The following is a 482,093-nucleotide window of genomic DNA, read 5'->3' on the forward strand; positions in this document are numbered from 1 at the left end:
AAACAATTTTTAAGTAATTATTAATGTATTTAATCAAATAATATAAACTAAACTAAAATTGTTGGGGATACTTAATTTCCATGTGATTAACTTTGAAAAAAAAAGTTTTCAGGGGCCCATATTATAATGAATATATTGAATGTCTCAATAATTATGAGCCATGACTGCCATGAGTCACGTCGTTATAACAGCGGATAGGTAGTTTGTTTGCTTGAACGTGCTAATCTCAGGAACTACTGGTCCGATTTGAAAAATTATTTCGGTGTTAGATAGCCCATTTATCGAGGAAGGCTAAAAGGCTATAGGTATATCATCACGCTAAGACTAACAGGAACAGCAATGCGGGTGAAACCGCGGGGCACAGTTAGTTAAATGATAATAGGTACAATAGTCAATACTAGGTAATGATAATTCAAGCAAAAACCTCTGTGGTAGAGGTAGGTACCACCTGGTACCACATGCCTAGTTACTACTAAATCCTATCCTACTTCTTAGTCAAGAGTCCTACTTATTATAAATGCGAATGTTTCTGAGGATGGATGTATGGATGTATGTTAATTTTTCCTGGAAAAACCAACGAACTGATTTCGATTATACAGTATACTTGGCTGTGATTTATCTTATGTAGTTAGGTACCTACTAGATAACTGGAATAACACTTGATAATTTGATACCTAGGTTTATCTCGCGGGTTCTTCGGCGGATTTTGCCACGACCTTTGACCGACTCGACCCTGAAAGATCTAGGTGTTAAAGGTAGACCTAGGTACCTACATTGATTTTACTTGTTTCATGTAGCCCGTGTAGGTAGGTAAGTAAAAACTTTTATACAACCAGTAGGTACCTAGTTAACTAGGTACAAGAAATAAATGTTTTTGCTATAAAGTCAAAAAGGTTAGCTTGGACGAAATCAGGTAGGCAGTAATCGTGTAGGTATGCAGCTCATAAACATTAAATTTATTTTAATTTTAATTGTTGTTGTTCAATTCATGCATAAGATATTATAGAAATAATTACCTACCTACTATCTCCTTCCAATCATAACAACTTTCCTTTTCATATCAAAAACAACGATTCAAATTCATGACATACCTAGTGGGGATCGTCACTGATTTTGCATCTCTGTCTATTCACCTAAAGTACGTGAAAGAAAAGATGGATTATACTTAAAAAAATATTCTATTTACGACTATGTATTTTAGTGTAACGTTCATTGAACTTTGTAGATTACGAAGCGAATGTGCCGTTACTATTAGAGCAGCGATGTACGTTACGTGCATCATATGTTCGCACAACGTTTCACACGGCCGGCGTTCTATTCTCGGTCGTTTTGCGTCACGTCACAGTTTCTTTATCATTTCGGTGGCAAACTTAACGTAGTATGGCCGTCGTCTGGAAGTATTCACAGTTTTACTTCCACAAAGAATACGCGATAAACATTGCACAGAGCGAATTGAGAAAGACTTTTTTAAATAAATTCTTTACGCGTGTGAGATAAACAGTAAAAGAAGTGTTTATTTAGTTGATACTAGATTACGTTCGACCTATTTTTCGTTTTCGGTTTTCACCAAGATTTTAAATATCAAAATGTGGTTAGTTAGCCAACCAAATTCTGTGATTCTGGAAGTTAAGGTGGATAACAATGCCATCGGACAGCAGCTGTTGGAAAGGGTGAGTTATCTTCTATTTAATAATAATATAATCCAATTACATTTGTACTTATTGTATTATGAATGATATTTACATAATTAATAATTATTAATTACTGGCAATAATATATTATACCATAATAGCCTATAAAAACTCGTGCCACACATTAAAAAATACACCACGATTAACTATGGATTGAGTATTCAGGTTGCAGCTGGATTAATAAATATTATTTTTATCATTTAATAAATACAATAAGATTGTTAATATGTATTTATGAAAACCGGCATTTCAGTAAATCTTTTTAATTAAACGATAAGTTACAAATAGAAACCGTAACTAGTGATTGTAACGTTTACCTTGTGGACTTTGGACTCGGCATTGTTAACGTTTACCTTCACTGTTACGAGACGAAATACTTGAAAATTTTCATTTTATCGATGCAATAATACACCAATTGAAGCGATATAGTAGATAAGTACAAACTTATTATATATATATTTTTTGTGTTATAATCTTCAAATGGACACAATTATCAAAAAAACAACGGATATCTAGGTACCTACTTATCTACATATTAAATCCATATACAAAATTCTTAGACAAAATTGTATCAATACGAAAAACATTCTTATTAGTTTTACATCAAGTCTCATTTTACTTTACAATCTACAATTTAATATAATTATTCCATTAAATCTAAGACTAGCTAAAACTGTTTAACCTGTTGCTAATCCGGAAGTTCTAAACGTGGCTATACAAATAGGTATAATGCAATCAAATTATTTAACATCGGTTTCGATAACTAATTGTTTTCATAATCTACCTAGGTATATTATGAACAACTTTCTTTTACTTTCGACGCCAAAATGCTTTAAATATTATTTCGATTCGAAGTAGGTACCTACCTATATGCGACTTGGCAAGTCTCCAATGCAATATAAAACGAATCGGGGACATAGAATTTTAAGTGTATAATCTTCTATAATCTATTTTTATGATTGTGTCCTTATTTCCATATCTCTTTATCTAAATAATTATAACACAGGTCCGTAAAGCATTACGGAAGACTAAAACGTTTAACGTTTGAATAGACGCAAAATCTAGTGACTAGGTATTTTATGAAGGAAATTATCGTAAAAGGAAACTAGCTTTTGCTGTAATTAGGTAGGTATAATCTGAGTCACGATGAATATAGGTACCTAGATACATAAAGTCTATGTAGATATTCCTCTATATAGGTAGGTAACTTACGCTTCAGTTGCATAATATTTAAGATCCGTTACATTGTATGTGTGAATGTGTGACCTATACTTACTTACACATTGTAAGCTGTAGTTATAATTTCATACGATATGCCATTGAGGTTTGTTAACGGTGCACCCAGGCCCCGAGCCCCGACGCTCCTTTGTTTATTTATACCTAATTTGGTACACAGCTTGTGTTTACATAGCGATGACTTAGCATCGATATCATTGATTAAATCATTTTAAATTGCCTTATTTTACAAAATTAGAACGCGCGCAATGTTTTTTTTTAATAAAAAAACACTGGCCACAGATAATTGCAACCAAATTAGGACGAAGCCGTGAACAGGCAGCCTTATGTTGTACATGCACGGTGCAGCGTTTACTTGAAATTAGAATAAAGAACACGGCGAGATAATGATCGTTCCGATCACGCTTGGCTCACGTGCGCACCGCGTGGCGGGCTGCGGGCTCAGCTGCGTGGACTTTGTACCCTTTACAATCACCGGTGACGCTAGGTTAGGAGTTGCAATGCTTGGCAACTATCTTTTGTAGTCTAGCTGATTCCCGCGGCTTTGTCTGTCCAAAATCACGTTATACAAAATAATGTAGGTATAAGAAGTCGTTTTTGTATGCTGAATAATAGAAAATGCAACAGTTATTGTACCTACGCTCAATACAATTTTGTTGCGACTTGCGATACGACTACCTACATACCTAGGTACTTAATACATTTAAAAACATATGAATAGTAGGAAGATACCTATTCTAGAAACTAACAGCTGATATTATAGAGAAAATAAATTAAGTACCTACCAGGTAGGTATGCAATTACAATTTAACTACAAGTAATTTTGAATTAATGCTATTCAAAACATATCCTACCAGCTACCTACCTAAATTAATGTAGGTAGGTATTTTATTCATTTTTATTTGAGTAACTACTTTTTAGTTTTCCGTAATAGCACAGAATACATAATAGTAGCTAAACGCTACAGAACGGACACTCTCCGCCTCCCGCCAAAATTAAACACTTACCTCACCTCGCACGATCAGACATAAAATGGTCCATATTTTTCTACAGGGACGATACGCAACGAAGATTGACAACATTAATCAAATTGACTTAAAGTAATTTTATTATTTTGGATTTGTGATTATCGTTTTTCGTAGAAAATGGTTAGATATTGTGCTGTTTACGGATGTATTTCATCAGAAAAACGCGAATTTTTTTTTACGATAGTCACAAATGTGCCAACCATAAAGCGTTAACATACACATTTGCAGTTTCTACAGTGCGACTGTCAAAATGATAATTTTGTATATGGAGTGTCCGGGGTGTGGTAATAGGTAAGTAAATCAAACTTCACTGCTACATCGAAATTATTATATTGAGTAAAAAAAAACGCTCAAATAATTCAAATATAATGAAATTATTATCTTATCACAAATCTGTTCGTTTACAGTCTGTGGGTCTATCGAGTCTGAGAGTTTAAAACATTACTAACGTACCTACAAACTACAAAATTCGCAAAACAACAGATTGGTATGAAAGAACGTTCTAAATTTGAAATAGATCACGGGCATACGTTTTAATAAAGTAAAATCTAGGCTACTTCAATTAGATTGGTCTGAATGCTGAATAATAATTGGGTATAGCTGTTTGAACTTTCAAATTGCTGTGGACTTTGTACCGTGGTCCGTGACGTCATAATTGCCCATCGCTTGAAGGATGGCAATATTTCACAATTGGTGTAAACTTTTTTGAGACACCAATTTGCGCGATGCTCATCAATCTCTTTTGATTAGCTGTTATTAACGGGGTGTTAACAATATGTTTTAAATTTTAATACTTGATTCAATACATCTTGCTTTGTAAATTTAACAAAAAGGTCGAAATTCGAAAATTTTACAAAAACGTTGCACATCACTTTGACTGTCAGATAGGTATAAATCTGAATAAATTTCAATCTAGGAGAAGCCAGGGCAAGTAACCAGCTTAATAACATAGGCATTCTATACATTACGTAATTATTCTAGGCCTTATACCTAGCTGTAGGTTTAAAACCTAAACTCTAAGTAACGAGATAAAAGTACATAGGGCTTCAAAATCCTATTAAACTAAATACCTAATAGACTCAGAACGTTTACCGTTTCATCTTATTTGTTTATGTAGCAATAAATTATACAGGTTTTATGAAAAAAAAAATCATGTTTTTATCGTCGTCTCAGCTAGCAACAGGATAATTCAATTAATGTTCTTAATTGTCAAAAGAATTAGATTAGATATTTAATTAAGAAGAAGTACCTAATATTCTGCATGTAGGTATCATATTATAGGTAATACATAAAATTGTTAGCATACTAATAGGTTATAGGTACTAGATGCGAATTTTAATAGACTAAAAGGATATTTACGTATTTACCTGAGGTAGTAGGTACCTACTAACTATTATATATTATTCTGTGCCTGAGTGTACGTAAACCTAAGTACCTATAAGTAGTAATTAGCATATGTATATTCTCTCAATTTAACTACACTTAAACGAAAGCGTGCTACCTATTTATAAAAACATTTAAAGTCCGGTTGACTACACTAAAAATAATCTATTTCTATCGACTAATAAAAATTGTAAAAAATTGCTCGTAGCTTCATAGATTATTCAAACAGTACTGTGGACTTTGGACAGGCTAGTCATTGTACCTTCACATTTACAAGCTCGTCATTGGTTATTTTAGAGCGCTGTGTCGTAATATTTTTTTAACAAATTTCTGTATGTACTTTGTACAATGTACATACAGTGTGATGTGTACACATTTCGACGGTTTATTTGCGTTACGATTCGATAAAAAAATAAAAAATATTTTAAGAGAAAAATATGTTTTGTTTCACACTTAAAATCTAGCTAAACATGGTGTCTAGAATAGTCTAGATTTTATTGTTGAAGATTTTGATATCGTCCTAATTTGAATGATCATTTCGAAAATACGACCCATATTTTCATTTAATAAAAATATGTAACGTATTTTATTCTATTTATCATAAAACATGAATATTTTTCGAAACAATCGAATCTAGTAACAATGTTCATTGTTTGTCAAATAGGTAGTTTATACAAGTGGCCGTTTGTATTGGACTTTGGACCGATGCGATGACAGCTCACGGCTGTGACGTAACAACGTGGTTAAACCGTGTAATATGAGAAAACTAGATTTTCTTTGAAATCGATTAGCTGTAAATAGAACAATAATGTAACATGTTTAACGTAAATGCAATGTTCATGTGAAATTTCATCAGAGTAGGTACTTTCTATCTGTAAAACTACTGAATTTCATAAAATATATTATAGGTATTAGGTATATGAGTTTTCATTTTTGCCATAAAATTATTAATAATTTACAGGAATTAACTTAAAGTACCTATTCTTGTGTATTTAGAGCGTAAGTAAGTAAGTAAGTAAGTAAGTAGTGTAAAGTGTACGTCATGTTAAAAAGTTCTACCCTATTCCGAACAAAGAAATCCAGTTTCATTCATGAATACACTATTTTTAAAACAATTCGGCGAATGTCAGAGGCGTTTCCTAGTATGTATTACTTATAAAGGATCCTTGCAGTCTGATTCAACAAAGGGCCTTCACGTTAAGGGTCAATTACCTCGAGTGATAATATTTGCCCTTAATGATACGACCTTTAAGCTGATAACATACATTGTTATTATTTCCCGTTGTAATGAAAATTAATTTTGCTTTATTAATTTGTGAATACAGAAATATGTCCTATTTAGACTGACTACTTTTGAAACTCAACATTTTGAGGGAATATTTAAATAACTAACTTGAATTAAGTGTTTAACATAATCGTTTATATAATTTAGTAAGTACCTATCTAAAGTTTTTATTCAATGAAGCAAAAACTACATAATTAATATTCATAAATCTGTTAAAATCTCATTATGACAATCACCTATCTAAGTGAGCATTAATCCTTATAAAATACATACTTACTAAATAGTCTTCTCTCTTTAATGTTTAAATTATAAAAATTAAAAAGATATATTGAAAAAGTTGCTTAACATTTTCCTTATTTTCATTTTTATCTTAGATACGAGTAATTTTTGACTAAGTATGTCGTACCATTTTTTTACTTAACAGAGAGGCAATCATCCATACTTATTATTTAGAAGGATTTTCAGCATCTATAGTTAATATCTATTTACGGGAGTACGTGACAAAGAGCACGGGTATCAAACCTTGGCTTACATTGCAACTATTTTCCTAGCAACCTTCGTATTATCTTAAAAGCAATTTCGAACCTACTTATTATATTTTCATAATGCGTTGCCACATTTCTTTGTTTTTAAATTATTTCATCACGATTACTAATGGTTCAAAATTAATAGATTCATTAGTTTTCCGGCCGCGGTTCGTGTTAAATATTACTCTTGATTTGTTTTTAGAACTCATTAATTCCAATTTTTATTGAGTTATTATACTTTATTACTAAGGGATCATTTTATTACTAAGGGATCATTGATGTCACAGATAAAATTATCCCAACTTAAAAATCATCGAGGAAAATAAAACAATACAAAACTAAGATAATATATGTTTAAAAACGACAATCGGTCACAGATAATTAATAAAAACAAAAGCGCAATCTCGTGAGATCGGAAGTGTATCACAATAATTATGTTAACATTGAACTGTGAGTTCACATGAGTGTACATGATAAGATACCACGGTTATATTGGTATTGGTCACAAAATATCACACAATGTACCTAATTGCTTTTAAAGGCGAAAATTTTAAATCAGCTCGTCAAAATATAAAGATGTGAATTAAATTTGAGAAATATAGACTATGTCGTCAAATTAACAATGATTTCTTCTTTTCGAAGCCTTGAGAAGCTAGAATTAAATCATGTTTAACAAAGAAAAGTTATAATCATTTCCTGGTTACCTTAATTAAATGCTTCATAATCCATACATTTCATTTTTTTCATAGTTTTCGTATTACATAATTCGTAACATTGTTTGCATTAAATAGGATGGATTATCCAAAAATTAAAAACCTAATATCAATTGGCGTTACTGCCAGTAACATAACATATTGTATATTAATTATCTCGCCTAGCAACTGATAAGGGGTGATAGGTACAGGGCGCAGCGGTCACGGGGAAGCCTTATCAAATTATCGGGCAAATTATTGAACAATTTCACACAAGCTAAGGATTGGAGCAGACATTTAATATTTGCGATTTGAGGGTAATTGCAGTAATAAATGATGTTTGTAATGTACCAAGTAATTTCGGTTTAAAATACTCTTTATTTTGACAAGAAATGGATCCAGAAGTTTTGTCTTTTCAACAAATTAATATGTGATGAATTGGATGACTTAGTTGTAATAATATAATGCAAAATTTGTTATTTTTATTATGAATGTGCATTTATAATATGCATACAGCTACTTGATACTTCATAAAACGTACGTTCACAGTCAGCTCATTTCGAAACAGCACAACAGTAAAAAGACACGTTTTAAACAATTTTCATCACTTAAACCGAATACAGTGATTAGTAATACAGCTTTGTTCGATATAATTGATAAGTATAGAAGATTTCATCGTAATGACGATAGTGTATCATGTGACGTCAAACCCGGATTCGACTGGACTTTGACTTATTATCCTTGTGATTATCTGATTAGTGGTTAATGACTTCTGAACAATGGAGCGGTTCTTGATTTGATAGTCACGTCAATGGAATATAAATTGTTTGGAAAGTGAAGCGAATAACAATCGGTTCACTTATGGGGCCCATGACCATTAGGCATTATATTTAAATTGACAACTGCTTAGTAATGCTAATTGCTAATATTGAGTTTAAAAGTTCTTTGGGTATAGAAACAAAAGAACGTCCATGTAAACTTGAAGTTATTATGCTGTGAGAATATTATATTACATACAAAAGATTATAAAAAGTTATTCATATAGCATTAGGTAGTTATAAAAATAGCGATGACAATAACGACAGATTAGTAGGTCGAGCAAAGGACATTACTTAAAAAATCACACTAATGTCATTCAACTCATTTAACAACAGATAAATATAAGCAGCTCAAATATTTATTTTACATGCCAGTTATCTTATGTTAGACTTATGATACAGATGTACCTATAAACGTTTTGTTAAATGTTTATACTCTTATGAACCAAAACCTGAGTTACGTATTAAAATTTTCCTATAAGTAAGACTTTCTATCTACCATCATTCAAAGTTTGTATCAATCAAAAAAGAAGTGAATTAAAGCAAATTAAAAGCTTGTAAAGAAAAATGTATTCCATTTCAATTAAGACATAATAGTACACGACAAAAAGTAGATGATCAACTACAAGTTCTGCGGTGTTCCTTAGCTGATGTCTAATAGCCAATTAAACCTTAGATGGGAAACAGTTAGTCCACCAGTACACTTATCAAGGCGTAATGGGATCAGAATTATAATATAACATCAATTTGCTTACCATGACCGTTTTAAACTTGTTCAGAATTCTGTAGTTTGTATTCCAAGGCAAACCCTTTTGAATCTTGAATCTGGGTTATATCAGTAAGATTTTTAGTCAACAGATATCGAATAAGATATTTTAGACATCTTCAAGGTTGATTTTTCCTTGACACAATATTGTTTAAACAAAATACTTTTTACTTAGATATCAAAAATAAAACTTGTTATTTCACCAATCAATAATTTCGATCGTGCTTATAGAGGTACAGAAATATCAACATTAAAATCTTTATAAATCATAGAACAGTCATTTACAGATATAATTAAAGGAACAGGGCTAACAACGTTACCTTGGGGTATGCCTGCACTACGCTGCATCGGTCACGTATGCCAGCCCCCACTACACCTACGCTCTACACATAGAGAATTATTGTGCAGTGTTTTCTTTTTTGGTTCTGTCAAAAGCTTTCGACAGAGATGTACCTATTAGTATATAAATAAATATAATTTGAATTTATTAAACGTGTTACATACTGCGTAGTATAAGCAGTTTAAACAATGGATATGAATACAATTGTTTTATTTGCGATTAATTAAATTATGCAGATTAATTATTTCGGTAATTTAATCGATTAGTCATCATCAAGTCTATAATTTCAAACGTATGAAAAATTTAAAGCAAGAAAAAAATACTGATAGAAAAACTATAATTAACGAGACGTTTCACGTTAGTTAATATTAGCTGACGTCTTAATTTCTCGCTCAAGAATGGAAGAAAGCAAAAAATGAATTAATGTAAAAACATTTATTCAATATTGAACTAAGCGTTAAAGTATTTAAGCAAATAGCTTTTTATGGATGTATGATTAATTATTATTATGGACATATTTTTTTGAAGTAGGTATCACATTATGTAATTCTACATTAATTTTAAGGATCCTCCCTTTATAATATTTTCACTGTCAACTGTCAAGGCTTCTTCCTTATTCTTATAAGATATTTGCTGAATTTCGGATCTATTTATTTCAGAATAGCTAAGCTCCAAGAATGGTTTTAATTCTTGGATAACATCCAATTTTCGTAAGTCAATGACCAAATCCGTAAGTTTGGTATTATTAGTTTCATACCATGGCCAAATATTATCTGTTTGGCTGCTAATGATATAAATACACACACAATACACATAATAACGTCATTTGACGTGGGTACTGACAGGATTGCCAGTAAAAACGAAATTGAGTCACATTTAAAAGATCGGTCGACTTTTACGGAATCTATTAATATTTTAAAATTAATGCCAAATGCTTTTAAATAATCTGAGTTTTCCCAATCTAATCTCCAGATGTATAAGAAGTAATATTAACGTTCAGTAATAAATACCTTAAATATTATTCACGGACAGTTTTTTCCAATTGTAGTCCAAAAATTAAACACAGAACAGTATGATACTGTACAAATTATAAAACCGCTGCGGCCGCGGCGCGGGCGGGATGAATAATTCCATTTTAACAAACGTGTTTTTCTAAATATACATCCAGTTGTTGAAACTTCGATTGATTCTAAAGGTCACGCAAGTGTTGAAAGGAATTAAATAGATATTGGAGTTAAACCTACAGTTATGGTTATTATCTTAATAAATAAAGATAATAGTGGAGGCTGGGCCTGTATAGAGAACCTGTATAACGAGTCATTGGGCTTCCTCTTTATGTGTACTAATATTCATAAGTAAACCATTAAGAATTCTACTTTCTTAATACATTGATATTTAGAAGCTTGAGCATGTTAATATTCGATAAGTAAGAAATTGTAAACTAGGAAGATAATTTAATATCCCGTTGGTCAAGTATTTTGTTATCCATATGTGAAATAATATACGAGATACATAAATCAATCAGGTTAATAGACACGGATGCTAAACGGCAAAAGCGTGACGGTATCAGATGGGGTACTTTAGAAAGCCTAGTCAAACCAAGTGCTTGTTGAGTGAGCAGACATCTACCATTATATGAATGATTACAATACAATATGTTTCTTTTGTCTGCTAACTAATAAACTAAACAGGAAATAGGATTAATTATGCATGTAAAATCTCCTAAACGTTGTTTACAACCCAGTTTTTATATCCAATTCTTTAATTAAAAGGGTATTTAGCACGAAAAGTAAATTTTCCGTTTCCTGATATATATCAGAGCTATTGTTTTCATGTAACTGTTACATCGATGATTGTACGTGAGTCGTCAACGTGTTGTGAATTATGTGCATTTCAATAGTTTGGACTTTGTCCCCCAATTCGGGTTCACACTTGATTGTGTTGTTGTGATCGGTCTTGAATCTTGATCTTGCTTTGACCGCTGGACGAATGTTAGTGACTTGTTTAACGAAACGAAAATTTTGGTTACTGGTACCTGGGTTTTACCATAAATACAGGACGTACATTTTGATTTGACTACAAGGTCTCTTCTTCATTTATACAAACCAATACCTGAGTTTTTGAAACTTTATCCGTTTTATCCTGGGATCAAATGCCTAAATATACCTTTGTGAGAACGGGTTACACATCGATAATTTATCTACCTGGGCTTACAGAGATAAATAATATAAAGGTGCATTTTTACCAAACACAAATGGTATGAAACAACGGGGGCAAGGTTAGTTTTTTGGATGCGCTTTATAAAAAACAAAAGTACTTAACCTACTTATATAAACATTACTTTCGATTCAATTTATGAGATAAAATGCAATTGGGTTATCAAATAAAAAATCAAGTTTGTGGCATCAGTAAAACCTGAGGTAAAAAATATTTCAATGTTTCTGAATTTAGCAAGAACTTGACTTTAAAATAATATGTAATGTAATTTTTATTGTGGACACGTATATGCTTCTACATAGCTTCTAATTACTAATCCTTAGAGAGATAAGTGTGTGATGATGTCATAGTGTTCTTTGTTTTTATTAAATTGTCTTATTATTAATTGATATAATTATAATTTATGAACTTTTCTATAGGAGCGAAGAAATCGTAATGGCACCACTTAGAACTTCAGTTCTGACTTCAAAATTCAAAATTTTAATTTTTAAAAAGTCTCATTTTATACTTACACCATTTTGTTACGTGATTAGCCAGTTATTTTCTCTTTTTCTACTATCTAAATTCAATAGATATAGTACAGAGCTCAGTACATGATGTAATTATTCTTATAGATGTACTAAACTTAGGCGGCCATTACCCTTACAGTACACAAAGGATCTCTTACGTCATCGGCCATCGCGCTTTACAGGAGTAAAACAAAAACTAACGGACGTTTGTAATTATTATAATGCGTAAAACAATGTTTTGGTTGTTTTATCAGAGGTAAACGAGTACACCCGTTATTTATCGTGTATGTAATTATACCATGACCTATCTCTTGTTGTTTATGTTTAAAGGTGTCAAATGCATCGGTATTGAGTGTCGTTTCGCATATTTCTGCCTGCAGTTCATTCAGATTTATAATTATTAGTTCCCTATTGGTTGGTCTATCTGTGATTCTGTGACTTCATGTTGTTTCAATTTAAAGTTTGTTGGGTTGCTTTCATACCGTCCTAATTTATAAGTCTACTAGCTTTCCGCCTGGGCCCGCGTCTTCGCCCGCATTTCCAAAGAAAAACCCACTTACTTACGCATTTAGTAGGATTTTTAATTAATAAAGATTATGTATGCTTATTGCTTAGTATGGGAAAGAGAATTAAATTACTAGGTTTACATTCCTACAGGTACAGATTATTAAATAGTTAGGTACTACAGGGGCCACAGGGTAAATGATAATCGCACATTTATTTGCGAGGTTGGGCGCCGCCGCGGCCGCGCGTTCGTTTACAGTCAAGTATAAATACATTATGCATTCAATGCAAATTGTTTTCAAAGTATTGCAGACTGCAGTAGGTAATAAAATATAAAGTTTATTTAATAAAGACGACCTTAGACTGCCATGAATGTATAAACAAATATATAATGCGCATATAGCCGGCCGGTTTTCGCGCGTAAATATCGTCCGCCATCTTGTATGTAGTACCAATGTTCCGCTAACAGCAGAACAAACTAGCCACTACTAAATAAAATTCTTCAGATAAAATAAAGATATGCCATTTAAAACTTTATGCGTATTTCGATACTAAAATATTTTTTATCTTGACATTTGTTAAGGAAATACATAATATTTTTATTGAAGCAACAGATTTTATTACACAAAATAACAAAAGAAGTTATGACTTGGAAACAGATTTATCAACAAAATCATTTTAAATGAGTGCAAAATGATTGATAAGGGTCTTGTCCTGAAAAAATAAGACGTGACGTCACAGATAAAGAGATTCCAAATTTAAATCTCTCAACACAGATAAAATATATGCGATAAATAGATTTGTAACGTCAATAATTAAAATGAATAATCGAACGGAATAAGCAAGTTTATAGCTGCACTAATCGTTATTACAATATTGCCTACGCGGTAGTTGCAAAATAAAATATAATAATTAATTTATAATTCGCATTAAACGTGATAGTTCTAAATCTGGTGGTATGCTAATGTGTAGTTATCTTTGTGAATAGACAATCAGTTATGGGGCGTGTTTATCATTTGTTTCAAGAGGTAAGTGACTTTCATGCAATCTGTGATAATACGAAACGTATGTTGTACTTATTTTTTTTAACACGCTGTATTTATTAGCTTCACCTGTATATTTGTATCTAAATGACACCTTTAGACTCGATTTTGACCCAATTTTAAAGGATCAAACTTTATACATTTTTCAAAGATCGAAGACATAAAAAAAAATCATGTGTTTATTTTGTTAAAGCGTGTTTTTTTTAAAACTTTTATTCCTTACATACAAATAGTTTGTAAGGAAATGTGAATCGTGCTGCGACTAGCGATGAACTCTAGCGCTACTTGCGAAGTCTTGTATTAGGAACTTCCGCTGTGAATATAAAATTTGCCAATTATATAGGAAATAACTGTTCAATTTCGTTGCTTTTAAATAGACGTATAATATGAATTGTGTTGAATAAATACGAAGGAAAAAATATTAACAGCTAATTTAAGTTAAGTTGGGAAGAAAAATAGTTCGATTTCAAGTTATTGAATTTCCAATGGGTAGGTTCTAGGTAGTTAGGTACTATAGGATACTAGAACCATTCGTAAAACCTGTTTCGAGATCTAGTCATTCTCTTTGTATATGTAGTAAAATAGGACTAAAGTTCTAAATAGCTGAATAATCAAGATACAATGAATGTTATTGAAATAATTGTTTTTTTTTGTTTTGTGTGTGTATTTTTTGTATGTTTTTATTAGTCTGTTATTTATGATCAATGTTATTAATAAATCCGATAAAGTATATTTTGTTTATTAGATGTTTTCTCGAGAAAGATGAAATGTCCAAAAATTAGGTAATTTATATGATAAACAACATGTTTATTGTCCATTGTAACTGATACAATGCTAAAAATATATTATCATTATTTATCGTGCACTCTGACCTTACAAAAATTCCTGTTTGTTTTATAAACAAGGTTTCCTTTGTTCTAAATTGCATTTACGGTAACTTAAATGTTATCAAACGAATATACTTTGCGAATATATAAGAATTATTATTCTATCAACAACGAGAAAATTTAAAACATTTATTTTACAAAAATAAAATTGTGGTAAAAAATAATATCTCAGATAATGTTTAATATTATAAATACATACTACCTACTACGAGCTACATATTTAAATTAGAATCCGCGGTTAGTAACAGCACAGATACCTAATATAAATACTATTCTAGGTATGTATTAACAGATAATACATACCTAGAATAGTATTAGCACAGACTAATAATAATATACTTATTAGTTTCGCATTGTGTTATCTTTGTGAAGTGTTTGTGAAGTACGAAAGTACAAGTTTTTTGTAAGGATTTTTAAGCAAGAGCTTCATAATATTTTTTATTAATATTTACGGATACATATTCATCCGAAAGTGCGTTCACCTCCCTAGATAAGTGACCTTTATATAAACAGCGCGAAAATGAACCTTATTACTAAGGTCACACGGCGGTGACGCCCACGACTTTTCTAATGATGCTAAAAGCAACTCTAATTCAAACGAATATAGTACAATTTTCTATATCGCGAAATGTACAAAAATAAATACTACAGACGTGATGCGTGTTTAAAAATCTATCAAATACTATATTATCTATATAATGAGCTAATTCGAAAAATAACCAAAGATATAATGTTGGTATGTGTATTACAATGTAATAACTTCACCTTCGAAGTTAATGCTTTAAATCAACACATTATTCGTAATTATAAACATTACATTATTAGGTGATGATGTTAATAGATAAATACATAATCGAAATATGTATGTACTTAGGTAGGTAGTTGTAAATATTTAAACTTATGAGTACTTACTGAAAGTTTTATTCACAAACAACTTTCCGAACGAGAGATATCGATATTCCACGATATTTTAAATTTCATTTTTAACTCGATGAAGTTATCTGCAATTGTTTTATTAATAAATTGTTGAATAAAATTTCCCTTCGACAAGTTTCTGAATCACCCTACTGGATCTGTTGTGATTCATTGTTTAATACTCCCATGTGGGATACCTAAGTACTTCGATCCAGATTATTACAATAGGTCCATTATATTATAACTGACTAAATGGGTTGGCGAACTCGTTCTTGTATAGGGGCGATGTTATTATATTATTATGAATGTTCAAGGAATTAGTACTTTAGGGTTCATACTTCGTGGATTGTACTTATTAATTTGATTTCTCAATGCTTGATTTGAATGTCAATTGTTAAAGCTGGGTATAATTTTTTTTATTTCGACACGGCCATGAGATGTCACTCAATTTGTTACTATTGTAAAAATAATAATAGGTTTTACAGCAGTCGTGTCTTTAGTTTTTGCATTAGTTAGCTAATTTGAAATGCCTTGTATGTTTTGGTACCTATGCATTATGCACAACACATGTGTTCGACGACGCCAAGAAAGCTTTATATTTGGCATCGATGTCAGCGGAACAATCAGCTGGGTTGCATGCAGTCCATCGATGAATCGGGCGACTGGTCGAGCGACTGATCGACCGACTAGTTGGGTTTAGTTCACGCGATGGCCGCGTGGGCCCCGCGTGCACAGGTGTGCGAGAGAGATGCGGCTATACGTTAGATAAGGACACAAAGAAAACATGGACGCTTTGTCCACGGATTTATGTTTTTTAAGGTTATGTTGTTCTATTTTGATACGGTTCGTTACGTGTGTGCTTTCACTGTTTTTGTGAAAATTATGTTATATCCTTTTGTTGATGGTTTTTGAGCTTTCTCCTTGAAAATCACATTAGACAAGATTGCATTCAATCATAATGCAATCAGAAATGCATTAGTTCATAGATATTTGCAACAAAAAGGGTATTACTTAGAAATCATAGGGAAAATTATTAGTCTATCATGATTGCTACTACTACTAAATTTTGCTTTTCCTTGTAGGTAGGTATTAACTATTTTTTCCGTAAAATAATTTCGCGTGTCAATAATGAACACATAGGTATTTTCCTCCTTCGAACTCCTAAACTGCCTCATGTTTGTTTTCTGAAATCTGAATATTTTCAATAGATAGGTAATGGAACTTCTTATTTTTAATTTGTATTTGTAATATTATTAGATTCTTAACAGATGCAAATTGACTGTCATATAAATCTACACAGATTTTGTCAATGACGTTAAAAAAACAATAGAATTAAGTAACAACTAACACACTATTGTCTTTTATCATATCAACCTAATTTTCTCGTAGACATAGGCTTTCCCTAAAGAAGTTATCTTGAATTTTCAATCCGTCATGTAGAAAACCTTTGTCTTAAGTAGGTACATCGACATCAATTTTATTGAAATAATAATATTATAGGTGTTATTATGTAGGAGAGATGTAATACGAGTAAGGATGGTAGTTTAAACTTTGTCCGGACGACACAATTGAATAACCAGTTTGGTTGGCAAACTTTTTAATATTCTGTTCACAAATCTCTCCGAACCAAAGTCTAGCTTACTTGGAAGTTGGAACTTTGATGTGTAGGTATTACACTGTTTTATTTTTCGAATTTATATAAAACTAGTTTAGCCTTCGCCAGCTTTGTCTAAAACCTAATAAATTATATCGCACCTTCGGTAGAACAAGGGCATAATTGTCAAAAATTGCCAAAATGACTTAAATATGCAGAAATGCTTTAAAAAGGCCCTTTCAACTGGAGGGACAAAGACATTCGTTTAATTCCTACAAAAAACAGCCAGATTGAAATAGTGGCGTTGTCATTTTGGCGCTATTTTGTTTCTCTCTTGGCGAGACAAAGTCTCATTGGTTAGTTGTGCCATCGGCCGCGGCGGGGACTGAGCTAGCTGTCACTTGGAGCGCTAACGTCGTTTATGTAAATATGCCCTATAATGTTTTTGATTTCTGGAACGACAAGGCCATATCTGTCACACTTATGCCTAGTTTACGATTTAAAAATTGGGAGGACAAAGTCGTTCAGACAATTGTGCCCTTGTCTGTCCAAGATTTGTTATACTCCATGGTCTTAAAAGTAACATTTTATTCCGATAATTGCTGTAGAGAGCAAAAAAAACAAGTTAGTTTTTTAGAAATTTAAACGATAGGACTGCCAATCAAAATACAACAAACACCCACAAATCTATCCTCAAAAACTTTCGAGTTTACATAATAAATAATAATATTAGTAAGATATTTATTCGTAAATAATTATTTTTCTTTTTCAAATTTGTTTTTGGAATGTATTATTTTGCTGTGAACACATTGCCTATAAAATCGATCATACATAAATTATTAGGGGACCCAGCATAAAGCCGATGCCGTCCATTCTGGAATGTAAAACGTGCAAAAAAAGCTGGCCCAATATCAATATGCACTCCGGCAGAATACATAAGCCTTATAAAAAATGCCTCGAAAAAGGAGGAATTATTTAATGTCAAGGAATTGAATTATGATTCTTTCTTGTTCTGTTATCTTAATATAATATTATTCCAATTTTTAAAGCGATTCCAAAGAATTTTGCTAGGAAACATAATAGTTTCAGATTGTTGAAGATGTGTAATGGCTGATTAGTAAGTTTTGATCTCTATTTTTGTGATAAAGTACTGCGGCTTTCTAAAGTGTTTAAGAAAATAAAACATTTATACAAAAAAACACGTTATTATCATTCCAAAATTATTAACTTAAAGCTTTAGATATGGCCATATTTACAAATTAATTTTCTTGTTGGTGGAACAAGGGCACAAATGTACACCTACTTAAGAAAAAAATATTATTAAAAAAAAACTAGCAGTTTTTAATATTTGTAAACGATACACCTAAAAGAATATAGTATATAGTTTATGTCATACAAAGCAGAACAACCATAAAAAAATTATTATCATAGCTAGACCACATTAAGTACTACAAATATCTTAAAATGGCTCTCCTGTAAAATTGCAAAAACTGTAGTTGTGCCCTTGTTCTACCGAAGGTGCGATATACTAAAACGTTACTCTTGAATCACTCTATCTGTTAAAAAAAGGCATCAAAATCCGTTGCGTAGTTTTAAAGATTTAAAGTATACATAGGGACATAGGGACAGAGAAAGCGACTTTGTTTTATTCTAGGTATGTAGTAAATTTGCAAAATAATTGTGCAAAAATGTGGAACCTTGAATACTGATAAAAGTTTGAAGTATGCTTTGTAATAATTTGCGTTTAGACGTGATCTCAAAACCGGTTCAGTTTTTAATTTTTAGGATGTTTTCCGGGCGCGGCACTAGCTAAGCAACAGTTGAGATAGTTGATAAAGTCATTTTAAAAGGTTGCAAAAAAATTTAACTAAACAAGTAACTTCAATTAAAATTTTACGTTTATTTCCTGTGATAGTGAAATATCTATAGAAATTATTTCGAAACTGAACATACATAACTTACCATAGGTACCTTTTTTGAATACAAGGGATACACTTCTCGTTGAAGAACCATATTCTGTGTGATAATATCCTAGATACATTATGGGATGTTATCACAAAAAATAACCATAAATTAACATCAATATTTAAAACGACTCGACGCCATCCTTCACATCTGGCATTAAAATTTTACGTAACTTGTCTGGTTGTGGCGGGGCCTCCGGTCAAAATTTCTCCTCACGATGTTTTTAAATTTAATAACGGTTATAACCTTTGAAGTTTGAACGATTACAATCTCGCCTAATAAGTATAAATTATCCTGGATCAAAATATGTTTAGAATAATTAGCAGGCAACACCGCGAAACCTGATTAGCAAGATCTCAAAATATTTCGAATTTACGTGGAAGAACTTATTTAAAATGCATTGTGAAGATCATTTTAGGAAATATAGATGATTTTAGCACTTTGCACGAATTTAGTGAACTGTTACAAATTTAATTTTGCATCTGTTTTGTAGTTTGTGTATGTCCGTATTGTGCCACAGTATCCGTTGCAATTTGTTCCGCTTTTGTCAAAGTCGCATAGATTTGCTATCAATGCCAAAGTTTTATAGTTTCCGGTTCAGTAATTGTCAATACACTAGGTCTGAACATGACATCCGTTGTTTTAGACAATCGGGAATGTGGTAATTTATCGATATTATTGATTTTTAATCAAGAAAGGAAGCAAAATTAAAATCACCTAAACTTTTATGCAGACAGTATAACGAAACAGTTTAAATCTATGCTAATACATATTAAAAAGCTGAAGAGATGGTTTGTTTGAACGCGCTAATCTCAGGAACTACTAGTCCGATTTGAAAAATTCTTTCGGTGTTAGATAGCCCATTTATCGAGGAAGGCTATAGGCTATAATTATATCATCACGTTAAGACCAACAGGAGCGGAGCCACGCGGGTATAACCGCGAGGCAAAGCTCTTAAATAATTGCCATAAAACAAATGATCTTGAATTTTCTCTTTTAAACTGTTCGGTGAAGAAGCTACTTCAATTATCCTTATTATTGAATAATTCCTGGTACATCATAACTGTAGATAATTATAACGAAAAAACTTAACGAATAAGGAGAAGCAATTTGATGATTTCCCAAAACCTGATCACTGAAATTGCTACAAGTTTTTTCCACTTTGGGACTTGGGAAAATTCTCGAGTACGAACGAGTTCTGAGTAAAATGCTGTAGACTGTAGAGATATTTTACTTTTTACGTATTATCATATTATGTATGATTGTAAAAAATTGCAAGTAATTTGTCGAGTGTAATTTCTTTCAACGTCTTAAAATATGAGAAAATTTAAAATTTATTTTATTCTGCGTTGAATAAATTATCAGTACTTAAATTTTTGACGCTTCAAAATTAAGTAAGATTAAGAGCATCTGCAATAAGGAATTTTCACACCAGGACGCGGTCGTTGACCCCTTAATAAGTAGGCTACCCTCAATATATTTACTTGCAGTTGCATGTGCGGCTATAACCTTATTTTATATCGTGCTAAAGTACGAAAATAGTACTAAAAGGCTGTTTATTTTAAGATACGGTTTGTTTAATCTAGCATGTCATAAAGTGGATTTTTTTATGATAGCGATTAAGAATCTTGAACAAATATCGTAATCCAGCTCGAAGGATCATTTTAGTACTATAATGTACAATACGTGGATAATGGCTTAATAATTTTGAATTCTTAATAAGTTGAAGTTTATCACGTTTATTCTGTTGTTTTTATAACATGCGGACGGGGAAAAAAATTCGATCGTGTACACGAATTTGTTTCAGTAGATACTTGGAATAAGTTGCAATCTCGAATTCTGTATTGAAATTGAACAGTACACAATTTTCTTACTTCTTAAAATAATTAATTATCATTCTTTAAATTTGCCATGCATTTAGGAATTTCCTCGAATTTCATGAAGCGATAAAAAACTACATATTAAGCTTAAAGGCAGACAGACGTAATATCCGTTGATAGTAATTTATATTGACATTTCAAATGTTAAATAGGAAGAAATAACGTTAGACGATCACGAGATGGCGTCGTGGGGTGCGCGTGCGCACCTTGTAGCTGTGCAAGTGATTGAATGCATCATGAACTATAATTACTGTGCTATTGTGCAATCTAGTTACTTTATAATGAGGTTGAATATAAATAGTTTTTTTTTGTGGATTTTTGTGTGATACAAATTCCCTATTTGTACCTTTAGTTTTCATATATTTAAGACTAGCGGCGCTCCGCCGTTTCACCCGCGTGGCTCCGCTTCGGTTGGTCTTAGCGTGGTGATATATAGCCTAAAGCCTTCCTCGATAAATGGGCTATCCAACACCGAAAGAATTTTTCAAATCGGACCAGTAGTTCTTGAGATTAGCTTAGATTAGCGCGTTCAAACAAACAAAATCTTCAGCTTTATAATGTAAGCATTGTTAAAATATGGCAAACTGACAGAAAAGTTATTTTCAAAAAAAATCCACGTATTCACAAGATTCTGAAAAACATTAAATTTTAATAATGATGAGCATGTTGCAACCTTTTAACTTTGTGAAATTATAATAGTAATTGCTTCATTTAGCTGGATATTAGAGTCATTAGCGTCATACACACGTAAATGATATTTAATTATATCGATGCAGCGGGAAATTGTTTTATATTTACACGTGCTCTTTGATGTTTCTAGCCGAAATTTGTTTATTTTTGGCGTGTTTGTTTAGAGTAAGGTGCCGCGGTATTGCAGTAGATTCTATTTACTAAAACGAATAGGCGCCTATATTGTTAATTTCATTAATTTTAATGTAACTGTGCTTTACCATAATGATTAAATTTACAATTACAATCATTAAAACATCAATAAGAATGTAAATCAAAATTAGATTTAATACAAAAATAATTTATGGCTTTGGTTTCTGTTCTCGATGTTAAATTTCCATCAAGTTACAAAATATTGTTTGCTGAAAATGACGCCATTTTACATTTACAAGCTGATAAACTTTTTCATATTATTTATATCGTTTATATTATAGATGTATCTGTATTGTTTTCAAGTGACCTAAGTTAATAACAACGCAATAGTCTCGTAACTCGATAGGAGCCATGCATGGCATTCATTGACTATCGGATCAAATTCTCTTTATAGTAAACATTTGTATAGTCTTATTATTTAGGTTCACACGTGTTGTAAACAAAGGATGAAGAGTGGAATTTTCTTAAATGGGGTTCTGTTACATTTCTACTAATAAAAAGTATATAGTTAATACAAGAAAGATTGATGAGAATATCATGTTTGTACTTGATATTAGAATAGCTTTCAGAATACAATTATTTTGTTAGTGTTAGTAGGTATATTACATATGCGCTATACATTATACCTACAACGTACCAATATATTGAATACAATAGTTAAATTTAAATGTGTTATTCAGTAAGGAAGCGTAGAAGGTATATTATTATGGAAACAGGGAAAACACGGTAAGCAATCGGAGTTTGTTCATAATATGCGCAGTCGGGTATTTGCAAGTACTGTGCTGTAAACAGGAACGCATAAATACATAAAACGTCATGAAATATATGTATAACTACGTCCTGTATTTATACAGGTATTAGTTTGTCTCTCTGTATGCACTTGCAATAACAATTACGTAATTGTTTTGTTCAATCAGTTCTAGAAAATGCAGTAAACATTATCCTAAGTATGTGAAAACACATGCAAATCAATATATACCTACGGGTGTGCGTGGTTAATCGAACTACGCAATTATTTGCGAAACAAAGAATAGTATGATACTTTTTGACCCTTGTTTTTTTGAATTAATGAGGAGATACAGATTGTAGCATAGGTTTGGCAGCGGTAGTTTATCATACTTTCTATTCCTGTATATGCATATTATGTAAACCTACAAAAACTACCTTTCACAACACGCATGTGGATTGTGGACGACTATTATTAATATCTCTAAACTGTTCTACTTCAAAGATAACTAAATCATTTCTGAGAAGACGTAAGCTATCATTGTAAGCCAAACTTGATTACAATGTAATTGGTTTAAAATTATACTTTTATTTTAAAACACAGACAAACTGTGATTTCATAGACTTGATAAAGCAAGCAAGAATATACGCTAGTGCATATTTACATAGAACTAATTATTCTTTTCTTTGTTCCAGGTATGCGAGAAGCTAGAAATCGGCGCAGAAGCTGATTACTTCGGTCTTCGCGTTTGCTCAGGCTCTGGACCGGGACGATGGCTGAACCTGCGCAACCCCCTGGACCCGCACCGCATCCCCGGGGGGCGCCTCGACTTGCGCGTCAAGTTCTGGGTCCCGCCCCACCTGCTGATCAACGAACAGACCCGCCACATCTTCTACCTGCACGCGAAATTGGACCTTATCGAAGGAAGATTGGTCGTCGCAGACCAAGAAGTGGCAAGGCGTCTGATCGCGTACATAGCTCAAGCGGAAACGGGAGACTGCGATCCGGACGCGCCCACACATGTGTACGAAGAATGCAATAGAATCGGCCCGCAAGGCGAGAAATCAGAAGACCACGTGGATAAAATTATCGAGTACCACTGCGAGATAGCCGGCATGCGGGCGTCTCAAGCGGAGTATCGGCTGTTGAAGGAAATATCGAAGCTGGAATCCTTCGGGGAGGAGCTATTCTTCTGCAAGCCAGTGACGGCGAGCAACAACGCGCACAATCTATACAGTCACCTGTTATACCACACGCAGCAAGAAGAGCCTCGTGCGCGTGATGAGCAGGAGATTGATGGAGGAGCGACAGTGGGCTGCCTGACCTCGGGGCAGAGCGCTACGGGTTGCGGCTGCCGGCTGAGCACGTGCGTGGGCGTCGGCCCCCACGGCATTGTGGTGTACCGCCCGGCGTGCAATGGAGAGCAGGACATCGGAGTTGAAAAGCAGAGGTGAGTTTCATGATTATTGTGTAGAAGTAAGATTATAAATAGTAGGATGTTAGGTTGGGTAGTTAGGTATTAAACAAGACATAGTTAAACTGATTATTTTCTAAAATGATGACAAGCTTATTAATCGATGTAGGAAACATTAAAAAATTTTTCAGAAAAATGAATATAGGTACAGAAAATAACGATAGCTCGACTAACTCGACCTTGACAACTTGACCGTGAATAAATACGCAAAATTTTCTAAACCTTAGGAAGTATATCTTTTAGTATTTTTATACTGCGTATATTTTAACACAAGGACGCGTTAACTATAGAATAATAGATACGTGATTCAATATATTATGTAATTACTTAATTATAAAATTATGCAGTAAACAAATAATTATGTAAACAATATACACATAGCTTTAACTTTACGGATAAATCTATTTTCGTACGCATCCGCAGCTGTCAAAACAAACGCCGCCATTGTTGTGTAGGTTGCGTAGTTTTTAAGATTTAAGTAGGTATACAAAGGGACATGGGGACAGAGAAAGCGACTGTGTTTTATATTTTATAATATGTAGTGATTTAAAGAAGAATAAACTGTAATATTTTAGTTAACATTGACCGAAAATATAAAATTTCATGTTTCTGTTATAGATTTTAAACCGAATTAGAAAAAAAGCTGTAATGCATCGCACATTTAAATGTTAAACCAAACTGTTGTTTTAAAATTAAGTACATACTTTATTTTATTTGACTTAAATAAATAAATATGCGACTGTAATTCTGAATCGCACTTATAGTTACATATTTGTTTTTCCCATAAAAAGCAATATTTTAACAACTACGCATTTAGATAAAAATTCTATTGTCTAAGTAATAACTAATAATCACCTATTTAAATCTATTTATTGCACAAACACATTGTTTTTCATATAAATACGTTATCACGTACTAAATAGATACAGTGCATTCGATTACCTTGTTTTTCTCTCTTATCTAGTTTATGAGAGCCTCTTTACTTGAAACAATAGGTTATAAATATATTTACTTTAAGATACATAATCAGAACGGAAATTTTAAAGGAAATCTATATTACTTTATGTCTGATTGTGCGATGTCAAGCTTTAATCTAAAATTGCCTATTTTGAGCTAAAAATTAAAATTACTTAATTATGAATTTTCTTGTATGTTAAAAAAATATCTGAAATATTGAACTTATTATTTGTAATAAGCGAATCGCAGGTTTTCATAAATAAATTTGTCCACAGATTAGATAATCGTGCAGTTAATGTATTTGTATAATCTATGGTATTGTATTTTGTGTCAATAGACGCCATTTTGAAATCGTTTAGCAAACACGGACTTTGCATATCCAATGTTGTTATGAACATTATTTTCGTTTATAATTCACGGTCACAGCATGAAAAAGTATGAAAGCTTGTAACCAATTGTGTATTAATAATTGTTTTTTTTTATAAAAAGACTCACGACTCTTTTTTCTATCTAGACTTATAAATCTAATATTACCTACCGTACCGTCTTGACTATTAGGCTCGGCGCAAACGGGCCACCGACCACAATCACCGGACGCATTTTTTTCATACTTATATTTTATACGCTTAGGTCTTAGAATTTAATATACCTACACATTTCTGCAGGAGTATTTACAGACAGTCCTATAGGTATATCATTAGCTAGACTAGTAGTAGTAGATAACTAACCCACATTCCTCTGCAGGGGTATTGAGAGAAAGTATTCCTCCATAGCCCATAGGTACATAGTACATAACCAATCAACCCCTTAAGTATTCCCTACTCCACATTATTGCGCAGGAGTATTCAAAGCAAGTCCTATAGGTATATCTTCACCTAGACAAGTACATAATCAACCATTTCCCCCATTCCAGTATTCCCTACACGGCGATCCACCGCGCGCAGCCACTACGGCGCATCTTCCAGCTCACGCACGTGGCGGGCGCGCACGAGGCCACGCTGCACGTCAAGATGGCGACGTCGGGCCAAGCGGCGGCATTGTACCGCGCGGTCACAGAGAAGCACGCCTTCTACTGCTGTGAGACAGTGCGCAGTGACGTCACGGAACAGTTCATACGGGACTTGAAGGTAAGAACAATAAGAGTAATTTCATAGAGTTAGAGTAATTTCATAGAGTAAGAGTAATTTCATACAGTAAGAGTAATTTCATACAGTAAGAGTAATTTCATAAACTAAGAGTTATTTCATAGATTAAGAGTAAGTAAGATTTCCGCGCCCTTTATCGGAATAATCTGATTATGGTGTACTAAATCTTTGAGAAACACCCTTTCTGTTTAAAAAACTGCAGCAAAATCTATTGCGTCGTTTTAAAGATACATAGGGACAGGAGGACAATGGGAAAAGCCACTTTGTTTTATACTATCTATTATATTGTAGTGATGGTAAAAGACCATAGACATTGCCTGGTGGTTAGCTAAATTCGCCGACCATAAACAGCAGAGGTTACGAGTGTTGCCTACTTGGATAAGGAATATACAAGGAATTTACATTTACGATATTTTTATGAAGGTTATTCCAGGCCATAAATTGATAGCTTATCGTGTAAAGTTTCAAGTATATTCGTTTAGTACTGTGACAGACAAAAATAACATACAGTCTAATCGTGATAATGATAATTTTTCTAATGACGTTTATCTAGTTTTCAAAATACAAGATTTGCTTGATTATTATGTGTGAAAATTCTTAGATTATCTGTTATCTAATTATCAGTAAATTACTTTGAAAATGTGTTAAACGAATAATATCTCGTTAATTATAAATTATGATTATAACTTGTAGACTTTGATCGAGGTGTGTCGGTATTTACGCCACAAAATTTACACATTTGATATTAATTTGTATATTTTAAATACTTGTTAAAATATATTTCTTTTAAATTAACAATATTATGTATATTTTTGTGAAGTTTAAGATATAAGATAAATATGACTCAAAGGGTTAAAAATAAAGAAGGATGTGTGTAGTCGGAATAAGGAAATTATAATTAGGAAATACATAAAACCACCGTAAAAAAAACATTGCTTTTCCTTCAAATTTAGTAAATATAATATTAATAGTAAAAAAGTAATTAGATACGTTCCTTTTTCATTGTTTGAATACTAAACATATTATACAGTTATTATAAAAATTATAACAAAGTTTATTCAGCAGGTGAACACAATAAAGCATGATTTTAGGTTAAATCTTTTAAAATTCTTTTTTGCCATTTTGGCAATTGATTATTATTATTTTACGCGCATTTTGGCAACAATAGAAACAATTATATTGAGTTCAGGATCCTAAATTTTTATTGGTGATTTAAACAAAAACAAATTTTCGAGTTCTCAATTTGACTGTATTTTTTTTGTTTGTCAGCTTTCGACTGATTTTGATGATTTTTTTTGAAGTGATACAACTTCTTTATGCTCGTTTAGAGAAAAATTTCAAGATCGCGTCATGGGAATACCGTCACGTCATAGGCGACGATTTTGGTATTTTTGCATCTTGCGAAAGAAGTTTTACTTCTGACACGTGTGCTCCACACACACACTCTTCATGTGTTTATCATCTTATAATTTTCGACTGCATCAACCCATTTTGATGATTCTTTTTTTATTTGAAAGCCCATTAAAATTTTAACCAGTTTAAAGGCGTTTTAGTTATATCTTAATTAATAATTATTCAACTGTATTTTTTCAATCTTTCCTCTATTCCAGGGCACAATAGCGTCCATCTTCAACGACTCGACGACACTGGGCCGTCGCTACGTGTTCGACATCAGACGCACGTGCCGCGAGGTGCACGACCGCGCGAGGCGCGAGGCGCACGCGAGGCAGGTGCACGAGCCGAGGCCGAGGCAGGCTGTTAAGAGCGAGGTGAGTTGGTTATAGTGGGATGGTTAAGTGCTTAGAGTAGCCTATTGCTTTGTATCTCATTGAAAATCATAGAAATAGCCTTGCAAATGGGTTGTTTTATTGTAAAAAATAAATATGTGACTGTAGCCTAGGCAGTATAAATGTTACCGTAGTAAATGTACTTCTAGACAAAAAAATTGTAATAAGTATGTATTAAATCGCTCCGTTGTTATATGTGTATGTAATGTATTCTCTTGTTAATCTAGTTACTTTCAATTCAACTTATACAATCCAAATGAAATATTCCACAACTTTATATACTAATAATATCTTATTCGGCAGTCTGCCCGCGCCCGCTCCCGCTCCCGCTCGCTGAGCGGCGGGCTGGCGTGCCGCGCGTGCATGGACGCGCCCATCGACACGCTGTTCCTGCCCTGCCGGCACGTCGCCTGCTGCGGCACGTGCGCTGCCAGGTGTGTACACGTACATGTGCCACGTGGCACGTACATGTGACACGTTACACGCAAAACACAACACACAACACGAGATATGTATACGTAACATGTAACAACACACTACTCGCAACAAGCTACACGTACAACATATCACACAACACGCGACGCGATACGCACAACACGACATACGCAACACGTAACACGTGAAATGTGACATATAGCACGCAACACTTGTCATGACACGTAGCACGTAACACATGCCACGCTACAGCCTACACACAACAAGTTACACAACACATAATACTCAAAATATAAAATGACTCAGATGGCATGTAACACCATTGCACACATAAGAAATCATGAAAAATACAGCACGCTTCATAAAACCCAACTAATCTAATACAAAGTACAAAAAGTACATACAATACAATACACAATATAACACAATGTAAAACATCACATGTCACTCACAAAAAATACTACTTAAAAATACATACTACTACTAACTACAGACAGTGCAAAACCGTTACATAAAAAATAAAATACAATACTTGACACACCACGTCATAACACAACACATCAGAATACATCACATACTCTTCATACAGTGTAGAGTAGTTAGTTAGCTTATACATAATTTATTTTTAATAATACGGGATAGGTATTAGGATATTAAATTAAAGTCAAATTCAGGAAAATATATTTATTATCACTTCAAATAGGTACCGAATACCGATCAAGTCAAGTCATACAAGCTACTACACTAATAACATTGACCATTGATTTTATAAATATACTGTTAATGCCATAAAATCTCACATCACACTGGTATTATTGGCCAATAATTCTAATCTAAATATTTTGTATTACAGATGCGAGCGTTGCCCCTTATGTCGCGGCGAGATAGAGAAGCTGATGCACATATTCCTCCCGGTGGAGTACCAGAAGAGCACCGGAGTGATCATAAAATGAAGCGACGACACGACGGCGATCCCTGAACGAACCAACCTCGTGTGACGTGTGTTCCCGCCATCTTGTGCGCAGAGTGACAGCTGTCAGTGCAGCCACAGAGTATAAACTGTTGTGACGTGTGACCGTCTAGTCATAGTGACTATTTTTGCATTTTTTTTTTACGGAATGGGCGATGTCATTCCAGTCTATTTAACAATATTGATTAGTGTAAAAAATGACAATAAATTGCTATGAAACTGCCAATCGGGTTGTCCCATTTATGGCTCATGTCGGTACTTATTATTTTTATATAACCATTATAATATTATAATGATAGAAGTACCCAGTTAAGGCTTCCTTCGTTTTAGAAGGTTTTTTGTTTTAAAAAATAACTTTGTGATAAAATAAATAATACTTTAAACTAACCAAAAATGTTCTTAAATTTATGCATTTCTCTTTATTGGTTACGTTAATTTACGGTAAAACTAATGATAGAAGATTATCAATAAGTTATAATAAGTGTAAGACCTGTGGTCTATAAGATATATTTTGTGAAAATCGTAAAAACATGAAAATATAGCTATAATATTATACACCTTGTGGTTTCATTTGTCACCTTCACCTTAAAATTAATTTACATGTAACATTAAAATAAAAATATAGTGATTTGAATGTGACCTAGTCACAAAACAACATTTTTTTCCGTTTACATATTTTCATTTTTCACTACATAGCATAAAACAAAGTCTATTTCTCTGGCCCTATGTCCCTTTGTATGCTTAAATCTTTAAAACAACGCAACGGATTTTGTTGCTGTTTTTTTTAAACAGATAGTTCAAGAGGAAGTTACTTATTAGTATATAATTTATTAGGTTTATACAAAGCGGGCGAAGCCGGAGCCGAAAGATTGTGGAAGTGGGATTCTTAAGCTACTATATCGTGTAAGATAATATTAGATATTGAAATACAATAAACAGACGTATTATATTTTTATTGTAACAACTATTGATGATAGCTAAACTACTTGACCAGTCTCTTAAATTCTTTAACTGTTAGAAAACATTTACCAAGTAACAGGATATATTTTTATCAACATTACAATATATATCTTTTAACACTCAGATTACAAAATAAAAGACAGATGGAGCGTTGCCGAACTAAACCGAATGATTTATCGTCATTTTCAATAAAGCTATGTGTGCTGTCATTTCGCCGCTGCACTGTACGCACACGGTGCTTCTGTGTGCGTGTAATGTTACCGGATATTGAAAAATTTCCCAAATTTTTCCCCGACTACGGAAAAAAGAGGGTTATATTTTTCGAGTTTATGTATGTATGTATAATATTTCTTTGACACGCCCTGCAGTATAAACCGTTGGACCGATTTTGAGATGTGAGGTTTCATTGCAATCATTTGAATTATTATGTTAGTGGCGGTAGTGACGTAGGCTATATACATAAATTAGCAGTCAAGTTTTAATTTTTATTTTAATATAATTTCGGGTTTATGTTATTTTTTTTATAATATTGTAAAAATTATTTTATTATATAAAGTACCTGCCTACTAAAGTTATATATGGACAAAATAATTATATTCAATTTTTAATTAAATAAATCACATAAAAAAGAGTTTCAATATTAACTATAATAATTATATTATTTTTTATTTTTCAAAATATATGAATGCGAATAGCGGTAGTTTTTAGTCGAGAATACGGGAAATTTTATTTTCATCATGGAGTTCACATAAATTAAATCGCTAGCGAAAACAACTATGACGTTTTTAAGCTTTATAAAAGTAACAAAATAATGTATTATGCTTATTTAAATAATCTAATAATGATCATGAACCTTTAGTGCACTATACAAATAATCACATTAACGATCGAAAAATCCAACAGCATTACCCTGAAGATCTTTAAACCAATTTACCGTTTTACCAATAAAAATGGCAAATTCATTTTCAAAATACTGGCAACATATGTTGAAGTTTTGTATTCCTTCATATCAATTTGTATTTCTTCATATAAAATTATTATTCGTATAAAGAAATAAATCAGCCAAATAATCTACAGAAAACCTGTGAAACGATGTTTCATCTTTTTTTTTTGTTTTCGGGAACAAATTTTACAGCGTTTTATTATCACAAGACAGCATTTTTTTACTAAAATTGCAAATCCTTTTTGACGTATTGCATGACATTATATGCGCTATAGCACTGGTGCAGCGTTGGTGCAGCGACGTATTTGCTTTTGATTTCGTATTTTCTTTGACAAGGGCGACGGGCGGTTGTCATGCTCCATCTGTACTTTATTTTGTAATCTGTTTTAACACATGTCACATGTGATAGGTACTGGGTCAAGCAAATAGATATAGGTATTAAAAATAAAAGATATAAATTTATTGATTTACTAGCTTTTGCCCGCGACTTCGTCCGCGTGGAATAGTGACTTCCGGCAGAAAAGTATAGATAGCTGTGCCCGCGACTACGTCAGCGTGTAACTCCTTGTGTATTATTAATTTAAAATGTATTGGTAATATTATTTACATCAGGTTCACATGAGGCTTAAGGACCTATAGAATCAAAATACTTTAGCGCAAAGCTTCCGGGTAAACTATATTGAAAGTTGACCCGTCCGGCACGTGAACATAAAGATTTCTAGAACTGCTAACACGGGAAAGAGCAACGTATAACTGACCACGCGAGAAACAACTGACACCGAGATCTACTCCGGCAACATGAAAAGTCTGCCCTTGAGCCTTATTTATTGTCATTGCATAACACACCGATACTGGGAATTGCGTCCTTTTAAATTGGAATGGAAAATTATTTGGTATTAAGGGTATTCTGGGGATAAAGACGGTTTCTCCTGCACCGCAACCTGTTAAAATTTGAGCCTCGATTATATTTTGTTGCAACTGGGTTACTTTTAGTCGAGTTCCATTGCAAAGTTGTGGTGGTCTTAAATTTCGGAGTAGAATAATCGGAATGCCAATTTTTAAACAAATTTCGTGAGAAGGAAGTCCGGGCATATTTAAAGAATTTAAAAATTCTATCGAGTAATTAGTTGCTTCTTGTTCATCGACCATTCTATTTATTGATCTATAAACTTTGCTTTCCCCCTGTATATTCGACAGTATTTTGTTATTAATCTCAGATGCCTGGTCATTGCGAGGAGTTAAAATAGATCTTTCGCATAGCCAGGAATTGTCCCTATTTAATATATTTGTTACGTCACCGTAAACCGGCGATATAAGATGTGGTTGAGATTGCACTATACAACATAATTCAGGCGTCAGAATAAGTTTTCCTTGGTGTAGTTGTGGATAGGTACCTTCACCAATCTTTAATAATGAATCAGAAAATTGACTATCATCCGGGTTATCTCCAGTTCTCACTCGCATGTTTATAGTCAAATGCACCGATTGTATATCACGCCACAAATAAGAGCTTTTCAGGCAAGCCCTAACCTCATCAGCTCGGGTTCCCCGTGGTATTACCGGTAAGGTTTGTCGGAAATCACCACAAAATAAAACCGTGATACCGCCCATTGGTCGATCATTTTGTCTTATATCCCTTAAAGTTCTATCTACCGCTTCTACTGCTTTTCGATGGGCCATCGTACATTCATCCCATATGATTAAATTACACTCGCGTAATACCTTTGCTTTGTCGCTATTTCTTGAAATACTACAGGTTGGACTTTCCGTGCGATCTAAATCAATTGGTATTTTGAACATAGTGTGAGCCGTTTTACCTCCTGGTAGCAATGTTGCAGCTATCCCAGATGAAGCTACGGCAAGAGCTATTTTACGCTGATTTCGAACATAAGCCAATATTAATTTAGTCAAAAAGGTTTTCCCAGTTCCTCCAGGTGCATCTAAAAACCATATTGTTCCCAAATTATTTTGAACACTTCCGCACACACGGTCATAAACTGAACGTTGTTCTGCAGTCATCATTGGGACACCGTTTTCTAATGTTGTCAGCAGTTCCATTAAGTTGTAACCAATCTCTGCGGAATATTCCCTATTAGTTACCTCTCCGACTGAGGTTGGTGTTGGCAAACCATATTCACATAGTGATTTACCGCCAACTGCTGTTAACTCATCCTGAAGAGCTAATAAGCACTGATTTATGGCAAGATCACGGAAATTATCATTAGTTGTGCCTTCATCATTGTTAGATATATTTCTAAGAAAGTCTTCTGAAAATTTGTCTTTATATTTTTCCCATAATTGTACAGCATCTGACAAATTACAAAATGTAAGTAATGTTACAAATAAATGACGTAACCGTCTTGGATTATCACTAACACAGGATTCTGCTAAAGCGTCATCCCAATGCTGATCATTTTCAAGCAAATGACGCGCTTGGCAAGCTGCATGATAACTGGGATAATCCCTAATAAAGAAAATAAAATAAAATAAAATAACTCGAAAAATTAACTTTCACCTTTGTATCTCGACCATAGCAACGTTTTATTTTACAACCTTTATCTACAACTTGATCATTTGGAATTTATTATCTCTATTGTTCGAACAAAAATAAGTTGCCGACTTTAAGAACTTGAACTTTTTTGTGTACTTTTTATGTAAAACAATCGATGTACAGCTGCTAATGAGCCTTAATAAAATAAAATAAAATAAACTTGCCGACAATGTAAGTACACTATTGTTTCTTAGAAAACATTTTAGGACTATACCATAATAAATTTATGACTCACGTAAACACGTGTTTGCATTATCTGATGACGAAATTATTTTTATTTTAATTGCCATGGCTAAGTGCACGTTCTGACAGATGAAAAGAACTCTGCGAACATATTACTTATTTTCAATATCTGTATGTGCTGAACGATTACCCAGAGTAAGCGTGGGAACGGACGAAGCGCGTTTTTTGTCTTTAATGTAAGACCAAAAAAGTTTTGTAGATTGGGGTAGCAACGCAACTTATATCGGTCAGTTTCCTAGCGGTCCGCCCCGGCTTCGCCCGTGGTACATATTTACGTTTTCTCTACATAAAAACCATCCTCGTACTTCAAGGAATATAATAGAAAAGAATTATCGAAATCGGTTCAGCCGTTCACACGTGATGCCATGACAACGCGAAACGGGTGCAGACCCGCCGCCTTTTTATAGCTCCCGCCGCGAAGCGCGTCGAACGCGGCAACTGATACACAAAAATAATCCTTATGGCTGCATGATTCTGTATTCACGCGCGATGACTTATAGCGTATTTCATGTATAACTTTGGTGTTTCTACACCGATTTACATGATTCTTTTACTATAACCTGCCCAGGAGTATGAAGAATAATTGTGCCAAATTTGGTTAAAATCCGTCGTGTAGTTTTTGTTTCTATAACGAATATACAGACAGACAGACAGACAGACAGACAGACAGACAGACAAAAATTTTACTGATTGCATTTTTGGCATCAGTAGCGATCCCTTATCACCCCTTCATAGTTTTTTTTTAAATATATTTCATGTACAGAATTGGCCTCTCTACAGATTTATTATAAGTATAGATGATGATGAGAATTGAGATAGAGATAAGAGAAGTAATATTAAATTCGTTATTCGACTGAACTATGAGAATTCAACTAACAGATAACGTAGGTTTTACTCGCGTTTCCGTAAGTAGAAGAGGCTCGCGGGGTCATCCACGCAGGCCTTCACAGGCCTCGGGGTAACTGTTCGGGGCGACGGCCCCTTTCAGTGGTGGCAACGCCGCCTGCAACTACAGGCGGGGCACTAGGTGGGACCTAATGGTCCGAGGTGTCGTGTCCGGGAGGTGTCCTGCTGCAGTGCGATCGAGCCCGCGTGGTATCGCGGGCGATCTGCTAGCTGCTGCAGGGAGGAATGTCCGTGGGTGAAGCCACCCGCCACTTAGCGAGGTCGAGCCCGCCGGCAAAGTGCCGGGGGGCGCCCATCAGCCAGCGGCGAGGAAGCGGTCGTGTCCTAGGAGACTAGGTCACGTGGTAGGCCTCTTATGTCCGGCGGTCTCCGATGGTATGGCGCGATGCCCTGCAAATGCTGGGATCGCGCTCCGTCGGCGCGCGCGAACATAGAGGAACTCAGGCGACGAACGAAGTCGTCCAGGCTCTCCATGCGCAGGTCCCTGGAGATGACCTGATTCCGTACGAAGCGTGGTGCTCCGGAGATGGTGCGGAGCGCTAGCGACTGCTGCGCTCGCAGCGACTTGCGGTCCGTCTCGCTGGTCAGCGCGAACCACGCAGGGGCCGCATAGGTGAGTCGCGTGCGAACGTAGGCCTTGTAAATGCACAGCTTCGTACGGAGAGGCAGGTGAGACGCCAGCATGGGGCGGAGTATGTTCCGCACGGCGCGCGTCTGGGCAACCACGTTCTTCACATGGGGCCGCATCGAGAGTGTCTTGTCAATGGTCACACCAAGGTACTTGGCCGTCGGTGACCATTCAACGTTCTCGCCCATGAGAGACACCGGGGGCGGCAGAAGGCGCGCCCGCCCGATGGAAATCGCCTGAGTTTTCCCCACGTTGACCTTGAGTCTCCAGTCCTCCAGCCATGAGGGAAGTGCATCCAGTGCTCGCTGCATCTTTACCGATGCATGCTTGGCGTTCAGCGAGGTGGTAATAAACGCAGCGTCGTCGGCATACAACGCTAGGATGGCTCCGCCAGCGACTGGAATGTCGTCCGTGTATCTGCTATAGCAGACGGGCGACAGGCAGCTTCCCTGGGGCACACCGGCTCGGATGGGGCGCTCTGTGGACAGAGCATTTTCAACCGCCACTTGAAAACGTCTGTCTTGCAGGAAGGTGGCCACAGTCTTAACTACTCGACGCGGAGTAGTAGACGTGGACAGCTTGTAGATGAGTCCGGTGTGCCATACGCGGTCGAACGCTTTCTCCATATCGAGGAATACTGCAACCGATTGTTCTCGCTTGTTGTAGGCGGCAGCGAGGTGGTGCAGTACTCTCGCCACTTGTAGAGTGGTGGAGTGTTCGGCGCGGAAACCGAACTGTTCGTCGCGTGGCTGAAGGTGGGGCGTAATGTGCAGCAGCAGTAGCTTCTCGAAGACTTTCGAGGTTGACGACAGAAGGGTGATGGGACGGTAGCTCTCGGGTAGCAAGATATTTTTACCTTGTTTGGGAAGTAGGATGACTCGGCCGAGCTTCCACGGAGATGGAAAGTGCCCGGTACGGAGGATTCCGTTAAAGAGCCGCGTCAGCGTCGCGATGGCTCGCGGAGGAAGGTGACGCAGGGCTTCATTGGTGACTCGGTCCGGACCGGGGGCTTTGCGTAGTTTAGTTCGTCGAATCATCCTTTGGACTCGTCCAGGAGAGAACACGACGGGGTCTTCTGTCGGTGGTATCGGCGGTTCGAAGTAATCCTTCACCTGTCGCTCGATGGTCTCTACGTGCTGAACATTCGCGGTCGGATTAGGCGTAAACTGCGTCTCCAGGAAGTCTGCAAAAATCTCCGCTCGGTCCTCGGCGCGGTAACGTGGGGTTCCGTCACCGGCCATGAGGGGTCTAATCGGAGGGGGCTTCCTTGAGAGCTGGCGGCAAAGGCGGTGCATGCCGGACCAGTCATCGCCGGCTCGCTCGATGGCGGTGTGCCAAGATTCGACTGCTACCGTTTCCAGTGCGTCCGAAATCTTGGCTGCCAGAGCGTTCAACCGCGTCTTCATGGTCGGGCATCGCAGATTTTGCCATAATCTTCGCAGCTTCCTCTTCTCCTCTAACATCGCTTGTATGTAGGCAGGGAGCTGGGGTTTCTTGCGAGTGGATGCAGCGTCGAGTCTGGACTCGCGAAGCGCATTGGACAAGACTGCGCTGAAGTCCGTAGCGAGTCGGTCGACGTCTGCAGGGCTCTCGACTCTAAAGGACGGAGAATGTTCAGCCATGTGTTCGGCGAAGATTCTCCAGTCCTGGCGATGTTTCGGAGAAGGCAGTGATGTTGTCATCGGAGACAGTGTCAGCGTCATGAGGACGGCTTGGTGGTCGGAAATGAGGTGATCATCCAGGACGTCAAGCGACGGATAAGTAGAAGAGGCTCCATCGGTCCTTATAATATCACCTTTTGCAAACAAAACGATAGCGCGATTCGATAATTCTAATTCGATACTAACGCTATCTAGTTAGGTAAAAGGAAACATTTTTATATGGTGATAAAATATTATTATGATTTTAGTGGGTGTGTAAAAATAAATCAAGCTAGTTTCACACCACACTTATGTTTATAATTAATTTTGCAACATGAAAATATACTAATTACCAAGCAATAATCATACAGATAATAGATACTGAACAAAAGTCAATGTTCATTTCGTACTAACGACATGTAAGTAATTGATGAAGAAATGATAACTATCAAAAACTTACCTTTTCTATGATAATATAACACGGCATAAATTATCTTGCTCAAATCTGTTCAAGATTATGAGGGTTTTCTTGGAACTTGCAATTGTCAAAAAATAAAAAATATTTAAATTATCATTTTCCAATAAGTGTTATTGTGTATATTTATTTAATTTTAATGAAATCTCATAGATGGTGCTGTTACAAAATCAACATTATACAACTTACTGTATTCTTTAAACTATGTTTCTCTTCCCAAGTTACTTAAATGGCGTAATTTTTATAGTGTCAATCTAGATATTGTCAAACAACATTTATATATGCGTCATTTGATTATTAATAATTTCCAATAGTTAACGTGTGTTTGATTCTTATAACATTTCATAGATGGCGCTGTTTCAAATTTGTCTTTATACTGCTAAGATTCATTTTACTGTTTCTCTGCCCAAATTACGTTTAAGTTTTTATAATGTAAAAAGAAATAAATAAATACAAAATATAAACAACCTCACCAACATCATAATATTTAAATTATAAATTTGCAAGAAGCGTTAAATATGTGAATTGATTTGATTTTAATGTAATCTCATAGATGGCGCTGAATCCAATTTGTCTTTATACTACTAACTTACTAACTATAAGATTAATAAAACTGTTTATCTGCCAAAATTACGTTTAAGTTTTTATAGTGTAAAGCTAGATAATAGCACGGCTTACTCGAAACCAACATTTAAACATGAGTCTTTAGATTGTACGCTGTGTAATACACGGAATACGTAAGAAAAATAAAGGTTCACAGCTCCTCCCCCGGAGGTGATAGCATGATAATATGTAGCCTATAGCCTTTCCCGACCTGTTAGTAATATACATGTAAAATTTGAAGTCAATCTATGCAGTACTTTTCGAGATTAGCTCGGTCAAACTTACAGACAAACAGACAAACAGACAAACAGACAAACAGACAAACAGACAAACAGACAAAAATTCTAAAAACTGTATTTTTGGCTTCTATATCGATTATAGATCATGGATTATGTATTCTTTTAAAAAAATGTTCAATGTACAGTTTTGACTTTCCTACGATTTTATTATATGTATAGATGGGAGACTAGGATATATATATCATATTGTGTACAGGCCGGCGCATTCTTTTTCATAATCAGAGCGCATTCTAAATTTCAATTTCAACATTAGAATTCTGATTGGTTTTGTTTTTGGTCGATTTTTGTATAAATACGGATATTGTGTGCAAAATAAAATCATTACGATCAGTATCGTCTTTGAGTTCACAACCCCTCTACAGATTCAATACCGGCCTTTCGCTAAACATAGTGTTAAAATGACAAAAAATGAATTTTTGGGGCTCAACTAGGTACACGTCCCAACAGCTGAAGTAGTAGCATGTATATTTACGCATGTTTATTTACACCATAACATGACGTATATTTACACCATTCAATCCATACTAATATTATAAATGCGAAAGTAACTCTGTCTGTCTGTCTGTCTGTTACTCAATCACGCCTAAACTACTGAACCAATTTGCATGAAATTTGGAATGGAGATATTTTGATACCCGAGAAAGGACATAGGCTACCTTTTATTGCGAAATATGTACCACGGGCGAAGCCGGGGCGGACCTCTAGTATAATATATACATACTAGGTACGTCTATGTTAATACATGAATAAGAATTCATTTTTATAACACATCATATTATTATACATAACATTTCGTAGTTCGTTATATTATGTACTAAGATTATGTAGTCCGCGGGCCAGGCGCAATATTTCGCACATCAGTTATTCTGGACTGAATATGCAGCTGATGTACCATTTTCATACACAATTGATGAAATTTGCTAAAAGTTGACGAAATAGATCAATTATCCCGGGCCAATATATCATAAATAATGAATGAGTCTTTATAGGAACATAAGACGAGAAAAATATAAATAGTAATAATATGTTCCTCGTTACATTTTATTTTAAAACAGGGATGTACAGACTACAGTTGAGTAAATTAGTAACACGTAGCACGAAGCTAATAAATAAGATTGTTTCGAATACTTAAAGCACGAAGAGGCACGAAGCGACATTTAGCGGCTATTTTCGACGATAACAGCTTGTCTTTAACTGTGGTGAACCTACCTCGAACGATATTGATACATATGGTTATGGCATTTTTCGATTCAGTGCGTTATACCTACTGTGTGTTTTTAAATTTTATCAAAAAGCAGGTAAGACCGTGCGCCAGTGCGCCACAGTCTAAAGACAAAATATATTTTTCAACGAAAAAAAAATCGATAGATGGCGCTTCGTGATTTTTTTTACGAAAATTAGAGCTAACGTGTTATTAATTAAACACTATTTCGTATTTTCTCGTAATATTTTAAGGTTAACGACTAACGTGTACGCCTGTACCTACCGGTGAACATAATAATATAATATTGTAAGGTGAAACGAAACGAAACGATCGAACTCGGCTCCAATTTTTACATTTATCTCTTTGCGTGGATTGTATTTATATCCAGAGCGACACACATTTAGCCGATTTAAATATAATACAATAATGATTTATTTCCACTGTATTTATACGCACAAAATCTCAGAGACTGTTAAAACTTTATGTATACGTATATCGTCAGGTCACTCACTGCCACATTACCTACTGTATCATAGGAATAAGCTTCTTTTTATTCTTATTATTTTTCTTTTATTTCTTTTATTTTTTCCTTTGTAAATGTATATCATGATGTGATTTTGACAATAAATGTGTTTATTATTATTATTATACAAAGTTTCTCAATTTTGATTCTATTTCACTTCCTTAGGGGTCGATATAAAAACTCCTTGTTAAATCTCGGGGCTACAAAAATCTCCATGCCAATTAGGTTGGCTTTAATCGATAATCCGGGGAAGCGCAACAGACAATATTTACATATATTTATGATGTACGTAATGATATCAAAACAATTTCAAAATAAAAGAACTATCCAACTAAACTTAGAATTAGCGCTCTTGTATTGTAATAATCATTATATTCTATTAAATATTAGGTAAGTTGATATATCAATAATTAGGGTAAGTTTAAAAATCCACCCAAACGTACCTAACTATTCAGCCGATTTTATAATATGTAATATTTTCTGTAGTTGGCCTACGAAAAATTGTTTCAACAATTAATCGTATTTTAAATTTGTTTATTTATTTTTTGTTAAATTCATAATTTCTTCTCTGTAGTTGCATTAAAAATACGTATATAATACACTGTTACAAATATTGGTTTTATTTAAATATAGAGATAATCCATGTGAATTTTTACAATTTTTCTTCTTCCATATTATTTTATCTTCTAATATTATCTGGAATAATTTATCATAAATTAAGTATATTTTATCATAATATTATAGTTATATACAGAAATTCAGCCAAGCTGCGGCCGTTTGGCTCTTAATAACTTTGGCGTTTGAACAATTTTCGGACGGAATTTCCGAATAGGTATAATGAGAGCTCGTTAAATATGTTTGTGTTTATAATAAGCTTATGCTTGTAGCCAATTTATCTTACTTCTTTCTTGGGAAGTTCTATGAAACAAGTTATATTTTTTATGCTAATATTTCAAATATGGAAATTTTTTGTAAAGCTGTTTTTTAACTAATGTTACAAGAAAAATAAGGAAAGCAATAATTGAGAAACTTTTTATCATTAAAAAGCTTTTAACTATTCTATTATTAAGATTCATTATTTTAATCTTTGAGAATCACATTCGTACTACTAAAATGGCTATATACAAGCAAGCGAAGACAGTACTAAAGAAATATTAATCCTGAGCACGGCGTTATTTATGATTGTGATGTGAAAAGGAAAATCTATTTTCTTGTAGATTTTCTTAAATCATGACTTATACATTATAGGTAATAAATACCAATTATCGAATTTAAAAAATGTGAAATTCTCAATACTCATATATATATATATATATTTATTACGCAATTTGTAGGACAATATGTCTGTTGAATTATATAAACATTAACTAAGTGAAAACAAAAAAATCAGCTTGTTAGTAATCATTTATGATGACCTCGTTATCGATACACTTTGGAAAGGGGGACTCTTTGAACCAACCATAGATTTTGTAGGACAAATATTTTTTCGAATACTTAATCTTGAGATTGAACAAAAAAAAAATTCAGTTAGTAATAAATATTTGAGAACCACCAAATCAAAAAATTTTATCCTTGTTATCTCTGTTAGCTACCACAATCGAGACTTTCGTACACGAAATTATTGGGCGTCTCATCAAAATAAAGCTACGTAAACGGAAAATTAGCTTGATAGCTTAGTCACTTGCAAAAATGGGCGATGTATCCTGAAATTATAATATTCTCTAACTAAAATAATACGTCTGCGAGTTGTTTTCTTAGAGCCATCTAGTGGTGAATAGACTACAAAGGCAAACATTGTTTATTAGTAAACTCGCCATCTAGTGGTAAATAGATTACAAAACAAACATTATTTATTAGTAAACGCGCCATCTACTGGTGAATAGATTACAAAGGCAAACATTGTTTATTAGTAAACACGCCATCTAGTGGTAAATAGATTGCAAAAGCAAACATTATTTATTAGAAAGCGCGCTATCTATCGTAAATTGTGCGAACTATTACAAAACCAAAGCTTTTTCTATTGTAAAGTTGCAGCTCTATGTACAGCCAGATGGCAGCATATGTATAGTTCATAGTGAAAAATATAGAGCCTAATGTCGCAATATGTATGTTATCAATAAATTGCTGTGCCGCGCGGTTTCACCCGCGTGGCTCCGCTCCTGTTGGTCGCGTGATAACATAATATAGCTTTAATTACTCGTGGATAATGTAGCTTTCGAATGGTGAAAGAATTTTTAAAATCGGTCCAGTAGTTTATGAGCCTATTCATTACAATCAAACAAACAAACAAAGTTTTCCTCTTTATAATATTAGTGTAGATAATCACAGTCTAGTTGATCTGAGGCAAATCTAGAAACAGCTCCCAATATACGTAGATATATCGCAATGTCCCAATAACGTAAAACTCTGCTATTTTGTTGCGATGCGATGCGAATAAATTTCAATGGTTGTAAATAATAGCAATGGTTGTAAATCGAGCTACTTACCATAGGTACTAATGTACCTATGGTAAGTAGGTATTACCTATGGTTATAATTAACCATAGGTACTTCATAGGTAATAACTTTTGCATTTTAATAATATGAGTAGGATAAGTTTAAATTTATAAAATTTAACGCAATGATTATACTCCCACCATCTCTGTTTTTTCTATAATTTTTTTAATGTATCGCAACCATTTTATAAAGTCATAATCGTATCATGAAAATAATAAGGAATATCTACATAGTATAAAACAAAGTCGCTTTCTCATATTACTTGCTCTGTGGCTTTCTCGGTCCCTTTTCAGTCTTTACAACTACGCAACGGATTTTGATGCGGTTTTTTTAATAGATGGATTCAAGGGGAAGGTTTTATATAATTTATTAGATTTTAGACAAAGCGGGCGATGCAGCGGGTGATGAAAGCTCATAAGTTAAAGATCATAAGCTGTATTTTATTTTACTCAGTGTGTTACTAGCGCCATCTGTTGATTATCGCAGATACGAACGTAATGAACCGATTTTGATTTTACTAAAATGTAAATTTTTAAGTGAATTCAATTGATTTTTGCCCTACCTTTTGCTCAGTATTACATAGTAAAGAATTGGTATATATAGTAAAAAGTATCCTACACAGGATTCTAGTATTGAGTAGTATTGCAATGTCTAACCCGGTCTAACCGGGCCTTAGACAAAGTAGTTAGAAAAGGCAAAAATGTATGGGATTGACATACTCCGCGTTAGATCACGTGGTCTATCTAATGTCAATCCCATACATTTTTGCGATTTCTAACTTCGTTATCGTTTTGTAATTGTTACTTTGTCTAAGGCCCCAGAGTTTATTCAAAACAACTTATCCTATTTTAATATATCTATTCATTAGGTCCAAAATGTGTTCATAAAATATTATTCAGATAACTACATAATATTTGTATTGAAGTTGCTAAGGCAGAACAATTACTTTTGTCGATCCAACATATAGGTTCGACCACAGACTATTAATAATATACTAGGTTCGACGTTGGTAATAAAAGTCGGCTTTAAGGGCATAATAAAACCACAATGTAATTTTTTAATAAATTTATTAAATAAATAGTTAACTAAGTTATATTATCATTTTGATTATATCCAACTTTTTAACCCACTTTTCCAACACCGACTAAGTGACGTCCCTCCTTCCCAGTAACTACAACGTGGCGTCCCCTCTTTTTGCACAACAACCCCCTTCACTGTGACCACATGGCCGATCGCGGCCGACAGCTGCTTCAAGTAGGTACAATACTCAGGTCTCAGATCAGTGGGTCGACACTTAGAACATCGTTTTGGTTAGGCTTCCATTATCAAGCAATTTTAAACTTCATTCAATTGACATACAGTTCAAATTATTTTGTACTTTTCAAAGACCTAAGGAAGAGTCTGTTCTGCCAACTTTTAGAAAAAATAAAAATATTTCTAATGTTGGCCTCTCCGATGTAATCATTTAATATTAGATTTAATATTTTAGTTTTAATTATTTATTATTATTTCTTATTTTTTTTAAACCTTATTTTTGTACATTTTAATTTTAAGCTAATACATTAATAAATTATTTCTTTCTTTCTTCGATTTCTTGTCAATGGTTAAGACTTAAGCATAGACAACCTCTTGATGTTGATTTGTTGTTGGAAATTTGAATTCAAAATGATATAATTAAATAAATAATTGAAAATGGCGTTTTATTAATTGTTTTGGTGGAAGATAAACAAAATCTGTCCTTCGTTTATCGTAGATTTTGTTACTTATTTACTCAGTTAATGTACAGTACATTGTATTTTTTTATTTGTTATATTTCTGACAAAAGTGAAAGAAGCACAAAAAGTGTTATGTGTAAACAATGTTAAAATCTTTGTGTAGTTAATAATTATTGTGATTTGTGACTAAGACTCAGTATTTGCAATATATACCCAATGACTGTTCTATATAAGGAAGACATAATATATAAAACATAATAATTTTTACGAGAAAACTTCTCTATTACGTCATGTTCTGGCTGTAGAATCAATTGGAGAGGAGATATTATTATTGTTTTGTCCAAAGAAAACAACGACTTCTTACAATTTCAATATGGCGATTCGAACGGCAACGATATATTGGAAATTTAGAACGAGATTTTAAAATAGAAATCCCGCAAAATATTTCAAGGAAAAGTATAAAATGTGAATCTAGTTGTATTCACATAATATTTAAGCCGAATTAAGTCCTACATGCCTTAAATAAAGATATTCAGTAAAATTAAAAATTTAAAATGGAATTATCCATTTTTGCTGATCATAGTGAGTTTTAATATTATATAAAAATGTTATTATAATATAGGTAATTATTATTATATTATAATAAACTTATTGATCTACATTGTTGGTGTTTTATTTTTAATATTTAACCTAAGTAATACATGCATATGTGTGCGTGAGCTCAAAATCGAAGTACTGAGTGCCGTCTCTTCCTATATTACTTGCTCTGTGACTCAGATAACTGCGGGTCCTTCTCGTGGACCGACGCTATTATTTCCTGCACAAAAATACAGATATCTAAATGAATAATAATTATCAGCATGTGTTTTAGGAGATTTATAATTGAGGTGATCGAAAGTGATTGGGGCTTGTCGTTTCAGTTGTTCCGCCACAAAAACAGGAATTACATTCGGCTTTGTGAACTTGAACAGACTTGATTGATGATATTTCGCACTAATCACTACATAATATAAACCAAAGTCGCTTTTTCTGTCCTAACTACGTAACTACGCAACGGATTTTGATGCGGTTTTTTAAGTAGATAAGAGTGATTGAAGAGGAAGGATATCATTAGGTTTTAGACAAAGCGGGCGAAGCCGCGGGCGGTAAGCTAGTGATATAATAAAACTATGATAGTTATTCGCACACAATAATGTAATAACATTATTTGTTAGCCACTGCGTAGCGCGAGATGCACGTATGCGGCTTTTGTATGCGTGGCGAGTGAAGCGAGCGCAGTAGGCGCAGGCGCAAGCCGTATGCGCAGCCCTAGCATGTGTAGCCAACGATCCCAATGCTGCCGCAGTAGCTTTTTCTCACTAACCAGTGTTTTGTGTTCTTGTTTGTGTATATGTTGATGTAAACAACTGTTTGCTGACCTTAATTAAATAAATAATTAAATAAACCTGCTGTGTATGTGGCGCATCATCCGGCACATTCTTCAGCAACCGATAATTCGGTAGCGCCTGCAGGAACCGCACTATATCATCATCAGTCAACCACCGTGCAGCTCTAGCTGGATGCGCAGGGGCAAACTCAGATACCTACTTTTACTTAGGTACTACGTTACAATTTACAAACACTTCGTTTGGGGAATTTCTTACAATACTTGTATGTAGGTTTTTGTACTTTTCTATTGAAGAACATTTTGAAGAATGATGTTCCATAACGATTTATTTACAATTATAGTAAGAAACGAATAACGATATTGAATCAAAGAAATTTCTAAAACTTTAGTTTCTTGACTTGATAGATATTTTGTTTCACTTTTGGTCATGAACTGTGACGTTACACAAAGCGCGCCAAATGGCCGCGTCGTTTGAATTTATCGATTTGAGTTGGGTTTTTTAAAACATTTTTTTATGTACTTCTTATTACTTTTTGGCTGCATAAATTTTTCTCCCTTTTATAAAATGTTAAACTATCGGATAAAAAAATAAAAAATATCATGAACATATTGCCTATTAAACGACGACTATCAATTACCTCGTATTCTAGCGTTAAAAAAATCAAACGAATTGTCCATGACTTTTTTGTAGTGTTACCAGATTTCAATCTTTTCCCATTTATGTGTTGTACCGAGTACCGCAAGGAGTATATATTTTATTATATTCTGTAATTATTGAAACAATATTCAATAGGATAAGGAAATGATAAGGCATATATTAATCTATTAGGTTGTAGTTTATTTCATCTCTCTTTATACTCATCAAGTTTCCAAAATGATTATTTCGCTTCATCAACTCAATTTTTAATAAATTACTTGAATCGCTATCTTAAATTATTTTTTTATAATCAAACTAAGAAATAAATCGTATATCATTGACATACTGGATGTAAGGGTTTATTGGGAAATTTTATTTATTAACTGGCAACTCAGTGTGTTTCGCACGAACGCAAGATGGCTGCCAATTTATGTGAACGCAAGGACGAATAGAAAACTCTTACGCGTTCGTTTGATAAAATATAATTTTTATTGTGATATTATTTTACCAATCGTTGTTTTAACATAGTGTATGTGTTTTTGTGTTATATGTTATTAGTTATCCATGTTTATAAAGTCATATGTGCAATATTGCTATAGAAGGCATTTAAAATGTTCAGTGTTGAATTGTGATGGTTATTTATGCAGTGATAGTTCTCCTTTGGGCGTAATGATGCATGTTATTGGATGATATTGGTGATTTTACGTGAGTACATGTACTATTTTTATACTCGTATGTCATATAAGGATAGGATAAAGTGATTTTTTTAGTCGAAGAGTGTAACCTATTTGATTATATTGGTCGTTTTTATAGCGTGGCCAAAGTAGGCGCTGAGTCGTCGCCGGTTGTAACAATGCAGCTGTTCTCTTTACACGGTGCAGCCTTTTTTATACAAATCACTCGTAACATATTTCGAGCGTTCAATGACTGTTACTTCTGTAATTTATGTTATTGTTGAAAACAACATCTAAAATCTTGTATTTTGTGGTGAAAATGATGTTCATACTATTGTTAAATGTGGGATAATAGTCGATTTCACATGAAAAATCTAAAAAACTTACCCAAATATAAGGATATACAATGTTTAAAACATATGGTTAATGACTTGTACATATATCATTGTAAATGCAAGCACTATGTTATCGTAATTATGATAAACCTACATCATTTAAATGCATAACATCTTCCACACAGAAATCTCGGGTTGTTTTCAATATAAATAAAAACAGAATCATTTTAAATCTATGTTAATGTGGCACCTAAGTGTATTCTTAATTTTCAAAAAAATTTTCATGCAACACACTTTTCGTAAAACTTGACTAACTAACATATTTATTTTTAATAAATAAACTCATATTAAAATATCTTTAATTACCTGCCTAATGATAGTTAGTCTTTCATTTTGGGCATCTATAACACATTTTTATTTAATGTTTAAACCAGAATTCTGAATCCACATTCATTCTTTGTTTTATTTTTAGTTTTACAACAATCTTTCCACTTGATAACATTATCTTGATCAATTCGTCACCTTCCAAAATAGCAATTGCTCAAATACTTTGTAAAATTAATGTACATATTACAATACAAATTCTCATGTGCATAATCTACATAATATTCACACAATAATTATGAATTTATATGTATGAGTAAAATTTAATTTAATAATTTATAATAATGCCCAACTTAAACTTAAATATGTAAAACATGTTAGTATGTATGTATATAACAAGTTAGCAATTAGCTAGTTTTTATAAATGATCCTCCCAATATTTTAAATGCGAAAGAATAAGTAAGAATGTGTGAATGTAGGTTTGTTACTCTTTCACACCAAAACAACTGAATAAATGTTGATGATACTTAGCAGTGATATAGCTTATGTACCAGAATAACACATAAGTTATAGAAAATTTGATATTTGAAAGGTTTTGATATAATAAACATCTCATAAAGAATCTCATAAAGAAGCATGGCCAAAAAGTTCTGTAGGTATGTGTACAGTAATACGCTGTGACCTCATTTATTTGATAAAATTTTAAAGAGAAATTTATGTTATTTTTATGTACTCCACAAAAGGCAATGGTAGATTATTTAAATTGATTTATAGGGCCATAAACATGCACTCCTGGCATGAATAAGGCTTTGTGCTCTACTTTCTACATAACATTATGTTATAACAATGTGTTTGAATATAAAATGGTAACATTACCAGAATACATGAAAACTATACATAAAACACATTCTACTGAGTCCAGTATTTTCTAAACATGCAGTTAGTTAAGTACCTACCTATATGTCGAAATCTTTTCTCAGATTGTAAGAAAGCTTTGGCTACCTATAATAATAATATTCAGGAATATTAATATTGAGTAGTTTTACCTATTCCTTCCTACAATAACTTGAAATTATGCATTAAGTATAACATATACTTGAAATATTGACATAGCTTTCATCCATATTAAAAGTGTAGTGTTGCTAATAAAAAATATGTACATCATTAAACCATCTTTGTAAAACATAATGAAATAAAATCAACTATGTAATAATCATTAATTAATTATTAATATTATGCTCTTGATATTCAAAATATTGTATTGCTTTATTTTGGAAATTTGATATGTCTGTGGTCTGTATGCAAATTTTATATTAGTTTGTCTCAAAAAAGTCTTTTCATTTATTTTTACACTCGTCTCTAAAGCTAAAATAAAACTGGCTTAAATTTTTTTAATTTAAATTTACCATTTTCTTATAAAATACAGTAGTTTTTAAAATATGTTCTTGCATTATCAATTTAACCATAATTAAGTATGTACACTAATATTATCATTATGTAATTATTTATTTTATTTATTAAAATAAAATGTATTGTATTACTTATTTGCATATTATTAACTATATCATTTTCTTGTTTCTATGTGCTTGTTAATCAAGTGAACTTTAAACATTATCCTATAAAAACGCAAATAAGTATGCCTGTACAATGTACATGAAATAATTTAGCTATTGATAGAATAAAATCCTTAAAGGTAACAAAATCGTAATCAAAGTTAAGTAGTAAAAGTAATAAGTAGTATATCAAAATAACGGTTAGTCTGTGGTACTTGTTTTAGTTCTCTCCATAAGAACCATCATTGTTCAAGGAAAGTATTAAAAAAAATTAACGAAATCAGTTCAGCCGTTCTCAAGTTATGTGCTTACCAACACATTTTGCGATTCATTTTTCTATTATAGATAATGTTCTGTCATTTAAAACTATATGTTCGTTCACAATTTATACATGTTTTCGTTTTTGCTAACTGAAATGTGTATTGTTTCGCAATTTTCTCACATTTCAATACAGTATGTGAAATACCGTGAACAATAACCGTTAAAATGATATTTTAACAATGACTTTAATTAATTTATTGTTACGGTGCGATATGTGACTAATGCTCTTGCAATTGCTTTTTACTGCCTTCTTTTTATGAGAGGATATTTCAAATATTTATTGTATAAGTTGCCCCATTGGTACAATATTTGAGTGTTAGTGTGCTTAGGTAGTGTTAGTGTGCCTATTTTTGATTCCCGATCGTAAGGAATGCCCCACACCCCAACAACGGGATGTGGTATGTCACTTTTTATACACCAAAAACAAAGACAGCAACTAAATCTTTTAGTGAACCAAAAATGTTACTTATCATCATGATGATGACAAAAAATTTAATATTTTTCTTAGCACTAATAAAGAATTAAAATATATTTTTTCTTAGCACAAATAAAGAACAAACTTGGCTTGTCATGTAAATTAATTTTTTAGGAATTCCCCAAATGCTATAAATATGTCAATTATAGAACTGTTGTATTAAAATATTTGCAATTAAAGTGCATGCCATTGCTATTAATATCAACTGACACTGGCTGTCTGTCTGCAGCAGTAGATATAAATAACTTTATTTACATAGGAATGTGTTTTTAAATGTAAAACCTAGGAATCGAAAGTACTAAAAACAAAAATAAGTCCTACTAAATTATCAATGTGGGAATTGGCCAGTGTAATCAAATTACACTGCCTGCAAAGACCAGAATTGGTCTTTTAACGTCAACGAAAATTCTTTGCATTATTTTTTGAAAAAGTATGTATTATAGGTAAGTTATGAAAACACAAAGTTTTAAAGCGAGATGTAGTTAAAATTATTACGTTATTGGAATATGAACAAGAAACGTGGATTTTTTGCTGACACTAGGTGATCAATGATCGTCCATTGCCTTCCGTGCCGAATTTCGTGCTAGCTCGAGTAGTTTCGCGATTTTGTGTTTAGTCAGTAGGTGAAAATCCTCCACATCTATTAGTTTAGCGTGTAAACGCTTCAATAAACGCGATTTGAGCCTAGTTACGGTAAAAAAATATGCTCCCAATGTAGGTAATAACTTGTATATTTATTTGTCCGTAATATCTACTAATAATATTAATACTACGTCAATTTATACGCCTCATAAGGGGAACACTTTCGACAAATGTTTACAGTTTAATAATAATTAATGGTATCATAATTCATAATATGTTAACGAATATTTACGCAGCGTATTTACTTGAGCACACGAAACTGTTTATTTACCGAATATGGATTATTGAAACACGATAAAGTCAATGCAACATATTGGCGGTTCAGTGTAACCAAAAATTGGACGGAGTATTCACGAAAACTGATACACGTAAGCAGATATGTGGACTTTTTATTGATATTATTGTTGTTTTAATATAATTTTATATATGAACTAACTTACCGCCCGCTTTGTCTAAAACCTAATAAATTATATACTCATCACTCTCCTCTTGAATCACTCTATCTATTTAAAAAAACCGCATCAAAATCCACTGCGTAGTTTTAAAGATTTAAGCATACAAAGGGACATAGGGACAGAGAAAGCGACTATGTTTTATACTATGTACTATATATAGTGATAACTATGAATATTATTGGTAAAATGGGTAATAGTATTTATGGTTACGTATATAAAAATGAAAATACTTTACATATTATATTTTCGCAACATACTCTACTGTATTTGAACTAGGCAGGTAGATATATTATGTACTTTGTATAATAATCCAATTTCTTTGAACGGCTCGAGCGTGAAAACATTATAACATAACACACAAGCTCATGTTATTTTCGCATTTGTAATATTATTATAGATGTACATACACATTGTGAAGACCCACAGTTCGCGACCTATCACCCGAGATTATAAACTGTCAAATAACTGTGAATAACAACAAATCATTTACTAGTTATTCGGAGTAGTATTATCTGATAGTTTATATGTATAGTTATAACTTACTAGCTTTCCGCCGGGGGCTTCGCCCGCGGTTTCAAAGAAAAACTCGCATAGTTCCCGTTCCCGTGGAATTTCTGGGATAAAACCTATCCTATATTACTCGTGGATAATGTAGCTTTCGAATGGTGAATCGGTCCAGTAGTTTATGAGCCTATTCATTACAATCAAACAAACAAACAAACAAAGTTTTCTTCTTTATAATATTAGTGTAGATAAGTATTTTACTACCTTTCATTATTATATTTTATACTTACTGTTCAAACATGCCTTTCATGTCTCAAAGAAACGAGTATTTTTTAACATATCGATATTCAATCCAGTTTTCGCATGTACCATGGTACTCTGAATGATAATAGCAATGGTTTTCTTCACTTCGTGCTTCAGTTTTTATATAAAACGAATATAACTGTTTCGAATGTTTTTGTATCGCTGATAGTCAGCACGTAGGCGATGTACGTGATGCAGCGATGGTTTCAATAGTGAGTAATGCGATGAGAATGCACACAACTTTCGCCTTTCGCGGCATGCAATTTGGATTATAGTGGCATACTAAGTTTGACACGATTTCGCTCGTTGTATCATCGAGAAGAATGCACTCGAGATGCGTTTAAATGACCCTTAATTAATTATCGATAGCTGTGTTTGTTTTGTTGTCATATTATGCCTTATTTAGTTAAAGAATAAAAAAACATATATTAAGGGCTGATTTTTCAATCGTTGGTTAAAACTGATTCATCGAATAACGTATTAAACTACCATTTCAAAAATGTATTTGACAGTTTACAGGTGACATTTTAAAATGTTCGTGTAATACTTTTAGGACGGATAAATTTTAACCAGGGATTGAAAAATCGGCCCTAAATCAAATATCTTATTAGGTCATATAAAATTGACGAAGGTATATTTTCCTAAATCCGCTCAATTGGGCATTTATCTTCATTACCGTACCGTAGGTATTACGATTTGCCAAGGTTTACGAGCAAGCATTTTAAGATCCCTGAAAATGTATGGATCGAAAAATATTTAGCAGCGCCTCGGCTATAAGACCGACCCATCCATTTCAGTAAGATCGATGTGCGATAGAATCGGACGAAACTATCTTATCTTACTTTCGCATTTTCTGCGGAGCGACCGAAAATCTTTTTTCTTTTAAAACTTTGCGAATAAGTCTCTTACTAGTTTGTGGTTCCCTCAAGACAAAAGGGTTTTTTTTTTGTCGATGTTTGAACTCGTTAACATTTGTTATAACCTTCGTATAATATAACAATGATGTATTGTAAATTAATTTACTATTAAAGTCCTCACAATCTCTCCATAAACAGTTTGCGATAAAGACGTCCTCAAAGTCTATTTTGATATTGTCGTTGTATATGCTCAAGATACGTAAGGATGACGGCAAAACTAACAGAGCGATGGAGGCAAGGTTGCTGATGCAGTGTTTGCTGTGCTCTCGCTCGCCCTAAGTCAGCAAATATTGGCACTGCAAATAGTATTATGTGCTTAGTCAGACTTAGCGATCGAGCGATGTCGGGTTTGATTTTGAATTTCAATGTGAAGGATTGGAAACGATAGCGGTTTGAATTAAAAATATGTTAAGTTACGCTGCAAATTTTGTGTGACAGATTTTAGATCAACATTCAAGAACTGTATTTCCAAACAAAATAACTGCACTATTATTTTAAGTCCGATTATTTTTCAAGCCAAAGTAACATAATGGGAAAAAAATAACCTACAGTGCAAACAATGAATCGAATCGTAAATGGCAGTCGATCGCATGACGTCTTCTATAGAAACATGTGAGGTTACGGGTACGATAAATAGAAAAATTTAAGAACGAAAGAAACCTTTTTCGGTGACGTGCACATAACATAAAGTATAAAAGCTTTTAAGCCATTGTTGGCCACCAATCTACCATCTACCCTCAATTCTCGAAGTACTACTTGTGGTACACTTAGTGAAAATAACATAAGTGCTCGCAGATAGTCTAGACTAGATTTAGAACTAAACACTTGTTATACACTAAGAGCACTTGTCTTAGATAGTTATAATACAATGTTAACAATTAGTTTGAAGGAGTTTTTAGAAGCGGCCAAAGATAGCATCGGTGTCTTATCTGGGCGTTCAATTATTAAATTAGGTTAGAGGTATACGTAGGTATACTGGTATAACGAGTATGTACATTGGTATTTCTATAGGTTGTGCTTGCTAGGTTGTGTGTTGAATACTTTAATAGACGCACGCAGTCGTAAACAATCTCTTTAAATATAATTGACTTGTTTAGAGCAAATCTTTATTATGAGACTAGATGACCCGGTAAACTGTTTTGAATTACTCTTATCATTCAGAGGTATGAAAAACAGATGTTGTCCGATTCAATATGCATACCTAAATAGTTACATGAGAATCGGCCCAGCCATTTCAGAGTATCAGTTTCGGGTATGCGTATTAGCCTGCTGTTAGAGCCTTTATTTTCTTTTATATTGCTCTTAAATAAATGTTGTAATTGTGTAGTGAAATGTACTGCTTCTTTCGTCCGATAAAATATGCACATTCATGGATAGACACAATGCAGTCACAATGTAAAATGTATGTAACCGTAACGTTTCAAATATGTCCTTTTTGATTTGAAATGTAAAAGAAATGTAAGGTAATGTAAGGTAGGTATAATCTCGTGACGAACATAATCTGTCAGACGCTCGTATAATTTGAGCGCACCTGTCGATACATTTTTACACCTGGACAAATGGATCGACACCTTGTTATGTGAGTACATACATACACACGAAATAATGAAGCTTTTGTGTGTAGATAGAGCGATTATTGAATATTAATAGCTGTGTGTTGTGGTTTTTAATCAGGTTAGCTGGAATGTGAATAACTTTTCGTGTCGTTTATTTTAATGTTTATTTATTTATTTAATTAAAATGAAAGGAGTCGACTTATCTTTTGAAAAATCTTATGGACAACATGGAAAATACATTAAGACTAGATAATTACTATCAAACTTAAAAAAACCTAATACCTACTTAAGGGGAAAAATGGATCAGAAAAAAGGACTGGTTTATAGACATAAGCGGCATTTTGATTATTTACTTAATACCTAATATAAAATTTTTTGTTCATTTGGTTGTGATGTTTCTACTTATTCTTCATATTATATATCATATATTATGCACGTTCAGTTTGTTCACGTAATATCTAACTTACAATGATAAAATTAAAAGATTTACGATGCATCCTACATTATGTGTAAGTACAAAATTAAATTAAAAAACTGATAACAGCACGATATATCTTTCTCTAGAACCGCAAAAAGATGATATTTTTTTGTAATTTCCATTTCAAACATGTTTACAAACTTAACCACTATACGCAAGCGGTTTAAAAAAATATATGAACAGAAAAAGGTAACAGTATTTTAAAAATATAAACATGATACACACACAGCCGTACGTATTAGTGTGTGCGTTCAGCGTTGTATCTGAATATCGGTTTATATGTAACATGTATATTGTGTATATTGTATATGTAACACACACACGTGCGCATATACATATTTCGCGTACGGCCTGCGGTTGCGGTTAATATTACGAGTGGAGCGATTCATCAAACGCAGACACTGACGGATTAACGGCCGGAGATCCGCTCCGTGGCTATTGCACGAGCGTTTTAAGCTGCGCTGTTTATTCATTTACATTTGCGCGAATTTGGCACGTAAACGTAATGGGATAAGGGTTATATCTGTATAACTAGAGGGGTTTAACGAGGTGGTCGTTGATTAAAAATGTATTTATCGGTAGCGTTCGGTGGTAGCAAAACTACGCTGTAGTACAGTTTGTTAATGTTTGGAACGTGTAATTTTGCAGTATTTATAGGAATACTTATTGTTATTGGCTGTGAACGTTTTTTTGTGATCATACAATTTATTATATGCCAATATGAGTTATAACGCTCTAAAAAATTGCCTCGTCATTGTGAAATGGGTGCGAAGTATAACGAACGGTCTGGTTGAATAATAAATCGATTTCATGATATAAATTATTTATGAAATTGCAATACCTACCGAAATATAATCGCCGTTTCCATGGCCCCAATAAATTCGCATAATTCCATTTATACCTCCATTCATAAATATAAACATGCAGGATATCGTTTCTATGTATGAATTGATATAAAATATGTTTACCTAAATATAGATGAGTAGGTATGCTATAGATAAATGAGCATGTATGTATCATGTACTAGATTTCCGCTCACGGCTTCGCCCGTGTTTTCAAAGAATGCGGGATAGGTCCAGTTTCTGTGGGATTTCCGGGATAAAACTATAATTAAAACCTGTATCATTTTCTGGGTCTTCAGCTATTCTACATACCAAATTTCATTGTAATCGGTTCAATAGTAATTGCGTGAAAGAGTAACAAACATCCATCCTCACAAACTTTAGAATTTATTATATTTGTAGGATAAATTCAATTCTTAAATGCTTGTCCATAATTCATCACTAGACCTTAGATAAAAAGTGATTATGTTACATGTGTGTGAGTGCTTAAAAATAGACGTGATTGAGTTTATTTATAGAACTCATTCAGATACGAAAATGTAATTTTGGACTTGTTTCTTAATATGATTTTATCATAGAGGTAAATTATTCTCGGAAAATATTTTATATTTAGTTAGTACTAGATTTCCGCCCGCGGCTTCGCCCGCGTTTGCAAAGGAAAACCCGCATAGTTCCCGTTCCCGTGGGATTTCCGGGATAAAAACTATCCTATGTGTTAATCCAAGTTACCCTCTATATGTGTGCTAAATTTTATTGTAATCGGTTCTGTAGTTTTTACGTGAAAGAGTAACATACATCCATACAAACTTTCGCCTTTATAATATATATATTAGATATTAGATTAATACGTGCGTAGGTACACTTGAGAGCGACGATAAATTAATATTCCTCAAATTTACAGAACACCATTCAGGTTAAAAATAAACAGAATATTAAAGTGGAAATTAGATAACTGATAAGAGTGCTTATATCTAAAAAAATCAATTTACCAGTCATAAAGTATTTTTTGAATTATTCAGAATAGAACAAAGACCCTCAGCTGTACAACGCTTAGAGACGACTTTTTAGAATTGTTTAATCAATAAAATTTATAAAATAACCTGCACATATTTAGTGTCCAATGTTAAATACTTATTTATGTAGTTATTTTAAATGTAAATAGTCAGTAAATGCATACACCCAGTGTGTACATGAATAGACGAAATATAGGTTAGTTTAAATATAGGTGACCTGAGGTCTAGCGGCCGCCTCGGACGCGGCAGACTGCTAATTTTTAATTAATTGACGTAAGGATATGTACAACTATTAAACTACGTTACATTTATATTATGAATGAATTTTAATTAAATATTCGGCTTTGACAGAGTATATGTAAATATTAATTACTGTTTCCTTTTTAATTTAGTATTTATCGTGTGCATTTCTTTGTTTTTTTTGTATATTTAAACTAATTATACAACACCGAGACTCATACATTACATTAACGATCTAGTTTTTATGTATCTAAAGAAATAGCGTACCTGTCGCTTTATCTATATTAATATTATAAACTAGCTTCCGCCCGCGACTCCGTCCGCGCGGAAAAATTAAGATTTATTTTTTTCTACGTATTTTTCCGGGATAAAAAGTATCCTATTTTATGCCCAGGATAATAAGGTATAATTATACCAAGTTTCATCGAAATCGAACCGTTAGTTTTCACGTGATGCCTGAACTTACAGACAGACAGACAAAAATTTTTTAAATCACATATTTGGGTTTGGTATGGATCCAGTAACACCCCCTGCTATTTATTTTTTCAATATTTTCAATGTACAGAATTGACTCTTCTACAGATTTACTATATTATGTATAGATAGGAAAGGTTTGTAATTATGTATGTATGTATGGTTTTCACGCATAAACTATTGGACCGATTTCAAAAATTCTTTCACCATTAGAAAACTGCATCTTCACTGAGCAACAGAGGTTTTATCCCGGAAATCCCACGGGAACTGCAACTATGCGGGTTTTCCTTTGAAAACGGCGGACATAGCTAGTTCAATATATTCTTTTAACTAGATCGTTAAGAAAAATTACATTATAAGCTCGTTATTTCTCATATGAATTGTATTATTTCGATAAACGCTGAGTTGGCTGATGGAGATTACGAATATTACGAATAGGTGTAAGGATAGGGATGCGATTGTAATACACATTTAATAACATAATGTCTGCGGTTTCTATTTCGTAAAACCGTCTAAAAAAAAGGTAATCAAAGAATATCTTTCTTTGTATTACTTGTACACAAAAAAATAATTCTACGTGGTAGGCGTAGTACGCACATAAAAACCAGGAATTTAATAATACCAAAAGCTTTTGCGAAAACTTGACTTTTAAAAATAAAAAGTGTGTCCATATTTGAAGTTTTCGAATGTACACCAAACATTCAAACGTTTACAAACCGTTCCCGGAAGTTAACTAAGTGCAATGTTGTGTCTATCGCTGGGCACTTGGCACCACGGTACACACGGTTCGATTCCCCGGCGAGCAGAGTTTACTAAACATTTGCGTATATGTAGGTAAGCTCGCACCGTTTCCATGATTGCATTCAGTTTGTAATTGTGACGTCATTGTTATAACTTTATAAATTATAACAAGTAGGTGTAGGTGCATTAATAATTGGTGAGATGTTTTTTAATAGCGGTAATTGACTATGAAGAAAGAATTACATTAGAAGGTACATTGCGTTATTAAATTAATTTAATGTGGTTATGTGTAAGCTCACATTGTAATTTATCAATTTTAATTTAGAAGATGAGTATTGAGTACTACTACTATAGTTATTTCTTAATAGTTACTGAATGTTTAATTTCAGTTGTAACATTAATAATGCAAACTGTACATTAACAACATACAACGAACATAACCATATTAAATTTAATCCATCGAAATCCAAATAAAGCCCGTTTCGTAATTAGCTCATTATCACGTAAATGTTATTTCGATATAATTGTGTACCTACAGCTACGTACGTAATATTATAATCTGATTAATAACTCGCATCTCTGAATATTATAATTCGTCGATCGCATTTAAATTTTATGATTGTAATTTAATTTTCCCGTTTTGCGAGCGAGCGGAGCGGTTTAAATGGATTAATAACTATTTCAAATTTCAATGTTCCCAGTGCAAACAGGGTTTTTTTATTTCGAACGGGTTAAATAAATATTTTCCCGCTCGCAACGTTTCAGATATTCGGAGTGTTTTTTTGCACTGTTGTTGTTATTGGTTTGTTGTATTTGTACGTGAGTTTTACCGTGGCATGGACAATGGAAAAATGTTTTGTGTAGCTTTGATATGTATGTTTCATTGATTTTGAAAAATAAATAAACCGACCTTCTTCCTCTCTATGAAGATACTGCTTTCCAATGTATGTACGTTTAGTGATAACAGAAATATCTCTTTAGTCGACCAGTGAAACGAATTAGGTAATTCGTTATGTAACGAGAACTGACCTTTCCCATTGTAATACATCGTGTCTTTGAATACAGCAGTTATTAGCATCAATTAAAAACAATCAAATGCCCGCTACATTTATTTAATTGTAGCGAATATAATTGTATGTACAGTTAAAATGGGAAAAAAGTATTCGCTGAGAGACGGTGATAAATGCATTTTTCTCTATACAAAGCAATTAAATGCTTTTAAAGAGACAAGGCTGAGGCGCTCGTCGCACCGATGCGATGGCTCCACAATAAGGTCGTATTAAAAATTAATATTGCGGAGTCATTATTAGAGCTTTTAGGTCGTGAATGGGGATTATTAGCTGTGATTTAAAGTAGTCTAGTATTAGCTATCACGAATATAATAACGATAATATATAAATATGCAACCTGTTATAATAATAATTTAATTAGATCAGTCCGTGACCACTTTGGCTTTTAAATAAGAATTTTTTGTGGAATCAAATTCGGTTGGTAAATCTTCAATACATCTGCAATGTCGTAAAATTTTGCTCTTTGCGGCTATCCCATCCTGCGGGCAAACCATTACCATTTTATAAATACCTATACTAGACATAAACATGGGGTTTTCTTAAGCTTCAATGAATAGGAGCACGTGGCACTGAATGTGGAATACCATACAAACCTTACCTTTATTCGTATTAGGGTTTTACAAATATAATAAGCGAGGACATGAGCACAAAAAGCACCTTTATCGTATGTGATTGACAAGCAGATGTTGCATTCGTTCCACAGTGTGATAATGCTGCTAAATATAAGCGCATTATGACAGTAGGTAGCTAGGTGTATCAGATATTTATGAGTGTGTTTAGAGTACCGACTTAGTATGTTTTTTTTATGAAGTTTGTAATTTAGTTTTTTTAGAATATGTACTGGTATGCGTTTGATTCTTTGTCCACGAAAAGTTAGCGTGGCTAATCATCCCTTATCAGCAGCAGCTGCCATTCATTTTCCTTGATATAATATGTCTCATTTAATTTGCCCTTATGTACCTATAAGATGCATGTGATAAGTATAAATTGCAAAAATACTAATCAATATGTAGTTACAGAAAAAAAAATCGTTATAATGCAAGCAGTTTCGTTACAGCAGCACTTTTATACAAATCTCGTATTAGTTACTCGTCAAAAAGTCTATAATATTGTGGATTACGTGGGCTCCTAAAAGCGAACTGCTAAAGCGGATAGAAACGAAAGCTTTTACATTTTACATTGTAACGATCAATGCAAAGCGCTGGACGGTGTAAAATCGTTCAGAGCTGAATAGTTTTATACTTTATATACATTCGTCGCATCGACGGATTTTATGTTTCGCGTTAGTGCTTTTATATGTTTTATAAGCACCTAATTCTGAATGCTCGTCATTATTTAGAGATGCTGGCGCCTCGCTTCCGACGAATTAATGAGACAGTTATAGTGGGAAATTTTGTTTACATGAAAGTACTAAGTAGCTTGACTGGGTAAGTTAGAATTATAAGCTAAAATAATAAGTTATGTCAATTTAATAAGATTATTATTACACAAATACTCTTATCAATCGGTACGTACTGATATGGATTCGTTATGTTGTCTGTTTGTAAAGCATATACAGGGTTACAGGTTAAGTCGACCTATTCCTGTTAAGAGCGTATAATAGGGGTCAAAACAAACTGATTTGATCTTATAATACCATATCCAAAAGTTAGCCGTTGAAGAGTTATTTCAATTTTAATTTTTTTCTTGAAAATGCCACTTTATCTTCGCATTTAGCGTTTAATTTTTTATTTTACTTATTTGGTCTGGGTTTTTTTAAATTTTTATGTAAAGGTTGAGTTAAACAATAATTCTCAGCAATAAAAATCCATATCGCTGCAAAAAATTCAAAGAAATGGCTTTTAATCTAAAAATAATAACATTTAAGTAATTTAGTTAACTCGTTTTAAAGAAGGATATTGAAAAAAATCTCTATGAAAATGTGTCTGCAGATGTTTTTAAAAACATGAACATATTCTTAGCTATGTAAAAAGGTATGATAACCTCAGGTAGCATTCGTAGATTCCAAGAAATCGGGGATAAACATGGACAGTGTTAGTAAAGTACAACATCTGAATAAATTTTGTCATAATTTATTTTTCTTAAAAACTTTACAGTTCCTGCTCAACATGACTTCCTCTATTGCGAACACATATTCGAAACCTTTTCCGCAGAGTACTCATAGTCAAGAGCCAATTAACAACTGGGGTAGTCACCCCAGTTGTCAACCAAATGAATCCCAAAATGTGTTGGTAAGCGCATAACTTTAGAACAGCTGAACCGATTTCTTTCTTTTTTATTATATTCCTTGAAGTACGAGGATGGTTCTTATGTAGAGAAAACGTGAATATGTACCACGGGCGAAGCCGGGGCGGACCGCTAGTTTCAAATAAATTAATTGGACCATACTTCCTTCCGGACAACCTAAATGGTGAAAATTATGAGACCTTTCTGCGCTTACATTTAAGTGACCTACTTGAAGACATACCCCTGACTTTGTTAAGAGACATGTGGTTCCAACATGATGGCTGCCCTGCACCTTACAGAAGAAGTGTTAGAGAATGGTTAGACATCAACTATCCAAACAGATGGAACGTAAGAGGTGGGCCCATACCATGGCCGACTAGAAGTCCAGACTTAACCCCCATGGACTTTTACGTATGGGGGCATATGAAGAGTCTGGTGTTCAATGAGCCGAACCCGATTCCATCTGTTGATATTTTACGACAAAAAATTATCGATGCAGCCAATAAGATGAGGAACCACTGGGGTGACTACCCCAGTTGTTAATTGGCTCTTGACTAAGAGTACTCTGCGGAAAAGGTTTCGAATATGTGTTCTCAATAGAGGAAGTCATGTTGAGCAGGAACTGTAAAGTTTTTAAGAAAAATAAATTATGACAAAATTTATTCTGATGTTGTACTTTACTAACACTGTCCCATGTTTATCCCCGATTTCTTAGAATCTACGAATGCTAAATGAGGTTATCATACCTTTTTACATAGCTAAGAACATGCACATGTTTTTAAAAACATCTGCAGACACATTTTCATAGAGATTTTTTTCAATATCTTTCTTTAAAACGAGTAAACTAAATTACTTTAATGTTATTATTTTTAGATTAAAAGCCATTTCTTTGAATTGTTTGCAGCGATATGGATTTTTATTGCTGAGAATTATTGTTTAACTCAACCTTTACATAAAAACTCAAAAAAACCCAGACCAAATAAGTAAAATAAAAAATTAAACGCTAAATGCGAAGATAAAGTGGCATTTTCACGAAAAAAATTAAAATTGCAATAACTCTTCAACGGCTAACTTTTGGATATGGTATTATAAGATCAAATCAGTTTGTTTTGACCCCTACTATACGCTCTTAACAGGAATAGGTCGACTTAACCTGTAACCCTGTATATGTATACAACTGAACCAAATAAATTTATACATTAAAAAGTTTAGTGAAAACACTTTGTTTTAAAATAACATAGGCCCGTATTTTATGATGAAGAACTTAAGGTAGTTACTTATGTACATACAAATAGTCTACTTTTTACTTCGGTATTTACCAAAGGATCGGAACAGCGAAGCCTATCGCTTAGTTACCCATAGCAACATAACACACACTGTTAATTACATCCACAATTATTTACATTTCCCAATCAAATGTATTTATCTAAAAAATTCGCAAATTGTAATACTTCGAAAAAATCGTCTGACGCACGGCATTGCCGACGTTTTTAGCGTATGCCAGATTTATAACGCATTAAATGTACATAATAAATATTAATTTATAAAGCAAATCAATTACATAATTGTATATAAGTTATAACATGAGGTTTTTCCAATTGGCAAGTAACGTCGTGACGATTCGTTTCGCGGAGCCTTGGTGCTGTTTGCTAATGGATGTGAGAGACGCTTGGCGACACCTTGGCGAAGGTGTGGCGTATCACGACACCAACGGTAAATAGGGGAACGTGTGTACTAAATGATGAGCAAATAAAAGTCGAGAAAATATTACCAGCCCACTAAATAAGCTTGATATGAGTTGCGTATTTGGGTGGAGAGTCGAAAATATTCTTGTTTTGCTTGCAGAGAGGAACAAATGTGATTATAATTTGCGTATTTTTGCGTGGTACATGCACAAACAGATAGACAAAGTTCTTATGATATTTATTTTGCTTGTATTAATGTTAAGATAAGATAGTTGTGTACTTGTACACTTAAATATGTTCTACAATATCTCCATCAGTGATAATTTTGCTATAGTTTTCCGTTTGTATTTGCAAATAGATGCGTAGTATATGATCTAATCATAATCAAAGCTTATTTCAAATATTATGATACCTACTAATTAGTCGTCTCACTCGTCGCATAATTTGTTTCGCGGTCAAACTGTAATGTTCCGCAAAAAAAGGATCGTACGTGTACAATTACTCTGTACAAAAAAGTATCTGTTAATATTTGAACTAAATAGCACGCAAAATACTTTGACCGTTACAAAACAAATTAGTATCTGCAAAAATATCTATTATCATGTACGCGCTAATGTTTTTATCAAGCATTCTCTCTATTGGTCGTACGCCCACCGGGGCGGTGACGTCACGCGTTGTAAAGGTTGCCGAGATACGTGTGGTTCACATTTATACTTATTATTATCTTATCTGTGAACAAATTAAAGGCTTAGAATGTGTAATAACACATTTGGCGCCAAACTTGTGATAATAAAATAGGTAAAAGTGCGTGCTCGGTGCTATCGGTTTGTCCCGGCTTTTTTTATTTTTATTGTGCAATTTTTACTTGACAACATGGTATGAGGATTGTTGTTGTTGATTTATGAATGAGTACTTTTATTAACGTACGCGTCGATTACAAATTTTATTAAAATTCAGTACCTATTATCTTCTGACATTATATACTTTCTTGTGTGTTTTTAGGCTGGTTGCAGAGCTTGACCGACCATCAGTGCGTACGTCAGTCGCGCTTATCATATGTATGGAAATTCATAAAACCGTTCATAGCTAGACAGACCATACGCACGCGTATTGTCATGCGTTAGTGTCATAGTTGATGCGTATCATCAGGACCGACGGTACGCACTGATGGTCGGTCAAGCTCTGCAACCAGCCTTAATTTTCGTTTGCTTAAAAAAATGTTATTTTAACGGTAACTTCCGGCCGACCATAAGTAAAGATATTTTTAAAGAGAACACTTAAAATGGGAGAAATCAATCCATAACTCTTTAAGTCTTAACTTACTAATACTTAGTATGCATAACGGGCAATATGACCTATCATTCTCATGTAGCTCTAAACATAGCTGTGAAAGCTCAAGCAATGTATCACCAATATGACCTACCCTGTGTGGTGACCCTGCGCACGGCGCGGCCCCGCCATAAACTTGTCGCCGCCAGCCCTGCGAGCGCGAACCCGCGACCCGCGATCACGATGCGGACACCACGTCTGTCTGTATATCCTGGATATTATATATTAATTGTATATGTTGTGGTGTGATGTACCGAAAACGATATAGGACATGTTTTTTTTTTTGAGATTTGGAGAGGCTGCATGTAAGTAGGTAGGTAGAAAAAGGGGATATGGGACCTATGGAATATCAATAATACTATGCGTGTTTAGATTTTGTTTAAGTTTAAGTACTTAAAAAAAAAAAAACAAAAAACTGTTTGTTTAAATCTTAATTTATTGAAATTCTTAAATTAAGTCGAAGCAAATACTCAGTGCTGAGGTTATTATATTTATGGTATTATAATATATTTGTAAATGAAAAAAAAAAACGAGTACAATACATATTTGCTACGTCGAATTCTTTATTGTGTTTGCAATTAATCAGGCCCATGTACCTATTATAAAAATACAACCATATAAATTTTCGTTTATTTTTATTTTCAAGTTCTTTTATTAGTGTTATAAATAAATAAATTAGGGACGTTTATGTATTTTTTATAACGGTCTCATTGTAATTTGTAATCGATTAAATAAGCTTGATATGTAATTGATGCGATATACTATCTTACTTAAGTACTTTATAAAATAGATTTTACTAATCCACTTACTTTCATTAGAAGGTATCAAGTAATCGATTGCCTTCCGTGTTATACTGTATGTTCAGTTGTATAAAAATGTTAGGATTTTTAATTATCCAGATTTGACCGATGATATACTAATTTTTGCCTTTTTTATGTCTGTGTAGTTTGGGTGTACGACTTACGAGACGTAGGTAGACGAGGTAATGCACAAGAATATTTTGACTTTGTAATAAATCTGGTAAAACAACTCCATAGTTTTTCGTGCTTATTGATTGGCTTAGTACTATGTATCTACATATAAAGTTATTAATCTTTATGGTCCTCGATGGACAAATGTTTTGCAATAATTATTAAATTACGCCATGACTCTCAATTTGAATAAGTAATGTTTTGTAGGTTTTATTAAGGTATTGTTCATTTAGTTACACGTGTAAAACTGCAGTTGGTTAAATGAATTACCAAATAAAATTTAATATATGTAGTTACAGTACACTATTCAGAAATAGAAATAGAAATCGAGATTATTTTCTCTAATTTGAAAGCAAATCCTTTTGTCAATATCTCTGGGATTTTTTATGATTTGGTTCTCATTATCAGACTAAAGTTAATACGCTGAAAGACAATACCTTAGAAAAATACACAATTATACATAGATAGGTGTATATTATTGTACTTTATGAAAGCGGTTGAAAGTGCATTATACGCAAATAAAGTACTGCGAAGGTAATGCTTAGACTTAACTAGCGCTATTGTTATCTAAAATGCAGCTGTATGAAAAAATGCAGCAACATTGCAGTTGAAAATGCACGTCAATTAGGGGACACTCTTGCCCTGTTCAACGCGGGTTGAGTGCCCCGTGCAGCGTGCCACCGACTAGCGAATAAATACTGATTTAGGGTGCTTTTCCTCCAGTAATGTGTTAGGATGTGTAGCGAGGAATGTGTTTGCAAAAAATCAATCATATCGCTTCATTTAGTTTGAAGTTTGAAGCGATACTAGTTATTCACAAACATTCTTCGCTACACATTCTCGCATATTATTGGTGGAAAAGCAGTCTTACGCTACATCGTTTCGAGACCGGAGCGTGCTCCGTCCGGGTCTCGATCAAACATTATTGTATAGTTTTTGTATGAAGTAATTCTAGCCTGAACGTGGCTATGCGGACGGGGCACAGCCAGCGTTGAAATGTGTATGGATATTGTTTCCCGTCTCCGGCACGGTGCAGCGTGAATCATGCGTCTCATGCGTCGAGCAAAATTGTATTGCCCTGTACCGCTTTGGGGCATGGGAAATTGACATGTCGGATTGGGACGCAATGAATTGAATGTGCACGGTATTTAATTGTGAATGAATTAATTGATACATGTGCAGTAAACTGTATTAATTAATTTAAAGAATATATTATTGTGTTTATAGGTACGTGTGCGTATCGTGATGATAAATTATAGCAGAAACAAAACGTTTCGGTATTAAAATGTGTAAATGTGTAACTTTTAATACCGAAACTTAATATAAAAAATACAGAGCCTGAATTACATAGATTAAAATAAAACACGCAATAAAGAGTTTTAAAGTATTGTTGTAACGACTTCTATAAATTGTAGTGACGTGGTAGTTCCGAAAATATTTTGTGCAAGCTCATAAATTGTGTTACGGTATAAAGAAGAATTGCCGTATCACCTAAATTCCTTTTTAGTGCCTCTAAGTTCATTCATCATGTTTTTTATATAAAAAATACGTGCTCCAATAAAATGTCAATCATTCAAGCTACCATAGATTGTAGCTAGAATGTCGCTGGCTTTTTAGTTTTTATTATAATATGTAGAAAGATTCGAAGTAGGTACGTACATAAAATATAGCTCAGATATGTATAATGTATACTTAAAGTATGTACATACACTTGCTCTTTGATAGAACCGACATGAATGTTGATTTATGTATTTGTTGCGACTACGACTGTAGGATTGAAGCAATGTACTTTTATAAGATTGCGTCTCGTATTTATTGTATTGTATGTAGGTATGGTTGCGCCTGCATAATAATAAATTAATAAGATGTAGTGCCATTTCAATATTATGTCATCTTAATAGGTAATTAAGCTTTGTAGCTGTGTAGAATATTGAATTAATTTAAAGTTTACAAGAACAATAAAGTTTTGAGTTTAATTTAACTCGATGTGTCCAGATTCCAGAACCTAATAGTATAAATGAAATAAACATTCATGTTTACATAAGTAGGTATATATACCTACAGACTAAGGCCAATTAAAAGATGCGATAACACGATTAAATATATACTTAAACGTATCCGTTGTGTGCAGCACTGCATCGTTCAACAACAATATACAACACACATACGAAGATTAATTTCCAATAATAACCGGCAAAAACAATGATCGATAAACAATCGGCACAGGCCTGCGTAGTTTCGGCTGCGGTCCGAACGGGGTCAACGCATAAATTGAATGCTACTTTATATTTTGTTGTGTTCCGCTCGTATATCGTTGTGACGTCCGGGATTGTGTGCGACTGCTCTAGTAGTATATTCTGCTTTTGGATATGTATGTAGGGATACCTAGAAGGTTAAATGGGATAACTTTTTGCACAATGATAAATGCGTAAGACTGTGTTTGCAATCAAATTTATTTCTTTATAAAAAGTTAAGCCTTACAAAAGCGGCCAAAAAATGGCTCAACCTTGCAGAGTTTAGCACGAGATTAGATTAGGAATAGACAAACACAAAAAGGTGAAAACAACCTTACTATTGTTTTGTTATAGCTGATACTTTATATACTTTTGCATCCGCTGGATAGAAGCCTAACTACTAAGTTATTTTGCAGTACAAAAGGAAACACGAAATAATATTTTGTTTGTATATTACCTATTTGTAGATATCTGTGTTTGGGGGTAACATGTTTTTCGTTGAATTCATAAAAGTGTAACAAGCTGCGATATATTTCAATTCAGCGGACCCATCAGATCCGAGAGCGGAAACACAATTGCCTCACCCTCGCATTTTGCGATCACCTATTTACCTACTTATATTTCGTCGTAATGCCTAATTTGTAAGTATTCCTAGCACAATGGTCGGGGCTTCGAGCTCTGCAGGCGCGGCTAGCAACCGAGCGTTTTTCCTTTGCCCACCATTGTTCGCACCAAGGCCGCGTCTAAGAAACCCTGTACCAATTTTTTTTGGAAGTGTGTCGACATGACCGTGTAGGCCTCGATCTCTCGAGATTAGGCCACTCCCACCACGGCGAGAGATCGCTGTAGCGTACCGTTAGGTTATATTGCGAATTTGTCCATTGTATTTGCTAGGATGCCATTAAAAATTGGCTGTCGGTAGGTGGGGTTGATGTCGAACAAGCGTGTAATAGATTTTGGGTTGTAGATCTTGTATGTCTTGTAAATAGTCAATTGGTTGGATGAAACATGTAATATATCTTCAAAGAAGTAGAGCGTACTCTTGTACGCACATATTATAGCTCTTCATATCTTCATTGTAAATTCTATATGCTCTGGAATTTATAGCTAATGTTTGAAAGTCAAACAGTCATGCAAATAGTATTCAGGATTATTTAATATGAGATATTTACTTATTTAATGGCGATATTAAATTAAACGCAAGGACAGTAATAACGGTAAGCATGAGTTACGCGAACGAGCGAATATATTAAAATGAACTTATATGCCCAACGATAAGAGATATCCAGTAGTAAATACAGCACATAAATATATTATTGTTATCACGAAGTGTGTATGTGTTTTTATTGAAAATAAAACTTTTTTACGATATTCCGTTTATGGCGGCTTTTATGGTCACCGTGCACCGTTTGATGCCTTCGACGTGTTAAGGGATATATTTTATTTGTTTTCCCGGATATGTTTAGTGTATTGTATCGTTTTAGGTATTTGTTTTGCAACTGTATTTCATGAGGAGGATGTACGTATAATTGTACCAAATATGAAGTAATAAAACATACTTTTATATTTATTGCGTAGGTATTGAAATATAGCTAGTTTTATTTTATTGCGTATCGTTGTCAGGCTTAATTAATTGATTGATAAGCGAAAGGCGTGAAACTGCACTTTTGCAATCATTACTTGCTTGAATTGTACAATATTTTTGCGTATGACGGTGTTGGATATTGATCTTTATAATAAAAAATGGTGACATCACAAGGACAGATACGCGCGCCTACTGTATACATTTTTAATCAGATAAACTTATCTCGTTTCCTCTTCAAATCTAAGATTTATTTTATTATAACGTCTGTAATATTTAATTATTTATTGCATACACAAAAAAAAATAGAGACACATAAAGTACAGAAAAAATAATGTGTACAAACGGTGGCCTTATCGCTAGGTAGCGATCTCTTCCAGGCCATAATACTTTTTTAGCAATTTTTGTTCATGAGTAGCATTATGTTATTAACAATAACCACGTATTTTTGAAAGAGATTACTCGTACTCGATTACTAATAAAGCACAAGACTTTATTGTCGATTCTACCTACTCTCTAGAAACTGCAAATGTCCAAGTTACACAATAAATTAAAAACACATTCAATCACTAAAAACGTACTGACGTAAAAATACGTCTAAAGTCTACTATTAGTGCAAAATAAATCAATACTAAAACAATAAAAAATATCCTCGCATTTCGCTCGAAGCATATAAATCCACGTTGTAAAACAGCGGACAGTTAGCGTCGATCCGCCGAAGCTACGGGTGAAATTGGTTTTCAGGCTTTTCCTCGAAGGTTTTTCTTCACATTTCACGTTGTACAATGTAGGTACGGGTCTAAACCGCTCCGGGAATAACCCCTTTTTGTTTTATCTACAATTGCTTTTTCCGTTTGTCTGGGAACGCGCGCCGCTTTTAGAACCTCTGGTGAGATGGTTATGGAATTTTGTTTTGGAACTTGAATGCTTTTTGGCTAGTGGGTAGTTAAAGGTAGGTAAGTGTCTATTACGACTGTGCTATTGATAAGTGAGATCGGTAATGAGTTTTTAACCGACTTCAAAAGAAAGGAGGAGGTTATCAATTCGGCCGGTATGTTTTTTTTTTATGTATGTACACCGATTACTCCAAGGTTTCTGTACCGATTTACGTGATTCTTTTTTTGTTCGATGCGGGATGGTGTCGAATTGGTCCCATAAAAATTTTATTCGGATAGGCCCAGTAGTTTTTATTTTATGAGCATTTTTGTCTGTATTTGTAAATGTTGCAAGTGCAAGTTTGAAGTCGGTTGTTTTTAACGCAGTTATCACTTGTATGTTAAATGTTAAGAGCTGTTTAGTTTACCAAGGTATTCTACGTTTATCTACAGGCTACAGGATTTTATAAGTTAAGTTTGTTCATTCGTTTTATCAGGCTTGTGAAACGATATGAAAATACAACAGTCATTATTCATGAATCCAGTTATCTTAAGAAGTAAAACTGAAATATTATAAATATTTAAAAATGAGGAGCTCTATATTAAGCTTACGGAAAGGAAACGCGATATTGCTTTATAAATGTCAAATAATACGGGAAAAGCACAAAGAACAGTTGAAATTGTGAGTCCCCATTCTTTAGGTCTAAGCGTAATATTAATTTTGCTTAGAATTATTAAATTTTACCCGCGATTCCGTCCTCTCGCCGTAATAATACACTTTGATATTGAAGTCTTTCGTTAAGGGGAGTCCTTTCAGCGAAGCGGAGTAAAATTGGTTTGCAAGATCAAATTTTTCATGTATTTGCAATTATATGACGCTTCTAGAAAAAATAATCAATACACTTCAAGATATTTCCTAAAAAGTGTGCTAATTTGTTACACAACCACGTGTATTTTGGTCGATCATATAAAATCATAAAAATAGGCTAAAATAAAGATCGAAAACGAATTATTTATTAATGAAATTTCTGATTTTGGAAATAATTTTTATATAAGGATATGTATTTTGATGTACTGCAGAAAACGTGCTAAATTTTGGTTTTCTACTGAAGCCCTGTAATTATTAAATACATATTATATCTCAGAACTTAACGTTGCCCAGCGTTTTCTTTACAAACCGCGCTGCCCGCTACCCCGCCAGTCCTGATCAGGCGCTTGCTAACGTAGGACCTGTGTCAAATTATCTCCGCTCGATTTTACGTTTTGAGTAACGATAAATTATTAAAAATGGGTAACAAAACAAACAAAATTCGGAAGAAAGCAGTGTCAGTATCAAAAAAAAGAGTAAACTATAAGAAACGGTATGTAAATTGAGTAATATGATAAAAACGTAGTAACTTGATGACACAGAATAAAAATATCAGTTGGTCATAAAGTTTCACCTCGTATGCTTTTATTTCAAAACGATAAAAGCTGCGTTACTGTGAAATAAGAGTTTAGTTTATAATAATTTGTTTTATATATATAATACTAGTGGTCCGCCCCGGCTTCGCCCGTGGTACATATTTCGCAATAAAAGGTAGCCTATGCCCTTTTTCGGGTATCAAAATATCTCTATACCAAATTTCATGCAAATTGGTTCAGTAGTTTAGGCGTGATTGAGTAACAGACAGACAGACAGAGTTACGTTCGCATTTATAATATTAGTATGGATTATTATTACGTATAATTGGTGTATTATTTGCATAATTTTGGGGTATTATTATTAATTACAGTTGTTTATTTTAAGGAAAAAAACAATAATGATTATTAGTTAAAAAATAATTGATAATAGTCAAATAATAATGATTATTGACTTATAATAATTATTAATCACTACAGTAAAAGTTCCTTATTGGCGGGGTATATGTTCCATAAAATATATGCCTCGAATACAGAAACCGTGAATACGGAATGGTAATTATTATATGGGATTATAGGTTCTACGTTATACGTTCCTAGGTGACGATTGAGATTTTTTTCGTGTCTCATTTTTTTTAGTTGACATTATAAACTAGGAAGAGTGCAGTAGACGTTACTCGATCACAATTTTTGTAACGAATGTGAAAGACGAAACAATAAAACACGCAAAGCGGCTTTTACTATAAACGGAACTACATTTAAAAATATACTTTATTTATTGAGTTATAAGGTTGCTTCCATTCTGTTTATTTACGCTCCTTCTATGTCTCGTTTCAGCACCATACTATGCCTGATTAAATAAATAGATATTAGATAATAAATACAAGGGGAAGTGGGAGGCGGACACGCGCAGGCTCGCTCGCGCACCCTTCGCACACCTTACTGCCGCCACGTGATCGTAGTGATGTGACTTGACCAACGCTGTACTCGATAGTTTACAAGAAAAACTATATTTTAACATATTAATATTTGACTTTAATATTAAAACTCTTTTAAAAATATATTAAAAATAATTTTGTGTTGTGTTTTGTATCATACACTTTCTAATATTATGAATGCGAATGTATTATAGTGTAAATGTAAAGTATGTAATGTTACGATATTATATTTTAACCGCTAAATTGATTTTTGAAGGTTTTGGTAGGTATAAAATTGATATATATTTATATTGTTTATTATTTCATTTTAAATTATTAATTAATTCTTATTTTTATTTAACATTAAATACTATTATTATTTGATTTATTATTAAAAAATAGTACTAAACCCGATCTTTTATTTTCTTAATTTTAATAGGAAGTCCACACGTTTTTTCAGATATTTCAATTATACATTTTTTTTAAACTACTTATAATTAATAGAAGACTTTACATTATTATTTAAAATTACATATATTTATACTTTCTTCATACATTTCTCCTTTAATAACATATTGAACAATATGTATTCTTATGTTACATATTTATTTACATAACTTATCGATAGCTCAACACGCAATTGATACCTACCCATCCCTATTTGTCACACACACATTTATATAGTATCTATAGCTCATCTGCCTTCGATGCGCACTAAGCAATTTGTGCAATACACGCGCTCTATAACTATTCTAATATTATAATACTCTAAGCTTCTACTGGTAGCAGCAAGTAATATTTATTAGTTACACCAAGTACTTCCATAATTATGTTGTGCTAATTAATAAATTCCTAGTACCTACTTATCTCAGTTTATAAAGTTGTAAATGCTTACTTTATTTACTTTTATATTTACAATCTGACACAAACACTTTTACATTGCTTACATAATAAAAATTGATCACAATTTACTTTTGATATATTTTACACTGTGGCATAGCGCACGTTACGAAAAACAAACGACGCGAGGAGCGCGAGGAGCGCGAGTCACGCGAACGGCCCCCCACACTTCACATCCTAAAATCTTGCCTCGCGTTGAAATACCTCGCGTTAATGCTTTGTTTTTCTTCTGTTTATCTAAAAGACCATTTATATAGAATTTCTTGTATATTGAGGGACTTTCGTTTATTGTTATATTATCAGAATGGATCTTTAATGACGCGAACTTACTGGATAAATAATAAATAGATACGTTATCCTTTTGTTGTTGTTGTGCGGCTTACGAATATTTCATGTTGTTTTTTGAAATGTTGTATAGGTACGTCTCTATTTTGTTAATATGAAAACTTAATTTACATTAGGTACGAAATGTTCTCTTCGACAAAAAAAGTCATACATAAAATAGAATAGCGAAATATTTATAAATATTACACATGCATAATATGAATTGCAGTAATATAAATCGCTTAGACAAATCTGACGCCAACTATAGACATATACGAGCCTTGTACATAAGTGATTTGACACAGTGACGAAATGATGAAGTGTGATTATTCTGCGTTTGCCAATACGGTGACATAATCACTGTAGAGCATGCACGTGGTATGGCAAAGTTGCTAAATTGTAACATGGACCTAAATAATTAAATATAATGAGCACTCTTCACAATGGGCAGCGTTGGCCCAACAAATGAACGTCCATCTTTGCCGCCATTACGGCGATTATGAAAAAAAAAAACTTACAATGACGGCCGATTATAGACATTTAGGCGCTCTACACTATCGTGATTGCCTCTACTCGCCCAACGTTGCCCATTGTGAACGTATGTTGGTGGGATAATCCCATTTCTGATGTCAATTTTGATGATGTTTCTAGCTAAAGAACAATGTGTGCGCATGAGATTTACAATTAGAGGTCAAGGAGTAAGATTAAAGTTCTTGGAGCAAATTAAATTAAGTAACTACTATGTGCAATCATAAATCTGCTAAATAGATGTGAAACGCATCTGCCATCACAATTCAATTTATATTGTTGTAATGGTATTATTGATGAGTTTGATTTTGTATCTAACATTTTCTGCATTTCATCATTTAAACTAAATTACAGTGCACATTATATTGATTTAATTTTTAATATCATAGTAATAAATAGCATAGACAGCAAGTTTTACCTCATTTTACGTATTTTTAACGTTGATATATCCGACGTTAGTAAATCCGAAGGAACTTTTAAAGACTGATAGATTTAACGGCTGTCCGGTCGTTTCCAAACTTTTAAGACACATCAAAACTTTGTTTACCAGTAGTTAGTGGAAGTTTTTAAGCAATATTTTATTTCGAGGGGCAATAAAATCGAACGTAAAATGTTTGAAGTAGTTGTACTTTAATACTAGACTGTAGGTATGTATAAGATTTCATTTCAACAACTGCAATATCTTACACCGTTAGTTGCTGAAAGACTGAGTTCCAAACATTTCGGCAGCCATGCCAAAATGTCGATTCATTATATCACTAAAAGATGATAACGCTAGTATCTATTTTCACTCCGTCGTCACACGTCACATTATGCCTTAATGCGTCGTTAAATAATAAAATATGTACATGTAATAGTTAGTGAATAACGCGAACGTCGTGGATTTTGATAGCCGTTGAACCTCGCTTCGGGCCAATCTCGACAATCTCGGGTCATCGGTGTGACGGCAGACGGGGCGGGGACGGAATGTTTCTAGCTAGGTTTAATAAGTATTGGTCGATAGCACATCTGCGATGATGGTATGGATGTTGGAAGTTGGTAGGATTGGGTCGGGACTCGGGATGTGGAAGTGCAGCAGCAAAAGCTTAAGTAGCCTATAACATATAACTAAGCTTATAGTTTTGTGATGAGAGATATAATTCAAGATCTATAATCTGGACTGGATATACGCTTAAATATAGGTAGTTGGTACCTAATGTTTTACTTTTTACGAATATTATGTGTCACTAATTTTAATCTATAGCCTTTTTCTCTTTCGAGTTCTTCATGTAGAGAATCTTTCGCCGAAAAAAGAACTCTAGAACAAAACGACAAAATTAAATTATTGAATCTCTATAGTATATACCTTTTATTAATTTAATAAAGCCACATTAACAAGACACATCTTTCATTAGCCGGACAACATCGGCAAATATACTCAAAAACGCAAACAATTAAGGGCAAATAATATTTCCGTCTATTGGAAGTTTGAAGAGCAATAAAAATATACTCGAGTGGGACATAAACGGAATTGTGGGGGGTGTGGGGAGGGGTGAACTGCAGGGGGAGGGGGGCCCGGAGGGTGGCCGTGTTTACATTGTATTTAATGATTGAAAATACACGAAAATTGAAGCAATTTCTGTGTGGGCTGTTCGTACGGTTTTGTATTGTTTTTGGTTTGTGTAATTTTTGTTTGTTGAATGAAACATTATATGAGTTGGAGAGGTAAATTTTTGATGAGACGTTTAAATAGGGGAGGTAGACATGTATGTAGTTCGATGTATTTGTAGACGATATTATGTTCGTCTGATTCATTATACGATTTTTATTATGGCTTATTTACACGAATATTTTAATGAATATTTAAAATTAAAATATCACGTGAATAGCATTATAATATTTGTAACTAGCTTACCGCCCGCGGCTTCGCCCGCTTTGTCTAAAACCTAATAAATTATATGTATACTAAAACCTTCCTCTTGAATCACTCTATATTCTGTTAAAGGAAACCGCATCAAAATCCGTTGCGTAGTTTTAAAGATTTACATTTAAGCATACAAAGGGACATAGGGACAGAGAAAGCGACTTTGTTTCTTTGTACTATGTAGTGATAGTTATCACCTGATGCGTAAACATAGATCTACAAAAACAAATAAATATTATATGGACATTAATTTAATTTAAATGATTCAAATAAAATGTGTTTCCAATATTCACATAATGTTCTATTTCATTACAATTAGGATGTATGTTCAAACAGAGCTCGAGCTACGGAAAATATATATATATGTATTTTATGAGGTTATAGGTACCAAAACAATACCTAATTGAGTACACGTTTCGTACACAACGAACAGACGGACAATGAATTTGTGTATGTGTGTGTGTGTGTGTGGGACTATTTTATTATGTATTGAAGTTACTAGTTGCAGGTACCTATGTGTAGTTAGAGCCCTTTCAAGAAATCATGCAGGCATATCACTTTAAAAGAAGTAAAATATGAGGACGAGGATCTTACAATAAGATATTTTTGGTAAACGCAAATAATAAAGCCTATAAACTGAATTATAGGCTTTACTTTTTTAATATAAAGCAATGATTGTAATCAACTCGACCAGTAAAGCTATTTTGAGGTAGGAAATGTCACGGTAAACAGACATAATATTTATAAACTTTCGTTATCTGGTCTGTGAAATCAGAAACACTTGCAAACTAAATACCACTTGACTATAATACAGTTTATAAGCGATTACATTATTTCGTTTATTAATTACGACCGGCAATTGATTACATTCGTTAATTGTTTTATTCAATAACGCGCGTATATTTATCAAATTCGACTCGACGTATCCGTTCGGACGCAAAGTTCATAACATGAATTGCGGCGATGCACATACACGCACGCTAATTGCTCGGCGTTATGTCACACCAACGCGAGCCTAATGCCAAACATTCTCTACACGCACCGCGAGCCGAGCCTCTAAACCTGTCTTCTCTATCCATGGTTTCGTACCTTCATCTTTCACACACTACACAAGCGCATAGCTCGAGCTGTGAATACGCAAAATTGTCTGCGGACTTTCGTCAACGACAAATCAAGCCAACGAATGGTAGCTATGACGCAGACGTGCTATTTGAGTAGTGACGTCACGCGGGTCGCAGGCGAGCGTTGCGAGCGACGCGAAATATCCGCGCGTCTGGCCACATACCACGCTCAATGTAATCACTGGGCACGTTTGATTGCTGCATCCGATCATTGTATTTGTAAATGATTACAAAGCCCCTAAGCCGTATAATTTTTTTTAGTACAATAAAATAATTATAACAAGATTATATTGTCGAAAATTTTATTTAATTGATGGATAAGGATTATTTATAATCTGAGATTAACGTGACAGCTAGTAATAATAGTTTTACGCTTATTTATAGTGCTCATTCAATGATTTATGAGGATTTATATTTTGCCTAGTGATATATTAGGTTTTGTATTTCAACGTTGAGGAGGTCAATGATATCTGATAAATATCATTATATGATAGCGACTGACGTTTTGCAAATTGGTGGCTATATATCATAATGCCCGGTTCCTATATTCAACGGATCGTCATAGTATCAAAGCTACTATCCGTTTTTCTAGAACTAACTACGAGTCGTTAATACCGTTCCACAATTTTATTTCTTGACGTGCTATCGACGGACATCCGTTGGTCATAAAAATACCGAGCCCTCTTCACTCACAGATGTGCGTTTCGTTATAAACCAAATTGAAATTAAAATAACACAAAATTCAGGACAAAATAAGTTAAATATACAGCCGAATTATAAACTTTAAGAATAAAGTTTCTTATTAATAAAGAACTAATACTAAAGAACAATATATTTGTAGACATCTGCGTGATAATTTTCCTTCTAAACAACCTAATGCGTTACACAGAAAGCAAAAACGGAACGTTTTTCTCGCGCACGCGTGCATTGCTTGTCAGTTGTCAAATTATTGTCATTCATTGTTGATTCATTGTCAAGTTTTATAATTAAAGAATAACAATACAACGACGACTGTTTATATATTTATTAAAAATGGATATTACGCCGGTAAGTACGCCTTTATATTTCTTCTTTAAAATCGTCTGCCGCTTACTTTTTGCTTCGGACACTCTTAAAGTCAAACATATATTTCTGTTACAGAAATCGAAGAAGGCTATGAGTAAAGACGAGATTGCTCAATTATTACAACCAGTAAGGAGACTAATGCTTCTACGAATAAATTAAAGGATGAATGTTGGACTTCGTTGACCAACACATTTAATGCAAAAATTGGTCAAATACCTACCAGGAAAACTTTTTATTTTCAGCCAAAAAATTCAAACATAATAAGGATGATGGACAAATATTATGAAGAAATAATTGAAATACTGAACACACAATAACTAATTAATTTTTGTATATTATTAAGCAATATATCTAGACACACGGTAGAAAAAGAATTTGTTAGGTAGTGCTAAATGTAAATCTTATGTAAAAAATGTATTTAGTTCAGAGAGCCTATTACAGCGTTAAGGAATATAATATAGAAGATGATAATCGATGGAGATAGGAGGATAGGAGATGGATAGTTACATATTATTATGTAAAATTAAACTGTAATAAAGAAATAAATCTTTTATTCCATTTTATTATGTACTTTTATTTATTTTTTATTATTTACAATACAATGTTTAAAAAATTGATTTCTACATTGCAAACATAGACATATATATATACTAGTGGTCCGCCCTGGCTTCGCCCTTGGTACATGTTTATGTTTTCTTTCCATAATAACCATCCTCGTACTTCAAGGAACATTATAAAAAAATAATTATCGAAATCGGTCCACCCGTTCACGCGTGATGCCGTGACCAAGGGAAATAGGTCTGCCACTGATATCGATATTGTGCCTAAAGCATAGAACCTCAGCGTCAACAGTAATTGATGTTATGGAGATACCCCATGATTCCTGAAATGACAACATAAATTATTAGGTATGTAATAAGGTTAGACGTGTTTGGTATAATATTAATGCCTCCATTAAACTAACCTGGGCCTTTTATTCGTACGTCTGGATAAATTTCAAGAAGTAATTGTTCAACAGATTCTTTATCAAGTCGAAATCTCAATTGAAATTCGTGAGAATCCAGGGTCGCAAAAAAATCCACTCCTTCTCTATAATATAAACTCTTTCACGCCCACTATCTTCTTCCGAAATTCGATATAATATTAAACACTTCTCTATCACTATCTGAACTCCACATTTCGATATTGAAGCGGAAACAATGAAATAGTAAGAATTTAACCGCTCGAAATCGACGGGTAAACAAAATGCTATACGAATAGTAACTTTGACAGCATAATGACATTAAAAATATTTATAGGAACGCGATAAACTGTCTTCTCCATACAATATGCTTATCTACCGTTCGTTAATAGTAACCCTCCCATCCGTCAGTAGGAAGCCGTCGGTAAGTTGCTTGACGAGACGTTTTTTATAGGAACGATTTTCGCTTACGCTTGGTTAATTAAACTACTATTCGTAACTAAAACGGATCGTTTTTCAAATATAGGAACCGGGCATAAATCGTCTTTGCTTGTTTTTGTTTTGCCAGTTACTTATTTAGTAGGCTAGTTCATTGACCGCTTGTAGGCAGAAGGTGCAAATTACAGCCTACGTTTATTGTTGAAGATAAATGTCCTAATCAGCCTATGCATATTATAATAGTGTTAGGCGACGGTGTGAGTGCCGGCCCGTTCGGTGCAACGCTGGCTGGCGCCTGTTCAACAATTTAGTAACGACTTATGCCCGGTTCCTATATTCAACGGATCGTCATAGTATCAAAGCTACTATCCGTTTTTCAAGAACTAACTACGAGTCGTTAATACCGTTCCACAATTTTATTTCTTGACGTGCTATCGACGGACATCCGTTGGTCATAAAAATACCGAGCCCTCTTCACTCACAGATGTGCGTTTCGTTATAAGCCAAATTGAAATTAAAATAACACAAAATTCAGGACAAAATAAGTTAAATATACAGCCGAATTATAAACTTTAAGAATAAAGTTTCTTATTAATAAAGAACTAATACTAAAGAACTATATATTTGTAGACATCTGCGTGATAATTTTCCTTCTAAACAACCTAATGCGTTACACAGAAAGCAAAAACGGAACGTTTTTCTCGCGCATGCGTGCATTGCTTGTCAGTTGTCAAATTATTGACATTCATTGTTGATTGATGATTCATTGTCAAGTTTTATAACATTTTTTAATTAAAGAATAACAATACCAAACGACCACTGTTTATATATTTATTAAAAATGGATATTACGCCGGTAAGTACGCCTTTATATTTCTTCTTTAAAATCGTCTGCCGCTTACTTTTTGCTTCGGACACTTTTAAAGTCAAACATATATTTCTGTTACAGAAATCGAAGAAGGCTATGAGTAAAGACGAGATTGCTCAATTATTATAACCAGTAAGGAGACTAATGCTTCTACGAATAAATTAAAGGATGAATGTTGGACTTCGTTGACCAACACATTTAATGCAAAAATTTGTCAAATACCTACCAGGAAAACTTTTTATTTTCAACCAAAAAATTCAAACATAATAAGGATGATGGACAAATATTATGAAGAAATAATTGAAATACTGAACACACAATAACTACTTATTTTTTGGATATTATTAAGCAATATATCTAGACATACAGTAGAAAAAGAATTTGTTAGGTAGTGCTAAATGTAAATCTTATGTAAAAAATGTATTTAGTTCAGAGAGCCTATTACAGCGTTAAGAAATATAATATAGAAGATGATAATCGATGGAGGGTTGTCGTGTAAGAATCACAGGACAGTTCTTTGGCATATATTATGTAGTTACATATTATTATATAAAATTAAACTGTAATAAAGAAATAAAACTTTTATTCCATTTTATTATGTACTTTTATTTATTTTTTATTATTTACAATACAATGTTTAAAAAATTGATTTCTACATTGCAAACATAGACATACATATATATATACTAGTGGTCCGCCCCGGCTTCACCCTTGAAATACTGAACACACAATAGCTAATTAATTTTTGTATATTATTAAGCAATATATCTAGACACACAGTAGAAAAAGAATTTGTTAGGTAGTGCTAAATGTAAATCTTATGTAAAAAATGTATTTAGTTCAGAGAGCCTATTACAGCGTTAAGGAATATAATATAGAAGATGATAATCGATGGAGGGTTGTCGGGTAAGAATCACAGGACAGTTCTTTGGCATATATTATGTAGTTACATATTACTATGTAAAATTAAACTGTAATAAAGAAATAAAACTTTTATTCCATTTTATTATGTACTTTTATTTATTTTTTATTATTTACAATACAATGTTTAAAAAATTGATTTCTACATTGCAAACATAGACATATATATATACTAGTGGTCCGCCCCGGCTTCGCCCTTGGTACATGTTTATGTTTTCTTTCCATAATAACCATCCTCGTACTTCAAGGAACATTATAAAAAAATAATTATCGAAATCGGTCCACCCGTTCACGCGTGATGCCGTGACCAAGGGAAATAGGTCTGCCACTGATATCGATATTGTGCCTAAAGCATAGAACCTCAGCGTCAACAGTAATTGATGTTATGGAGATACCCCATGATTCCTGAAATGACAACATAAATTAGGTAGGTATGTAATAAGGTTAGACGTGTTTGGTATAATAATATTAATGCCTCCATTAAACTAACCTGGCTCCTTTTATTCGTACGTCTGGATAAATTTCAAGAAGTAATTGTTCAACAGATTCTTTATCAAGTCGAAATCTCAATTGAAATTCGTGAGAATCCAGGGTCGCAAAAAAATCCACTCCTTCTCTATAATATATACTCTTTCACGCCCACTATCTTCTTCCGAAATTCGATATAATATTAAACACTTCTCTATCACTATCTGAACTCCACATTTCGATATTGAAGCGGAAACAATGAAATAGTAAGAATTTAACCGCCCGAAATCGACGGGTAAACAAAATGCTATACGAATAGTAACTTTGACAGCATAATGACATTAAAAATATTTATAGGAACGCGATAAACTGTCTTCTCCATACAATATGCTTACCGTTCGTTAATAGTAACCCTCCCATCCGTCAGTAGGAAGCCGTCGGTAAGTTGCTTGACGAGACGTTTTTTATAGGAACGATTTTCGCTTACGCTTGGTTAATTATACTACTATTCGTAACTAAAACGGATCGTTTTTCAAATATAGGAACCGGGCATTAGTTATACGCTTTCCGCTGCCAGCCGTGCGTTTTGTATCGAATTGCTGTGTTGCGTCTATTGGCGATACATTCAGTATTTAGAGCCTGCTATTAAATCTATTTGTTTGCAGCTAGCGACAATTAGCTGGGAAATTGTTATGTGGAAATGATTAAGCCTTTGCAATTCTATGGGAGTATTGAATATAGGGACTGTATTGTTATAGATTAGATTCTGTTTGTATTTAATGTTTATCGAGTAAACAATTTACAATATTATATCGTATAGGTACTTGTTATTACTTACTACATATCATATCGTGTAACTTTTATGAATTTCTCCCGAATTGCCTTACCTACATAATTAATATAGTACCTACACATAGTTGTTTCCCTTTGTGCTACAATGACAAGACGAAAATAAAACCCATCTTAGGCAACATACTCGGGTCTTACAGTGTTATCCATTCATGCTTGGGAGACAAGACAATCTCCTACGTAACGATTTTGAATCTTATAACATAGTGTTAGGGTTGTGTTCGTGGTAGCAAGAGGGGGCGTGACCTTCGTAATGCAGAGGAACCTAGCTGAAAACTTAGTCCACTGTGAGATGTTTAGGATTAGAGCTAAAATTAGGTGGATCTTGGAGATTGATGGTGTGGCTGATGATACAGCAGTTAAATTATGGGTTCAGGAAGATAGTTAATTACATGACAAGACTAATTTTTATAATACGATGAAGAATTTAGCTAGTTAAGTATAGGTAATAGATATTTTGACGATAAAAGGGTTCAAAGGAAGAAAATATTTATCAGAGACAACTTCAACAATTTAGAAAAACAATTCATTTAACTAATCCAATAAAGTACTAAATCATTGTCTTGATTATTTTAATGTAGTTTTTCGAAGTCCACTATAACAGATAAGCAGTTATAATCATAAGTAGTTAGATTATTTCTAGATAAGAATGAGAATGATCGTAAGATAAATACAATTTAGACACCACTTGATCTTTGTAATGGAACTGATATTTTGTGTTTCTCAATTCGAAATAAGATTTAAGAAATATAATATACCTACTATAGATTTACTGTATTTACTGATTTTTTTGTCTGTTTTATTTTTCCAAATATAAATTTGACGAGAATACAATACTATTATGATTTATGATTATGTGATAATTTACATGTAAATACAATATATTAAGTAATTGCGTGGAATCAGTTAATAAAAATAATCATTTACAGCTGCTCTTAATATGTTATTTATTATCCCCAACGAATATTAAAGCCATTCAAAACTCTATCGAAACGCGCAGGTGATCCAAGATAACATCCTCATGTTATTAAAAAGATAAACATAATATGTATACATTTGAACAATAATTCCGAATTGTAAGCCGCGGCTGAAATCCCTAAGCTCCTCAATGTATACACGCCCTAAGCCTATTATCCATACTTTGATAAACAATATCCTACCTTATCTCTGTGTTGTTAAGATTAATTTTGAGTTACATGAAGCAATTAAGGCTGTGTACACACTGACAGATGGTTAAGCTTTATTTTATTACTTGTGGTATTAATACGTTAATAAATAGAATTTTAGTTTATTACGCAGTTTTCAAATATTGTTTATTATAGTCGAAATTCTAATAAAGATGAGTATACATTATACAGACATGTAAGTTACGAGTTTACATGACAACATTTTAGAACGTTTAATAATTATTAAAAAATTATTAAAAAAAGCGTATTGTTTCTTTTCCAGTTTTATATGATATAGTCGCAAAGCACGTAGTATGTACGTAATAACAATGCGAGCGACTAGTCGCGCGTGAATCGCAGCCCTACCAACTACCCTAAATCGTGCAATTAGTGACGCATGTTTTTCTAGCAGGGCTGCCAGGTGGCAGTTTTAATAATAACTATTAAACGTGTGTTATTATTTTTTAATTGCTTTTTGATTGCGACGCGACGTGCGCCGTGAATTGTGGTAGCATAAATAAATTTAGGGGGATCTAATGATAGCGTTGGTTTGTGTATTTTTATTAGTGTTTCTGTTTTTTGCACGATTTAAAAGTTGTGACTTTACGAGTAATTAAACGAGTCATTTAGATAGAAACTTTACACTTAGGTAAAGATAGCTATTAATATTAATTAATTTAATACAAAAAAGTTTATTTAAGGATTAAATAATAAGATCATAATTAATATAAATACCTATATATAAAGCGATTGTACTAGTTCTACATCAGAGCTCACGCAAGAATCATACGTTTTACGTTATGGATAGTTTTAACGGACAGCACACGCGATTCATTCATTGCTCTGATTATATGATAATGTGTTAATCGCGTGTTAAATAAATTTAATAAGAAATTTTTGCTTATTCACACTTGTTTTTATCAATTTACCTACTCATTGTCGCATGGAAAGTATGTGTAATTACAACGAGAATGTTTTGTGGTATAATGTATAAATAGTAAGTGAAATGTACAAGTTTTATAGAATAGATTTCTTTTAAACTCTCGTAGGTTGTAGATATTGGAAAATTAATTGGGTACGTCGGTACTTAGCTGTTTTTAATGAGAATAGGAAGTCAACAGTGTTGTTATATTCTTAAAGTGATGTTTTTAAGTTCCTAGAAATGGACTATCATGGAACTTAATATCACTATGTACATACAGGTCATATCATATAGATGTTGTGTGTTATTTTGATGAAGTTATGCGTGTTTTTATTTTACATACATGTTTTAAATGGTTTATCTTACGTTGGCAACCCTACGTAATCTAACAGCTATCTACCTACACTGATGATCCGTCTGTATGTCCGTCCGAATGTAATTTGCGTAGGGTTCGCATGGCGTGAGCCGTGGGGTGCAGTGAAAGCCTTATCAGTAGGCTGTATATAGATAGCACTGTTCGGCTGGCGGCCCTTTGTGTGCATGTACTGTAGGTAGGTATGTGACGTGTCTATATGCTTTATATATAAGCTAAATAGGATAAATGCACAGAGGGTGGGTAGAAGCATTAAAAAATGATCTTAATATGAAGATTTTTAAATGATAATTTAATCCTTTTACTGCGGTTTAATACTGCTAAAACTTTTAGATTATTATTTTAAAGGACATTGAGGGTGCAATTTAGATTTAAATACCTAATTTTCCGAAAGTGCTATGCTATCATTTTTGTAATTATACCTGTGTATTCTCCAAACAAATAAATAAATAGACATTACCTAACTATTGCAGATTCACACATATGAATACATCAGTGCAACACAGTTCGATGAATGAAATATTATACCATACGTTTTGTTTATCTTTGTGATTATAAACATAATGACAATATAAATCTACTAGGCTTATTATCCACATGTACGTAACTTTTATTTTTCCCTAAACAACGGGCATATTCACATATTACAAGCACGCACACAACGCACGATCACAGTCGTCCATCACATTGTGAGCATACAATGTCGCATCGTTTTTGTCCCCGCCGATCGCGACGTGCAGACACACGAGCGCGAGCTGAAAAACGTCGGTGAAGCGCGAGTCGTACTCGCGAAACTAAGGGTCTGTACAAATAAGCTAAAGAGATCACTCGTCCATTTTACGACTCTGCAAACAATTGTTTAGAAGTACAATTTTTATTATTCGTTGCTACAAATACATCATCTCTGAAAATTTTTACTGTCTATCACAGTTTTTGAGATACAGCCTGGTGACAAATGTCCTGGGTATTCAGATAGCGAATTAATAGGGTGCTGTTTTACCATTTGTATACGGAACCCTGAAAACCGTCGCGCGAGAGTATACCTATCTATAAAAGGTACAACGAGCCGCGGAGGGCAACGACACAGCGTATGATCGATGTCGCGATACTGTGTATCGATCGAATCTACTGATTGTGTGTTGTATGATTGTGTTGCTAGCTGGAGACTGCGGATTTACCCGCGTGGTGCCCAAAAGGTGGCTGATATGCTATACAAATGGATAGAGAGATATCTGCGTACTTACCAAAATTGATACGGATTCGATCAGCTGATTTTGCGTTAGAGTAACGACATCTATAATTCTTAATACATCATGATACATCTATTATCCTTACAAAGCTGTACGTTAATAATATAATTAGGATTGTAGAAGTAGAGTGGTCATCAAGGGCAGTACTAACTTGTAAGAAAAGGTTAAATATGTATTGTACTTAGTGTATTTCGTTTGCCAGTTTAAATTGCAGTTTATTTGCATTCAGGTAATGAAACTTGTAAATTGACAGTTTAATCTGAATTTTGTATATCAATATCATTTATCTTATCCTATTTAAAATATAGTTTACGGTTATAACTTACTAGCTGCTCCGCGCGGTTTCACCCCCGTGGCTCAACTCCTGTTGGTCGTAGCGTGATGATAACCTTCGTGCCTATAACCTTCCTCGATAAATGAGCTTTCTAACACCGAAATAATTTTTTAAATCGGACCAGTAGTTCCCGAGATTAGCGCGTTCAAACAAACAAACTCTTCAGGTTTATAATATTAGTATAGATAAGGTACCTACGTCTACATGCTGTCAAGCGCTTCCCTATTCACAATTTAAAAAAATGCATTCGAACGAATGCAACGAGGGATTGATTGCAGAGTAAATTATGTATTAGAAATTACATATTTTATGTACCTACCTACTATTTATTTATTATCTGTCTTATGCTCATTATAATTTGAATTTTGATAGGTCTTACTAACCCGTCTTATTAACGTTATAACATTTAACACGATCATATATTATGTGCACAGACATAGATTGAATAGGACTGAATATAATCGATTACTTTGTATAAGTCGTGGTCACGACACCGGGTGTTAATGGTTTTAACTGATTACCGTGTTTATGTTTTATCTGTTTATATAATTATAGTATTTGTAGAAAATGGGTATTGGTTTTACGTTGATATTTTCTGTCTGGGTGTATTTGAAGGGTTTATAATAAAGGCGGTACATACGATTATGTTTTGGTAATTATGTATTTGTTAATTATTTATGTACGAATGAAAATTCCACCTACTAAGTGCCCTTACGCACTAGCGGTTAACCGCGGGGGCGGCTAACCGCGCGGTTAGCCGCTTTCCCATTTTAATATGCAACCTCTTATGATTGTACGCACTAATCATAAAAGCGGTTGCATATTAAAATGGGAAAGCGGCTAACCGCGCGGTCAACCGTCCCCGCGGTTAACCGCTAGTGCGTAAGGGCACTAAGACAAAATTGATAAATTTTCGTTGAAGAAACTTACAAGCTAGGCATTTGTCTCTAATTTTGGCATGATGGTGGAAATATTGAAGTGATGAACACAGGCTATATTATGAAGGTATAATTTCTAAACCGAGGATATTTTTTTAATGAGCATCACACAAATTAATGGTCGCTTTAGATCAAAATATTTATTTTTATTTAAGTAATTTGATGTTAATATATAAATGTGTCTGTTATCTGTGCATTTATTCCGTTCACAGTTTCCTGTTCGTTTTGCATGTAAATATAGCTATTTATTATTTTAATACATAGTTTTACATTGTGTCCACGAACAATAACTATTCATGGGAGTGGGACATGTTTACGTTTATTTTATGTTTGAATATAATAAATGTTGTAATTTATTGATATTGAATGAATATATTTATTACATTGCTATGGAAAAAACTCGAGTGATTTATATCTCTATTGGCTGTAATTCTAGTAAAGTACGGTAATACCTATACAATTAACTTGAGTAACCATAATCAATTAGGAATGCAATTGAATTATCAACTTTGTTAGCCTTCTTGAAATGAACAATCTAGGTACTAACTATACTTACAGCTACGTATGTTACCTATCTGAAATTTTTACACTGTCAAATTAATATGAATTGAATGGCGAATACTTTGAAAACTTAAATTTTACTATTATAATTTAAGTTTTAGTTCTTAAAGATAAATTGCATGTATTGCGAAGTAACTAATAAGTATTATTTGATGTTGTTACAGTTTCGCGACGATGGAAAAAGCGAAAGCATACATAAAGAGCTCGCTGAACGCGGGCGCGGCGGCGGTCGCGTGCGCGGGCGGCGGCGCTGGCGGCAACCCGAGCCCGCCGGCCACGAACGGCACGAACAACGGCACCAGCACGCCGGGGCCGGGCGCGTCGCCGTCGCCGGCCGCCGGCACGCCCGCGCCGTCGCCCGCGCCGCCCGCGCCCCGCTCGCCCGCGCCCGCCCCGCCCCCGCCCGCGCCCGACGACCGCGTGTGCTTCGTGTGCGGCGGCACCGGCTTCAGCGATTACTTCACGATACGAGTGAAGCCGGATCCGCAGGTGATTTCGGATATGTTGATCGGCTGTAGGGTTAAGTTAAGCATCAGAAACAGGCTTCTGTAGATGCTCCTGATCGATTGTTAAAAACAATCATGAGCATCATCAGAAATAATATTTTTAAATGTTGGCAAATACAACACAGTCAAAAATGTAATAAACTGATTGAAACAGCCAACATACGACGGTACATTTTGATAAAAAGGATCTGTTTGATCTTGTACCTATGTATTAGAACTATACTATCTAATATATCTATAAAATAAAATACAATATGTTGTATGTGATGAATAACGAAATATTATCCACCATAGCAACACGTCACCACATAAGCTAATTTAAAAAGTGAATATAATGCTTCCATTTCACTATTACTAAGTTAGTGTAGGTACTAAAACACTAAAGTCTACTAATATCCCAAGCGCCCCCACGCCAGTTCGCACCGGTTCGAACCGGATCCCTCGCGGCGCTGCATAAAACAATTGACCCGCGACCCGGCGACAATTTCGTCTGCTTGACGCCGCGCGACCCCGCGCCATCAGCTGATCAATTTATTTGGCGACATTTTATTATCAACTCTGATTGAACGTATGATTGTTTTAACGGGCACGGAAGCTTTTGGTTCGGTGTTATTGAGCTCGTGTCCCGCATTGTTTTGAGGGGCCCGAATTCGTAAGATAATTCATAGGCTATGGGTATGTAATATCGAATATCGATGCAAGATTTGCTCACAAAGAATGGTAGTTCATAGTAATTAAGTAATTTTGTAGTTACATTAATTTCGAGAAAAACAACGAGTTTGTTAAAAGAATTGCACGTTTTGTTTATTGATTATTTTAATTCGAAGAACTATGTCGAATCGCTGGGTTCAATGAGCTCTTTTTGTTTTCATAACAATAAAATCTGCTATATAACTATATATTATAAAAAAATGTTTTAACTCCTAAATAAATACGTTGACCAGCATAATATTGAATTGGCATTGGAACTTATAAAAGTATTGATTTATTGATCAATTAAATTTTTTCGTTAACCACAAAGCATTAGCGTTTGTATTGTTACAAACCTAGCTATCACAAATAAAACATTGGTATGCAATCTGTCACCACGCAGAGCTCGGAGCCATACTTCCCGTTCCTCGGCGGTCACGCGCCGCCCGCGGACTACCGGGCCGAGGGCGACGAGGACGGCACGGTCAAGTGCTGCTGCGTGTGCTACACGTTCCTGCGGCAGCAGTGGGAGCAGTACGACCGCGAGAACAAGCCGCACAGCCAGCGGTTCTATTGGATGAAGCGGCTCGATGGGAAACCGTTTATTGGTGAGTGTGGGTAGTTGGTAATAAGGAGAGTGGTGTGTGCGGGTAGTTTGATATAATGTAGGGTTGTAAGGAAAGTGGTGTGTGTGTGAGGATAGTTGGATATTATATTATGTGTTGCAAGGAAAGTGGTGTGTTTGCGGGGATAGTTGGATATATGTATAGTATGGTGTGTCAGTTGACATCGAGCGGTTGGACTCTGTGGTTGGACTGAATGGACGGCTTGTTATATAGAATTTAGATGCAGCTATTACTCGCTGTACAATGTACATAGATTATAATTTATAAGGCATTAATTATAGAGGACTTTTTAAATAGTAGTTTATATCGTCCGATATAACTTATGAAAGATTTATACACAAGATCTTAGATCTCGTGTATAAATCTTAATCTAAAAGATAATTTACGACACTGTAATAATATTTTAAAGTGGTTTAACTCGTTTTTAAAAAGCTACTTGTCACGATTCTGCAAACATTTTTTTCCTGAAATTACTTATATACCCAGTGACCTATTATACTAGTAGACGCAGCATACGCCAACATTATTGCACTAAAAAACAGCGTAATTAATACATACCTACTTACTAACGCATTATCACCAATACAGTTGTTCTCTCTTTCACTCTCACGCACGAGACATAATACATGTCTCACTCATGTACTTCGTAATAACAACTGCCGATTAAAATACAAAAAGAACGTCCAGCCACGACGCTGAATGGTGCGTGACTAAGTGAAACTCGGGCACTTACCTGAGTTTTTTCTTGCCAAAATAGAGAGCGGGTAACGTATCTAGCTCTTTTATATATCATAGTATATACCTATAACATAACAAAGAACCCTTAGAATATATTATAGATCTCTAAATAATTCTTCACCACCGAAGCGACTATAATACGATTGATCGTCGTTAATTACATAATTATTTGATACCGTTAATATAATGAGTACATAATGCCATTATGCACGTGGGATCGATCGTGGGTTCGGTTCCCACGAGACGTTACCTTCTTTCTTACTGACCTTATATACGGGACTTTATGGGTGAAACTAATAAAATGTGTAACGTATGTAAAATTATTGAACACTAGCTGTGCCCCGCGGTTTCATCCGCATTGTTCCGCTCCTATTCGTCATAGCGTGATGATATAGGTATAACCTATAGCATTCCTCGATAAATTGACTGTATAACAGTAAAATATTTTTTTAAATCGGCCCCGTGGTTCCTGAGATTAGCGCATTCAAGCAAACAAACACTTCAGCTTACTAATATAAGTATAGAATATAGATAACCTAACGGTGACGTCAAAGACTTTATTTCACAGGAGTGCTAAATAAATATATGTATTTATCTGCATACAAAATGTATTTTTTTTGTGCAAAACATCGTTATGTCGCACATTTCATGTTTAGTCATCATATCGCAAATGACGTCACAGTATACAAACATCGACGTAGATAACTGATAGCTTTTCGTCCACGGCTTTGTCTAAAACTTAAAAAATTATATGCCTACTAAAAAAATTATGTACTAAATAAAACCTTCCTCGAAATCCATTTTATCTTAATATGTTACATATATAAATCTCGTGTCGCATATTTTTATACACATTAGTTTGAAAAAATATATTTATTTTATCGGCTCGTGCGAAGCCGTGGTCATCAATTAGTTTATCATAAATGGAAATGCACCACGTTATGTAAATAAACACGTTTAACGAATAAGCAATTAAATGATGATTAAAATAAACATGTTTTGTTTGTTAAATTTATCGTTTGTCGGATGCTGCATTTAATTTTCCAAATAGGTAGTATATACTATGTACTTAACTTTATTTCGTGAATCTAAATTTTGCTTATGGGTACATACCCAAACATTGGTTGTTGTAGGAAATCGCTAAGCGGATTTGAATGAATTGTATTTTCGAGATAGATGAACATATTAGGCTTGTTTAATATAATTTATGTACTGTGCAGGATTTTTCTGTAAAAATTTTTCATCGCATTAGTGGCTGAGGATAAAAACTTGATTAAGTATAAGTTATTTATCATAATTTATGTAAAAATAAATAGAATAAAACAATTTAATTCGACAAAGTCTATACTAATTAGTCACAATAAAAAGTAGATGCTCTTAAATTAATATAAACTAGTTTTGCACGTGCGTTCATTTGTCAAGATATTAGCTCTAATAAGCCATATGATAACATCATTGAGTTGATTGAGATTGTAAGTCAAAAACGACTGGTCTAAATTTGATGATTGACTCGATTCGGACGAAAAACGAAACTTGATTTAATTATTATAAGAAAATATATGAGAAATCGTACTCACTACACTATATATAGCTTTTGCACATAATACATTAAGTCACTAAAGTGTTTCTTCTTACCGTTAAATATACAACATTGCAGAAGCATATTTCAAGTTTTCCTTAAAAATTAACTAATGAATTTCGCACGTCTCGTTTGCGTTTTCAAAGAAATTTTATAATAAAAATATATAAAAAAATTAAAAGCACGCAGCGCAACGTAGCACTTCCTGATATTTTTAAAAGGAGGAAAAATTTTTGTTAAAAAATTTCTCGCAGGAATTTTATTTGAGTCGCGTCGAGCTGAGAAAAAAGCCAAGGAGATGCGAACTGGGTCACGGGTGGAGTAATGTTGTGTGCAATTTTGAAAAGTCGAAAACTATTTTTCCGCCGGCTTTTCAGTTTTCACGGTTTTTACGAAATGTCTTGTGTATTTGGAGAGGTTGGAATGTAGACTGGAGAGCTTCGAGTGGAATGTGGATTGTTGTGTTGGTGTAGTCGCGTTTTATATTGGGATAAAGATACATTTTATGTTTTTATTTTGTAGTTTTAAACTATGTGTAGTAAATTTTATCCGAATTAGAAGTTTATAATTTTTCATTCATTCATGTTGTATAGTAATATATTAACGTTAAAAATAACTACATGAAAATAATCTATACGTATCTATTATTAAGGGCCGATTTTTCAATCCTTGGTTAAAATTTATCCGTCCAATAAAGTATTACACTAAAATTTTAAAATGTCACCTGTAAACTGTCAAATACGGACAATTAGAATACATTTTTTTAGTCGTAATAAATGAGTTTTGTAACAAGACATGAACAACCGGAACCACCAGGTCAGTATAATAAGTAAAAGCATGCTAGAATATAAAATTTCGCAATTTGAAAGATGACATCAGCTTCCCATACATAAATAACTAATGCGAATGAAAAACATGAGTAAAAGCGGTCGTATTTTATTAATAGCTACTTATTTTATTCAGCTTATTATAAAGGCTATAAAAAACTATTAAAAATAACGTTCACATTCACATATACGTCGCAAAAGCAACCTCAATAGAATTCACTCTAAAAACATTTCACTCTGATTCTCTTCTCACTTCAAACTTTTAATATGATAAACTAGCTTTCCGCCCGCGGCTTCGCCCGCGTTTTCAAAGACAAACCCGCATAGTTCCCGTTCCCGCGGGATTTCCGGGATAAAACCTATCCTGTGTTAATACAAGATACCCTCTATATGTGTGCTAAATAACATTATAATCAGTTCAGTAGTATTTGCGTGCACACACACACATCCTCACAAACTTTCGCATCTATAATGTTAGTAGGACCGCGTCACTTTACCTCCTGTCACATAAACTTACGTAACTTTAACTCCCGTCACTTTAGCTTCCGTCAATTTACCTCCCGCCACTTTTGTCATTCGTTATTTTAAACTACATTTAAAGTTTCATTTATTATCTATAAGTATCTATTCCCTAAAAAGAAATAATTTTGACCAACTTTCACTTTAACTTTAACTCCCGCCACTAACTCGCGTCACTTTACCTCCCATCACTTTAGCTCCCGCCACTTTAACTGACGACACTTTACCTCCTGTCATTTTACCTCCCGTCACTTTAACTTCCGCTACTTTACCTCCCGTCACTTTAACTTCCACCACTTTACCTCCCGTCACTTTAACTTGCGTCACTTTACCTCCCGTCACTTTAGCTTCCGTCACTTTACCTCCCGACACTTTTGTCATTCGTTATTTTAAACTACATTTAAAGTTTCAATTATTATCTATAAGTAATAAGTATCTATTCCCTAGATAAAAATAATTTTGACCAACTTTCACTTTAATTTTAACTCCCGCCACTTTAACTCGCGTCACTTTACCTCCCATCACTTTAGCTCCCGTCATTTACCTCCCGTCATTTTACCTCCCGTCACTTTACCTCCCGCCACTCTTACTCGCGTCACCTTAACATGCGTCACTTTACCTCCCGTCACTTTAGCTCCCGTCACTTTAGCTCCCGTCACTTTAGCTCCCGTCGCTTTAACTCGCGTCACTATAACTCCGGGCACTTTAAATCGCGTCACTTTTTAAACTACATTCAAAATTTACCTTTTTATCTATAAGTATCTATTTATTCCCTAAATCGAAATAATTTTGACTTTAACTTTAACACGCCGTATAGCAAAAAACCGGCCAAGTGCGAGTCGGACTCGCGCTCCGAGGGCTCCGAACAAACCTATTTTTTTTTATAATGTTGTAACATAAAAATTTATGTTTCTAGCAATTTTTCCTTTATCTGTGTTATAAGACATTACTTTCACCAAATTTCAAGGCTCTGTGTGCATGAGAAGTACCCTGTAGGTTTTGAGTTCCATGTAAATGTCGAAATTTGCGAAAATTTTCAGCATTTACGGCTGTATCTTTTGATGCGTTGGCTTGTGAGTTTGACTTTTTCACAGCATCAAGGGACCGTAGACTTGAGTACCTATTCGATATAAATATCAGCTTGATAACAAAAACAAAAACATGACTGGAAACAGTAAAATCAACACCTATGTGAAGTTGGCAACTAACTGAATAAAAATGAGTGTTTCTCAATTCTATACGATTGTACTAGGTTTGTACCGGATTGTACCGCTTTTTATTTTGTTTGTACCCCAAAGAGGTGGGGAGAAACATAGGGTCGTAGTTATATAGTTCGCTGCTAACTGAATAAAAATGAGTGTTTCTCAATTCTATTCGATTGTACTAGGTTTGTACCGGATTGTACCGCTTTTTATTTCGTTTGTACCCCAAAGAGGTGGGGAGAAACATAGGGTCGTAGTTATATAGTTCGCTGCTAACTGAATAAAAATGAGTGTTTCTCAATTCTATTCGATTGTACTAGGTTTGTACCGGATTGTACCGCTTTTTATTTCGTTTGTACCCCAAAGAGGTGGGGAGAAACATAGGGTCTTAGTTATATAGTTCGCTGCTAACTGAATAAAAATGAGTGTTTCTCAATTCTATTCGATTGTACTAGGTTTGTACCAGAACGTACCGCTTTTTATTTCGTTTTTACCACAAAGAGGTGGGGGGAAACATAGGGTCGTAGTTATATAGTTCGCTGCCGACCTAGAAATACAGATTTTTTTTAAATGCTAACTCAAAGTGGTTGTGTGGTCGATGCTCAAAGCATTTCGTTTGTACCGGATTGTACCGTTATCAGAACCGAAAAAAAAAATATTAAAAAACTAATATTCACGTTTATATAAATATACATGAAGATACTAAAGAAAATTCGACTAACTGAATAAAAATGAAAATTCGACTAACTGTGTAAAAATTTATTATGGCCATTTTCTCATTAGGTTAAGTACTTTCGATATCAGTTTAAAGTTTTTTGATATCTGTAATAGTTACAGAATAATCGCCTGTGCACACTTAACGATTACACCCTGTATATCTGTCAACTGTGGTTGTAATCTTGTGGAATTACGAAAGTTTCCCAAGAATACATTCGTAATCGGTGGTTTTCTCTATTGGAAGAAGGTATGGAAGGTTTGCCCAGCGGTACAAACGATGAGAAACGGAACACTTATCGTAATATTCAATTATCACGTAATATAGTCGAAGTAGGTCGAAAATGAATTGTGGAAGTGGTGCTCTTGAGTGCTCAATGATGATTCAAAAATATTATGTGAATCAGCAAAGAATTAGCGACAATGTTTTTTTACAGAACTATATAACTACGACCCTATGTTTCTCCCCACCTCTTTGGAGTACAAACGAAATAAAAAGCGGTACGTTCTGGTACAAACCTAGTACAATCGAATAGAATTGAGAAACACTCATTTTTATTCAGTTAGCAGCGAACTATATAACTACGACCCTATGTTTCTCCCCACCTCTTTGGGGTACAAACGAAATAAAAAGCGGTACATTCTGGTACAAACCTAGTACAATCGAATAGAATTGAGACACACTCATTTTTATTCAGTTAGTCGAATTTTCTTTAGTATCTTCATGTATATTTATATAAACGTGAATATTAGTTTTTTTATATATTTTTTTCGGTTCTGATAACGCCACAATCCGGTACAAACGAAATGCTTTGAGTTAGCATTTAAAAAAATGCTGTATTTCTAGGTCGGCAGCGAACTATATAACTACGACCCTATGTTTCTCCCCACCTCTTTGGGGTACAAACGAAATAAAAAGCGGTACAATCCGGTACAAACCTAGTACAATCGCATAGAATTGAGAAACACTCATTTTTATTCAGTTAGTCGAATTTTCTTTAGTATCTTCATGTATATTTATATAAACGTGAATATTAGTTTTTTTATATATTTTTTTCGGTTCTGATAACGGTACAATCCGGTACAAACGAAATGCTTTGAGTTAGCATAAAAAAATGCTGTATTTCTAGGTCGGCAGCAAACTATATAACTACGACCCTTTGTTTCCCCCCACCTCTTTGGGGTACAAACGAAATAAAAACGGTACGTTCTGGTACAAACCTAGTACAATCGAATAGAATTGAGAAACACTCATTTTTATTCAGTTAGTCGAATTTTCTTTAGTATCTTCATAAATATTTATATGTATAAACGTGAATATTAGTTTTTTAATATATTTTTTTTTCGGTTCTGATAACGGTTCAATCCGGTACAAACGAAATGCTCTGAGTTAGCATTTAAAAAAATGCTGTATTTCTAGGTCGGCAGCGAACTATATAACTACGACCCTATGTTTCTCCCCACTTTTTTGGGGTACAAACGAAATAAAAAGCGGTACAATCCGATACAAACCTAGTACAATCGAATAGAATTGAGAAACACTCATTTTTATTCAGTTAGTCGAATTTTCTTTAGTATCTTCATGTATATTTATATAAACGTGAATATGATTTTTTTTTATTTTTTTTTCGGTTCTGATAACGGTACAATCCGGTACAAACGAAATGCTTTGAGTTAGCATTTAAAAAAATGCTGTATTTCTAGGTCGGCAGCGAACTATATAACTATGACCCTATGTTTCTCCCCACCTCTTTGGGGTACAAACGAAATAAAAAGCGGTACAATCCGGTACAAACCTAGTACAATCGCATAGAATTGAGAAACACTCATTTTTATTCAGTTAGTCGAATTTTCTTTAGTATCTTCATGTATATTTATATAAACGTGAATATTAGTTTTTTTATATATTTTTTTCGGTTCTGATAACGGTACAATCCGGTACAAACGAAATGCTTTGAGTTAGCATTAAAAAAATGCTGTATTTCTAGGTCAGCAGCAAACTATATAACTACGATCCTATGTTCCCCCCACCTCTTTGGGGTACAAACGAAATAAAAAGCGGTACGTTCTGGTACAAACCTAGTACAATCGAATAGAATTGAGAAACACTCATTTTTATTCAGTTAGCAGCGAACTATATAACTACGACCCTATGTTTCTCCCCACCTCTTTGGGGTACAAACGAAATAAAAAGCGGTACAATCCGGTACAAACCTAGTACAATCGTATAGAATTGAGAAACACTCATTTTTATTCAGTTAGTTGCCAACTTCACATAGGTAAAATCAACAGCTTTTCAAATTCACGACAAATCTAATAAAAATATTTCTGTTGCCTAATTTTTGTCATTTTCGAAGCCAAATTTTTTATTTTTTTTTTTGGAAATACAACTAACTAGGAAACCTATAGCATCTAAGGTTAGACAACCAATCAGAGCCACGCTTGAGGCGTGGCACGAAAATTCGCGATGCACGTGAGTCTGATAGAATAAATTTGTTAAAATAATGCAGCAAAATATAAATAATATTGGTCGGAACCGGGAGAACCGGGTTTCATATTATTCAGACCCGGTTCTCAAGATCATCAAAAAACCGTTTTTCGAAACCGGGTAAACCCGGGTGCATGCCCTAGTAGGACGTGAAGGAGCAAATTAAATTCCGTCTAGATGAAAAAAATATTCGGCGATATCTCACTGTGTGGACTGTGGATCGATTTTAACAGAATTTCAATATCTAAACGACACCCCTCCTAGGGGGAGGTGGCCACTACCCACCCTACACGAAAATATTTTTATCTTTTATTGAGCCTCGTCATTTCACACGTATTCGCGTGCCTAGAATATTTTTTAGGTATATCGCTGTAAGTACGTAATTTTTGGCGTCTACCTATGTACAGGGTGGATAATTTCCTCTTTTTGTGGCGGCGTTACGGAGGAGGGTGATTGGTTTATCGGTTTATATTTATGTTTCGTGAAGGACATTGAAATTACGTATTGGTATTATGAGTGTGTAATGAATCTTTATGAGGTATATTTTCAATATGGTAAAAGTATTTTTGTGTCTTACTCTTATTGAGTTGTGAATTGTGATTCGTATAGGTACGTAAATGTAAAATAGCTCTCTCATTATATTTTTCAAAATATCCATATTAGCTAAATAGAATTTTGTAGAGAGCAAACTATTCAGAGGTAGATTTGAGTTTTTGACGCTGTTTTTTTTTTTCGTTTGCTTTCTAACACCTTTCTAACATAAAAGTATTAGCGAAATCGATCCAGCTGTTCACGTGTAATATACCAAGGGACATAGGTATTCATTTGTACATAATATCTATCAATAAACGCAGACATAGTATATCTCATTAATCATGGCATCTTGTTCCGCGGCCAGGGTAACGAGACACCATGAATAATGCATGCAGAGGAGACGGGGGACGATCTAGTCTACGGTTTTTTTTTTTGTTTGAAAATTTTATACGTCTGTTTGCATGTCTATTACCCGTTTGGATTGATGCGAATTTAATTGATATTGTAATTTTAAAGGTTGGTGTATAGAATATTACGCGTTGGATATTTTTTTAGATTAACTTATACATACTTCTACAAAATAAAAATGAATCACAAAATGTGTTGTGTTGGTAAACGCATAACTCAAGTACGGCTGAATCGATTTCGTTAATTTTTTTTTATAATATTAATTCAAGTACGAAAAAAGAGAAAACGTAAACATGTACCCGGGCGAACCGCTAGTAACTACCTACTTATATAAAAGTAGGTAGGTATAGTATCATTGGTATTTATGAAATAATAATATGCCACCCTTTATTTAGAAACCGGCTTCTAAAAGTATAATGCCTGTGCTGTATTATGTTTTATTTAGTTTATAATGAGTGTTTAATACATATTTCTTAAGAAAATTTACTAGTGGTATTTATAACCATGGTCACGAATGTGGCAATTTATGTTGTTCTCAACACGTTCCAACAATAATTTCATAAATATTATGTCGCGGCTAATAATAAAAATAACTCAAACTTTTTTCGTGTAATTCTTTTTAACACGTTTTAGTATTACCACATTAAATGAGAACAAATAGATAAATAAATATCTATGAATAGAGGATAAATAAATATTTATATACTAAAAAAAAACTTTGACCTCTTAGGATACTGCAAGATACATAGCTATAGAAAATTTACGAGTAAAACAGATGTGAAATACATCTGCCCCGTAAGGGAACAGGGATATTTACTGAATGTCTGAACTCTGTAGCTATTAAATTTAATATAGTCAGTCATATCTCATTGATTTGCTCAATAATTTCTGTATAGTTTGACGAGATGAACCCTAAGAAAGTTTTGCAAGTAAAATATAAATGTGCATTTTTAATTTCTACGCAGATTGATACTGTTGAAGAGAGCTCTCCAAAGAAGTCTATTTGAATGACGGTTTAAGCTAGCATTTACTAAATATGTATGCTTTTCATTCTCCGTAGAGAAATAATGCTATGAAATCTTTACAAAACGCAAGCTAAAAAAAAACGTTAGCTAACATTTCAAACTCAAACATTTATTTATTCAATAAGACTTCTTCTAGACGCACTTTTGAAACGTCATTACATATTGCACGCCTCATAAGCGAAGCGTTGAGGTGGGTACTACTGTCACTTCGCGCAAAACATCTGATTTTTCAAACTTAAAATGTCTTTATGTATCATACATTGCACTTGTAAGATAATACATACACACACATATTAAGAAAAAAACACTATTTTTAACATTCATGATATTTTTGATGTCATTTATGTTATGTAAACTAGTTAAAAAACAGTTTAAAAAAGTTCTGTCTTGGACGTCCGTGTGTCTGTATGTGCGGAGGATTTTCTTGTTAACACGATAGCGACCGAAATACTTTACTAATCGAGTCTTTTTTTTTCTCTTACGCTTGAGTATGCTCAGGAATAGAACCCTTTCATTTTTCAGGGACTGATTCGATGTGGTTTAATTGTTATTAAATAAACAAAAAAAAAATATCGACTGTTCTCCATAATTTTAGTATATCTATATATATTCTTTATTTTTTTTTTATATTTATAGTGTACTCAAAATTCACCATTATAAACTCGATTCTTTATACTATAAGCCAAGGTTTAAAAAAATAAGTTGGTAGTCAGTCCCTTAAACCTGCGCAGTTTCACATCTAGGTGGGGCCACAAGAAAAATAGCTCAATTATTCCGGTACCGCTTTCTTTACTTTTCCAACTGTTTTATTTTATTTCTTTTTTATATTTATAGTGTATAAATAATCAATTTTATTGTAAAGGATGAGATTATGAGGCGTGCACTTTTGGATTTTCCAAACTATTTTAACATTTACCACAGATTCGGAAAGCAGTATCTACGGAGAAGTTTACTTGAAGATTTCACGTAGTTAGTTATATACTAATTACCAACTCGTTTGGTATATACAAGAAGCTTGGTATATAGCACGCCTACATTACAATATTTGTAAACACAGTGCTATCAATGCGAAACAGTTGAAAGAAATCCTCCGTGGATTTCTTTCAACTGTTTCGCAGTTTTTTTCAGTGTAAACAGACGTTTGTGTTATTACATGGTTGGGGTACCGTGGGCGATACATGAAAACCTTGTTTTATATATTTGAACAAAAAAAATTATAAGAATTGCAACTTTTGAGATTGTCTACTTGATTCCTGTTAGTACAAAAACAACGAACATTTATTGCTATTACATAGGTACATACATGGTCTTAATGAAAGGTTTCATTTCATCAATTTAGAAGGAAATATGAAAGTTTACGAAAGAATTTTGAAATTTGCAGTAAATTCTACGGAACGTTTTTATTATGACTCGGCACACGCTTAGCCGCTTTTTATTTAAACAAACAAACGTTTGTTATGAGCGAGGCGGGCGATGTGATGTTCCGTTTACACAATACAGGCTTTCACCCGCGGCGTGACGTGTTTAATCCTTTCTTATATTCTTTCGTATTTATTAATGTTGATATTATAGTAACTCAAGTTTATATAGGATAGTTGGAAATTACGAAAGATTCAATCGGGAAGGCTGGCTGATTAGGCTGCATCATTCTCTCTTTCTTCTTTCTATCTACTTGCTTGCCCTGAGAGACCTAGGGAAAGTCCATGTGTTGGACTTTAATTGAAATTTCATTTCAATTGTTGTCGGTAAATTATTTAGGGCTGATTTTTCAATCCTTGGTTAAAATTTATCCGTCCAATAAAGTATTACACGAACATTTTAAAATGTCACCTGTACACTGTCGGACAATTAGAATATATTTTTGAAATGGTAGTCTAATACGTTATTCGATGAATAAGTTTTAACCAAGGATTGAAGTATGAATGTTCGTTTGGTACTCTTTCACGCAAATACTACTGAACCGAATACAATGAAATTTTGCACACATATAGAGGGTAAGTTGGATTAACACTAAGACTTGGTTTTATCCCAGAAATACCACAGGAACGGGAACTATGCGGGTTTTTCTTTGAAAACGCGGGTGAAGCCGCGGGCGGAAAGCTAGTTATTTATAAACTGCGTAACTCGGCGTTGCTAGAATAAGTGTAATATAAGCAGTCACAGTGAAATATAGAGTAAAAAAATAAAGATACAAAAATACAGCGTTATTTGATTTCAGTAGGTACGATAAAAATATTATATTCCGGGAATAAGTTATTTGATACTGTATGGTTTTCTTTGATGTTTTTGCAATACATACATTGAAAACTAAACCTTTTCTAACGCGCGTTTATTATTTGCTATTCATAATTTTCATGGGAAAATTATTATTGCAGTGTTAGCTTACTTGGTATAAAACGTAACATAAATAGGTATCGAATGGCATGTGATAATATTATAATAACATCAATTGTTATAATATTTACGTAATATTATGTTCATGTACGACTTATAAATATAAATGGAAAAGTATGATTTGTAAGGTTGTGTGTCGATTAAGCGTGAATATTTTTTTTCCTACGTATAGGCTATATATGACAAATGTATAAGTATATGATATTAATATGTCTGAGATATTTTTTAATGCACGACTTGAACCATAAGTTATGTTGTTAGGGTAACCTTCAATTTCGTAAGAATGTCAATAAGATTAGATATCATTTTAAAAACAAACTACACAATATAGTGGGTTTAGTCCTCATAAACAATCGAGCGTCCGAGTGGTGATTTATTTTAAAACGTAGCAACATAGAAAAACTCTGCAATTTTCAGGCAGTCTGGCTTTCTTATTGAATAAACAGTAAACACATTCGTTTAATTCATTAATCCCATTCGTTTAGTACACAAACAATTTGGCAGATATCGTAAGTGGGCAGCGATGGCGCGCGTTTAGTCACAGCTGTGTACCGGTTCGAACCGGTTCGCGCAGCATAGATTCTAGACTAAATGTTTATGCTAATTTAACGATTGTATTTATTCGTTGATAGCGAATTATGTGTGCTTGGTATTGACGAGGGACGTGTTTTTGTGCCCTCATTGATCTGGTTTGTGCAGTGGTTGATGTTTAGGCATATTGAGTTAGAGGGTGCGGGTTCAGGTTAAGAGCCAGATAGCAGAATGAATTAAAAAAAAAAAAAAAAAAAACTCTAGCATGATGATACGGTGAACATTCATGTTATTTAATTATTTATCTATTTGCGTATCAAATTTAGTTCGAGCATTAATATTAATATAACAATACAATAGCAATTGGATAAGTAATCCTTAATCGCCCATTTATAAATTAAATCTTTAAAGGCACTTTAACGAACATTCAATAGTCTACACGCTTATAATATGAAAAATCACTAGTTCTCTTACCTATCTCGAACATGCTTCAACATTAGCTAAACATGCCTGCATACATTACCAAACACAAACTTAGACTGCCGTAACTGTGCGTGTGTGCGTCTCGCTGCGTCTGTGTGCGTGCTATCAGCTGTTCACTTTCACCCATCCGCCGCGCGGCCGTGACCCGCGACGCTTCGCCTTTGTTAACGCGATAATTATGTGTAATGACCTATTTATTTGGATGTTTGAACGGATGTTTGGTGTTGTGTGATAGAGATTTGAGATTTCTTATGACGCTTTCATCAATAGTATGTCGTCTATTTAATATTAAGCAGCTAATATTGACACAAGAGACAAGAGTAGGTATCGACAACTATTCCGATTCAATTTTTTATATGTTCCTAATGAAATCGTCCTGTTGATGTTATAAGTGCATGTTGTTTGAAACATATTTTTTTTTATATTTGCAAGGAATTAAAGTAAAATGAACAATTTTTTGCGTTTTTTTATATTTTTTCATTGAAATAGAATTATTAATAGTAGTGCAGTTGCAAGGAATTGTTTATTTTTTAAACCGGACAATTTTTCTATATTTTTTATTGAAATACAAGTAAGTATGCGTAGTAGTCGAGTGTTCGGAAGAGGGAGTGTGTGTGTGTTAGTGTTTATATTTAGTTAAATAAAAAATATTTTTTTTTTTCAATTTAAACATCGAAACATGTATGTATAACATTCGTCCCTATATGCGTATTGCGTATGCAGGCGCGGGCATCATAAGAATATATACTTTATTTTTAATTTAAAAATCGAAACACATGTATAACACTGGTCCCGTCCCGTGTGCAGGCGCGGACATGTCGTTCCAGGGCGAGTACGCGGCGCAGGTGCTGGGGCTGGGCGCGGAGGGCGCGCCGCGCGACGAGCCGCCGCCGCCCGCGCGCGCGCCCGACCCGCCGCGACCGCAGTCGCCGAAGAAGGACGCCAAGTATCCGGGGAATGTCCGGGTGAGTGCGGGGCTACAGTTGGTATACACACAGTATAGGAACAGTAGCGAAATTGTCTATAAAACGTTCGAAACGGCGCACTCAAATAATATTTAAATGGAAGGCACTAATTTCAGTTTGTACAATTTGAAAATTTGTCTAGTTCTGACAAGCGGTTTAGTTTTTGTTGAAAAATTATGATTATGTAAATTTTGTATTGTGAAACTTCTTAAGGCTCCTTAAGAGTATAATTGCAAGGTCGTTTCAGGGCAATACCATCACGTCATGGATTAAGGCGACGATTTTGGCATATTTGAATCTTGACAAAGAAGTTTCACTTCTGACACGTGTACTCGGCACATACGCTCTTTTTGTATACATATACATATATATTTATAGTTTGAAATTTTGTCAATTTTCACGTAGCTAAGAAGAAATAAACAAATCTTCCCAACTGTTTTGATATAAGAATAGAATAGAATAGAATAGAAAGAATTTATTTACCAAAGGCCAACAACAGATATAATAAAAGAAAAGAAATACAAAAACAGAGAAAGAGACAAAAGTGTGGCAGACCTTTAGCAAAAAGGGACCAACTCAGTATTTAGCTGTGCCATCAACGGCACAGCACTGATTTTCAGTGGCCCCCTTGTTTGAAGAACAGCTACAGACCGAAATAGAAGAATGGAAATAATATTCAAAAAATAAACAAAATATATTACACATTAAAAATATCATACATATAAGTAAAAGAAAATTGTATGGTAACGAATATAATAAAAATTAACCCTTAAATTGTCACCCCTAGATAACTTGTGTTTATAATGTCCAAATTTGGAGGACGTATTGGAATTAGGATAGAAAAGAGGAAAATGAAAAAAAAAATTAAAAATTTTAATTTTTTCTATTGTTTTCACTATGTCACATAAAACGGACATTGCCAATTATATGTACATGTTCGAACCGTCACATATAACGGACATTGTACATTATTCCTGCAACCGTGGTACATGACTACAATGCACATTTTCAACTCTGTAATTCAAAATTATTATCAAATTATAATTATGGAGGATCTAGAATAAGCTTTTCAAACGTCTGTCTTAAAATGTTGGTTAAAACTTTAACGATATCGTTAAAAATAATGGATTTTAAAAAACGACAGTACTAAAAATCACAGCCTAAGAATATGCTAAGAATTGGAATAGAAATAGTATTACATAGCCTGAGAACTTATCTAATACACCAAGAAAGTCCTCTTCCCATTCACTAAATTGTACAGTTTGAAATGTGTTTGCTTCATCGTATGCAAAGAAGTCGTATACCATGCCTGAAGTACCAAAACGAACAGGAAATTTAAATCGCTTTTTTTGGATTCTTTGGCATATATTATATCCATTGTCTGCCTGTTTTTTAATTTGTAAGGTATTATATTATTTAAATTTTCAAACATTGGGTGGTATTTCTGGTAAGTAACATGATGCTGTGGCTGAAGAACTACTGAGAAGTAGGGAAGATTCATCTCACACCTCATGTAATGGCTGTAATTCTGCAGCAATAATATTTTGTTGATGGTAAAAATTCTGACTTTTTGAATCTTCATTGTGTCTCAAATCAATATGTCGTATAATTCCGAAGGTATGGTGCTGGGGGTAAATGATTGACACTGTTATCATAGTGAAATCACTCCTGTAGGTCTACATTTCCTTCGAAATCGACATCTCAACTCAACGCCAGACTCTTCAGCTTCCGCCAGAGGTAGTGAGGGAATTTTTTATTGATTGCCAAGTCATGCTCCTGTAAAATATAATAAAAATAGAGAAAAATATATCAAAATTATTCCGTTGAAAATGGAGGGCCTTATTGGCAACGTCCGTTACATAGGACATGTGAAGAATACCCTAGTATATACTCCAAGTTGTCAACGTCCGTTTTATGGGACATCGTATATAAACGAATATTTGTATACCAAATATTGTAAAATATGTCAAAATTATGTCAAAATACTATACTTACAATCGTATTCTAACTAATAATATAACATTATAAGCAAAATAGCCAAAATACTTACAGATATTATCAATTTTATCAAAAGAGTCAAGAGATCCGTTTTTTGCAATTTTCAAATGGTCACCATTCGCGACTGTACATGGCTTTGGTAAAAAAACCTGCATGTACGCGAAGGACATAGCTAGTCTCTTCCCAATATACCGATTAGCGAAGCTTAGGTCTGCCATAACAGCGCCAGCATGTGTGTAAATACTATGTCTTTTAAAACGGACGAAATCAATTTAAGGGTTAATAAACATACATTATATAAATAAATACACACAAAAGAGAGATGCTACGTTTTACGGTAGGATTTAAAAATAAAATCAGCAACTTTAATTTTGAAGTTATTAATGCAACGAAGGTTACGTAAGGGTGGAGGCAAGTTATTCCAACACTTCGTAGCATTATAACTGAAACCTGAAAGCGGTTGTGTGATGTTTGGGCACAATAAGTAGCTTTTGACTCATACCCCTGGTTTCATAGCAATGCGATTTGCGTCCTTTATCCATATAATTATATAACTATCTATATGTATCTTTACTGTAATTCTATTGCCACTATATAACATTTCCCCCAAACACTTCCAGGCGCGATACACACCTGGGGTCGGTGGGGCTGGTATCACCACGGGCGAGGAGGAGGGCGGCGTGCTGGACCTGCGCGCGCGCGACCCGTCCGTCATATCGGTCGGCTCGCAGCACTCCGCCGCCAGCGAGCCCGCCGGATACCTGGACGCTGTCAGGTGAGACACGACATATATATCGGATTATTTGCTTTCTATTCTAATGTTTGCACACCCCTCGATGGGTAGAATGTATTTAGCCACGTAATATTGTAATGAAAACATCTGTAATTTGTAACTACATTCTTGCAAATAAATAAATAATATAATTTGAATTTGAAATAACCGCCTATCTGTTCGTCTGGCCAATCTCTGGAACTGCTGGACTATTTGACCATAATTTTTTTTTGTTACCGTAATTTTTAAACGAAAAAATTTGCCACGTTCCAGATCGACAGTGTCCGTGTACTCGGGCAACTCGAACTCGAGCTCGGACCGCGACATCCTGGACCTGTCGATGCCGGACAAGAACTGCATGACGGAGGTGTGCTACGTGTGCGGCGACGAGCTGCGGCGCGGCGCGCTCGTCAACCTGCACACCAAGGAGCCCAAGGACAAGTGTGTGAGTGTTGCGCTCTATATTTATTAGTTATTACGCTATTGCATAGCTTCTATCGCGGGCCTTGAGCGCGGGGACCGAATCCAGAAATTCCGTAACGAAAAAACCTCACGCTCCCCACTCTGACGGGTACGGAGGTGTGGCTTGAAGGCATAGCATGCAATAGCTTTACCGCGACAGTCCCCGAGTGCCACACGTCTTTTTTATTAATTATACTTCACTGTGTTATACTAGTTTTCCGCCCGCGGCTTAAAGAAAAACCCGCATACTTCCCGTTCCCATGGGATTTCCACGATAAAACCTATCATATGTGCTAATCCAAGTTGACCTCTATACGTGTGCTAAGGGGCCATCCATAAAGTACGTCACACTAATTTCATGAGTTTTTGAGCCCCCCCCCCCCCGTGCTTGTCACAGGTGGTCACATTTCTAAGACCTCTCCCTCCCTAGTGTGACGTCACATGTTTTGCAATTTAACATCGAAAAATTATTAACTTAAAACAGCAGTTCCGGAATTAGTTTTATTTCCATTTAAATTAAGTACTTTTTTATGAAATCAACATAATATCAAATATTTGAAACAATAACAAAAAATAAACTAATGAATAAATATAAATTGTCAACAAAACAATTTAAACCGTATTGCCCTTGATAGAGTTGGACATAGTTTTTAGTTTAATTTATATTTCCAATTACGCGATTAGTATTTTGAAATGTGATGTCACGCAACCCCCACGGACCCCTCCCTCCCCTTGTCACACCATGTCACACTTTGTCGACCTCCTCCTCCTCCCTTTACGTGTGACGTACTTTATGGATGGCCCCTAAATTTCATTGTAACCGGTTCAGTAATTTGCGTGAAAGAGTAACAAACACACACATACACATCCATCCTCACAAACTTTCGCATTAATAATATTAGTAGGATTTATTTATTGAACGTAATGGCTCACAGAATTGCCAAAGCACCATTATGTTATACAGTACAAAAATATTTTACACATGATATAAATTATACGTTATAAAAACACGAGAAGATTGAAAGAAAATACATATAACTAACTACACTTCATTTAACATTATGACAATACAAACAACAATAATAATATATACAGATATAATCGAATACAATGGATAGTTCACCTTCAGCACAGTAGAGGAGTTCATAATTTCTTATCATATCGAAATAATCATGTCTTTTAAAACAGTGAAAATGATATGACTTTTATTATTATCAAATACCACGATGTGCTTATTTGCTCGATTTTTATTGACAGGAGTAACAAATAGAAGGATATGGATTGATCTATAAAACTCTAAAGTTATAACGAAAGTTGATAAGAACTATGACAATGATTTATTAATAAGAACCATGTTACATATTATTTTTAGGTTCAGGGCATTATTCGGTCTTGATACAGATAGATAAATAGAAAAAATGTTGTATAAACACACATCTTATGTATACCGAATGCGACCTGTTAGCGTACAATAGATTTGTTGGTGACGTACAAGAGTCAATTAGATTTCCAATCACGCTAATAGCCTCCTCCTTTTTTTTGAAGTCGGTTAAAAAAGTGTCCGTAACAACAGTCTGCCAATGCGTATATTCGTTAGGCAGAGTTTTCTAATGAGCTATAAAAAACAACTTTGATCATTATTGCCGTGAAATAAGGTGTCAATTTCAATAAAAGTCGAAAATTTTGAATCTTATGTAACACCGCTATACATAACTAATTTGTTATGCTTTTCTACACCACTGTACTGTACAACACATCTCTATGAATAATTAAACTTTTACTTTGATATTTTTTTATAGGTATGTTCAATCCATAAAAAAATGTTTTCATAACCGGGTGTACATAAAATGACCGCACCCCAAAATAAAGTTGACAATGGCGCTAATTAAAAGTTAATTAGCGGGAGAAGTTAAAAAGCGATAGCGCAACCGATAGCGGGGTCGGGTCGGGTCGTGTCGCCGCGTATCTGCCGCAAAACGGATGTAACGCCGGCATTTTCCACGTCTCAAGGTGTTTTAGAACCTTGTTAGGGAAATATTTTTTGTATGATGTGATTTGAAAAGTTTGTAGGTTGTTTATAGCGCCATCTACTGTTGAGCAGAGCGAAACTTCGTTGTTATAAATTTTGATAGAAGTAATGATAGTTTGTTTAGATTAAAAGTAAAATGTGACAAAGCAATAAATAATACGAAAAAATATTTTAATTCATACATTTTCCAACATTTCATACAAATGATTGTCTTTGAATTGAAATTGAGTGTGCTGTAATTTGTTCGATTTAAGATTAACATTTTTGTTAAAAACAATGATGGATTCAGTAGTTTTAAAGTTAATCATCACTGAGCTATAAATAACATGAAAAAATGTTTTATCCCACACATTCTAAAATTCCATACAAATGATTGTCTAATTTGAACTAATAATGATATTGAATGTGTTGTTATTTGCTCGATTTGAGCGAGATCCCTCGTTGGAACGTGTGAGGAACGACGCGCAAGTGACCGTTAGCTTGTAACAATATCTGTTTCTCTTTGCAGAACAAGACAAATTATTGTAAAATTTGAGTTAAAACTTAAATTAAGTGTGCCGATCAAATCGGGCAAATTGCAGAACACTTAATTTAAGAATCGAGGTCTCTCGGAACGTGCGACAGACGACGCGGGGTTCAAGTGACCGTCCAATTGTAACAGTTTATGTATATTTCCGCAGAACAAGCAGCCGTACTTCCCGATATTCGGCGAGCAGCACCCGCGGCCGCCGCGCTCGCGGCCCAAGGACGCGGCGGGCACCGTGCGCGCCTGCGCCGCCTGCCACACGCACCTGCTGCAGCAGTGGCACGCGCACCAGGTACACACCACTACACACCACACGATCCATATCCCGTAACAACACATCTGACGCGACAACACGACACATCTGACGCGACAACACAACACATCTGACGCGACAACACGACACATCTGACGCGTCAACACAATCCATCTGACGCGACAAGAACAACACAATTGTTGCAACAGCATAACACATCTGACGCGACAACACAATCTATCTGACGCGACAAGAACACCACAATTGATGCAGCAGCATAACACATCTGACGCGACAACACAATCTATCTGACGCGACAAGAACACCACAATTGATGCAGTGCCAGCATAACACATCTGACGCGATAACACAAAACAATTGGTATACACATTTGACGCGACAAAGCAATGCATCTGACGCGATAACAGAACATATCTGATGGGACAGCACAACACAATTGTTGCAACAGCATAACACATCTGACGTGACAGCACAACACAATTGTTGCAACAGCATAACACATATTCTGACGTGATAACACAACACATCTGACGCGACAACACAAAAGCATATTTCCCCAGCTACAACATTTTAGCAATATACGCAAATCTTGCACGACGCACTATGATCAAGGTAAGTGCAAATAAAGAACGACTACATAGTTAACCGACTTACAAAAACACAAAAGGAATTTTTAAATACTTAATTTTTGTATATTACACGAGCCTTGTGTAACATATTTGGTACCAATTCGTCACTGACCCGCGTAACATTGACATATTGTAATGTTTGATAAATAAATTAGGTCGAAACTTACTCATGTTTGCGCCGTTTTAGACACACCTTAATTTTTTATTAATAAAAAATGGACATTTATTTTGTTTTGCTGATTTTCTTTGTTTGTATTGAATTGATGTGTTATTTAACAATGATGCAATATTAGGTCATCTTTGATCATCGAGTTTTCTGTACAGGCCGATTAAGGAAAGCTGGCATCTTCACACTTATGCAATTTTAGTATACAGTATGTTCAAAAATAAATGCGACTCTAGTTTAATTGTAGATTTGAATTGTAAAATGGGTGCGTTGAGACGGGCAGACTTTTCATGATGCGTATGCAGTACGACGTCACGCCCCACGCGTCTTCACAGACACTACACGTGTGCAATGTGTAAATGTGTTGACGTTCCAGCTCTTCTTAATCGGCCTATACTATTATCGAAATTGCACTATGACTTATTAAAAATCATATAAGCCGAAAATTGATCAAGTTATTTGTAGCATGCTTCACTAATTATTATTATAAAAAAATAGTAATAATAAAACGCACTTACCAACACGCCAATAATATCAAATCGTACGATAATATTTTGTTCCAATCATCGTGATAATAATTCCGCGAATTCCAACAAAAGCTTTGCAAATAGTTGTCTCTCAAATTCCAAGATTACGCGCGAATCGTGCCCGTTAAGTTATGGGCGAGCCTTTTAGCTTGTACCCACTAATTTATTAATAATAGGAATATAAATAATGCTTAGGAAATAACACACCTCTCTGAATCGATATGTGGATAAAAACGAATGACGTATCAATAGGCGGGGTAATATGTCAAAAAATTGTGTAATGTAAACGGCAACTGTTTATAAGCCGCGCTCTTTTACTCAGACGTACAATGGCTCGATTCGGGTAATTACCTGACCTTTGGTATTTGCCATTGTTTCACTACGTATCTAACGTTGAAAATATCTTTGGCTTGAAAGCCCTTCTTCGGTTGTTCGTTTGTAGCTCTTGATAAAAGACAGGACATAACGAATATATTTTGAGTGAATAGATTCGAATATTGGGAATGTCTGGTAGTATTTTAGGACGAAGTTCTGGTCATTGGAGACACCAGAAATAAATGAAATATGTTTAATTTCCAAATGACTCAATGCAGGATATTGGCCCAAAAAAAAATAAATTTCAAATTGGAAAATTATATAGACTTCCATTACGTTTATTTTAAAATTGAATGCAATCAAGCATTCACGACATATCTCCCAATTGAGCGTCATATTTTAACCGAACAACAAGTTATAAATAAAATGACACTAAAATTATTTATAAAATACAGTAACAAATGTAAAAGTGTCCACCCGGCTGATACGCGCGACCCCTGGGGGCGGGATCAAATTGCAAGATAACCTATTGCCATGCTTAATGCGTCATTTCGATAGCGAATTATTATTATGTTATTCATTCCTCTAGTTTGATATCGGAATAATCTCGCTAGAGGGAATTCTTACATCGATAGCATTTGCTAAGCTAACGTGATTGGGAAAGCATGGCGTGTTTCAAGTATCAATAATTAGAATCTAGTAATCATAATCTAAATATATCTATACTAATATTATAAAGCTGAAGAGTTTGTTTGTTTGTTTGAACGCGCTAATCTCGGGAACTACTGGTCCGATTTGAAAAATTCTTTCGGTGTTAGATAGCTCATTTATCGAGGAAGGCTATAGGCTATATGTCACGGGGGTGAAACCGCGTGTAGCAGCTAGTATATTATATAACTCAAAGGTGACTGACTGAGGTGACTGACTGAGTGACTGACATAGTATCAACGCACAGCCCAAATCACTGTATACGGATCGAGTTGAAATTTAGCATGCAGGTAGATGTTAGGACGTAGGCATCCACTAAAAAAGGATTTTGATCAATTCTACCCCCAAGATAAAATAGTGAATGAACGTTTGTACCATGAAAATTGATATTTTCCACGCAGGCGAAGCTGCGGGCAACAACTAGTCAATAATATAATCTTATTCTGCTTTATTTTTAAAGTAACACGCGTGTAAAGATAAACAATTATTGATATGAAAATGGCATTTTTATGTAATAAATAACGGAAAATTTGCACATGAGAAAAATTAATTTTGCCCCTCATAAAATATTGATTTGATAATAACTTCGCTGGAAATTGATAATCTTACCTATCTTATCACTTTAATCGTAGAATATATAATCTTCTTTTAGACAGGAAAGAGACACCACCTTACTTTTATATGGTTTTCGATTCTAGATAACAGTTTATTGATTGTATTTTTAATAATCTATTCTCGGAATGTAGTAAAAGTTTATTTATAATTTTAAATTTTAAATTATATCAATTTTTCAATTTGGACGTTTTATTGCTATCTATTATTGCTTTCCTTGGATTATTTCTTTATTTTAGATTTTTGCGTCGCATTCGATCAACTTTCCCAACCTTTTAGCAACAATGTTGGCAAATGAATCACGTTTTCTTATGTCACAGCAATGTCAGTCATTTGCGTCTCCACAATACAATATAGTATTTTCTAATCGTTTTACTATTGACTTATCTTATGTTGCCTGTGCACGATGCATCTAATTCAATAACTAGTTTCAGAGATGATCATACTCTTTTGTTTATTTTGGCTTATATAAATATTAACTAAAACTTGTCTCTTTTTATTTATTACCGTTCTGTGATGTTCATAATTCAGATGCGATCAGGTTGAAGAACTAGTATTACTGTAATGCTGTTATGATGGTTTGGTAGTGAAATTTTTCCTGAATTTGATGTTCGTTTTTTGTCCTCAAACTAGTTCGAACTTTTACCTTCGGGCTCACTTAAACTTTCCCAGTAAAAACATATCTATTTTTATTTAAATTGCAGGCACAATTACATGCTCAATTAACACGATCTTTTGAAGTTTCCTCTATATTGACTTATAGTTGTTAATCGACAGCAATAATCAGATGCACTAATATAGTGTGGAGATTTATAAAAAATATGAAAATCGATTATCGATTCATAATTAAATCAGTGCATTGTGTTATCAGCGGTGTTGACGGCTCAAACGCGGCTCGACCGTCGGGCGGAGCGCACGCTCGCGCCGCTCGTCAGACGACGTTGTTGTGCAACGCGAGTGTTGTGTCGTGTCGTGTTTTGATTGTGTTGGTGTTGGTGTTGTGATCCTCTCAGTGGATATTGATGGGGATTGAGGTGGAGGTTAAGTGTGTTGCCATGTGCGGCAACGAGGACATGGCTAAAATTAACGGGAAGGTACTGGTTATTGTACCTTTTTTAATGGTAGAGGGTAGTGTAATAGAATTGTAGTAATAGTAGTACCATAGGGAATGGCTACTATTAAGTTGGGGAGTATTTAGGGTTGGCAAAGGCGGTTAAATTTAGGTTACTTTATAGTTAGATTCATGTTCGAAGTCAACTTACTCAGTCAGAAATGTTAAAGTGTGAACGGCATTAGTGTTCATTAATTTTTAAAGCCAATCTCCATAAAACTCTATTTCGCTGTTTAATAGATATAATTTTTAATGGTCTTGTAAATTATTAAAAGTTAAATAATGTTAATTTATTAATAACTAGATGCTAAAATGTCAAATTATAATGAAATTGAAAAAAAAATTGTAATGTGAGATTTAATAAAGGTCTGTACTGACGTAATTTTTTGCAAATCCCTACTAATATTATAAAATGCGAAATAAATTGATGAAATTTGGCATAGACAATCTTTAGACCGAAAGAACATAGGCTACCTTTTATTGCGAAATATGTACCACGGGCGAAGCCGGGGCTGACCGCTAGTAAGTTATATATTTTATAACGATTTTTCCTCATTGAGTACATCTATTGTTATAGTATGATTATAGCAACGATCATTCACGAATCATGGCGTGATAACTGATAATATGTCGCTTACAGAAAATTGAATCGTAACGAGTACACACAAATTCTAACTTAATAATATCGATAAACGAAAGAATATTCCACTATTTATCATTGTGTATTTATTTGTAGCGTAATTTATGTTATCACGGCAATTAAGTAGGTTAAGATGACAGTGATCTGTAACTATAAATTTAGCTTTATCTGGAAAGCCTGTCAAAATATTTGTTCAGTGCGCAGGCGCGTATGTGTTCAGGTGACGCCGCGTGCGGTGACGCACACTCGCGCCTGTAAGGGTTAGGGATGCCCGAAATATTATATTGTACCGTTTGCGTTTTTACGTTATTGTAACAACCGTAAATATAATGAAATATAAATATTTGGCTCAATCATTCGTATAGGTTTTTATTGATTTTTAACATTTACATGATCCACGGTATATTTGATTATTTTGACTAGTGTAGGTGCTAATGACTTAGTATAGTCAATATTTAACGTCTACTACGTTTTAGCGTGATTCATGAGATATCCTTTACACATCGATGATTTCAAATATTTTACTATCATGGTATTTCGTCTTTTTTAAGTGGTTGAAATCGAGATCGTACACATAGTAACAGTTCAATATAACTATAATGTACTGCCTTTAATCTAGTGTTAATCAAAATTCAAAACACACGATAAGGAAAACGATAGCTTAATTTTCTTTTATACTCTGTCCACTATAAGAATTGCTTTTTGACAGCTCGACGGTTTATAGCTTTAGTGATGTTCAAAAGATTCTCGATTGTGATATCATTCCGATTATGAATTTTTAACATAATCATTAATCGAATAAATAAATTAAATTAATTAAATTATTACGTAAATGTAATAATAAGTACATATTATAAAGATACATTTTATGTTGCATTTTTGTTTTGTTTATATGTTATTTTATATATCATTTATTAATATAAATACATATATTTTAATTGCTAAAATCTCCAAACGGTTTGACATTATATTACCTATATGTATACTGGTAACATCAACCGACCATCCACCGGCCACAATTTTGACGTCATCCGTCACTCGCAGCAAAACGCCCGTGCCAGTCACACGCATTTATGTTCGCTGAGTGTTCTCTCGCATTTGTTAGTCGCCTTGAGTTGAGTAGTTTTATTCCTCGGTGCATCTTTTGTGAGTGTTTAGATCCATTGATCTTGAAAATGCCGAAAGGACAAGTTTTGAAAGGACAATCCAGACAGTTAGTGCTAAAACTTTGTGATTTCTTTGAGAAAGAAAATCAAAATGGCGGTCCTCTCATACCTTTCTCGCAAGTGCGAAACCGTGTTTCGGTTGCATTGGGTATCAGTCTACCAACTGTGACTAAAATTACGAATGATGCCTACGGTAGGAGCGGCTTGGAAAGAAACAAACCTTCTACACCAAAAAGAAAGCGTCGGCCTCGTAAGGTGACAGGTGTTGATGATTTTGACGCTGATGCCATTCGTCGTCATGTATATGACTACTATTTAAAAAAAGAAATTCCAACTTTAAGAAAACTTATTGTTTCCTTGCAAAGAAGTGGTTTATTTCATGGTCAAAAATCTTCATTGGCCAAAGTTTTAAAAACAATTGGCTTTTCATTTAAAAAATCTGATAAAAGAAAAGTGTTAATGGAACGAACTGATGTTGCTTTGTCACGATGTGACTTTTTAAGAAAGGCAAAAAGAATACAAGATTGGACAAATATTGTTTTTACAGATGAAACATGGCTCAACGCTAACCACACAATATCCCGTTCCTGGACTGACGGTACTGCTGCATCAACCTCCGCAGTACCAATGGGAAAAGGTGAACGCCTCATCATATGTCACGCTGGTACGGCAAAAGGTTTTGTACGAAATGCACTGCTGGCATTCAAATCTAAGAAATCAGGCGATTACCACGAAGAAATGAATGCAGAGGTCTATGAAGAGTGGTTCAAAAACATGCTCCTATCATTGGAAGAACCATCTACAATTTTAATTGATAACGCACCTTACCACTCTCGCCAAATTGATAAAATGCCAACACAAGCTAATAAAAAACATGAAATTATTAATTGGCTTCGCGATAATGGAGAAAATGTGGACGATTCTATGTTAAAAATAGAATTATTACAAATATTAAAAACAAAAAAAAAACCTAAACGCTATGTAATAGATGAAATGGCAGCAGAATATGGCCATATCGTCCTTAGAATTCCTCCTTATCACTGCCAATACAACGCTATAGAGCTCATCTGGGCTCAAGTAAAAGGGCATGCTGCGAGAAGCAATACGAGCCCGCCATTCACAGCGAATAAAATGTTGGCATTACTAAAAGACGCTTGCACCCACGTGACGGCCGAGAACTGGGCAAGAGTGGTGGAGAGAACTAAACGTATCATATTATCTGATTGGGACCGTGATATTGCATTCGACAATATATGCACACAAGACCTTATCCTACATATTACTGAAGACTCCTCATCGGACGAATCCAGTGAAGATTGTAATTCTGACGACTTAGGCTAATAAAATAGATTAAACTACTCTCGTTGTTTTATTTGTTTTTCAAACTAAAAAAAAAGTAAAACTTTATATTATATTAATATTTTATTTGGTTTCTATCTTACAATTTGGTTGTTTTTATGTTTAAATAACATTAACTTAGTAGAAGAATTTTTTATCGGATATATTCACATTTCGATTATTTATAATCTGTGGCACAATAATATTGAATCGTTCTGTGAAGCACATCTCTAAGTGGGCGGTACCTGTCCATAAAGAACAGTATTTTATTGTATGACATTTTTACATAATAAATACAAAATTTCATAGTTGTGAGCTGTCAAAAAGCAAATAATATAATGGACAGAGTATAATAAAATATTAAAAATTACTTACGCGTTATCAGACATCCCTGCTAGTATTTGTTTAGGTGTTTGTACTATTTGATCAACGACGAGTGGTGGCATTGCAGGCGTTGTGTACATATTCTTTAATACTACTACTTTTCCTTATCTTGACCGAGTTTGTTTTAATATTTAAACCAGCTTTCTGATATAGTCGTTGCAATTGACACTAACTAAAACAAGAGGACCTTGTACGGCACCCTGGGTGACACCGTAAGGTTATTGCTTGTTTCTATAATAATTCTGTCTTTTATAATAAACAAACAACTCAAGTCACGATATCTACTCGTGTAAAGCTTAATCTGTTATCATTATAATTTCAAAATACACAAACGTATTATAAATAATTGTACAAAGTGATTTTCCGTTACCAGATCGATTGCAATATTGAAAGATATGCGTGAAAAGATTATGATAGTAAAAATTGTAAAAAAAATTGTGTAATTCTATACACCACGTCACAGAGTACGTAGTGGCACGAGACTAGCCGATAGCTGCGCGTGACCCGCCCTTATCACAAATTATATTTAAGCGAATATAACCTTTGTACCCTTACAATAAGACACACGGATTTGCGAAAATCTACAGGTCCCTGACACTGGGGTTATGTAAACTGTCATCACCTTGTATCGAAAATTTATCGATCGACGTTATTATATTATGTGACAATGCACTTTGTTGTTGGAGAATTAAATATTTATCTGGCAGAGTTCGATTCTGCTATTATCTGTTGACCTGTTGTTTCATTTAGTTTTTAAGGTATTTTTACATCACTACATAGTATGAAACAAAGTCGCTTTCTCTGTCCCTATAAACATAGGTAAACTTAAATATTTAAAACCAATACAACGGATTTTGATGCGGTTTTGTTAATAGGTATTATTTTTAATAGATAGAGGTTGGTTTATATGTATAATTTATTAGGTTTTGGCCGCAGCGGGCGAATCCGCGGTCGGAAAGTTAGTTTTCAATAAAACGTAAACGAGAAATATTTGACATAATGATGAAAGGCTGCGTTTTTGCTTTCTAGAAGAATTTCAACAATGCATATTGTTGAAATTCTTCTATGGATATATAATTTTGTAATACCATTTAATTGTTCCCATTGCATGTTTGTGACGTGACTATTTACATAGATGTAGCTCGTGCCAGAACGAGTAGTGTAAATAAAATATATAAATCGATGATGAATAGCGAGAAGACGCGATAAATTGTTAAGGCCGTGTACGCGGTCCGTGCGCTGTTTGGCTCAAATATGTGATTTTCCAAACCAGATTGTCCATCAACCACTTATCTTACAAACATATGAATTACTAATAATTTTAGGAAATTTTATTGTCTATATAGTTAGTTAAGAGTTTATTTCAATTAATACAGTATTTGTGAATACCATCAAGATAACTGAGCCGATGATTACTTGATTTCACTTTTAGTGTCAATTTCGAAGCTAAAAATATCTGAAATTGCTGACAGATCTAACACACATTTTTTTTAACTAACTGCTAAAATCCTTATTAAAATAGTTAGTTAAAAGATTTTTTTATTTTGGACTCCTAACTTACGAAATTAAAATCCGAACAATGTGAATTTTTTTAGAAATTATAGTCGACAAAATGATTATTTTCACCAAGATATTTGACTTAGTTGAATATAATTTATACATATTGCAATAAAAGAACGTCTTACTTATAAGATAAAATTTAAAAAAATCAACTAAGGTACCTCTATTATTTTTCTACAATTTTTTTTTAAAGTACTATAAAACACTGCGCGCGACCCGAATAAAATCAGTCGGCAGCGAGCCTTTCCAGAGAGAGGACATGTTGCTCGGCGCTCTCCTGTGGACCTATGCTGTTCATAGTAAAAGGATAGCGCAAGCCGCGATCTATCGTAATAGATCGCGGAGATTTTGACTTGCGTTAAATTGAATAAGCCCTCTTAATCAAATAGTTACAACAGATCTAAAAGTGTCAAGTTTATTTTTCTCATTTTTAGATTTTTTTTAAGTAAATAATATAATTACGTCTTGACTGAGAATGATAAGTATTCAAGACCATTTCGTATTGGAAAATTTTAGGAACATTTAAATTCAAGTCTCTATCAGAATCTACGTAAACATTTTTGATCTTCTCATTGCCACATTTTTTTTAAATTTTGCGTAGATTTTAAAGTAAAGATTAAATATTATTTTTTCCGCTCATACTGGTATCGAATTTAAAAATGACATTCACCTTATAAAGAACAAGGTCAAGTGTAAATAATTAAAATAATACAATAAATAAAAATAAACATGTAGAACAGGCGTTTATAGCTTTTTTTTTTTTTTTTTATAGTGGAGAATGCATTTAGGCATACCCAGGGCACTCGGGGAAAGAGCCCTGGGTTATGTCGGACTCACCCAGCTGAGTGCAGGGACCTACCGACTAAACTCCACTGTGTTCCGCCGTGCCGCTTTATAGACGGGGCCGCGGGTATTCGGTAGAACCGCGTCCGCAGACCCGTCAGCGGCAGCCTATCTCCAGGCCCAACGCGAATGTGGCGGGAGGCCGCCAGGTCTACCTTCCTAGGGGGGCGGCGTGAGTGGAACACTTCTCACGCCGCCTCTCCGCACCGGATGATGGATTATATCCCCGTTCCACCATCCGGTGCCCATCATCACTGTTCTATAAATTAAGAAATGCTAAATATACCTAGTTATTTATTCATTTATACGATAAGATGATGGAACAATTAAAAATGAGATAATTTAAAATGTAAATATGAATCTGGTTTGAACCGGATATATTATTTAAGGATATATCGTGACTGATAAATGTGTCTCTGCAATAAAGATAAAAATATTAAATGTGTAGTTTACTTGGATGTAGTAGAAAAATATTTTTTACTATCTTGATTTTATCGTTTTTTAATCACTGATGAAGCATTATATCTGTAAAATTTTTATTAATTCAAATAAAATATAATATCAAACATATCTAGAACGAATCTATTATTAGATTAGTTTCACTGACCAGACCAGTTTCTTTAAGTTTATTATGCAAAATACGAGAAATCTATCGATTAAAGATAAAGCTAAGATCGATCGCTTAAATAAAAACTACACTAAAATAGATCGTTAGTGAGCATCCAAATAAAAAATACATGTTTATCCTATCCTTCTGATATCAACGGACCCCTATCGAGTAAAAGCCTCCTTTTCCATGTAATCATCTTGCGTAATTTTCATCCAGTGTTTGGCTGCCGTTTATTAAATCATTATCAATCATGCATAATATAGCAATAATGCGTGTTTACTCGCGATGAAAGCGCACTAGCTGTCCTCGGTGACCCGCGACCCGTGAGATAGCCGATAGCCGATAGCCCGGCCGGCGGGGGGCAGCGTGCGGGTGAAGATCATTGCATGCGCTGATAGCGAGACACGCTGACGGGGATAGATAGATTCAGCGTCTACAGATTCAGCATATGTGCTGAGAGCCTATAGTTGCAGCAGTAAGATGATGAAGGCATAGCTTCTGGTCTCTTAAGCTATGCTGGTGGATAGGAAAATGATTCTAGCAGATAGGAAAAGTGCTTAGAAATATTATGTAGTGCTGCATCCACTATGGTTTTCAATTTATAGTCGCTGTTGTAAATATTTAGGACTAATGGATTTAAGTAAAGCTATGGATTTAGTTAATCCAGCATAATTTTATATTAATCCATATTCTTACGACAAATGTTGATTAGAAAATCACCTGTCAATTGCTTTTAATGCAATACTTATCGTACAAGTAAAACCAGATAAACCAATATCGAGCAGTTGAATCATTCGGAACGATTCGCACAAGGCACCTCACTGGGACCACCACTCTAAATCGTATATAAAAACATCGCTATCTACGGGTCGTGCATGTCAATAATTGAACTTATTTTTATCAAAGTGTATGTAACGGTTATCGGCGAGCTTGACACTGTCCGATAACCTAACAAACAAATGGAGTCACGTCCACTTAAACATCCATCACGTAAATGGACTGAATATAGCAATGTGCCGCTGAGAAATACATGTTCTAATTAATGGCTATAGTAAACTTATTGGTTGTCGATGGTAGACGATCTGCATATGAATTGTAAACTTTCTCGTTATATTTAGATGGTGTATACGTGACATTCTTTCACGTGTTTAACTTTTAATTCGGTTGCTCCAATTGGTTATAATGAAGTTCAAATTCCGATTGCTTCGTAATATAGATTACTAGCTTTCCACCCGCGGATTCGTCCGCGCAGTCAAAGAAAAACCCGCATAGTTCCCGTTCCCGTGGGATTTCCGGGTTATAACTTATACTATGTCCCGGGGTAAAAAGTAGCCTATGTCCTTTCTCGGGTATCAAAATATCTCTATACCAAATTTCATTCCAATTGGTTCAGTAGTTAAGGCGTGATTGAGTAACAGACAGAGTTACTTTCGCATTTATTATATTCTAGGAGAGGTTCTATGTAGTGTTTATGTTATTAAATAAATAAATCACTAAACTAAAACGTCAGAAGTACACAGTACAGATTCAACCCATAGGTATTTATTTGTATAGGTCTTATCCAAGTCTTAATATCGTATTAAATGTTAAGAATGTGTAGAGAAATTTTCCAATTAAGAAATTTATCATAATATTAGTAATGTTATTTTTAAAAGTTAATCTTTTACGATTATTTGTTTAGTGGATTATCGATATAAACTGATAAGATACAGTGCAACACGCCTGATTCCGATGAAAGTAAGTTCTCTTCAAAGGCGATATATAGATCGTCTAGATAAATTTTTATCTCTCGATAAATTTTGATACTCTGTACACACTGAGTGAATAAGGGCGAATACTTTATTGATATCAAAATATAACATTTTTAACGTCAAATGTATCGATAACAAGTTAAAATCGTGAATAATAATTTTCAACGTGCTCCATTTGATTATCAAAAGTATAATAAATATTGGTAATTATTGCTAAAAATAAGTTAACGTTTAATTTATCGGTTTTTATCAATTTACGATCTTCATTTGTTCAATTTGTATAATCCAGCACTGCTATTTGATACCTTATCTCAATATTTGGAATTGAAATAATCGCTAAGTAATTAGGTTGAAATTGCATCATAAGTAGTAATTTAAAATGATAGATAAAGGAATTAGCTATTAATCTATAATACTATATATCTATAGGGTATCTATATGAGAAGTTACTACTCATTAAGTAGAATTATAAAGATAAATGATATTTATTTATTTATCTCAATTTTTGTCAAATTCTCATACTTTGGTTGTGATACACGAATCGAGCTAGTTTACACCGGAAAAAGCACCATCGAAGTTCTTTGAAAAATTGCACCTTATTATTAATTCTTATGATCATAAGTTCTCTAATATATAAAATATAACACATCCGATTTATTCGTTGTCAGCGAAACAAAAAATAAACTTCATTTTACTCTATATACTTTATAATATTTATTTATATTATTTTCGATATAAAAACGGTAATAAATGAATATACAAATGTCAATGTATCGCGTGGTCACGTAAGTGCTGTGTTGCCTGAAAGGAACGGCGGCACTAACCTGTATATTGTAACTAGTACGCAACGGCGGCTCTAACTTGTATGTTGTACTTTATCGTACGCAACGGCGGCACTTACCTGTATGTTGAATTTCATCGTTCGCAACGGCGGCAAATCAAATATGTTTATTTGCTCGTATATGGGCACTAAATTGTATAATTTATATTATAACGTTTTGTACGTAAAGGCGGCACTAACTTGTGTATGCGTGTGTGCACACAGATGCGCGGCGTGCCGCTGCACGAGCGCGTGTACACGCTGCGCACGCGGCCGCCGTCGCTCCTACCGCCTTCGCCGCTGAGCCTTGCGTCCTCCGGGGATAAAGCTGCCCATGCACACTCCCCTTCCCTGGAGCGTTTGGAACGCTTGGAGCGGTTAGAACGCTTGGAAAGGCTGGAGGGGCGTGCGACGGCGACGTTCGTGTGCTACGTGTGCGGCGTGCCGGCGGCCAGCTCGCAGCTGCGGCTGGTGTACTGCTGCGCGAACCCGGAGCGCGAGCCGTACTACCCGTTCATATGCTCGCTGAAGGCGCACCCCGACGCGAGCCCCATCAGTCCGCAGGGTGAGTCGTACACATATACAAGTCGCGTCAAGTAAAAAGAACGCTGACGGTTAAGCTGCACATTGGCGATTTATCGGTCTATTTGGTGTTATGAGGTGGTATAAGAATAACAAATAGGTAGTTGCGAAGCCACGATTCGCGAGCCTAGTTCAAAAATAAAATAATCGACACATAGCTTACGTGCAAAACTCGATCCATGCGCAAACACACCCCATCACTTTCATCCAGCGTTCTTTTTACGTGACGCGTACTTTACGTGACAATAAGTTAAAACACGTGGTTTGTTCTCAATAAATGAGGGTATTTGTAAAAGTAGAAAAGCTAAATTTTAGCATTCACTAAATTAATTGATCAGTAATGTAGCATTGATTGAATTTTTGTATAAAAAGCAATAAAATAATACTAAAGTAACTAATGAATGTTGGAAATTGTGCTGAATCACAAAAAATGGTTAACATTGAACACAATGAGGATCTACAGCACATACATTGTTTAGTAAAAAGTTCATAACATAATCTTGAAATAGATTTCTTAATTACCTATTATTTCACTAAACAATCAATTATCAATATAACAACTTAACACACAAACCACACACTAATTGTTAAAAACCCACAAGTTGTATTTTGCCGCGACGTTAATTCAAAAGAACATTTAAAATTCCATCCAATTAATAAAAACCTTTTTTGTATATAGCTGATTATATCTGATTGAATATCTTATTTTTCTTATTATTCCGCCTAATAAAAAAATAAATGGTAATTTTGATTAACATTTAAGTTAAATGCCATTTTATCCGCCGTCTCACGAAGCATAATAAATGTTTTTATATTAAAAAAAATTTGCAGGTATGGTGCAAATATGTGCGTCGTGCTACAAGAGCATACCGCACAAGTACCCCGCGTACAGCGAGAACGGTGAGCCGAACGCCGCTCACAATGCGCACACTAACAATAATATTAGGTACGTGTTGGTTAGAACTTAGGGTCCGGGATCCCGGACTTAGGTTGCGGGATCCCGGTTCAAGAGTTCCTTTACAAACAAATGTGAAATGATCAATTAATTGGTTCGTTGAATTCGTCTTTGCTTTGTTATTATGTATTAAATAAAATAATCTACACTAATATTTTAAAGAGGAAAACTTTGTTTGTTTGATTGTAATGAATAGGCTCATAAACTACTGGACTGATTTTAAAAATTCTTTCACCATTCGAAAGCTACATTATCCACGAGTAATATAGGATAGGTTTTATCGCGGAAATTCCACGGGAACGGGAACTATGCGAGTTTTTCTTTGAAACTTCTTTGTTTTTCTAGGGGAGCTGGGGAAGGGAAATATTTAACAAATTGTCCCGTACAAGGACATTTAATACTTTAATTTTATGTTTTAAAAACACATTCAATAATAAAATATAACCCTCCATTACAGGTTTAAGCCGTACGAAATAAAAAGTTCGCTGGGTGCAACGAAGCGGCCGTCCAGCGCCCTCGCAGCCTCACCGCACTCGCACCTCGTCGCCGCTGAGAACGGGATGGGGCTGTACAGGTACACACATACATACACAATATGTATACTCCATGAATGCTTTAGAAAAATTGGTGTAAAGGTTCTTTTTAGGGTGCTTTTCCACCAATAATGTCCAAGAATGTGTTTGTTACCTTTAACCGATAGTCGCTTCAAACTTCAAACTTAATGAAGCGATATGAATGGATTTTACAATCACATTACTCGCTACACATCCTCGGACAGCACCCTTATGCTGTGATATATGAATATGGAGAAAATATGTCAAGTATTATTTGAGCTATAAGATTGTTTATCAATTGTGTCACCAAATTACAGTTTCTTGGATTGTTGCTACATATTGCAAATTTTATGTTATCACGTTTTATTTTTTTTTAACATACAATGATTCAATGAAAGAAATATCTTCCGTTTAATTTTCTAGAATTTTTAATACTTTAAACCTAGTACGATACATTCATAATTTAATAGTACATTGATAATGACAAACAAAAGAGGTCCTTCGAGTCAGATTTGAACTAGCGACCTATAAATTTTAAATAATGTGTCACACACAGGCATGTTTGTAAACAAGTAAATCTTTCACATTAAATTACTATGTAAGCAAGTGAATTTTCGAAAATCTTTGAATACAGTTCTATTCCTTTTTTAAAAATAAAGGAATGTTTCCTTTCAGCAAAATTCGCTATCTTCAGTATTTCAAGTACTTTGAACTTTCCCTCCAGGGCCCATCGAAAATACACTGTATACTAATCTTGTTACAACGTTACAGGTGCTACGTATGCGCCGGCCTGTTCCCGCAACAGTCGATGGAGTGGCTGTCCACTAGCGCCGAGTACATGAACTCGCACGCGATGCACTTCCCGTGCCTCGCGGTGTGCGGCGCGGGGGCCACGCAGGGCCCTGCGGGGGCCGCCGGGGCCCCGGGCGCTGGGGGGGCCCCCGCGACCCCAGGGGCCACCGGGGTCGTGCGGGGGGGCCGCGTACTGGCGTGCTCGCGGTGCGTGCGGCACCTGGCGCGGCAGTGGGAGCTGATGGATGCTGAACGGGTGCCCTTGGAGCATCGGAGGTGAGCGGAGAATGTTTATCTCTCTACACAATGTATAGAGAGATAAACACATTTGGGGATGTTTGTCGTATCGTAAGGGCTTTATCGTATTCTGCGAGGGTGCGTATGAAAGATAGAACCAATCGTATTGCTTTCTTTATTCATTGTTTGAAGCGATACATCCCTCGTTACGCATGGAAAATCACCCTAATCGTGGTTTGACTGACTAATACTTTACTTTAAAATATTGTATGTAACATTGATTTACAGTTACAAGCATTGAACATTGTCTGACAATAGCTTGAGATACTTTTACTTTGAATTTATTCAATTTATATTGACTTTGACTGTATTTAATAATTCTATTACTTTCTAACGAATAAGTGTTAAAGATTGAGTTTTCTAAAAATGTTGTTTAGTGTAAGTGACAAACATAGTGTCAAAGTGTTAAACAAAGTTAAAATTAAAAAAATGTATGTGTCCAGGTACAACATCCCGTCCCCACTGCCGGCGGGCGGAGCGACGGGCGAGCGGGTGATACCAACCCCACCTTCCACCACCTCGGACCGCACCGTGGCTAGTAATAGCGGTACGTACATACACACATACTTATAGTACACTAGCGGTCCGCCCCGGCTTCTCCCGTGGTACATGTTTACGTTTTCTCTACATAAGATCCATCCTCGTACTTCAAGAAATATAATAAAAAAAGAATTATCGAAATCGGTTTAGCCGTTCTCGAGTTATGCGCTTACCAACACATTTTGCGATTTATTTTTATATATAAGATATAGTATGTTATATACAGGATAGGTTGTGCAACTGGGTGGGGTAGATGAAATTAGTACATAATACACGCAAACAATTTATTTGTTTATTTATTGCACACACAAAAGAAATAGAGACACATAAAGTACAGATAATAGGAAAATAATGTGTACAAACGGTGGCTTTATCGCTAGGTAGCGATCTCTTCCAGGCCACCGTATGTAATATGTAAGGAGAGACGTTAAAAGGAGGTTATAATCAAATGGTGTGGAAGATAAAATCCGAAAATTTGAGGAAAATTTATCGAAAGAGCTGAAAGGTGTCTCGAGAACGATTTTGTTGTAAATTACAACTCAATTATGATATTTTTGAAAAATCAATACGTAGAAAAAAATAAATAAAAATCGATATGTTATTATACCACCGTCTCTAATAACGACAAATTCTGTTAAATTTACAAAGTGTCAGTTTCATTATAACTTACGCAGATATTAGTACCGTTTCGCAGTATAAAACTACCATCTTGGAATAAATTATTTAGTTTTTTTTTATCTATATTTGCAGCGTGCACGTCGATATACTGCTTCCTGTGCGGGCTGCACTCGGACTTCACTTTGGCTCGCATCCTGTACGGCCAGCCGCAGGGCAACGCGCCATACTTCCCGTGCCTGCTCACGCATCAGGTACATAATACATATTCATACTAATATTATAAATGAAAGAAAGAAAGAAAATAAATTTATTGCAAAAAACTAGAGATGCAACGAATAGTTGTTTGGCCGGATACCGGATACCGGATGTTCGGCCTGACCACCAGCCGAATGTTCGGTATCCGGCCGCCGAATATTCGGCCGACGGCATTTTGAGTTTCGTAGGTGCGTTCGCGCGGTCACAGTTCTTGGTAGTGACACTTTTATCGTGTCAGTGAAAATAATAAAAAGCTTCAATTACAACTGTCTTTATTTCGATTCTATTTATAAAATCTACCAATTTTACTATCCGGTATCCGGCTTGATAGTACATTACCATCCGGTATCCGGCCGGATAGTAAAAAGGGTGCATCTCTACAAAAAACACAACCAACAAGATAACAAAATTTTACCTTAAGATTAGCAAACGGATACAGCCTCAGCAAAATGCTGCACAAAAACAGCGATGATTTTCAGGCTGCACCGGCGGTTGAGGTCCGTATTAAATGCGAAAGTAACTCTGTCTGTCTGTCTGTTACTCAATCACGCCTTAACTATTAAACCAATTTTTGCATGAAATTTGGTATGGAGATATTTTGATACCCGAGAAAGAACATAGGATAGGTTTTATACTGGAAATCCCACGGGAACGGGAACTATGCGGGTTTTTCTTTGACTGCGCGGGCGATGCCGCGGGTGGAAAGCTAGTATTATAAATAATATAGTCTAAATAATATTATTTGGTGTCTCAACGAAACGTTACTAAACGAAAAATAAATATTTTTTGAAGTGAAACTTCTTTATCAGGGTTGGAAAAAAATGTAGTGTCACATTTTTTCGTTACGCGTGTCTTTTTTTTCCGTTGCGCGCCATCTTTTTCTTATCCCTGCCACGCATGATTCGACGTATTTTTATAATGTTGCATATAGTAAATTATTTTTTAAAAATAAGGTCATAAAGAAGTTTTCACTTCTTACGTGTGTACACTACACGCACACATTTTTTTTTATTTTGTCCAAGTCGGAAATTGACTCACGTTCGCATAGTTGCACGTGGCATAATGTTTAATTCTTTCCAAAAGTGGGAGAGAGAGGTTTTGACAGTCCAAAAGAAAAAGTTTTGTTGTTCAGGTGCATATGTTGAAATTAGACAACAAAAGATTCTAAGGATTTTCAAAATCTCTCATTTCGTCATTTTATATGTACAGTGTACACTCGTAACTACAATATGTATTTAAAACGGATTTGAAACCAGTTTATTTGATTACAGAGTCATCCGAACGCGGAACAGCTCCGCGAGAACGGATCGGCGCTGGTGTGCACCTTCTGTTACCACTCGCTGCTTAGCCAATGGAGGAGGTGAGATGTACATACATACAGATTGAAATAATCCTTTAAATGACGTCATAAATGTATTGTTTCATAAAATATAAGTATATCAAATAAGTGAAAGAATCAATCAAATATGTTATGAAATGAAAAATGTATGCGGGCACCCACACTGACGACTGAAGTGAAACTTCTTTATCGGGGTTGGAAAAAAATTTATTGTAACATTTTTTCGTTAAGCGTGACATCGCACGCGCCATCTTTTTCTTATCCACGCGTGATTCGACGTATTTCTCTACAGTTGCATATAGTAAATTATTTTTTGAAAAATAAGGTCATAAAGAAGTTTCACTTCTTACGTGTGTACACTAGTACGCGCACACACTTTTTTTATGATGTCGCACATCCGGAGAAATAACGTCATAAATGTCATAAACCACTTTTTACAGGGCAGAGATTTAAAAGTTTGCTTTGTTATTCATGGACCCAGTTTATACATAAGAAAAATTATTTAATTGATTATGTTGGTAAATATATTCAACTTCGAATATATAGCATTTTCAGGGAGGCTGAAATAACTAGATAAGACTTATTTTACTTTTTTTAAGGATGGTACTACATTTATGACATTATGGCCCTGGGATTCAAAGTATACTAAATCTATTATGTCAAATTTGGTAGGTAGGTAAGAAAAAAATATCACTTCTACAGAGAAAAACATCTTTATTGTAACATTTAAATTAATTTGGAATAACGGCGTTGGTGTACTAAGTCTATCAAACCTGATATTTTTGTGTTGGTGACGATTTACGCGAAGTTTGTTTTAATTTCTAGTAGATATTATTTAAATCGTGGAGGTATCACCTCCTGATCCACCTGATCCCCCTCCCCCTCCTGAGACTATGATTGATGATGTGCCCCTCCAAGGCCAAAACGTCATCTTGACCAGGATGTTGGTGATGATAAGATATAGAAGCAAGACAAAGAAATCTTCTCTAAGCGACTGTCCTAACTCTATTTCCATAGATACCGTTTATAAGCATCCTCTTCTAGAACGCCCTTTTCGACAGTATTCTGTAACTGACTGGACCTTACATTGTACATTGCAGTTAGATAGAAAATGACCCCACATCAGGCACCTTGATACGGGCCATCAAAATCGGTCAACTACTTGTAAGAAATGGCATCAAAAATATTTGCAGATTGCATTAAGAAAATCGGCCGCAATAGGATTGCTATCGAATTTTAAGTGGTGAAGATGCCAATGTGTTTATTGGTCATCCAATATTGGCCCAGCACAACCTGAGCACAATTATCCCCTTATACAAGGGCATTGTAAGAGGAGTGCCCACTGACATTTCTATGCAGGAATTTGTTGCCAATTTGGAAATCCCTGCGGGCTTTGGGTATATCTTAAAAGCACGTAGGTTAAATAGAAAACATCGTACGACGGTGAGCACTGAATGGATTCCCCCAAACTCCCTGGTCCTCACATTCCTAGGGCAGAAGCTGCCTGAAAAGGTCTTCCTTTACAAATCATCCTTAACAGTAGAGCTTTATAGACTGCCAACAATCCAGTGCCTGAAATGCTGTAGGTATGGCCACATTAAAAACCAGTGTAGGTCGAACCTCCGATGTTTTAAATGAACACGAGAGCTTACAAGAAGACATACATGCCGAACCTATTATTTTAGCTCTCATAATTTTGCCACTTTTTACTGAAACATATTCTTTGCCCGAGACTCTTAGTTGTTTCGCTATCTATTTTACCTTTTTTCAGTGTCGAAGTCGTTTCTTTTCGAAGATTGTTTGGGGTTTCCTTCTCACTTGTACTATTTACAGTTTCAGAAATTGAAACTTATTCTACAGAAGGTCTATTGACAGGGTTTGCAGTAGGTTCTACTTCTGAATCTTCGCTAGATGAAGAAGAATCAGAACTTGAACTTCTAGAGGAACTAGAGCTTGAAGATTTAGTAGGCCGATATTCATCAGGCGAAAAATCCCCGCTGCGAGTACTCTCACCTTTAAAAGTATTGTAAATAAAAATTAAAACGAAATTATGTAATTATATAACACGTATTGAAAAGTAGTATGTATAACTGTCATAAGTCATAACTCAAATCGTTATATAGCTGAACATTCAATTTTGGGACGGTTTTGTCACAACTGTACATAAAATAACTACATTACATTAAGCCACATAGCTGAATATCCAATAGTTTGGTGCGTTATTGTCATAATTGTTTTATACCGTACAGTTATGACATATTTAGCCACTAAAATCAAATAACTAATCAATAAATCGAGAGCGGTTTTGTCACAATTGTTTAGAAAAATAAAGTTGTGACAATTTATTAAACTAAAACTACCAAAAGCTTATTTAGTAAATGTCATAATTACCTTATGTGACAACGCAGCTCCAAACAGATTTACTCCGCTCGGATGGCCGGACGCAACTGACTAATAAGACATCGTGCCGCCAGAATGGGCCAATAACATGTCAAAACCGCGACGTCATAAGCGACCTCTCGTGAAGGATATTAAAATTAAAATTATAACATTAATTCCCTGAATACTAAACCATAAAAGGAAACGTTTTTGACATAAAACTCATTTTTACAAAAAATGCAGTTGTGACGTTATTTCTCCGGATGTGCGATGTGTGTTGAATTAAATCTTTCGAGCGGCCCGATCGGTCCACGACACAATAGATTTTCTATCTTCAGAGTCTATTGTGTCTGTGATTCCGGGGGCTGAGTTATTAAATCTTTCCTTCTCTCTAATGAGCATGTTTGTGTATGTCTGTATGTGGGTGTGCAGGTACGAGGAGAGCGGCACGTTCCCTGCGGAGCGGCGCACGTACAACACGCACGACTACCACTGCCACCTGTGCGCCATCAAGACGTACCGCAAGCGTGTGCGCGCGCTGCCCATCAAGGTAATATCATCATCATCATCATCATCATCTACATCATTATCATCGTCTACGTCATCATCATCTACATCTACATCATCATCTTCATCATCATCTACATCATCATCATCATCTACATCATCATTTACATCATCATCATCATCTATATCATCATCATCATCATCATCAGTCCATATACGTGGCGTACTCTCAACATAATAACACCGATTGTCATCATCATCATCATCAGCCCTTATACATTCCCACTTCTAGGACAAGGGCCTCCTATGAGGATGCAGGCCATAATCATCCACGCTGGCCAAGTGCGGGTTGGCGGATTAACACCGATAACCATATGATAATAACCAATAAGCGGTTTCCAAGCACGATTTTTACGCGCGTGTGCGTGAATGTGTCACACACATAGCAGCAAATTCACCTAAACTCGATCGAAGAAGCACAGTCTTTAATAGATGTTTTAAGCACTGACTAAAATGTTATGTTCGATGTTGCTTATTATCTTTTCTTTTTCAGGAATTCCCATTCTTAAGTCAAAGAAGAACTGAAAACTCGTTATTATTAGAAAATGGAGACTATGCTGTAGTATGTTTAGACTGTTATGAAAGTTTAAGGTGAGAAATGTTAATTTTTTGATTTTTTTTATTATTCACATAATTAAATACTTCAATTTTATTATAAAAAAAAAATTGCAGGCACTAAAGTCTTATTCTGTAGTAAATTTTACACATTCAGATTTTTCTAATGTTATTATTATAGGGGTGGTAGTATATCGTTATAATTTGAATACAAACATGTTGATTTATCAAAGTGAAACTTTTATTACATCGTCTCAAACTTTTTGGTCTGTGTAGCGCATGTCGCGTGACGCACGATACGTACGATAATTATCGTACAAATACGATAATTTTTAGTTAAATGTCTATAGTGTGAAAAAAAGTTTCACTTTTACCGTGGTTTCATAAAACCACACAACATTTTTTTATTTATTGAAACAAAATCATTCTTTGTACTCACATCAATAATACCAAAGCGTACATAGAATCTAGTAACAATATGTTAACAAAAATACAAACAAAACGGGGTTAAATACTATGTGCATCCAAGTACCTAATACAGAGGTCTAGGCAGAGGCGGCTCGTCCTCAGGAGCGCTGGTGCAGTGAACTCCCATAAATAATTATAATAAAGTTATACCTGCTCATTATTTAAAATCTATTGTAAAAAACTCCAATACCAATATCAATAAAACTGCTTTTTAACCGACTTCAAAAAAAAGGAGGAGGTTATCAATTCGGCCGGTATGTTTTTTTTATGTATGTACACCGATTACTCCGAGGTTTCTGAACCGATTTACGTGATTCTTTTTTTGTTCGATGCGGGATGGTGTCGAATTGGTCCCATAAAAATTTTATTCGGAAGCTTATAGAAATTTTCCTCACGTATATAAATTTTCCTGACGTATAGAAATTTTCCTTGTTTATAGAAATTTTCCTGGTGTATAGAAATTTTCCTTTCTTATGGAAATTTTCCAGCTTATAGAAATTTTCCCGACTTATGGAAACTTTCCTGACTTACAAATTTTTCCTGACTAACCTTAATTTTCCTGACTTATGGATTTTTCCTGGAGTATAGAAATTTTCCTGACGTATAGAAATTTTCCTGGCGTATAGAAAATTCCCTGACTTATATAAATTTTCTTGGCTAATAGATTTTTTGCTGGCTTAAAGAAATTTTCCTGACGCATAGAAATTTTCCTGACGCATAGAAATTTTCCTGACGTATAAAAATTTTCCTTTCTTATGGAAATTTTCCAGCTTATAGAAATTTTCCTCACGTATAGAAATTTTCCTCACGTATAGAAATTTTCCTGGCTAATAGAATTTTTCCTGGCGTATAGAAATTTTCCTGACGTATAGAAATTATTCCTGACTTATCGTAATTTTCCCGACTTATGGATTTTTCCTGGCGTATAGAAATTTTCCTGACGTATAGAAATTTTCCTGTCTTATCGGTATTTTCCTGACGTATATAAATTTTCCTGGCGTATATAAATTTTCCTGGCTTATAAACATTTTCCTTATCTATATAAATTTTCCTGACGTATAGAGATTTTCCTTGTTTATAGAAATTTTCCTGGCGTATAGAAATTTTCCTTTCTTATGGAAATTTTCCAGCTTATAGAAATTTTCCCGACTTATCGTAATTTTTCTGTCAATCTAAATGTCCCTAACTATTGTTAAAATCATTTTTCTAATCTTCCTAAAATTGGAATTTTTACGACTGATTAAGTACTACCAACCACCCACCTATTTCCACCCACATCCCTTACGCTATGCTCTCTATCCACGGGCCGCGCGTGCGCAGAATGGTTCAGTATGTGCATAGCTAGCGAACGTATAAACTCGCCCGGTCGATGGGCGCTTTCACCAGGGCCCTGGAATTATGGAATTGTTATTAATTTTATGAACAAATATCATCATCAGCATTTTGCAGCATTGAAAACAATCTAATATATAAAAATCAATGCCACTTTTCGTTGTAATTCCATAACTCGAGAACGGCTGAACCGATTTCGATAATTCTTTTTTTATTATATTCCTTGAAGTACGAGGATGGTTCTTATGTAGAGAAAACGTAAACATGTACCACGGGCGAAGCCGGGGCGGACCGCTAGTATTCATATATTTTTCTTTGCCCGCGGATTCCCCTGATGTTAAATTCGCATTAGTATGAGTCGTTTCACCGCTGTCAAAAGTTACCCATGGCCATGTCACATTGAAACGAATAAACACACTTTCGCATTTATAATATTTCTGGAGGTCCGCCCCGGCTTCGCCCGTGGTACATATTTCGCAATAAAAGGTAGCCTATGTCCTTTCTCGAGTATCAAATTATCTCTATACCAAATTTCATGCAAATTGGTTCAGTAGTTTAGGCGTGATTGAGTAACGGACAGACAGACAGAGTTACTTTCGCATTTATAATATTAGTATATTAGGACAGTATTTGTACTACTAGCAAAAATGTCAATTGAATGATGATGAAGGGCGGAGTGTGTCGGAATTGTATTGTATACGCTTGCAGTCTTTTAGGCCAGAAAGTATTTATGCTGTTTTAGTTGGATGCATTTTATATACCTGCACGTGCACGCGGCTATATAAACTAGTCCTTCAAGTCAGATTGTGCGTTTTTGGTCCTTCGAGCCAAATCAAACGCGTGTGGTCCTTCGAGCCGGATTGCATACTTGCGGTCCTTCGAGACGGATTGCATACTTGCGGTCCTTCGAGACGGATTGCATACTTGCGGTCCTTCGAGACGGATTGCATACTTGCGGTCCTTCGAGACGGATTGCATACTTGCGGTCCTTCGAGACGGATGGCATACTTGCGGTCCTTCGAGACGGATTGCATACTTGCGGTCCTTCGAGCCGGATTGCATACTTGCGGTCCTTCGAGCCGGATTGCGATCTTATAGTGTATTATATACACGTGGTATTTGTTACAGGACGCAGGCGCAGGACTACGAGCGGCGCGGCGTGCCGGTGGAGAAGCGCGAGTACAACTGGCTGCAGCAGCCCCCGCCGCCCGAGGACAGCGCTGACGTCACCATCGCGCGCCTGCCCTCCGGCGACCGCTCCGACAAGCTGGTAACCCGCACACAGATACACATACACACACAGATATACATAAACATGAAACACACAAACACAGAACGTTGACAAACCTAAATAAAAAAATGTGTGCGTGTACACACGTAAGAAGTGAAACTTCTTTATGACCATATTTTTCAAAAAACAATTTACTATATGCAACTTTACAGAAATACGTCGAATCACGCGTGGTAGGGATAAGAAAAAGATGGTGCGTAACGGAAAAATGTCACGCGTAATGAAAAAATGGTTATACTAAATTTTTTTCCAACCCCGATAAAGAAGTTTCACTTCAATAAATAAATAATAAATAAAATCTTTATTTTGCCAAAACATTATACCAAAACTATGCTACGCTTAGTTATATCGTAGACCTCTTATATGCATCGACTATAACACATCTTAAACACTGACATACCGCCACGCACGCTTGACAAAAATTCCAACAAGTAATTTCACACATTATACACGCACCTTACCCGCATTACCACAAATTACAAAAAATGTGACGACACAATATATACAATTGTCATAAGTTATTGTAAAAATTTGGAATTTTGTCTTCGGATGATCTACTAATGAGCCAGTTTATGCCAGACATGAAACATTGAAAATTTGTTATAAATATATAATATATGGTGTATATTGATCGGCCTTTGGTACGTTTCTTCAAGTACAAATTCCAATAAGTTTCATTTTGCTTTAAAATTTGTTTCTAATAGTTTGAAATTTACAAGTACATTTTAGGACAGTTTAAATTTCATTTCTATATATAAGATTGTTTTAGTTATAAAATTAAAATATAAATAATATATTGGATTGGATTGACCGGTTGGCTTGGTTGGTAGTGACCCTGCCTTCCAAGCCAGAGGTCGTGGGTTCGATTCCCACCCGGGGCAAATGTTTGTGTGATGAACATAGATGTTTGCTCTGCGTCTGGGTGTTGATTATCTATATAAGTATTTATATAAATTATATATGTATGTTTATCAGCCATCTGGTTTCCATAACACAAGCGAAAGCTTAGTATGGGATCAGATCGTGCCGTGTGTGAAAATTGTCCTGAAATATTTATTTATTTATATTGAACCCACTTCGTCAACACAAGTATACTACACACACTAACACACCATTCCTTGCGCGCAGATCCCCCAGTCCCTGGTGGTGTCGCGCGGCAAGCGGCACAGCCCCAAGGCGCCCGAGCGTCGCGCGTTACCCGCCCCGCCGCACGCGCACGCGCACACGCACCCGCACGCACACGCGCACGTGACAGCGGGACATGCGCATGTACAAGCGGGGCATGCGCACGCGCACGGCAAGATCGATCAAGGTTAGTGTTTTAAAACAAATCTGAATTTGTACCTACTTTAAGTTTTGTAATGTGATAAAAATAGTGTTTAAAATTCTTAAAATATTCTTTATTTGTTGTATGTTTTGTAATCTGATAAAAATACAAATCTATATATAGCTGCTTTTTACTTCTATGTTTGTATAATAATCGGCCTATTTGTTATTCCTCTGCTGAGATATCGAATTTATTGAATAGTGTTTTGGCTTATTGCAGTCGACCAAATTCAGGTTATCCTGGCTATCTCACTTTTTAAATCGACTATGGCATCGGGATGCATTTAACGGGAGGCCTTCGACTTGGTCTTCTATTGTGTTTCATTTAGAACTATGGTCATTCCCCTAACTAATAACAACATTATAGTATTATCTAATAGGATAAGTACACAGTACACTCTTTTGTTCAAATAGAAAATTATCAGTATTAATATAATATTATGAATATGCATGGGTTGCCATGTTCAGGTGTCCCACAAGGATATATCTTGAGACCACTTTTGTTTCAAGTATACGTAACCAATTAACATAAAAAATGTACACCGAGCTTTAGAATATGTTTTAAATAATTTAGCCGTGTTTCATGCTACACTATGTACATTTTCATAAACTTGCAAAACTTTAGATGCATCATGTATGTACATACTTTACTCATTTTACTTTTATTACTTTTTTCATGGAAATTCTACTAAGCGTAAAATGCTATGGAAATTAAGTTTCTAAAAATGTGCAAACATAACAAGATGAACGATGAAGACGGCTAGCACACAATAAATCAAATCAATAACGTATCGGTACCGTGATTTGTGAATATTAAATCATACGAATAATAATATGTCTGAATCCCGGCACCATTATGTTGTTCCACCCACGCTTTCGTTCAAAATAAGAAAAATCTCAAAGCGGAAAGTTCATGAATGATATTAGGGAAATTTATTGAAACATATTTGCTATTACGTAAAAAGGGTGAGCGATAACGCTCTGTACTTGGTAAAATAGACTTTAAGACCATGCAATAAGGATGATTTTCGTTCTTACAGGGGTTTAGATGTGTCCTTTCGTATCTGAAACTCGTTGTTATGAGAGGAAGTCGGGAATATCACAACATATTGGTATTTTGACTAGATTGTTTGTGGAATAATTTTTTGTTGTGAGCAGAAGCGATTTGGTGTTTTATTTATGCCGAGTTTCTATAAAAGTTTAATTATAAGCTTAAAGAACGTAACTCTATATTTTAAAACAAAGTGGGATTTGTGTGATAATTAGATTAGGCATTTGTATTATGTTTCTTCCTTAACGATGTTAGTACTTTTCTAGTTTATGTTATCTTGAAAATGCTATATACAATATAAAAGACGGTAACTTCTGCTAAGTCTATAGAGTAGGTTTTATAAAATTTGGATCATTAGATTTGTTGTGTGTACGTTATAGTAGTGAAAATGACAAATTAACAACCCTGATACAGCCTATATATTAATCATTATTATCAAACAGCTAATATACTTACATCAACATTAACCTGCAACTTGAATGATATTCAATTTATAATAATCTCGATCCCCCATCCCCTTGTACCTCCCCCACCCCCTGTGACGTCACGCGGCTTCGAAATTGATTCGGCTCAACTTATGCAATGCGTCTCTGCTAGATTGATATTCGTGTGCATAACTTTGTATTGGTATCAATTATGTTGAATGCTATAATCGTAGGTGATGGTTATTATGTATTATGTATATAGAGATTATTGAGTGATTGTGTTTGTTTGTCGGTTGGTTTGAGAGGCTTTTGAATAGATTAGTATAAGGGGGTATGATGGTTCTTCGTTACAAGCAGTGATCCGTTGGGATTGGCATATTTTGTCAAAATAAAGTGGCAAAAGTTAATAAATGTTTGTAACTGATTGGTACCTTTTGTAACGCAATACCTGATGCATTGCGTCCGCTCATTTGCCCTCCAATAATATAAAAAAAAAACTTTGGATCATGATGTAATTGATTGTTTTCGAAATATTATATTTTAAGCGTCAGGAATAAAAAAATTATATCTAATATCTAAAACATCGGTTACATGCACAATATAGCCGTAAAAATGTTATTTTCGTCACATCTAAGGTTGGAATTATCATACACGGTAACAGGTGCTCCCCCCTCCCACAGCCCACCACGAATGGCTTTCCGATAATCCGCATTATTGCATCGCAGAGGTGAACCCGTTTGATTGGTCTTGTATCAATGTGGATGTTGAATATTGATAGTGAAGTTTGATTTGATATAGATTTAGTGGATTAGATCAGATGTGGACTGTTTTTTTTTTTTTTTTTTTTTATGTCAGAGCAAGCAAAGGGGCAGGTGGGCCACCTGATGGTAAGTGGTCACCACCGCCCATAAACACTTGCAACACTAGAAGTGTTGCAGGTGCTTTGCCGGCCTTTTATGGACAAATAAGCTCTTTTCTTGAAGGCCCCAATGTCGTAGTTGTTCGGGAACACCGCAGGTGGCAAATCGTTCCACAGTTTCACCGTACGCGGAAGGAAGTTGCGGGTGAAGCGGACAGTGGTGGAGCGCCAACCATCCAGATGGTGCGGATGGAACTGGTTTTTACGGCGTGTGGTCCGGTGGTGGAACTGTGCGGCTGGTAGTAGGTGGAACAATTCCTCAGAGCACTCCCCATAGTAGATTCTGTACAGTATACAGAGAGACGCAACGTCTCTTCGCACTGACAGAGGATCGAGCCTATTGGAAAGCCTACGGTCATCGACAATTCGAGCTGCTCGACGTTGGATGCGGTCAAGAGGAAGGAGTTGATACTGTGGGGCTCCGGCCCAGAGATGAGAACAGTACTCCATATGCGGTCGCACCTGAGCCTTGTACAGCTGAAGTCGGTGGGCCGGCTTGAAGTACTGTCTCGATCTGCTGAGCACACCAAGCTTTTTCGAGGCTAATTTAGCCTTCGCTTCCAAATGACTGCGGAATTGAACGTCACTCGAGATTTCAACTCCGAGGATTCCGATTTTCGGCGATATACTAAGGGGAGTACTCTTAAACCGAGGTTCTACGACAAATGGGGTCTTTTTAGCGGTGAACGCGCAAACCTGTGTCTTTTGGGGATTGAACTCAACAAGATTAAGTTCGCCCCAATCCGAGACTTCTTGAAGAGAAGACTCGACTTCAGACACAAGTTTGTTTCGGCTCTCATTGAGGCTTTCCTTTGAGGTGTTCGCACGGCCGGGATAAAGAGCATCCCCCGTACTGTCGTCTGCATAGCAATGGATGTTACTGATTTGCAACAAATCATTGATATGCAGAAGAAACAGTGTAGGAGATAGCACGCAGCCTTGTGGGACACCAGCATTCACATAAAGAGGCTTAGAGCAGGAACCGTCGATAACGACCTTAATGCTCCTCTCTTCCAGGAAGCTGGCAACCCAATCGCATAACCTCGCAGGAAGTCCGAAAGATGGTAATTTCGCTAGAAGTGCCTTGTGCCAGACCCGATCGAAGGCTTTCGCTACATCCAAACTTACAGCCAATGCCTCCCCTTTACTCTCAACCGCCTCCGCCCATCTGTGGGTGAGGTACACCAAAAGATCACCAGTCGAGCGACCACTACGGAAACCGTATTGCCGGTCGCTTAACAGCTGGTTCTCCTCCAGGTACCTCATGAGCTGGCAGTTAATAATGGATTCCATTATTTTGGAGAGTAAAGAGGTGATGGCGATCGGTCTGTAGTTAGACGGATTTGAGCGATCGCCTTTTTTAGGGATTGGGTGGACAAGAGCAGTCTTCCACGAGTTCGGAACGATTCCTTTGGCGTAAGAGAGCCGAAAAAGACGCGTTACAACCGGTGCCAACTCAGGAGCACATGTCCTAAGCACAATAGGGGAGACTCCATCCGGCCCTGTCGACTTATGAATGTCAAGGGAAAAGAGAGCGTTTCGAACGGCACGTTGTGTGAAACGTATATCCGCCATTGAATGGTTGCACCGCGGGATGGTAGGCGGTGTCTTTCCCCTGTCATCAAGAGTCGAGTTCCTAGCAAAGAGAGCGCCCAGGAGTTCGGCTTTCTCTTTAGCGGAATGGGCCAGAGAGTCTTCGTCCTTGTGCAAAGGAGGAAAGGATGAACGACAGAAGTTACCTTGGATGGCCTTGGCGAGGGACCAAAACGCCCGTGTTCCCGAAGGAAGTCGCGCTAGTCTATCGCCAAGTGCACCAATATAACTGGATTTAGCCCTAGCGATTTCTCTCTTGTAGGATCTGGAGGCAGAGTTGTACTTCTTCCTGATGAGACCAACGCTTGGATCGCGACACGCCGTTGCTGCAACCCAGGCTTGAAAAAGTTCCTGTTTCTGACGAGACGCCATGTTACAGGAACGTCCAAACCAAGGCTTAGATCTACCACCAACGGGCACAACAGAGTATGGCACAAATAGTTCCATACCCTGCAGTACCACGTCAGTGATAGACTCAGCACAAGCGTTGGGATCCTCCGAGGAGAAGCAAACAGGCCCCCATGGGTAGGAAGCGAAAAAACCACGCATTCCGTCCCAGTCTGCCGACTTGTAGTGCCACACACGGCGTCGAGCTGCAGGTGTCTGCTGTTTCGAGCCCATAAGTGGCACCATACTCCGTATCAGGCAATGGTCTGATGACCCCAGTGGGGCCACGACGGAGACCTGATAGTTCACGGGATGTGTGGTCAGCAGAAGATCCAAAAGAGAGGGAGTATGGCCCTCCACATCCGGTATTCGCGTAGGCGATGAGACCAGCTGTGTTAGGCCATAGGCTAGAGCAAAATCGTGTACAGTTCGTCCCGCGTGGTCAGTTGTACGCGACCCGAGCCATTCAACGTGGTGGGCATTGAAATCGCCTAAAACCACGAGCTCTGCAGAAGGGAACTGTACAAGCAAGGTGTCGATCATCTCTTGGATGTGCTCAAATAATCGGTCGGTACCAGTATTCCCGCTGTGGGATCTGTACAGGCAAGCATAGACGCGAGGGTGGTCGCCGCAGTCAATATGCAGCCAGATAATAGACAGATCCTCACCTTCAAGGGTGCCAAGACGTCGACAACAGATATCCTCCCTAACGTATGCGCATACCCCGGCACGCGGTGCAAAAGTATGCTCCAGCTTAAAACCAGGGTATGTGAGATAAGAAACGTCGGCCGGAGTTGATATCTGAGTCTCAGTCAGGAAGAGCAAGGCCGGCTTAGCCGTCTCAAGATGGTAGTGGACGGCGTTTAAGTTAGTGTGCAGCCCCCGTATGTTACAAAAGTCCACCGTGAGAGTGGAGGGGGGTGATTTTTTTTGCTTGCTCTGCGAACCCCTTGGCACATGACCGAGCGGAATTATGCCCGCCCCAGAATACGACGGGCTGCCGCAGCGCAGGCGCTGCGGGAGGGATTCTCCTGCACCGCAGGTGCCGGTACCCTCCTGGGGTATTCTGCCTAATAATGCCGCGTTCATATTTGGGGGTTGTTGTTTTTGGGCCTCCGAAGAAGTTTTGTTTAGTTAGGGTTAGGTCGAGGTGGTCGGTCGGGTAGTGCTGTTGCAATTTTAATGTTTGCATAGATATTTCGTTTGTCTTCTGGAAAACCATCTCTCAAAACGGTTAAATTTAAATAATTATTATTCGTCTTGTTAGTATTTGGGCTAATTTCGTACATTATTTGTGTTAAAGTTCTTTGGAATATGCTATGTTAACATAATATTGTTCGAGCGGTAATTCAGTTTCAATCGTTTTAATTACAGATGAGAAATTATCAATGTGGGTCAATAAAATTGAAACACAACTCCTCATTCAGTTTTTGATGAGATTTATTCAAATTATTAGATTTCAGTAATTCAGTCATCTAAATAAAACACTTCGTTATTCTATACTTCTTCGCCTACAACCTTAGTCGAATCTACTAACAGTATAGTGTTACTATCCGTTGTGTATATACATTCTAGTATCACTAATATAATATTGCAAATAGTTTCCAACTACCCACCAAAGGTATCAAAGTTAATAAACATATCTCGCATCTCCGATACAGTGTAGTGTTGTACAATCGAGCTATAGCCGCGTCAGCAGCGCGGTGCCGGCGTCGATAGCGCCCGTATTGTATAGCTGCACTTTACTAGTGATGGGCTTGGTAATGTCGATGTTTTTGATTAAGAGTTATTATTCGTTTGGTTGAGATGTTTTTTTGGGCGTTACTTGATTATTGACAAATTGAATTAATAATTTATTGTAGGAATCTGTTAAGGGACATTTTGAATCGTTGTTAATTAGCTTTTTAATATAAAAAAAAGTGTTTTTGTATGTACGGAAGTAGTAGACAGACAATAGACAGTAGTTATGCGTTTTTTGTTTCATTCATGTGTACTTTTATCACTTACGAATTACGATAAAAGACATGGTTACTTCATTTTTTAATAAACCTCTCCGCTAAACATGTATAACATCAGAACATTCTATGACAAAAATGACACACTTAAAATATCAATACATTTTCATAACATATACTTGTCACATCACTAACGCACTCAGCGCTCGAGGGTGCTCGACGCTGTTGTCGATATCGCCGCCTTTTGTTTCTACGCTGCAGCGATTCTATCGACTTTGTTTCACGTTTAAACTGTAGCTGCCATGTGACACGGAAGTATTGCTTTTTTCAATGTATCGGATCTGTTTAAATGAATTTTAAATATTATTGAGTGCTCTTTGAGAGGAAGGTTTTTGTTAAAGGGTATTTTTGTATTATGAGTTTGTTTAATGAAATGGTCTAATGCTTTGGCCTATGTAATAATAGAAGCAGATATGATTCCGCAACCTATAATTGGAATTTAATTGCCTTGTATTACTAAAAAAATGTTATTTCATTCAGAACTAAAATTTTTGGTACTGATTATGAATAGAAAAAACATCCAGTACAGCCGTATAATAATGATCACGATGATTATATAACCTAATCATGGACAGTTCCAAAATAAGCAGACACTAATTATATCTCGTAAGTAACGAGCAGAGTACTATAAGTGGGATATAATAAAATTGCCAGTCCCGGTTCCGATGCGGAAGATGTTTCGGTAATGAGATAGTTTTGGAGTCGCGCCAACGCTGATATTTCAACGGCTGCGCTCGGGAGTCCAATTGAAACACTTTGCGTACACTAGCGCTAGGAGGTAGCGCTTATGAATGTTATTAGCGGCGTAGCGGGGTGCTACGGCAGTTCTCGTAACAGCGTGCTACGATAGTGTGATAGATGAGCTCGTCTTACGTTCAAATGATGTTACTGAATTTAATTAACTGAAATGAATGTAATTTATACTACATATAATGCAAAAAAAAATGTAGAATATATTACACAATTCAGGATACAAATTTTTCATCAAATAATAAAAGTAAAAATATAATATGTTCGTTATGTAGGTGAAACGCATTGTATTATCTGTAGTACTTTTTTGCGTGTTAATGCCTCATGGAGTTCATATCAAGCTTTGTCAAACGACAGTAGGCGCGTCGCATTCATTATTTAGAATATTTAGCGGGAATTTAGTTACAATTCGTAGCACTAGTTGTTCCAGTCGTAGCACCGTACATGTAGATGTTCCGTACGACGTAAGTAGGTTTATTACATGAGATTGAGAGAGCACGTCTCGGTGACCCGTTGAGGAGTGGGGTTACGTGTTTACGAGGCGCCTCTTTATGATGTACTTTAAAATATGTTCTACGAAGGTGCTACGCCGCTTCATACGTAGGATGTTATAATAAATTATCGACTGACGCTCGAACGCTTAGTATTTGGGAGAATCGAGTGAAATAAGTAAGATAAAATTAGGTAAATAATAAATAAATTATTTTTAGGATTTTGTGGTTTATGATAAAAAGAAACAAAATGCATAAGTAACTTACTTCTTCTCGACTTTTTTACTACGAGTACGTGTTTCAAGTAGTAATATAATCAATAAAGTTATAAGAATGTTGAATAATAATTTTTTTTTTATAACGCAAAAATGTGTTAAGAAAAACTGATCAATAAACATGTCTTCCGTGTAAAAACGCTTTGTAGAACCGTTGCCTAACAACGACAATACGTAGCGCAGTGTGTAGCGTGTGAACGCTCCGTAGCGCATCTCAACGGCGCGTAGACGAGTGGCGTTAGTCGCGTCGTGTTTACGGCTCGACGCGATCCGATGTACTCGAGGGTTCCGTGCGAAATATAAGCGGAAGCGATCTACGATACATTTGTTGTTATACATATAGTGCCCAAAACTAGTAAATAAAGGCAGATTAAAAACGTACAAACATTCAATAGTAATCTAATATTGTTGAATTGCAAATCTTCTGTTGTGAAAGGCACTATTTAAAAACTTTATACGCCTGAGAAATAATGATGACTCACTAAGAGGCAAAATCTTAACTTAGGTACTAATGTATTATTGTTTGACGGTTCTTTTTCGTAATAATTTGTCTCCATGTTAACATAAACTTAATCATATTTATACACAAAGAACATATTCCCAATCCGTATAAATACATTAAAATACACATATCGCTTCGCGTTCGCTTTACACACGGGGCGCACGTTCCGGCAGCGTTCTGCTTTATTGGGCAACTGGAATCATTCACCCGGGAGCGGGGCTAATGGCGGCGGTGGGGGGGGGGGGCGTGCAGACGTGTGGGGGGACCTCCCAACCGACTTGCGGTTAGGGCTGTCGCGAGGTGTGATTGTAAGATGATTTAGTAGTGGATGTTTCAGATTGACGTTGTACTCTTAAAATGTGTGATTTATGTTTATATTGAATTTAATGTTACTTAATTTTTATGTTTAATTTAATTATTATGTTTGATATATTAATAGTGGCGATATTATATATTTGTGCTTATTTCACATACCTACTCTCTTTTTTTGTAATGGAAATTGTATACCGATGTAATGTAGGTATTAGGTATAGGTGTGTACTTATACCTATATATAAATATAATGTGACTCCTATCAGATATCACTAAGGAATTTAGGTCACACGTGTCTTTAAAAACTATAAAGAATATTATATTTAATTATTTTAATTGTTTCTGGAATATCATATTATTTCTCCTTAATTAGTAACTAGAGATAGTAATCCGACGCCTGTAATCGGATAGATATTTAGTTTAAGTACCTATTTACATTTTATTATAAAAAGGGGTAATTTCTCTAATAAAAGTCAGTGTATAACCAACCATCATTCGTTTTATTTCTCTCCACGCACACCACACATCACATGGCGACCCTGCCAGTGCGAGCGCGTCGGATAATAGTGTTCTAGAATTACGTTCCTTATTTGGCGCTGAAATCGGAGTTTCATCTTCATACGGAGAGCCGAAGGCGTCATAATAAATTATTATGGAGAATTACACCGAATTGGAGAATTATTTTTATACAAAATAAGTTGGGAAAGAGATTCTACATACGCAGATTGGTAAAGACAAAATGGGCAAGCAGCAATCTAAAGAAGTCGAAAAAGAAGAAGTATTTATAACACAGAGCGGACAGAACAACTACGCACCAAACAACATCGCACCCTGGGAAAAATCAGAAACTATGTTCAATTTGACCGTGGTAATAGCAGTCATTTGTGGAATAATATTGGCGTATTCTGTTTACAAGAAGATGCACAAGCGACTTACAAAGAAGATACAGCGGCAAGCTACGGAAATAGTTTTGAAGTCACGTCGCGCCTCGGTTTAAAGGGATATAAAAAGTAATACACAACTTGAAAACCCAGTTCAAAAGTGGCAATTAGTGTGTGCAGTGACTCGCAGTATACTTGTAAGTGGCAATTTTTCCTTTCCCTCTAATCTATTTTTATTTACTCACGTTTATACTTTATGTAGAAATATAATTAAGATATTAGTTACACTTATGTTTAAAAAAAAATAATATATATAAATATATAATAATAAACATAAATGTCTAATATAATATTACAAAAATATTTAAATGATTTGCTAGAAATTAAGCAATATTTAGTTAAGTTTGGAATTAAACGTCTTAAAAGTGAAACAGCATTCGAAAAATACGAAGTAGCTAAACAAATATACAAGGAGTATAAAAACTATATACAAGTGGTAGAAATTAAAGTAGAAGAATTAAGTGTAACATTAGAAATAGATAGTCTTTTTGATAAAATCAAAAATCTTGTGACAATCATGTCGACAAAACCAGAATTTGAATTAAAAACGGCAGTTTCTCTGTTGCCCGTAATGGACGACACAGAAAATGTCACTCTGCAGTTAATAGATGCTATTGAATTATATGTGACAATGATTTCAAAAGAAAGTATTACAAATCTTATTCAATTTGTTTGCAAGACACGGTTGTCACGAAACGCGAAATTAAGATTAAAAGATACCTATAGTAGCGTAGAAGAAATGGTTAGTGACATGAAAAAGCACCTCCTAACTACTAAGTCAGAAATCGCTTTGCAGAAAAAACTATTAAATTGTTATCAAGGAAATCGGTCGATAGATAAATTTGGAACAGAGCTCGAGCAACTGTTTGTTAACCTTACCATCTCACAATCAAAAGGAAATTCAGACACGTTCAGTATTCTGAAATCCATAAATGAAAAACAGGCAATACATAAATTCGCCGATGGTCTACGGAATGACAGATTGAAAACTGTTATAGCTGCACGAAATTACAATTCGTTAAAGGACGCTATTCAAGGCGCAAAGGATGAGGAAGTAACGATGACTTCTCCATCATCTGACCAAGTATTCTTTGCAAAAGGAAGACCCTATCATCGGGGACTCCAAGGATCTAGACACTGTGGAAAATCATATTCCTATACTAATTCAAGGTCACCAAAAACACAATTTAAGAATACATTCACCAACTATTCATGTGGTAGGAATCAAGGGAATTTTCAAAGAGGTCGAGGTAAAACAAACGGAAGGAATAAATCAAATACCCGTAGTACTCAACCATATACTCATAAAAACAGAAACCAGCATCAGCAGGTAAATTTGGCCCAAAGTTCGCAAAACGAAGAGGACGAAGATGAGCAAAGCTCGATACCGAAGTGGTTTTTTCGACAATAATGAATTCGTATTAAGTTATAACAACATGAATTCAGTAAAATTTTATATAAATCATAAAAAACTAAATTTTCTATTAGACACTGGAGCATCCTTATCTATAATTAAAGATATTGCTATACAACATACTAAACACAAAGTTACCCAAAAAACAACACAAATTAAGGGCATTGGTGGAAAAATAACCTCAGACAGATATACAAAATTAACATTGAAATGTAAAAATGAAAAATTTGAACATAAATTTCATATATTTAAAACATTACCATTAAACATTGACGGTATACTCGGGCAAGACTTTTTGTCGAGATACAAATCATTACTAAATTTTGAAAACCAAACATTAACGCTTCAAGCAGATTCAAAGTATACAACAATACCAATAGACATGTTTTCAACAGAAGATATAAACACAACAAGCATAAAACTGCCACCCAGATGTGAAAAAATAATTAATATAAAAACGAACCATACTAGCAACTGTGTAATAACTTCAAAAGAGGTGTGTGATGGAGTATTCATAGCTAATACTTTGAATAAAGCCAGAAATGGAAAAATATCGATACATATTATGAATACTAGGGAAACAGAAGTAGTTTTACATTGTTTCACACCCGAAATAATACCTTTAGACGAGTTTGAATGCTTTACATTTGAAGAAGTAACAAACAATGGAGAAAGAGTTAGAAGGTTATTCGATTTACTGAAACTAGAAAACATGAACACAGAAGAACAGAAAAGTATTGCAAGTATATGTGCTAAGTTTGCAGATATATTCCACTTGTCGGGTGATCGACTGAACACTTGCAATTTATACGAACAGAAAATACACTTAAAAGAAAATACCAATCCAGTTTACTCTAAACCTTACAGACTACCTCATTCACAGAAAGCGGAAATTAGTAAACAAATACAGGAAATGATAGACAACGATATTATCGAGGAATCAACTTCAGAATGGTCCAGCCCATTACTGATAGTGCCTAAGAAAATAGGAGCAAATGGTGAAAAGAAATGGAGAGTTGTACTAGATTACAGAAAACTAAATGATTGTATCAAAGACGATAAGTTCCCATTGCCAAATATTACCGAAATATTGGACTCTTTATCAGGAGCTATGTATTTTAGTCACTTAGATCTCAATCAGGGCTATTATCAAATGAAATTAGATGCAGAAAGTCGAAAATATACAGCATTTGTAGCTGATAAACATTATCAAATGAAACGTTTACCAATGGGTCTAAAAACAAGCCCTAGCGCATTCAGTAGAGCGATGACAATTGCATTATCAGGATTAAATTATGAAAAATGCATAGTCTACCTGGATGATATTATTGTGATGGGAAGAAATTTAAATCAGCATAATAAAAATCTTATTGATGTATTCTCACGTTTAAGAAAAGTAAATATGAAATTAAACCCATTAAAATGTAATTTTTTGAAAAAAGATCTTTTGTACCTAGGTCACATCGTTACACCAGAAGGTATAAGACCAGATCCAGAAAAGATTAAAGTCATGCAAAATTATCCAACTCCTAAAAACGCAGATGAAGTCAAAAGGTTTGTTGCGTTTGCCAATTATTATAGAAAGTTCATACCAAATTTTGCAAACATTACAGCAAGTTTAAATAATTTAACCAGAAAAAATGTTAACTTCAATTGGACTACAGATTGTCAAAATTCTTTTGAAACTTTAAAACATACACTATGTAACCCGCCTTTATTGCAATATCCAAATTTTGAAGAAAGTAATGAGTTCATTATTCATACAGACGCTTCAGGGTTAGCGATTGGAGCTGTTTTATCAAATCAAGACAAAAGACCAGTAGCATATGCCAGTCGTACTTTAAACAAAGCTGAAAGAAACTATCCTGTGATAGAAAAGGAACTTTTAGCAATTGTATGGGCTATCAAATATTTTCGACCTTACATTTATGGAAGAAAGTTCAAAATTTGTACAGATCATAGACCATTGATATACTTATTCAACATGAAAGACCCATCGAGTCGACTTACCAAATTCAGGCTATGTTTAGAAGAATACGATTTTGTAATAGAATACACGCGAGGAAAAGATAATGTCGCTGCAGACGCTTTATCTCGTATAGTATTAACAACGGACGACCTAAAGTCTATTAATAATAAAGTCAATTGCCTCATGGTTATGACTAGAAAACAAAGAAAAATGATGGATGAAATGGAAAATAAGAAGAAGGATAACGATGAAAAAGCTGACGATTGGACTGATCACCCAAGAGTCGTAGAAATACTTAAACGGACAAAAAATTCGATAGAATTCAATTTGGAGACTAACGAATATACGAAGAACGAGACATGTTCAGAAAATGTCCATAGTAAAGAAAAAACATTTATGTATACACCTTCAAGGAATATGGTTACAATGAATCCTAATTCTAGATCATGGTTGAAACGAGCTTTCGCAGTGAGAGAATTAGAACAATTCTGTAACAAAGAAAATATTCAAGAATTATGCATAATAAAAAATGAAAGAAATGAAAAATTAATAAAAGAGCTAGCTCAGGAAGTAAAAAATATAAATAAGTGGCAAGGACCACGGATATGCATATTAAAAGGTGTAGTAAAAATAGAAAATATGGATGACAAAAAGGTCATACTAAATGATTTTCATATATTACCAAGCAGTGGACATGCTGGTATAAGAAGAATGACGAATAACATAAAGAAACGTTACTACTGGACAAATATGGACAATGACATATATAACTTTGTGAATAAGTGTGAGCAATGTCAAAAGCAGAAATTTCATAAGCAAGTGAAGCAACCTATGTGCATTACTAGCACTGCATCTTCAGCTTTTGAAAAAATATTTCTTGATACAGTTGGTCCAATAACACGAGATGTTAATGGAAATGCCTATATACTAACACTACAATGTGAGTTGACGAAATACGTGGAAGCATACCCAATACCAAATAAAGAAACAGACACAGTAGCTCGTGCTTTCGTTGATAATTTTATTTTACGTTACGGTATTCCACAGACGATTGCAACTGACAGAGGTACTGAGTTCATTTCAGCAACTATGAAAGATGTTTGTAGATTGTTAGAAGTAAAGCAAATACAATCAACAGCATATCACCACGAAAGTATTGGTTCTTTAGAAAACTCGCACAAAACATTGGGAGCGTTTCTAAGGATTCAAACTAACAACCAAACTCAAAATTGGAGCTCTTGGTTACAATATTGGTGTTTTGGATATAATACAACGGTTCATAGTGAAACACAATATACACCTTATGAACTTGTATTTGGTAAATTGTGTGGTATAACAAGTAATCTTGTAAATAAAATTGATCCAATTTACAATTTTGATAACTACCCTATTGAGTTAAAATACAGGCTACAAAAATCCCAGCAAGAAGCAAGAGAAAATTTAATACAGTCCAAATTACGTAGAAAAATCAATTATGATAAAACAACAAATTCAATTAACTATAAAGAGGGAGATCTATTACTTGTTAAAAAAGAAAATAGAGAAAAGTTGGATCAAGTTTATATGGGACCATACAAAGTAATAAGTGATATGAATTTCAATGTAAAAATATTACAAAATGGTAAAGAAAATATAGTTCATAAAAATAGAACAATACCGTATCATATATAAAAAAAAATGTATTAGATATTTTTTTTTTAAAAAAAGGAGAGAGATGTAATGTAGGTATTAGGTATAGGTGTGTACTTATACCTATATATAAATATAATGTGACTCCTATCAGATATCACTAAGGAATTTAGGTCACACGTGTCTTTAAAAACTATAAAGAATATTATATTTAATTATTTTAATTGTTACTGGAATATCATATTATTTCTCCTTAATTAGTAACTAGAGATAGTAATCCGACGCCTGTAATCGGATAGATATTTAGTTTAAGTACCTATTTACATTTTATTATAAAAAGGGGTAATTTCTCTAATAAAAGTCAGTGTATAACCAACCATCATTCGTTTTATTTCTCTCCACGCACACCACACATCACACCGATTTCTTTTATTTAAACTATATGCAATGTTATTTATCTCATTATCTCTTCTAATATATAACAAGCGTAGACAGCCCTGCCCCCCCCCCTCCCGATTGACGCGGCGCGGGGATCATGTCGGTCGCGCGTCACCCGATTATGTGTTTTCCCCTTTAAACGAACCGTACAAGCGCTTTATATGTGGAGAATACGATTTTTTGTGTAAACGACGTTTTATTATAATGTGTATGTATGTGTGTGTTACATAAGGACAGATGAGTCTATATTAACACAAAATATTTTAAATTGTATTTATTGTAATTTGATATGAAAATTCATAACTTTGAGTAAGTTTGGTTTAAAAAAATAAAAGTGTAATTACTAGTTGGTTGCAAAAAATGCTTCTAGACAATTCGTACCTGTAAATATACCCAAACGACCCTTAAACTATAACTGACCTAAATTCGATGTAACTGACACTTGCCTGTTGTTAGTCTTCTCTATTACAATTTACATGATATAATTAAAGTGTGTCTTTGTTTTCAAATAATATAGATGTCAGTGTTGGTTGTTTAGTTGGTACGTCTAGCTCTTATTTATTGTCAATTAGAAACTACTACTACTTTTTGCTTCAAGACTTATGTAATGAATGTGAAGCCTGGCTCAGTACCACACTTAAAAATAGTTGAGTATTCAGTATGTCCTTCCCCACTACACTTAGTGTATAAAACGACCCCTCACCTTCACAAAAACTCCCTCATTCTATTTTTATAGCCGCTTATAAGTCATACATAATATCTACCGACGTTAAATAATCCCCGCATGCAAACAATCCATTATATCCCCTATTCCCATAGCAATAAACTCTACAATACGGAACAACACAAATCGACCGCGAAACAAACATTCGGAAGTCCTGAAAGTCTTTACGAAAATGGACATGTGTCATACATTAAAACATATCAACATGTCTACGGAATTTTAGCACGTATACACTGTACATAAAGTTCGAAATCGTTTGAATAGCAACGTCTAGTCGTATATTACATCGTTGGACCGTGTTTGAGGATTTCAGTTCATATTAGTTAAGCATAGGGTGTAAAATCGTCTGTTTGTCAACGGAGCACTCTATATCAAGACGTTAGTTCTACCCTTCTTTTACGAGCGCTTAATCTTCGGGTCGCTAGATGCGCGTTTTCATTGCTATTTTGAAATAAACTGAGATTACAATCCGCCTCGGATTTATTTAGCTTAAGGTGATTGCTACGATCTGTTCCCAGCCAATGTCCCGCTAGATGGCGCTGAATTCTACATTTCTAGTTTATTTGAGTTTTTGCGTAATTGGAAAAGATTAAGGTCGTAGGAATAGTCATGGCGATTACTGAATATTATATTTTATTTAAATATGTCATATCATTGCCTTAAAATCCACCCAATTCGGTAAAACCATGCGTTTTAACATCTGTCATTGCATACAGGGTCGTTTACACACACAGACGTATACAAAAATGATAAAGATTGAACTCTAGATGGCGTGAATGTAAAACAAGTTTGGCGTGTATGTATTTGAGTAGTTAGTAGCATATTATATTCTGAATTTCTGATCCATGCCTATTCACTCAAAACTACCTAATAACACTAATGATTTGTAACAGTAAATTATTTCAATAGGTAGGTATTTGAACATTTCCCAACAAGACACAAGATACAATAACAAATCTAATACACTATTTATTATTTTATTATTTACTAGCGGTCCGCCCCGGCTTCGCCCGTGGTACATGTTTACGTTTTCTCTCCATAAGAAGTAAGAACCATCCTCGTACTTCAAGGAATATAATAAAAAAAGAATTATCGAAATCGGTTCAGCCGTTCTCGAGTTATGCGCTTACCAACACATTTTGCGATTCATTTTTATATTAGACTAGCGGTCCGCCCCGGCTTCGCCCGTGGTACATGTTTACGTTTTCTCTACATAAGAACCATCCTCGTACTTCAAGGAATATAATAAAAAAAGAATTATCGAAATCGGTTCAGCCGTTCTCGAATTATGCGCTTACCAACACATTTTGCGATTCATTTATATATATATAAGATTATGTGAAAATAACCAGGAAGGTGAAAAACATATTTACGAAAACATAGTAACATATGGCTGTCGCTACAATAATTATATTTCAATTTTATCTTTTTATACCTAGTAGAACTGGCCGACGAATAAAAAAAATCGTATTAGAATACAATATATTACGGAACAAAAAAAGGATTGTAACTGAATTAGGTAGGTATGTTTGTTTCTGGGCGCACCGTTTTCGACGACGCGACGCGACGCGCGACGTAAGCGTATAGGTATAGGTACCTACTTTGCTAAAACAAACTAATAAAATTGTGTGTCTGTCTGAAAATTCGGAAAAGCATATTTTGCAAGTTTGTGATTACTTTGATAGTTTACCGATTTATAATAATTGTAATTGTAATTGTATAATATATAATTTGCAATGTGGTGAAATTTCATAAAAATCACGGGCCAATTTTTTGTTTTGAATCCCACCGAAAATATAATTGCGTTATTAGAATAATTAATTACTATACCTACCCACGATCAATTATAACAATATAGTCTCAAATGCATACTAGAGAAATATTGCAATTTGATTCAATTAAAATGCATAGCGTACAAAAATAAATTCACAACACAAGAAATTCCGCGCGCAAATCATAGCGCGTGTCAATGAAATCAAGAATGTTTTATATCAAGCCGACGCGGACGAGCGACGACGCGACGCCGAACAAAAGTACCTACGACGGACGACCACGCTTCGAGTTGCTAAACACACAGCCAAACAACAATAATGAGTAATAAATTGTTTACAAAAAAAACAAGTTTTCCATTTTTCTGTATGAGTAGACAGAACTTCAAAACGCCACCTGCTACGGTTTATATTATGAACGATGGTTATAAAAATAAAAGTTATATTTGTTGGTGTAAACTATTTTATTGATCAATAATTTTGGAATTTAAAACTGTCAACATTGATTACAATAAAACGCAGTTTTATTTTATTACACTATTGTTTTTTTATCAAAACATGTATTTGAAGTACCATATAATATTATGCTGATCCAAGCATTTTCACTCAAAACTAATATCACTAATGATTTGTAAAAGTAAATTATTTCAATATACATTTCATAACCAACAAGTTAGAATAATTATTATTATTCCTACCTACAACAACAAACCTAAAACACTATTTACTATGGGAAAATAACCAGGAAGGTGAAAAACATTATATTATTATTTACGATTTCGACGCACTCGACTTTTAGTAAAATATAGTAGGTAAACATAATATTATGGTTTTGATTTTTGCTACTAGTATAAGAAAACTGCGTGTTCAAACTACTTGTTTGTCTGTCTGAAAATTCGGAAGTACTTTGGTAGTTTACCGATTTATAATAATATTGTATATATCGTTGTTTAAAAAATATTCAAACACAATAAAATATGATATACTGATTTATCACTGGTTTCAGTGATGAACTGATGAGTCAATGTTAGCCACTATACTTTCGTCATACGTGTGTATGATTGATGTGATTTGCAACGTGGTGATATTTCAGAAAAATCACGGGTCAAATTGTCCCACCGAAAATATAACTGCGTTATAAGAATAACTATACCTACGATAAATTATACATAATACAATATAGTCTCAAATGCATACTAGTGAAATATTTTATTTGAATCAATAAAATAAAAAAAAAAATAAAAAATAATAATAATACAAAAATAAATTCACAACACAAGAAAATCCGCGCGCAAATCATAGCGCGTGACAATGAAATCAAGAACTTTCGAGCCGACGCGACGCGGACGACGAAGGAGCCTAACAAAAGTACCTACAATCATAGGCGGCTCGTGACAAAATTGTATGGCCGTGTTCACTTGAAATAAAACAACGAAAATAGGTACCTACAATAGCGTTAGCAGTACAAAAAAAATGAGCACCACATTATAAATGTCTATTTAATATTTATACACTAAAAATTATAGAGTATTTCAAAACGAATTCAATTATTATTTAGCAATAATTAGAAAATCCCCGAATTTGCATTCGTGATCGTATTCATAGTGTTTGTCTACACTAATATTATAAAGAGGAAAACTTTGTTTGTTTGTTTGATTGTAATGAATAGGCTCATAAACTACTGGACATTTTACCAATGTTTGCAAGTTTGTGATTACTTTGATAGTTTACCGATTTATAATAATTGTATACTTATATCATTGTTTAAAAATATTCAAACACAATATGATATAGGTACTGATTTATCACTGGTTTCAGTGATGAACTGATGAGTCAATGTTAGCCACAATACTAATCACTTTCGTCATACATGTGTATGAACTATGATTGATGTGATTTGCAATGTGGTGAAATTTCATAAAAATCACGGGCCAATTTTTTGTTTTGAATCCCACCGAAAATACATAGGGTCATTGCGCCAGTTCGCGTCCACTTAGTGCAGTTGGAAAGTTTGAAGGAGAAAATAAAAATGTTCCAGAACAAATTTCAACGCAAAATTTATGTAACGTGTTCATTACATAGTCTATTTTAAGATTTACTTTCAATTGTCTTGGAAATATCATGTGGTTTTTATTTATCTAGACAAATAGCAGAAATAGGCGTTTTACCCAGTTCGCGTCCAAAAATTCCAGTTTGCGTCCACCTGTGGACCAGTTCGCGTCCACCAGCTTAGAAAAGGAATTAAGAGTGTATTGGGTGATTTTTTATCAGATAAATGCAAATAAAAATTAGATTTTAATAAATTATTTATTTACGAATATAGTTATTAAAATAAAAACCGGTCAAATGTGAGTGAGACTCGCACACCGAGGGTTCCGTATTAACCTGTTTTTTTTCATATGTTTTAACTGCAAATGATTATTTTTTCAATGTTTCCCTTATTTGTGCTATAAGACGTTGCTTCGTACCAAACTTCAAGTGTCTGTGTTCACGTAAAGTACCTACCCTGTAGGTTTTGATTCCCTTGCGAATGTCGAAATTTGCGAAAATTTGCAGTATAAACGGCTGTATTTTTTGAATTCTTTGGCTTATAAGTTTGATTTTTTCAGTGATTCAAGGGACCGTAGACTTGAGTATTCAGTATAAATTTCAGCTTTATACCTTAACGCGTTACTGAGAAAAAGGGTCTTGACAGAAAGACAGACCGGCAGACGGACATACAGACGGAAGGATTTCAAAGTGATCCTACAAGGATTCCGGTTTTTACTTTTGAGGTTCGGAACCCTAAAATCAACATTATTACTAATATAATTCACTGTAAGGAAACTGGAAAAACTTATTTTATATTTATATTTTCATCATTAATAGAACTAAAAATTAACAAAAAACAATGTTAAGTTATGTAAATAAATAATAATCAGTTCTATTAAGATTACCTACCTAGTACCTACCCTATTTTTTAGTTTCTAATGAATTAAATTTCTTTTTTGTTTATATTATTTTCTTAACCACAGACTTATTGACTCTCATTCTCAAAGATACTAGTCTCATTCTTAGAATACCCATTTTAAAATGATAAAATAGCATAAAAATTTGCTAATTTGAACGAAAATTTAAATTATCAACTTGTGGTCTTAGTCAAAAATTTACAATCTATTTTAAATTACATATTTTAACAAGCAATTCATTGCTACGTAATGAAAAACAATGTGGACGCAATATGTTCTATTGTTATGCACTATAGGTATAGTTTGCGCCCACCGTGGACGCAAAATGGAAGTTGTACAAATTCGGTGTAGTAATTCGCGTCCACCTTATTTATCTATTAATTGTGAAAGAAATAAGCTGATTTATAATCCATACTATTCCATGTTTTGTTAGCAAAGTAAAGAAACAGTTACATATTCAAAAATTCACATTTAACAATAAGATACTTACCGTCAAACGCGACGCTGCGCACTATTTTTTTCTCAAAATCCCGCGCGTTTTAGCTCTCTCGTTTAAAAGCCAAAATTAAATATTTTTTTTAAATAGGATAGGCGGTGCGCAGGCATATTTTGAATATGTGTGCATGTCTCTTATACATTGAGGTATTATCGGAAATTTTTCTTATTACAATTTTACATAAAGTATACTTATTTTCGTGAATTTTCTAAAAGATATCCTCAAAATGGACGCGAATAGGCAGGTGGACGCGAACAGGCGCAATGACCCTATATTACTAATTGCGTTATTAGAATAATTAATTACTATACCCACGATCAATTATTACAATTTACAATATAGTCTCAAATGCATACTAGAGAAACATTGCAATTTGAATCAATTAAAATGCATAGCATACAAAAATAAATTCACAACACAAGAAATTCCGCGCGCAAATCATAGCGCGTGTCAATGAAATCAAGAATGTAATTTATATCAAGCCGACGACGACGCCGAACTAAAGTACCTACAGTACCATTTACCTTCAGTGTACAATACAGTTTACAGACCTACGACGGACGAACAATAATGAGTAATAAATTGTTTACAAAAAAAAACATAGTTTCTAAGGTCATTAGTTTTATTTTATTTTATTGTTATTTTCTTTGAACGATTGGAAATGAAATTACTCAATTTTTACACAGAACTTTGATTTATTAGAATTATGCTCATTATGTATAAGATAACGAACGCGAATGCACGACATCTAGCGCGTCTTATGTCTAAACATCGCCTTTCGTTTAGACATTGACGCGCTAGATCTGTAATAAGTATATAGTCTATGCGCTAGATGTCGTGCTTTATGTCGTGTTTCGCTTGGCAAAAGTCACGCACACTACTGTAGAAGTGTCAAATTTTTCCGGTATTTTACTGTTGTTTTTCTAAGTAAATATTGTAAATTATTGATTAAAAAGGTCGAACGCGCACACATTTCATTATAGAGAAGTGATAAAATGATTAGTTTTAAAGAAATAGTGTCTGTGTTAAGTGTTTAGAGGTAATCAAAAATGTATGGAGGGACGGTCGGAACATCCACCTTAAGTGCTTGGATTCAACAATTTCACCAAATTGTCTTGGAAAATCGTAAGGAGACGTAAAATAAATTGCCTTTTTGAGAGGAGGTAGTTAGCAGTTAGCACTGAACCTTCAACATTATTACAGTTTAACAAATGGTCCTTTGGGTTTAATACGTATCAATCTCGTTATGCCCTAATAGTATGTCAGGGTCAGAATTAGTGTAGGTTACATATTTTTCTCTTATTGTTTCTGCTGCCTAGGAAGTTACTGATTATTTATCACCAAAAAGTTGGCCCACCACTGCTATTTTACATCTAAATCTTTTCTTATTAGAATTATTGAAGTGCGATATGAATTTACCTGCATGTATCTAAATCTCCGTACCGCACGTTTCAACGGAGACACGTCACGTACCGCGCATGCGCAAGACTACGCCGCGGCAACCACTTGCGTTTCGCCGGTAGCGCCCCGGCCCGCCACAGAGCACGCTACACGTAGACACGCCACATTATATGTTGTTGGATTTAGTTGTAGAGCCGCTAATGGTACAGTGACATGAATGATTGAGGAGTATGTAAGAATGATACGCATGTTTGCGATGTGGTTGGTGTGATTTTATGAAAATGTAGAGTTTCTACAGCTCGATAAATTAATTGATCTATAATTGTTATTTTTATTCGTATGTAAAATAAGCTAGTTAATAATAGTGCTAGTATTTTCACTTTTAACAAAGAAAATTGTTGTGCGATACTTTTAAAAGTGTCTTAACTAATTAAAATATGGACAAATCAAAAGCATAACTCTATGCTAATAAATTCAGACTGCGCCATTCCCATTTAACATCTTTTATTCATACAAAATCATATTCATCTTGTATTCATAAATAATATTACTTATGGGTCCAATCTCTAGATAATATTTCTATGCGAGGCGCTTCAACTCTGCACATTGATGGCGGACGTATATTAAAATCATAGCAATATATAATTTATTCGTACATGGCAGACGTAGCAATGGATGCGAGCGACTGTAGTCTGTTAAGTGCACGTAGTGATGTGCGTTGTCGATAGTTTATGTCGATAATATCTACACAACGAGAAAATATACCTGATAATGTATTTCAGATGTAGTATGATTGATGTAAATATGACACTTGAAATATTTTTGATAAGTATGAAGAAAACATTGGCCTATCATTGCATTGGTTGTCTTGATATAAATATACAAGTACACGTAGATTACTAATTTTAATATGAGTGTTTAATTCCTTTGATATAATTGAACATTCATCACATTAATTCTTCAAATGTCTATAAAAATAGTAGTAAAAGTTCTATAAAAATAAACCTAATAAATGACAGAAATATTAAATAGTGTATAAATGGCGTTGAAAATGAAAAGATAATAGGAAAGCGCTGTCACTTCACTACGCGGAGCGGCAGTCTGCAGATAAAGTTTAGTGATTAGCAGACAGTTGCCGACTTGAGCATTCGCGTGTTCACGTATAACAAGCGGCGTCTGCGGAACGGCTGGAAATGTATGCTCGCTTTATTAGTTTATTCAATCTATAGAACATTGCTGATTGTGTTTTATAAATTTTTTAGTGTATACTCTCTCTCTCTTGTCGGTCCCTCATGTCTGAGGATCGTGGTCAGCATTAGGGTTGCATCTGGAGCGGATGATTTGCCTCCACCGGTCTCTGTCCATGGCGTCTCTTACGACCGTGTAGAAAGTAGTGGCAGATGAGTTCTTGACTTGGTCTGTCCATCGTGTTGGTGAACGACCACGCGATCTTTTTCAAACGCATGGCCGGTAGCATATTTCACACCACCTCTCCCGGGAAGATGGCGCCGGGGGTCAGCCGGGTCGCCAGACATGTTATTTCCTGTTCTTGGACCTTTCATGCTGACTCTCTTGGGAAGATAGAAGCAGTGGTTTCCCGTTGCCTTCTGCCCCAGACATTTTAGAAGTTATTTAGACTTCAAGGCCGCTGCGGCCTCTTCAGTCAGTTGCCTGACTGGTAGTATGGTTATACCGCCATTGCTCGGTCGCCAGAGCCTCGTCTGTTGTCTAGCAGGGAGCACCGCGACGTCCAGTGGGCGCCGCCGCCAGCCTTTCATGTTGAACTGCCGACGCGTGCAGGTGAGGTTGACTATTGGGCCGGGTTCAGGTGTTATTTCCGTTCTCCCCTTACTCCCCTTACTTAGTGTATACAATTGCCTTGCTACCATAACTGTATAAAATAAAATTGAAATATTTATTAGCTAATGATTGACAATGCTATAAGTGTGAGATGATATAAAGATAAGAAAGATGTATGAAATATTAAAGCAGAAGATTCAGTAATTAATATAACATTATCAAACATCGATCATAGAAATAGTAGAGTGAACAAAAGAAATTTGATACATGTTATTCTTACTATATTAACAATACAATATAATAATGTTAATCTTCATAACGCTTAATCACCGAAAGTCAAATAAATTAGTCTCAATCTCAAATTTAAATCACAAAGCTAATTCTCCATGGAGGCATTAATATACGAATCAATTCGGCCCCTCGGGCGGGGTCGGGCGGATGAGCAATCTCATTAATTACCGATTAGCCGATGGTGTCTGATGCATTGCGTTATGTTGATTTTGATTCGCTTTGATTATGTGAATTGCATTATGGCGTAGTTACTATGATAATATGTATTATGTACATAGAAATAGAATTTTTTTTTATATAGTACAGTAAAACAGTGGTTATCTTTAATCTTAAAATAAACTGTTGAACTTAGATCAATAACTTCTTTCACCCCATCTATTTATCGCATATTAATATTCAAATCTTACAATATACCGCAAACAATCCACACACACGTCGTAAATCTGCAGAGCCCCGTTAATACACCAATTAACTGTGTCCCCGGCAGGGCCACCGGGCGGAGTGGCCGGCGCGTCGTGCAGCGTGATTAGAGGGGGCCCAGGCGTAGGGTTACCAACAGTTTTTCTTAGCTAAATATATTTAGTTAAAAAAGAGCGTGTGTGCCGAGCTCACGTGTCAGAAGTGAAACTTCATTGGCAAGATTCAAAAATAATAAAAAATTGTCGCTTTACTCCATGACGTGATGGTATTGCCATGACGAAACCTTGAAATTTTACTCTTAACGCGCGTAGAGAAGTTTCAAAAACCTATTTATCTTTTACACGTATTTTTTTTTTTGTTTTTATGAAAAGTCTCATAAGCTTCTTGACATTTAATATTTATTTAGTACATAGAATAATTGAAGAGAAAGGTTTGAGTATATAATTTTGAGGTTATAGACAAAAGCCGCGGGCGGAAAACTTGTACTATAATATATTATAGTACGGTTGGCAACCCTACGCATACGACCCCTCACGCTGTCTCCCCGTAGACGGGTGTAGAGTGAACTAATGCGATTTGCGATACTAATACGCTGTCGCCGCTGACACGGAGAGTTGAAGTTTGTGGTGAAGTCGTCTTATGTGATAAGGCGGTTTATAGTGCTAGATATGTGATTAATACATTAATGTACGTAAGGCTATTGTTAGTTGTTAGCTTTATTGTATAGATTATATCAGCAGAGTATAAAGAGGAATATAAATAGTCCGGTGTCTTTTATTTTAAAACCATCTACATATTTACGATATTAAGAAATTACTAGCAACAATACTAATCAACAGAAATGAAAACTATTTTTTTTTGTCCAAAAAAAAACAGAACTAAAATTGAATCATTTAAAACTCAGTGTCAATAAATTTTATTAATGATTCCTTCATTTGTTACAGGTAAGCACAAAGAAACATACACATTGTCAACAAAGGTTTGTCTATTCCTTCGTAGCTCTACGCGAGCCGCACAGCGCATGCGCCTCAACGAAGTGGTTAGTGGAGATCTGTAGCTTACGTAGCGTTGGAGTACTTATGTTTGTCTACAGTACAGCGATGTAGCGCGCTAGGGCTGTCGACTGACAAGTATTGTGTATCAGGGCTGCGATCTGACGTTTCATTCTTGTAGACGCGATAGGGCTGCGATCTAACGCTTTATTCTTGTAAGCTGATGTTTTGGGATTCTGTAGGAATGTAAAGGATGTATTGATAGTCTCGGCCCGTGTGTTGGAAGGATCAAGTTGATTAGCTTTTGTAGTTGAGAGTTGATTAAATGTAGAGTTATGGTGATTAATGATTATAGACGAGTATAAAGATTTATTATTATACTTCATGCATTTCATGTGCGAATACTATTTGTAATTCAGTATGGTATTACGCATTCGCATTAGAAATATACGTATTTATTAATTAATTAGGTATTATCTGTATAGAAACTGCGTATAAATATAAACTAAGAGACAACCATCTTAATATATTATTAAGCTTTGTAAGTCGTATTTATCCATAATTATGATATATTTCATATAATAAAAGAATGAATGCATAGAGATATGTCATTTAAATGCAAATGCGTGCGCAAATATTGCTTTGACTGCAGCCGGTAGCTAAAAGCGACGGTATTAAGCAAATAATAAACAAATTCTGTCTATGATGCATGCATGTGTGGACCGTCTCGCTGAGGGGGCGAGCTAAAAGCACAGCTAGTGATGTGATACATGTGAAAATGAAAATGAAAAATTTCTTTATTTATTACAAGAAATGTTACATAATATAGTTACATGTGCTGCATTGAACCCCACACTAGGATCCCCTGTGTTGTGGGGCTCAATCTCTTTCGCCGTGTTACATAAAAAATATTTCAAAGTTTAATTGCCATTTAAATATTAAGTGTGCATATGTGCGTGTGTGTATGCGTGCGTGTATATGTGTGTGTGTGTATGTGTGTATGTGTAGATGTTGTATGAGTGATTATTTTAATAGTCAGTAAATGTTTAAATTTATATTTTAATCAAGTATTGTAACGAGATTTTCAGTTTCTAAGTAGTCTAGATGTAGGTATACCGATAGTTTTAATATTTAATTTATAATGAAATAGCATGAGCGAAGCATGTCTTGTAGATGTCGATTGTTATTTGTGTGAATATTTTTTAGAAACTCGAATGACATGAATTTGTTCTTAATAAGTGATTATGTACATAATGTAATTTATGTTTATTTATAAATCTTATTTACGTACGCCAATCAATAAAGTAATCGACGCAACCAGTTTGTATTTTGTAATACATATAATAATTGTAAGTTTACACAATCGGATAGTTATTTTTGTCGATAAACTGAAGGCACAACACTAGAGTCAACGTTTCACGGACGCAACAGCCGGTAGTCCGTGTAAATTGCCCGTCACGTTGATATACCTCGCAACTTTGCGCTGCATTGTGAATTGAATATATTTATTTACCTGGTGGTGAATATAATGGCGTCGTGAATTATTAAATAACATCACTTTTAAATTTTAATATAATATAAGCGGTTTTCATTTGTGCCAATTTTTTAATAATGCAGAATATATACGTTTAAAATAAGGTATATGTACAAATTGTATACACACCAAATGACAGAAAAAAAGTACTCAAATACTAAAGGCTTATTTTAATAATGAGATGAGATAAAAGTATTCAAAGAATTATTGTTATATCTAATAACTAGACAAAGCTATCCAATATCCATCTTGCGCATTCCGTACTGTTGTAACTAGATGGTATTGTTATACCATCTAGTTTCTTCCGCCAATAAACCATTCAGACTACACACATTGGCTCTCAATCCGTCGATTGTTTACACAACAAGAGCGAACGCAGCCGCGTCGATACGCCGCTATTTATACACCCCGCCGCGTAATCATTCCGCCAGGCGCGGGGCAAATCACATTTTTATTAGGGAAGCAATGTGGAAATGACACTGCATCGTGGACTTCCGACCCTGCACACTTGTACAGGTGGCTGTGACAAACACAAACGAATTTGAACTCTATGCTCAATGTATTAAGGTTTAAATCTCTGTGTGAGGCGGGTAGACACGCCGCGCACGCGCGGTTGAATGGACGCGTATACTCAGTTGTCAGTTGGTAGCGCCGCGTCGTCGTGTGCCGTCGTGTTTCGCGCGCGTGTACGTAATAGTGATGTGATTGTGTCGATATTTCGCAATTGGATTTGTTGTGGTTTTGTGTGCGAGCGTGATTTCAGTGGTTGGATTGTTGATCAATGAGTAAATAATGATGCTATTTAAAAGTCAAGCAAATGAAATACGGTCTATCGTTTAAATATTATAATAATATTAAATAATTTACCGAAACTATTTTCATCTTTCTTGTTCGAAACAAAATGACTGTTTAATAAATATATTTACAAAAATAAATTGAATGCTATAAAACTAAATGTTACAAATAGATGGACAATACTAAATGTTATAAATAAATAAATGTAGAGTCAAATCATTTATTCAGACTTTCGTTGCAAATCTCAAAAACATAACAGCAAAAATATCATTAAAAGTCTCGATAAAATAACTACAAGAGAGAAGCGAATAAGCTCATAAATATTATATATTCAAGCAGTTAAAGCGCTGAGTAATGCGGTGTATATTTTAATTATAGTATTAGCTGCGGCGCTATCGCTCGCTGACCAGCTAACCGCGTTTAATGTACATATTAACATTTCATGAGGTCTCTTCTGATGTATTTGTTTTAAGAGCTTTTTTAATACCTGGGCTTTGTACACAGTATTAACTATACCCCCTATGGAATCTTCTCTTTTCCTTGTATCGTGAAATATATGATACTAGTACTATGTACTAATACTAGTGTTCACATAGTTGGAAACTTCTTTTCTTTTCTTAGTATCAAATATCGTATTGTCCATCGTAATTTGATAAAGTAAATCAATCGAATGACTTAAGCGGATAAAATATCACAAGGCTTATGCTTTCACACTCGTATCATAGTATCGCAAGTTGTCGACTCTGTAACCTAATATTATTAATTACTTAGCTTACGCATTGACCTCGATACGGATCGTGGTTTTGAAAACATTGTTCGTTAAGTATGAGTTCACACCGGTATTTGGTCTATATTTCTGCCCATAAACAATGTAACACACAGCCCTAATAATATACTTTATTTAAGCACTAATCAAAATAACGTAAAAATTACATAGAAGAACCAAAAAAGGCAATTTGTTGAGGAATAAAAGACCTTTTACTAACTACTAAGCTATCTCTACCAAACAACCTGCTTGCAATACTAATTCTTCGTCGTTAATCAATTGTACCTTTTAATGGAGGAGAAGTGTTGGGAGTAAACTGTCTTTATTGAAGCTGTTCGCATAATCCACTGATCGCTACATTATATCCGCAAGTTACGAGCATATAATTATAACACCTCCATCCCTTAAACCTTGCTTCCATTAATGCTATCTGGTAGGGCTGTCAGCGATTGATTTAATCGCGACAGATGTATCAGATGTAGTTTTGTTAGGGTACTTGATGGTATAAGCATATGGTATTCTAATAAGGATTTTATTTTAAAAGGCATGGTAATTTTTTTTAGGATTCTAAAGCGCTAATTATAATTGCTTCCTTTTTAAAACTAGGATGTGGCTATTTCATAATTCATTTCATTTGTAAAATTTTCGCAAAAATTGCACAGTTAAAGAGACGTAGTTGTATCCCTGAAAAGCTTTCTTCTTAACTATTTTGCGCTCTTGAATTATAAATAAGGTTAATATAATTAGCGGCAACCCTAGAGCCTACCTATCCCGTAGGATTTGTCACTTAACGCCGCTTCAAGCCGCTTTTATAAATACTCGAGCGGCTCTCGGGGATATTTTTCCTGTTTGAATTGTCGTTGAAGCGCTTTAAGTGCCGAGTTAATCGCGTTTCATGATTATATTACGGTTCAGTTTGCGTTCTACGGAAAAAAAAATATATTTAATCTCATTGGAGGCGATATGTGAAGCTCCTTCGCCTTCTTCGTTACGGCTTTGTTGCTTGTGTTTGTTTAATCTGCTTTAACCCATTTTTCCAGAACTATATTATATATCTATCTGTTATTGAAGAATAGCGATGTTTTTTATACGAGAAGGTATGTTTTGGAAATATGGTTACCTGGGAATTTTTGAGTTCATACATCAAGATTCAGATTTGTAGAATATGCTCTAGTCTAATTTTTACAAAATTTCATTTACCACAATACGTTCCAATTGTAATGAAAAGTATTGTGTTTTACAGTCCCATACCTGTACCATTACCCTAATGCTCTCGTTTCCAAGGAATTGGCAACCTTTCGGCCACACGCGCTCCGCTCGTTCGTCGCGGGTCTTTTTGTTAATCCATAGGTGTTTCCAGTTCGTGAGATTGCTTCATTTTGCTCGGCTGGCCTGCGGGGTGAGGCTTGGCGTTTTTAATTAACAGAAACTTTGTTAACGTACAGGATTACACGTGCAGTTTAGAGATTAGGGCTGGTAGCGTGTTTAATAAGTTTGCTAATACTGGTTTTGAATGTTCTTGGTTCTATATTGTTCATATTATATTGGTTGGATTAAGGGAATTCGGGAATTGGATATGTGGATGAATTTTAAGAAGCGTTAAGAATAGAGTTCACAAAAAGGAATAAAATTTTGGGATAATCAAGCAATCAATCCGATACCTCATGATATAAGACGATAAGTATATTATATTACAAATAATGATGCGGTACAAAACACAAATAATATATTAAACATTGGTATAGTAGAAATACTATACTAATGCTATGAGAAAAACTGCCCCTGGAAAATATTACATGCTGTAATTATAAACTGTGTTAATTACGAAAAACAAACACATGTAATCGTCTCAGGTTAATAATTATAGTGCAAATATAAGAAACACGCGTAGGTACGAACTATAATAGCATGGTATTTGTCCAACGCTCCCCCCCTCCCACTCCCCCCAGGGCTATCGATATCCTTCACAACAACTTGCGTCTGCAACTTTAATGGAATCGATACAGTAACTTGGTCATATTTGTTGTTGCCGCGGTGTTTTTTTGTTCGATAACATGCAACTGGGTTGTTTTCTAGCCATGTTTTAATATAAATAATAAGTTTACAAATGTCTGTAAAGTAATTCACGTAGTTCTTGGAACTAGTCGACAGAATTTATTGACATGAAACTTCTTTATCGGGGTTGGATTTATCTTGTGTAACATTTTTCCGTTACGCGCCATCTTGTTTTTATCTCTACCACGCGAGATTGACGTATTTCTTTAAAGTTGCATACACTAAATTATTTTTTGAAAAATAAGGTCATAAAGAAGTTTCACTTCTTGCGTGTGTACACTAGTACACGCACACATTTTTTTATTGTTTTTTAAGATGCTCTCATATTTACATAAATCCCGACTTAAAATTATTTTAACTCTACTTGCATTTAGTAATGTAGAATAGTTACTATAAAAACCAAAAGAAGGACGTGTTCACAGTAAAAGATATTTCTATCAAAATACAATATTATCCACGGCATTTATACTAAAGTTATGTAACGCTGGAAGCTTAATAAAGAATTCATCTCACAATCGTATAATACCTGACGACGGTGGGATATTAAATCAGATCTGACGGGACAAAGGGCGGTAGCCGGCGGAGTCGGTAGCGGTAGGGGCGGTAGAACAAGTTATGTGCAAGGGAAACTTGAGACTTTAAGTAAGATACGTATTTGATATGTTTGATGTAGATAATGCAGAAGAATGGAACGTTTAGGAAGTAGATAATATGAGAAGGATAATATTTTAGTAGTGAGATTATAGGTAATTGTCATAGCATCGTTAAAAGATATGAGATGAAGTGATAGAGAAAAATAATATATTAATCATACATTAAAAACATGGACATTTTGAAATCTATATATATAAAAATCAATGCCACTTTTCGTTGTAATTCCATAACTCGAGAACGGCTGAACCGATTTCGATAATTCTTTTTTTATTATATTCCTTGAAGTACGAGGATGGTTCTTATGTAGAGAAAACGTTAATATGTACCACGGGCGAAGCCGGGGCGGACCGCTAGTATTTTATACAATTTACGCCATAGGTCATAATTTATTTAAAATATAATTAAAATTGTAAATGATGAAAACAAAACTTCACGTGTGACTAGTTTCCAAAAGCGTTGTTAGGTTTCCAAAATGTAGCTACTTATATCATCAACCTTACTTTGTCATATAGCATAAATAATCCATATTAATCAATTTCGAATCCACAGAATCAAAAAAGCCATCAAAAAGCTAGCCAGCAAAAGGGATTCACCCTTTTTCAAATTAGATTGAAATAAAAAAAGCGAATTCAATCCGTTACTGTCATTGTAAAATGTAAAAGTCAGTTCGCGCGAGAGACGGGGCTTATAAAGCAAATAAAATCGCGGATCCGATCGAAAAATGGACGCAGAAATGTGCCCGCGTAGCGTAGTGATGTGCGCAGCTTGTCGATAAATATTAAAGTTGAAAGTGTCGATAGTGATGTGCGTGTGAGTGCACGATGGAGTACAGGGCGCCGCATCCGCTGAGCGCCGGGGCGCCGTACTACCCGCATCCAGGTACGTTGGTTATATAGTGAAAATTCGACGGCTTAGAAATATTAATTATAGATGTTTCAGAAGAAGATTAATAAGCGTTTTTGAGACGTATTGCATACAAATTAGATAATACCTGTCTGAAAAGCACACACACGTTACAAGTCAATTTTACAAACAGGAGCATTATGTTTCGATAAAATAAACAACTATAGCATCAATATATCGTCGCATATAATGCAAATAATCCTAACAAACGATTTAACATTAATTGTATTTGCAATCACTGCTTCATTTGTACTTCCCGTCTTTCCCTAAGCCACTTCCTCGAACCACATTAGGGTGGACTTATCGATTAAGCGACATAACTTGCGCGTCACTTAACCTCAAGTGACAAACTAATAGAGGGTGGACGGTTTCTGTCAAGGCGACGCGGACGGGTGACTTATGAATTATCCGAGTTATTATAATGTTTATTGTGAGGGTAGTTTGTGAAATAGGTGTGTCTAATTGATTTTGTGATTGCGTTATTTTGAAGTGATTTTGGCGCCTGTTATTTAGTAACTAACTAATGGGCGTCTATCTATATAAATTAAGAAAGTTATAATTTTTAAGTTCCAGGTCTAAATTGCGCATTTGTCCGGTTTTTATTATGTATTTTTTCGCTTGCTTATATAGATGTATCCCAATCAAAACTTAGTATGATTATATGTTATTATATTATTCATAAATACTTCAGACCAATAATAATTAGCTATATTTGGGTGGGTATAGAAAATATTTTTTGGCGTTAGGTAATTTTTTTTTTTCGAATCTTGCAAGCTTTTTCTGAGAAACGTGGTCTAGGAGTTCTAAATAAAGTTGTCATATCGTTGTAATACATCAAAATTGCGCGTAGCACTCAATTAGCGCTCACGTGAACGCGACGGGGCGGGGACGGGACGACGCGCCGTGATGGATGATGCGGACGGCCGCGGTGGACCGCAGCAACGTGAGCGATGCGGTGCGTGTACGACACGATGTCGTGTGTCGTACGGTGTGAATGGTGTGTTGTAGGCGGGTAACGGGGGTTGAATTATATTTGTATATTTGTTAGGGTGGCTATATTTTTGAATCGGACACTGCATGCAATTTCTGAATAAAATATAGAAAATAAATTTACTTACTTATTATCAATAGCTATAATTCGAATACTGAGTAAAATAATCTTTTTTTTCACGCAATATTAACGAAGAGCCAGACAATGAACTAAGTTTCGCATGATTGATTCTTACATAACGCTCCTGGAAGACGTTAAAGCAAAATCTTTAGAAATGCAACCCCTACAGGAAGCGAATAACGCAAACAATGCCGCTCTGAATAGCCAGCTTTTTCTATTTTCATCGGCAATACCTATTGTGTAATGTGTATAGATTATGTTATCCCATCCCGTTGCTCCTTATTCCGCGCCACGGAGCACAAAAAACAGTACATTTACACGGCGTTTAAGTAAGGATCTCGGCCTCGCTCGAGCAGTGCGTTCGCGGCTGCGCGATGCGCGCGACCTGCGTTTGGTGTATGGTGCAAGGGATAAGCAGGAGCGGTTCGGTGTTGAATGTTATAAGATAGATGAAATGTATCGTAATATAAAATGTAAGAAGAGAAGACATTAAACGATGTGGGATACAATTTTTTGTTGTCACTGATAACATTTTGATCCTTTAAAATTGTTTTATAGATTTGAAACGAGAGCACTGAAGTGAGAGCAAATAGTACAGAAACGGACACAGATGCAATATTAGCTACTTCTGCACTATTCTCATAGAGGTACATTTAATCAATGCAAAGTAATCTTTCTGTATACAAACATACTACCAACCTGATACTGTTATTTGAAACCAATTCAGTGAAGCAAAATAATATTCTCATCAAAAACAACATCCGCCTCTGAATCGTGGAAAGTTCGGAATTCCCGCAATAATTCGCTTTCCATCCGGCATCAGATGAGCGTACAGAGCGACCCTATCGGCGGGAGGTGATCCCCTCCTCCCGGGTCGCGGTGCGTCGAACCGCTAAAGGCTAAAATAGATATCTCGATTCTATAAGTGGATATGAAAGTGTTAGTTGTGTGTGGTAGTTGTGTGATTTGTTACCCTGAAATTTAGTTATCAATTTGGTCATATAGAACTCTATATAATAAGTAATGATAACTAATCATTACTTATATATCTATCATAATATGTGCCATGTGCATGTACTATTATCTAATCAAACAAGATGTTACGATACTATCAGAGTAGTAGCATATTGACTTTTTTCTGACATATAAAAGATTATTTTTCTGCTATACTTTTCTGCTATACTATAGCAGAAAAATAATCTTTTATATGTCAGAAAAAAGTCAATATGCTACTACTCTGATATCAAAGTTTCACTAAAACAAATGGTTTTATTGAGCCTCGAAAGTATAGGTGCAACGGCCAACTTTTACTTGAAGTCCACAAGAACATTTTCTAGCGTTTCGTTTATATTGCCAGCGTAGCTTATCCCCTGGTGGATTCATGCTCGGTAGGGGGTATTAAATATTAATGTAAAATACAGTCGAGTCTCGCTTTTATATGTTCTTAAAATAGTATTCTTGAATGCTGCGCATTTATCGTTAAGGTTGAATAAACATTTTCATATAAATTAGACGGGGTTATCTAAAGGGAAGCCATATTGCCGAATCTGGAACGATAAACACGACAGATTTGTATATACAACACCGTGTCTAAGCTCATTCATAATTATGAAAATTTCAATTAGCGCAGTTTCAGCTCGGATACAGTTGTCGCTTCCCAACTCGGAAACTTCAATTAAAAGTTGACACGACGCCGACTGCCGAGATAATATACACAGATCCGACTGCGCAGTTAAAATGCGCCTTACCCACCTACAAATAAGGGCTTCCATAAATAAACGTCAAGTAAAACACTGCGAAAGTAATACCGACGCTCCAAATTTCCTTTTACCCTAACAAGTTGGGGTAATCTGTGCGGTCCAATCGAAATTAGATTGTATTGCCGAGCAATAAAGTTCCACTTGCGAAGAGGCGGGTGGAAATTGAATCGCCCGGAACGTAATAATATGCTATGCTGGCCAGATTTTATAGAACTGCGGAAGAAATGAAGTCGCGATTGAGTAACGTTTGAGTAAATATTTTTTGAATTTGCGTGAGAGATTTTCAATTTTTTGATAATCGGCTGAAGTTAATTTTGGCTACATCTATTGTTATCTTTTTATTACCTTTCAATTTGATATTCCGAAATATAAATCATATTTCAATGATTAAGCTTATTAAAGATATGAAACTTTTTTTTTTAATTTATGGTATAATTTTTATATTTGTAGGAGATAGATAAGAGGCTAGCACCTTACTAGAGGTAGCAAAGGCACCTTTTTACCACAGGGAAACATCTTTTTTACCGGAGATTTTTTTTCGACTACTCGAGCAAAGTCGCGGAAAGCTAGTAAGTAGTATTAATTGTACTTATTTGTTGGACGATATAAGCACGTTTTACAAAGCGGAAAGTGAGATTATATAAAATATTCTCAGTAATTTATATTCACATTTTAGCGGTATTCAGTTTGTTAATTGCTTAACCGTTTAAATTTCATATTCGTCAAGCACGTCAAAATCAATGCAAATTATTGTTCAATCAAAACCGTTAAGAGCTGTTAAATGCAGCGAAAGCCATGCATAATTGTGAATATTATAACAATGCTTGTGGCAATATTGTAATCGCGCACAATAAATATTATGTATGTTAGTATGTAACCGACTACTTTCAGCTCGATTTGGATATTATTTAAACGGACAGATTTAATTCTAACATTGAATCAAGAACCGGTAACAATACAAGAATTTCTTGAGTTTAAAGCGTGTTTTTTTAGCTTTGTATGTAAAAAAATTGTATGTAAAAAGTTCTAACATAATAATTCATATAGAGGTAGTTAAATGAATGAGTATTTTTTTCGCAGACCTTACAAAGTTTTACTATTATTGAGCAAACGATACGTGAATATGACGTATCACCACAGTTGCGTGACACGTACGAATCATGAAAGATAACGGGTGGTGTGCGTAGCGGTGCCGCTGTTTGGCCGGCATCAAGTAATAAATAGCGTCGGCGGACGGCGGCAAAGTGGCCCATTTGTGGCGTTAGTGTTTGCGCGGTGCGGGGGCAGGTAGCGAGGTGCGGGGGGAGAGGCAGGGGATGTAATGGAAATCCGCAGACGACGCCGCCCGCCCTCGGTACACGGCGTGGGCGGAGGCGGATGAGTGTGCTTTGTTAGGCTATGTTTATTCGTGTAGTGATGTGAAAAGATTTCATTTCGATTTGGTTTAGAGATAAATACGGAAATAGCTAAGGTAGTTTTGCCAGGGGCTGTTATTAATTGGTGATTTTTGATGTTTACAATCCAGCTGATTCCTTGATCAGAAAACTTGAATTAAATAAACAATATAATTATCTAGTCGTATTTTAGTAATATAACTTTCTTAATTTACTAATGCTAACAGTAACTCACAAAAAATAATCCCATCGCATTTATATTTCAACTCGCTTCCGCTTCCGCTCTCGCTACCGCTCGTCCCCTATCCCACACGCTATACCGCGCTACACGCATGCGCACACCAGACGCAGCACAGATAAGCACACAGCACACTTGTTGTACTTGTGGCGAATTTGTGAACTCCACTTTACACTTACTGCGGCACTGCGGAGTGGGGTCGGAGTGGTGCGTCCACACGGGGCTCGGTTGTGGTGTAGCTACACAGAGCCTATACATGCGCCTATACAAGCGGTTAAGTTAAGCTTGCGTAGTATTTTAAATTCACAGTAAGGTGGTTATCGTAATTTGGAATTTAAGTTAGGTTTGTCAATTATGCGACGTAAATCGTTTAAATTTGTCAGAATTTCATAGACTACTATATCTACGTGGTATATTGTTCACGTTCATACGTAGAAAAAAAAATTTAAACTACCCTTAATTCATTAAATTTCTATAAATTATCGCTTTACTTTGTACATATTATTGTTCAATTACCGAAAACATTTTTTAAATCGCTACAGTAGTTCGTTCTTGAGATAAGCGAGTTAAAACAAATAAACAAACCTTATTGTTTTAACCTACACAAATTGGTACGTACTACTAGCCAACCAGTAACAGCTTATAATAAAATACACACAACAAAACACGAGTGGGTCGTAAGTCACAACAATTGTGTCTCGGCTAACCATTTAGCGTGTAATGGCGGCGGGTCAATTGGCCCGGCGAGCCGCGACCCGGGATTACTCATGTTTGACCCTCTGTACTCTGGGACGGGAGGTACGTGCAGTGGTGAGGTTCTTTTTGCTGTCTGCGGGAGTAATTAGTAGATACGTAAATGCATATTATGTATTATGGGGCTACTTAATGCGAAAAGTGCTTTATTTGAGAAATTTGTAAGCTATAAATAGAACAATTTTTATATGATATTTATATGTAACTACATGGGTATCTGACAGCTCTTTACCTACTCTAGACATTATTTTCGGAAACGTGGTAATTGCTATTTCTTCTGATAACACGATTCAAAAGCGCTTCTATAAAAGTCTATAGTTTAATAGAAGTCGCGTTTTATATTAGGTAGTTTATTTATGAGCGGTCAAAAAAATTACAGTATTAGTACAGCATTATGTTATGTTACATATATTATGTTATGTTATGTTATTATAATATGTTATGTTTTTAATCTACTTTATAAATATACTAAATAACATAGCAAAATATTATAGATTATAAAAACTGTAACTGTACAGACTAATAAAGATTTTTATTATCCTTCAACTCATAAAGCATATCGTAGTATATACCATCTATAAACTTATAAATGAACGTTCCCATCGCCAATTGAAGGCAGTCGACGTCGCAGTTCATAACGATATTACAATTGTGTGACCCCCGGCCGTGGTCATGTTACAAGCGATAGCGATAAGCGAGAACGTAGCCAAGGGAATTGTACGAAATGAGGATTTTATGTATGTATTTCCATTGAAAGCAGCAAAGAAAGATATTCGAAAAAGAACTATTTTAGCTAGAAACATAAAAAAACAACTTGTAATCTGCCATTAATGCTACTCGGAGGAACACAGTGGAGTTTTAGCGGGTAGGAATACGACAAAATTTCATCAGCATAACTAAGCAAGATTTTGCCGCTAAAAATGTATCTTCCTCTTATCAAGCTAGTAAATAATGAACTATCATTGCGATTCTTGCTACTTTTGCAATTAACATTACATATTATATGTTATTGCCCGCTCTCGCGTCCGCTCGTACAGTGACCGCGGTGTATCCCGCATCGCGCGGGCCATTTCAATATATGAGCGGGGGTCAGACGGCGAGCGAGCGAAGCGACCCCTTTGCGCTTTGGCTATTAGTTGTTTAATGTCACTTTGATCAACTGTGTCGCGCAGTCACACGACATGTCATGGTTGTTTAGATGTTTACTTAGAGCATTAAACCAACCGGAGTGGCCATTGGCAGGCGTTCCCCGCTCGCCAAAGGTTTGAGTACGCGTTACATACCTGTTATATAAAACTAGTTGACGCGCGCCCAACGCCATTTTGCTAATGTCAGTGAACGTGAAAAAACCGGAGCGAAATATGCCAAATTGAAGTGAATTTACGTGTAAGAAGTGGTCAGAAACGTGGAATGTAATTAAGGATAATGTTACTTTTCATCTGTAAGTACTTTTACATCAAAATATTGTGAAATATTGCAGCAAATTTGCAAAATACTGAAATATATTGTCAATGTAAAAGTGTTGCCACATAATGGTACTACATCCACTTTTGGGTAAATTTTAAAGTACGTAGACTGTTTTAATATTTAATTATAACTTTTATCACCGTTCATATTTGTTATTATAGAGTAATAAAATTTAGCCAAAGAAACCATAAATAACGTGAAGTATAATTTGTATAAACTTTATGAATTAATGATAAATACCGTTTGCAAATTCATTTATTGTTTATCTCCAACACATGTTTTTCTTTAATATTTTATAGTATACTAAGTTTAAGTTTCTATTTTATTAATTATAATGCAATTACTTACGTTCGTAACATGTACGTAAAAAGGCATTTTTAATTCGTTATTCTGGTATCACTGCATAAAAATTAGGGATGGGACGGTAAAAGAATAATATCGATATAAATATTATCCAGCCGTGGGCGTCTTATGGCTGATGATGATAAATTTTATCAGTTTGTTTCATTCTCATTTTTTTTTCAGATTTCTAAAAGCTGCTGTGATTCGGGATGTTTGGATTCGATCTCCGAATGCGAATCATGTTTCATGGACTCCTAAACGGACTAGCACTAACTAGTGTTTCTGCGTTAAAATAAATGTAAATATTTGTAAATAAATGATGTAAATGAACGACGAAGCTGTCTTTTTGTTCACTATTTCTTGTTTTATATGTAAATTGTGACATTCACAAAAAATAGTATTAGGCTAAACTTTATGGGACGTCGAGTTGAGAGGCGTAAATTTTTTTATGGTTAGCTGTTGTCCTACGGAACCTAAATCTAAAATTTGCAATTGACGGAAACTTTTAGTTTTTGAGATATGAATTTTTGAAAACTAGAAAATTATAAATTTATAAAGAATAGAAAAAATTCGATCACGAGGCGGGACTTGAACCCGCATCCTTCGCGCCATTCCGGGGCGGATGCCTAACCAACTCAGCCACTCGTGACCCGCCTGAGCAATCGAATTTATTCTATCCTTTCAGTTTTATGTGTCTTAAGGGACACACCGCGCGCCATCTATTGAGATGATTTAACAACCATCTCAACCAATATGAAGCACTTTTCAGTGAATACAATATTGTAACGATGGAACACGACCTTTTCTTGAATTTATATTTTTTTTTGGTTTTTATGGCATTCAAATGCTTTATAAATATAAATTTATAAAGAATAGAAAAAATTCGATCACGAGGCGGGACTTGAACCCGCATCCTTCGCGCCATTCCGGGGCGGATGCCTAACCAACTCAGCCACTCGTGACCCGCCTGAGCAATCGAATTTATTCTATCCTTTCAGTTTTATGTGTCTTAAGGGACACACCGCGCGCCATCTATTGAGATGATTTAACAACCATCTCAACCAATATGAATTCACTGAAAAGTGCTTCATATTGGTTGAGATGGTTGTTAAATCATCTCAATAGATGGCGCGCGGTGTGTCCCTTAAGACACATAAAACTGAAAGGATAGAATAAATTCGATTGCTCAGGCGGGTCACGAGTGGCTGAGTTGGTTAGGCATCCGCCCCGGAATGGCGCGAAGGATGCGGGTTCAAGTCCCGCCTCGTGATCGAATTTTTTCTATTCTTTATAAATTTATATTTATAAAGCATTTGAATGCCATAAAAACCAAAAAAAATATAAATTCAAGAAAAGGTCGTGTTCCATCGTTACAATATTGTATTCACTGAAAAGTGCTTCATATTGGTTGAGATGGTTGTTAAATCATCTCAATAGATGGCGCGCGGTGTGTCCCTTAAGACACATAAAACTGAAAGGATAGAATAAATTCGATTGCTCAGGCGGGTCACGAGTGGCTGAGTTGGTTAGGCATCCGCCCCGGAATGGCGCGAAGGATGCGGGTTCAAGTCCCGCCTCGTGATCGAATTTTTTCTATTCTTTATAAATTTATATTTATAAAGCATTTGAATGCCATAAAAACCAAAAAAAAATATAAATTCAAGAAAAGGTCGTGTTCCATCGTTACAATATTGTATTCACTGAAAAGTGCTTCATATTGGTTGAGATGGTTGTTAAATCATCTCAATAGATGGCGCGCGGTGTGTCCCTTAAGACACATAAAACTGAAAGGATAGAATAAATTCGATTGCTCAGGCGGGTCACGAGTGGCTGAGTTGGTTAGGCATCCGCCCCGGAATGGCGCGAAGGATGCGGGTTCAAGTCCCGCCTCGTGATCGAATTTTTTCTATTCTTTATAAATTTATATTTATAAAGCATTTGAATGCCATAAAAACCAAAAAAAAATATAAACTAGAAAATTACTATAGAGGTTATACTACATCTTTATTTTTGTTACGCATATTCATTGTTTTGAAAGTGTCAAATCGACGTCACGACGACCTCTCAACTTGTTATTCGTTATGAATACTTAGATGTCACAAATCACAAATATTTAATTTATCATTAAAATTAAAATTCTAAATTCATTGAGCATAAAGTATCGATAAGTATTATAATTATTATCGACTTAAATTATCGACGCGTTTTCGCACTATCGATGTTTACATTGACGTTGAATACAGACACGGTGTCTATGTGTGTGTTTGTACCAAGGTTTGTACTTGTATGTGTATAGTCATGCTGGTGTTTGATTATTTTGTCGTGTGCGTGTTGTAGCGACGTAATCTCAAAATGCGTTTGTGTTAACACTATTTAAATGTGTTTACTCGTTCCCCCCGCAGGAAATGACAGACTTTTTGACTATGAAAGAATTGCGCGTGTCGTCTCCGGTTGGTTTAATGCTCTAAGGATGTTTAGTGATGATAAAGAAGAATACATATTAGATACATATCATCACATGAGTACTTACATAGAATAAATCCATACTAATATTATAAATGCGAAAGTAACTCTGTGTGTCTGTCTGTTACTCAATCACGCCTAAACTACTGAACCAATTTTCATGAAATTTGGTATAGAGATATTTTGATACCCGAGAAAGGACATAGGCTACTTTTATACCGGGAAATTGACGCAATCCCGGAAATCCCTGGGGAATGGGAACTATGCGGGTTTTTCTTTGACTGCGCGGGCGAAGCCGCGGGTGGAATCCTAGTATTAAATAGGCCTTAATTTACAATTGTTGCAGTGTGCAACTCATACTAGCATATTCAAAAATAGTTATTTAATTTTGAACTTTTTGATTGAAGAATGGAGATATACTGTACCTTCTACATAATTATCACCAACACGATTTGGTGAAAAATAAACTTTTACAAATGCTTCTGGATAATCTTACCTTTAGTAAAGAACCTTCGAATACCTTGAATAATCCACAAGAATTACAGTTTCTATTTATAAAAGTAAAGTTAGAGAAATTCAAGGAAAAATTTAAATAGGGAAAACAATTGAACGAAACACTATTTTTTAACGGAAAAATTTACAAACAAAAAACGGTACAAACCATCTGCCTCGACGAAATTTTAACATGCTAGTCACCCATCAAAAATTCATCGATCGTTTTAATTTTATTTCAATGAAAACAAGGGTGGTAACAACGTGCACCCTCTTGTTAATATGTGCAAGAGTTTAGGGTTGGTAACAATGTGTATTGCCCTTGAAAATTTAACAAATATGCACTGGTTTTAGTTTGAATGACATATCACTATTTGTTTGAATTAACTTTTTCTGGCAGTCCTAAAAGGAGGTTCGCTAAATCATTGTTTTTTACGCTTAAACGTTGTTAGGAATTTTTATTGCTGTGTAGATCTAATTTTCCCAAATATTACATTTGCTAATCGGCATATTATAATAATTAATTAATCATTATATAATAATTAATTAATCATAATTAGTTAGCTTCATATTGACGACTGTCATTGAATAAATATAACTGTATATGGAATTTTTAAATAACCCGTTATAAAAATGCCCTTCGACGGCCAGTCATATTGTTGCCTTTAATAAAATAACGAACGGCTCGGACGACGAGCAAACAAAAGTGTAATTATGAATGGTTGACACGGTGTGTGAGCGAACGACACGACGGGGGAAAATATTGAATTTTAATTTTGTATCTTGGTGCGTGAAATTGAAATGTGCCGGTGCAAAGGAAATTTCGAACGAAATTCTTTTTGTTGTGGACGCTCCTGGTCGTGTGCGATGATTATCTTTTTTTGTTTAAATACTGGCTTTATCTACCCTTTTAGAATACGTAGGAAGAACAGACAACGCTCGAAGCACAATGTTAGCATATAATTATAGTATATAATTAACTGTGCCGTTACGCATATCATTTATATATTTAGTCAAATACTTACTTAATTAGTGGTCCGAGAAATTTCGTGTATTTAAAAATTCGAAAAGAACTATCGCCAACCATAATAACTCGATTGGCGAAAGAAGGATTCGAATCCCGCCTTGTGATCGATTTTTTTTTCTATTATTCAAGAATTTATGTTTTTAATGCTATAAAAAGCTAACTAGATTATTAACTAAGCACCAATACTAAACACGCTCTTCATCTTTCCAGGTGTGAGCGCGAGCAAGATCGCCAAGCGGACGGACATAGCCCCGAACAAGGGCGGTCCGTTCGCGGCGGCGCTGCGCACGCTCGCCAAGAACGCGGGCCCCGACGCGAAGGACGGTGAGTCGCACACGCTTGATCCCCTACCTACCCCCCACAGAGCGAGCGATCGTGGAAACATAGTTGATGTTCTAGAATGTTCTAGAATCTTCGAGACTAGGCGTGGACATACAGGGTATTGAATCAGGTCTCTAGGGAAGGTGGAAGTTTGATTTTTCAGGTCAATTTTACCCATTAAACCCAAAGGTTTGTGCACCTTACCAACCACACTAACTTTGGTTGGTGTTAAATTGTTCTATCTATAGCTTTGTAGAACTGTATTTCGATTCGGGTGAAGTTTAAAGTGTATAGTTGAACGAACAATTAAGTGTCACAAATGCAGAAAGTTCAAGACGCTTTGCTTCCAAATTACTTGTGAAGATAGATTAGGTTGGAATAATGTGGGTTTGATTATGGTTGTGGGGTGCAGTTTGCAAGAATAATAATAGATTTGCGAATGTGATATCTGTTCTATTGAATTGATTCAAATAGATTGAAGTACATCTAGTCACTTATTTTGTTAATTATTGTACAAAAAAATGATATTATTATGTGTTAACGCTAAAAAGTAAGTAATGAGTTCTATACAAGATAAAAATGTTTTAATGGTATGCTGAAAGGGAACATATTAGGTCCACAGATGGTTCTAATATATGAAAATGAAGGGATCATTACTTTAATGACGAAATACAGTTCTATTTCCATATTAATCAACTGTTATAGATTCGCCCTCCCTGGGGACTGGTGTATTTTGAAACTCGACGTGTGGTGCATACTCGAGCAGTAATAATTAATATTGAACACATTAATAAGTTACACGATCGTTCGACACTTTTATTTTTCGTTTTTGTTTAGTTAATTTAAAATTGCACTTGTTTGGTGCGCGTCCATACAACGTGTTAATCAATGAAGCTAATAATAATGTAATGTTACAGAATAATGTTACTTATCCAAACGTAGTTTATAAGAAACATGCTATTGATGATGTTATTTTCGAGACGTGTGTTATGAGACTTGTATTGAGCACTTTGTTAGCGGTTTGTCGCTCGTAGTTGACGAGGGGTAGCAAAGTGCTCGTGAAGTAAGCGTTAAATATGCTATTGATAAGGTTATTTTGAAAATGTGTGGTACAAAACTTGTATTGAGCACTTTGTTAGCGGTTTGTCGCTCGTAGTCGACGAGGGGTGGTAGCAAAGTGGTCGATACCAGTGGTACAAGCGTTACGAGGGGTTGGTTGGGCACGCGCAGGGCCGGGCGCGGGCGCGGGCGGGGAGCGCGACGGGAAGGAGAAGCCGCCGCCGGCCGCCAAGCGCGCCTCGCCGCACCACCTGCCGGCCAGCGGGTTCCAGCCCTACCGACCTGATGATAGGTGAGTGGAGTTTAGCTTTTGTTTTATGTTTGTCATCATCATCAAATTTTTAAAATATTTATAGTTTGATGATGATGATTTTATCTTAACTTTTTGTCACAAACTTTTGTCAATTATTTTAGGTTGTAATTTCCGCAATCTGCATATCAAACCGAAGCCAATACATCGTTTTGTAGTTTCTGTGTAAAAAAAAGCATTTTGCCTCCTTGCATTAGCTATGATGAACATACGTTCATATACATCAGAAAAATATAATTAGTCTTTCGGAATTTTGTTTCCTACTTGCTAGTACATGCTTAAAACCGAAGAACCCTGGGTTCAATTCCTAGTGGAAATTTCTAAAAAATTAAATCGCTGATCTCTTAGAGCTATAGAGACCGCTATGCTTTTAGGACATTAAAATCGATCGATAGAACAAATGCGAATCGTATCTACTCCAAACCCAAACTCGACATAGAAATCTTATTGTAATATCCCCCTTGTAGACTGTCCCACCCGGCGGCGGCGTCGTTCCCGCTGCTGGAGCCGGCCGCCTACTCGCCGTACGCGCACCCCGGCCTCTACTCCAGCGCCGCGCTGCAGTATAGGTAACGTGAATACACACCTTCATACATACATTCTTGTACACGCACGCACATACGCATAATGTAACAAATGCACAGATACAGCATTCTGTATCAGCCTTGTTTTATCATTATAAAACAAGGCACGTTTACACACGCTCACACATACACAACTTATAGACACATATTTCTACACGAGCACATGTACAGGTATAGATATTCATAATGATATAAACAGAGAGATGCACAGACATGAACTCACAAACACAAACGTGTAAAGTCGCATAATTGCTAATTATACGACATAGTGATGATTTTTTTTATATAAATTGATGCAGAAATAAAAATAATACTCACTGTATTCACGTAAATCTTTGCCTTTTCTTAGTCTGCAGTAAAGATTCATGTTTAACTTTGTAACTGCACACTTGACATAAATGGTTGTGGTTGTAAAACCACAACCATTACGAAATCATTACGTGGCTAATTATCGTGTGCAGGCTAGCTGCGGAGGAGCAGATGTACCTGGAGCGGGTGTTCCGCGGCGGCGTGGGCATGGGCGTGGGCTGGCTGCCGCCCTACGCGCTCTACCCGCCGCTGGCCCCGCCCCTGCCGCTCGTGCACCCGCACGCCGCACACGCCGCACACGCCGCACAGCACCAGCAGCACCAGCAGCACGTGCAGCACGCGCAGCACGTGCAGCACGCGCACGCGTTGCACGAGGAGCGGGACAAGGAGATGGCGCTGCAGCGGGAGCGGGAGAGGGAGCGGGAACGGGAGAGGGAGAGGTGAGTCGTGTGAAGATGAATGATCTATGTAGGCAGAAAGAAAGAAAACAGGCTTCATTGCCACGAAATGTGACTAGGTAATATTTTACTCAAAAGACCATTCTAGTCCTTCGAGCCGGATCTAAGATGATTTAAAATGATTGTTGTATTGAATATTGAAATACATTTTATGTAACAGTTGTAACATATAAATCTACACTAACGTAATTTAATTGTAATCCCACAGAATGTTATTTGATTATCACCAATTTCCTTTTCCATTACAGAGAACGCGAACAACGTGAGAAGGAGCAACGCGAGCGAGAGCGCGAACGCGAACGCGAACGTGAGCGCGAGCGCGAGAGGTTCGCGCGCGAGAAGGAGGCGCGGCGGGCGGAGGGCGCTCGCGCTCCGCCGCCATTACTGTACCGCCCCTACCGGCCCTACGCGTACGAGCGCGACGACGAGCCCGGTGAGCCGCCCGCCGACCCGCCGCACGCTAACCACGCCCCCCACCCGCCGCACCCGCCGCACCCGCCCGCCGCGCTCTGACGGCGCCCCGACAGCGCCCTGACTGCGCCCTAACAGCGTCCTGAATGCGCCGTAGTGACACCCTACTGCCGGCGGGCTTACACGTGATAGGTTACGGGTTCGGGGGCGTTGGCGTGCTGAGTGACTGAGTGGCAGCCCTGCAGTATCTGTCGCGCTGTAGCGTGCTGGTGTCAAGCGGTGGCGAGTGGCAGCCCTGACTGTCGTACAGTAGCAATATATAGGCACGGTGTACCTGGTGCAGGGCTGTGCGCGGTTGGCAGGTCGATGAGCGTTTATGAATAGGTGGATACGTGCGTTGTCCGCGGGTGGCAACCCTGATCTCTCGTGAATGTACATGATGTACGGACAGGCGTCCTCTCCCACCGGCCGGGTGGAGTTTTGTTGTATTAACTTCGCCCGAATAAATTCGCAAGTGACAGCCCTGATTATACTGTGTGACATGTGTGATCTTATAAATGAATCGATATGTCATGCATCATCAGTATGTGGCAATAAATTGTCAGCTGCCAACCCTTAAAGTGCTGACAAACGAATATGCAAAAATTAGTTTTTTAAAAATGTAAATTGACAACCCTATACATAGTAGTATAAATAGGACAGCAATAATAATTATACCCGTTATAATAAGTAAAATATTCAGTTTATTAAATGCGACAACCCTACAGATTTTGTAATTTGCCAAATTTGAAAAAAATGACAAAGCTATGTAATAATAACTGATACTGTCGTGTAATTATTTATATTGTAAACATGTAAAATGTATAGAAAATAATAAAAACTAACTAACCATTTGCTGCCAACCTTACGGTACAAAATTTAGATAGCAAATAAAAAAAATTGCTTGCTTATTCCCGTTACTTTCGCTGTTTTCACTAAAAAATCTCGTGGAATTTTATTCTTTATTCTTGTCATTTTAACTATAAATTTACCAGAATTACAAAAGTACAATCGTGACGAAATCTAAATCTAACTATTTATTTTTTACAATCAAATCCGTCTTAAACTATTATTTTTCTCTTTTTTTGTCCTTTACATACGGTACAGTCGCGAACAAAAGTGTTATTCAATTTTTTTTATAAAAAAATAAAAGGGCGGGGCCGCCCCGCGCAACGCCGCGTGCAATACATGTAGCAAGTTCCTACGCGTTATACAAACTGCCTGGCGCAGGATATATTATTGAGCGATATATATTACTTGTAAGCCTAAGTGACAACCAACGAACTACTGCGTGCGGTGATGACAATGTTTTGACAAAAAATGACAAAAAATATATGGAAATCATGATTTTTTTTTTACAAAAAATATATAATAGAGACATCGTGAAAAATGTCTTTTAATACAACTATTTATTTCAAAATGTGTGAACGAATTAAATTGGTATTTCAATAAAGTTATTAAAAATGAATTGTGTATGCGACTGTCTTGGTTAATGAATTCTCGAATCGCTTTTGAGGTATTTTTATTGATATTTACTGTAATAGGTAATGAAAAAACATGTTTTTTACGGTCTCTTAATGCCTTGTCAGGTTTGTGTTTAATTATTTATTTTTTTCTTCTCTTCAAACACTGATATTGTATAGAAATCAATTTCGAGTAAGTTTTTGTTCTAAAAACTAAAGTTATTTTATTTATTGAAGTGAAGTTTCCGTCCACTTTTTATTTATTTCAGAATTCGGATTTTTAAACACTGTGATTTTGTCCTTGTACAAAAAATATTGAAAATGTATTGATTGATATCTCAAATAATACAAACCAGGATTGGATAAATCAGTTTTAAATATATTTTACTAGTTAATCGCCCGCGGCTTCGCCCGCTTTGTCTAAAACCTAATAAATTATACATACTAAAACCTTCCTCTTGAATCACTCTGTCTATTAAAAAAAACCGCATCAAAATCCGTTGCGTAGTTTTAAAGATTTAAGCGTACAAAGGGACATAGGGGCAGAGAAAGCGACTTTGTTTTATACTATGTAGTGATGAATCGGAAACATTGTCGTCATCGCACTTTAATCGTTTCGATGTTTTGTACAAATGATGGAAATTATATTGTAATAATATGTAATTGTATTTTTTTATCGATCATTCGATAGAAAATTGCCCAAGATTTGTAATATTTAAAATTAAGTTCGTTTATTTATAAGTTTGACGGATTTTTTACAAAACTCGACACGATTTTTTTTAAATGCATGTATAATTGAAAACTCCAAGTTTGACCAAATTCTTGAAGTAATTTTGGTAAAGTTTCATCAAGTTTTATAACGCATTTGAGAATTTGGAGAAAAATGAAATATATATATGTTAATTCTATGTGCCTATTCTGACTGTGGAGTTTTTAATTAATGTGTATATAAAACCATGTAATGTGAACAAATGCTATTATTTGTATAGTTGTGTGAATGCAACGATATTATGTACTTATTTAATTCGAAGTGATCTCTCTGTGAAGGGAAGCTTTGGATGAGTCTGTCTGTCTGTCTGTACGTTGGTTCGTTATTCGCTAAAACATTAAATGGCCTATTTTTTTTTACACAAGTTTCACTGTATAATGTGACATTTTTTTTCTGCATCTTTTGTTAAAATCAATTTGGTGATACGTATGTTTTATTACGTCACAGTTATTTATAGTTTACGATGTATATGTCGCACGATGTAAGCAGGCTCCGATACTGCATTTGTGATAAATGTCGTATGCAGTGCGGCGACACGACCACGACACGACACTGCCCGTACGGCAAAATAATTACGTGAAACCTCTTTTTAGATAGTTATTAATAATTTTAGCTTGTAATAGGTGTTCAATAATTTTGTTTTTTAAGCGAAGCATTTAGCAATGTATATATAGTTAGTAATATGGACAATACCTAACAAGTGAAAAAATGATGATTTTATTGAAAAATACAATCAGTGAAATTGAATTTGCATGCTTTTATTTTTTTTGTTTGACCACCCCCACCTCCTGACCCGCTGCTTTGGGTAGTGTAGTTAGAGATAACTGTGTGCTGTTTACAGATGGAGTACTTGTTTATACAATTTATTTACTACTACAGTCAGTGAAGCAGTTTTATATGAAAATACGCATAAAACTTGTTACCTGTCAACTAGAAATATAGGTTAAAAATAATATTTGTTTCAAGATGCTACTAATGAAGTTCTGAAATTCAAGTCAATTTTTTTTTAACTGGCGAGAAAAAATATATAATAGTCAAGTGTTTTATGCGCTAAACTGTAGTAGTAAATTAATGAAAAATAATATGAAAACTATCATTTTGTCTTCTGGGATCGATCCATTTTATGAAATAATGTTGATTGATGATTTTAAGATAAAAAAAATCACACCACCGACACTTCCCTACAAATATTCGCAATTTTTAGTTGAAAATCTAACACACCTTACAATTTGGTCTATCAAATTAATGTATATCTGAGCTATCATCAAAACCACATCACCAATTATTTTGGGAGTTCAAACACTTGAGTAAATTGGAATTTCATTTGTATTAACGCCCTCTGTTAGTATACTAAAGAGATCATTGATACTTTTAAAAAATCATTTTTATCATAGCGAAAAATTCTGATAGCGAAGTTCGAAGCCGCGGGCAATCGCTAGTTATTCCAGGCAGAGAAATTATCGTCTTAATACAATAAAGTAAATAAATTGTATGCGTAATTTCTAATGGTAACTAAATAATAGGTTTCGATACCTCATTATGAAGGCTGAACTTAGAAGTAAACTTAATTGTTAGGAACATCTATGATCAAGATGTATGTTTATTGTTTATACTATTAGATCATATTATAATACCATCTATTAGGTACGTTGGGTACGAAGTATAATCACCCTACACATTATGTTTTGACGTAAAAACTGCTGATCCGATCTGAATAGACTTAGAAATACCGATAGATTGAAAAGCTACAGAGCCTACCTAAGTAGTCTCTCTGGAACATGAATGAGGAATTTTGTAATAACATAAAGTTGATATTATTTCTTTTTTATACTCAAATACAAATATTATAAAGTAAAAATAATTTTTGAAAATCCAGTAGGCGTAGCCACTAGCTATTTTTTTATTGTAAGACCTCATCAAGGGCCTCATGAAAGAAAGGTTTGAAAATTCAAAAAGAAATGCTATAATCTACGAAGCATAGAGCAACGTTTATGACACTACTCTGCCAAAATCTATCAAACCCTGAGCTAACGTAAACAAAAAAAATACAAAAATACTATACCCATATCTATACCAGCTGTTTAAAAAATGTACATACATGGCCAAACCTATACCCGCTGATTTCGATCTAAGCAACATAACAAAAAAGGATCTGAAGCCTGAGGATACATTTTTCGACGCAACAGTAAATAAGTTCTATAAGAGTAATGGTAAGGATCTCGCGTTGGGGACACTAAGTGGATGGGTGGCCGGAGTGGGCGCCATCAAAATTGGCAAAACCGCAGCTTTCGGTTTAGGAGGTAGTATCATTCTTCTGCATTTTGCAACAGAACTAGGTTATATAAATATAAATTGGGAGAAAATTCGAGAAGCCATGGGCCATAGTCAGGATCTAATTGATAAGATCCTGCGCTTTATGAAGAAAAATAGCTGTTTTTCAGTCGGTTTCGTCGGCGGGTTTTTCTTCGGCGTGGCGTCTGCGTGATGGAGTTGTGTTGATAATAAAGTTATATATATTGAGATATTGTATTTTTATTTTACATTAGATAATTTTTTACTGCTGCATTACTTATTTCAAAAATTCTCTACTTCACAATACTCAAAGATAACAAAAACGTATGTATTGGGTTCGAATCCCTTTACTCATAAATTACCTCACGACGCGTGCGTCAAGTGATAAAAATCAACGGACATTCCCGACAGTATAATATGCAATTTAAAAACTGCCTAAGTAATAAGATAGTGATAAGACAATTAAATAATACAAGGAATCTACAAGGTTGTTCAAAATACCTACACGACATTTTTCAGTTTACAAAAAATATAATTTTCTTTTATGAGCATGAAAACTGCTCCATGCATAGTATGATAATGTTGAAGACAATAAAATTACATAGAATGAGCAAAGCTTGCCGTAAGCGTAGATTCTCACGTAGTTACAACAGATTTGCAATTAATATCACTTTAAACTACAATCTACATATTTAGCTAAATAGTAGAGTTAGGTATTAATTATGTAAAGGGAACTTCTGAAAAGATAGTAAAAATTCAGTATACAGTAGTTATACAGTAGTTCACCAACTAGATACTTACATATTTTTATACAGTCCATACGAACCAGTGGCTTAATATTTCCTATGATTCAACCTCTATGAGTTATGATGACCACAGTTTTAACGGCGTTGAATGTTCACTGTAGTTAGTAGTATATTCATTAGATAAATCTATAACAGTACTAAAAAATATTCCTAAGTAATATGCATACTCAATATACTCGACGAGTAAAAAAAAATAGGTTGATAAGTCCATTCTAGTCTAGGGTAAATTTTTACGAGTAGATTCGCATCTAGAACGTTAAATTAAATAAATTAAATTCAAAGTATAGTTTAGTATAGATATATTTATCTATAATTAATTGACGAAGAAAAGATTTTTATCTTTTAAATATTATCTTCAATTATTCGATTGCTTGTAAGATGGCCTTTATGATAATGATACAAAAATTTAGCTTGTAGTCTGGGTATAGGCACAGATTAGATAATAATTATGTTTCCTAATTTTAACAAAGAAAATACACACACAGTTGACAATACTTATATAGAAAGACATGCATGTATATCGTATAATGCAATATTAGGTCTAGATAATAATTTCGACTTACCGTACCTACAATAGTATACAATACACATATGTAATAATACATATATGATAGAAATTAATAGAGATTAATGCCTATTATGATAGAAAACAGTGCAAGTTTCATTAAATTCGCTTCATCTGTTTAATATAGTGTATTATAGTTAACTAGATACGTATTATATATGCAAGTGACATACCTATTTCCTTTAAGTAGGAAAAGCAGAGATAATAATAAAATAAACATCGCTATATCCACACAGCTGATTCATGATACCACATACATACAAAAATTAATGAAGCAACATGAGAACTTAATTTAATTGTTCTTAAAATAATAATTATACTTATGACAAATTATTAAGAATTAAATTCAATAAACAGAAGATTGAATAAGAATGATAGTTTTCATATTTGTTGTAAATGATCCGAGTGTTCTTTATTTGCCTAAAAAAGCTTTTATAGTATTTATTTGCAAAACCTTATCCTATTTTTTCATACGAATAATAATTATTAACTTACTAGTTTTACTCACTTCAACGCAATAACTGTACTTCAAATAAGAGAAAAGTCGTATGCCCGCCATATATCAACGAACCAACATTTTCAGATAACAGACAGTTGAGTATTTGCGATATACTTACTTATAATATTTTTATGTATTACAGGGAGACTGGCCAAGCCAGTTCAACCAGTGCTACCTACCACTGAGGAGAGGCCACCACCGACTTCAGACACGCTACCACCACCCATAGTCTCTACAGCACCATCTCTACCACCGCCGTCAAACTTACCTTCAGCTTTACAATCAACTATGCCATCCACCATTCCCATAGCTGCTATCCAGCCTATGCCAAAATCTACAGAAGCTTTTAAACCACCCGAAGAATCTAACCCGCTGCCATACCCAGAGAAACCTACGTTTGTTCCTCCCAAATCTATTTCTCAGTCCCCAAAAATATCACCTTCATCGATTCCAAATCCAAGCCCTAGCGTAGCCACTACAAAACAAGTGCAAGGTTATCCCAATTATGGATGTTACATGTATTCTGTACCGGTCTACTCCGCTTTTCAACCTGTATCCTATCCAGTTATAGTGCCACCCAATACCAGTTCACGAAATGATCAGCCACCTGCGACTGAAGTCGTTTATCCTCTAGTTCAAACTAAAGAAGCGACGCCTTTAGCCAATGAAGATAAAAATAGCGATGCCATGCCACCTGACAAACCCCCAGACGAAGTTATTAAATCTCAAACGGACTTTGAAGAACATTTTACGCCCAAGGTTGTTTCTACTTCGTTTACAGAAAATGTAAATCAGATCAATGAAACCAAAATAGAAAATAAGATAGAAGATTCTACTTCTACTGTTACAATGGGCTCAAATAAAGATTCAATAAAGAAACCTCCAGCGGAAAGATTCAGCTTAAAGACCAGTATACCAATAAGTAAAATTGATATGAAGTGTGTTACTAGTACTCCGGAAGGTTTTCAGGCACCAATGAAAAAGCCTTTTAATCCTGCTTTTCACACTACGAAATCTGAATCACCGAAAATTGAAATTCAGAGCAATGTGCTAATTAACGATAAAAGTTGCAAAGATACTACAAATAGTCCCATACCAGTAAATAGTATAAGCACTTTAATATCAGCAGCAGAAGTAATTAATCAAGCTGAAACTCAATTTCGGAAACCTGAGCCAAAACTTGACCCTATTATGGACCTTAAGAAAGATCAAAGTGGACAATCTAGTAACTTGCCTTCGCGTCCTACATTTAATTCTAAAGATATAAGCAAGCCAAATCTATCCACTTCGTCACATGAAAGATCTATTAATGAACAAAAAAATCAAATATTGCTAATTCAAAATAAAAATTCCACGAACCAAAAAATGTTGTTAGCTATACAACAACAAAATCCCCAAGTATTGCTACAAAGAACAACTATCGACCAAAAAAACGTGCAACCTCCTTCACGACCATCGAGCCAAACAAAAAAGTGTAAAGAAGAACTCATCAGTGAAAACGGATCGTCGTCTAAAGTAGTTTCACTTAAACGAACGCATCAAGGCGACTGTGATGAGAATGACTTCGAAAATCTCATCACTGAAAACCAAATATATGGCAATAAGATAGTCGTGAAGGAGAAGACGCAAGGTACGTTGCAAGAGCAAGAAATAAAGGCAAAAAATAAAACTGAGAAGCCAGTACAAATTCCACCTAAAAATGTTGTTCTACAATCGAATTTTGTATACCTCAGTAATGTTCAGTTTCCAGCCAATGTTATGATGTTTAAAAATAACGTAAAAGTTAACAATGAAAGTTCAAAAGTTAACACTCCTCCAAATGAAATCAAACAACAAGATATTAGTTTAAACAACACCGACATTTCTGTTAAGCCGAAATCAACAACAGATACCAAAGACGTTCACATACTAAAATCGAGTAATAACGTAGTCCAAAAGCCGCCAAATAAACAAAACAAAACAGATGTAGTGTTTCAAGCGCCTAATCAAAAAGTAATGATCAATCCGCAAATAGTTTACCAAGTTCCAATGATCATTGATCGCGATAATAAATTAAATCAGCAAATTATTAATCGCGACCCTACTAAAGTCTCGGCAGATGGTAGTAAAGATACTCAAAAGCAAACGGATCCCAAAACAAACGATAAAGTTTTTTTCGCTTGTCAAATGGATACAAAACTACAACCTAAAATATTAATCACAAACATCCGACCAAAATTAAGTATAACTGAAGAAGTTAGTGCATTAGATCTTTATGAGAAAAGAAAAAGGATTCGGAGACTGAAACACCTGACGAATCGTGATAACAAAGAAAGTAAAAAAGCGACCTCAGAAGACGGCACAAAAAACATCATAACACCAGACAAAATGACAATCGAAATGTACAATGAATTTATTTCGAAAAAGGCAGATACTGATGATGTTGATAGTGATAGTGAATACGAAGACAACGCTATTGCAGATTATAATAAAATCATTGAAGACTACGGACCATCTAAAGAAAATAGACAAGGGAAACAAGAATTCCTTGCAAATTTCAGATTGGCTACGAAAAATGTATACAAAGGTGACAAAACAATTAGTTAAAATTATCCATTCTTAATATCAAATAACAAAATATTGAGAATTCATATTTATTTTCAGATAAAGAAATGGACCGTCAAGAAAGGATCATAAGGAAAGATTCTGTAGCATCTGCTTACATATCTGCTGGTAGACTCGATATCCTCACAAAAGATGACCGACGGCAAAACATTAGTACAGAATCATCTCTAGATGAAACCATTCCAATGTACTTAGAAGAGACTGGCGTTCAGCAACAAAGGAAACAAATGTTCCTAGCTCAACTGAAACTTACCCATGTTAACAAACATTACAGAGAGGGTAATATTTTTGTCTCTAACGCAAGTTATATTTTGATGAATGTCAATGTTTGCTATTAAAATATTATTCGCGATTTATATCTTTTCAGGTTACGAGAAGATATGGCAGGAGGTTATCAAAGAGAGGAAAAGGAGGAATGGAGTAGAACTTCACAACCAAACGAAGCAAATAAAACTCGACCCACAAAATCTAAATTTAGATCCGAATGGACAACTTAAACTTTTAACGGAAATAAAGAAGCAAGTCAATGAAAATAACAATCTTATTAAGAAGAGAATAGATTCACACTGTGATAGTGGAGACAGTATTAAAGTATTAGCAGAAAAGAATTTTTCTGAACTGAACAGATTGTCGAAAATAGCGAACATAAGTATAAAACACTTTAGTGGCCAAGATACAAAAAAACGTGATTTGAATCCAGGTTTCGACAGCGAAAACATTCAAGCAAAGCCAATCCCGAATTATACAGAAATAAATATACCAAATGTAACTAAATTAATTTCGTTAAAAAACATAGAGACAGACAAAGGTGGAGTAGCAGATACATCAGTGGATGAGTCGAAGGGCTCAGCTGGTTTAGAAGTTGTTAATGATAACGGAGAACGCGTGCGAGACTTCAGCTGCCAAGTTGCAACCAATCCGTGGCCAGGAGTCGAAGGTTTCATCAAAAACTATAAAGATTATGATGCAGGTGAGACATATAAAGTACTTAACTAACTATTAGTTATTACCACAGATATCTTAATGGTTATGCTATTACTCCATACATGTTTAATTGTAATTTTGTATTTAATTTGTAATTTATTTATTTTTTTCTGTTGTTGTTTGAATGTATTACTTAATTTGTAAAATTATTGATAATTTAATTAATTGTACATAATTTCAAAAATTTTTGCACGCCATTTACAATGGCAGTATATGTGATATAGGTAAATATTGTTTAATAACACCTTTGTATGACCTTAAACGAGCAAATAAAATAGATTTGATTTGATGTCCAAAAAGTAGCAATTTTAATATTGTATTTCGTTTTCAGCTCGAAAAAAGGAAATTGCAGATCTAACTCGTCGTAACACAACTTTGAGGGTCGAAAGTGCCTACGTCACTCGCAACGCATCCAGAGACTCTGACCGGGCAAAAGCTCTGCTTGCTGAAAGGAAGAATCTCGCAAATGAAGAGGCTGCAGTCAGACAATCAATCCAGAGGCTGTACACAGCTATAGAGACTATAAGAAACTGTCGTAGTGACACATAATTTTAAGTCATTTGGAGGAGATCCATATTGTATAATTCAGATAGAGATAAAGGACGCACATTTCAATGTAATGGTGAATGCCTAGGCATTACCTATCTACAACTATATTATAGGACAGTCAAATCTTAAAGTACAAGCTCTATTTTTTGTTTAGCTTGTAATTAGCAAATCCTGTATCACTACCTAATAACTAAATTAAAACTTTATGTGAATTTGATGCACCTTTGATACCTACTGAGAGTTTTTTGAATTACGAGAAATACAAATACATAATGAAATGAAATGAATGTAAGTAACTATGAATGCATTGGTCAATTTTATGAATACATATTGTATGGTTTCTATATCGGGAAATTAAAGTAATATCTAACTACATCGATCTAGAAAGTGGTATTATTTACTTTGTAAGCGTATGTATTTTTATTAGTAGGTACTTATTAATATGCTAGTTAATAAAACAAACACAATACCTATATACCTAATTTATTACGTATATAACATATAATTTAAAAGTAATTCATGTGAATGTGAACGGTGGACCTGCACGGCTTTGTTCGTTGTTCACAATAAAACATACTTTATTCATAAATCTTGCACTTTATCAATGAAGTTAAATATTTTGTATAATAAATAATTATACTACTTAATAATGTTTATTTTTACCGATTTTTAAAAAGGACTGGACTGCTAAGCATGTTTTGAAAAATTAATTTGATAGATGGCGCTGTATAATATAGTATAATATAGTATGTACTTTTAATTTTGTTTTCTTGGATACTTTTTTATTAGGTACTAGCCGCCATTAATATTGCTTTAAAAGTATTTAAGAATAGATTGGATGTAAAATATAGTTTTATGTTTTACAATAAGTAATTATTTATTCACATTATGATGAATTTTATTGATAAGAAGAATAATTAACAACTACTTTAAAAGTAGACATTTAAGTACTTTAGTTATATTTTTAATTCTACTCCAAGTAGATGAGTCAAGAGAATATTGTCCTATTTTGCAATATTTGTTTTCATGCCTAGTTAGTTCTATTTTGTAATTTACGTGATTTATTTTTTGTGCAATAATTGTATGTAAGTTTAGAAATAAAGATTTTAATACAATTGAGTCGTTTCATTTATCTCATAGAATCCTAACTAATAAATATATACTTATATACTAAAATTTTTATTATACGTAGTATATTATTATTAGTCTGTGCTAATATTAAAAATACGAAAGTTTTTTTTTCTCTTTATGGCTGGCTCAAGAAAATATGACTAATGGACTATTTGCAATTTATTTTTATTGATCGAATCTGGATGAAACATTAGAACAAAGATATAGTTTAGCTCAGGCATTCATAATTTTTTCGTTTCTTTACAAGTGTGTATCACAGATAACGCTTGACACTAATCTAACTTGACAATAATCATTAATTTGGTAAATTAATAATATTTACAAGTTTTGTTTTTCCTTTTTGTTTAACTTATACTTACCCAAAAACTGTACAATATTTTTTTCATTGTTTTATCAGTATGAAGAAAAAAGCTGATCATTAGATAAATTATAGGTAGTTTTATAAATAAATAGTACAACTTTTGAAATAGATGTTTTTATTATTCTTGTATTTAAGTACAAATTAAAATTAAATACATTTATAAGTTATCACAAATAATTAAGACACATTTCAGCATAACACAATTGCTGTAGGTAATACTGCTTTTAAATTGAGGTACATAATTAATTATCTCATTAATATATTACAATTTTTGTGAAACAAACAAACATTATAGATAATATTATATAGATTTAAAAATCTGATATAAGGGTTCGTTAGACTTTAGAATAATCTAATCTTCATAGAAGAATATATTATGCACTACCCGACGTTGTCCAGACAACAGAGGAATGTTCCAGCAACTATTAACACGACCCCGAGTATTGCCACTGAAAAGAAATACATGTACCAAATGTAGCTCACTAATGTTAAAAGAAATTTATGCACTTTTTGAGTTAAAACTGAAATCTTATCAAAAAATATTTGCACTTCTAATATTACCAAAGAACTTATTACCGTATTGCTAAAGCAATTTCTCTTGTTATTCTGGTATATAAACTACATCACTGGCAAATATTATCAAAATCCGTTCAGTGGTTTTTGCGTGAAAAAATACCATACGTGTATGGTATTTTTCACGTACACCCTAAAAAAAATTTCACATTTATAAAATTCGCGGATTCGAAATTCGAATCTTGCCCCGTGATCAATTTTTTTCTATTCTTTAAAAATGTATATAATATAAGTATAGATTAAATCCGCACCCCAGTCTAGCGGCTCCTCACTACCAATCGCAGCGCCGGTCAGCGCTGTGAACGCGAACGCGAGGCTGTTCGCAGCGGGCACAGCGATGGACAGCGGCATTCGCTGAACCGCAGCGAGGTATGCCAGCGAGCCGGCTTGGTTCACCAGCCACGGGACCACGTACTGGATTGACAATATGATATTTGATACTGAATGTTTTTTTCGTAAAGTAAGCAAGAAATATTTATAAGGTACTAGCTTACCGCCCGCGGCTTCGCCCGCTTTGTCTAAAACCTAATAAATTATATACTAAAACCTTCCTCTTGAATCACTCTAGCTATTTAAAAAAACCGCATCAAAATCCGTAGCGTAGTTATAAAGATTTAAGCATACAAAGGGACATAGGGACAGAGAAAGCGACTTTGTTTTATACTATGTAGTTAGTGATATTACAGAACTTGGTAATTAGGATTTTAGTACTAAAATATTATTTTTTTATTTCATTGATTTACTAGTATGAAAGGCGAATTATTAATTTTGAAAAACTTACCTATTTATAGCACTAAGTTAGGATTAATAATACTATTAACCAATTTTGTTGATTCTTTCCTATTTAAAAGCTTTCCGTTGGTCTGTTTTGTCAGTATTCAAATTATATTTTAACGGTTTAGTTTTTGGTTAAAAAATAATTATTAAGTACGCATTATGTGCGTGGATATATTGTGTGTGTGTGTGATGTTCATACATGCATACATACCCTCCAATTAGACAGTAAAAACACAACTTCCGCGTACGCCTGTCCAATCTTTGAGTTGGCGTGCACCGATCGCAACCCCTTCGTACCCTGGCGGATAAAGGGGTTTGTGCAACCCCACAGCACCCCCGTTAGTAATAATAGTCCTAAAATAATAATTTTAGTATAGTCTCACATTGAAAAAAAATGTAAAAAAGGGTTTCGAATCGATTACTTGTAGAATCGATTTTTCTGACTTAATTTATTTTTTGTATTCGATGTTCGAGTTTATAGTTGTGATATATTTAATATTACGTATGGTACATACGTTCACGGAATAAATAATTTATGAAAGAGACTTGATTTCGAATTACAATTTTGAGATTTCTGATGTTTTTAATTTTAGTCTGGGATTGGGTTGTAGGAAGAGAGAATATTCAACTTTTTGTAGGTTCCACTGTAGTTACTACACTTTTTGCGAAAACAGTAGAAAAAATGTATTATGAAAATATTTAAATAAATAAAACAACATTATAAAATGTATGCATAATTTATATTTACATTATCAATCAATTTGAGATCAATTAAACATCAATTAAAAACAATGTTTTGGTGTTAAGAACAATTTTGGTTTCAATTACATTTGAGATCAATTTTTAAAATATAAAACATGCACTATTGTTATTTTGTAAAATTTCAGCATACATCAAAACTAAAAAAAACTAAGTTACGGCTAGGATTGAAGCAACAAAATGAGTGATTCATTTTTAATTTTACTGTTTATGTTAAATATTGACTCTTATTAAAGCTAAGAAGCTTTATCATAATTAAACATCAGAATCAGACTTAAACTTTAAATTTGTTTTTACTTTTTACAATTATTATTTATTATTTTCTCTCTTATTCATTTCCATTAACATACATAATGGTTAAAACAAATACATTATAAAATAAAATTAAAAAATATAAGTAATAACATGATAGGCACTGTATTACAAAAAATATACATAGTTTCTAAAATATAAAAATATAACTGAGCATAATATAAAATGTATTAAAACTAAATTATAGCTTGAAAATAAAATAATAATATAAAAACTTATGCTATAAATTAAAATCATCACAATTATTATTCACCAATCGGTATACCAATTGTCATCGGTTTTATATCGGAAAAATGCAGAAAATTGTTATCAACCCAATCTACAAACTTATTTTTCACAGCCACTGCACATTTTAATGTCATGAAAGAATCAGCTTCAGCTTGATGAGCGTCTATACTTGGTGTTTTTAATAACTTTTCATATATCTGTCCCAATTTATATCCCTTCTTTGGTCTCTCACCATCGCTCCACACAAATCTTCTTTTTAATTTCTCACGATTTACCGGTTCCATTCTGCCATTGTTGATCCTTCGTTTAGGTGTTGATTCATTGATTGATTTCATCTCCAATGTATTTTTTTGAAGTAAATTTTCTTCAAGGAATGTTTTATCTATTGATGTTGTCGATTGATTGTTCATATTTATAGTATTATTATCTTCTGGGCATTCTAATATATCAAAGAAACAGTGGTAGCTGTCAGCACATAGAAGATCTTCTGGAAAACACTTACCCAACTTATCTAAGTGGTTTTTGAGTATTGGAAAGTCAAATCTGAGGCCATTTTGAGCAACTAAACACACAGGTTTAGTGAGTATGTTTAGGAAAGTGTTTAATATATTATATACATTATCGTTAAATTTTGTTTCATGTTCAAGTAATTCATTACTCAATTTTGTGATTTTTGTGCTTGTTGGACATATCATTCTTCCAGGGTAAAGACAGAGAGTGACTTTTTGCTGAACGCGCGGCGCGTCACCGATTTCAGTGTCGAGGATATGAGCACGTTTCACCGCTATAAATGACAACTCTGTGATACGCGTTCTATTATGATCCTCTTTAGGGAGGCTCGTGGTTTCAAAGTCTATAAAAACGTACGTCGCGACTCGAGTCATGTTGCACACTGATGTAAACACTCAACCGCTAAGTTCACTGCACTCGAAATCTTTAGTCCTATGTATGAATTTAACTGAATCAAAATATCGGCTTATCTTTCTGCAGTGTGTGCTGCATTTGAAATAAACTTCAGCACTGAGTCATAGAAATGATAATGCGCTTACCTAGTCCCTCCAACATGACTCAAATCATTAGTGAAATGCACGTCATTAGATTATCATAATTAGACATTCATTTACAAATAGTTTACCGAGAATAAAAATAATCGTATTTATTAAATTTATGATAACAACACGTAAATTATAATAAATATTCTACTATTGATGTTATTTGTTTTGATAAGAAATGTCATAATATGTCATAACATTTGACACATGATGGTCAACGTTGCCCTCTACGTGCTTTAGTTAAAGTTGGATTCACTTTGGAAATTTGGAATCAATAGCCCTGTGCAATACCCATGCATACTAATACTAAAAATGCGAAAGTAACTCTGTCTGTCTGTCTGTTACTCAATCACGCCTTAACTACTGAACCAAATTTCATGAAATTTGTTAGAGAGATATATTGACACCCGAGAAAGGACATAGGATAGGTTTTATCCCGGATATCCTACGGGAACGGGTTTTTCTTTGAAAATGCGGGCGAAGCCGCGGGCGGAAAGCTAGTACAGTATATTTTATTATATCTTCGATTTTTATGTGAGGTATCAAGTTATTAAAAGGTACTTATTTCACCACTATATTTTTGTGTACACCACCATCACCTGCACCGTTAACTACCGCCGTTAAATCCCCGACGAATGGACTTTCATCATGTCGAGAATTCCACAACTACCTACGTCAAAAATTCTACGAATGAATGAATGCATGTGATAGGCAAGAAGTTGCAACGATTTCATGGGTTTCATGACTCATTTACCTATACTTTTATTACACGCTTTATATTAGCTTCACCTGTATGTTTGTAACCGACTTCTTTGGACGCGATTTTGACCCACTTTAAATGGCCAGATTTCGTTCAAACTTTGTAGGTTTATTGAGGACCGATGACAATACACTAATTTGATAAAATTTTCTATTTTTTAGTTCGGTTTTCTATAAAAAGCGTGTTTTTCAGTTTTTTAAAACTATTATTATTAGAAAATAGCGGTCCGCCCCGGCTTCACCCGTGGTACATGTTTACGTTTTCTCTACATAAGATCCATCCTCGTACTTCAAGGAATATAATAAAAAAAGAATTATCGAAATCGGTTCAGCCGTTCTCGAGTTATGCGCTTACCAACACATTTTGCGATTCATTTTTATATATAGTATAAGATAACTCAAAATTAAAATTGATTCCCGTTTCCTCGAGCACAGTTAAAACGCGAGGTTAAAAATAGATAACAAAGTTGTGTGAAACTGAAACACAGGATACATACAGTACATACTCCCAAACTGATAATGCCTAAGAGCAATTAACCTATAGAGTACTTGTATCGAGCGTATACAATTTACATATATTTGTTTCTCTCTATCTAAAGAAAACGTCGTATGAAAGAATGAGACAGCTATAGACAACAAGCTACGTTTCAACATAGTCATGGCACCATTTTTACTATAGGTACGTATTTAGATAGATAGAAGGTGATAGTGATGGGATGTGCTTCAATCGATAAAATCGTGAATGTATTTTGCATTTACGGTTTCGTGAAATAATAAATAATAAAAAAACAAAACTTATAATTAATTTCAGTTGAATACATTATTTGTTTAATCCTACGTATATAATAAATGCGAAATTATGTGAGAAGGGATGTTACTCTTTCACTGCGGAACCGATTACAATGAAATTTTGTACATACACACATAGGTTAGGTTTTATCCCGGAAATCCCACGTGAACGGGAACTGTGCAGGATTTTCTTTAAAAACGCGGGCGGAAAGTTAGTACATTATAAAAGAAATTTTAAAACTTGAAATGTAATTTAAAATAAAGAAGGAAATGATGATAAAGTTAAAGGAGTGAGGAGAAAGGCACAGTCAGCATGAAGGAATCATGCAGCATTTAACAAGTTAATAAAAGGACAGTCTTAATGAAAACATTTTCCTAACATCCTACTAATAAATCGAAAGTTTGTGAGGATGGATGTTTGTTACTCTTTCACGCGAATACTACTAAACCGATTACAATGAAATTTGGAAAAATTACTTTTGATCCCGTAAATCCAACAGGAATGGGAACTATGCGGGTTTTTCTTTGAAAACGCATGTATATTAAGTATGTATTTCAATAGTAGTTTCTCATCTATGAGAACTGTCATTTAATCAACCGTTTAATTTTCACATAGTAACACATTTAAAGTAGGTAACCTAAGTGTAAAAAATTTCAAAATAAAAATTCACTCTCTTTAATCAAATGTATTTATTATCTACAGGAACAAAAAAAAAACGTAAGCGTAAGATTGCACAATTCTTCTAGAGTATCCATCTTGATAACACGTAGGCTCGAAATGCAGTGAACACAATATTGCAAATTGTGGCGGCGTCCAATCAACTCATGTCTCACGTTTTATACCCATTTTTTATTTAGCTCTGGAAATCTAAAACAAAATGAATTTATTAATAATCTGAAAGAGAAATTAATAAACAACAAACGAAAACTAAAACACATAGTGCAAATAAAACAACCACGTGGTATGTTTTATTTTCCTGCGGTAAAAAATTTACATCTATTATTTGCAACAACAACTACATATAAATCTGATTTATGAAACAAAATAAATAAATCAACGTTAATATGAAATAGATTTTTTGTCATAAATCGATAATATACGCTAGATGTGTTACAACACTACGGTGGTAAACAAAATGCCAAACGTGATATTATTGTGACGTTTTTTAAAAATTATTTCATTATTTTATATTCCACAACCCCATAAAGTGGGTAAATGTTACAGTTACAACATAAAATTACAAAAAAGTGCTTGATAAAACCTTCAAATAGGTTTAAAACATAAATATTTATCAATTTGCTGAAAATCACTTACCGATGGAAAGATATTTCACATTGTTTTTATCCAAAACTCCCATTCGACTAGTGATAGCCGGTTGCTAAACATACAATAGTTATTTTAGCACACTGACAAATAAAAAGAAACACTGTACACTTTATATTTTCTAAATATTTCGTTAAAAACACTTGACGCAATGAGCCCACCAGCTGGTTGGAAAACAAACTGACTGCCGGCGCGCTACGTTTGAAGACAGTGCAGATACTCTATCGCTATCTCAATCTGGCTTATGCTGTTATTGACTAAGAGTAAGTAGATTAGAAAATATGTATTTTGTTCTGTCTTAATATAAGAACTCTATAGGTTAATTGCTCTTAGGATAATGCGCATAAAAAAATTCGTCACTGTTCGACAACTGTCATCATATTCCCCGAGCCTCCGAAGATGATATGTATATAGAGTGATTAAGTGTATTTTCTTAATGCATAGTTTATTATAATTATGAGTTTTAAAGTGTCTTACTGAAGCTGGCGTAATGATGGATGGATGGAAGGTTAAAATAAGACAAAGTTTATATTTAAAAAAAAGATTTTCAACCACTGGTTTACATTTAAATTGTAGAAATCTAATCATTAAAATCTCAGTCTAAAGGACTTACAGAATCAGTGATTATCTCTATTTCTGATATCGTAGAATGATCAGAACTTTCATTATGCTTTTATTAATTTTCCCTTTCCCCACTGCTATCTGTGTAAATAATCATTTTATCGGAAAATTCAACTTTGGAACAAAACTAAGAAGGTTATGTAACAGCAGCTCTATATTATAATTCCATACAGAGATAATACGTGCGGTCACCACCAAATTCAAAAATTCAAAAATCCGTCAGTCGTCTTTATTTATAAAATATAATAAAAATCAATGCCACTTTTCGTTGTAATTCCATAACTCGAGAACGGCTGAACCGATTTCGATAATTCTTTTTTTATTATATTCCTTGAAGTACGAGGATGGTTCTTATGTAGAGAAAACGTTAATATGTACCACGGGCGAAGCCGGGGCGGACCGCTAGTAAAATATAAAGACGACTGACGGATTTTTGAATTTTTTGACTGACAGGCTACCGTCACCAATCGCTTGAATTGTTTTCGATTGTGTCGTAGGATTGTGTACATGAATCGAATCGAATCGAATTGACTCCTATTTTTTTTAACAAGGTGCAAGATGCAAGTGCATTGCTTAGGGCACTTATGATTCAGTAATTCGGGGTGATTCGGGTGTTTCTGGAAATACGATAATCAGCGAAGATCTGCATGCGCATTTTGGATGCGAATTTTGGAGTATTGTAAATATTAATAGAAAATCATTTATATTCAAAATCAATATTTAAAAAAGGCGCGAAAAACACTTACAGATGGAATAATAAGAAACAATTATTTATTTTTAAAAGCCATTTATTAAATTAAATTCAACCGATAATGTTTCAAAATAATTACGCATGACACATTAGATGAACTTTAAAGTAAAAATATTTAAAAAAATGCTTATTAAAGAATAAGACAATGAAAACTATATTACCTATGTTTTGCATAATTTAACATTAAACTTGTAGGTTTCAGGAGAGGCATATTATATTGATTAATGCACTTATGCACTGGGTTGTATTATATAAATTATAAATCATCAAAACTTATTTCACAACTAAGTACATATGTATAAAATTAAGTATATAAATTTATATTACTAATTTTCAAATAAATAGCTTAAATTAAAACATTAAATTACCTTTATAAATTTTATTGTAGACTGTAAAACTAATACAATCTCTGGTCTATCTAGTTGCCTATCAAAAACCTATCAATTACTAAGATGTATAAAAATACATACTGAAATAATTAAAACTACCAATGACAAAATAGGAACCCTATATTTCTGAACAAAGTTTCTGTTGTCTTGATTAACAACAACTTTCTTCTCTTTGTATTTCTTCTTTTTCCCGCTTATTTTCCATTCATACTCCGCTAGCTCTCTCCTGTTTCTCTCTTCTTCCAACTCTTTCTGTCTCTTTTCTTCTTTTTCTTTCTCAGCAAGAGCCGCGAGTTTTTTAGCCTGGCATGTGTCATCACAAGCTATACTGACTTCAGAATTTCTAACAAGATTGCATGGTGCTTCTTTCTTCAAATTTCCACATGAGCAGTATACTTTCGTCTTTTTCGTGCACACTTGATTAACTCCACAAGGACCTTTGTGGCATATACTCTTACATTTATGTCCACAATCTAGTATTTTTGGACACTGTTGTTTGCAACATAACTGTTCATCTGTGGCGATTATAAATTCGTGACACGCTAAGTATAGTTCTGTGAGTCCACAGTGGCATTTGATAAACTCTTTCACCTCACACGGAGGACACGATCCAGGATGACATTGACGTTTTGAACATTTATGCGAACATTTTTCGGGCCGCGGCTTCATACACTCTCTATTACACGGTTTGCAAGTAAAAGGCACATTTGGATAATTAGGATCTGAACTGTACAAGTGGCATAAAAGTGAACACTTATGATTACCGCAGGCGAGATCTTTACCGCATTCTCTGCCGCAACACCGTCGCGCCGCCGAGTGACACGGCTGCATCTCCGTGTCGTGTTCACCGAAACAAACGACTGGGACAGGAATTTTACACGGCGGACAGTCCAACGCGACAACCTTAGCTTTGGGTGGTTGCACTTCCCAAGGCATCACTGCTTTTTCTACTTGTTTGAAAACCACAGTTACATACTCATGACATAGTGCTTCACAAGTGTGACCGCACTTACTGTAGGGTTTTTTGCAAATAGCCTTACAAGATGGGCAGGCCCCAAAGTGGCAGGTGTGTTTATTTTCATCTATGTGTCCACACTTATATTTAAACTTACAAGGTAAATGACATTTTGGTGGTTTGATATTCCTCTCTCTGCCACACGGAACTGTAATGTATGTTTCTTTACATTTACATGTTATTTTAGACTCTCTAGTGCACGGATAACATGGTCCTCCATGGCAAATTGTGGTACATTTATGTCGTCCACACTGTAAAGGTTTGTCACATATTTTTTCACAGGGCGGACAACTACCATTGCAACATTTACGTGCACAATAATGCTTTCCACATGGCCTGATGCCTCTGCACTTTGTCTCACATTTAAACTCCTTGCTGCATGGTAATGATCTTGTGTGTGTTGAACAAACACATTTCTTTTCAATCTGCACTCGACACGGAGGACATTGACCTTTGTGGCACTTTTCTGGACAAAGATGTTCACAATCATCATGTTTCTTTCCACAAGTGCCTAAACATGTTTCTATGGTGTCAGGACACTGTACATACTGTTGATTAGCACCACATGGACATGACATCAAACCAGAATTGGGGCAAGGGCCACAAGATCCAGCATGACATACTTCTTGACATTTGTGATAACCACAAGAATATGGTTTGCCACAAACTTTTGTACATCGCCATTTGACGTCATAGCAAGGTCTTTTTATGGTTTCTGAACCACACAGACAACTTTGTAGACTAGTATATGTGCACGGAGGGCAGTCTCCTTCATGGCATAGATTTTTGCAGCTGTGAGATTTGCAAAGCAGTTTTTTCTGGCATGGCTGGCCACAGGGCCATTTTGCTGTGCTACATCTTACTTTCTTCTGTTCTTTACCACAATAGCAAATGCCGTTAACAGTTTGGGGACAAGGAGGGCATGGACCAGGATGGCAGAGCAGTAAACACTTATGTTTACAATTATCACCTTGTGACAAACGTCTACCGCAAACTTCTCCACAAGTGTGTGGCACTAACCAAGGATGATAGGGTGGATCATCAGTTTTTCCACAAAAACATCGGTACTTACGCGGTATTTCCTCTTTAGTGTATGAGTTCCTACACTTCGGACAGCACCATTCTATTTTCTTTGGCTTACACACGGCGATTGGAGCCTGAGGCTCATCTAAACGCAGACTTGTACAGTCATTTGCCCATTTTTGAATGCATATAAGATGAAAATAAGAAAAGCAGTGATCGCAAGTCCATATAGCATCGACTCTCTTGATAGATCCTATGCAAATTAAACACGTAACAGACCGGCCACTTAAAGCTTCTTCGAGAAGGTTCTTTGTTCTATTCAGCATCTGTTTGTCGCCGCCACCTCGCCAATAGCTTTGGAATACACCTTCCAGGACGCTCGGCTCGTAAGGCTCCTCATCTTCAGAGGAAGACAGGTCTTTCATTTCTTTTAAATGCTTGTGAACATTTTCCTGTAATTTTGCAGCCGCATCGCGATACCTTCGCGCCATGATTGCCTCTTATTATTAATATTCCAATTTCCACGAGACTACTATTTAATAAATTATGTACAACTTTATGTTAGTGAAAAAGAAATTAATTTTGTTGGGATTTTATTCGGCGAAAACTATGACATTGACACAATATCAAATTCACGATTGACAGTTGTTAAACATTTACGATGACGTTGCTCCTTGTCATCACATAAGTTTCTATATTGAAAAAATCGTATGTAATCAAAAATAATATTATATTTAAAAAAATAGTAATTTTTTTTAATAAAAATTGGCAATTAAGTAAAATCTGAACAAATCTAGATATTTTAATTAAATGACCACTAAACTTTTTTGTTTGTTTTTAAGTATTTCTCGGTTTATTAATCGATACGGTCAATAACTTAGAATCAATAATGAAATTGTAGTGTCTGTTTTTAATATACTTAACCAAATTTATCCGTATGCACATACACTGTACAAGTGTACATATACATATTTTTTTCAATTTTTTTTATGTATGTCTGTTTGTTCTGGCTAATATCAAGAAGGGCTGGACCGATTTTGAAGGGACTTTCACTGACAGATAGCTGTTGTTATAATGAGTAACTAAGGCTGTTTTCGATATTGATGCTCCCACAAGATCAAAAGGATTAAAAGGAAAAACTCATTCACGCGCGCGGTTGAAACCACAGGGCGCAACTAGTATTTAAATATATTCCATTCCAAGTAACAATTTTTAACAGAATAGTTTTTGGCTCTAAAAGTCATAATATAACATAACATCTATACTAATATTATAAAGCTGAAGAGTTTGTTTGTTTGTTTGAACGTGCTAATCTCGGGAACTACTGGTCCGATTTGTAAAATTCTTTCGGTGTTAGTTAGCCCATTTATCGAGGAAGCTTATAGTCTATATATCATCACGCTACGACCAACAGGAGTGGAGCCCTGCGGGTAAAACCGAAGGGCACAGCTAGTAATATTATAACACTAGCTGTGCCCGCGACTTCGTCCGCGTGGAATAGTGACTGCAATCTGCATAGTAGTTACTACTTAACTTTTATTGAATAAACACGTACTACCTTAAATAATTAAAAAAACTTTTAAGTAAAGAGCATTGAAACTTTCTGGCATATCAACCCGGCCGCCATTTTGATTTTTTTTCAAAATCGCGGCGCACGATTAAAGTTGTATGCATGGATAGAGGATACATAGACAAACAAAAAAATGTCTAATAACATAGTAAGTACCCTAAAGCGTCACATTACCGAGATATTTGGAGGTAAATATTCACTTATGAGTACAACGACAAACACTAAAAATTGACTTATTACGTGTCTATATGCATAATATTATCTCCAAATAATCACTCCCAGGTAGATTATTATTAATTAACCGTTTATTGGAAGAAAGTAGGTACATTCATTACATAAAAACATACATACTTACATAAAAATGTAAGTAATGTAATGAATACCTAATTTATTCCTGTAATAATAGGTAATAATCTACCTGGGAGATTTCGATAAAACATTACTAATTGTAATTCACACGTTGCTCTTTCATATTTTGATATGCCGCTTGAGATATTATTTGACCACATTCGATTATTGTTCATTCCCACTTTTACCGCTGTAATCTGTGCTGTAATCTAATAAATGGAAAAACCGATTTGGATAAAAATAGAACTATAACTGTTCTTCACCCGATATGCACTTTCATTTGATATGTCACTTAGGTATACTTGACAACAATCGTTTCTTTCATTCCAACTTTTACCAATATATAGGTATAGTAAATGGATGAACCGATTTTGATTAAATATGTCCAATTATTACTTTACACGTCATGCACTTTCATTTCATATGTCACTTGAGTCAAAATTCATTTTTTTATTACCTAAAACTTTTATATCGTTTAACAAATAAATGGATGAACCGATTTTGATAAAATTTGATTTATTGTTACTGATAGGTCGTTCGCTTTCATTTAATATATCACTAAAGTATATTCGATAACTTTAGTTATTTTCATTCCTACTTTTACCTCTATATGTATACCTAGGTATAATAAATGGATTAACCTATTTTGATATAGTTTATCTAAGAACCAGCTGCAGCGTCGGAAAATATGCTGCCTAACAAAAAAACCGCATCTAATTACTAGCGAGCTACGGTGGCACAAACAGATACACACACAGACACACATAGCGGTCAAACACTCATCACCCATCTTTTTGCGTCGGGGGTTAAAAATATTATAATACGACATAATTTAAAGGACATTTTATGTATAAAATTTACCTAAAAATAAGCATAATTTTAATTTGACCCCTCCCCCCCTACTACCTCAGCTTACCCCCCCCACCCCCACCCCACCCTTGGGGACTTTCGATATGATCACATGGACATTTTATAGAAATAACTGTAGCGTATAACAGATAACTTACGTTTTAACGTACACTGTATTATAATAGTGTACCATAGAATGCCTTAGCAAATGTTCGCCGTGAATACTTAAATGGTCATAACTTTTTTATTTATAAACCGATTGACATGAAATAAACACTAAATGTTAAATGAAGATTACCACAATATATTAATGAAAACCGCATTTAAATCGGATAAGCCGTTTCTGAGATTAGCGTGTTCAAACATACAAACAGACAAACGGACAAACAGACAAAAAAAATTGTAACGCTAGTTTTGGGTTTGGGATCGATTTAGTAATAACCCCTGCTAATTTTTTTTACATATTTTCATTGTACAGACACCACTTTTCTAGAATTTTATTATATGTATTGATGATGATGATGATGATGATAACAGTATGTAATCTAAGGCAAATCGTTATCGTTATCTGTTGTATATCTAAGGCAAAGCATGAAATTAAACCAGAATTACTATGTAATGAATTATTATATTTTTATAAAATAACAATTTTCAGTCATTTAAAATATATTAAATATTAGCATACATTTTTTTCTAATCTATTATATTATATAATAAAAATACACATATCTGTGATGATTATTAGGTATAATAATTGTTTAAATCTTAGTAGGTAATAAAAATTTAATAATTTGACTATAATATGAATAATAATTGCTTCACTTAAGCCTAATAATATTTTAAAATTATATAAATTATGTCACACATTCCCATAATCAAATCAGATCAAATGAGTATATAGATAGCATACTGGACTATTTATTTATAGTCTTTTTAGGGAACCTAAAATCTCTTAAAAGTAGATTATTTCTTAACTCTCATTCTTTAAAAAATATAGATTCTTGATAAATTATATTATTTACGTACCAGTGGTTTTATATCACTGATTAATTTGCAGTTTTTATCAGCCCATGATAAAAAATATTCCTTTGTCGCTAAAACACATTCCAAAAGCATAATACAATCAACTTCTGCTCTATGTGACTCTATGGGATCTTTTTTGCAGAACCTTCTATACAAATCTGTCAATTTATATGATACTTTGTTGTCTTTATCCTTTAATTTATGGTTTTTATTGTCTTTTTTGTGTGTTTTTTTATCTGATCCGGTAGAGATATTTTCGAATGATTCAATCAATTTGTCTATTTCCTCCCAGTCTTCATTACTAGTATTCAATTCAGGCCAATCTTCATCATCTGTTAACAGACTCTCATCTAACACTGATATGTTTGGAGTTTTTTGAACACCTTTTTTAGTAATTTCAATAGTACTGTCAATAATTTTTCTAAAACCACTCATTGAATCGAGGCAGAGCAAATCTTTTGGCAGCTCCTTGTTTGCGTCTATATATTCTGATCTTAGTATTTTAAAGTCAAATCTGTTTCCATTATGTGCTACTAAACACACTGGTTTAGAAAATTGTTCTAGAAACGAATTCAAACTTTCAATTCTATTTTTGAATGTCGCTTGATTTTTTAAACATGCATTTGACAAGCCAGTGATACATGCAGCTTCAGACTGAATGTTTCTTTCTGGATTAAAAACATAGGACAGTTTATTCATAACAGGTATACTCATGCATGTTTCTATATCTTTTCGGGAAACAGCAATAAATGCTAATTCCGTTATTTTTGTTCTGTTCTTTTCAAACTGTGGCAGTCCGGTGGTTTCAATGTCAAAGAAAATAAATGTTTCTATCTCCATCTCTGAAAACATTGGTTTATCTACAATAACATTAAATAAGTAATTTTTAAATGTAGTATACATATAAATCTAATTTTCATACAGAATATCTTACCTGCTCTTGCTTAAAAGGTTAAATTAAACTTTAAATACACGCTTTTAATTGAAAATCTCCATCAGTACTATTAAAATTTAAAATAAGTCTAGAGCTACAAAATATACGGATATGAATCATGTTTTGTAAAATTAGTTATGCTTGACGTCATGTTTCTCATTTTAGCTAGATATTGTTTAGCAGAAATACGTTTACTTATAAATAACTTTTTATAAAGTTTTAAAAATCAAATAACTAATAAATTAATATTTTTTTAACGTGTATAACTAAGTAATTGTCAATTGTCGTTTGTTGACAGCCGACAGGGAAAGCCCCGGTATCACAGAGCAAGTAAAATCCCGTTATCAGTAAACAAGTAACACCACAGGTAACACAGAGCCGTTACAGTATATTGTTGGGATTGTGACCTTAACCCATGCCTTAACGTTAGTGATATAAATCACGATTTTGAATAGAATTTCTATAAAAAAATCGATTTATTAGAATTATATTTGACGGAAAAAGAGGCCCAAGGCCATTTTTAAAAAGAGTGACGTCAGCAATTCTGACGTCACCATCATCAGGGCAGGCGCTCATACTCGAAGTAGAACACCTGTAGGTATTTTTACTGCCCTTTTATTCCACGTCGTAATTACAGAGAGAGCTCCGAACGCTCCAACGGCCGGCGCGTGAATGTGCTCTGTGCCGTCGGACGCTCGTATTTAAATTAAACCATGACTCACAAGAATTAGTTTGAGAGTGTTGCCACTCTAATTTTTGCACTGAATTTTTATCATTTTTAACAAACATTAATTATTTCGTTAATTTAACCACTTATTTAAAAAGATTTAAGTAAACTTTAGCTAGTTATAATTATTTAGTAGTTTGACGGTAGTCGTTTATTGTCGTTGCGCCGACACGGCCATACTGACAGGCGGTGCGCGCTCTGCACCAGCCTCGTTGTAAAAGTCTGTAACAATGTCAAGTTATAATCTTGGCATGTTTTTGTCGGTTCTCGGAGAGTCTCGAAGGTTCTCGTAGATTTCTCGGAGGTTGGTTCTCATGGATTTCTCGGAGGGTCTCGTAGATTCTCGGAGGTTCTCGAAGGTTCTCGTAGATTCTCGGAGGTTCTCGAAGGTTCTCGTAGATTTTAACTGTTTTATTAAGAAATCAGTTTTTTGTACTCACATTATTTAATCTAAGAAGCTAATCATGTTCTGACATGAAATAATGACAACTATTCATCCACAAAATACTAAACCAAAGTTACGTCTAACACGGCCATATTGACAATCGTACGTCCTCGTACGCCTTTTCTCGTATTACAACACTACGGTAGTTCATCTCGGGATTTCAAAAACACACTGCCTCGGCCACACTGACCTTACATAACACTAAACACTCCACATGACAGAAGCAGTCCGTTCGCGTATCATGCGACCAACACCTACTCATTTGTGACATAGGCAGATTCTCGAAGGTTCTCGTAGATTTCTCGGAGGTTCTCGTAGATTTCTCGGAGGTTCTCGTAGATTTATGCTTATCACAAAGAGAGGCGCAGATAGCACGCACAATTCCTTCGATGAACCACACTCCCGTTACAATAATCCACGTAACAAACTTTTACTTTACACAACGCACGAGAAAAACACAAACGCCAGTATGCCGTTACAAAACTACGTAAACGTTTAAAATTTAAAAAGAGTGAGCTTGAATTCTATCCCACTTCTGATGACGGAAGAAAGGGCCCGAAGGCTATTTTTAAAAGGTGACGTCAGCAATTCTGACGTCACCATCATCAGGGCAGGCGCTCATACTCGAAGTAGAACACCTGTAGGTATTTTTACTGCCCTTTTATTCCACGTCGTAATTACAGAGAGAGCTCCGAACGCTCCAACGGCCGGCGCGTGAATGTGCTCTGTGCCGTCGGACGCTCGTATTTAAATTAAACCATGACTCACAAGAATTAGTTTGAGAGTGTTGCCACTCTAATTTTTGCACTGAATTTTTATCATTTTTAACAAACATTAATTATTTCGTTAATTTAACCACTTATTTAAAAAGATTTAAGTAAACTTTAGCTAGTTATAATTATTTAGTAGTTTGACGGTAGTCGTTTATTGTCGTTGCGCCGACATATTAAATGTTTGAAATTTCTAAAATATAATTATTGTGCTGTTTTCAATTAACGAATAGATCTTTATTGGAAATTAAAATTTCCAAAAAGGATTTTTTTTATATTGCTGTTTTGTAGCAAACATAAAAATTGTATAGGTACCTAAGGTTGCCTATGAAAATAAGATAGAGGAAAGAGGGAGCGTTAGATAATTAGCTAGTTAATAAATAAATTCTACTAGCTAACGCTCTCTGTAAAGTATGTGATCAATAATAATTATTATATTACTTATTGCCTAATTTTGAATGAATTTGTGAATGACATTACGTTCTACTATAAAATTTGTCGTTACGTAAAGGAAAAGGATCTCTAGCGTTCCCACTAACCCAAATGAAAAACCATTACCATTCGTAGCGCCCGGCAATCTTCCTAAACAAAAGGTGGTGTAGTGGGGGAACAATAACATCCCGTACATAGCAATTAAGTATGTTGCCTTCAAAAGGGTACGATCCTACTATCACTGGCTTAATAAAGTATAGATTACTAGTAGCGTAGTACGGATTAAAGTCGGTAGCTATATCCATACTAATATTATAAATGCGAAAGTAACTCTGTCTGTCTGTCTGTTACTCAATCACGCCTAAACTACTGAACAATTTTTTATGAAATTTGGTATGGAGATATTTTGATACCCGAGAAAGGACATAGGCTACTTTTTATCCCGGGAAAATGACGCAATCCCGGAAATCCCACGGGAACGGGAACTATGCGGGTTTTTCTTTGACTGCGCGGGCGAAGTCGCGGGTGGAAACCTAGTATATAACTATTTTACTTAATTGAAGTCCCATGTCCCATGTAGTGGGGTAAGGGCAGATGCATTATACATCTGTTTCGATCTGATGATCTCTGTTCTGATCGATTTTCTTTAGGGACAAGTAGGTGATCAGCCTTCTGTGTCCTGCCAGTCCGAGACATTTTTTTTTTCATTGTCTCCACCGGGAATCGAACCACTTGAGAAAGCCACTTGGCTAGGGGGGCAGGACCCCTCGGTGCTACGCTCACGCGTAACCACTGTACCAAGGAGGCGATCGGTAAATATTTTACTTAGCACTTCATATTGTTTGTATTAAAAGTCATATACAGAAATAAAACAAAATATGAAATTAGATCATTTATTTAAAATTATTCAATTTTACAATATCTATAAATCTTAATTACAATATATAAAAATATTTATTCTTTGAAAGCATTAGGCTACTTTTATGTAGAGATCTTATAGCGATATTTGCACACCCTATCTGTGTTAGAAGCATTTTGTTAAAATAAAAAATATTAAACATGGTAACATTTATTTACTTCTAAACGAACATCAAAATATAACTATTTTTCCGAGTGATTGTAGTAATCGTAACAATTTATTTATTAGAATAAATGATTGCTATGAATATTATTATTTCACAATGTAGTGTAATCTGGTTTTTAACTCTGAAAGTAAAGAAAGTCGTAAGAACAACCATCCTAAGGCAATCATCGTTGCTTCACAATTTTTTTCTACTTATAATAATTTTTGTTGTAAGTTATGTTGATTCCGAATTTAATACTATTTTTGCAAGTGGCAATTATTTAAAATACTGCCATTCCCATTGCCAATTTTACGTTAGCTACGGATATTTTTGTCGTGTATGTGGTTACAAAAAATCGTAACATAAAAAAGATTTATCAATTTCATCTAACTTATTAAGTACATTGTAGTTGAAACAATAACATCATTTAAATACTCGTAAATAGTTGTATTTCAATTTATTTTTAATCGTGAATGGCACATTTTAGTAATATGTCAAAGGAAACGATTTCGTTGTTCGATCATTCATAATTATTTAAAATAAAGGTAATGGCAAAAATAGTGCCATATTACGCTGTATAAGCAAATTAATTAATTAAATTAACAAGCAGTTCCATTCAATAAAACCTTATATTGTAACTGCTAAGACAGATGATTAGTTTTTATGTATGGCTGGATCTTATTCTTATAATTTATTTTATTAGGTATTCTTCAAAACTAATGGTGCTCGTAAAAATATAGTTTTTTATTCTGTAAAAAATATTATATAAACATATTTTTATGCTTCTGTATTTTCTTTGAGCAATAATTAATATTTGCCATGAATTAGGCACAAGATTAGAAATTCGTACAAAGAGAGATTAATTATTGCACAATAATGCAATGGATATTACAAAGGAAGCTACATACAAAAAGAGGTTAGTATTATCGTACACGTGTGTTCTCTTGCTTCTTATTCTTAGATAACTTGAACCATCCAGCCTTTTTATCTTTTGGAATAGATATCGACCGGGATACTCGGTCGCGGTCATCCCGGTTCAATATTTCACTGGACTGACTGCGGCCATTCGTCGATTTTCGCGGTATCGTGCTCTGTGACACTTCGTTCCCGCGCTTTTGTGTGCGATACAACGTTTGACTTGAGCTTGTCAAACGGTTGTTTTGGTTCGGACGCCGACTCAACGTCGTTTGACTGTATGACTTTTTCTGCAACGTCGCCGGCCTGTCATCTGTCAAATTTTTGGTTGACGCATACTTTTTGGGCGTCGTTTCTTTTTTCTTCTTGGGTTTTTGCGCGTAGTGCACATCGTATTGGTCGTTGTAGTGTTTCGGAGTCCACGGCGCGAAGAGAGAGAAGGATTTGGTCGTGCTCTTCACTTGGATGTTCGATGACATGACGGATGAGACGTCATCGCGGGAGCGGTTTCGCGCCGCTCGGCCGGGGTCAGGGATGTCACCAACTGGAAATTGAAAAATAATCAAATTCAATTTTGTAAAATATAAATACATGTATTATTATTATATTGACCTGAGTCTTTGAAACGAAGCATTTAACACAATATTGACATTCAAAAGTAAATTGGTATAACAATGCAGCAAATAAAATCATAATACATATTGATATAACTGGCATAAACAGTTAATTAAGCTGCCAGAAATATTGATTTCTAATAAAAGTAATTTCTTATAGAAAATGAGAATTAGATCAAATATTTTACCCGTAGTAGCGTGCAAGTAGACCACACTACGTTGTGATTGGTGGCTGGAGTCTCCTTCCGTGCTGCTCTCACCGGAATTTGTAACTGGTGTCCTGCGACGATGTCTGCAAAACAAAGTAATTCATGTAATGCTTGATAAAAAATCGTATTATTTAAAAGTTTTATAATGATCCTAACTTTGTTAATGATACCATCAGACGAAAAAGAAATATTTTTTGCGATAATTATTGCCAAATTGATAATAACGTAACGTACTAGATCATAACATAAAAGAAGCACCTAATCCTCTAATATCTAATTTAAATTCGTTTTTTAAGGCAAACTTACTTGATATCTCTATTAATCTCTGGTTTTGTGCTCCTTAGTTCAGTAGAACTACCCCTCTCATCCCTTCCTTGCCTCCTGACATCTGCTTTGCTACCCTTCAGAGTTTTATTACTGCTGTGACTTCTCGACCTGTCATATGGGCTTATTGGTGGCTTATCAGCCATCTTCCTTCCAAACTGACTCTCCACTTCCGAATTGCTCATCTCCGAAATGTTCTGCAAGTTTCTCTTGTAGTACTCCTTCGTTCTTGGCGACTCACTCTCCCTTCTCTTTTCGTCTCTATGCAAATTGGAGAGAGAGTAGCTTTTACTGGATAGCTCACTGTGGTCCACTTCATCAAGACCCGCGCTCGAGTTGGATATGGTCTTCCTGAGGGGTCCATGGGTTTTGGTCGTCTTTGTCTTCACTGGTTTGATATTGGCGTCAGATTCGGGGTCTGTGTCACCGAAGAAACGTAAGTTCTTGGCGGGCGAGTTGAGAGGCTTGGTGGTTTTAGCCCACGCTCTACGCGGCGCTTCGTCTTCCGTTGTGATGATGCTCTCTTTTTCAATCTGAGACAAAAACTATGATTTTGTTAGATTCTGTAGTATTTATATGCGATAATTTTTATTTTTTTGGAATTGAACTTTTATATGTAGTGCTCTGAAATGTGAAATACCTATTCATTATCATCAGATATCGGTTATAACGCTCTATTAACCCATTGAGCCCCGAGCGGCCCGATCGGTCCACGACACAAGACACAATAGATTTTCTATTGTGTCTGTGATTCCGGGGGCTGAGTTAAACAATAACAATAACTTTGACTATTACTACTGTACAGTACTACAAAATTGCAAATATTAATAGTGATATGATTATTGATTGCTAATAAGTTATAAGCTTACTGTCTGCTTCCTGATCATAATTAAAATTTCGACTATGTATTTAAATTTTGTGTTTAAAGAAACTGCATTTAGAATATACGCCTTAATAAAAGTTTGCAGATATAACATCACGCTACCACAAACAGGAGCTTACCTTAGTATTCTTTTCCCTCTTCTTGCCATTTCTGTCAAGCGACTTGAACCAGCTTGAAGACTGTGTGGGTTGGCGACGGGGCGGTGATGGGGTTGGACTCGGTGTTGCCAGACGCCGTCTCTCGCGGTATCTCTCAGCCTGTAATAAATAAGAAATAATAATAAAACATTTCAAGAAATAAATAATGTACATTGTTTGTTGATGGTTTTATTGCTAAAGAGCCTCGAAACCTTAATCAGGTTATTATACAGTATACACTCTATATAATATACTTATACACTTTTCTACCATACAGAACAGAAATCAGCGTGTTACATCATAATTTATAATCATTAGTCATTACAAATATGTAATTACAGAATCAGCAACCTTAAAAAATACATGTGGCACTCGGGGACTGCCGCGGTAAAGCTATTTCATAGCATGCCTTCAAGCCACACCTCCGTGCTTGTCGGAGTGGGGACCGTGAGGTTTTTAGTTACGCAATTTCTAGATTCGGTCCCCGCGCTCAACGCACGCGATAGAAGCTATGCAATAGCTTAAAAATCGCATCTGGCAACACTATGTGAACTATGCATGACAGATGCATCTACTTTCGCACATAGATCAAACGAAAAAAGCAGTGTCGAAACGAGTTTTTTCAGTGTTTTGAGTCATCAATCATCACTTGCGGATTTAACATCTTGTGTTAAATAAAAAATCGAGTCATGTTTCGTCGGACGGGTTCATTGGCATCTCGATTTGAAATTTGTAAATAAGACGGGGTCGTTTACAGTATAATATAAGCGTTGAAATCACGAATTGATGATATATTTATTAATTTTATTTACTGGTAACATTTTTTATTAAAATTTGATTTAGCCCCTAATCTGCGATGTTAATACCGTTCTTTTTTATATCAACGATTATTAGGAAAGGTAGGTACTTTTTTTCCATAAAATGATAAGATAATTAATGTGTTGGTGAGATTTTGGTGTTGTGATTTTTTTTAATTTAATAATAATTCTCGTGTGAAAAAGTCCTAATTAATTGTCTATTCTTTATGGTAGGTACGTTGGCTTTTTAATGCCGGCAAAAACAAGCTCATAATTTATTTGATTATGTATCAAGTTTCCTAATTAAAGATTGCTTACTGTATTTTAAAATAAAAAAAAAAAAATCAAATGACGGTTTGCATATTGGTGAGAAATTAAAAAAGAATAATCGTATAATCTTCGAGTAGCACAGGCACAAAGTTTGCTTATTATGAAACTAGATGGAGTTGTGTGAAATGTCTGGTTTCAACTGCTGTCTGTTCTTGTTTATTTTTAAAAATACACTAATTTTTCAAAGATATAGTTACTTATTTGTCATTGCGTTTGCGAATATTACCAATTAATCCATACTAATATTATAAATGCGAAAGTAACTCTGTCTGTCTGTCTGTTACTCAATCACGCCTAAACTACTGAACCAATTTGCATGGAATTTGGTATGGAGATATTTTGATACCCGAGAAAGGACATAGGCTACCTTTAATTGCGAAATATGTACCACGGGCGAAGCCGGGGCGGACCACTAGTATGATTAATATTTGCAACATACATATCAAGATAAAAATAAATACATTCCTCAACGATCTTTTTATCACATAAATAATTAAACATTCATACAAAAGAAACAAGAGAACAAACATAATTAAGCATTCTTTTCACAGTCGTTAAAGCTATTTAATAATTACTTATTCTCTACCGGAACGCTTGACGTTCAGTTTGCAAGGCCGCAAGCCAGCCATATGGTGCATGACCTTATCAATACAAATCGATTCACTTCCCAGCCTGTTAAAACTTAAGTCTTGTTTAATTTTATTCAAATTTTATAAAAACCAATCAACGGCTGAACACATTAATATCATAGTGACAAGATACATTTGAAAATCGATTCGAATTGTAATTGCATTTTTGACAACAGTTTATGGTTTTATATTTTTTAGTGGTAACACTAAATTATGACACAATATTTCGCGGTAAAAGGGTTTGGATTAGCTTTTTAATTTCAAGTTATTTAGGACGAAGGATTGAGATTTTAAATGAATACGGTATGTAATTTATTGTACTGGTCAAGTTTGTGTAAAATTTTTGTTGAGATTTAAAAAAAAAACAACCCAGGAAATATTCTGGAATGTTATAAGTAAATGTAACATTTACAATATTTCACTGTCACAGATACAGTTGAGGGACAAGTTCTTTCTGAAAGTTATAAATTCCATGTTCTTGCACATTATAACTTGACTGATAATGAAAATAACTTAAACATAATAATATTATGTAGGTACGTATATATCTGTCAACTCTGTAATAAATGAGAAATAGGTACCCTATATCCCTTCAGCTGTGGCGGCCATTTTGCAAGGTAAGCAATGTGTTTGTTTACAAATACATTTAAAACAAGACCTTTAAAATAACCTTCCTAACAATCACAGTCTAGTTTTCAGATAAACAAACAAGTGATCTACAAGTTACGCAGAAAGGTATCGATTGCGCAAGCGCATGACTCAGGCTGCACCTAGCGAACTGTATATGGGGGTTTGGGTTTCTAGCGGTCTGTGTAATATTGCTTTGAATACATTTTTGATATTGAAAAAAACAGAAATTTTATTTTGCTGAATGTTTGTTTTTTGAGTAAAACTTTTTTCACGGTTTCACCATACAAATTATATTGGTATTTAAATTAAAAGAAAAGTGAATAGGCATTATTTTTGGTCAGCATGCTCCATCCTAGACCACGCTTGTTGCTTTCCATCAGGTGAAGCGATGGTCAAATGCTTGCCTAATACTAAATTAAAAAAAAAAAAAACAAGAAAAAATAAATAAACTTAGTCTTGCATGCAATAATATTAGTTCACTCTCTACAATATAAGTATTTTATGATAATTTATCGGAAAAAAAATATCCTAATCTTCTTCTTAATTTGTCAAGAAAAAGATCCTAAATCAAGCCAAGGACCAATAAATAAAAACAAAAATGATACACAACAATCAATTAGATTTCATCGTTCTGAACTAGCACATAACAGATTAGGGTCACCACAAACTGAAAGCAACAATATTTAAAAGCAAAAGATGTTCAATAATAATTTAAAGTTTTTGAAGTGAATCTTTAGGCGCTTTGAGAGTAAAATTTGAAGGTCACGTCAAGGCAATGCCGTCACGTTATGGAGTAAGGCGACGATTTTGGTATCTTTGAATCTTGCCAAAAACGTTTCACTTCCGACACGTGTGCTCGGCACGCATGCTTAATGAAATGCTTGTGGTGGAAGGACGTAGGTGACGTAGGCGGTAGGACACTACTTTTAAGATTCGTCTTTAAAATTGTAATTACTGTATTGTTGTATTGGAGTGGATTGTAAAACTCCGAATAGCTTAGAAGTTACATCGGTGAAATATGTATTATTTATACTAATATTATAAAGCTGAAGAGTTTGTTTGTTTGTTTTTTTGAACGCGCTAATTTCGGGAACTACTGGTCCGATTTGAAAAATTATTTCGGTGTTAGATAGCCCATTTATCGAGAAAGGTTATAGGCGGTTATAATAATATATCATCACGCTACGACCAACAGGAGTGGAGCCAGCTAGTCAGTAATAAAGTGAAAACAATATACTTAGCGTATTTTTTCACAACGTAAAGCAAAAAATAGAGATAATATTTTGATTGGTTTATTTCGGTCTACTGTTTTACATTAGAACATCTTTTTCTTATGTTTAACAAATAAAAAGGCTTCACAAATAACTTTTAACGTTTTTTTACCTATACATATAATAAATCTGTAGAAGGGTCAATTCTGTACATTGAAAATATTGAAAAAATAAATACCAGGGGGTGTTACTGGATCGATACCAAACCCAAATATGTGATTAAAAAAATTTTTGTCTGTGTGTCTGTCTGTCTGTCTGTCTGTCTGTATGTGAAGGCATCACGTGAAAACTAGCGGTTCGATTTCGATGAAACTTGGTATAATTATACCTTATTATCCTGGGCGTAAAATAGGATACTTTTTATCCTGGAAAAATACGTAGAAAAAATTTAATCTTAATTTTTCAGTTTTATCCATAGACGTTGTTCCGTAGAACCGCGAACACACGTTGCATATTATTATAGGCCTAACCGTATTTGGGAATTGGGTCCAATAGATATTTATAAGATGTTATTGTCAGAGGTCTCAAAATGGAGAAATAAACCATCCACGCGAAGACCGACATCCGCGCGGACGGAGTTGCGGGCGGAAGCTAGTCCATACTAATATTATAAATGCGAAAGTAACTCTGTCTGTCTGTTACTGAATCACGCCTTAACTACTGAGCCAATTTGCATGACATTTGGTATAGAGATATTTTGATACCCGAGAAAGGACATAGGATAGGTTTTATCCCGGAAATCCCACGGGAACGGGAACTATGCGGGTTTTTCTTTAACTACGCGGGCGATGCCGCGGGTGGAAAGCTAGTTACTAAATAAAACCGTTTGTCAGCCCTAATCATATATTTATAAATAAAAAAAACACGCATGAACATTGAATGACAAACGTAACCGGTTCGATTCCCGGTCTATATGTAAATTGGCGGACCAGTGCCATTAGCTGTGTCTTTGTTTTGTACGCATCAATCGTGTTTATTTTATTTAAATTCACGATGTTTATCCATTTGGGTTTAGCCGTTATGTATATTGGAATGGTCGTCTATTTAACTGTTAGGTATTATTTTTATAGTCGGGTTTTTCTCGCTCGGTTAATACCATGGATTAGATAAAAGAGGTTAATAATATAAAATATTCATTTTATATAAGTTTGTGCATAAATGTAAATATAAAAGCCCGAGTTCGATTCGGTTTTTGGTTTGGATAAGGGGGTGGGCTAAGTTAGGTTTGTGTTTTTTTAACTACACAGAAATAGGAGCCCCGCGAAGTGGGGCTCCGTCGGCTCGCGACCGTCTTTTTGTAGAATTTTGGAAAAACTAAATTCTCAGCATTTTACAAAATGCCGAGCATTTGTAAACGGCGAAATAATACAATTTGCCTGCGACATATGTAATGAGCTACATACATGAAATGAAACAAACTTATAAAATTACTAGCTTTCCTCCCGCATCTTCGCCCGCGTAGTCAAAGAAAAACCCGCATAGTTCCCGTTCCCGTGGGATTTCCGGGATAAAACCTATCCTATTTCCCGGGGTAAAAAGTAGCCTATGTCCTTTCTCGGGTATCAAAATATCACTATACCAAATTTCATGAATTTTGCTTCAGTAGTTAAGGCGTGATTGAGTAACAGACAGACAGACAGAGTTACTTTCGCATTTATAATATTAAGTACCTATGGATAACTAATAGCCACTATGTACAAGCCCTAATGTCATAATAAAACACTTTGCGCCTAAAACTTTTTATGTGTTTATTTAACAGCTCCTTTTTCTTTTATTTTAATTATTTATTCAAAATGTTCTACAAAGACAAACAAACACAATTAAAAGAAAAGATCCTACTAATAATATAAATGCGAAAGTTTGTGAGGGTGGATGTGTGTCATGTGTGCTCTCTCACGCAAATACTACTCGGACTGAACCGATTACAATGAAATTTAGCACATATATAGAGGGTAACTTGGATTAACATATAGGATAGATTGTATCCCGGAAATCCCACGGAAAAGGGAACTATGCGGGTTTTTCTTTGAAAACGCGGGCGAACCGGCGGGCGCAAAGTTACTAACTAGCGCAAAACTACTAACTTTTAATACTAATTTTTAATAGATATACAAAAGTAAGGCGTTAAAAATAACACAGATTACAGTTAGAAGACAATTTCAATAAATAACTTAAACATGATATTTTTAGCGGTCATACGATAATTAACGATCCATTATAGTCTTCACGGCTGAACCGTAATTGATGCAATAAATGGGACATTTGCCTGTAGAATTTGTAATATTTTTGTTTATTAAACTTGTATGCGATAAGAATAAATGCAAATTTACTTACAGATAAAAAATATACATAGATATAAATAATACATATCTGCATATGCACAACTTATTTTATTCATATTTTTATAAAAAAAACAGTCTAGTCGCGTTTTTGTAATGAACATTCTAAATTTCTAACTAACCAGATAATTATTTTCATATTATTATATTTTTTATCAATGTCTACCATCGATAGACCATTTATCATCTGTGCTGATTGTCTGGTACGTCAAGACTGTCATCAGCCATGGTACAGATAAAAAAACTTATCTTTTGACAGCAATATGTCATCGTATTCTTTACATATTTAATCAGTATGTCCAATGGACATAGCTTCTTGTTTTACGTTAAGCTTCTTTATAATATAATGGGATAATATCTTTGCTTTTTCGTTTCGAATTTAATTATATGCCAAAATTAATAAACTTCGCTTCAGACAGTTTGGCGTGAAAACTGATTATAGATGCACATAAAAATATAATATATTTTAACGACTTGAATCTGTAATTTTCTAAATTATTAGATAAAAAAGTGTATAAAATATATGTATTACTAGCGGTCCGCCCCGGCTTCGCCCGTGGTACATATTTCGCAATGAAAGGTAGCCTATGTTCTTTCTCAGGGTCTAAAGATTGTCTGTGCCAAAATTCATAAAAATCGGTTGAGAGGTTTAAGCGGGAAAGCGTAACAGACAGTCAGACAAAGTTACTTTCGCATTTATAATATTAATTATAGTAGATTTACATTGTTAATTATGACAATAACCTATGAAATTGAATTGAGGTGTGAGGTATCTATATAAATTGGCTGAAAAGACATAAAATTGTGAACAAGATCAAAAAACCGTTAATTTTTTATCTGTCCCCTAATTTATGCCCGAAAGTGCGATATAAGTTGTTCAAACATGAAACGGTTCAACAGCCTGAGGTCAGTGATTTGACAGTGATGTCATCGGCGCTTATAAACTGTGGTCCGTGTTACAGGTCATTAATTTTGGCTTTATCTGTTTTTTTTTTGCGCGGTAATGAGATGGATTCAAAAAATTAGTTTGCATTTTTTTTTATTTGAAATTGGCAGCTTATTACGTCAGATTTGAAGTGAATTTTGACAGTGTGGTATATGGAGAACGTCAATTTATGATGTTTCAATTTTGAAGCTTTTTGCTAATGCCTGTAGTCTTTTCAAAGTTTTCATATGGAGGATTGGGTATATGGTACATACATCGCAGTATTTTAAGGTGATTTTAAGCCATTTAGACCATGTTATTTTTACATATTAAATAAATATAGTAGGTAAGTAAAGTAGAGCCATTTTAATAGGCAACATTTGACAGTTCAACTAAATTCAACAACGTAACCTAGTAACGACGACATAGAATAACATGATATTTCGTTTAGTTAGAACTGCACATTTGCTTAACTTTTTTCAATTACGATTACATATTTATAATAATAATGACCGATAGAAGTAATTTTAAGATTTCATTTTACTGATAAACCATTCTAAACATAATAAACAATTTCTGACTTGAAGAACTGACGTCGCTACAATTTTGTGTCATTAAACCTTTTTCCTTTTTAAATACCAGAGATGTTACTCTAAAAATCGAAATCTGACATCGAGAATCGAATGCATTGATTACTTGTGAATAAAAATCATCATAAATTAGTAAATTCGATTGACAAATGTATCAAATTCGTATCGATTAATTCACTTTAATCGATATTTTGAAGCAGGTTACCTCTCTTCGAAGATAAAATTGATAGACGTCAAATGTTGCCTATTAAATTGGCTCGACTATAGTTGTTTTTTTAATACACACGTCAAATGATGATAGATTCAAGATTGATACATCTACTTAGACATCGAGAAGTTTTTGTGAAACATAGAAATATAATATAATATGTATTAAACCTTACAAGTAACACGAATATGACGAACCTTTTTGACAAGTCGAGCAAAAAACCAGCCGCTTTAGGCGTGGAATAAAAATTCCAAAATTAAAATAATTAAAGCCTTGTTTATACATATGTTAACACGTTTGTAATGAGTTCCAAGTAGCGATAAAGCGTGATGTATCAGTCATCGACATCGACAACGTACGCGGCGTGAATTATCGATGTATTCGCGTCACATCACTAGAATTGTAAAGTGTACAGTCAAGTACAGATTACATTAGCTTTTTTATTTATTTTAAATGTTGGTTCAGTAATATTGACAAATGGTATTTATAATTGCAATATTTATTATTTATTATATATTCATTTCGTAAGGAAACAGTAATGTTGAGAATTTTATAGGTACAGGTATTTTGATTGCTATAGATACGTTATTTTTTCTGTACGTTTCTTTAATTTTCGTCATAGCAGAGGTGTAGTTTAAAAAGTTTAAGGTTAAATGAAAATTTCCCGCTAAACTAGTTTTCGAAAAATATAGAACTTGTTATGTATTCTGTTCATGACTGTATTATAAAAAAAATAGTCACGCACCAACCCTTCATTGCTTGTTTGGATAATAAATACAGCTGGCAACATTAATTTACAAATTAACATACATACACAATTTTAAGTTTATTTGTACCCATTTTTGTCTCAATTTATATAATTATTTAAATGGATTCCATCTATAGCATATGCATGATAAAAAGTGTTGTTTTATTTGAATAAAATGTCAAATTGGGATAGACCATGGCCTCGCGTATTGAATGTTCTATATTTAAGTCTAAGAATAATTAATATATCTTGATTTTAAAATATTACCATGTTATCTATAGGTACTAATATTATAAAGCTGAAGAGTTTGTTTGTTTGTTTGTTTGAACGCGCTAAGGGAACGACTGGTCTGATTTGAAAAATTCTTTCGCTGTTATATAGCCCATTTATCGATGAAGGCTATAGGCACGCTAAGATCAACAGGAGCGGAGCCACGCGGGTGAAACCGCGCGGCACAGCTAGTATACTGATTACTGATATACAAATTGCTAAATTAAATCGACGATCATAAGTAATTTATTATGAATATAAAATTGTTCATTTTTAATCGCTTAACATAAATTATTAATTCATATACGAGAAACGTAAAAATAACAAAAAACACACGTAAAATAATAAATAAATAATATGGTTTATTACCTAACGGTAATCGAATGGGTTTGTGGGTTTTAAATTTATAATTATAGCTTGTCTTATTAATTAATATTATATTTCTGAACGATATATTATACCTACTGTGCATTCTCTCGTTAACTTCAGAAGTAATTTACTTAGCTATTAATAATTTTACACAAAATTTGCATCTATAACAAATCTATAATATCAGTTCCATCAGTTCATTCATTTTAGGAGATCAACAATATACTTTTAGTGTTTTCTAGTGTTTGATTTTACGCGAGTATTATACATTTAGAAATTAAAATTATAGACTTTTTAACGGATATTAAACGCGATTTATTCATTATATTGGGGAGACTCCCCGCTGTAAAGTGTTCGAAACGTCGGGAAAATAATATAATGAATAAATCGCGTTTAAAATCCGTTAAAAAGTCTATAATTTCTAAAAATAATTTTTAGTCTTCATTTCTATATTAAAGGTACACTTATATAAAGTATAATAATAATAAAAAATTAATTGACACCAAATATAGGTCTTTACGTTTTTACTCAGTCGTACCATGTTGCTAAAAATGAAAAAATATACATATAAGTTTTATTAACAATCACGAAACCTTAGATAACTACAAATGTATTGAGTTAGGTTAGGATTAGACATCCAGGAAGCTAGAAATATAGAACAAAACTGACCTATTCGTAAAGGTCGGGGTTCGATTCCAATCGCCTGTCACTCTATCATTTATTTTGTATAAAATTATTGAATGAAACTTTGTATCGACATTTATTTTTATTAAAACGGTTTCTCGCTTACTTATAAAATTAAGTTAAAACTTTGGTGTTAATCATTCATCACACACATCACAATCGTTACGCGCCATCCTTTTCTTATCCCTACCACGCGTGATTCGACGTATTTCTGCAAAGTTGCATATAGTAAATTATTTTTTGAAAAATAAGGTCATAAAGAAGTTTCACTTCTTACGTGTGTACACTATATATAGTACTACACGCACATTTTAATTGTCTTTTATATGTGTTCTATTCTGTGGAATCAAATTCATGTTTCTTTCTTTCTGTCGTTCAATCTTTCTTACCAAAGCCGGCGAATCCAATGGTCCAGCGGTCCTGGACCTGGTCTTGCGTATCTCGCTCTCTCTTTCCCGCGCGTGGTCGCTCTCCCTCTCTGAGGACGTGTGCCGTCTCCTTTCCTCTGTGCGTTGGTTGTATCTTCTGTCCTCTTTTATTGGTCTGTCAAATCTGGATAGGAAAATTAGATTTGAAATTAGATTTTTTTTAATGAAACTTCTTTATCGGGGTTGGAAAAAAATTTAATGTACCTAACATTTTTTCGTTACGCGTGACATTTTTCCGTTAAAAAATAAGGTCATAAAGAAGTTTCACTTCTTACGTGTGTACACTAATACAAGCAAACATTTTTTTCAATAATTTTGGTTTTTATCTGTTTGTAGGTAATAATACAAACTATCTATCACGCTTTATGCAGTGTGTAATTTTATAAGTATTGGAGAGATGACACAAATTATAATTTTTGCATGCTAAAATGAAAATTCTATTGGCTGGACAATGAACATGATCTGTATGGACAATGGACATGAACAATGAACATACTGTATTTTAATTAGATATTGTATTATCATTTTTAATACCATGTTTAAAGTAAAATAAAGATTTATTATTTATAAAAAAACAATTAACGAGTTAAAAAGAAGCAGCAAATGTTTTATGCAGTTAGCAAATGCGGCGTAGCTTCCAAATCTAACTTTTACGTTAAAAAATGAGTTAATTTTCCAAATTTTCGCAACAGCAAAAACCATTGTTACGGTTCATTCGTTTCAGTATGTATGTACATTTTCCTTCTATCCATACTAATATTATAAATGCGAAAGTAACTCTGTCTGTCTGTCTGTTACTCAATCACGCCTAAACTACTGAACCAATTTTCATGAAATTTGGTATGGAGATATTTTGATACCCGACAAAGGACATAGGCTATTTTTTATCCCGTGAAAATGACGCAATCCCGGAAACGGGAACGGAAACTATGCGGGTTTTTCTTTGACTGCGCGGGCTAAGCCGCGGGCGGAAACCTAGTATACAATAAATTCTTCTTCCCTTACCTTTCATCAAGATCTGAGTCTTTGTAACTTTCATCTCGCCTCCTCTCGCCACGCGGATATCTCTGGGAGTCCTTCTCCCTAGAGCTCTTATATTTCCTGTCATCTCTGTGATCTATTTTTCTGACCTCTGAATCGCTTGGTTCAGGGTCTGTGTACCTAGGAGTTAACATTTTATGTTTATTTACTACTTAACTAGTTTTTTTTAAGTTTTTCATATGAATTTCCTTCGTACAACTTCTTATAGGATTTCTCTATACAACGTTCGTTTTCTATTCACGTTCCGCGATATAGAATTTGTAAGATAATTTTAGATTCTTTATAGACAATGGGATTGTGCCTTTACCTAGTTTGTCAAATATGTCTAAATATATTTTATAGGCACAACATGGATAAAATGCATAGATTTTTTATGTTTAATTAATGTTTGATATATAGAACTCGATACTACGACAAGTGATAACTGCGTTAAAAACAACCGACTTCAAACTTGCACTTGCAAAATTCACAAATACCTACAGACAAAAATGCTCATAAAATAAAAACTACTGGGCCTATCCCAATAAAATTTTTATGGGACCAATTCGACACCATCCCGCATCGAACAAAAAAAGAATCACGTAAATCGGTTCAGAAACCTCGGAGTAATCGGTGTACATACATAAAAAAAAAAAAAAAAAAATATACCGGCCGAATTGATAACCTCCTCCTTTTTTTTGAAGTCGGTTAAAAAATATACGGTGGCTAGTTGTCTAAATAGCAGCAAATAGTTTTATTGACATCTATAATTAATAATTATTGACTTATAACAGACCTTCGGTAATCCGAATCATGCCGGGCAAGATGTTCAGGGCTCTTGAGCACCCGCGTGCGAGTCTTTTCCTGGACTGATTCCTTTTCTTTCTCTTTCTTGCTCTTCTTAGAAGAGTCGCGAGAGAACAGCTGTTTCACCTACAAGATAGAGATTATTAATATTCGAATCATATGGGAAAAAAAAAAATATCGAATGCATTAATAAGAAAACATCAACAGAAATTCATTTACATTTGTATCTAAAAACTTAGATTTTGTCCTTTTGCGTTTTAAATTAAGGTATATACATATTTTATTTAAAGGTGTGTTCAACGATTTGTTATTTCGTGTTTACAACATTAATTGATTATGGTTTTGTATCAGAACATTACGAGATTCATTTATAATAAAATACCAAGTTTAATAATTACCTTCTCAAGTCCCGAAAGCTTTTTGGCTTTTGGCGGTTTCGCACTAACTTTGTCGTCATTTTTTGGACTTTTCTCGTATCTTCCCAATTTTGAATCGAAATGCGAATCATCGTCGGGTCTATCTGGAGCATATTCTTTTCTATCTTCATCTCTATAACCTTTGAATTTGGCCAAATAATCTCCGTTGGCGTATATTTGTTCGCTTTCATAATTATCTTCAGCGTATTGCCTTTCATTGGCTAAAAATAGCGATGTGTTTCTAACATCGTCATCGCTCCCGTGCCTTCTATGTCTTGTCCTGTGTATATCACCGTTCGAGTTAATTCTGAAGTCATTTTCAATGCCGGAATCCACTAAGCGACTGTCAAAGTCATAACGGCGAGGGGACATTTGTTCACGGTAGTAATCTCTACTGTCCCCAGAATCGTGACGTCGTACACTATTGTAGCCTTTGAAATCCCTATCCTTGTTTTTAACTCGACGCAATGAGTTATGGAAGCTCTCTTGTTTTGGATTATATCTCAAATTAGCATATTCATCTTCTCGCTCTTGCGCAATCTCCGGGTTCGAGGAGTAATGCCCCTTCCTTTTACCGAACCCATCGTCTTTCACCTTATACTTGTGACCAGAATGCAAAAGTTCATGACTAGAATTAAAGTTTTTCTTGACTTTATACTTCTTTTCTTTATACTCATCTGGTGACACGGGTTTTCCGGGATTCGATTCTAAGCTAGGCGGCTCATATTCTGGTTCAGGTGGAAATATTTTCCGTTCATCTTTAAATCTTGGTGGTCTTTCTAAGCTGTCAATAAATTCGCGTCTATCAACTTCTCCTTTAGGCGCTTTATGAAACAACCTCGTTTCTGTGTTGTATTTTATTTTGTGACTGTCCGTATCATCGTATTTGTATTCTTCAGTAACGTTACTTTCAAATCCATCTCTCTCGAGCGTACGACGGTAATATTTTACCGTATCATTTACATACTTCTCCGTTTGTTTCATCCGCTTTTCAGCTTCGTAAATAGGATCAGTTTCAGCAAGAAATCGAGATATCGGTTCTTCGGTATTAATAATTCTTTCGCGCTCATATCTACGTGCATTCAAACGAGATTCAAGCAGTTGTCTTCTGTGACTTAATTCATTAAAATCTAAGTCTATCTTTGAATCTGGTTCAAATGTCTTCTTCTTAGTATCCATACCATCTGCACGCCCCCTAAAACTCTCAATTGGATCACGTAAAATATCTTTTTCATTGGCATAAGTTGGTTCTAAATCTTCAAAACTCATTAATTTATATTCTCTGAACCTTGGTCTAATGGGAGATTCTTTTACATTAAATCCGTCTATGCTGTCAAAATTATTTTCATTCTTATATTCGAAGTCATGTATGCGGTCACTCGAATACTTGTGTCTTTCTTCATATCCTAAACCTTCATCTTCATCAGAGAAGTGTCCATATTTATCACGAGAAGGTGAAAATTTCTTGTGTAAAGGTTGTTTGATGGTGGTACGAAAATCATCATGGTCTTTAATAACCTGTGCATACACGACACCTTTATCATTCATTTTGTTGACTGGTGTTGGAACTCTTTCTGGACTTGTTGTTCTTACAAATAATTTCGGGTCGGGACTAGTGCTTGGTTTAGTGTAGGAAAATGGTTGATTAATATTACTACCGTGAGAAGGAGAAATTAAATGTGATTTAGGCGGAGGCGAGTGTTGGTCTTCTTTCAATATTCTCACCATATGATCAACAGTATGTCCCCGTGTGAGCGGTGGTTTATCAGGTGGTTGTTGGCTGCTATGTATCATATCCTTGGTACCATATACGTTCTCTTCTATCTTCCTTATGCTGTCTTTAATTTTATCTTTAACTTCAGGTGTTTCTTTTGCTTTTTCGTCTAAACCGTTACTGAGGTTAGTCTTTTTAATTTCAATTTTACGCTTAGGTGTTTCAGTTATGGGTGGCGATGGTTCTTTATCAGTTTCGCTAGACTTTCCTCTTTTAGATCGCGAAGGTGGTTTAGGTTCTTGATTATCTGAAGGTTTAAACCTCGGAGGCTTTTCTATAGGATTAACTTTTTTGTAATCTGTAATAGAATGCTTCTCCGTATCGGAATTAATACTGTCTTTTTCAGACTGTTGTTGCTTTTGAAATACTTCTAAAGGCGATACTTTTTTGAAATAATCTTCTCTTGGTGAACTTTCTATTATAGGAGAAAGTTGAGTCTTTTTATTTCTTAAAGATTTCAGGAACTCTTCGGTTTCACTGCCTGATCTTTTACGTATAGGTTTTATTTTAGTCAGGTTTGTGTTTGATTTTAAATCGGATACGTCACTCTTACTTCGTTTGACAACAACTACCGGTTTGGTTGTTACAATGACTGGGGATTCGGGACTTTTTGTTCTCTGTGCTCTTCTGAAAAGCGTCGACAGGGAAGTGCGTTCTCTTCGTTTCTTGGGAGTTACATCACTGGTGGATCTTCCCAGTGGTGTTTTAAATACTCCGTCGGGGGACGCGTCGTCACTATTCCTTCTAGATCTGTCTTCTTTGAACTTTCTTCTATGTGGTAGGGAGAAGAACTTTTCTGGTGGATGATCAGCCGTGCAAGTGACGCTTTGTGCCTGTGCTATGACCTTATTGGCTTCTTCTATCAACTCTTGTTCTGATAAGTGCGTGAATGGTTCTTTTCGTATGCTTGGCTGGGATTCAGAGGGTCCCCGCTCTCGCGGTTTACCTGTAAAGATAATATAATGTTACAATGATTATAATAAACGTGGGAGAGAGAACTTTTGCGTTCGATATAGTTCATCAGGGAATATTTTTTTATCTATAATACACTTACATTTTTACTTAACTCCTTGTACCTAATACTAGTTAACTTGAAATAATTCTCATTTAAGAAATATTTAAGAGGGTAATGAATGCCACTTTATTTAAGTATTTTTTAGTTCATTGTCACGCTTGTATTATTGTGAATAATTAGTTTATATTACATAGTGGGAAGGTATTATCGTCTAAGATACAGGCTCGGCCTAGTTTAGACGGTAATGTCCATAGTTTTAAGTATTGTGTTTGTATAAATTGAGTGGCATACACAGTGTAATTGAAGGTATGGATAAATAAAGATTTTTATTATTATTTTATTATTATTATTGATAAGCGCGTTATATTGTATACCTAGTGTGAGTCTTGGATTCGATGCTCGGTGGAGGCAAGAAATATTTCTGAGCAGTAGAACACAAAGAAACAAACGAAATATCCCCATCTAAACTATAATTATAGAATATACAAATTTTATTCATGGGGCGTTAAATAGTCAAATACAAGTCCATTCTATATATACAGACTTTAGGAAAGCCTTCGATAAGGTTAATCATAGGCGACTACTTGGTAAACTATTCTGCGAGGGAATCCGCGGTAATTTGCTGCGTTGGCTCTCTTCATATATATTAAATAGATCTCAGATAGTCAGAATACTTGGAAGTTATTCTCGTCCTATTCCTGTATTATCGGGTGTTCCTCAGGGCTCAAATCTGGGCCCTTTATTATTTGTGATTTTTATAAATGATTTGTGCAATAATTTCTCATCAAATTGTTTACTTTATGCTGATGATTTAAAAATATTTAGAAAAATTTTCACTATAAATGACTGCATTGAACTACAAAATGATTTGAATAAATTAAAAGATTGGTGTGTTACAAATGCTATGTTTCTTAATGTAGATAAATGCTATGTTATGGAATTTGGTAGTACGGCAGTAAAAATAAAATATAATTATTCTATAAATGCTAAAAATCTGATATGGAAGTCAAACGTACGTGATTTAGGAATTATCCTTGATAGCAAACTCTCATTTTTGGACCATTATACACATATTTATAAATCATGTAACAGATTGCTAGGGTTTATTTTACGTTCATGTAAAGGTTTCCGGAATCCTAAATCTTATATTTGTCTTTTTAACTCTCTCATTCGTAGCAAATTGGAATATGCAAGTATGATTTGGTCCCCTTTTTATTTGATTCATATAAAAAATATAGAAAAAATCCAAATCAAATTTTTGAGAATACTTTCATATCGGTTTCATCTAAATAAAACGCTTCATACTTATGAGGAAAGATTATCTTATTTTAAACAAGTAAAACTGTCAGATCGTCGAAAAATATTGGAATTAATATTTCTAAATAAAATTATATGTGGTCAACTGTCCTCTGCAGCTCTTTCCCAAATCTCCTTTCATATACCACTTAGAAGTAATCGAAATAATCGAACTTTCACGTTGCCAATCCACCGCACCCAAAGAGCATATCATAGCACTCTAAACAGAATCTGCACAAATTACAATAAGTTGTGCGAGATAATTCCAGATCTTGACATTATCGCGAGTAAACCTATTAGATTTCGGAAATGCCTATTTGATAACCTTACTATACTGTCGCAGGTCCTTCAATAGATTAGAAATTTGTCTCTAGTAGTATTGTACCATTCCCCTTTTTAAATTACCTATTATCTGTTAATTAGTATATTGATTACTCTTTGTTTATGTGTAAGCGATTGTAATTTATAGTCTAGTAGTCAACACATGTTATTGCAATAACAATTAGTCATTAAGGTTTATAAAGTTAAATAAGTATTGTACCTATATTATTGTTATATGTGTTTGTGTTGCAAATAAAATAAAATAAAAATAAAAAATAAAATAAAATTGAAAACTTTGTATCTAACATAATATACATGGGAAAGTTTTGGTAGTAGATATGTATTTTAATTGAACGTATTAACTAATTAAGAAATTGTTATAATATATATCTATGTTATAGCATTATTATTTTAATGTTATACTGTTATATAAATATTAATTTAAGCTGTTAAAGTTAAATTAATTTGAGAACGGCCCTGGGTATTGTTTTCTTAATAAAAATATGCAAATTAATAATATATTCGTTTAGTCTTTAGCCATCACTAACATTATGTTATATTTATTTTAGCCGAAGGTGTGCTACAATAGTACTGGAACAATGCAAGCAATTTCTGAGCCGGGAACATGTTCTGAGGATAATGAACTAAATAAACATTTTGTACAAAATTACACGGCTTTTATTTTTTTTCTAAAAAAGGCTCAATTTGTAAGAAATTAAACTTCCCTTAGCCCTGACTGAACCTAAAACCCGAAAAAAATTAAATTATTCCATATGACGTCACTATTTACATCATCCTTTATTATATGCCAGATATTGTTAGCCCCGCGTAGTAAAGTCAGTTTATACCTAAAATAAATATTAAGTAAGTACAAAGAAAATTTCAAGTCAACGTGCATGTAAGGAGTGGCACCCAATAAAATAGACAGAATGAAACAAAGTGTCGCCTCTATAGCGGTGAGTCGGTAACATCGCATAATCTATGACTGTCTAGCCGTCATTCGCGCGCCCCGCGCCGCCGCGCTTGGCGCACAGATTTTGTTCGTGGTGTCTGCTCCATAATGACTGTATCTTAATGGTACCTAGTTCATTCTTAAAAAACAAGATGGCGCCGTATGTCTTCTGAATCGCGCTATCGTTTAGTTTTCTTTGAATGGTATAAGAAAATGGCGCTTAATCATATACAAGTTACAACACTTCACAAATTAAACATTATATTTTTGAAGGGGATTAACAACCGATAATGTTAATCCCAAAATATTAGAAGAAGATATGAAGATAATAAAGTATAAACACAAAACGTCCCAGTAAGAAAATATAATACATATATACTGACAACAGCTGCTGTTATAGGATAAAATCGGTATAAAAATTAAACTTATTTGATCATTAGATTAGAACACAGACAGGCGGACATTATTATAAAATATATTTTAGAGGTAATAAAATTACAAATAAATTAATTGTTATCAGTTTTCATTCATAATTCCACATATATATATATATATATAAACGCTGCAACGCACCAATACAACTCAACTATACGAACTTCAATTAATATCTTACATTAAAAACCCGGACAAAGCCAGGTCAAACCTCTAATATACAAGTACAATATTAATATAATAATGATTCAAGAAACACATTTATCAAGATGTCAAAACAGAGTTTTTTCGACGTATATTATTAATTATTATGTTGTGTGATACCGCCATTTTGTTTTTGTCCAACGATTTAGACATTTGTTTTGTGTCGTATTTAATTACGTCATTATGTAAAATGATGTGGCATATTTTAATGGAAACTTTGTTTTGTTTATTAACCGACTTCCCTAAAAGGATCGTAGTTTGAATATACACCGCCCCCTAACGGACAAAGGTTACTACGATTTTTAAGCTTGCATAGCTTCTATCGCGGGCCTTGAGCGCGGGGAACGAATCGAGAAATACCGTAACGAAAAAACCTCACGCTCCCCACTCCGACGGGCGGAGGTGTGGCTTGAAGGCATAGCATCAAGCATGCAATAGCTTTACCGCGGCAGAGTAAGAATTTTCATGAATATTTTTCCAGACGTGAAGTTTTGTTGAATTAAAATAAGTAAATTTGCAAGTAGGTAGGTACGAAAACATCAATGTTAAATAGAAACAAAAACATAGTGAAGATTAATGTAATCAAATGCTATTTAAGACTTTTTATAACAAGAACGAACATTAGTATTCAAAAAACTCAGTCAATCATTACTTATAATATGGTAATATGTATATAGGTAAATATTTATTGTAACTACGTAAAGTAACAGTCAGTCTAAAATATTTTAATACTAGAGGTCCGCCCCGGCTTCGCCCGTGGTACATATTTCGCAATAAAAGGTAGCCTATGTCCTTTCTCGGGTATCAAAATATCTCCATACCAAATTTCATGTAAATTGGTTCAGTAGTTTAGGCGTGATTGAGTAACAGACAGACAGACAGACAGAGTTACTTTCACATTTATAATATTAGTATGGATTAGCTTACCGCCCGCGGCTTCGCCCGCTTTGTCTAAAAACTAATAAATTATATACTAAAACCTTCCTCTTGAATCGCTCTATCTATTAAAAAAAACCGCATCAAAATCCGTTGCGTAGTTTTAAAGATATATATCATACAAAGGGACATAGGGACAGAGAAAGCGACTTTGTTTTATACTATGTAGAGAATAGTGATTCGCCTAAAGAATGTTTGAAAAGTCTCTTTATAAATAAGTTTTAAGTTATGTAATGAGAGAATTATTAGATTTGGTAAAGATACTGACCATTATAACATTGCATTGTAACTGTTAAAATTATTTTGAATATGAGTTTTTCATCCCGGATAATCCGGGATGAAAAACTCATATCCATACTTAATCCATACTAATATTATAAATGCGAAAGTAACTCTGTCTGTCTGTCTGTTACTCAATCACGCCGTAACTACTGAACCAATTTGCATGAAATTTGGTATAGAGATGTTTTGATACCCGAGAAAGGACATAGGATAGGTTTTATCCCGGAAATCCCACGGGAACGGAAACTATGCGGGTTTTTCTTTGACTGCGCGGGCGAAGCCGCGGTCGGACACCTAGTTATGTATATATAAACTAACATCCGCAGTGCAGATAGTTTTTGAAACATACAAATTGTATTATCGAATGAACGCAATTGCAATAGGAAAATAATATAACGAAATTGAGAGGAAAAACATATTAGGTACGGACGATCTGATCAACAACTTATCTACCGAAATCAAAAGGGTAAAACTTATTTTTTCACAAAGTTTGGTGAGTACTAACATCTGCAGTTCCTTTAGGTTATAGGTATTGTTTTTTTAACAATTAACACGCTATCTAGCACTAGTCCACTTGTATTTTCCTTTTAAAACCTACGTAGGTATGTGTTATTTCCAGACCACAAGCGAATTGTAAACAAAAACTAAACAAAAATAATACTAAACGATTTTATCTTATACCGGTTATCCCCAGGAGAAGCGTAATGTCATCATATTATTTTTAGGTTTCCAAGAAATCTACCTTAAAACGTTGATGTTTTTCTGTCATAACATACCTACTAAGTATGAAATTGTTTAAGTGACACTTCTTTAGGCGCGTTAAGAGTAAAATTTCAAAGTCACGTCATGGCAATATCGTCACGTCATGTAGTAAGGCAACGATTTTGGTATCTTTGAATCTTGCCATAGAAGTTTCACTTCTGACACCTGTGCTCGGCACACACGCTCTTTTTTTAACTATCCGATATTGACAAAAGGATATTTATACATATAACAGTGGGAACAAAATATATATATGGCCTGATGATTTTTTTTTTTTTTTTTTTTTATGTCAGAGCAAGCAAAGGAGCAGGTGGGCCACCTGATGTTAAGTGGTCACCACCGCCCATAAACACTTGTAACACAAGGAGTGTTACAGGTGCTTTGCCGGCCTTTAATGGACAAATACGCTCTTTTCTTGAAGGCCCCAATGTCGTAGTTGTTCGGGAACACCGCAGGTGGCAGATCGTTCCACAGTTTCACCGTACGCGGAAGGAAGTTGCGGGTGAAGCGGACAGTGGTGGAGCGCCAACCATCCAGATGGTGCGGATGGAACTGGTTTTTACGGCGTGAGGTCCGGTGGTGGAACTGTGCGGCTGGTAAAAGGTGGAACAATTCCTCAGAGCACTCCCCATAGTAGATTCTGTACAGTATACAGAGAGACGCAACGTCTCTCCGCACTGACAGTGGATCGAGCCTATCGGAAAGCCTACGGTCATCGACAATTCGAGCTGCTCGACGTTGGATGCGGTCAAGAGGAAGGAGTTGATACTGTGGGGCTTGATACTTGATGATTTATGTAAATAAGTAGGTACCTATATAATATAGTTTCTTTTCACAGTAGAAATATGAAGATTAATCACTACTTACATACCTAGTATAAAACAAAGTCGCTTTATTTGTCCCTACGTCCTTTTGTATGCTTAAATCTTTAAAACTACGCAACGGATTTTGATGCGGTTTTTTTTAATAGATAGATTGATTCAAGAGGAAGGAAGTATATAATTTATTAGGTTTTAGACAAAGCGGGCGAAGCCGCGGTCGGTAAGCTAGTAACATAATAAACCTCGATCTGATACCGACAGTTTAAAAGGACTTACGGTAAGTAAAAATAAAAATTAATCGGTACTAGTTATTATAAAAGTGAAGAGCCAATATCAAGAACTTTAAGAAGTTGATTCAAAATGAAATAACACGTAAAAATCCCATATCTTCAGATATATCCCGGGTGAACAACCGGCTGTACATATCCCGAGATATGACTTCATATGTTCTCTCATATTTGGTCATATTGACATTGACTCATATCTAGTTGTAAGCTGCGACTCACAAAGAGAGCCTTTTATATACTTTAAACCCGACGGCGAATAAAATGGTATCTTTTTTAATATACATATATTCCATAGCACAGATTTTTATGAGGGCTTAAAATTACGCTGGCCAAGTGCAGGTTGGCATATGTTAGGAAGACTTGTTGTTTTATCTTGCGAATGTATGTAAATATAAATAATTTGGAAAATCCAAAAGTGCACGACTCATAATGCTCATTTAATTATGAAATATAAAACAAAAATATATATATATATAGATATACAGTCTTGTAGTTTTCGTTTTTTATTAATTGCAATTAAACGACACTGAATTAATTAATAATTCGCATTCAGTGACCTAACTACAATCGTCGATTAGAATATTTAAAAAAAAAATTTAACTCAAATGATGGATTTTTTCACAAGTTATAGTGTTTTCAGGTTTCACACATGACGGACAGGAAAATTTTTTGACCTATTTCGGTGTTTTTTTCCAATTCTATTGAAGTAAATCAATTTTTAAAAAGTATGGGATTAATCTCCATTAAATTATCTCGACAATAGTATGCAAAATATCTTGATTCCGTGAACTAACAAGGCTATAATAATAAGAATAGCTGCAAAAATGAGGCGAAAAAAATTTTTCGATCGTAAAGCACTCTCATTGCTTCGCATCGTCGTGCAAAACTTATTGCATTCTTAGCGATCACTATTTTTTATTTTAATTGAATTTTTCTTAAGTATTATTTTCTGCCTAGTCCGAGAGGTAACGTAAAATTCTAATTATTTCCTTTTACTTATATTATATTCCGATCTCTGAAGGTAATAAGTTTATATGTTAGTATTCGAACATAATGACCTTACCAGTTATAAGTAACATAATAATTTCATGATAACGACTACAAAATTCCTCATCACCTGTACTAACAAACAGACTTGTCAATTGGTGACGTCACAAGCTATTTATATTTAGATCTGTACGACAAAGAAATATTTAATCTTAAACGTAGTACTATTATATTATATTCTGTGCTTAAACCACAGATAATATTGTAATAGATGAAGGTACTTAAACTTAAACTCTGTACGTGTATGTGTCGTGGTCATATCGTAGATTTGATCATTTCATGATATGAGTGGCCATTTCACGAAATGGTCGCATATCGTGAAATGGCCAACATAGTTTGATCAGATCGTTAAATCGTCAACGTTTCACGATTTGGTCATCCACATTTGGCCAGATCGTATAAAATATAAAGAGTCCATAAAATATTAAAAAAAATCAGAATAACTATATTCTAAAAACTTGTTTAATGTCATTTAAGTTAGTGCCGCGGCAACGGCCGGCGAATGCCAGAAGCGAATCGTTTTTGCAATAGAAAACAGTAAGGTTAGGTTAGGTTAGACTTTGATAAACAACGCACGAGCCGAGCGAGCAAAGCGAGCGTGCCGCGGCAGCGGCCGGCGAGTGCCAGAAGCGGATCGCTTTTTAAAAAACAAACAATTATAATAATATAGTAGTAGTTTCTTAAATTATTTTATTTAAGTCGCATTTTTTCTTAAATACATATAAGATATCCACATTTTCCATAGTACCTACTCGTACCTCTTCGTCGTAAATTCTTTGCTATGACTTTCTTCATAATATTGTTATTAAACGAATTATGAAGTTTTTAACTGCGAATAATTTAATTTTCGCCAGCGGCCGCCATCTTATCACATAAACACAGAGCTTGCAGCGCCTCTACCAACGATTAATGTAACTATTTTACGATATGATCAAATAATTTTGATCATTTCATGAAAAAACCGTGCGTTAATTGGCCATATCGTGAAACGATTTCTTATCATTGATCTGCCCAAACCACATCATGATGTGGCCAAACTAAATTGGCCATTTCACGATATGCGACCATTTCGTGAAATGGCCACTCATATCATGAAATGATCAAATCTACGATATGACTACGACATATGTAATGCTAAATTATATTTTTAATTTTATTACTAATTACCAGCCTGCAAGTTTTATTTTCCGACAAAATAATCTATGTCTACCTTTACCTTTATTAGATATATTATAAGTACTGTATAGGTTAATTAAACTAATACCTATAGCATAGTTAAACTGCGGTTTTTTTAACCGACTTCCAAAAAAAGAGGAGGTTATCAATTCGGCCGGTATATTTTTTTTTTATGTATGTACACCGATTACTCCGAGGTTTCTGAACCGATTTACGTGATTCTTTTTTTGTTCGATGCGGGATGGTGTCGAATTGGTCCCATAAAAATTTTATTCGGATAGGCCCAGTAGTTTTTATTTTATGAGCATTTTTGTCTGTAGGTATTTGTAAATTTTGCAAGTGCAAGTTTGAAGTCGGTTGTTTTTAACGCAGTTATCACTTGTTTTCACTTAGGTTCCTCTATTTTAACGTGCTTTTATTAATTTCTTAATGTCTTCATTTATGTATACTATTGAACAACAAAATACAATCCTTGATAATTGCTCTAACTGCTAACAAATGATATTAGTAATCCCGTCCGATTAGGGCCCTTCTGGCCTCCTCCACTCAAGCGACAGCCCAAGCCGAGGTTCGAGATCCCCGTGTCGGGGGGACGCCCTTGTGCATGTCGCTACCAGGGTGAACCTTCAGTTCGCCCCCGCGTCCGCGTTAAAATGTAGTAGCCCTTCTGGCTAACATTGAGAGACACCACAAAAAAAAAAGATATTAGTAAATTAATTACGTCAACTACTGTATTCCTTGGCGCAATTTTTGGCGGATTTTGGATCCGCTTTAATTTATCTTTTAGTCTATTAGAACTAAGACAGTAAAACAGCGGTTGAAATTGTATAAATCTATACTAATACTAATATATAAATTATTAATAATATTATAAAGCTGAAGAGTTTGTTTGTTTGTTTGAACGCGCTAATCTCGGGGACTACTGGTCCAACCGGATCGGAGCAATGCGGGTGAAACCGCGGGGCAGCTAGTAATAAATAAAATTAATGTACTTAATTGGTTCAGCAATCAGCATAGGTACAACATGATATCATATACATATTACTAAATAGACTATTACTACTTTAAAATATTAAACCGGTATATCCATATTTACATACATTGTTTTGATAAAATATTACATCATAACATACAAAATATTGCCATTATTCCATGACTACCAACCTACGATTGAAAGACACCTTATTATAGTGCTAATATAAGCGATTTATCTCAATCGTCTTACTCATTGCTTCCTCATGTATAACAAATAACAATACCAAACAGAAGGCTCTAATTGGCCGCTAGAGCCTTGACAGCTTCCGTTCAAAGATTATCTTCAATTTGGGTGCAAAGTTGTATGGGTTTAGAAAAACATGTAAATAGATGATCTAACTGGAGATTAAGATGTGGGTTATGTTTTTAGAGTTATAATTATGTATTTATTTGTAGTATTAACGTCTTGATAGACTTGGAAGATTCATCTTTATTTCTTCCTAATTGATATATAGCTCAATTTTATCTGTAACTTATTAAAAATAAGAAATTATTTAAAAGGCGAAGTAGTGCATAGTGTTTGTTTTTGTATTTAACTTTCTTCAATAGTTTGCGAAAGATTTTATTAAGCGATAACTGACGAAAAAAGAAACGCAATCGGTTCGCATTCCTTTTTCAATCAATTCTTTATTTATTATTCGAATTATTTAAAAAGTGAAAATCAAACAAACATAATTTTTTAGTGCATTGTAAACGTACATGTTCACAATTCACCAAAATCGTAATAATTTTCCGCTCACCTGTGATATAAACTGACAAACATAATGCTTAGACAATTTGTACATCTATTACATGTATTTACAACAAAATACTATGATTACAAAGCTCACGAAACGAACCAAGTTATAAAACATGTTTCAATTAAGTTGCAAGTAATTTGGCTTGATTGAAATGTACCCACGTGCCCTTGATTGAGTATAGTGCGAGAGCTAGAGGTTATATTTATTAAATCATGTGTGTCTATAAACAGATGTTGATTGATTCGCATACACAGAGTTTGAAGCACATACAATTTTAATAATTTATTGTGTGGCACATACCTACAGACTATATAATTCTGTTGAAGAAACATATATGACTATCCACAAAATAAGAGGTGTATCCGCAGTTAAGAAATTAATATTAATTATATTTAAATTTGCAATCAAATTTAAAGAAAGTTTATCGAAAATTCATATTCTATTAATCGAAAACGAAACAAGGCAGCGTGTAAAAACTAGTATGAAATCCTCATTTTAACATAACGTTCACAATGTGGGTGGAATGTTCATATTTCTTAAGATGTGTTAGACTAATTGCAAATAAATTGCATTTAATTATTATAACAGATAAGTTTTCCTCATTCATCAGTTTTTATAAGTATTTTATAAGATTTTACAAGTAGGAAGAAGAGATAAAATATACTTATAGTCAATTACTTTACATATGTAATGTGTGTATTGTCGTTTACAACCAGCTCCTTGGTAGAATGGTTAGCGCAAGAGCAAAGACTAGCGAAAACTCTTATCATATTATAAAAAATAAAATAAAGCAAAAACAACGACAAAACTATAAGCTTTTAATATTTAAAAATTCAAACAAATAAAAAACATCCAAAGATTTTAATAACAAAAACAAAACGCCCAATAAACATGCTCATATTTTTTACTTATGCATTTAAGCTTTACAACGAAATAAGCAACCACCTCTCATACTATTGTCAACTCAAGTTACCACCTACACGTTTTTTGTTCATTCATTGATATTTCGGCTGATGAATTTAACGGTATGTAAATATATTACTTACTCACCTTCGGATGGAGTTAATGGCTGCAGTCATGGGCGAATATATATTTATTTTAGTGAAATATACATAAGTAATATTATATTTAGTTGGTAAACTGCCTCTGAGCTAGTAGCTACTCAGGGTTACAGTTAAGTTTAAGCAGGAAAACACGAGAGTTCCAGACTAGTCGGGAGTGTTAGGCTGGTTGCAGAGCTTGACCGACCATCAGTGCGTACGTCAGTCGCGCTTGTCATATGTATGGAAATTCATAAAACCGTTCATAGCTAGACCGACCATACGCACGCGTATTGTCATGCGCATTAGTGCCATAGTCATACAATAATTGTTGATGCGTATCGTCAGGACCGACGCGGACGGTACGCACTGACGGTCGGTCAAGCTCTGCAACCAGCCTAAGATTTAATTTTTTATTTTATTGAAGTGAAACTTTATCGGGGTTGGAAAAAAATTTAGTGTAACATTTTTTCGTTACGCGTGACATTTTTCCGTTAATAATAATAATATTATCGGTCCCAGACTAGTCGGGAGTGTTAGATTTAATTTTTTATTTTATTGAATTGAAACTTCTTTATTGGAAAAAATTTAGTGTTACATTTTTTCAATTTTCGTTACGCGTGACATTTTTCCGTTACGCGCCATCTTTTTCTTATCCCTACCACGCGTGATTCGACGTATTTCTGTAATGAAAAATAAGGTCATAAAGAAGTTTCACTTCTTACGTGTGTACACTGTACACTAGTACACGCACACATTTTTCATGTGTAAGGTAGTGGCCCTAAATTCTGACCCGTGGACACAGGATATATTATATAGTAGAACAGTACCTACCACTACAATTCCTATGGAAGGAAGATAACATCGTCATGATGAAACAATTTTATGACATTGAAGAATTTATGACTGAAGAATTAGTGTAAACTGAATTGTGTGTGATATAATCGTGTAAAATGTAAATTATATTGTGTTCGTGTTATTGTGAAAATTGAATTGTGTGTACATTTAAATAATTAGACAAATTAACTTTCTATTTTAATATTTGGACACCCAATCGATTGGTAGAATGTATTAGCCACAAAACATTTAGCTTGCAAATAAATTAAATTTGAATTTGATAAAATTGAACAGCCATAATAAGATTTATCAATCTGTTAGATAGTTTTTTTGGCAGAGTAAAGGTATATGGATATTAAATCATTACAATAAGATTATTATTTATTTTCTCACGTCCTAAACTATTGTCTATGACCTTCAACTTTTAGGGTGATACTATACGAGCGGTTTTCCCGCCGCGGGAATCCGCTCGCCAAAGCTGCCGCAGACCATTAAACTACACGGGACGCGGTTTATCGCTGTTTTCTGTTCATTTGAACATCACGAGCGAGCGCCAAGGTCCCGCGCCGAATGATGTAACGTAGCGGGAAACCGCCCGTGTAGTTTAAAGCGCCGGTTATCAGCGGCGGTTTGACGCTGCATGCGGCGGTCGAATTTGTCCCACCTGTGAACCGCGACGGGAAACCGCGCAGTGTAGTATGCAGCATACAACTTTCATATTAAATTGTGACTAGTGCGGTTCAGAAGCGGATTCCTTCGGCGGGAAAACCGCTCGTAATCGTATAGTATCACCCTTAAATATAAATGATAGAGGATTTTTGTCTGTAACACAATCACTCGGAAACAATCGAACCAATTGCTGTGAAGTAGTTTATATAATAGAAATAATTCATTCAGGTTTCTCTTTGTAGTGAATGAAAATCTAAAGTTAATATTGAAATGAAGCAATTGTGCAACTAGACACACCCGTATAAATTGAATGTAGAAATAGTTTCTTTAATTTTAAATTGATCTTAAACGAAAAAGTACGTGACTTTTACTGTATAAAGTCAGTTTGACATTTCAAATGAGAAGGAAGTGAAGCAAAACAACTCGTAAAATAATAGTAACACTACATACCTAATATAAAACAAAGTCGTTTTCTGTATCCCTATGTCCCTATGTACGCTTAAGTCTTTGAAACTACGCAACGGATTTTGATGCGTTTTTTCTCAATTGATAGAGTTATTCAAGAGGAAGGTTTTAGTAGGTATACAATTTGAGGTTTAAGACAAAGCGGGCGAAGCCGCGGGCGGAAAGTTAGTACTGTATAAAGTCAATTTGATATTTCAAATTAGAAGGAAGGAAGTGAAGCAAAACATGGAGTTTCTTGCCAATTCTTCTCCATAGATATTGCTTTCCGAATCGGTGGTAAATGATAAAAATATGTATTAACGTTTTTAAAGTGCTTCTCGAAGAAGTCTAATTGAATAAATAAATGTTTGAGTTTGAGTTTTTGAGTTTGAACAAAGCTCGTAAAATCTATACTAATAATATAATAAAGCTTGTTTGAACGCGCTAATCTCAGGAACTACTGGTCCGATTTGAAAAAAATGTGTTAGATAGCTCATTTATCGAGGAAGGCTATAGGCTATATATCATCACGCTAAGACCAACAGGAGCGAAGCAATGCGGGTAAAACCGCGGAGCACAGCTAGAAATATATATGAGTTTATAAATAGTTATCTATTCGGAATACTTATTTCGACGACTTGTAAAAACAGAAAACTCTGCTTATGTCATCAATGTAAGTACAGAATCCGCATTCAAATGTGAAATTAATGATAAATAGAGTTTTATTAGATCGGATAAACATTTAGATAACGGAGACTTGGCAAGTTGTGTGGAAATTTGATTCGTTTTTAATTGTACCTTGGGTAAATATTAAATATGTTTGCCTTAGAAACCTTGTTTTTGTAAAAAAAAAAAAAATGGAGGATATATCGGTATAAGCTTAAAAATGTTTTAGTTAAGTTATGAATCTGGAAATTTGCATAAACATAAAGCCCTAAGAATGATAATTATTAACAAAAAAATAATATTTCAACTTGAATATCTATAACCTAAAATTAAATCAAACAGCTGACTGTGATGTGGAATAATTTCTGAATTGAACTTTCAGTACATTTATACAACCTTTGTTTTTCTGCCTATAAACAAAGACATCGTCTGGAACAATAGCATAAAACACTACTTAATAAATAAAAGTCAATCAAACCAAACACCGGTCACTAAATTTATCCCGTGCTTTCGAAAGACTCGACCATAAAAGTATTACTCGAACAGGTCAATGTCGATCCTTTATTGGTCCGCAGCGAATATATCGTCATCGAATACCTTTTTAAGGCATGCCTGAGATGCGTCAGATTGAAATCAACCGCCCCCACACACAAAGACGTGTGGACCGCCGCAGGGTAATGCTCTTGGACCAATTCTATTTAACTTATTCATTCACGATGCGTCCTTTCATTATTAAAATTTTAACATCTATTAACACGTATTGCGTTATCTAAATTAGATTTATTTTACATTTATCTGGGTTACGCTTGATTTGATTAATGGTTTTAGATACTACGGTTTTTAAATTATAGTTACGCAAGGTTGCTAACATGATTATAATGCATTTAGGAGATACATTTTACAAATAGATAAAAAATTCAAATATTTATCGAATGGAATATTGATTGTATATTAATTATAACATTTTAAAGCCACAACTAAAACTGTCATGTTTATTACACATTTTACTTGTAGTGGGATTAAAACTCACCTCTGTATCAAAGGTCAAGGTTGTTAAGAATTAATGTGATAGGGTATATACATATAGATTTTGTATCTATTTCTATATACTATAATCACTACATAGTATAAAACAAAGTCGCTTTCTCTGTCCCTATGTCCATTTGTATGCTTAAATCTTTAAAACTACGCAACGGATTTTGAATTGTTTTTTTTTAATAGATAGAGTGATTCAAGAGGAAGGTTTTAGTATATAATTTATTAGGTTAGACAAAGCGGGCGAAGCCGCGGGCGGTAACCTAGTTAAATATATAAGTATAAGTATACTAATTTTATATTTATAACACGCTTCATTGACGTTGAACTCAGATGCTCTTTGTCTCGAAACCTATTACGAGGAATATTGGTATGTATGTATTTAACATAAAGACCGCAGCCTAAAAGGTTTATTATTATAGAAATAAGAAATATTTCATTATAAGAGGATTAACATAAATAGAAACTGATTAATTAGACTACCTTATTGGTCAAGTTGTTATTAGATTGCGGCGTCATTATCGTGGGTTGGATTCTTGGAAGAAAAAATCTAAACATATATTTTGTATATATACGTTTTTTTATGTGTAAAGTTTATTGAAATGTTGAATCACTTTAGAACTAATCTATACTAATATTATAAAGCTGAAGATTTTGTTTGAACGCGCTAATCTCAGGAACTACTGGACCGATTTAAAAAAAATATTTTTGCCTATTTATAGCCCATTTTTCGAGGTAGGCTGGCTATATTATATCATCACGCTAAGACCAATAGAAGCGGAGCAATGCGGGTAGAGACGCAGAGCACAGCTAGTAAAAGGTAAAAACGATAGCTTAAACTAGGTACTTATCTTTCCTTGTAGCTTTTATATACTACAAAAAATTCGTATTACAATGCAAATTGGTCGAATGTATGTTTCATCGTGATATATGCAGCGGAACGCGAATGATAAGAAAATGTAAAACACAGTCTTAACCTAGTTTAAACAAATTTATCTTTTCCTTCAATGGTCAGCTACCACGACAAGTTAAACTTATTCTCTTTTTCATTCACAGTTAAAAAGGTTTAACCAACAAATGCAAATTTAAAAAACTCGTGTTTATGATAAACATTCTATGAGCAACAATTGATCAACATTGTTGCTGAGAACTGTTGCCAGTAACACAATAATAGCAACTTTTAAATAATTAAGTACAATAAATAGATTAGATAATAAATAAATATTCCAGGACAATTTTCAAACACGGCACGATCGGATCCCATTCTAAGCTTTCGCTTGTGTTATGGAAACCTGTCTCATAAACATAGATATATAATTTTTAATATATTATGTATATACTTATAACGATAATTAACACCCAGACACAGAGCAAACATCGATGGTCACATAAATATTTGCCCTGGGCGGGAATCGAACCCACAACCACTGACCAACCAACCGGTCAGTATAGGTTTTACAATTTTCATTGATTACAGAAGTACAGTACAGACGAGTACAGAAGTTCCAAAATAACAAGAGAGAAGCCGGGACAACAAGCTAGTATATCTTTACTAATATTATAACGCTGAAGAGTTTGTTTGAACGCGCTAATCTCAGGAACTGGTCCGGTTTAAAAAAAATATTTCTGTGTTAGATAGCCCATTTATCGAGGTGGATATATATCGTCTCGCTAAGACCAACAGGAGCGGAGCACTGCGGGTAAAACCGCGGAGCACAGCTAGTCTACAGATATAGATACAGCCAAACTTATGAAACCATTTCACAAGACTATCACTCGTACGGTTGCTAAACGTATTTACTGAGATGTAGTAAATTGTCGAGCCGTTCTTATGTAATGGTGTCGCAAAAAGTATCGATAGCGTATTATGTTAAATTTGCGAATTGGAATGTTTATAGGCCGTTTTATTTAAATACAAATAGTGAAGCGAATGGTTTTAGTTTTATCTATACTAATATTATAAAGAGGAAAGGTTTATAATCTAATATATAAAAATCAATGCCACTTTTCGTTGTAATTCCATAACTCGAGAACGGCTGAACCGATTTCGATAATTCTTTTTTTATTATATTCCTTGAAGTACGAGGATGGTTCTTATGTAGAGAAAACGTTAATATGTACCACGGGCGAAGCCGGGGCGGACCGCTAGTTATGTATGTATGTATGGTTTTCACGCGTAAACTACTGGACTGATTTTGATGAAATTTGACACAGACAATCTTTAGACCCTGAGAAAGAACATAGGCTACCTTTTATTGCGAAATATGTACCACGGGCGAAGCCGGGGCGGACCGCTAGTTATTATTAATTAGGTAGTTACAAACATTATTATTAGTATAAGTCTTCAGTTATTTCGAGAATAATTTATTCATCCCATGAAAAGTCTGGTTTTACAAAATGTAAAGAAAATAAGCCTTTGTATTTTTCCAAGACAAGGAAATAAATACTACGATAATATTATAAAGCTGAAGAGTTTGTTTGTTTGAACGCGCTAATCACAGGAACTACTGGTCCGATTTGAAAATTTCTTTCGGTGTTAGATAGCTTATTTATCGAGGAAGGCTATAGGCTATATATCATCACGCTAAGACCACCAGGAAAGGAGCAATGCGGGTGAAACCGCGGGGAACAGCTAGTACTAAGATAAATCTTCCATACTCGTCTATTGTATGCATAAATCGCAGGATTTTCATAATTTACTGTGTAATCAACACTTTAAGCGGTCTTTATCTATCACTAAGTTACACGCAAAACTGTTTAGCCATTTTCGTCACAGCTCTACCAGACTTTCACAAATGTAGGAAGTTTCAGTGATAACGAGCAGTTATAATGCGATACCTAATTTGGTCAAATGGTTGAAATTATCGCAAACTGAATCAGGTTGTGTCCAGCGTATTAGGGTTCCGTGGTTGAAAAAATAAAGGTAAAATAAAAATATAATCTATATAACTCAGGGTTGTAGCTTCGTATTAGTGAAAGAATTTTTAAATCTGACTGACCGGTTGGCTTAGTTGGTAGTGACCCTGCCTTCCAAGCCAGAGGTCGTGGGTTCGATTCCCTTATTTCACACTCAGGGCAAATATTTGTTTGATGAACATATATGATATATGTTTGCTCTGTGTTTGGGTGTTAATCTATGTATGTATTTATTTAAAATTATATATGTATTTTATTAGCCATCTAGTTTCCATAAGACAAGCGAAAGCTTAGTATGGGATCAGATCGTGCCGTGTGTGAAAATTGTCCTGAAAAAAAAAAAGAAAAAAATTCAATCTATCCTGTTTGTAATATTAGTGTAGATATATCGAAAACATCTAAAATATTGACAAAGGCTCAACTCCAAATGATAAATTTCCATCGTAGTTGCGTTTTAAAATTATTTTGACACATATCACACACACAAGTGCGAAAAATAGGCATTATAAGCTACAAAAATCTTTTAACTCTATCGCTAAAACAATTTAATTACTAACAAATATATTTTACATGCCGACACACGCTTGACCGTTTTTTATGGCTACTGTCGGCAACATTGCGGCACGTATCCGATAAAGCCGTAAAAAATCACATTGGACTATCAGTGAGATCATTATGAACGGTAACTGAGAAGGAATGTCTCGTTGCTACTAAATGTGGAAATCGCATCATTATTTGGTCAGCGGTTTTGTGGTAAAATGTATGCGAGTAAAATCGATAACATCAAAATATGTTAATGGAGTGTTTTAATTAAATAATTCAGTTACATGTATACAAATAATTATACAGACAGATTTTTTTCTTTCTTATACATATATGCGAAAGTTTTATGATACTAAAGCTTTCCGCCCGCGGCTTCGCCCACTTATTAAAAGGAGATTACGCATAGAAAAACCACCGATTTTGAAACATTCTTCATTGGTGTCGCTCCTGTTGGTCTTAGCGTGGTTATAACAGGCCTATAGCGCCTATAGCCTTCCTCGATAAATAGGCTATCTGACAGCGAAAGAATTTTTCAAATCGGACCAGTAGTTCCTGAGATTAGCGCCTTCAAACGAACAAATTCTTCAGCTTTACAAAATTATAGTAAAAAATAATAGCTTAGTATAGATAAAACAGATTTAAAATATTTTCAATATTTACGGATATTTTAAACATTTTATATCAAACGTGGTCACGGGCAAATTATCTAATAGTCTTTTAAATCTTTATTTTTACAATTCGTGAAATCAAACAATAAAATGAATATAATTCTCGTCTATTTTTCGAGTTTAAAGTCCAATTTTCAGTTCGTTCATGCGAAACTAATAACCGTATAGTTAACCTTGACTCTTCAGGAATCTGTCGTTATATAACCTGTGTCCTATGATACTATAGGTATAAACGTTTTAAGATACTATTTTAAATATTTTATTTAACAAATTTCCTTCAAATCGTCAGAACTAATAAAAGTTTAAACGGGATCACATGGCAGACGCACCAGCATTAAAAAAAGCATTATAAAAATCGGTTCACCCAGTCAAAACTTCTGAGATAAAAACGCAAAAAAATGCAATCGAACTAAGAACCTCCTACTTTTTTTTAAGTCAGTTAAAAAGCACTGAAACGTACTGCGAATGGTTTCCTTTCTTACGCTATTTGTTATAGCTTGAAGCGATTTTTTCTTGTTAACCAAAGAAAAGGAAAGCTCCAAAGTAGTAGGTAACTTATAATTTCTTTATCAACTCCTTTCTCCTCTTTTCTTTTCATCTCCTTAAGAAATGAACCAATTTGTTTCACTATGTTACAGCTATTTATCCTGTTACAACTTACACTGGATCGAATGTTTATCGAAGCTGACAAAAACATGTGTATCTTTTTGCATGCATTAATTGAATCGTGATCATTCTGACCCCGATTTTTTCACAATCAATAATTAAACGGATCTTAGCTTTAATAGATTTATTTGTTGATAATAGATACGGATGCATTTTTGGTAGTTTACTTATATAAAAGGTGTATTTATTAAGGTTAAGGAGCTGCCACATTTTATACATAAATTATAAGTTATAAATTATAATAATAAAAATATTAAATAGTCAAAAAAGTAATATAGGTACATATCGAATAACCGGTATCTAATCAAAGTAAAATGTAACATACCGGTATTTCACAATACCGTTATTAATACCGATCTTAAATACGGATGTTACGTAGTGACCTTTGCTCGTTATATTCAGTTCATTATTTAAAAATGTTAAATGTTTATTAATACTATATGTATACGAAGATTATTTTTATATATACATATCTACAAGTAAAAGGAACAAACGACACAGAAACACACACATGCAAACTTTACAGAAAGCTTGTAAATATTGATTAGCTTTGTCAATAGGGTAAATACTACAGAACAGTGATAGTAAGTCCTTTCATTAGTAGAGACGAGGCTTTGTTAAACTGACAGCAACTATTGGATTCAAATTAACTTAAAATTGGCTTAAGATTACAAATTCATATAAATATGAGACATGGCAAGAATTTGCCTTTGAGACTTTATGTTTTTCAATATAAGGTTAAAATTAATTGATAATAATCCGTTTGATGCTTCATTCTTTCACACAAATGTAAATTACTGTTAGTCAATACTTTCAAGGTTTATTTTTACCGTGAAATCTAATTAAATTCTACTCAAGCGATTTCAAAATTGTACGGATAACTATGTAGTATGTACATAAAAGTACAGTTACATAGCTTTGAATGTATATAAATCTTACTAAATGAAATAAAAATGGCATAAATAGCTGTCTGCCTAACAAAGCCTGAATTAGTCGTATTAAATATTAGCGACAGTCCCGATATTCAGAGGAACTCACCGAATCTTTTAACGTGTACGTCTCTATTAAATGACACTGTTCGTTTGCCCTCTTTAGGCTCCTTCGTTTCGGTACTATTACCGGTTTTCGTTTCGGTATTCGCACCGGTATTGGTATCGGTATCTTTCTCGGTTTTTGCTACCTCATCGCCGTGTTGGGCGTCTGCCTTAGTACTAGTTTCATTGGTCATTGAGTACAGAGGTACCTTTATTTGGTACCTCGTTGGCTATTTGTCTCGTAGCATCAGTATTTTTTTATCTGCAAAAGTGTTGTTCTAGTCGTTATTTAAGCTAATTGTTACGGTTTTATACATACTCTACAACACTATGGATTAGGTACTGTTTGCAAAAAAATCATACGTTAATGCTATTTTATTTCAGTATAAGCTGAAAAATAGATAAAACCTCCCAAATTTTGTAGGTGAAGAAAATAACAATACCTTTTGTATTAATATTATTGTTTTTTCATTGTATTCCCAATTTTAATTAACGATGTAATAAAGGATAGAAATCTATTAATAAAATCAAAAAGGTATTTTAACTCACCTATGTATTTTAAGATGCGATAACATGACTATTGCTGTCTCCGTCATACACTACGTATCTTGCATCATCACCTGAAACAAAACATATTTATGTAAACTTTAGAATATTAACAAATCTAGAATATTAGATAATAAATGTAATGTATTATGATTTAATACATTACATATAGGATAGATTTTATCCCGGAAATCCCACGGGAACGGGAACGGGTTTTTCTTTGAAAACGCGGGCGGAAAGCTAAGTTCATAATGTTAATAACAATAGAGACACGCCATAGCAAACCACCTCTTTAAAATTGCAACAATATAACATAATATTACGTCAAATCCATAACCCCACTTTGTACAGTCGGATAAAATAAACAGCTGATTACAAACACGGTCCCAGTAATGTGGTCAATCGGTCAGACGTTACATCAATCTTGATGTAGTAACTAAATGCGTGCTTTAATGCAATCCGAGAAAAAATTAGCATTCCACTAGTTTTACTAACATCTATCTAGTTAAGACAGACTATTCTAAATAGTTAGAATAGTACCTACATATTTTAAAACCTCAAAACTTTTTTATTCGTGTAAATTTTTAAATGTATAACTATTTTAATGTTTCTTAACTAGGTACCCAGTACCTACCTCTTATTTGTAGTCCCTTGTACGGTTTGTACCTGGATGAATCGAAAACAAACTACACAATGAAGTAGGTATTCAAGAGACAGGAACTTACTTTTTGCCTACAATACAGTAAAACATAGACTTTTCTAAATATATTCAGATTATTGGTTAATCTACTGTTAGGCCGGTTGCAGAGCTTCACCGACCATGTGCGTATATGTATGGAAATACGCGTGCGTATGGTCGGTCTAGCTATGAACGGTTTTATGAATGTCCATACATATTATGACAAGCGCGACTGACGTACGCACTGATGGTCGGTGAAGCTCTGCAACAGAATTACACATTATTAGTTATTCTTATATTATTCACTATAATTTCCATAAATGGTATAATAATGTACAGTATAGAAATCCTTAAATACCGACAAATAGTTCGATGAAATCCGCATTATAAAACAGTTTTTCCTTAATTCCCAATATATTAGTTTTTTCTTTTATGGATACGAGTATTATAAATTCGGAAGGCTTAACAAAATGTTTTTCGTTCTTTTACGGAATGTCTAGGAAACCGATTTTCAAGAAAAATTTAATCGACTCATCAACTACATAATATGTATTATATACAGTGATATAAGAAGTCTTATAAGTTCTTGAGGAGACAACGTAACACAAACGAATTGATATAACATTATTTTGTGTGTGCTCGTACGTGTGTTATTTCGACGCAAAGCTACATATAGGCTATAGTAAAATAACTAACGCCTCCATTATAATGATGCAATAAAAATTAAAATATCACCAAGGCTCAAAAATCATTACAAAAGCGTATGTAATAATGCGAAATACTTGAGTTTCCTTAAACGCTGCTTAGTAGGCAGATGTGGGAAGTGCCAAGGCGCCGACGGCCTTAAAGCTCTTCGCGTTACATGTTTGCCTGGTACTTTTGAATGAAATTTCTTATCAATAAATATATTTATTTTATTTCTATTTATTGAAGTGAAACTTCGTCATGGCAATGCCGTAACGTCATGGAGTAAGGCGACGATTCTGGTATATTTGGATCTTGCAAAAGAAGTTTCACTTCTGACACGTGTGTTCGGCACACGCTCTTTTAGGTAAACGCGGTTGTTAGGCATTGCAACCCTGTTATACCAGCCTATCTTACAAAAATACTCAGTATTTCTAGGAAATTACTGATCGTCCAGAACTCTCAAGTACAGCTGTAGATAAGTGTAGTAGTAACTAGTAAGTAAGTAGTAAATAATTGATTTTTGGACCAGAATTTAATAGTAATTTACTAGAAACACTGGAAATTCTTAGACTGGTATACAGGATTCTGGATTAGACCTCGGCCTTCATTGAATCTTTTGCTTGTAGACTTGACTTTCTGGCAAAAATTATTAGTTTTTTTTTCACTATTTGACAAAGTGATGGAAAACATAACGAGGATGTTGAATAAAAGACCTATTATGAACTTGTGCAAATTTATCGTATTTTAGATTATAACTGCAGAAAAACAGCTGATATGAATTGAGTATAGATTGAGTGCCAATTTTTGCGAACACAAAACTTTTGCGGCAGTGGCAATGCAAGGAAATAATATTGAAGTCATTTAACGAATTCTTTATTATAAGTAAATTTATTGATGACTTCACTTTACAACCAATGTCGATGAATGAATTTTAATAACAGAGAAACACGTATATGTAGTTGACATTGCTAAACCCACGGAAAGACGAAAATGGCTGTGCAAGGTAAGTTATAGGCCTTCGGAAAAGGTCAAGTGAGGATTTGCAGCCCTTTTCAATAATTTAAGATGAACGTAAAATTGGTCCGTCCGTCTGACCTGTTTGGTGGCTAGAAACTAATGAATTTTTTATAATGGCAATAAACATGCTCTTCATAACATGAAAAATATAGTAGGGCAAGCGATGGTCAAATGCCTATGCCAAACCTAACCTAACCCTAAGGCCTAATTAAAAATTAATAATACCAAATTTCGTGTTTTCGTTATTATTAACGATCACAACGCATGCGGCACGGACCACTGTAGTGCTATTGTGGCCATAACATGACTGTGACAAATAAATAATTATTTATTCGACCGATTAAGGAAAAGGGCACTACAGTTCAACATTTAAAAAATAAAGAAAGGAAATCCTTCAGAGTAATAAAATTAACATAGTAGAATCAATACTTAATTTGTAAACCAAATAAATGATTACGCTATCTGAAAATATTTTGTTTTAGTTTTTTAAACTATAACATAATAATTTGATATTGAACCTAGATCAATCTAACAAAAAAAACGATATGTTTGTTTTATAACCGTGAACGTTATTACCTAGGTATGTATATCTACATAGAACGGTCAAGGCAAACATAATTGATTTCTAGCAACTAATTATATCAAACTAGCTTGTACCTTCGGCTCTGTTCTTGGGAATATAGAATTTCTGCAGTCAAATTCTTGGAACAGAATCATCTAGGATTTATTTATATGTATTGCGTTTCGCTTAGAACATATTTTTCTTTGATTAATCTTATCTCTATATCTTATATCTATACTTACTACATCTATCATCACTACATAGTATAAAACAAAGTCGCTTTCTCTGTCCCTATGTCCCTTTGTATGCTTAAATCTTTAAAACTACGCAACGGATTTTGATGCGGTTTTTTTTAATAGATACAGTGATTCAAGAGGAAGGTTTTAGTATATAATTTATTAGGTTTTAGACAAAGCGGTCGAAGCCGCGGGCGGAAAGCTAATATATTATACCTAAAGCTGAAGAGTGTTTTTATTTGTTTGAACGCGCTAATCTCAGAAACTACTGGTCCATTATAGAAAGAAAGAAAGAAAGAAAATAATATGAGTAATTCTTTGGCTGTTAGATAGCCCATTTATCAAGGAAGCCTTTAGGCTATATATCATCACGCTAAGACCATCATTAGAAACTGTGGGGCGCAGCTTGTTAAAAATAAAGTCGTGTGTCGAAGCTAATATTTCATAATTATCTATGCATCTACAAATTGTTTAATTTTTATTTACATTACATTTTAACTTACAATAAACGCCTTGACTGCTGACCCACATTCACTTTTAATTACTCAGCTATTAAAATAAAGTGGCACAAACAAACAAATCGATTTTAACTGTATATAATTGTTCTATTTACGAGGTTTAGGTAATATATTGCTTTATCATATACAAATGCTGTGTAAAAAATGGTATGTATTGAAAAAATAGTATCTACCTATCAAAGCAATTATATCTGTACGTATGTCTGTTCCCATCTCAAAAACGTTAAGATCGATATTGAAGTGACTTTTTCTTTCATTTTAAATCGCAGACTAGGCTATTTTTATTCGGGAAAAATTATTATAAAGCTGAAGAGTTTGTTTGTATGTTTGTTTGTTTTAACGCACTTATTTGATTAGAAAAATTATTTCAGTGTTAGATAGCCCATTTATCGAGGAAGGCTATAGGCTATAATATCATCACGCTAAGACCAACAAGAGCGGAGCCACGCGGTTGAAACCGCGCGGCACAGCTAGTTATAAATATTTTCAGACATAACAAACACAATATTAAATACTAGCTTTTCGCCCGCATCTTCACCCGCGTTTTCAAAGGAAAACCCGCATAGTTCCCGTTCCCGTGGGATTTCCGGGATAAAACCTATCCTATGTGTTAATCCAAGTTACCCTCTATATGTGTGCTAAATTTAATTATAATCGGTTCAGTAGTTTATGCGTGAAAACCATACATACATACATACATACAAACCTTTCCTCTTTATGATATTAGTATAGGTAGATAAACTTCTTAGAATTCGATTGTAACAGATTAGCAACGTTGTTTTTTATCTTTTATGAATCAAACGACATTTAGCTGAGAGGGGTTATGGGTTTTTCGATTCATTAACCTTCAGGCACCTTCAGGGTTTTATTGATAATCTAAATTAAACATCAAATCAATGTCAGATTTCATATTAATTACCTATTAACATTTTAAAAGTAGGTATATTTATATGCCTTGTCGTCGTATAAGTAGGCTCGATCGCGTATTGCTAAGTCGAGAATTCATAAATCTATAATAATAAAAATGAATCCCAAAATGTGTTGGTAAGCGCATAACTTCAGAACGGCTTAGCCGATTTTGTAAATTCTTTTTTTATAATATTCCTTGAAGTTCGAGGATGGTTCTTATGTAGAGAAAACGTGAATATGTACCACGGGCGAAGTCGGGGCGGACCGTTAGTATAAAATATTTATATTAATAATTAAGTAAGAATAAGAATTTGGACAAATACAGTAGGTAGTTCTAGTGTAAAAAAGCACCAGATAATCTTTCGGATAAATAGACTGATTTAAAATTAGTCGGTTCTTATAATATGTATATATATGTAATATATATATATATATATGTGTATATGTTTACTTTAGTTGTAGGAAGTAAACAGATGTAAAACAAATGTGTATCATTTTTTTAAATACCTACATAAAATCAAAAACATTTCTGTAGGTATAGAGCACACAGGGGGTCGCGGAAGAATTCTAATCAATACCCACGGCCTCAACGGAACACAGTGGGGTTTTAGTCGGTAAGAATCCGACATAACCCACGGTTCCTTCCCCGGGGGCCGTGGGTATTTTTGGAAGATTTCCCCACTATAAAAAATAAAAAAATAAATAAAAAAAGGTATAGAGCACACACATAATTGATATATAATAAAGATTTTGTTATACCTACCCATAAAATATCGATAACAATGTTTTATTACAATAATTTTAGTGCAATGTATCGAAATATAACCGAGTTATAATACATATATCGAAATTGTAAAATGGACAGTTTATGTAACTATGCAACCGGTCCACCGTGTCCTTTGCGACGCTTCCTGCCTACAGCCAGTTGTGACCAAACTTTGACACAGATATATAAAATTTAGTAAATATGTACATCGTTCACCATCATGTACGTTACACGGACAATTAAATCCATTAATCTTCTTTTAGAAGCTTTTAAATCGTCATGAAAATATTCTCGACAGATTAATGTGTTTTATACCACACGCGAAACCGGGCTAAGCCGCTAATATAAATTGAAAAAAGAGAATAAAGAAAAATTTTAATTTTTACCGATTAAGTTGTTCCAAAAGTTGACAACACCTGCCATAACAAAGTAGTGGAGCAGCTTTTAAAGGTTGCCATCGTAAATAATTTTTAGTGCTTTTGTTTAAGGACACATGCAAATAATGCATCAACATTCCTCTGTGAAGTTCCGTGTCCCCGTATGGGGTATGGAGAATGGAGATATCCCCATGTGATGCGCAGAGCCCGTGGTACTCAAGTAGTACCCGGTAAAGTAACCTAAATGCTAATCGAGATAATCTATCTAGGTATAATTTCACGCAGATCCGATTACCTATCAGTTTTGCGTTAAAAAGTAAAAACACAATATTATGTATTCATACATTCTTACAAACATTCGCTTTTATCACATATAATGGATATGTCATAAAATTAATCGACATCGCACGCATACGATGCATGAAAACGCAAAACATAAGCACTTTGGCATCGGATAATCCGAAAATAACCAAAAATAAAAAATACAAAGTCGCAAACGTTGCCGCCAAAATCTCGTAAGCATTTAAAAACCAGTTTTCATTGTATATTATAACAATGATTATAATCAAAACACTTCCACGCCGATTAACATCACACAAAGCCCAAAATACCGAAACGTTTGTAGTTTAAATAATAATGATTATCATAATTGTTCTCGATTGTAAATATTTTTTACGGATATTAATAAAAACTAGTTGTGGAAAAAGCTCTCACCCGCGTTTTATTACCAGGCTTTTTTTTAAACTACCTAGTTGTTTTTTATGGAAGAGCAAGCAAAGGATCACGACCACATTATGTTAAGTGGACACCACAGGTGAAATATAATACATAACATATGTTAATATATTATGTGTATAATGTTAAATTATATACATAAACACTAGTACAGTACGATTCAAACTTAATGGCGGTTCAGGACATCCTACAATCCGATGCGCAGAAAACAATTTTGGTTATAAGCGGGACGTTAAAGGACCGCATTCGCACTAGCACCTGCATCTAACTTCTGAACCGCCATTAAGTTTGAATCTTACTCTATCACTGGTTTTACAGGTGCTTTGCGTATATTATCATACATTCGGATGATTCAAGATTGTTCGGAAACACCATAGCTGCAGGTAAGACATTCGCAAGCTTCACCGTTGGCGGAGGGTAAAGAAAACCTTGTAACTTCTGCGTGGAATGGAATCGCTGAAAACTGCCTTCAATTTATGTCGAATCAGTTGCATGGAATTTATGTCTTGACACATCGAAATATAATTTAAGCTTCTTTCGCTCTATTGTACTTCCGCCTTTTTTCAATATCCATAACTTACAGTCGTGTTATTTATTATCTACATTGATGACGTCACGAATCCAACATGGCGCTCAGAAGTAAAAGGCGCGACCTTGCCAAGTCACTTGCTCTAAATACTGTTTACACACAGCGTTATATTTGTCACTTGAAATGAATTATTTCGATGCTAAATTGATAATATTTTAATACTGTTTAGCTGTAAATTTGATATCTTTTAAATTAAATCGGTATTTGCTTCCGTCTAATAACTAATAAACTTTTATATCAACTTTTTCTCTAGAGACGTTACGAAAAACGTATTTCTTGCGAGCTTTTACCAACGCGCAACGGCTTTACCCGCGTAGTCAAAGAAAGTTTTTTAAAGAAATTCAAATATAACTGTAGTTCCCCTGGAAATGCGATTTTTCAGTAGTAAAAGTGAAAAGGAGCGTATAACAGATATTACCGTGGTATGTACTTACAGATTGAATTAGGTATGACGTGATTTTTTGAAGTGAAACTTCTTTAGGCGCGTTGAGAGTAAAATTTAAAGATCGCGTAATGGCAATACCGTCACGTCATGGAATAAAGCGACGATTCTGGTATATTTGAATCTTGCCAAAGAAGTTTCACTTCTGGCACGTGCTCGGCACACAGGCTTTTTTCTTCAGTATTTTTCTGCAAACATGAACTCCATTAGCAACCGAAATGATTTCCCACAGTTCGATTCGAACCCACACTCTGACGCAACAGTCAATAACCACTTCGCAAATTTGAATTTCGGAACAAGTTTTTGCATAATAACTATTAAATGTCAAAATCCTATCATCTGTGCACGGAACGCTATAAGTAGCATCCGTTTTTTACGCAATAAAAAAAAACACATCTTTATTATCGTATACTTTCAAAGTTCAAACATATAAAACACTTCTAAACAATACATAATTCAACACTTCTAAAAAAAAACGACGTGTGGCACTCGGGGACTGCCGCGGTAAAGCTATTGCATGCTATGCCTTCAAGCCACACCTACGCCCGCTGGAGTGGGGAGCGTGAGGATTTTCGTTACAGATGCAATAGCTTAAAAATCATCACAGTACATTTACCCATCCACACATCGACCGCGCCCACCTGCGCTTAACCACACAATAGTTACTTGAGACGACCATTGTAGGAAACAACTAAGCGAGACCATTTATAGATGATACATTACAAGGCCGTTGTATTTACCTGCATATGTAGAATATTTATAAAAGAACAGCGTAAATGTTGAAAACTGAATAAAATAAAGAGCAGGAAAGTACTTAATAAAAACTCTTAATAAAACATACATAGGTACCAAAATTATACATATGAATTAAAAAATATCTGAAGATGGCCTCGGAAAAGCTTTTTTGTAAAATTATTATTATAAATTGAAACGAAGAGGTGCACCGCCAAATGGTAAGAAATACCTTTTATATTTGCAGAGATAAGGACACGCCAGTTTAAAAAAAAAAATACTATCAACAACGCAAAGAAAGAAAAGGACTTGGTAAGATGAACAAAATAATACAAGCTTAAAATTATACTTTTAATCCTCAACCAATTTCTTCAATAATTTTCCCTAGAAATTACAATCCAAAAGGCAAAAACTTTGAATCACCCTAGAGCACCCTAGTAGGTATAACTTCTAACTACGATACTACATTGACAGGTCACATACAGGTTGTGTCAAACTTGTCACAATGACCTTGCAGATGCGTCGTGACCCACGTCAGTTCAAGGTTAGCACACGCACGGACTTTGCCACTAGATAATCTAAAATTCTAGACACATAGACCGTTATCATGTACACATCGATGGTAACAAGCAATTTAGAAAATAACAACGAGCAAGATGACATATAATGTGGCGCCAAAATGCGACATATTTTTATTTTGACGTTTTGAATGTCACTGTCAAATTAAGTTGTATCTCACGCTTCGAAGCGTGTGAAAAAAATGAGTAGATAAGAAGTATGAACAAAAATATAACTTCCTTCTAGCACAAATGATTAAGATAAACATAAGTTTACTTTACATAAGTAAAAAATTGGGCCGCTGAGAGAATTGATCTAATATATTCACTAGCTGTCACTTATCGTATACATTGACTAATCTTGATAGTTTTGCATGGCTTATCAAGCCATTATAAACAAAAAGATTGTATAGACAGAATTATATTTACATACAATACGCTTACATTCACAATATAGTTAAACTTTATTGGCTGAGGTCCAAATATTATACATACTATGCCAAGCTTTGGAAACTGTTGGCAAATATTTCAGTTTGTACTTTGAAATATGCTTATTGTTGATTTTAAAAGCGATAGTGTATTTGAATTGTGTGGAATGAAGTAAAATATTATATAAACATATAAGTTTTTACAGCTCGTTCAATTTTAATGATAAACAAGTGATAACTGCGTTAAAAACAACCGACTTCAAACTTGCACTTGCAAAATTTACAAATACCTACAGACAAAAATGCTCATAAAATAAAAACTACTGGGCCTATCCGAATAAAATTTTTATGGGACCAATTCGACACCATCCCGCATCGAACAAAAAAAGAATCACGTAAATCGGTTCAGAAATCTCGGAGTAATCGGTGTACATACATAAAAAAAAAAAAAAAAAAAAAAATATACCGGCTGAATTGATTACCTCCTCCTTTTTTTTGAAGTCGGTTAAAAATAGTCATAAAATATAATTGAAACATAAACAATACTACACTTAAAAAGTTTAAATCAAACTAAATTTTCCTGACGAGAAAAATAAATGAAAATTTTCCTAATTACCATTAATTTAACATTCACTTATTTTATATTACTTAAAATCACATTTTACTTAAAAAAGTGATAAATTTTTAAGGCTCTACTTGTTGTAAGTCTGGATCTACTTTTTTTAACCCTGATCAACCCGGACGAAGTCGGAACTAGAAGCTAGTTGATACAAAAGAAACAATGAGGGATTCCTATTCAACCTTTTGTATTGTGCAAATCGGAATGAAAAATGTATTAACGTACACCACAGAATAATATCTAGTACTTAAGTAGCCTACACCGAGATTTTTACCCAGTACTGCTCATCTGAAACACCACTGCTTAAAGACAAATCATAAATTATTATGTAACAATATCAACTTTAGAGTCAGTTATAAAAATAAGTTTATTCTTAGAAAAATATGAAAACGTGTTCAAGCAATAAAATTATCTTTAACTATGCAACAGTATTATTTATATTTATTGCGCAGTAGGTTTTTCTCAATTTGCATTTATACAGATTTACATTGTCTTCATTTTATGTTGATTTTCAATGGTTAACAGCTATTCTATGGGCGTAATAGTAAAATTTCATTTATTTATTACTAGGTTTCCGCCCGCGGTTTCGCCCGCGCAGTCGGAGAAAAACCCACATAGTTCCCGTTCCCGTAGAATTTCCGGGATTATATCATTTTCCCGGGATAAAAAGTAGCCTATGTCCTTTCTCGGGTATCAAAATATCTCCATACCAAATTTCATGAAAATTGGTTCAGTAGTTTAGGCGTGATTGAGTAACAGACAGACAGACAGAGTTACTTTCGTTTCGCATTTATAATATTAGTATGGATTTACTCCCGTCAAGCGAGAAGCGCAAGCAAGTAAACTATCGTCAAAGTATTCGAGAGAATTTGTATAAGAATTTGAAAAGCTTATGGAATTATCGTGCGTTTATGGAACATTTTTATTCGTTATGACGTCATGCTCTTGAATCTAGATCTAGAGTCTAGATGACGATACGTATTATACGATAGTTTTCGTGCTTGTTCTTCTGTCTGTAAACAATCCATACTAATATTATAAATGCGAAAGTAACTCTGTTTGTCTGTTACTCAATTACGCCTAAACTACTGAACCAATTTTCATGAAATTTGGTATGGAGATATTTTGATACCCAAGTAAGGACATAGGCTACTTTTTATCCCGGGAAAATGACGCAATCCCGGAAATCCCACGGGAACGGGAACTATGCGGGTTTTTCTTTGACTGCGCGGGCGAAGCCTCGGGCGGAAACCTAGTAGACATATAAACAAATACTAATAGTCTAAATATTACACAGGCTATTTCCAGCTATACTAAAACTAAAATAACCTCAAATAACTCATCATTAAGTTGTTTTACATCACAATACACTTCGTGTTGACATTTCGGCCAAGGATACACCACAAAAGAGAGTCCGCATCACGTATTTAACATCAAGATGGACTATATTTCAAAAGTAAATGCTTTCATAATTAACCGTGTAAGCTGTGTGGTCAGTAAGGATTTGAAAAATGGTTCTTGGACTATATTATACAACTAGGTACAGGTATGCAAAATGAACGAGCTCCAAAACTATGTAGTAATGGTATGTCTTCTAAAAAGTAAGTTATAAAAGTTAATCTGGTCTATGTATAACAAATTTCCTAATAATAAAAATCTATAAAAATCGCTTCGATTAAATGTACTTATTTGCGACATAAACCGCATGAAGTTCACAACTTTTTTAAAGCTGATTACAGTGTTATAAACTCTGAACTATCTAAAGTTGAATGGGAACAGGAACTTTTGCCTTGTGATGATGTCAATATCATGGTTTCTAAATTTTATAAAATTATCTATGAAATTATTGATGTTCATGTACCCAAACGGATTATTAAAAGTAATAAATACCCAATTTGGTATACAACTGACCTTAAGAAACTAATATCTGAGAAGGAAAAAATTCGTAAGAGGTTAAAAATATATCACAATCCGAGGGACAAACTAGAGGTAGGTATCTTAAACAAAAGAATAAGCGATCTAATTAAGATCCGTTACAAGGAATACATTTCTAGTATCGAGTCATCTATTGTACAAAACCCTAAGAAATTTTGGGCGTTCATAAATAACCGAAAAGGTTGTTCATCAAATATTCCATCTGAAATGAAACTAGGCAATGTAACGTCTGATACGGGGCAGGGTATTTGCAAACTATTCGCTTCTCATTTTGAGTCGATTTATTCCAAGAGTGATAGGAATTTTATTTCTGATACTGAGGATAAGTATCCCCAATTCTTCATCCACAATATCGCCTTGAGTCAAGACCATATAGCAAAATTACTCCAATCTCTTGATTCTAGTAAAGGTGCCGGGCCTGACGGTGTACCACCCTTGTTTATAACTAGAACATACACAAATCTGTCACTTCCTCTGAAAATTATATTTCAAAAATCTCTTGATTCTTCTCTCTTTCCTAAACAATGGAAACTTGCTAATGTTATACCTATTCACAAAAAAGGAGATAAGAGTGACACCAAAAATTACCGTCCTATTTCTATATTGAACACGTTTTCTAAAGTATTTAAACGCTTGGTGCTTTCCACTATTATGCCATACTTCTATAATCTAATTAACGATTTTCAACACGGTTTTTGTAAAAACCGCTCAACGGTCTCAAACTTGCTGCATTTTACTTTTTACATCTGCAATAATCTCGACAGTGGTAGTGAAGTAGATGCTGTATACACTGACTTTAGTAGTGCTTTCGATAGGGTGGATCATTTCACTCTCTTACATAAATTAAAAAATTATGGATTCCACGGGCGTCTTTTGGATTGGTTTCATTCTTATCTTCACAATAGAATACAAAGAGTTACCGTGGGGGGTTATACGTCCCATGAATTTGTAGCAACTTCTGGTGTCCCTCAGGGCTCGCATCTAGGCCCGGCCCTTTTCTTGATTTTTATTAACGATATTTCAGACTGTGTAAAATATAGTCAATGTGCAATCTTTGCAGATGATTTAAAATTGTATAGGACAGTAAATACTTTGGCAGATGCATTTTTACTTCAACAAGATATAAATGCTGTTCATAAATGGTGTATTGATAATAGGATGGAAATTAATGTTGTCAAGTGTTTACATATTAAATTCTCTAGAAAAATTAATAAATTAAATTCAGTCTATAACATTAACATGGAGCCTATAAAGGAAGTATCTGTTGCTCGCGATTTGGGTGTATACTTTGACTCTAAACTTACTTTTTCGCATCACTTTGAGGATATTATTTCAAAAGCATGGCGTATGTTAGGTTTTATCAAAAGAAATACTAAGGATTTTCACACAACTGCGCCTTTGGTAATTTTATTCAATTCTCTCGTCCGCAGTGTGCTAGAATATGCTAGTGCAATATGGAACCCTCACTATCAACGACACATTGCACGAATAGAAAAAGTACAAAAGGCATTCACAAAATTTTTAGCTTTTAAGGATGCTCACATCAACTATAGGGCCCCATATAATGATAGGTTAGAGCATTTCAAACTTGTTTCTTTGGAAAATCGTCGCCACCTTTTGGATCTTTATACTTTGCATAAAATCGTAAATGGCAATCTAAACACCAATCTTCTAACTTATATTAATTTAACTGTTCCCCGTTCAATCCCACGTTATGCGATAGTCAATACTTTTTCTGCCTCTTCGTCTCGTACAAACTTAAAGAAGTATAGCCCCATGAACAGACTAATGCGTGCTTTCAATAAGATTAATACAAATAATGATGTTGACATTTTTCACGACTCGTTTTGGTCTTTTAAGAATAAAATTATTGGAATTATCTGTAAGTGACACTGTTATTGAATTCCTCTAAGTTTTTTTTTTCTTGAAAATATTGTTTTTAATTACTCTATTTAATTCTGACATTTTTTTTCTGTGTATAATTTAGATTAATACTAAATTCAATCCAATGTTCATGTAATGCTGTATGTACCTATAATTAGTAGCCAATTTAGAATAGGATTTTATGTACGAATACTTATTTATTGTTACAAATTGAGCTATTGTTGGTGCATCTATGATAAATAAATAAATAAATAAATAATAGATTCTAAGCTAGATTCTAGACCTATATTCCATCCATAACATATAGCTTAAAAACCCAAATGATTCTTGGAAAATACAAAAAATAGGTACCTATAACTGTGTGGTCACATAATTTATGGATCAAATCTGCCAAATTTTTATTTTATTTTAGAATTAAGTAATTATTTTGATAAAAATCATAATAATCAAGTTGTTTACACTACAGAGGTTAAAAAATAATAGGGAAGGAAATATACACATGTACCTACATCAATTCGGAAAATATGAGCTCCCCTTACTAAACAAGAACAATTCCACAACAAAACCTTATCGAACTCAAAATAAAAGTTAAAATGAAATGATCAAAACGGGATGGTCACAGTACTTAAAATCGTTAAGGAGTTTAAAAGTAAAGTATAATCTGTATAATTAAAAATAGATATGTATGTCAACCAGCCAGCTTGGTTCGACTGGTCTCGAATCTCGATCGACCTTCATACACTGTCACTTACAGGTGCCGATCCGTAGGCATGATAAGTACTTATAAAACTTATTTTACTGGCTAGACTAGTAATCGTTGATCTGATATAAATAGTCTGTGATTTCGAAATTACTTGGAAATTACTATATATTTAAGATGTTGTTGTTCCTTAGTTAAATAGAAGTTTAGTGTACAAAGGCTGGGGTCTTCCAATAAAATACTGTATATGCTGAACTACTTTATTACATTTATCTATACATATAATAAAATCGTAGGAAAGTCAAAACTGTACATTGAATATTTTTTTAAAAGAATACCTGGGCCGTGATCTATAATCGATATAGAAGCCAAAAACATAGTTTTTAGAATTTTTGTCTGTTTGTCTGTTTGTCTGTTTGTCTGTTTGTCTGTTTGTCTGTATATTTGTCCGAGCTAATCTCGAAAAGTACTGCATAGATTGACTTCAAATTTTGCATGAATATTACTAACAGGTCGGGTGAGGCTATAGGCTACATATTATCAAGCTATCACCTACGGGGGAGGAGCTGTGAACCTTTATTTTTCTTACGTATTCCGTGTATTACGACAGCGTACAATCTAAAGACTCATGTTTAAATGTTGGTTTCGAGTAAGCCATGCTATTATCTAGCTTTACAAAATAAAAACTATGTCATTTACGTAATTTGGGCAGAGAAACAGTTTAATGAATTTAGTAGTATAAAGACAAATTAGAAACAGCGCCATCTATTAAATGTTAATTTACACGTTAACTATTGGAAATTAATAATCAAATGACGCATATATAAATGTTGTTTGACAATATTTAGATTGACACTATAAAAATTATGCCATTTAAGTAACTTGGGAAGAGAAACATAGCTTAAAGAATGTAAGTTGTATAATGTTAATTTTGTAACAGCGCCATCTATGAGATTTCGTAAAAATCAAATCAATTTACATGTTAACACTACTGAACACAATGTTAAAAATTAATAATTTAAATATAATTATGTTATTTATTTATTTAACTCTTTAACCCATATCTTCCGTTCCCTATAAGATATATTTCGTGTAAATAATAAACTACATTTTTTTTTAAAGTGAGGGTACCTACTTAGATGTTTATTATTTTAAGTAAAAATAGACACCATTATCTACAGTTAATCTAATGATTGTGTTCCAAAGAGTATAATAATATAATGTTGTGTTCATTAGTTACAATTTTTAAAATCTTCGTGTTTTATAAATTTACTAGCTTACCGCCCGCGGCTTCGTCCGCTTTGTCTAAAACCTAATAAATTATGTACTAAAACCTTCCTCTTGAATCAGTCTATCTATTAAAAAAACCGCATCAAAATCTGTTGCGAAGTTTTAAAGATTTAAGCATACAAAGGGACATAGGGACATAGGGACACAGAAAGCGACTTTTTTTATACTATGTAGTGATATTTATAAAGCAATTGAATGCCATAAAACCAAAAATATCAAATGCAATCTTCGTGTTTTGTGAATTTTCACCATCATGCGTTCCCACAAAAGGTAAGTTGTTACTTACAGGTATTTATTGAAATGAAATGAAATGAATGATTCTTTTATTATTTTGAGGTGCATTGGGAACAGAAGTTTTTGATAAAATTTTATTTGTAAGTAGCTTTTTTTATAGATTTACAGTTAACTTTTGATTTTTTTATTCAATGCTAATAAAATTATATCGCCTTTGGAAGACGATTTCTGCTGATATTTTTACTACACCACTTGAAAATTGATGATTTGATGATAAAGACAGTAGCAGCGAGGATTAAGTGGAAATTAGTAATCATCCGCTTCGTCAATTTTTGACTGAAGTTAATGTCCAACGTCCAATGGTTCAATCATTGGAAGTATCTCGGGAAATTTTGGGTGGATATTTTTCAGGAAGGAGAGGAGGGGCAGCCAACCACATATCAAACTACTACGTTTTAGTACCGAAAAAAATGTTATTGCCAAATGAAACGTAAATTTTGCACTCACAACTTTACAAGTAATGTTTTTATTTTGACTTTGCGGTTATCTGATTATAATATTTATCGTTATGGCTATCGACGTACCGACCGTACTGGGATCAGAGTAGGTACATGATATACAGTTCATCATCCTGGATTGCTTAGAGCATTTCACACTGAAAAAGATGTTTTCTTTGAATCGTAGTTGCTTCATTTATTTATTTTTAATCATTTTAAATAATATGTTTTATATTTTATAAATATATCATTTTCATTATTTAAGTAGATAAAATAAATTATGTAACGGTTTTATAAGAAAACACATTATATTTGTTAGGCGACGGTGATTTCTTCCAGGCAAAAGAAATCATCTTCAGGATGGAATCATCCTGGATCATCTTCAGAATCATCTTCAGAATCATCTTCAGAATCATCTTCAGGATGGAATCATCATCATGGATCCAGATGGGGGTCAAGTGACGCGGGCCACGTACCTACCACAAACATGCTTAGTTTGTGGTATCGAGCGCGAAAGATAGTCATCGTGTTTTTAGTAAAGTTACTATGTAAACTAACGTAATTTAATACTTAGGTACATATTCTATAATGGTGTGCTCAAACTGTTAATCTACATTTAATTTAGATTATTATTTGATACTAAGTAATGTAGAATTTAAACCACATTCATGTTTTCTTCAGATTTTAAGATTTTATTATCAGAGTGTTCAATTTTAATGTAGTTAAATTTTATAAGAGACAATAATTAAGAAAATTTTAAAATAAAGTGTCACGTATTTTTTTTAAACAACGAATGACGAAAAACGACCTAATCGCGGACGAAGTCGCGGGCAACAGCTAGTAAATTTATAATTTATTACACGTTAACTTAGATAGGCGAGTGGCAGGCGACTGGCTCTCGCAGGAGTGTCGCCATTCGCCGCGCCACAAACCGCTGAATTTACGATATTTGATTACTGAGAATAATAACACACACTACATACACCCCCTTCTAAAAAAAAAATGATTTACATAACTGACAAATATCAAAAAAAAAAAAAAATTATATATAATTAACTGGTTGAGCCGAGATTTGAAATAAAATGAATACAAATATTCCTAACATTTACTTATAACATTAATATGTGCTGAGATGACATTACGCAACCTTCGCGTGCCTACTTCTAACAAAAATGCCAATGCACCATTAACCTAATTACAGTCCAAAAATCTTACAGGTCTTTTAATTATTCTGCCACTACGTGATTTCTTTAAAGGCGTGCACACACTAGCCTCACTATGCTGATCTAATCTACTGTCATGTCTAACTTCATTTTCTTCTAAAATATACGCAGGCTTAAGTCTATCAATCGACACATTACATTCTCTATTATCAATTAATATTTTAAAAACTTTACTATTTCTTTCTAAAACTTTATATGGTCCGCTGTACGGAGGCGTTAGCGGTCTCCGTACCGCGTCCACTCTTAGAAAAACATGTGAACAGGAATTTAGATCAGCATGCACAAACGTACTATTACTATTTTTACATACCCTTTTTATGGGCCTAATTTTATTCAAAGTGTCTCTTAACTTACTTATAAACGAATGTGGATTATCAATTTTCGTACTTTTATCCGAACAAAATTCTCCCGGCAACCTTAAACAATGACCCAGAGCAAATTCCGCCGCGCTGATATTATCAGTGTCTGCTTGACAAGCTGCTCTCAATCCTAACATGACCGTAGGTAGTTCTACTAACCATGCTAGATTATTGTTCAATCTAGCCACCAGAGCCGACTTCAAGGACCTATGCCACCTTTCTATCTTACCATTACACTGCGGGTGGTACGGGGTAGTTCTCGTTTTTTGAATACCTAATAATTTCATTAAATCTGTAAACAATTCGCTTTCAAACTGTCTACCTTGATCGGTGGTAATAACTTTAGGACAACCGAAACGACAAATCCATCCTTCATAAACTGCTCTAGCTACCGACTCCGCAGTCATGTCCTTCACAGGGCAAATCTCAGGCCACCGCGTTAACCTATCGATCATAGTGACACAATAACGGAAACCGTGCTCGGTTTCCGGTAAAGGTCCTATCAGATCCACGTGCAAATGTTCAAAACGCTCGCTATTGTTAAAATCGCTAAGTTTTGAAACAGTGTGCCTAATAACCTTACTTTTCTGACACCTAACGCACGTCCTGGTCCAGGTCCCCACGTCCTTATTCATGCCTGGCCAAAAAACTTTTTTACTAACTAACGCACGCGATGCTCTAACTCCGGGATGGGAAACGTCATGAAATTTATTAAAAATACTTTTCCTAAACTGTGCTGGTATATACGGCCTAATATTCTGAGCTGATGTTTCACAATATATTTTAATATCGTCATTATTATCGAGCGCTAACTGTTTCCATTGCAATTTATCATTTGTTTTCATCAAATCTGCGAGCTCAGCGTCTGTCGCCTGTGCTCTCGCAACCTCCACGTATTCACTCGAACTAGGACATACGATACTCTCGATTCTCGATAAAGCGTCGGCCACTTGATTTTCAGTGCCTTGAATATGTTGTATGTCGCTTGTAAATTCGCTAATATACAACAATTGACGCGCTCGCCTAGGTAACTCTTTATTAGAACTTAATTTACTTAAAGCAAAAGTGAGAGGTTTATGGTCCGTGTAAACTGTTAAATTTCTGCCTTCGATTAAATCCCTAAAGTAAACTATTCCTGAATAAATCGCTAGAAGCTCCTTGTCATATGTGGAGTACTTCTTTTGCGATTCCGATAATCTTTTTGAAAAATATCCTAAAGGTTTCCAAGAATTTCCTTCCCACTGATTTAACACTGCCCCTATACTAAAATCTGACGCGTCGGTCATTAACCCTAATTTGGCACTAGATATTGGATGCGCAATAGTAACGGCATTTTTTAAATTTTCTTTACACACTTCAAATGCACTATTCGCCTCGTCTGTCCAATCTATACGCGTCTTATCTCGTTTTTTAGTCCCGTGTAAATACCTATCTAAAACTCCCTGAACTCGAGCAGCGTTAGGAATATGATTTCTGTAGAAATTTAACATGCCCAAAAATCTACGTAATTGTTCTACTGTCTCCGGTTTCGGATATGACTCGATAGCTTTAACTTTTTCCGGCATCGGCCTTATGCCCTTTTCTGAAACTAAATAGCCTAAAAATTCTATAGAGGACTGTCCAAAAACGCATTTACTTAAATTAATAGACATTTTATATTTACTCAACCTCTCAAATATTAATCGTAAATGTTCTCTATGTATATCGGGGTTATCCGATCCTATGATGACGTCATCTATGTAACCGAACACGACTGACTGACCTTTGCCCCCTGTACAGTCGCTGCCATAATTCAATTGTTCTATGCCTGATAAAACTGTATTATTGATAAATCTTTGAAATGTTTGTGCCGCGTTACGCAGGCCAAACGTCATTCTTGGAAATTCGAAAAGCCCAAACGGCGTAATAATGGCTGTTTTTTTAATGTCGTCTGGATTAATACCTATAAAATGATACGCTCTACAAATATCTAACTTTGAAAAAAAATTCTTATTATGTAACCCATACGTAAAATCTTGTACCCTAGGTATCGGATAACGATCTGGCTTTGTAATTGCGTTTAACATCCTGTAGTCCCCACAGGGTCGGATACCACCATCCTTTTTAGGTACAATATGTAAAGGACTGGCCCACTCACTATTTGAAGGTCTACATATGCCTAGCTCTTGCATCAATTGGAATTCCTTTTTAACCCTATCGTACCTGTCGGCCGGTAACCTCCTGGCACGCGCGTGCACAGGTGGTCCAGTAGTCTCGATGTGATGATACACGGAATGCTCTGGGACATCCTTGAAGGCTGGCGGGCGCGTGATGTCCTGAAATTGTTCCAGTAAATCCGCGTAAGGATGGTTGCTATTTATACTTTTAATAGTGCCGAAAAAATGTGTACTTTTAATTCCACAGACATTTAAACTGGTAACTGAATCGATTAACTTATTATTATACAAATCTACATTTAATTTAAAATTCTTCAAAAAATCGGCACCTATTATTGGCTGTTTTACATCACATACGACAAAAGGCCATTTAAATGACCGTCTTAGGCCCAACGATAACTCTAAATTACATATTCCATAACATTTAATTTCGCTGTCATTTGCAGCATACAACTTTAGATCGACTTTTTCGATAGGCTTTCTAACACACCACTTTGGAATGACGGAAATGTTAGCGCCTGTATCGATCAAAAAACTATATTTCGTTAAATTATCTCTAATTAATAAACGATGGCTTTTGGTTACCTGACCTTGAGTACATCCGTCCACCGCGCCCGCATGTACTCCGTCTAGTTTCCCGACTGCTTGGCTCGCCACGCGCAGGGTTGCTCGCAGCGGTTAGCTCTCGATCTGTACCGAAAGTGAAAACGGCACAGCCAGTCCGGGTCTCCAGGTGCTCTTCTCGGCCGCGATGTCGATCTTCTCCTGAAGTCGGTCCGTCTGTCGTTGCTCCTAGAGCGCTCGCGACCCCTCAGTTCGGCGCGGAGCGCTGCAACCTCCAGCTCCAATCTGCTCATCTTCTCGTCCGGCTGCTCATCTGTTTCCTTCTTGCATGACACGGCTGCCACATCCCCGACGTTGGTGTATTCGGTAATCTTGTCTGCCATGGCCGCCAGCTTGTCCAGAGACTGATCTTCACAAACCGCCATGACTGCTCGAACTGATGACGGCATTTTCGACAACCACAGGCTCTTGAGTGTGTTGTCCGCAATTTGTGCGCTGCGACCCAGATCCTTCATGCGCCTTAAAAACTGGGAGGGTCTTTGCGAACCCAATTCCAGCTCCGACACCAACTTCTGCATTTGTCTTTCGGCACTCTCTTCATAAACCTGCAGCAGCCTCTCCTTAAGCGCCGTATACCTGTCCTGGGCGGGTGGTGACATCACGAGGTCGCTGACCTGCTGAATGGCCTCTTTTCCGAGTTTCGATATGACCAGGTTGAATTTGGTCTCTTCCCCCTGCTTCTGTGGGGCCATCACAGACTCGAACTGTGCGAACCATAACCTTGGCAAGTCTGTCCAAAATTCTGGTAGCTTGGTGGACACGCTTATCGATGCCAACGCCGCGCCTGACGCCTCTTCCTTGATCTGCGTGTCTGAAGCTGCTGCTTTATTCATTATTAAGCCGATGAGTTACTAGCCGATAAGCTTGTGAGCCGCCTGCCGCTGTAGTCGCCACGTGCCACGCGCGCTCTTCGATTGCGTCACGCTAACTTCCTGTCGCCGTGCCGCGTGGAATTTGATCTCGAACAAAACTTACCCCACAGCCAATGTCACTAATTACGCCGATTCCCTTCACTACAAACTTTCTTCGAGAGTTCTTCGTCGGGGTCACCAGTTTAGTGTACAAAGGCTGGGGTCTTCCAATAAAATACTGTATATGCTGAACTACTTTATTACATTTATAAATTTATAATTTATTACACGTTAACTTAGATAGGCGAGTGGCAGGCGACTGGCTCTCGCAGGAGTGTCGCCATTCGCCGCGCCACAAACCGCTGAATTTACGATATTTGATTACTGAGAATAATAACACACACTACAGAAGCTTTTTAGGGGCTGATTCCTGTTTATTGATAATCTTTGGAATGATTGGAATTATTTTAATAGTACATTTAGTACATCCGTGTACAGTTTGAAAGGCAACTTGCAAATAATAGTTAAATTTTGTCAAAAACCCTTGAAACAGCAAAGTAGGTAAGTACTTAAATAAACATTTCAATGTAGGTCTACTGAAAACTTGGTAAAGTTACGAATGCAACCTAGATTATGTCATTTCTAAAATTACGACAATTTCAACGATATTTAGAGACACTTAACACAAAATTACTTAACAATATGGATATGGTATCTCGAAATCTGTTTACATATTTTAAAATATCGTAATGAATAAATTGTAATTTCTGATCAATTTCTGGTAAAATTATTTACAATCTCTTCTCATTTATTATTACTGTAACTTCCCGAGGCTTACAAGAGACATATAGATTTCAAATTATTGCTCCTTTCCATGTCAGTTAAAACTAGTTCAAAACTACAGAACTTAAAAGGTACAGAGGCCTCAATAATTCACATCATAATGGGTATTCTAAATTATTTAAAGGCCTTGTCCGTTGGCTGTCACGACTTGCCCCTAATGTACTAATCTAGGTGTCGCCATATGTAGCCAAATGGTGTTTAAATCGTCAAAAAGATGTATTACATTTTCTATATTTATTCGACAGGCTGGAGTGTTAAGTTTGGATCTCATAAATAACCTAGTTATAATTATTTTATTTGTAGAAAGCTTCCGTAGTAGCAGAAGCCATATTTGGTTTGTATCCCTACAACATTCGTGAATATCAGCTCGACACCCTTGAGAAGCTTCAAAATTTCTGTGTCAGATTTATATTTGGACTACGTAAATTTGACCATGTCTCTGAGTTTAGGAAAAGATTAAAGTGGCTCCCTATACGCCAACGCCGGGATACTCATTTGCTGCATCTTCTGTACACTATTCTATTTAGCCCTAAGGCACCGCAATACTTAAAGGAAAACTTTGAGTATTTAAGCTCTAGCAATTCCCTCTCTCTTCGTTCTTCCAACCTGTTATTACTATGAACTCCTATCCACCATTCCAATTTTTTCAACAACTCTTTTACTGTCCGTGCTATCCAACTATGGAACGCTTTACCTGAGAGTATTAGACGCGCTAAAACGCTCTCCTCTTTTAAATCACTGCTAAAAGATCACTACCTTTCCTTACTGTAGCTTTTTCCCTACCTTTCTGTTTCTGCTTGCTGACATCTGTAACCGTAACCATTGTTTTTGAATGTCTTATCATCTGTGTACTTTGGCTTGTGTATAGTATGTATTTTGTAATATGTATGTGTATGTTTATATGTATTTGTATTTTATGTATGTATGTACAATATGTATTTTAGTAATATTTTTAGTATGTACATATTTTTGAAGTATATAATATATATGTAATATTTAGTTTATATTAGTATGTGACATGTGTGTATATGTGTCTATTTTATATTATTTGCAATGAATTGTTATGTGTAATTGTAATTATAGTCATTTATTTTGCGCTATCCCACGACCTTCTTACATTTCCTTTCCTACCAGGTTGCCTGGTAGAGATTGCTGTTCAGCAATAAGGCCGCCTTTTGTACAAATGATGCCTTTTTGTGATTTTGTTCGTTTTTCTGCTTTGTCCATTCATGTTTGTACAATGAAGTATAATAAATAAATAAATAAATAAACATATTATGACTTTCTTTATGACAGTTAACCTCAGCGAATTGATGTACCTGTGATGTACCTAGTACCTACTTTAATATCAGATTGTATGTAAGCAATGTTGAACTTTTACAAGGCCACAAGGGCTTACTTGAGCTACAGTCAGTTCTTAATTAAAATCATCTTTTTGAATATTGCTTCTGTGATCAATTGACAAACAATTATTCTAATAGTACAAAAGACATCAACCGTACACATCCGTATAGTTCATTGTTTAGATTATCCCATCACGAATAATCTAAACATACATTTAAATAATATCAATAAGAATTTATTCCAAGTATTTAACACATAAGGTGTTAGGAGGCGGCGCGTGGGCACATGACGTCACCATTCATACTTTACCACCCACCTGCTTTTTTGTCATTCAGTTCTGTGCTCTAGACTTTTGTACTTATATAGCTATGCTTACAGGACAATGATTATATACCTATGAAAAAATGTGTAGATATTATTCAGCGGGGGCACGTGCAATGTGGCTAATTAGCCCCATTTTAGTATAGTTCTCTCTTTGGTCTTTTTCGCATACGATAGTTGAATCATGCCATCTTACTTTGACGCCTCATCAGTCATCGTGTGTGCGTTAGTGTGCCGTTTTTTTAAGATTGAATGTTGTGTTGGTTACCTACACCTTTTTACTTATAATATCAATGTTATAGGTACTCTAATACGTGTTATTATACCATGGCCATGGACAATGGTAATAAGTAATAACTAATAACGTTAGTGATAAGCGATGACGGAGGTTTGAAACTTTTGGAATCCCGCGAATGAAGTCGGGGCTTCAACTAGTATTAAAATAAAAGTGAAACAATATACTGGTTATACTTTAAGTGAAACAATATACTGGTTATACTTTAAGTGCAACCGAAGGTCATACATGACATTTCTACTTTTTGTTACTTTTAATAAAAGCAAGCTTATAAAAAGCGATTTTCCTTGAGTCGCGAAGACGGTATTTCCAGCATGCAGATTGCATAATTTTAAAGATTAAAATATCATGAAGCATATAATGAGAATGATATTTATAGTAATCTACAATTATATCAGTTGACTGATGACTCAGCAACTTTGATGTTTAAAAGGGATACAAACGATCTATATGTCGTGGTCATATCGTAGATTTGATCATTTCATGATATGAGTGGCCATTTCACGAAATGGTCGCATATCGTGAAATGGCCAATTTAGTTTGGCCACATCATGATGTGGTTTGGGCAGATCAATGATAAGAAATCGTTTCACGATATGGCCAATTAACGCACGGTTGTTTCATGAAATGACCAAAATTATTTGATCATATCGTAAAATAGTTACATTAATCGTTGGTAGAGGCGCTGCAAGCTCTGTGTTTATGTGATAAGATGGCGGCCGCTGGCGAAAATTAAATTATTTGCAGTTAAAAACTTCATAATTCGTTTAATAACAATATTATGAAGAAAGTCATAGCAAAGAATTTACGACGAAGAGGTACGAGTACTTTGGAAAATGTGGATATCTTATATGTATTTAAGAAAAAATGCGACTTAAATAAAATAATTTAAGAAACTACTACTATATTATTATAATTGTTTGTTTTTTAAGAACGCGAATAAAGTCAAATCACCAATCAACATTTAGTTGATACGTGTAATATTCAAGACCAAATATAAAAAATAAAATATATGTAAAACTTGATGATATTTTCGATTATACTGTCAGATCAAAAACATAAAATATTGAAATTGACTCGATAGAAAAAATTCACGAAGTTACCTCTAAATTTCACACTTTTACGTTTTTTACTTGACATGGTAATGCCTATTATGTTCTTTTTTTCATAAACAATTATATTGAAACATTTGTGAGAACTTTGTCCGACCACTTTTTTGTAATTACTTATAGTTTTGGTTTAATCACGATAAAACACTTTTGGCGCTTACTATATTTTTAATTACGCAAGAAATCATCTTGCATCGCACGTTCCGGGAGCTAAAAACATAATTCTATTTCATACATCAGACGCTATCGCTCCGTTGAGACGAGTAGACCATGCTCGAATTGCTGTGCCGCGCGCCGATTTTTTAATAATATTGTTTCAATATTGTTTTTTTGAAAATGGTACACAACAAAAGAACATTGAAACTTCAGAAACGAGAACTAAAAGAGATTCATATTTAAATGATATCTAACTAATTTTCGAAGATAAGTTAATATAGTATTATAATCATATTATTAATAAATAATTATTAGTTATTTATAATAAATAATAAATTATTATTTATTAATATGTATTAATAAAAAATACGACTTTCGATTCATTTCAGAAACTTTATGCAGGTGAGTTTAGATATTACATAAATATGTAATATCTAATCACACTCACACGAATTTATGCATAAATTCGTTTCCGTGGGCTGAGTATTGACGCGACGATCTTAGGTATACAAACATATATATATATATATATATATATATATTATATGGATACAAATATTTCATTCATAGTGTTACATCAATAAAATCAAGAAAGATTTATGTTATATTTTTTATGAATTATTATATTATTACTTATTACCATTACTACTATGATTACCTACTACCTATTTGTAGATTCCTATGGTTGTTCCAGTAAATAACGTAAATAGGTTGTGAATAGTAGGTATATATAATATAATATATTCACAATCTGTATTACTAATCACTGGTGCAGTGATGAGTGAACTCCCATAAATAATTATTATAATCCATACTTATATTATAAATGCGAAAGTAACTCTGTCTGTCTGTCTGTTACTCAATCACGCCTAAACTACTGAACCAATTTGCATGAAATTTGGTATGGAGATATTTTGATACCCGAGAAAGGACATAGGCTACCTTTTATTGCGAAATATGTACCACGGGCGAAGCCGGGGCGGACCTCTAGTAAATTATAAAGTTATACCTGCTCATTATTTGAAATCTATCGTAAAATTAGTGTCAATAAAATTTTTTTGTTTCGCGTTGTCACGTTATCACGTGTTTTTTCAATTCTTTTTTTATTGTATCCCTTGAAGTACAAGGATGGTTCTCATGTAGAGAAAACGTAAATATGTACGGGCGAAGCCGGGGCGGACCGCTAATTACAAATAAAATACATATCATTCACTAGCTTTCCGCCTGCGGCTTCGCCCGCGTTTTCAAAGAAAAACCCGCATAGTTCCCGTTCCCGTGGGATTTCCGGGATAAAACCTAGCCTATGTTACTCGTGGATAATGTAGCTTTCGAATGGTGAAAGAATTTTTAAAATCGGTCTAGTAGTTTATGAGCCTATTCATTACAATCAAACAAACAAACAAAGTTTTCCTCTTTATAATATTAGTGTATAAATAATTATAAAGTTATACCTGCTCATTATTTGAAATCTATCGTAAAATTAGTGTCAATAAAATTTCGTGTTTCGCGTTGTCACGTTATCACGTGTTTTTTCAATTCTTTTTTTATTGTATCCCTTGAAGTACAAGGATGGTTCTCATGTAGAGAAAACGTAAATATGTACGGGCTAAGCCGGGGCGGACCGCTAGTTACAAATAAAATACATATCATTCACTAGCTTTCCGCCTGCGGCTTCGCCCGCGTTTTCAAATAATGTAGCTTTCGAATGGTGAAAGAATTTTTAAAATCGGTCTAGTAGTTTATGAGCCTATTCATTACAATCAAACAAACAAACAAACAAAGTTTTCCTCTTTATAATATTAGTGTAGATTAGTGTAGACAAACACTATGAATAGGGTTGCCAACTTTTTTTACAAGAAATAAAGTACGTATATTCATAATTCATTATTCAGGTCTATGAAGATTATTAAACAGCATTTTAGCAAAACAAACATTATTTATTGTAGTGTGTGCCCTCTGACTAAATAAAAAAAAATTGTGAGCGTCTAAATGTAACACATAATAATGTGTCTGCACTTTGATGCTGAAAACAGTCTTTTGTATAAGTACTTTTTTTTTGTTAAACAGTAAAAAGTATAATTTAGAGAAAAACAGTAGAATACTGTTTGGCAACCCTAAGTATGAATACACTCGCGAATGCAAATTCTGGTTTTGTGCGTGTTTCCACTTTCAACTATCAAGTGACGATTTATTTATTTGTTTTGTTTCGTAATTATTATGGTCAAATATTAATAACGAAACAAATTATTATGGATTCGATATTTTATTGTTTCACGGTAGTCGTCTTGTCGTTTGCTCAAGAACGTGAAATTGAATGATAATTTTTTTTTTTTATAAAGTCAAAACCATTTTCTTTCAAATAAAAACTTGTTTTTATTGAAAACAAAAATCAGAGTGTTGCTAGGAATAAGTATAACATTAAATAGTAATGTTAGGATATCGAAACATTTTTGTATAGGCCTGAACGTTATAGTGGAAACGCGCTCTAAGATCTGAGTAATATACATGTCGTGGCCATATCGTAGATTTGCTCATTTCATGAAATGGCCAATTTAGTTTGGCCAGATCGTTAAATTGCCAACGTTTCACGATTTGGTCATCCACATTTGGCCAGATCGTCGATCTGGCCAAACGTGGATGGCCATTTCACGAAATTCGACCATTTTTGTTAAAGCGATTCGCTTCTGGCACTCGCCGGCCGCTGCCGCGGCACGCTCGCTTTGCTCGCTCGGCTCGTGCGTTGTTTATTAAAGTCTAACCTAACCTATATTTTATACGTTCTGGCCAAATGTCGATGACCAAATCGTGAAACGTTGACGATTTAACGATCTGACCAAACTATGTTGGCCATTTCATGAAATGAGCAAATCTACAATATGACCACGACATACACACCACTAGATATGCAAATATTTCTCCAAGCTAATTTACCTTGTACTAATATTATACTAATGTTGTACTAATATTGTAAATGTGAAAGTAACTCTGTCTGTCTGTCTGTTACTCAATCACTCCTACTGAACCAATTTGCATGTAATTTGGTACCTATAGAGATATTTTGATACCCGAGAAAGGACATAGGATAGGTTTTATCCCGGAAATCCCACGGGAACGGGAATTATGCGGGTTTTTCTTTGACTGCGCGGGCGATGCCGCGGGCGGAAAGCTAGTATATAATAAATATAATATAAACACAACAATATAACATTCATTCAAATCATACAAACAAACAGACATAAACACACAGGCAGAATTTTTTTACGGATTCGTGCTCTGTACTGTTTCCCTAATATTGTTTTTTGAATATATTACATACATACTTACACTTTTTTACTGTTTTATTATATACGTATAGATTATCATCAATAATTATAAATAAAAAATAATAATAAATTATCATATTACATAATTTGCCATGATTTCAACTTCACTGTTTTATATAGGTAATTATTTCATTAATATACTAACTACCGAAAATACGCGTAGAACGAGCGAAGAATATTGTGTTTAATTTAGCGTCCGATGAACTTTACGTAAGTACGGTGAGCCGTGTATGATGGAAGAAAGATTGCGCGCGGCATGGCGCGCTAGGGCGGGGCCCATAACTTTAGAAATTCTCTGCCTTTATGCCCACTCTTAAAAAGCGATCCGCTTCTGGCACTCGCCGGCCGCTGCCGCGGCACGCTCGCTTTGCTCGCTCGGCTCGTGCGTTGTTTATCAAAGTGTAACCTAACCTAACCTAATTGTTTTCTATTGCAAAAACGATTCGCTTCTGGCATTCGCCGGCCGCTGCCGCGGCACTAACTTAAATGACATTAAACAAGTTTTTAGAATATAGTTATTCTGAAATTTTTTAATATTTTATGGACTCTTTATATTTTATACGATCTGGCCAAATGTGGATGACCAAATCGTGGAACGTTGACGATTTAACGATCTGATCAAACTATGTTGGCCATTTCACGATATGCGACCATTTCGTGAAATGGCCACTCATATCATGAAATGATCAAATCTACGATATGACCACGACATATATATATTTACATTTTTCATAAAAAATTCCGTCTAGCCCGGTAGCCCCCTTTCGCAACGCGCGATAAGGAACTTCGTTCCAAAAAACCGTTCCAATGGATACTTGTTAAAAACACTGTTTACTGAGAAATACGAATTCACAATTATTATTATTTATTTATCAACAATGAAATGACAGTAACTAGGTACATAAAAATGCTCTCATAAAATTTTTGAGATATTCCTTCACTATGAAAATATAATGCATGCGCTTAGAAAATAATATAAGGGCCTGGTAATTAACGTAATATGTATATTATCGAGATATTACGAACGAGTATTTAGGAAATTAATTAATTGCACAAAAAACAAAGGAAGGAAGTTACTTTTTGCCGTCCTACAATTATTAATAACAGATAGGTACGTTGGGAAATAATATGTTTCCTTGTTTTTGTCGAGAAATCTTTTTTAGTACCGTTTATCGAGATTTTTAAATTTTAATAATAAAACTTGCATTCGCGTCATTGATTCTAAAGCTGATGAGTTTGTTTGTTTGAACGCGCTAATCTCAGGAACTACTTGTAAGTAGTAGAGAAGAATTTTTCAAATCGGCAAAATTATTTCGGTGTTAGATAGCCCATTTATCGAGGAAGGCTTTAGGCTATATAATATTATCACGCTTATGACCAACAGGAGCGGACCACTGCGGGTAAAACCGCGGGGCATAGCTAGTGATAAATAAATTAAAGAATTTTTGCTCGACCTTTCTTTTTTACATCAGATAATGTGGATGAATGTAGGAATGATGTCATAGCGTCTTTGTGTATCTTAATAATTAAGGTTAAATAAAGTTAAATAACAACGATTATCTGTAGGTTACTCTCATAAATTTATAATAGGTAGGTAGGTATATTTTAAAAAAAGAAAGTATGTTTTCGAAGGACACGTTGAGAACCGCATTCAAATTGGTCCATTCCTTCGGGAGCTACGATGACACAGACTGCCTTAGTTACACAGATTCACGCAAATTACGTTAAAAGCCTTTTCAAAGTTTTAAGGTAAAATAAAAAATAAACAATACAAAAAAAAAACTTTTTTAAATGAGTTCAAAAATTCGAAAATTCATTCCAAGAAATAAGAAAGAAGATCGAATGCATTAAAATATAAAAAAATCCTGCCAATTACACCAGGAAAAAAACCTTGTAGGTATGTAGATTGTAGGTAGGATCATATCAACCTAAAACTGCTTCGTAACTTCGTCTCTTTAAGTTTGAGTAAGAATATAAGAGCAAATAGTATCAATTCACTGCACGGTAATATTCGGCATTCCAATACTGTAGGTACCTACGTGTTACGAGAAAATTGCAAAAAACTCGCCACTGGTTTTTAAATGACGCTCCCAAAATCGACGGAGGTTCTTAATAATTAAGAACCTTCTTAATAATTAAGAAATAATTCGTTGTTTTTTTTATTAACAAGTGCTGTATTAGACTATGACTTAATTCAGCAACAGAAAACCTTTTTAGACCAGATATTATGATTTGTAAAATAAATTAATAACACTTGAAATGGATGTGCATATGCAAAAGTAACTAAGAATAAATAGCCCTATTAGCCATTAAAAAATAATAAAAAAAGTCCTAAAAACAACAAAAAAACGGTCCTTTAATATCCTAATTCCAACATCACAAAGGCAAAAACTTATGAACTTAAAACTCTATAAAAGTAAAGATTATGTAATTTATTAAATCTTATAAGTCACGTTTATTGTAACCAATCGACGAATGACACAACCGATTTCCAAAAAAGGAAGTAATGATGTTGACTAATGTCTTATTGTAAAATAATTATCAATACACTACATCAAAATAATTTCCAATAAACAATATGGTTTTTTTTTTGCAAAAAATTCTACTGAATGACAGATGTCAGGACAGTTATTGCGATTTATTTATGTCATCTTTTTTCCGATACCTATTATGTTTACCAAACAAACATTTTTTTTCCTATAACGATATACCTACCTATCTACACTAATAATATAAAGAGGAAAACTTTGTTTGTTTGATTGTAATGAATAGGCTCATAAACTACTGGACCGATTTTGATGAAATTTGGCACAGACAATCTTTAGACCCTGAGAAAGAACATAGGCTAGGTACCTTTTATTGCGAAATATTTACCATGGGCGAAGCCGGGGCGGACCGCTAGTTTATAATATACTTACTTATGATGTCATGTTACTTCCTTCACCATTTCCACATTTAGGTACCTACCTAGGTAGGTATATATAGTTATAAACAGTCCGAGAACTGAGAACAAGCTACCTAGGTAGGTACGAAGATTTAAAAAAAATCGTTTGAAATGAAATGTTTGAAACGTAAAGCGAATCATTAGGTACGCGTTAATTGTTCAAACTGGAATACATTAGAATAATTATTATTATGAATTCATATGAATAATATGACGTAATTGTTGACTTAAGGACATAATCCATAGTCAGTAATAATTTATACAGAATACAGATGTATCTAGACGTCTAAAACAAAAGAACTACCTACCTTGGTAAATACCTAATATTATCGCTTTTTTTTACGTCGCAACCAACTTGCAACGGACTACCGTTTGAAAAAATTGTAATAGGTACGTACTCAAAATAAAATACGTTTCTGAATGTAGTTACTGTCAACTAGTACAAAAAATGTTATTTTTTAATTTTATTTTATTTTAAAATCAAACAAAATTTTTACAAAATATTTACTTATCATGATTTGGATGCGTGTATTGAAACTTCTCTACAATAACAGGTTGTATGCTCAATTATTCATTGCTAGGTCATAAAACGTTGCAAATGATAACTTAATAACCAGTTGTGAATTGTGATCGATTCGAGAAGCGTAACATTCAATATAAACATCTCTACGTCCTATATCATTCAGATTAGAAGGCAATCCCAGTCACTACTTACTAGCTAATGCCTTCTAAAGTACAGCAAACAGTTACAAGTGGTTACAAAACCGCCTATATATTTCACCGTGCAACAACACTACCTTATTTGCTCTTACTTTAACACTCATAAATAAACAACAATCAACAATGCAGATTATATTCACTGATGACTGATAAATTAATTAACATTTCATATATCGAACAAAGGACAACTCACCATAAACAACGAATCCGGAAAAGTTCGAAAAAAAAAAAACAAAACACTCACAAAATCACAGACAAACCTAAACCAATACGCACAAATAATTTGGCCACTTCGAACCGGTAATAAGCGACAATTATTTTTTTTCTTTTTTGCACAGACACTGGCGCGAAGTTTGACAGCCAATACGGATTACGGCGCGCTACCACTCTCGTCAAGCAACGGAGGTCGACTGCAAGTTTTAAACTTTAAAATTGCGGTGTTACGTAGTTAAAGGCTTCGCTGCGAATATTATTAAAGGAGGCCGCAAGGAAAACGGCTTGTTTTTACTTATCCAGGCATTTGTCGTGCAGTCAAATTATAACAGTTTTGTTATCTGTCATCGCATAGTCTACATTTGAAGGTCGGTCTATTGTCGCGAGTTTCATGTTTTTTCTTATTTAGAGGAAAACGCGTGTTTTTATAGTATTTATATTGAGTCACAAGATGACTACAGTCCAAAATTGTAATATTTTAAAATATGTACAAGCGGATGTGGTGAAAACGGTAAAATCACAGCCATAGACAAAAACATTATTACATACTAGATGTGTTCCTCGGTTTCACCCGCGTGGCTCTGCTCCTATTGGTCTTAGCGTGATTATATAATATAGCCTATAAGCCTTCCTCGATGAATGGTCCATTAAACACCGAAATAATTTTTCAAAGCGGACCAGTAGTTCCTGAGATTAGCGCGTTCAAACAAACAAACAGACTCTCCAGCTTTATAACAGATAGATTAACCTTTAATTAATGTTAGTATAGTTGGTGCCATGGGAAATAGAATAGAATAGTTTAAAGCACTTGAACTAAAACAGAAGAAAAAGGATGTGCTTCAATGTGATGTGCTTAACCGCTCATATGCTTTGTGCAACCACAGTTGCAAAAATGAAATACGCTAAATTGCTTCCGAAAAAAATAAAGGTAGCCTACTTTGCTAGTGCTCTGGAACGTGCGCCGCGCGTTCGACCCACCGCTATTAAAACTTGATTTATGAGTTCCGCGAGAGGAGTACTTCAAATATATTGACTGTAATCGATTGCTATTGAAATAATACTATACAAATCTGTGTTATTTTAACAATATATGATTACCATATACCTTTAAAAGTTATGAAATCGTCTAAAGTCCACTAACTTTTAAAGTCGTCTTAATTACATATTTATTACAACGGTCACTTAAATATTACTTTATAACAATAAAATACATGTTAGAGAATAATTTGGTAAGTAAACACGAGTAGAAATCAATAAAATACAACAATTACGGCATATTTTAACACTTCCTTCTAAGACACGTAAGATACAAACTAAGATATTCTCAAAATTCTGTTTGAAAGGTTGGTAGTATTGGGTAGAAATAGATGAATCAATTAGTTGTCTTTGGTTTAAATACGTAAAAATTAGACTCTGAGAGTATGAAATAAGGTTTATAATCAATTGAAATAAGAAAGTCGCTTTGCAACCACAGTTGCACGAAACAAGATTTGCGATCGTGTTATTGCAACTGTGGATGCACGGAACAAAGCAAGGGGTCATTTTTTTTTTCTGAAGCATATGAGCGGTTAAAACATAATCGTTCTAATCAGTAGCTTCACCTGTATCTTTGTATGTGTATACCGGCTACATTATGGATCGATGACATAACTAAGTATACAAAATTATGAGTTTATCATACCGCCCTGCGCCACGCAGCAAAAGTTAAGAGAGTTTGGCTAGAACGTGTTAATGCATCCACCGAATGGTCCTGACTTTAAACCTTCAGATTTCCACCTGTTTTGGTCTCTTCAGAAGTTTTTACGCAGTGTCAGATTAACGAGGACCTCCAAAACTACTTGTGGCCATTTTTTAATCAGAAGCCCCAAAATTTCTATAGCAATGGGATCATGTAGGTACCCTAACTACCTATATTATGGAAAAAAATATCTAAAAAAAAAATGGCACCTACGTCCTACATATGCTTAAGTACAATGTAAATAACTTTAAAATTATTGTTAAGTATATTTTTCCTCGACTCAATTTGATACGAATAACAAGTGTTCGTAAAAAAGTCAAAGCTTTCAATTTTCAATGCTTTCAGTACATTTATTTGCAAAAATAGCGCCATCTATGGAACATTCATTTCGAAATCTGCGCACTTCTAATCTCTTCTAATCGTAGACAAAGAAACTCTGTCTACGCTTCTAATGCATAAATTGAAAAACATAAAACTATACTCGTAGCGCCATCTGTGCTACAATCAGTTAATTATTGTGAATAGGTTAGAATGTTGCCAGTTGTCAATTTATGTAAAGACATTTTGCTTAATGTTATAAATAATTTGAGTATAGATTTTAAAAAGGAAGTTAAAACCTTACATAATTATCTTCTTGTTTTGTATGTAATAAGCCAATGTAATATAATATGTTAACTTGATCCAACAACAACGCCGAGTTTCATTGATACACCATCAATGAAACTCGCGCATTACACAAACAAATCAAATAGCACTTTTAACAAAGAAAAAACTGTTAAAAGTAAAGACCTCCCTATATTGGGCGACTTATAAACCTAGATTTTAAGGCCCATTGACATTCTTCAATACTGAAAAGATTTAGGAATATACATACGTACCGACTATCTTATAAGTATTTTTAAATTTTAGTTCGTGTCTATCTGCGAAAATGACATTTCTGACCTAAATATAATTTTCGTGATTTATATTTAGGTGTTTTGAATTAAACGTAGTGCTGTGGCTTAGAGTAATATTATTTTCATAATAGTGTTTATTTATTAGTGTTCTTATTTAAAAGTGCAAGGTGATATTTGACTGTAATTATTATTTTGCGGAATTTAATGATGTGATATCTAAAATATTTTTTTAGTCTTCCACGAATATAATATTAAATATTTCAATATTCTTAGATACATGCATGGAATATGTAGAAGATTTTGATAGAGTTATATTTTCTTATGTTTAATTGATATTACAAAAGAATATACACAGCTTGATGAAGTGTAGTGAAAAAAAATCAAGAAAAAATGTCTTTCGTAAAGTGTTGTTTTGAAGCGGGCGAAGGTCATGATATTTTGGAGTCATTCGTTCAAAAATGCACAGACCCTGGCTGTAAGTATTAACGTAGAAATACCGAATTAACAAGCACTAATAATTATTGAAAATGAACCGAGTCATGAAGTTATTGATCATCTCAGCTGTTCACTTGCCGCCACTTTAAGTTAATTTCCGGAATAGTTTCGTCTAAAAACTGATTGTTGCATTTCATAAAACGAAATGACTAAACCGTACATATAAATAACAGTTAAATTTTAAATATTCTTATTTTTATACGTAAACAATATAATTAGAAAATATTTGTTAAACATATTTTGATTTCTGAAAATTATGAAATGAAATTTGAAAGTGCTAAATGTGTTGCAAGCGTATAAAATCGCGTCAAGGAATAAATAAACTTTTGAGTCACCGCTATCAACGCCCAAATATTGAAAAACTCAGCTGCAAATGCCTTTCATATCATAGATATAACAATATAGTATCATAATGGCACAGGGTGAGTCCTAATTGTATAATTTGTACATAGAATTTACCGTAATTATTCACAGAATTCTAGTTGACATATGTTTTTGTGGCGCCATCTTGGCCCGTTCTTGTCGCATTTCTTTTTCTCGTGTCACACTCGGTGTTAGAATACTTTTCCGTAAATAAAATGATCATTTATTAATATAAAAACTAGTATTTGCGTGATAATCGTATAATTTTATGTGATGTCAAATACTGTACAGTGATAGTCTATTGTATAATTCATAAACTCGTTGTGTGCAAAATGACTACATCAACCACAACAACTACTCAAAACCAACCGAAGAATAATGGAACAACATCTGCGAAACCACAAAAGACCTATGGGAAGATAGTTTTGACGCTGCACAATTGCCTTTTGCCGGAATCGACGTTCAAAGAGACACCCTCACAAGCCGATGGGTTGGACATAGACACGGAAACCGATCTTCGTATTTTAGGATGCGAGATGATACAAACTGCTGGTATTTTACTTAAACTGCCGCAAGTCGCAATGGCCACCGGTCAGATGTATCTGCAAAGGTTCTATTATTCGAAGTCCTTCGTGAGATATCCGATGGAAACAACAGCAATGGGAAGTATATATTTGGCCTCGAAAGTCGAAGAAAAACCTTGTAGAATCCGTGACGTAATCAACGTCTTTCATCACATAAAACAAGTGAGAGCTCAGAAGACGATATCTCCATTAATAGTCGATCAGAATTATATAGAACTGAAAAATCAGGTTATAAAAGCTGAGAGACGTATTTTAAAGGAATTAGGGTTTTGTGTGCATGTAAAACATCCCCATAAACTTATTGTAGTTTATCTCCAGTTACTCCAATATGAAAAGAATAAACAATTAATGCAAATGGCATGGAATTACATGAATGATGCATTGAGAACTGATGTATTCATGAGGTTTCCCCCCGAAACTATAGCCTGTGCTTGTATATATTTAACTGCTCGTAAAATTGGATTACCACTACCAAATAACCCGCATTGGTTTTTATTATTCAAAGTCACTGAGGAGGAGATCCGTGATATTTGTGTAAGAATTCTACAACTGTATAAGCGGCCGAAAGTCAATCCAGAAAGTTTAGAAGGTAAGGTGGATGCTCTGCGGAAAATACATCAAGCGAACAAGCAAATACAAGCGCAGAAGGAGCGGGAAGCTAGAATGGAGGAGAAGAAAGCTGAAGCGTCAACTTCATCTACTTCTAAGGATAGTAAACGGGAATCGAAAAACGAAAAGTCGCCGAAAACACCTCCACTGTCATCAAAGTATCATACAAGTCATAAAAAGCGGGAGAGGAGATCACGGTCACCATATGACCGCAAACGAGAATATCCCAGTAAGAGGCATAAATCGAGATCTCGTGACCGTGAAGTTGACCGCTCAAGAGAGAGGCGTTCAGATGACAAGCGCAGTCGAACATCATCAAGGAAGTACGATGATTATGAACGATCTAAGTCCAGCAGGGATAGTAGGGATGAAAAGAGGAAGCATTGATATATCAATTTAATAAATAAAGACCATTTTCAGTCAATTTTGTTTTTATTGCAATCCTATTATTAAATGAAAAGTTTATTAGATTAGATTATCTTTATAACATTGTTTGTTCCTTAATCAGACATGATACATGCTTTATTAAGATAAAACTAAATTTCTTATTTTACTAATCTTATATATAAAAATGAAACCTGTTTTTCTTGGTCACGGCATCACGCGTGAACGGGTGGACCGATTTGGATAATTCTTTTTTTATTATATTCCTTGAAGTACGAGGATGGTTCTTATGTAGAGAAAACGTAAATATGTACCACGGGCGAAGCCGGGGTGGGCCGCTAGTTATATGGATAAAAATAAAGCAGATACCTTTTTACTAGTAACATCATAGTAATAAATTAATAGCGTCAATTCTGTTTCATATGAAATACATGGGAAATATAATATTATGAGAAAATAAGTAAATATTTAAATTTACTCATAATGTTTGAAAAATAATTTCTGCCTTCAATGTTGTTAATAATTAATGTATTTTACATTGTATGTATAATTATAATACTAATCTTGTACCTTCAACTTATGACATAAAAATAGTCGTGAGTTAGAAAAAACCTTTTTGTTCATATTATATTATGGTTAAATCCTTGAATCACGAAATAGTCAAGCAAAAAGTAACCTTATTTGCTGGAGTTAAAAGCCATTTTATATATTACTTTACAATTAAATATAATAAATATTCAAACACAATATGTACATTTAATTATGGCTTAATTAGTAACTATTATTTGTATTCATAATTAGCGGTCTGCCCCGGCTTCGCCCGTGGTACATATTCATGTTTTCTCAACATAAGAACCATCCTCGAACTTCAAGGAATATTAAAAAAAAAAGAATTAACGAAATCTGTTACCTAAGCCGTTCTCAAGTGATGCGCTTACCAACACATTTTGGGATTCATTTTTATACTATAAGAAGATTAGCTGATTGTCAACTACTTCTTTACCATGATTTGAGATTTGAGAATTAGTTTTCATTATAATAATTTATGAAAATATAAATTACTAGAAATTTTTACTCCACCAGTATGGCAATATGTACTGTGTGTACACATAGCCACTTAAAATATTATGTGCATGTATACACACTTAATAGATTGAACAAATGGCTTTGTAAATTCAATGCACCATAATAAATAATAATTAATTGACTATAGAGAAAGCAAATAATTCCCTAAATAGGTTTGAACATTGATTCAATTAAAAAGAAATAATGATACACAGATATACAAAATCTGCTGTTTCTAATTGTGAAAAATAATCCGAATATGACTACTATTACAATTTTTCTATTTTATTTATCATATAAATTCTAACCAATGGGTGTTTAGTGTTTACCATAGTGCTTATTTTTTATCCCTTTCATACATTGAGTTACTATGTACTCTTTCATATGATCCATGGCTTTGCTAAACCATCTTAACATATTGACACTTCCTAGAAAATTCTTACCGATTTCATGGTCGTTGATCTCAATTGATTTCCTTGCACAAAAATGATAAATGTGCCATATTTTTGGGGTTCAGTTCGATATTTTATTCATTTTTTTACATAAAAAACAGAGTCAAATGTTTTTCAGTTCGGAATCACAGATCGATTTAATTCTCAATTCAATAGGACATCAGCCTTTTGTACACTGTAACATATTTGTTACTAGCTTACCGCCCGCGGCTTCGCCTGCTTTGTATAAAACCTAATAAATTATATACTAAAACCTTCCTCTTGAATCACTCTATCTATCAAAAAAACCCGCATCAAAATACGTTGCGTTGTTTTAAAGATTTAAGCATACAAAGGGACATAGGGACGGAAATAGCGACTTTGCTTTATACTATGTATTAATTAATATTACATACACTATATACATTTCAAATTTCAATTTCAAAAAAACCAACTACGCTTCAACTAATAAGTATGTATTTACTTACTGAAAATATTTCACGTGATTGTTTAGACTGGCTGATATTATTATACAAATATTTATTATTGCCGATTGGTTTGATTAAGTGGCTAGGCTATTAATTTAACCTCATAAAGAGCAAGTTGGATGCGAAATCTAAATTATAGTTACAGATATATTAGAGTCACAGGTCAACATTTGATACGAGACTAAATGTGAAGCATACATGATAATACATGATTAATGATTATACTAATGAGAAAATAATTTCCTCCAGACGTAACATAGTATCGTTAGTTTCAAATGAACAATGTTAATTACTTCAAAAATAAAGAAATTTAAAAATGTAAATTCCTTTCGTAATATGGTAAATTCAGCACTGAAAGCGAGATTATTAACCTTATAAACTCTTCATAAGAAGCTGCGTTTTCACTGATTACGCCTTTGGTTGCTTATCAATTTCTCTTCGGTCACTGCAAAATATTCTATAAAATATTTATCGATCATTAGGTATCGAAAATCGATATTGATTGTAATACCTAACTACACATAAGATAAATTATAATACCTCGAATGCTATATATCATTTGGTCAGGTCTGTTTAAATTGTCGCGGAAGAATTCCAAGTTCCAACCAATACCCGCGGCCCCATCATTAAAGCGGCTCGACGGAGCACAGTGGGGTTTTAGTCGGTAAGAATCCGACATAACCCACGGCTCCTTCCCCGTGGGCATCTTTGGAAGATTTCCCCACTTAAAAAAAAGTCTGTTTATATCGCTTATTTCTCATAACATCTCATTATCAAGTTATCAGGAAGAATATACGGAACCATAAATGCCAAAATCACACACGCACTTGACTACAAACTTTATCAGAAGCGTGTTATCTTTTACGACAGTACTCGCTGACATACTAACGGGCATACGTGTGATATATGTATCATCATAATAGTGTAAAAAATTATGTTTTTTATAGTGATCTAATTGGTGATGATATAAGAATAATAATTTATACTATGCTATGATTTTTCAAGTAACTAAATATATAATTTTTATTGATTACTGTGTATTTATAATTAAATGAGTAGAAAATTGTGTTTTAATGAGTGTCTGTAATAAATAATATTATACATATAAATATGCCAAGTGCTATTAATATAAGTGTATACCTAAGTACCTAGTATGTCTAATCAGTTGATTTTAAATGTGATACGGTGATTTTTTTGGTTAATAAAAATGTTGCCAAGGAGGAATATGTCTCACAGAATGTTATTCTTAATGAGTAAGACAATGTACTTGACATGTAAGTGATTTTTATCTAAAAAATATTTTTAAGACGATGTTTACGAAGTCACAAAAGTGGGACTTTTTTTTGTTAGTATTTTGTTAGCTATGATGTACCTAATTGTGAATGAAATTGTTATTGTAAGTAAATCTATACCCTATTATAGTCTATACTTCATATTATAAAGATGAAGAGTTTGTTTCTTTGTCTGTTTGAACGTGCTAAATGCTAATCTCAGGAACTACTGGTACGATTTGAAAAAAAATTTCGCTGTTAGATAGCTCATTTATCGAGGAAGGTTAAGGCTATATATCATCACGCTAATACCAACTTGAGCGGAGCAATGCGAGTAAAACAACTGGGCACATCTAGTAGACTGATATCAATTAAATCTGTAATGATTTGGCAGACAAGCAATATAGTGAAGGCCCTTCCTGTAATTGTGGGATAATGTTTTAAGCTCACCTAGGAAGAAAGATAAATATGCCTTTTTTGTAAGTTATGAATTAGGATAGACTGCGACCGGCATTTAAAGCAAAGATTACTAAAAAAATAGTTTGATTGCCTCTATAAACGTCTTTATGATAACATCAAGGGTTATCCGTTATATTTTGTGATGACGATTACGAAAATTGTTTATTACTGGGTTTCTTAAAAGTGCTTATAAATAATAAAATAATAAACTTTTACATAATGTTAAACACCTCTTGCGCATTATTTGTGTATAAGTATGTATGTATCGTTTTACCATTAAACCGCTTAATTAGATAGCTCTTAAATCCTTTTGAATGAAACCGAAGACACAAGACATAGGTTGTGCGTTTTTATTTATTGTGATAAACCATATCGCGTATTCCTTATTCTCACATTCTGCTTATACCTAAATTACGTAAACTTTTACACGGAAGGCATAAGTTTTGGCATCTCGTACACACTATATCGATCTTGCTGAAACTTGGCGTACCTACATATACATTACCTACTAGCCAAGTAAACACGCTAAGTAAAACTTTAGCTAAATCCTATATAACAAAAAGATGTAGTTAGGTTTTTAGCACTTCGACAGTGCACGTCGTAATGGAGCTAATTTGGGCTAATAATAATAGGTCATATAATAGTTTAATTATGCCATCATACTTTGCCGTCTAATCGTGTATGCGTTAGTCATTTATGAAGATCGAATGTTGAGTTGATAATCTACACCTTTTTACTTATAATAGCACCTACGCCTTCTTACTTATAATAACAATACTAGATCCTGTTTCCTATTTATCCAGGTTGCTGCGGATGTTGTTCCGCTCTCCGACCCAGATACAAGCGGCTGGTGGACAACATATACCCCGCGTCCCCGCAGGATGGTCTCGTCAAGTCCAATATGGAGAAGCTTACCTTCTATTCGCTGTCCAGTCCGGAGAAACTGGACAGGATCGGGGACTATCTGTTCCAGAAAGCTTCTAGGGATATCTATAGACGGAGGCATGGGTGAGTTTAGAAATTGAGGTAGATTTGGAAGACAGGCAATAATAAGATGTACCTAAGTATGTAAATTTTTGTCTGAATGCTTTCTTGGTGCATTTCGTCGCTTAAATCGTTTTAATGAAATAGAAAGTATGTGGTAGGTAATAAAGTATAATATGTTATTCCTTCCCCTTTTTTTCGGTTGAGAAACAACCCTTTAATTTTTCTTTAAAATGTTTTTTTTTTCAAGTTAAATATATTCCAGGTTTGTTATAATATCCATGGAGGCGATGGACCAATTGCTCTTAGCTTGTCATTCGCAAACTCTGAACCTATTCGTGGAGAGCTTTCTTAAAATGGTTCAGAAACTTCTGGAGTCTACGGACCCTCAGCTGCAGATACTCGCCACTCAGAGTGTAAGTAGCCAATAACGTAAGGGTCCTTTAGTTAATATAATCTTCTGAAATACAGGAAAAATTGTACAGAAAGTCATGAAAATTTTAAAAAACGTATTAAATTTAATTGGAAAAGATTTATGTGTACCAGGATAAGTAGAAATCGTATGATCTTTTTCGTCTATTTTTCTATATATTTTAGGTGTTCTTCATATTATTCTACAACAAAACTTGATTATTAGTTTCAACGGATCTAAATATTTCGATAGTAAAATATAGTTGATTATATTTTTACATATAATTGACCAAATTAACAGAACAGGTAGTTATTTGCATCACAAAGAGACCTAGTATTTTACGTAACTGACGCGATACACACCTTTTTTCTACCTATCCCTAGCAGAATATATACAATACTTTTTACTAACATTTACTTTAATACTGACTGACCGGTTGGCTTGGTTGGTAGTGGCCCTGCCTTCCAAGCCGGAGGTCGTGGGTTCGATTCCCACCAGTGGCAAATGTTTGTGTGATGAACATAGATGTTTGCTCTGTGTCTGGGTGTTAATTATCTATATAAGTATTTATTTAAAATTATATATGTATGTTTATCAGCCATCTGGTTTCCATAACACATTACACAAGCGAGAGCTTAGTATGGGATCAGATCGTGGTGTGTGTGAAAATTGTCCCGAAATATTTATTTATTTATTTTTCCAAACATACACGATTTCCACAGTTCGTCCGCTTCGCGAACATAGAGGAGGACACGCCATCATACCACCGGCGGTACGATTTCTTCGTGTCCAAGTTCTCAGCGATGTGTCACAGCAATCACAGCGACAAGCCGACCAGGGACAGCATTCGGCTGGCTGGCATTAGGGGCCTGCAGGTAAATACGGATGAAGTGTGAGTTGGACACGCAAAATTACGGGTTCCGCAAAAAAAAAAAAAAAAATGAAGAGCAATTGCAAATAAAAAGTAGAAAAAGATATTCACAGCAAAAAAAATTGTAATCGTTGTATCCTTTGGTTGCGGAAATCTAAAAAGGTTTAATAAAAGTTACTGTAAAAGTATAATTTTCTATTTTAACGGATGTAGTTACCAAAAAATCTATGTTTTTTTGCTAAACATTGTACATATAAAGATTTTTTTAAGAGACAGCATTTTCAGCGTTAAATACTGATACATATACACAATCTGAATTAACTAATTAAAAAGCCAAATTTCCAATTTTCCGCAATTTCCTTTAAATATAAAATGCCAAACTTCAATAGAATGATATAATAGTTAGATTGCTCGAACATAATATTTGAACGTTAAGCCAGCTGCTAGACGGAGCGCTTATGAGATTATATCATTAAGGCCTTGGCTGCTTCGCTTGGCTTCTTATATTGTGCTAACAAGAAATATTACACGCTTTATATTAGCTTCACCTGTATGTTTGTAACCGACTTCTTTGGGCGCGATTTTGACCCACTTTAAACGGCCAGATTTCGTTCAAACTTTGTAGATTTATTGAGGACCGATGACAATACACTAATTTGATAAAATTTTCTATTTTTTAGTTCGGTTTTCTATAAAAAGCGTGTTTTTTAGTTTTTTAAACTATTATTATTTTTATTTATTGTTGTTATGTAGCTTAAAATTTTAGCTTTGCCTTGTGATAATTTTTTTTTTACGTTTTAAAATGACGTTTTTACGTTTTTTTTTACTTTAATGTTGCTGTAGAATAATCTTTTACCATTTTTGCCATTAAATAATTAAAAAAGGATTGTCAAAAAAGAATTTATTATATCATTTTAAACAATGGCAAGGTACCTAGGATAAAATATTTTCAACATATTTTAAAGTTTTTTTTAAACCACATCTTGACACATTGCCATTTTTTCCAAGATCACGTAACTAGAAAGAAAATGATGAAATCTTATATTGTTCTTATAAGTATTAGCAGAATTATACTGGCTTTCACATTATAATGAAGATTCGCACCCGTATTTTTTAACTTTCAACTGGGGAAAATCATTCGTCATATACCTTTTTTGCATTTCAAGTGTGATTTCTAATGTTTAGTTTTTCAAGTTTCTCAATCATTGTGACGGATTAAAAACACCTTCTATTCATTATAAATCACATTTAAACCAGTAAAATACTTATATTCCAGGGGGTGATAAGAAAAACGGTGTCAGACGATCTCGTAGAGAACATATGGGAGGCTCAACATATGGACAAGATTGTGCCGTCTCTGCTTTATAACATGCAGGTATGTTTTTGAGTAAGGAGATTGTGTTTTTGGGTTATTTTTAAGGGATGTAAATGTTGTTAAATTTACAGATATGTAGCATTAACTTATAAGGGGAGTAGAAAAGAATGTACTTATACGATTTCCAAAAGTCTCGTATTCATTTCTGAGAACTTTTGTTGAGAAACAGTCGATAAACAATGTTGTTGAATGTAGTCGCTCGTCAGACGAATCAATTTCAACATGCGTATTCTTCTGCACCGCGCAATGTTGCTAGCAACATGTTGATTCAACTTTGCTGTCAAACAAATGTTACCACGTGTGTCTTTTTTTAAGTAAGTTTTTTTTATATTGATTTATATGTCGTTTAAAATAATTATTATTATTCCCAGGGCGCAGAAAAATACGAAACTGTATCGTGCATGGAGAGTGAAGGCGAGGAAGGCAGGGTTGCTTGTGTGGAACCGCCGCGCCTCGCTGAGGCGTGCCTCAGGGAGCTCGTCGGCCGTGCCTCGTTTGGGCACATACGATCTGTGTTGCGGCCTGTGCTTACGTAAGAAAATTAAGCGAATTTAGTTAAGAAATAGGGAAAAAAATTACAAAAAAAATGTAAAAAAATTGCAAAAAATGTGAAAAAATATTGTGGAATTAGCAATACACTAGTCAAAAATGATAGAAATGTGTCAAGTAATCTCTTAAAAAGTGAAAAAGTGCTTAAAATATCTTATAATAAGTATAATAAAATTAGTGGGTATATAATGCTGAGGCGTGCCTCAGGGAGCTCGTCGGCCGCGCCTCGTTTGGGCATATACGATCTGTGTTGCGGCCTGTGCTTACGTGAGTGCCAAAAAATAGGGGAAAAATGTGGAAAAATAGGGGAAAAGTGGAGAAAACGTGAAAAAAATGCTAAAAAATTGAAAAAATTATTGTAAAATTGGCAAAAAATGTGTCTTATAAGCTTTTTATCTTCTAAAAAATGAAAAAAAGTCCTAAAACACCTTATAATAAAAGTACTGTACTCTAAAAATACAATTTTAATCTGTATTATAATATTATTCCAGGCACTTTGACCGTCACGAGCTGTGGGTACCAAACGACTTCGCCGTTCACGTATTCAAGATTATCATGTTCTCCATTCAGGTGAGATTGTTAGCGAAATTAATATAAATCTATACATATAATAAATCTGTAGAAGGGTCAATTCTGTACATTGAAAATATTGAAAAAATAAATAGCAGGGGGTGTTACTGGATCGATACCAAACCCAAATATGTGATTAAAAAAATTTTTGTCTGTCTGTCTGTCTGTCTGTCTGTATGTTCAGGCATCACGCGAAAACTAACGGTTCGATTTCGATGAAACTTGGTATAATTATACCTTTTTATCCTGGGCATAAAATAGGATACTTTTTATCCCGGAAAAATACGTAGAAAAAAATAAATCTTAATTTTTCCGCGCGGACGGAGTCGCGGGCGGAAGCTAGTAAATAAATAAAATCGTATTTATCTAATAATTAATTGTAATAGGCATTAATAAATTAAATTAGTTTTTTATTTAAAAATCACAAGTGTTTGAGACGATTGACTCTAACTCGTGTTACAAATAGTGTAGTAGTGATGTCCTCTCTAGTACGTAGTACACAGTAACTCAATGTTATTGTATAATTTTTTTTTAATAAAAAATCTCAATTACAGGCTCAAAAACCTCGTAAAACTTATTTTTTTTTGTTTCTTGCCAGGCGCAATACTCATACAGTGTGGTGGAAGCTCTGATGCAGCACCTGGACGCCGGCTCGGGGGGTGTTGGGGGTGTTGGGGGTGTCGGCAAGACGAGGGTCCGGGCTGCCCGGGCCACGGTGCTGAGTAACATCGTGGCTATAGCCGCTGGCGATAGTGTTGGTTAGTGTACAAATATATAAAGAACTAGCGGTCCGCCCCGACTTCGCCCGTTCGTTTTCTCTCCATAAGTACCGTCCTCGTACTTCAAGGAATATTATATAAAAAGTCTTAACGAAATCGGTTCAGCCGTTCTCGAGTTATGCGCTTACCAACACATTTCGCGGGTCATTTTCATATTATTTATAGAATAAATTTTCACCCGCATCTTCGCCCGCGTAGTCAAAGAAAAACCCGTATAGTTCTCGTTCCTGTGGGATTTCCGGAATAACAAGTAGTCTATGTCCTATTCTGGGCCTTCAGCTATCTACTTACCAAATTTCATTGTAATCGGTACAATAGTATTTGCGTGAAAGAGTAAGAAACATCCATCCTCACAAACTTTCGCATTTATAATATATTTATATGATATAATAAAGAGAAGATGTGTTAGCCGAGCACACGTGTCAGAAGTGAAACTTTTGAAAAGTTCAAAGATACCAAAATTGTCGCCTCACTCCATGATGTGACGGTAGAGCCATGACACGCCCTTGACATTATCTTTTTTCTATTACAGGTCCATCCGTATTGGAAATCATTAATAACTTGCTGACCAACTTACGCGCTTCTGTGGCGAGAGACTCTGAAGTAAGTAACTTTGTTTCTATGAATAAGTGTTTACTTAATTAAGTTAACTGGTATACTTATACGACTGGCGTTGTTTGCAAAAAACGAAAAAGTAACAGTTAAGAGGCCATTTTTGTTATTCTCTCGCACAAGTTTAGGTAAATTGCTGCCCAAAATTAGAAAAAAGAAAGATAGCCTAACAACTGCTTACAAAAAACAATATTTTACTAAAATTAATTTATACCTATCTACTTACTTGTTAGAAAGAAATTTTTATTGAACAATAAGCCGCCATTTGAAAAAATAATGTTAAAAAAAACGGTTGTTAAAAAAATAATATTAATAAAAAAATACGTTTAAAAATTACAGAAAGAATCAGACGAAAAGCTCTACCAGGAAGCGCTAATAAACGCTCTAGGAGAATTCGCAGACCATTTACCCGACTTCCAGAAAATAGATATAATGATGTTCATAGTGAGCAAGATTCCCAGTTCTCAGCGGGGTAAGGGGACCAAAGCGGATGCTATGCTGCAGAGCATCTTGCTGAAGTCATTGTTGAAGGTAAGTTAAGGCTAAAAAAGGCACACGTGTCAGAAGTGAAATTTCTTTGGCAAGTTTCTAAGATATAAAAATCGTCGCCTTACTCAATGACGCGACCTTGAAATTTTACACGAAAAGAAAGAAGTTAAAGAAGTTTCACTTCGAAAATTTAATGATGTGAAACAATTTGTTAATTATTATGTGTCGTTCAAAAACCCCTAGAAAGTCTTAAGTTTTTATGTGAAAATCATCATCATTAATGACACAAAAATCATCCTCATTACCGCCCGCGGCTTCGCCCGCTTTGTCTAAAACCTAATAAATTATATACTAAAACCTTCCTCTTGAATCACTATCTATTAAAAAAATTCGCATAAAAATCCGTTGCGTAGGTTTAAAGATTTAAGCATACAAAGGGGCATAGGGTCAGAGAAAGCGATTTTGTTTTATACTATGCAGTGATATGAAAGTTGTCAACGTTATTAATAATATTTTTTTGTATATATTTAAAATTCATATTATTCCCCAGGTGGGCACAACATACAAAACGACGGAACTAAGTAAAGCTTTTCCCGCGGCGTTTCTCGAGGCGTTGCTTCGCGTGAGCGGAGCGAGCGAAGCGAGAACGAGAGCGTTGTTGCAGCGAATATTGCACACCCTACTGGATAGACGGGCTAATGCCCCGCTGCTTATTGTGCCCACGTGAGTTTGTGTGTTTGTATTTGTTGATATACAAAACGATAGAACTAAGTAAGGTGTTGCTTCGCGTGAGCGGAGCGAAGCGAGATTAGGTAAGTATAACATTTGACAATTTTTAAAGAACATAAAAATTGTATTTGTATTTAGGTACGTTATCGCCCATTAGAAAACTCTGCCCAATACACGTATAGGCACAGTTTTGATTCGGACATTTTTGCAGAGTAATTGTGAGTGTTGAGTCTTATGAGTTATTATACTAAATATATCATATTTAGTATAATAATAATGTATAATATATTATTTCCAGGGTGGAATATGCGGAATTAGGGCTCACAGTGGAAAAGTGTTCCCGCCCCGATCTAATTTTCATCAGCAAGCATGGTTACGCTATATTCAGCTCGTTGTATGATGGTGAGTTCATTTTATTTTAACTTTAAGTCACAAGTAACTATTTTACTTTTTATTTGTTCTGCAATGCGTTCGTTATTTTTGAAGTGAAACTTCTTTATCGGCTAAGGAAAAAAATTTAGTGTAATATTTTTTCGTTACGCGTGACATTTTTCCGTTACGCGCCATCTTGTTATCATAGTAAATTTTTTTTTTAATAAGGTCATAAAGAAGTTTCACTTCTTACGTGTGTACACTAGTACACGCACACATTTGTTTAATGTATTTCGTGTACGTTTTGCTGTATTCGAAAGGCATTACTGTTTTTTTTTGTCGCCTCTGAACTTTTTTTTCTTTCTAAACAGTGCTTCGATTATTTTTTGTAGAACTTAAGTAAAACGTATTTAAAAATAATTTTACGTAAGTTGGTAGTTAGTAGATTTTTAAGGTGATACTTATTTATTTTCCCAATTTTGAAAATAACATACCTTTTAAATTATTTATTTTTTTAAAAAAGGTCTTCAACTGGAATCGAACACGGCTGAGAACATATCGGCTATATACACGACCCTGGCTTTGCTCGCCATCGAACTGGCTTCAGAAGAAACTGTATGTGACATGCTACAGTTGATTTTGTCGTGAGTATATTTAGGTGTATGATATATAGAAAACTAGCTTTCCGCCCGCGGCTTCGCCCGCGTTTTCAAAGAAAAACCCGTTCCCGTAGGATTTCCGGGATTAAACCTATCCTATGTCCTTTCTCGGGTATTAAAATATCTCTATACCAAATTTCATGCAAATTGGTTCAGTAGTTAAGGCGTGATTGAGTAACAGACAGACAGACAGAGTTACTTTCGCATTTATAATATTAGAATGGATGAATTAATATAGATGCTAAAAAAATGAGAATTTGGTCTATAAAATGTTCACTATTGGTATACTAAGCGCGAACGGACTTGTAATTTTGTTAAATTAATACACTGATCACGTAAAAATCCATGTTTTCTTCTCTAGCTTCGCGCAGCCGGCATATACCGGTTCTCTAATGTGAGCATTTTGTCTATGAAAAAATTATCTTAAACGATAGCTCACGTGCTGGTGGCAAAGTTGGGCGGGTTGCTTGTTATGGGTGTATATGTCGCGGCCATATCGTAGATTTGCTCATTTCATGAAATGGCCAATTTAGTTTGGCCAGATGTCGATGACCAAATCGTGAAACGTTGACGATATAACGATCTGATCAAACTTTGTTGGCCATTTCATGAAATGAGCAAATCTACTATATGGCCACGACATATACATTGAGTTTTAAGAATTCATCTATTTGAAAAAAAAGTTTTTTTTACGTACTCAGCGTATGCACAACTATAACCTCCTTTGAGCTTAGTATACCAATGTACTACTGTTAATTTTTGGCATGACATTATTTATTTATTATTTATTCACACAAATGTATTGACAGTATCCAACAGTCGGCGATATCGAACCCGGTACTATCCACATCGCAGCAATGCCACTTGCACGCTATAAGCATTGCGCTGGCTGCGCTCGTGCCCCACGTGCTAGCCCTACCACCGTTGGCTGATTATGTTAAACAGGTACAGTATTGAAAAATTAGTTAGCAGTTAATGGTATACGACTTAAAATAAAATAAAAAATTATTATCTGTATGTATATATGTAGGATCGGGGCTAAATGAGAAACACTTTTAACTTCTTGAGATTTATTTTCGGACCACAATCTTAATTTTTAGAAAACATCTTACAGAGAAACAGCCGTCTTCACCCACAATCCCAATGAAAAGAGACAGATCATTCCTCATTCGCTCTTTACTTCACATTCTCCCATTGATTCAATCATAGTCTATCGTTCTTTCATTCTAATCATCGTTCAGAAACTAATCTTACACACATTCAGAAACATCAATTAATCGTACATCTCACCTTATCATCCCACATATAAATAAATAAATAAATAAAAATCGTTTATTTGGAAACAGTACATAAATACAAAACAAATTAGACACGACGATCGTCTCAACTAGGAACATTCCTGTGCTAGAGATGATCGACGCCTTCCTCTCCAGACTTAGCCTTATATGGATAGTATGTAGGTTCACCTGATGAATTAAGTAAATAAATAAATAAATAAATAAATATTATAGGACATTATTACACAAATCGACCTAGTCCCACAGTAAGCTCAATTAAGGCTTGTGTTGTGGGTACTAGGCGACGATAAATATAATATTTAATAAATACATAATATATAGATAATAACACCCAGAGCCAAGAACAAATAATTGAGTTCATCACACAAATATTTGCCCTGACCGGGGATCGAACCCGGGACCGTCGGCTCAGTAGGCAGTTACTTTACCACTGCGCCAACCGCGTCGTCAAAAGTATAGTATAGGTTAAAGTATTTTTTTTTATATAAGTAAGTAATTGTGGGTAGTTTGGAAAAATATGACTCGTGTTGTACAAAGAGCATTTTCATTTGCTATACTTTTTAACCAAAATATTTTTAGTATCGAATATGACGTAAATAATGGAGTCCAGTCAAGGTCGGTGCCCAGACTACCTTTTTTTCTCTTTTTAAAGGTAGTTTAATTTTTTGCTAGTAATATTTTTTTTACGTTTTTTCTTCAATTTCTTTTCATACTTGCAGATAATAGAAGCCCGTTTGGAAGAAGCCCCACACATGTTGCCCCCACTCCTCGATGAGTACGACCACGTGCCTCCAGCTAAAGCACCCAATAAATTGCCGTATTTGATGATTGATCAGGTATTTATTTTGTTACCTTTACAATATTCCTACTACCCATACTCATATTATAAATGCGAAATTAACTCTGTCTGTCTGTCTGTTACTCAATCACGCCTAAACTACTGAACCAATTTGCATAAAATTTGGTATGGAGATATTTTGATACCCGAGAAAGGACATAGGCTACTTTTTAGTGCGAAATATGGACCACGGGCGAAGCCGGGGCGGACCGCTAGTAATATATAAATAATACCTTAAGGAGGAAGAAAGCCCGTGTTCACCAGTGGGAACATGTTGTATGGGATGATGATAATAACTAATATTATAAATGCGAAAGTAACTCTGTCTGTCTGTTTCTTCACGTCAACAACACTGGACCGATTTGGATACAAATTAGTACAAAGATAATTCGATACTCGATACTCGACTCAAGGTCATAAGATTGGTTTTATCCCGGAAATCCCACGGGAACGGGAACAATGCGTGTAATCCTTTGATTCTGCAGGCAAAGCCGCTGGTGTTAAGCTAGTTTAGTAAAAAATATTTTTCCTTTAATTACTTACCTTTACTGTTTATTTTCTCCACAGATGGCGCTAGGCGAGTGTCTCAAAGCGTGCGGAATTGAAGCGAGTCGGCTACAATCTCCGTCTCCATACACCAGCGGTAGTGCGGTCAGTTTGGCGCATAGACACAGCTGGGTTGAGGCTGGTAAGCTATAGTTGTAGTCAGATGGTTATAGTCACATTGTTATAGTCAGGTGGTTTATGACGCATAGTTATAGTCAGATGGTTATAGTCACATGGTTATAGATACATAGTTGTAGTCAGGTGGTTATAGACGAATAGTTATAGTCAGATGGTTATAGTCACATGGTTATAGATACATAGTTGTAGTCAGGTGGTTTATGACGCATAGTTATAGTCACAGAGTTAGGCTGGTTGCAGAGCTTGACCGACCGTCAGTGCGTACCGTCGGTCCTGACGATACGCATCAACAATTGTATGACTTTACACTAATACGCATGACAATACGCGTGCGTATGGTCGGTCTAGCTATGAACGGTTTTATGAATTTCCATACATATGACAAGCGCGACTGACGTACGCACTGATGGTCGGTCAAGCTCTGCAACCGGCCTTAAAGTCAGATGGTTATAGATGCATAGTTATAGTGAGGGTCAGTTTTACACGCATGATTATAATCAGGTGGTTTGGAAATAATCAGTTAGAAAATTAAAGAAATTGTATATAAATAGCAAATTCACCTTTTCATTTTGTTAAACATACTTAGATCCCTATGAAGAATAATAGATCTGTTAATTTATAACCAGGTGCTGCCCAGGGCCGCGACAGCTTAGCTGATATATCAGCGGGGCCCGTCACTGAGTTGGACAGCGCCAACAGCTCGCCTGGAGTGCAGCGGGTGAGTAGATACACACATATATACAAACACGCACAACCGCACGCACAAGTAAATCTATATATATGTGGGAATAGGATAAATAATTAAGATTGTATTTCATAACTACTTTTATTTTTAGTCTGTGCTTTTCTATTATTTAATCTGTGGATATGTTATCTGTAGACTGTAAAACGATCTATGTTGTCTATGACTTGACTTTGTGTTTTTTGGGTACGATGTAATGGAGGATTGTAAAAATGTATTTTTGATATGTAACCGGTGTCTGGGAAATAAATCGATTGGGCGAATTTGGCTTTTCATTTACACCATCCCCACATAATTTGGGGGCTCGTCCGGGATACGGGATGGTGGAATAAAGAAAAAACAGACGAAGACTATGATGCCGGTGATTTAACCTGATTAAGAATTTACGAATTACGAACGAAGACTAAGATTTAAAGAAGCTTATGATTATACGATTACGACTTGAAGACTATAAAACTTTTTATTTACATTATTCAACATGCCGCCGAAACGAGTAAAAGATGATGACGATTGTGGTGAACCATCGCCGCGTATTTCCTTCAATGACTTAGAGAAATCAATGACGCCATTTTCGGGTGATGATGCCTATGGCATCGAAACATTCGTAAAAGATTTTGAAGATATTTCCTCTTTAATGCAATGGGGCGAAATAGAAAAACTCATATTTTCGAAGCGGCTTCTCGCGGGAACCGCCAAGCTATTTTTACGTTCACTAAGTGGGACCACCACGTGGGATACACTTAAGTCTGAGCTCCGTGAGGAATTTGGTAAGAAGTTGAACAGTGCAACTGTTCACAAGAGACTTTCAACTCGCCGGATGAAGATGAATGAGACTCATCAGCAATATTTTTTACATATGAAGGAACTTGCAGTACTTGGGAATGTTGAAGATGAAGCCCTGATGGAATATGTCATCGACGGTATTAAAGACAGTGAGTCCAACAAAAATATTTTATATGGCGCTTGTAACATTAAAGAATTCAGAAAGAAATTAGACATTTATTCAGAAATTAAGAAAAAATCATATTCACCTAATAAGATTCAAAGTAATTCAGTATCAAAGTCCATTGGCATGAAAATTCAAAAAACACTACGAGTAAAGAGATGTTTCAATTGTGGAGATTTAGATCATGAGTCGCCTAATTGTACTAAAGGCATTAAATGTTTTAAATGCAACTTGTTTGGCCATAAATCAACTGAATGTTCTAAAAGTATAAAAAAGAGTTTGGAAATTATGTCAACTAAAAATAATATTGATGTGAGACCTTTCAAGAAGCTGAAAATAAATAATATTGATGTAGAAGCCCTGATTGATACCGGAAGCGATGCTAATTTAATAATTATGTCTTATTTTAGGAAGATTCAAGGTGAAAAATTGTTATCTTATAGTTCAGGAACAACAGAAACTTTAACTGGAATAGCTGAAAAGGAAATTTATACAAAAGGATCTTTCACAGCAAAAATTGAAATTGATGATTGTTATTTTGAAACTTTATTTTATGTTGTTGATGATGGCGCTATCCCTGTCAACATTATATTAGGAAATCCTGTACTGAAAGAAGTAGAAATCAATTTTAAATCTGGAACTATCACTGCAACAAGAATATTACACCTTACAATGCTAGAGAATGAAAATGAAGATATCACAAATATTGAAAACAAAGAATATAAGAATAAAATACAGAATATTATAAAAGAATATAACCCCAAAAGATGTACTAAAGCATCAAATGTAAAACTTAAAATATTATTAACCGATGATGTACCAGTTTATCAGAATCCACGACGATTGTCACCTTTGGAGCTTAACATTGTTGACAAACAGATTAAAGAATGGCTTGATGAAGGAATAATAAAAACAAGTAAGTCTGATTATGCTAGTCCAATTGTGCTTGCAAAAAAGAAGAATGGAATGTTATGGAAGATTAAGGATGGAAATAAATTAATGGTTGTACCTAAGAAAATGCAAAATGAAATTATAAGAAAACATCATGAAAACGGACATTTTGGTTGTGTTAAGACTGAGGAATTAATAAATAGAAATTATTATATGGAGAATTTAAAAGAAAAGATTAAAACAAACATTGATAATTGCGTGGAATGTATACTTAATTCAAATAAAAGAGGAAAGAAGGAAGGATTTCTACATGTAATAGATAAAGGTGATTTACCATTGTCTACTTACCATATTGATCATCTACGACTGTTGACTCATCTGGGACAGATGATTCTGCAGGATGACCGTGTGGGAATAGGATAAATAATTAAGATTGTATTTCATAACTACTTTTATTTTTAGTCTGTGCTTTTCTATTATTTAATCTGTGGATATGTTATCTGTAGACTGTAAAACGATCTATGTTGTCTATGACTTGACTTTGTGTTTTTTGGGTACGATGTAATGGAGGATTGTAAAAATGTATTTTTGATATGTAACCGGTGTCTGGGAAATAAATCGATTGGGCGAATTTGGCTTTTCATTTACACCATCCCCACATATATAAAACTCAAAGGTGACTGATATAGTGATCTATCAACGCACAGCCCAAACCACTGGACGCATCGGGCTGAACTTTGGCATGCAGGTAGATGTCATAACGTAGGCGTCCCCTAAGAAAGGATTTCCCGAAAGTCTTGCGGGAACGGGGAAAAACGGGGTTGCACGTACAAAGTCGTGGGCGGAAGCTAGTCTATATACACACCTATTTGTACACACACAAAAGCACACACATTCATATCTATCTAGAGTCTACATACGTTTCCTTTCCCCCTTTTCCCATTATTTCAGCAAATATATATATAAAACTCAAAGGTGACTGATATAGTGACCTATCAACGCACAGCCCAAACCACTGGACGCATCGGGCTGAAGTTTGGCATGCAGGTAGATGTCATAACGTAGGCGTCCCCTAAGAAAGAATTTCCCATAAGGTTTTTTGCTGAAATAATGGGCACACACATTCAATTTGCTGAAATAATGGGCACACACATTCAATTTGCTGAAATAATGGGCACACACATTCAATTTGCTGAATTAATGGGCACACACATTCAATTTGATGAAATAATGGGCACACACATTCAATTTGCTGAAATAATGGGCACACACATTCAATTTGCTGAAATAATGGGCACACACATTCAATTTGCTGAAATAATGGGCACACACATTCAATTTGCTGAAATAATGGGCACACACATTAATATCTATCTAGAGTCTACATACGTTTCCTTTCCCCCTTTTACCATTATTTCACCAAATTGCGTACCTTATCCTACCTTGTATCTATAAAAAAATACTCAAGAATCAATCGAAATAATTAAAAAGTAATATTCTTTTAAACAAACATGCAAGTTTTCTCAATTATAATACGAATATGTACTTTGAGGATAGTTTTTGTCCCTTGTATAAAGGGCGAATTGGTATTATTATACTTTTCCTTTTAGTTGATTAAACTAACATAGATACAAAATTGTTCCTTTGATTGTCTGTGAGAGTTAAGATACATATTTTTTTATTAAACTAGCGGTCCGCCCCGGCTTCGCCCGTGGTACATGTTTACGTTTTCTCTACATAAGATCCATACTCGTACTTCAAGGAATATAATAAAAAAAGAATTATTGAAATCGGTTCAGCCGTTCTCGAGTTATGCGCTTACATTTTGCGATTCATTTTTATATATAACATATGCATTTAACAGCAAACTCAATACGATGCGTTGGACGAAGAATACAGGATGTTCATAGAGAAATATAACCATAACCATCGACCCACTATGCCTAACTTTGGAACATATGTAATTGTTTTATTTTTATTGTACCGTAGATAGAAATCTTATTACATACTAGCTTTCCGCCCGCCCGCGTATATATAAATTCAAAAATAACTCTGTCTGTCTGTCTGTTACTCAATCACGCCTTAACTACTGAACCAATTTTCATGAAATTTGGTATAGAGATATTTTCTCTTTTCTTTTCTGTTTTTGCATTGTATTCTTATTGTTTTTTTTTCCTGTTTCTGTATCTAATAGTGTTAATGAAGAGCGGAACCTCCTGACACAAGCATTTGTTTGCTTACTAGGAGTGTTCCAATCACAAATTAGTTAAGGACATATTGTAAAAGGAAAAATAAATAATTTTGAATTTTTTTTTTGAATTTTGATACCACCATATTTTGATAGACATAGGCTACTTTTTAATCGGGACATAGGATAGGTTTTATCCCGGAAATCCCACGGGAACGGGAACTATGCGGGTTTTTCTTTGACTGCGCGGGCGATGCCGCGGGTGGAAAGCTAGTAAACTTATAAAGTACTCATTCTTTAAACTTTTAGCTTTTAAAAACTCTCAGCTTTTTGTGGCAGCACATTATAATCGACCCAAATTCACTATTCGTTCATGCAATTTAAATTTCAAGTAGATTATAAACTTTTATCCTACTTCCCTTATTTGCTTTCATCTCCTATCCACTTTTATCAACTCCTCTTTACTTCCTTTAACTCAGAGAACTGACAATGAATTTTGGCACTGGGGTCACGAGGACGCACACACTTCAAGCTCGCATAATATGCGCAGGGACAGACAGACAACGGTATTCTTATATGTATATGAGTAGTTCATATGTACTTGTAAATATGTAGATTATAAGAAAAGAGATGATTGTTTATTAAAGTTATTATTTTGTCCAATGAAAAATCTATTTTTTTTAACTTGTTTTATGCAAATTTAAGATTATTCATTGCTCAAATTAATCAAACCACAGTAATCTTAAATTTTACAAAGGTGTTACCTAAGATTCGTCATACCTATTTAATAGTAAATTATCGTAGTAAATTATATTATTAAACTTTTTGCCATAATTTCTTGCCTAAATGATTTAACTTTCTGTATCCATATTTCTTGTTCTTAAAACACACAAAAAACAAAAACACTAAAAAATACTAAAATTATTATTTCACACAGTGGGTTGCCAGGAAGAGATCACTCTTTAGTGATAAGGTCGCCCTCTGTGCTAGTTTAGCTATAAGTTTTAGTTTTAACCCATTGAGCCCCGAGCGGCCCGATCTGACCACGACACAAGATTTTCTATTGTGTCTGTGATTCCGGGGGCTGAGTTATTAAGTAATTTGTATTGTTTAACTAGGATAGTAAAGTGTTGACGTGATAACGACTTTAAAATCATTTTAGTCGGGTGACATGTTCAGAAACTTGTGCCACACCAAAACCTCACGAGCGCGATCGCAGGTATAACGAGAGAGAGACGGACCGATTCTCCCGTCTCATCTCGAGCGCTGCCACCAATAAGACGTTATCACGTAATCATCTCGATCGTAAACCTACTTTACAAACAACCAATTTTATAAATAAAAATAAAATTTCCAGCATCCAATGCAAAACGAGAACGTAAGTCTGGAAGCTCTCCGCCGCGCCGCGAGCGGACCGAGCGAAGCGGAGCGACGGGACGCGGAGAGGAAGAGGGTTACACTCAATAACACGTTCAGGACTGCGCCGTTTGATCACTTGCTGCATATCACACAGCCTAAGGTATGTAATAAACATGTATGTGTACACACAGAAATATGTACGTTTGAATACGTAAACATGTAAGTTTGCACACAGAAACATGTACGTGTACACATAAACATGTACACAGACATTTAGCTTTAGGTCCGCCTCGTTTGAATACTTGCTGCATATCACGCAGCCTAAGGTGGGTGCTTGTGTTTGTGTGTGTGAAATACATATTTATAGAGAGACGTGATGCGGAGAGAAAGAGAAACACGCTCAATAACACGTTCAGGACTGCGCCGTTTGATCACTTGCTGCATATCACACAGCCTAAGGTATGTAATGTATATGTTCCTGTGTATACAGCAATAATTACGTGTACACATAGAATCATGTACGTTTGCACACATAGAAACTTAGCTGTATACGCAGTAACATGTACTTGTATATACAGACATTTACCAGTAATCACATAAGCATGTACGTATGTACACATAAACATGTACGTTAGCACGCATAAATATGTACGTTAATACATAGAAACATGTACGTGTACGTAAGTATGTATCGTGTTGAACATTTACATGTTGTTGTTGATTTAGGTAATATTCTGGATAAAAAAATACGCAGTGTGACTTTGACAAGACTTTTATCGTATGAAAAAAATACAGGTAAAAAAATACGCAGTGTGTATATGTATATGCTTTTATTGTATGAAAAAAATACAGGGACATTCCCGTCATAAACGGCTCTAGTATCTAAATATGTTACATTTATAATATTAACAGTTGTTGATGCTAATAATGATAAAAATACTGTTGTTGGTGAAGATATTTTTCATGATGATGATAATTTAGAGTTTGTTGGTGATGTTGATATATTATTTGCTGGTGTTGAAATTGATGTCAAAGATGATGATATAGATAACAGTAGTTGATAATAATATGATGATGATAATGCATATATTATCACTGATAACATTTCCAATAATTTTAATTCCAGTACGAGATCCAAGATAAACTAGAAGAGATATTCAACTCGATATCCGAAGAGCCGCTCTTACCGGTGGGTGCGGGGTCACCTAGCGGAAAACCGCCCCCACAACCGTATACAAAGTATCTCACTGAGCTGTTCTTGTATTGAGGTGAGTTGGGGCAAGGGGCAAGGGGCATAAAAGTCATAATTTTTAATGTGTCAAAGGGGTGTGGGACATAAAGGTCATAATTTTCTATTAATGAAAATGTATTAAGCGAGTCAGTACCTAATTAATTCTGTATTGAAAACTAACTCAAAACTTTTTATTTAAAACTTACATTTTATTTCGTCTATACTTTTAGAAGTGTTTAATATTAATAGTCTTCAGAAAATAATACAATCACAGGTCTTGTTAATAGAAAAGGGCTAATCATTAACATTAAAAATAGATACGGACCTAAAAGGGAACCTTGTGAAACACCCATTTCCATTTCCATGTGTTCAGTGACATTTTGACCTTGCAACGAACCTTTAAATTAGCCAGAGACTTAGAGAAATAAAGAATTTAAAATTTTATAATTTAATTCATAAAATTTAATTTTCTTTATAACATTTTGGGATCAACATAATCGAACGCTTTTTATAGATCACAAATTCAAATTTTCTCAATTTAAAGCTAATACATTTTTTCTTATAGGTGTTTTTTTTTATATTTGTAATCAAACTTTCTCTATAATAGATTTAAAAATAATAAAATGTATTTTATTTTTGTTTCAGATGGAAGATACAACGTCGAAGAACTTGGTCTTTTTATTATAATATCAAATTAATTATACCCAATAGCTTTCTCAATCTAATATATTATAAGGGTTTAAATATTGGTGGTTATGTGGTTTAAAGTTTGGGAGTTGAAACTATATTACTATCAAAATCTCATCATTATTGTATTAGCAGTTTTCAAGGTTTTAGGAATCAACAAAATAACCATAGTTTAACAGACAATAATATAATCACAGTTTAAAAAACAGTGCTTTTACTATATAATACGCTGAACGTTAGTTTAAGTTAAACTATGGTTAATTTGTTGGTTAAATTTTATAAATGTTGAGTGGTTATATTAGTAAAATTATTACAAATGGTGGAAAGGTTCGATCCCAGGTTAAGTTTAAGTTAAAATTCTATGCAATAACTTAAATGCTAATTTCTTAGTACAAAATGGCTGGTATCAAAAGTGGAATTAGATATATTTTTAATATAATTGTTTTCACTGTATAAAATTATTGTTTTCCCCACTCGCACTTGTGTAAAAGGCTATCAGAGTAAAGGAGAAAGACGATTTATTTATTTATCTATATATTAACATTTTTTTATTGAGTACACCCCAAAACCAGATTATTCTAAACGTTTTTGTAATGAAACTCAGTGTTAGAGAAATTGTATTTCTTCAAACTTTCTTTAAAATGTTAAAAATTATTTTATCTGTAATAAAATCAATACAGTGAAATATAAAACCTCCTTTTATGTAGTCGCTAAAAATTTGAAAATGAAAAATGAAATTGAAAAATTATTTATTTCACCAAAAACACAATAACAATACAAAGGACAATGAGTAATGGTGGGCCCACCTCTCAATAGAAGTGAGAAACTCATGAATGAATTGGTATTTTTATACCGAATAAAACTTAGTATTACATCAAAGGTTAAAAGTACTTTCGGAGTTATACTGTCATAAAAGTGATCCCAATCCCTGCAATTAATTATCGTAGTTTACTTCAATATATTACCGAATAGTGTTAGAACCGTATTACATGTAAATTATTAATTACCGTAATAATTATATTATAATTTACCGTATTAATTGATCGAAACCAAGTTGGAAGAAACGCGATAACACAATATTATTGTACTGCTTGACCGGACGGCGAACTGTAGGTACTTGCGCTCATATAATATCTTTGATTTGGTACCTAGGAGTTGGGAATTGGGATATATCAACCATTCCTGGCCCCCGCGGCTTTTTTAAACGATGTAATTGTAATCGATGTACAGGACGACGAATAAATCTTATTTAAAGTGAAATACGTGTATTATTACCATTGTACCTTATAAAAATCCATAAATAATAAGTTAGATTAAAATACTTTAAGACGCCGAAAGTACTAACATTTGACCATGGTTGTAATAATAAATAATGTTCCGCTTAAAAAGCCCTATGCAATGGTATATCACATGTTACTATTGCGGGGTGGGCCCAGACTCCATACATTTGTTTCCCATTGTCCTTTAACAATATAAGAATTTGCTGTAGCTTATTACCTACATATTATTATAATATACTTATTATGTTATTATTCATCTACTTGTCATATCAAAAAGGAAAAAAGAAAATGTATTCAGCTTTTACTTTACCAAATGTATAAAATTATAATCTTGCTGTCAATTCATATTTAATATCTTAATTATAATCAATTATTAAATTTACAGCTTTTTTGTAGAAATTGTAATCAAATTTATAATAGGACTAGCTTACCGCCCGCGGCTTCGCCCGCTTTGTCTAAAACCTAATAAATTATATACTAAAACCTTCCTCTTGTATCACTATCTATTTATAAAAACCGCATCAAAATCCGTTGCGTAGTTTTAAAGATTTAAGCATACAAAGGGAAATAGGGACAGAGAAAGCGACTTTGTTTTATACTATGTAGTGAAGAAAGTAATATCAATGTATCTATAATATTATAATTATTTTATTCTTTGTGTAAATTTTCATCCCTTATTACAACCCCTTATTTTTGCAATATAAAGTCCTACTAATATTATAAATGAGAAAGTTTGTGAGGATGTGTGTGTGTTTGTTACTCTTTAACGCAAATACTACTGAACCGATTACAATGAAATTAAGCACACATATAGTGGGTAACTTGGATTAACACATAGGAGAGGTTTTATGATTTTATCCTGGAAATACCACGGGAACGGGATCTATGCTTGTTTTTCTTTGAAAACGCGGGCGAAGCCGCGGGCGGAAAGCTAGTAGTTTATATAATAAGGATATTATTTGAGCTTCCATCTATTTATTAAAATGTATGAAAATCTATTCAGTAGTAATAGACACACAAACAGACAGACTGTATGGATTAATTATTATAGGCGAATATCATTTAGTGGGTTCGATTTCCACCCGGGGCAAATATTTGTGTGATGAACATAGATGTTTGCTCTGTGTCTGGGTGTTAATTATCTATATAAGTATTTATTTAAAAGTATATTATATGTATGTTTATCAGCCATCTGGTTTCCATAACACAAGCGAAAGCTTAGTATGGGATCAGATCGTGCCGTGTGTGAAAATTGTCACGAAATATTTATTTATTATTTATTATTCATTCACAAGTATTTAACTTAAACGTAGCTTCAGCTTATTCACTTAGTAATAACTTTGAAAACACAATTTTGAAAACTATAAAGAAAGACTTTTGTTCTAAGAAAATTCTAATTTTAAAGAAAAACATGTATTTTTTTCTGTATTGAAAGTGTATTCAGATGCAATAATTTATTAGGATAGTGAAATATTGAGTATCTTTTCGTTTGTAATTATTTAAAATATATATTTTTTATATTATAATATAAAGTTTTTTTTTTTATTCAAATGCATTTAAAAACATTCCTTGATAAGATAATGCGTAAATGAACGAAAAATCGATACAAACGAACGATTACGTTCCTGTAATATAGAAATAATTCGTTTTTAATTAAAGGATTATTTATTTAAAAAAAAAAAAACATTTTTTAAATGCTTTAAACGTTAAAAATGAAAAACTTGGTTTTATTGAGTTTTGGAATCTACTTTTTAGATTTTTTTCTTCGCAACAAATTCATAAAATTCTAATATAAATTATATTTTATTGTTTTTTGTTCATCTTTATTATAAAACGAATTGTCACTATAATATAGGAACCGAAAATAACTGTTTTTTTTCTAGTATAAACATTATTTATTTATATGTATTATTACATTTTACAATTGTTATTTATTCTAATTCTGGTAAAAAATGTGTATCAAATGTAGAAAAAACTTGTATTATTATAAATTTTGTTGTATATTAACACTTAAAGTCAAGATAACAAATGTTAAAATATTTGTATATAATTATCATGACAGTTAGATATTAGAAATAGCTTGATGCATGATATTATTTTGACGTACTTATAGTGGATTAGGTTGTGTTCTAACAATAATATATGAGGTTATGAACGTTTGTGTTTTATTTCGACCCTTTACAACCATTTTCCCGAACAAACCAACCTAAAATAACTGTTACTAACTATGGCTACTACTGTGCAAATTTCAACTACATTCGTACTTGTGTGTACCTATTCAAGTGTGTTATTCAAGTGTGTAAAAATTATCAATTTTTCATTCACCGCATAGTTATGAGTAAAGATGTGGTATTTCTAATTAGTAGGTACGAATCCTACTAATATTATAAATGCGAAAGTTTGTATGGATGTATGGATGTTTGTTACTCTTTCACGTAAAAACTACTGAACCGATTACAATGAAATTTAGCACACATATAGAGGGTAACTTAGGATATAGGATAGTTTTTAGGATAGTTTTTATCCCGGAAATCCCACGGGAACGGGAACTATGCGGGTTTTCCTTTGAAATCTAGTAATTATATATGCGCAGTATCTTCAAACAAAATTTAAATTTGTTTTCAAGCCAAGCATTCCAAGCCAGAAAAAATTTAGTTCATTTTTCATTACACACACAAACTGCGCAAGGAATCATCATATTCAAGATATAAAACAGGATACTAATAATTACCAAGTAGTAGCTACTATTTTTTATCAAAATATATTCCTACTTGTTCCCCGCGGCTGTTTCCTTGGCATCGGAATACAGCGCCATCTAACGGAATTTATAAAATTACGCAACAGATTTTAATGGTTTTTTTTGATAGATAAAGAGATTCAAGAGGAAGGTCAAGGTACATTAATTGTCAAGTTTTAGACCGAGATTTTACTTCTATCACTGTATAAAGTAGCCTAATCTCTTATAATCGCTATAGCCTCCTAACTATATCCAAACACAAGAATGAGGTTGGCATTAATATTCTCTATTTTCAATTGCGATTCATGTAAAAAAGTCTGTAGTAGGCTATTAGTACTCTGTCGTACGGAAAACCCTCACTTTTTACTTTGAGTACCCTAGAGGCGTATGTACGTACGTAATACGCTTGTATTGTTTGCTAAGCGGTATACCGTATAGCGATAAATACAAGCCTACAAATTGATGCCAATCGGACAGTAGGTATAATGACATGCGCTGAGCAGAAGAGGAACTTTTTTTTTTATTGAAATATCTTATTAGTTAGTACCGTTTTAAGTGTCAATTTAAATGGCTAAAAGTCTAAAGTCATTCTATTCATCTTTTGATTCATGTAAATCGGTGTAGGACGAAATTCAGAATTAGTGTAGTGAAGTAGGCAAATAGACGATAATTATTATGTCTATATGTATATTATATTTGAAGTGAAACTTCTTTAGGCGCGTTGAGAGTAAAATTTCAAAGTCGCGTCATGGTAATACCGTCACGTCATGGACTAAGGCGACGATTTTTATATCTTTGGATCTTGCTACAGTTTCACCACGCTATTTCTTTGAAATTATATTAGTTTCAGAGATCCTACAACATTTTTCATAAGGCTTCCTATATAGGAAAGGGTGTTGGGACTTGGGATTGTAAAAATAAAAGTCATATGAAATAAAAATAAATTTTATTTTAATACCTATCTACACTTTACATCAATAAACAATTTAAGAACTGTTTGTGATTACACATTACCGAAATATTATTTCGAGACATTTAATATTGTTTTAGTTTTCTATACATTTAATCAACTTTTTTTAAATGGGCCGATTTTTTTATATTTAATTAAAATATACTTATAGTCATTCAAAAATGAAATAAAGATTTTAATGTAAATAAAAACTACAGTGGAGCATAGAACCTTTTCTTTTGAAGTCGGTTAACGAATAACGTATAAAAAATCAGCCCATAACATTACAATTTCTTTGTGCATTGCATTCCAAAATTATTTACAAATCCAAAATATACATAGTTGTAAAACTTTTTGGTACAGTCTTTGATTTTAAATTTTATTATCATTCCGTAAAACAATTTGCAAAAATATCTTCAGGAACCTAACATGGACAAGTTTTAGGGTGGCCGTACACGGACTGCTTCAAGCAGTTGAGACCGACGGCTTGACGCGGTGAACTATAGACATTCATTCACTGCCGTACACGGACTGCTCGAGCCGTTGCGACTGCTTCAAGCCGTCAACTGCGCGGTTTATATCGACAGCTCGAGCAGTCCGTGTACGTCGCTCAGCCGTTAACAGTGTGCCTAGTGCGAGTTTTCATCGAGTACGAAACGTTACTATCGCGTCTGCGTCACAGCCGAATTAGTATGGGAAATCGAACAGCGCCCCTAGCGGACGTATGGGGAAGCTTTGATTCCCCATACAAATTTCGCTGTGACGCAGACGCGATAGTAACGTTTCGTACTCGATGAAAACTCGCACTAGGCACACTGTAGCTCTACCAAGAGTTTACGCACACGATACTCGCTAGCGATTGTAGTAAGCGGTTTGTATAAAATTTCGTACAGCGCCCCTAGTGTGCCGTAGCGGGACTAAAAAGCCTACCATGAAATCTATACTAATATTATAAAGCTGAAGAGTTTGTTTGTTTGTTTGTATGTTTGTTTGTTTGTTTGTTTGAACGCGCTAATCTCGGTAACTACTGGTCCGATTTGAAAAATTCTTTCGCTGTTATATAGCCCATTTATCGAGGAAGGTTATAGGCTATGTGTCATCACGTTACGACCAACAGGGGTGGAGCCACGGGGGTGAAACCGCGCGGAGCAGCTAGTACATAATATATACCATGTACACTACAGTAGATAACGTATAGTAAACTATACTACACACGCTGTAGTAACCATACAATTTTTGCACCATGAGTTCTAATTTTGACATATGTCATAGTTTAAAACTATTCGACAATAGATACGTCATTCACGGTAAATAACATCGTGAAAGTTAAGAACTATTCACGTTTACTATTGTAGTTACGTCAGACGATTTAACTATGTCAACTCATGGTAGAGGTAGAGACGCTCGTGTACGGCCGCTCTTATAGCCAATTTCACAACTTCTTGACAAGTTCTGTTTAGTTTATCTGTCAGTTAAAATGACATTAAAATATTGATCAAAAAGTAGGTATTTAATAGGTTTTATCAGTGAGTTGTGAAACTGGCCCTTAGTATATAATAAAAAACAATGTTTAATTTAAATAAATATAAAATGGAAGATATATGGCATAATTAATACGATTAACATTTCTTATGGCTCGTTGAATTTTCACGTTTCTATTTTAGAAATTAATTTGAAAATTCAACAGTTGGTGATGAAAATGTAGTTTTTTTTATAAATCATGTGATGACGTATGGGGCACATATTTTATATATTTTCACATACAATTATACAATACAATTATACAATCCTTACTACATGTTATAAAATAGTTCTCCGTCGCGACTGCGTTCACTCAAAAACTACTACACCGAATTTCATTCACTTTTAACAAGGTGGTTCAGGTTTTATTAGGTACATATTTTTTTTACACAACGCAGGCGGAAAGCTAGTTTATTATATTTTAAGTAGTTTTTAAGGTCAAAAGACCTAGTTAATAAAATAATTAATGAGATTTACTGATCTCAAAGAAAATCTATATACATTTATTTTGCGCGGTTTTCAACATGTTGTGTTGCGTTTAAAATGAAATAGTAAGGAATATTCCGAATCTACACATTTTTTTCTATATAAAATAGCTAAAAAACATCAATTCTAACATTCATTTCTGAAGTGAAACCTTTAGGCGCGTTGAGCGTAAAATTTCAAGGTCGCGTCATGGCAATACCGTCACGTGGAGTGAAGCGACGATTTTGGTATCTTTGAATCTTATAAATTTATAAATCTTTGAATCTTGCCAAAGAAGTTTCACTTCTGTCACGTGTGCTCGGCACACACGCACTTTTTTATTTTATTTTTCTTACACGATTATAGTAAAACAATATTTTTTTTTAATAAAGGAAAATAAGAACAATACTTTCATATGACATTACGTAAAATTCGAAACATATTACAGTTAAATATTTTAAATTAATTAATCTTAAGCCAAGTTCGACAATCAGGGTGTTATAAAATTTACAAGAATATATTAAAAAATATACATTTTTAACATTTATTGTATCTATTTCATTTAATTTTATATTTGTTATAAAGTATAAAATAATATAAAATTTCTAAATAATGCCACAAACATTTTGAGCTCTGTAACTAAAACGTCCTAATTGGCAAGTATTCGTACGTACAAATATTCAGCTCTGCATTGCAGTTTTTAAGCATTATAAATTAATGGAAAATAGATAAACATACAATACAATCTTCAGCATCAAGTTGATTCTAAACATTTTATAGAAACAAGTTAGATTCAACAGAGCTTCGCCTTTAAACAACATTCATACCTTTTTATTAAATTACAAAAGTTTTCTTTACTACAAAATCCAAACACATATACTTACACATAAAAACAATTCTACACATTGTATCGGATAAAAATCCGTGCGTTATCATCCGAATACTTGCCAATTAGGACAATAGGAGGAACTATTGATATTAGCAACTATGGGAACCGTATAACAGTCGTTCCTACGGCCTCGTCGCTGCACGCGTGCGCTAGCGCAGCTTCGAAATCTTGAGGGAAGTATACCTGTAATAATATATTTAATTAATATTATCATCACTGTATATTATGAAAGCTGTTTGTATGTTTGCGATAAACTCATAAACCGCTGCACCGATTTTCAGTATATTTTCACCAATGGATAGCATTGTGCTAAAAGGTTTAAAGTATGTAATTTGTTAAGTTATACAACGTGGGCAAAGTCGCTGGAAATCTAGTAATTAATATTATATATTAGACAATTATCGTTAAAATATTTTTTTTTCTAATTAATTTCGGACAAGATTTGTTTAAAAGAAAATATGTATTAGAACAAAAAAAAAAATCATATCACAGAACATAGAATCTCGTTCTTTTTTGAAGACTGATCTAAAACTGACGAACTGAGCGGTTTATATTTAAAACTAGCGGTCCGCCCCGGCTTCGCCAGTGGTACATGTTTACGTTTTCTCTACATAAGATTCATCCTCGTACTTCAAGGAATATTATAAAAAAAGAATTATCGAAATCGGTTCAGCCGTTCTCAAGTTATGCGCTTACCAACACATTTTGGGATTCATTTTTATATTATAGATTATACAAAAAAAAACTATACGTAATAAGATAGTTACTTTATCCAGTACTGGCGCCAGTTGCCCGCCCTCCACCAAATGTCTCAATGTGTCCAAACCGTTCGACATTTGGTGATCGTCTTCAAGCCAGTCCCAATGCCAGCCGCTGCCTGTTATCCACTGAAAAATTATTTATTTATTTATTTTATTGTGCAATAAACAAAATATACATAAACAACGGTTACAAAAATAAGATTAAAAAAAGCCCAAAGGGCGGCCTTATCACTATGCAGTGATCTCTGCCAGGCAACCACGGGGAGAAAGGCAAAGAAGTTTATTAAAATAATGTTTATTTTTTAAGCTATTGCATAGCTTCTATCGCGGGCCTTGAGCGCGGGGACCGAATCGAGAAATTCCGTAACGAAAAACCCTCACGCTCCCCACTCCTTGGGGCGGAGGTGTGGCTTGAAGGCATAGCATGCAATAGCGCAACCGCCCCAGTCCCCGAGTGACACACGTCGTTTTTATTTATCCTAATGTCTATTATTATAAAGCTGAAGAGTTTGTTTGTTTGTTTAAACGCGCTTATCTCAGGAGCTACTGGTCCGATTTGAAAAAATATTTCGGTGTTAGATAGCCCATTTATCGAGAAAGGCTATAGGCATATCATCACTAGGTGCCATGGGGGTGAAACCGCGCGGAGAAGCTAGTAGACTATAATGTATCTCTAGTAGTTAAGTACCCAATTTTAACTAATCCTGATTATTAAATTTTTTAACTCTTGTATTTTAGTAAAATTTCTCAAGCACATCAACATCTTTTAGGCACCTAAAAATAAAATGATCCATCTATCCATACCAATATTATAAATGCGAAAGTAGCTCTGTCTGTCTGTCTGTTACTCAATCACGCCTAAACTACTGAACCAATTTTCATGAAATCTGGTATGGAGATATTTTAATACCCGAGAAAGGACATAGGCTACTTTTTACCCCGAGAAATAGGATAGGTTTTATCCCGAAAATCCCACGGGAACTGGAACTTTGCGGGTTTTTCTTTGACTGCGCGGGCTAAGCTGCGGGTGGAAAGCTAGTCACTACATAGTATAAAACAAAGTCGCTTTCTCTGTCCCTATGTCCCTTTGTATGCTTAAATCTTTAAAACTACGCAACGAATTTTGATGCGGTTTTTGTTATAGACAGAGTGATTCAAGAGGAAGGTTTTAGTATATAATTTACTAGCTGCTCCGCGCGGTTTCACCCCCGTAGCTCCACTCCTGTTGGCCGTAGCGTGATGATATATAGCCTATAACCTTCCTCGATAAATGGGCTATCTAACACCGAAAGAATTTTTCAAATCGGACCAGTAGTTCCCGAGATTAGCGCGTTCAAACAAACAAACAAACAAACAAACAAACAAACAAACTCTTCAGCTTTATAATATTAGTATAGATTAGGTTTTAGACAAAGCGGGCGAAGCTGCGGGTGGAAAGCTAGTTAGCTATAATTTCAACCTACCCGCAAAACATTGAAAGTATAAACGGTAGCTGAATACATGATCCATAGCGGTGTGATCAGTCGGTCCGTGATGAGAGCCCGGGGGCGAAGCTCCACCACTGCACTGCGGGGGGCGGTGGCTCTGGAAGTGGCAATATGTTTATTATCTTACTAATATACAAATTATAAATGCGAAAGTTTGTGAAGATGGATGTTTGTTACTCTTTCACGCAAATACTACTGAACCGATTGCAATGAAATTTGGTATGTAGATAGCTGAAGACCCAGAATAAGACATTTTTATCCCGAAAATCCCACAGGAACGGGAAATGTGCGGGCTTTTCTTTGAAATCGCGGGCGGAAATCTTGTTTTTGAATAATTGACAATATTTCACTTTTTATAACACCATGAAAGAAAAAAAGCCATTTCTGTATTTTGCTGTTGTGAGTTGTGACCACAGAAAATATTTTATTTTATTTTTTGTCAATTGTCGAAATAATTTTAATAACAACGTTTAATCAATAAATCATGATGGCAAAATAAGTTAGCAGTATTGGTTAATCTTTTTAATAAAAATGAATCGCTAAATGGGTTGTAGCGTATAGCTCGGGAACGTCTCGACCAATTCGGCAATTTTTGGAACGAAGTTCCTTATCGCGCGTTGTGAAAGGGACACAATACAACACATACAACTTTTCGTGAGAATTTATTCCGTCTAGCCCAGACGGAATAAATTCTCACGAAAAGTTGTATGTGTTGTATTGTAACTTTTCGTGAGAATTTATTCCGTCTGGGCTAGACGGAATAAATTCTCACGAAAAGTTGTCACGACACTTTTTGCTAGAGTAGTGCGGCGTGCGCGTGCTTCTCTGTCTGTCTCTCTCTAACTTAACACTTCGTTCCATCCGGATGTCCCTTGACATCGCTCAAGTTTTTTTAACTTTTTTGTTATGGAAGGTTCTTATCAAAAAATACAATCAAATTCGAAACACGTAGTAGTGTATACTATAGATATTATATAAATTGTATTTATTTAAATTATTTTATTAGATTTAAACAAATATGTTCATTATTTAGTGTTTAATCACCGCGAACTTCCTATTTAAACTGCTTAACATGCTTATTACTTACATCATATATTTTTATAATAAACTAGCTTACCGCCCGCGGCTTCGCCCGCTTTCTCTAAAACGACTTGAAATTTAAACTATCCTATCTCTCAAGTTGGATCGAACTGCACATGGTGTGCGAATTTTATTATAATCGGTTAAGTGGTTTTGGAGTCCATTGAAGACAAACATTGTGACACGAGACGGTCCGCCCCGGCTTCGCCCGTGGTACATATTCACGTTTTCTCTACATAAGAACTATCCCCGTACTTCAAGGAATATAATAAAAAAAGAATTAAAGAAATCGGTTCAGTTGTTCTAAAGTTATGCGCTTACCATATTAAGATAGATATAAGGTACTCCAAAAGTGATAATGCGCATAGAATTCTTCATCACAGTTCGGTAACTGTCATATTCCCAGAGCGTCCGAAGACAATATGTATATAGAGTGGTTAAACGCATTTTCTTCATGCATAATTTAGTAAAATTTGCTTAGGCAAATGAAATACATTTTGGAAATACGACAATTAGCGAAGATTTGCATGCGCATTATTAATTTTGGAGTACTGTACATACTTGAGCAGCGTATAATGCGGGGGCCTCTCGGGCGGGGCCCCGGGGCAGGCGAGCGCCGCGTCCCAGGGCCCCGAGCGGCCCACGTGCTGCTCCACCACGAGCCACGAAGCAGCCACGTGCTCGTTACTGCCTTCCAGCTCTATGAACTCGGAGGCCCCTGGGGATTGTAGCTCTTATTGTTATATACATAGGGTTGTTTTTGGGCGAGCAAATATAGGTCATTTATGATTTAGTAGGAATAGGGTTGTTTTTGAGTCAACAAGTTAAGGTTACTTATAACTTTTGAAGATGTAATATGTAATCGATTGCGCTTATGGAATTGTGTGTCTTATAGTTATTAGCATAAGGTTGTTTTAGCTAGATAAGTTGTCTTATAGTTTTTTTTAATGTCCCACGTGCTGCTCCACTACGAGCCACGAAGCGGACACGTGTTCATTACTGCCTTCTGGCTCTATGAACTCGGAGGCACCTGGGGATTTTGTGTCTTATTTTAGTAGGAATAGGGTTGTTTTTGGGTCAACAAGTTTAGGTTACTTATAACTTTTGAAGATGTAATACGTAATCGAATGCGGTTATGGAATTGTGAGACTTATTGCTATGAAAATAAGGTCGATTTTAGCTAGATAAGTTGTCTTAGTTTTTTTATGTCCCATGTGCTGCTCCACTACGAGCCACGAAGCAGCCACGTGCTCGTTACTGCCTTCTAGCTCTATGAACTCGGAGGCACCTGTGAGATGCAAGCAATGGGGATTGTAGCTCTTATTATAATACTAGCTGTTGCCCGCAGCTTCGCTTGCGTGGAAAAGATAAAATTTCATGGTATAAGTTTTCATCTCCTATTGTACCCCTTTAGGGGATGAATTTTCTAAAATCCTTTCTTAGGGGACGCCTACGTTATGACATCTACCTGCTTACCAAATTTCAACCCGATACGTCCAGTGGTTTGGACTGTGCGTTGATAGATCACTATATCAGTCACCTTTGAGTTTTATATATATAGATTATATACATGGAGTTTTTGCGCGAGCAAGTTAAAGGTACTTATGACTTTTTAATGTAGGATTAGGATTGTATATTGATCGAATTTCGGCGAGCAAATATAGGTGACTTCTAACTATTGATCGAGTTCTACAATGTGATGTTTCACATATTATTATACTTTGCATTTACACATTGTCATGAGTGACGAACAGGAATTCATTGTTTTAATAACGAATGTGTGAACAATGGTTCACGCTAACACCCGTATATGAAAGTTTAGTCGGATGACAAGGGGAATGGTTAAAACGAATGTGTAAATGCACTATTATAAATATTGACGTAAAGTTTTATTCAAACACGTATGAACTTGTGTATTGCAGAAATAGATGCGTATAAAATAGCTCATATAGTGAGTTACCGTGTGTGCGATGTGTCAAAAGAAGTTTTCATATTCTAACTCTTCTAATTCTAATAATATGCCGTTCCATACAAAATTCCACAATAGTAATCTAGGCCATTATTCAGGCATTTCTCGCCTTATCAAAGAATATAATAATATAGTTTCTGGCAATAACAAGACTATTGACATTTTCTCAAATACTGTACATAAATATAAAAGGGAATTGCTCTCGATTGAACCTTTGCCAAAACCCAGTTGATCAAATGTAGTTTTATTTTAACATTAATTGATTATTTTGCCGTCAAAATTGGATTTATGTATTATGTATAATAATTATGTGTATTTTTTACCTAATCTGCAGTTAGCTGCAGACTGTGTGTCTTGGATTTGGATTTAATGTTGTATTTGTTAGTGGTGGTTGCCTATAATTGTGACAGCACTATGTCTACGATTGTAATTACTTTAATGTTTTTATCTATGTATCAGTGTATGTCATGTTGGTGATCCTTAATGAAATAAATAAATAAATAAATATTAAAAAAACCTATATTTATTTATTTATTTATCATAGATGCACCAACAATAGCTCAATTTGTAACAATAAATAAGTATTGGTACATAAAATCCTATTCTAAATTGGCTACTAATTATAGGTACATACAGCATTACATGAACATTGGATTGAATTTAGTATTAATCTAAATTATACACAGAAAAAAATGTCAGAATTAAATAGAGTAATTAAAAACAATATTGTCAAGAAAAAAAAAACAGATATATATTACCCAGATTCCTCAGCGTATCCCTTGTATGACGTGGTGCTGCAGCAGTAGGTCTCGCGCCCCACACACTGAGCAGCTGCACAAGGGCGCAGCCCTCACTGCTGGCCGCGCCTGCTACCAGCACCCTGGGCACAATTATTCTTTACTCGTGGTCCGCCCCGGCTTCGCCCGTGGTACATATCTCGCAATAAAAGGTAGCCTATGTCCTTTCTCGGGTATCAAAATATCTCCATACCAAATTTCATGCAAATTCGTTCAGTAGTTTAAGCGTGATTGAGTAACAGACAGACAGACAGAAAGAGTTACTTTCGCATTTATATTAGTATGGACTAGCACATGCGATTTATTTATTGCATTGCATTTATATCAATCGTTAGGAAGTAAATAAAAAGAAGTATAGATTTACTTCTTTTTATATAATTATATTGAACTTGTGAAATACTTTTCGGCAGTTTTATTTCTTAAAATTATGTATTAAACCTTTATTTCGAAAACCAAATAAATGATGAAAAGTATGAAAACCTCGTTATCTTACTTTCAAACATCTTCTCTTACATGAAGCTTAGAATCATTAGGGCCCCGGGGCCCCAATCCACACTATACTTAACAAAAACTCACCGTTTCCCCTTACAAGTGTCAGGCGAATATCCGATTCTATCCAACGCGTAGAGCGCTAGAGAACCACCCCAAGGCAGAGACACATTACTTATGCGTGTGCTTGACGAATATAGGGGCCCCAATACACACAATTTAGAGCTCTGAATCCGCTAACATGAGCAGTCAGAACACAAACTGGGGCCCCATAATCACGTACATTAAGGCCCCGGGGCCCCAAAACACACTATACTTAACAAAAACTCACCGTTTCCCCTTACAAGTGTCAGGCGAATATCCGATTCTATCCAACGCGTAGAGCGCTAGAGATCCTCCCCATGGTAGAGACGCGGCAGAATCTGCGCCGAGCGTACGGGGACGCTTGCTTATACGTGTGCTGAAGAAAATATACGTATTTATAATTATTTACTACAGAAAGTAGTTTCTGTAGTAGTGGACGGACATTTTTTTTATTACATTTAAATCAGGTAACAGACAATAATTGTACAGACCCATAAAATAAATACCTTACAGACTAACATACATATAATAATTTAAAACTAAAACTTAGAATATATTAAGACTAAGACTTTGATAAATCTTGCTTGTTAAGCTATTTATTAGTCTCGAGTAACATATTATATAGAATACAGCATAGATAACACAAGCTATTCCCATGACGAGCGTACAATTATATAATATATATTAAATAGCATTTATTTAGCTCAAAATTTAAAAATAAATCTCATTAATTTACATTTAATGTTTTATAGATTTCATGACCATTGAATAACGATCTCGTGGCACTGCGCAGAAGAGACTGGCAAAACATCGCACTGTGCCGGGACAAGTGGCGTCTTTTGTTGTCGGAGGCCAAGACCCACTTTGGGGTCACTGCGCCAGATAGTAAGTAAGTAAGTAAGATTTCATGACCATGAGTTTGATTGTCACGGATCAACACAAATCTAATTACAGCCTTAGAAAAGCCGCCTTGTCACCATTACTTTATACAAAACTAGCGGTGCGCCCCGGCTTCGCGCGTGGTACATATTTCGCAATAAAAGGTAGCCTATGTTCTTTCTCAAGGTCTAAAGATTATCTTTACCAAATTTCATCAAAATCGGTCCAGAAGTTTATGCGTGAAAACCATACATACATACATACAAACCTTTCCTCTTTATAATATTAGTATAGACAACATAATATCGTTAATTATATTTACCTCCTAACAGCCAGCAGTTCTGTGGCCGCCCCCCCACTCCACTCACTGAGGCAGCCCCACACTTCATCCCCCATCTCGAACTGAGTCACCCCGTGACCCACGTCTAGTACTACACCTGGAATTGAAGATTAGGTATTATTTTATTTACAAGAATTAAAGTTGTGGAAATCACCCCACTAATATTATAAATGGGAGTTTGTATATTTTTTTGTTTATAACTCCTTCACGCAAAAATTGTTGAACCGATTTCATGACATTTGGCACACACATAGATGGCAACTTAGATTAATATCGATAGTTGGTTTTTATCCCGAAAATTAACTAACTATGCGGGTTATCCTTTGATTACGCGGGCAAAGCTACAGGGCGAAAAGCTAGTTTGTTCATGTTTAAAGTTATTACAATAGTGTAGTATATTTTAAAACTACACATCCATACTAATTTTATAAATGCGAAAGTAACTCTGTCTGTCTGTCTGTTACTCAATCACGCCTAAACTACTGAACCAATTTTCATGAAATTTGGTATGGAGATATTTTGATACCCGAGAAAGGACATAGGCTACTTTTTATCCCGGGAAAATGACGCAATCCTCGAAATCCCACGGGAAGGATGCGGATGGAACTATGCGGGTTTTTCTTTGACTGCGCGGGCGAAGCCGCGGGCGGAAACCTAGTAAGTTATAAAGAGAAGTAATTTTTGTGTTTTAAGATAGAATTATAAAATTTTTTGACCCGTATAAAAAGTACCCTCGTTTTTTTTAAGAAGCACTATATCTAACACTATACGCAAGGAGTACGTAATTAACCGACTTCAAAAAAAGGAGGAAGTTATCAATTCGGCCGGTATGTTTTTTTTTTATGTATGTACACCGATTTCTCCGAGGTTTCTGAACCGATTTACGTGATTCTTTTTTTTGTTCGATGCGGGATGGTGTCGAATAGGTCCAATAAAAATTTTATTCGTATAGGCCCAGTAGTTTTTGTTTTATGAGCATTTTTGTCTGTATTTGTAAATGTTGCAAGTGCAAGTTTGAAGTCGGTTATTTTTAACGCAGTTATCACTTGTTAATTTACGAAAATTAAAATAGAACTAACCAGCGAACCCCCTCCCCACGGTAACATGCGACCTTGTTACCAACGATCTCAAAGCGGACGCTCTTCCCCGTAACACGCCACGATCCGCGGAACACACACTGAACGCTTGCACACGCACTAACACTTCGCCTGGACCTGCACCTGGAGAATAAATGAAATGAAATAAGTGCTAAAAATCAATATAAAACGAACATTGAAATGAAATGAAATGAAATGAAAATGAAATGAAATGAAAATTTATTTGTTTGAATTGTGGTTACAAAGTCCTTACAATAAATTTCATGTCCGCACAATTCGCCAAGAAATTGGCATACAAATATTTATATTATGCTTATTTAATTTTATAATTAAACTAATTAACGTAAATTATTATTTAAACAAAGTATTATTTACATTAGTTCATTAGATCATTTTAAATTATACCTAGTATAGCAATATCACAATTTTATTTATTACAAGTTGATTATTATTACTATTATTTTTTTACTACAAATCAATTAAATTTATACAAATAATTACAATATTATTTCATTATTTTGATTTTTGAAAAAATTCTTTTAAGTCATAATAACATTTTTCAATTAGCCAGGCTTTTAAACGCTTTTTAAAAATATTAAATGGCAAGTCCCTCAAAGATTTGGGAATTTTGTTGAATATATGTATACACATAACATATGCATTTTTTTGGTATAAGGCCGTACGGCATTTAGGCATCAGCAGCCTTGTAGGGTCTCTATTGCCAATTGCATTTTACATTTTAAGCAAATAAAACAAAACAATCTTTAGGTAGGATCCAACCCGTCTTTTATAATCAGCATCCATACTAATATTATAAATGCAAAAGTAACTCTGTCTGTCTGTTACTCAATCACGCCTAAACTACTGAACCAATTTGCATGAAATTTTATATGGAGATGTTTTGATACCCGAGAAAGGACATATGCTACCTTCTATTGCGAAATATGTAGCACGGGCGAAGCCGGGGCGGACCATTAGTACATAATAAATACAAAAATAATTTAAATAATCAATGTTCAAAATGATATATTTATTCTATTCTTTGGTTTGATAACGTCAAAATGCTTATTAATCTGATTATTTTAAACTACACATAGCAAGATTCGATATTGAAGTAGGATTCAACCCACTAAATTTTTTTTTTATAGATTCTTTTGGACACGTTTTGGAAGGAATTGGGTGCGATATATTAAATGGAATGGGACATTAGTTAGAACCGGTTCGGAAAGAAGTTGTTTCATTTGATATTTTGTAAGTTACGAATATTTTTTATGATAAAAGTGAATCATGCATGTAGGCTAAGAAAAATATAATATAGGATTCAAAAAAGGGACAGTCAGAAAAAATTAGCAGCCAATTAACTAAATTATTTTTCAGTTCCAACAATTTTCTAACTGCTTTTTCTATCAGTCGATCTATTAAAATAATTTTAATTTCTAGGTAAGACATGAAAAAACATTTACCATGCGAAACAGCATCCTCAACAAGTATAACGCTCTGGTCTGGCTGCGTCTGCAGGGCCCTCGCGTGGGGCCCCGCAGGGCCCCTGTTCGCAGCGCGGAGCCCTACCACGATACCCGCGCTGCCGCCTAGTACGGCCCCGCACGCGAATATGAATATACTGCGGCGCCATACTGAAAAATAAATATTTCTTTTATTAAGTTTGGGAATGATACATCCTGGGCATAAAATAGGATACTTTTTATCCCGGAAAAATACGTAGAAAAAAAAATGTTGTGTGGTTTTATGAAACCACGGTAAAAGTGAAACTTTGTCACACTATAGACATAAGACATTTCACTAAAAATTATCGTATTTGTACGATAATTATCGTACGTATCGTGCGTCACGCGACATGCGCTACACAGACCAAAAAGTTTGAGACGATGTAATAAAAGTTTGGCTGGTTGCAGAGCTTGACCGACCGTCAGTGCGTACCGTCGGTCCTGACGATACGCATCAACAATGTCTATGACACACAGTTGCCACGCGCGCCAGGCGCGCTTAGTTGATATTCTTCAAATATTTGGAACGCGCTCCGGGGAACGCACTCTCGGCGCGGTCATACAGGGCGCGCGCGCCAGGAGCGCGAAGTCGATACCCAGCGTTACGCATGACAATACGCGTGCGTATGGTCGGTCTAGCTATGAACGGTTTTATGAATTTCATTTATTTATACATATTATGACAAGCGCGACTGACGTATCAAAATAATTGTTGAAGTGAAACTTCTTTATACGCGTTGAGAGTAAAATTTCAAGGTTGCGTCATGACAACACCGCATGTCATGGAGGCGTCGATTTTGGTATCTTTGAATATTGCCAAAGAAGTTTCACTTCTGACAAGTGTGTTCGGCACACACCCTTTTTTAGTCTATATGTGTTTAAATACGGTAGAGTTTGTCAGTACTATTAAGATCAAGATTATTAGTGTAACAAACAATTAAAGAAAATAAACTAAAATCAGTTAAAAATCGGCATTTTTATTTTCACCTCTCCATAATTAATATAGATCTCACCCAACACAGTTTTTGACTTATGCATGGAAAAACATACACTCATGGGCACTAGATTAACATATCAAAAAAGCTGCGCTATTCTCGTAATATTCCATAAACTAGCTAATAATAATGAATCTATATCTATACATACTAATATTATAAAGCTGAAGGGTTAGTTTGTTTGAACGCGCTAATCTCAGGTACTACTGGTCCGATTTGAACAATTCTTTCGGTAATAAATAGCCCATTTATGGAGCACTGCGGGTAAAACCGCAGGGCACAGCTAGTATTAGTTTACATATCAAATTGACTTTTATTTTTAGCATCAATCCCTACTAATCCATACTAATATTATAAATGCGAAAGTAACTCTGTCTGTCTGTTACTCAATCACACCTTAACTACTAAACCAATTTGCATGAAATTTGGTATAGAGATATTTTGATACCCGAGAAAGGACATAGGATAGGTTTCATCCCGGAAATCCCACGGGAACGGGAACTATGCGGGTTTTTCTTTGACTGCGCGGGCGATGCCGCGGGTGGAAAGCTAGTTAGATTTAAAACTATATACAAACCTCTATCCTTAAACAGCGTAACTAGCTCGTGGTACAACACCACAGGGGACAGGGGCGGAGCGCCCTCCCGTATCCGCTTGGCGGCCTCCCGCCCCCAGGCCACCGCACGCTCGCGCCCCTCTAGTACGAGCTCGTTCTGCCATATGTCTTGGATTATTTCGCGGATCTAAAAATATTATTGGCTTCAAGATAGGGCAAAAAATGGAATCATGCTGAAGCTAAGATCCGATTTTACGACTACAAATCAATCCAGCCGTACTGCAACAACTTCAACATTCATTCACATCATTCATCAGGCTCATAATGATGATGATGATGATTTACCTTAGCTAGTGCCTCAGCTGTTTGTTGGACAACCGTATCCAATTTATTTTTGCTATTGTTTGCGGCTGATAGTGCAGCATCCTATAATAAATGAAATATGGTTACATTTCATTTGGTTAAAATAGGCACATAGGAAAATGATATAAAAGAAAAGTGTCTAAAATTTCATAAATAAAGAGTATTCATAAAAAAAGTTGTGTTTATCTATATGGATTAATATTGTATCTATATATCACATTTAATAATTATTAAGCTGAAGAGTTTGTTTGTTTGTTTGAACATACTAATCTCAGGAACTACTGGTCCGATTTGAAAATAAATGTGATATAAGAGAGCAAATTTATGGAGGAAGGATATTGTCACGCTAAGACCTACAGGTCCGAAGCACTCAAACTCAAACATTAATTTATTTATTTAGACTTCTTCTAGAAGCACTTTTGAAACGTCATTACATATTTTTAACATTTACCACCGATTCGGAAAGCAGTATCTACGGAGAAGAACCGGCAAGAAACTCTATAGTTGCTCTTTTTAATCATGTCACTGTCAGTAAAACTGCAGGGTACAGCTAGTAATAGATATTGACATAGTTATTATTTAAAAAATAGTTAAGTATTAGGTAGTTTTATCATTTTAACATACAGTTTTTCCCTTATTCTTATTAAAACCTTATTTAAGTTTTAGGTAAACTATTATTATACTATTACAATGACTGTTTAAAATAAATCAGTTTAAGGCTGACTGATTATATTTTTATTTGTTTAAATTCAATATATAAATGAAAAATCAAATTGATACATTACATATTCATATATTAAAATTAAATAAAACAAAGCTATTGTTCTAAAATGATATTGAAATATAACACAAAAACTAATGTTATTTACCAAGTTATAGGTTAAGGTAAAATTAATTAAAAATAACAATATACCTAAATAAAGTACAAGGATATTGTTCCATATTTAAGTTTAATAAATTAGTGTAACAAATAAACTTCCTGCCAGAAACTAAACAGTAATTGGCAATTTAATACCTGTTATATAAGTCCAGGGTCATTTTTAAATGGTTACCATTCAATGTCATTTAAACAGGTGCAAAAACAATGCATCGATTAAGACATAATTCACATTATATTTCATTAGTTATCTAAACCCCAAATTAAAAATAAATAAAAAAACACCCGCCAATTTTGTTTACATAAAGTACCAGGGTCGCATAAGTTTCATAGAGTTACTTACATGCAATGCTCCCAATTTTTCGCCAGCTCTATTCTTTAACTCATCCATATCAAACACAACACTCGGGGGAGGGTCGCCCTAAGCCAAATAGACTATTAACTCATACCAAAATCATTCACAATCTAACCTTTGGCCGCAATCCATTTGAAATATTTTAATCTCAAAATAGATCATGATTGCATACATCATTATTAACTATAATGACATTGATAACAAAAGTATGTTCCTAAATCTCTAGTCGCTCACTACACGTTCTTATATTTACACGGTTGAATGTGAAATTTTACGTAAATATGTTAAAATCTTATCCAAACATAACCTAGAAACTAAAATATTAGGATTGAACTTTTGACAGCAACAGCTGACAATGACAGTGATACATATGATAATACACAAATATTTTTAATGGCAACCCTTTGAACTATATAATATAATATAGTCCACATAGGTACAATAATAATTAATTAGTGATTAGTCAATGATGATAAGATGATGATTATGTCTGTGCTAATGTTCAAAAAATAGCCTAAGAGCTAGCGCGCAAGAGCAACTTTTGTCTCCGCAGCTATTTTGTCTCTCCCATCAACTCTATGGGGCTTTGCGTCGCTACGTGCGCGCACTTTCATACTAAGGCCGCGTTTCCACCTGCAAGAAAACTTCCGCGAGAAGTGTCCGACAATCTGTCTGACAGCAACTTGCAAGTCTACTTGCAGGTGGAAACGCCGAGTTTACACATGCAAGCTGCTGTCAGACAGACTGTCGGACAGTTCTTGCAGAAGTTTACTTGCAGGTGGAAACGGGGCCTAACCCAATAGGTGGGAGAGACAAAATAGTTGCGGAGACAAAAGTTGCTCTTGCGCGCTAGCTCTAAGCGGTCAGTGTTGAATTTGACTTTGATTTTATTATGTATTTTGAAACTTACGCTAGTCATTCACTTTCGCAAGCCCACAAGGCAATAAGTATAGGAAAGAGAATCTATACTAATATTATAAAGCTGAAGAGTTTGTTTGTTTGTTTGTATGTTTGTTTGTTTGTTTGAACGCGCTAATCTCGGGAACTACAGGTCCGATTTGAAAAATTCTTTCGGTGTTAGATAGCTCATTTATCGAGGAAGCCTATAGGCTATATATCATCACGCTATGATTAACAGGAGTGGAGCCACGGGGGTGAAACCGCGCGGAGCAGCTAGTTAAGTAATAAAACAAATGTTTAATGCTATTATTTTATGAAACATGATTTATTTTACACAATTATAATATATCAACTGGTATAGTATTATCACCACTATCTGCACTTTCATTATTATCTTGATTATTTAGTATTTTGTCGATCCATGCTTTACTGTAGGAAACCTGAAAAAAAAGGAAAATATTATTTCTCTTCATATACCTGTAACATTCATTATTTCTTAATACAAAAAAAAAATGCTTAAAAAATACCTAATTAAAAAAAAATGACAGATTTTTTTTACTTAAAATAAATTAAAACCAGATTAAAACTAAATGAGTTTTACTCTTTTGGTTCGATACCCTGGAAGATAATAATAAAACAAACTACTGTAGTTAAGTACCTTAGCATAAACTCCGGGTTTGGATTTCAATGCGCACTCTTCGGTACCAGAGAAAAGAGCAATACCGTGTAACGTGCCCGCTCGGTTGAGGCCGCTGAAATGGACGGCCGGGTCTCCTGTATCACCCTGGAGAAAAAAAAATATACCAAAGAACATTATTTGAATTTGAAGATTAAAAGTAAACTGGATTTGCTTTTTGGTAATAACAGGTTTAGTCTACGTGAATTCAATTGGCAACTGAATTTCACACCTTACACACACACACACACACACACTATTAAATATTAGGTAGGTACCTAAGTACTAGGTATGTACAATATATCGATCATTAAATAGGCTATAAATTTTTTATATATTTTGCCACTATGTATTGTAAATGTAATATTATGGTCGGGACTATCGCTTACAAAAGTTTTCTTATACAAGATGTTTTATATTATGCCTTTATACTAAAACCCGACTAAACAAAAACACACCGCACACAAAGCGACCCCCTTCATCACGCTCTGCAAGCACATGTGGTCGTGTTGCAGTCTATAATCATTCCCGTACACCTTCCTGCATTCACCCCGCGACATCTCCTTTACAATCATGCGTCGTAGCTCCTGGTTCTCGCCTTCCCGGATCTGTCCTGTTACCTGTCAAAGTTAAGAAATGTGTATAAAAAATTGCGATTTTGAAAAGGATTATCCACATAATACAGTAGGTACTACTACATATTACTACAGTAGTGGTAATATGCACGCCATGCACACAGTTTCATTTTTATTTTAATTGATAATTGCAAGACGAATGCTTGAGTTTTGCGCAAAAACATTCAAAACAGTTTCATTGTAATACGCGACGTTGCCGCGCGAGAAACGCATGAAGAGCGCATGACGCGACGTTGCCGTAAGATGAATGCTCAATGCACGACGACCGGCTTATGCGACGTTGCTGCACTTGGAACGCACGACGAGCGGCTAACGCGGCGTTACCGCTCCGTGAACACAGTTTTAATTGATTTTACATCTCTTGAGGTTTGTTCAATTATCCACTCAACGGTTCGACGCCTCCCTGGAGGCACTCAACGGTCAACACTCAACGGTCGGGCGCTCCAAACATCCTTACGTGGTCATTGGTTAGGCCTCTCGCGCGTACTCCCGCTCGCGGGCGCGCAATCGGCTTGTAATGAAGATTTCTCAAAAATGGCAAACACTTATAAAAAATAAAAGAATTACTCGTAATTCCAGTGAAATTTCCATTAAGATAGTATTATTTACATCGTATTTTTATTTGAAATTCAATTAAAAATAATGAGTTGAAGTTGCAAAGAAATATTTCACCATTTTCTTGTTAAAACATGTGATAATACTGATACACAAACATTTATTTGATTCAAATTTATTTTATACTTTACAATGTTGTTTTAGGATAAAATACCACATCTCATATAAAAATATTATTTATTTGAAGACAGAAAATGAAAAGACTCCCAAGACTACGACGAACTTCAAACTAACATAACGCGACAAAATTGTATTGACCTTGACCATAATTCTTCGAATATAGTTAGAATGGGATGTGTAGATTACAATTTGTATAAGTTGGACAGGGACAGGAAGAGTTTGGTGTATTTTAAAGTGGATATTTAAAACAGCTGCGTGCTTGCCTCCAGGGAGCATAGAACCATTCGAGCAGGTCAAAATAGTTGCCGCCAGGAGGCGTTGAACCGTTAAGTGGGTAAGGATGTTTTGAGCGCCCGACCGTTGAGTGGTTATAAAAATTGTTTAGATTTTAAACCTTACGTATTTCTGTTACATTTTTTCCCTATTTATTTTTCTCTTTTTTGACTTCACCATCATTGTTACTTAAACTTGTTATTCTGTGTTTTTTTTTGTATATCCGCAGACTAAATCTAGAATTTTCCAAATCGTTTATAACTTACCACAGATCCAAAGCCAGTAACTATTGTTTCGCCGAAGAGGGATGGAAGATCAGATCCAATACTTGCTACCGATACAACTTGTACCCTGCTACTTAACATTATTGGGATATTCATCTGAAATAATTTAGAAATCAGATTAAATTTTTTACGAGAAATTACTGTTGAGAGACTACTACCTACTGGCAGAGACATGATTGACATACCAAATAATTTTAATTATTTATTTTGGTCGTAATTTACAGAGATCCTCTTATAAATAGAGAATCAACGTGGAGAAAGTCGCGTTATCACATAGATTTAAAAGCAAAGTTGCCTTATGGCTAATAATAATTTTTACAAGTTCGCTTTACTATACGTGGATTTGTATCTTCATAAATTTTAAATAGTAATTATTAACTACCTACGCAGTACGCTATAAATAAAATAGTAATGAAGGTACCTTGATCATAGCCAGATTATGTTCAGGATAATACTGATCAGTTCTATAATCCGGGTGCCGTCTAATGTCCGTGACCGCCAGGATCCGACCGCCGAAGTCGCGGAATACAGACCCCATGCGTACGGACACTTCTTCTTTTGATACACTGAATTAATGTAGGTACCAAATACTTTAGAGGAAAAAAAAGCTCGTAGATACACAAAAAATATATAAAAATATTAACAAAAAATGTGGGTCATAATTTTTAATCAAAAAATGTTTGGTGTGGAAACTTAATTTTTTTTCCTCAAAAATTATTTTAACATTTAATAGTTCAGGATATGATACATCGCCCATTTTTGCAAGTGACTACTATCAAGCTGATTTTCCGTTTGTAGCTTTATTTTAATGAGACACCGATTAATTTCTTGTACGAAACTCTCGATTGTGGTAGCTAACAGAGATAACAAGGATAAAATTTTTTGACTTGATGGTTCTCAAATATTTATTACGCAATTTGTAGGACAATATGTCTGTTGAATTATATAAACATTAACTAAGTGAAAACAAAGAAATCAGCTTGTTAGTAATCATTTATGATGACCTCGTAATCGATACACTTTGGAAAGGGGGACTCTTCGAACAAACCATAGATTTTGTAGGACAAATATTTTTTCGAATAATTTAGGTAATTATCTTGAGATTGAACAAAAAAAAAATTCAGTTAGTAATAAATATTTGAGAACCATCAAATCAAAAATTTTTATCCTTGTTATCTCTGTTAGCTACCACAATCGAGACTTTCGTACACGAAATTATTGGGCGTCTCATCAAAATAAAGCTACAAACGGAAAATTAGCTTGATAGTAGTCACTTGCAAAAATGGGCGATGTATCCTGAACTATAACATTTTTTGTATTTGTATGTTTGTTAATAGTTACCACTTGTGAAAAAAATTGTTTCAGTCTTTTCAGAGAGAACTTACTAATCGAAACATTGCGCTGCGGTCAGCACCCATTGCTTGCCGACTATGGCGCCCCCGCACCAATGTTTACCATGTAACCTGTAATGTAATCATCATCATCATCATCAACCCATATATTATGTTCCCGCTGCTGGGACACCGGACACGGGCCTTCCATAAGGGATGTACGCAATGTGAAATTAACGACTTGAAATTGACTTATAAGTTATAACTATTTAGTCAGTTCATATCTAATGGCCTAATCTGTTTTTTTTTAAACTCGCAAGATACACTATTCCATTAATTTAATTTTAATTTTCAAGTAAATGTGGGAAACAAAATCAAAAACTGTTGAGTAGGAAACTTCACCTTTTTTGTAAGTCTGTATGTCTGTACCTATGTTTGTATGCCTTTTATGCATACAATTTCAAAATAAAATACTAGTTTCTTATTTTTACTACGAATTTTATTTCCAAGTTCCTTATTAATTAAAACAATAATTCGAAACAGATATTTATTAACCCAAAAAATTAATAATTGAATAAAACACAAGTCGCTAGATAAGTAGGAATATAAAAATAAATAGTAATATTATCTAAGATCTTGACTAATTATAATTAAATAAGCTTTTAACTAGAAATAGTTATTTGAGGGGTTTATTTACTTAAAACTAACATCACAATAATATTATAAGTAGAAAAGGTGTAGACAGGCTACCAACAGAACATATTATTTTGATATTCAAAAACGGCACTCTCTCTGTACCTAATAAGTATAATATAATAAGTTTATGCGGCACACTAACGCACACACGTGACACAAATATACCTGACGTCAAAGTAGGAAGGCCTAAGGCCGGATACTCACGTGCCTACCGCAGGGGCAATATTGGAACATTGTCCCTGCCTGCCTTTACACAAGACAATTAAGGGTTCAATTTCAAAATTGCCCCTGCTGCAGGTACGTAAGTAGCCGGTTTAAGATGGCATGATTCAACTATTGTGAGCTAATTAGCCACACTTTACTTAAGTCTCTTTTTAGCCTATTAATAACTTATCTTGTTGCTTATTACAACAACGACTACAAAAAAAGAAGTGTGGCACTCGGGGACTGCCGCGGTAAAGCTATTGCATAGCATGCCTTTAAGCCACACCTCCGTGCCCGTCGGAGTGGGGAGCGTGAGGTTTTTTCGTTACGGAATTTCTGGATTCTGTCCCCCCGCTCAAGGCCCGCGATAGAAGCTTCAAGCTATGCAATAGCTTAATAAATAAAAAAGAGCGTGTGTGTCACGCGTTACAAGAAACTTCTTTAGCAAGATGCAAAGATACTAAAATCTTCGCCTTTCTCCATGCCGTGACAATATTGTCATGACGCGACCAAAATGATATTTTATGCGCGTTTCAAAATAACACTTGAAACAAATTAATTAAGTACCTAACATTTTCATAAACAGTTCTCTTCGTATCTCACACCATTCCACCATGTCCTAAAATACTTCCAGACACTTTTTTCTTCCAAATTCCTGTTCATCATTTCACACAATCTACACGCGTTGAGATGATCAGCATCTCTATAAACATAGTGATTCCGCCATCTAAAGAACTCGTAGTATCGAGTTTTGTTGCCCATAATATCGAAGATAGTTTCTGCTAATTTTTTTGGACCTAAATTTATTGCATCTAGGTAACTCCCTTCTGGCAGAAATCTGAAATTAGATAAGTCATGATTAGGATAAACGTTATCATAAAATATGACATAGTAAGAAAGTTATGGGGCTTGCTTGTAGATTACTCTGTTTCTATTCTATACTATTTTTAGGTAAAATGGCAATCTGCGACAATTAATATTACTTATATAATTTTTTTTGTCTTAGATCATAAAAAAACTTGAAATTCATTCTTGAAATTCATAAAGATTGTGCAGAATTATTATTATCGCCCGAAATCTTTGAAATGAAGTAAAAAGTAACCTATATATCAATAGAATTGATAAACAATGTTCAATAAATACGGAAAGATTGACGCTATAAGTACGTTTTGATAAATATTTAAATTTATTTTATTACTTACCGTGAGTAATCTGCTCCTCCATATACTACAGGAACTGCATAGTTATTTAACGCCGTCAACAATTTCTCAGTCACGTAATCCTCTGCAAACGAATTCTCGAAAGACAAATAGAAATGATAGTCATCTTCAATCATCCTGAAGCAAGAGTTCGATTCACTCAAAGGACAACTAAGCGTTCCACATCTACCATATATGTCCACTGTCCAGCCAAATTTATTCAGTTCTTGGCTAAATTCCTCTACGTAATCTTCTCTATGACGTTTCGTTGAACAATGCGACACGAACCACGCAACTGCTTTTCTTTTCTTACTCAATTTTAACCTTAATTTTTCATCTACAGGGTCCATATTTTCAACCCATTTCATGTCAATCGCTGGGCCAACTAGATTGCCTTTCACATCGTAAATGCTAATATAACCCCACTGGAAATCGGAATCCAATTTGTATGTCCATGTCCAGTTAAAGTAGCCGTCTAGGTAGTCGTTGCAAGCTGGAAAGAAGTCAGGTGATTCCATGGCTCCAAAGATGTACTTCTGTTTTGGCGATCGGTCTTTTGGCAGCTGAAAAGCCCACATGTTCACATCTCTTCCATTAAATGCTATAGCATTAAAGTCACTTTGGTTAAGGAAATAATTCTTGTCATCTGTTACGAAGCAGTTCCGATATTTGCAGTTGTATTTGACGAAAGCAGAATTACCTTCTCCCATGTAATCGAAAGGTGCACTAAAACGCCTGGTCCATTGTAAAATGTACTTTAATTCCTTGTGGTTTAGGTAGGATATGTCCTTTCTGTTGGCTCGAATATCATTTAAGCGATTGTGGTAAGTATAGAATAAAGTTATAGCGTATATAATAAGGATTAGAATGAATAATCGAGTAAAATATCTTAGTGGACACAGAATAATTGACATGGTGTCCACCAACGGTCGACTAATACTGACCTTATCGATACTGATAAGATATTAAGGTGTTTTATCTACGTACAGAATGTGAAACCGGTTTATTAGTATAGATTGCGGTTATTTCTCATCACTTATCACAGTGCAGTTATTAGAAATTTATTATTTCTTTTGGAAACTCTTTAGTGCATGTGCCATCAAAAGCAGGCAGGTTTCTTTAATGAAATAAGATGATAGCAACATTTAAATTGGTATTTTAAATTTGAATTAGTCTTAATTTGTTTGCAATGTTTTTTTTTCAAAACGTAAAAATTTAGAAATTAAAGATTCGGTCCCGGGACCACGCTCGCTGCAAATTTCAATTTGCAATATGCAAGAGCGAAACGTCGGGATAGTAATAAAATGCATATAAATCGCGTTTAAAATTCGTTTAAATCTTTATTAATTTTAAATTTTATATAGAGAAATCTCTAAAATAATCGCGTAAAATTGAAAATGTTGACAAATAGACCGTATTACAGGATGGTAAAAAGTTAATGCAAGTTTCCTAATCAATCTAACTAGACCGAATTATTATATCAAGCCATTACAATATTTATTTTATTTTTCGTAGTATTCTAAGTCTAAATCTGTACATATATTTGTATACGATAATACGTAGTATATTACTATTATCTAGTCTAGTCCTACTAATATTATAAATGCGAAAGTTTGTATGGATGTATGGATGTTTGTTACTCTTTCACGTAAAAACTACTGAACCGATTACAATGAAATTTAGCACACATATAGAGGGTAACTTGGATTAACACATAGGATAGTTTTTATCCCGGAAATCCCACGGGAACGGGAACTATGCGGGTTTTCCTTTGCAAACGCGGGCGAAGCCGCGGGCGTAAATCTAGTAATATTATAAAGCTGAAGAGTTTGTTTATTATCGCCAATCTCATGAACTACTGGTCCGATTTGAAAAATTATTTCGGTGTTAGATAGCCCATTTATCGAGGAAGGCTATTAGGCTATATATCATCACGCTAAGACCAACAGGAGCGGATCGACGCGGGAGAAACCACGCAGCTAGTTACCTTATAGAAACAGTGTAAGGGTAATCTTCCAAGCAAACGAGTCCCATTTCAGTAGTGAGACGCTTTCGTCTCACGTGGGTGAGATCTTCCTCCATTTTTGGCGGGAATTCACATTCCATTTCTGTCTTCGATGTTGTATAAGCTTCAAAGGAAAAGCCTTTTTTGGTAATTAAAATTATTATTTTCGTTTCATTCATGAAATTTTCTAAACGCAATTTAGTTATTAAGCCTGGTTAAATAGAAACTAGGGTAAAACGTTTTACTGTTTACAATCGGGTTCAACCGAAATAAAACTTAGATATCAATCTTATCTTAAGATATCAATTATCATTGCCAAAAATCTTTGAAATCAATTTAAGAAGTGTTTATTATGTTTATCATTATCATGCCTGGTTATGACTTCTACAAATTATATTATCTTTAAGTAGTTTAAATTTTAAAATAAAAACATTCACAATGATCACTTTTACTAGATTACGTTATAGGTAAATACTTACCACATCGCATCAATTTTAATAACGAAACAGTCACAAATAATGTTCTCCATAGAGCCATTTTCTTACATTTTGAAGTCTACATAATACTGTTAGGTTTTTCATTCGATTCATTGCATAAGCCATGTTTATTTAATGAAGAATGTTTGGAGTTTTGGACTATTGTTTGAGAAATTGTGTACATTTAAGCGTTTTATTGATTTTTCTATGACCATTATTATAAAAGTTTATGCCTTAAAGCGTTATGTTCATGTTTTGAATAATTTACTTGGTATTTAATTAAGTTTTAACTGTTGTAAAATGTGGCTGATTATTATTTCGACGTTCCGTTTGCGGAGACCTATCTACCAACATCTTTTTACTCATAGGAAATTTGTGAAATAAAAATAAAATAATAATATAAGTAAGTATCGTTTATTGTTTCCCATATTATCGCATAACATTGGATTACACAGTATTATTGGAACGAAGTTTCGTATCCCGCGTTGCGAAACGGGGCTAGACGGAAAAAATTAAGACGAAAAGTTGTAACGACACTTTTTGCTATAGTATATTTGCGCGGCGTGTGCATGTTTCTCTGTCTATCTCTCTCTAACTTAAAACTTCGTTCCACCCGGGTGTCCCTTATTTAAATTTTTAAATATAGTTTTTCTTGTTGTCCAAAGCAACGCTGTTTTTCACTCGCCCCTAATAATTACAGGATACAATATTTTATTTGTAGTTACAAGTTTATATTTATTTATTTATTATAAACCAAAAATACGCTTCTAAAAACAGTAGGGAACAGTAGAACCTAGAGAAAAAATGTGTGCGCGTACCTACTAGTGTACACACATAAGAAGTGAAACTTCTTTATGACCTTATTTTTCAAAAAGTAATTTACTATATGTATGCAATTTTACAGAAATACGAATCGCGCGTGATAGGAATAAAATGGCGCGTAACGGAAAAATGCATGTCGCGTGACGCACGATACGTACGATAATTATCGTACGTATCGTGCGTCACGCGACATGCACTACACAGACCAAAAAGTTTGAGACGATGTAATAAAAGTTTGACTTTAAAAGTAGGTACAGTACAAATGAGAAAAACAAAAGAAACTTAGATATAAATTCACGTTTTGCGATTGTTTGAAGGCATACAAAATGGCTGATGCAATCATTTCATCACCACGAAGCAGATTTCAAGATATATAAATAAATCTTGATATTAATACTTTATAAATATGATAACATCCTCTCTGCTTTAGCTAAATATTAACATAATGATTTTGAATGGAAGTTTATGATTACGGTGCATTTACATCAAACAAGCGAATTCTCATTCTAACCTCACTATGTCAAATTCTTTTAGTGTAAACAGGTGTAGAGCATTCTTTCGTTATTCTTAGTTCGTTCGAAAATATTCTATGCAATGTTCTAAACTGAAAAACATACGAGTTTTCGTTTACACTAATAGATCACGAAAGAATATTCTTGCTCTAGTTGTATGTTCGTTTGATGTAAATGCACTGTTACAGGAATATTTTAATAAATATTTTCATGATCATTTATAAAATATTGATATTTTGCGTAGAAAAAGATTGTGGATATGGTTCTGCGCTCACGCGTCAACCACTATATACCGAGGAGGTGAATAAAGATAAATCATGAGTCACAAAAATCATTATTATCATTTACGACGGAATAATTTCTATTAATAGTGTTTGTGTTGTTTGATAATTTATGGTAATACTATTATAGGTTTCACTTTACAGCCAAGACTTATATTTTATCTACATCAAACATAAAATCTTGAAATTCCTTTCTTATGCACAAAACACAACAATTATGTTTCCTTTCCACTATTTCTTTTTCCCATTCGCTAGTTCGTCTCTAATCATTTCATCAGTCTTTCCTCTCGTTTCGGGAATGAGACAGGTAATTAAAGCTCCCAATACATTTAGGAAACCGAAGAAAATGAACGTCGTGTGTATTCCAAAAGTATCTGTTAATGGTGCGTAGGCATATAGCTGCGTGGCTACAGTTAACCAAGTATAGGTGCCTATGCAACCCATCACTTTGGCCCGAGCCTGAAAAAACGATCCTGACATTAATCATGGTATATGAATTTTAATTCAAACAAAACTAATATTTATCATCTTTATTTATCTTTAATTTAGAAGATAATAATATGATATAAGCTTATCAGTACAATCTCATGATGAAAGAAAACTTAAACTTACTTGAAAATTAAACATTTCTGTAGTCATAATATAAGGTAATGACCTCACTCCTCCAGCATACAATGCCACGGCTATCATCATACAAGTGATTGGTAACCAGCCAGGGATTGTATATCCGTAGGACTGTATGAGTAGTGCTATGCCCAATCCCGCGAGAGCGATCGCTGATATGAGGTATGCTCCTATTAGGAGAGGCTGGAAGAGAAGTTTGTCATTATTATGGACGGTATCGTCATTTCAATTAAGAAGGAACATGCATGTACGAAGCTTGAAGTACAATGGGGAAATAACAGTCAAATTAGCACTGAACCTAATTTATATACTTAGTAACAATGTAAAATATACCTTTCGATCAAACTTCTCCGCAATACTTGTAAATGTAAACGAAGCAATAATCATGACGATTGGAAAACTCAATGGTTGCAATTCCGGACTGATTCCGAAATTATTTCCTGTTGACTCCAATATGGCAGATGCATATGTTATTATTGCAAAAGCACCATTCCACGCATGTATTGTAAAGACAGAGAGCATAAATAATAAACCGCGACGCCAAGCTTTATCTTTAACTGAAAAAGAAAATATTTATTATACAGTTTGTTCTAGCATTGAATTACTGTGCTGTTTACTTTATTCATCTATTTTTTTCATCAACTAGGACTTACATATAGCTTTTAAGTCAACTGTGGGAAGATTCCTAAACGCTTCCTGTTGATTTTGCATATACTCTATTTCAGTTTTAACTTCTTTATCATCTGTTTTTAGACCTCTTAGAAAGGCAACTGCCCTGTAGGCTTCCTATAAAATAAAATTTGTTATTTCTTGAGAAATAGTAATTTGTAAATTATTATTTTGAAATTTGAAACAACCTATTTACTCACATCTATTTTCCCACGCTTAACCAAAAAGGAAGGAGATTCAGGGGCCTTTAACATTAACACTCCCATAGCTAAAGGGAATGCTAAATATATCCACAAAACTGTGAAGTAATCAAAGTATGCGCCGATCAAGTACATTATCAGGAATCCTAGGTTTTGCAGCAGGACTGATACGGATCCTAGGACGCCTATAAGATTGTTCTGACTCAGTTCGCGGATGTAGACTGTTGTGACAGCAAATGCACCAGACGCTGACATCCCAGCGGCTGCTCTTGCTATGGAAAGAGCTATTAGATTGGGTAGCATTATCCTGAGTAGGATCGAGAACTGGAAAAGATTTAGTAGGCATTATTTCTTTGCACAATATTAAAATAATAAAATAATGTACGTATGAATAAAATATAAAGGGGTGAAGCATAAGATTTAAGGTTACATTGATGACCTACGGTTTGAAGGAAAAATTTATAGAAGCAATAATATGATTTCTTGGCAAATTCTGCGATGACATAATTCAAGAAAAGCATGCTTATGAAGTGATACTTTATTGTTTTACTTACAATTGCTGGAATCGTAACGGAGAAGACGATCCATTTTCTACCATATCTATCTGTTAATAAAGCAAAAATTGGCACAACCAGCGCTGAAGATAAGCAGTTGATGCTGGCCAGTAAAGATATTTCCTGGTTTGTTAATGGAGCACCTAGAGGAGAGTCAGCAGCTTGTAGCTTCTTCGTAATGGGAGATATCCAGGCTGCTTCCAGGCCATATATCATAAAGCCCATGCTGGCTAAAGATTGAAATTTTATGTATTTTATGAGAAATGGTAATGGTAAGATATAATATTATCACTACATAGTATAAAACAAAATAGGTAAATCTAGGATCGTATTTAAGGAATTCATTAATTCCTTCTTTCTTCATTTTTAATTTAGCGAGACTTTTCATTATTTAATTCGTCTTCTTCAAAACTCTTGTATTTATATTTTTATTTGTTTTTTTTTTTATTATATTTAAATTATTACTTAGTATTAACTAAATACATGCAATTGAAATGTATACAAGTTAAATTATTAATTAAATATAGTTAAAATCTTTCTCATTCTGTTTTATTTATCATACTTAATTCTTTCCTTTATTGGATCTGATTTTTACTAATTATTCTTTAAAGTTTTAACCTATTATATATTACGTCTTTTCGTCGATCCACTCATTCGATTATAAATTTATACTGTATAAAATAAATCTGTAGAAGGGTCAATTCTGTACATTGAAAATATTGAAAAAATAAATAGCAGGGGGTGTTACTGGATCGATACCAAACCCAAATATGTGATAAATTTTTTTTTGTCTGTCTGTCTGTATGTGAAGGCATCACGTGAAAACTAACGGTTCGATTTCGATGAAACTTGGTATAATTATACCTTATTATCCTGGGCGTAAAATAGGATACTTTTCATCCCGTAAAAATACGTAGAAAAAAATAAATCTTAATTTTTCCGCGCGGACGGAGTCGCGGGCCGAAGCTAGTTGAAAATAAAAATTGAAATAAATACCTATTATAGAATAAATCCATTGCCAATAAGTATGACCACTATTCGTTTTCACCGTCATTTTGAACTTTTTAACACACTAAATTATTTCACTATTTTATTTCAGTTAACAGTAGAACACTGAATGGGTTCTTTAAATAACCATATTACTTAAAGCTACCTTATCAGATAGTTTCATTGTTTTAATTGTTCAAATATCTGTCTGTATCGAAATATATATGTTTAAATCAGGTTATTTTGTTGTCTTTTTGATACGGCAATCTAATAACGATCAAATGTTATTTTTAAACTTATTATATAAATAATAGTTTCATTGAGATAAAAAAAACCCGGCAAAGTGCGATTCCAACTCACGCATCGAGGGTTCCGTTTGCATTAAAAAGGTATTATAATAGGTACCTAAATACATATTTTTTACTAAATTAATGTATAAACATTACATATTGCAATGTGGAAAGCCGTAGACGCATAAACTTAAGAAAAATGTTTCTTTTTCGCTTTAGTAATATTTTTTTTATCATTAGCTGTGTCGTGCGGGTAAAATCAAGTATTTCTACGGCTCTTGTGTTATTCTAATTCATAACATAATATATATACTGTTAAGTTTAATCCAAATCCGTCCAGTAGTTTTTCATGTAAGAGACCATACATACATTCTTCCTCACAAACGTTCGCATTTATAATATAAGTAAGATGGGATTTAACACAGAATAGCATCACTACAAAATTTTTTAATTCATGCATCGTTGAAGAAGAGGCTGATTTTAAATCTCACGAACTGCTTATTTTAACTAAAATTCTAATTACAGGATATTATTTTATTTTTAATAACTATACAATGACTCCTTATTTAAATTACATGTTATTGTAAAAAAAAAAACTGGAGGCGTCAAGGGACACCCGGTTGGAACGAAGTTCTATGAGAGAAAGAGAGACAGACAGAGAAACAACCGCACGCCTCACAACTTTAGTTAAAAGTGTAGTTACAACTTTTCTTCTTAATTTTTCCGTCTAGTCCCCTTTCGCAACGCGCGATAAAGTACTTCGTTCCAATAAAAATATGGACATGGATGGCCAATTTATTTTTATGAAATGTAGCCTCAATTTATATTAATCTGCCCAGTAATTTTACGTTTTTTTTACGAACATACAAAGACTGAAAAAAATACTACCCATTTGGGTCCTAAAAAAATTGAATAATAATAATTAAAAAAAATATATTTGATGTACATGGTGCATTATAAATGGTGTGATTACTGAGTTATCTAATATATAAAAATCAATGCCACTTTTCGTTGTAATTCCATAACTCGAGAACGGCTGAACCGATTTCGATAATTCTTTTTTTATTATATTCCTTGAAGTACGAGGATGGTTCTTATGTAGAGAAAACGTTAATATGTACCACGGGCGAAGCCGGGGCGGACCGCTAGTATATGATATTTTACATATATATTTTTGGAAGTGTATGTAATGCATCGTTTTAAACAATGTGATTGTTTGAAGACATAATATAAACTCAACCTCAAACATTTATTCATTCAATCAGACATCTTCTAGAACCTTTGAATCTTCATTACCTACATATTTTTATCATTTACCACCGATTCCGAAAGCAGTATCTATGGAGAAAAACTCTTTTAAAATCATGTCAATATTACACATTAATTTTACAAAATATGTAACTACAAATATATATATCTAATAATATGCCAAAGAACTGTCCTGTGGTTCTTACCCAACAGCCCTCCATGGGTTTTCATCTTTAGTATATTCCATACAAGAATGATGATCCATGATGGCTGATGCAATCGTTTCATTTATTGATACTACTACTACCTACGTAATAAATAATAAATATTTACTTATATAATAAGTATATATACTACTGGTATTAAAATCTTAAATTATGACGAAGCAGATCTCAATACAAGAAATATAAATAAATCTTCATATAAATATTCGCTAGCAAGTGCTTTTTCCCATTTTTCAAGAAGCCTTTGCACTTTATCTAAATACGATAACATCCTCTTTGTTTTAACTTGGTTTTAACTAAATATTTTGAATGGAAGTTTATTATTACAGGAATATTTTACAAACGTTAGTAAATAGTTTCATGATTTATCAAATAATATGATTTTTTACGTAGAAAAAAGATTGTGGATAGCTTATCTTGGAACATTTTCCATTTCGTTGAAAGATCCCAAATATTATTAATGCGAAAGTAACTCTGTCTTCTCTTCTTCGCGGCCCAACCATGGAAAATTATCACTTCAAAATATAAGTAGGTATCACCTTTTGCAAAAAGGAGGGCCTTTTGTTCGTTACAATCTCTACGTTTTGATGGTGTAAAAAACATACGGTACCAAAGTAAATGTTCTCAGAGCATACAAGCAGTGTGATAATGACCTTTTATGAAAACAGGCACATTTCTTGAACTATATAATATATTCAATATAATAATTATGTACATTTATTACGCTTAAAAGCTCCCCCCCTCCTCCCACTTGCTGAACTCGGATCAACCGTAGTTAATGACGTCATACTGCATAATTACGCATCATGAAAAGTCTGTCCGTCTCTCTGGCGCGCAGACTAGCTTATGAGAGTGAAGGGGACATTTATGGTTTTAAGCTATTGCATAGCTTCTGTCGCGGGCTTGAGCGCGGGGACCGAATCGAGAAATTTCGTAACGAAAAAACCTCACGCTCCCCACTCCGACGGGCGGAGGTGTGGCTTGAAGGCATAGCATGCAATAGCACAACCGCCCCAGTCCCCGAGTGCCACACGTCGTTTTTATTTTGCAATTGTTTATAAAATTTATACAGGGTGAATGGTGATGTAATTTAAACAAAGACTAAACAAAGTTAGGTATATCTACTACTAACTATATAGGTATTCGACGAGATACTTCGCGGCACGCGGATAAGAATATTTTTTTACTTTAACTACCTAGGTTGAATTATGTAATTATTTTAATAAGTTTTGTAAACAAAATGTAAACGCCGTATGTTAAAATTTTCATACATAGCTAAACATTATTTTATTTTAATGTAGTATCTCTTACGTGCTAGGGTTTCGCTTGTATTGTTTCTTGGGAGTGAGAGCATAATATTGTGTTATTTGTATTATTTTTATCGTTATTTTTAAAAGGGGAATTATAAAACGAGCGAACAAAAAAAAAACTTTGCGACTGATGATGACATACTGTTTTAATAACTTGAGCGGTATGAATTTGACTAAGCGAAAAATTAACTAAACTGACGACGAATATTGATTTATAATAAAATCCAGAACGAGCTTACAAAAAGTGGATTGTGATAAATCCATTTGAGATATTAAAATTTTATTCGAGCGACTTCATTACTAAGTGAGCGACTGGAAATACAGAGAGGGCAACTTCAATATTAAGATAGATTCGATTTTTCTAAGTGAGGTTATACTTAGCGAACTACTAAAAAGTTCACTTTGAGCAAAATTTTGTAAGCTGCTTTATTAATGATTATTGGTTACTGATATTCTATTTGAGGGCTTATGTTTTTTATTTTGATACGCTTTTTTTAATTAAAACTACAGATTTTTAAATGCGCGCGATTTCTGTCTTCCGATATGGTAGCCCAGTGGTCATTAGTAAACTCTTTGTTACCTGAGGCACCTACTAAGTATTGAGCTTCGACAATGGACGGAAGCTTACATCTGGGCGAAGAAAAGCATAAATATAAAGATAGTAGCATCGGATCCTACCAAAATAGTATATTTGATTTGCAACGAAAATGATTTAAACTACAATGATCGTTGGCATACTTTTGACGAGTATAAAAAGCAGTCAGTTGCTTTCCAGAAAGCCACATTGCCAAATTTGGACTGTCAAAAAGGATCGTGCGACTGTCCCGAATTTTTCAATAGATATGTATGCAAACACGTTTTGGGGCTAGCAATTCGGCTCAAACTAACAACACCGCCACTGGAAGCAATAATGATACCCATTGGACAAAAAAGAAAACGAGGCCGGCCCACTAAGTCCAAGCCAGCACTTATTTACCAGTGACGATGCGTAGTAGGGCTCCTCATACCTATCAATGTTTCTTAGTATTAATAAGAAGTTTTTTTTTAGTTGACTGAAGCGTCTTATTTTATTTTTTGTTCATTTGATTGAAATAAATGCATGCATAGGTATTACTTTATTTTTACGGAGTACATTGTTTTATTTAATAACCCTTATAGGTACAATATACAGTTACAGTTATTTCAATAATAAAATTTCTCAACTAATAGAATAGTGTTTCTTCAAATAGTTATTTCATATTATTTTTATTTTTTTAAATGTGAGCTCATTATACTCTGCTCATATAAGTATAAATAGTATTTTTCAAAGTGTTTTTTGTATTCGAAACACTTAAAAATACATTTGCCAAATATTGAAAAAAATGCAGGACGTAACGTTGACACTCAAACAAATATTAGGTCGCTCAAAATATATTATGAAGCTGCTCATTTTGTATTTTAAGTAACTCAAATAAATGTTTGTAAATTGCTGTTCTGTTGATTTCTCGTCACTCGCAGTCAGTCGCTCACTTAGTAATTCTATAACCCAAATTCATTAATTTTGACACGAACTGTAATTTACAGTCACTCGTTTTATTGCTACCCTTTTGAAAATGGCATGAATTTTATTTATTATTTGATAATTAGCTATGTCCACACTATGCACTTTCATCTTCAACTTTCGTCTTCATCTTTCTATTCAACTTTCGTTTGTCGCTTTCAATATTGAATTCAATATTGACTGCGTTAACGAACGCAACGCCAGTATAGGTAGTCATTTACCTAGTTCATTCGTAGTTTGTCAGCTTGTGGAAACATGTGCGACGACAACATTTTACTTAGTGGAATATGTGCTGCTTACTTGGTCATAAGAAATTCCAGAAAAAAAGAACCAAGCGAAAGTTTTGGATACGAGGCTATTACAATAATCGAAGTAATGTGATTATGAGAGAACTACGAGAAGATAAAGATAGGTATTCTTTTTAAAAATTTTACGCATATGTCTGAAAAAAAATTCGATAGACTTTTGAAATTGATTACACCATCTTGTTGTTGAACGCTTTGTGGCACAGAAATCCACCAGACGCGGGATCATCTTTCGCAGCGCGCGCTATGCTTTCAACTGTCAAAAACGCATGCGTCAAGGGCATGCGTTTTTGACAGTTGTGTTGACAGTTGTGTGGACATAGCTACCAGCTAGCTGGTACGTCCACACTGTGCCTTGCACACAGAACAGCGCGCGCTGCGAAAGACGTTTCCAGTATCTGGTGGATTTCTGTGCCACAAAGCGTATTTAAAAAGAATATCTTTATCTTCTCGTAGTTCTCTCATAATCACATTACTTCGATTATTGTAATAGCCTCGTATCCAAAACTTTCGCTTGGTTCTTTTTTTCTGGAATTTCTTATGACCAAGTAAGCAGCACATATTCCACTAAGTAAAATGTTGTCGTCGCACATGTTTCCACAAGCTGACAAACTACGAATGAACTAGGTAAATGACTACCTATACTGGCGTTGCGTTCGTTAACGCAGTCAATATTGAATTCAATATTGAAAGCGACAAACGAAAGTTGAATAGAAAGATGAAGACGAAAGTTGAAGATGAAAGTGCATAGTGTGGACATAGCTATTGAATGATTTTCATTATTATATTACAATAATTGATTATAAGAATAAATAATTAAGTTCATCGATTGAGTTACTTTTAAATTTTTATTTTACATAATATAAATTACGAGAGCTTTCATTCTCTGTGTAAACATGCGTAGGGCATTCTTTCGTTGTTCTTAGTACGTTCGAACCTTAGATCATCGAACAGATTCTATGCAATGTTCTAATACTTAACAACGCTGAATACGAGTTTTCGTTTACACTGTCTAAAAGATCAAGAATGCTATTCCTCTTGGTCTAAGATCCGAATATAAGTCGAAATACAACGGCGTGATAATTGATTGAGACCAATTTTATAATAAATTTAGTGTATTAAAAAATGTATACAAAATGGGTTGACTGGGAAAATCCTGGACAGGAAATTTTTAATGAATTAAAAAAAACTTTTTTTTTTATTATTTGCAGTATCAACATAATAAAAAAAAATTATAATAGACTTAAAGTATGAAACCTACAGAATGTGCAGTCATAGTCGTTTTCTAATATTTACCGGGACAAACGGCTAGATTGGCAGGTATAAACAGGTATGACGGTATCAGTTACTTTCACTTGATAGGATGATGAAAAAAAAAATATGTCAGCGCTGTTTTATTACAAAATTGTTTTATTATCTCGAAACTGCAATTTAATTGCAGTTTCGAGATAATAAAAGGAAAATAAAAGACTTTTTATTATCGATAAAAAAAGGAAAATAAAAGACTTTTTAATAATTAATAAAAAATATCCTGTCCAGGATTTTCCCAGTCATCCCTTATTTAATACACTAAATTTATTATAAAATTGGTCTCATTCTGTTTGCGGCCGTTGCATTTCGACTTATATTCGGATCTTAGACCACTAGCTCAATGTTCGTTTGATGGAAATGCACCGTTACAGAAATATTTTATAAACGTAAAAAAATAGCTTCATGATCGTTTATCAATTATTAATATTTTACGTAGAAAACGATTATGGATAGCTTTTCTTTGAACTTTTTCCATTTCGTTGACAGAATGATCGTAAATGTTCTAGATAATTAATAACTCTTCTTCACGGTCCAACCACTGAACCGATTTGGATGAAATTTGGTACATGGATAGCTTGAAAGAAAGGACAAATGAGGTTTTATCCCGGAAATTCCACGGGAACGGAGCGAAAAACATTGCATTAGCGATCCTGTATTCAAGGATAAGAAGCCATTCGGAATGAAATACGAGATGTATAAGTACAATAATCTTTTTTTATTAAAAATTGGTAAACTTAAATACAAATAATAGCTAAAATTAACATCATTGGCATTCTTTCCTGTAGCTAAACTTTGATGAGTTGTCTAATGTCTTCGGTGGTCATCATCCCATTTCCCCTAGTGGGGTAAGAGGCAGATGCATTATACATCTGTTTCACGGGTCGATTTTCTTTAGGGACAAGTTGGTGATCAGCCTTCTGTATCCTGCCAGACCGAGACCTTTTTTTTTTCTTCGTCTCCACCTGGAATCGGACCCAGGACACCTTGGTTCTATGCTCACGCGTCAACCACTGTACCGAGGAGGCGAATAAAAGGTAAAGATCAATCATTAGACACAAAAATCATTATTATCATTTACGACGGAATAATTTCTATTAATAGTGTTTGTGTTGTTTGATAATTTGTGGTAATACTATTAAAGGTATCACTATACAGCCAAGACTTACATTTTATCTACATCAAACATAAAATCTTCTAAACAAGACTGTCATCAAACAAAAAGACAAAAAAAAATTTGAAATGACCTTATGCAGAAAACAAAAATTGCCAACACAACAAATAGGTACGTTTCTTTTCCACTATTTCTTTTTCCCATTCGCTAGTTCGTCTCTAATAATTTCATCAATCTTTCCTCTCGTTTCGGGAATGAGACAGGTAATTAAAGCTCCCAATACATTTAGGAAACCGAAGAAAATGAACGTCGTGTGTATTCCAAAAGTATCTGTTATTGCTGCGTAGGTAAATAGCTGGGTAGCTACAGATAACCAGGCATAGGTGCATATGCAGCCCATCACTTTGGCCCGAGCCTGAAAACAGAAAACAATCCTGATAATAATCATGGTACATGAATTTGAATTCAAATAAAACTCATATCAAACTGAATTTTTACGAGACTCAATTTAAAAATTAATTTAGAATATAATATAAGCATATAAGTACAATCTCATGATGAAACAAAACTTAAACTTACTTGAAAATTAAACATTTCCGTAGTTATAATAAAAGGTAATGTCCTCACTCCTCCAGCATACAATGCCACGACTATCATCATACAAGTGATTGGTAACCAGCCAGGGATTGTATAGCCGTAGGACTGTATGAGTAGTGCTATGCCCAATCCCGCGAGAGCGATCGCTGATATGAGGTATGCTCCTATTAGGAGAGGCTGGAAGATAAGTTTGTCATTATTATGGACAGCATCGTCATTTCAATTAAGAAGGAACATGCATGTATGAAGCTTGAAGTACAATGGGGAAATAACAGTCAAATTAGCACTGAACCAAATTTATATTAGCTACAATGTAAATTATACCTTTCGATCAAACTTCTCCGCAATACTTGTAAATGCAAACGAAGCAATAATCATGACGATTGGAAAACTCAATGGTTGCAATTCCGGACTGATTCCGAAATTATTTCCTGTTGATTCCAATATGGCAGTTGCGTACGTTAATATTGTAAAAGCACCATTCCACGCATATATTGTAAAGACAGAGAGCATTAATATTAAACCGCGACGCCAAGCTTTATCTTTAACTGGAAAAGAAAATATTTATTACATAATATGTTTATTCTAGAATTAAAGTACTGTGCTGTTTACTTTATTCATCTATTTTTTCCATCATCTAGGTCCTAGGACTTACATATAGCTTTCAAGTCAACTGTAGGAAGATTCCTAAACGTTTCCTGTTGATTTTGCATATATTCTATTTCAGTTTTAACTTCTTTATCATCTGTTTTTAGACCTCTTAGAAAGGCAACTGCCCTGGAGGCTTCCTGTAAAAAACACATTTGTTATTTCTTGGGAAATGTAATTTTTGCATTATTATTCTGAAATATGAAACAACTTAATTACTCACATCTATTTTCCCACGCTTAACCAAAAAGGAAGGAGATTCAGGGGCCTTTAACATTAACACTCCCATAGCCAAAGGGAATGCTAAATATATCCACAAAACTGTGAAGTAATCAAAGTATGCGCCGATCAAGTACATTATCAGGAAACCTAGGTTCTGCAGCAGGACTGATACGGATCCTAGGACGCCTATAAGATTGTTCTGGCTCAGTTCACGGATGTAGACTGGTATGATAGCAAATGCACCAGATGCCGACATCCCAGCGGCGGCTCTTGCTATGGAAAGAGCTATTATATTTGGCAGCATTATCCTGAGTACGACTGATAGCTGAAAAAGATTTAATAGGCATTATTTCTTTGAACAATATAATATGTATTTAATCTTATAATAATGTACGTATGAATAAAACATAATGGGGTGTAGTATAAGATTTTAAGGTTACGTTAATGATAAACTACGCTTTTAAGGAAAATTTAATGGAGTAATATGATTTCATAGCCAATTCTGCGATAAGAATTTCAGGCGTGATAATTTGTTTTACTCACAATTGCTGGAATAGTAATGGAGAAGACGACCCATTTCCTTCCAAATCTATCTGCTAATATGGCAAAAATAGGCACAACCAGCGCTGATGATAAGGAGTTGATGCTGGCTAGTAAGGATATTTCCTGGTTTGTTACTGGAGCACCTAGAGGAGAGTCAGCAGCTTGCAGCTTCTTGGTAGTGGGAGATATCCAGGCTGCTTCCAGGCCATATATCAAAAAGCCCATGCTGGCTAAAGATTGAAATTTTATGTATTTTATTTATGAAAAACGGTTGTGTAGTAACTAGTAAGATATAATATTCACATATACACACAATTATACATACCTAGTATAAAAAAGGTATAATCTAGGATCGTATTTAAGGAATTCATTAATTCCTTCATTCTTTATTTTTTATTATAGGTAATTTTTTTGTTATTTAAGTAAATCATCTTCTTCAAAACTCTTGTATTCATTTTTTATTAAATGTATTTAAATTATATCCTATTGGTCTAAGATCCGAATATAAGTTGAAATGCAACGGGGTGATAATAGAATGAGACCAATTTTCTAATAAATTTAGTGTATTAAAAAATGTATTAAAAATGGGTTGACTGGGAAAATCCTGGGCAGGACATTTTTAATGAATTAAAAAAAAAATCATTTTTTTTAATAAATTGCAGTTTTGAGATATGGGATATGAGATATGTTTTGCAAATATGGACATGGATAATCAACATAATAAAAAAAAACATATAATAGATTTAAAGTATGAAACCTACAGAACGTGCAGTCATAGTTGTTTTCTAATATTTACCGGGACAAACGGCTAGATTGGCAGGTATAAACAGGTATGTCGGTACCAGTTACTTTCACTTGATAGGATGATGAAAAAAAAATATGTCAGCGCATAAACAACTGCACCGATTTTGATGAAATTTGGCACAGATAATCTTTAGACCCTGAGAAAGAACATAGGCTACCTTTTATTGCGAAATATGTACCACGGGCGAAGCCGGGGTGGACCGCTAGTTATTAACTAAATACATGCAATTGAAATGTATACAAGTTAAATTATTATTAATAAAATATAGTTAAAATCTTTCACATTCTGTTTTATTTATCATACGTTATTTAAAATTCTTTCCTAATATTCAAATCACAAATTAAAAAAAAAAATATTTATTATCGAAGCCACAGAAAATTTATTACGTTCATATAATATGTAATAGATATTATTATTTTATTACACACACATACACACAAACACACATACACCCACACACAAACATACGTATGCATGCAGTCTTTTTTGTTTAAATTAAATAAAAATAAAAGTTGGGAAAGGCAATCATTCTACCAAAATTGTGAGGGGATTCTAAAGCCTGTAACACATTTTTGAACTAACGCAGGCTTTACTTACTTACTTACTATCTGGCGCAGTGACCCCAAAGTGGGTCTTGGCCTCCGACAACAAAAGACGCCACTTGTCCCGGCACAGTGCGATGTTTTGCCAGTCTCTTCTGCGCAGTGCCACGAGATCGTTATTCACTTGGTCCGCCCAGCGATACTTAGGACGGCCAACCGGCCGTCGGCCTGAGGGACGCCCCAAGTAAACCCGCTTAGCAGCCCGATCATCTCCCATCCGCAGAACGTGGCCCAACCATCGTAGCCTATGCGCTTTAATCTCGCCTAAGATGTTTGGTGCAGCAAAAAGTTCCTCCAGCTCCTTATTGGTTCTGATTCTCCAGCTACCGTCGTTTAAGGGTATCGGGCCCAATATTTTACGGAGTATTTTGCGTTCCGTTACGAGAAGCTTCTTTTCTTCTTTTTGGGTGAGCGTCCAGGTTTCACAGCCGTACATAAGAATCGGCCTTATCACGGTTTTATAGATTCGAAACTTTGTACGTCTGCTCAATAATTTGGACCCAAGTATCTTATGAAGGCCTGCGTTACACCGAAGAGTGTTTTGGACACGTAGTTCGATCTCCTCTTCTCTACTATTAGTGTCTGTTACAGGACATCCAAGATACTTGAATGTAGCTACGCCCTTAAAGATGGTGTCTCCAACGGTTAGATCTTCCCGCTTTTGTCTCGTGTTTCTATAACGGCGCATGTGCTGGTACTCCGTTTTGGATTCATTAATACTAAGCCCAATCTTAGCGGCTTCTTCTTTAAGGCATGCTACAGCCTCCGTCACTTGCTGCTTCGTTTCCCCTACCATTGCGAGATCGTCGGCATATCCAATAACCTTGTACTGCCCGTTTAAAGTCACTCCACCATTAAGGTCATGGACTTTTCTAATGACGTGTTCGAGCGCAAGGTTGAAAAGTAGAGGTGACAAAGCGTCTCCTTGCTTCAGACCGCTTATGACAGCAAACTCGTTCGTGAATTCAGCTCCAACTCTTACTACTACATTACTTTCTTGAGTAGCCATTTCAACAAGCCTGACCAATTTTGGAGGGATCTGAAAGTTCCTTAGGATGTTATATAAAGCGGGTCTATCTACACTGTCATACGCCTTAGCAAAATCTACGAAGACCGTGTGAATGATCTGTGCGTATTCCCACTTTTTCTCCATTAATTGTTTTAGGAGAAAGATTTGGTCTACTGTGCTACGATTGCGCCTAAAGCCACACTGATAGTCACCCAGAATGTTTTCTGCTAATGGCTGCAATCTCCGTAGCAACACGTAGGACAGAACTTTATACGCCGATGGTAACAAAGCTATGCCTCTATAGTTGCAGCATTCCCTTCGGCTTCCCTTTTTGTGGATTGGGCATATGATTCCTGTATTCCATTGTTTTGGTTGTCGTTCCAGATCCCAGATCTTTCCTATGAGTTCAAATAGTTTTATTTGTGTGGTCTTGCCGCCGTATTTCCACAACTCCCCTGGTATTTTGTCAATACCTGGGGCTTTATAATTTTTCAATTTATAAATGGCTTCCCGTACTTCTTGAAAAGTTGGAGGGTCAACTATTCCTTCATCTTGTATTTCGGCTGGAGCGTCTACTCTTTGCTGAGGAGCTGGGCAGTTCAGGAGTCCTTCAAAGTATTGTTGCCACATAGTTTTTAGTGTGGGCGTATCAGTTACGAGGTTACCGTTGGAATCTGCTAAGATTTGTGATGTTGGTTTGTATCCTTTTTTGACAGACCTTATCTCCTGGTAAAATTTTTTACATTGTTGTGTTTGGATCAGGCATTCCATATCAGTTACCAAATTATCCATGTGCTGCCGTTTTGCTTTTCGGATAACCTTTTTTGTTAGAGCTCGTACTTGTTCATAGCTTTCGATCCACTGATTGTCTTGCTCGGCCAATACTTTGAGGTTTCTCCTCTCTTCAAATATCTTAGTACACTCATCTGTCCACCATTTTCTTTTCTTTCGCTTCTTCTTTTTACCTAATATTTTCATCCCTACGTCTCTTATTATTCCACTAAGTGTTTCCCAGGTAGCATCAACATCATCCATTATATCTAAATTATTAAATTTATTATTTAATTCAATCTGAAATTTACTTGACAGTTCTATGTCTCTTATGTTATCTGTTTCAATTATGGGTCCATTGCCTTTCGAGTCTGAATTCGCGATGTTAATTTTTGCAACCACTTTAATTATCAGCATATAGTGATCGCTGTCGCAATCAGCACCTCTAGAAGTTTTAACATCTTTAATGCTGTTTTTATGTCTACTATCCACGAGAACATGATCTATCTGATTAACTGTTTGGCCGTCAGGTGACTTCCACGTTCCCTTGTGTATGTTTTTATGAGGAAACACAGTGCTCATGATGACCATATTTTTTGAGGAGGCGAAACTAATTAGTCTAATACCGTTGTCGTTTGATCGATCATGCTTACTGTGTCTACCTATTGCTGGCATAAATACCTCTTCTTTCCCAACTTTGGCATTAAAATCACCTAAAAGTATCTTAACGTCGTATTGAGGTGCTTGTTCATACACATTTTCAAGGTCGTCATAGAAACTATCTTTGGTCTCCTCATCAGCCAGTTCAGTTGGAGCATAAGCGTTAATGATGGTTATATTGGAAAATTTTCCTTTCAATCTTAGTACACATATTCTCTCAGAAATTGCATCAAACCGAAGGACACTTGAGACGTTTTTATTAGCTACCATAAATCCAGTTCCATTAATATGTTTTCCGTCTAAGTTGCCACTATAAAATAGCATAAATCCGTCATCCAGAGCACATTCCCCGTTTCCAGGCCATCTAACCTCCTGCAACGCAGCTATGGTAATATGATATCGCTTAAGTTCTGTCAACAGTTGGTATATGGCACCAGGTCGGTAGAGGCTCCTTACATTCCACGAGGCAAATCGGCTATCCGTTATTCCACGCCATTGGTTGTCGTAATTGGGTCCGGGTCTCTTTTTATTTGTTGTCAGTTTCGTAACATTAGATTTTTTATGTGGAGGGGTTGTCAGCCCCTCGCACAACCCCCGAAATGCTGGAGGACCACACCCTTCTTTGGTCAGCGAGGCCATCGGCCTTAGCCGGTAGCGTAGCTAGGCTGTACTACCGACCGCTCCCCCATCCGCCACCCGGGGGACGCTCCCCATACGCTGTGAGGGCCAGCGCGAGGAACGCAGGCTTTAATTTCCCCAAATATTTAATCTGTTTTTCTTTTAACTTATTCCATAACGATTTTTTGTATTTTCTTTATTGGATCTGATTTTAACTTATTATACTTTAAATTAAAATTACGTCGTTTCGCGGATCCACTCATTCGATTGCGAATTCAAATAAATACCACAGTTGACATTATATACTACGTACATAAATACCTACCTATTAAAGAAAAAATCCATTGCCAATACGTATGGCCACTAGTATTCGATTTCACCGTCATTTTGAACTTTTTAACACACTAAATTATTTCAGTTGACAGTTGAATACTGAATGGGTTGTTAAATAACCATATTTCTTAAAGCTACTTTATCAGATAGTTTCATTGTTTTAAGTGTTCAAATATTTGTCTGTATCGAAATATATCTGTTTAAATGGTTCATTTGTTGTCTTTTTGATACGGCAATCTATTACACGATCAAATGTTATTTTCAAACTTATTATATGTATAAAAAATGGTTTCGGTAAGATAAAAAAAAACCGGCAAAGTGCGATTTGAACTCGCGCATTGAGGGTTCCGTTTAAGCATAAAAGGTATTATACTTAGTTCATATTTTTATTGCTAAATTAAATCGAAAACATTAGAATTGCAACATGGAAAGCTGTAGAAGCATAAACTCAAGAAAAAATTTTTTTTTTTCGTTTTAGCAATTATCTCATTTTATCACTAGCTGTGTCGCGCGAGTAAAATCAAGTATGTCTACAGCTCTTGTGTTATTCTGATGTATAAATTTTAAGTTTAATCCAAATCCGTCCAGCAGGTTTTTATGTAGATAAGAGAAACAACCATACATAAAATCATCCTCACAAATTTTCGCATAATTATAATATGAGTAGGATGAGATGTGGATGGGATTTAACACAGAATAGAATTACTACAAAATATTGTAATTCGTGCATCGGCAAAGAAGAGACTGTTTTTAAATCTCATGAATTTTTTGTTAAAATAGGCTATTATAATATACTTGATTTTATTTCATTTTTAAAAACTATACTACTACTCCTCATTTAATTTCATGTTATTGTAAAAATAACTGAACACGCACACATTGAACGAAGTTCTATGAGAGAAAGAGAGACAGACAGAGAAGCAACCGCACGCCTCACAACTTTAGTTTAAACTTTAAAGTGTCGAATTACAACTTTTCGTTTTTTCCATCTAGTCCCCTTTCGCAAAGCGCGGTAGAGAACTTCGTTCCAAAAAAATATGGACATGGATAAACAATTTTTTTTATAAAATATAGCCTCAATTAAATCTGCCCAGTGATTTTACGTTTTTTTACGAACATACAACGACTGAAAAAAATACTATCCGTTTGGGTCCTAAAACAAAATTGAATAATAATAATTACTAAAAAATTTATTTCATGTACTCAGATATTTTGCATATATGAAAGGAAGTGTATGTACCTAATGCAACGTTTTAAACAATGTTCATGTTTTTGACCAATATACTTAATATTAATTACTTGGTATTAATTTTTAACGCAAGGAAGATGTGGCTGACTAGCCATATTTCGACGTGCCGCTTCTGGAGACCGATCTTATTATATCTACATATTTTTTTTCATAAGCAATGTGATTGTTTGAAGACATAATAATATGAACTCAACCTCAAACATTTATTTATTCAATCAGACTTCTTCTAGAACCTTTGAATCGTCATTACATATTTTAACATTACCACCGATTCGGATAGCAGTATGGAGAAGAACCGGCAAGAAACTCCGTAGTTGCTCTTTTAAAATCATGTCAATATACAATTTAATTTTACATAATATTTAATATGATATAATTAACTAACTACAATATCATAATAATATGTCAAAGAACTGTCCTGTGACTCCTGTGGTTCTTACGGATCTAAACCCTCCATGGATTTTCATCTTTCATATATATTCCATACTAGCTTCCGCCCGCGACTCCGTCCGCGCGGATGTCGGTCTTCGCGTGGATGGTTTATTTCTCCATTTTGAGTAGGTACCTCTGACAATAAAATCTTATAAATATCTATTGGACCCAATTCCCAAATACGGCTAGGCCTATAATAATACGCAACGTGTGTTCGCGGTTCTACGGAACAACGTCTATGGATAAAACTGAAAAATTAAGATTAATTTTTTTCTACGTATTTTTCCAGGATAAAAAGTATCCTATTTTACGCCCAGGATAATAAGGTATAATTATACCAAGTTTCATCGAAATCGAACCGCTAGTTTTCACGTGATGCCTTCACATACAGACAGACAGACAGACAGACAGACAGACAGACAGACAGACAGACAAAAATTTTTTTAATCACATATTTGGGTTTGGTATCGATCCAGTAACACCCCCTGCTATTTATTTTTTCAATATTTTCAATGTACAGAATTGACCCTTCTACAGATTTATTATATGTATAGACAAGAATGATGATCCATGATGGCTGATGCAATCGTTTCATTTATTGATACTACCACTACGTAATAAATAATAAATATTTACTTATATAATATATTATATACTACTGGTATTAAAATCTTAAATTATAACGAAGCAGATTCCAAGAAATATAAATAAATCTTGATATAAATATTCGCTAGCAAGTAGTTTTTCTCATTTTTCAAGAAGCCTTTGCACTTTATCTAAATACGATAACATCCTCTCTGTTTTAACTAAATATTTTGAATGGAAGTTTATTATTACAGGAATATTTTACAAACGTAAGTAAATAGTTTCATGATTTATCAAATAATATGATTTTTTACGTAGAAAAAAGATTGTGGATAGCTTTTCTTGGAACTTTTTCCATTTCGTTGAAAGATCCCTTAATATCCTAACTACTATTATAACTGCGAAAGTAACTCTGTCTGTCTCTTCTTCGCGGCCCAACCACGGAAAATTATCACTTCAAAATATATCAGCTTTTTGCAAAAAGGAGGGCTTTTTGTTCGTTGTAATCTCTACGTTTTAATGGTGTAAAAAATATACATTACCATAGTAGTTAAAATTTAAAGGTCATGTCATTGCATTGGCGTTTTGTAAGGAAGAAGCCATTCGGAATGAAATACGAGATGTATATAACAACCTTTTTTATTAAAAATTAGTAGTTAACTTAAATATAAGTATTATCTATAAGTACATATAATAAATCTGTAGAAGGGTCAATTCTGTACATTGAAAATATATAAAATATAAATAGCAGGGGGTGTTACTGGATCGATACCAAGCCCAAATATGTGATTAAAAAATTTTTTGTCTGTCTGTATGTGAAGGCATCACGTGTAAACTAACGGTTCGATTTCGATGAAACTTGGTATAGTTATATCTTATTATCCTGGGCGTAAAATAGGATACTTTTTATCCCGGAAAAATACGTAGAAAAAAAATAAATATAATTTTTCTTAATTTTTCCACGCGGACGGAGTCGCGGGCGGAAATAATTATAAAACAAATAATAGCTAAAATAATAATCATTGGCATTGTTTCCTGTAGCTACTTTGATGTGTCTACGGTGGTCATCATTAGGTACAAAACACAGTATTTACGACGGAATAACTTCTAGAGTTACTATTTATTAATTTGTCGTAATAGGTGTCCAGCCAAGACTAACATTTTATCTACATTAAACATAAAATATTTAAAAGAAGACTAGTCACCATCTTACAAAGAAACACGCAAGAAATTACTTCTCTTTGCACAAAACTCGAACTTAATTATGTTACTTTTCCATTATTTCTTTTTCCCATTCGCCAGTTCGTCTCTAATCATTTCATCAGTCTTTCCTCTCGTTTCGGGAATGAGACAGGTAATTAAAGCTCCCAAAAGATTCAGGAAACCGAAGAAAATGAACGTCGTGTGTATTCCAAAAGTATCTATTAATGGTGCGTAGGCATAAAGCTGGGTAGCCACAGATAACCAGGCATAGGTGCCTATGCAGCCCATCACTTTGGCCCGAGCCTGAAAACAGAAAATAATTCTTTTAGTAAGTATGGTACCTATACTAGATTTCAGGCATCGCCCCCGTCTTCGAAGAAAAACCGACATAGTTCGCGTTCTGCCCTAGCCTAGCCCATGTCTTATCTTAGTCGTCAGCTTCCTATATACCAAATTTAATTGTAATCGGTTCAGTAGTATTTGCGTGAAGGAGTAATAAACATCCATCCATCCCTCTCACAAACTTTCGCATTTATAATATTGGTAGAATGAATTTGAATTCAAATAAAACTCATATTTATCAAATTAAATTATCAGAAGACTCATTAGTATTTTCTAGTGTTTGATTCAAAATTTATTTAGAAGTTAGTATAAATACCCTACGTTAGTTTAATTAATATTGAATTTATGAAAATTGTGAAAGAAAAATATTATGTGGTCCCTTACTCAGTATATTCAAGTTTTTTAAAATGTGCCACAGTTGACAATGAAACAGTCTTACAATACAATCTCATGATGAAACAAAACTTAAACTTACTTGAAAGTTAAACATTTCCGTAGTTATAATATACGGAGATGCCCTCACTCCACCAGCGTAGAATGCAACAGCTATAATCATGCAAGTGACTGGTAACCAGCCAGGGATTGTATAGCCGTAGGACTGTATGAGTAGTGCTATGCCCAATCCCGCGAGAGAGATCGCTGATATGAGGTATGCTGCTATTAAGAGAGGCTGGAAGAGAAGTTTGTCATTATTATAGACAGCGTCATTTCAATTAAGAAGAAGGAACATTCATGGTCTAAGATCCGAACATAAGGCGAAATTCAACGGCGTGATAATAGAATGAGACCAATTTTATAATTAATTTAGTCTATTAAAAAATGTATTAAAAATGGGTTGACTTGGAAAATCCTGGACAGGACATTTTTGATGAATTAAAAAAAAAACATTTATTTCAATTTTTTATTAATTGCAGTTTCGAGATAATAAAACAATTTTGTAATAAAACAGTGCTGACATATTTTTTTTTTCATCATCCTATCAAGTGAAAATAACTGGTAGGTACCGACATACCTGTTTATACCTGCCAACCTAGCCGTTTGTCCCGGTAAATATTAGAAAACGACTATGACTGCACATTCTGTAGGTTTCATAAAAGTATGATATTAGTTAGTTAGTTAAGTTATAAGTTACAAGTCTATTATATTTTTTTTTATTATCTTGATACTGCAATTAAATAATTTTTTTTTAATTCATTAAAAATGTCCTGTCCAGGATTTTCCCAGTCAACCCATTTTTAATACATTTTTTAATAGACTAAATTTATTATAAAATTGGTCTCATTCTATTAACACGCCGTTGAATTTCGCCTTATGTTCGGATTTTAGACTATCATGTACGAAGCTTGAAGTACAACGGGGAAATAACAGACAAATTAGCACTGAACCTAATTTATATAGTAACAATGTAAAATATACCTTTCGATTAAACCTCTCCGCGATGCTAGTAAATGCAAACGAAGCAATAATCATGGCGATTGGAAAACTCAATGTTAGCAATTCCGGACTGATTCCGAAATTATTTCCTGTTGATTCCAATATGGCAGTTGCATACGTTATTATTGCAAAAGCACCATTCCACGCTTGTATTGTAAAGATAGGGAGCATTAAAAATAAACCGCGACGCCAAGCTTTATCTTTAACTGGAAAAGAAAATATTTATTACACAGTTTGTTGGAGTATTTACCTTATTACTCTACCTACTAGATTTCCACCCGCAGCTTCGCCCGCGCAGTCAAAGAAAAACCCGCATAGTTCTCGTTCCCGTGGGATTTCCGGGATAAAACCTATCCTATTTCCCTGGGTAAAAAGTAGCCTATGTCCTTTCTCGGGTATCAAAATATCTCTATACCAAATTTCATGCTAATTGGTTCAGTAGTTAAGGCGTGATTGAGTAACAGACAGATAGACAGAGTTACTTTCGCATTATTTTATAATATTAAGTAAGGATTTGTTTCTTTCAACTGGGACTTACATATAGCTATCAAGTCAACCTTGGGAAGATTTTTAAACGTTTCCTCTTGGTTTTGCATGTACTCTATTTCAGTTTTAACTTCTTTATCATCTGTTTTTAGACCTCTTAGAAAGGCAACTGCCCTGGAGGCTTCCTGTAAAAAAAAACAATTGTTATTTCTTGGAAAATGTAATTTATACATTATTATTCTGAACTATTTACTCACATCTATTTTCCCACGCTTAACCAAAAAGGCAGGAGATTCAGGGGCCTTTAACATTAACACTGCCATAACTAAAGGGAATGCTAAAAATATCCACAACACCGTGAAGTAATCAAAGTATGCGCCGATCAAGTACATTATCAGGAATCCTAGGTTTTGCAGAAGGACTGATATGGATCCTAGGACGCCTATAAGATTGTTCTGGCTCAGTTCACGGATGTAGACTGGTGTGATAGCAAATGCACCAGACGCCGACATCCCAGCGGCTGCTCTTGCTATGGAGAGAGCTATTATATTTGGCAGCATTATCCTGAGTACGATTGATAGCTAAAAAAGATTTAGCAGGCATTATTTCTTTGCACAATATTAGAATAATAAAATAATATTAAAGAGGTGAAGTATAAGATTTTTAAGTTACGTTGATGATAAACTACGCATTGAAGGAAAATTTAATAGAATTAATAATATGATTTCATAGCAAATTATGCAACGAGCATGACAATTCAAGAAGAGCATGTTTATGACGTGATACTTAATTGTTACTTACAATTGCTGGAATTGTAATGGAAAAGACGACCCATTTCCTTCCAAATCTATCTGCTAATATGGCAAAGATTGGCACAACCAGCGCTGATGATAAGCAGTTGATGCTGGCCAGTAAGGATATTTCCTGGTTTGTTACTGGTGCACCTAGAGGGGAGTCAGCAGCTTGCAGCTTCTTAGTAGTGGGAGATATCCAAGCTGCTTCTAGGCCATAGACCATGAAGCCCATGCTGGCTGTAGATTGAAATTTTAGGTATTTATGAAACAAAATCGCTTTCCACTCCCGCATTTTGATGCGGTTTTTAAATAGAAAGAGCAGTTCAAGAGGAAGGTTTTATCATAGATCTAGGATCGTATTTATGGAATTCATTTACAACTTAATTCCTTCAATTCTTCATTCATAGTTTAGTCTAGAAAAAATCCTTCCTTCCTTAATTCCTTCAATTCTTCATTCTTAGTTTAGTCTTTAGAAATCATTCGTGTAGTTTTGAAAATCGCTACAGTTATTACATGTCCAGATTATCATATCGAAAGTCCTCAAAGCTGGGAGGTTCGAAGGACCTTTTTTTAGATTGTTGCTCATAATTATAAAACTTGCACAAGTAGCATCACGGTTACTTTTAGGAAAACATTCTACATACAATTTCCTTTTAATTATATTCTATTATTATTTTTTACGGTACTTTAGGAACTACAGGGGGAGGCAATTTTTTTTCCTTCTTTGTTTGTGTGAATGTTTTTGACGATGTAAAGTGTAGCTATTGAACGTCAAAACGCAAAGGAATAGCGATACTTTATCATAAGCGTACGATATTTCGCTAAGGATTTGTTCACCCTACCAACGACGAAGGCGACCACAAACAAAATGTTCATCCAGTCGCAATTTTACAAAATTGTGAAAAACACAATTAAAAATAAAATATTAAAATTTCCTGTCGTTCTGGTGATTGGATTTTTTTTGAGATCAACGAATGAAAAAATAGATTTTTCGTAGAAACGGTGGCTCCTAGATAAAAATGTATTTGAAATTTTTTATAGATAATTTTATGATCTACAATTTTGGTAAAAGGTTTATATGATTAACTTACCGTCTCGGCGAAAATCGCAAAAAAACTATTTTTATATCTAATTTTTTTATTTTAATATTTTATTTTGAACCAATTTTGTCAGGATGAAAATTTTGGTCGTGGTCGTCGTCGTCGTGAGTAGTGTGACCGAACCATTACTAAAATATCATGACCGTATGTCAAAAATTTGCGATAGCAGTTTCTATTCCTAGCGTTTATTCTATTTTCTGCCGTTAGTCTCGGCCTGCTGATCAGCTTGATCTTAACAGATATTGATACGTAGTTTTAACCAAATCCAGCACCAAATCCAAATCAGATCTTTGCTCTGTAATCATCTTGTAATCAGATCTTGTAGGCGGGACCTACAAAAGGAAGCCAAAGGACCCTTTTTGTAGATTTTTGCTCATAATTTAAAATTTTATGTACATAGAATATTTTCCTACAAGTAACCGTGATGCTATTTCAGCAGGTTTTAGACTTATGAGCAAAAAATCTAAAAAAGGGTCCTTTGAACCCCTCCTACACTTTTAGCTCACCCCCCACGCTTTCGATCAGGACATGTCAAGGAATAACTGTAGCGATTTTTAAAAGTACACGATTTATTTTCGCTAATTTTACCAATTTTCTCGTACTATTAGGTATCCTACTTTGTTATTTTAAATTTGAAATGCTTTTCAAATAGTATGTACTGGATCTGATTTTAATTTATTAAATTAATTTAATTCAACACTTCTAAATTAAAAATCCTGAGTTTTTTTTCAATTTTTATGTGTGGGACATCCCGTGAATTGGATTGTAGACATTTTGGCGAAAATGCCCTTATTTCAAGTTAAAATTACGTCGTTACATGGACCATTTCTTAAATTGCAATTTTTTTTTATAAAAAAAAAATTACTTACCTATTAAGGAAAAAGTCCATTGCCAGTAAGTATGGCCAGTAGTATTCGCTTGCACCGTCATTTTAACACACTTAACTTCACTATTTTATTTCAATTAAAAGTGGAAACCTGAACAGCATGTATATATACACCTAACCACATTTTTGTACCTTATCAGATTGTTTCATTGTTTTAAGTGTTCAAATATCTGTTTGTATCAAAATATATGTTTAAATCAGGTTCATTTGTTGTCTTTTTGATACGGCAATTTATAACACGATCAAGTGTTATTTTTATACTTAATATGTGGTTATTTACATAATTCATTGAGATAAAAAAACGGCAGTGCGAGTTGAACTCGCGCATCGAGGGTTCCCTTCAAGCGTTAAAAAGTCTTAGTATTTTTATTGCTAAATGTAATCCATAACATTACAATGTGGAAATCTGTAGGAGCATTGTCCTTCTTTACGCGTCATGGCAATACCGTCACGTCATGGAGCATCTTTGAATCTTCTAACAAAGTTTCACTTCTGACACGTGTACTCGGCACACACGTTTTTTCCTAGCTTCAGTAATGTTTGATTTGATACTGACACCTGTGCCCACACATGGGCAAAATCAAGTATTTCTACAACTTATTTGTTAATCTGATGATTATCATCTAGATTCTAGGTATACAAATATTATAAAGCTGAAGAGTTTGTTTGTTTGTTTGAACGCGCTAATCTCAGGTCCGACTTGAAAAATTCTTGCGGTGTTAAATAGCCCATTTATCGAGGAAAGCTATATAATAATATTATCATCACGCTAAGACCAACAGGAGTAGAGCACTTCGGGTAAAACCATAGGGCGCAGCTAGTTACCTATATTTCTGTTAAGTCTCATCCAAATCCGTGGGGCTATATTCTCTTATTTCCAGACCGATTATACGCCTGTTGAACTAACTGGCAAATTCGCATTATAATCGCAATAACCAGCCACGGTTAATTATTATGGTATTACATGAATTTGCCGTCGGTATATCAGTTGGCCGTAATTTAACGTTGGGCGTAAACTGACTGGGAATAGAGGTTCACGGCCCCTGTTGTTTCAAAAATGCAGTAGTGGTGAAAGAGTAAAAAATATTATACAAGATTTATGCCCGTTTTCACCAACAACCCGTAAAATTTAAGTGTCACCTAAGTCAATTGCTTTCACCGACAGATAAGTGTCACCTAAATCGTTAGGTTCGGTAGTGATTTGAAGGGTCCCTTAAACTAAGGAACCCTTACTTAGGAGACTGTTTAGGGGTTATTGGTGAAATCGGGCATAATCCTCACAAACTTTTGAATTTATGGCATTAGTAGGATGGAATCTAATACTGTATAACATTATTGCAACATTTTGTAATAATTGTGCATTGTCGACGTCGTAGATGCGTTTATCTCGTGAACTGTTTATTTTGGAAAAAAGTAGATTTACAAATTTTATAGATATAATATATAGGCTATATCAGGATGAAAGATCTTTTAAATCCATACTAATATTATAAATGCGAAAGTAACTCTGTCTGTCTGTCTGTTACTCAATCACGCCTAAACTACTGAACCAATTTTCATGAAATTTGATATGGAGATATTTTGATACCCGAGAAAGGATCCCACGGGAACGGGAACTATGCGGGTTTTTCTTTGACTGCGCGGGCGAAGCCGCGGGCGGAAATCTAGTGATTTATAATTTTATATGTTATTGCACGCCACTTGCACGCGACACAACGCGAAGCGTGTTGGTGTGTTCTACTCTCGAAAGATCGCGTTGATTTAAGTTCACAACATAAAATTGTTGAAATACTCGAAATTAGATAGGAAAATCATTAAAAAATTCACGTAATTAAAACTAGGAACTTCAATTGTGACTAAAGACTGGTTTTTAGCTTAGGTACCTACTTAATCTAATTTATATTATGGTAGATAATGAAAAATTAAAAAAGTTTGGAAAATCCAAAAGTGCACGCCTCATAATCTCATCCTTTACAATAAAATTGATTATTTATAAAGGTGTATATAATATAAGTACATATGTAGATACACTTGTTCTCATGTGCCAATGCTCTTGTACTGTCTCAAGATCTTTCAAGGTGTCACTACTGTTAAATTAGATGGTAATTTAAATTGAAAATTAACAGGCTCGATAGAGCCTGGCGCCAAGTACCGTTCAACACATGTGCGTAGCACGTGTGCGCCAGCCAGCGAGCATGTAATTGTAAAATTATTTTATAAAATTGCACATGAAAGTTTTTTTATTTTCTACATGTTCAATTTTATAAAATATTTTTTTTTAATAATTATTTATTAATTATTATTTTTGTTTATTTAATAACAATTAAACCACATCGAATCAGACCCTGAAAAATGAAAGGGTTCTATTCCTGAGCATACTCAAGCGTAAGAGAAAAAAAAGACTCGATTAGTAAAATATTTCGGCAGACAAATAACAGACAGAACTTTTTTAAACTGTTTCCAAGACAGAACTTTTTTAAACTGTTTTTTAACTAGTTTAAATAACAAATATGACATCAAAAATATCATGAATGTTAAAAATAGTGTTTTTTCTTAATATGTGTGTGTATGTATTATCAAGTGCAATGTATGATACATAAAGACATTTAAAGTTTGAAAAATCAGATGTTTTGCGCGAAGTGACAGTAGTACCCACCTCAACGCTTCGCTTATGAGGCGTGCAAAATAAAGCAACACTGTCCGTTGGTCTGTACGTCTGTTTGTTCCATCGATAAAGAAAAAATTAGGCAATCTATCGAGTTGATTCTTTCATTAAACGTGTCCATTTATCCTAAGGACTAGCTGTTCTGTTCCCCGCATTGCTCCGCTCCTGTTGGTCTTAGCGTGATGATATATAGCCTTTTATAAAGAATTTTTCAAATCGGACTAGTAGTTCCCGAGATTAGCGCGTACAAACAAACAAACTCTTCTATATTAGTATAGATGAGCCCTATTGCTTTCTTCGTTCCCCATTCTTTTTTTTATTTTACCGCTTGCCGATATAGTAAACAAATTTTTTTGAAGCCGATTATATTAATACCTATTAATATTCTTTATTTCCCGCAATTGAATTTACATTTATTCTTTTTTATCTTACGGTTTCCTGCCAGGTTTCCTGTTTGTAGTATAGAGCATGTGAGGCGTGCACTTGTTAGATTTGCCAAACTATTTAACAAATATTTTTGTTAAAAAAAATGTGAATTCATCTTTATATTAATCTGCCCAGTGATTTTTGCATTTCTTTGACATACATAGAGACAGTCTTAAAATAGGTACTTTATTACATTTCCTATAAAATCCATTCCTTAAATACCAAACAATTTTTGAAGGTAAAGGAACTTCTTTAGGCGTGTTGAAAGTAAAATTTTAAGGTCGCGTTATGGTAATACAGTCACGTAATAGAGTAAGGCGACGATTTGGTACCTATCTTTAATTCTTGCCAAAGAAGTTTAACGTCTGACCGGTTTGCTTGACACACACGCGTTTTTTTAACTATCAAAACAGTTTTAGTGCAAAAATTTGTTAGCGAGGGGCGAAGCGACGATCGATTTTTTTTTTATGTTTTTATTTTTAGATTGGCCCCTGTTTCACCTTGTCCTCCACATTCAAGACGCACGCAATCGCTCGTGAAACCCGCCGCGAAATGGACGTAGTGTTGCCACAATACCTATATTTGTTATTTATGGATTACTATGGCACCGGACCGCGGCACCGGGCACATGTGTACGCATGAACGTCGCGCGAAGTACACGGGAATTCTTTATCCCGACAAAAACTCAGCTTACGCCTCGCGGACTGTATTTTTACTAGCTAAAATTTACTACGGCACTAGCGTACGCTATGACGTTAAAGTTTGTATGAAATATAAACGTTTTGAAACGTGTGCCACATGTCTAGGACAACGCGAAAATTCACATTCCTGTAACCTGTTCACGCTTGTTCTCGTTTCGGGACGATTGCGGAGCCGCCATTAGTGAAATAAATAATTGTGGTTATAAAAAAGTTCTAAATAATAAGTGTTCATTGCAAATAGTTCAGTCTTAGTGCCTTAACAAAAGTGAGGGACTGTCTGCGAGTGGTGAGAATGCAGTAGCGACTTAAAAACATTAATTTGACTCACTAAAAACAGAGATTGGTGTAGATTCATAATAATTAGAGCGACGCGACCTAATCTGTTTTAGTGAGAACGTCACGTCCTGAATTTGTTTTCCTTATTTTGCAAATGATTTAATCGTTTTGTACTGAGCGGCATTTTATCTTAAATCACGTGTTTCGAATAGGAATACCTGGAATACCACTTTGAAAACTGCAATGGGCAAAGAGCTCGGAGTGCAATAATTTTTGTTGAAAATATTCTAAGGAAATAACTATAATAAATATTTTATGCGAATTAATTTAAATATTTCAGTCTAGTTAAATATGAAACGTATTGCAAAAATATAAAGCAATATTCAGTTACCTATAAAATGAACAAAAACAAGAAAAATAAGACGCTACAGTCAACTAAAATATAACTAAAACTAATGATCCTTTTAAATATTAATAGCAATGAAACATCGAACAATCTGGTAGTTTCCAACTCATGTTAAAGAATGTTATAAAAACATAAGAATGTTATAAAAACATTATTAAAGCAGCTTACAAAAGTGAACTTTTTGGTAGAGTGTTATGTAAAACCGGAATTTAAAAAAAGCACGTGTGTGCACACGTGTCAGAAGTGAAACTTTTTTGTCAAGATTCAAAGATAACAATATCGTATTATACTGCCTAATACCGGCACGCCATGGTACTCCATGGTACTACCATACTTCACGGTACCTAATACCATGACGCGACCTTGAAATTCTCAACGCACCTAAATACACATCAAAAATTATCTGTATCGTCTCATAAGTACCTAGTTAAAATTTATTTATCTCAAATGGATTAATAACCACCCACTTTTAGTATCTACGCTCGTTCATTCTATTATAATTTTATTATTATTACAAACTAGCTTTCCGCCCGCGGCTTCGCCCGCGTTATCAAAGAAAAACCCGCATAGTTTTCGTTTCCGTGGGATTTCCGGGATAAAATCTATCCTATGTGTTAATCCTAGTTACTCTCTATATTATGTGTGGTAATTTCATTGTAATCGGTTCAGTAGTAATTGCGTGAAAGAGTAACAAACATACACTTAGTTTCTGTGATCTGTGATACACACACAAAACCCGCATAATTTTCGTTTCCGTGGGATTTCCGGGATATAATCTATCCTATATGTTAATCCAAGTTACTCTCTATATTATGTGTGGTAATTTCATTGTAATCGGTTCAGTAGTAATTCGTGAAAGAGTAACAAACATACACACACACATCCATCGTCGCAAACTTTCGCATTTATAATATTAGTAGGACATTCGTCGCTTATTTGGTTAATTTGTTTACTTTGCTATAAACCAATTCGTCAACCTTGTCTGGAATATATTTATCGGTAGTTCCTTAAAGTCCGCTGGTATCTTATCATTATGTATCTGTTATGAATATTTACCTCCAGCGTTGCTCGAGCGCTTATCAAAATTGTTTTAAAACACCGGCAAAAATCGGACTCGCGTACCGAGGGTTCCGCAACATTTTATTTTATCATATTATTATTATATTGCTACTAAAAAATTATGCTTTTCGCAAAAATTCATTTTCTGTGCTAAAGAACGTTACTTCGTTACTAGTAAATTTCAAGAGTTTGGGTTCATGGGAATCATGGGATAGATTCCAGTAGGTTTTGATACCCTTGTCGAAATGTCGTATGTCGAAAATTTGCAATCGAAAATTCTCTCGTCAAAATATTATTAGCTTCAGCAGTCGGAGGGCCTTTGGTTCGTATCTCTATATATATTGGTTTTGTATCTCTACTTTCTGATGGTGTTAAAAAATATACATTAGGTAGTATATTCTCAGAAAATACATACAAATAATAAGCTTTTACTAAATCAGGCAAACTCAAACGAGCTGAAACGTTTTATCGAAATCATTTTGTTTTTGAATGTGCTGTAAAATCTTGCTCTTGTATCATTCCTTTGAACAGATGAATTTTTTTCTTTGGAAATATTACCGAAAAACCGATACAAGAGAAAATATAGATCTTTCTTTTATGCCAAGCAAGTTAAATGTGTTTATATTACAAAATAAAAGGACTTATATGTTTTAAAATAAAATTATTTTAGTTTTATTAGGGTTCATTTCTAAGTAGTGGTCTTTTAGCCAATTTGTTATCATATGGAGAATAGCTTGGATTGGTTTTTGATTCTGATAATCCGGACTTTTACATTTTATTAATACGGATACATCATCTGCAAAGAGTATGGGCATATTTTCATTTCAATCGAGTGCAGCCCGATACACTTGTTGGGGAATAGAACACGCCAGCCACCTAGCAGATGATCTTTTAGATTGTATAGTCGTCTTTCGTCACTATATTGTATCTGAACAATCTGTGTTCGACGATATAAATATGATTGGAACCACGGGTGAGCTGGTCCTCTAATTGAGTATTTGAATAAAGAAAAATTATTGATTTTTTTATGTATTTTAAAACCTTATTATTTGATATTTAATGCAAAAAAACTCAAAAAAAAATTTTTTTCAATTCATTATAAGCAATTAAAAATTGATGAAATTTAAATTAAAATCACGTGACTATAAACGCGCTATGACTGGTCACCATTTAGATGTGACGTCAAAATGTTTTAGTTGTATACGTTTTTCTATCAACTGCAATGTGTGAAAACCTTGGTGAAAACTAACATTATGACGTCACACGCGTCCGGGTGACGCTTCGGGAGTTGTTGGTGTGTTTTCGGTACTGGATTCAAAGACAAATTTTTATTTTGAAATAACTTTTGAATTATTGCAAAAAAAAAAATTAAAAAATAGTTTTGTTATAAAACTAATAAGTATATAATCTTTCCATTTAGCACAAAAAAAATTTTATTCAAATACTCAATTCCCGCGCCGTACCTTCAGTTTGTTGAGAAGGATATTTTATCGTATGCCTTCGTCATGTCCTAGCAGACCCAACACGCGCTTCCTGTCGTCATAGAATATATTATACTTGTCGTTTAGGTGTTGAAGTGCTCCCTGGACATATTTATATAAATTATAAGGCTACCGTTGTCGATTTCGACTTCCTAAAATCCATTTTGGCATTCGTCCCAGATTTTAAATTTTCTAAGAAAGTCATATAACCGGTTGCACATAGTTTTTTCGAAAACTTGAGGATGTTGGTAGTATGTCAATCGGTCTATAGTTACTAGGAGTGTGTATCGCCTCTCATAAGGATTGGCTTTACCAGTGAGATTTTTTTATTGTCTGGAAATTTGGAAGCTCTGGTTGACCAACAACGTCAGCGGAGTAGAAAGCTCTTCTACACACTACCTACTTCTGTCCTTATTTTTAATCACATTGATAATATTTTATTTAATACATACTTTATTGTACAAAATAATGTAAGGAAATCTAGTGTAAGGTAATGTAAGGTAATCTAGAAAACTTTGGGCTTCTGCCCTGTTGTCTTGTGGGGGGCACTGAAAACCAGCGTTATGCCGACCATGTCGGCATGACATATGCTGAGGGCCTCACCATTTAGGTCGCCACACAAATTTATTATTATTTTCTCTGTTTTGCGTTCTGTTCTTTCTTTATTTTAATTTTGTTACTTACCTATGTTTTATGTGTCAATGTGGTGTACCTAATAAATGATTTTCTTTCTTCTTAGTACCTGTACAATCTAATAAGGTACAAATATTTTGCACAATAGGCGGCTATTGCTACATAGCAATCTCAGCAATATTTTGTTTGTTGACAGGACTTAAATATAAATAAATAGCACGTAGGGTGACGTAGGCGAGTTTACTTCGGGTCGTCAGATTGCTTTTCACTTTGCGCGGCGGGGCTTTCGCCCACGCTAGCAAAATATTGTTTGATATCCTATCATATTAATATTATATATGCAAAAGTTTGTGAGGATGTGTGTGTGTGTGTTTGTTACTCTTTCACGCAAATACTTCTAAACCAATTACAATGAAATTTAGCACACGTATAGAGGGTAACTTGGATTAACATATAGGACAGGTTTTATCCCGGAAATCCCACGGGAATAGGAACTATGCGGGTTATTCTTTCGAAATGCGGCTGAAGCCGCGGGTGAAAAGCTAGTTTTACATATTTTTGTATTTATAATATTCCACATTATAAATACATAATCTAGTCGTTTTGATAGATGTTAAATTTTACTAAATTTTTTTAAGTAGTGATTATTAATGAGGATAAAAAAATAAAAAACTGTTGATTTAGCTATGAAGGCTTAATCATTTTTGCAAACAGAAGGTCAATGTATGTACTAGTATATCTTGTTTTTCGCGTATTTTCTAAGAAACAAGTCATACAAGTAGTTACCTAGCGTATGCAAATTATTTATTTAAATTAATTTATTAATTTTATTCATTTAAGTATCATAGACCCATATTGTTATATTTACAATAATATACATATTAACTAGGTACTAGATTTCAGCCCGCGGCTTCGCCCGCAAGGTTTCCGGGATAAAACACATCCTATGTCCTGTCGATTCAGTGGTTTAGGCGTGAAGAAAACACAGACAGACAGACTGACATTTTTTAATTGTCAAATCAGATGAGTAAATTAATAAAATGTAACTACTATTTCATAATAATTATTACAATTTCATATTATAATCGTTAAAATAACATCGGGTCGTGTAATAGATTGCGGTATCAAAAAGAAAACAAATAAAACTGGTTTAAAAGATATTATTTGAGACAGACAGACAGTTGACGACAAAACAATAAAACGTATTGCTGATAAGCTTTAAGAAATATGCTTATTTAAATAATCTATTCAGTGTTCAAATGTTAACTATAATAAATAGTGAAAATATATACTAAAAAGTGTTAAAATGACGGTGAAAACAGAATCTAATGGACACACGTATTGGCAATGGATTTTTGGTATAATAGGTTAGTATTTATTTTAATTTTATTATAATATTATAGTACTTATTTAAAAAAAATATTTAAAACATAATAAAAAGATGACTGACATGATTACATTAATATCACCAGCTTTCTACCTCGTGATCGAATTTTTTGTATTCTTCAAAAAATTATGTATCATTTATTATTTTTAAAATATAAAGGATCTCTAAAATATTAATAGTTATAAGTATAATTAAATAAATATCTCTTCTCTTTAAATATAGAGGTTCTTGTGTAACAATGTTAGTTACCTACCATCTTCCTCCGAAACGGTCGGACCGATTTTCGACCGACCAAAATGTATGCCTATTGGGTAGATGAAAATCGGCCAACATCTATTTTTCATGTCCCTAAGTGATGGTATTAATAAGTTTATGAAAATACTAGGTATCTGCCCGCGCCCGCTTTGTCTAAAAAATAATAAATTATATACTAAAATCTCCCTCTTGAATCACTCTATCTATTAAAAAACCCACATCAAAATCCGTTGCGTAGTTTTAAAGATTTAAGCATACACAGAGACATAGGGACAGAGAAAGAATTTTTTTTGTACTAGGTAGGTATTTAGTGATAAGTACAAGGTTTGCCGGGACAGCTATAAGTGTTTTTATATTTTTTATAAGGTAAAAACAACACAAGTCGTAAGGGATATATGGACCAAATTTATTTTGACTTACAAAAAAATAAGGAATAAATTAAAAAAACGTGATCGTTTCTATTCTTTAAAAAAATCTAATTTAGTAACCATTTGCAGAATCTCTAAAATACATATATAAATAATCATACTTTATATTCATAGTACAATCTCATGCTGAATAATATTATTATGCGCTGGTCGAATATACATGACATAATATACAGTGTGGAAATTTCCAATGGACCCTGGAAGTACCTACTTGAAATACTGGAGATAGCAAATTTTACTGAAAGGAAACATTCCTTTATTTTTAAAAATTAATATTATACATATATGCATTCAAAGATTTTCGAAAATTCACTTGCTTCGACCGGGAATCGAACTAACTAAAAAATAAAAATTTGTTATTTCATTCTCCAAATCGACACAAAGATGATTTATTTATTCTTAACTAGCTCACCGCCCGCGGCTTCGCCCGCTTTGTCTAAAACCTAATAAATTATATACTAAAACCTTCCTCTTGAATCACTTCTATTAAAAAAAACCGCAACAAAATCCGTTGCGTAGTTTTAAAGATTTAAGCATACAAAATATTTGCTCTTAGAAATGAAATATCGAACATTTCCATTTTCCATTGTATCGTCAACTACATGTAAATTGTAAACATATAGAACGTTACTAATTTTAATTCTTTTTATCAAATAAATTGTTCAGAATGAGACCGCTCTCATTAATTTATGTCGTTCTGATAACAAATAATAATTGGAAGTAAAACAAATTTTAATAAAATAAATTTTCCACACTGTATAAAATTCTCGCGTCAGAATGGTAGTACCATATTCCTCCGAAACGACTGGACCTATTCTTATGAAATTTTGTATGTCTGACAAGAGTAGGTAGCTAAGGCAGAATAACGTTTGCTGGGACAGCTAGTATATTTATACAGGGTGTCTCAAAAGAAAGTTTATATATTGTGGATGAATAAAAAAAAAAGTAAGCGGTGTATTGAAAAAATGTTTATTAATTATGAAAGTGCATAATATGGGAATTTATTTCTTAAAAATAATATCGTCCAAATGCAGTCCATTGCGTACACGGCACTCATTTAATCGAACAGTAAAATTACAGTATTTATGACAGCTCGGCAGGTAGACACAGTGATGGCTGCAATTTCGTGCTGGATATTTTCTTTTAAATGCTCTAGAGAAGTTGGTTTGTTGGCATACAATTTAGATTTAAGATAAAGAGAAGAAATTATCAAGAATAGAAATTAGCGAGGAATCATTGGCCCTTACTTTTTCGAAGACGAAAGGAGGCGTGCAGTTACAGTAAAATTAGAGCGATGGTAGACGAGTTTTTAGTGCCTGCACTGCAAAACTTTCCTGGCTATAACCAGAGAACATGGTTGCAGCAAGACGGAGCTACATCACACACATCCAATATGTCTTTACCTCGAATTCATGAAATTTTTCCGGGAAAATTGATCTCTAGGAGAGGTGATATAAATTGGCCTCCACGCAGCCCTGATTTAACTCCCATGGACTTTTTCTTGTGGGGGTATCTTAAATCTAAAGTGTATGCCAAAAAAACAACTTCTCTAGTGAATTTAAAAGAAAATATCCGACACGAAATGGCAGCCATCACTGTATCTACCTGCCGAGCTGTCATAAATAATTTTAGTGTTCGATTAAATGAGTGCCGTGAACGCAATGGACTGCATTTGGACGATATTATTTTTAAGAAATAAATTCCCATATTATGCACTTTAATAATTAATAAACACTTTTTCAATACACCGCTTACTTTTTTTTTATTCATCCACAAAATATAAACTTTCTTTTGAGACACCCTGTAGCTCCTTTTCTTAATTATAAGGCACATGATAGTGTAGTTATATTTAGTTTTAGTTTTATTTATATTTTATTTTAGTAAAAGCGGTATACAACATTTATTGCATTGTTTAAATGGGACTTTTAGAGGCTATTGATATTAAACCAAAGGTACATTTGAAACATTATTGTCGAATAAAAAAAAATAATAGCATTCATCTGAAAATGTCTTAAAAGTTTCCTAAATCGTAATCACGCAATAATCAAAATCAATGCACTTGTGTGGGTGCGCGCATCGCCAAATTTATGTGTGTGCTAACTCTGAATTGTGCTTTTGTAATGTCCACACGTTCGCTTTTTAGTGGCGGACAGGAATGAAATCTAATTTAAAAAAAAACGTTTTTTTTTTCATTAGATCGAAAATGTTATCGATTCTGAACCATTTCTGAAAATTTGGCCGGTCATTGAAAACTAACCCTGTATGTAAGTTTAATAAGGTAATTGACGCACACAAGTGCATTGATTTTGATTATTGCGTGATTACGATTTAGGAAACTTTTAAGACATTTTCAGATGAATGCTATTATTTTATTTTTTTTATTCGACAATAATATTTCAAATGTACCTTTGGTTTAATATCTAGATCTTAATTTTAAAATTTGGCTGGTCATTGAAAACTAACCCTGTATAATATCGTTTGCAATAGGATAGCCTCTAAAAGTCCCATATAAACAATGCAATAAATGTTGTATACCGCTTTTACTAAATTAAATATAAATAAAACTAAAACTAAATATTAGAGACAGCGGCAGCGATTTCGTTTTATACCATGAATATGAATGAATTGTGAAATATTAATTATAATAATGTGAATGAATAACAAATGAATTGATTTTAATAAAATAAAATTAAGAAGACATAACTAAGTAATATAAAATGTATATCTAATGAAAAATGTTTTAATTAATTTGCATGCCGTTGAATAACGGCTAAACATGCTGAAATAATGTAAGTATGTATCTTATTATTAACACCTATGTATACCATGTTAACTTGCAAATAAACGATTTATTTATTTATTATTTATTTACAACCGTGAGGAGGCTCCCTAAATTTTATGTGAATTTGCATTAATATTCTGAAACAGTTACACATACAATCAAAATGGAACTTTAGTTTATGATTTATTGGGTCTTTTTCTTTTCATGTAAAGACAGTTACGTAATTGTAACATTTTCGTTCGATTCATTTTTTATTAAAAAAATTATGCCTTTTTTAAGGATTATTACATTTTTTAAGATTTACTTGAACTTTATGCCTAAATTAAATGTTAACAGTAAGAAAATAGAGTTTACTATCCAATCCCAAGATATTTTTTTTCCAGATCAATTATTACTTTATCTATAAACGAAATGAGAATTGAGACTTACGAGATTTAGTTTCGAGCTCGAATGCGATCAAAGAGCGCACGCGATATTCAACTTTATTACGTCTTGGTTAGCTTCTAGCATCGTAGCGGTCTAACCGGTATCTCAGTGCCAGAAATTATTTTAGAGTGCCTGGTATAATAACTCTTTTTCAAATTTCGTTATAATTCATATTTTTTAACGTTCCTACAATACCACACGTTTTGGCTTGAACGCCTTTAAAAGTTATTAAATAGAGATTATATGAACTATATAAATAACTAGTGGTCCGCCCCGGCTTCGCCCGTGGTACCTACATGTCTCTATCCTATCTCTCAAGTTAGATCGAACTGCACATGGTGTGCGAATTTTATTATAATCAGTTAAGTGGTTTAGGAGTCCATTGAGGACAAACATTGTGACACGAGATTTATATATATTAGAGATATGTAGTTTAAGTTACTGCTTTTAAATGAACATTTTTTACAAATTTAACAAAATAACTAATATAATTTTATAGTAATTTTGTTAGATGCAATGTATTTAATTAAAACCGTGGTATATAGGCGAAATCTAATGACTAAAGGCTTTGCCACATAGAACGCGTACATAGGGCGCGTCCAAGCGCTAAAGTACGCCGCACTATGACGTTGACTAGTGTTGTACTATGGGGTAAGAACGACGATACTCGACGACGACGACGTACGACGATGCTCTGACGCGCTAAGTACTTTACATCTTAGGGTCATAGCGCCGCGTAGCCGTAAAACCATACAAACCGAACAAACCATACAAACCATACAAACCGTAAAACCGCGTACGAAGCCATAAAAGGTCTAGTGGGCCCTCTGGGCAGCGTTGGCCCATCAAATGATCGTTCATATTTGCCGATTATGAATAAATATCTACAATGACTGCCAATCACAGACATTTAGGCTTTCTACACTATCGTGATTGCCTCTACTCGCCCAATGTTGCCCATTGTGTATTGGCCCCATAAATCCCATAAGACATAAAGACACGCACAAAGGTCACAAATTTTACTGCCATTCATTTCATGGGTGTCCGGAATAATACGTAAAGATGGGAAAGGCGATATGTCATCGTAATTTAAGTTTATGTATAATACTAGATTTCCGCCCGCGGCTTCGCCCGCGTTTGCAAAGGAAAACCCGCATAGTTCCCGTTCCCGAGGGATTTCCGGGATAAAAATTATCCTATGTGTTAATCCAAGTTACCCTCTATATGTGTGCTAAATTTCATTGTAATCGGTTAAGTAGTTTTTACGTGAAAGAGTAACAAACATCCATACATCCATACATCCATACAAACTTTCGCCTCTATAATATATATATTAGAATTAGAATATATTAGATATTAGATTTTGTTATTATGTTCCAAATAAAGAAATTTTGAATTATTCTATCGCTGAAGTACTTACTCCATCGCTGTATGGCATGTCCGATTACGATTTAGATATTACAATTATGTTTTCTGTTTTCCTTGTAAAATAATCATTTTACAAGAAAAACAGATTGTAATTGTGTAATTGATTGTATATAATACAAGATTTTCCTGTAATGGTGAATAATCTGGTAGGGCGTGATCGGAAGGGGGAGGGGACAAGATACATAGCTATTAATTTATCCATAGCCTAAATTGAATTGCTATTTATCGATAAAAATGATGGACATAACTTTACCGTGCGAATTTGTAAAAATAATCAGTACGCTGACATAGACGTGCGCGCACGACGGAGTACTGCCGAGTACAGTGTGAATAAAATTCCTAAAACTTAAGAAATTTCTAAAGAATACAATTAATTCCATCATGAGGCGAGATTCGAATGCATGTCTTCTTGCCATGAACCTTTTTTTTTAAAGTGGGGAAATCTTGCATAGATACCCACAGCCCCCGGGGAAGGAGCCGTGGGTTATGTCGGATTTTTACCGACTAAAACCCCACTGTGTTCCGTCGAGCCGCTTTTTAATGATGCAGATGGGGCCGCGGGTATTGGTTGTTTCCATGAACCTAAAACTTTTCAATCTTCAGCCAACATGGGATTCCTGGTCTTCGGCCTGGAAGCAGCCTGGATATCTCCCACTACGAAAAAGCTGCAAGCTGCTGACTCTCCTCTAGGTGCTCCATTAACAAACCAGGAAATATCCTTAATGGCCAGCATCAACTGCTTCTCAGCAGCTCTGGTTGTACCTATATATGCCATAATAGCTGATAGATTTGGCAGGAAATGGGCCGTCTTATTCTCTACTATTCCAGCTTTTGTAAGTATAATTAATCCATACTAATATTATAAATGCGAAAGTAACTCTGTCTGTTACTCAATCACGCCTAAACTACTGAATCAATTTTCATGAAATTTGGTATGGAGATATTTTGATACCCGAGAAAGGACATAGCCTACTTTTTATCCTGGAAAAATGACGCAATCCCGGAAATCCCACGGGAACGGGAACTATGCGGGTTTTTCTTTGACTGCGCGGGCGAAGCCGCGGGCGGAAACCTAGTAATTAATAAAGCATGCTACCTCTTGAATTGTGTTATGCTTGTCAATGCCATATAATTAACTATGAAAACATTTTTACTTTTAATTATTAGATCCTTCCAAAACTTAGTTTATCATTAAAGTAACGTTACAAATTTTTACAGCATCCCTTTATGTTTTGTTCAAAGATCGAATAGTATATAATATGTATTAGGAAAATAATGACTTCTAAATCTTTTTCAGCTATCAATCATTCTCCGGCTAACGGTACCAAATGTAATAGCTCTTATCATAGCAAGAGCAGCTGCTGGGATATCATCGTCTGGTACATTCGCTATCACGCCAATCTACATTCGCGAACTAAGCCAGAACAATCTTATAGGCGTCCTAGGATCCATATCAGTCCTGCTGCAGAACCTAGGTTTCCTGATAATGTACTTAATCGGCGCATACTTTGATTACTTCACAGTTTTGTGGATATTTTTAGCATTCCCTTTAGCTATGGGAGTGTTAATGTTAAAGGCCCCTGAATCACCTGCCTTTTTGGTTAAGCGTGGGAAAATAGATGTGAGTAAATAGTTCGTTTCATATTGCATAATAAAAATGGACAAATTAATAATTTCCCAACGAGTAACAAATGTTATTTTACAGGAAGCCTACACGGCAATTGCCTTTCTAAGAGGTCTTAAAATTGATGATAAAGAAATTAAAACTGAGATAGAATACATGCAAAAACAAGAGGAAACGTTTAAAAATCTTCCCAAGGTTGACTTGAAAGCTATATGTAAGTAACGAGTGATGGAAAGATAGAGAGAGTAAACAGCACGGTAATGTCGGTAATACTAGAATAAATTGTGTAATAAATATTTTATTTTTCAGTTAAAGATAAAGCTTGGCGTCACGGCTTACTTTTAATGTTCTCTATCTTTACAATCTACGCGTGGAATGGTGCATTTGCAACAATAACCTATGCCTCCGCTATATTGGAGTCGACGGGAAGTAATTTGGGAATCAGTCCAGAAATGCAAACATTGAGTTTTCCAATCGTCATGATTGTTGCTTCGCTTGTATTTACAAGCATTGCGGAGAGGTTTAATCGAAAGGTATTTTTGCCTTTATAACTACTTAAAACAAATAATGAATAGTACATTTTACTGAACTCCTATTTTTCAATTTCATTCTACATCCATACATGCTCTTTTTTCTAAATTTGGACTACACAGTATAACAATTAATACAATCTTAAATACTTGTTACGGTTGCATGAATTTGTATAATATGGGTAATTTAGTGATAGATTTTTTGCTTATCAATGAATAAAATCCTACTAATTTTATAAATGCCAAAGTTTGTGAGGATGTGTGTGTGTTTGTTACTCTTTCACGGAAATTCTACTGAACTGATTACAATGAAATTTAGCACATATATAGAGGGTAACTTGGATTAACACATAAAATAGGTTTTATCCCGGAAATCCCACGCAAACGGGAACTATGCGGGTTATCTTTTGAGAACGCGGGCGAAGCCGCGGGCGGAAATCTAGTAGAAGATAATAACGACAAACTTCCCTTTCAGCCTCTCCTGATAGTATCATTCCTCATATCAGCGATCGCTCTCGTATGTTTGGGAATAGCAATGCGTATGCAGTCCTACGGCTATACAATCCCTAACTGGTTACCAGTCACTTGCTTGATGATCGTAGTAGCATTCTACGCTGGAGGAGTCAGGACGTTACCGTTTATTATACTTACGGAAATGTTTAATTTCCAGGTAAGTTTAATAGCTTTACTTCATCCAGAGATTGTACTTTTTTTGTGTAATGTCTCTCGATGTTAGCCAGAAGGGCTTCTACATCTTAACGTGGATGCGTGGGTGAACTGAAGGTTCATCCTGGATAGATTGTGCTATCAGTAGTTTATATTTGTTTTAAAAACTTTGAGATAGAGACTTTTTCATGAAATTATATGTGTCCACGTAAGGAACTATATATACCAATACATATATCTTTTACGTTTCAAAATCTGTGATTTTAAAATCAATTTATAATTATAGAGATACTAAAATTGGGTCTCCTGATAATTCAGTTTCATAAACAAGACTTTTTTATTTTAATTCATATATCCTTAATCCTATATTCGGTAAGGAATCTAGATTGTATTCTGTTTTCAGGCTCGGGCCAAAGTGATGGGCTGCATAAGCACCTACGCATGGTTGACTACAACCAGCCAACTTTTTGCGTATACACCCCTTACGGATGCTTTTGGAATATACACAACGTTCATAATCTACGGCTTCCTGAATCTTGTTGGCGCTTTATTCACATCAATTCTTCCCGAAACGAGAGGAAAGACTGATGAAATTATAAGAGACGAACTGGCGAATGGGAAAAAGAAATAATGGAAAAGAAACTTAATTGTTGTGTTGGGGTATTTTTCATTAGTGCAAAGAGAAGTTATTTCAAGATAATTGGTCTGTTTGTGAGATGGTATGGATCGTTAGGAGATTTTATGCTTAAAAATAGGCCCTTGTTGGCACGTTGAAGAAAGACAAAATGTAAATAGGTTTTTTGTATTTACTTAACTGTTAACTAGAGATTATCCTCCTTAGATGCTACGCTTACGCTAAAGGTATCATGTGCCGAGGTATTTCCATGATATACATATCTTATCCATAACTCAAAAGAGCTTACATAATTAGGTATTTATGTACCTATACCTCTACAGGGCGTCCCACTATTTTAATACTAAGCGCGAAGGGACTTGTAGTTTTGCATACACTGATCACGTAAAAAATGCTTAAACAACAAAATTATGTTAAACATTTTTTGATAAATTTTTCCTGAAAATCCATGTTTTCTTCTCTAGCTTCACGCAGTCAGCATATACCGCTTCGTTATAAATGTGAGTGTTATGTCTATGAAAACCTAATCTTAAACAGTATAAGTTATAGCTCACGTGCTGGTGTCAAAGTTGGGCGGGTTGCTTGTTATGGGTGCACACATAGAGTTTTAAGAATTATTCATCTATTTGAAAAAAAATGCATCTGGAATTTTATAAGTATTTTTTACGAACTCAGCAAGGTATGCAAAACTTTAACCTCCTTTGAGCTTAGTATACCAACAGTAGGACACACTGTGTAGAATTAAGTATTCTTTACAGAAGTATTGTTTATCTTAATTTTGAAACATGCATTTCGTTGAAGACAAAGTAATGATACATGCTGCTCAAAAATCAATATAGACTTATCAGTACTTACGTATTTGGTTCGTGGATTTACTTATTTTATTAGTTAGATAATATTTAACAAAACTCCAGTGACACTAAAATAATTACCGTTATCATTGTTTAAAGTTTTAATTAATAAAGTGTCAACATCATTGTTTTATGACATACGTGATAATTAGGTAAATGAGTTGTTTGCTTGCAGGAATAAAATTGAATTATTATAAATAATGAATGAAATTTCATTTTATTTAATGTTTTACCACCTGATATTGTTATGTGATTTAGAAATTAAAGACTTTTTAACGGATTTTAAACGCGATTTATTCATTCTATTATTTTCCCGACGTTTCGAACACTTTACAGCGAGCGTGGTCACGGGGAGACTGAGATGTTGTACGTCTTGATGGTCATTCAAAAATTGTTATTTGTGAACTACCTCCACCTATTCCTCCGTAGTTGGTATCTGGAGTATTTTTCCGGATGTTGGCAGTATTGGCTGATCGTGTCTTCTAGTCTTTTGGTACGTTTGACATGGGATTTTAAATTCTTAATAACAGGATCCCAGGTGTTAGAAAGTTTCAAACCATCTTCTCTATTGAAATTTGGATGTTTTTTAATTTCAATAGCCTCGCGCACAAGTCTTGGAAAAAATTTATTTTCTCTGGCAAGGATTTGTGGTTGGTCAAATCTTATGAAGTGGTTGTTGTCCAGTGTGTGTTCACATACCGCAGACTTCTTGTGACGCCGATGCTTGATATCCGCAATGTGCTCCTTCAGTCGGTTAGCAATGCTTCTTTTTGTTTGGCCGATGTATGAGAGTCTCCCCGTGACCACGCTCGCTGTAAAGTGTTCGAAACGTCGGGAAAATAATAGAATGAATAAATCGCGTTTAAAATCCGTTAAAAAGTCTTTAATTTCTAAATGTATAATACTCGCGTAAAATCAAACCCTAGAAAATACTATTGTTATGTGATTGTTAATTGTATCTTTACTTAAATTGTAATTTATAAAATTGTATCTTAAGCCTAATGGGATCTCTTCACAATGAGCAGCGTTGGGCGAATAGAGGCAATCGCGATAATGTAGACGTAGAGAGCCTATGTCTGTGATCGGCCGTCATTGTTGATGTTTATCATAATCGCCGTGATGGCAGCAAACATCAACGATTATTTTTTGGGCCAACGCTGGCCATTGTAAAGAGGCCTCATACATTTTTTTAGCCAATTGTTGAGCACAAGTACTGTGTAGGCTAAAGGACCTGTGTGCATTGAGGCCTATCGACCAAGTAAATGGCATAACACAACTGTTATGCCATTTACTTGGTCGATTTTGATTTTTATGTTATCTAGTCTATAATAAAATAGCAATAAAAATGCAATATTATCAAAATAAACTATATTTAGTACAAAAATAAAAAATCCTTTCATTTCTATCTAACTAATAATTTACAATTTTCATAAAATTATTTAACTTATATAAGAAGAATTGATAATATTTATTTTAAAAGAGACGAGGTTCTATTGTTTTCTTTTTTTTCCCTTCTGTTTTGAGCAAGCAACCGGGTTTTTGAAATAAAGAGATTTGATAATACAGTGCCTACTATAATAAATTTCTCCATGTATAAAACACCAATAGAATCAAGTTTCCAATGTAATGGAATCAAGCCAGAACCGCGTATTTTCCTGTGAGACTCTAGTAAATAACGTCGGACCTGGATGGTTGAGGCATGTGTCAGATATCCACCCAGAAGTGATGCCCCAGAGAGAGTCATCTGCTATTATTGGAGCTCCGACGTCTGGCTGTAAAATCCATACTAATATTATAAATGCAAAAGTAACTCTGTCTGTCTGTTTGTTATTCAATCACGCCTTAACTACAGAACCAATTTGCATGAAATTTGGTATAGAGATATTTTGATACCCGAGAAAAGACATAGGATAGGTTTTATCCCCGAAATCGCGGGCGAAGCCGTGGGCGGAAAGCCAGTACATATTTAAAGTGAAGTCCCATGTACCCTAGTAGGGTATGGGGCAGATGCGTACACATCTATTTCACTGATCGATTTTTTTAGGGACAAGTAACTAGGTGAATCTTCTGTATCTTACCAGATCTTACCAGACCGATACATTTTTTTTTGTCTCCAGCGGGAATCGAACCCAGGACCAGAAATATTTAGGGTGAGAGTAAAATTTCAAGGTCGCGTCATGGCAATACCGTCACGTCATGGAGTAAGCAATGATTTTGGTATCTTTGAATCTAGACAAGAAGTTTCACTTCTGACACGTGTGCTCGGCGCACACGCTTTTTTATCTCTACTATTCACCAATCTATCTACACTATTTATCGAACACTTACGGATAAAGTAAGTGTGGATTTTGACATGGCATTTTTTATGTCTAGACGTGTTATCAGTTTATCAGAATAAAATAAAAACAATTCGAAAAGTTTTGGTTTTCCGCTTTCCGTTTTTACTCCGCGTAAGTACCCGAAGTACCTACAACTTGCAAACAGAATATTTTCACTCCTTTTCATTCCAAGTCGTTAAATAAATTTTTTGACAAAATAAATGTTTGACGTTTGTAGGTACTTAGTTTAAAAAAACTAAAAGAACACACTTTAATAAGATGAAATTATTATATCGTCACCGATGCTTGATAAGCGTAAAAAGTTTGAATTAAATCTGTCGACAACAAACATACCTATAACAGAAGCTAATAATCCATACTAATATTATAAATGCGAAAGTAACTCTGTCTGTCTGTCTGTCTGTTACTCAATCACGCCTTAACTACTGAACCAATTTGCATGAAATTTGGTATGGAGATATTTTGATACCCGAGAAAGGACATAGGATAGGTTTTATCCCGGAAATCCCACGGGAACGGGAACTATGCGGGTTTTTCTTCGACTGCGCGGGCGAAGCTGCGGGTGGAAAGCTAGAATATCGTAATAAATTTAAATAGTACTCACAATACATAGGCTGTGATGTGTCACAATGGGTTCCAAACATGACGTCGAATGTTCGAGACTCTTGTTCGAATTTGAGAGCATTCTGTGGCATTTCTTCCAAGGTATCAACTTTTGCGTGGACACTCGCATACTGTTGTGTTTTAATCTTTCTTTCGCTGATGCTGGCAGAACTTGGTTGTTGACCTGGGGTGTTAAAGTCTTTAGGAGTTAGCCATACCTTACGTGGACAGGATTTTTGTTTGGAAAAATGTGTTGTACAAATGAAGTAAAAGCTTATTAGGTCACGTAAAAATGATATATATGTTTGCAAATAATAGTTAGATATTGGATCTAATTTAAAACAATAGTATAGAGGTTTTTGTCGCAACAACCTAAAGGAGTTCACTTTATCGGTGGAAATTGTTAAGTATAGTTACGGGGCTTACAACACCAAATTGAAGTTATTTGAGCAGTTTTCTAAGAAAAGATATTTATTCTAGCCCATCAAAAAAATATATGTCATTCATCATATTTCGAAGAATGTGGACGGGCTCGATACATAATTGGACGAAATCGGCTCGATAGAAAATAATTGCAAAGATTGGTCTTAAAATCGTTAAGATTGGTCTTAAAATCATGATTAAACGATTCTATGCTCTATTCTATTAAAATATACATTATATTTTACTCACAATAAGCCTTGGCCAATACGTCGTGTAGAACTTTCCAGAAGCAATTTCTACCGCTGATGATATAGCTATAGGTTTAATGTGTTCAGTGAAAGCCACGGGCTGTGCTAGTCGTACTAAAGCGATGTCATATTGTGGTTCCTTATACGTGTACATAGGATGAACTTCGACACCTTTTAGGGCTACTAGAATGCCTCCTTTCTTGCAATTCACTGAGCCGAGACGAGCTCGAAATAGTTTGATGGATTCACGAACGCTAGAACAAGGAACATAATCTATAGATACTAATATTATGAAGCTGAAGAGTTTGTTTGTTAACGCGCTAATATCAGGAACTACTGGTCCGATTTGAAAAATACTTTATATACCTATTATGTGAAAAATTTTATATGATTAAAAATTCTTTAAAATGTGTTAGAGAGATCATATATCGTGGAAGGCTATATATATCATCACGCTAAGACCAAGAGGAGCGGAGCACTGCGGGTAAAACCGCGGGGCACAGCTAGCATGTACTATTTGGGTAATTAAAGCTGATAAAGCCTCGCTATCTAAATAGGAAGTTAATGCTTTGTATTTAACAAGCTTATATTAGCTTCACGTATGTTTATATAACCGACTCATTTTGACATTTTTTAAACAAACTTTATATAGTTACTAGTGGTCCGCCCCGGCTTCACCCGTGGTACATATTTCGCAATAAAAGGTAGCCTATGTTCTTTCTCAGGGTCTAAGGATTGTCTGTGCCAAATTTTATCAAAATCGGTCCAGTAGTTTATGCGTGAAAACCATACATACATAATTATAAACCTTTCCTCTTTATAATATTAGAATAGAATAGAATTAGGATCGCTGACAATACATTTTCATGTGTTTTTCTTATTTATAATAAGTAGTTAGTTAATTTCTTGTACTGTGTGTTATGTAATCAGCAATTGAAATTTCGTATCTTTACGAGCAAGGATCGTTGATAATTCTTTAAATATTCTTCAGTTATCAATTCTCTTCACTACATAGTTGTATACGTAGTATATTATTATTAGTCTGTGCTACATAGTATAAAACAAAGTCGCTTTCTCTGTCCCTATGTCCCTTTGTATGCTTAAATCTTTAAAACTACGCAACAATGAAGCGGTTTTTAATAGATAGAGTGATTCAAGAGGAAGGTTTTAGTATATGATTTATTAGGTTTTAGACAAAGCGGGCAAAGCCCTCTAAGCTATCACATAATAAGTATCACATTTTTGTGAAACTTCTTTATCGGGGTTGGAAAAAAATTTAGTGTAACATTTTTTCGTTACGCGTGACATTTTTCCGTTACGCGCTATGTTTTTCTTATCCCTACCACGCGTGATTCGTCGTATTTCTGTAAAGTTGCATATAGTAAATTATTTTGAAAAATAAGGTCATAAAGAAGTTTCACTTCTTACGTGTGTACACTAGTACACGCACATTTTTTTTTATTCGTGTGATTACTATGTACTATATAATTTGGATTAGGTACCATAATTTTGATTTCTGAATATATTATAAAAGCTAGACCACCTCCTTGGTACAGTAGTAGATGCGTGAGCGTAGCACAGACGGGTCCTGAGTTCGATTCCCGGTGGAGACGAAGGAAAAGAATGTCTCGGTCTGGTAGGACACAGAAGGCTTTTTTTTTTTTTTTTGTATGGTGTTTCTCAATGTTAGCCAGAAGGGCTACTACATTTTAACGCGGACGCGGGGGTGAACTGGAGGTTCACCCTGGTAGCGACATGCACAAGGGCGTCCCCCCTTGACGGGGACCACGAACCTCGGCTTGAGCTGTCGCTTGAGTGGAGGAGGCCAGAAGGGCCCTAATCGGACGGGACACAGAAGGCTGATCACCTACTTGTCCCTAATACGCCGGCCACAGACTCGACGAGTGGTATGGGAAGTAACGAGGAAAGTAGGCAGAGACATAGTGTGGCCAAGTTACTCGTCATGCCACTCGTCGTGCTCATCGTCCTGCTTACTACTCCCTATTTTGCCTACAAGTGAGAAGCGTATAGAATATTAATCTAGAATATTAATCGCGCGAGTAGAGCATTGTGTGGACAGAGAGGGCAATGTCATGTCGCGGCGAATAACGGCAGCGCGATGAGCAGAGCGATGAGCAACGCGAGGAGTAGCGCGAGGAGCATAGTGTGACAGGGGCACAAAGAAAATCGAACCGAAACAGATGTATAATGCGCCTTACCCCACTAGGGGACATGGGACTCCAATTTTTAGACTTACTTATAAAAATCTCCAGCAGCTGTGAGTATCCACTTGGAGTCAATCAGAGCACCAGACGCGTAGTGTGACTGTTTCTTCTGAATTGAGACGGAGAATGGATAACTGGAGCTCCTTATGTTTTGGCTGTTCATGACCTTTGGTGGATTTGTAACTGCAGAATGGGATATAAATCAAATTCAAACATTTATTTATTCAATTAGACTTCTAAAAGCCCTTTTAAATCGTCATAACATTTTTTAACATTTACCACCGATTCGGAAAGCAGTATGTATGGAGAAGAACCGACAAGAAACTCCATAGTTAACTCAAAATATCTAGGGATGTAAATCACATTTTTCATCGTCTGACCAGACTTATTTCTATGGATAATTTTTCGTTTATTGTGGATATTGCTGTATTAATAAATTTATATAAATAAATTTTCAAAAAATAAGTATATTGATTAAAAATTAATGAGCAGAGGTATAAACAATGTATAAACGTGAATTAACATTAGGATAAGTATCAACCTTTGATCGTCATTTCAATTAATATGCTCATACATTAATCATTAATGTATATCTAAATATATGGCTAGTTTAATAGAAGAATAATTCAAATGACTGCTTCCTTGATAGTGGTAGACGCATGAGCGTAAATCCGAGGGGCCCTGGGTTCGATTCCCGGTGGAGACGAAGAAAAAAAAAATGTCTCGGTCTGGTAGGTCACAGAAGGCTGATCAGTGATCACCTACTTGTCCCTAAATAAATCGGTCAGTGTAACATGTTAATACATCTGCCCTTTACCCCACTAGGGGACATGGGCTTAATTTAATAAGGACTTACCACTATTCCTCTTTTCGCTAGTTACTATCTCCTTAGTTAAAACTCTCTTTGGTTTTTCCCAAACACTACTATTGTAAACTTCATTACTTTCAGAATCTACTGATGCGCTTGTATTATCATTACTTTCTTCATCATAATCTTCACAATTTATTTGATAAACAATTATAAAAATAACAAAAGTTACTCTTAAATAATTCATTTTTACCCAATCTACTATATTATTAACGATTAAATCACAATAAAACTGTAGAAATGTAAAAAATATTGAAGTGCACTTTCGAGTCAAATCATTTTCGTTCTAATAATTCAAAGTTGATGTACAGGTGTTAAATAGAAATTAAAATAAGAGAAAAGATCGTTTAATCGTCTAATTAAAAAACAAAGGAATGAGTGCATTGTATTTGTAGAAATAAAAGAAATAGAGAAGCATTGTTCACATTATTTTTAATGATATGTTCACACCTGATGGTTGATTTGTTCTTTCGTTGATTTTTTTTTGCAGTTTTGAAGGAGTGTTGTCTGCTTTTCTTTTTGTTATTGTTATAGGTGGTTTCTTTGTGAAGAGTTCCAGCTTTTCGAGAAAATATACTGTAAGATTCGTATTTGGAGTTTTGTAAATTGCAATGAAGCAGTATGCATTATTTTATATTCTCGCAATGTACAGTAAAAGCTTCACATACTTAAGGTTCGAAAAATTACATTTCTCGATGGAACTTTCTGTTTAGTGGTTTGAAAAACTACAAAAAGCTACGACCGGTTTCGATACATCATCGTCAGGTATTATGATTTATAATTTGTATAAACCGGTCGTAGTTTTTTGTTATAAATTCGAAATAAAGGTGGACCTAATACTGGATTGTGTGTTTTTTTTTATTTTAACTATAAAATGCGGTTCCATCAAGAGGTAACAATACAAAATTATAAGTTACTAGCTGTACCGCGCGGTTTCACCCGTGTGGCTTAGCGTGATAATATAATCTATATTACTCGTGGATACCTAATGTAGCTTTCGAATGGTGAAAGAATTTTTAAAATTGGTCCAGTAGTTTATGAGCCTATTCATTACAATCAAACAAATAAACAAACAAACAAACAAAGTTTTCCTCTTTATAATATTAGTGTAGACTGTAGATGGCTGAAAGTTAGTAGGTATGTTAAATGTGGTATGTAGCCGACTTCTTTAGATTTAAATTCGTAACTCCAAGTACATTAGTAAGCATCAAGTATTGGTGACAATACAATTTTTCCTTGAGTTTCTCTTACGTATCTTTCATGGGCGTAGCCACGGTGGGGCAGGGTGGGGCGCTTGCCCCACCCAGGCTTTGACCTGGAAGGTACCTAACCAAATCTAAAAATTGAATTATCCAGGTACTAACTACTAGGCTTAATATCCGTAAGAAAATTCACACTCGATTCTCGAAAGTCGACAGTCGACACAGAAAATGAGACCAAAACATTAGTATTATTTACCTCTACAATGACTGATTAACAAATAATTGTCATACGCCCAGCGACCAAACGGCTGAAGATAGGGACACATTTTGGATCTATTTCGTGATGTGGTAGGTGAACAATAAGGTGTTTTGAATAAGAATAATTCAAATAACGAATTACACACGAAAAAAGAAAATAGCTGAGGCTTGTATGTTACATAAACTGTAAGAAAAATGAGTGTAGTACAGTTAGTTACAAAACTCAAAAAAATATGGGCCTTAGAAAAAAAAAACTTTCAGAAAATATTACTTACACAGAATAAAGTGAGTGTTATAAATAAGTTTTCAAGGTAAAGAAGATGCCATCGCAAATGCCTTCGCCAATGCCTTCGCAAATGCCTTCGCAAATGTCCTCGCAAATGCCTTCGCAAATGCCTTCGCAAATGCCTTCGCAAATGCCTTCGCAAATGCCTTCGCAAATGCCTTCGCAAATGCCTTCGCAAATGCCTTCGCAAATGCCTTCGCAAATGCCTTCGCAAATGCCTTCGCAAATGCCTTCGCAAATGCCGGCGGCGCAGCCGCCGGCCGTGCCACCAGCATTTGAGGTTCGAAGACCTGGATATTACTTTGGGTACATACAGTTGCTAGTTACATATTATTTTTTTATTGTTGCCCCACCTTGAGCCCATGGCTAGCTACGCCCATGGTATCTTTATAGCCATGCTATCTTTTAAATTCAAGATTATTTGCCCAGTTTTTGCAAATCATGCATTTTTTTAAAAAGCAAGGATAGCAACACTTTCAGACACAGTCAAGTGGACTTTTATCGTATTCACATAAACCCACGATTAAGTTGATAATCTGAAGTAGACGATTTTATCTTAAAACGTAACGTATCGTATCGTCTATATTATTATATGTAATATTTAATGTAATAGGTTTTCTTATCAAGGATTAGGTATGTCTATCTGTTATAGACCAGTGCTGATAATTTTTGAAACATCTTAGTTTGAAACATAAAAAAAAATCGCAGAAGGATGAAACCCGATTACGGTCGATCCGAGTTCGGGAAGTTAGGAGCTTTTAAGGGTAAAAAATGGTTCATCTAGATTTGAACATAATACGATTACCTATTATCACGTAGTTTCCTATCACGATGAATTATAAATTCTTAAACCTATTTGAGTATTAAATTTACTAATTTAAAAACCAAAAACTACATAATTTGTGCAAAAACATATGTAGGTACGTTTTTCGTAACAAGAAGTTTTTCAAGTTATAAAACTCGTGACGTCAGATACGGTCAATAGGAAATTACCGTAAATATCTTTGATTAAACATAACTTGCCTAAATCAAATATATATATTTGTTTAAATTAAAAATGTTAATATAAATAAAACAAATATTTCATCATAATATAAATGATAACAATGTTTGTTGGCAATAGAGTATGCAAAATATTGTTATACTGTGGCAAATATTTGTAGTTTTACCAGTATTATATTATGTGTATTATTACAATGTATACTATCGAATATCTTGCATATAATTTGTGTTACGTAGTAATGATAATAAAACAAGGTTATGGCTTTTTTTAAGCCACTTTAATGCGGATATCTACCTATTGGTTGGAATTCTTCCGCGACATGTATGCTTTGAACTTGAAAACAACGCAATTTTGATGATTTTTTTTAATAGACGGATAAGTTCAAGGGGAATGTGTTTTAGACAACGCAGCTCGCAGGCGAAACCACGAGGGGAATGCTAGATAAATATTATTAAATAAGTTTATAACGCATTCAGAAGAAGAAGAACCTTAAGAAGCCTTTATTCCAAAGTATCGAGCTGATTGTATTGTACCTATAATTCCTTAAGAAAAAACGAAATAAATTCATAAGAAAAAGATTCAGTTCTACAAAAATGTATCCTGGTTTCAGGTAGGTACTAGGTAGGTACCTATATAACTATTCAATTTGAGTAATTGTTATGCCTCCTCCACACTACTCGCGAAGTTGAACGAGGTTAGACGAATAGAATAATGTAGAGAGGCACTTCGGCTTACTTCGTCCAACTTTACCTCGCCTCGGCCGACTTCTGTTTGTTGTCGGTTTTTGCGCCCGAGTCAAAGGGCACGAAGTTACCTGAAGTTCGTTCTGAATATGAACGTATGCGTTCCTCGCGAAGTTGAACGAGTGTGTAGTGTAGCACCGCGGACTTCGCTCAACTTCGGCCGAGTACTTCGCCGAGGAAATTCGCGAGTAGTGTGGAGGAGGCATTATACTAAATTTTAATACTTCCAAGTTCAATGTGCAAGTAAAACGCGAAAGGATAAAAAAAGCTTTAGCAAAGATAAAATATAAAAAGTGACTTACTAGCTTAGATTACTAGGTACACATAGGTACGTAACTAGTACATACCTTAAATCGTAATTATTCGTAAGTTCGTAACTTACGAATCGTAAGTCGTAACTAATGGTTTTAAGTTTTAAGTCTGTACGTGCCAACTGCCAACCAAATTTCATAGGTATATCCTTAACTTAAACATTTATTCACAACCTTATGAATTAGAATTATTTCGCATTCGTAACTTTTCAGTAAGAAATGTGTAACAAGTCAAAAAATATAAATAATCATCCACTTTCTACAATATTATTATTTCGCTAAATACGAATTTATTATAGGCACAGCCAGTGCATTTTTAACCGACTTCAAAAAAGGAGGAGGTTCAGAATTCGGTTAGTATATTTTTTTCATCATAATATTTTAACATTTTCAAATCTAGCAATACAGTTGTGTCTTTTGTCACGTAAAAAATGACATTTGACAGAGACAAATGACAATGACAAACGGCAACTATTTATTGATAGGCGGCTTGCGAAGCGTTTAATAAACGAAAACATTTAATTTTCTAATGTTTTAATGAATAAAACTCAATTACCATAAATATCTTCCGAAAATGGGTCTACTATCCGACCCTGAATATGGTTCTATGAGGTTTATAAAAGTGTTGAAAAGAATTCATTACCCCCTATGTTTTCTTTTCTACATCGGTGCAATAGTGTGGTTCTTTTTATTAGCAAACCGGGAGTTTAATAATGAAACTTATTTTTCGGAAAATGCCTTACTCCCCGGCTTGGTAACTAACGAGTTTTATGGCGAGCAAGCAGCTAAACAATTTTACAATGAATTCCTATTGGAACTTGAGGTATAGTATGATGATCGATATTTACTTTTATATGAATGTATATTTCAAGTTTTATTTATTAAAAATAATCAATTTAGAGGCTGCTTAACAAGATATATAACATATTTTCTTAAACACTGTCACAGAATACATAATAGTAGCTAAACGCTAACACTGTTTTAGTTATGTACCCTATTTTAAATGTGTAGTCAAGTCAAAGAGCAAATATCTTGTATTGTTGACATGTTTTAGTCAGAATTATTTATTTATTTATTTATTAAGGCTCATTAGCAGCTGTACATCGATGAAATTACATAATAAAAAATACACAAAAAATATAGAACATGATGTACAACCAATAAAAAATGAGCACTGCATGCACTAAAAAAAATATGTTACAACACATTCAATCAATACATTCCATTCCAAAATAATCAGTTAATAAATTATAATCAAGTAAAAAATTTAAGAAATAATCTGTGATAAACAGGATTCTTTATACCTCTACTCTGTATTTTTTTGTAATTTAATTACCTAAACTAAATAATTATTAAATAAATATAAAATTTCAGGACAAATATGAGGATACAGATGAGATGCCAGTACCGTGGTTGGTTGGAAAAATGTCACAGCTACATTTGGAGGTGTATACACACAATTTTACACTCAATTATCCTTTGGGTCAAGGCCAGGTAAGTGATTTAAACTGATTTTATAAAAAAAAATATCAGTATTCAACTTAATCTATTTTAAGATATTTAATACTAGCTTCCGCCCGCGACTCCGTCTGCGCGGATGTCGGTCTTCGCGTGGATGGTTTATTTCTCCATTTTGAGTAACTCTGACAATGACATCTTATAAATATCTATTGGACCCAAATACAGCTAGGCCTATAATAATACGCAACTTGTGTTCGCGGTTCTACAGAACAACGTCTATGGATAAAACTGAAAAATTAAGATTAATTTTTTTCTACGTATTTTTCCAGGATAAAAAGTATCCTATTTTACGCCCAGGATAATAAGGTATAATTATACCAAGTTTCATTGAAATCGAACCGTTAGTTTTCACGTGATGTCTTCACATACAGACAGACAGACAGACAAAATTTTTTTATTCACATATTTGGGTTTGATATCGATCCAGTAACACCCCCTGCAATTATTTTTTCAATATTTTCAATGACCCTTCTACAGATTTATTACATGTATAGATAGATATACGGAATTTAGTATAACATACCATTTTTAATTAAAATAAGAATAATTCACTTAATACGAAATACTGTGTACTCCAACAATTACAGGTATTCAAAGGCACAAACGTATACGGTATCCTACGCGCGGCGCGCACCTCCTCCCTAGAGGCATTGGTTCTGACCGCTCCATACAGACCATTGTCTTCACACCAGAAGGGAACGGCTGCTGGGATCGCTCTGATGTTGGCGTTCGCTCAGTTCGCTAGACGTTAGTATGTTTGTAGTGGGATTGTTTGATGAAATAGTTTTCTTACTGATGAAAAAGATTTGAGGAAGGTTAGACATGGTGTCTATATCTGTATTTAGAAGTTTCGTTTTGTTCACAATTTTAGTGGAAAAAGTTTATTTACCCTAATTTCAATGTCTTTTCTAATAAGTTACTTTTAATTTAACTTATTAATTCACAGGTATGCACTCTCTTAAACTTGTTATTTATAGTTTTCACTAGCTTACCGCCCGCTTTCTCTAAAACAATTTGAGATTTAAACTATCCTATCTCTCAAGTTGGATCGAACTGCACATGGTGTGCGAATTTTATTATAATCGGTTAAGTGGTTTAGGAGTCCATTTAGGACAAATATTGTGACACGAGATTTATATATATTAAGACTAGCTTACCGCCCGCGGCTTCGCCCGCTTTCTCTAAAACAATTTGAGATTTAAACTATCCTATCTCTCAAGTTGGATCGAACTGCACACGGTGTGCGAATTTTATTATAATCGGTTAAGTGGTTTAGGAGTCCATTTAGGACAAATATTGTGACACGAGATTTATATATATTAAGATTAGTTGAAATAGAAATATATAGTTAATAGTTAATACTTACATTTTATACATTTATGCATGTTTTAGGAAGCAAATAGGCCTAGGCCTTTTAATCCAACTATACACATTTTTTACAGCGAAAAAATACTGGGCCAAAGACATAATATTCCTAGTCACAGAACATGAACAACTCGGCATGCAGGCATGGCTCGAAGCGTACCACGGCCTGCAAAGTGACTCGGGAACCTTCTACACTAATCTAGGCAGTTTCTATGATCCTAGTGCGTCTATATTTAGTACTAAGAAGTCTAGAAGCAAACGTTTTGAGTGGTGGAGCGATCATAGCAAATGTTTGAACCCCGGGACTTTGAAGGGACGCTCTGGGTCTATACAGGCGGCTATTAATTTGGAGTTTCATACGCCGAAGATTAGTGAGTTAATATTATTATAAACTAGTTTTCCGCCTGCGGCTTCGCCCGCGTTTTCAAAGAAAAACCCGCATAGTTCCCGTTCCTGTGGGATTTCCGGGATATAACCTAGCCTATGTTACTCGTGGATAATGTAGCTTTCGAATGGTGAAAGAATTTTTAAAATCGGTCCAGTAGTTTATGAGCCTATTCGTTACAATCAAACAAACAAACAAAGTTTTCCTCTTTATAATATTAGTGTAGATTAAAATGTTTTACAGTTACTATCACATCAAACTTACAAAGTAGAGACAAACCAAATATTAAAGTCCATTCTGATCATAATAAAGAAATGTTTCCTGTCAAGAAAACATCTTTGGTTTTTTAAGTACTCATACAAAAATTTCATCCTGTATAAATTATAACATTCAGCATCAGTATAACAACTTAAAATGCTTTTATCATTGTAAAATAACATAATAATAAAAAATTTCATTGTGTTTACAGAATATGTTGAAGTAAAAGTGGAAGGTCTGAACGGCCAGCTACCAAATTTGGATTTGGTGAATTTGGTCCACAAATTATGCGTTAAGTCTGGGATTCATCACTCGTATAAAAACAGGTAATTTATCATCATCAACATCATCACATCACGTAACATAACATGACGTCACACAACGTACTTCACATCGTATTACATCATCACCCACACATATTATTACGTCACGTCATCTCACGTAACGGCGGTAATTACATCACGATTCACGTCATGTCACATCACATCGCATCACGTCACATCACACCACGTAACATCACATCACGTCGTATCACATCACGTAACATCACATCGGGTCACATCACATCAGGTCACATCACATCACGTCACATCACATCACGTCATATCACATCACGTAACATCACATCGCGTCATATCACATCACATCAGGTCATATCACATCACGTCACATCACATCACGTCACATCACATCACTTTTATATTAAATTGTTGTTTATTTAATTTTCAGCTATGCATGGTTAAGAAATCGTAATATGGACGCGTGGGTGGACGGCATTTGGACAATGCTCGGTATGATGTCCGCTCAAATTGCTGGCGTAAGTTATTTCTAAAGCTTTATTATTTATTTAGTTTAAAAAAAAACTTTAAAAATACTGTAAGAGCTCTTAATATTATGCACTACCTACTCATACTTTTCCCCTATTTTACGCAAGGTTGTCTGGAAGAAAAGTGATAGTAGTTAATGTGAAAGTTCCTTTTTTGACGTGAAACTTCTTAAGCGTGTTAAAAGTATAATTTCAAGGTCGCGCCATGGCAATACCGTCACGTCATGGAATAAGGCGACGATTTTGATATCTTTGAATCTTGCCAAAGAAGTTTCACTTCTGACACGTGTGCTGCGCAGCTGCTGATTTTATCCATATTATATATTTCTTTGATTATTATACGTCTTTCCCATTTCCAATCTATTTATTTTTTTCTCTCTTCAGGTGCCAAACGGTAACCACGGGCTATTCCACCGTTTCGGAATAGAAGCGGTGACCCTAGAGGGTCGGGACACAGACGACCCCTCGGGAACACCCCCAAGAACGGCCCATTTAACCCCCGCTAATTTCTACCGCCTCGGGAACGCACTAGAGAGCATATTCCGTTCCCTGAATAATCTTCTAGAGAGATTCCATCAAAGTTATTTCTTCTATTTACTGGCCGCGACGGATAGATTCATTTCTATTGGTAAGTAATAACTAGCTAATTGGCCTGACTTTGTCTGCATTATAACAGGTTAAAATACATATATATCGTCCAAAGAACGACCCATCTAACCCCGGCTAATTTCATTTCTATTGGTGAGTATAGTAATAACTAGCTAGTTGCCCTTGCTTTGCCCGCGTTTTTACTAAATATATCTAAAACTACATAAATATTGTTTTAGACACTAAAAACACGCTATCAATGATAGACACATCTAAAAAGTAGAGAATAATTCTTAATCTAGGAATCAAGCAATAACCAAATATATTGTGAAAAAAGCGTGGGGTGCCACGTATAATAAATCAGCTCTTGAAAAACGCCCCACATTTATATCATCATGTATAATATAAAACTGAGGCATTTGACCTGGTATATATAAAACACATAAATCTTTAGCGAAAGAATGGTCTGATCTCGTGAACCTAAACTAACATCATAGAAACTGATTTCAAAGGCGCGTCGTTTTTCATTCGATTAACGTTCAGGTGTTTAAAGGCGACTGTCATTTTTATAGTGTTTATTTAATCGTCTTTGTAATAATTATATAGTTTATAAAACTGATATAACACGCTTTCATTGATAGATACAACTAAAAAGTAGAAAATGATTCTTAATCTAGGAATAAAACAATAACCAATACATATTATGATTTTGAAATAAGTGTGGGGCCCTTATCAAGAGCTGATTGTTCACAATTATATACTATCTATTTTGAAATAGTAAATAAGCAAAGTATTTATATTTTGTTTTGCCACACATTTCTGAAACTTTGTTGTTAATTTCTGGTTATTTCTAAAACGCCAGGCTTGGATCTTATAAAGTATATTTTTATTTTTTAGGTCAATATATGCCGTCTTTATGCCTGCTTTGTGGGGCATTATTGATCCGGGCATTGTCTCTATGGGTGACAATACAGAAAGATGAAGAACTCGAGAAAAAGAAAGAAAAAGATACAGATACGAACGCAAAAGATACAGACGCCGTAAAAGATACAGAAATAGAAAAAGATACAGAAATCGTAAAAGATAGCGACGCGGAAGAGAAACCAGAAGGCTTAAGGAGACGTGTGAAGTTTACGGAGAAAAAAGATACGGAAAAGATAAAAGATAGTGTGGGCAAGAAAGAAAGATTGGAGGAAGTGAGCGTCGTCAGTATTGGCGCGAATTATTTCCTGGTGCATTTGATTGGTTATGGTGTTATGAATTCGCCGATTCTTTTCAGTTATATTGGTAAGTTATTACAATTTTTTTATTTTATATTTTATTTACTAGCTTACCGCCCGCGGCTTCGCCCGCCTTGTCTAAAACCGAATAAATTATATACTAAAACCTTCCTCTTTAATCACTCTATCTATTAAAAAAACCGCATCAAAATCCGTTGCGTGGTTTTAAAGATTTAAGCATACAAAGGACAGAGAAAGTGACTGTTTTATACCATGTAGTGGAGATTAAAAAAATAAAATTCGTGATTCGAAATTATTGAAACAATAATTATTAATAGGTAACTGAAATCTAATCAGGATAATATAGGAATGGCGCGAAGGATGCGGGTTCGAGTCCCGCCTCGTGATCGAATTTTTTCTATTCTTTATAAATTTATATTTATAAAGCATTTGAATGCCATAAAAACCAAAAAATATAAATTCAAGAAAAGGTCGTGTTCCATCGTTACAATATTGTATTCACTGAAAAGTGCTTCATATTGGTTGAAATGGTTGTTAAATCATCTCAATAGATGGCGCGCGGTGTGTCCCTTAAGACACATAAAACTGAAAGGATAGAATGAATTCGATTGCTCAGGCGGGTCACGAGTGGCTGAGTTGGTTAGGCATCCACCCCAGAATGGCGCGAAGGATGCGGGTTCGAGTCCCGCCTCGTGATCGAATTTTTTCTATTCTTTATAAATTTATATTTATAAAGCATTTGAATGCCATAAAAACCAAAAAATATAAATTCTAATCAGGATTTTAATTTTAACACCAATTTATTGTTAATTTTTGAATCGATTGTTTTTTTTTTGCGTTTGTTACCTCATAGTCATCGTTTGTTACCTCAACTTTGGACAGGGTGAACCGATTTTGATGATTCTTTTTTTATTTGAAAGCTAGTATCATCCGGTTGGTCCCTTTACATTTGTTCAGTTTTGACCACTTGAAGGCGGTTTCGTTTTCTCTTAAAAAATTTTATAATGTAAATGTAATTCCAAAAAAGAATGTTTTTCTTTTCCAGGCGCGAAATACTTCGACAAACCGTCCGAAGTGTCAGTGTACTACGGTTTGTTATGTATGTCCGTGCTGATAGCGGTAACGGCGCCGCTCTTGCTGAAACTGTTTCGCTCGAGGCCAATCAATAGAGATGAATTGACTATTGTGAGTGTGTGTTTGTATTTTATCGAATTAATGAGATTTTTTTTTTCAAGTTGACTAAACTTATAACTTACTAGCTGCTCCGCGCGGTTTCACCCCCGTGGCTCCACTCCTGTGGGGTCGTAGGGGTGAGGGTGATGATATATAGCCTACTAGCTTACCGCCCGCGGCTTCGCCCACTTTCTCTAAAACGATTTGAGATTTAAACTATCCTATCTCTCAAGTTGGATCGAACTGCACATGGTGTGCGAATTTTATTATAATCGGTTAAGTGGTTTAGGAGTCCATTGAGGACAAACATTGTGACACGAGATTTATATATATTAAGATAGCCTTCCTCGATAATGGAGCTATCTAACACCGAAAGAATTATTCAAATCAGACCAGTAGTTCCCGTGATTAGCGCGTTCAAATAAACAAACAAACTCTTCAGCTTTATAATATTAGTAAAGATAATAAAGTTACTATTAAAGTTGACTATTAACGACTAGATTCACATTCGCGTATTAAACGATAATCAAAAAATGTAATAAAACGTTGAAATTAACGTCTTATTCCGTTGCAGTAAAGATCGAAGTCTATTGTATCGCTGATTATAAAACTCTGCCTAAAACACGTGAAGGCAAAATTTTGTGTCGGACAATTTTTAAACGTGATTATGTGTCTAGTAACTACATAGTTGCTTCGTTGACCAGTTGTTAAAAAAATGATTTGTTCTGGTTTACAAAAAAAAAAAATATTGTTTTTATTTTCCCCTCTATATAAACATTCTACGACTTACTAATGTATCGATCGGTTTCAGCGTCTTCTTACACTCCTTTTTCGACAAAAAAACTTTTTTTTTTTAATTTTTTGTTATTTTCGCCTACAGATAAACATCCTCCTGCTAATTGAGATGTCGACCGCGTGTTTGTGTGTCGGCATGCACAATATATCACTTGGTTTGTGCCTGTCAGTACTGTACACCCCCCTCGGGTTGTTGGTGGATGTAGGAGGGGAGGGGAGATGGAGGTTAGTTGGAAACTTGATTTAATATTTTTTAACCGACTTCAAAAAAAAAGGTGGAGGTTATCAATTCGGCCGGTATGTTTTTTTATGTATGTACACCGATTACTCCAAGGTTTCTGAACAGATTTACGTGATTCTTTTTTTGTTCGATGCGGGATAGTGTCGAATTGATCCCATAAAAATTTTATTCGGATAGGCCCAGATAGCTATCACTAATTCACGAACGAATCGTGCCGGGGGGGGGGGGGTTGCTCGGACGTTGTTTATACGACATGTGACCCAACTACCCTCACTTTATTAATAGTCGTTGATTTGCTGTGATTTCTTATCAACTGTCTACATTAATTAGGCAGTTGGCAGTTGTGTAGAATCGCAGTACATTCTTATTACATTCAAATTAATATTGAACCCAGCGACCGCGTGTAATTTCTAAAAATATTATTTCGTTTTGTTGGAACTGCACAGTTGGAATTGCACATTTTTTCAATTATGATTACATATTTATTGTAATAATGATCGATACGAGTAATTTCAATATTTGATTTAACTAATAAACCATTCTAAACATAATAAAAAATGCTGATTTAATGAACTGACGTCGAGCGTCGTTAGTTCGTTACAACGTTGTGAGTTTACCTTAACTTTTTAAACACTAGAGCAGTTACTCTAAAAATCAAAAGCTGATATTGAGAATCGAATGCTTGATTATTACCGCATTGTGTTTATAATAAAACAGAATTATATTTATTATTATTTTAGTTACCAAACTATACAGTACATAAGAATAGATGCATTTTTTTTTAAAATTTGTAGTTAATAGAAAATTTAGGTTTAATATTTTTTTTGTTCCAGTAAATTCATAACCACGCTAAAAAGACTCGTCTGCCTCTTACTACAACCGCTCATCGCAGTGACACTAGCAATGATGCTATATTCCCGGGTTCTGTTCCCGGAGGAGGGAATCATGGGAGCAGTAGGGAGGGGGAGGGATGCGGCCATGCAGGGGGTGATGTTCGCTATTGTGGACTCGCTGGTGAGTTGAACTCAAACTCTAACTCAACTCAAATCTCACACCAAAAGTAAAACTTCTTAAGGCGCGTTGGGAGTAAAATTTCAAGGTCGCGTCATGGAGTGAGGCGATTTTGGTATCTCTGTACCTTGCCAAAGAAGTTTCACTTCTGACACATGTGCTCGGCACACACGCTCTTTTTTATATTTTGTGTATAGTCATTAGTATAGTAATGGCATACCTCCTCTTTTTTTATAGATGAAAATATTTTTATTTTAAACCGACTACAAAAAAAGGAAGTAGTTCTATTCGACTGCATTTTATATTCGTATTAATATTATATCATATGGATTGAAATCACTCTTTTTAAACAAATTTTATTTTTATCAAATAGTAATAATTTCAAAAAAAACCCGACTCAAACTTTCCTCCTTTTTTATTTATTTGCAATAATAATTTTGTTTTGTTTTCTTTTTTCAGATTTACGGCAACTGGTTGTTCAACGTCGTCACGGCAGTATTATTACCAACGTGGATTATTTCCTGGCAAATATTATGTACTTCAGTGACTGTTTGATGTTTTTATAAAAATGTCAATTAGAAATAAATTATTTATAATATTGTTGCGTTTTATTTATTTAACACCTTTTTTTAATATTATCGTTTGTTAAAAATGGTAAATTAAGCGAAGATACCTAATAATTTAAGTAAATTGACTATCGTAAATAATAATATAAATAAGAAAGTAACTCTGTCTGTCTATTCTTCATGGCCTAAACCCTGAACCGATTTGGATGAAATTTATTACAAAGATACATTGAGACCGGAGAAAGTACATGGGACGTTTTTCTCAAACTCAAACATTTATTTATTCAATTAGACTTCTTCTACTAACAATTTTGAATCGTCATTACATATTTTTTTCCATTTACCACCGATTCGGAAAGCAGTATCTATGGAGACGAATCGGCAAGGAACTCCATAGTTGCGCTTTTAAAATCATTTCAATATTTAATTTTACATAATATGTAACTACATACCTATACAATAATATGCCTAACTGTCCTGTGGTTCTTACGCAACAATCCTCCATGGGTTTTCATCTTCCATATTGTATTCCTTAAACGCTGTAATAGGCTCTCTGAACTTATACATCACTACATAGTACATATAAAACAAAGTCGCTTTCTCTGTCCCTATGTCCCTTTGTATGCTTAAATCTTTAAAACTACGCAACGGATTTTGGTGCGGTTTTTTTTTAAAGATTCAAGAGGAAGGTTTTAGTATATAATCTATTAGGTTTTAGACAAAGCGGGGGAAGCCGCGGGCGGTAAGCTAGTTTTTTATATAAGTTTTAAATTTAGCACTACTTAACTTTAATTTTATCCCGGTAATCCCATGGAAATTGTGCGGGTTTTCCTTTGACTACGCGGGTGAAGCCGCGGGAGGAAAGTGATAAATAAAAACGACGTGTGTCACTCGGGGACTGGGGCGGTAAAGCTATTGCATGCTATGCCTTCAAGCCACACCTCCGCTCCAAGGAGTGGGGAGCGTGAGGTTTTTTCGTTACGGAATTTCTCGATTCGGTCCCCGCGCTCAAGTCCCGCAATAGTAGCTATGCAATAGCTTAATATAAGGAAATTCCAAGAAACGTAAAAAGTTTTTTAACCTTTTATCATATTTCAAATAAAATATCTTTCTTCTTTTATCATTAACATCATGTTGATTATACCGATTGTTTTGTAAATGTTAAAATTAATCTGCCATTGTATAAATATCTCATAGGTATATTATTAATCATCAACTTAATTTACATCACATGAGTTATCACATCACATGAATGATGTAAATAACTTCTGTTATATTAAGAATTAAATTGGAGAAATGTCAATATTATAACGAGATATGAACTACGGGTGTTTTATAATAACTGAAATAAGGCAATAAATAACATTTAGGTACTATGAAAAATAAAACTAATTTGATATCACTACATAGTATAAAACAAAGTCGCTTTCTCTGTCCCTATGTCCCTTGTTTGCTTAAATCTTTTACAAACTACGCAACGGATTTTGATGCGGTTTTTTTAAATAGATAGAGTGATTCAACAGGAAGGTAAAGGTAAGGACAAAGCGGGCGAAGCCGCGGGCGGTAAGCTAGTTAATTATATTTGCAAGAAAAAATTATGAGTTTTGAAAATAATGAGGTCCTGTATTTCCGTTTAGCATTCTACCTGTTTACTAACAAAAAAAATTGTAAATAAAGTAGACATAAAAACAAGTAAAATGAACAAGTTCCAATGATCACAAAATATATTTTATGAACATCCCAAAGGTGAGAAAAACAAAACGAGGACCCTACTTAGTTTTCTATGCGAAAAACATAGAGTTTTCCTTTAGTAGTTTTCCTTTGACTAGGCGATCAGAGCGAATCTCATCTCTATCTGTCCGTCTCTTCTTCACGCTTCAACTCCTCAACCGATTTGGATGAAATATTGTACAAATAGACATAGGTAGTTTGAGACCTTAGAAAGGACATATTAAAAATAAATTTTATCCTGAATTCCCACGAGAAAAGCAGGTTTTCCTTTAACTTTAAGAGGTAGATGGCTACATATTAAAGATAATTTTCTTTTACAAAATAATACTGTTTAAGAAGAACATCCTGTATAGTTTATTTGACTCTAATAATAAATATGGAAATATCAACACAGATATGTAGTAACCATGCGCTGATTTGTATCGCAGTTTCTTGTAGTGTGCAGTGTTAATATGAGTGGGGATAGTGTTAAAAATGGGCACACATATGTGCAATGGATGGTCGCTATATTAGGTAAAAAGGAGACATTATATTAAACTAGCAGTCCGCCCCGGCTTCGCCCGTGGTACATATTTACGTTTTCTCTACATAAGAACCATCCTCGTACTTCTAGGAATATAATAAAATAAGAATTATCGAAATCGGTTCAGTCGTTCTCAAGTTATGCGCTTACCAACACATTTTGCGATTCATTTTTATATTACATATAGATTAAGATACTGTTATAACAAGTATAAGAGCACCTACATGTCTTAAATTTATTTAATTATTTATTTAACGCTTTATTGCACACATATCTACACTAATATTATAAAGCTGAAGAGTTTGTTTGTTTGAACGCGCTAATCTCGGGAACTACTGGTCCGATTTGAAAAATTCTTTCGGTCTTAGATAGATCATTTATCGAGGAAGGCTATAGGCCATCACGCTACGACCAGCAGGAGTGGAGCCACGGGGGTGAAACTGCGCGGAGCAGCTAGTACATAATATAAGGAGAGTTTACACTAAGAGAGTTCATATTATCCCTACTTAATATTATAAATGCGAAAGTAACTCTGTCTGTCTGTCTGTTACGCTTTCCCGCTTAAACCTCTTAACCAATTTTGATGAAATTTGGCACAGACAATCTTTAGACCCTGAGAAATAACATAGGCTACCTTTTATTGCGAAATAAATGTTACTAAGTACCAGAGGCAAAGCCGGGGCGGACCGCTAGTACATTCATATAAATACAAAATTGGTCATTGACTTAGAATAATCACAGAGAAAATTAAAGATCCATATTCAATTGGTCGATAATTTTTCTATAATTCATAAATCCATGCATATGTCTTCTAACAAATGTTGATTATATTGATATCAGCTATAAATTGCCTATTTTTTAGCTTTTCTTCAGAAATATAGAAAAATATCCTCTTATCTACCTATATATAAGATAGCTTTCTACCCGCGGCATCGCCCGCGCAGTCAAAGAAAAACCCACATAGTTCCCGTTCCCGTGGGATTTCCGGAATAAAACCTATCCTATGTCCCGGGATTAAAAGTAGCCTATGTCCTTTCTCGGGTATCAAAATACCTCTATACCAAATTTCATGCAAATTGGTTCAGTAGTTAAGGCGCGATTGAGTAACAGACAGATAGGCAGAGTTACTTTCGCATTTATAATATTAACTAGCTTTCCGCCCGCGGCTTCGCCTGCGTTTTCAAATAAAAACCCGCATAGTTCCCGTTCCCGAGGGAATTCCGGGATAAAACCTATCCTATCTCTCAAGTTGGATCGAACTGCACATGGTGTGCGAATTTTATTATAATCGGTTAAGTGGTTTAGGAGTCCATTGAGGACAAACATTGTGACACGAGATTTATATATATTAGAGAAGATATAATATATTAATAAATAATTATATATAGTATGGATGTGGTAACTAAATATTGATCGATTTTATGTAAAAACTAACGATTAATAATTGTAATAATCAGGTAAATATGTACCTACTTGTTCTCTTTATACCCAAGACTAGAAATAATAGGTACGTGAATATTGAATAAGTCCACAAAATAAGTATTCCAATTCCCCTTAAATTTAAAATATTCAACACCAATAATGCTATTGCACACTAATTTCAACCCCCACTTTTATAACTATCAACCAAAAATTTCAGCAAACATAGCTGTATTCGTATACGGCTTCGAGAACAGTTGGATATCACCCATGACTAAGATCCTGCAATCCGACGAATCCCCAGCTGGTGCACCACTCTCTGACTATGCTATATCCTGGATTGCCAGTGCCATGGGCTTCGCAGCTACGTTCGGTACCTCGGCTTATGCGTATATGGCAGATAGGTTTGGCAGGAAGATTGCTGTTATGGCCCTTTTATATCCACAAGCGGTAAGTAGTATTATTGAGAAGAATATATAGGGTACGCTCAAAGGAGTTTATAGTTTTGCATACGCTGAGTACTTAAAAAATACTAATAAAATTCCAGACGCATTTTTTTTAATAGATGAATTCTTAAAACTCTATGTATACACCCATAACAAGCAACCCGCCCAACTTTGCCACCAGCACGTGAGCTATCGTTTAAGATTATGTTTTCATAGACAAAATGCTCACATTAGCGAAGCGGTTTGTGCCGGCTGCGCGAAGCTAGAGAAGAGAACATTGATTTTCACTTTTTCAGGAAAAATTTAGCAAAAATTTTTTGATAATATAATTTTGTTGTTTAAGTATTATTTTCGTGATCAGTGTATGCAAAACTACAAGCCCCTTTGCGCTTAGTATACTAATAGTGGGACACCCCTGTATAAGAGTTACACACCTACAAACATACAGGGTGAAGCTATTATAAGCGTGTTAGTAACAGTTACCTATTCGCCATATAAGTACCTAATAAAAAAATGTGTGCGTGTACTAGTGTACACACGTAAGAAGTGAAACTTCTTTATGACCTTATTTTTCAAAAAATAATTTACTATATGCAACTTTACAGAAATACGTCGAATCCCGCGTAGTAGGGATAAGAAAAAGATGGCGCGTAACGGAAAAATGTCACGCGAACCAAAAAATTGTTACACTAAATTTTTTGCCAACCCCGATAAAGAAGTTTCACTTAAAAAAAATCATATTATTGTACCTAGTGACTAGAATATAATCTGAATGTTTTCTATTTATTTCAGATTTCATGGGCTCTAAAACTCTACCCTACAGTTCTAACATTAACTTTATCACGAATTGTCGGCGGTTTGGCCGCAGGAGGGATTTTCAACGTAGTTCCTATGTATGTGAAGGAAATAAGCCAGGATAGTATAAGGGGCACGCTGGGCTCTTTGCTGATATTGTCGCAGAATTTAGGTACCTAATAATTGAATATAAAAAACGTTTTTATAAGAACACTTGATTTCCGACCGAAGATTCGTCCGCGTTTTCAAAGAAAAACCCGCATAGTTCCCGTTCCCGTGGGATTTCCGGGATAAAACCTATCCTATTTGTTAATCCGTCGAGTTACCCTCTATGTTTGCTAATTTTCATTGTAATCGGTTCAGTAGTATTTGCGTGAAAGAGTAACAAACATCCATCCTCACAAACTTTCGCATTTATAGGTAATATTAGTAGGATTTTATTTAACATACATACAACATATAAAATCTTACTTTGATATTGAACGAAAATAAAATCTAATGAAAAGCTGATTTCTATACTAGTTTCAAACGCGTTGAGTATTTTTAATCGTTTTCCGTTATCTTTCCTATAACGGTGCATTTACATCAAACGAGCGAATGCTCATTCTAACCCCACTATGTCAAATTATTTTAGAGCAAACGGGCGTAGAGCATTCTTTCGTTGTTCTTGTGGGTTCGAAAAGATTCTATGCAATGTTCTTATACTGAACAACACTGAATACGAGTTTTCGATTACACTAATGACAAGATCACGAAAGAATGCTCTTGCTCTAGCTCTATGTTCGTTTGATGTAAATACACCTTTAAAAGCGCGCATTCGCATACCTACATAAATTCTCCATATTAATTACCATTTAAAATAAAACGGACAAATTAAAACCGAATTTGCATCGAGAGATAAGAAAAAAAACCACGTTTGAACATCCATACTAATATTATAAATGCGAAAGTAACTCTGTCTGTCTGTTACTCAATCACGCCTAAACTACTGAACCAATTTTTATGAATTTTGGTATGGAGATATTTTTGATACCCGAGAAAGGACATAGGCTACTTTTTATCCCGGGAAAATGACGCAATCCTGGAAATCCCGCGCGGGCGAAGCCGCGGGCGGAAACCTAGTACTTTATAAAAATATAATTATGCATATCACGTCACATTATTTTTTTAATCTATTTCCTAATTCTGTTTCAGGTGTCCTTTTCATGTTTATAATCGGAACCTATTTTGACTACTATACTGTGCAATGGTCAATCATTGGAATACCTATTGTGACTGCAATACTTATGTTGAAAGCTCCAGAAGCCCCCGCTTTCTTGGTTAAACTTGGGAAAATGGATGTAAGTGTTACAAAATTAGTTATTATTAGCAAGAGCATTATTTCGTGATTGAAACCTGTGTGTATCGAAACCTCGTAACTATTTAGTGTTGTTCAGTATTAGAACATTGCATAAATTTTTTTCGAAGGCAATAAATAACAACGAAATAATGCTCTACGCCTGTTTACAATAAAAGAAATTGACATAGTTGGGTTAGAATGAGAATTCGCTCGTTTGATGTAAATGCACCGTTTATGCAATGGTATAAAATTAGTAAATTTAAATGTATTCAAGTATATTATGTATTCATATTATGTAATGTATTAAAGTTCATCAAAATAATTATCTAGATATTAGGTACTACTTACTACTGATAATTTTAGTTAAAAGGTAGTAAAAATGTTTAGCGAATAATTAAACGGAAGAGTTAAATAAATAATAGTCAATACTATTTGTTTAGGAGGCACACGAAACAGTGGCTTTCCTTAGGGGCCTGGATGTGCATGATAAAAGAGTCTTGGAAGAAGTAGACCGGATGAAGAAGGAAGAAGACACTTTTCAGAGCTTGCCAAAAGTGCAACTGAAGACACTTTGTAAGTTAATATTGAAATAATATAATTTTTAAGTTCATGAAACGTTAAATCTATAACTTCTAATATTATAAAGCTGAAGAGTTTGTTTGATAAATTCCTGGATAAATGGGCTATCTAACAACGAAATAATTTTTCAAATCGGACCAGTAGTTCCTCAGATTAGAGCGATTGAACAAGCAAACAAACTCTTCAGCTTTAAAATATTATTAGTATTAGTTTTAGTTAAGATATAATATTGATGATGTTATTTCAGTTATCGATTCAAAATGGCGTCGCAGCATCATAATATTCCTCATTTCCAGTACAATACATGGCTGTAGCGGGGCATACGCCATCATGGTATATGCCCTGACTCTGCTGACATACGCAAGCTCCGACTTCGTTATAAGCCCCGAAGTACAGTCGTTTAGCTTTCCGATTGTCATGATCTGTGCTTGCTTGCTTCTTGCAGTTTTTGTGGAAAGGGTGGGACGGAAGGTTGGTATTTTTAAACTAATAATAATATTATAAACTAGCTTTCCACCTGCAGCTTCGCCCGCGCAGTCAAAGAAAAACTCGTTCCCTGGGGATTTCCGGAATAAAACCTATCCTATGTCCCGGGGTAAAAAGTACCCTATGTCCTTTCTCGGGTATCAAAATATCTCTATACCAAATTTCAGGAAAATTGGTTCAGTAGTTCAGGCGTTATTGAGTAACAGACAGACAGACAGAGTTACTTTCGCATTTATAATATAAGTATGGATTAGAAAGTAACTGTATCTGTCTGACTTTCTGTCTCTTCTTCCTTTTCTTACCTATGAACAGATTTAGATGAAATTTGGTACAGGATACTTTGAGAAAGAACAGGAACGAAGAACAAGAACAGAAAGGACAGGAACGGGACATGTGCTGATTTTTGTCTTCACTATAAATATCTTTTTACTATAAATATGTATATAGATATTTGTCTATTTGTTTTTCCGTCTTTTATAAAAACGGCTGAACCAATTTCCATGAATATTTTTAAGCTATTGCATAGCTGCTATCGCGGGCCTTAAGCGCGGGGACCGAATCCAGAAATTCCGTAACGAAAAAACCTCACGCTCCCCACTCCGACAGGCTTGAAGGCATGTTAAGCAATAGCTTTACCGCGGCAGTCCCCGAGTGCCACACGTCTTTTTTTAATAATTAGGCATTGTTATAGATAATTATACTATAATAATAAATATTCTCTTAATTACCAGCGACTACTCGTAGCGGCATATGCAGCTTCAGGCATATCATTCGGCGTACTAGCCACATCGATACTGGCTCGAGACACTGGCTTGGTGCCCGGCTGGCTCCCGCTAGTGGCCATGATAGTGAATGTGTTCGCATATGCGGGTGGTGTGTCGTCGCTCACTTATATTATATTGACTGAGGTGTTTAATTTTCAGGTGAGGTTATTTTAATTGTGAAATAATAATTTATCGTTCTTTTTCCTACTTAATAAGTTTTTTAGTGATACATTTAATCTTCTTACAAGTACTCAATTATAATTTATTATAATTTTGTATTTTTGATAAAAAATTGAAGCAATAAAAAGATTTTATACTAATAAAAGAGTTAATATAGACAATTTAAAGAATAGTGCTGACGATAGTGGTAGCGACCCTAAGTAATTTAGTTTGGACACATCCTCGCACATTATTGGTAGAAAAGCACCCTTAGACTACTCCACTACAACAACTAAATGAAGCGATATTGGTGACAAACACATTCCTCGCTAAAAATCCTCGCACATTATTGGTGGAAAAGCACCCTAATTCAGCCAATCGGTTACCTATATGTCTATATTGATTCCATTTTGTATTATTTTTCAGGTTCGTGCAAAAGTAATGGGCATGATAGTAACATACATATGGTTCTTAGAATCTATACAGCTCCTAATCTACGCGCCGATCTCAAAATTCTTCGGATATTCTACATTATTTTATTTGTTTACAATAATTAACTTTATTGGAATGATATTTGTATTAATATATGTACCAGAAACCAAGGGAAAGAGTGAAGAAGAAGTGCAGAGGATTATAAGGGGAGATCGAAAGGATGTATCATAGATAATAAATAGTTTTTTGTTTGAATGACTTTTATTTTTAAACCCTACAGTCTTAGATTACAAAATAAAGTACAGATGGAGCATGACAACCGCCCGTCGCCCTTGTCAAAGAAAATACGAAATCAAAAACAAATACGTCGCTGCACCAGTGCTATAGCGCATATAGTGTCATGCAATACGTCAAAAAGGGTTTGCAATTTTAGTAAAAAAATGCCGTCTTGTGATAATAAAACGCTGTAAAATTTGTTCCCGAAAACAAAAAAAAAGATAAAACATCGTTTCACAGGTTTTCTGTAGATTATTTGGCTGATTTATTTCTTTAAGAGCCGATTTTTCAATCCTTGGTTAAAATTTATCCGTCCAATAAAGTATTGCACGAACATTTTAAAATGTCACCTGTAAACTGTCAAATACGGACAATTAGAATACATTTTTGAAATGGTAGTTCAATACGTTATTCGATGAATAAGTTTTAACCAAGGATTGAAAAATCAGCCCTAATACGAATAATAATTTAACAGATATGAAGGAATACAAAACTTCAACGTATGTTGCCAGTATTTTGAAAATGAATTTGCCATTTTTATTGGTAAAACGGTAAAATGGTTAAAATATCTTCAGGGTAATGCTGTTGGATTTTTCGATCGTGAATGTGATTATTTGTATAGTGCACTAAAGGTTCATGATAATTATTAGATTATTTTAATAAGCATAATACATTATTTTGTTACTTTTATAAAGCTTAAAAACGTCATAGTCGTTTTCGCTAGCGATTTAATTTATGTGAACTCCATGATGGATATGATGAAAATAAAATGTCCCGTATTCTCGACTAAAAACTACCGCTATTCGTATTCATATATTATGAAAAATAAAAAATAATATAATTATTATAGTTAATATTGAAACTTTTTTTGTGTAATTTATTTAATAAAAAATTGAATACAATTATTTTGTCCATATATAACTTTAGTAGGCAGGTACTTTATGTAATAAAAGAATTTAAATAAAAATTAAAACTTGACTTCTCATTTATGTATATAGCCTACGTCACTACCGCCACTAACATAATAATTCAGATCATTGCAATGAAATCTCACAACTCAAAATCGGTCCAACGGTTTATACTGCAGGGCGTGTCAAAGAAATATTATACATACATACATAAACTCGAAAAACATAACCCTCTTTTTTCCGTAGTCGGGGAAAAATTTGGGAAATTTTTCAATATCTGGCAACATTACACGCACACAGAAGCACCGTGTACGTACAGTGCAGCGGCGAAATGACAGCATACATAGCTTTATTGAAAATGACGATAAATTATTCGGTTTAGTTCGGCAACGCTCCATCTGTCTTTTATTTTGTAATCTAAGCCTACAGTCAATAATCTATTTAAAACGAGTTGATAGGTTACCAACACAACATTCGAACTATAAACGGCACACTAACGCAAACATGATTAGACGTGAAAGCAAGATGGTAAGTATACAATTATCGTGATCGAAAAAGAGATAACTGGAGTCCATTATGGCTAATTGGCCATATTATTACACCTTGCTACTTATAATATAACTAGCTGTTCCCCGCGGTTTCACCCGCATTGCTCTGCTCCTGTTGGTCTTAGCTTGATATAGCCTATAATAGCCTTCCTCGATAAATGGGCTATCTAACACCGAAAGAATTTTTCAAATCGGACCCAGTAGTTCCCGAGATTAGCGCGTTCAAACAAACAAACAAACAAACTCTTCAGCTTTATAATATTAGTATAGATTAGTATAGATTGCTTGCAGTAATGTGAAACATTTTGTAAGTCTCTCTGTAACATGAGTTAAAACGTGATCTCTATTTAAATCTGCTTCATAGTCATTCTTTTTAATTTCGTCGATTTTGACAAATAAAAGTAAATAAACAATTTCATCAGTCATTTTATTTTAATAAATAACAATGCCTTACACCTTCCTTACACTAAATTAAACCTTAAAGATTAAATTTAAAATTAACCTAGGTAATTACAGCGTTTTAAGAGAACTGCACAAATTTTAGCAAATATTCGGTAATAACTAGATACCTATTTTTAACGTTTCGTCATTTTTTTTTCTTTTCCCTTCCTAATGAATACTTATATTTAAAAATTAAATTGGCGCCCAAACTTCAGAGCTTTATTGTACTTTAGGCTTTTGGCTTTTGACACTTTTATTAATAAAACAAACCAAATGGCACTTCTAAGAGCTGTTTTATCTACAGCACGAGCCAAAGAAGTATACAAACAAAAATTGTATAATAAGCTCCTCTGCTCAAAAACATAACCAACAAAAAGTTACAATTTGCTGCATATCAAAAACTTATACAATCTTTAGCCTAATTTACAATAACCATAGACTACACTTTATTCCTCGATTTAGGGCTCGCGAACATTAATTGAATCTCCTCTATGGTTCGTCCCTTTGTCTCTGGCATGAAGAACAGGCAGAAAACAGAAGTTAGTAGGCACACCGCAGCGAATATATAAAATACTGCGCCTAGACCTGAAAGAGAATTAGGTACTTACATTATAAGTTTTAAAATACTAAAACAAAGATAACTCATAAAACTAACTAATATTCAATTACTCTTATTCCCCCCGCGGCTTCGCCCGCCTTTTCAAAGAAAAACCCGCATAGTTCGAAATCCCTAGTAATATTCTGTAGTAGTTAAGTTTGTAACTTTAATATTGAACTGAAAAAATTGCTTACTAAGTTAAAAGTCTTTAAAATAGATGGAAATCTACACAAAAATTATGATATTTTAATACGCTATTAAACTTACCAATGCTGTTAACGACAGGGTTGAAAATAAACAGAACGATGAAGAAGCAAAGGAAGGTCCATTCCACGGATAACATTGAAGCGAAGTTCCTAATCTGTTAAAAATAATATTTAATTTGTAGAATCACCTTATAAATTTAGGTAGGTACTAGCTTTCCACCCGCGGCATCGCCCGCGCAGTCAAAGAAAAACCCGCATAGTTCCCGTTCCCGTGGGATTTCCGGGATAAAACCTATCCTATGTCCTTTCTCGGGCATCAAAATATCTCTATACCAAATTTCATGCAAATTGGTTCAGTAGTTAAGGCGTGATTGAGTAACAGAAAGACAGACAGAGTTACTTTCGCATTTATAATATTATATGGATTTACATAATAGAAAAAATATGATTCTAAAGCTGGATTGGAACCTGCGTCTTCTCGACACACTATTAATCGTTAACAAGAGAAAAAAGTTTCTTAAGTATTTTATTCAGCAATTTAGGTTTAATGTTACGCTAATCAAAGAAAAAATGCTCAGAATGCGTCCTGGTCACAGTAAAAGAACCACAACAGCGTAGCGAAATTCAACATTTTTGGCCACAACGAGCCATTTTCATGTCGTGGTTGTTATTAAATTCTTCAATGACGCGTTACAACGAGCGAATGCTCATTCTAAACCCACTATGTCAAATTATTTTACTGTAAACAGGCATGAGCATTATTTCGTTGTTCTTTGTGCTTTCGAAAAGTTTTATGCAATGTTCTAATACTGAACAACACTGAATACGAGTTTTCGTTTATTATTGTAAACGAAAACTCGTATAAACTTATAAAGATCACGAAATAATGCTCTTGCTCTTATTTAGCTCTATGTTCGTTTGATGTGAATGCACCGGTACAATAATCTTACGTCGCTTCACATTCACTCAATTTACACAAAAAAAATCTAATTTCAACTTACCTCAGGCAAGAAAACCTCAGCATAATACATATACGGTATGGTCCCAGCTCCAACGGTATACGTGACAGTATACAGGTATATAAACACGGCCGCCACCCAGTGGGGCCCCCAGTTGAATTGGATTTGAGTGCCGAGGGCTACACAGCTTATTGCTGCTGCTGCCGATGCGTAGACCATGAGCGACTGGATGAGGGAGATACTAAGATTAGAAAAAAGCTCTAGCAAAAAGTGTCGTGACAACTTTTCGTAAGACTTTTTTTCCATTCACAACGCGCGATAAGAAAATAGGAGAGATTGCAAAGAAAATAAGAAACTGTTTCCATCAATATATTTTTAAGGCTAATAGCCATCTCGAACAGCGGTGCGGCGTACACTGCACCACCACCAGACCTTGGAAGACGGTCGCGGTGTAGACTACCAGACAGACAATACAAATGGCACTGAATCGACCCTGTTATTAGTTAGATCGCGTTGTAAATAATTCTTTTACAACGCCATCACTAGAACCAATCACGTGGAACGTTTTGAGTGTTATCTTTATATTTGTTTTTAAATTCTCACCTTACGACCCATAGCCTCCACAAGATATGCAGCAATAATGCCAGCCACTATAGTAACAACCGCGAATATAACGCTAGATACAGTGGCAGACATGCTCGGTATCGCCATCTCGAACAGCGGTGCTGCATACACCTGCACCACTATCAGACCTTGGAAGACGGTTGACGAGCTGAGTATCAGACAGACGAACATCGCGCGACGCGTTGAGCGTGATTTTTCTGGAATGAAATTAAGTGTTATGTGGTGTAATATTCAAGCTCTGTTATAAATTAATAGATAACTACACATTTAAATTATGTCTGTCTGTCTGTCTGTTACTCAATCACGCCTTAACTATTGAACCAATTTGCATGAAATTTGGTATAGAGATATTTTGATACCCGAGAAAGGACATATAGGCTACTTTCTACCCCGGGACATAGGATAGGTTTTATCCCAGCAATCCCACGGGAAGGGGAACTATGCGGGTTTTTCTTTGACTGCGCGGACGAAGCCGCGGGTGGAAAGCTAGTGTTATATAAATTTTGGAAATGCTTTTCAACTGCCAAATTTGTTTGTGTTTTTTTTTGTATCATATAAATTTCATAATATACACTTACTTATGAACTGCAAAGTCGACAATTTTTCCTTTGGTTTAAATTCAGGCTTTAAAATCTCTTCTTCAGGCATTTCTTCTGAAAATTTAATGTTGTCACTTAAGTTCTATCCATCCATTAATATTGAATGCAAACATTACGTTGCACTGTATATTTTCTTAAACTATTTCATACAAAAGATAATTTGAAAAAATTTCAAGAAGACCCGTTAATATACTTAATATTATAATATCTATCAGAAATAAAACAATAAAAACATGCGAAAATATTGAAAGTTATTTCGAGAAAACGTTGCAAAACGGTACCGTCTAACTCAGGATTTAATGTTCGTTTGATTTTGGCTATCTCTTGCTCAACTTCCTTTGAATCCGCACTTACACCTCTGTAGAAAGCGATTGATTGCGCTGCTTCCTGAAAAAAAAATTCAATTATAATTAAGTTTGGACGAATTTCATGCGTTAGGTACAGAGCGTATAGGTTTAAGGTTTGAATTAAAACAAAATTGTTGAATTCTGAAAACAACACGAAATATAAGAAAAAACATACGGCGCATCCTATATTTTCAATTCCCACAAAAATAGGCAACGATCAGTCTTTTCAAATTTCCATAATATGAACACTACATCAAAATGCAGTTTCCGAACAAATAAAACCATCAGGCTCTGTACCTGTATTTGCAAAACACCTTTATTATTCAAATAAAAACATCAAACATACCTTTTCATTCCCCTTAATAATCAATATCAGCGGAGATTCCTTCACAAAACACAGCAGGACCATGCCAAGTACCGTCAGACTCAAGCACGTATAGTTCATCACATGGTACTCAACCAGACCTCCCAGGAGGTACGATATCAGCATCCCCAGACCGTAGAACATCATGACTCCAGACGACATAGAACCACGGATCGAATCTTGGCAGATTTCACTGACATATAGCGGTATGGCGAGTATTGCGGTGCAAGTTATTCCGGATACAAAAATTGAGGCCATAACAGCTTCCACAGACGTACTTGCTATAACTATTGTCCAGCCGATCTGGAAGTTTTAAAGATAATATATGTATAAGTACATGAGACACTGCATTTATTAAATTGTTACCTATATCATTAGTAATTATTTTCTAAATATTATAATACTAGAAAATCGATTATGGTTGTGTTGGTCAGGCGTCGTCACCCAATGGCGAAAGACGCAATTTCGCATTTGTAGGTAAGCGAATGATGATGATATTTTTTCCTATCCATACTAATACATATTAAAAATGCGAAAGTAACTCTGTCTGTCTGTCTGTTACCCAATCACTACTGAACCTGAATTTTGAACCTGATGGAACGGCTCTCAACCGATTTTTATGAAATTTGGCACAGACAATCTTTAGGCTACCTTTTATTGTGAATTTTCACTTTTGTTATAATAGTCCATTTACAGCTATTGTATATTAAACACATTATCAACAAACAACAACCCACCAATTGCAACAAGCAGAACAGAACACACGTGTTCTTCCTCCCCAGTCCATCCAGGACCATCCCAGAGAACGGTATGGCCAACATTGCGCTGATAGATGAGAGACTACCCAGTAGAGACAGCTCCGTTTCAGTCATCACTCGATCTAGGGTCGTGTTGGGGGAACTGAAGAGACCAAGCACAGAAGACGGCCAGGTGTACGATATGCCCATTGTCATGACCAGGTAGCTCACTGGAAAGATATAACATGTAAATTACATTTATTTATATTTTTCCCATTTTATTTGGTAGCAGTGTAGTAAATAGATGCTCTTGGTTTTGAAAATGTGGTATTAAATTATTTTTATAAACAGCGCTTCTAAAAGTCGAGCAGAACTAATACATTTAGATATTTATTAATTGATAGTTAAATAAAAAAATTATATTATGGTATTATAATTTTTAGGTTATAACCTAAAAACAAGTTAAGAACTCATTTATTTGTTTCTTGTAGCCTGTAGAGTGTAGATAATGAGGATAAGTACAATTTACATAATATCACTAAATTCTATATAAACTATTCCTTACGTAACTTACTATATATAAAAAAATGTTAGTGCATTCCTTCATTTTAAGGTACCTAGTTACATAACAATAAATTCGTAAGATCGTTAATATAAATAAAGTACCTAATAAATAAAACGTGTTTTTAATCCGTCAAAAAGTGTTTCTAAATGAACATTGAACATGCTCCAAATGTGGGAATTACGTCTCATAACATTTGTGTTGATAATTTACAAACAAAGTTTTATGTCTGATAAAATAATATTATATTAGTAATTGTAAAGATTATAGTAGAGCCATTTTAATAGGCAACATTTGACAGTTCAACAAAATTCAACAACGTAACCTAGTAACGACGACATAGAATAACATGATATTTCGTTTTGTTAGAACTGCACATTTGCTTAACTTTTTTCAATTATGATTACATATTTATAATAATAAAGACCGATACAAGTAATTTTAAGATTTCATTTTACTGATAAACCATACTAAACATAATAAACAATTTCTGAATTGAAGAACTGACGTCGCTACAATTTTGTGTCAATAAACCTTTTTTCTTTTTAAATACCAGAGACGTTACTCTAAAAATCGAAATCTGACATCTAGAATCGAATGCATTGATTACTTGTGAATAAAAATCATCATAAATTAATAAATTCGATTGACAAATATTTCAAATCCGTATCGATTAATTCACTTTAATCGATGTTTTTAAGCAGGTTACCTCTCTTTGAAGATAGAATTGATAGACGTCAAATGTTGCCTATTAAATTGGCTCGACCTTAGGCGTTTTATTGTTTCGCGACACTCCATGGTGTTGTTATAGAAAACTGATTATTCATCATATGTTACCTAATAATTAATGAATGTTTTTTGTAGTTTATCCAAGTTATCCTCTATAATTTTGTGTGCTAAATTTCATTGTAATCGGTTCAGTAGTATTTACGTGAAATAGTAACAAACATAGGTACATAGTTACCTAAACATACATCCATTCTCACAAACTTTCTCATTTATAATATTAATAGGATAGGATCACTCGTTTTTCGAATTTAATAAACTAGGGATAAGCTGCTGCAAATATTTAAAAATACCACTGGGAGACAATTTATTATTTAATATTAACTTAATATGTAAAAAAAAGTATATTGTATATTATAGATAGCGCGCAAGAGCAACGTTTGTCTCCGTAACTATTTTGTCTCTCCCATCAACTCTATGAGCTAGTAAGAAAGTGCGCGCACGTAGCGACGCAACTTCCCATAGAGTGAGACAGTAGTAGTTGCGGAGACAAAAGTTGCTCTTGCGAGCTAGCAAGTAAAGAAAAAAAACCTCAGAAAATATTTAGTATGACAAAGAGCTGCCTTTCAGCTGTTGCTGTCTATATAATCAGTATACTGAATAAATCGCATTTAAAATCTCTTAAAATTGTAATTTCCTAATTTTATTAAGGAGTGTATATGTGAAGATTATACTGTAGTCATAATAACGTAGTTATATTAAGATTATTTTTAACTCGCAGTTAACAAAATTTTCCGGCTATAATTTGTAGTAAAAGTGCTATAAACTATTAATTATTCTGCCGTAAAAGTGTGTGATAAGAGCTCAAGTAGTCACTAGACGGTAATGCAAACATGACATGTAATACGTGAATTGTCATGATGATGCATGAGCGTCTAAATATATCAAAACATTAATTTTTATACAACGAGCGTCCAAGCCTGAGTCAAATGCATATTTATTTTAAGCATAACAAACAAAAAAATAACCCTCTAAGCTTCGATAACAAAATAAAAGGCAGATGGAGCATGACAATCGTCCATCGCCCTTGTCAACGAAAATACGATTTATGAAATCAAAAATCAGTTAGATGATAGTTTTGATGCATTCACTTGAGAAGGTATTTTTGGTGAACCTTTAAAAGTAAAGTCCCGTGTCCTCTAGTGGGGTAAAGGGTTTTTTTCGATTTTCTTTAGGGACAAGTAGGTAGGTGATCAGCCTTCTGTGTCCTACCAGACCGAGACATTTTTTTTTCTTCATCTGAACTGGGAATCGAACCCAGGACCCTTCGGTTCTACGCTCACACATCAACCACTGTAGGTACCAAGGAGCCGGTCAGTTAAACCCATCGACAACGGTTAAACCTGCTTAGTACCTGCTGTTAATCGGTTGTGCTTAGTCGGTGTGCTTAGTCGGTTAATATTTCCTGATAAGATTTCAAGCTGTAGGAAATGACTGATTGTTTTCATATTAGGACGGCCTGCGCTGCTCAACCCACCAAAGGATCTGCAGCTGATGGTCACCGCCCTTATTGATACATTTTTTTTAATCATATTTTTATACAGAATGTCCCACTATTGGTATACTAAGCGCGAAGGGACTTGTAGTTTTAAATACACTTATCACGTAAAAAATAAAACAACAAGATTAGGTACGTGAAAAATTGTTTGCTAAATTTTTCCTGAAAATCCATGTTTTCTTCTCTAGCTTCGCGCAGCCGGCATAATATACCGCTTCGCTAATTTGAGGTTCACGTGTTGCTAGCAAATCTGGGCGGGTTGCTTGTTAATGGGTGTACCGTGTACACATAGTTTTAAGAATTCATCTATTTGAAAAAAAAATGCGTCTGGAATTTTATAAGTATTTTTTACGTACTCAGCGTATGCAAAACTATAACCTCCTTTGAGCTTAGTATACCAACAGTGGGACACCCTGTATATTAATTATCTTAAAAAAAAAATGGTTGTCTGTAAAGTCTGTTTACTGACGATAGTAATTGAACGTGACATTAACGTCCGATTGTGCTTCTTTGTCGCTCGTTCCGCGCTCTCGCTCGCACTTCAAGCCTTACATGGAACGCCTCAGATGAGTCAGAGCGAGGTAACGCCGCATGAGACATGTTTTTTCGTGCATGCAGCCGGCTTTATCGAATTATTAGACGTTGTCACGTCAAAATTATACATGTTATACCCGGAAGGAATTGATCATGAAATCTGTTGCTGGGATGTCACCGATTTAACTAACCGGTGATATTTGATGACTACAATTACTTTGCCCTATTTTTTATGGGTCCTCTTCACAATGGGCAGCGTTGGCCCAACAAATGATCGTGAATGTTTGCCGCCATAACGGCGATTATGAATAAACATCTACAATGACGGCTGATCACATTTAAGCCTTACTATCGTGATTGCCTCTACTCGCCAGACGCTGCCCATTGTGAAGATCGCCCATTATGTGACAGGAAGGTGACTGAACAGTGAACAGTCGTAATGCGTCACTTATTTTCTAACTGCATAGACCGAGTTTGTGTGTCTATTTGATAAATAAATCTCTGATGTGACTGCGCTGGTTTTGATATATTTTAAACTTTTATTTTCTCTTACTCCTCTAGACCTACTTCAGCTAGGTGCCTAGGTATGAACAAAATTACTAACTGATAAAATAATGTGTATAGTTCTTTGTGGATCGGTAGTTAGCACGCATATAATTTACTTAATTATTATGATAAAAGAGTAGAGTTACGTTGAATTAGATTTTTAATGAATGATAACGTAGTTCACTCAGCGCCATCTAGTCTTACATTTACGAAGCAAGCCTATTACGGAAAACTAAAATACATAATATGTAATCATTGTTTTATTTTAAACTATCTTTCTGCCCGCGGCATCGTCCGCGTTTTCAAAGAAAAACCCGTATAAATCCGGTTCCCGTGGGATTTCCGGGATAAAACCTATCCTATGTGTTAATCTAAGTACCCTCTATATGTGTGCTAAATTTCATTTGCATCGGTTCTGTAGTATTTGCGTGAAAGAGTAATAAACATACACACACACATACATCCATCCTCACAATCTTTCACATTTATAATATTAAGTAGGATTTGCTTATGTACTAAACATTATCATACCAAAGCCAAATCACAGAAGACTTTTTTTCTGTTTAGGGCCGATTTTTCAATGCTTGGATAAAACTTATCCGTCCAATAAAGTATTAGACGATAATATTAAAATGTCACGTAAACTGTCAAATACGGGCAATTAGAATACGTTTTTAAAATGGTAGTTTTATACATTATTCGACGAATAAGTTTTATCCAAGCATTGAAAAATCGGCCCTTAATAATATTAACCTCACTAATAGCACCACACTTAAAAAAAAAAAACAAAAAAAAACTTACCAATCCCTGTCGACAAAACCTGATGAATAATCGTCATTTTTAATTTTCACGATCCGATTTCGTGTCCGTTCCACAAACATGAAGTTCACTTACAGTTCTAAATAAAAAGAGATATTCGTACGTATTTTAAGAATTCCTATGCAAATAGTGATATGACCAGATTACCGCACACTATAAGGCTTGTGCACAAACAGTGCGATATATTTGAAGCTAGCAAGTTAGCAACACGATTGACCCACTTTGAAAGTTAAATTTTGACTGTCGCCTTGTTTGCCGTGATTAAACGCATGATTATACGGCCCTGGATTCAATTCCCGGTGGAGATTCAGAAATGAACACCTATTACTCATAATCACTACATAGTATAAAACAAAGTCACTTTCTCTGTCCCTATGTCCCTTTGTATGCTTAAATCTTTCAAACTAGGCAACGGATTTTGATGCAGTTTTTTTAATAGATAGAGTGATTCAAGAGAAAGGTTTTAGTATTTAATTTATAAGATTTAAGTCAAAGCGGGCGAAGCCGCGGGCGGTAAGCTAGTATATTAATATGTGTAAGTATTTAATCGACCAGTGAAAAGGATGAGCAAATGCCTTACTTCACTAGATAGTATAAAGCAATGTCACTTTTTCTGTCCCTATATTCTTAAATTTTTAATACTACACAATGGATAGATAGAACGGTTCTCGAGGAAGGTTTTTGTATATAATTTATTAGGTTTTTTTGCAAATGGAAACGCGGCCTTAGAATTTAGGTTGAGAACTTTTTGAAAGTAGGTACCACTATTTGCTAGCTATAAATTATACTAGCTTTCCGCCCGCGGCTTCGCCCGCGTTTTCAAAGAAAAACCCGCATAGTTCCCGTTCCCGTGGGATTTCCGGAATAAAACCTATCCTATGTCCTTTCGCGGGTATCAAAATATCTCTATACCAAATTTCATGCAAATTGGTTCAGTAGTTAAAGCGTGATTGAGTAACAGACAGACAGACAGAGTTACTTTCGCATTTATAATATTAGTATGGATTGTACAAAATATCGCTTAGCTTGCACTGTAAACCAACCGTACAATGTTTTGATGTGCGTATGGCTTAAAAGGTAAGATTAAAATTAATTAAAGGTATATCTAATAAGCAATAATACTATGCGTCATGAGGGAATTCCAAATTATCCTTTGGGTAGGATAAAGTTAACTTTCTTTCTTTCATTTAACATTTTACTTTGAGAAAGATTGCATCTTCTTGTCTGTTTATTTTTAATTTTAAATGCCAATTGAATAAATTTAGATTAAACCATAGTACAATATTATTTATGTAATACTGTGATTATACTGTGGTAATAAAATTTATCCGTCCAATAAAGTGTTTCACGAACATTTTAAAATGTCACCTGTAAACTGTCATATACGGACAATTAGAATACATTTTTGAAATGGTAGTTTAATACGTTATTCGATGAATAAGTTTTAACCAAGGATTGAAAAATCAGCCCATATTATTGTTATTTTTTTAATTCGTGTCCAAATAAATGATTATAGAATCATTTATTGTAGGTATGTTTACGAATAATTGGGAATTGAAAAACAATACATGTTCGTGGTAACTATTAATGAAACACAACTATAGGTAATCTTCGTGATAATTTAAACAATGTTGCTAAGTTTTTCTCTAGTCAATCTCTTTCAATGTTGCAGACATGGCAGACTCGGTCTAATAAATCTTAATAAAAAAGTAACGAGGTGGCACTCAACTAATACCACACCCCGGACACTCCATACAAAATTATCGTTTTGACAGTCACACTGTAGAGACTGTAAATGTGTGTGTTAACGCTTTATGGTTGGCACATTTGTGACTAGCGTAAAAAAAATTCGTGTTTTTCTGATGAAATACATCCGTAAACAGCACAATATCTAAACATTTTCTACGAAAAACGATAATCACAAGTCCAAAATAATAAAATTACTTTAAGTCAATTTGATTAATGTTGTCAATCTTCGTTGCGTATCGTCCTTGCAGACAAATACGGACCATTTTATGGCTGATCGTGCGGGGTGAGGTAAGTGTTTAATTTTGGCGGGAGGCGGAGAGTGTCCGTTCTGTAGCGTTTAGCTACTATTATGTATTCTGTGCTAATACTTAAGCCTTTTAGAAATAAAGCGAATAAGTCCTATAACACCTGACTGTGTGTGTGTGTGCGTGTGTGTGTGACACATGTTTCATTAAATTCGACAGATTTCATGATTGAATCCGTGCCTTGCTGAAGTAAATGCATTAGGTGTTATCTACTTATTAGAACTTACGTACCTATAGTTCACGAAAAGAGCGTGTGTGCACTGTGCAGATAACACGTGTCAGAAGTGAAACTTCTTAGGCAAGATTGAAAGATACTAAAATCGTCGCTTTACTCCATGACGTGACGGTATTGCGATGCGACCTTGACATTTTACTCTCAACGCGCCTAAAGAAGTTTCAGTTTGAAAATCTATGACCTACGTGAAACACTTGAACATAATGAAAGACCATAGCTCAATTTATTTACTCATGGAATCTGACTGGCTTAGCATGGACGTCACGAAAAAAATATTATAACGTCGCGTGCTTGCAAGTGTGCAACTGTAAAAAGTGTGATAATTGTTAACCCGTTTATGTTACACTAGCTTTCCGCCTGCGGCTTCACCTACGTTTTCAAAGAAAAACCAGCATAGTTCCCGTTCCCGTGGGATTTCCGAGATAAAACCTATCCTATGTGTTAATCCAAGTTACCCTCTATATGTGTGCATATATAAATTTCATTGTAATTGTTTTAATATTTGCGTGAAAGAGTAACAAACATACATATACATACATCCATCCTCACAAACTTTCGCATTTATAATATTATTAGGATACTAGGACTAGGACTAGAATAGGATACTAGGATAGGATAGAATGGATAAGCGCGTGCGAGCCAATTACTCACGATGTTATACTTTCACATTACTTATTGCGTTTTATTGTTTACTAGCGGTCCGCCCCGGCTTCGCCCGTGGTACATATTTCGCAATAAAAGGTAGCCTATGTTCTTTCTCAGGGTCTAATGATTGTCCGTGCCAAATTTCATTAAAATCGGTCCAGTAGTTTATGCGTGAAAACCATACATACATACATATATATAATTACAAACCTTTCCTCTTATGATATTAGTATAGATAGGTTAATAAAACAAGGTCTTATTAGTAGGAAAATAAGTATTTTTATTAAAACTACTCAACATAATTGCAAGTTCTAAATCAAATAACAAATCAAGTAATTATTGTCTCTAAACTTTGGCCTTTATAAAAATCACGTCTATTCTTACGTCTGGGACGTATAGACTACTAGCTTTCCGCCTGCGGCTTCGCCCGCATTTTCAAAGAAAAACCCGCATAGTTCCCGTTCCCGTGGGATTTCCTGGATAAAACCTAGCCTATATTACTCGTGGATAATGTAGCTTTCGAATGGTGAAAGAATTTTTAAAATCGGTTCAGTAGTTTATGAGCCTATTCATTGCAATCAAACAAACAAAGTTTTCCTCTTTATAATATTAGTGTAGATTGAACAGAATCCACTTCAACTAGGCTTACTCATATTCTTATACTTATACTCTCTAAATCACTTCATTAGGACCTTGAGATCTGAAGAAATGTTTTCCCATACGAATTAGGCGTGAAGCATGTGATTTTATACGCCTTAAAGCCACTTTTTTAGGAATGTACGTCTCTCTGTCCAAAAATAATGACATCCATTAACAGGGCACAAACACAAGGTTTCTCTAACATCGTTGGCTATATTTTTAACTCCTTCTAGGAATTACAAAGTTGCTACCCCTGGTGCGTACGTTACACAAAGGCTTATGCATAAGCCATTTCGTCGATTGCACTTTTCCAATATGGAATGGGATTCTACCTCTTAGCAATTGCGGCGTTGGAGTTGAAAAGCTTCAATATTATTCGAGGATGGCTCCGCTTTTGCTGCGTAAGGGCTGCATATTACGGAATTATCGCTTTCGGTGTCAACACGTATTAGTAGTTCATTATCTCTCCACTCTTTCAGCAAAGAAAGACTGCTTGACGTCGATCATCCATTTACATCCTACTCTACCTAAAAAAAAAGAAATAACAATTAATTATTAAATATTACATTTAGTATATTATGTAATACCTTAATAGTTCACCTAAATAACAAATAAGAGTTATTGAAAATACCATTACATTTGTATTGACCAAATTGCCGCAGGCCGGACACTGCCTCAAACACCTCGCTGCGCAAACGCAGCAGGACTACCCTGCTGAAAAATACTGCTATAAAATATCATATAAATGCTCATTATAACCGTATTTTACGATAAAAATTCGTATAAAATCACAAATACATAGGTCGATCGTCTTCTCGATTTCGTGACTGTTTTAGATTTAGAAAATACTAAATATTTTCATTCACTTTTTGATAAAAATGTGAATGGCGCTTACGATTTTTAGTTTCGAGCAGGTTGATTCCATACTAAACGCGAACCCGCTCACCTCTTACCTCAACCCGAATAGCTGAATTTTCGCTGACCGCCTTACACTCCTTATGTGACCCAATGGCTCATATCACGCCTTCTGACGGGTTAACCGGTAAAAACTATTTAGTAATATGTGTTAGATTATCTATGAAATAGCTGTGCCATTGATGCACAAATTAACAAAAACGTAAATTTTCCATACTATTATTTTGGATTATTCCATTTCAATGGGTACACATTTATTTAATAATTTATATCAAGAGAATTCAGTAAATGTTTATTTAAATCGCAGAGCCCCTACCTACTTAATGGCTGTAGTTTTCAGAGGGAACTGCCTTCCAAAGCAGTGATAGGTGCCTATTTTATAATATGACGACTAAAATTTTGTTGAATAATGCCAGGTCCACATTAGCGCCGTGATCGGTGAACAGGCGAGAACGTGTATATATGCGTTGCTACCGTGCGTTCACGCCTATTCCCCGACCAGTCTTTATTGTGTGCCGCAACAAAAGATTAGCCTTATACACGCGGCTACTATTATGGTGAATTCAGACCAAACGAACATAGAGCAAGAGCATTCTTTCGCGATCTTTTAATGTAAACGAAAATTCGTATTCAGTACACCAGGTTCAGGTGTACCGTGTATTAAAACATTGCATAGAATCTTTTCGAACGCACTAAGAACAACGAAATTATGCTCTACGCATGTTTATAGTAAAAGAAGAATTTGCAAAAATGAGCATTCGCTCGTTTGATGTAAATACACCGTTATAAAATAGTTATATTGGCAGTTGTTTCTACGTCAATCGCGGCGGGATCGAACGATTGCGAGCATTCTTGGAGCATTCGATGAACATGGAATGACGGCTCCGCATTAGTGCATTAGAAGCGTGAAGAACAGGCGTGAACGTGAATGTGGATGGTATTCGCGGGGTTCACGCACGTTCACACCGGTACCCCGATCGGAGTCGGTACTGCAGAAGAGACGACGAAGGCCGCGAATTCGAGGCGTGATTTCGGCAGTGGCATTATAATATATGATGAAATGTTGCTACAAGAAGTTTAAACGCTATCAGCTAAGATTCTGAGAATTAATTTTTATTACTACATCACATGTAAGATTAAATATGTGTTTTTATAATTTGCAACTTATCTACAGCTAGTGTAAATAGAATTAATCCATGAGCATTTTATAATAATGTATAAATACATGTTTGTTTCCATGTTTAGCATATGATAGTCAGATAGAAGGGATTTGTAAGTGGAGTGTGGAGTCTGTGTGGATCTGTAGTAATAATTGAATAACCGTTATATTTAAAAAATGGGGTACAAGAATCAAGTCATAGCCACACTTATAGGTAAGTGAAGTTAGGTCTGTATTAGTACAACTGCACTTGAAAAATAGAGATAGCAATATTATGTGTTTCCTTGTCTATCCCAAAGGTTTTTGGAATTACTGGGAGAGAATCAAATCAAATAAAATCAATTCCTGGGATAAAATTCATAAAATACGAGTTCCTTAAATTACCTAATTATTTTATAGCAGCCCCTAAGGCAGCCCCATAACCCATTACATACCTATTACGTTAAAAGGGGTTAGGCGGTCAGCAAAAATTCAGCTATTCGCGCCTTAGCTAAGTGGTGAGGGGGTCCGCGTTTAGTATGGAATCAACGGGCTCGAAACTAAAAATCATAAGCGCCATTCACATTTTTATCAAAAAGTGAATGAAAATATTTAGTATTTTCTAAATCTAAAACAGTCACGAAATCGAGAAGACGATCGACCTATGTATTTGTTATTTTATACGAATTTTTATCGTAAAATACGGTTGTAATGAGGTAACTTCAGGATTTTTTTTATCGAGCAAAATTTTTCCAATCGTGTTTTGGAACAGTCATCCCATCAAACATACATTCTGTAATACATAGTTATTAGAAATTTCAGTGGGAAATAAATCAATATTTTCTATTATAGCTCATAGATAACAGTCCGTTTATTTTGCCGTTCTAAGGGCCCTTTTCCTAAACTTATTTATTTTTTTACAATAAGGTAAGTATAGTTATTATAGTTTTAAACAATTTGCTAGTTCTCTCTAGACATCCAATCATTTCCTGTGCCTATGAAACTCTCGTTTGTGGTAACAGAGGCAGCTGCAAGAATACAATGTGACTATTTGATGATTTTCAAAAATATTTTTCTTGTTAAATCTCAAAATAATTATCTAAATTAATTGAAAAATATTTATCCTACAAAATCAATCGTTTCAATACAATGTGGAAATTTTCGATAGGCCCTGTAGGGAAAGTATAGGTAGGTACCTGCTTGAAATACAATAGCAAATTTTGCTGAAAGCAAACATTCATTTAATAAAAAAATAGAACTGCAATCAAAGATTTTCGAAAATTCCCTTGCTCTACCGGGAATCAAAAAAACATAAATTTTAAAAGATGAAGAGTTAATATGTCTACAATCTACCCGGTCGCCACGCGGCCCGTTGCGCGATTCAAGCAGCCCCGTTCAGGCTTAGTGAAAATCATCAACTAGGTACATCATTTTTCGCTAAAGTTAATATCGACACAAAAGAATAAAAAATAACTATTTTCATTCATTTCAATCCAATTCATTCATCAAATCGTGAGTCCGACTCGCACTTGACCGTTTTTTATAACATCTTTATGAATGATAATATAATTTTATAAGATAAACAGTGCTACTTATTTTCAATTAAATTTTGTTAGATTTATTTTAAAGGATTGGTAGAATATATGTATTTATTATGTAAAACAGTGGGTCAAAAATCAATATCGAATCTAGGAGTGAGGCAGCTATGTAAAGCTGGCTACTCACGTACCTGCCGCAGGGGCAATATTGGAACAACCTCAGTTGCACGGCTGTTGGTTGTTCTCTAAATTGCCCCTGCTTGCTTATACACATCACAATTGACGAGTCAAATTCCAATATTGCCCCTGCTGCAGGTATGTCAAAAGAGGTTTTTGAAGCCAACAAAAGCGTGTTCGTGTCAACTTACTATATTTTTTATATTGTAATTTGTTTGTTAATATGATTTATTTAATAAAAGAAACATTTAATAATAGAATATTTAATTAATATGACCATATAAATTTATGACCTACGTTAAGCTATATCAAAGATTTTATTTGTTCATGGGATCTTGCTGGCTTAGCAGTTAGGTACGTCACTAGTAAAATTGTCGCCTTGTTTCTTTGTTTTCATATTATAAATCTACTTGTGTATTACACTACGAAATAAATAAAAATTAATTCCTTGTTGCTTTTGAAGCATATTATTTGTAAAACGCATGATTACAGAGTCTATCTTTATAAACAATAAAGATAATTATGTTGTCCTATCCTAACATACCATTAAAAGATTTCGACATTCAAGATATTTTAGACTAGCAGCTGTTATCCGCGGTTTCACCATAGTATAGAGAGAACAAGTAGGCCATCTCCCGGCGAATAGGAGCGTGGTACCTAAACTCGCTTTTTTTTTTTTGGTGTTTCTCAATGTTAGCCAGAAGGGCTTTTACATTTTAACGCGGACGCGGGGGTGAACTGAAGGTTCACCCTGGTAGCGACATGCACAAGGGCGTCCCCCCTTGACGGGGATCTCGAACCTCGGCTTGGGCTGTCGCTTCACCTAAACTCGCGAGGCGCAGAGTTGTCACTAGTCACTTTGATATTTGAAATAATTGTATAAACAAACACCGACCGCTCACAGCAATAGAACCGAGCGGCGTTGTGTGCGTGCGTCAAGCTTGCGTACGTACATGAATAGGGGGCGTGACGAAGGGCTCAGCGTACACATACAAGCGGCGCGATGTATCTTTGTTCGTTCATAACTTACTTGTTTTCTTTATACTTAAATTAACGTCAATCTAAGTAGTGTCGTCCATGGGAATTTATGAATTATGAATATTTCCGCCATTACGGCGATTACCAATAAATATCTACAATAACGGCTGGTTATGGATATTTAGGTCATCTACACTATCGTGATTGCCTATACTCGCCCAAAGAAGCCATTGAAGAAGGCCCATACTTTTATTGTCATATTTTTTTTGCCTTCCAGTGAGCTACCTCTGCATGACTACCGGAGTCCTTTACACATGGCCTTCATCAGTAATAAAAGTGTTAAGTTCAGAGAACACACCACTGAACAGAATTATGACTGAGACAGAAATATCTCTACTGGGCAGTTTGACGTCTATTAGTGCCTTGTTCACTATGCCCTTGTCTGGAATGGTCCTGGATAAACTGGGAAGGAAGTATACTTGTGTGGGCATGGCTTTATTACAAGTGGTAAGTGCTCATTGGATGTAAAAACAATTTTATTATGTACCTACTACTAAAGAGACAATTTAGTCAGTCTGATGCAGTGGCAAATTTAGCTGCTGCTGTAAACTGTTACGTCTGTTGGAATCTTTTCTGATAAAACTTATTACAAAATACTTAGTATAAGTATACACACATGCTCCTATTTGATTTGATTATATGGTAACAATAATTAATTTGGTATCTATTGTGGTCTAGCAACCTTATAAAACAAGATTTTTACATATTTCTTGCCTAAAGATAAATAACAATATTTTTTGTCCCTTTTTTAGATTGGCTGGGCAGTAGTAATATGCTTCGACTACGTGGAATCAATCTTAGCTGCGGTGTTCATAGGAGGTCTAAGTTCTTGCATCTACCTCGTGGCTCCAATGTACGTTGGAGAATTATGCCAGGAGGCTATACGAGGTATTTTTGTTTAAATTATAACGTGATTAATCTTTGGCATTTGAATGACTTGATATTAATTAGTTTTATAGCATTCAAATCACTACATAGTATGAAATAAAGTCGCTTTCCCTGTCCCTATGTCCCTATGTCCCTTTGTATGCTTAAATCTTTAAAACTATGCAACGGATTTTTGCGGTTTTTTTTAATAGATAGAGTGATTTAAGAGGAAGGTTTGAGTATATAATTTATTAGGTTTTAGATAAAGCGGGATGGCCGTGAGTCTTATTTTCATAAATAATATCAAAATTGTTCGGGTACTCCACAGGTACCATGACAGCAGCCGTGATGACGTGCTTCGCGGTGGGTTGGCTGATCTCCTACATGATGGGAGTGCTGGACTATCGAGTGATGAACTACATATGTTTAACAATGAGCTTAGTAGGGACCTTACTACAGTTTTATTTGTGGGAGTCTCCGTTGTATCAGATGACGAAGGGCCTGGAAAAGGTAAGAATTTAGAACTTGATGGAATGACGAAAATGTGTAAAGTTACAAAACTTCTTAAATTTTATAATAAAATATCATGTCTAACAGTGAAAAGCAACATCCTATATAATTATATTTTGCTTGGTATATTTGTATCTTGCCAAAGAAGTTTCACTTCTGACACATCAACACATGTGCTCGGCACACACGCCTTTTTTTAAATTACCTGTTTCTGTATATTTTTGCCAATGTTCAAAATGAGTTATTTTTTTTTCAAAGCAACTACATTTTCTTTTCAGGAGGCAATGAAAACAATAGCTCATTATAGAGGAGTAAGAATTGATTCTAAAGAGGTTCATCAAGAAATAAATAATCTGAAAGTGGCGCTAAATCCAGATTTAGATGGTAAACATTAAAATAATAATTTAATTCAATATATTTTTTGGAAATTAATAAAATTGCTGTAAGTTCTTCATGTAGGAATAACGTTTAATTACCGGATTTCATTATCATAATCATAATCATAAAATTGTAATTTACATAGTTAACATCTAAATTCTATAATAGATAACAATCGGCCAAGCATACTTAAGGAACTACCTACGTCATTTTTGTCTATTTAGGTTTTAATAACTTATTTAAATCCTTACTATATAATATTATAAATGCGAAAGTAACTCTGTCTGTCTGTCTGTTACTCAATCACGCCTAAACTACTGAACCAATTTGCATGAAATTTGGTATGGAGATATTTTGATACCCGAGAAAGGACATAGGCTACCTTTTATTGCGAAATATGTACCACGGGCGAAGCCGGGGCGGACTTCTAGTATTTTATAAAATCTTTTCATTTATTATTTATTTATGTTTATATTACATTATTTGAAATAAACAAGGATTTTCATCAAACCATGATAATTTTCAGACGCGACACCTGAAGCAGAAAAGCTACAGCCAAATGAAACGGTTCAAAGAGAGAAACTCTCTACATGGCAATTTTTAAGTAAGTATCGTTAAGAAAAGCTTTTTAATATTATTCATATTTGTACTTTCATTTTGTAATTTCTAACCTTACCTAACGTAAAAATCAAAATCTAATTTAATAATTTAGATACAGTTCGATTCAAACTTAATGGCGGTTTGGAAGTTAGCTGCAAATGCATGTGCGCGCACGGCGCAGGTATCCGAACCTTAACGTTCCGGTAACTAAAATTATTTTCTGCGCATCAGATGGTTCGATGTTCCAAGCCGCCATTAAGTTTGAATCAAACTGTATGTGAATTATTAATTATGAGTTTGATTGTTAGGTTAGGTTAGGTTAGAAATTACAAAATCTTTATAGTTGCCTAAATAATAAAAATCAACATTATTTTTTCCAGAAAAATCTCGATCAACGCGTCGCGCCTTATTCCTTTGTTTCATACTATACACAGCCGTGGTCTTCCAAGGCCAAGTTGTGATACAAGTATACGCTGAGCCACTGTTCACGCTGGCGGTTCCCAGCATGTCAGCGACTGTCTGCAGCGTGCTATTTGCAATTGTCAATATTGTGGCGGCGCTCATTGTACTGTACTTGGTGGATCGGTCGGGGAGACGGGTGAGATGATATTTACTATGGTTTTGAGTTCACGCTGGCCTTTCCCAGCTTGTCAGCGACTGTCTGCAGCGTGATATTTGCAATTGTCAACATTGTGGCGGCGCTCATTGTACTTAGTGGATAAATCGGGGAGACGGGTGAGATGATTATAGTAAATATGGTTTGTGGCAACTGTCTGTAGTGCGATATTCGTAGCCGTCAAAAATACTTGGTCGATAGATCGGGGAGACAGGTGAGATCATTCTACTATTTGATCACGCTGAGCCGCTGTGTAAAATAAGAGAGAGAGAGAGAAATAGAAATCCGTCAATGAATGAAATAGTTCATTATTTCTAAATTTTTTTTTTTGTCACAATTTCTAACCCTCGATACCCTAAGTTTATCTCCCATAATAAAAATAAAATACCTATTCATAAAAATAACTAAGATGACCAACTCCATTTTAGAATTAAACACGAAATGACTCTTTCACACTTTCACTAGAACTAATAAAGAGTTTTTATAATTTTGTATAACAACCCATTTCTTCTTTCCAGCCACTGATGATATATTCATCATTGATAACAGCATTCTTCGCGTCTCTCCTCGGGACCCAAATACAGTTTTCTTGGGGACCCAATTGGTTGACAGCTGTACTTATATACCTATTTTGTACTACCTATACCACGGGAGCTGGTATGATACCATATACCATAAGTGCTGAAATATTTTTACCAGAGGTAAGTGTAACCAAAGATTTCTTTATAATTACTGTGTTACTACCATTCGAAATAAAAAATCACAATCACAATCAAGATCAAAAATTGTCATATGTAAAACACTGCCTCTGTGTTTATCAGGCAGAGTTTTCTATTGTGTGTATACGATACGATACACGCTGTCTTTAAATTAATCTCCATAATATTAAATAGCACTGATAATTACCTAGGTCAAGAGAGGCTGAATTAATTTCATTATTTTTAATTTGATCGATGAAAATAAATAATTCTAAGTGTATCGCTGGATGAAAGTGTTGTTAAAGTGGTTGTACGCTCATTTAAAATATATCTTAATTTCTTTCAGATAAAGAACTTTGCGACGATAGTGTCATTGGAGTATTCCTTCGTTGGATTCTTTATTATTCTGTTTATTTATCATCCTCTAGTCTCAGCAATAGGTAAGTAAAAGAAAGTATTGATAGGTATTATATTTTGAATGCCAGTTCTGATGACAGAGTAGATATTCAATAATAATTGTCCAATACGTTGATGCCTTAGGTTGATGCCATCAATTTTAAATTTAAATTGAAGCCAGTCCCTGTATCATGATAAATATTAATAGTTAATTCCCGATAATGCGAGATTTTGCCATAAAAGTATAAATTTAAACTATTTATTTATTCAATTAGACTTCATCTAGAATCGCTTTTGAATCGTCATGTTTTACCATTTGCGACCGATTCGGAAAGCAGTTCCTACGGAGAAGAACCGGCAAGAAATCGTAGTTGCTCAATAAATAATGTAATTTCAGGTCTGGGTCCAATATTCTACATATTTGCGGGAGTGTGTCTCCTAACGACGGTGTTCTGCCACTTCTATATGCCAGAAACTAAGGGGCTGACAGTGGATGCCATACAGCATCTGTTTGTCCCACGATCTCATAATAAAGTTTGATATAAGACTGATGTTTTTCTTTCCTTGATTGGTTTTGAATACCTTTTAACATGGCATAATCAATAAACTGTTTAAAACTCTACAAAATAAACCTGACCAACGCACGGCAGCTAAAAGAAACTATGACTTTGTAGCTTTTTATTATTTTCGTATTATGAAAACGATTTTTGATGACCACTTATGTACAATCGCGCTCAATGAGGCAATTTTAACAAAGGGCAATTGTTCAAAAACTCTATTTGCCAATTGCCGATTTAAATGAGTTTAAACCGACTGCTCACCTACCTGCTGCAGGGACAATATTGGGATTGCACCCTTAATTGGCTCCTTATTTGTGATGTGTATAGGCAAACAGGAACAGAAAAAAAAAATTGCTCCAATATTGCCCCTGAGGCAGGTACGTGAGTAGCCGGCTTTGTTATTTATCAAAAAATCCCAACCGTCCTCTTTTCTCACTGAAGATAATATTATACCACAGATTACAAAATATTAAATCGGTAGTTAGCTTAGGTAGTAGTATGTAAGTAAATAAAACGTAGGTATACCTACCTACGTAATCAAGCAGTTTTCTTTTCGATGGAAAGCTTTGTTATCGCAACTACCATAGTATTACAATGTTATTCTACCGTATTTGATTTAGATTTAGCATTACAATTTAATTAAGTAGGTAGGTATATAACTACGTAATATCAAATACATACATACAATAAAATAGGTAGATAGGTATATTATGTTTTACACAAAATATCTATACCTACCTACTAATATAATCTCAGGAACTACTGGCCCGATTTGAAAAATTATTTCGCTGTTAGAATGTAGCTATATCCCATTAATAGAAGAAGGGTTAGGAATAGGCTATAATGTACTTATCCCTTCGTGTGTGGCGGCCATTTTGCAATGCCTACTTGAAAATTATAAAAAAAAATTCATAACGAGGAAATAAATAAATCTTTAATGTGTTGTTAATCTCTTATTACGGCTAGGTATATGGATTGACGATGCATTTTCAGTAAGTATGCTATTCTAATGTGAAATATCCGATAAATAATCATCTAACTATGTATAACAAACATGCTCTCATAAAAAAGGGGGAATAATAAACGAGCGTCTAAAAAAACTGAACGACTGATGATGAGATAGTATGATGGTTGAGTAAGCGACAGATAAACTAAATGAGCGACGAAAATTTACAAGCTACAAGCGGGTTGTGATTAATCCATTTTTTTATATTATTGAAACGAGCAGATGCAATGCCCAATGAAATTTGAGTTAATAAAATTGTAACTGAGTGACTTAGTTACTAAGTGAGTGACTAAATTAATAGGTGTTTAGTGATTTTTCTATTCGAAACACGTCATTGAAGATAAATAAATCATATACCTACTCAGTCAGATATAAGGTTGTTCAAATATTATTATGAAGCTGCACATTTTGTATTTTAATGTTTGTAAGTCGCTGGTATTTTATTTTTAGTATTTTAGTCACTCACCGTCAGTCACTTGAAATTCTGTAACTCCAATTCAATATTTTTGTCACTCAAAACATGCGTATTATATCATTTAAATGATTCAGTCACTCGTTTAGATACTACCCTAAAAAATACAATACAATTTTTCTAGTGAGCGTTAAAGTTGTTGAATTTAAGGTTTATTACGACCACTTACGATGTATATTATTATCAATGAAACAGCTATGCCTTGATACACAAATTAACAATTACATAAATTTTCCATGTTATTTTTGGATTATTTTATTTTTATACACATTAATATTTATTTGTTGTTCTAATTCTGAATCAAAATTAACGAATCATTCTATAAAGTTTATCTGTATCCCAAAAGCAGTGGAAACTACCTTCCAAAGCAGTTCCTTCCTACCTATTTTTATAGCTCCGTGAACAGGCGAGAACGTGAAATGTGGTTTTTTCGATATTCACGCGCGTTCGCGTCTATTCCCCGAGGTATGTTCGTCGACGTCAGTTCCCCGTGGGATACAAATATCACTTAACTTGTGGTATTGTATCCCACGAGAAAGGATTCTCCGTTCACGCATACATCGACCTTCACGGGCCCGTTCATGAGTAAGGGTGCTTTTCCACCGATAATGTGCGAGGATTTGTAGCGAGGAATTTGTTTGTAAATAACCAATAGTATCGCTTCAAACTAAATGAAGCGATATGACATCGGAGGAAAAAGTACCCTTATTATGTTATTTTGACATCAGCTTCTACATCCATTTCGCGGCGGGATTTACGAACGATAGCGAGCACTCTATGAATGTGCAGGACGCGACTTATGCCGCGAATTCGAGCGTGAATATTAACGGCACTCCTTAGCCAAACGGCAAAACGCTAAGGAATAGAATACGCTATCGATAGAAATTGACATAAGCGTATGATGTTTTGCATAAGGATTCGGTCACCCTACCAACGACAACGACGACTACGAACAAAATTTTCATCCAGTCGCAATTAAATAAAATTGTGCAAAACACAATTAAAAATGAAATTTAAGAATTTCCTGTCGTATTGGTGTTTGGAAAAAAAAATTTTGAGATCAATGGATAAACAAACAGGTTTTTCATAGAAACGGTGGCTCCTAGAAAAAAATGTATTTAACCTTTTTTATAGATAATTAGATTATATACAATTTTGGTTCAGGTGATTGTATGATAAACTTACCGTCTCAGCGAAAATCGCAAAAAACCCTATTTCTTTTTATTAATTGACCTCGAATTTTTTTATTCCTGAGTACCAGAATGACGGGAGATTTTAATATTGATTTTGAACAAATTTCGGCACGATTGGAACTTTGGTCGTGGTCGTCTGCGTCGTTGGTAGTGTGATCGAACCATTACCAAAATGTCATGAGCTTATGTCAATAATTAGCGTTAGCAGTTTCTATTCCATGGCGTTACGTACGTTTGTCTAAGGCCGTTATGTAGAGCCGCCGTGTGTTTGAGTTAGAGTATGATGAAATGTTGCTTCAAGAAGTTTAAGCGCTATCTGCTAAGTCGTCAGAATCTGAGAATTAATTTTTATTACTATATAACATTTAAGATAATTAAATATGTGTTTATTATTATCTACAGCTATTGTTTTATAATATAAATACATGTTTGTTTCAATGTTTAGCATATGATAGTCAGATAGAAGGGATTTGTAAGTGGAGTGTGGAGTCTGTGTGGATCTGTAGTAATAATTGAATAACCGTTATATTTAAAAAATGGGGTACAAGAATCAAGTCATAGCCACACTTATAGGTAAGTGAAGGTAGGTCTGTATTAGTACAGTGCATTTGAAGAATAGAGATAGCTATATTTTTTATCATATTTAAATTTCGTGTTCTGTTTATAAATTATTATAGGGCATTTTCTGTTTCGGTCCGAAGGAGCCCTCTATTGCGGTCCTCCTATTTATATGTAGTTTTTATATAGACTAATCAATCAACGAAACGATTGATAAATTACTTCTTGTAAATTTCTCCAAAGACGTTTCACTTCGGACACGTGTGCTCGGCACATGCGCTGTTTTTTTTTAATAATCGCGTCAAATTAATACAGAAGAAATCGCGTAGTAAACACAATCGCGTAGTTCGACATCTTCACCTGCAGGATATCACGGAAGATACTCAACATTTTGGATATCTCCATTTCTCTGAGACATATCGACTCGAAGTCATTAATTCCTTGTAAAATTAGACAAAGTTAAATACATTAACGATAAAGTATCTATATATATAAAACTCAAAGGTGACTGATATAGTGATCTATCAACGGACAGCCCAAACCACTGGACGTATCGGGCTGAAATTTGGCATGCAGGTAGATGTCATAACGTAGGCGTCCCCTAAGAAAGGATTTCCCGAAATTCTTGCGGGAACGGGGAAAAACGGGGATGCACGAACAAAGTCGTGGGCGGAAGCTAGTATATGTATAATACCATTATACTAAGTAATATAAGTATTATGTATTGTAGATAATACTTTAAATTTTTATCTAGCTCCTGGGAACAACCGCGGTTACACCCGCGTAGTGAAAATTAAGTCGCGTCAACCTTAGATTACAAAAAAGGCGGCAACTATCAATTTTCGAGTGATTCCAATTTCAAATACACAACATGATATTTCCGAGAAATAAGGGCTGCTGGGAATGAGATACGAATGAGATACGTACTGCAAGCGTACTGCGACAAAAACATAAATCATCACAAAATCTTTAAATCTCTATAATCGCAAATGCACGTACCGTACTCACACAAAATTATCTCCTGAAAAACATTTGAGTGATGAAAAATTTCAATTTTATGTACGTACATATTTTTATAAGCTGTGCAGCGCGGATTCACACGCGGACGCGGACTAACCCGCTCACAAAAGCAAGTGTTTCTGTAGCCACAGAATACTTAATAGTAGCTAATGTTATAGCTTAGGTACGAGTTATTCTGGTAGATAAGCTACATTACTGCCAAGTATAATTAAAATTTGTTAATTGGTTTTCGTGTGAAAGAACAAACATCCATACGTAATTCTTGCAAACTTGCGCTTTTTAAAATCATTGATTGAAAATAGCAAAGCTGGTACGCTTCACAATCGAGAGTGTTGGCCCAATTTATTGCAATACAATAATTTTGTACCTATATTTAAGTATATACCAAAATTTCCTTCCAGTGAGCTATCTCTGCATGACCACCGGAGTCCTCTTCACATGGCCGTCATCAGTAATAAAAGTGTTCCGTTCAGAGAACACACCACTGAACAGAATTATGTCGGAGACAGAAATATCTCTACTGGGCAGTTTGACGTCTATTAGTGCTTTGTTCACTATACCCTTGTGTGGATTGTCCCTGGATAAACTGGGAAGCAAGTACACATGTGTGGTGTTGGCCCTGTTACAAGTAGTAAGTGTTTTGGCATGTCTAAATTAATTTAATTTTGGTTAATTTTTCTTTTTCATGAATAGCCCAGGTTCTTGATTATCGAGCATTTATTAAACAACCTGAATCTATTAGTAAACATTCGTCATGCAAAATATTTAATATAGCCATTATATAAAGAGCTTTTAATAAAATGGCTGATTGAATAATTGACTGTGTCATCAATTCAACAGTTAGCAGAAAAAGCGTGTTTGTAAATTATCTGATGCAGTTGCCAATTTATCAGGAAGTTTTGGGATAAAACTTAGAACAAATATGGTTCTCTTCTGTCCGCTTATTATCAGTGATTATATATGATAATAAATAATAATTCACTGTACTGTGTTCGAGCAATCATCATAACCTACACAACAAAATTATAAGGTATAATCAACATGTACATACCCCTTTTCAGATTGGCTGGGCAGTAGTAATATGCTTCGACTACGTGGAGTCAATCCTAGCTGCGGTGTTCATAGGAGGTCTCAGTTCTTGTATCTACCTCGTGGGTCCACTGTACGTTGGAGAATTCTGCCAGGAAGATATACGAGGTATTTTTGTTTAAATTATAACGTGAAGTCTTTAAAATCGGCCAGGCCAATTTTCTGGCCTGGCACCCTTCCGAGAAAACTGGACCGTAAGAAATAGGTCTGTTTCTTCCGATATTAATATTTTGCAAACCATTGAAGAAGCATTATATTATTGTCCATATTTAGCGTTATATAGTCTATTATAACAAACGGATACAAAACCACACCCTACTTTTTATGGCAGGGTAAGCAAAGGAGCATATAAAAAACCGTGATATTAAGTGAGCATTACGTATAAACAATAGGAATCTGATGTTGTTACTTATACTTTAATATACTTGATTTAATTATTACTCTAACATATAATTATCTACTAGCTTTCCACCCGCGGCTTCGCCCGCGCATTCAAAGACCGCATAGTTCCTGTTCCCGGGGGATTTCCGAGATAAAAGCTATCCTATGTCCTTTCTCGGTTATCAAAATATATCTATACCAAATTTCATGAAAATTGGTTCTTATGGTGGAGTAACAGACAGACAGACAGAGTTACTTTCGCATTTATAATATGAATATGGATTTCATACGAGCTGTTATTCTGTCTTCGCACAAGTTGTCTATGATATTGAGTTTTCGCATTTCTTAATTTCTAGGCGCAAATTTCTTGAGATTTTCTTTCATAAGATCCTTCTCCTGCCAATAACGAGCACATCAAAATAAGAATTATTGAAGTTTAAATATAATTGTTCTGGAACTGCAGGTACCATGACAGCCGCTGCCATGACGTTCTTCCCGGTGGGCGGGCTGATCTCCTACATAATGGGAGTGCTGGACTATCGAGTGATCAACTACATATGTCTGACAATGAACGTAGTAGGGACTTTCCTGCAATTTTATTTGTGGGAGTCTCCGTTGTTTCAGATGAAGAAGGGCTTAGAAAAGGTACAGTAGATAATATGTAATGTTTAAACGATTACTTAAGCTGTAAAAGTGGATGTATTTTAACATTTGTCAGAAATTATGAATTTTTGTGAAAAACTTATTTGCGATATGTCTTATTAATTACTACAAGAGACTACAAGTATCATGTCCATAATAAAAGGCAACGTTCAATATATACTTTACTTAAATAACCTGTTTTTACTCTGAATATTTTTCACAATATTTAAATTCTTTTATTTAAGATTTAAATCTATTGAAATATTAATGGATTTTAAAAGTCAAAGAATCTCTACATTTTCTTTTCAGGAGGCAATGAAAACAATAGCTCATTATAGAGGAGTAAGAATTGATTCTAAAGAGGTTCATCAAGAAATAAATAATCTGAAAGTGGCGCTAAATCCAGATTTAGATGGTGAGTAGTGAGTACTACAACGAATTGATAGAAAAAAATATACATATCTAAATATTTTGATATGGGTATATTTTAATCAATTGCCTTTAATAATTAATAAAAATAAAATGACAGCCTTTCTAAATAGTTGAATGTAAGAAACATTAAGCATAGAACAAAACCTATAAAATGAATATGCCTCTTTATCTTTTATTTTTTAAATCTTTTATTATAAACTAGGTTTCCGCCCGCGGCTTCGCCCGCGCAGTCAAAGAAAAACCCGCATAGTTCCCGTTCCCTTGGGATTTCCGGGATTGCGTCATTTTCCCGGGATAAAAAGTAGCCTTTGTCCTTTCTCGGGTATTAAAATATCTACATACCAAATTTCATGAAAATTGGTTCAGTAGTTTAGGCGTGATTGAGTAACAGACAGACAGAGTTACTTTCGCATTTATAATATTAATAAAATAAGTATAATAAGTAGTTATAAGTATGGATTTTCCATGAAATTTTCATCATCACCAGTAACTTCAGTAAGTATGCATTATTCGAATATTTGATAATTTTCAGACGCGACACCTGAAGCAGAGAAGTTACAGCCACAGTTACAGTCAACGGTTCAAAGAGAGAAACTCTCCGCATGGCAATTTTTAAGTAAGTGTCGTTACAGAAAAACGTTTTGCTTTACGTACGTTCTCTAATAAACTCTTGGAAATCTCTATTGGAAATCTAGAAAATTATTTTTGAAGTGAAACTTCTTTAACGTGGTTGGAAAAAAATTTAGTGTAACATTTTTTCGTTACGCGTGACATTTTTCCGTTACGCGCCATCTTTTTCTTATCCCTACGCGTGATTCCGACGTATTTCTGTAATGTTGCATAATTTAGTAAATTATTTTTGAAAAATAAGGTCATAAAGAAGTTTCACTTCTTACGTGTGTACACTAGTACACGCACACATTTTTTTTTCTTTCGTTTAATACTCACTCAAACAAATAATCAACCAAACTACAATTATTATTATTTATTAGTATAGACTAAAGACAACTAACCTTATTAATAAAAAGCAACATTATTTTTTCCAGAAAAATCTCGATCATCGCGTCGCGCCTTATTCCTCTGTTTCGTGCTGTATACAGCCGTGGTCTTCCAAGGCCAAGTGGTGATACAAGTATATGCTGAGCCACTGTTCAGTCTGGCCGTTCCCAGCGTTTCACCGACTGTCTGCACGGTGGTATTTGCAGTAGTCAATATTATGGCGGGGCTGATTGTACTGTACTTGGTGGATCGATCGGGGAGACGGGTGAGATGATACTAAATGTGGTATAGTGGTGTCAGTGATTGTGTCTGCAAAGATATTCGCAGTCGTTAACATTGTGGCGACACTCATTGCGCTGTACTTGGTGGATAAGTCGGGTAAGATACTAAACGTGCTTTAGTCGCGACTGTCTGCAGCGTGGTATTCGCAGTCATTAACATTGTGGCGACCCTCATTGTACTGTACTTGGGGGATCGATTGGGGAGACCGGTGAGATTTAATTATCTCCCGTACTTTTTACTAGAGCCTTGTTTCATTGAAAAATAGATTATTTATAGGTAAAAAGCTAAGAGGAAAAGAACCATATCGCATGACTTTATACTTGACGAAATATTCGTTGAAAATAATATTGATAAATAATGATATACTTAGGTACTTTTTTAATAAAAAAAAAATCTCAAAAACCGTAGTAGGTAATTGAAGGACCAAATTCGTTTTCCCCATTTTAACTATCAGAAATATGAAACACCATTTTACACTCGAACTTCTATGTGAAAAAAAGTAACATTAATATTTCTAAGAACGACTTATTTTGTCTTTTCAGCCACTGATGATATATTCATCATTAATGACAGCATTGTTCGCGTCCCTCCTCGGGACCCAAATACAGTTTTCTTGGGGACCCAATTGGTTAACAGCTGTACTTATATACCTATTTTGTATTACTTTTAACACGGGAGCTGGTATGATACCATTCACCGTAAGCGCTGAAATATTTTTACCAGAGGTAAGTGTCTTAGACGGTAATTATAACTACGCTCACAATCAAGATCAAAAATTGTCCGAAGTAAAACACTGCTCACATGACTGTAAGGCAGAGTTTTCTTATGCGTATTTTTTTCTTATTAGCGTATATCGTATCGTATAATACCATCATACATGCTTAATCTTTGAAGAAATTTACATATTAAATAGCACTAATTACACTCAAGAGATGCTTCATTTTTTCTATGCTTTAAAACTTTATACTACTTATCACTTAATATGTTCCAATTTCTTTCAGATAAAGAACTTTGCGACGATTGTGACAATGGAGTATTCTTTCGTTGGATTCTTTGTTATTCTGTTTATTTATCATCCTCTAGTCTCAGTAATAGGTAAGCAATAATTTTATTTATTTGCAACGCCATATACTTAAGTGGTGCCAGTATGGAAATTACGATGATGAAATTACAAGTGATAACTGCGTTAAAAACAACCGACTTCAAACTTGCACTTGCAAAATTTACAAATACCTACAGACAAAAATGCTCATAAAATAAAAACTACTGGGCCTATCCCAATAAAATTGTTATGGGACCAATTCGACATCATCCCGCATCGAACAAAAAAAGAATCACGTAAATCGGTTCAGAAACCTCGGAGTAATCGGTGTACATACATAAAAAAAAAACATACCGGCCTAATTGATAACCTCCTTCTTTTTTTTGAAGTCGGTTAAAAAGAAAGAATTGTGTATTTTGCATGCCAGATAGTTTTGCTGCCAAACTATAAATTCACTCATGGTTTGAATATTCTAATTTTGTTTGTATTGAAACCAGCCCCCGTACAATGATGTCTTGAACAGTATGGAAAAATGACAGCGCAATATAGATCATCTAGCGCCATCACTTTACCACACTGGGAAAGTGTAAAGTTTACCTACCTAAAATATAAATTTAAACAAAAATAATTTTTGAATAAGACTTCTTCTAAAATCATTTTTGAATCGTCATAACATAGTTGCAAAAGTAAACAACACCGATTCGGAAAGCAGTTTCTACAGAAGAAAGTTTCTTAAATCATGTTAAATGTTTGGTTTAACATTTAACATGATTTAAGAAACTTTCTTCTGTAGAAACTGCTTTCCGCTTTCTTCTGCTTTCTTCTGTAGAATCTATACTAATAAGTATTATAAAGCTGAAGAGTTTGTTTGTTTGTTTGTTTGAACGCGCTAATCTCGGGAACTACTGGTCCGATTTGAAAAATTCTTTCAGTGTTTATAGATAGCCCATTTATCGAGGATGGCTATATGCTTTATATCATCACGCTAAGACCAACAGGAGCGGAGCAATGCGGGTGAAACCGCGGGGAACAGCTAGTAAGACATAATGTAAATTTCAGGTCTGGGGCCAATATTCTACATATTTGCGTTAGTGTGTCTCCTAACGACGGTGTTCTGCCACTTCTATATGCCAGAAACTAAGGGGCTGACAGTGGATGCCATACAGCATCTGTTTGTCCCACGATCTCATAATAAAGTTTGATATAAGACTGATGTTTTTCTTTCCTTGATTGGTTTTAAATTCCTTTTTATATGATATAGTCAACAAGTTGTATCAAAAAAAATGTATTTTAAAAAAATCAACATAAAAAGTATAATCCAAAAAGAGTTCACGAAAATACTACTGAACCGATTATAATGAAATTTTCTAATTTAGATAGTTGAAGACTCATAATGACATAGGCTACTTTTTATCTCGGAAATCCCACAGGAACGGGAACTATGTGTAGTTTTCTTTGAAAACGCGTGTGAATTCGCGGGCGGAAATCTAGTTTACAATAATCTACGTAACTAATATAATATTTTTTTACGATTGTAAGCATTGTCATTGCAATTACACTATTTGTTTTAGATATAGCATTACAATTTCTTTTTTGCGTAATATACTTACATACTATAAAATTTATATTTTACGCAAATTGATGTGCTAATATTTTATAAAAATTAAATTAAATCAAATCAAATCAAATCATTTATTGCATACATTAGAAACCTTATGCAGGTATTGCAATATAATATTATATTTAAATTATATTGTAGTTAGTTAAAAAAACTAAAAAATATAGGTAGGTAATTCCTTAATCTTTTTTTATTGTGGGAAGCCACAATCTCGCCTTACCCTTAATCTCATGAAATTATTGTAACCTTGCGAAGTAGCTAAAGATTGATTTAAATCTGTCTAAAATAGATTTTTTTCAAAGGTTTAAACCATTTTCAGATTTAATAAGCTACATAGTGCAGTAGCTGGATATACCTAAGTAAATACTCGACGCTGACGCTAACTCTATCTCAAATCGTAGAGCTAGTTTTTTTTTTTTTTTTGAAAAATAAATAAATTAATGAATAGGAACTGTTTATTAATTTAGATAGAGTAGCAGAAGAAACCATTTAAAATAATGGAAGGGCATCCAGACGTTTAAAAAACAATAATTGTAATTGGTTTTAATTTGTTTATATTAATTATCATGTAAATTAAAATTTTGCACTTACCACATTTAGATTTAAAATTAACGATTGAAGCCTTATGAATAATAAAATGACATTTTCTGGGTATCTCCCTGATAGATAGAGCAAGTTTTTAAAAGCCAAACGAAAATCTTTTTTTTATGTGATTTTATTTTTTACGGGCCCTTGAAGGGACATACTGGGTAATTTTATCTTTCTTGGCATTACTTAAATTCTTTTTTTATTTCTACAACGATCTAACGATAGTAAATGTTACCTAAGCTGAATTGGCTTATCTTTCATCTTAGCACACAAAAAAAATCAAGCATCTACCGCAATAAGTCACGTCACCATAAATAAAAATCTCATCGTATGTACTCGGCGCTAGGAGAAAATTTAAAGAAAAACGTCATAACTCCGAAAATACGAAAAATCGCATAACATACATGGGGGTGATTCGGATAGCCCTCTAGGTCCTCTACCTCCTGGCTTCAGTATAACCATTATCCATACTTTTTGGGACACCTTGTATATAAAATATACAGAATATTATACCTATTTGTTTCATTAAATCATTATAAACTTTATAGCTCTATGATCTCTACGATCTATGCATTTTATATGCTAGCTTTCCGTCCGCGGCTTCGCCCGCTTTGTCTAAAAGCAAATAAATTATATCATACACAAACCTTCCTCTTTAATTACTCTATCTATTATACAAAACCGCATAAAAATCCGTTGTGTAGTTTTAAATATATAATCATACATAGGGACAGAGAAAGCGACTTTGTTTTCTAATAATTGTAGTAATTTTTATACCTAATTACCTACACCTACCGACTTTATTGAAAAGAAATCTTGCCGCAGTATAAATTATTAAGGCTTGCTACGATCGATAACGGATTTAATCGATCAGTTTCGAGTACCTAAGTATCCTCATTATTATATTACTTATTTTTTTAAACAGTCAGAACTTTTAAAAAATAAGGAAACAGGTTATATGAATATAAAAACTACAATCGCCTGAAGAAATTCCTTCAATGGTTTAATGATTTATAAACAAAATTTAATCCATCTTATCTCATGTATACTCAAGAATTTTATGAGTCAACGACTCGGCTTTTATGTAGATCTCTAAAAAACTCCGGTCAAGTTCTAGTTCATCAAAACATTGTGATTTTGTGTGTCCTCCTTGGATTTAAAATGGCTATTAGAAATCAAGTGATTACAACTGCAATAGGTAAACATTATTTTTCTTAAGAGACTTTAAAATGAAAAGCATTTAAATATTTATGTGATAAGGATTACTATAGAAATGTACTCAAGTTTGTAAAGGATTTTTTTCTCTTATAACAATATTTTGAAATTGAAAAAGTACTTAGCAGAAAGTAAAAAGCTATTTACAATAATAGATTATCTAACTACATATTTGAAATTGCAAGATGTAACATATGTTATACTTAAAAAAAACATAATTGCTAGATACAGCTGTATTACAGCTGTATCTAGCAATTATGTTTTTGTTATTATCTAGCAATTATCTGCTGTAAGCAAAGTATAGGATTAGGACGCGAAGTTAAATGAATTACAATCTTTTAAAAATAATTTTCTTAAATACGTGACTTCGGGTCATAACTCATATAGCTACTATTAAGGATTCTATGCAGGGGTTTAAAGAATTCAAATTCAAATTCAAAATTCAAATTGCTTTATTTGCAGAATGTAGAATACAGATGTTTGTAGATACAGATAATATTGATCCTAAACATTCTACTCGTAGTTGAGCGTGCAAATATAGGTATTATAAACCACATTATACAATATTTTATACCACAACACTTATAGATACACTTATATATAAATAAAAAATATTATTAATTTATGTCCAGATATGATATCCATTTTTTAAATTTCTATTTTTGATTTGTCAAGTCACTTATATCATAGAATTGCTTTGTGATTAGCCAGTTTAATAACCTCGTTCGGAATATATGTACAGGTAATTCTTTAAAATCGTCTGGTATTTTATTGAATATTGTAATGCTTCTAAAAATTATACTATTTTTCGCAGTATTTATTCTACACGTCGGAAAATAAAGCTTGAGAATGTTAGAGTGAATCGATTTTCATGGGGTTTGTAACTAAGTGCTTAGGTACTGCACTGAAAATGGGTTTAACTATATTGCGTCTTGACGAGAGCTGTACATATGGGCTATTAGGCGATTAACACACGGTGCCGCGTGCCGCCGCGGTTGGCGGTGAAGCGGTTCTCAAGTTGCATTGGCTTCTATTAAATCCGTTGATACCAAACACACATACACCGCCCGACCGCGCGGTCGAATAGTCCGTTCCTCGTAGGGATTCACTGCCAACCGCCGCGGTGCGCGGTGCCGTGTGTTAATCGCCTTACACTAGTATAGTATTATCTGTGATTGAACATACGCATAAATTTTTGTCTGATTATTATTATTATTATCATAGTTATATTTGTCCTAAAAAGGTCCTAAGTGATAGCGCTTACGTCAATTTACATACATTAGGTAGCATTATGCTAACTATGCCGAGATTTTTTAAACTTCTTTGGCAAGATTCAAAGATACCAAAATCGTCGCATTACTCCATGACGAGACGGTAATGCCATTACCCGACCTTGAAATTTTACTCTCAACGCGCCTAAAGAAGTTTCACTTCAAAATAAATAATTAAACTTACTGCGTGAACAGGTAGATTATAAATATATAACAATGTATGTATATCTACCAAATATGCTCTTTCATAAGAAGTAATTATTAGTAGGTTACATACAATTATTTTTGCAGTGAGCGGCCTCTGCTTCATGCTAGGCGTCTCCTTCACCTGGCCATCTTCGACCATGGGTCTCTTCACATCCCCAAACACACCTCTAAATAGAATGATGACGGAATTTGAAGTGTCCCTGCTTGGTAGTTTGTCGTGTATTAGTGCAGTTTTAACTCTACCCTTTACCGGAATCCTGATGGAAAAGTTTGGCAGAAAATATACGTGTTTTGTTCTATATGCGATGCAAATGGTAAGTCTAGTTATACCACAGATAATATAATAAGTACTGTGCTATACGTAATTTGAGTAAGAAATAAGAATCAAGCAACCTTAAAAATAAAGAAAGCAATGGTAATGTTAAGGAGAGGGGATAATTTTTATACTTAAGCACAAACTTATATGATGGTGCTGATCTGTGATGTCTGTGATGGTGTATTTATTCCCTTACAACAACAAACTCGAAAAAAAATATTAATTATTAAAAGCCATACATATTATATAGGATATATATAGGAGCGATAAGAAAAAATAAAGTAACAAATAGTTACTTTACAATTTACATTTTTCTTTGTACAACTGGCCAGTCCACATCAATTTCTAATCACTTTTTCAACTAAAAATAGAATAGAATAGAATAGAAACACATTTATTCCCAAAAAAATGATACAGTACATTAAATTACCGACAATACCTACTTGTAACTTAAAAAACAATATATAACAATATGCGAAGACGTAATAATATTATAGGTACTATATCTGTATCACCTCAGGGAAAGGGATTACTGACTCAGCATAAATGTTACAGCTGAGGCTATAACGCTGTTCTAATAAGATATATCCTTCTTACTCGTTTATTTCACAGATCTCCTGGACAATCGTCATATCCATCAATTACGTGGAGGCCATTTTGCTGTCCATTTTTATATCAGGCATAACCAGTTGCACCCTGCTCTTCATACCTCTATACGTGAGCGAATTCTGCCAGGAATCCATTAGAGGTTCTATGGCATCCAGTGTGCTGATGTTCTTCGCTTTTGGCATGCTCACATCCTACCTCATGGGTGGTCTGTTAGCGTATAATGTCATGAACTATATATCATTGGGTCTGGCTGTTGCGGGCAGTCTGCTTATCTTTCTGGTTAAAGATTCGGCACTGTATCTGATGACTCAGGGACGGGAACGCGTAAGTACCTACTTTTTAATGGTCTTGGTACGTGAACGTGTTTCGTACGTTATTTTAAAGGTTTATTACGCCCACTACATATTATTATTAACTCAGCCCCCGGATTCACAGACACAATAGAAAATCTATTGTGTCGTGGTCCGATTGGGCCGCTCGGGGCTCAATGGGTTATATAGGACCGAGAGAGTAAACTTACTTTAGTTCAAAACGAAAATGAAAATGTCTAAATGGCAGAATAAATAAAATTTCTAGGAAAATGAGAAACCATATCGCTATTAACTTTTATAAAAAATATCTAGAAAAATGGGAAGCCATATCGATAATCATCAACTTTTATAATTTAAAATCTACAGGAAGCCGCGCTGTCTGTTGCACATTACAAAAGTTTAAATGTTAATTCAAAGGAAGTTGAAAATGAAATAGAACACATTAAGAAACTTCTGAATCCAGAATTAGATGGTAATTGTTTATTTATATTTTATTATATTTGCTTTAGATTATACCTATATCCATGACGTTTGTCTATGTAACAATAAAGTTAAAGGATTGTTATTTTAACCTTTTTATATTGATAAAATATGATGAGGGTAGTTTTTTATTCCTATAGAATAACGAATTCTTATGATATTTTGCAGATGCAATTACGCCAGAAGAAGAAACGTTAAAACCGGAATTCAAACGCAAAGAAAAACTGTCTATTTGGAGATTCCTAAGTAAGTCTTATAGCTTATTATCATAATAATAATATCATCATGATAATGTTTTTACCAGATTATATTTTCCATCTATTCTTTTAGCGCACACTAACGTAATAGAAAACGTTTTTTTATTTAACGGCCCAAGACAGACGTATCAAAATTCCTATTTAGTTACTTTTTAAGCTTTTTAAACTCAAATAAATTTTATTTTAGTCTAAACCAAAAAGAACACACATTTTCTCACACTTAATTTAAAACTACATAATACTACTAGCATTATAATATTATCTGTGATAATTCTAACTAATGCTCTGCAAACACAATTTTTCTAGAAAAATCCAGATCATCCCGTCGCGCCCTCGTCGTCTGTCTGGTGCTTTACACCGCTACCGTCTTCCAAGGTCTGGTAGTGGTGCAGGTGTACGCAGCACCGCTGTTTAGCAAGGCCGTACCGAGCATGTCTGCTACTGTGTCTAGTGTTGTATTCGCGATTGTTACTATAGTGGCTGGCATGATTGCTGCGTATCTTGTTGAGGTTTTGGGGAGAAAGGTAAGTTTTGACAGAACGTAAAAGTTACATGGAAAAATGATTCTCATTATCATGATGGAATAAGATATTGTATTAATGCACTTGAAAAGATCAGTGGTAGATAAAATATTTGTTTCAAATGTTAGAATTATTATTTATTATACCTTATGAGTAGCGTTGTGATCCAACTAAGAATAGGATCGATTCAGTGCCATTTACAGTGTAACGTCATAGAATTCCATTCAAACGGATCTGGTAAATCAAAGCAATAACGATTTTCTTTATAAGCTGCAAGAGTCAGGCAAAATAAAACAAATAGTTATTGTAATGCAAAAAAAGGATTTCAAGGCAATCGCTGCGCAGAGCTGCTGTAGCTGTCTATAAAAACATGGTTCGGCCGAAGAAAATGACAGCGCACGTCATTTTTCTCAGCCGTGCAACGTCCACACTGACCGAGCTGCTTCGCCTAACTATATTATAATTATTACTTACTAGTTACTCTGTAATAGACTGCTCACTCTGTAAAAGCCCGTCTAATATTTCATGCACTTCTTCCAGCCACTCATGGTACATTCATCAATAGCTTCGGCTGTTTGCTGCATCCTTCTGGCAACCCAAATCCAGTTCGAATGGGGACCCAACTGGATTACTGCAGTCTTCATTTATCTGTTCTGCATTTTTTATACAATAGGTGCTGGTACTATACCGTATATCTATTCTGCAGAAGTATTTTTACCTGAAGTAAGTGTACATCCGCTTGACCACGATCTCGCCTGATACATCACTAGGTACAACATAGTATAAAACAAAGTCGCTTTCCCTGTCCCTAAATTGCCTATGTCCCTATATATGCTTAAATCTTTAAAACTACGCAAAGGATCTTGATGTGGTTTATTTTTATAGATAGAGTGATTCATGAGGAAGGTTTTAGTATATAATTTATTAGGTTTTAGCGTTTAGACAAAGCGGGCGAAGCCGCGGGCGGAAAGCTAGTAGTAGTGTATATTTTGCAGGCAAATTGTATAATTTCCTCAATAATTTACAAACGGCGTCCGTTAGGTACTTAAAAAACGATGCCGAGCGTTTGTAAAGTACCGGACGCCGTTAAATTGTAATAATAACTATGCTGAGGATTTACTTTTTCCAAACATTCACAAAAAGATGGGAGCGAACGAGAAAATTCTGATTACGAATTGTCGACATATTACAAAATGCCGAGCGTTTATAAACGGCGAAATAATACAATACAATTTATTTGCCTGCGACATACCTACACATAGATTAGGTCTGATTTCTCACTTATGAGTTAGGTCCACAGATAACTATATATTAGTCAGAGAGTTAGGTCTGACTTGTTAGAGCCAGCGCGCACGAGCAACTTTGTCTCCGCAACTATTTTGTCTCTCCCACCCATGCCATGGGCTAGTATGAAAGTGCGCGCACGTATACTCTGTCCATTATATTATTTGCTTTTTGACAGCTCACAACTATGAAATTTTGTATTTATTATGTAAAAATGTCATACAATAAAATACTGTTCTTTATGGACAGGTACCGCCCACTTAGAGATGTGCTTCACAGAACGATTCAATATTATTGTGCCACAGATTATAAATAATCGAAATGTGAATATATCCGATAAAAAATTCTTCTACTAAGTTAATGTTATTTAAACATAAAAACAACCAAATTGTAAGATAGAAACCAAATAAAATATTAATATAATATAAAGTTTTACTTTTTTTTTAGTTTGAAAAACAAATAAAACAACGAGAGTAGTTTAATCTATTTTATTAGCCTAAGTCGTCAGAATTACAATCTTCACTGGATTCGTCCGATGAGGAGTCTTCAGTAATATGTAGGATAAGGTCTTGTGTGCATATATTGTCGAATGCAATATCACGGTCCCAATCAGATAATATGATACGTTTAGTTCTCTCCACCACTCTTGCCCAGTTCTCGGCCGTCACGTGGGTGCAAGCGTCTTTTAGTAATGCCAACATTTTATTCGCTGTGAATGGCGGGCTCGTATTGCTTCTCGCAGCATGCCCTTTTACTTGAGCCCAGATGAGCTCTATAGCGTTGTATTGGCAGTGATAAGGAGGAATTCTAAGGACGATATGGCCATATTCTGCTGCCATTTCATCTATTACATAGCGTTTAGGTTTTTTTTTTGTTTTTAATATTTGTAATAATTCTATTTTTAACATAGAATCGTCCACATTTTCTCCATTATCGCGAAGCCAATTAATAATTTCATGTTTTTTATTAGCTTGTGTTGGCATTTTATCAATTTGGCGAGAGTGGTAAGGTGCGTTATCAATTAAAATTGTAGATGGTTCTTCCAATGATAGGAGCATGTTTTTGAACCACTCTTCATAGACCTCTGCATTCATTTCTTCGTGGTAATCGCCTGATTTCTTAGATTTGAATGCCAGCAGTGCATTTCGTACAAAACCTTTTGCCGTACCAGCGTGACATATGATGAGGCGTTCACCTTTTCCCATTGGTACTGCGGAGGTTGATGCAGCAGTACCGTCAGTCCAGGAACGGGATATTGTGTGGTTAGCGTTGAGCCATGTTTCATCTGTAAAAACAATATTTGTCCAATCTTGTATTCTTTTTGCCTTTCTTAAAAAGTCACATCGTGACAAAGCAACATCAGTTCGTTCCATTAACACTTTTCTTTTATCAGATTTTTTAAATGAAAAGCCAATTGTTTTTAAAACTTTGGCCAATGAAGATTTTTGACCATGAAATAAACCACTTCTTTGCAAGGAAACAATAAGTTTTCTTAAAGTTGGAATTTCTTTTTTTAAATAGTAGTCATATACATGACGACGAATGGCATCAGCGTCAAAATCATCAACACCTGTCACCTTACGAGGCCGACGCTTTCTTTTTGGTGTAGAAGGTTTGTTTCTTTCCAAGCCGCTCCTACCGTAGGCATCATTCGTAATTTTAGTCACAGTTGGTAGACTGATACCCAATGCAACCGAAACACGGTTTCGCACTTGCGAGAAAGGTATGAGAGGACCGCCATTTTGATTTTCTTTCTCAAAGAAATCACAAAGTTTTAGCACTAACTGTCTGGATTGTCCTTTCAAAACTTGTCCTTTCGGCATTTTCAAGATCAATGGATCTAAACACTCACAAAAGATGCACCGAGGAATAAAACTACTCAACTCAAGGCGACTAACAAATGCGAGAGAACACTCAGCGAACATAAATGCGTGTGACTGGCACGGGCGTTTTGCTGCGAGTGACGGATGACGTCAAAATTGTGGCCGGTGGATGGTCGGTTGATGTTACCAGTATACATATAGGTAATATAATGTCAAACCGTTTGGAGATTTTAGCAATTAAAATATATGTATTTATATTAATAAATGATATATAAAATAACATATAAACAAAACAAAAATGCAACATAAAATGTATCTTTATAATATGTACTTATTATTACATTTACGTAATAATTTAATTAATTTAATTTATTTATTCGATTAATGATTATGTTAAAAATTCATAATCGGAATGATATCACAATCGAGAATCTTTTGAACATCACTAAAGCTATAAACCGTCGAGCTGTCAAAAAGCAATTCTTATAGTGGACAGAGTATAGCGACGCAACTCCCCATACAATTGATGGGAGAAACAAAATAGTTGCGGAGACAAAAGTTGCTCTTGCGCGCTAGCTCTACTTATGAGTGGTATACAGGATGTCCTACAGGATGTCACGCTGTTGGTGTGATCAATGGATACATAGTAGGTATACGTAAAAAATGCTTAAAATTTAATAGTTTACCGAAGGGGGACACCTGTATATTAAGTTGTTTATTTAGAAATCTAACAGAAACAATAAAAGAATTTTAGAACAATATAAGTATACATTTACAATACACAATTTTTTCCTCTGTCCCACAGATGACGTAAAAAATAAATTTATACAGAATAGTCTGTCTGTTTCTGGGACTACTGAGCTAGGTATAATATGTACTGGTTTTTTGAATTAGAAACACCATCTACTTAACTATTTGAATATAGTTGAAGTTTTATATTTTACAGTTTACCCGTAATTAGAATTTACAAGTTACCCATTAAAATAGGTGTAGTTTTATCACAGATTATACTAATTAGAAACTACGTTTTAAGACGTTTTATCTTGTTCTATAATAAAAAAAATGTTCTAAATATATATTATTTTAATGAACTTTTGTCAATAAAATTACGTATCTAGATAAAGTTAATCTTTACGATGTAGACGAAGTACCTAATAGGACCTTTTTCGTCCGTTATTTCATACGAGATTTTATAATAATAAAGTTAACAAACAAACAATTATGTACTTACGTTTTTCCCAAGCCTTTAAATCAAACACAGATAACGATCCACAAATTTTTCCATCAAAATAAACTAGCTAAGTAACTGGATAAGGTACCTATGATGTATGATCTCTAGAAATTTTATCATTGCGACTTTTCATGTAAAATTTTCACCAGTACCTACATACCCATAATATTAAATACTAGTTACTTTCTATTTGCCAGTAGAAAAAAGCCACTAAATCAAAATTTATATCTTACCTAATTTCACTAAATAGGTATTAACTATGTGTATTCACATTTCACTAAGTTGCGTAATGCGTTTCAAATTTAAATTTTTCATCGAACTATCATTTTTTTTTAATTGCTGCCTTTTTTATAGCGCTGCCTTGCATTGTGTGTACTGTCTTTGTTCTTTTAATTATTTATTGAATCCTGGCTGTTTGTGCCTTATTTTTTTTTTGAATCATGCCTCAGGACCAACGATTTTTTAGTTAAATGAGAATCATTTCTAAGCATTTCTATTAAAAATGTGGTACCTACGTCGTACGTACTCATATTTTTTTAATCTAAAGTTTTTAACACTGTAAGTACCTATAAAAGATTCAAAAATTTTTGTTAAATAAGTTTTCATGAAATTGAATGGAAGTCAACATTTCCATACTCAAAATAAATCATTTTTTAGAGATAACTAGAATCAAATAAAAAATCTCTACCTATATAATTATTATTCCTAGACGCTAACGACAACAAAATTGTTTCAGATAAAAAGCTTCGCATCGCTATTCGCGATGGAATGGGCTTTCATTGGATTCTTCATTGTACTTTTTATTTTCAACCCCCTTGTAAATTATATAGGTGAGCATGAACATTGTACAATATAATCATTTTAAGTATCCTATCCTACTAATTATTAAAGTATATCATAAAACTAGCTGTGCCCCGCGGTTTCACTCGCATTGCTCTGCTCCTGTTGGTCTTCGCGTGATGGTGTAATATAGCCTTCATCGATTATTGAGCTATTAACACTGAAAGAATTTTTCAAATCTGAGCAGTAGTTCCTGAGATTAGCACCTTCAAACAAACAAACAAACTCTTCAGCTATAAAATACATATTAGTATAGATGTGAGTATTTGGCATTAATTTCCAGGCCTAGGCGGTGTGTTCTACATCTTCGCAGCGGTGTGTCTGCTGACTGCGATATTCTGTGGCTTCTTCATGCCGGAGACAAAAGGGCTGACTGTTGATGTTATACAGCTACAGTTTGCTAAAACACGATTTCAAAATAAAGCGTGAATCTCAGTTTGTGTTTTATTAATTAACTAAGAATTTTAGATATGTAATGTGTATTTAAATTAATTTTCCGCACGTAATCATGTACAATCTACCTACCTACATTCAAAATGCCGCGCCGTCTTGGTGCGTTCAGAAACAAACATTATTCAATATTCAGTTACTTACAATCCTTTTTTTGTTCCATATTTTATTATTTAAAAGTAAATCGCTATAATACGATTTTTTGAAGTGAAACTTCTTTATCGGGATTGGAAAAAAATTTAGTGTAACATTTTTTCGTTGCGCGTGACATTTTTCCGTTACGCGCCATCTTTTTCCTATGCCTACCACGCGTGATTCGACGTATTTCTGTAAAGTTGCATATAGTAAATTATTACCTATTTGAAAAATAAGGTCATAAAGAAGTTTCACTTCTTACGTGTGTACACTAGTACACGCACACATTTTTTTTTTATTGAAGTGAAACTTCTTTGTCGGGGTTGGAAAAAAAATGAGTGTACTACACGCACACATTTTTTTTCGTCGGCCATTTCTACCAGGTGTATAAAATTAGTTTATCTATACTAATATTATAAAGATGAAGAGTTTGTTTGTTTGTTTGAACGCGCTAATCTTGGGAACTACTGGTCCGATTTGAAAAATTCTTTCGCTGTTAGATATTATATGATCACGCTACGACCAACATGGGTGGAGCCACGGGGGCGAAACCGCGCGGAGCAGCTAGTCTATACTAATATTATAAAGCTGAAGAGTTTGTTTGTTTGTTTGTTTGAACGCGCTAATCTCGGGAACTACTGGTCTGATTTAAAGAATTCTTTCGGTGTTAAATAGCCCATTTATCGAGGAAGGTTATAGGCTATATATCATCACGCTACGACCAACAGGGGTGGAGCCACGGGGGTGAAACCGCGCGGAGCAGCTAGTTGAAATATAAAGTTATGTAAATTTTACTGTAATATCTTATTTTTCTAGATCTTATTAAATAACGCAACTCAATCATAAAAGATTGTAGGATTCTGACTTTCAATAGAATCTGCACCACTTCCGATCTTGCAATACAAGGTTGTGACTTATAGTAGAGCCACAGTATTACAATATTATTTCCTACAGTAAGGAAACGCCTTTGATGTCGCGCGATGCCGCCGCCAGCGTAGGTACTTACGCTGCCACACGAAAATACGCTAGGGTTGCAACAAATGGGAAATAAAACAATTGTGATTATTAATATTATGATGAAATTATTCATATGTACATTCAAAATAATTGCGATTATTAAATCTGATGTAATTATTTGTTCATAAATATATAATTACAGATATTGCACTGCTAAATATTATTTACGTGGACACTTTATTTTTGGATGTTCTTAATTGTATATTATACCATTTAACTAAGTAATGCATTCGCATTGGGATGTACAATCTGATTAGAAAATAATGAGGACAACATAATATACATAGCTTTGATTTTAATTCAACAGATACAATTAATACAATCTTTCTGAAATATTGTTTCCTTCTGGGATTTCAATGTAGATTTACATCCGTAAACGGAACAGTTTTTGCGCGACATAATAGAATATGTAAGTACCTATGTATAATAAAATTATAATACACAAAAAATACGACTGCGTCGTCCTTTCGCGATAGTTAATGCAAACTCAGCGTGATTGCATTAAGCGGCCCGCGTCGCCCGACCCCCCGCCAGTTCCCCTCCGTTTCTCTGCACAAGGCACAAGTACATTCGTCGCCATACTGTAGGAAATATGGTAATACTGTGGTAGAGCCACAAGTAATGCAGGCTACTCACGATTCAATTTCAGTAACAATCTGTTGACACAATCTACAGTGAGCTGACAGATTGTGTCGTCAATAGTATAGCTGTTGAGGGCACGTTGGGGGCGTAACCCAACATGTTGCGAATTGGATCGGCGCGGAAGCAACCCGACAAATTGTCTCAGCAGATTGTGTGCGTGTTGAAACGTGAGTATTGTGATTGCTCCAATCTCGGCTCAATCGCGCTCGCAAAATGGCGGTTTTGAGATAAACGCGGGAAAGACATTTTTACATATTTGAGGAAGATGTTTATATTTTATAGCCGTTTATACTTTATAGCCCTTGAAATCTATCAATAAAATTAGAAAAAATACAAGCTTTACAAAGATAATTATCTTATATTTCATAAATTAGTATATCCATTAATAATGCGTATTATTGCGTTGAGGTTTAACATCTACGTGACATCAACGTGACGTGCACACGTTGTGGCAAGCAATCGCGGAATGAAATTGTGTCATCAGATTGAGGGTTGGATGAATCGTGAGTAGAGAACGCTCAATCGCGACTGCAACAAATTGTTTCAGCAGATTGTTGGTTGTGTTGAACCGTGGCCTTTGGCCACAAGTAAAGCCATTTTAATAGGCAACATTTGACAGTTCACGAAATTCACGTGTGACAACCAAAGAGCAACCAAGTGACAACAATTCTGTGACGTAACCAATAACGACGCCAAAACGAAGCCATCGACAATAATATTACGTTATTTCGTTTTTAACCGACTTCAAAAAAAAGGAGGAGGTTATCAATTCGGCCGGTATATTTTTTTTTTTTTTTTTTTTTTTATGTATGTACACCGATTACTCCGAGGTTTCTGAACCGATTTACGTGATTCTTTTTTTGTTCGATGCGGGATGGTGTCGAATTGGTCCCATAAAAATTTTATTCGGCTAGGCCTAGTAGTTTTTATTTTATGAGCATTTTTGTCTGTACTCGATGACTTAATTTCAATGTAGCAAGTAACTTTGATTCACTTCCCGGTAACCGATTGAGCTGAAATTTTGTATACGAATGTAAATTGGATAGCGATGAAACATTATCATGACATGGAGCTGATCTGATGATGGAATCGGAAGGTGGCCATAGGAACTCAGTAATATATTGACTCAACTTTATCGAGTTTGGGCTCGTTTGATTCGTGTTGAAAAATACACTAAAAAGTATTAAATAAAAATAACTGCGTTAAAAACAACCGACTTCAAAAACGGAAAAGTAAGAAATAAAAAAGATTTGATATTATTAATTACTACATATTATTTTTATGTGCTATTTATTAAATAGGTTTGAAGTCGGTGCCAAACACTAAGCACTTAGTATTAAGCCCATGCACCGACATCAAACCTTTTTAGTAAATAGCACATAAAAATAATATGTAGTAATTAATAATATCAAATCTTTTTTATTTCTTACTTTTCCGTTTTTGAAGTCGGTTGTTTTTAACGCAGTTATTTTTGTTAGAACTGCGTTCAAATTTGATTTTGATAATAAACCATTCTAAACACAAAACCAATGACTAAGGAATCCTATGGACAGGGCATAATGTTCTATATAAACAACTGATTATACAAATATCATGCATTTCGATACCGAAATAATAAAACGAATACTGTCTCTTTCTAACTAATGAATATTCTGCTAAGTGAAAATATATGACTATACGTCAGTCAGTGCTAATTCTATACCGTTTGACATTTGAAGTTAGCTCAAATACCTACTGTGGCCGGGCGCCATTTTATGTTCTCGTTATTATGATGTACATGCTCTGTCATTGCTCCGTAGTAAACATTGAAAAATATTGAATATTTTTGTGATTGTGACAAACATTTGTGTCTAAAACATATAGAGTGGTCAAGGACAAATAGTGGCATAATACCAAAGCGCAGTATTGTGGGATGTGGCTCCGGAAAGAATGAAAACTAGAAAAGTTTGTCTTTGCACCGGTATGTATACGTTTTGACTGAAATATTAGTTATTACTTTGCTGATTTACTTATTTTCATGTATATTGAATTGAGGAGTATTCACAGACTATGTTCAGTGTAAAATTGTTACCAAATATAGCTTTATTTTGTATATTTTCGTTCTAGTAAAATAATGAATTTGGGTGCTAGTGATGACTTATAATATCGACATCAGCAAAATGTTCGATGAAGACGTGCGTCTCCCAAGGCTGTGTCATTAATCTTAAGAATAGTTGCTTTGGTGAATACACTTCCAAAATAACAAATTAATTTTGCCAAGAGCAGCAGAAGGAAAAATAAAACACTTAAATTTACCTAATATGAATTTTAACTTAAGTAAGATTAATCGCTTTTATAGTAGGTACTTTAAAAATGTATTTATAAATAAGTCAGGTCAGGACTAAAATTATAATAACCTAAAAATTCATTTTTTGAAGGTTACCAAGAAGTGAAAATAGAAAAGGAGAATGGTTAGAAGCAATTGAAAATGAAAATATCAAGCCAAATGTAAAGGATATAATATCATAGTATGTTCCCTACATTTCCCCGAAAGTGCTTTCAATAGAACAATGGATGTGATTAGTCTGCACGATGATGCTATACCAGTATGTCTGCCGCTGCATTCACACAGGGTGAGGTTTTTATCTGTAGACACGTGATGTCTTCCAATTTACTTTTGGTCTTTTTATTTAGATTTAGGGCTGTCATTTATAATCTAACGTTTCTCCTATTTTGAAGGAGGCCTGTGAACAAACTGAGATGGTTTTATATGATTTTTTGAGTACAAACTTGGGTGATATTTGGTTGTTGAAATGTTATTGACTGAGGGAAAGTGCAATTTACTTTAAATACATGGGGTGTTTTAAGTTATTTTTCTATTCTTTATAAATTTATATTTATAAAGCATTTCAATGCCATAAAACCAAAAATATAAATTCAAGTTCCGCTATTGTAAGCCCTAATGTTGATATTAATTTCAAACCATCAGCATTGCCCTTTTAATTAAAATGTATTGCATTTTAGTTTAAATGTAAAGTGAACAATGCTAGTTAATGTAAACTGTGACATTTCATTTCCAGGTACCAGTTGAGCCTCAAATCCCGAACTCAAAAATGAACAGAGTGTATCTGAGTGCATTCCAGGCTACACAAAATAGTTTAGCTCTATAATTTTCTCTATTATTATATATTATTGTTTTTTTTGTCTATTATTTATAAATAAATAAATACAATTACTGTATATTGTGTTGTTCATCGTAATAAAATACTATTATATACCTATATTAGTATATATTATGTTGTTTCATTATATTACATTCCTCAAAACTGAAATTACCAAATTGTAAGTCTACCGTAATCCTTATATCGAAGTCAAAATTGAACTGGATTTATCAAATTATACAGGGTTAGCTATCTTGTCCGGCGAGGTTGCTGGTGTTTTACAAGTAACCCTGTATAGGTGTTACCGTCACGAGCAGCCATCGTCATACTTAATTTTATTAATTGGCATTGTCATTTTTTCCATTTGTAATTTTACTTCTATGTTTTGTACAATAAAGTTAAAATAAATAAAAAAGAGTGTGTGTTTATGTACACGCGTTACAAGTTACGCGCCAAAAGAAGTATAACTTCAAAAAAAATATATTAATATTATTTTTATATCGATAAACATAATAATGTTTATCGATATATTCTCGGCACTAAACACCGCCATGTTTTGTTACAAGCAATATGGCGCCGGCCACACTTTTTTTGTAGGTATGTCACTTCCATGTGATTCCTTATTCATTGCACAAAACTAGGTACGTCGCTACAATGATGTGTCAGTTAACCTTTTTCCTTTAAATACTAGAGAGATTACTCTAAAAATCGAAATCTGATATCAAGAATCGAATGTAATGATTACTTGTGAATAATTAATATCACCATAAATTAATAAATGCATTGTGTTTATAATAACACAGAATTTTATTTATTACCTATTCTTTTACTTATCTACAAAGTTAACTATAAAGTACACCTGAATAAACGGATTTTTTTGAATTATTTAGTTACTTGTTTTGTTTTGCTCCTTGATATTACTTGAACAGGGATTTGCCTGATTTTAAAATTGCCATAATGTGTTTCAGAAATCAGAAATCATTTATTTCAAACACACACAACTCACAAGTACTTAATAAACATTACAAAGTACGAAGTTTAAAAAATAAGAAAAAAAAAAATAAAGTAAAGTAAAACAAAATAATTATAAAACCATCAAAATATGTGAGGTTGCGTGCGCCAAAAAAGGATGCCACTCAGGATATCTGAGCCATAACGCCTCAGCACTGATTTTCAGTGACACCCTTATGACATCCAGATTGTCAGCCGTATGTCAGATTGTCAGATTGTCAGTTTCAAGTCCGTATCGATTAATTCACTATAATCGATGTTTTTAGGCAGGTCACCTCCCTACAAAGATAAAATTGATCTAAGAGCAATTAACCTATAGAGTACTTGTATCGAGCGTATACAATTTACATATATTTGTTTCTCTCTATCTAAAGAAAACGTCGTATGAAAGAATGAGACAGCTATAGACAACAAGCTACGTTTCAACATAGTCATGGCACCATTTTTACTATAGGTACGTATTTAGATAGATAGAAGGTGATAGTGATGGGATGTGCTTCAATCGATAAAATCGTGAATGTATTTTGCATTTACGGTTTCGTGAAATAATAAATAATAAAAAAAACAAAACTTATAATTAATTTCAGTTGAATACATTATTTGTTTAATCCTACGTATATAATAAATGCGAAATTATGTGAGAAGGGATGTTACTCTTTCACTGCGGAACCGATTACAATGAAATTTTGTACATACACACATAGGTTAGGTTTTATCCCGGAAATCCCACGTGAACGGGAACTGTGCAGGATTTTCTTTAAAAACGCGGGCGGAAAGTTAGTACATTATAAAAGAAATTTTAAAACTTGAAATGTAATTTAAAATAAAGAAGGAAATGATGATAAAGTTAAAGGAGTGAGGAGAAAGGCACAGTCAGCATGAAGGAATCATGCAGCATTTTAACAAGTTAATAAAAGGACAGTCTTAATGAAAACATTTTCCTAACATCCTACTAATAAATCGAAAGTTTGTGAGGATGGATGTTTGTTACTCTTTCACGCGAATACTACTAAACCGATTACAATGAAATTTGGAAAAATTACTTTTGATCCCGTAAATCCAACAGGAATGGGAACTATGCGGGTTTTTCTTTGAAAACGCATGTATATTAAGTATGTATTTCAATAGTAGTTTCTCATCTATGAGAACTGTCATTTAATCAACCGTTTAATTTTCACATAGTTACACATTTAAAGTAGGTAACTTATGTGTAAAAAATTTCAAAATAAAAATTCACTCTCTTTAATCAAATGTATTTATTATCTACAGGAACAAAAAAAAAACGTAAGCGTAAGATTGCACAATTCTTCTAGAGTATCCATCTTGATAACACGTAGGCTCGAAATGCAGTGAACACAATATTGCAAATTGTGGCGGCGTCCAATCAACTCATGTCTCACGTTTTATACCCATTTTTTATTTAGCTCTGGAAATCTAAAACAAAATGAATTTATTAATAATCTGAAAGAGAAATTAATAAACAACAAACGAAAACTAAAACACATAGGGCAAATAAAACAACCACGTGGTATGTTTTATTTTCCTGCGGTAAAAAATTTACATCTATTATTTGCAACAACACAACAACATATAAATCTGATTTATGAAACAAAATAAATAAATCAACGTTAATATGAAATAGATTTTTTGTCATAAATCGATAATATACGCTAGATGTGTTACAACACTACGGTGGTAAACAAAATGCCAAACGTGATATTATTGTGACGTTTTTTAAAAATTATTTCATTATTTTATATTCCACAACCCCATAAAGTGGGTAAATGTTACAGTTACAACATAAAATTACAAAAAAGCGCTTGATAAAACCTTCAAATAGGTTTAAAACATAAATATTTATCAATTTGCTGAAAATCACTTACCGATGGAAAGATATTTTTACATTGTTTTTATCCAAAACTCCCATTCGACTAGTGATAGCCGGTTGCTAAACATACAATAGTTATTTTAGCACACTGACAAATAAAAAGAAACACTGTACACTTTATATTTTCTAAATATTTCGTTAAAAACACTTGACGCACTGAGCCCACCAGCTGGTTGGAAAACAAACTGACTGCCGGCGCGCTACGTTTGAAGACAGTGAAGATACTCTATCGCTATCTCAATCTGGCTTATGCTGTTATTGACTAAGAGTTAGTAGATTAGAAAATATGTATTTTGTTCTGTCTTAATATAAGAACTCTATAGGTTAATTGCTCTTAGAAATTGATAGTTGATAGACGTCAATAAAATTGTCAAACATTAGACATGCTCACGGAACTAATGACTATAGTTCCATGGACATGCTTAAATCTTTAAAAACTGTTAAAAACCACAAAAAACGGATCGGAAGGATTTTGATGCGGTTTTTTTTATGTGATTTAATAGGTGGGTTTTAGTGTATAATTTATTAGGTTTGAGACAAAGCGGGCGAAGCCGCGGGCGGTAAGCTAGTATACAATATTACTTGCTCTGTCATCTGTGGACGTCAAATGTTGCCTATGCCTATTATTGGCTCAACTGTATATTTTATTCAAATACTGATTACTGAGTGTTAAAGTACTTAAAAGTAAGTATTCTTTCGTTTTTCATTTGTTTTTCTATATTTCAGATTTATATTACGTGTACAATGTCTCTTCGAACAAGCAAAGCGTCGTACAGACAACACGGATATTCGGGGTCGCGCAAATCTTTGAAACGAGTTCGAAGTGCAATGAAGAGATATCACGGTGAAGGGAGGTATGTAAGTGAACCTGCATAATACAACTAATTATTCTGTTTCTGGCTTCTTCGTAAACACGGCCAAGCTTGGATGTAGGGATTTCGCGCTATTTCACGATGACACGAGGTTTCTACTTACCTAAATTTTCTGCAGGAAAAAGATTCATTCACTTAATGTTTTACAGCCGTGTGAAAGTTTGGCGTTCTGAAGAAACGAAGAAGCAGCCAGTGAATGAAGAAATCGCCATAGATTACTCTATAATGTATGTATCAATTATTATGCATGGTTTATTGTTGCTCGTACGTGTATGTAGTCAGTAGGTCGTCATGTGGGCTGCTTTAGTCTAAAACCATAAGATGGCGTAAAAAAACTCCACGAAATATTGAGAAAGTAGAAAATAGATCTAGGATATAGTCTAAGAAATAACACGCGAGGCCAGGTCAAACATTAATTTGAATGCAATAAGAATGTACTGCGATTCTACACAGCTACCTAATTGATGTAGGTAGTTGATAACAAAACGCAGCAAGTCAACGACTATTAGCAAAGTGAAGGTAGTTGGGTCGAACATCGTATAAACAACGTCCGAGCCCCTAGGCACGATTCGTACGAATGCGCCACGAGACAAAGGAAAGCGGCTTTTTATAGTATTCGACAGCTAAGCATGTTCAGACTTGAAATAATGACAACTATGTTGACAACTATTCATCCACAAAAATATTAAATCAAAAGTTACGTCTAACACGGCCATACTGACAATCGTACGTCCTCGTACGCCTTTTCTCGTATTACAGTACAACGGTAGTTCATCTCGGGATTACACAACCATCCTGCCTCGGCCACACTGACCTTACAGAACAACAATCACATCCACATGACATAGGCACTACGTTCGCGTATCATGGGAACAACGCCTACTCATTTGTGACATAGGCACGACGTTCGCTTAACACAAATGAAGGCTCAACTACCCCGGACCGCAGGGCGCAGTCCGGATAGCACACACAACTCCTTCGATGAACTACATTCCCGTTACAATAATCCACGTAACAAACTTTTACTTCACACAACACACGAAAAAACACAAACGCCAGTATGCCGTTACAAAACTACGTAAACTCAAACACATTTAAATAAGTGTAGGCTTGAATTCTATCCCACTTCTGATCTAAGAAATAACACGCGAGGCCGGGTCAAACATTAATTTGAATGCAATAAGAATGTACTGCGATTCTACACAGCTACCTAATTGATGTAGGTAGTTGATAACAAAACGCAGCAAGTCAACGACTATTAGCAAAGTGAAGGTAGTTGGGTCGAACATCGTATAAACAACGTCCGAGCCCCTAGGCACGATTCGTACGAATGCGCCACGAGACAAAGGAAAGCGGCTTTTTATAGTATTCGACAGCTAAGCATGTTCAGACTTGAAATAATGACAACTATGTTGACAACTATTCATCCACAAAAATATTAAATCAAAAGTTACGTCTAACAATAGGTTGTAGGTAAAAATAATACTTTTATTATGGTTATCACAATTTATTTATTTTTTCTTTCAGTACCCAGAATACACAACTAAGAACATATTCTCGTGTAAGACCGAGTACAGTGAAAGCTGAACCTGTGGTTGATCCTTTAGAGATTAATTGGCCGCAACCTGATCCGGAAATTGATTCATTACAATTGATTGTGGAACCTGGTCCAAATACTGGTACAAATAAATGTTTATCTGCAATATCTGGGTATCGCATTGTGGACTTGAAGCATGTAATAGAGTGGGCATTTCTTATAGAAAGACATCGAAATATGTGTGAATCGTCACAAATTGAATTTGTTAGTGAAAGACTTGATGGATTTCGAAGTGAATTAATTTTCAAGTGCAGTATGTGTGATGAAGCGTGGACGCATTTTACGGAAAGCAGTGATAAAATAAATACTGAATTTGTGCGGGCAACTGTCACTTCTGGTAGCTGCTACACTCAAGCAGCTCAAATAACAAGTCTTATGGATATTCCAACAATGTCAGCTAACAAATTTCATTGTATAGAAAAAAATTTAGGCAGTGCGGGGTTTGAACATTTGACAGAGGAAATTAAAAAATAATAGAAGACTTTGGAGATTGATGGTACTACCATTTTGAAGTGAATGCCAAACAGTATTTGTCAAAAAGTAATAAAAATTATAATATAGTATGTTTTCTTTGCAGCACCAGTAGTGGTTTCAAGACAGGAAGATTCAAAAGCAGAGACACTGTTTCTTCGTAGATACTGCTTTCCGAATCGGTGGTAAATGTTAAAAGTATGTAATGATGTTCCAAAAGTGCTTCTAGAAGAAGTCTAATTGAATAAATAAATGTTTGAGTTTGAGAGGGTGAAATCAACAAGTCAAAATATGATTTATGTTTCAATTGTATTTTGGTAGTAGTGGGGTGTATGCCTATTATGAAGTACAGTATGCTTACTACCTAAAAGCAAAACCATGTGTTACTATGTTTTACTAAAAGCTTTTGAGTGTTTCAAAATTGGAAATATGTTTTTCACCTTCCTGGTTATTATCACAGTCATAATAAATAGTGTTTTAGATTTGTTGTTGTAACTTATAAGTGTTGGTTAAGAATTAATGTTTAAATATTCAAATAATTGACTGTTACAAATCAGTATATTGTATGGATCAGTATATTATAAGCTAGGTACTTGAAATACATGTTTTAATAAAAAAAAACAATAGCGTGATGATGGCGTGATGTAATAAATAAAACTGCGTTTTATTGTAATCAATTTTGACATTAACTATTTATTTCACAAAATTATTAAAAAAGTTTACGCCAACGAATATAACTTATATTTTTAAAACTATCGTTCATAGTATAAACCGTAGCAGGTGGCGTTTTGAAGTTCTGTCTACCCCAACCACAGTATTACAATATTATTTCCTACAGTAAGGAAACGCCTTTGATGTCGCGCGATGCCGCCGCTAGTGTAGGTACTCACGCTGCCACGTGTAAATATCCTAGGGTTGTCACCAAATGGGAAATAAAACAATTTTTATCATTACTATTAATATGTTATTATTTATTCACATGTACATTAAAAATAATTGTGATTATTGAATCTCATGTAAATATACAGAAACATAGTATAATATGTCGCCCCAGTGACATTGTCATTGCCTATATACTACTTATTCTCTTTATTATTTATTTATTTTAAATGTTCATTTCTATTTTTTTTTCAACGTTGTCCTTTCTTTGTAAGTAACTACGTAAAATTATTTAAATAAAGAAATTGTTATTATTTTGTAAAGATTTGATGCGCCATCCGTTTTATTTAGCAGTGCAACATATTATTTACACATGTTGCACTGCTAAATATTTACGGGACACTTTATTTTTGGTTGTTTTTAATCGTCTATTTAAAAATTTTACTACATAATATATTCGCATTCGGATGAACAATTTGACAAGAAAAGAATGAGGAAAACAGGAGCAAGGCTGTGATTAATTCAACTATAGTGTTTGAAATAATCTATTTAAAATATTGTTTCCAACAAAGGAGTGGAAATTTTGTTTAAAACAGTATTGCAGTTTACTACAATATTCTACGAAATCAGCTGGAGGTTGCTGTAGTCCACCATAAGTATCGTGCGTCGTATTGTATGCGCGTTTACGTAAGTAAAAATTACTTGTAAGTAGTTGGTTCGTCAGAATAATTTGACGCGTACCTAGTTAATCATCGATAAACATTTGTGTACATCTAAACAACGCCGCAATATATAACCACAAACATATAGGAAACTATTTTGCTCAGGGATATCAAAATTTCATGGAAATGTTTGCGTTTGTTCAGATGGAAGGATTGCCTCTTCATTGCGTGCGTATACCTATGGGTTTGTGCTGGATAAAACTATTAAGTTTATTGTGATAATACATAATCAAAATCATCAGCACAATAACTTCCGTTACTTTAATTTAAACATCTGACAAAAAATTATTCTTCGGAATGCTCGCTCAAACTGAATACAAGTTGGTTCCCTACAATTTCCACCAGCTTGACGTATAACTAGCGTTTAGCTACTATTATGTATTCTGTGGTATAACACCAAAAAAATTTTCTAAACTGTCATTATTCAGCCTACGCGTCATTAAGTAGAATTCATCGATGCCGGACTATCTCTTATCATCATACAACCCGATAATCGCATTTATTGTTACAGAAAATGCATTGATGAATTTTATTTTATTTGTGACTTCTTGTACTGTATCTTTCCGCCTCACTTTATGGCTACTAAATAAATCTTGCACTTAAGCAACAAATTTCGCTGTAATTCGTTATCTCGATATGGGTTGT

The 482,093-nt window shown here is 34.5% G+C and overlaps 24 protein-coding genes and 2 long non-coding RNA genes across 40 annotated transcripts; 13 read left to right on the forward strand and 13 right to left on the reverse strand.

The window, feature by feature from the left end:
• The first annotated feature begins 1,332 nt into the window (after positions 1–1,332).
• On the forward strand, positions 1,333–30,212 carry LOC123701807 (E3 ubiquitin-protein ligase MYLIP). The gene is made up of 6 exons (XM_045649368.1): positions 1,333–1,670; positions 23,585–24,339; positions 26,234–26,447; positions 28,076–28,234; positions 28,556–28,686; positions 29,541–30,212. The coding sequence occupies exons 1-6, from the start codon at positions 1,587–1,589 to the stop codon at positions 29,638–29,640; spliced, it is 1,443 nt and encodes a 480-aa protein (XP_045505324.1). The 5' UTR covers positions 1,333–1,586; the 3' UTR covers positions 29,641–30,212.
• A 60,258-nt stretch (positions 30,213–90,470) lies between these two features.
• On the forward strand, positions 90,471–196,659 carry LOC123701945. The gene is made up of 21 exons (XM_045649579.1): positions 90,471–90,696; positions 104,964–105,121; positions 107,740–107,894; positions 108,165–108,336; positions 111,063–111,200; positions 124,588–124,927; positions 125,776–125,890; positions 126,357–126,473; positions 127,225–127,521; positions 127,986–128,089; positions 128,833–128,951; positions 130,227–130,315; positions 133,106–133,223; positions 133,734–133,831; positions 136,724–136,865; positions 138,015–138,198; positions 182,129–182,242; positions 191,946–194,369; positions 194,447–194,686; positions 194,775–195,377; positions 195,723–196,659. The coding sequence occupies exons 1-21, from the start codon at positions 90,471–90,473 to the stop codon at positions 195,938–195,940; spliced, it is 6,171 nt and encodes a 2,056-aa protein (XP_045505535.1). The 3' UTR covers positions 195,941–196,659.
• On the reverse strand, positions 105,986–107,390 carry LOC123701813. The gene is made up of 2 exons (XR_006752782.1): positions 107,172–107,390; positions 105,986–106,897 (listed from the first exon to the last, which is right to left on the reverse strand). It is a non-coding gene; the product is annotated as an uncharacterized LOC123701813 (long non-coding RNA).
• LOC123701812 lies at positions 177,335–178,270 on the forward strand. The gene is made up of 2 exons (XR_006752781.1): positions 177,335–177,568; positions 178,120–178,270. It is a non-coding gene; the product is annotated as an uncharacterized LOC123701812 (long non-coding RNA).
• Positions 196,660–197,594: 935 nt separating the features above from the next.
• LOC123701946 (NF-X1-type zinc finger protein NFXL1-like) lies at positions 197,595–208,295 on the reverse strand. The gene is made up of 5 exons (XM_045649580.1): positions 205,866–208,295; positions 202,013–202,025; positions 198,994–199,136; positions 198,257–198,419; positions 197,595–197,881 (listed from the first exon to the last, which is right to left on the reverse strand). Exons 1-5 carry the CDS (start codon positions 208,293–208,295, stop codon positions 197,814–197,816), a joined length of 2,817 nt encoding a protein of 938 aa, XP_045505536.1. The 3' UTR covers positions 197,595–197,813.
• Positions 200,008–201,346, reverse strand: LOC123701715 (three-prime repair exonuclease 1-like). The gene has a single exon (XM_045649220.1). The coding sequence runs from the start codon at positions 200,963–200,965 to the stop codon at positions 200,099–200,101; it is 867 nt and encodes a 288-aa protein (XP_045505176.1). The 5' UTR covers positions 200,966–201,346; the 3' UTR covers positions 200,008–200,098.
• A 3,034-nt stretch (positions 208,296–211,329) lies between the features above and the next one.
• LOC123701802 (three-prime repair exonuclease 1-like) lies at positions 211,330–212,808 on the reverse strand. Of its 2 annotated transcripts, none has more exons than XM_045649363.1 (2): positions 212,529–212,808; positions 211,330–212,436 (listed from the first exon to the last, which is right to left on the reverse strand). In XM_045649363.1, the coding sequence occupies exon 2, from the start codon at positions 212,432–212,434 to the stop codon at positions 211,586–211,588; it is 849 nt and encodes a 282-aa protein (XP_045505319.1). In that variant the 5' UTR covers positions 212,435–212,436; positions 212,529–212,808; the 3' UTR covers positions 211,330–211,585. The 2 variants fall into 2 exon arrangements, with proteins under 2 accessions (XP_045505319.1, XP_045505318.1); XM_045649362.1 differs by having other exon boundaries at positions 211,330–212,454.
• A 2,973-nt stretch (positions 212,809–215,781) lies between these two features.
• On the reverse strand, positions 215,782–288,677 carry LOC123701803. 2 transcript variants are annotated; one of them, XM_045649365.1, is made up of 11 exons: positions 288,508–288,677; positions 255,657–255,727; positions 255,112–255,369; positions 231,492–234,229; positions 231,083–231,219; positions 230,272–230,427; positions 229,228–229,390; positions 219,031–219,168; positions 218,011–218,561; positions 217,684–217,787; positions 215,782–217,425 (listed from the first exon to the last, which is right to left on the reverse strand). In XM_045649365.1, exons 3-11 carry the CDS (start codon positions 255,299–255,301, stop codon positions 216,890–216,892), a joined length of 4,713 nt encoding a protein of 1,570 aa, XP_045505321.1. In that variant the 5' UTR covers positions 255,302–255,369; positions 255,657–255,727; positions 288,508–288,677; the 3' UTR covers positions 215,782–216,889. The 2 variants fall into 2 exon arrangements, with proteins under 2 accessions (XP_045505321.1, XP_045505320.1); XM_045649364.1 differs by having other exon boundaries at positions 217,684–217,790.
• Positions 288,678–291,279: 2,602 nt separating this feature from the next.
• Positions 291,280–317,924, forward strand: LOC123701749 (protein EFR3 homolog cmp44E). Of its 4 annotated transcripts, XM_045649293.1 has the most exons (21): positions 291,280–291,636; positions 298,114–298,318; positions 298,560–298,710; positions 299,429–299,581; positions 300,854–300,952; positions 301,324–301,413; positions 301,698–301,768; positions 301,993–302,071; positions 302,670–302,829; positions 303,383–303,453; positions 303,802–303,993; positions 304,502–304,674; positions 304,979–305,082; positions 305,576–305,696; positions 306,521–306,656; positions 307,729–307,845; positions 308,415–308,535; positions 309,158–309,249; positions 314,656–314,817; positions 315,784–315,925; positions 316,534–317,924. In XM_045649293.1, the coding sequence occupies exons 1-20, from the start codon at positions 291,552–291,554 to the stop codon at positions 315,922–315,924; spliced, it is 2,523 nt and encodes an 840-aa protein (XP_045505249.1). In that variant the 5' UTR covers positions 291,280–291,551; the 3' UTR covers position 315,925; positions 316,534–317,924. The 4 variants fall into 4 exon arrangements, with proteins under 4 accessions (XP_045505249.1, XP_045505248.1, XP_045505251.1 ...); XM_045649292.1 differs by lacking the exon at positions 301,698–301,768 and having other exon boundaries at positions 301,324–301,484; XM_045649295.1 differs by lacking the exons at positions 291,280–291,636; positions 301,698–301,768 and adding an exon at positions 291,965–292,078 and having other exon boundaries at positions 301,324–301,484.
• On the forward strand, positions 292,153–293,636 carry LOC123701764 (cyclin-L1). The gene has a single exon (XM_045649320.1). It carries the CDS (start codon positions 292,352–292,354, stop codon positions 293,597–293,599), a length of 1,248 nt encoding a protein of 415 aa, XP_045505276.1. The 5' UTR covers positions 292,153–292,351; the 3' UTR covers positions 293,600–293,636.
• Positions 309,314–311,741, forward strand: LOC123701774. Its single transcript, XM_045649333.1, has 2 exons — positions 309,314–310,205; positions 310,630–311,741. The coding sequence occupies exons 1-2, from the start codon at positions 309,752–309,754 to the stop codon at positions 310,683–310,685; spliced, it is 510 nt and encodes a 169-aa protein (XP_045505289.1). The 5' UTR covers positions 309,314–309,751; the 3' UTR covers positions 310,686–311,741.
• A 6,270-nt stretch (positions 317,925–324,194) lies between the features above and the next one.
• On the reverse strand, positions 324,195–338,393 carry LOC123701753 (reticulon-4-interacting protein 1, mitochondrial-like). Its single transcript, XM_045649304.1, has 12 exons — positions 338,039–338,393; positions 336,801–336,881; positions 336,477–336,642; positions 334,863–335,033; positions 333,382–333,522; positions 332,285–332,399; positions 331,331–331,459; positions 330,472–330,593; positions 328,306–328,462; positions 326,641–326,761; positions 325,184–325,303; positions 324,195–324,599 (listed from the first exon to the last, which is right to left on the reverse strand). The coding sequence occupies exons 1-12, from the start codon at positions 338,084–338,086 to the stop codon at positions 324,513–324,515; spliced, it is 1,458 nt and encodes a 485-aa protein (XP_045505260.1). The 5' UTR covers positions 338,087–338,393; the 3' UTR covers positions 324,195–324,512.
• Positions 338,394–339,288: 895 nt separating this feature from the next.
• LOC123701768 (vitellin-degrading protease-like) lies at positions 339,289–347,599 on the reverse strand. 2 transcript variants are annotated; one of them, XM_045649323.1, is made up of 8 exons: positions 347,468–347,599; positions 346,971–347,112; positions 342,939–343,016; positions 341,975–342,119; positions 341,536–341,649; positions 340,085–340,246; positions 339,609–339,734; positions 339,289–339,390 (listed from the first exon to the last, which is right to left on the reverse strand). In XM_045649323.1, exons 1-8 carry the CDS (start codon positions 347,523–347,525, stop codon positions 339,289–339,291), a joined length of 927 nt encoding a protein of 308 aa, XP_045505279.1. In that variant the 5' UTR covers positions 347,526–347,599. The 2 variants fall into 2 exon arrangements, with proteins under 2 accessions (XP_045505279.1, XP_045505281.1); XM_045649325.1 differs by having other exon boundaries at positions 347,534–347,552.
• LOC123701767 (alpha-(1,3)-fucosyltransferase C-like) lies at positions 344,137–345,904 on the reverse strand. Its single transcript, XM_045649322.1, has 2 exons — positions 344,987–345,904; positions 344,137–344,622 (listed from the first exon to the last, which is right to left on the reverse strand). Exons 1-2 carry the CDS (start codon positions 345,895–345,897, stop codon positions 344,361–344,363), a joined length of 1,173 nt encoding a protein of 390 aa, XP_045505278.1. The 5' UTR covers positions 345,898–345,904; the 3' UTR covers positions 344,137–344,360.
• A 1,655-nt stretch (positions 347,600–349,254) lies between the features above and the next one.
• On the reverse strand, positions 349,255–352,281 carry LOC123701761 (facilitated trehalose transporter Tret1-like). Its single transcript, XM_045649317.1, has 7 exons — positions 352,123–352,281; positions 351,127–351,356; positions 350,573–350,896; positions 350,357–350,489; positions 350,037–350,260; positions 349,692–349,886; positions 349,255–349,538 (listed from the first exon to the last, which is right to left on the reverse strand). Exons 1-7 carry the CDS (start codon positions 352,178–352,180, stop codon positions 349,311–349,313), a joined length of 1,392 nt encoding a protein of 463 aa, XP_045505273.1. The 5' UTR covers positions 352,181–352,281; the 3' UTR covers positions 349,255–349,310.
• Positions 352,282–359,035: 6,754 nt separating this feature from the next.
• Positions 359,036–366,381, reverse strand: LOC123701759 (facilitated trehalose transporter Tret1-like). Its single transcript, XM_045649315.1, has 7 exons — positions 366,253–366,381; positions 361,463–361,692; positions 360,921–361,244; positions 360,705–360,837; positions 360,374–360,597; positions 360,032–360,226; positions 359,036–359,867 (listed from the first exon to the last, which is right to left on the reverse strand). The coding sequence occupies exons 1-7, from the start codon at positions 366,311–366,313 to the stop codon at positions 359,640–359,642; spliced, it is 1,395 nt and encodes a 464-aa protein (XP_045505271.1). The 5' UTR covers positions 366,314–366,381; the 3' UTR covers positions 359,036–359,639.
• Positions 366,382–369,524: 3,143 nt separating this feature from the next.
• LOC123701760 (facilitated trehalose transporter Tret1-like) lies at positions 369,525–375,146 on the reverse strand. The gene is made up of 7 exons (XM_045649316.1): positions 374,755–375,146; positions 372,793–373,022; positions 372,249–372,572; positions 372,044–372,176; positions 371,488–371,711; positions 370,547–370,741; positions 369,525–370,032 (listed from the first exon to the last, which is right to left on the reverse strand). The coding sequence occupies exons 1-7, from the start codon at positions 374,813–374,815 to the stop codon at positions 369,805–369,807; spliced, it is 1,395 nt and encodes a 464-aa protein (XP_045505272.1). The 5' UTR covers positions 374,816–375,146; the 3' UTR covers positions 369,525–369,804.
• Positions 375,147–378,404: 3,258 nt separating this feature from the next.
• Positions 378,405–393,017, forward strand: LOC123701758 (facilitated trehalose transporter Tret1-like). Of its 4 annotated transcripts, none has more exons than XM_045649311.1 (8): positions 378,405–378,849; positions 383,588–383,785; positions 389,728–389,957; positions 390,422–390,745; positions 390,830–390,962; positions 391,058–391,281; positions 391,754–391,948; positions 392,348–393,017. In XM_045649311.1, the coding sequence occupies exons 2-8, from the start codon at positions 383,725–383,727 to the stop codon at positions 392,573–392,575; spliced, it is 1,395 nt and encodes a 464-aa protein (XP_045505267.1). In that variant the 5' UTR covers positions 378,405–378,849; positions 383,588–383,724; the 3' UTR covers positions 392,576–393,017. The 4 variants fall into 4 exon arrangements, with proteins under 4 accessions (XP_045505267.1, XP_045505266.1, XP_045505270.1 ...); XM_045649310.1 differs by having other exon boundaries at positions 383,592–383,785; XM_045649314.1 differs by having other exon boundaries at positions 383,671–383,785.
• Positions 393,018–394,931: 1,914 nt separating this feature from the next.
• LOC123701770 (serine protease 27-like) lies at positions 394,932–400,280 on the reverse strand. Its single transcript, XM_045649330.1, has 5 exons — positions 400,124–400,280; positions 399,300–399,450; positions 397,044–397,296; positions 396,373–396,555; positions 394,932–395,201 (listed from the first exon to the last, which is right to left on the reverse strand). The coding sequence occupies exons 2-5, from the start codon at positions 399,428–399,430 to the stop codon at positions 395,040–395,042; spliced, it is 729 nt and encodes a 242-aa protein (XP_045505286.1). The 5' UTR covers positions 399,431–399,450; positions 400,124–400,280; the 3' UTR covers positions 394,932–395,039.
• A 4,127-nt stretch (positions 400,281–404,407) lies between these two features.
• Positions 404,408–413,914, forward strand: LOC123701750 (glycosylphosphatidylinositol anchor attachment 1 protein). The gene is made up of 12 exons (XM_045649296.1): positions 404,408–404,761; positions 405,313–405,432; positions 406,047–406,206; positions 406,902–407,195; positions 407,679–407,793; positions 408,197–408,284; positions 408,678–408,921; positions 409,779–410,168; positions 411,168–411,307; positions 412,176–412,315; positions 413,165–413,345; positions 413,802–413,914. The coding sequence occupies exons 1-12, from the start codon at positions 404,513–404,515 to the stop codon at positions 413,895–413,897; spliced, it is 2,217 nt and encodes a 738-aa protein (XP_045505252.1). The 5' UTR covers positions 404,408–404,512; the 3' UTR covers positions 413,898–413,914.
• Positions 413,915–416,048: 2,134 nt separating this feature from the next.
• LOC123701757 (facilitated trehalose transporter Tret1-like) lies at positions 416,049–422,832 on the forward strand. The gene is made up of 8 exons (XM_045649309.1): positions 416,049–416,152; positions 417,802–418,031; positions 418,820–418,994; positions 420,017–420,162; positions 420,602–420,734; positions 420,988–421,211; positions 421,958–422,149; positions 422,576–422,832. Exons 1-8 carry the CDS (start codon positions 416,092–416,094, stop codon positions 422,810–422,812), a joined length of 1,398 nt encoding a protein of 465 aa, XP_045505265.1. The 5' UTR covers positions 416,049–416,091; the 3' UTR covers positions 422,813–422,832.
• Positions 422,833–424,723: 1,891 nt separating this feature from the next.
• On the reverse strand, positions 424,724–429,395 carry LOC123701763 (facilitated trehalose transporter Tret1-like). The gene is made up of 8 exons (XM_045649319.1): positions 429,189–429,395; positions 428,434–428,754; positions 428,022–428,127; positions 427,720–427,794; positions 427,121–427,338; positions 426,560–426,742; positions 425,620–425,713; positions 424,724–425,339 (listed from the first exon to the last, which is right to left on the reverse strand). The coding sequence occupies exons 1-8, from the start codon at positions 429,321–429,323 to the stop codon at positions 425,194–425,196; spliced, it is 1,278 nt and encodes a 425-aa protein (XP_045505275.1). The 5' UTR covers positions 429,324–429,395; the 3' UTR covers positions 424,724–425,193.
• A 10,138-nt stretch (positions 429,396–439,533) lies between these two features.
• LOC123701755 (facilitated trehalose transporter Tret1-like) lies at positions 439,534–446,924 on the forward strand. The gene is made up of 11 exons (XM_045649308.1): positions 439,534–439,551; positions 439,667–439,794; positions 442,530–442,759; positions 443,065–443,200; positions 443,508–443,689; positions 443,968–444,073; positions 444,594–444,671; positions 445,048–445,265; positions 445,802–445,984; positions 446,328–446,421; positions 446,775–446,924. The coding sequence occupies exons 2-11, from the start codon at positions 439,758–439,760 to the stop codon at positions 446,915–446,917; spliced, it is 1,407 nt and encodes a 468-aa protein (XP_045505264.1). The 5' UTR covers positions 439,534–439,551; positions 439,667–439,757; the 3' UTR covers positions 446,918–446,924.
• A 3,140-nt stretch (positions 446,925–450,064) lies between these two features.
• On the forward strand, positions 450,065–457,262 carry LOC123701754 (facilitated trehalose transporter Tret1-like). 3 transcript variants are annotated; one of them, XM_045649305.1, is made up of 10 exons: positions 450,065–450,181; positions 451,588–451,817; positions 452,248–452,383; positions 453,120–453,301; positions 453,608–453,713; positions 454,263–454,346; positions 454,777–454,994; positions 455,554–455,736; positions 456,013–456,106; positions 457,113–457,262. In XM_045649305.1, exons 1-10 carry the CDS (start codon positions 450,145–450,147, stop codon positions 457,253–457,255), a joined length of 1,413 nt encoding a protein of 470 aa, XP_045505261.1. In that variant the 5' UTR covers positions 450,065–450,144; the 3' UTR covers positions 457,256–457,262. The 3 variants fall into 3 exon arrangements, with proteins under 3 accessions (XP_045505261.1, XP_045505263.1, XP_045505262.1); XM_045649307.1 differs by lacking the exon at positions 450,065–450,181 and adding an exon at positions 451,226–451,349; XM_045649306.1 differs by lacking the exon at positions 450,065–450,181 and adding an exon at positions 451,359–451,496.
• A 3,430-nt stretch (positions 457,263–460,692) lies between these two features.
• On the forward strand, positions 460,693–469,059 carry LOC123701762 (facilitated trehalose transporter Tret1-like). Its single transcript, XM_045649318.1, has 8 exons — positions 460,693–461,266; positions 461,881–462,201; positions 462,555–462,660; positions 462,837–462,914; positions 463,232–463,449; positions 463,987–464,169; positions 468,521–468,614; positions 468,908–469,059. The coding sequence occupies exons 1-8, from the start codon at positions 461,054–461,056 to the stop codon at positions 469,051–469,053; spliced, it is 1,359 nt and encodes a 452-aa protein (XP_045505274.1). The 5' UTR covers positions 460,693–461,053; the 3' UTR covers positions 469,054–469,059.
• A 1,960-nt stretch (positions 469,060–471,019) lies between these two features.
• LOC123701769 lies at positions 471,020–481,051 on the forward strand. Of its 4 annotated transcripts, none has more exons than XM_045649328.1 (5): positions 471,020–471,035; positions 477,634–477,761; positions 477,929–478,006; positions 479,307–479,872; positions 479,954–481,051. In XM_045649328.1, the coding sequence occupies exons 2-4, from the start codon at positions 477,652–477,654 to the stop codon at positions 479,848–479,850; spliced, it is 732 nt and encodes a 243-aa protein (XP_045505284.1). In that variant the 5' UTR covers positions 471,020–471,035; positions 477,634–477,651; the 3' UTR covers positions 479,851–479,872; positions 479,954–481,051. The 4 variants fall into 4 exon arrangements, with proteins under 4 accessions (XP_045505284.1, XP_045505283.1, XP_045505282.1 ...); XM_045649327.1 differs by lacking the exon at positions 471,020–471,035 and adding an exon at positions 477,352–477,410; XM_045649326.1 differs by lacking the exon at positions 471,020–471,035 and adding an exon at positions 477,510–477,544.
• The last annotated feature ends 1,042 nt before the right edge of the window (positions 481,052–482,093 follow it).

The sequence above is a fragment of the Colias croceus genome, chromosome 22 (genome assembly GCF_905220415.1).
Source record: "Colias croceus chromosome 22, ilColCroc2.1".
In the NCBI taxonomy this organism is placed as follows: domain Eukaryota; kingdom Metazoa; phylum Arthropoda; class Insecta; order Lepidoptera; family Pieridae; genus Colias; species Colias croceus.

What these genes read in the sequence shown, in the direction of transcription:
- LOC123701807 (XM_045649368.1), top strand. Translation starts at nt 1,587, where the DNA reads ATGTGGTTAGTTAGCCAACCAAATTCTGTGATTCTGGAAGTTAAGGTG. An exon ending in GACAGCAGCTGTTGGAAAGG is followed by an intron (nt 1,671 to 23,584) that starts GTGAGTTATCTT and finishes TCTTTGTTCCAG; the next exon opens with GTATGCGAGAAGCTAGAAAT. An exon ending in TGCGGCACGTGCGCTGCCAG is followed by an intron (nt 28,687 to 29,540) that starts GTGTGTACACGT and finishes TTTGTATTACAG; the next exon opens with ATGCGAGCGTTGCCCCTTAT.
- LOC123701945 (XM_045649579.1), top strand. Translation starts at nt 90,471, where the DNA reads ATGCAATCTGTCACCACGCAGAGCTCGGAGCCATACTTCCCGTTCCTC. An exon ending in CACACTAACAATAATATTAG is followed by an intron (nt 125,891 to 126,356) that starts GTACGTGTTGGT and finishes CCTCCATTACAG; the next exon opens with GTTTAAGCCGTACGAAATAA. An exon ending in GTGCCCTTGGAGCATCGGAG is followed by an intron (nt 127,522 to 127,985) that starts GTGAGCGGAGAA and finishes GTATGTGTCCAG; the next exon opens with GTACAACATCCCGTCCCCAC.
- LOC123701715 (XM_045649220.1), bottom strand. Translation starts at nt 200,965, where the DNA reads ATGACTCGAGTCGCGACGTACGTTTTTATAGACTTTGAAACCACGAGC.
- LOC123701946 (XM_045649580.1), bottom strand. Translation starts at nt 208,295, where the DNA reads ATGGCGCGAAGGTATCGCGATGCGGCTGCAAAATTACAGGAAAATGTT. An exon ending in TTTTACTGTCTAATTGGAGG is followed by an intron (nt 198,420 to 198,993) that starts GTATGTATGCAT and finishes TTGTCAATCCAG; the next exon opens with TACGTGGTCCCGTGGCTGGT. An exon ending in TGAGGAGCCGCTAGACTGGG is followed by an intron (nt 197,882 to 198,256) that starts GTGCGGATTTAA and finishes ATTTCTTTTCAG; the next exon opens with TGGCAATACTCGGGGTCGTG.
- LOC123701802 (XM_045649362.1), bottom strand. Translation starts at nt 212,446, where the DNA reads ATGTTTTCAGAGATGGAGATAGAAACATTTATTTTCTTTGACATTGAA.
- LOC123701803 (XM_045649364.1), bottom strand. Translation starts at nt 255,301, where the DNA reads ATGACCAATGAAACTAGTACTAAGGCAGACGCCCAACACGGCGATGAG. An exon ending in AGAGGGAAAAGAATACTAAG is followed by an intron (nt 218,562 to 219,030) that starts GTAAGCTCCTGT and finishes TTTTTGTCTCAG; the next exon opens with ATTGAAAAAGAGAGCATCAT. An exon ending in CTACTTGCACGCTACTACGG is followed by an intron (nt 217,426 to 217,683) that starts GTAAAATATTTG and finishes TTCAATTTCCAG; the next exon opens with TTGGTGACATCCCTGACCCC.
- LOC123701749 (XM_045649292.1), top strand. Translation starts at nt 291,552, where the DNA reads ATGTCTTTCGTAAAGTGTTGTTTTGAAGCGGGCGAAGGTCATGATATT. An exon ending in ATCTATAGACGGAGGCATGG is followed by an intron (nt 298,319 to 298,559) that starts GTGAGTTTAGAA and finishes AATATATTCCAG; the next exon opens with GTTTGTTATAATATCCATGG. An exon ending in GTGTTGCGGCCTGTGCTTAC is followed by an intron (nt 301,485 to 301,992) that starts GTAAGAAAATTA and finishes ATATTATTCCAG; the next exon opens with GCACTTTGACCGTCACGAGC.
- LOC123701764 (XM_045649320.1), top strand. Translation starts at nt 292,352, where the DNA reads ATGACTACATCAACCACAACAACTACTCAAAACCAACCGAAGAATAAT.
- LOC123701774 (XM_045649333.1), top strand. Translation starts at nt 309,752, where the DNA reads ATGCCGCCGAAACGAGTAAAAGATGATGACGATTGTGGTGAACCATCG. An exon ending in CATCGACGGTATTAAAGACA is followed by an intron (nt 310,206 to 310,629) that starts GTGAGTCCAACA and finishes GTCTTATTTTAG; the next exon opens with GAAGATTCAAGGTGAAAAAT.
- LOC123701753 (XM_045649304.1), bottom strand. Translation starts at nt 338,086, where the DNA reads ATGGATGAGTTAAAGAATAGAGCTGGCGAAAAATTGGGAGCATTGCAT. An exon ending in AAAAATTGGGAGCATTGCAT is followed by an intron (nt 336,882 to 338,038) that starts GTAAGTAACTCT and finishes CATTTATTATAG; the next exon opens with GATGCTGCACTATCAGCCGC. An exon ending in ATACTTTCAATGTTTTGCGG is followed by an intron (nt 325,304 to 326,640) that starts GTAGGTTGAAAT and finishes ATAATTTTTCAG; the next exon opens with TGGATAACAGGCAGCGGCTG.
- LOC123701767 (XM_045649322.1), bottom strand. Translation starts at nt 345,897, where the DNA reads ATGTCAATTATTCTGTGTCCACTAAGATATTTTACTCGATTATTCATT. An exon ending in GGAGGAGCAGATTACTCACG is followed by an intron (nt 344,623 to 344,986) that starts GTAAGTAATAAA and finishes ATCTAATTTCAG; the next exon opens with ATTTCTGCCAGAAGGGAGTT.
- LOC123701768 (XM_045649323.1), bottom strand. Translation starts at nt 347,525, where the DNA reads ATGGCTCTATGGAGAACATTATTTGTGACTGTTTCGTTATTAAAATTG. An exon ending in CCTTACACTGTTTCTATAAG is followed by an intron (nt 343,017 to 346,970) that starts GTAACTAGCTGC and finishes ATTACATTACAG; the next exon opens with GTTACATGGTAAACATTGGT. An exon ending in TTACTGGCTTTGGATCTGTG is followed by an intron (nt 340,247 to 341,535) that starts GTAAGTTATAAA and finishes TAACTTTGACAG; the next exon opens with GTAACAGGACAGATCCGGGA.
- LOC123701761 (XM_045649317.1), bottom strand. Translation starts at nt 352,180, where the DNA reads ATGACGGTGAAAACGAATAGTGGTCATACTTATTGGCAATGGATTTAT. An exon ending in CCGTTACGATTCCAGCAATT is followed by an intron (nt 350,897 to 351,126) that starts GTAAGTAAAACA and finishes AATCTTTTCCAG; the next exon opens with TTCTCGATCCTACTCAGGAT. An exon ending in CAGAAATGTTTAATTTTCAA is followed by an intron (nt 349,539 to 349,691) that starts GTAAGTTTAAGT and finishes TCGTTTTTTCAG; the next exon opens with GCTCGGGCCAAAGTGATGGG.
- LOC123701759 (XM_045649315.1), bottom strand. Translation starts at nt 366,313, where the DNA reads ATGACGGTGAAATCGAATACTAGTGGCCATACGTATTGGCAATGGATT. An exon ending in ATGGATTTTTTCTTTAATAG is followed by an intron (nt 361,693 to 366,252) that starts GTAGGTATTTAT and finishes TTCAATCTTTAG; the next exon opens with CCAGCATGGGCTTTTTGATA. An exon ending in AGTTGACTTGAAAGCTATAT is followed by an intron (nt 360,598 to 360,704) that starts GTAAGTCCTAGG and finishes TTTCTTTTCCAG; the next exon opens with TTAAAGATAAAGCTTGGCGT.
- LOC123701760 (XM_045649316.1), bottom strand. Translation starts at nt 374,815, where the DNA reads ATGACGGTGCAAGCGAATACTACTGGCCATACTTACTGGCAATGGACT. An exon ending in CCATTACAATTCCAGCAATT is followed by an intron (nt 372,573 to 372,792) that starts GTAAGTAACAAT and finishes AATCTTTTTTAG; the next exon opens with CTATCAATCGTACTCAGGAT. An exon ending in GGTTGACTTGATAGCTATAT is followed by an intron (nt 371,712 to 372,043) that starts GTAAGTCCCAGT and finishes TTTCTTTTCCAG; the next exon opens with TTAAAGATAAAGCTTGGCGT.
- LOC123701758 (XM_045649311.1), top strand. Translation starts at nt 383,725, where the DNA reads ATGACGGTGAAAACAGAATCTAATGGACACACGTATTGGCAATGGATT. An exon ending in GGTTGACTTGAAAGCTATAT is followed by an intron (nt 390,963 to 391,057) that starts GTAAGTAACGAG and finishes TTTATTTTTCAG; the next exon opens with TTAAAGATAAAGCTTGGCGT. An exon ending in CGGAAATGTTTAATTTCCAG is followed by an intron (nt 391,949 to 392,347) that starts GTAAGTTTAATA and finishes TTCTGTTTTCAG; the next exon opens with GCTCGGGCCAAAGTGATGGG.
- LOC123701770 (XM_045649330.1), bottom strand. Translation starts at nt 399,430, where the DNA reads ATGAACAGCCAAAACATAAGGAGCTCCAGTTATCCATTCTCCGTCTCA. An exon ending in GCTGCTGGAGATTTTTATAA is followed by an intron (nt 397,297 to 399,299) that starts GTAAGTCTAAAA and finishes TCCTTGTTCTAG; the next exon opens with CGTTCGTGAATCCATCAAAC. An exon ending in CGTATTGGCCAAGGCTTATT is followed by an intron (nt 396,556 to 397,043) that starts GTGAGTAAAATA and finishes TTAACACCCCAG; the next exon opens with GTCAACAACCAAGTTCTGCC.
- LOC123701750 (XM_045649296.1), top strand. Translation starts at nt 404,513, where the DNA reads ATGGGTCTACTATCCGACCCTGAATATGGTTCTATGAGGTTTATAAAA. An exon ending in GTTCGCTCAGTTCGCTAGAC is followed by an intron (nt 406,207 to 406,901) that starts GTTAGTATGTTT and finishes CATTTTTTACAG; the next exon opens with CGAAAAAATACTGGGCCAAA. An exon ending in GGATAGATTCATTTCTATTG is followed by an intron (nt 408,922 to 409,778) that starts GTAAGTAATAAC and finishes TTTATTTTTTAG; the next exon opens with GTCAATATATGCCGTCTTTA.
- LOC123701757 (XM_045649309.1), top strand. Translation starts at nt 416,092, where the DNA reads ATGAGTGGGGATAGTGTTAAAAATGGGCACACATATGTGCAATGGATG. An exon ending in ATGGATGGTCGCTATATTAG is followed by an intron (nt 416,153 to 417,801) that starts GTAAAAAGGAGA and finishes CAAAAATTTCAG; the next exon opens with CAAACATAGCTGTATTCGTA. An exon ending in CTGAGGTGTTTAATTTTCAG is followed by an intron (nt 422,150 to 422,575) that starts GTGAGGTTATTT and finishes ATTATTTTTCAG; the next exon opens with GTTCGTGCAAAAGTAATGGG.
- LOC123701763 (XM_045649319.1), bottom strand. Translation starts at nt 429,323, where the DNA reads ATGACTGAAACGGAGCTGTCTCTACTGGGTAGTCTCTCATCTATCAGC. An exon ending in ATTAAATCCTGAGTTAGACG is followed by an intron (nt 427,795 to 428,021) that starts GTACCGTTTTGC and finishes TTAAATTTTCAG; the next exon opens with AAGAAATGCCTGAAGAAGAG. An exon ending in GTCGACTTTGCAGTTCATAA is followed by an intron (nt 427,339 to 427,719) that starts GTAAGTGTATAT and finishes ATTTCATTCCAG; the next exon opens with AAAAATCACGCTCAACGCGT.
- LOC123701755 (XM_045649308.1), top strand. Translation starts at nt 439,758, where the DNA reads ATGGGGTACAAGAATCAAGTCATAGCCACACTTATAG. An exon ending in ATGCCAGGAGGCTATACGAG is followed by an intron (nt 443,201 to 443,507) that starts GTATTTTTGTTT and finishes GGTACTCCACAG; the next exon opens with GTACCATGACAGCAGCCGTG. An exon ending in TGGATCGGTCGGGGAGACGG is followed by an intron (nt 445,266 to 445,801) that starts GTGAGATGATAT and finishes TCTTCTTTCCAG; the next exon opens with CCACTGATGATATATTCATC.
- LOC123701754 (XM_045649305.1), top strand. Translation starts at nt 450,145, where the DNA reads ATGGGGTACAAGAATCAAGTCATAGCCACACTTATAG. An exon ending in CTGCCAGGAAGATATACGAG is followed by an intron (nt 452,384 to 453,119) that starts GTATTTTTGTTT and finishes CTGGAACTGCAG; the next exon opens with GTACCATGACAGCCGCTGCC. An exon ending in GCTAAATCCAGATTTAGATG is followed by an intron (nt 453,714 to 454,262) that starts GTGAGTAGTGAG and finishes GATAATTTTCAG; the next exon opens with ACGCGACACCTGAAGCAGAG.
- LOC123701762 (XM_045649318.1), top strand. Translation starts at nt 461,054, where the DNA reads ATGCTAGGCGTCTCCTTCACCTGGCCATCTTCGACCATGGGTCTCTTC. An exon ending in TCTGAATCCAGAATTAGATG is followed by an intron (nt 462,661 to 462,836) that starts GTAATTGTTTAT and finishes GATATTTTGCAG; the next exon opens with ATGCAATTACGCCAGAAGAA. An exon ending in CAGAAGTATTTTTACCTGAA is followed by an intron (nt 464,170 to 468,520) that starts GTAAGTGTACAT and finishes AAATTGTTTCAG; the next exon opens with ATAAAAAGCTTCGCATCGCT.
- LOC123701769 (XM_045649326.1), top strand. Translation starts at nt 477,515, where the DNA reads ATGTTGCCTATGCCTATTATTGGCTCAACT. An exon ending in TGCCTATTATTGGCTCAACT is followed by an intron (nt 477,545 to 477,633) that starts GTATATTTTATT and finishes TCTATATTTCAG; the next exon opens with ATTTATATTACGTGTACAAT. An exon ending in GCCATAGATTACTCTATAAT is followed by an intron (nt 478,007 to 479,306) that starts GTATGTATCAAT and finishes TTTTTCTTTCAG; the next exon opens with TACCCAGAATACACAACTAA.